This window comes from Topomyia yanbarensis, chromosome 3, assembly GCF_030247195.1.
Source record: "Topomyia yanbarensis strain Yona2022 chromosome 3, ASM3024719v1, whole genome shotgun sequence".
Taxonomy (NCBI): domain Eukaryota; kingdom Metazoa; phylum Arthropoda; class Insecta; order Diptera; family Culicidae; genus Topomyia; species Topomyia yanbarensis.
This window is the reverse complement of record NC_080672.1, coordinates 127751753-128328468: the sequence shown is the minus strand read 5'-3', so window position 1 is coordinate 128328468 and position 576716 is coordinate 127751753. Positions and strand designations below refer to the sequence as shown.

The 576716-nt window shown below is 37.6% G+C and overlaps 11 protein-coding genes across 25 annotated transcripts in view; 6 read left to right on the top strand and 5 right to left on the bottom strand.

Annotated features, from left to right (window-relative positions):
- The window catches only part of LOC131694333 (serine/threonine-protein kinase 10-like), a 79763-nt gene extending 67915 nt beyond the window's left edge, over positions 1–11848 (bottom strand). For 5 of the 7 annotated variants that reach the window (XM_058982990.1, XM_058982994.1, XM_058982995.1 and 2 more), the window contains exon 1: positions 11264–11848. The gene's annotated coding sequence lies outside the window, so the exon portion shown is untranslated. Of the gene's footprint in view, positions 1–9267; positions 9879–11263 lie in introns of those variants that run through there. The other 2 variants (XM_058982991.1, XM_058982992.1) reach the window with 1 other exon arrangement.
- A 6512-nt stretch (positions 11849–18360) lies between these two features.
- Positions 18361–19130, top strand: LOC131694342 (NADH dehydrogenase [ubiquinone] 1 alpha subcomplex assembly factor 2-like). Its single transcript, XM_058983014.1, has 2 exons — positions 18361–18727; positions 18791–19130. The coding sequence occupies exons 1-2, from the start codon at positions 18483–18485 to the stop codon at positions 18990–18992; spliced, it is 447 nt and encodes a 148-aa protein (XP_058838997.1). The 5' UTR covers positions 18361–18482; the 3' UTR covers positions 18993–19130.
- On the bottom strand, positions 19023–43645 carry LOC131694335 (poly(U)-binding-splicing factor half pint-like). Of its 2 annotated transcripts, XM_058983000.1 has the most exons (6): positions 43501–43645; positions 42969–43224; positions 22634–22762; positions 21841–22126; positions 20458–20961; positions 19023–20355 (listed from the first exon to the last, which is right to left on the bottom strand). In XM_058983000.1, the coding sequence occupies exons 1-6, from the start codon at positions 43519–43521 to the stop codon at positions 19401–19403; spliced, it is 2151 nt and encodes a 716-aa protein (XP_058838983.1). In that variant the 5' UTR covers positions 43522–43645; the 3' UTR covers positions 19023–19400. The 2 variants fall into 2 exon arrangements, with proteins under 2 accessions (XP_058838983.1, XP_058838984.1); XM_058983001.1 differs by lacking the exon at positions 22634–22762.
- A 2943-nt stretch (positions 43646–46588) lies between these two features.
- On the top strand, positions 46589–55120 carry LOC131694338 (bifunctional peptidase and arginyl-hydroxylase JMJD5-like). 2 transcript variants are annotated; one of them, XM_058983004.1, is made up of 5 exons: positions 46589–46923; positions 47002–47167; positions 47373–47484; positions 48172–48595; positions 54802–55119. In XM_058983004.1, the coding sequence occupies exons 1-5, from the start codon at positions 46633–46635 to the stop codon at positions 55057–55059; spliced, it is 1251 nt and encodes a 416-aa protein (XP_058838987.1). In that variant the 5' UTR covers positions 46589–46632; the 3' UTR covers positions 55060–55119. The 2 variants fall into 2 exon arrangements, with proteins under 2 accessions (XP_058838987.1, XP_058838988.1); XM_058983005.1 differs by having other exon boundaries at positions 46784–46923; positions 46990–47167; positions 54802–55120.
- Positions 55121–66989: 11869 nt separating this feature from the next.
- LOC131694339 (uncharacterized) lies at positions 66990–93607 on the top strand. The gene is made up of 7 exons (XM_058983006.1): positions 66990–67264; positions 87195–87550; positions 92258–92429; positions 92599–92710; positions 93025–93209; positions 93291–93365; positions 93518–93607. Exons 1-7 carry the CDS (start codon positions 67204–67206, stop codon positions 93589–93591), a joined length of 1035 nt encoding a protein of 344 aa, XP_058838989.1. The 5' UTR covers positions 66990–67203; the 3' UTR covers positions 93592–93607.
- A 25971-nt stretch (positions 93608–119578) lies between these two features.
- On the bottom strand, positions 119579–121303 carry LOC131694341 (B-cell receptor-associated protein 31-like). Of its 2 annotated transcripts, none has more exons than XM_058983012.1 (4): positions 121066–121303; positions 120684–120968; positions 120171–120460; positions 119579–120111 (listed from the first exon to the last, which is right to left on the bottom strand). In XM_058983012.1, the coding sequence occupies exons 2-4, from the start codon at positions 120925–120927 to the stop codon at positions 119932–119934; spliced, it is 714 nt and encodes a 237-aa protein (XP_058838995.1). In that variant the 5' UTR covers positions 120928–120968; positions 121066–121303; the 3' UTR covers positions 119579–119931. The 2 variants fall into 2 exon arrangements, with proteins under 2 accessions (XP_058838995.1, XP_058838996.1); XM_058983013.1 differs by having other exon boundaries at positions 120699–120968; positions 121066–121299.
- Positions 121304–131373: 10070 nt separating this feature from the next.
- Positions 131374–135965, top strand: LOC131694334 (inositol polyphosphate 5-phosphatase OCRL-like). Of its 2 annotated transcripts, XM_058982998.1 has the most exons (11): positions 131377–131464; positions 131530–131664; positions 132052–132232; positions 132286–132805; positions 132870–133029; positions 133093–133271; positions 133327–133681; positions 133745–133834; positions 133969–134614; positions 134717–134950; positions 135008–135965. In XM_058982998.1, exons 2-11 carry the CDS (start codon positions 131587–131589, stop codon positions 135187–135189), a joined length of 2625 nt encoding a protein of 874 aa, XP_058838981.1. In that variant the 5' UTR covers positions 131377–131464; positions 131530–131586; the 3' UTR covers positions 135190–135965. The 2 variants fall into 2 exon arrangements, with proteins under 2 accessions (XP_058838980.1, XP_058838981.1); XM_058982997.1 differs by having other exon boundaries at positions 131374–131664.
- Positions 135966–140896: 4931 nt separating this feature from the next.
- LOC131687203 (uncharacterized) lies at positions 140897–141688 on the top strand. Its single transcript, XM_058971254.1, has one exon. It carries the CDS (start codon positions 140897–140899, stop codon positions 141686–141688), a length of 792 nt encoding a protein of 263 aa, XP_058827237.1.
- A 15134-nt stretch (positions 141689–156822) lies between these two features.
- Positions 156823–158892, bottom strand: LOC131694337 (retinoblastoma-binding protein 5 homolog). Its single transcript, XM_058983003.1, has 6 exons — positions 158757–158892; positions 158265–158692; positions 158026–158207; positions 157850–157969; positions 157149–157792; positions 156823–157077 (listed from the first exon to the last, which is right to left on the bottom strand). Exons 1-6 carry the CDS (start codon positions 158773–158775, stop codon positions 156992–156994), a joined length of 1479 nt encoding a protein of 492 aa, XP_058838986.1. The 5' UTR covers positions 158776–158892; the 3' UTR covers positions 156823–156991.
- Positions 158893–192186: 33294 nt separating this feature from the next.
- LOC131692092 (Ig-like and fibronectin type-III domain-containing protein 1) lies at positions 192187–564243 on the bottom strand. Of its 5 annotated transcripts, XM_058978946.1 has the most exons (16): positions 564189–564243; positions 459102–459138; positions 370453–370480; positions 339805–339900; positions 290113–290331; positions 230411–230584; positions 206275–206409; positions 203789–204619; positions 196217–196806; positions 195658–196161; positions 195144–195602; positions 194834–195080; positions 194592–194770; positions 194039–194535; positions 193534–193981; positions 192187–193400 (listed from the first exon to the last, which is right to left on the bottom strand). In XM_058978946.1, exons 5-16 carry the CDS (start codon positions 290228–290230, stop codon positions 193209–193211), a joined length of 4374 nt encoding a protein of 1457 aa, XP_058834929.1. In that variant the 5' UTR covers positions 290231–290331; positions 339805–339900; positions 370453–370480; positions 459102–459138; positions 564189–564243; the 3' UTR covers positions 192187–193208. The 5 variants fall into 5 exon arrangements, with proteins under 5 accessions (XP_058834929.1, XP_058834930.1, XP_058834928.1 ...); XM_058978947.1 differs by lacking the exon at positions 370453–370480 and having other exon boundaries at positions 564189–564228; XM_058978945.1 differs by lacking the exons at positions 339805–339900; positions 370453–370480.
- LOC131692093 (uncharacterized) lies at positions 308726–310354 on the top strand. The gene has a single exon (XM_058978950.1). The coding sequence runs from the start codon at positions 308883–308885 to the stop codon at positions 310224–310226; it is 1344 nt and encodes a 447-aa protein (XP_058834933.1). The 5' UTR covers positions 308726–308882; the 3' UTR covers positions 310227–310354.
- Positions 564244–576716: the final 12473 nt, after the last annotated feature.

The following is a 576716-nucleotide window of genomic DNA, read 5'->3' as shown; positions in this document are numbered from 1 at the left end:
TCTTACGAAGATGTAGTACTCAACTGTCTTTTTTAAAATACACTTTCCAGGTTGTTCGGAGCCATCACTGACGACTGCCCCTGAGTTCTTTTCAGGCAGTTCTGATTCTTGGGCATTTGCTCGTAGAATTATGACAACCGAATCGATTAAATGGGCGATTGAAAGTTTTGCTCCGTATAAGTCTCCGGGAAAGGACGGAATTATTCCAGTTCTACTACAAAAAGGATATGAACACTTCAATCATATTTTGAAAAAGGTTCTTACTTGCAGTCTTGCAACAGGATACATTCCATTAGCGTGGCGGGAAATAACTGTCAAATTCATTCCCAAAGGTGGCCGCGTCACTTATGAGGAGGCAAAGAGCTTTAGACCGATCAGTCTGACCTCCTTCCTTCTCAAATCAGTGGAACGTTTAATCGACCACTACATTCGGGATGGTAGCTTGGGCGAGCACCCGCTGCATGCAATGCAACATGCATATCAGCGGGGGAAGTCTACTACCACCCTGTTACACAATGTTGTCTACAACATTGAAAAAGCTTTTTCACAAAACAATCAAGTTTAGGAGTTTTTCTCGATATTGAAGGTGCTTTTGACAACGTGTCTTTCGAATCCATTTTGGAAGCAGCACGAGATCATGGAGTACCTTCATATATCACGAACTGGATACACGCAATGCTTAGCAACCGACATATGTGCTCATCGTTAAGACAAGTAGAGATGAGGAAACTGAGTGTCTGCGGATGTCCTCAAGGTGGTATGCTGTCACCACTTTTACGGAACCTTGTCGCCGATAGCTTGTTGAGAAAACTAAATGAGCTTGGGTTTCCGACGTATGGTTTCGCCGATGATTATCATATAATGATCACCGGTATTTGCATTAACACACTTTTTGATTTGATGCAACAAGCCTTATGTGTTGTTGAGCGGTGGTGTCTTCATGTTGGACTGTCAGTTAATCCAAATAAAACCTCAATGGTGCTTTTCACGCAACGAAGGATTACAACCGGAGCTCGTCCATTGCAGTTTTTTGACTCTGAAATTATTGTCGAAGATCAAGTTAAGTACGTTGGGGTAATTCTCGACTCAAAACTTAATTGGACAGCTCACATCGATTTCAAGATCAAGAAAGCTTGCATGGCCTTTGGCCAATGTAGACGGGCTTTCGGCAAATCTTGGGGACTCAAACCCAAGTACATTCAGTGGATCTACACAACAATTGTTAGACCAATACTGGCATACGGGTGCCTTGTTTGGTGACAGAAGGGAGAAGTCATGACAATCCAATCAAAGTTAAACCATCTTCAGAGGATGGTCTTGATGGCGATGACTGGTGCGTTCTCGACAACACCTACTGCTGCTCTCGAGGCACTCTTGAACATAAAACCACTACATGTGTTTCTGAAACAAGAAGCAAGTAACCCAACAGATCGTGTAACTAGCCACACAAGACTGTGGCCCCAAATGGTTACTTGGGATGAATATGCACTTGCTCCCAGTGACCTTACACTCACATGTAGTTTTCCTTCTAAAACTTTCAATGTGAGAATTCCTCTTCGTGAGGAATAGCTGTCTGGCTGGATGGAGCGACAACTTGAAGAATACGTAGTTTGTTATACGGACGGTTCTTTGTTGGAGGGCCGAGCCGGTGCTGGTGTCTATTGTCATGAGATGAGATTAAACCAATCTCACTCGCTTGGTAGATACTGTATCGTATTCCAAGCAGAAATCTTTGCGATTCTGTGTGGCGTACAATCCGCACTTCAACAGGGAATTTGCGGTAAAAGAATCTATTTTTGCTCTGACAGTCAGGCTGCCCTGAAAGCACTTAATTCGGGAGATTCGAGATCGAAATTAGTAATCGCATGTCGAACTCAAATTGAAGAACTTAGCATTTCAAATGCTATCTACCTTCTATGGGTACCCGGTCATTCCGGTATTACTGGAAATGAATGGGCGGACGAATTGGCTAGAGCTGGCGCTGCGACTGATTTCGTTGGTCCAGAACCAGTTCTACCACTGTCAATAAGTTGGATAAAGCACAAGATTCGCTCTTGGGCTGCATTCGAACATGCCAACCATTGGCGTAGCTTGCAAACTTGCGTTCAAGCAAAGGCTTTTCTGTCGGATGTGAATTCGAAAATGTCAAGAAATTTGTTGCATTTTTCCAAGCACAACTGCAGTATTCTGGTCAGGGCACTGACTGGACATTGCAAACTCAATTATCACATGGCTACTATTCAGCGCGCTGAGTATTATTCATGTGATCTTTGTGAATCCGATTACGGAACATCATATCATTTGATATGCAATTGCCCTGTATTAATGCAATTGCGCATCCGGATTTTTGGTTCTCCGTACATAGATGAACCTATGTACGGAGAGCTGAAATTTAAGGATATGCTTTTGTTCCTAACCCAGTGTGGTAAAGAGCTATAGTTTTTTAGCCGTATTTGAATGACAATATCTCTTCGGGGGTGTTGTCGTTCTGTTATCTCAATATCCCCTCGGGGGTGTTGATATATCCGCTCACTGTTTGAGTAGAGGTTCTAAATCCCTTGTAGTCGAGTAGTGGTAACAAAGTATACAAGAAAACAGCGGGGGTGTCTTCAATTATTTTACATACTGTATGTTCGGTTTCAGACGCAAACTGAACTTTGTTTCCACGCTTGTTTTAAGAGGGATTATCGAGCAAAAGTGTAGCAGATATAAATTACGTAGTTCACTTATGCTTGAAAATGTAAACTATGCCAAATTTTGCCTTCACATAATAACAAATTAAAGCTTTTATTCATGAATGAATTTATATTTCCTCTGCACTCAAGTATTCGTTTATGCATGATATTTCAATCAGTTGGTAATCGAATGAATTTGAAATTTGAAAGACGTTGAAACTGAACGTTGGTTTCGGTAAATTCAACGAGCAATAGGCAACAGAATTTCACACCACTGACCAGTTCTAAATTTCATTTCATTTTAGTTGTCCTTAGTACAGTTATATCGGAAGAAGCATCGCTTTTCAAAAAAAATGTACAATATTTTCAAAAATACTAGATAAGAAGACATATCTCAATGCTTTAAAAAAAGACATCTAATAATGAAAGACACACATTGTTTGCTTTCTCTTCTCCTAATGATCCGGTCGCTTTAACATTAACCCCTTAAGTCTGCATAATAAGCTAGCCAAAACCGCCGTCTTTCGATCTGCACTGTAAAATTAGTGAAAAGTGCTATAGTGACACCGAAATACTCGAAGGAGAAAGTAAACAAAGAAAGTTTCTCATTGTTAGATGACGTTTTGAATAACATTCGTTTCTGGAGCTAGTATAGATCTAAAGGAACTCGAACCACCTCTCCAATAACTAATTTAGTTATAGGTTTTATGCTCTTTACGCGCATATGTGGTTTAAAACAATCTTCTCGGTAATGGAGAAAAAATAGTTTTTATCCAATTTTTTTACCACTAAAAAGAAATATAGCATAATCCCGAATTAGTCAGGATGATTGTTAAAAGTTATGTTCACGGTCATTGTGGAATAAGCGATAAGGGACTCTTCATAAATTACGTAACGCAAAAATTGCCCAGAATGGACTCCCTCTCCCCCCATGTAACAAATTGTCAGAAATTTCTCCATCCCACCCTCCTCTATTACGTAACAAATACCCTGAAAAAAAAATTTTGGGTGAAAACATGTTACGTAACGAACTAGCACAAACCCCCTCCCTCCTTTTAGTCGATCAGCAAAGTTTTCAATACAAAACTTATTTTTCGAACTGCTTTGATTAGTTGCTGAAATAAACATCAGTTCAAATATTGACAATCTACCGTTGGTAGTTATGCCTCAAATGGAAACCTGGGTCACAGCTTCCTAATTTTCCGTAAATATATAGAATTTAAAGTTTCCATATTCCAGTAATTGCAGCTGGAATCCATTGTTCATTAGAGTCGGTATAAATTGAAATCGATTGGGATAAGAAATTGTGCAGGTTCAGCACATTGAATTCAAAGTTCTTTATCGTATAAATGAAATTTATGTATTTCTGTGAATAATTTAAATTTATTAAGACGATTTAATGATTTGTACTACCAGAAAATGTAGACGGTATCAATTGCAATCGATTTTTGTATTAAAATATATAGATTATCGCTACGAACTCAGTTTTTGCCAACAAAGCGAAATTTCTGTATTTTTACGTAGTTTTGTAATTATTGTATAGAATATAAAATTGTATTTGTCTAAAAATTGTAGCTGATATCAAAAGTAACCAATTTTTGTATTAAAATATGTATTAAATCGCATTTGGTAAATAATTGGAAAGTATGTATGCACTGTACGAAGCTTTTAATTTTATTATAATATATCGATTCTTCCAGAAATTATTGTTGAAATAAAATAAAAATTATGGATGTGCAATCTAGATCCTATAAAAAATAAACTATAAAAAAATTCTAACAATCAAGTTGATGTTTCATTATAATTAACTACTGACTGTCGGTTTCTACAGAAGAATAAGTTGCGAATAATCGAATCTACAGATAATCGAGTCCTGTCTGTATTTTTTGAATCAAACCACTTAGGGGAATTGTGGGAAAAACCGACACTGTGGGTAAAACCGACACCCCACAACATTTCCTAGAAATCAAATTTTTATTCATTTCATAATGATACATTATTATTAGTACGTTTGTTAAGAGCATTTGAAGAATAATTGGATTTACGTTAGTACGCCGAATGTCATAAAAATAAACAAAACATACGACAGCAGCGTTCATACTCGTCTGGATGTTAAATTTCGTTGGTAGATTTTAAGGTTTTAACCGAACAAAAGCTTTTCAAATCACCACATTTTTCAGTACCTATTATTATCGGTCTGTCCTATGATCAACTAAGTGTATTGAAGACGAGTTTGAGAAATTCAATATTTTTAATTGCTTTTATAAAAAAATGTGCGCTATTGGGGTAAAACCGACACCCTGCGGTTAGGGTAAAACCTACACGCTGTTAAGATGGTTGTGTATACTTGCGATTCATTTCAAAATACTGGGGATCTTTGTGACACTTCAATTAGCCTATTAGAACACTATAGTATTAGCAGAAATACACAGAAATACTTTTATTGTGTTTATTTTTTGTAAGTCCCTTTAAAAATCAAAAATTGGAATTTTTGCTTATCTGATTCTATCGAAGCTTTTGCTATTTCTGCAAAAAGCTCATCAAACCGATTTTATAATGTTCTCTTGGTTTGTCATAGACGAACTTTATCACAATGAGACAATGATCTTATGTATACCCCAATAGATCGTTGATGATCAGAGTCCGGAAAATCAAATCTAACAAAGATAGTTTTACTAAGAAGTGTGTATGTCACTTATAAGTGAAAGAATCCAATTAGCAGAACGTAGAACGCTTGCAAATCTTCTCTTACGAAATAAAATGACACTGGTGGTTGCAATGATGTGCGCAAGGATTATTTGGGAATACTCATATCAATTAATAATCCTATAGCATAAAATACTCTTATTTATAGTACTACGCTTTCGAACTTTCTTCCCCTCACTACACGATGAAGCAACAAAAAGCACATATTTGCATCATACATACTCACACTTTATTAATCACGCATATATCTCATTTTTAATGAAGATAAAGATTTTAATAAAGTGGAGAGAAAATAAATTAAAGGGGGTGTCGATCTTACCCCTATGGGGTGTCGGTTTTACCCGCAGTGCCTACAAAAGTCACTTCGTTTTCCAAGTTTTACAACCAATAATTTTTAATGAAATTAATTAATGAAGCGCTGAAAAAATTAAGTCTTGTTAAGAATTTTCTGAAGAAGAATTCTGCATACAAACTATAATTTTATTGGTTTTGTGGCAACTTAGAAAAATTGTTAATCTTAAGGTGTCGGTTTTAACCATAATTCCCCTACAGGAATTCAGGTATGAAATGTTATCTTAGTTATCGAACATGTATGCAAGAGATTCGAGATTCAAATGCTTGGAATTAGCATAGTGATGATGATTAATGTCGAATGACTGGGTGGTAATGACACTGCTAAGTTTCATTTTTGTTTCTCTTAGTGAAATAATGTTATTTCATTCCTGCCAAATCCATCACTTTCTATTCCCTTCTATTGGTGGAAAAGTGCGATCAACTAAATGAAATTATAAGTACTAAAGCTGGACGACCGTACGTGATAAAAATATATCAAGTTGTGTATATAGTAGCAAACACGTTTATCACCCTATTATCACCTAGACTTTAGTCGTACCAAACTTTAAATCTCTTGTTCAAGGCTAGATCCTAGTACATTCAGTCGTCGCGCTAGTTTCTAGTCAGAGTTGGATAAATGTTGATTCAATTCAAGTGATTACTAGACCAACTTTCCATGACTTTGCATTCGATTATTATTCAAATAATCAATGAAGACGAGTCAATCAACACTTTATAACATTCAACATTTAGCGATTTTTTTTTCGTTTGGTGTGCAAGTTGTGAAAGTATTGCCACCCCACTAAGTACTGGACGGAATGGATATGTGCAATAGAAGTCGACATTTTGCAGATGCAGTGAGATATTGTAGATGAGTGCCGCCAACACACAGGACGTTGCCGTGCTTTATTCGTTTAGAAAGGCTTCAAATAGTAAATAGAAGCTTACTGCAGCAGGGCAGTTTGCTGATGTCATCGTTGACTGCACACATCAAGTACCAGCCAGCCATCAATCCGCGCAATCTGCGGGTGCATTTACCACTACCACTACGGTTATTGCTTCTTTGGATTTTTTTTCTCCATTCGGTCATGCATTTTCTCCCGTCTTCCGTTTGCAGTCAACCACCTTGCTATATTGTTTTTCTCGTTTCCACACCTGGCTGCTGATGATGATAGCGGCGACTCATTAGGTGCTACCATTACCTATTAGCAAAGAAAAAATAAAGCACCGAGAAAAAAAATAGCACTAGCGAGTGTTGGTAACCTAGATCCGGACACGCCGGGTAATAGAGCTGTCGTCCCATCAACATCATAAACTAATTTTCTCCCTACTGCACCTGGCCGTGATAGTTTCCATCTAACTTAAGTGAATAGAAGGAATTGTTCTCGATCCTTTTTTTTATTTTCTGAAAACAAGGGCGTATTCATTATTCCTGTATCCTGGAAACATTGGTATAGGTATATGTTGAAGGTGTTAGTAAAAGAAGACATTGCAATAACAAACCAAGCTTCCAGTAGCACAATACGCAAGCAAAGCTAAACAATCTAAATGTGTTCTGTGTACCACAAAATGTCACTGGGAGAAGTGTTCGTTTATAAAGTATAGCTAAATAAATCGACTTTAACTAACTTGTCTCACTTGCATAAGTGTGCACGTTTGAATGCTTTGATCTTATCTCGAATAACTTAGTCTCAACACAGAGGGAGCTGACTGCGATAAGATAAAATTGTTCAGCAATGATTTCATTGTACAAAAACCCGGCAGGTACAATATGCAATGAAATGCCCATTCAATTCAGGTTAAAATTATTTGGAATTTGACGCAGCATTTTGAAGAATTTAGCATTTGGTTAGCAGAAACGTATCAATTTTCAGCATACCTAATTCTGTACATCAATTATCATCTCCTGCACGTGCCAAATTTCGCCTTATCAAACAATAATCTGGCGGAAATGCAATGCATTATATTCCATTTGATTCGATTCTAACTAAGACCCTATTCAGGATCTTAACTAAAAAGATATATTGAATTTAAATAACATAAGGTTTGAGGTTTTTTTCGGAATTGATCATCTATGTCACCTTTGAAGTTCTATAAAAAATCTTAGTTTCGTCCTCTAGTCTTAGAAGACTCTGTGCAACCTATATATAAATAGAGAAAAATGTTAAATAATGAAAAATTCAAAAGCAAATCTATTCCGACAAAAAGTCACTGTCGGTTTCTGATGAGACGAAGTCGAAACGCACCCATGACTATAAAAGTTTTTGACCGGTAGGGCAACACTGTTAGGCGGTTCGTTTCGTCCACAGACTTCGCCGTCGTGACACAACGGCTGCAGTAAAGAATACAATTCTCGACAAACATATGATTACGGCCTAAAAGCCAACTGTCAAAATCCACTTTGAATGGAAATTCCGGACAAACCGTTACGCGCCAATCACAGATGTTTATAGTAACCGAAAGAAAAAAAGATTTCTCTTTCATAAACTGTTGTGAACTGTGTTCGGCTAGTAACGGTTTGTCGGGAATTTCCATTCAAAGTGGATTTTGACAGTTGGCTTTTAGGCCGTAATCATATGTTTGTCGAGAATTCATGGGTACAATCTCACTCTCAACGTATTTAGACTCACAACTTGCAGCGGAAAAAGTTTGTAGGTATATGGAGCGTCATGCTGGAACGGATTGCCGATGGAAATCCAACAAGAAAACCGGAAATACGTCTTCAAGAATGTGCTGAGCAGAATAACAGTTTTAGTGCAAGCTAGATTGTATATTTTATTCGCTCCTAATGTTAACTGCTAACTCTAACAAAAACAACTTTTCCTTGACCTGATGTACAGTGTAAACTAACAGATTTTGGAACGCATTAAAAATGTAAATCACAAAAAGAAGTTATACATGGTAGAATTATTTTTACGTTGCACTGCACTGGTTTGATACCATTTAAGAACAAAAACGCTACAAGAATGATCGTGGCCTGTTGTGGTGGCTTTATTATTATGCTTGGTGTGATATAATGCAAATACGCTAACAGCCTATCGTCACAAATAAACATACATACATGCTCGGGACCACCGTTATTCTAAAAAAATGTTCATCCAGCAGTCCAAATGTTACATACCGAACTAGTTATCACAAACACGGGAATCATCCCCAACCCCAACATGAACGGAGACGAGATGCGTATTCTGCGTAATGTATCAGACGCTTACGAAACCACATCGAACATAAAAAAAACATACCGAAAAATCCACTTGTCCAGCTTGAACTCACTTGCTCACACGGATCCGTGAGTCGCACCTTAACATGTGAGCTAGTGAGAAACAAGAAAGACGAGACGTCAAACTCGAACGAATCCAATATGGAGTAGCTGTTCGTCATGTTTGATTATTCAACGGTAATGAAAAACTAAGCAGGAATTTTCTACATGTCAGTTTACAACTCACATTTATTGTAAATTTTCAAATATAAGCGATATTGCACACCAAATCCGTGTTTTGATTTCCGCTAACCAACAATGGCGAAATAAGTTTTTTAAGGTATTATAACTCACCAAATTTAACGCAATTATTCATGCAATGTTTACGTCGTCGTAGCCATCTGAAAGGTGTTCAACTTTGAATCTACTCCAACCCACTGCTTCTTTTGCTTTCCTATATTGTTTTTTTCTTCTTCTTTTTTACACTGCACAGACACTGCAGAAGGAATTGGATGATTACTTTTTCGTCTGCGTGTTGAAAATCCAAATTACACTTTTCTCACTCACGTATTAACACAACGTTCGGTTCGTTTTCCTACTTCACGTAACCTTCCACGAAAAAAATGCGTAGAATTGAACTTATTTTATCATTTAATTAGTAATGTCGAATCCACAGAGAAAGTTTAGCTTCACTTTAAACTCACATACACGCCTTCCGGCCTCTCACATTAAATCACCACTACCAATCGGTTCCAGATAAAATCCAATCAATCGCTAATCGGATAATCATTTCACGGCGCACTTCCACTATGTTCCAAGGTGTGGAAACAACAAGTACAGTTTGATCAGCAATGAATTATGTGGCACAATCTGATCAGCAATAAATTCATTCACAAAATCTTTCCAACAGTTTGCGACATACCACTGGCTGCGTTGAATTCTTCTCCTGTACTGTGAAATAGATATGATTTGTACGGCTACTCTGGCTCCAATGTATGTATATGAGTTTTGCCACGAAATTGGTCATCAGACAGTGTTGGCAGTGAATATTTTCTTGGTTCAGTTTTCTCGATCCATAATTGTATTCAGCTTTTTACGTGCCATTATGGCAGTAAATATCGTCCTGTTCGTAATATTTTGACAATAGTCGCTTACGTTACCCGTCCATTAAGAGAATGTCCTCCAATGCGTTGTACGCTAGGGGCAGATCACTTGTGATGCATTTTTAAAAATCAGCGAAATTAAATGCATTTATTTCCATCAAAATAGAAATTCATAATGCATTTTGCGTTGCATGCAATGTCTTTTGAGTTGCGTGTAAGACGTCAGAACCCTACGAAAAAACTAGCCCTACATTCCACAAAACTTCGAACAAAGTGGATCAGCGTAGGACGTTTTTGAACAAACTTTTCTGCGAGGGAGTGCAAAGTTGATGCAAAAATGGAAATTAAATGCATTTTTTCTGATTTGATGCGAATTTTTTTTATACATTCCTAGGGTGATCTGCCCCTAGGTTGTACGTCTGTTCAACAAAGGCCAAACAAATTGTGTATTACAGTCAGTTTTGCGTAAGCAACTATTGTCGGAATAGGGACTGTTTGAAAATTACGAACAAGACAAAATTGACCGCTATTACGGTGCGTGAAAAGTTGGACAGAACCTATTTGGTCAAACCTCGATAGTTACACAAATGATCTCCGACAGAAAAATATGATTTAAAGATTATTACATGGGTGCGTTTCGACTTCGTCTCATCAGAAACCGACACTAATTTTTTGTCGGAATAGATTAGCGAGGCTTCACGCAAATCCCTAAACTAAAACACACTTTGTATTTCAATCGAACGACTGAGCATAGAGCATATTATTTGAAAATATTCATGCATGTAACCAGTAACCACTTTCATAAGTGAAAAACTTAACATTATTTGTAATTGTAATTTTATTAGTGTTAACGAGAACCTGGTAGTGAAAACTGTTTTTCAGGTCAAGAAAAAATAACATATTTTTAACAAATAGAAAGACTAAACGTACTCCAGTTCTTTGTGGCCAGAAAGTAACGATCAAGTTTGCGGTCAGCCACCGATACGAAACGGTAGTTCAATAGTAATTCTTCAAAAGGACTAATGAGACTTTTGTAAACAATCTTATTTCGCTCATTATTCCGCCACCGAGTTGAAATTTTATGAAAAATACACATGAATCAACATCTTTACCCTTGGCAGAATCAATTTCAAATGTTTTCTGTGTTGAAATGATACCAAATTAAGAGAAATCAGCAAAAGTTTGTTTACAAATCTTATTAGCCCTATTCAAATGTTGATATGGAATTCAAAGTCCATCGTACTCACCCGCATTCGCCTTCAATAGTGCCGCTATCGAAAACGTCAAACAAACCAACTGCACTTTCATCTAATGTAGATTTTTTTCGTCTCCCACAACGAATCAAATGCATAAAAGTAGACTCTGGTACAATGTAAGTGATAATAATTATTGTTTTATATACCTACTTTACCAGCATTTGAAAACACTTAACTGTGTATTTAAATAAACATCCAATTTGCCACTATACCGGAGTTATGCATACGAAAAAGTTACACTATATTGTCAACTAGCAGCACTGTTCAACCAACGAAGCAGTCATCACTTTTTTACTGCCATTAAATTTTTTCGCGTTGAACTGAGCTCGAGGCAATCAAGATTGGAAACGTAGAGGAAAATATACTTCCATTTCCCGGACAACTTTAGCACTTAGCACTACATGACAATCCTAGCGCAAACTATTTCACAAAATAATGCGAATCGATTTTTAAATCACTAATTTTTCGCTATTGGAAAATCCACACAAAATTAAATTTGTCGTTCCATCCATTTACCACACACTCGACACTTCACCTTCTTACGACTGGTTTCTTTCGATGAGTGAGCTGGATTGGATTTTGGAAGTCGGTTGGCTTTCTCACTCGTGCGGCTGACTGCCAACGCACACATCCACCTGAATGAGCAGAATAGAACAAGAGTGTGAAAGAGAAGACGATTGCGAAAACTGAACGAACAGCTCGCAGACAATACCAAGACAGTACAGGTGGGCGCATTTTTTCTATGTTGAGTGCGGTTGTCATACTTCTTCGTTAAAAAAGGGGGTAGAAATGTACACGGATACGAAAAACTACCAAAAGTTGAAACTCAAAACTATCTAAATTTTAGTTAAAAAACTTATTCTGCGGGTTGTTTTATTTTTTCGTGTAGTATCCCTTACAGCGATATACAGACGTTGATAATAACGGCGCAGAATCCCTCTCCGGATAGAATTTTACAATAGCATTTACCCTACAAGCAATCATAAAACAATAAATATTATAGTTATTACTGTTTCAACATTGTTCGATGCCAAGTTCTCACAGTAGATTATCAATAAAATTTCATGAAACAATAAATTTCACTGTTCAGCAAAAAACTGATACAGTGCATTCATACACTGAAAAAAATCCAAACGCTAATTCTATTTGCTTCAAAACCGCTTAAAATTCATATGAAGAAGAAATGCTATTGTTATCTCGCGCACACATACCTTCCACAGTTTATAAAGAACAGTTGCGCAAAGGCTGAAGCAAATCTACCTATCGAACACTCAAAATGTCTACCTATCGAACACGAAGAATTACAATGCTCGAATGCGTGGGGAGTATCGTTATTATGTGATTATAATTATAAGAAAAAATTCAATGATGTAATATTAACATTATTTCAAACCAGGAATATTTCGCTTCAAGATATAATTATTAAAAAAAAAATATATGTGCACTGATATTTAAATTTTGTACTATTGAAAACACCGGAACAGCTCTGGGTAGTGTTAATAATGTTCCACTGACAGTGGAAATATGAAAGTATTCCTCATAGTTAAAGTGCAGCTAAAATTTTGACAAATTTGTGTATGCATTCCACTTATGTACTTATTCAAATTTATCTTAGGCTGCAAATTCGACTGTTTTTGTCACTTCCCAATCAATACATTTCGTTCTTAGTTGCGGACCAGTTGGAAACCAGAAAAGCTTAAATTCTTTATGCGATGTTATCGTACTAATTTTCACAAAATAAAACTAAACACTTAATTTTAAATTTTAAAATGCGCCAAATTAACTTCTAACTGAAGCGTTCGGATGAAGTCATTTGAAATTTAACTAAAAATAAAAGGTTGCCAAAATTTAAAAAAGACCAATGATTGATCCAATGTTGCCAATCCTCTTTACGCAACTCTACCATTATAAACTCTGATACCTTCTATGTGTCAACTGTATAAACTATGTATGCACACACATAAGTTATATGTGCATATTGTTATAGAATGGGGTTTTATGTGCCTAATAGTTATGAAATGTGAATGTAAGATTAATATTTCTTGTAAATACCCACATTAGGTTTATGTGCCAGCAAATAGTGTCTATATGCCTCCGTTAATTGCAAAAATCTATGTGTAAAATCAATAGGCATAGCGTTTACTTTTTTTTGAATGTATTAAATTTTACTGTTTCCGAGAAAAAATGTATTAAGAAAAATTGATTTTTTAATGTTTTCACTGTGAAAGTCTATTTTACATTGAAATTTGCTGTAAAAACGTTAAAGTTAATTGTTTTTGTATTGTAGCATAACACTAAAACTTACTGTAAATTATTGTAAAATTACTGTACTGTCACAGTGAAAATCGTGGTTTTGTTACTGTATATTTCTATTCGGGTATGGATAACGACTCGACACATCTCTACAGCGGACCCTACACGAGACAAGAATATTGTCAATAAAAATATTGTCAAGACTGCTTCAATATGTCAATCCCATTTGAATTCTACGGAATCAATATTTTTAAAATGTACTTACACGAGTAATATATTGATCAATAATTGGTTTATTGTCAATATTTCTGCTCGCGTAGGGTCCGCTTATTTTATTCTTTTTATTGATCTGCCAGTGTAATTCCAATCGAACACGAGACCTGTCAATGGCCCTCGTTCCAGAGGAATTCGAAACGATTTTCTTCGGATTGAGTGTTTTTGACAAGTCTCGTGCTCGATTGGAATGACACTTACAAATAAATAAGATAGAGATGGCCAGTCTTTATCCAGAGGGATTCAGCGTCTTTAGTTGATAGTAGTCAACATATCTAGCCAAACCTGTCAAATGATCCAAAGTACTTTTTGTATACTTTCTCTTTCGCTAACTCGGCCGTTTATACTTTTGTTCCTTAACTCTCAGCATAATATGCTAGTCGAAATCAGAGTTTTTCGATACATCCTGAAACAAGATTGAAAAGCTTTATGATGACACCGTAATAAAGAGAAAGTAAACAAAAAGAGGCTCTCATTTGCACTTAGGACCATTTGACATGTTTGTCGAGATATGATGGGCATAGCCCTAATCGCTTTTAGGCCCATGTCGCCCATGCTCTTCTATTAGATTGTGTTGATTTTAATGAAGACGGATGTTGGCTTGAAAAAATGACCGTCTAGAGAATGGATAAACACAAGACGGTGCAGATATAGTTCCTTTATTCATAGTTAGGTTGTTGATCGAATACTACCGCCAATAAATTTTAAGTGTTATCATGTTAAATCATAAATATTCACCGAAATAATGAACACTTTTTTCGAACAGATTTGACTCATCAAATTAGTTTTGAGCCATACTGAAATTTCAAGATTAAACTTGAAAATTATGTGTGCAAATTTTAAGTGTCAACGTATTAAATAATAAATGTATTGCTTGTGGCACTAAAAACTGGATTCTAACCGCATTGCGCACTTACTATTCTATTAAATTCTTCCCATAGACTAGTTAATTCGACTGGTCTGTCTATGAAAGTACCATCTCTACCACTTAAAATACATGTCTCGACAAACATATGATTACGGCCTAAAAGCCAACTGTCAAAATCCACTTTTAATGGAAATTCCGGACAAACCGTTACTAGCTGAACACAGTTCACAACAGTTTATGAAAGAGAAAACTTTTCTCTTTCGTGTACTACCAACATCTGTGATTGGCATGTAACGGTTTGTCCGGAATTTCCATTCAAAGTGGATTATGACAGTTGGCTTTTAGGCCGTAATCATATGTTTGTCGAGATGTGTTTTCACAGATCGCAGTTTTCAGTAGCAGCTTGATCATTCGCACTTCGAAAGTGCGGAATCCAGATTAGTGGGAAGTGCGCAATATTTCCCATGAAATCCCAAATCCCCAAGAGAATAGACGAATTGTGTAAAGCCAAAACCTACCTTATTGAGCAGACCAATCATGCAAAGTAAATAAACATTATTCATGCCTGAGTTGGAGGAGATAAGAATTGTACATACAATTGTTTTTTGTAAATGCTGTCAAAGTTCACTTTGAGAGAAAATTCCGGACAAACCGTAACTAGTCGAGAATGGATGTTAACATTTTATGAAAGAGAAAAGTTTTCTCTGTCGTCTACTGCTATGACTTATAATCTGCGATTAATGGTTTGTCCGGAATTTCCCTTTAAAGTGAATTTTGACAGTATGCTTATTGGCCCTTTTCCAAAAACACTTAGTCATTTATACGGCCAATTTCTTAACTTGAATGAAAACCGGTTTTCGTTGAAAACCGGATTTCGGCTAATTGATCATCAGTAACCTGAAAACTGGTTTTCAGTGAAAACTTGTTTTCATCCAGCGAAGAAATTGGCCGTTAAAGTGCTGACTGTGGAAGATGTTGCCAAAATGCTAGTGTTGAAATCATAAAGGGAGTGTTGCCGTTTTGCCTGAATTTCACTATTCGTCTCCCTCCCTATTCTCTCTATCAAATTCCAATTAAGATTTCAGACAGCTGATTTACAACCACAGATGCAATGTATCCCCAAAGGATTTTGGTTTGTTTGCCTCACGATATACCTAACCTCAACCGGTTTTTGCAGTGCAAAATGTTTTGTTTTCCTCACGAAATAATTCGGTATCATTTCTTTTTTATCGGGAGTAGAAAGGTCAATGAATACCAAAGTGCGCGCAGAAGAATCAGGCCTTTTTGGAACAACAAAAACAGAGACTAATCGAGACTACCAACTCACGAAGAAGTAGATCTTTTGAAGTAATCGAGGAAGACGGTCCCTTCAGTTTTGCCAACCTTGACAAATAAATCCGGTGATCGAACATTCTATCAGGCTCGTAAAGTTGGTAGCAATTGGGTCATTAAATGAGAAAAAAGTCGTTTTTTTTATTACTTACATCGATAAAGCTGATTTTCGTGATTGTAACAATGTTTTTTTCCAACTCAGGAAACGTGAAAATAATATTAAAATTTAAAATAAAGAAATATGTTGACAGTCTGGATTTGACACTATAGGAAGGATTTGACATATCGAATTTCACGACAAACGATGCCCTTTCAGAAAAAAATAGTGCATGTTTTCTCGGTTTTCCCAGAGGGTTATTTTTATTTGACATAAACATCATCCATTGCATCAAAGAGAATAGGAAAAGAGACGAATAGTGTGAAGCCAAAAATACCTTATTGAGCAGACCAATCGTGCAATGTAAATAAACATTACTCATGCCTGAGTTGGAGGAGATAAGTATTGTAAATCTATGAAAAAAAAATTTGAATTTTCGTCAGAATTTAGTGCAATCGTGATTGTAAGGTGCATTCTAGAGTCTATGTATGAGTAAAAAAAAATTTTAGAATTATTTCATCTCTTTGTTTCGAAATGCGCATCGTTTGATAAACAAATCCAACGATCGACAAAAGGTTTGTTTTCAAAATATAATAGGAGTCATTTAAAGTGCTGCCTTTGGAAACGGTTGCCAAATTCTAGTGTTGAAATCATCGTAAGGGGAGTGTTGCCGTTTTGACTGATTTTCACTCTTCGTCTCTTTCACTATTCTCTTTGCATTGCATATAGTTTGTTTTTCATTTTGGGTGTTGTCCTGATAGGCCAGATGTAAACAACCGCAGTTTTCCTATGTTTGGTTGCCAAGTTTACATAAGATTTATTTTAAAAAACAAAAAAATCGTTTTTACGTATTACAACGAAATTTATTTTGAAATAATGTTTTATTATGTATACTGGACCTAAAATTTATCGAATGGAACGGAAAACTATATACAGCTTAATGACCCAATTGTTTATTGTTCGTTACTAAATTCGTTTCTATGATCGTTGCTACATGCATTTGTTATTGTTTATGAGCAAAAATGTGCAAAGGTTTTTAAATCATGCAACACAACCGAGATTGGGAGAAACCAGCTCGTTAAATAGACTACGAAAGTTGTCAGAAGATTAGTGAAGCGTAAGGGAATTACGTACTTAAAGGGGGTTCTACTTGTACTCGTAAAGGGCGAAGAAATAGTTAATATTTTAATGACAGCCTTAAGCATTTCAATCTGAACAGCTTCTCATTGTAAAGAAATTATATGATTTCAGACTAGGGGCAGATCACTCTAAGATTGTATAACAAATTTGCATCAAATTGAAAAAAATGCATTTAATTTCCATTTTTGCATCAGCTTAGCACTGCCTCGCAGAAAAGTTTGTTTAACAAACGTCCTACGCTGATCCACTTTGTTCGACGTTTTGTTAAATGTAGGGCTAGTTTTTCTGTAGGGTTTTGACGTCTTACACGCAACGCAAACCACATTGCAGGCAACGCAAAAACAATGCACGCAACGCAAAATACATTATGAATTTCTATTTTGATGGAAATAAATGCATTTAATTTCGCTGATTTTTAAAAATGCATCACAAGTGATGTGCCCCTAGGATCGAACTGATCCTTGTGATGCATTTTTAAAAATCAGTTATATTAAATGCATTTCCTTGCATCAAAATAGAAATTCGTAATATATTTTGCATTGCGTGTAAGACGTCAAAACCCTACAAAAAACTAGTACTACATTCATTACAACGTCAAACAAAGTGAATCAGCGCAGGACGTTTGTTAAACAAACTTTTTTGCGAGGGAGCGCAAAGTTGATTCAAAAATGGAAATTAAATGCATTTTTTTCTATTTTGATGCAAATTTGCTATACATTTCTAGAGTGACCTACCCCTAGTACTGATCCCTTTGTTAAAAACTAACAGAATCTGTGTTTGATTTGTTCCCTCCTTTGGTTAATATTAGAGATTTTTTGTTTCTTTGAACGTGTTTGTTTGGTCAAACTTATCATGATTTTGTTGTTTCAAACAAAATATTTATTGAAGCTATTGAAAAGTCAACAAATGTATTTGCTGGTAATTTCAAACAACAGAATTGATTGAATTAAACCTGAATCTGGTTCTACCAACGTTGTTCTACGTTGGTTCTACTACAAACAGGAAAATATTGGTAAATCAAAACCAAAATGTATTAATTCTTACTGATTGTTTTTCTGGGTGTGACATCTTGGCCCCACCTGTATATATGGCATTGGGCTGGATTTGACTGTCAAAATTTTGTTTATGGAAAATATTCTATTCATTATCACTAGTTCTAGGATATTTTACATAACAAACTCAATCGTCTTTTTACAATTAATTCTGATATATCTTGTTATTACTTGAGTAGCTATATCATTGTTGCAATGTCGAATCCACCGTCGCGCGGTGTAATCCAAATGGTGTTTAGAAATTTCCTAAACTCGCTGAAACCTCGCCAATGGAAGGGTAACTTCATGGGTGAAGATTATTTCGGAAACAAGTACTACGAGATTCCGGCAAACCCGTCGATCGGTCAACGTAGAGTCCAAAGATGGTTTGAACCAACTGAAAAGGAGGCATACGGTCAGGAAATTACTGCTGAATGGGAGGCTTGGTTGCGCGGTAGAAGGTATACTTGAAGAATGCAGGAAAATCAGTTTTTTGTTTACCTAATATTCAAAATTACCCATAGAAAGGAACCCCCGACGGCAGAGGAACTGACACGTAATTTGGCTATAATGAAGATGAAAGAGCGAAATGCAGCCAAATTGGATGAAAAATACGGCAAGAAGAAGGACGTTGATGAGTTAGAAAAACGAACTACTGGCATGGGATCGTTTCCGGAGTATGAAGAGTACGAAGTAATGCCCGGAAAAGGCAAGAGGGAAAAATAATACGTAGTGAATGAATAGTTTCTAGCAGTATCCGTTTTTAAAATAATGAAGCTTTATTTGATCTGCTTATGAGAAGCGCTATTGTATATACAATTATAATAATAGGCTATAATTAAATTGTTATGATTAGCAAATCAATCGTTTTCACTTTGTTTAATTGTGACTCAACAAGTGTGTTCTTAGGTATAGGTATATACTTTTGCTTATGTGATTTATCTCTTTTCATGCTCTCGCCACGGGTAATAGTGAATAGTAAAATAGATCATACACATTTATCCTTAATACTAACTGGCGCTGGGGTAGATGTTGAAATAGTTTCTGCTTTTCATTAAAATAGAAGAAACGCTTTGCATTTGAAGATTCAAGGCGGATCAGAGTGTGGTCACGCTCTTCGTCTGTGTTGCTATCTTAACCAGACAGATCGCCATGGTCAAAGAGCGCTTGGTCATAGGACTCGGCCTTGACCAGTCGGCCAGCAAAATAGCGACCGTGGAGTGCTTCGCAGGCTTTATCTGCTTCGGCGGCCTGTGAGAATTCGACAAAAATCTTGACAATTACGTCGGTGTTGTCGTCCTCGGCATAGTCACCTTCAGATTGGCGCTCCTTGTAGATAATAACCCGCTCCACAATTCCATATTTACCACACTCGTCCTGAATCTCTTCCTGCAGCGTTTCATCTACATCCTCGGGACCCACCATATTACGCAGAATAATGACCTTACTTTCACGTGGACGCATCAACCGTTGCATAACCAGATGACGTGCGCTTTGGCCCTTGATTGACATTGTTTCTTGTTGCTGCAGGGTCTGCGGCTCACCTTCCTCTAGCAGCTTCTTTTGCAATTCTTCTTGTTGCTTTTCCTGGGCTTTCTTAAGCACTTCTTCGGCTGTAGCATTTGGATTGGCAGCAGCAGCTGCTGCTGCAACCGCAGCAGCCGCGGTTGCTGCAGCAACGGCCGCTGGATTAGCTCCGCTCAATACGGCCTGCAATGGCACAGCCGTATTAGCCAAAACAGGACTGCCCAGTAGTGATGATGTCAAACTAGTGACATTGGTCACTGGCGGCACTAGCAATCCAGGTTGCGCGATAACTGCCGCTTGTCCGGCGACTGCTAGCTGTGTTTGTGCAACTAGACCTGCATTCGAGGCCGTAGTGATAGTCTGTGTGATTGGCAAGGTTCCAAGACCAACTTTTAATGTCGGTGATGTAGCCGACAGACCCAGCACGGCGTTGGTTGCAACGGCGTCCATAGCTTGGATCTTAGCTGTGGCAGCAGCTGCAGCAACGGCCGCTGCCGTTGGCATCGCGGAGTTCGCAGCTGGACCCATCAGCGCATTCGGTGGTGTAATGGAACGGCCAACCCTGAAAAAGAAAATTCGTTATGACCGATACATTGGACATTTTTTTATGAAACTAATGGGAGAGAGACATGATTAACTACCAACATGAAATATGTATACTCACCTCAGCAACTGTCCACCTAAATCAAAGAGATTCATGCTAGCGATAGCCTCAATCGCCGACTGGTTCGTTTGGTACTCGATAAACGCGTAACCCTTGTGCGTGTGAGCGGCACTACCCTGGGACATCTTACAGATGACAATTGGCCCAAATGCCTCGAAGACACTCTTTATGTCCTCTTCGGTCAAGTCCGGATGAATGGATGCAATGTAGATGCGATTGTAGTTCTTAGCTTCCTCTTGAATTTCGTCAATAACTTGCTGAGCCTGCGGCATGTTGCTTGGTCGCCCAACCTTTATGTTTCGCCCTCCCAGCATTGCTCCATTCATCTGTTCCAGTGCAAGTTGTGCCCCCTCCGGTATTTCATACTCTACGAAGGCGAAACCTTTGTGCTTTTGCGTGATCGGATCCCACGACATGTTGATCGATTTTATGGGACCAAACGGGAGGAACGCCGCGCGGATTGTATCTTCCTTAAGTTCAAATGAAATGCTGCCCACGTATACTCTATAAACATTACGTTGGATTAGTGTCGAATACCGTTATGTAAACTACGTTAAATCAGAAATCCTTTCTTTAAAACTCAGATCTTATCAGCTAAGGAAATGGTCATTCAAACACGGAATTCATCTAGCATATATATAACTAGGACTCAACGGATTTGTCCCTCCAAATGAGTTGACATCATTGTGTACGGGTCCATTTCTTCACCCTCGCTTAGCTTTTAAACGGACCCTACACGAGCAGGAATATTGACAATAATAAGCAGACCCTACACGAGACAAGAATATTGTCAATAAAAATATTGACAAGACTGCTTCAATACGTCAGTCCTATTTGATTTCTACATAATCAATATTTTCAAGATGACATTGATCAATAATCGATTTATTGTCAATCTTTCTACTAGTGTAGGGTCCACTATAAGCCAATTATTGATTTATATATTGATGTGAGGTGTTGTAGATAATATTGATGCCATAGAATTTAAACGGATTTGACATATTGAAGTAGTCCATCAATATTTTTATTGACAATATTCTTGGCTCGTGCAGGGTCCGATTTCAACCAGGTTTACTACCCATGATCGCATAGTTGTCCCGTTTTCTATGGGATTTCCGATCTTTATGGGACTGATATGCGATCATGGGCAGTTTATCGGTGCGTTAAGAATTAACTGAAAAAGCCTCGCAAACGGCATTTATAGAAAATGTAAAAGCAGTTCTGTAAAATGCAAAAGCAAAAGCAGTGTGAACAAGGTAGCGACGAAAACTGTTTTTTTCGTTTTCAAAGATACCTAGAACCTGGCATAAACGTTAAGCGATGGTGAAGAAATCGGCCAAAATAATTTATCTTTCTTTGTCGTAACATAGTAAAATAACTTACCTGCACATCAGGGCTAGAGCCTGCTGCCGCTGCACCTGGGTCCGCTGACTGGCCAACTGTTGCTGTTGGTGGGCAAGCGTTTGCTTCATTAGCACCATTTTGATACTCTGCTCCATGGCGTACTTTTTAGCCCGAGTAACCAGTTCATGTTGTTCGGTGGTTAGCCGTGGTAAAGCTCCGCCCAGTATGCCCAGAAGAGCCGAACGAGTTCCGGGCCCAAACGCTACATCCGCCGTCTGACGGAGATCATACACTGGTTGTGCAATGTACGACGGAATTTTCGTATCTACGGAGAAATGTTCAGTGTTAGAGGACCTGATAGTAGAAAAACAGTATATTTTCTGTGTGTGGCAAATATTCGTATCCAAAAATAAAAACGTCTTGCAACACTTATACTTACAATTGAAAATGGGAGACCCCGTGTAACAAATTATGTAAAAATTTGATCCAAATTTTGTTTTCAGTTATACATAAATACCAATAGTATTTAACAAGTTTGCAAGACGTTTAAGGAACCAAGTGCAATCGCACTTAATGTTTACCTGGGCGCTTCCTTTTTAGTAAGATAACGTAAGCACTTTGAACAAGTTCCAAATACACACGTCACCCCAAGATACCATATAAGCGTCGAAATATTTTTTGTTTGTCTTGAAGTGAGGAACTATATGCAAACATGGGATACATAATTTTCTACCAAGACCTAATATATATATCAGTAAATGCGGTTTTTTTTGGCAATTTTGAAATATAGATATTTGCAAGCAATATTATATATGAGGGAACACAGCCATACTTGATATCAGGGCTGTTGATGCTGCTCGAACGCGGTTCACCGCGCCTGGCTCTGCTTCTACTAGCCGAGGGCTTTTAGCAGTTTTCGTCGGCTCAACGTAAACATTTTTAGAAGGATGATTTATCTGGTCTGAAACGATTTAATAGTTGCTGCCCTATTATTGATTCGAAAAGGTAAGAAAAAAGATTATCTTATTTGTCAACAGTGACGGTGATGTAGAACTTTGTTTTCCGAAAAAAACACCTCGAGTACATGATATTGCTTTTCTACGTACAATTGTCTCTTGTTCCAAAAATGAAACTGAAAAAATCTCGATCGAAGTTTATTTACAATGTGGAGAAAAACGATGTAACAAATAGAACATCATCGCCGAATACCCAACATTTACAATATAATCATTTATAATCCATTAGAAAAATTTAGGATTTTTACGAAAAATGTTCAGTTAGATTATTATACTCAGAAAATCTACGCATATTATTTGTTTATTTGTTGTATCGTTACCAACAGACCCCTTGGCTCTAATGGTTGTGCTTAAACTAATTACATTTAAGGTTGCACAGAAAATGCGCAAAATTCGCAAACGAAAAAAGCAGTTTTTTTTCCACACCGCATGTCAGATCTTCATAAAAATCAATCAGCAGTACTGTAACAACATTCTACACACGCTGATTGATTTTTATGAAAATCTGACATACGGTGTGGAAAAAACTGCTTTTTTCGTTTGCGAATTTTGCGCATTCTCTGTGCAACCTTAAGGATGGACAATATTTCAGCTAGGGATGGAAATGGAATCCACCTCAGAGCACAAATGGAGAATAATAAAAACACTCTGCAATTTTCATGCGAACCTCCGCTCTCCTCTTTTACAATAGACCATTCTACTCCCTGACTCCACAAATAAGAGTAGAAATAAGGAGGCTCGGAAGTAGTAAAGACAACCAAAAAACATGTTAAAAACGTTCTTCCTATCAAACTTCATCTGAATTATAGTTTGGTTTGCCTTCCTTCCTGTTTGGTTTGCCCCTGAGGGGCAAACAAAAAAGTGGCCCTACAAGGTGACTTTGTGTTTGCGCTGCTTTATTTTTCATTTGTGTAGTTCGTGTGCATATTGTGAGGGGCTAAAGTTTTCCGCTATTTGTAAAATGAACCCAAGCTGTCTTGATGCCTTATCCATGATGTATGAACGTTAGTGCCGAATCCATGACGACTACGAGATCCTTGACGTGAGAGTGACTTGGAGTGCGCGACTCGAACAAATGGTAGTTAAACTGAATCGGATGGCGTTTCCGCGTGAACGCACTAAAGCTCTCCAGTACACTCTAAAGAATCGGTATCGGCATCGTCGGTGAAAGGCAAGGTCTTTTTGATTTAGCATTGACGTCATTACAATACAGGATGCATATTACTGGGCCGAGGAGACTTCCTTGGGGAATGCAGGATGTATCTCGGAATGGTGCAGATAAAGTCCTGAATGCTGATTTGGAGTTTCCTACCATTGAGGTAGGAACAGTAGCAGTGCACGAATACCGAATTTATACAGCTTCGCTATTCGTTGATTTGGTCTAAGGATGCAGATAGATCCATGTAAATAGTATTGGTATACAACCTGCCAGCGAATCCATCTTGTGATCGAGAGCAGGTTGGTCGTTGTCGATCGTTTAGGTATAAAACCGTGTTGGTCGTCTGCAATGTAGTGCTTGCAGCGAAAGAAACTAGGATCTAAAACAACTAGATCGAAAAGTTTGGGTACCGCACTCAAACACGAAATTCCTCGATAATTGTCGATGTTCGATTTGTTTCCCTTTTTATGGGCCGGAAACAAGTGAACCGCTTTTCAACAAATATGAAATATTCCCGTGGTGGCAGATATCTCGAAAACTCGTTGAAGGGGTTCAAGAAGCCGTAGAACTAGATGCCTTCAGCTTGGAGTTTGCTGTAAGAATAGTAACATTATCGACGCAAATTCGGGTGATGGAGCGTCCTAAAGAAGGAGTGAGCGGTGATTTGTAGTGGTGTAAGGTGCTCGTCGGGAAAAGCCCTTCAAAATTTGTCGGAGAACAGCTGGCAGATTTCCTTAGTGTCGGTGACTAAAACTCCCTTCAATGATATACAAGATGGTAACCTGGATTCTTTTTGCTGCTCATTCACATATTTCCATAACGACTTAGGCTTAAATTTCAGTTGACGCTCCACGTTTCGCTAGTGTCTGGAAAAGGCGCGTCTGCTCCGCTGTTTATATTTGTGGTTAACTTGAAAGTAGTGTGGTTTCGTAGTGCGAGTGTCTTGTTTCGAGTTTTTTAAGGTTCAACTGAGGAAGCTGGTAAAAGCGGCCATCTTGGAAAACGAAAAAGCAGTTTTTTCTCACACCGTTGGAAAAATCTTCATGGAAATCAATCAATAGTACTCTACCAGTGCCTCGAATACATTTTTTCGTTTTCCAAGATGGCCGCTTTTCCAAGCTTTCTCTGTTGAACCTTAAAGCAGTAGTTAAGAATATTAGAAAACATCGCTGCATTCACGCGTTCACGTCGTCATTTGTAAGATTTTCGTCCTAGTTTATATTCAACGATACTGTCGTCGTAGTCATCGCTTTTAAAATTGTAGACGATCATATCAGTCCTATTAAAACCCATTGAAATGATGTTTATTATTTATTTTGTTTATTGAAATGTGCATGAAGGTTTTTATTGTTAGCTGAAATTCTTGGTTTCATCGAAATCAGAAATGAACGCATTCACCAGTCGACACTTTTGACGTAGGACTTACGTCTTTCTTTACTATACTGGGTGTCATTTCAAAATTTTCAAAACGGATGCGTTACGTACACTTTGAACTCTAATAACTTTTCTCCTACTCAAGGAATTACTAATTTTGTTTCATAAATCGAAAGGAAAACGTTCAACGCTTGCTATTGATACCTTGTTTGCTATGTAAAACTTGTTTAAAAAGTTCAAAAACTACTTTTAATGCGAATCAACATTAATGCTAAAACCTATAAATATGGGTGTCACAGTTTTTCTTAAAGCCAGACGTGTGTAAGCCACAGAGCAGAACCTGCTCAACGAGAAGCTGCATTTTGACCACCAACCAAATCATAGCTACTGCCTTATCGCTGCCAACCAAGAACAGTCGTCGCCCTGCGTGAAATTCATTGCTCTCAGAAGTGGACAGAGTTACTAATTCGCAAGCTGCTCTTCCAGTGCCTGGTCCGTGAGATTGCACAGAATTTCAAAACCTACTCTTCCGGAGCTCAGCCGTAATGGCCCTTTAAGAAGCCAGCGAGGCCTGCCTGGTTAGTTTGTTGGAAAATACCAATCTGTGCGCTATCCATGCCAAGCGAATAATCATCATGCCGAGCGGGAAACGGCGAAATAATATTCACAAGAAACGGTCCTTATTAGGACCACAAAATCGTTCTCAGAAGAATTACAATTGAAATTTCCATTTCGTGCTTTGGAAAATAACTTCCCTCTTATCGGGTTAGTTATTTTCTATAATAATATCCAAAAAATGTGCGATAAAACCAATAAACTGACCAATTGGACGGAAGCAATAAAATACCTACAACAATTTGAGTCAGAAAAGTGATATTAACGGAAAAATGCTTCGATCGTTTCTAAGTGTTTGGCAGCTGAAGTTGCCGATTTGTTTTCCAACGTCAATTATTGCGCTGTGCTGTACGGAACAGATTTTTGCGCGATTTGTTGGGAAATAATTAAAACAATTGTGTAGTAGATTCCGTAGATTTTACCGTAAATTTTGATAGAAATGATTTTGTAAAAGCATTAATTAGCCGTGCTTTGAATGGTGGTTTTTGCAAATCTTTCTAGAACATTAGTGAATGTGGAATGATGAAAATATTTTCATTTGTCGCACAAAGGGATGGACTACCATCTGCACTAAGAAGTTTATAAAAGAGATCGCATTCCGATATACAATGCTCATTCGATGTGAGCTGCGAAAGGGGAATGTTCGTGTATGTACGCAGCAGAAGCGAATTCGGGCAAGGTTCGAATCGTTAGCAAGGATTCTCGTCTGGTATCACCAAACATAGTTATCTACAAACCGTTCTTTTTAGGATGAAAACATAATGGAGAAAGAATTGAATTAGAAAGTTCCATTTAATAACTTGCATTGAGTGTGCGCCTGTCAAGTCTGCTGTACTTTAGCAGTGACACATAAACCAATGTTTATCGAATTAATCTACAAACCCGTAGGTTTTTGCAAATCTTTCTAGAACATTAGTGAATGTGGAAACCCTGCTACTAAGCGAATGCCACGCCAAAAAGAATGATGAAAATATTTTCATTTGTCGCACAAAGGGATGGACTACCATCTGCACTAAGAAGTTTATAAAAGAGATCGCATTCCGATATACAATGCTCATTCGATGTGAGCTGCGAAAGGGGAATGTTCGTGTATGTACGCATCTGGTGTATGTAATCGTCTGGTATCACCAAAAATAGTTATCTGCAAACCGTTCTTATTAGGATGAAAATATAATGGAGAAAGAATTTATTTAGAAAGCTCCTTTTAATAACTTGGATTGAGTTTGCGCCTGTCAAGTCTGCTGTACTTTATCAATGACACATATAAACCAATGTTTATCGAATTAATCTACAATGCAAATCTTTCTAGAACATTAGTGAATGTGGCAACCCTGCTACTAAGCGAATGCCACGCCAAAACGAATGATGAAAATATTTTCATTTGTCGCACAAAGGGATGGACTACCATCTGCACTAAGAAGTTTATAAAAGAGATCGCATTCCGACATACAATGCTCATTCGAAGTGAGCTGCGAAAGGGGAATGTTCGTGTATGTACGCATCTGGTGTATGTACTCGTCTGGTATCACCAAAAATAGTTATCTGCAAACCGTTCTTATTAGGATGAAAATATAATGGAGAAAGAATTTATTTAGAAAGAATCTACAATGCAAATCTTTCTAGAACATTAGTGAATGTGGCAACCCTGCTACTAAGCGAATGCCACGCCAAAACGAATGATGAAAATATTTTCATTTGTCGCACAAAGGGATGGACTACCATCTGCACTAAGAAGTTTATAAAAGAGATCGCATTCCGATATACAATGCTCATTCGATGTGAGCTGCGAAAGGGGAATGTTCGTGTATGTACGCATCTGGTGTATGTAATCGTCTGGTATCACCAAAAATAGTTATCTGCAAACCGTTCTTATTAGGATGAAAATATAATGGAGAAAGAATTTATTTAGAAAGCTCCTTTTAATAACTTGGATTGAGTTTGCGCCTGTCGTCTGCTGTACTTTATCAATGACACATATAAACCAATGTTTATCGAATTAATCTACAATGCAAATCTTTCTAGAACATTAGTGAATGTGGCAACCCTGCTACTAAGCGAATGCCACGCCAAAACGAATGATGAAAATATTTTCATTTGTCGCACAAAGGGATGGACTACCATCTGCACTAAGAAGTTTATAAAAGAGATCGCATTCCGATATAAAATGCTCATTCGATGTGAGCTGCGAAAGGGGAATGTTCGTGTATGTACGCAGCAGAAGCGAATTCGGGCAAGGTTCGAATCGTTAGCAAGGATTCTCGTCTGGTATCACCAAACATAGTTATCTACAAACCGTTCTTTTTAGGATGAAAACATAATGGAGAAAGAATTGAATTAGAAAGTTCCATTTAATAAGTTTGCGCCTGTCAATTCTTGTGTACATTTACCAGTGATTCATATAAGCAAATGTTTATCAAATTAATCTACAAACCCGAAGGTTTTTGCAAGTCCTAGAAAATCAGTGAATGTGGCAATCTCATTCGACATGAAATTTCCAGTAAACATTCATTCAAAAAGTGCATTGGCTCAAATTATCCATGAATGTCATATGATATGCCCAAGTTTAGTCCTACGTCAACACCGCGGTTACGTCCCGGACATTACCCACTCCTAGTTTTTTGATATTTAATTATGCGTCAAAATTCAACAATAAGACGGACAAAGTTGGTATTTTCAAGTAGTCGAACAAACTGTTTGACTTTGAGGTTTTTTTTGTTTCGTGTTTTCGAATGTGTTTTCCGAAAAATATATGTGACTGGTTCATCCTCAAAAAGTAACATGGGACAATTATGCCTAGCACGGTAGTACATATAATATTTATTGTTGCAATATGAAAGTTTGATTACGGTGTGACGGGGGCTCATTAAGAGGTGGATTATGGTATTCTTGGTGGAAAAAATATCGTTCTGGCGATACAAGAAGTGTTGGTCTATTCAGTCAATTTCCATACATTAAGGGGTTATATACAAAATTGAAACTCAAAAAATTGAGAGGAAAAAATATTGAATATTCTGAAAGTACATGCTTTTGAAAGTATCTGTGCAAAATTTCATGCAGATCGGAGCACTAGATTTAAAATTACAGCCATTTGTAGCGAGCTGGTCCTTCCACGAATGAAGTTAACACACATTTTTAACATAATTATCTCGGAATGAATTTTTTTTGAAAAGTTAAGTTGAAATTCTTGAGATATCACGTTGTGGTGAACGTGATATCTCAAAAACTATTCATCCCATCTTCACAATTTTTTTTTGAATTGTTTGTATTTACATTCTCGTGTACTTGAACGGTTCCTTTTTCATAAATTTTTTTTCGATTCTTTGCAATGAATTTTTGTTTAACATTTGGAACACCAAAAAACTCCATTTTATGGTCAACATGTTTTTTGCAAGAAAAAAATTTCTATTAGGAAACCGATCCGTTCAAGTATACCAAAATACATTTTTCTTCAATAATCTTTTTATTTTTTTGGATTTCAGTTGAGCGGTTCGGCTTGAAGAGCATTCACCGCAAACCTCTGCCAAAAAACATACTTCGGGGGATGGGCCATAACACCGACAACCTTGAATATTTTTTTTTAAATTCAACTTGGTTTTTCTATCTTCGATAGTATTACCAACGAGCTGTCTTTCGCTTTTTCAAATAAACTTTGCATAAAACACTTTAAAAAATACGAACTTGGCACACTTTTTCGCCACAACTTTGTATATAACCCCTCACACAGAGGAACAGACATGACACTCAACAATGCTTCGCCCGCTTTATCGCATATTTTAAATACAGTAATGTTTCGATTATATCACTATGCGTTTATATCAATACCCGTTTATATCACCCTCGAATATATCACGGTTTTATCTCGATTATATCACGCTTTTCAAAAAACAGATAAGGCACACTACGGTTTGATCCAATTAGGCCACATGTTGTGTCCTGGCACTTTTAGGATTTTTTTACAATTGATTTGCTTATTTACATATATGGTAATGAGCCTATTATTAGGTTTCGGACCATTTCGTTAAGGGTTTATATATGATGAGGTCGGTCAAAAAGTCGAACTTTTTTATTCTTTTATTTTAAAGTATAAATTCTTAAGAAAGTATCTGAAAATTTTATAGAGGTATAAGTAATGGGGGGGGGGGCGCGAAACTTTAAACGTGACTAATCTCAACATCATATTTTACCAAGACGTTGTTGCAATGACTAGGATTGCCGAAATATTCTTCGACCGATTTCAATTTTAGTTTTAAATTCTTCGTTACTTATTTGCCGTGTCCTTAAGGGACCGTCTGGAGGGACCGTTTGGTGTAGCAGGTAAACAAATCGACTTCTTTTTTAAATTGTTAGTTATCCACAAGAAAATCTAACAAAATAATGACAAAACAAATTACGCAAGATATGGTAGGTATGCCTAGACATGCATTTTCTCTTGAATCGATGTGAATACATTTCTTTTGAAAGGGCATCATCAACAATTAGTGATGGGACTATTTCTATGGATGTTGAAACAACGAGAACTGAATCGTAATCTCTTCGAATACACTGATTTGAATAGTCATTATATTTGTCCAAAACCTTAATGTGACAGATCCCTTTAAGCTTAGTTTTGGGTGGTTCAACTATTTGAAGAAACGGTATGTGCTACGTAAGGTGAAGCTGTGTGGGGAAAAATTATCCACTGATGCCATACCGTTTTACCCAATGCGTTGAACAAAGATGGCAGACGCTGCCAACGGCTTCAAATGGGTAGTGTGATTATAGAAGCATGGCAAAAATAGGCCCATTACCCTACTATGATTTATTCTTTTGAATAACTTGACCTTTTCATTACTTTTTGTTTATAGAAATACATGGATTAATGCTTGAATGTAATTTTTTGGTTTGTTTTGAATATATCACGCTTCAAATATATCACGCTAAAATACAGACCGACCGTGATATAATCGAAACATTACTGTATTACCAACGAGCTGTCTTTCGCTTTTTCAAATAAACTTTGCATAAAACACTTTAAAAAAATACAAACTTGGCACACTTTTTCGCCACAACATTGTATATAACCCCTCACACAGAGTAACAGACATGACACTCGAAAACAATGCTTGGCCCGCTTTATCGCTTATTTTAAATACATATGTGTAGTTGGCACTGTAGCCACCTTTGCAATTATGGCACCACTGACATATGAACAAGCACATGGGGGATAAACCACTAGTGAAAAATTGTTCCCAAACCTGAGGGGTAATCCACCAGCAAATGTGTTTTTGGGACCGTGAATAAAAGGTGGAGCTAGTGTTCTGGGAAAATTGTCGGATCGATGTTTTTTAGGGAATTTCCTCATAATGTTATGTCTGTTAGTCTGTGCCCTTTATCCATCATTTCAACTATTTTCCCAAATTTTTATCGCTACATTTAGTTCTGTCACTAAGTTAGTATCGGATTCTGATGAGACGAAGTCGAAACGTAAATATTATAACTAATTTAGTTATAAATGTTGTGCTTTTCACGCGCAAAGATGGTTTCGAACATTTTTCTTTTTAATCAAGAAAAATAAGTTTTTACTAAAATTGATCTCCACTAAGGAGAAATATAGCATAATGTATCGCAACATGTTGAAAATGGAATTAACTAGAGTTAATCTTTAGGGGGCACCTCAAAAAAATGCGGTGCGCCCCATTACTCAAAATCTTCTAGACCGATCGTTCTAATATTTTGCACAGTCCTTCTTCACAGCATTCTCAATTTACAGTTAATTTTTACAAAATTATTGGTAATATTTTTACAATAACGTTTAAACCGATTTATTTTCAACAAAATTTGAACCTTCGGATTCAAACTGCTACGAAACATTAAAAAATCGAGCAAAAAATAAAAGGTACTGTAGCTACCTGGAAATTATGTGAATAAAAACTGCGCAATATTACACAACGATTGTTCCAGTAGATTTTGAGCTATAATATACCGTAAAACAAAATTTCGACGATGCGCCTCTAAAAATGCACAGTCACTAGTTCAAAGTTTTTGTAACGGAATTTATTTTTTTGCTTCTTACGGAGTTTCTCTAATAAATATTTCATAGATTAATTTTTTCACCCAAAAGGGCGATTTTCTTAGAGGTAAGTCCGACTAGCCACGGGTTCCCCTATATAATTTTCTTCAAAAATAAAAAAAAATCAACTGTAAAAATATGGTTTAAAAGCACTTCAAAAGCGCATGAAATTATGCACAAAAGAAAAAAAGACTGATTAGATCAATATAACCAGAGTTAATACATTTTTAGTAACAGAAGATTTGAAGAAATGCGATAAATCATTAGATTTTCATGAAATTTTTGTAAATACTTTTGTTTGAATCCTGGAATATATGCGCAGTAATTTTGTACACAGAAGTTATATAAAAAATCAGACTACTCAAAAATGTCAACGTTTGAAGGTATGCGATTTGTAAATGACCCATACATATTGTTGCTTGTGTCCAGCGCTTGTATGTTCCCGAAGGCGTTTGTTTTGTTGCATGGACGTTTATATAGTACGAGAGAATAAATATGTATATGTGTGTAGTGAATAATATATAAAAATACTCATCTTAGCTTTCTTCTTCGAACGCACGGTGAGGGTCATCCTAAGCTTCAGCAGCTCACAAATAATGTTGTCGGTAACGAAAAAAACAAATCAAATAAAAAAATTAGATGCATTCATTGGAGATTCGGTATACATACGGCTAACATACTACGATATGTTAAAGAAAAAACGTAAAGATTGTGATAGTTTTGCTCCAACATTAGCAGAGCCGACAACTAGGGGTAGATCACTTATGAAGCATTTTTGAAAAATCAGCGAAATCAAATGCATTTTCTTTCCATAAAAATAGAAATTTAGTAATTTTTTCGGCGTTGCATGTCCGACGCAAGACACTCTTTCTATGTCCAACAATTCATTTTTTTTTAATTTGATGCAAATTTGTTATATATTTCTAGAGTGATCTGCCCCTAGATGGACAAACACCTGACAAGTCATCTGTGAACCCAGCGAAAGCTATATATAACTAATGCGGGTTTAGCCCCGAAATTGAGCCTAACTCTGACCCTAACTGCAGTTGGGGTTGGAACCTGACTCAGTTTCGCGTTAGACAAAAACGATACAAGTATAGTATAGTAGCCACCTGATCTTCGAATTAATTTGGATGTTAGCAAGTGGCAATTTCCTTTTGGACCATAAAATTAGCTCGTTTGTGAAAAAATACTCTAGACTCTATAAGTTGGTGATGCAAATTTGTAAAAACAATTATTTTTAATCCGAAAATTTGGTTTAAGAGAGCAAAGAAAAAAATAAAATGAATAAATGAACGTCTGTAATATGTGGTCTCATTTTTCAACTTATCCTCAGAATCCAAGGGTTATTTACTGTTAATCAGGTAATAACCAGTAACCCACCTTAATTTCTTTCCGAATTTCTGATCCAGCTCAATTGGTCTTTATATTTGACCAATCTCGTTGGAAATACATCAAACATTAGCTAGTATATTTTCAAAACAGTTTTTATTACGAAATAAATGTAAATATGTTCTAAACTAAGTGAAAGAACCGTGTTTTTATTAATATAACATTCATTAATAGCCTCAAACTCTGGGCCTTATAAAGGGTTAATCTAAAATCTTGCTTTGGGTGAGACTATCAACTGTTTTCGTTTGATCAGTGTGCAAATTGTAAAATATCCGTCGGTCCAATTTGGACCTTTATCCATAGATACAATCTGGAACAAGATTATGAAAAACCTATACATCTCTTATATTGTATTGCATGTTTAAATTTTTTAAGTATATTGTGTGCAACTTACTTTTCATTTCGCAATTCGAAATTAAGTGAAAAAACAAGTTCATTTCTATAGCAACAAATTCACTTCTATAGCAAAAAATCGATAAAATGAAGATCGTCCGAATTAGACCAGGGTAGGGGTAATTCGTACCTTTGGCGAACTTTTGCGCAGAGCCGTTTATACACAATACGTCAAAAGATCGAAAAAAGTCGCATTAGAAAAAAAAAAAAGATCAGCCTTTACGGGGCCCACAGTCACGTCACTTAGAGACTAGAAGGAAATTTTATTCTAGTCACTAGGCGACATGACTGTGAGAATAGGGCCCCAAGGAAGAAGTATTTGAAAATCGGTTTACACGTTCTAATTCTGTAGTGCACCCTTACTACGTTCGAATTGATCCAGTTCCCTTATTTGTTATGCTATCGTGTATTGAATCAATATAAACTTATTTTGGAATCATGCAGGTTATTTTCGGGCAACGTGTAAGCGGTTCTAACTAGAGATGGGCCATTCGTTCGCGAACGGTTCAAGTGAACTGGTTCTTCGAAGAGAATGAGCGAACGGAAGTTCTTTTTAAAAGAACGGTAGTTCTCAATTCTCTTCAAAGCGAATGAACTGAACCTGACCCAAAGCCGTTTGGCGAATTTCTCGGACCGATTTTTAGGCGAACGAATGAAAATGAACCGACTTGCCGTCCCACAAACCGCTCTCTGTGCTCTCCCAGAATGGAACCGGCGAAGAACGACTCATCACATTCTCTATTTCTCTAGTTATACATCATGAAGAAATCGCTACCCTTGATGAACTTGTTAAGCATACATGGGTATAATAGGGGGTATAATAGTCTCCAAGAATCGAATGTTTTGAGAGACATTCGCTAGATACAAGTAAAATATCAGCTGAACGGAAGAACGGTTCATCTGAACTAGTTCTTTTTACAGAACTGTTCAGTCGGGAATGGTTCTTCGAAGTGAACTGTTTCGCCCATCTCTAGTTCTAACCTGGGAGATATAGTGAATCCGAAATGGAGGCTCCCATATCTGAAACATATGTGCCTGAATTTACCTACCATACAGCGCTCTAACGATGATCTATTACCAATGCCATCCGGGCTCACGAGAGAACTTTACGGTCCATTCTGGTAATTCCAGTTCATCGGACGAAAAGTTTATGTGAATATTCCTGTTACGCGACACATCAAGTTACATCATCTCAGTTTTCTATGAACAATGCTATCCAGGCATTGTAATTATCCGATGTCCCACTTTTCCTAGATAAGATGAGTCGCAAAATTCTCCGTTTCCACAAATAGCGTGAGAATAATTTTCCGGATCAAATTCATTTGATTTTTTCATACTCATCTCATATTTTAATTTTGAGGAAATCATAAAAACCTCAAAATATACACTTAATTTCTAAGAAAAGCGCAAAAGAAGTGCGATAGGCTTGTTTTTTCGTGTTTTGGAATAGCGACAACAAAGCAGCGAGCGCAAAAAGGATACCGTGATAAACTCATTCGCTCATTCTCCGGCGGTTTTATTTATCCGGAGAAATAACGCATTGTATTTATCCGGAGTTGTGTGAGTGCCAGAGTTTTTATTGTCGCAGTAGCAAATTATCCGGACGCATTTACTCATATGACTGATAAATGCAATGCCTGATGCTATCAAATATAAAGTCATCTAAGTACATGGGAACACGTAACAGTCCTTTCCGGTTATTTCGGAATACGGTTTTTCGGACGAAACTATCTTGGTTAGCATTATGTCATGCGGCATATCTAATAACATCATCCCTGTAATTAATAAACAATGCAATGCAATTCCGTAATACAGTGCTCGAAACAAACAATTCTAGTAGTGATTATTCCTTTTATGCGGCACATCAAATTCTGTGATCTGTGAAGACTTTTGGATATAGTGTCCCACTTAACGATCGGTCCCATTAGTTCCGAATTCTGCTTCTTCGGCAAAATTTTTGTTGTGAATATCAACTTTTATTAGCCTCCGATTTTAACAGGCTTTTGACCCAATTCTGCCTGCCTCATATGATAGTTGGCAGGTTGATAGGCTCTAGCAGACGAACCAAGTTGAATTCGAATAAATCCTTTCTTGAGCATATTTTTCTTATCTTAGAGATCTGAAATATGCAAAAACAAAAATTCATTTTTTTTTATTTTGCACTGTGAGACCCCCATAAGCAAAATTTAAATTAAATAATCAGGGTTATGAGGCTATATCTAGGGACTAAAGCAGAATATTTTAAGAGTTTCGGTTTATTAAAAAAGGAAAATATATGTCCCGATTTTGTCAATGTCCCCGTTTTATCAGCCCAAAATTCACCAAGGTACTGACAAAAACGGGTTTTTACTGTATTCCTATCACGCGGCGTTTACATATGTAATTTATTGGGGGTTACGTTACACCTACTAATGTCAATTTTGAAGCAAAACTAGCCTCGGACAGACCCCACGGAATTTTCATACAAATTCGTGACCAGATGTCTGAACAGATCAACATATACTGTCTATGAGACTCAAATTAATTTCTTATCATTTGCAAGTAGTTTGGTTGAAATTGGCTTAGAATTCGGAAATTAGTTACTGTTTTGAGCAAAAACATTGCACCAGTATACATTCTTACACTATTGTGTTATCAAAAAAAAAAAAATCCAAGTAGAAAGACACTAAAACCGCTGCTTTAAAGGAACACTTGATCTTACATAGGAAAATTCGTGAAATTTATAGTGGGAACTGGACCAATTCGGTATTAGGTATTAGGTATTAACGGTTCTGCGCAAAAGTACATTAAAGGTCCGAATTACTCCAACCCTGTTCCAATTCGGACCACTCAATTTTTATCGTCTTTCCCTAATAAAAATAAATTATACACGAACTTTAACTCATATGGTGCAGCGATTCCAAATATTGTTTGGATGATATCCTGAACAGGTCGTTAGGCTCTTGTATCATGTTTATTAGGGTTTTCAATAGAAATGAATTCCTATTTTTGCCTAAGTTATTTCTATATGATTTTCACAAAATTTCGAAATGTGAAATGAAAAGTTCTCTTTGATACATAAAATGTTGTAGTAAATATACAATAAAAAGTAAGAGCTGGGCCAAATTACCTAAAAATAGATTATGAGCTATAGCTTCGAAATCTGTCAACCGATTTGCGAAAACTAATGTTTTCCTGAAACCTCAACCGACTGCGCATGCTTACCTCTCAAACGGTTTTTCGTGATCGCGTGTCAGATTATATATACGGCTAAAGGTCCGTTTTGGACCAGCCCACATTCTATTATCTACATATGTACCGATTAGACGAAAACAATTGATAGTCTCGCTCAAAACAAGATATCCGGCAGATCCAAAATCACAATAATGCACTTGATTTATTTAATTGTTGTTACATTTTTCCAAAAAAAAGCGCTCCGGAACAACATTCGCTCCTACCGCACGCAAAAGAAAACTGGGAGCCGCAAAATTGTGTGAGATAGAACGGAATTACACTGCCTTTAATCGCAAGTCAGTCCCATGTAGATAGGGAATGGCGCAGAACATGGGACTGACTCGCGATTATGGGCAGTACATGACAGCCATAAAAATGATGTGTATGCTTTTCATAATATTACCATAGCTGAAAAACAGCTGGGGGTCCGAATTAGCCCACTTCCCCCTATTGATTGAAAAATAAGTTTTTATCGACCAAACTAAAAGTTAATTAGAATATCATCACGATTTACATCACAAGCTGACGCTCATCTAGCTTCACGACATTATTTGAGGTACAACAAACGGTCAAACATCAAAATTACAACAAGTAGAATTCATATTTGGTAACAGCATAAAATTGGATCTTATTTTGCTCTCAGTATTAGATTTTTTAAATATGACATCAATTTTTGATATCATTTTGTTATCCTTACCTACTCTGCGGTTCTTAGAAGAATTTTCTTTGTTTATATTTCTTTGGTAAAACATTAAAGTGAATACATATTTTGTTATCAAAAAAATTTCAACCTCTCAATGAGCTTTCATTTTAATCTCACTGATAGGAGAAATAGTTTTCTGTTTGATGTCATAAGACAATTTTGCTGTTCTCCATTTTGATCTTTTAACCGCTAAAACGACCAAAACGATAGTAACCTGAGTAATCATTTACCGAACATTGCATCAAGTTTAGTTTTCAATTTATTATCAGACTCTGCTCGGGCAGCTTATGAGTGAACTGTTTTACTTTGCTAAATAAACGTTCCAGGCTATATTGCACCGCTATATCACTCTGTTTCTTAGGTTTTGAAAGGACATTTTGATTTTTTTAAAGACAAGTGCTATGCTAATTAAAATTATGAAAATAGGACTGTTATGCGAGTATGGATAGTAGAATCTGCATTTACTCGAAATTCATATAACCAAACGATTTGTAAAATCTGAATTCTCAACGAAAAACGAAACAATAATCTGAGGTACAAAAAATCAGTACAGTAAAGACACGTTTTTATAAGCCCCTTGGTGCATTTTATGCTGATAAAACGGGGACATTGATAAAGTCGGAACATTTATTTTTCTTTCTTTTTAATAAACCAAAGCTCCTAAAATATTCTTCTTTAGTCCCTAGATATAGCTTCATAACCTTTTCTGATTATTTAGCTTAAAATTCCCTTAAGGGGGTCTAATAGCGCAAAATTCTCAAAAAAATTAAAAAATTTATTTTTGCATATTTCAGATCTCTAAGATAAGAAAAATATGCTCAAGGATTTACTCGAAATCAACGTGGTTTGTCTGCTAGAACTCATCAAACTACCAACTATCAATTTTCATACAAGGCTGACAAAATCAGGGATAGACAATATCGGGGGTTAATAAAATCGGGTCTTCACTGTATCATTGAAACCTTCAGTAAACGAAAGCTTAGTTTTCCAATGATTTGTTCTAAACCCTAAACGTTCTAAGAACTTTTAGGGTGATTAATTAGTAGAACACAGTATGAACTGAAAGAGCTTGCTACGTCCTCACAATCCTCCGTAGAGACCATTGATGTAAGGCATGTGGCCCCGTATCATTATATTTCTCTTAGAACTCAAATATATTGGACAATTGAATGACACATTTTGTTTTCAACTGTATTATCTTGTTTGTTTAATTTGACAAGAGAGGACTTTGGATGACTACCGTTCAAATAAAAAAAACAACTAATATCAGTTTAGTAGAAATGTAAAGCTAACCTTTTCGGCGCGCGTTTCCCCTTCAGATTTTTCAGATCATTTCGCTCGTTTCGCAACAGTGGGAAGCGCAACTTGGTTGTGTAGTAGAGGTTAATATCGGGCGAAAATGATCTCGAAGTTGGGCAGAAGGGGCAGTCAATAATTCGTGTCTTTTTATCGAGGGTAGGATGTTCAAGAGAGATAAAAAAGAACGAAAACAAAAACAGAAAAATTTGCGAGAGAAATAGAGATCCTGAAAATAAATAAAAACAAATAGAAAAATAATATGGATTAATTGAGAATTTGTGATTTGGTAGATTTTTAATTGCTCTGCTGTGAGTGGTGACAGATGTACGCAGGGACCTTGTTTGGTAGATCGGGTTGTGTCCGGAAAAGGGTTCAATTATATATAATAGATAGTCACACCCTCTTTTCACGGAGTGAAAGATGCGGTAGATTGTGGATATGGTTACACACAGGCATTCACAAATGCTGTTGGATGAGGTGACGATAATGTTTTGATAAAAATGGCGAATATGTATAGCTCGAACAAAACGTAAAAACAAGACACAAAGAGAGATGAAAAGAGAAATAGAAATATAGAGAATAAAAATCGACGACTGATTGGTAACGGGCCGTTCATTCCAGACTTGATGAGGTCCACATTTTCTTGGGGAAGAAGGTGATGATTTGTCTTATTCATTGTTTTTCGTTAGTGTTATTTGGACAAGGCCTCATTCCTGAGCACGGACTTGGTTAAAGCGCGCATCCTCAGGAATTCTCTTTTCTCCAGCGCGTATGAATAAGAGTGGGAAAGAGAAGACACATAGTTTGCTGAAAATATGGAAAACACAAAAGAAAGAAAAGTTGACACCAAGAAATTTGATCAAATATGTCTTTCGTTTGTGGTAGTTTGCGTGGCTTAAATTTCAATTTGTTCTTTGTCTTGCTAGTTGCAGATTTCAAGCCAGTTTCATTCGAGGACACTTCAATTTAGATGGATGCACCAACAAGATGTTAACACAGTATGTGAATCGTGGTTTCAAAAGTTTAGAAAAAGAAAAGAAAAGAAAAAAAAAGAGAATTATTCGTCTTCGGACGGTTTTCATTTAACTGTGTCCTGATCCTGGTTGGCCTGAAACGTTGATGTGTTTTCCGAACAGCTTATGTTTGATGCAGCCACGCTGTCAGTCGACGATTTGTGCGGTTTGTTTAACTTGTGAGTTTGGCATATGATTTTGCTGACAGGCAGACATGGCGGCATGCTCGAAAGAATCTTCGTGTTATTTCAGAACGAGTCTCTTGAAAAAATGGATACAATGAAAGGGAGAACGTAATTAAACTAGTCCGTCGAAATCACAAAAATTCATCATATTGACAGAAAAACCATGTTTTAAACAAAAAGTTTGACTTAAATTTTTTTGATATGTATGCACTTATGTATCACTCAATGCAGTGCCCGCCCTTCTGAGGAGAATACGAAGGCTCCTCATGCGAGAAAAGGGAATACAACCCACATATGCATCTGTCATCGATCAACGTTTCAGAGTAAATGTGCCAAAACGACCCTCTGAGACGCTGACTAGAACATACCTTTCGTTCAAAATCTGAAAGTACAAACATAAGAAAGAAAAAGAAAGAGAAATACAGATCATCGATGTGAGCCAACCGGTGATTGTTTCTAAAAACTTGCAGCAGAATAGTATCGAAAAGAGTTCACCTGTCTATGATATGACTAAACATATCATATGCCCTGCCTTCAGTCATTCTACATCAAGCGCCAACGTTTTTGGGGGATTTCGCAGTAATACGTAGTAGTCAAGATACTAGTATCTCTTTTGATAGTACACGCAAGTGCTTTTTATTATTATTTTCAATATAGAATCAAACGGACGATATTTGATTTAAGATGATTAATTGTGACAATCGACATTCCACAAAATCGGTCAAAAGTTTTGATTTATAAATTGCATTTATTTTAGTATTCAGCGTTCTAATTCGCGATAAAATAAACTTAAGATTTCAACATCTATGCTGCCTGGTCTTGTATCCAAATTACGGGGTGACATTAATGTGGCATAGGGTCTTTTATCATAGCATGTGGTATTTTCGCAAAATGATCATGATGCTTGTTTGGAAGCAGTAACACATGATTTCGTTTGGGATAATGTTGATTTGGTATAATAGTCTTTTGACACAATGCTGGCATAATTTGAAATATACATTAAATTCTCTGCTATATTAGGCATTGACGCCTGATGGGGCTATGCTTGTAATTGATGCTGTCTGACATCGCTCCGGCCCAGGTTTACTTGCGAGGGCCGCCGCTTCCTTGGTTTCGGTTTTTCGAAAAAAGCCAAGAGCTACTTGGTATATAAATTCAAAGAATTGCTCATGTTTGAAATGATTCTTTATGTTTGTGAAAACCGGGCAAATGTGTAAATCAAAAAACCTCTACAAAGTGATATAGTGAGTAACGCGCTGAGAAAATTTTAATTTTTTGCTTCAAATGACTTTGTCTAGGGATCGGCTCAAGTTATCTTGAAGCATAAGCGGTTTTTATGTATCTGACAAACACGCATAATCATTTTCAAAACAAAAATACACGAATTGTCAGAAAAATGCAGTTTAAGTTTTAAACTGCAAGTTTGTATGTGTGAGTGCGACTTTTGTTTACATTTATAATAAAAACTCGTAGTCAACCGATCGTCGTAATATTTGAGAGATTAATACAGAATAGATAGAAGCAACAATATTCTTTGAATTGTATATACCATTTATGAGTTTCAAGATATTCAATCTCAAACTTTAAAAATTGTTTTTCCTGTGCTAAATTGCGCTTGTCATAAGATAGCACAGCAGCGACGATATGGCATATCAAAACAATGTTATTTCATACGAATTTATGACAATGTGCTCTAAAAGTGAGTCCTACAAACTAGTTTACATTTGTTTGGCTGCACAATCTACGATAACGGATGTCGTAAGGTAATAGTAGGACATTTTTAGCCATAACTACAATTTAGCATCTTTCATAACCTGTACTTTAACCATTAAATGCATACTGTTGCCATTTGGCAACATACCGAATTCCGTGATATAAAGCCTTATCAAGCGGTATATATCCTATTCATCCAGAAAAGTGAGTACCAAGGAAAAATAAGCTTCATGCATTCAAGGGTTAAGAGTATCTTGTTCTGACGTCCGAAATAATAGTTTTACAGCAAGCTTATACGCAAAATTTCAAGTGGAACTTAGATACATAATATTCGGTAATCGTTTCTCAGCGCTTCCGGCATATAGCTTGAATTTACCGAATTGACATGGTTAGTCAAATCAAATGGCAGGGAAACTCTTGTTTCAACAACTATTCGCCGTAGATGTCCTGTTTGTTTAGGGCTACACGAAACAGAAAAAAATAGAGAAGATGAGAGAAAGTCACCTCTGCGTTTATCACAACCCTTTGCGCGCACACGGTCGCGCTCGACGAGCATGTTTTTATTTTCAATTGTTAATACTTTCTCACTTTTATTCTGGTTGTAGTGACAGCGGTAGTAGCGGTAGAAAAATACTCTGTTCGGTGCCGGAGTCTGCAAAATCTAAGCAGAAAAGCAGAAAACCGCCAAACATTAGTGGAAAATAAAATCACAAATAAACGATGAAACACAAAAAAACAAAGTGATGAAAATCGTCAAACATTTCCAGCGCGCTGTGGATAATAAAAATATGTGTATGGTTTGCTAATGTCGCGCCTATTGGGTAATTTGAGCCTATAAAACAAACGAGAGCAAACAGCATTTTGTTTACAATACAACGCCAATAGGCAATTTACATAACGCGATAGTGAAATAAAACCTTGTGCAGATACACTTTACAATGTAGTTGTATAACTATTTTACTCTACGACAATGCTACCAGTTTGAAATAGTGTTCTGCACATGGATACGGTAATCGGAAAACAATTCAATATTCGTTACTTACCACGATCTCGCTCACGATCGCGACGGTCACGACCACGATCTCTGTCACGGCTGCGATCACGGCTATCATGGTCACGGTCCTTTCCGCGACTTTCACGGCTGTCACGGTCGCGGTCTTTTTCGCGTTTAGAAGACGAAGACTTCGCCGGGGATGGCTCTTCGGAACCGTCTTTACGATAATCATCCCGAACAGGGGAAGACTCGTTAATGTTGCTGTTGCTACTGCCACCACTGTTAGCGTAATCGTTAGCACCACCCTGCGAACAGAATTATAAGCAAGATCATAACTTAACACTAGTTAAAAAAAGAACCGGCATGCTTGTAAACATTAATAACAACACATTCGCATTACTGTCATAAAGTTACACCACTACTAACAAAAACTTTGGAACGATAAGAAAACAACCACGGAAAGAAAACGGATCGTCCGCCGCCATGATCGATTTTTGAGGCGCTACGCATTGTGCCTATTTTTAAAATCCAGCTTTTTATGCTAGATAACACGATTTAATAAAAAATAATACACTACTCACCATTACGACTGCTCCGTTCATAATATACCCAAGAAAATTTTCGTTTTAACACGTATTTGAGTTCAAAAACGAATTTTGTTCCACTCTGAACTAAACGCAACCAATTTGAGCAAAAATTTTCACCACGAATGAGAATGACAGTTTAGATTTCGAGACCGGAGTTGCCAGATGATTTTGTATAAAATCTGTGCTATCCTAATAAAAAAAAATTCTCAACAAACATGATATTTGTATTTAACCCAGAAACCAATTTTTTCGTATAATCTGTATTATGTTTTGTTAATCTATATTAAATCTAATCAATCAGATCCTTATTTTCGTTACAAAATCTGTCTCATACAGATAAATCTGTGTAAATGGCAGCTCTGTTTAAGTGCATTATTCTGTTACTGACAGTTGTTGACCGGGAGCTCGGTGTATTTATTGTTGCCAGCTCGAGTTAAACGATAATTCGACACAGATCTTTCATTAGGGCCTAAGTCGCAATGTACTCAAATGGAGAAAAATCAGTTTCAATATTCGGCGAAGGTTTTCTAAATGTAGTTTTTATTGTAGGTACCCGGATAGAATTTTACAATAGCTTTTACCCTACAAACAATCATAAAACAATAAATATTATAGTTATTACTGTTTCAACATTGTTCGATGCCAAGTTCTGACAGTAGATTTACAATAAAATTTCATGTAACAATAAATTTCACTGTTCAGCAAAAAACTGGAACAATGCATTCACATTAAATTTTACTGTTTTCGAGAAAAAAAATGTATGGCGAAAAATTGATTTTTTTTAATGTTAAGATACATAACCACCCCCCTTTTTCACTGTAAAAGTCTATTGAACATTGAAATTTACTGTAAAAACATTAAAGTTTATTGTTTTTGTATTGTAGCATAACACTTAAACTTACTGTAAATTATTGTAAAATTACTGTACTGTCACAGTGAAAATCATGGTTTTGTTACTGTACATTTCTATTCGGGTATAAATTACTTTATGACCGTGTTTTTCCGGAAGCATTTTTCGTTAAACCTTATGACAATATAACAAAGAATTTAATTCCTATGTGCTTTTAGTGGGTAGAAACTAAAAAAATGCTTACGCCCAATTTGCATCCCAGTCGTGATTTCGCCCTTCAGCAACCACCATTTGCGGAAGGGCTAAACCGTGTACATAATTTTCAGAAGGGCGCGGTAAATGGGCTAAACTGACTCTGTCTTGCTGGGTAGGGCTGGGTAAATGGGCGAGCTTGACAGTATACCTTTTAATAGGGCTCAGCAAATGGTCGCATAGAAACCCAATGTAAAAGAAAGGGCGCGTGAATATTTTCTTCAAATTTCATGAAAATATCGAAATATTCGAATGTTTATGTGCAACAACTATCGAGTAGACATGATCATAGTAGATATTGCTTATCATTTATATAACAGAATCGCCGTTTATTCTTTTATTTGTGAATAATAACCGTACGCCCGCTTCTGTCTAAAAATGTAAGTTTGGCCTTTATATTCCATATGAGAAGAAGGGCCTAAGTCGAAATCTCGAAGAAAATGCATATTTCGCCGTTTTGTTTTCTTTAATTATACATCGAACTAAAAACCATTTTAACCAATTTTCACCTCAATCTTGTAGTATTTTTGTTGCATAATGTCGTAAAAGCGAAAACGCAGTTTGTTTACATTTGCGATTTAAGCCCTAATGAAAAATCTATGTCGAATTATGTTATAATTATTAATAATTATTTTGATATTTTTTGTTACACACTGAAAATAATGTTTTGATAGATCGGCTGGGACTGGATGTTATTGGCTCACCAGACATTCAAAAGTGGTTTTTAGCGAAAACCGGGTTTCAATCAGTAAAGAAATTGGCCGCTCGTGTGAACAACGCTTTCTCCAGAAGCTGGAGTGCAACAAAATAAAAGTTTATCAATCGAAGGAATTAAAATTCCCTTTCACATTTTTTCACAGTTTTTTTCTCTACTTAATTTATATTTCGCTAAATCTAAAATATGTATGTCACCATAAACTATATGGTGCATGAATAGTATGTTGGCAACTTGTGAACAAAAAGCATATTTTGGTATGGTGACTGTTACTTAACAACCCGTTGTTTGTATGGTCGAGTATGGAAAAACGATAATTCTTATGTTCGATATTATAGAGTAGACGAGCCCTTATTCATTTCATTCAGTGCAATTAAACGTATTACGAACTAAACAATTTAGACCACCATTATGGCACGCAAAAAACTGGATAATTGTATTTTTTTCTCTGGGAAAACATGCCGTTCAATGATTTTAACCACTTCTAGCCAATGGCTGGTTAAAACAAACTAAAGTTTGCCACAAATTTATTCTCCAACCTTTCTTTTATATCCAGTGGTGCAACTATGTATCATAGCAATGGGTAACATTCGTAGTTCGGTGCTCATTTTATCGAAAACCTTGAATAAATTCAATATTCATCCTAAGTGCTACTTTTTCTGAAAACAGCCTTATGTACAGCGTTGTATGGTTCTTGAGCCCGAAAAAAAGTCCTATGTGAGAGGTTCTAGTTTAAATTTTTGAAAGGACGCATTATATTAAAGAGCTTAAAAATATTATTAAATAAATTTTACCAATAGAACATAGTCCTCAGACTATATTGGCATTATTCTTGACAAACATAAAATTACGGCGGAAAAACCAACTGTCAAAATTCTCTTCTGAAAAGAGATTTCGGACAAACCGTTACCGGTCGCACACAATTCACAGCAATTAATGAAAGAGAAAACTTTTCTCTTTTGTTTACTCCCAACCTATGTGATTGGCGAGTAACGGTTTGTCTGAAATTTCCACTCAAAGTGAATTTTGACAGTAATTACGCCGTAATCATATGTTTATCGAGAATTGTTCCACCAAAACACATGTTTGTTCCCAAGTACGGATTTGTTTTAGCTCCATGAAACTTTAGCTTCTTTTTTCTCAGTTAACTTGAGCTGAATGTCACTTAGGACCTTTTGAATAAGTACACGTGATTTCGTTTTATAGTTGTATGTGTTTGGTTATGCTCAGAGAGAAAATTTTTTTCTAGTTATGCTGTCTAACGGTAATGTTTTTGTAAACAAACCTTATTCATCAGCTGTTTACCGCTATGAATATTCTTAAAGAGCTTCGGATTTTGTTCCCTAGCAAGGATTTTTTCTCCACGATATCAGCTATAAATTCCAAAAAACTTTTTCGTGATGTAATAAGAATAGTGATTGAGCCGTTTGTTAGCGAAGACGTTGATGTTGAACGTTTGATAGCTTCCGAATTTGCGCGGTGTAATCTTCTTCGGATTGGCATAGTTTATGATTTGGTACATGGTAGTTTGCATACTGGAGAATGGCATGCAGTCCCGACAGAAGAAAGAGAACTGTTCACAATCTTAAGCTTTCTTAGGGTAAGCGTTACTTGCAACCTTAGATTTTTTTTATTAGACGCCGATATCAGCAAAATATCACTTTAGTAACAATTCTAGATAATCTACATGGTACTTTACGTCAGAGAGAGTAACGAACTGCTAAGTGATGCCACTTATATTGCTGATATAGGGCTAATGTTGGGATCCAGAGTTTTTGCAAACCCTAATCAACCGGACTTATGTCTGCTGACAGAAGTGGCCACTGTTTTGACGGAAGCGAATGGTACGTGTAAAACAGTTACTTAAAACAGGTTTAACACAGGAATGTACCAAAACTCCGTATTTTAGCATTCATTTTAATTGAAAAAAAATCTAGCTTCTCAATTTAATTTAAATAGAATATCAATAGAACAACAAAATCGAGAAACATTATTACAATGACATTCAGTCGACTTTTCTGATCAACACCTTGTTCCTGCTGTTTGTAGGAAAACACCGGAATGAGCCTCCTTTGAAGCGTATAAAAATCTATTCTGATGATAACATACATATACAATGCGATATTCCTGTTTTGTACTGTCCAACCATGGAATATTTTGGGTAAGTAACTCTCGTTATTTTTTACCTTTCCCTATCGGTGCAGTATTCGGACTTGTTCGCAAAAACCTTTTCAGAGAATGATAAAGCACATAAATAGGGGAAAGCGAGGCAACATGAGCACCCTAAAGTTGAAGGCAAATATAGATTCTATAACATTTCCCTAGAAAATAAAATGCCGAAGCCTTTTCCCCAGAAACACATTTTCCAGAAAGTACCAAATCTCTGGAAAGTACTTTCCAGAAAGTACCAAATCCAAGAAAAATATTTCCCAGAAGGAACCAAAACCCAGAAATATTTTGGCAGAAACTATCAAAACTCAGAAAATTATTTGACCGAAAATTATGTTTTTTCAGAAAATTATTTTGACCGAAAATTTGGTAAATTTTTCTAAGAGGCGAATGACCGTATGGTTAAAATCGATAAAATCTAAATAAAAAATGCTATGGGGAAGGCTCCTTTTGTGATCTTTGAATATAGAGCACGAACAGATAAATTTCGATTGAGTTATTGGGTACTAGACTAATATTAGTGCATTGTAGTGCGTATAATATAAATTCGAATTTTGTTTTCGCTAGTTCTCGAAGAGAATTTGTCTATGACTGAAATCCATTTTAAACAATCTAAATAACGATCTAAGAGGCATTCTTAAAATATATTCTAACCGACGCCTTCAATCTCAATAATTAGCACTCACCACTACGACAAACAGGAACCAGTTCTACTTCGAGGTGTTATTGACGATTGGCCAGCAATGCAAAAGTGGCATGATCCCAACTATCTTATCGAACTAGCAGGTGAAAGAACCGTACCGGTGGAGATCGGATCTCAGTACAGTAATGAAGATTGGTCGCAGGGTTTGGTGAAATTCAAGGATTTCCTATTCGACAATCTGGGAACACCATCATCAGGAGATAAACCTCAAAATTGCGGCAAACGGGCCTATTTGGCGCAACATGAGCTGTTCGACCAAATCCCGAAACTGCGATCGGACATTTTCGTACCGGATTATATCGGAAGAACTGATCTGAGTCCACGCATTAAGGCGTGGCTTGGTCCAGCAGGAACAATATCACCGTTGCACACCGATCCTTGTCATAATTTGCTGTGTCAGGTAAGATTCGTTTTATTCCTGTATTAGGCGCTCCAGACATACAAATAGATATAATCAAAATCTCCCATGCGTGAAAACCATTTTTCGTCATTTGAGCTTTTTCGGATTTTTTTTTTGGTTTTGCAACGATAAATAAAAAGATGGGTGGATAATGTAAGGGACATAACCGAAGTGAAGTAGAATACACTTTACGTCGTTAATACGAATGCTGCAAATTTCACTATCTTCTTGGTGGTTGTATTAAATCAGTTATTTCAGTACTTCCCAAGGAACAATTTCTGCTGAAAAAACGTATATGCAAGAAATTTTAATCAGCTTATGCTGATTAGCTGCGTTTTAAAATTTTCAAGCTACTGCTCTTCAATGCTTAACCAGTTGAAATTGGAGAATTTATTCAGCATTTGCTGATTAGTGCTGTTGTAACAGCGTTTCTTCAGTCGCAGTTCTGTATGGCTCATAACATTAGTTCAACTGTTTCTGATTAAGTAAGCTGAAAACAGGCTTTTTCCACACGCAAACAAAATTTGTTCAGTACCTTGTTCAGCTTTTACAAGGAGTTGCTGATTAAATCAGTTTCAGCTGCAATTATTTAGTAATTGTTCAGCTTGTTGTAAGGCGCTTGAAAAGCTAATGGTAAAAATATTTTTTTCATCAACAATTGTCGGCATTTTTTTTCAATTAATTTAATCTTCTTTCCATTCGTAATTACTGGTTAACGGAGCTTAGGCCCCCAAAGTCATTCAGCACCACAAAACCTTACCTTCCAAGATGAAATTTTGCGAATCCATTTCCTTTTTCCAGCATTTGGATTCGAACCCAGGTACATTGTGTTACTACATTCGTCGCTCTTCCATCTAAGCCATATCGCCTTTCTACTAGCACATGAAAAATTGGTCATCATACCAATCAAGTAAGTATTCATATAGTCATATATTAATAGCTGAATTGCGGCAACATTGATATTTTTAATCAGCGTTGTGTTAATGGCAGTTCAAAACCGGCGCTGATCAACTGCTTTATAAGAGGCTCAAATACGTATATTCAAACAGGGGGTGCAACCTTAGAACAGGAGGTGCAACCTTACACCTCGGATGGTAACGTCATTTATCTCGATAATTTTTTTCATCACAACGGAGCATTTTTTTCAAAACCTCGAATCATTTGGCATTAAAAGTCGTGATTTTATTCATCTACTGTGCTGCTGAAAGTTTTTTTTTTAATTTCGAACAGCTGCTGAAAGTTAATAAAATGAGCCAGTGTTATATCCACGATAAGGTAAGTGGATTGTTCTCAAAAATTTATGAATTTGCAGCCCAAATCGGATTTTGAATTAAGCATATAACAAAACGCAGTGCATGTTGGTTACAGGGGTTACAGATGCTGCAAACTATGTTCGTTCAGCGACTGTGATCTGTGGATATTTCTAGCGAAATAATGTTTTATTTAACGTTAAAAATATGCTCGTTTTGGTACTGAATCAATAACTATTACTATAAATTGCACGATTAGCACTGTATTTTTAACACTAGTTACTATAATGTCCCCTTGCGGTATGTTATCTGCATTTCAGACACCGGTCACTTTTTCTGCATTGTGCAAACCATGAAGCGAGTCGACCGGTTCTTTCAATAGTTCCACATCAATGGATCGATGGAAAATATCTATTATGGCCACCAAAGCGGTTGGAATTACTTATAAGAGAGCCATCATCGAAACCATCTCCAAATTGGAACAGATTAAAATGCGAAGTAAAACGAAAATATATCCCCACCTTTGACGAAGCTGAAACTGAGGCAGGCGGGTCACACTACCGATACATCAGATGTACAGCTGATCCCACCTACAAAGAAGGTGAAGACCAAAGCGCGCCGCAAACTAGCGAGCATTGATTTAAACCACCTATTTGAGAATGAGGGTAAGTTGACATAATTTGCATAATAACACTTTTACAGTTCAGGTTCACTCATACTGGTCCTGAAACAAGACTGCGAATCTACTCAGTAAGTTCAGCCGAAAATGAGGCTGATGGCTGGTTCTAGTTAGTATTCCGGTTCCGGTAATGAACGATTCTAATTAGAATCATCGGTTGTGTCACAGGTGTCGGAATACTAACTGGAATCAGCTAGAATTTTGGCTCATTGTCCGGCTGAGCTATACTGGGTAGAATTCCTTTTACAAAAACATCAAGCGATTTTTCGATTTTTAATATGAGCCAGAGTATCGCTGGCAATGTTTACAAAGTGCATATGACAATTTTCAGCATGTTATTCAGCACGTATCAATTGAACAGAAGTAATCAGTTCTGCTGAATGCAGTTTAATTCAGTATGTAGTTCAGAAAAAATAGCACGCTGAACAGTATATTTTTGATTGATTGGACTAACATTTTTTCAGAGTCTTATCAGCAATTTAATAGCATTTGTATTGAGGTACCTAAAGCAGGTAGAAAAACATTTATTCAGCATATTGTTCAGGTATAACATACAATTTGAATAGCCGTGCTACAACTAGCCATAGGCACGTTTATTTTACCGATATTTCAACACATTTAATGATTTTGAATAACAGTGTTTTGATTTACTGATAAAACTAGTGTTCATAACATAGTTCAGCAATACTGTTTATTCAGCATAGGTTGCTTTTATTAGGCATTTATTCAGTAAATAGTCTTACAGTTGTTTCCAAATTGTTTCTTGGGTTGTAATTGAAATATTAAAATATCTGTACATGTATATCTAAATCTAAAGTATTCAAACATATTCGAACATATGTTCTCTCATATGGTAACCCTGAAAAAGGCATTTAATGATAGTAAAATAATTCAAAATTCGATGTATGTGTACTGTTATTTTGGTGTTTCCACTAGATACATCGAAATAACTGGTTTTAATACAACCTTCGGAAGGCAGTAGAAATTGCAGTATTCGTATTGGCGAAGACTTCATATTAATATTTATTCGTATTGATATGCAGTCTTCGGTATTAGCCTAAAGTGTATTCCACTTAATTTCGGTTATGGCTCTAACATTACTCACCGTATTTTTATAGCTATTTGGAAATATGAACAGCGCGTATCAGCGAGCTGCATTGCTATCGAACGAATTCATCCACTAAAAAAATCTTCTTGTTTTTATTCGGAAAAGATATATACTGCCCATAATCGCAAGTCAGTCCCGTGTTCTATGGGATTTCCTATCTACGTGGGACTGACTTACGAGTATAGGCAGAATATTATACAGATAAAAGAGATTATAACTACTAGAGGGAGCAAAGCGCTACTGTATCCATGCATTCACGTACTGAAACATGGGGTCTCTCTAGCATATTATATCCCATTACTTTGACATGTGTGTACCCGGGGCAATATGTGTCAAACTAATGGGCCTAGCATATGCAAGATCGAGATGATAAATTATAAGTGTTAACAGCGGCATGCGACCTCTAGTAGTAATAATCTCTTTTATACAAATTTTTGTGGAAACTAAATTAGCATACTTTGATAACATTAACCTATTCCCCGCTTGTGATTGGATCGCAGTAACCTTAGACGACGGAAGGGAGCTTTTTCTGCTCCTGTCAACTTTTTTTTTCCAAAATTAAATTTAAGTTACATCGTAAAGTAATAATTCGCGAAGACATTCAAAATTACGACACGGAAAATTATTCAACGAGGTTCGAAACTGCTTTCGTAGCTTAATAAAGGGCTGCTAATCGCTACCAGTTGGCCGCCAGGAATTGTCCATCCGTTTTGTAATGAGTGCGCCAGGATGGGATATGATATCAGCCCCAAATATTTTTTGTAGAATGTTGACCTTTTCGAAAAGACTGAATATACAAAGGAAGAAATTAGGATAGGCGCTCCGCTACCGGAAGAAGTATATCCAAAAACGATGAAGGGGTGTGACATCGAGTAGTTTAAAATTTTCTTACCGGTGAGTCCGTTCCAATTATATTTTTACCATTTTTTGTTAACGACCTATTGAGTCAATTTGTCAACAGTTGTTACGGCATTTAATTAGCAAGGGACTGGAAGGTGAAGTATATTTTTCAATATTAAGAGCCATAGTACTCAAGGGAGAGCAAGGAGTTGAAGCGAGAAAGTTTAGAAAAGCGTGGAAGGATCATATATGCAAGCTTAGAGCTTACCGGCGACTCAACTTTTTGTCTGCTACCGTAGGAGTCAAGATCTTTTGGTATTAGAAATGCGAATCACCTGAGTCTACGGCATGTCCGAACAAGCGTAAAGTAACTTGTTACTTCATGCTACTGATCCTTCCACGCTTTTCTAAACTTTCTCTCTTCAACTCCTTGCTCTCCTTGAGAACTATGGCTCTTAGAATTGAAAAATATACTTCACCTTCCAGTCCCTTGCTAATTAAATGCCGTAACAACTGTTGTCCAATTATTTATTTATTTATTTTTCTTTCTTGGTGATTTTATCTGAATGTTATTGTATATTTATTTTGTTTGCATTAACTTTATTAGGGAGGGGAAGGTGCGTAAGGGTTTCAGCGCGAAAAAAAACATTTTTTAAAGATTTTTGGAAATTTAGGTGAAGCGAATTGATCAAAACTTTTGTACATTATGATGTATAATTTCAGTAACATTTCGTTATTTTTCAATGCAAAAATATCGACCTGCGACTCGGTGACGAAGCTTTTTGTAAGACATATCTGGAAAAAACACGATTTGCGGTGTTATCTGTCAAAAGCTACTTTTTTCAAACTTTACATACACATTCTATGTAAAAAATACCTAACCCCTGTTGCGTTTTCGAGATGATTTCATTTTTCAATTAAGTAGGTTTTTCACTCATTTGAAATAAAAATTGCAATTTTTCATGAAAAATTCCGCTTTTTATGAGTTAGTATTGCCGCCCTCTATGCGGTAACATGTGGAACTAAAATGCATTATTTTCGTTATTTATAATAGTCGTACATTTTACGGAATTGAATAAATTATCCGGGCACATATTTCCGATTAAATTGTTAAAAATATTGTGACTTCGTTCAGTACAATGAAAGTTATTCGCATTCAAAACCTGGGATATTCCTCCGAGGGATTGCCCTTCCTATGATCATTCTCAGGGATAGACCGTTCCAACATCAAATTATGGTCTTGTCAAACTGCAAATGACGTGAAAACCCAAGATGGTGCCAGAGAAGGTATAGGCATACGTAAAGCGAGAGTTTTGGTTTTACGATTGGCAAGATCGACATTACGTAAATACTGATTCATTTCCCAAAAAAGAGGTTAATAAAAACGAAAATAATTAAAACAATGTTTTGAATATAGAAACTAGTGCTTTCAGCCTCTCAAAGCGTTTGCCACCAAAAATATTATTGTACACACATGCATACACCTTATTCAGATTATCTTGAATCTGTTTTGCGTTTGTCAAATCTGCCACTCTTCTTATTCTTATCCGGACACGCTCTTTTTCCCTTTGGGGCAGACCCTCGTATTCCTCAGCAAATTTTTTTTAAGGTTTTTAAACGTTAAAAATATTCGACTACACAAATGCAACTTACACAATTTTTTGAAATACGAATGATACTATTATTTACAAAAATTTGGATTTTATTTAATTGGTAACATCGATCCTGTTCATTTTTAAAAGGTTACATTACTTTTTGCGAGAAAACTCATGAAATTTGAATTTTTTAAAGGTATTTAGCAATGATTTTATTACAACGAACTTAAAGTTTTTTAATAGTACCTTTTACAGTGAATGAATTAGGGGAGTTATGGTCTTTTTTTCCTGAGCACGGGAAATTTTTTTCTGAGAAAAAAATGATCAGAGCTCTAAAAAAAGGTTTAAAAAATTCTAACCTACAAAATGACAATTTAAAGTTTGCAAAAAATAATTAACAGCTGCTTTGAAAAAATAATTACTGGTGACTTCTAAATCGATTTACGGGGTCGTTTCTGTCTAATCTTGACCGACGAAAAATGGTTGGCGCACTTGGGAGATTTTGACTGAACAGTGTAACTAATAATAACAAGTTATAGCTGGCTAATTTTCTTAAATTTTCAATAAATTTTTTTGAAATATATGACTATGCTAAGTATGCTAAATAAATTCATTATATGCTGTATCATAAATTCGTTTGTATGTTCCGTTAGCGGACTAAATAACAGTGCTAACGTTTATTTAATTATTTTCTAACAAACCTTATCTTCTAACGAAACTGGACACGTACATAGGTTTTTGGCAGCAAAACAATTATGCTTGCATCTCCCGCGGATACACCGAATGTTTACCCACACGAACATTTCATCCTAAACAACACCTCTCAATTGGATATGAAGCACTTGGACTACTACCGATATCCGAAGGCCCGGACAGTTCGATTCCGTCGGTTAGTGCTTCGTCGCGGGGAGGTCCTGTACATCCCGCCAGGTTGGTGGCACTACGTGGAATCGCTTGCACCTAGCTTTTCGGTGAGTTTTTGGTTTGAATAAACCAGGTGGATAGAGTCTGTTGAATAATTACACCAGATCTGGACTGCTTCAGTTAACACCTGTTCTTTTGCTGTAGCTAGAAAGCTGCCTTCAACGAAACATATTGAGAAATCCACTGTAAAATAATATAATATGAAGGGGATTGTGAAACATTGTGAAAGGAATGTGAATCGTTTGTTAAACTTTCTATGTCTATGTATTTACACCAACAAGCTCGTTGTCCCCAAAGATGGTTCTTTTGTACTTTTTACATTAATTAATTTATTTACATTCAACGGAATTACACGGTTCAAATGAAACAGAAATGTACCAATGTACAATGTAATGTACAATTCGAAAAAAAGCTTTCATTAGCTTAACTAGAACTCATTTTCCTGCGGAAAATTATGCTTGACTAGAGGTTTATGCAGAAACTTCAATTGTGTCTCTGTTTTGGAGCTAACGTCAATTGAGCGTTAAGTTTTTATCGGATGGTGATGATACGAAGTCGAAACGCCATTCCCATAACTACTTTAGTTATAGGCGCATGCAAACGTTAATTTACACAAATTTGTCCTTAACAGAGAAAAATTGGCTTTCACCCACAATTATTCTCCAGGATAGAAAATATTTTGAGCGAACCAATACGCAATAAAGCGTTTTAAGACAGTATACGTTCCTAGTTTTTTGCTATCTGGAAGATGCACAAGGTATGAGGTATGTGAATTGAAGTGCCGATTCCATGATGACTTCCTTGATGTGAAAGTGTCTTGGAATGTTCGAGTCGAACACATGGTGGAATGTTGAACTGGATCTGATGAAGCAAACGGAACAATTGAGCATTTGCTCAGGCTTAATGGGGGAATCTGGTGTAAAATGCTCAAACCGAAGGTAATTTTGTTTTACAATATTTAGGGCAAGGCAACAACGAACCTCTTGTGTAATGTTAAAGTTTATTTATACATTCATTATGAAACATTTTATTTTCAGTCATGCAAAGCCACACATACGCGCGTTTGAAGAATAGAGGTCCACCCATTTTCACGACGAGGAGCGCCATGGTGGACATGATAAGGGACCATTCATAAAATATGCAATAACGCGAAAAATGTCCAAAACTGACTCTCCCCTCCCCTATATTTTTATTGTCACAACCTTCCTCAATTACGAAACAAATTCGTTACTTTTTTTTCTTTAGCAAAAACATGTTACGTAACGTATACTAGCTTACTAAAATTATCCCTCCCTACCTCATATGTCACAACATGTCCCATATTGTTAAACCCTTCCCCCCTAAAAGTGTTACGTAATTTATGACTGTTGCCTAATTCTTGATAAAATTGTCTTAAACAGGACATTCAAAAATATTTTTAAAACTTAGATTTGTATACACTCGATGAACCAAAAAAAGTTTGAATGGCATAAAAACCGAGCAATCTCATATTTTTAAGTAAAATTCGCTCACTTGTCTTCGAAATAGCGGGGGGAAATTCTTTTTATGCAGTTTTCCGTTGTTCATCGCTATATATATTATGCATTCTCATAAAAAAATCAAGTCAATTCGTTGAATAGTTTTTGAGTTTGAGCTTGAAAAACGCGGTTGCGAGAAAAAACGCTATTACACTTGCCGATAGATTGAAATCATTGAAGCGCATAGCTGTTTAAAACAAAAGAAGGTCAGCGTGTCCATCGAGATTACCCGAGACTTTTCTAGATGTTCAATACCAACAATTAAGCGAATAAAAAACATCGATTTTTACTCACTATACTAGACGCCCTTCTTAAACTATTTCTGTTTAGACCACAGCACATAGGGGAAAGTGAGGCAATATGAGCACCCTAAGGTTGAGGGAAACTATATCTGCAGCAAAACATACAAATAATCCTAAATTTCCCTCTATTGGTAGAATACAACATATTCTTTAAACATGCTGAAAAAAGATTTTGATCTTTGAAAATAATCGTTGTTTGTGATGATCGATTTTTGGTTTGGTAAAAACCTTGTGGGGCAATACGAGCAATCTTAAGGGGCAATATGATCATGTCGCAAAAGAATTTGTATTTTATCACAAAATTTAAAATTTATTTCGCTTATACTTAATAAGAATCATATTTTCCATTGATTTAGTGACATTTAGTTGCCAATGAAATTCATCTTATAGATTTTAACAGCATTTTCGGAACAATTAGATACAAATGTCCATTTTGTTTTAATAATATCTTTGCGAGTAATTTTCTCGAGTAAATATTATTATTCATCGTTCGCAGTAACTTCAGGTATAAAACGTTTACATAGGGATAACTTGTCGGGATGTAATGCATAAACTGTGAGATATGCATGGTAGAGATGGTCGGGTTCGGGTTTTTGGACCCGAAACCCGGACCCGACCCGAACCCGACGGGTTTCAGGTCGGATTTGGGTTCTGTAAATTTAAGCTTCTCGGGTTCGGGTCGGGTTCCGGGTTTTCAAATTTGAAATTCTCGGGTTCGGGTCGGGTCCGGGTTTTTGAAATTTTCAACTTTCGGTTTTCAAATTACAAATTATCGGGATCGGGTCGGGTTCGGGTTTTGAACAAAACAACCCAATCATTTCATGACACTGTATGCGTCTATACACAAAACGTAGTCTTTTTTGTAGTAGTTTGTAGTTATACTTCGTGATACGAATGGATGACACATATAACCCGATCAGAATGAAATAACAAGATTATAACAGAACACAATTTCTGTAACATATTGTGTTATAAATTAGGTCTCGTTAGTAGTTAAAATAACAGAAATTTATAACAAGTAACAATGCGAGTTATAGTTTTGAAATATTTCTGTTATGTGTTTCTGATCGGGAACCGTACCAAATGTACCTCTGAATCGCTATAGTATTCGTCGTATTTTCTGGTGCTCAAATATTGTATTTTTCTTTCTTGCATAAAATTACGTCTCTTCAGATTTGCAAACTGCCTGAATTTTAAACGAATATTCATGAAAGAGCATTCAACAATACGTGTTTCACATCTAAAATCTCTTAGCGATTTATTTTTCATGATAATTAGTAATAAACCAAGTCAACAGGAATTTATCGGAAAATAACGATTCAACTTTCTGTAATGGAATATATATTTCGACAGGTACTTTAAAACCGATACTTAGGCCGCGGCGACTTTTTCTCTACGTAAACGGTTTAGTGGGGTACATTTGTACCCCAGAACTAAAATCGCTCTAATATGTCTAATTATTATTAAATTGGATAGCTTTATTCTAAAATCATTCGTAAAGTAACCTGTTTAAAAATATTCGTGTTTTGATTATTTAATTATGTAATATTCCATTTTGTATAGAACAAATCTTTAAAATACGTCAAAATTCCCTTTAATTCCCCCACATTTATACGACGTTGTAAAGCTCTTTAAATTTCCTTTTGAACAATTTTTTTCAAAAACCGGTCAAAAAGCATATTTATTCCGATGCTTTTTTGAAAACCAAACGCCAATACAAATGTTAAAATTACAGCAATATGCAGTAACGGAGATGAAACAGGAAGGTGTCGAAGGAACAGGTAGAGCCGGTGCATTGTACTTGTATATAAAGTAAGTATGTTCCAGAGCGTGGGCTGCAGAAGATAACGAATCGAATGATGCGTCTTGCATACTAAATACAAATCATATTCACGAATGTGTTTTGACTCTTTCATCCGCAAAAGCAAAAATTAAGATACCGATCCAAACGCATTTTCTAGTTACTTTTCTATAGTGCTTTGTTATATCAAATAACAAATACTATTATTCGGCAGAGTTGGAACTAATACAATTTTACACAAGTTTCTCGCTTACTATGTATCGATATTTTGCTTTTAAAAAAAGATATAATAATTTGTTTTGAATTATGTACACATGACAAAATACTAACGCAAACGGTTTTGTGGGGTACATTTGTACCCCAAATAAACTTTAAGCGAGCACTGTTAAGTTGATCAAATGAAACAAATAGGTTGTACCTACTTTAACGGAAATTTAATAATCAAATTGGTTTATGATAGATTGCTTACAATTAAAATAAACTGTAATTATGGCGGCTCAAATTTAAAAACACATTATTTTTTTAAAAGCAGATAGTTTAGGCCAAATTTATTTTCTAGAGACTGTCTTTGTTCCATCAGACCTAAACCTAGCTTCACTTCCGCCAGGTTTCGTTGTTCATGACACTCATGTGGTGATGGTATAATAGCACCACTATCAAATCAGTGATACATATATGAAACAAGCACTTTCAGTCAGATTGTTCCCGAGCTGAGCTGTTGCATGATCCGGATTCCTTCATAAAAAAAAATTCCACGAACTTAAGGAATTGATTGCAAAAATTTTGTGTGTTCTGTTGAAGCTATTAACGGATTTTTAAAAGTTTGAAGTCGTTTCGAGAGCTCCATTGGAGATGTCGAAGCATCTCTATTGGCGCGCTTACCGTATAATCTGAAGCATAAAATAACTTAGATACCCAATCATAGATTGTCCTAACGCTAATGATGGGACATCAAGAACACGTCAGAAAGCCTTGATTGATACCCTTCGATACAGGTTTGATCGTTCCAACCAGTAACGTGGGTGACGTCATGTTAACTGTCGAATACGAATTGCCAATTTAATACATGTAATAAATTATACGAAACTGCCTTGCAGGAATGGTTTCTGATAAAAAATTAGAAATTTTGGTTAAGTACAACGGGAAAGGTTGTTGGAAACTGTGACCATAAAGCCTTTCCCCAATGAGATAGCCGCCGATTTAACTTAATTTCCGGTTAAGATATCGACGATTTATAAGGTTCTCAGAACATTACAAATTCGACGTTCAATAATAGCAAATATAAATGCTGATTCTATTCGACAGTGATTTGTTTTGCCATGTGCAGATATAACTCAATGCGTATGGTGTTACTTCAGATTCGAGTGATTCTACTATTCTTAGATGAGCCTAGGGTCCAGCTCGGATGCCTAGAATTAAAAATATTCGAGATCTTTGGTTGATTCTCCGTATTAGCAAGTTGGATTCGGATCGGGCTTCTCAAATTTTAAATTTTCGGGTTCGGGGTTTCAAATTTTCAAATTCTCGGGTCGGGTCGGGTTCGGGTTTTACAAAATTTTCATTCTCGGGTACGGGTCGGGTTCGGGTTTTTAAGTTTTAAAATGTTCGGGCTCGGGTCGGGTTCGGGTTTTTCAAATTTTATAATTTCGGGTTCGGGTTGGGTTCGGGTTTTTAAATTTTCATGCTCTCGGGTTCGGGTCGGGTTCGGGTTGGAAAAAATTGAAACCCGACCATCTGCATGGTGCTCATTTTGCCCCATGCTGGTTTCGCAAATTTTTTGTGGAAACTATAAAGACTTGTTAAATTATTTTTATTTGTGAAATAGTTAGAAAGACGTTAAATATTACGGAGATGTATGCATTTTTCATTTTTCAATTACCACACACATACGTCATGCGAATGCTTATTTTATATAGCTTGAATCTTATAACACTCAGTTCTTTGATATCCCGTCAGATTTTTTGAGTTTTTGTTATTTGAAATTTGTTTTATGTCGCAATTGAAGTATTACATCATCTAATGATGATTGACGGAGCATTCGTGCAAACAAAAAAAATCGAAAATTGTTTATTGATTCTTGGAAAACGGGGGTACTCAACTTGCACTACATGGCCATATTGCCTCACTATCCCCTACTAAAGTTGTACAATGACCTGTGCATAAGAAATTTGGTTTCGGTTGTATCCCATATTCGACCAAGAATTTTTATTCCGTCAGGTTAAGAAAGGTGGGATACTTGTAATTTAATATTGACCTCTTTAAAAATGAAGAGAAATATTACTGAACCGAAATGGCTCCCTTGTTAGATGTCGGATGTAGCGAGGAATGGCGTATATCAGTATTGAATTCAACTTAATCGACGATAACGATGAATTCAGAGCAATTACCGGCGCACAGAGGCGTAACAACTGTCAAATCCTGGCCAAAATAGCAAAAAAAGGAGTTTTTGTGCTTTTGCCCATTTTCTTTGACAAAATTGTTTTTTTTAACCTACTCTTAGAAATGACTTCAGAAAAATAGCTTTTTCGAATGATTATTTTTGTATGTAAGTATTCGAAAATGGTGCCGTTCTACGGGTTTTTTAACTTTGAAATACATAATTCCACAATTTTTCACATTGCCCAAAAACTAAGTATAGAAAGTTCATATAAATGGTACAAAATCGTGACTTTCGTGGCCAAAGGAGACCTATTTTGGTAATGTTTTTATCTTTTTTGAGTTGGGTCCGGAAAGTGCCATTTTTTCAATATTATTAAAAATTCGGTGATGGAAAAAGCACCTTGTCGGGCATTGTCGGGAAATTCCATTTAAAGGACACGGTTATTTGGACTCTCTTCTCCCCGTTGCACGAAAAAAGCATTCCCAATTAATCCCATTACCTAAGCGGTAGGATGTGAAATATAACTAAATATATAAAAATTGTCGCACACACAATTTACCTTCTAAACGTAGGTGAATCGTTATTCGTTCAGGTGGTATCTGTTGTGAATTTGAATACATAAAGTATGCATCAATGCTTTTTCTTTGTACATAGTCCATTAAATTAAGTTTATTCAGATTTTTATGGAGATCATTCACAAACATCTGACTAAAGGTATTAGGAAATTTTGTTCATAATTTGAATCTTCTTTAAAAAAATGTTCATTTTTGATAAATTAAAATAAATTTTCTGTTTCATTTAAGCAGGCTATTTTTGAACCATCCACAACGAGGTTATTTTCTAGATACCGATAGAAGGATAAAAAGGCTCACAAGAAGATATTGTTTTCACATTCTGGAAGAATTTCCTGCAATGTTTATCTAAGATAAGATTGGCAATTTAGAAAAAGGGCTAACAGAAGAACTTAATTGCGCTAAAGAAAAAGTAGCCTAATTGGATCGCAAATTAAGCAATTTTAAGATAAAAAATTCTTCAATTTGTGGTGTTACGGTCATAAAATCAAAACGTCTGAGTGCGAAGCCTTCTAACTGACACACTTCATTCCCAATAACATCGCTAGATTTGAAGAAATCAAGATTGAAGTGGAATTATTTTTTTTATTTTGGCTCTGAATTACACTGTTAGGAGGATTAATACGATAATTATTTATTCGTATATTGTCCAAAACTGTAAGCAATAACTTTTTACTACTCTTTGACATATAATAAAACTTAAAAACGTGCAAAATAATTTTGACCATCGCCAACACACTTCGTTGAATTCAACGTTAGTCTTGTAGGAATTTTTTATGTTGAAATTGGTTTAAAGAGGTTTATTATGTCTATAGTTTTACAACAAGAGATTTTAAATGCTGAAAGAAATGTAGTATTTGTGAATGTTATTGTACAAATATTGGATACCGTGCGCACAACTTTTAATTGCGAGCGGAGACCTTCTTTCGCGGAGGCGAAAAAATTGTCTGTTGGCATACTGCGTCAGGGGATTATTTAATTTTCACTTGTTTTCCACGTCCAGGTCGGATCTGGCTTGGTTTCCGCGATCAGATGATCTTCCCTACTTCTTGCACTTATTTTTGACCAGTGTAAATCTGTCGTCATTGTTATTATGTTGCTTATAGTTGATTTTGGGGTGCTGGATGTTTCTTTTTCTGTTGTCATTATGATGTGAACAGCTGCCACAAATTTGGTTACCGTTTGTGGTTCAGGTATTGGTATTGAAAACTCAGGTTTGGGTTGGTTTGCCGTAGATGAGTTCGGCAATCGGTTGATGCATTTTCCTCTGCACCTTCCGCGCAAGGTTGTTCATGGTGTGCTGTCTGATTACAATAATTGCACGTAGGAGATTGCCCCTCATGGGTACATAGCGTAGTTTGTTTGATTGTAGTTCCGTGAGTTTTGAGTTTTATTGTCAAGTAGCTGGTTACAGGCCTTTCAATCCGCATCCTCATTAGAAAAACGCCATCAGGAGTACCCGGGAAGAAGTTTCTCCAAGTATCAGGTGTAACGGATTCTACTCCTCCGTAATGCGACATGCGTTTTGCAATTGGATCATGAGGGGCCCGCGGTGTTAGGTCATGTAGCCTTACGTCTATATAATCATTTTCAATATTGTATATGGGAATTTTTTTGGGTATATACCACAGACTAACAGACATAACACTATGAGGGATTCCCACAAAAAACATCGATCCGGCAATTTTCCCAGAACACTAGCTCCACCTTTTATTCACAGTCCCAAACACTCATTTGCTGATGGGTTACCCCTCAGGTTTGGGAACAATTTTTCACTAGTGGTCTATCCCCCATATGCTTGTGGCCACAGTCCCAACTACAAATATATTTAAAATGACCGTTAAAGCGGGCGAAGCATTGTTTTCGAGTGTTATGTCTGTTAGTCTGTGTATATACTTCGTAGAGTGTATTTGTTGACATAAAATTATGCTCACCGCTGTTCGGTGCCGTTCACTTTTTCTTGTAAATTTTTGTATAGTTCCACGTTTGTGAACGGTTTTGTGCATGCAGATAGGTGTAGTAATTTTTGTTGTGCAATTGTAGATAAATTACATAGGGATTATATATGCCACCGCTCTCCTCTTGCTGCAAAAGTATTGTGATTATGCTGTACCATAACGATGGCAACTATGCGGCGGTGCGGTTTTTTGGTGTTTATCGTTTTGTTTTGGTCGTGAGGAAGGCGGCCATCGAGTTTTTAGGGAGATAGTGACAGACCAAGGACAAAGACAGACGTCCTCGTTACACCAGTTCAGGACAGTTTCCAACCGCAATAGCCGTAGTGCGAAGTGCGCGTGTGTTACGGAAAGTTATCCGTCGTAAAGTGGTTTGGGCGTTCGTTTATTTTGTGGTGCTGGATCGCCGTCAGGGGAAGCTAATCATCAAGGAATTTTCGCTTCCCCGGCTAACCGCAAAGGATCCAGGCGCACCAATCCGCCCTCGCTGGGAAGGATAAGCCGACGAGCCATGCTCTCCTTCCCAACTAATAGCCAAGGAGGGCGAAGCAGGGCGAAGCAGGGTGAACAACGGCTCCCTCTGGGAAGAACACTGCGATGTCTTCCGGGATTCTTTGCGGGTAGCAAAGAATCTGGTGATTTGTCACCATCGTCGCTAGGGAGATGCCGACAAAGGAGCAAAGCTCACCTCCCTGATCCTTAACAATTACCGCTGCCGGAGCAGCCAACGACCAAAGGAGAACGCGGCCGTTGTTGTCCCGGCCGGTCGAAAGAAACCGTCTGCCTTCCCATCATCGTCAGCAGCAACGGACGAAACGACCAGCAGGGGAGAGTGTAAAAGAATAAACGGTAAAGTTGAAATTTATTTGTTTGTTTACTTGTTTTGTTGTACACGAAAATCCGAAATTCTGTAGAGGCACCTAGGCCGCCCTGAAAAGAAGAGTCCGCAGGGCAAATTTATATAAGAACCCGAGTAGTGGGCAAACTTACATAAGACTTACGTAAGCTAAAGTTGAAATTTTACCTTCAGAAGGTATTACACTTCACAGAACCTCGGTTGTATTGAACAAAATTTAAAGTCAACGATCGCGGTGTTGGGTCGGATTAGCGCTTTTTCCTCAAATTTACTAATGATGACAAGAATAATCCGATGTTTACTTTGTTCTCGATACAATGCATACTAGATCGAGAGCCTGTTGTTCGCTTCGCTCGATTATAGGTCTGACTGCGGCAAAGGTAGAAAGTAGACTGGGAGCATTCTTATCGTAAGTATAGATGCAAAGAAGTAAAGTCTATTTATACTGTATTGCGCGTCTCCGCGGCCAGTAGACGTCTCTATTGCAATGTTCATACTAGTTAGGTCTTGCAAACGGGACGATTGAGCATTTACTCGAGTAAAAGGGTTTCAGCACGAAGAACAACACTTTTTTAGACGATTTTTTTTGGAACTTTACGTGAAGCGAATTGATCAAAACTTTTGTACATTATAGTATACTATTTTAATAACATGCTGTAATTTTTCTATGCAAAAATATCGACAAACGACTCGGTGACGAAGCCTTTTGTAGAACGTTTCTGGAAAAACATGATTTGCGGTGTTACCTGCCACACAGACTAACAGACATAACACTCAAAAACAAAGCTTCTTCCGCTTTAACGGTCATTTTAAATATATGGGTCCAGAGTTAAAAATATTCAAATTCATTGAATGAAAATTGATCAAATTCAGCCGCATTCATTTTCAATATTCAGTGACGCAGCTGAAAACGTCAAACGAATAAACCGCCCATTCATCCATGCAGATTTTCATTCGTCTCCGATTATTACACGAAGCGGCAGTGCAGCAACGAATCAAACCTATCAAAGTATGCCCTGGCACAATGTAAGCGATGATGATTGTTGTTTCATATACTTTTCCGGCATTTGAAAACATTTTCCTATATAATTAGTGAAATGAATATATTGTACGATATTCAACTGAATAAATAACATGGATATTTGAATGAATATTTTTTCTATTCACCGCGAGTCGCATCAGGTTCATTTTCAGCCGTCAAAAAAGAGCTTCGATTATTTTTAACTCTGTATGGGTCATTCCACGCGAAGTGATCAAAAAAAGATGCAAACTTGAAATCGACCTTCACGGATTTGAACAAAATTTGGAGGAATTTTTCATCTAGGGCCAATATAAAAAAACCCAAATCTTTGTGTCAATTGAAATATATTTGTAGTTGGGACTGTGGCTACATTTGAAATTATGGCGCTACTGACATATGAACAAGCATATGGGGGATACACCACTAGTGAAAAATTGTTCCCAAACCTGAGGGGTAACCCACCAGTAAATGTTTGGGACTGCGAATAAAAGGTGGAGCTAGTGTTCTGAGAAAATTGTCGGATCGATGTTTTTTGACAAAATTCCCTAATAGTGTTATGTCTGTTAGTCTGTACTCGCCATTCTAAAACTACTTAACCGATTTCTTTCAAACTTTGCATACACATTCTATATTAAAAATACCTAACCCTTATGTTGAGTTTTTGAGATAAATTTTAAATAATTTTTTTTACTAATTTCAAATAAAAATTAGTATATTTCACGAAAAATTTCTCCTTTATATGAGTAAACACCCTTTTAAATTGAGCTTGCTTGTACTTTGGATAGCTGGAATCTTGTTTTGTAACTCTGCTTACGCTGCTTTACCGGATCTCGCCGAATAATGTAACTTTTTTATCCTTCAATTTTGGAATAAAGTGTTAAAAAATGTATTTTTAAAGTTGGTGCAATACACAGCTATTTTCAGTTAGTTTTAAGCTGAGCTTATACAAATGGTTGTATTCAACTATGTTTGAAAGAATATTGTCTCATTTATTACAGTCATCATCATTAGAAAGCGATATTGCTGGATATATAATAAAAACTGTTTAAAAACCCCTTAAAATATCACAATTTTGCATCCATGCAAAAATTATGTAGCAATTTTTGACATACTCCTATACTTTTAAATATGTATGAGAAAAATAATTAAAAAAATAGCTAAAAAAATTTGGTTGTTGGCCAGTTACTCCTTTGTGCGTCGTTATATTGCATACTATGGAGACGCATGATATTTCACGCGATTCTAAAATACCGAGTGTTTCCTTTCACCTTGCCTCCAATTAAATATTACTCAGGCGATTTTTGTTATAACGGCATTTCAGAACTTTAAAACCAATCGTTTGTCAGTTGACTATTCAGCCAGTGAAAACGTATTCCTTTTAGATTCCATAAGATAAACCAAACATTAAATTCTGATCTCTTCCCACGAAACCCGACTGTGCGCAGCATCTCATTTCCTCTTCCTACCATAATTCTCAACCGAAGCACGAAACCCTCAACGAGGAGAGGCTTGGGATAAGCGCACTTTATAATGCTTTATTTAGACGATATCCTGTTTAAATTATCACACTTCTCGGTTGGTTCCGCTCGGAAAAGTGTTTCAGTTGAACCTCGGAAGCTCAATCTGTGTGGACGTGTTTTCACCGGTCGTGGCTTGTCCTCTACTTTAGAGGGTTGTGAGTGGCAATACAAGGAACGGATCACTAGAGGTTAGAATTAATTCTGTGAGCCTGGGCGAGTTTTAATAACTTGTCCGTGTGAAGTGGATATAACCGTGAAAGTGAAACATTCCGCCGCATCAACCACGCAATGAAAGGGATTACTGGGCTAAAATATGTGCTTCTTGTAATCATCTGTGCGCTGTTCAGAGGTATCACAAATATTCTGTTTTAAATTTTATTGCAACATAAAAACTTTTTTTATTCTGAAAATTTTAAATGCCATCCTAGAACTAAGCTCTTGATCGAAGGTATTAAACCTAACCGCAAAAATCTGTTAGTGTAAACTTTTAGTATGGTTTTAAACCGCTTTCCAACCAAAAAGAGGATGTGTTTCGAACGAACTCCTGCGGTCGTTAACTACGATGAATCAGTTTCGGTGTTATCCCGTTAACCGTTATGTGTCCGACGCGGTACCCGGGTACCTTTTCAGGTTTCAATTAATGAAATTCCAATGTTTCATCCATAGCTGGAAATTGAAACTTTGTGACATCTTAGAACTTCACTAAGTCAAGTTTTTGGGTTAATAATATTGTTGATATAGTAAGGGGGAGTGAGGAGGGGCTCCTGATTTTTTTACTACGTAACAGGCCAACGGGGTTTTCCGGGTACCCACAAAACTGAAATGCCAATAACTAAGGCAATTTCCAACCGATTTCGATACTTATTGGTGTTTTGGATTCAGGAACTCATCCACTTTTAGCCTTCTTAAAAATTATTCGGTTTACTTCATTCAGTTCCCAGGAACCCGGATTTCTGGAAGCATGTGCCAATGCTGGCATACTATGGGTATCAAAATTCTTTGAATTGCTTCAGTATCCCGTGGTTTTGGAACCATTTGGTGATTTGACCCCGGAAGAGACATTCCGGAGCAGGTTCCCGTGAGGTCGAGAGTGGCCATTCTCAGGTCAAATTGCCATATGGTCCCGTAATAATAAATAACAGACTTCCGAGACAATTTGAAGAGTTTTGGTATGCATATTGCTGGGAAAAACATGTAACAAATTGTCCCAAATTACTCTATCCCCCCTCTCCTATTACGTAACAAATTCCTTGAATTTTTTTTTCTTCAGTAAAAACATGTTACGTAACGTTCTAGCTTACCCCCCCCCTCCCCCATATGTAACAACATGCCGCAATTTGTCGGACACCGTTCTCCCTAAAAGAGTTACGTATTTTATGAATGGTCCCTTATACGGCCGGAATTCGACTCGATTTTTTGAATGTGAATATCTGCTGTTGAACTGAATGAAAAAAATCTGTTTTTACGCTATGTGATTGGAAAACCATTTTGTAACTAATTCTGTAAAATGCACAATAAGTACAAATAATGGATATACCGTCGTGCGGGGCTACTTTGGATATATGGGGCTACTTTGCACACTTTAGTTTTTCAATATTTCCTATCAGACGCGCTTTTATTAGTTTTATTATACCTTTGACATTTGTAGAGCCATGTCTTTTAAACATGTTGCATATACCCTTTGTCATTTTTCTTAATACTGTTTAACAAAACAAACAAAACACTTCAAGGATCGATAAAAGTGATTGGAGGCTCGTAAAATAAGACTGCTCAACAAAACAGAGAATCTTAAGTGTACCGAGACCACATACTGTTTTTCGGAAAGAAGAAGAAAAAAGATGAAAAATGGCGTTTCCGTTTGTTTCTAGTATGTCAGGATCGGGTTTTGTGAGCATTTGAAAGTTTTTGTGTGATGAAAAATGGCGTTTTTCGTTTGTTTCTACACTGAAAAAAATCCAAACGTTAATTCTATTTGCTTCAAACCGCTTAAAATTCATATGAAGAAGAAATGCTATTGTTATCACGCGCACACATACCTTCTATGTGTCAACTGTATAAACTATGTATGCACGCACATAAGTTATATGTGCATATTGTTATAGAATGGGGTTTTATGTGCCTAATAGTTATGAAATGTGAATGTAAGATTAATATTTCTTGTAAATACACACATTAGGTTTATGTGCCAGCAAATAGTGTCTATATGCCTCCGTTAATTGCAAAAATCTATGTGTAAAATCAATAGGCATAACGTTTACTTTTTTTTGAGTGTAGTATGTAAGGATCGGTTTTATGAGCATTTGAAGATTTTTGTGTCCTTAAAAAAGTTGTTTTTGATATCATTATCAACAACTTTATCGAAGAGACCAAGCCTCTAAATAATGTTTTGAGTTTATTCTCCGTAATTATGTCCAAGAGAATTAATTACTAAAATGGTTTTTTTTCAAGAGATGCTCTGTATTATGTTGTATAATTTCTTTGAAGACATTGAACCTCCAAAGTTGGTGGTTGCGCAATAATGTGATCTTGGCCGTGAAAAAACTGGTTTCGAACCTTTATTTCAGAATTCTTGACATTAAAAGTTCCTAACTTGAGAACGTGGCCTTGTGTACTAATTACGCCATTAATTTAGCACTCAAATATACGTCATAAATAGCCCCTTATTTCACTTTTTTTTTTATTTTGCGAAACTTTCAATCTCACCGTGTGATAATGCAAAAAATCTTTAAATGCTCTTAAAAACCTATTCTGACATACTAGAAATAAACTGATATTGCCATTTTTCCTCATTTTCCTTTTTTCTATGTGAAAAACAATATGCAGTCTCAACCCACTCAAGTTTTTCTGATAAGTAACGTTGTAAATGTTAAATTAAAATGAATCCCTTATTTTATGAAATGCGATAAATAAGTGATACTTTATTGTTGAAAATGCCTCTGATATCAGTATAAATTAATGATATTTCAATAAAAGTAAATAAAACTGGTTAATTATTTTTATATCGAATTCAAGAAGTGTGCAAAGTAAAAAAATATTTTTGAATATTTTTGAACGCTATATGAACAACTTTTTTCGTGTGAACCAATTCCGCTCATATTTGGCATACATAATACATACACGATGACAATAAATATGTGGTGATATGATGCAAATTCATCGATTATTAAAGGAGTTATAGTTCGTCAAAATTGAAAAATTGATAAAAAGTGCGCAAAGATACCCCGCACGACGGTAATGGATTGATTTAGCTCTCATTCGATACCCCGCCCCTTTTGCGTTGAACGTAAACGTAATCCTGCTTCGTTCGTGCCTGTGTCCAGTTGACTGAATCCATTGTTTATTGAGAAAAAGTCACTACTCCGAGTGTGTAGTGACTTTTTCTCAGTAAACGATGGATTCAGTCAACTGGAGACTGACACGAACGGAGCAAGATTGTGGCGTTCCTGCACCTTTACTCCTTTACCGCGTCCAGACATAGCGAAAAAAAAACAAACTACAAAACTCGGCGTCGTATGCAAGTCAACAAACAATTTTTGTAGTAATTTCTATCCCTCCTCGCGGATCGAGTGATAGAGATTGCCAGGTACCCACATTTACCTCAATGTCAACAAATACCCCAAGGAAGGCACCTGGTACCGTTAATGTTTCTGATATACTTCAGTTATGTACATCTAATAATGATGATTATAGAAGGAAGAGTATGTGTGTAATTATCCCTTTACGACTGATCTGTGTTTTTACTCGTGTGATATGGTCACCCTATGTTAGACCATTTCCATAATATTACTAAATTTTCATCGTATTAATTGCATATTAGAGATATTATCAAACTATGTCATATTCGAAAGTGTTATAAAGAATAATAGGTTCAACATCCGTAAAATACCTCACAGTTTTCTGTTAAATTTGTTTCAAATTTATTATGGGAACCCGGAGCTCTTCGGACCTACCTAAGCAAATCGCCCTTTTAGGTTGATAGATGTGAAAGAATTTATCGGTCAGAGATCCAAATTGTTAGTTTGATACCTCAGCTACATTTTGGTGCCATAAAAATTAGTTTACACCACTCCATGGCAGCACTAGGCGACGATTTGCAAAACTCTACGTACCATCCTTTTACAATGGCTCGGGCAACTCAGACCGTCAATTATTTTTTGCAATAGATTTTTTTTTCCTATGAAATATTTGATGCAAAAACTTCTTAAGAAGCAAAAAAAATAAATTGCGTTACAAATCTCAATCTGGTTAGTCACAGCTGTCGATTGGCGCATCATGTATTTTCATTTTCTTTGTTGTGGCGTGAGAAATCGTGTGCCTAGCCGCAAGCCGTTGAGCGGTGGTTGATGGAATAGGGGGTCCGAATAGCCCCTTGCGCTCTTTTATTAAGACCCGTTGTTTTTTATTCATTAAGACAATCTGTGAGATGAATGCTCACAAATACAAATACAAATTTCGCACAAAAGTGGTGAGCTTCTTGAAAATATCTGTGTTTTCACCAAAACTAAAATCATTCCATACAATAGGAGCCTCAAGCTTTCTAAAAAACGTGCTTGTTTTTTTACTTTTATTTGTTGCTTTAATCACGGTTTACCCATTATAATAATTTTAGTTTTTAGGATGAAACACAATGCATCTCCTTTCTAAAAAACCAAAGAAATGAATTCAGCTATCAGAGTTAATGTTTTAGAATAGAGGTTTCACGAATATGTGCAACAGTCAGAAAGCCTTACGATTTTCTGAGAAATTGAGAGGGTCCGAATTACCACGAATTAATAGCCCCGGCCCCTCTAAATATTGCACAGATTTGGCTACCTGTTCATTTCATTCATAAAAGACGATAAAGTGGAGCATCGCACTAATGCATATTATTCCAGGATGGCCGAGCTTTGCGCTTTCTCAATTGAACTTTAATTTCTTCTTATAAATATTTCAATCGTCGATTATGCACTTTGTGTATGCCATGCTGTTTGAATTGTGAAAAGCTTCGAAAACACTCGTTAGAGTGAAGGTAAATCTACTTTTACATTCGCCGCTCACACTGACTCATACCATGTGCACCTTTTGCCTCTTTTCATTAATTCATTCAGCGATGAAGTACTCTCTATTGATGCCAATACGACATATTTTATAGCAGGATAATATGAAAAAGCGAACTCTTTTGTTTCTCGTGTTATGTATGTATGCATCGAGATACAGGACACAGCACCGGATAAAAATATTGGTAACAATCGACAGGATGTTGTGTAATTATTATGATCTGACCAACATCTTTCATATCCATATATTTTTTATATTCTTAGCAGGTCATTGCCTCTGGTTCCCAAAGGCGTTGTGTATCTAACCAACTTTTGATTGACGCCCCTGTATGTTCTCTTCATATTTTCGTTTTGACTATAGAGGTTTTCACCAAAGAATCATTTTTTTCTTTTTTGGGTTAGGGGCTTGTCTTACCCTATGTGTGAGGGTTGGGAACCCAGGTGACCTGCGTACAAAACAATCGAATTACCAACTACGCTATGGCTGCCGCCTTCTTCACATTTGAAATGGTCCATGCGAGGTAAATATATAACTCCACAAAAATCGACTATCTTTCATACACCAAGGCAGACAGACTACAGTGTCAGTTGAAATATAAAACAGGACCCGAACGATATAATCGGTGTCAGGGCAGGAATCCCAAAGGCTGTGGCATGATGCTGTCGTTGCCTACCGTGGCTATTTATACGTAACGGTTTTGCGGTGGCTTATATTTTTACGCTCTAAAAGGATTGTGGAAAAGGGGTTAAGGCTTCAGACAGGACACTGCTCTTTCAGATACACCATGTCAACATACATGTTTACGTACGTATAGCTTCTTCTTGGAGCAAAGGTATACCACATGCTCGAGGATTTTCCAACATAAACATACTACAACCTGTCTGGATTAGCAACGTCTGACTAAAAAGGTATATTGCCAGGAGGCTTGGAAATTTTGGTTACGGTTTTGGCAGGGATATAGAGATGCTATGATAAATTTTGCCGTTTACGGAAATTAAAATTTAAACTAGTTTCCCGATTGCAGTTTAGATTTACTCTCGCTCCACTGATTTTTACACGCTATATGTGGAACGTATCGATGGGTTTGTTCTTGCGATCCTGAATACACATAGGAGCAGGAAACATCTGTTTAATCAATTTTCTTGGACGAAGTTTTCAATTTTCTTTTCATGTATAGCATTTGCTTGATGAAGAAACAACATTTGTCACATCCGGTGTTTTCCTCTAGCAGGACCACAGTTCACTATACGACATTTTCCTTTTAATTTTCAACTATTACGTTGTTTTTTCCCTTTATTCAATACACAGCTACAGAGTTTAATTACATATAAATGACAAAGCTCCCATCGGTTTTACCATTACAGAGCCGAATTCCAACAAAACACTAGACAACTATTATGTTGTTGTAACATATGACTGAATTTTGTCTCCTAAACAGTGATGACGTATCTAGTATAGGTAGCATTTTTGTTTCTCTTTAAAAGTTCAATGTTGACGAATTTGTATTGAGAACTTGAACCAACATTTTGGAATTTTGTTGATGATTGATTTAATACGCTACACGGTACTAAATAAACGGCTTAACACTTCATAATGATTTACAAAAACAAGTATTAAAGGAAGGGTTATATACACTACTGGAATATTTTCCGGTTGTCCCATGGAGCCGCCTTTGATAACATTTTAAACATAAAGGTTATACTGAATATACTTAAGTCCACGTTGTATTTTATTAATGATCTTGATGAAGTATTAACATAGTAAGTATTAAGATGAGCAGAAGCCAATTTCAGTGAAACCACAAGTGCATTTTTCGTAAATTAAAAACCCTATATCTTTTCGACCCGACAATACAATACAATACAATATAATACAATACAATACAATACAATACAATACAATACAACACAATACAATACAATACAATACAATACAATACAATACAATACAATACAACACAATACAATACAATACAATACAATACAATACAATACAATACAATACAATACAATACAATACAATACAATACAATACAATACAATACAATACAATACAATACAATACAATACAATACAATACAATACAATACAATACAATACAATACAATACAATACAATACAATACAATACAATACAATACAATACAATACAATACAATACAATACAATACAATACAATACAATACAATACAATACAATACAATACAATACAATACAATACAATACAATACAATACAATACAATACAATACAATACAATACAATACAATACAATACAATACAATACAATACAATACAATACAATACAATACAATACAATACAATACAATACAATACAATACAATACAATACAATACAATACAATACAATACAATACAATACAATACAATACAATACAATACAATACAATACAATACAATACAATACAATACAATACAATACAATACAATACAATACAATACAATACAATACAATACAATACAATACAATACAATACAATACAATACAATACAATACAATACAATACAATACAATACAATACAATACAATACAATACAATACAATACAATACAATACAATACAATACAATACAATACAATACAATACAATACAATACAATACAATACAATACAATACAATACAATACAATACAATACAATACAATACAATACAATACAATACAATACAATACAATACAATACAATACAATACAATACAATACAATACAATACAATACAATACAATACAATACAATACAATACAATACAATACAATACAATACAATACAATACAATACAATACAATACAATACAATACAATACAATACAATACAATACAATACAATACAATACAATACAATACAATACAATACAATACAATACAATACAATACAATACAATACAATACAATACAATACAATACAATACAATACAATACAATACGATACAATACAATACAATACAATACAATACAATACAATGCAATACAATACAATACAATACAATACAATGCAATACAATACAATACAATACAATACAATACAATGCTAGTTAAAAAAGGAAAATGAGAATTATAACAAACATAGAATTCAGTAAAATAAATTCCTGGAAAATCAAAAATACCTTAACTTTGCAATCGAAATCTGCAACCACTTCGGTGATTGTGGCAGTCATGAAGCAAATAGAATCATGACCAGCACGCATAGAGTTCCTATGTTGCAACAACAAAAAGCTTCGTTGACATAACTCACGTTCGGTTGCATACTTGTGGAGACATAATAGCTTCGAAGAATCTGCCTCAACAAGAAGAATCTCAGCCACCACGAAAACAATGTGGGCTCCACTTGTTAAATTCATTGGAGATGTTGAACATTGATTCCATCTGGCGGTTTGCCTTGTTAACCGTTATGTGTCTAACGAAAAACACATTTAATAGGCCGACGAGGGTACCCGGGTACCCACAAATTGAAATGCTCACAACAGTGGCGTAGCCAGGGAAGGGGGTTTGGGGGTTAAACCCCCTCCCCCCAAACCAAAATTAATTGAATTGAAAAAAAATTGCTGATGACCAGTTTATTTTAAAAAAAAATAATGTTTAAGTAAGAGTTTTAGAAGTTTACTATCTGATCACTACAGTGAGAACTTAATATTTTAAACACCGTTGGGACTTTTGGTAAATTGTGGGAATGGATTTTTAAGTGATCTCTTAGTGAGGAGCTTATAATTGACAAATCATGTCAATATTAAATAAAATATCTGCATGGAAACATCCACATAAAACTTATGTAAAAAGGCATTTTCCGTTGGTCTCTAGAAGGCCAGGATCAGCTTTTATGAGTATTTGATTTTTTTTGTGCTATCGATTATCTAAATAGCCATCACGTAGGATTGGAAATGAAGAAAATTAAAAAAAATCGATTTAGTGACAATTTTTAATGTACATTTGAGTACTGAATTAAATGGCGTAATACAATTTCGTATGCAAGGACTCGTTCTTATGTTATGAATTTTATTAGAAAAGAAATAAATGCTCGAAAACAGTTTTTACGCTCAATATCATATAGCTTCGAAACAGTCAGCTTTAGAGGTTTAGTATTTTCGAAGAATTTTGCAACGTTAAACATCTTCTGATAAAATAATTTTGGTGAACAATCCTCCCAGATGGATGCATTAATTCTTCAAACAAATTTAGTCTCGAAAAACTTGGTGCCTTCAGTAAAGTTTTCGAGAATTTTATTACAAATAACGTGGCTGAAGATATGAATGCTCCATATAATCAGGGTATCGAGATATACTTGCTATTTGCGAAAAAGAACCTTCAAAATCAATTATTCTAATATTACTGTATATGATCAATCTCTTCTGCTGTTAATAAACAACAAAATAAACATGTTTTCCAAGCCATGAGTCTTTGAAGCTACAGCAACATTGAAGAAAACTGGATTTAAGAATAATTACATAAATAGAGCGTTCATATCTTCAATAAAAATGTTTTAAATGAAATTCGCAAAAACTTTGCTGAAGACATCAAGCCTTTTACTACTTTTTTGAAGAGTTGATTTTTCATGATTATTTCTAAGAGGATTTAGCACAAAAATAATTATGTCTGAAGATGTGTTGTTTCATATTCGAAAACTTGTTGCTAAACTTTCACTTAAATAATTTAGTTATCAATCAGTCTAAGACCGCGTTGTCCTTTGCTGTATCAAGAAGTTGTCTCCAGTTCACTCGATCCATGGCTGTTTGTCTCCTCGCAGAGCACCCGCTTAACACCCTTTTTATAGATGTTCTTTCAGATCTTCAAAATCACCCAGTGGAATGCTCTAACCAACGCCTCTCTTCCGTGTTTCAACAGCTCACATGGCAGTTGATCATTGCCAAGGGCTTTATCAGTCCTCAACCGTCCGATCTCCTTATAAATCGTTGGTAGATCCGGCGCTGAGAATCTGTCGTCGGCTACGCATGTCCCCAGGCTGATTCTTGCGATACTCTCGTCTTCCACTGCTATTTCGACATTCGTCATAATACACTTATCGATCAGCTCACACTCGGTCGTGAGAAGGTCTCCATTAGTATCTCTTCATATGTTGGCCTGTGCCACATAGCCTTTGCTCGAGCGATTTACATACTCGTAGAATTTTCGTAACTCTACAGATGCTCCATCGTTTCGGTATTCCGATCTTCCTGAAGGGATTCTGAATTTATATTCGCACTACGGAAGGTGGGAACATTTGTGATGTCGTAGAAGAAACTTCTGTTCATTAGAACGTGGTCGATGTAGTTCTCAGTTTGTTTACCAGGTGATCTCAAAGTGACTCCAAAGTCGCGCCCTTGTGGAACCCTGCTGATCTGCAATGCAATAGTCATATGAAATTGGTTTATGCATGCGGTGTAAGGTATTACACTGCATGTGTCAATACTAATTGTTTTACATTTACTATGTTTTAATTGCCGCAAGGTTCTACCACAGAGAACAGACATCCATGATCGAGCAAAAATATTTTAAAAAGGTGTGTAAACATTTGAATTAATATACGATAAACACTAGCGCCGCCAAACCAACTTATTCCAACTATCCGTCAAATCCATTCCGGAACCGTTTCGAAATCCTGAATGGATTCAGTATGGAATCTTGCTCAAATGCATCAACCGATTCCGACTCTATCGGTTGATGCATTCGAGCTGCAATTCATACTGGAAGTCCGAACCGGTTCCGGACTAGTTTGACTGGGTATAGGAATAACCGCTGTAAATTCAGTCGAACTCAGCCACAAAAAAAACATGACGACAGTAACGCACCTGGTTTGGATATCCCACTTACCTTCGAAACCGTTAGATTTTTACACAAGTTGAATACTGAACATGGACGTCTGTTCTCTGTGGTTCTACTGTATCGATTTTGTTAGCTATTTTCGGTTTTTTCAAAAGCTCTTGGACATATTCGTTGGCGGGTGTTCTTAAGCATACTAATAGTCAGTACTGACTGTATCGATTTTGTTGGCTGTTTTCGGCAAATTGAAGATTAAGAAAAACGAAAGCAATGAAATAGAAAGACTAATAGATATTCTGAGATCATTAGTTGACGTAAGACGTAATTTTTTGAAAGGGCGTAGAATTTTTGCATGCATCATTTCCTAAAAAAATGTTGGATTACCGTATTTCATACAGCAAAACCATCTGAGGAAGAGTTACAGGGAATGAGTACTTCTGTACGATAAAAATATGCGCTGAAAAAAATGCTCGAAAAAATTCCACAAAAACAGAAAACCCATTTTGTGATTTTTTTATATTTTGTCAACAAAAACCTAAAGAGAAAAGAAACATTTTGAATGATTGCATAATGGAGAACTTATCAGTAAAAAGTTTTACTGATTGACAGACAAAACTGTAATTTTATTACAGAATTTGATTCTAAGTGTCATTTCAATTCAAAACACATTTAACAAAATTCTTCTAAAATGTGATAATTGTCGAGAAATTTGGAATTTTGCTTCAACAAAAAGAAGGGGAGTGCGAAGAAGCTCACACTTGTCCATGAGGAGGGAGATGGGGATATTGCAAAATGTTCACGTGGACACTTCTAATGATACCGTGTTATAATGCCCAAGGTTACTTTTTGTCTGTCTCAATGTCCCGGACATTATGACGCACTGTTATTTTGGAACCCATTGTGTATAGGGTTATACTCTTGGCTACAACACACACCTTCTCCCCAATTTACTACAGGTCCTAGGCAACTTGGTGGTAAACATGAAACCAGTTGGCGGAAGGTCAAAAGAAAAGCAATCATTTGGATGTAAAGTCGTCCTTAGAAGCTCCGACAGAGTGTTGGATGGCTTTGTAAAGTTGTAAACCAGTTGACACCTGTCATAATTTTTACTGCTTAAGACCCCAGTATATTAACTTTGACATCTTCTCTATATTCTAAGGAAAATTGTTATCTTCTTGGCGAGAGGCCACTATTCTCGACAAACATATGATTACGGCCTAAAAGCCAACTGTCAAAATCTACTTTGAATGGAAATTCCAGACAAACCGTTACTAGTCGAACACAGTTCACAACAGTTTATGGAAGAGAAAACTTTTCTCCTTCATTTACTACCAACATCTGTTATTGGCGTGTAACGCCAATATGTTTATGTTGCAATTAGAAATGCCTCATCAACACTATAAAACTCAAAAGAGTTCACTTGTCTCTCGTTGTTTCCAGTAGAATTAAAGATGATTTGAAAAAAGCAATTGATTTTAAAAAAATGTCCAATATCTTCGAAAATACTCAAAATACTACATATTATGTTAAAAATTAAGTATTTTGACGATTTAAATAACTTTGTAGAATATATGAAACTTGTACGAATGATAATTGAAAAGATATTAAAAAAAAATTAGATGGTTGTGTACAGGACACGACCACGGTGACATTAAAAATGTAGCTTTTTTCAAGTGCGTGCATATGAATTTTATCTATCACACATATCGACTCACGTTCTTGTTCACTCGCCTGTTTTCATATGTTACAATTTGCTATATACCCTTCCCATCAAAACATAATTTATTGAAGGTCTTTTAACGGTAATCTATTAATTAATCAAGTATCTCACTAGGTGATTGGCATTATTTGGCTGATCCATCTAGTAAAAATAGGCTGGTCTGTCCAGAAAATATATTCAAAAGAAAAGTTCCATATTGAGAGCTGTGATGAGGAAGCCCACGCCCGCCAACGGAAATATACAGATTCTCCATGAAATATGAAATTTCATGTTCCATTTAAATTTTCAATAATGTACTAATGAACTTAAGTAAACAATCTTAAGTTTAAGTATTTCTTGATCGATTAGTGGTGGAAAAAATGAAATTATTTGATAAATTACATTTTTATGCAACGTTCGTACTACCAGTTAAAACGGGTTTTTATGCTATCTTGGTGACATTTTTCTTGTTGCTGATTATTAAAACGTGTTATAACTCTGTAGTGTAAACATTGTATTATTAAACCAATTCTGCAGCGTTTTATGTTATATAGGTGTTTTATGTGGTAATAGGACTGACATAATTATATCTTCAGTACAGCGGTTTGTTTCATAATTTAAAACAGATTTATTTTAAAATTTAAATTAGTATACCCAACCGTTCTATTTGTTGTGTACTTTAAAACGCAATTAGAACTGTGTTTTAAATACATAGGGTAGGACAGATATTCTGACTGGATAAACTGGGAAAACAATTTCAACTCCAGTAACGCTTAAGACATGGCTTGAATTTGAATCGAAAAAGAACACCCGCTTCAACTGCAGCTGGGACGGTAAGTTCTGTTTTAAAATTTTCCGTTGTGTGCAGTACGAAACAAAAGTGTTTGAAATTAGAAAACAAAAAGTTCTGCTGGGAATGTGATTGTTTCCGATGCAATTACACTCAGATTTTTCACGCAGGGGATACAGGCCGTGTAAATGAAAACCACGTAAATTTCAAAATCTGCGTAAAAAAACCTGAGTGTACTCTCCTATATAAAATACTACGCTGCTGAACAGTGCAATAACTACAGAAGCACGTTGTCAGATGCCTTACTGATAAAAAACATATAACCGAAATATGAAACATGAAAACCAATTGGCTCTTTACCCTACGCAGCTACAAAGCGCCGTAAACATGGATTAACAAGTTACAACGCACACGCATGCATAAAAATAAATATATTTTTTTCAAACGCAACACTCTTAAGCAGCACACACCGTATTGAATTAAATCCAAACCACCCCGCCCACCCACTTTGCAAATCATTCTGTGACACCATGCTGGTACCCGAAAAATCCGCACACGGCCACCGCTGCCGAAAATGCATAGCGTCTACCGCTTATTGTAGTGCCCAGACGCTGCAGCCATGATCTTACCCGTTCGACATAAGAACAAAAACTGATTCAAACGGGTACGCGTCACCTCTATTTATAAACTAACCGTATATGGTTTAGTCACTTAGGTGCGAGTGTGTGCAAATGCCAACGTTACCGAAAATCGATAGCGCTTATTGTATCGCCCGGAGATGATGTTGCTCGTATGGGATAAGAGCAACAACTGATTTAAACGGACATGCGTTGCTTCTATTTACGACTTTTCGTGTTTCATTGAGCAACTAAGCTGCCCTCTCTTGACGGCTGTGTCTGAGAAATCTCCCTCACGAATGGTAATTTTCCCGTTTTCCGTGAACTTTTTAATTTTACCAATTTCCAAAAGTCTACTTTTATTGGGGAGATATTAAATTATTACCAATATTTAAGTTAGGTGTTTCTGATTCGGTTGGTGTATGAATGATTAAAATCCATCTAGTAATATCGGAGTTATAAGCGTGCAAACCTTACATAGTTTCGTTACATGGGAGATAGTTTAGATTTTAGAATGACACCTAGCCCCAGATAGTGGAGTAAGTTATTTTTAATGTCAAAATAATTTTAGGGCCATCCAAATATAACGAGCTATAACTTCTTAAGCGTTACAAGAGGAGATTTCATGCATTCAGAAAAACAATTCATGAAAGCAATCTCCTCGACTTTTCCATAGAAGTTAGCTCACCTTTTACCAAAAAAATTAGTTGAAAAATCTTACTTATAGAACGATCACAAATTACGAAAATCTTAGCAGCAAATGACAGACCTTGTAATTTTTGATAAGTTGTTCGAAAACACTATTGACATAAACTCAGCCGTTTCTACACTAATAACCAATCACCATTTGAAACACTTTATTTTTCAAAAATTGCAAAATAATTTAGAAAATACACGAGATAAGCCGTTGTTGTAATATAGAAAGTTGTCCATTTAGAAGCAGTTGGCTGAGTTTTTCAATTTCAAGCAAACGGTTAGTGAGTTTACAAGAATTTCCAGACACAGTAGAACATTGATAGATCACGTGTATTCCAATTTTGATGGGGTTCATTCGTATGTAGAGGCCGATTGTAAAATTTCAGATCATGAGACAATTTCAATTTTGCTGGAGAGTGAACCAAACCGTGAGGAGGATAAAGTTAAAATTAAGTGCTGGAAAAGATATTCGAAACAAGCCATGTCTCAACTGGTTTCGAGAAGCCTGGATTTTACGGAATTGAATGGAAATTTGGATAACAAGGCAGCTGTTCTAACTAATGTGTTAAACGAGTGTACAAATAGTTTAGTTTCTCAAAAGTATATTAATTTAAATAACTCGAACAGCTGGTACTCTTTAGATCTTTTGCGCCTGAAACGTAAAAGGGATAAAAAGTACAAGAAATTTTGCAGAACTAATAGTGAACGTCTTTGGAATGGGTACACACACGCGCGAAATATTTATTCACGAGCTTTGAAAAAGACCAAATGTGAGTACATTCAAAGGAAGATCGATCAACATCAAAACAACAGCAAAGAGTTATGGAAAATCCTAAAGAATTTAATTAAACCTAAACCTAGTTCCTCGCAGTCCATAACTTTTAACGGGGTAGAAGAACAATCTGAGCAAATAATAGCTGAAAAATTGAACAGTTATTTCGTTAACAGTGTGCAACTGATCAATCAAAGTATTGAGCTGGTCAGTGAACCTGCGGAAATAACACAGCCGATTAATATTAACTGTAGATTTGATGGATTTCACCCAATCACTTTTGAACAATTGAAAGATATTTGTTTTTCTTTGGGAAAATCGGCTGGTATCGATAATGTCAATGCAAAAGTGATACAGGATTGCTTTCATGTCATCGGACACGATCTGCTGGACCTTGTAAATGAATCGCTACAAACGGGGCACGTGCCGACAGTTTGGAAGGAATCACTTGTGATTCCTATTCCCAAAGTTACTGAGACGGATAAAGCCGAAGAGTACCGCCCCATTAACATGTTGCATACATTAGAGAAAATTTTAGAACTTGTTGTTAAGGGCCAGCTGATGAGATATTTGAATAATAATAATTTGCTAATTCCGGAGCAATCGGGATACCGAGAGGGACACTCTTGCGAAACCGCTTTGAATCTAGTGTTAGCAAAATGGAAAGAGAAAATCGAAGTTAAAGAGACTATTTTTGCTGTATTTTTGGATCTGAAACGCGCTTTTGAGACAATTTCGAGACCATTACTTTTGAAAACTTTAGAGCGATTTGGTATCGGAGGGATAGCGCATAAGTGGTTTGAAAACTATTTATGTGATAGAACTCAGAAAACTAGTTTCAACGATTTTGTATCTAGTCCTCTCGGCAATCCTCTTGGAGTGCCGCAAGGTAGTGTCTTAGGTCCTATTTTATTTATTATGTATATAAATGACATGAGGCGAGTTTTACGATTTTGTGACTTAAATTTGTTTGCTGACGACACTGTTCTGTTCATTGCAGCTAAGGATATAGATGAAGCCGTGGCGCATTTGGACGAAGATTTGTATTCCCTTGCTCGTTGGTTAAAATTTAAACAATTAAAGTTAAATGTTGCTAAAACTAAATATATGATCATCTCTTCGGCTAATACTAGGCCTGACGTTAACGTTGAAATAAATGGTGAGACTATTGATCGCGTTAGTGAATTAAAATATCTTGGAATAATCATTGATGACAAGTTAACCTTTAAGTCTCACATCGACAATGTCATCAAAAAGATTGCTAAAAAGTATGGTATATTGTGTCGTCTGAAAAATGATTTAACAATTAGTAGTAAAATTTTATTATATAAATCTATTGTTTCACCACACATTGACTTCTGCCCATCCATTTTGTTTCTTGCCAATCAAACACAAATATTGAGGTTACAGCGATTGCAAAATAGAATCATGCGATTAATTTTAAAATGTAACAGATACACTTCCTCTAGTTTCATGCTAAGCGCATTACAATGGCTCTCTGTGAAGCAAAGAATTTATTACTTAACAATGGTGTTCATTTTTAAAATTATTAATGGAATGCTGCCTCGATATTTGTGTGATCGAATTGAAAGAGGAAGTGATGTGCATAGGTACAACACTAGAAACGCGTCGGATCCAAGAACACCAAACTTTTTATTTAGTAGATCACAGAACTCCTTGTTGTACAAAGGAATAAGTTTTTTCAATTCGATGCCTAGGCATATTAAACGTGCAGCAACATTAGCGGAGTTCAAAACACTGTGTATTTCACACGTAAAATCTGCTTTGTAGACAGATTTTTTGAATTTTTATATTTTGGAGTTATTTGAATAACTATGTAATACCACGAAGATTGTATTTTTTTTCTCTTCTATTATTTGCATTTAGTCACACTAAGTTATTATATTCGCTATGATGATGATGGATTTTTGTTACTTGTTTATTAAAGTTATTAAAAAATAATGAGATGTCTACAAAAGTCTGAGCCACGCGCGCGCTAAGCAGATAGAGACTAACTTGAAATCGAACATGGTGACCAGCACTAAAAGCTCATCGGGTTGAATCGAAGCTTTTAGACTTTTGTTGTGATCAGGGTCTGATTTGATGATGGAGTTGTGTTGACTTTGCTCGACAATAGAGTTAAGTTCGGTTATTGCTGCGATAGTGGTAATAACGGAGTTAGCTCGTTGAGTATGGGGCTTGATGACTCCTTCTGATAACTACTAGATATCGGGTTCAATTCCTGATCAATCAAGGATGTTCTCGGATAGGAGTATCCCTTGATTGCCTTGGGTTAATGGTAGGAACCTTTCAATAAAGGGGTCTGATGTGGATGATATAACTCGACCGGACTCTGCACTGCCACTAGGCTCGTCACTGCACACCTTAGCAGGTGGTAGTACCGATGTCTTGGTCAGGCGGGAGGAGTCTTACAGAGAATTATCGGAAATGGAAGCTATTGGGTTCAATTCCCGATTCTATCAAGTATCTTCCCGGAATGGAAATTTTCTTGATGGACCCTGGTTGTTGGCGGAATATTCGAAATGTATCTGGTTACGTTCTTTTGAAGGAAAGCTATGTCTGCAAATTAAACCAGTCCGTTTCTTTTTGTTAACTGGTTTTGTTATGGATCAAAATATTAATTATCTTTTAGATAAATCGTTCAGCTCACACCTTTGTGGGGGTATGAGGTGGGACCACCATCATCATCAAAGATAATTCAAACCTTTTTACGGAGCATACCGAACTTGTCAGAATGATATTTAAAAGTTAACATTGGAGGTTAACATTCACATCACTTGAAATACACAAAAAGAACTAGTGCAGCATACAGACAACAAAAAGGAGTTCTCAAACTTACCCAACCGCCAACTAATTTTGGACTCCCCTAAGGCTTATGTACACAGTAAATATCGGGGACATTATTTACATTAACTGTTCTTTCAGAATCATGAATGGATGCACTCGCTGCTTGTAACATCTCGTAGAAGGTGAATAAACTTATGCATGAGTGACTGCTGAGTCATGAGTCTGGAAAAAAAAAAATCAAATATAATATCATAGTGTGTGACCGACTTGTGTCAATGATTGTAAGTGTAACCGAGAAGGATGAAATATACGCGAGTTTCATTCATGTACCTATCAGAACAACCGCATTCGAATGGCTTAAAATCACGACAATACTGATCCATCATCGCATTTTAAATTGTTTAAATTTTCTGATGAGTTTCTTAATATAAAACATAACGACCTAGTTTATTGAAAAAAGGGAAGATCCTTCAGAATAATATCTTTTATTATTGAGTAAACGTTGAGCATCGTTTCCGAGTTCCATCCTACCGTCATCAGCGATAGGTAGGGGAATTATGGGTAAAATCGACACCCCATACCTTCCCTAGAATTATTTTTCTTCTTTTCATAATGACACTTTATTTTTAGTTGCTTGTGTATTTATGTAGAGCATTTGGAGACACATTGGATTTACGTTAGTACGCCGAATGTCATAAAAATAAACAAAACATGCGGCAGCAGCGTTCATACTCGTCTAGATGATAGATTTTGTTGGTAGATTTTAAGGTTTTAGCCATACAAAGCTCTTCAAATCACTGTTCTGTTGGTTTGCCATTGAAGAACTTTATCACAGTCTACACCGGTAGATCGTTGATGATCAGAGTCCCGAAAAATCAAAGTTTGAATCAGATAGTTTTACTAAGAAGTGTGTGTGACTTATAAGTGAATGAATCCTATTAGCAGAATGTAGAACACTTGCAAACCTTCTCTTACGAAATAATATGACACTGAAGGTTGCAATGATGTGCGTAAGGATTATTTGGAAATATCCACACCAAGAAATAATCCTACGCTTTCGAACTCTCTTCCTCGAACTACATGACGAAGCTACAAAAAGCACATATTTGCATCACACATATTCACACTTTATTACTCAGCCATATATAATATTTTTAATAAAGATCAAGATTTGAAAAAAAATTGGAGAGGAAATAAATTGAAGGGGATCTTACCCCTAACGGGTGTCGGTTTTACCCGCAGTGCCCAGAAGAAGTCACTTTGTATTCCAAGGTTTGCAACCAATAATTTTTAATGAAATTAATTTTTTTGAAGCGCTGACAAAATTAAGCCTTTTTAAGAATTTTCTGAAGAACATTTCTGTGTAGAAATTATAATTTTATTGGTTTTGTGTTAAGCTTAAGATGTCGGTTTTAACCATAATTCCCCTAGGTTAAGATCTAGAGCTAACACCCTATCATACTGTGGAACCACAATCACCACAAGACACTGCGAACTGGCAAGCGAGTGAACATTTTAACACGGGATCAATCTACCCAAATAATACAATAAAATATTTAACCTCATTAGCGCCTTTGCTTCGTTCTTCTGAAATAGCGTCGTTCGTGTAATGTCTTGTTTCATACAACATTTTTGTGTTGGTTTTCCCGTTGTGGGAAGATGTACCATTTAGAGAACGCCAACTGACTACCAAGCATTCTATATACATGCAATGCCACAAATTCAAATCTGTAGTGAGGTTGAATCAGAACGACGATGGAGTTTGGATTTGCACATAATCCCTCGAAGCTTTCCTTGCGCCTTGGGTGGCCTTAGTGAGAACTGAAAAGACAAGATTTTTCGCTGTTTGAGTTCAGTTTCCTAGAGACGACGAAGTGTTCGCTCTGGTGTCTTACCTATCTCTTTGGTGCAACGACTTGGGATGATACGTTTTCACAGAATACAAAAACAGTTTTAATAATAATTGTTTTACTATTTTCTCAATTGCATCATATTGTTCATTACCATGTTTTCCTAAAAGCGCAGAACACTGCAACAACATTTCTTCTACTATTCCTTGACAAGTGACATCTATTCTCTTATCTATTATTCCAGTTTACACGTCGGTCCACATTACCAATCTCGAGGTGCCACGAACGTACATCCTTGAAAGGAAGGATTTTATCTTCGCCTTCTCCTCCGGACACCAATGGGGACAGCACCAACGTTTCGTACGAGATGAGCCAGTAGCGGAGAACAGTACCATCCCTACGCCGCTAGATGAAGGGGCCAACATTATTGCGGGTGCAAACATAAACTTTACTAATACAAGTAGTGCCTCCGCGGTCAAACCGCTTATAATGGACTGCCAGTACGAGATCAAGGCTAATGAGTGCGGTTTTGTGCTCAAGTGGTACTTCAACCGAAAGTTGATATACCAGTGGATACCGGCAAGGAATCCCATAGGAATGGTTAGTGGTTTGTTGAAATCTTCCGCTATTTGATTATATTGTTGAATATTTCATCTTTGAAAGTTAAACGTATGTATTTCTTTTTATTTGTAATATAAACTTAAATTCTAGAACTTAATCTTGTCACTAAAACAGTGGTACAATTTCATATTATCGGAATTTTCTTGAAGATGTTGAATTAGAATATTTTAGATATTTTGGCCGAACACTTGTTAAAGTGTTCCTCATATGCCAATGTTGCATTTTAAATCTAATATGTAATGTAATGTAATGTAATGGTTGGTACAATAAGTTCCCATTCAATATACTTGGAACTACAATAAGTTTTTCATCTCAAAAAATCTCAACGACCTCGGTTAGGATTGAATCCAGACCCACTGCGGTAAGAAGCAGCCTCGCTTACCACTGATGACTGACGAAAACTATATTTTCCTATCTGTCTTGTTTAGCCAACATTAACATTAACTATAAGTATATAAATACGTGCCAGTTCTATACTCAGATCGCACATTACGGAAAGCCATGTACCGAAGCCGAGAAAAAAATCAACCTATTACAATCAACATCAATAAACAGCCTTCGACATTTGCTGCTAAAACACAATCAAAAGGCCACCCAATAACTGATGCATTTTGTATCTTGCATTCAGTACCTCCATAGCAACAACCAGCAACACCAATAAAGAAGTAAACGCCGATAAAGTAACGAGATATAATATTGGCATAGGGTGATAGCCCATCGTTCGTCGTCTCGTAATCCGCTGTGGTAATCATTCACAGAAACAGAATATGAAAAAGTAGCATATATACAATATTTGGGGCATTATGTTTCGATAATTATCACATTCGATAAGTCATGAGACCATCCATGTAACGAACACGATCTTTACGATTTATTCGATTTAAATCCACGCATTTTTTTTGTCTTACTTAACCGTTGTGTGTCCGACTTTGTGACATCTTAGAACTTCACTAGGTCAAGCTTTTGGGTTAATAATATTGTTGATATAGTAAGGGTGGGAGTGAGGAGGGGCTTCTAATTTTTTTACTACGTAACAGGCCGACGTGGGTACCCGGGTACCCACAAAACTAAAATGCCCATAACTAAGGTCATATCCAACCGATTTTGATACTTTTGGCCATTTTGGATTCAGGAACTCATCCACTTTTGGACTTGGCAAAATGAATCGTGTTGCTTCATTCGGTTCCCGGAAATCCGGGTTTCCGGAAGCAGGTTCTTGTGCAAGGGTACTATTTGTGAACTACAATGGAATACTAGCAAAATGGGTATCAAAATTCTTGGAATTGCATCAGTAGGCTGTATCTCGTGGTTTTGGAACCATTTGGTGATTTGACCCAGGAACAGACATTCCGGAGCAGGTTCCCGTGGGGCCGTGAGTGGCCATTCCATTCCAATTCCATTTTTCAAATTGCCATAGGGTCCCGTAACAATAAAATACAGACTTCCGAGAAAATTTGAAGAGTTTTGATACTCATATTGCTAGGACATTATTATAATTTACAAATCATATCCTAGTACTGGAACATTACTCCGGAAAATCCGGATTACCAAAAACCAGATCCATTATTCCGGTTCTATTAATAAATAGAATAAAAAAGTGGACAAGATCCAAAACATCTAAAAGTGTCCAAATCGGTTAAAGGAAGCCATAGTTATGAGCATTTCAATTTGTGGGTACCCGGGTACCCTCGTTGGCCTGTTAAAGGTGTTTTTTGTTGGACACATAACTGTTAAAGAGGTGCGCGATAGCCTACATATTTAACATCAAATAGAGATGGAGATAAGATTACTCGCCACACCCTGTAGAATTGCAAACTTTTCATCTATCATCACGATCAGGTAGTTTATCACTTTTTGCGCTAAGCTATATTTCTCCTAAGTGGAAAAAAATTAGTTAAAAAACTGTATTTTGTCCACTAAGGAGAAAATTGTTTTAAACCGCAGTTCACTTTTCGTGTTTTTTTCTCAGCTCCTGAATGTCATTTCATACTTCCTCAAGCGTACTAATCCAAAATTCCCAAGCCTTATTTTGTTTGTGTACATTTGTCGTTCAACAACTCGAAATGCTCCTTCCACTGCGGGGAGACTTGACCAAGGCCTGGGGAGACTTGACCAAGAGAATTTTGAAAAATCATAACAAAAAATAATTACTTGAAATATACTGTAATTATTTTTTCCATATTGTCGAGATCCTTAGGTAGCAGTACAAAATATAGAAGGGTAGCATTTCATAAATTTAGATTTTTTTAATGCATTTCTTTTTAAGGATTAACTGTACTGCTTACATTGCATGTTCATACGTCAAGTAATAAGTCATATTACTGCTAACTTTGTTGACTAATACCAAAATATATAGACTGATGTTTGGGGTGGGATTTTTTTGTGGCGTGATTTACATTAACAGTAGATATATCTATATGCTATAAAAGCTTTTGATGCATGAAGCTTTTTGCTCCCAAAGCAAAAAGCGCCTTAATGTTTGCTTTATTTTTCTCGCATTCTATTTTTAGACTTGCACGCTAAAATCGTTGATATTATACAATAAGTAATACAAGCTATGTTGGGGTCAATTATGCTATCTCATGTTGTTATGATCGTGTTATATTGCTATCAACGTTTGTTATAAATGTGATATTCGTAGAGAATTTTTTGTTAGAATTTTTGTTATTTTAACACCTAACGGTTTCTGCTTTATAACAAAATTTGATAGGAAATTTTTCGTAACAAAATATCAGCATGAGTTATAATTGTGTTATTTCCTCCTGGTCGGGTACCGCTTATTGTAGTGCCCAGACGCTGCAGCCATGATCTTACCCGTTCGACATAAGAACAAAAACTGATTCAAACGGGTACGCGTCACCTCTATTTATAAACTAACCGTATATGGTTTAGTCACTTAGGTGCGAGTGTGTGCAAATGCCAACGTTACCGAAAATCGATAGCGCTTATTGTATTGTATTGCAACAACTGATTTAAACGGACATGCGTTGCTTCTATTTACGACTTTTTGTGTTTCATTGAGCAACTAAGCTGCCCTCTCTTGACGGCTGTGTCTGAGAAATCTGCCTCACGAATGGTAATTTTCCCGTTTTTCGTGAACTTTTTAATTTTACCAATTTCCAAAAGTCTACTTTTATTGGGGAGATATTAAATTATTACCAATATTTAAGTTAGGTGTTTCTGATTCGGTTGGTGTATGGATGATTAAAATCCATCTAGTAATATCGGAGTTATAAGCGTGCAAACCTTACATAGTTTCGTTACATGGGAGATAGTTTAGATTTTAGAATGACACCTAGCCCCAGATAGTGGAGTAAGACATTTTTAATGTCAAAAATTAGCAAAAATCAGAACGATTATTTTTTCTACAAAACCTGACGAAACGAGAACGGCAACCGTACACTGGGGTACTAATATACCCCACGCCAACCTTGACACCTGCTTCCACGAAAGCTATAAGCAAACTGGCTATAACACCTTTTCCTACTCTTACTAGGAACTCTAAATTTAATTATGGTTAGGGTCCCAGGTCGATAAACGCCGAATTCTCGTCTTCACACGGCTACAAAGGTGTGGGGTAAATTTTACCCCAGTGCAACGTTCTTGGGTTAAGGTGTAGCGATCCTGAAATAACAACAAAGCTTCAGCTATGTACGTGGCATGTTACAGCATCTATGTGCGGCTAGAAATAAATATACCGATAGAAAATGGCACGCACACAAGCGTATCGTAAATATATTAATTCCTAAGCAATCAGAGGTAAGACATTTAGACATTTTACAAGCAATTTTGTCATGTGCCATAATGTAATGTTTTGATTTTGAAGATAAAATAAAAATGTAGCAGAAAAAACGGCATCTATTATAGCTGCAAGCGTGGAGAGCTCCACGAAGGCCTTCAAGTCGGAGCAAGCATGAATTTCCTGAAATTGAATTCGTATTTTTGATGAAAAATATCTTGAAATTGCATGGAACGTCAAAATTTAGTGTTCGAAAAGAAATGTTTTGTTGAACATCGACTTTCCGGCATAGAAAAGTTATGCAATCGCTTCAAAACTCGACCGGGTAACCAAGTCCCGCAAGATAGAATCTTATATACCATTAGTCGCATTACGACGATAACGGAGAATGTGTGTACAAATGTATGTAGGTGCAGAAAGTGCACCTCAGTTTCTTAGAGATTACTGAACCTAATCATAAATAGGAAATATAAGGTTTCCATCGGCTGCAATTGATTTTCTTATCCGAATTTCGATTCCAGAGTTACGGGAGGGTGGCCGCATAAAAATGCACGTCGAATAGTGATTTAGTAATATAATGGAGTTTGAACTTCAATGGTGGTTCTTGTTCAACCTTTTTTGCAATATTTTTAACGGTTGCGTTCTAGTAAGAAATGTTATATGTCATACATATCGATAACTAATAGTTATTTCTTACACAATCCCATTTATCCCTGTCTCTAACAACTCTTCACCACAGATTTGCACAGGGCACCATGCTACTCCATCAGTTTACCATTTCAATTCCATAGAGATGTGCGATATAATGAAAATACAAATCACAACAAAATGACATGGTCGTTAGTTGCTGTACACATGGTTCCGCTACTTAGTAGATAGTTTAGCATTGTTTGCCATGCAATGTGAAGTGTGACACTGACCACGCATTAATTTTTCACTCTCACCAGAACCAATTTAAAGGAGAACTCCGCACCAACTACTCAATGTCGGACTCGGTCAATTACAAGTACCGGGCACTGGTGATACAACATCCGAAGCTTAACCACAGCGGCGAGTACATGTGCTCGGTGCAAACGTACGAATCGTTCGATCGAAAAGCGGCCCGCTTCCAAATCGTTGGTAAGGATCCGTTTCTGAATTTCCTGCGGTATCTTTCACATGCAGCAGACAGGGAAGATTGATGAGGTAGATTATGTTGATACATACTTCAATATGTTTGCTTCTTTGTGTTGATTCTGCTGCTTTGTGTTGCCTCGCACCTACTGGCGCTGCTACTGTTTGCTGTTAGTTCCGGAAAAGATGTTGCTACTTCACTACGAGAACGATGCCGATAGGGAGAACATGCTGCTGATCAAATGTACGGTTTTCATGATCTATCCTGAACCGAATCTGGTGCTAGTGTAAGTGAATTTGGTGTCTCCTTATCGTAAAGGTTGCAAAATATGTTAAAATGTTGTTTTAATTTTTTTACTATTTAACATTGCGTGTTGATTTAGGTGCTTTGGAAAAAGGACATACAAATAAGACTAAATTAAATAAGACTGACAAAGATCACTAGCGTATTCCTTTTAACCTGGTGCTGAACCGGTGTAGTGTAAAAAATAGATGGATAGATAACACCCAAGTTTGAATGAGTGTAGTACCGACTACACCGGTGTAGTGCAATGCGGAAAACGAAAATGCTATAATATTAAAAGCGTTTTGTCTCTTGCAGGGTAAGCGGTGACTTGCTGTTGGTTAGTTCACGCACCATAGTTCTGTCGGACCGGTACCACATGTACAACAAAACGGTTTACGGCCTGATCGACAAGCATTTGCTCATTTCGCCCACATCGATTGGATGCGTTTTAACCGTACCTGGCTCGAGCTACGTGCGAAAGCGTGAGACTATCTATTACGGTAATATTCGCGCTGTTCACCCATTTGCGCCCGGCTAATCAATAATTAATAACCACTGTTCTTCTACTCACTTGGTATCAGATCCGACCCAGCTGACGCGATGGAGTCGTCTGAGGATGGATGAACGAGGACGTTTCGAGATCAGTGATTGCACCGGTATGGATAGTATATTATGACAGACCTAATTATATTTCAGAATTTTGAATGAACGAGGATGGTGTTGGATATTTAGCGATAATTCTGAACTTGCATTTCGTTTTCGCAACATTTTAATTATTTAAATTTGTCTCTTGACCCTATACTTTCAGGTCAATTAAAAGTGTCTTCTGCAGTGATAACGATTGCTCTAGGTATAATGTTTGTAATAAAAATTTACGAGTGATTTTGCAACATATAAATATACCAATTTTCGTATGCATAGAATAAAGAATGTTTTTGTGTACAACTTCGAAATGCCATTGATTAGTGACCAGAAAAGTAACCAGACATGACTCAATTGGCCTTCCGTTTCGCCATATAAAATAGCATACTTTGTAGAAAAGTAGCAAAAACGGAATTTTTAAGGCAATATTTACTTAAAAATAGGTTATTTTTAATAAAAATTCTTAGCGAAAGAAGCTAGAAATTCGGTATATTGAAACAAATTGTTCTCCTTCAAAATACTGAAAGTATTTTCATTCGTTGATTGTACTGTTCCACAAGCGATCGGGTGCAGATCGAAAAAATAGCGAAAGTTTGGGGTTCCAGGAAACGCCTGGTGCAGAAATTTTTGAAAAAAAAAATTGGAAAGGGGCTTCATAGTTTAAAACCAAAGTTTGTATGGAGAACTAGTGGTGTTCAAGAGGGAAGGTATCAATGAAAATGGCCATCTTAAATTTTCGCATGAAGTCTCAGAAAAAATGCTCATTGCATCGAAAAAGGAATCTATGCAGTTTTCTAGTTCAATCGGACATCATTGAGGCGGTGCGGTGTTTGAATATTGATTTTATAATCTTTTAGGTGAAAATGGGCAGTCCTGTTCCATTTTTTTCAAAAATTTCTTCACAATGATTTAGTTGGACCCTAAAATCCCTGCCATCTTATTATTTGCTCTGCTCTCAAGCCAAGTTCGTTTGGAAAATTCGATCAAAAATGCCCATTTGTGTATGTGTGGGTAGTCACCATCCTAGCTTGAGTCTTGCTCTGCATGCGGCTCCACTTAACAGTACGCTAAAATTTCGTTACCATTCTGCATTCAGCATACCGCTGCACAGTGGGGCCGTTCCGGTTAAAACCTCCAAAATTTATTGTCGATTTTCATACCTTTTATATTTTTTTTTTCTAAATGTACATTACCTAAATCTGTCTTCGCCAAATTTTTGAACCGTGAACCGAATTTATCTCGCTTTAATAGGCACTACAATGATGATTTAACAACACATATAGACGTCTCTAATAGAAAATCATCTCAGGAATTCAAAGGCGTATTTCGATTTGAGAAATAATGATTATTAAAAAAGTTACTGTCGTACCGCTCTGAGGGCATGCTTTCCGACATCCTTTTCGACGCCATTTTTCTCGGAACGTCTGTTTCCGCTTAAACGAATTTTAAACACGTCCGTTCGCAAATGAATTATTTTCCGAAAGAACGAAAATATTTCCAAAGCCTACTTTTACAGGTGACTCGTTTTTCCGTTCTTCCCGTTATACCCATGCTCTCTCTCCTAGAGTTTCTCTCACGGTCATTCCGTTCGCACACTCTCATCTAGCACTCACATCCATGGCAACCGTCGTACCACGAAAAGTACCGTTTTCACATTTGGTATCCCACCCTGCTTCTCAGGGTTGTTTATCGACTGAACAGTTGCCTTCACTCATCAAAGACAGAGTCAACTTCAAGAGTCATGTACAGCGGAAGTCTTTTTATAATTTTTGTTCGTTTCGTTATTATAATAATACAGTAATTTGTACGTGCTCTTTTTTTCGATAGTTTTACTTTTCCTTAATTACATCTATATATCCGCTACAATATTCCCCTTCTGTACTCTCTTTCCTAAAACCCTTTGGCGTTTGTGTCAATACAAATCTGAATACTTCTGGTATTTAGTTTTTTTTTAATATATAATACTATATCGCTCTACCGGACACTAGCGCAAACTATCGCTCACCGATTTATTACAACGAAGCATGCCCCTACTGATCTGTCACTTTATGAGCGACCTGTTGGGTGCCTTTATCTGAGCATGTCCCTGCTCAGTAATGACATTACGAAAGTCTCACACAAAAGCACCTATTCCTTATACTACTGCGTAATTCTAATGAGAACTATCTGTAGACAAGTAGACTTTAGCGGTATAGTTTCAATATTAGGTCACAATAACAAATTTAGTGCTCTCTGCAATTGTTTTGTTACGAAGGAATTATAACAAACCGTCTCGTTTATACTTATGTTATAAGGAAATTTCTTTATTCGATGCTGGTTGCCTTCACACTACAAAACGCAGGTGTTACAGTTGCTTAGCGACCTTTGAATTCGGTGCCAAAACTGATTATCGGAGCTGTTTAGTAAAAATATGGGATGCGATTTGTAGTAGCAAAGCTACCTCGTATCGAATGTTAACAAAGAATACCAACAGTGGCTGTGGGGCTTTTTTTCAGAGTGGAGTACGGGATTCAACGAAATACGTTGAGATGGATGGTTAACTTTAATGGATTTTCCTGCCGAATATGGAATTAGAGCGAATTAGAAACCGGTTGAATGCGAATCAAACAAATTGCAACAATATCGCATACGCGTGTGGTAGATTAATCTCATTTTCCAAAGAAAGAGCTGATTAATACAGAAATTTACTTGGTGTTTATTGTTATTTGAAATGCATTTATGCTATTTAGTGATATATACGATAAACAAATTTATTATCAAATCTCAACGGCTTCTTAAGTTCGCTTCTAGAACGAAGAATTCGCTCAGTTAGCTGAGGACCCACCTCATCAGGAAATTCCGTCATACCCGTCTGCGAAGATGTTTGTGTGGGATCGTCTGGTATAGCATCGAGTTGCTCACTGCTTGTAGGATTCATTTCCTCTGTAAATGGGGCCAGTTTTACATCGTGGACGTTACGAGCATATTGTATTCCGTTTCCACTCATTACCACTATTTTTGCGCCTTGCCTGGCAATAACTGTATATCGTTCCGGTGAGAATGAAGCGTCAGTTTTCGATTTCCGTTGTTTATGTAGGAGAACAATATCGCCAATTTTTATAGCGGACTGCCTTGCTCCTCTAATCATGTCCGCATGCTTTTTGCTAGCAAGTTTTGCTTCCGAATCCCTTTCTCTCAAATCAATTCTATCCAACTCTTTTCCGATATTCTCCTTCCAGAGGCTTGGGAATGTTCCTCGAAACCTCCACCCTACCATCAGCTCAAACGGCGTAACCTTCAGCCTTGCATGAGGCACAAGAGTATTGTGATTATGCACAAATCGTTGAAGGGCTGACCGCCAATTATTTCCATCAATTCGAGCCGCCGCCAGGGCTTTAATAATCCCTTGATTTTGCCGCTCTACCACACCGTTCGATTGCGGACTTAAGGGAATAGCTTTACGAACTTTTACGCCCTTCTCTTCCCAGAAGTTACAAAAGTTTGTACTCCATTCGTTATCGAGCACTCAGTCGAGATAGAAGTCTTTTGTCATCGGTCCGTACACTCTATAGCGACAAATAGTGTTAATCCGCGTTCAAGGTTATTGGCACACTCTACGCCTAGTTGAGGTTTCATTATTTTTCCCTTCTTTTGTGTTTCTGTTTCTGAGTACCGTTAGCCGGTCAGTGAAGTGAAGCAGTGTTCTTTTAGTAAGCCGTCTGGATACCGTTACATACACAAGCTAAGTATTAGTTTTCGTTTCCCCTTCTTGGTTGTCTTAATAACGTGCACTGGGCAATAGGCCCGTGCAAAAATGACTTCCCCTGACGGCGGTTCATCTCAAGGTGAGATGGACGTCGAAATAAAATCGGCTCCCCGGCTCAAGGTATATCCGAGCTCGGCCACCGGGCCATTTGTGATCTTCTTCCGGACCAAAGAAAAAAAGTGTTTGAATCTGTTGCAGATTTCTCGAGTTCTGACGGATCGGTATTCGGCCGTGACAGAAATATCGAAAATTCGCCCTGATAAGCTTCGGGTGGTGGTTAACAGTTCTACTCAGGCAAACGATATTGCTGGCTACGAGCCCTTTACGAAGGAGTACCGGGTTTATATTCCAGCTAGCAGGGTTGAAGTCAGTGGGGTCGTTTCCGATTCGAGTCTGAATTGCGAGGACCTGCTAAAATATGGGACTGGCTGTTTCAAAGACCCCATGCTTAAGCCAGTGAAGATACTGGAATGCAAACGTTTGCATTCAGCATCAGTCGCAGCTGACGGCAAGAAAATATACGTCAACTCAGATTCTTATCGGGTGACCTTCGCCGGCTCTGCTTTGCCCAATTACCTCCTCTTTGACAAGGTTCGTCTACCTGTTCGCCTCTTTGTGCCGCGGGTCATGAACTGTACTAATTGCAAACAATTGGGACACACAGCCTCCCACTGTAGCAATAAAGCCCGCTGTGGGAAATGCGGTGGGAATCATGCGGATGATTCCTGTGGTAGAGATGTCGAAAAGTGTCTCTACTGTGGGGGAAACCCACATGATCTCCCTTCATGTCCCGCGTACAAACAGCGCGAGGAAAATCTTAAGCGTTCCCTTCAGGGACGCTCTAAGCGATCTTTTGCAGAAATGCTTAAGATAGCTACGCCACCTGTCTCTACGAACATCTTTACCAACTTGTCTACTGACGAAGGCGACTGTGATGAACCCCAGGAGGGAACATCTTCTGCTGTGCCTAGAAGTAGTAGAAAAAGGAAGAACATTTCTTCTTCCAAGCTTCGTCGTAAAGGCCAGAAGGTGTCTCTTCATGGTCCCCCTAAAATAACTACTCAAGGAAGTACTGGTGCAAAACCGAAGCAAGTCGCTCCCGGTCTCAGTAACCTGAGCTCAGAAAAGGAGTTCCCAGCACTTCCAGGAACATCAAAAACCCCAAGTGTTCCCATATCTCAGCCAGAGAAAGAAAACAGTGCTGGCTTAATAAATTTCTCTGACATTGTGGACCGTATTCTTACAGCGTTAAACATTTCTGACCCCCTTAAAAGTATCTTGATAAGCTTTCTCCCCGCAGTAAAAACATTTTTGATGCAGTTCACTGCGAAATGGCCCCTTCTTTCAGCGATTGTATCCTTCGATGGCTAATTCATCGAACGAGGTCAAGGATTTAATCACTGTTCTACAGTGGAATTGCAGAAGCATTATCCCGAAAATCGATTCGTTTAAAATCTTACTAAATAATTTGAAATGCGATGCATTTGCCCTATGCGAGACATGGCTCACTTCAGAAATAACCCTACACTTCCACGATTTTAATATTATTCGCTTGGATCGAGAAGACTCTTACGGAGGAGTACTTTTGGGGATCAAAAAGTGCTATTCTTTCAATCGGATCGACCTCCCCTCGACACCAGGCATTGAAGTTGTCGCTTGCCAAACCAGAATTAAAGGCAAAGACCTTTGCATTGCTTCCACCTACATCCCCCCTAGAGCCTCAGTTAGCCACCGACGGCTTTGCGATATTGCGGAACTCCTCCCCGCACCGAGGCTAGTTTTAGGTGACTTCAACTCCCACGGCACGGCATGGGGTTGCCTTCATGACGATAATCGATCTACCCTACTCCATGAGCTTTGCGACAACTTCAATATGACCATTTTGAATACGGGTGAAATGACACGGATTCCTGCCCCTCCAGCGCGTCCGAGCGCCTTAGACCTGTCCCTCTGCTCGACATCGCTGCGGTTAGATTGCATGTGGAAGGTAGTCTCTGATCCCCACGGCAGCGACCATCTGCCAATCGTAATTAATATTGCTAACGGTTCAGGGCCACCGAATACAATCAATGTTTCGTATGACCTCACACGAAATATTGATTGGAAGAGCTACGCGTCCGCGATATCCGAAAAAGTAGAATCGACACAAGAGCTTCCTCCGGAGGAAGAGTACGGGTTCCTGGCTGGCTTGATTCTCGATACCGCGATTCAAGCTCAGACTAAACGCGTACCGGACGCGAATTCACGCGGGCGTCCTCCCAATCCATGGTGGGACAAAGAGTGCTCAGACGTGTACGCGGAGAAGGCCGCTGTGTATAAGACCTTCCGGGACGACGGGCTGCCAGCTAGCTACCTACAGTACGCGATGGCGGAAACGCGCATGAAGAGTTTGATAAAAGCTAAAAAACGTAGCTACTGGCGCCGGTTCGTCGACGGACTAACGAGAGAAACATCGATGAGCACTCTTTGGAGTACGGCCCGACGCTTACGAAACCGAAACAGTACTAATGAGAGCGTGGAATATTCAAACCGTTGGATATTCGATTTTGCCAAGAAGGTTTGTCCGGATTCCGCCCCGGCACAGAAGATCTACCGCGCCGCGTCCCCTCACAATAACGCGAACGAAACACCGTTTTCGATGGTGGAGTTCTCACTTGCTCTCTTGTCATGTAACAATAAAGCCCCAGGGCCAGACAGAATCAAATTTAACTTGTTAAAGAATCTGCCAGACTCTGCCAAGAGACGCTTGTTGAATTTATTTAATAAGTTTCTTGAGGATAATATTGTCCCTCATGACTGGAGGCAAGTGAAGGTCATCGCCATTCAAAAACCAGAAAAACCAGCCTCCGACCACAACTCGAATCGACCGATTGCGATGCTGTCCTGTATCCGAAAGTTGTTCGAGAAAATGATCTTGTTTCGCCTCGATAATTGGGTTGAAGCAAATGGCTTACTGTCAGATACACAATTTGGCTTCCGCAAAGGCAAAGGGACGAACGATTGTCTTGCGTTGCTCTCAACAGAAATTCAAATGGCTTATGCTAGCAAAGAGCAGATGGCATCAGTTTTCCTAGATATAAAGGGGGCTTTTGACTCAGTTTCTATCAAAATTCTTTCTGAGAAGCTGCACCAGCATGGTCTTTCACCGACTCTAAACAACTTTTTGCTAAACTTGCTGTCTGAAAAACATATGCATTTTTCGCATGGTGATTTATCGACATCACGAATTAGCTACATGGGTCTTCCCCAGGGCTCATGTCTAAGCCCCCTTCTCTATAACTTTTACGTGAATGACATTGACGAATGTCTTGTCAATTCCTGCACGCTAAGGCAGCTTGCAGATGACGGTGTGGTCTCTATTACAGGTCCCAAAGCCGTCGATCTGCAAGGACCATTGCAAGATACCTTGGACAATTTGTCTGCTTGGGCCCTCCAGCTAGGTATCGAGTTCTCCACGGAGAAAACTGAGCTAGTCGTATTTTCAAGGAAGCGTGAACCAGCGCAACTACAGCTTCAATTAATGGGTTAAACTATTGCTCAGGTTTCAACTTTCAAATATCTCGGGGTCTGGTTCGACTCTAAAGGAACCTGGGGATGTCACATTAGGTATCTGAAACAGAAGTGCCAGCAAAGGATCAACTTTCTCCGTACAATAACCGGAACATGGTGGGGTGCCCACCCAGGAGACCTGATCAGGCTGTACCAAACAACAATATTGTCGGTGATGGAGTACGGGAGTTTCTGTTTCCGCTCCGCTGCGAACATACATTTCATCAAACTAGAGCGAATCCAATATTGTTGTTTGCGTATTGCTTTGGGTTGCATGCACTCGACCCATACGATGAGTCTCGAAGTGCTGGCGGGCGTCCTTCCGCTGAAAAATCGATTTTGGGAACTCTCATATCGATTGCTCATCCGATGCGATATCTTGAACCCGTTAGTAATTGCAAATTTCGAAAGGCTTGTCGAGCTCAATTCTCAAACCCGATTTATGTCCTTGTACTTCGATTACATGGCACAAAATATCAATCCTTCTTCATACTATCCCAACCGTGTCAATCTCTTTCATGCTTCTGATTCAACTGTATTCTTCGACACATCCATGAAAGACGAGATTCGTGGAATCCCGGATCACATACGTCCGCAAGTGATCCCAAGCATCTTTCATAGTAAATTTCGAGAAGTCGACTGCAACAAGATGTTTTACACCGACGGGTCAAGCCTCGACGGCTCCACTGGCTTCGGTATATTCAATCAAAACCTCACCGCCTCATTCAAACTCAATGATCCTGCTTCAGTTTACGTCGCAGAACTTGCTGCTATTCAGTATACCCTTGGGATCATTGATACTTTGCCCACCGATCATTACTTTATTGTCTCGGATAGCCTCAGCTCAATCGAGGCTCTCCGTTCAATGAAACCTAGAAAGCACATTCCATATTTTCTGGGGAAAATCTGGGAGCGCCTGCGTGCTTTGTCTGTAAGATCGTACAAGATTACCTTAGTTTGGGTTCCCTCGCATTGCTCCATTCCAGGTAATGAAGAAGCGGACTCTTTAGCTAAGGCGGGCGCTTTACAAGGTGACATATATGAAAGACCAATTAGCTTCAGCGAATTTTTCAGTATCACTCATCAGAGAACCCTCGAAAGTTGGCAAACTTCATGGAGCAATGGTGAACTGGGAAGGTGGCTACATTCGATAATCCCTAAGGTATCGACGAAACCTTGGTTCAGAGGGATGGATGTGGGTCGGGATTTCATTCGCGTGATGTCTCGGCTCATGTCCAATCACTACACGCTGGACGCACATCTCCGGCGTATTGGGCTCGTGGATAGCGGTATCTGCGCTTGTGGCAACGGTTATCACGAAATCGAACATGTTGTCTGGGCATGCGCCGAGTACTGTTCTGCCAGATCTCAACTATTCGATTCCCTTCGGGCCCGAGGAAGATCACCCAATGTCCCGGTTCGAGATGTACTAGCAAGCCGCGATATTCTCTACATGTCCCTTATATACACGTTCCTCAAAACCATCAATATCCAAATTTAAATGCCCCTATCTTTTCTCTTATTATTCCCAGAAGTGCCCTCTTCCGCCTACCGTACCCCAACGATGGTTTGATACGACTCCAAGACGAGACAAAACATCTGTCGAATGAACCAACATCACGAGATCTACAGTACAACATCACACACGCAGCGCGGTGTGTTCCCGATCCGTATCTGAGCCGTACTACGAAATCGTCTGGAGGAACCCCTGCCGGCTCGAGGAAAACCGCCCGGCGTCCCAATACTTGATACATCCGTTCGAATCTGTAATCCTGGTCGTTGATTCCTGATGCCGGAAACTGAAAGTTTATATCCCCCCCCCTGTTCAGCCTTGTCCACCCTCTCTCCCATGTCTCTGATACACAGATGTATGACTTCACCCCTTCTCCCCTTGAATATCTTCCCAAAACTTATGTGCCCCCTATCTTCTAGTGTTAGTTGATCAATCCGTTCGAATCTGTAATCCTGGCCGTTAATTCCTGATGCCGGAAACTGAAAGTTTATATCTAACCCCCCCCCCCCCCCCTTCAGCCTTGTCCGCTCTCCCTCCCATGTCTCTGATACACAGATGTATGACTTCACCCCCTTCTCCCCTTGAATATATTCCCAAAACTTAAGTGCTTAGTTTTAGTTGATCAATATTTAATCTCGTTAAGAAATGCCCAACAGTACCACTAGTTTAAAATAGCCCTAATTAATTCCCCTTAATCTTGAACCACTCTTTCTAGTTATTTCTAGTTAATAAGCTTGTAAAATGTTCCGCTTAGTTAATAATTAATTTCTCCTACAATCTCCCTTCTAAAAATCATAAAGTGAATTACTATACAAAGAACACACAAAATTACCCGTCCCCCAAATCTTACGAATATTATATTATACACTCTTTTATATGTATAAGTTAGCGGTAAAGTTTTTTTTTTTAGTTTCATTATATAAAACAAAATAATATTGAAATGTGTAACCCCCTAGTTTTAAGAAATTCAAAATGTAAAACAATGAAAAAATGGCACCTTTAAGCTAACGCATACGTGCCTTATCAAATAAACAAATTGAAAAAAAAAAAAAAGTTTGTACTCTGAAATGGCGGACCGTTGTCGCTTTGCAAAATCTTTGGGCAACCCCAGAGCTTGAAAATATCGCAAAGAGCGGCATTCGTACTTTCAGCGTTCAAATTGTGCATCTCGATTACATGCAGGTATCGTGAGTACGTATCCGTAACTACCAGAAACTTCTCTGAACCAAAACCCGTTGCTGTTAAGAAATCTATTTGAAGAATTTCCCATGGGCCCTCTGGCAATTCGCGAGATGATAACGGAAGTGGGGGATTTCTTCTGGATAGTAACGTACAAGTTTAGCAGCTTTTAACAAAATTTTCCGTGTCCTTTGCCATCCCTGGCCACCAGAAAAATTCTCGCATAATCCTCTTCATAGCGACCTCCCCCGCATGTCCTCCATGAGCTGACTGTAGAGCTTTTTCGCGTAATGTTTGTGGAAGTACGATTGTCTCGTTTTTGAATATTAAGGAACCGAGGTAATGCAGATCCTTTTTCTGGCACTCAAACCGCCGCAAGCTGCGTGGCCATGTATCGAACTTCAACGCCAAGCACAAGTTTTGCATTTCCTCGTCCGTCTCCGCCTGTTTTTCAATTTCGTCTAGCGTAATGTTCATGCCCCCGTCCAGAGCATACAGAAGATGATTCTCATTCTCGATCTCAAAGGGTTCTGCTTCCTGAGAACACTGGATCAACCGGGAAAGAACATCCGCGATGTTATCCTTGCTAGCAACTCTTTTTATAGAGAAATCGTACGCTTGCAGTCTTAGTGACCATGCTTCGGCTCTCGAGATGGCTCTCTTCCCAATTCTATGCTGACAATTATATATGAATTCGTTCGCGGTTGCATCTGTCCTCACAGTAAATGGGTGACCCGTTAGATAAAACGAAAATCGCTCCACTCCCCAGACAACTGCTAGGGCCTCTCTGTGCGTTTGGGGGTATTTTTGTTCCGTTGTTGTCAGACTTTTGGAAGCACATGCGACGATTCTGGGTACGTTTGCGCTATTGAACTGTGCCAGAACTGCTCCCAAGCCAACAGGAGACGCATCTACAAACAGTTCCGTTTTATCAGTGGTGCTGAAATATCCCAAAGTCTTGATCCGGTTCAACGTTTCGTTCTGTAGCCTTACAAACTCCATTTCCTCTTTGTTTGTCCAATAAAACTTTTCGGCGCTGGCCAACGTACGCAAATGCGAAGTCTCCGTGGCACGGTGTAGTAAGAAGCGATCGACGAAGGTTATTAGTCCGAGAAAGCTCTTTACTTCCGAACAGTTTTCTGGTCTCCGAAAATTTTTGATGGCGCTCAACTTTTCGTCTTCGATTTGCCATCCATCAGGAGTCAAAACGAACCCCAAAAACGGAAGACTTTGGCTTTTAAACACACATTTAGATTTGTTGATATGCACGTCATGTTCCTTTAGACGGTCCAATACTGCCGACAAATTGACATCGTGTTCTTCTTCGGTCTCTCCAAATATCAAGATATCGTCAAGATAATTTTTGACACCTTTACAGCCTCCTAGAATCTTCCTCTGAAGCACTTCTTGGAAGATATCTGGGGCGTTACAAAGACCGAACGGCAATCTGACGCAACGGAACATTCCAAATTCAGTCATGAAATTCGTCAAATGGCGGCTGTTTTCATGGAGCTCAATATGAAAGAAAGCATTGCTAAGATCTATGGTTGAAAACCATTTAGCTCCTTTCAAATCCGCCAAGATTTTTTCTAGTGTGGGCATTGCAAAAGGAGTACGAAGGATGTACTGATTTGGCCCTCGAAGATCAATCACCAATCGAAAATCCTCTTTGCCTTTAGGGATTACCAGCATGGATGAGCAAAATGAATGGTCCATCTCGTCTGTTATTTTTTCGATAATGTTAGCCGCCACCAATTGCTGCAATCTCTCTTCAACTCGTGGTTTCACGGCTATTGGAATGTTGAAAAATATATTCCTACAAGGAGGCTTCGTTTCGTCATACCGGATTATAACCGGTGGGATATTGAATTTTGGAAAAGCTTTCTCGGAACATATGGTCGCAATATCGACACAATAGTGCTGTGATTCTCTTGAGGCATCCGTATATGCCTGTACCTGAAGCCCTAACAGTAGAATACAGTAGCGTGTCGCCGTTGGTCTACCGAGTAATGATCGCGACTCCTTCACAATATAAAATTTCTCCAATAACACCGGCCTATCTTCCGACACAAACAAAAAAGCTTCAAACATCCCTATTACTGGTATCTGTCCAGAAACAGCATAAGCTTTCAGAGTTTGATCTGACCCGTATTGCATGTTATGCAAACCCTTTTTGTAATCCTCGTTCTCGATTATCTTCTTGAACGACTGCTCGGTAATCGTGTTAACTTGTGCCCCCGAGTCTATAAGAAATTCACAAGGAAATCCCGACACTAAAGCCTTTATCACTCCATCATCTCGACCATGTGCTAGCTGCGCAACCATGGAAGTAGTAAGGTCGTGTATTTGGGGAACGTTAACCTGTCAAAGCAAACATTTTCAACTTAGATTTTTTTTCTCTTTATTTTATTTATTTTTTTTTTTTTAACTCGATTCAATTATTGAAATATTGTCAGAAAGAATATTTAACATCTGTTTCCATGTTTTTTTTTATTTAGAATTCAATTATCTGATAAGTTTAGTTTAACAAATTATGAGTTATTATTCTACTTCATTATTTCATAATTGCATGAGTACTGTTCAAGATGTATCACTTACGGTATCTGGAATGATCTGATCTTCAAGTTTGTCCTCCTCTTTCGTGCTCACAGCGGAAATTTCTGACAGCTTTTGATCTCTCACGCGTTCACCTTGTTGCTGCATAGATTTCTCTCGTACAAATGAGCGACATGCACGTTGTAGGTGTCCTTTCACACCACAATTCCGACAGATTTTATCCATGGCGAAACAATTAGTCGATTTGTGATACAAGCTATTGCACCTAAAGCATCGTTGCGGAATCGAACTGTTTGATCCTCTCCAATTCGTATTTCGAGCGTACACAGCTCCACCCCTGGGAGTGTGTTGGGTATCATACCTACCACGACCCGGTCTTCCACTGTAGCGTGGATAAGCCTCTGCTTCGGCTACACGTGCAATCGTTACCTGATTCTGATCACCATGCTTTTTGTTGAAATATTCCTCGTTCAACCGAATCGCCTCAATTTCACGAACTTCATCTACTAGGTCCGTAAATGTTCCCTTTCTGCTTAGTAGTTTAAGGGCAGCCGTACGTACTTCTCGGTTATGTGCATGCTCTGCCACTGTACTAACAATCTCTTCGAATTCCTTATCTGCGACAAACTCACACAATCTGGCCGTTGCGCCAACCCGCATAATAAATGACAGATCATTTTCGTCGTGTTTCTGCTCCATTAAAGCTAATCTTCTTCTTTGCAGCATGACGTCCGATCCAGAAGTGAAATACGCCTTCAAACGAAACATCGCATTCAAAAATGGATGATCGTTCTGATCTGGAGCCTCGCTGGTCGATTTCGTATTCCTGAAAATCTCCAGGAGCTTTTGTCCGGCCTTGACCTTGAATATTATAAACTGCGTGGCTTCGTCCACTATGCCGGCGAGCTGCATAGAATCTAACAGTAGCTCCTTCCATGCTTCAAAATCCTGTCGTCCGATCTCTTCACTGCCCACTAATGGTTTGCACTCTGGTACTGTTACCGATGAAACCGACATCTGATTTACAGAAGACATGAAGCGTGATAATTCTGTACTAGCTTCTCTCTGATTTGCGAGAAAGTGTGTGCTCGATGGTCCAACATCTCCATTAAATTCATCACTGTTTACATCGCTTGCCTCACTTCTGGGCGTATTCAAAGTAGCTTGAAGTGATTTGATCGTTTCCTGTGCCTTACTCCATTCTTCGTTCAACAATGCATTGTTGGCCTTCGCCGCTGCTAGTTCTTTCAGAACTGATTCGAATTTGGAATTTCTCTTTTTCGATTTTCTAAAATAGAAACATCAAATAACAAAAATTAACATTTTTTTTTCTTTCATTTCATTTATATAGATTTTTTTTCGCTTTTTTTTGTGTGAATCGCTTAATTCTTTTTTTTCTGTATTAATCGTTTTAAGCTGTTTTTTTGAATGGCTTAATTTTTTTTTCTTCATTTTTTTTATCATCATCGTAATCTTTTTTTTTTTTTCAATCGCTTTTTTCATTTTCTATTTGGGCCCAATTTCGATTTTTTTTCTAGGCTTACTTGCTCTTCTTATTTTTTTTCAATTGCTAACTACGCACTATATCGCATAGTTCAATTTGTTTTTTTCTTTTATCATATCGCATGATTCATATTTTTTTTCATTTACCATATCGCATAATTCGAATTTTTTTTCTTTTTTTTTAATGGCTTTTCTTCTTTTTTTTTATTTACATGGTTACCGTAAAATAAGCTAATGCTTATTTTAATTGTTAACTTACCGCGGTGGTTCATTTGCTTCAATACCGACTGCGCCATTGTCGTACCGCTCTGAGGGCATGCTTTCCGACATCCTTTTCGACGCCATTTTTCTCGGAACGTCTGTTTCCGCTTAAACGAATTTTAAACACGTCCGTTCGCAAATGAATTATTTTCCGAAAGAACGAAAATATTTCCAAAGCCTACTTTTACAGGTGACTCGTTTTTCCGTTCTTCCCGTTATACCCATGCTCTCTCTCCTAGAGTTTCTCTCACGGTCATTCCGTTCGCACACTCTCATCTAGCACTCACATCCATGGCAACCGTCGTACCACGAAAAGTACCGTTTTCACATTTGGTATCCCACCCTGCTTCTCAGGGTTGTTTATCGACTGAACAGTTGCCTTCACTCATCAAAGACAGAGTCAACTTCAAGAGTCATGTACAGCGGAAGTCTTTTTATAATTTTTGTTCGTTTCGTTATTATAATAATACAGTAATTTGTACGTGCTCTTTTTTCGATAGTTTTACTTTTCCTTAATTACATCTATATATCCGCTACAGTTACCAATAAAATCAATATAACTACGTTGTTTAACGCGGACTTTTTTACATTCAGAGTGTCATCTCTTTATCGGTAAAAGCGTGTTGAAGGATTTCATCTAGTACAACTGACGTAGAATTTTATCTAGTTTTCAAAAATCATAGTGTCATCTTGCGCCGTTTTGCGCCGAAGGTTGATATTTGGACATTTGTAAAATTAGTTTTTTTCATGGAGACGCATAGTATTTTTTGATTTCATGAAGTTTTGCATTATTATTCACCGGTGGTTTTCTTTTTCTGAATGCTGCTTGTAAATTCAGGGTTTGGGGCGATTTCCTTGATAAAAATATAAGTATGCCTTAACCGTCTTGCAACTATGACTCGTGTTTCTACATTTTCACAGTTATCTGCAGTATAGAAAAGTTCAAATAAATGCAAATAGTGTGGGAAGTGTTCTTTTTTACCTGGTTTTTAGTTATTGGCCAGTAATGCAACATTTATTTTCAAGTGCAAATTCCCTATTGAATCTATCAAAATCAACTATCAAATTTAAAATCTCCCTCAACAATTCACTTCCAAATTGATGAGTTTCATGCCAAATTGATGAGAGTTTCATGCAAAAACCTCTTTTTCAAAGCATACACATACAGTGCAAAGTATGCTTAGGATATTTTCGCACGAAAAATCAAGTCAGTACCCACAAGGAGAGATATTCATATCATCATTGGAATTGAAAATCAATGGAAAAGTATTGAGCGGCTTAGCTGCAATATGCATCGTATGAGCAACTGTGAACCTGTCATCTTTTAATAGCTTTGGCGATAACTATGAATAAAAAACCAATGAAACAAAAATTTAAGGCATTCTATCAAGCACCTTAAGATCTTTTATAACTATTCTAACTATTCTAAACTATTCAAAACGCATACGTTCATAAATTAGTACATGAAGATTATCTCTTAAAGAGCTATGAAGGGAAGATTTTTCCAATGATGGTATTCAGATTAGACTGAAGATCTACAAACAAATGTATAAAATTACATCATTTTATATTCGCCAGATTTCGATAAATTGGAACCACCTTAGCTAAGTCGTTACTAAGGACTACCCTAGGAAATCAAAATGATTCTGTTTACTTACGAAGTATCTGTTTTGAGAAGTTAATAAAATTTACTTTTGCGAAATTAAAAAAAAACGTTTAGAACCACCCGACGCTGTCGAATTCTCATTTTAGCGTCCTAATTTAATCAAAATCGAGTTCAGCGCACCAAAATTACCCTTAGATGATATTTTAATTCATTTTAAACTACTTTTGAGGTTTTGTCCAGCTTTTGTATGGAGTGGATCCACTGTGCGCTGTATGATGGGCCAAAAGTGGGGTGGCGGACCCGTGAGCAATTATACCTAATCAGTATCCGCGGGAATCAAAGAGTCTCCTTCCAACAATATGATCCAACAGATTGAATAACGAATTTCGCGATACTTGTCAAGCTTTCCACGAGATGTTGAAGAAGAGTAAAAAATGCCCATTTTCACCTAAAAGATTTTATTTTCCTAAATTTCACAAAATTTTGATGAAGTCCCGTTCCAATTTTTTTCAAATATTTCTTCGCAATAATTTAGTTAGAACCCTAAACCATTGTCATCTTTTTATTTGTTCTACTCTCAAATCCAGTTCGATGGAAAAATACCCATTTTCACCTAAATGATGTTATTTTTTAAAATTTCTAAAAAAAATTTGTTTTAAAAGTCCCAGTTCGTCGGGACAATTCAATCAAAAATGCCCATTTTCACCTAACCTTTTTACATTTCACAAAATTTTGGTTTTAAACTGTGAAGTCCCGTTCCAATTTTTTACAAAAATTCCTTCCAAATGAATTAGTTGGAACTCTAAATCACTGCCAACCCCTTTATTTATTCTACTCTCAAGTCCAGTTCCTTGGGAAAATTCAATAAAAAATGCCCATTTTCGCCTAAAAGTAGTTTTTTTTTTAAATTTCACAAAACTTTGATTTTAAACTGTGAAATCCTGTTGGTATCACTAATAACATAAGGGGAGAAAACTTAATGGAAGCAATCAGAACGGTTGGTTGACATTTAATCTTGATGAATTCCCTTAGCGCCGCTTCTTCATACGACGAGAGAATCCAGATACCACCTTTCAATACTGGGTAAATTTTTGTAAATTTCTATGGTGACGCTTCCACAATGCGACAAGAGAATTCTAGCTGGAGGCAGACAAAACCAGGCGGAACAGGAATGTTCGGGATCCAACAAGTACAATGAACAGTTTGTGACTTTTACTCTATTTGCCTTTCTCATAAAGAAAGGATATGCAATCACTCTGAAAACCGGCTTTTTAACCGAGGCCCGGAAGGCCGAGTCTCATATACCATTCGACTCAGTTCGTCGAAATTGACAAATGTCTGTATGTGTGTGTGTATGTGTGTGTGTTTTCAAAACTCACTCACTTTTCTCAGAGATGGCTGAACCGAATCGCTCAAACTTGATTTCAAATGAAAGGTATAACGCTCCCATAAGCTGCTATTGAATTTTTTGTCGATCGGACTTCCGGTTCCGGAGTTACGGGTTGAAGAGTGTGGTTACCCAGCAAATTCCCATATAAAATGGTAACACCATGATGTCCAAATGGTGTAATACATATTAAAAAGGGTGCAACATAACTCAGATTTGCGGGTCTAGATCACTAACGATCTTTCTAAGCAGCTTTGACAACATTTGCCACCTATAACGGTTCTTGATGCCACCGGGTATTTTCCAAGTTCATAAGTAAATTTCACACCTTTTCCTCAGGGAATTCTTGACCGATTTTTATAAACTTTGTTTCAAATAAAAGATACAATACTCCTATGAACTGCAATTGAATTTTATTCATATCTGACATTTGGTTCCGGAGTTACCAATTTATTGCGGCCACATAGGAATTTCCCATATAAACCGGTACAATCGTAATACTTCAAAGGTTAAAAATCCATTTCTAATTGCAAGTCTAGATCACATCATTCCTATTTTCAAGTCTAGATCACTGATGGCCAATCAAAGATGTCCACTATAGACAGTTCGGGTTCTGGACGTATTCCAGAATTAGTCACATCGAATACTCGGTGATGACTGAACCGATTTTCATAAATCAAATCTCAAATGGAGGGGATAATATGCGGTTGGGTGTTGCATACTCCATCTATCTCTCAACTTCCCCTCACACCATCTCTTTCCACATCACCCCCCGCTCCTTTCCCTTCGACCTATATTCTCTTCATCCGCCATATATAATTTCTAGAGAATTTCGTCCCATAGCCATACATTATAAGTAAATTTGGAGTCGCTGAGCTCAAATTTGATATCGAAAAGATCGGACCAATTCAATTTGATAAATTGATTTTGTCACACATTTAATGATATAACTTTTGCCAATAGTTGGTGATGAATACGAATGAGAACATAAATTATCTATCCGATTCCATTATCATCAATTCGGTTCTTGCGGATTAGATTTCAATGTACTTTAGTCAACTGTAACTTTTTCTTACTACAAATTTTATATTAGATGATTGAATCTATCGACATTTTTACTATGACTTTCAGCTATCAACTCGGTATCGTTTGTTGGTTTTAATCGACGATTTTATTAATTGTGTGTTTGGGCTAGCCTCGATTCGGTCGATTTCTTAGCTGTGTTTTCGATTTAGGTATAACACTTATCTTTAGAAAAAAGCGCTTGTTTTGTAATCTAGCCAAATATTAAAAGACGCCTTTCTACTACTTATTCGAAAATTAATAAGTATTGATGCCTTGTTAGTGTCGACTGTCTCAAATTCCCAAATTCTGTAGCATAAGCATTCAAGTTAACTAGCAGAATTTTCATAATTGCTTGCACCAATTCTAATATAGTTAAGATCCGTTTTTAAAAGTCCTGTGGTGAATTTTAGCCTGTTAAAACGGGGATATTGACAAAGTCGGGGCATATATTTTTCTTTCTTTTTAATAAACCGAAGCACTTAAAATATTCTTCTTTAGTCTCTAGATATAGCTTCATCACCGGGGATGGGCGTAGCGTAGTTTATAAATCGATTGCCTTGTACGCAGAGCACCTGGGTTCGAGTCCCGACCCCGCACATAGGGTTAGAGGTTTTTTATAAGAGATTTTTCTAACCCGAAGAGGCGAATGACTTTAACCTATAATCGAAATAAAAAAAGTTTCATAACCCTTTCTGATTATTTAGTTTTACCTGTCTAGTTTTGACCCGAAGGCTACAGAGGAAGACATACGAAATTTAGTGCAGCAAAATCTCAACACCAGCGAGACTGTTGACGTCCGTAAGTTAGTTCCCAAGGGCAAAAATCTTGAAGAACTTTCCTTCGTGTCGTTCAAAGTCGGAGTTGGATTACAGCTGAAAACTGTCTCCCTGTTAAAATCCTCCTGACAGAAGGGAATAATCTTCGGTGAGTTTGACTTTCACACGCGATCTACGTTTCGGTTTCAATCACAACAGCAGATATGAATTAACAACAACAATCAGCATTACCCTGCTCACTGCATGTATCTCGCCAATCACTAACACTAATCAGACGGTACACTCGCAATTGAAATCACAGAGCTCCGAACCCGACCCGACTACCGATAATGTGATTAGCTATACTAAGTGCTCACTCACGATTTGCTATCAGAATGTCCGCGGACTACGTACGAAGACTCAAGAGATCATTAGAGCTTTATCTGTTACTGACTATGACGTAGTAGTATTAACAGAAATATGGCTTAACGACGATATCCTCAATGCTGAACTGACCGATGAGTATGAAATATATCGATTCGATCGAAATTGCTCTACCAGCCGTGCCCTTCGTTGTGGTGGTGTGGTGTAGGCATCAAAAAGGGAAATCGAAGCAATATTGTGACCGTTGATGGAGCCGGCCGTCTAGAACAAGTAGCAGCTCGTATATATTACGCGGCAGTGACTCTCGTTGTATGTGCGATTTAAGCGCGACTCAGACGATACATCAGTTTCCGTCAACGTCAACGGAACGTCACCGTTCCGTCAGGATAAGTTAAATACTTTTCTCTTGCGCCCGTTCACACGTGCCGTACGTCAAAACGTTCCGTGCCGTTGATGTTGTGTGTGAATACCTCCATTTAACTGAATGTAACTTATCCTGACGGAACGGTGACGTTCCGTTGACGTTGACGGAACCTGATGTATCGTCTGAGTCGTCCTTTATCTACCACCGAATTCTGATCTCGCTTTGTATGAACAGCATGCTGCCTGTGTCAATCGACTGTACGATCAAATTGGTACCAACGATAGGGTGGTGGTTTTAGGCGACTATAGTTTACCTCAGCTACGTTGGAGTTTCGATGACGAAGTTGAATGTTTTATCCCAATAAATGCCTCCTCGGAACATGAAATTTTGTTAGTCGAAACCATGATCGTTTCTGGCCTACAACAAATGAACTATTTGACGAACGAGAATGACAGGTTGCTTGATTTGGCGTTTGTTAGTAACACTGGCGGATGCGAAGTATTGGAACCACCCTTACCATTAATGAAATTAGATCGTCACCACAATCCGTTTGTGTTGAAAGTTGATGCAATGTTTCCCGTGTCTATGAATGACGATGTAGATTTATTCTACGATTTCAATCAATGCGATTATGATGAATTAAACACTGAAATTTCACGAATAAATTGGGTTGAGATATTAACGCTGGGTACTCTGGATGAATCTGTAAATAGATTTTATCACGAACTGGAATCAATATTTTAATAACTTGTGCCTAGGAGGAAACGTACGCGCCGCCCGGATAACAAACGACCTTTGTGGAATGCTGAGTTTCGAAATCGTCTCAGGAAGGCTGGAAAACGATTTTTTAGAACAAGAAGCGAAACCGACAAAACGTCCGTGTGGGAATTAGAACGCCAATTCGAACTCGTGAATGCAGCATACTTTCGCTCATATGTTTCCCGAATTGAATGCAGCATGAAGGACAACCCAAAACAGTTTTGGTCTTACCTGCGGAAAAAAACGTGCTCCGGAGGAATCCCAGAATGCGTCAACTATCGAGACAGGACATCAACGTCACCAGCGGAGTCAGCAAATCTATTCTCGTCATTCTTTCAAAACGTGCTAAGTAATAACACACCACCTTTGTCTGAATCGTACTTGAGTAGTTTGCCAATGTTCACTCTGAATTTGCCTGCAACATCATTCACCGAATATCAGGTACATATGAATCTTCGGGGGATTGACAGTTCAAAGGGCCCGGGGTCCGACGGGCTACAACCATCGTTCATCAAGAATTGCTCTTCATCTTTGGCGCTACCAGCATCAATATTATTCAATCGCTCTCTTTGCTGAAAATGTTTTCCCCACGAAGTGGAAGGAAGCTTTGATAACTCCAATCCATAAAACAGGCAACATACATGATGTCACCAATTATAGAGGAATTTCAATTTTAAGCTGCCTCCCTAAAATCTTCGAGAGTATGTTGTTAGATGTTATCTACCCTGTGTTAAAACACATCATCACTTTGGACCAGCATGGTTTTGTAAAAAAGCGCTCGACAACTACAAATCTGATGAGCTACGTGTCGTCGCTGATTGATAAATTGGAAAAACGACAACAGATCGATGCGGTGTACATCGGCTTCTTGAAAGCTTTCAACTGTGTTCCTCATCAGCTTGCTGTGGAAAAGCTAAGGCGGACTGGACTGCCGGACTGGCTGACTAATTCTCTCCTCATACCTTGCGAACCGTAGCCGCCTCGGTGCGACTTGGAACTACACTCTCGGATCCTTTCCACATTTCATCGGGCGTTCCTCAAGGGAGTCATCTCGAATCTCTTCTATTTGTGCTCTTTGTGAACGACCTCTGCAGTGAATTATCGTCTTCTAAAGTCATGTATGCTGATGATCTGAAAATTTACCGTGTCATAACAACTATGGTAGACTGTTGTGCATTGCAAATGGACGTCGATAGGATCATTGACTGGAGCGACAGAAACGGAATGAATGTGAATATTCAAAAATGCAGTACAATCACTTTCACAAGGGGAACATACTCCAATTAAGTTCGAATACTCAATGTGTTCTGCTCCCGTAGAACGAGTCGTATCCGTCAAGGACCTTGGTGTCATTCTCGACTGTAAGCTACGCTTTACCGCACATTACTCTTCCGTTATAGTTAAAGCCTACGCTGTACTTGAACTCATCAAACGCAGCACTCGTGATTTCAATGATGTGTATTGTCTAAAAACACTGTACATTACACTTTTTTTACTTTCTTTTTATTTACGTGACTTTAAGTTTTTTTTTTCAGTCGTCACGCTATACATTACACTGGTACGCAGTATTCTAGAATATGGTGTTACTATTTGGGCTCCGTATCACATCATACCAGCCCCCTGCTAGGCAGCCATTTTGTCCTAGCCAACATCTGCGTTTGTTGAAATCAAAACAACCCAATGCTATTGCACGGGCGACGTGGGCCTAGATGCAGCTAGGCCCATCATATTTTGACTACTGTCAAAGTCCGTATATCTCCATAGCAAATGACAGGAGTGACACCCTCCTGCATCATACACATTAATCGTATCGAACGGCTACAGAAGAACTTCATCAGGTTTGCACTTCGTCGGTTACCCTGGTAAAACCGTTTCCAGCTTCTTCCATATGAAGATCGCTGTACCCTCATCAATCTCCCTACGCTGCGAAACAGACGGATCATTCGCAACGACTTTTCGTTTTCGACCTTTTGACAGACAGCGTGGACTCTCCTGCACTTCTAGCAAAACTTGACCTCAACATTCCGGGAAGATCTTTCCGGAGAATTGATTTTTCCGACGCTCAACACGTCGCACGCAGTACTGCCAGAATAATCCTTTGGATGTTTGCTGTCAACTCGTCAACAGTGTCTATCATTTGTTTGATTTTAATATTAGAAAAGAATTGTTTAAATTAAGAACAGGTTTAAGTTAGTGTTTAGTCTAAGTCTGTGCGATGTAACTTTTCTAATCGAAGACAATATAATATATTGTATTTATATCAAATAACAGATTCTATTGTTCAGCAGTGTTGAAGCCTATACAATTTAAAGCAAGTTTCTCGCTTACTATAAAAAAGATATAAATTTTCCGAATTAGGTGAACATGACAAAACACTAACGTAAACGATTTTGTGGGGTACATTTGTACCCCAGACAAACTTTAGGCGGGCACTGTTAGGTTGGTTAAGTGAAACAAATAGGTTGCACCTGCTTTAATGGAAGAATCAATTTGATTTATGATAAAGTTCGCTTGCAGTTAAAATAAACCATAATGGAATAACAGGGATTGCAAATAGCTCTGGGGTACAAATGTATCCCACAAAATCGTTCTAGGGTTAAGAAGAACCACAAAGTATTCGAAAACATTCGTTGGAAATAGAAAATTGTGATATTTTGTTGTTGTGATCGTTGATCATCATATCACCAACATGTCCGTCTTACCCCCACCATATGTCTGTTTTACCCGCAGTCTGGAAAAAGTGTAAATATTTGTTCAGTGTGATTCAGTGGTGATACAGAATACAATCCAACGGATAACTCATTTTCGACAAAAATCCACATGGGACTCTTATGCGTTTATGGGCAGTATTATACTGCCCATTAAAGCATAATACTACGTTCACACTACGAGTTAAAACATATTTTAGCGCTATCTCGATGACATTTTTCTTGTTGCTATTTATTACAAAATTAGTCATGGGTGCGTTTCGACTTCGTCTCTTCAGAAACCGACACAAACTTTTTGTCGAAATAGATTAGCGCCGGCTTGACGCTAAATCCCTAAAACTAAAACCCACTTTGTGTTTCAATCGAACGACTGGTCAAACGTGATGTCCCGTCCGAGCAGAAGTTCTGTTTACGCCGATAAGACACAGTGAAGCCACGACAAGTATCGGCTTCACTGTGTCTTATCGGCGTAAACAGAACTTCTTCTCGGACGGGACATCACGTTTAACCAATCGTTCGATCGAAACACATACACTCTTATTCTTGTTTACGACGAAAGCGATTCGATCGAATAGTAAGCCCATTTGATTTTGCTGTCGTAAACGGGAATACAAACCACTTTCAAACGTATCTCGCATTCGTCGTAAACAATAATAAGGGTGAAAGTGTATTTTAGTTTTAGGGATTTAGCGTCAAGCCGGCGCTTATCTATTCCGACAAAAAAGTTAGCGTCGGTTTCTGAAGAGACGAAGTCGAAACGCACCCATGACTAATAAGTTAGAATTTGTGTCCTTCATATACAAAGACTAGTTTTACCAAAAAAATTAGCCCTGATGAGAAATTTTGGTGCTTACCCAATTTAGCATAGTATTATAACATGTTTTAAGTCTATAGTGTGCTTTTTATGAGCAGTATAAATAAGGGAAATAATGGATCTTAAATATCTGCACCATGATTGATCCATACTTTTCGACTTACAACTGGATCCGTGGTCGGATTAGATTGTAGCTAGTATATGTACGAGCTCGAAATAAGTTCCGCTGTCTATTGACCACAAACATATGAGGGTATTTAACGGGGGCCACAAATGCAGCGTTTAAAGAATTTTATTATGATTTCTTGACATAATTTTACAATTTGAGCCTGCCAGACCAATCTATTCTTGCCTACAGAACTTGGTGATATGTAGGGGAATTATGGTTAAAACCGACACCTTAAGCTTAACAATTTTTCTAAGTTGCCACAAAACCAATAAAATTATAGTTTTTATGCAGAATTCTTCTTCAGAAAATTCTTAACAAAACTTAATTTTTTCAGCGCTTCAAAAAATTAATTTCATTAAAAATTATTGATTGTAAAACATGGAAAACAAAGTGACTTTTTGTAGGCACTGCGGGTAAAACCGGCACCCTATAGGGGTAATATCGACACCCCCTTTAATATATTTTCTCTCCACTTTATTAAAATCTTTATCTTTATTAAAAATGAGATATATGCGTAAATAATAAAGTGTGAGTATGTATGATGCAAATATGTGGTTTTTATTGCTTCATCATGTAGTGAGAGGAAGAAAGTTCGAAAGCGTAGTACTATAAATAAGAGTATTTTATGCTATAGGATTATTTATTAATGAGTATTTCCAAATAATCCTTGCGCGCATCATTACAACCTCCAGTATCATTTTATTTCGTAAGAGAAGATTTGCAAGCATTCTACGTTCTGCTAATTGGATTCATTCACTTATAAGTGACACACACACTTCTTAGTAAAACTATCTTTTTCAGATTTGATTTTTCGGACTCTGATCATCAACGATCTATTGGGGTATACATAAGATCATTGTCTCATTGTGATAAAGTTCGTCTATGACAAACCAAGAGAACACTAGAAATTCGGTTTGATGAGCTTTTTGCAGAAATAGCAACAGCTTCGATAGAATCAGATAAGCAAAAATTCCAATTTTTGATTTTTAAAGAGACTTACAAGAAATAAACACAATAAAAGTATTTCTGTGTATTTCTGCTGATACTATAGTGTTCTAATAGGCTAATTGAAGTGTCACAAAGATCCCCAGTATTTTGAAATGAATCGCAAGTATACACAACCATCTTAACAGCGTGTCGGTTTTACCCTAACCATAGGGTGTCGGTTTTACCCCAACAGCGCACATTTTTTTATAAAAGCGATTAAAAATATTGAATTTCTCAAACTCGTCTTCAATGTACCTAGTTGATCATAGGACAGGCCGATAATAATAGGTAATGAAAAATGTGGTGATTTGAAAAGCTTTTGTTCGGTTAAAACCTTAAAATCTACCAACGAAATTTAACATCCAGAAGAGTATGAACGCTGCTATCGTATGTTTTGTTAATTTTTATAACATTCGGCGTACTAACGTAAATCCAATTTTTCTTCAAATGCTCTAAATAAACGTACTAATAATAATGTATCATTATGAAATGAATAAAATTTGATTTCTAGGAAATGTTGTGGGGTGTCGGTTTTACCCACAGTGTCGGTTTTTCCCACAATTCCCCTACGCTAAAGATGACAAATTCTGGCACGCGAATAATGATTTTCGAAAGTGTCATTCGGCCCGTACGAAATTCAACAGTGGTCTATTATACCGTTCCGTTGTCTCCGAAGAACCATGTGACTTTATTGTGGAATATTCTTGGAAGCCGGGACTTAATTGTCGAAGGGAATGATGGCGGACAATGTATTCAAGGAAACTTTGATTGGTTATGTAGACTTGCAAATCTATGTATTTTTAAATCCACTTCAATAGAGGTATTTCGATGGTATCGGTTTATATGGGAAATTCTTCTAATCAAACTGCAACTCCACCTGCTCTAGTTTTTTTTTTATATTTATCTAAAACAAAGACTAAAACTATGTTTTTAACGAAAGCATTTTATTTATAGTGCTTAATGTTCATTCCATGTACAAACCAACACTGTTTTTCTTCGGCTTTTGTCATTGTTGTTTTAAACTTAAATTCTATGCGTTTGGCTCCCCGGTCGTGATCCGAATTTTATTTTTTTGTTGGCATAAACTAATTTACTGTTATGAACCATCCCCAAGTTTAGCTAACTGGGAAAACTAGTTGGTATTTCAAGAGTAGAAAATTGAAAAAATGGCATGTAGAGGTAAAGTTTACTGAATGTAATGTTTGGTTCAAATGAAACGGGCGAAAAATATGTGAAGTAACAAAATGATTACTCTTATCTGTATTTGAAGTACAATTTAGTCACTCTTGTCATTGCTCGTGATGGTGATTCGCTTCTGCAACTTACTGTACTCCTCGGTCAGCCGGTCGTATTCGCGGTTCAAGCTCTCTGATTGGGACTTCATAGCTTCCTTGTCCTTACGTTCCCGAGCCAACTCATTCTCAAGTTCGGTAATGCGGTTCTTTAGATCACCAACCTTTTAAATATCAATTATGATTAATCCCATAGTAAACTATTCCCGTAAAAGTAACTTACGTTAAATTCGTCGTCTTCGGGGGCAGATGGTTTTGGCTTATCTCCAGCCTCTTCCTCCTTCTTCTGTTGTGTCAACAGGCTACGAGCGGCTGCGGTCGCACTTTGTGCCTGCTTCATCGATGCTTCCGACTGAGCTAGAAGCTGAGCCTGAGTTGTGATGAGAGAAACTAGACGACGTATGACCAGTGAAAGGAAAATAGCAAATCCGGAGATATAAAAGTTACGCTGGGCACGGAAGAGTCTCATGCTGTGCTGCATGCCGACATTCAAGTGATGTTCCTCTGCAGGATCTGTTGGCACATTACAAGAATGAACAGGTTAAATGCAAAACAAACTGTAAATAGTTTCCAATTGAACAATTGTCTGTTATCAGCAATTATGCATGTTAGCATTTCTTATGCTCCGTTTGTTGGCTGAAACTTCGTCTCGACTAAAGGTCAACGTCTCACAAACGAAACATGATGAAATGCCAGCAACTGACGTGGAAACAGAACCTTTTGGATTAATACCAACCACCAGATGACTCACCAGTGTGGGAATACTTCCGCATTTCTCGAATAGCCTCCAGTAGGAATAAAACCAGCACGAAAAGCAGCAAATAGAAATAGGTATGCGCTTGCCTGCTTAGCATCTCCAGAAACCGGGACTTGAAGAATCGCTGCCATCGTCTTGGGCTTGCCACTGGAAGAACCAGAAGCAGTACGATGAAAATTTCAACGTACAGAAATGAGGCAATTAGGCTCCAAACAAGACTCATTTTATTTTCAGTTGTTATTCGGGCTGTGTCGACTGGCACTTCTAAAAATAGAACGCATTTTAATGCGAAAATCAAACCCGGTATGCTCCCAAAAGCAGTTTTACTTCCGATGAAAGTACATTATATTCTCTTACTTACCTCTAAGTGATGAAATGAATTTATTCAACACTCGATATGATCAACTAACAACGGAAGGGCAAATAAAAACTATATTTTTTCTCTGCAAAACAGGAATACGCAACTTCTTTCAAAATGACGACTGCAATGAATGATCTTCGTTTTTCTGTACCCAGTGGCTTTTGTACGGGTATTTGGGTAGGTGATTTTTCTGGATTTTCTACCTCTGTTTTTACATACCGTTTTGTACTTTGGCGGAAAAGAGAAACTGTGGGTTTGCACGAGCACGAGCGAGTGAGGATGAACGATGAGTATGTACGTGTCTCCTTAGTATGTGTTGGATGTATGCGTGGTTTATTTTGACATTATGCCATAAGAACAACTGTTATAGTGTCTGACTAATTTGTCGAAATGATGATGCTATAAAATTGATAAGCTTCTGCCCGCTCAGCGTGGCAAGCAGAGAATTAGCAAAAGTTGTGCAAAGCGAAATTGATGCTGGCAGAGTTTCTGCGAGCATTTTGCGCGATTTGTGCGAGAATTCTGGCAACGAATTTGCTCAAATGCAACAACCGTTTCTGACAGAAGCGGTTAAACCAACCGATGCTGCTCACTTTTATCCAGAATCCAGTCAGAAATGTACGGCCAAGATCTCTGCACGCTTCCTGCCACATCTTTGTCAGATGTTTTGCTCGATTCGTGCTAAATTCTACCAGGTAGGAATTGCCAGGATCTTTGCACAGTTTATGTCCGAGTTATGCCAGGGTTTTGCTCGGTTCCTGTCAAAATTTGCCAGAAAACGTAAGCGAAACCGAGTTCGCCCTAGCACAACTAACCCGACAGGATACGCGCAGAAATCTAACAGGGCTGCCAAGCCAAGACTTACAGAAATCTAGCAGAGCGGTCTCTACCAGAAAATTTGCTCGCTGGGTGCCTGGTGAGCGCTACCCAGAAAAGTATTTCGAAACAAACATCACATGGATCGGACCCGATTATTTTCGTTAAAAGCAACAAACAATACTTTTTGTAACTAGTATACGAAGCCGCTTACTGTATGTTCTCATTCTGGAATGAAGTAACCAAGATTTAACCAAAGATGCTTTAGGAAAAACATGGTCATAAAGTAATTTATACCTACAATAACAGCTACATTTAGAAAAGCATCGTCGAATATTGAAACTGATTTTTCTCCATTTGAGTACATTGCGATTTAGGCCCTAATGAAAGATCTGTGTCGATTTGACAACTACACCCAGTTAAGCTCAGCCGGAAATGAACCGGAATTCCGGCTGGATCCAGTTCGCATTCCGGCTCCAGTGACACAACCGATTCTAGTTAGAATCGGTTGTGTCACTGGAGCCGGAATGCGAACTGGAACCAGCCGGAATTCCAGTTCATTTCCGGCTGAACTTTACTGGGCAATCTACCCCTTACTCGTACCAAACTCTCTTAGAACCGATTTCATCAGACGGGGTGATGATTCATCACCCCCGATTAAATTTTAAACCAGGTTTAAGGCAGCAGTAAACCTGGTCCAAAATTGGGACGGGAACTGCAGATAGATGTTTTCTTTTTCTTTCCGTTCATTTTATCGTTTGTCCTCTCTTTTTGTCTTACATATTTTAAATGAACTGGCTGCATTTGACAGTTCTTCCTGGCTGAATTTAACGTTTTCGTATTGACACGTCCAGTCCAGGGTCCAAAAGTCCAACGTTTTACCCTTGCTTAACTGTTAAACCATGTTTAACGGTGCGATAAACGTGCGTGCTTATTTAATCTTCCGGCCATCACATCACATGATTTGGTATTCTTAGTATGTATAACAAACATAAAGATAAGGTGCTAAAAACGCACAAAAATCCTGTCAATCCTATTTTTCATTGGATTGTCTGTTCTAAAGATATTACCAAGGGCCGTTCATAAATGATGTCGCGTATTAACAGTTGGGGAAAAGCCATGTATTACCGAGAGAAGAACTAGAAATTTGAGACGCACTAGTGGATCGGGGTTAAAAAAACCAACAACAATTTTTAAACTCTTATCCGCTTACTGTATGTTCTCATTCTGGGATGAAGTAACCAATAATCGAGGTACAAAGTGCAGGATCAAGGAGAGATGTTGGGTATACGAACAAAATATGTCATTTCGACATAGAGCCCATTAGGGCTTAAATCGTAAATGTAAACAAACTGCGTTTTCGCTACTATGGCATTATGCGACTAAAATATTATATTAAATTAGTTAAAATGGTTTATAGATCGATTCATAATTAAACAAAACAAAACGGCGAAACATACATTTTCTTTGACATTTCGTCTTAGGCCCTTCTTCTCATATGGAATATAAAGGACAAACTAACATTTTTTGACAGAACAATGGCGAATTGTTGTTGTTCAAAAAATTATTCTGTAAACGATGTTTCAATTATATAAATGATAATTAATACCTACTGTGATCGTGTCTTATTTTTATGAAATTTGAAGAAAAGATGCACGCGCCCATTGGGTTTCTATGCGCATATTTGCTGAACCCTCTTAAAAATATCCTGTCACGCAGAAAAATAATTTTTAATGTCAAATAATATGAGGGTTGAAATAATAAATTTACCAAGTTGTTCTGTGTTCAATAAAAAATACATGTTTATATAAATAAAACAATTGTTGAAATAATTCTGAAGAATTTATTGGATCAAACATGGAAAATAGTTGGACCAACAAAAATATTTATTGATTTTATCATAACAACAATCGAAATAACAAACAACTTTGTTGAATCAATGAGCTCATTTTGTTGAATAAAACTAATAAAATATTTGGATCAATGCATGTCAAATGTTCAATACAAAAAACATTTTTGTTAAATCAAATAATATCTTTTATTGTTTTAAGCATAACAAATATTTGAATCAATGCATAGCATATATTGAAGCAAAACCAATTTTATTGTATATAAAATATGCCTATTCTTTAATAGGAACCAAAGGCCAACTGTCATGGTGACAAATTTAGAACAAACCATTACTCGCTGACAACAGATCACATCAGTACAAATGAACCTCACAAAGTAAATACTTGCCATTGACTTATTGGCCTTTCTCTAAAAACAGGCTACAAACGCATTAATTTTACACAGTCAAATCATTCTGGAACCGCTTCGGAATCCTGAATGGATGCAGTATGGCCCAGTCAAACCCATTCCGGGATCGGTTAGGAATTCTGAATGGATTCATTATGAGTTCCAGCTCAAAGGCAACAACCGATTCCGACTCAATCGTTTGTTGCATTTGAGCGAGAATCCATAAAGGATTCCAAACCTGTTCCGGAGTAGGTTTGCTTGGAACGAAATGAAATATTATTACATGCAGCGCATACGATTCCAATCACCGTCCCTTTATGTAGTACCTTTGGCCCTGCGTGTGGTTTATTCCAGATATGCGCTATAATGTAGTGCTTCAGAGTCTCAGCTTTTCCAAAAAGATTGCAGAAGGTGCACGAATACGCTCTGTGTCTTATTGTTGGACCAGAGATGGTGAAGTACAGGAAACTGCCCTCTCGAACGGGTATTATTTATCTCTGGTGCGGTGACGTGTTTTCAATTCTGCGATTGTCGTTTTTAAGCCACACAGGGTGTTTTGTTTGAGTCCTGGAATAGAGGAAGGCACCATCAAACGCACCGTGTGCATTCGACTTAATTTATTCACTAACCTTTGTGCGACATCATGATTATTTTCAAGCTGCACTTGCGCCCTTCGAGTCCGGAAAATCTGAGCACTATAAGAATTTACCGAAATCTGAATTCCCTGATTTAAAAATAGCGAATTTCTCCAGCATTGACGCACGTGGGAAAAGCTTTCTTCTTCGTAGTAACTTTTATTTTTTACTTGTTTCAATTCAACAAGGACTGTTAATGTAATGCATTCAGTCCTTTTGAATCAATTAGCTGCATGCTTTTGTTAGAATCACTGATTTGTTTGGAACAAACAATAATTTTGTCGATCTTCGAAAAGCACAGATAACAAAACTTGTAAGATTGATTCAAAAGATATTTTGGTTGATCTAACCAAAAAATAAGATTGGTTTAATAAATTCCTTGGTTTACAATAAAGAATTTTTATCGATTAAAAATGAAGAAATAATTTATAGAATCAAACATGCACAATTCTTTTGCGTGGTCAAGCTCGTCTATTTACCCAGCCCTATCCAGCAAGGCAGAATCAGTTTAGCCCAGCCCCCTGCTAGGCAGCCATTTTGTCCTAGCCAACATCTGACTTTGTTAAAATCAAAACAACCCAATGCTATTGCAGGGGCGACATGGGCCTAGAGGCGGCTAGGCCCATCATATGTTGACTACTGTGAAACTCTGTATATCTCCATAGCGGATGACAGGAGTGACACCCCCTGGTTTAGCCCATTTACCGCGCCCTTCTGAAAACCATGTTCACGGTTTAGCCCTCTCGCAAATGGCGATTGCTGAAGGGCGAAATCATGACTGGAATGCTAATTAGGCGTAAGCATTCTTTTAGTTTATACCCACTAAAAACACATAGGAATCAGATTCTTTGTTATATCACAGAGAAGTTATATTGTTGTAAGGTTTAACCAAAGATGCTTTAGGAAAAACATGGTCATAAAGTAATTTATACCTACAATAACAGCTACATTTAGAAAAGCATCGTCGAATATTGAAACTGATTTTTCTCCATTTGAGTACATTGTGATTTATGCCCTAACGAAAGATCTGTGTCGATATTTGACAACTACAATCTACCCTTGACTCGTACCAAACTCTCTTAGAACCGATTTCATCAGACGAGGTGATGATTCATCACCCCCGATCAAATTTTAAACCATGTTTAAGGCAGCAGTAAACCTGGTCCAAAATTGCGCCGGGAACTGCAGATAGATGTTTTCTTCTTCTTTCCGTTCATTTTATCGTTTGTCTCGCCTAGCCTCTCTTTTTGCCTTTCATATTTTAAATGAACTGGCTGCATTTGACAGTTCTTCCTGCCTGAATTTGACGTTTTCGTATTGACACGTCCCGTCCCGGGTCCAAAAATTCAACGCTTTACCCTTGCTTGACTGTTAAACCATGTTTAACGGTGCGTTAAACGTGCGTGCTTCTTTAATCTTCCGGCCATCACATCACATGATTTGGTATTCTTAGTATGTATAACAAATATAAAGATGTGACGCAAGGTGCTAAAACGCGCAAAAATCCTGTCAATCCTATTTTTCATTGGATTGTCTGCTCCAAAGATATTACCAAGGGCCGTTCATAAATGATGTCGCGTATTGACACAGTTGGGGAAAAGCCATGCATTACCGAGAGAATAACAAGATATTTGAGACGCACTAGTGGATCGGGATTAATAAAACCAACAACAATTTTTAAATTCTTATCTGCGCGACATTGTTTATGAATGGACCGCAAACAAAAAATATTTCATAACGAATCACGAAACATCGATGACAAAGCAGTGGGATCAAGGCCAAGTTCCCCCTGGGTCGAACAAAACTGAGAAGCAACATCAATTTCGGCACAGGGAACAGACATCCATCTCAAGCGCAAAAGTTGAGTAAAAGGCACATCAAAAAGTAATTGAGAGGCTACCACCAAAGATGGTTCTGTCATCATCCAGTTTAGTGCGTGATACTGAATTGATATCCAAGTGAACGTTATAAGTATGGGATATGCCAGTATGGTGGTCGTAATAATCTAGCAAATATTTGTTCAAATGAGAAAACAAGCATTTTATTGTTTGTTCGAAACTGGATGTCTGTTCTCTACAACGTAGTTCTAACAATTAAAATCTTAAATTATTTCTGATTATCAAACCAAACAATCATTAATACACACTAGAACAGGAATAATAACTGGCAGAATACATAGTTACAGGGAAATGAGCATTCGTGGACATTACGATTATCAGCGATCTCTGAATTAGTTAATAGTCGATTGATCCGCTTCAGACCTGGGGGACCCCAGAGGAGATCAGGAATAAGACAGAAGCGGAATCAATGCGAAGTTTTAATTGCATCACTGACGATTTAACACGCGTTGTTAGGAGCTTGATACATTGGATGATGATGATGATGATGTTACCCACCATCAGTGCAAGGGCTATGCCAGTGGCTGCAGTGGCTTTTAACAGCAAAGACAAATGTTGCTAGCAAACGACTTTCAATTTATCGCTGTATGAAGGGCCAAAAAGGGTTGGATTCATAGGCAGAAGTTCTTATGCGCACTCCACAGGGACAGAGAATCTCCTTCCAACAATAAAATCCAGATCTTTGAATAGCAGCATTTGCAATACTCGTTAAAGCACTACCTGATGGTTTGTATAAGAAGAGCGCATCAAGCTTACCGCACCATGACAGATAAGAATACTTACAATAACTATATAATTGCGAAGAATTGGGTCATTAAGCTATATATAGTTTTCCGTTCCATTCGATAAATTTTAGGTCCAATATACATAATATAAAATCATTTAAAAAAAATTCGTTGTAATACGTAAAAACGATTTTCAGATACATAGTCTAACTGGACACCCAGATGGTGCTAGTTACTGACGAGGAGAATCCGAAACACTAAAACAAAAAAACCATACTTCATGTAAGGCATGTGCCCTCATGCACAAAGAAATTGGTCTTGTCCAAAATTTTTCCCACTTGGGAATTTTGCATAATTCCAGGCGTTTGGTACTCATACCAAAAGACAGTTTCGGTTCATATTCCTCGTCGGCAAATAGAACCACTGTGCTTACTATCGAGACATCACTCGGTATAAGCCAGTGGTTTAGTGTTCACGCAAGACGTGTGACTTTTTGGAATTTAGTGTCTAACTAGTGCTAATTTGGGTACTAGTTCAGATACATAGTCTAACTGGACACCCAGATGGTGCTAGTTACTGACGAGGAGAATCCGAAACACTAAAACAAAAAAACTAACAGCAAATTCTTCATGTAAGGCATGTGCCCTCATGCACAAAGAAATTGGTCTTGTCCAAAATTTTTCCCACTTGGGAATTTTGCATGATTTTTTTTTGTTTTTTAAAATAAATCTTATGTAAACTTGGCAACCATACATAGGAAAGCTGCGGTTATTTACATCTGGCCTATCAGGACAACACTCAAAATGAAAAAAAAACTATATGCAGTGGATGGTGTTTATGTCAAATAAAAATAACCCTGCGGGAAAACTGAGAAAACATGCCTTAATTTTTTCTGACAGGGCATCATTTGTCGTGAGATTCGATATATCAAATCCTTCCAATAGTTTTAAATCCAGACTGTCAACATATTTCTTTATTTTAAATTTTAATATTATTTTCAGGTTTCCTGAGTTGGAAAAAAAATCATTGTTGCAATCACGAAAATCAGCTTTATCGATGTAAGTAATAAAAAACGACTTTTTGCCTTTCTCAATAGAAAGGTATTGCAATTGTTCTGAAAACCGGATTTTTTAACGGAGGCCCAGAGGGCCGAGTGACATATACCATTCGATTCAGTTCGTCGAGTTCGGCAAATGTCTGTGTGTGTATGTATGTATGTGTGTGTATGTGCGTATGTGTGTGTATGTGACCAAAAATGTCACTCATTTTTCTCAGAGATGGCTTAACCGATTTTGGCAAACTTAGTCTCAAATGAAAGGTGCAACGTTCCCATAGGCTGCTGTGGAATTTCTAATGGATCCGACTTCCGGTTCCGGAATTACAGGGTGATGAGTACGAACACGCAGAAAATGTCGATTTTAATGAATTCTGCAATTAATGCATAAAGGTGAATTTTTTTCCAAAATATGACCACAACTGCTTCGATTTGTAGTATTAGGTCACTAACATCCATTCAAAGTCTATTTGGCCACATTGGCCACCATCATCGGTTCCGGAAGCCCCGGCGGAAATATCTAAATTCAGAATAACAGTCACATCGGTTTCTCGGAGATGGCTAGACCGATTTTACTAAACTTGGCCTCAAATGAAAGGTATTGCGTCCCCGTAAATGGTTATTTAATTTCATCCCGATCCGACTTCCGGTTCCGGAGTTACAGGTTGTGGCGTGCGATCACATAGCAAATTGTGATTCAAACCGATACTCCGATGAAAGCAAAAAAGGTAAAAATTTCGCTAAAATGTCTCTCAAACAACTTAAATTTGCTGTTCTAGGTCACCGACGGCCAACCAAACTTTCCTTGACTACATTGACCACCATAGACGGTTCCGGAAGTGCCCGGGAAAAGCGGCCATCTTTCAAAATTTACGAACTCACATCAGTTTCCCGGAAATGGTTGGGCCGCTTTTCACAAACTTAGTCCCAAATGATAGCTATAATATCCCCACAGATGTCTATAAAATTTCGTACGGATCGCTTATATGGGTCCGGAAATATAGACTAAATCGTCCGGTCACATATGAAATTCCCATATAAGCCGGAACTCAATTTTTTTTTCAAGGGGGGGGACCCCATGAAATTTCAGAAATCGAATTCGTATTTTTGATGCCAAACATCTTTAAAATGCATGAAACGTCGAGATTTTATGTTATCTCGAAATTTTTTTTTATAAAAATCGACTTTTTGGGACTTTGCCGATTTCGCACCATTTTTCAGTTCAATATTACCGTGGCTGATTTTTTCTTTTTCAAAATTTTAGAACTCGAATAATGATTTATTTTCCTGTATATAGTTGTCATGTGATGTATAATAATAAAATGTTATATATGCATTTAAAAGTTTTTAATGAATATAAACAACGCACACATTCTCGTGATTCATGATTGAGAAAGGCACAACTGCACCGCTAGGTGGATTAAAATAGGTTTTATCTCATTTAATGACCCAATTAAGAAGTTACTGCAGACATTATTATCTTCTGACTAGAGACAGGCGATCGACGTACCCTAGTCCATGACACAGTTCGTATGATGCCCTGATGCACCCTCCCTACCCAATAAGTGAAATACATAAATATCACAAAAAATACATGCAATGATTTTTAACTAGATTTTTAATATATTTGTCATACATCCTACATTTAAGCCTGGTATCAACTTACATATTCTGTAAGTTGATACCTGAACGGTATCACCTTACAGAATAGGGGAGACAGGGGCTAGTTGGCGGTGTTTTCAGTTTTCATTTTCTACCGCTTTGATTTTGGTAGATCTTGCAAAATAGAACACGTTGCATGAAAGGGTAGACTGTTGGCAACATCTCTGAATCTTTTTTTTGATACGTTGTCTTCATTTCTTGAGACAAAAATATGTGACGCGGAAAAGTATGTGTGGGGTAAGTTGGCGGACTGCCAGAAAATAAGCAATCTAATGGAAACACAATTACATAAGTGGTCCATATGAAATGTGCCGATTGTCTTTTCAATAAAACTGCATAGTATTCGACACTTTTCATTAGGAGTTCGATACATTGGACTAGACAAAATAGTGGACTTGACGTTACACACTTCGAGACAAACAGGCTCAAAATTTAGTCCTCCTCCCGAGGACCGGTGTTTACTTGGCAAACAGTTGCCAATTCGGCCGACTTTGCAATTTTTTTTCTCGCGGGACGGACCAAGATCCCCTACACTGAAAAAAATCCAAACGTTAATTCTATTTGCTTCAAACCGCTTAAAATTCATATGAAGAAGAAATGCTATTGTTATCACGCGCACACATACCTTCTATGTGTCAACTGTATAAACTATGTATGCACGCACATAAGTTATATGTGCATATTGTTATAGAATGGGGTTTTATGTGCCTAATAGTTATGAAATGTGAATGTAAGATTAATATTTCTTGTAAATACACACATTAGGTTTATGTGCCAGCAAATAGTGTCTATATGCCTCCGTTAATTGCAAAAATCTATGTGTAAAATCAATAGGCATAACGTTTACTTTTTTTTGAGTGTATGCTCTAAGTTGCAGTCCTATCAGCCCGCTAAAAAAAAATAAAAAAAACAAGCAGATCCAGGTCAAGATAACTATGTATATTGTTACTCTGACCATTTCACTTACAATGGTCATGCTTACAATAGAATTGGCAGCATTATTATTATACAAATGTCATGCATAATGAATTTGAGCATGCGTATAGTTAATAATAGTGATAATAGTGATAATATAATATTATTATCACTATTATTAACTATATTATTATGCTATATGCGGTTGAATAGCACTATAGTCGCAAAATTGAATTTAATTTTTCTTTTTGTACCCAACATACTTATTATAGCATCTCTCTCTGCCGATACCGTTTTCGACCAAACGCGATTATGTGTTCACAGCGGGTCCTTATTATTGATAATTTAATATCATTCAAAAAAATTGACAGATACTGAAAAAAGAAACCTTTGAAATGTTGTGCTTCAATAAGTGAATTTAGCATTTTTGATAGAGAACAATTTACTTATAATTTGGTAAATTTATGAGAAATGCCATTAGCAGCAACATAAAACTTGTTTGTGATTTTGTCTTGGACCAGGTATATGAGAAAGAGTGAAAAGGTTATTAGTAAGCGAGATAAAATCAATCACGGACAATGAACCCCGGAAACTATGAGTCCACGATCATCACGACGGTCACGCAAAAGTTTCGAGAGGGCGAATCCATTTTGGCGGTATCCTTTTTAAAATACGTAAACAGTCATCAGTAGTGACTAAACTTAAGTAAGTACTACAAACAGCAGATTATCGATACTGCAACTTACGTTCAAAAGTAACCTACCTATCTATACTGTCTTCTATATGTAATGCAATCGATTTTTCGTGTGCTCTGCACATTTCCATAAGAGTTGAGCGGTGTTTATTTACATCAGCAATTTCTGTTTTATGCTGTGCGAATGACCTTGCTGCTTGTAATGTTCCTTGTGTAATGAATGGTATCACCGTACCGTGAAAACGAGAGTAATCATCATTGCAACATTCGCGCTAGTATATTGAATTATCTACATGACGTCATTCATGTTTATACATTTCCTTAACACAATAAACAATATCGTCTCCAGATATTCGAAGGTTATCAAATAGTAGGTAATAAACACCAGAATCGTTTGCTGGTGATCGCCAGCTCTAATTATACTTCGGCACTGTTCGCCTTTTCAATTGCCAGTTACCCACCGGAGAGCATTTCAGATTTGACAATTGCAGCAGTTTATCCTATCGATGACTCATTCTGGGTGAATCCAGGTAAATGTTATTACTATTTTTCCAAAACCCGCAATAACAACAGTATGTTGCAGAATCCGGTACGCCTGGTTCCATTTCCAGCCATCAGTTCACTATTTTTTCACAAAAGGCACCGACGGTTTATTTCTATCAGGCAACTCCGGATACAATTGTCTCGAGGGACAATTTCATCAGTAATTTGAAGCATTTAATTTCAAGCTATAAGAGTGCCTCGACCCAGGCGGCCGCCACATCTTGTCCGTTGGATTTCAAGTGGCTGGAAAATTATAAACGAGCGGATATGCTGGCAATTGATAGGAACATTGCCGACGGTAGTCAAGCTCCGAAAACACGCGACTCTAAGTTCAAAGAAGAGTTGGATCGAAGGCGGCATGAATACATTGTTTACGAACCGTACAAGATTTATACGGCGACGTGGAATGTCAACGGACAAACATCGGAGGACATTGAGCTACCGGAGTGGCTCTCGACGACGGATGATCCACCGGACATTTACGCGGTAGGGTTTCAGGAGATCGAATGGACACCGGAGAAGATTATCATGAATGAAACCAAGATAGATCGTACGTGGGTGTAGGTATCTGCCAAAAAATTTGGTTCAACCAGATTTTCAATAAACCATATCTTTTTTCTTCAGAAATAAAGTAATGATGGGCTTACACAAGGGTGCTGCCTATGAAGAGCTCGCATCGGTTCGCTTGGTGGGTATGATGTTGACGGTGGCAGTTAAAAAATCACTGCGGGATCAAATTTCCGATTGTCTAACAGCTGCTGTTGGAACGGGGACTTTGAAATGGGTTTGTGGTGCAAGATATTCTGGTTGGCGTTGATTGTCCTTCACAGGGAATTGCTATTTACAGGGAAACAAAGGAGGAGTCGGTGTAAGTTTCCAATTGAACGAGGCTTTGCTATGCTTCGTCAACTCTCATTTGGCTGCTCACACTCAGGAGGTAGACCGTCGGAATGAGGACCATGACGAGATTATAAGAAGGATGTCGTTCGAAAAAACTTTCCGGGGTCGTGCGATCGATGAGCACCAGTAAGCCTAGTTTGTTTATTCCATACTTGCAGAGCGTAAAGTATTCGCATTTCAGTCACATTTTTTGGATTGGAGACTTAAACTATCGACTAAACTCAGACATCACACAGGAATTTGTAAACTGTAAAGATCGCGACTATAATCAACTTTATGCGTATGATCAACTGTATGTGGAGAAGGGAAAGAAACGAATTTTTCGAGAGTACAAGGAGGGAAAAATACTATTTGGACCAACTTATAAATACAATCCCGGCACAGATGATTGGGATAGTAGTGAAAAGAGTCGCTGTCCGGCCTGGTGCGATAGGATTTTGTGGAAAGGACTCCGGACAGAGCTGCTGAAGTATGACAGTGTAATGCAGCTGCGGAGGAGTGATCACAAGCCTGTTTTTGCCGTATTCAATGTGGAGGTAAGTCGGTTCCAATTTCCGTAGAATCGTTCTTAGATTGAAAACATCTTTCTTTATTCGTAGGTTGAGACGAAAGATGATCAAAAGTTCAAAAAAGTACATGAAGAAGTTCTGAAAACAGTCGATAAATATGAAAATGATAACCAACCGCAGGTATGATGAAGTGTTCATTGACTTGATTAATTGGTAAACATTTAGGTAGATTTGGTTATAATTCGAGAAATCCGCTTAAATGTTTCATACCGTATTTTTTCTTCAACGAAATTAACAATCAATTTTGCCAACAGATAACAGTCGAGCAAACCGATCTTGACTTCGGTCTGATCCGATTTAACGAGAAATATTCCCGTGAACTGCTCGTTGCAAATAACTGCCACCTACCGGTGCGGTTTCGATTTGCCGCCAAAGACGACCGAAGCAGTTACGTGTGCGAAGATTTTATCCACATAAGCCACAAAGCAGGAGAACTAATCACCGGCAACAGCCTAAGCATACGAATTGATATTTTTGTGGATGCGAAAGCAGCTTCACATATGCTTCATAAGCTGAAGGATGCCAAAGCAGGCGTCAAAATTCCACTCGACATATTGGTGCTACATGTGGAGAATGGACGAGACATTTTCATTACCATTTTCGGGGAGTACAAGCAGAGCTGCTTCGGCGTTTCGCTGGAAACGTTGATGAAGCTGAACAAACCGATCTTTGAGTACGATATCAATGAACTGGTTGCTCTGGAAAAGGAAGAAAAATTGATCGATCTTACGGGCGAGGAAGAGTTGAAGATTCCGAGGGAAATTTGGCGATTAACAGACTATTTGTACAAAAATGGAATGGATAATCCGCAGCTGTTTACGCTTAATCGAACTCATTCAAAGCACGAAAATATTCTGGAAATTCGAGATTGGTTGGATAGCTGGTCATCAGAACCGTTTCGTATCCTTTTGCTAATATTGTAAAACCATCAGTGTTTTACAGCGTTTAAACGACCATAACCTTAATAATTTTGGAAAATTCCTTAACATATATAATTTTTAGCTGGTATTCCAAAAACAGCAGCAGAAGCACTTCTTATTCTTCTAGAATCTCTTCCAGAACCGGTGGTTACCATAAGCGAGCGGGAGTGCATGGTTAATGCAGACAACTATGAGCGCTGTCGGGAGCTAATTCGAACGAAGCTGAAACCCGTCCACCGGTTGGTGTTTCTGTACATTTGCATGTTTCTCATTGAGCTGCGGCGACAAAATCCCTCTATTAGGCTGGAAATCTTAGGTAATCTTTACTACCTTTCGACCGGGTCAAGTTGGCTTACGTTTTTAAGTATTTCAGCAACTATTTTTGGTCGAATATTGATTCGTAGTCAGACTCCGTTGGTACGGACACCGACAGGGAACGATGTGTATGCTTACACCGAGGGCGAACGTGACCAACGGCGACGATTCATGATGACGTTTTTGACCAGTAAAATACAGGAATTTGCCCGAGCAGAGATCGACAGTAATGGAGTTTAGCCGTCTATTTGATCGCTTTCATAAAGAAGATAAGCTGCAGAGGCAAACAGCATGGTTTGCGTTTGAAAAACGTAGATTTAGTTAGTTAAGCAATAGCGGACCAAACTGTGAAAAGGCTCATCTCGTATACTGCCCATAAAAGCAAAAAAGTCCCATATTGAAAAACAGTAAGCCGAGAAAAACACTATTAAAGAGCCTTATGTATGGGACAACCATGTTTTGGAATTTTTTTTCGATATTTTATAAACAAACCTGGTAATCTTATTTGTGCATTGTGATTCAGTGGGGATACATAATACAATCCAACAGATAACTCATTTTCGAAGAAACTCCATATGGGATTCTTATGATTTTATGGGCAGTATAGGTCCTATTAAGTTATCAACACGATTTTCTCTGCAACTTATATTTTTCATCGCACTCAGTTTGGTTATAACTTGTACCATAGATCTGATTAGTCCACCGAAATAAATCATACATTGAACTTTTTCACTAAAAAAAACAAGAAAACTCCGTTGAAAACAAAAATGTATGAAGGACATATGATGATGTGAACTTTTCACATGTTCATCCAGAATAGTGGAATTTTTGCAAAAAGGTCACATCATGAACAAACTTCTAGATGTAAATAATTATAACTAGAATAAATGCCGAAATGTAGGCCTAAAATGTTTTAATTGTATTTAATAGTGTCTGTAAAATATGGTATCAGTACATTTCATGAATTTAAAAGCTAGAAAGAAGATTAATAAAGCGACGCATTTTTTGCTCCATCATTGATAGGTAATCATTGTTTTTGTTTCTCGCCGATAACGATCGCCGTACACATTCGCGGTAAAAATCGGCGTCGGTACGAACGTGAAAATTTTTCATCCCGGTGTTAAACTTAAATTTTTCGAGATTTAACGATTGAAGATTACGATAAGTGACGGTTATATAGTGAGATAGAACAGAAGAAAAAAAATGAAGAGAACCTACGTGACAAAACTACGATAAGCGAGCTCTGGGAAATTGCAAAATGAAGCCGGGAACCCGGTCATTACGCACAGGGACCAGACTTCAAGCGAATAAAACCGTTGTTACTGGGGTCATCCCGAAAAACTCACAGAGTGCACCAAACGCTCCTGAGAAAAACAAACTCACTCAGATGGAGCGGCGTAATAAAAAAGTGCCGCCTGACGGCACAATAAATAATAATGACCAAACACATGGGATCCTACTGGAACAGATCGATATACAGTTAAACCACCTTAGACACCCAGTCCAAGTAGGCAGGCTTCTTAGTGCGGCCGGCTTCAAAGAGTTTGTCGAAATAACGAAAATCGGTAAATTCCGTTACAAAGTTGCAACAAACCAGGCGGAAAAGCTAAAAAGGATCGATCTTGCTAAGGAAAACCTCAAAATCTTCACACCGAAAATCGCAAACAACACTATCCACTTCATAAAAGGGGACCCACTGGATCTAAAGGAGGAGGAAATAATGAACAACATTGAAGCGGAATCGGAGTTTCTCAAAATCGAAAGAATAAAGCGAAAGGACAAGGATGGAAATCTAGTGGACACAAACAATTTGAAATTGACGCTCAAAGGCCAAAAGGTCACTAGCAAGGTCACAATATACGGCTGCTATTTTAAAGCAGAAATTTACGTGTTCCCGATCAGACAATGCGTAAAGTGTTGGAGATTTGAACACAGCTCCAAATTCTGTGTAGCCAAAAGAAGATGCGTACAGTGCGGTGGAGATCACGAAGTAAACGGCTGCAAAAATACCGTAAAATGCCCAAATTGCAATCGTTCCCATAACGCAAGCGCCAACGAATGCCCGGAAAGACAAAAAAGGCAGCAAATACTACAGGAGATGAGGAAAAAGCAAATAAAATATACAGAGGCGGAACAAAACTTTCCAAGATTAGCCAACCGATTCAGCATCCTTGACGAAGAAGAAGCATTCCCCTCCCTTGGCGACATTTCACCCAGTAACTACAGCGGTTGCTATACTCGCAGCCAACGTACTTCACCGATCAGCCCGCGGAGTGAACAAAATCCAGGAACGAAGGAAAAAGGTAATTGGCAAGACCGCCCCCCCGAAAAAAATTCTGTGCAACTGCGCCAATAATTCTTATAAAGCAACAGAGTTCGAGCGTTTCATCCACAAACTTAGACAGGACTTTTTAGCGGAAGTAAGGTCAAGGAACTGGATAAAGCCCCTGATGGCCCTACAAACAAAAATCGTATCTAGAATTCAAACAGCGAATTCGGAAATAGACAGAGACGAACTTCTCATCGAGATTGGAGCTGATATAAAAAATATCATTGACGAAAACGTAACCCATCAGCAAAACGAAGGCAATGACAGAATCAACAAACAACTCCACGGTGGAGTGTAAATCGATCGCCATCCTGCAGCACAACGTCCAAAGCATCAGACCAATGGACACAAGGGAAGAAATCAGCCAGTTCATGTTTGAACAAAATATAAAAATAGCTATGCTGCAGGAAATTTGGCTAAAGAAAAACGAACCATTCACCCTAAAGCATTACACACTCGAGTCACAAAGAAGAAATACAGGCTACGGAGTGGGTATGCTCGTACATGAATCCATCGACTATATAACAGTGGACTTGGGAGACTTATTGCCAGTAGAAGCTATCGCCATTAAAATTATGCGAGGGTTCGATCCAATCACATTCATCTCGGTCTACGTTCCCCCAGATAGAATCAGGTTCGCTGAACTCCGGGACAAAATTTCACAGCTTTTTGGAGTAATAGAAAGTTTACCAGGCGAAATAGTTGTGAGAGGCGACTGGAACGCACATCATAAAAGCTGGGACCCGGTATCCACTCAGTGCCCAAAGGGAATCCATCTGAACAGCCTGATCGAGAAGTCAAAATTCGTCCTACTCAACGACGGAAGCTCAACATGCCTACCGCACACGGACGGAACAGTTCGGCGGTGGACATATCGATAACCACACCAGGAATAGCTGTAAAAACAGATTGGTCAGTTTTAGAGCACGAATTTGGCAGCATACATCTATCTATAGTAGCAAAAATAGGAAGCGAAATCCCGTAGTACCCGGAACCAAAACAAAAATAAACACAAAAAGAGCGATAAACTTGCTAAACCAGATACGGCCTCAATTCATCTACGATCCACTTGAAATGCAGAACATCTTTGACGAGTGCATCGGAAAAGCAAAATACACAGTGAGAAATAAAAAAGGAAATTACCTGAAAAAGTGGTGGACAGAAGAAATAAACGAAGCCTACCAAGAGAAAAGAAAAATCCTCAAAGAATACGATAGGGAAAAAACAATGTCGAAATACTTAATACTGCAAAAAGCGAGGGCAGTGGTTAAAAAGAAAATCCGCAAAGCAAAACGAGGATACTGCAAGCAACTCTCGGAAGCGATAGACGAGTCCACCCCGAGCCGCCAATTGTGGAACATCGTTAAAGGGATAGACACAGCGCTAACACAGCCAACAAATAAAAAGCGTGAACTAAGCCTCGAGGAAGGGAGGACATTCATGCAGCGTTACTACCAGGGCAAAATGAGGTGGGTCCCAAAAATCAAGACAGAAACAAATCCGGACATGAACGGCTACGAAATGGCACTCACCGACACGGAACTATTTAGGCAACTACGAAAAAGGAGTGACCACTCGGCTCCAGGCGACGATGGCATGTCCTACGCAATCTTAAAGGGACTAAACTACGGACTGCAACAAAAAATATGCGAAATGATAAGCAGAGTTTTCGTCACAGAGGAAATCCCTGAAAAATGGAGGATAACGGACGTCAGACCAATCCAAAAACCAAAGAAAGACCCAAACCATCCTGCCTCAAAAAAGACCAATTTCCCTAATGAACGTAAATCTCAAGCTCATAAATGCGGGGATAAAGGACCGTCTAGCAGAAATCGCCGAAATTCAAGGTACCATCCCAAAACTCTCCTTCGGATTCAGGAAGAACTGCTCCGCAATAACCTGTGTTAACTACCTAGTAAATAAAGTGAAGGAGGCGCAAGAGGAGGGAAAAATAGGAATGGCCACCTTTCTCGACATGTCCCAAGCTTTTGATTCAGTCGAGCTCCAAACACTGTTAACTACCTTGAAATCCCTAAAAATTCCGAACAAGATCCTGTCCTGGCTCCACACATACCTGCATCGCAGAGTCATGAAACTAAGCACAGACGAAGGCAGTGTCGAAATAGAGATTAGTGAAGGACTACCACAAGGCTGCCCGCTCTCACCGATCCTGTTCAATCTCTACACCACATCCCTGCACGATATTATGGAGGAGGACTGGGAACTAATCCAGTTTGCAGACGATTTCGCGATACTGGTAGTATGTGAGTCTATGGACAACATAGAGGCTAAAGCAAATCGAATGCTTGCGAAACTAAACGGAGGACTAACCAAACTGAACCTAAAAACTAACGCAAGCAAAAGTGCGGGAATCGTGTTCTCGAAAAGGAACACTGAAGGACTAAGAGTTCGTTTAGGACGAGAAACAATCCAAATCAATAACACCCACAAGTATTTGGGATTCATACTCGATAGGCTTCTTGCCTATAGAAAGCACATTGAGTACGTACGCGGAAAGGGAGCAGAAAAATTAAAAATGCTAGGAAATAGAAACAGCAACGCCAGCCCAGAAACCCTTATCAAAATCGAAAATGCAATCGTAAGAAGCAAAATCGAGTATGGGGCGCAAATCTACGGTAGCGCGGCAAAATCCAACATCGAGAAACTTCAAACAATCCAGAACGCTGCCCTGAGAACGGCAATGCGCTACCTAAAAACCACACCCATAAACGTCATCCACGCGGAAACAGGACAGCTGGCAGTCAAAGAGAGAACTGAATGGCTAACCATAAAAGACATCGCAAAAAGCACTTATCACACCAACTAGATCCAGCCGTTCATCGAAAAGGCGATCAACCTAGAAAAAGGAAATGGATCCTTCCTGACGAGCACCGCTACCAAACATAACGACATCGTATCGCAGATCCATGGGGATGGGACGATATCCTGGGCCAGTGGTGCAAATTTTCATTTTCAAATGCCAACTTTCAGTTCAATCAAACCCAACCATGATTCAAATTCAAAGCATCCCTTAATCATTCACTTTCAAGTTGGCGGGATTTTCATAACTGAACCGTACGTCTTCATTTCAAATTGATGCTTTTTCATTCACCAACCAAAACTGTCATCTGCTCTGTAGAGGCCAGTTTAGGTTAAATGTCGACATGTTTTGCGTTTTCAAGCTTACATGGACAGTAAGAACTATGTTCAGAGTAGTTTTGCTTGAAATACCTAGTCAATACCCCAGTAAAGAGATATTCACAGGGTCAATGAAGTTGAAAATGAATGGAAAATGATTGAGCAGGTCGGCTGTTTGAATGAATAATGGAAACGAACAAGTGCGAATTGAACATAGTAGGGCATGATTTGAGATTTTTTCTCCCTTCAAGTTCAAAACAAACTGTTGAAAATTTGCAGCTCTGATCCTGGCACAACAGAAGAACCTATCTCGGACTAGACACGGTAAATACTATCAAGCCGAATTTATTCGAAGGACAGCAAGCAAAACAGGAGCTCAACCCCAAAGTTTGGCAACAACACTTCCTATCGGTAAGAAATAAGTGCAAGAACTTCAATTTCCTATATACGGATGCATCCAAAACAGCATCTGGAACGGCCATGGCGGTGTTCGATGAAACGGACAACACGGTGATACGGAAGAAAATAAATGGAAACTACTCTACCAATGCAGAACTTCTAGCTATCTCCAAAGCTGTAGACGTGATATCGGAAAAGAACTACAAAAAAGCAGTTATCTTCACTGACTCGCAGGGATCATGCAAGATGCTACTGAACAACAACATAGTACAAGAAAACTTCATAGCATGGCAGATAATTAAAAGTCTGAAATTGACGATAAACAAACGAATCCTTATCCAATGGATCCCGAGCCACCAAGGGATACCAGGGAATGAGAGAGCAGACAAAGAAGCAGTAATCACCACCAGTGAACCCCAAAATGATTTCACTAGCCTTCCACTCGCTGATGTCTACACCTTGGCGAAAAACGAAATCAAGGAAAGCTGGACAAGAACATACCAAAAACTTTCCGAAGAAAAAAGAAAATGGCATTTCGAATTCATGAACGAACCCGGAAACAAAATTTGGAGCCACACGCTAGCCCTATCTTCGGAAGAAAAAATCATTCTAAATCGGATCAAAACTGGAAACACCCTCACCAAAGAGCGTCTGTACCGTTGGGGATGGGAAAGCGACGAACTCTGTGATATTTGCGAGGAAACAGAAGATCTACAGCACATCCTATACTTCTGCACAAAGTACAACAACCAAAGAGTGAATTACCCAATCCTAGAGTATTGCAAACCACTGAGAGATGTACTAAAAGAAAACATAGAAAGCGGTTTGAAGGAAATAGTCCACTACCTGAAGAAAATTAACATACATCTCTAACCTGAACAACCAATGCAACATACACCAACCACCCAAACACACTACCACCGATGCATACCCAGACTACAAACGGCGAGATGGACCGTGAACGGTCTTAGCCGTCAAGCTCACTTGACACAACAAAGGAAAAAAAACGATCGCCGTATTCTAGGGTGTAATGGACGGCGCCGATGGTTGGGTGGTAAGCGTGACCGCCACCCACCCCAGTTGGTCTGGGTTCAATCCCAGTCGAGGTCGTTGAGATTTTTCAGAGGTGAGAAAAATCTGAGGTCACGCCTTCCTTCGGAAGGGAAGTAAAACCGTTGGTCCCCGGTCCATGAGTTGATGGGTCGATATCCAATCCAGATAGTGGGAGTGTCACCTCTCTGGCGTCGGTGTTTGGCCTTGTAGCGGAAATAGGCCAACGGAAAATAAACAGAATTGGAAGAAGAAGAAGAAGAAGAAGGGTGTAATCACAGATAACAGACGTTTAGGCTCGATTTGAATCGTGTGTAAATACCCGCAGCTGAAATTCCGAATAAATCAGACATCTGAAACATGTTTGGCAAACGTTTGCAGATGGCGCAGTGATCGCTACAATGCAGTTAGAGTACAGCTGTCAAACACGTGTAGCAAACAGTTGCGCAGATGGCAATAGTGAAACACGGATTTTCAACGTATATCAATTTGAAAGTTTACACAGGTTTTTGAAGAAATTTTGTTCTAGCCTAAACGTCTGTTATCTGTGGTGTAATGCACACTTAACAAAATTCATCAGCGGATAGCTATTTGCTCGTGACTGGGGGCTTTTGTTATGGATATTATACAAGGAAGTCAAGCTACTCCACTTCCTCTTTCCTTTCCCAACCATGCATCAGGCACAAACGATTTTTTTTTTCAATTCACTGCCAGATTGTTACAAAACTGCTACTGAAGGAAGATAGAATATTCCGCTACCGATTGCAACGGAGTTGTTGGCAAAATAATGACTAGCACTTCATTTGTGTAAAAATATTTCCCAAGTGTACTTAGAGAGTCTTCTTCAAATTTGTTTACTGCTTTCTTCTCACTTCTACTACAATTTTGCAAACACACTTTTGCCACATTTCATGTCAAGAAACATCAACCAAACTTTAACCACAGACATACCAGATATGACACTGAGAACAGTTCACTGAATAAAACGTGATCATCAGTTCAAATTTAAATTCGTTTGGCACAGTATCGCCGCCTCGTGGCGATTCTTTGAACTATAACATCTATTTGACACATCTGTCCATTTAACATGACGGTACATTGGTGTGCGTAAGTAGTTACTATGGGCAAAGGCACCTAACAACAAACATCAATTAAACGGAAGTCAGATTAGACCTTTAAATTTGTATTCCGAAATGAATGAATTCTAGGAAAGGTAGAGGCTTCTTTACGGGCAATTCCACTATATGAGGAAACTGAGCAATGGGTAGGTCATGTTGCCTAGAAAGGATTAGCTTTAACACAGAAAGCGATGAGGACAATTTGATCCGTGGTGTAACGTGGACTGTTCCCCACAAGTTGTGCTGAAGATTGTGGAAAGTGCTTGTTTGACTAAATTGATATTGAAGAGAATGTTTCCACACAATGCCATTTGATTTTCATTATTTTATTTTCAACTGGATTAGTTTTAATAATTAACAATGTGTCAAATAATTTCCCAATCGACTCTCATTTGATGGTCAACAGGAAAACATGCTGAATTAATGGCGAATTCTGCCAAAATCGTTGTCTTTGCCAGAGCTGCAAATTTTCAACAGTTTGTTTTGAACTTGAAGGGAGAAAAAATCTCAAATCATGCCCTACTATGTTCAATTCGCACTTGTTCGTTTCCATTATTCATTCAAACAGCCGACCTGCTCAATCATTTTCCATTCATTTTCAACTTCATTGACCCTGTGAATATCTCTTTACTGGGGTATTGACTAGGTATTTCAAGCAAAACTACTCTGAACATAGTTCTTACTGTCCATGTAAGCTTGAAAACGCAAAACATGTCGACATTTAACCTAAACTGGCCTCTACAGAGCAGATGACAGTTTTGGTTGGTGAATGAAAAAGCATCAATTTGAAATGAAGACGTACGGTTCAGTTATGAAAATCCCGCCAACTTGAAAGTGAATGATTAAGGGATGCTTTGAATTTGAATCATGGTTGGGTTTGATTGAACTGAAAGTTGGCATTTGAAAATGAAAATTTGCACCACTGGTCTTTGCAGCGCATTTTGATGGCCACTGCTTCCTGCATACATTGCTTCTCTAAAGTTTACCCTCGTTTTGTTCATACAGAACGCACCTTAAAGTTTTGATTTTAAGACGAACGGTTACTACAATCAATTGTAGAGTACCAGTTTATTTTTGTTTGTTCCTAACATAGTTCATTTAGCACAACAACGGCAATAACAAAACGCAGACGCTTAATGGTATGTGTTTGGGTATTTTTGTCAATCATGTCATACGGTCGCGCACCTCTTGCGGTGAGCACGGAAAGCTATTGGAATGGTAATCTAACGTTTGAAAAGGCCGTTAAATTTTTGCAACACCTTCGTGATCTCGAGTGTCATGTCTGGTAGGTCTGTGGTAGTACTTAAGCAAGTTTCACTTTTCGAGTTTGTGTTTGACATAGTTAATAGTTACTGAACTTACTTGTATGTTCTATCATTGTATATTATTTATATTCTGTGTATTATATAGTAATTAGCTTTTTGCCTTTCTCAATAGAAAGGTATTGCAATTGCTCTGAAAACCGACTTTTTAACGGAGGCCCGGAGGGCCGAGTGACATACACTGAAATGAAAATATCTTTTGTAAAGGCTATGCAATCACTGTAAAAATCGACTTTTTAACCGAGGCCCGGAGGGCCGAGTGTCATACACCATTCGATTCAGTTCGTCGAGATCGGCAAATGTCTGTGTGTATGTATGTGTGTGTGTGTATGTGTGTGTGTATGTGTGTGTGTCATTTAAACTCACACAATTTTCTCAGAGATGGCTGAACCGATTTTCGCAAACTTAGTTTCATCTGAAAGGTATAACGCTCCCATAAGCTGCTATTGAATTTTTAGTTGATCCGACTTCCGGTTCCGGAGTTACGGGTTGAAGAGTGCGGTCACAGCAAATTCCCATATAAACTGGTACCACCATGATGTTCAAATGATGTAAAACATATTAAAATTGATGTAACATTACTCTAGTTTGCGGGTCTGCATCACTAATGATCAATCAAAGCAGCTTTGACCACATTGGCCACCTATGACGGTTTATGACGCCCTCGGGGAACCCGCCAAGTTCCTAAACTAATATCACACCCATTCCACAACGAATTCTCTACCGATTTTTACAAACTTGATTTCAAATGAAAGATACAGTAATGCCATTGACTGCTGCAGAGTTTAATTCGGTTCTGACTCTTGCTTCCGGAGTTACAGGGGTGTTAGTAAGGATACACTGGAATTTCCCATATAAATCGGTACAATCGTAATACCTCAGAGGCTAAAAACTATTGAAATGGTCACCAAATTACTTCTAATCGCAGATCTAGATCACTGATTGCCAATCAAACATTCTTTGAATATATTGTCCACTATCGACGATTCCGGAAGTCCGGAATTCCGGGCATATTCTACAATTAAAGTCACATCGGTTCTTCGGTGATGACTGATCCGATTTTCTCAAACCAAGTCTCAAATGGAAGGCAAAATATGCAGTTGAGTATTGCGTCGCCGCCCCTCACCCCCCGCCTTGCCCGGGCACCTCCCTCCTTCATCACTCCCCTCCCCTTGGACCACCCTCACGCCCGCATTTCTTTCATCCACCCCGTATACCGAAATAAGATGAAGGATTTCTGACGCATCCTCCACTCCCACTCTACTAACCCCCCATTCCCTACATGTTCAAACCCATTCCACCAACCTTTCCAAATTATAATCACATGAAGATAACATTGAACTCATGCTTATTAAGCCAATTAAATATTATTCTTTTGCCTTTCTTATATAGAAAGGTTATGCAATTGCTCCAAAAACCGACTTTCTAACCGAGGCCCGGAGGGCCGAGTCTCATATAACATTCGACTCAATTCGCCGAGATCGCAAAATATCTGTGTGTATGTATGTGTGTATGTATGTATGTATGTATGTATGTATGTATGTATGTATGTATGTATGTATGTATGTATGTATGTATGTATGTATGTATGTGTGTGTATGTGCGGATTTGTTAACAAAATGTACACATCGGTTTCTCGGAGATGGCTGAACCGATTTTTACAAACTAAGATTCAAATGAAAGGTATAATATTCCCATAGGTTGCTATTGAATTTCATTTTCAACCGACATCTTGTTCCGGATTACGAGTTGAAGAGTATGGTTACAAAACAAAATTTGTTGATTTGTCCACATCGGTTTCTCGGAATTTTCTGAACCGATTTTGACAAACTTATTTTTAAATGAAAGGTCCATCAGCTGCTGTTGAATTTTGTGTGGATTCGAGTTCTGGTTCCTGAATTACAGGGTGATACGTACGATCACGCAGCAAATCCCGATTCTAACGAATTCTGCGATGAATGTAAAAAGGTGAATTTTTTTCCAAAATGTACACAACTGTTGAATTTGTAAATCTAGGTCCCCAACAGTCATTCAAAAGCTCTTTGGTCACACTGGCCACCATCGACGGATCCTGAAGCATCCAAATTCAGAATAACGGTTATATTGGTTTCTCGAAAATGGCTAGACCGATTTGATCAACTTAGTATCAAATGAAAGGTGTTGCGTCCCCGGAAACCGATATTAAATTCCATCTCCATCCGACTTCCGGCTCCGGACTTACGGGTTGTGGAGTGCGATCACATAGATTCAAACCGATACCGATACCGCGATGAATGCAAAAAGGTGCTCCTATATATACTTACCAAGTGTAATAAGAATGAAAGACATTTCCATAATGTTATACTGTACGAACCAGCTATTATATCATAGTTTGGAGAAATGAGAAAGGCACAATTGCACCTCTAGGTGGATTAAAACAGGTTTTTTTTATTTCCAGCAGGTAAAGGTTTCAAATTACACGTGTTGGTATTCGCTTCAAAAACTAACCACAGAAAACAGCCATCAATTTCGAGCTTTTAATTTGTTTAAAAAATGAAGGCCTATTCAAAGGTAATTGAACTATCACTAGCAAATTCAAAAGTGTCGCGATTTCATTTAGTAGATGAATGTTACTGAATTTATAGCTGGTCATATAGAAATTAAAAACGGACAACATAGTTATGCGCTAGGTTATGCGCCTAGTTAGGATAGGCTGGTATTGCAGCGTAAAAGTTTTGACATATATCAGTTGAAATGTTTACACAAGTACTATAAACTTGTCCGAACATGGATCTATGTTATTTGTAATACAACTATCAACGGTCAATGTTATCGTTGATAACCTGGCAATTGAAACTTCTACGATATCGTGTGCAAAGGGTGCTTCCAGATAACCTACAGGTTCGCCGAAATGGTAATTGAAATGTAAAATGAACGGGTTGTGTACAAAGCACGACCACGGTGACATGAAAAATTAGTTTTTGAAGAGAGTGTGATGTAATTCGCAAATGAACTTTAATCTATCAAACAAAACTATCGTCTCATCTCAGGACGGGGGACTATATAGTAGACCGGCAACAATTTTGACTTTTGTTTCTTGGAACACTGCTAATTCAAATGGTAATTGGATGCACAGATCATATGCCAACCCACTGAGACGTCCAAAAATTTGTTTCAAAATCGTTCAACACGGGTCCAACGATGGACGTTCGTTGAACGGTTATTTGGACGTTGTCCAAATTGGTCCAACGAACGTCCTTCATTGGACAATTTTGAAACCAACCGTTCTTAGAGGGAAATATGAGCTTTTTCCGATAGGTCTAGTTCACCCACAAGAGGTTTCAAGTTTCAATAGTAATATATAGGGAAATTCGGAAATAAAAACTTAAAATCTAATAAAAAATTCCACAGTAACTCTGCATACCTCAAAACTTATGGTCGCGTAGATTATTTTATAATGAAGAGCTTTGTTGAAGATTGCACATTGATTGGAGGTTCTCTGATAAAGTTTATTAACTTTGAAGACCAACCGATTTTTTTGAAAATTTCTATTCAAAGCATGTGCGAGAAAGAGAGGCAATACATAACTGGTAGCGGTAGGTGTTAAGTCAGGCCGGACTAAGTGACACTAAATTGATTTCGAGAAAAACGAGTTTAAAGTTTGAATCGCATCATCCTTTACATTATAATTGGAAATTAATTTATGTCATAATTCGGGTTTATTGTTGCATCTGTCAAATCTGGCGAAAGTAAAATGTAGTTGAAGAAATTCTTTATCCAGTGCTATCTCAGTTTTTGATGCTTTGGGACTAGGCAATATCTATTTGCTGCGAAATCCGATCAATTTGCAGTCTACGGCAATGATGATCCTTATACCTTAAACTATATATCTATCTGCAGATTTTGGGATGCACTAGATGGCACTGGCATTTTGTACTGAATTTATTGCTTCTATTGCCGATTTTTCATATATTTTGACACACAAACTTCAAAACTCTTGTGAGTGAATAAGAGTTTTCGGAAAAAGCTCATATTTGATAAATGCTATGTGAAGCCAATTACCGTTTGATTTCACAGCGTTCCGAAAAAAAGTCAAAATTAATGCTGATCTAGTATATAGTCTGCAGTAAAAAGATGCAACCTCCCGTTCTAGCTTTCTTTCAAGCTCCCATATGTTACACTTTGCTATATACCAAATATATATTACAATACCGTTCACTTCTATAAATCCCAGGAGCGGATCCAGAAAAAAAAAAATCGGGAGGGGTCCGAAATTTTGATTTTGCAATGAACATTGTATAATGCGTTATGCGTCAAAACCTCATTTAATGAAAATCAGTTTTTGTGATCAAATTTGTTTTGAAATGATTTTAAGTTTAAAACTAATATACAATTTTAGCTAATTCAAAATTTCTCAACAAGTTGAAAATTCTCGGAGGGGTCCGAACCCCCAAGACCCTCCCCCTTGATTGGCCAGTGATAAATCCCATACGACTCATAAATGTAACGCCATTTGTAGATGAAAAAGACTTTAAATCTCAAACAATGATTCTGCGATTAGCGTTCGCTGTAGAGTTAAATGTCAAACGCGTCCATTAAGTACCGTAAACCGGGGTGACTTTGATCATCGGGGTGACTTTGATCACTCGAATTTTTTTTTCGTAGATCGCTTATTAAACCAGAATAGTCTACAGAATCATTTTAATTTGAATTGATTTTTACTCTAAACTTATAAAATACTGATTTGTTATACTTTTTGAGTATATTGTTCGGCTTTTGGGTACAAAAACTACAAAAAACCGAAATTTGACTTTACCTGATTTTTACGAAGCTTCGTAAAGTGTATATTTTATAAAACAAATAAATCTCAGATTTGATCAAGAGTAATAAATTACAAGCGAGTTCTTATTTTTCTTTAGATTGGGATATGTTAAATTTAGTTTTAAGGGTTCGTTTATTTTTAATTCCTTTTTCTGTGAAACTTGTTGGCAATTGTTTCAAATTATTTTAAGCTAAAATTCGTAACATTTTCTTATTGTTCAATATTCCAACGTGTTAAAATGGATGAAACTTTTTGTACATTGATAAAACACTGAAACAATACAATTTTAGCAGTTTTAAAGGTTTTCAGAATCAAACTAAACACTGTCTTGACAACAGTTCAAGATAAAATGGAAGCTAAACCGAACTTCGATATCTCATATGAGGTCCACATAGTGGATCGTCAGATGTGGGATGTAGGGGGTCCTATACTGCCTCAAGGTACAATGTTCCGATGTTTTAGCGATCCCACTGACGCACCTTTTTAATGTGTCAGTCTAGGGTTGTGGTACCGGTACCGAAAATCCCGGGAATACCGACCCATTTTTGGTATCGTTATACCGGTACTGAACAAAAGCCAGTACCGGTATTTTCGGTACCATACAATTTTTTATGAAAAATATGTGGACTCTGTAGGGGGACCTGTTTAAAAATATCGGTCTGCAAGATAACTTTTAATTATATTAATTACCATCTATAAGTTAAACATTACTAGCTCCCGTTGTACTGAACGGTATGTTTAAATTCATTTGTCAAAATAAATTTTAACGACCTTGTACTAAATTTCAAAATATTCACATCTAGCGTAAGAGACGTAAAAATTTGCTATGATTTTTTTTCATTAGCGACATTCCGATTGGTTTACATTATTCACTGGGTGGCGCGTAATAAGACTATGGTCTAAGCCATGTCTTTGGTTTGCTCTTAAACCTTTATTTATAAAAGAACGAACAGCGATTTAGTAGCTAACCATTTTAGACTTGGTGAACTACTCCAAATGGGGCGATTTGTAATTATTGGTGATCGAAAAATTTAGCAAAACTCCATAGTTTACAGGAAACAAAGGAGCCTTGGTATGCAGGTCCAAACCAATTTACAGAAAATCAAGAGAGGAAATGCGAGCAACCTGCTCGGATTTACTGCCATTCTCGCTTTGATTTACTGTTGTTAATAGTGTTTCTTACATTTACCATCTGTTGAGGTCGACAAAAGTTGCACCGCTTAACAGTTATTGATTTCAAAGTGGCCTAAATTTCGAAATAAAAGAAGGTGCCGTATACAAAAAATATTTTCTGCTGAAATGAGTCATGCCATTCCGAATCAATTAAAAACAATAAACATTTTTTTTGATCAGCACAAATCAATCATTTGAGAATAAGGTGATCAGTTTGAACGTTCAATTTCACTTTGAACCTTTTTTGGAATTCGAGTACCGGTACTACCGGTACTGAGGGCTTCAGTACCGTAGTACCGGTTCTCGCCAAAAAGGGTCGGTACTGCGAACCCTATGTGTCAGTTCAACAGCAAAAATTTCCCGTTGTCATTCATGTTTCCGGTACACAACCCAGTTAAGCTCAGCCGGAAATGAACTGGAATTCCGGCTGGTTCCAGTTCGCGTTCCGGCTCCAGTGACACAACCGATTCTAGTTAGAATCGGTTGTGTCACTGGAGCCGGAATACGAACTGGAACCAGCCAGAATTCCAGTTCAGTTCCGGCTGAACTTTACTGGGAAGAACCCAGTAAAGTTCAGCCGGAAATGAACTGGAATTCTGGCTGGTTCCAGTTCGTACACGGGCTCCAGTGACACAACCGATTCTAGTTAGAATCGGTTGTTGCACTGGAGCTGGAATACGAACTGGAACCAGCCAGAATTCCAGTTCATTTCCGGCTGAACTTTACTGGGAAAGGTGACCAAAGTAACCACCGAGGAATCAATTCGCTGTCAAAACATTTCGAATCACTTATCAACGAGGTGCTGTTTTCTGCTAGTAAACATTACATAAGCACTTGTCAGCACGCCCAGTTAAGCTCAGCCGGAAATGAACCGGAATTCCGGCTGGTTCCAGTTCGTACTCCGGCTCCAGTGACACAACCGATTCTAGTTAGAATCGGTTGTGTCACTGGAACCGGAATACAAACTGGAACCAGCCAGAATTCCAATTCAGTTCCGGCTGAACTTTACTGGGCGGATTCTTCTCTGGTCTATCGGTTGAGACGAATCTAGTTAGCTTCACATAGTTTTGCATAGAAAAAATATTCAAGAAACTCCAGGTGGACACGGTTTACACTGATCTTAAGGCCTCTTTCGACACAGTTAACCACAAGATACTGCTAGCAAAGCTTGATAAACTAGGATGTACCACGAGATTCTGCCACCGACTGCGATCCTACCTTGTACACCGCGAGGTCGTCGTGCAAATCAGTGACAACGTGTCTGAATCCTTTTTTAATAATTTCGGAGTTCCTCATGGTATTTTCATTATTCGTAAATGATGCGGTTTTCGTTCTAATACGTGGACGGAAACTCTTTCGCTGATGACTTGAAAATATTTTTTGTCATAAGGAATGAAGCCGATTGCCGTGAGCGAGTGTCTCATCGATACATTTTTCAACTGATGTCAAAAAAATATGTTGATTCTTAGTGTTTCGAAATGTTTTGTCATCAGTTTTCATCGTACAAGTGACATGCTTAATTTCTACTATAATATTGCTGGAACTCAGTTACAACGCGTTGACCATGTAAAGGACCTAGGCGTTATTTTTGATGACAAAGCGAAACGATTGACGGGTTTTATGTTTAAAATTTCCAAAGATTTCCGAGATCCTTTGTATTTCAAGGCTTTATATTGCTCACTGGTGCGCTCGTAGTTGGAATTTGCAAACATTGTCTGGTGCCCTTATCATGCAACGTGGAGTAAAAGGATTCAAACTGTCCAGCGCAAATTTATACGATATGCTTTACGTCAATTGCCCTCAATGACCCGCTGAACCTGCCACCATATGAGAACCATTGCAGGTTATTACATTCTTTGCAAGAGCGCAGACTCACTTCCCAGGCCATTTTCATAGTAAAGCTTATGTTGGCTGAGTACGATGTACCCGTTCTTCTTGGACAAATCAACCTCTACGCTTTAACCCAAGTTCTTCGCCCTCGGACATAGCTACACACACTAACTATGCTGCCAATAGTCCGATCATAGCGATGGTTCGTCGCTTCATGATAATGATAAAGCGGTACTACTGGAGATAATCCTAATTTAGTATTCTGTATCTACTTTTTGAATTTTCAGGACGAGTAGTCTGCAAAAACTTTAGAGCCTCAAAAAACTACAAAAATTTCCTTCAATCAAAAGTTCCATCTCATCATTTTCACCCTAATATAACTATACAAATATGTTCTGAATTAAAACCATTTAATATTTTATATTTTATTTAGATTATAGTTGTTTCATTGTAGTCCAAGAATGACTGCATTATTTTAATGAGGAAAAATAAGACGTTCGGTATACTATAAATACCATAATTTTGGAGCACATCCGAAAACAATCAGTCCAGATCAGTCATATAAATATTACGTGGAAAAAGCTCTCTATCAAAATAACTAACATTTTTTATAGATTTAATAAACAATCATATGCTTTAATACGTTAAACATTCCCTATACATTTAACAAAGTGCCTTATACATTTCATTGGACCACCTAATGTTTTTAATATTGTCGCGCTTATAATAAAATCTCACATTGCGGGCGTCTGAAAGGCGCATCAAATATAGCCGCAGTTGCTCCGCAAGCAGATTTCAGTGGAGCTTTATTTTTCTGCCAGCTGTGTGCTTTTCGAAAGCTTCAAGGAAAAAGCTGCCTATACATTTATATAGGCGGCTGTCACGCGCCTATCTCAATTGAGCTTTCATATAATCGCATGTCGAGCGATTATCCTGCAAGGCACAATATGATAATTATCAGATAGTTATTATATGGTGCGCTGATAGATTTGTGTCTGACACTGGAATTTAAATGTTATACGGAAATCTGATAGAATTGAATTTCTGAGGAATGCAACATTCAACATGATAACCATATAAATTTGATATACTTTTGAAAGTCTAATGTAGCAATCATTGGAAATTCTAATAGTGCTGAGTTATATGAATATCATATAATATGGATGTAGCGATTCCGCTCAGTGTATACCATTCGATTCAGTTCGTCGAGTTCGGCAAATGTCTGTGCGTGTGTATGTATGTGTGTATGTATGTATGTGTGTGTATGTGCGTCTCTGCGTGTGTATGTGACCAAAAATGTCACTCATTTTTCTCAGAGATGGCTGAACAGATTTTGACAAACTTAGTCTCAAATGAAAGGTGCAACGTTCTCATGTCGATTTTAATAAATTCTGCAATGAATGTATAAAGGTGAAATTTTTTCCAAAATATGACCACAATTGCTTCGATTTGTAGTATTAGGTCACTAACATCCATTCAAAGTCTCTTTGGCCACATTGACCACCATCATCGGTTCCGGAAGCCCCGGCGGAAGTATCCAAATTCAGAATAACAGTCACATCGGTTTCTCGGAGATGGCTAGACCGATTCACCCAAACTTTGTCTCAAATGAAAGGTATTGCACCCGTTAATGGCTATCAAGTTTCATCCCGATCCGACTTCCGGTTCTGGAGTTACAGGTTGTGGCGTGCGATCACATAGCAAATTGCGATTCGAACCGATACTCCGATGAAAGCAAAAAAAGTAAAAATTTAGCTAAGATGTCTCTCAAACAACTTAAATTTGCTGTTCTAGGTCATCGACGGCCAACCAAACTTTCGTTGACTACATTGACCACCATAGATGGTTCCGGAAGTGCCCGGGAAAAGCGGCCATCTTTCAAAATTAACGAACTCACATCAGTTTCCGGGAAATGATCGGGCCGATTTTCTCAAACTTAGTCCCAAATGATAGCTATAATATCCCCACAGATGTCTATAAAATTTCGGACGGATCGCTTAGATGGTTCCGGAAATATAGACTGAACCGTCCGGTCACATATGTAATTCCCATATAAGCCGGAACTCAATTTTTTTTTCAAATGGGACCCCATTAAATTTCAGAAATCGAATTCGTATTTTTGATGCCAAACATCTTTAAAATGTATGAAACGTCGAGATTTCCCAAGTAACCAATTAGCATTATAACGTAGCCTTGCTTTAGATCCACATATAAAGATGTCCTAAATAGCCGTGAAGCCCTAAATACTTATATAATGCTGATATTATGCCAGAAAAGGCGAAATATAGTGCTATTACTGTGCAGAGATTGACAGCTCGTTTCTGCAGTACTAATGCTATTATATAGCAAAAGCGTTCAAATGTCAAATTTGAAAGCCTTATATTGGCACTACTAATGCTATTAAAAAGCTTCAGCTGGTTGTCATTGTCCGCCATGGTTTTAAAACCATTTCTTATGTTTCCTTTCGGTATGATAAGCAAAAAGGAAAAATTTTAAAGTAAAATATTCTGTTTAAAACCGTAATTGACTCTGTTCTAATGCATTGTAATGAATATCCTTAATGGGTTTTCGTTCTCACATGATATGAATGTTTACGAAAATTACCTTTAGTAAGTCTCGAACTGAGGTACCTTGCCTCGTCCTGTACGGTAAGTGCGCTGCATTTGCATCATGGACTATATTGCATATGTTTGATTGAAATGAAATATGGCGAATATAATCTTCAAGAAGAGTTGCATAACAAAGAAACCCACAGCATTACAATAGCATTATACCAGCTTTGTATTTGCTCTACCCAAGTAACCATAAGCATTAAGCCATTGCACTATAATGGCTGTACATTTGCACTAATGTTGCATTGAAACTCCATTACAGCATTAACAACGCAATAAAGCTCTATACTAGCATCAATAATGCATAACTGCACAGACGACGTATAGCTTTATAGCTTGCTCTATATGCGTATATAAAGCAGATATAACGCGTACATGCTTCAAGGATCTTTAAAGCATGTAAGCTTTACAAGTGCATTTAATGCCATTATAGAGCAAATACAAAGCTGATATAATGCTATTGTAATGCTGTGGGTTTATTTGTTATGCAACTCTTCTTGAAGCTTGATTGCAGAATTGTGGCGTGTCGCTTCTTCATACAGTAGACGGAGTACGCCTAGTTCAGCAAGCTGCGCTTATTTACTTCAGACAACATATTGAGGATGAACCGGATATTTAAGCAACGTTATTTATCAACAAGAGGACTGATCATCTACATGTGTATTCCAACTCCGAGTACGATCCGTGAAACAAAACAAATCAAGGTAAATTGCTAGAGCAGAAGTATTTATTGTGTATTTCCACAACTGAACTGTGATGATGTGCTGTACGCGGTCATATTGGAAATTAATTTATCGTTCAGAGAACCCAAAATATTCAAACCTTGTCAAAGAAGAATTAGTTAGGTCGAGCAGTACCGACAAAGGTCACCCGATAAGAGTCCAAGATGACGCATGTTCTCATCCCGTCAGCTGCGAACGATGCTGAATGCAAACGTTTGCACTCCAGTATCTTCTCTGGCTGGAGCATGAGGTCAGCCAACCCCATGTGTCAGGAGATCCGTGCAATTCAAACTCGGATTGAAGATTACCCCGGCACGTTCAACCAGATATGACGGCACATATATTCTATACTCCTTTGTAAAAGGCTTGTAGCCAGCAATATAATTTGCCTAACTTAAGCTATTTACGACTATCCAACGCTTATCAGTGCGTATTTTCGATATTTCTGTCGCAGTCGAATATCGTTCCGTCAGAGCTCAAAAAATCTTCAATAAATTAAAACACTTTTTGTCTTGGGCCCGGAAGAAGATCACGTAAGGCAAGGTGCCCGAACCACTGTCAGGGGAAGACATTTTTGCACGGGTCAAGTTCTCAGAGCAAGCTGGTGTTATAGACAAGAATGGAGAGTGCGTATTTTGCGATACTTAACTTGAGTATATAACGGTATCCAGACGGCTAACTACAAAAACACTGCTTCTCTGCTCATTGACCGGATAGCGGTAAACAAACAGAAACACAAAAGAAGGGAATAATACTGAAACCTTGACGAGGCGGAGAATGTGAAAGATTATCTTGGCAGCGGATTAGCACTATTTTTAACGTTACACTGCACGGACTGGAAAGATAGGCCGATCGGTCCGAGAGTCACAGAACGAGTGTATTAAACACTTGAAAACTATTGGTATCTTATTTGAAAGTCATAATTGCAGGTATGAATCTAATATGATCAGTCATTTTTAATATTTATGTGTTTTTTCAAGTAAAATGTGATTTTTTGACTCAGTGTATAATTGTGTAGAATATGGGGATGTAATTTTTTAGCCGATTTATGATCTCCAGGATGGAATTACTTGGACATGGAAAAAGCTACGCGCATCCAAGCATTGTAAACTCAATTAGTCGTTCGAGGCGTACATTAAAGACGAAAGGATAAATGAAAAGAATAAAATGATTACAGTGCTCTTTGAGTTAGAGGCATGATTTAGATATACTTCTAATTAAATCTGAAAAATTTTCTGGTTATGTCACGCCACCTAGTGACTTTGAGAAAATTTATATGAAATCGCTTGGTGGCGTGCCTGGGTCAATGTCAACCTTTTATCGAAGAATTCCATGTATCAAGCTTTTATCGAATAATATTGAAGAACAAAAAAAATAGCCATTGTTACAAATCTCAATCCAATCCGTTACAAATAGAGACGTGGTATTTATTTACAAATATAATAAACAAAACCATTCTAGTTAGCATTTACTTCAGGCGCCAATTTGTATGAAGCGTAAAAAATTTCTTCTTTCAGACTGAAGGTTGTAATTTGAAGGGAACAACTTCTATTTCCGAGGTCGGCCAGCCGCCTTTTTGCTAGCGGCTGTCACTTTGTCTTTGTTCGCTTTGTTTTGTAGAAGTGGATGAACATCTGACATAAAAAAAGAACACACATAATTAAAACCTGTTGAATCTAATTAGGAAAAATGCAGCCAATGTTACCTTCAATAGGAGCATTATCCAGCGTAATGTCGTACGAGCTGGTTTTTCGCTTTTTAGAAGACTGTTCGTTTTCCTTCATAGACAGAGGATCGTGCCCGGTCGGATTATTATTAAATCCGGTAAGCAACGAGTCCGAATTGTCTTGAGAACCCCAACCGTCCTCAGGGTCTTCTACCTCTGGTGCCATGGGTAAAAATTGGAGAGCATTTTCATCCTCATTCTCTTCGTCCGAAGAACAAAAAGCTGCAATCGGTTCTGCTGAAACCACGTCCACTTCAACTTCTTCGTCGTATTTTGATTCTGCAGCGAGATCAACCGATTTATCTTCGTCGGTTATATCAAATTCCGACTCTCGTTCCTCGTAGTCAACATTTTCGTCCAACTCTTTGAAATCGGGTGCGAAAGCTGACCAATTTTCCACCTGGTTTTGTGCCCAAATCGAAACCAAACCGGAGCTAATACTGGCAATAATGGGACGTACTGGATGCCAGACTACATCAAGGAGCAGTTCCCCCTTTGTCCCATGTAAAATTTTGACCAAATTTCCGATTGATTTTTCCCATACATAGAGGGCATGCTGCCGAGCACTACCAGCACAAATATACTCACCATCCCCCGAAAAGCAGCACTTTTTCCAAGTTGTCCTACAAAATGGTAATTACTAATTAGTATTGTGATTTATGATTAGATCAAAAATTTACTTGTTAACTAAATCCTGTAGTTTCTGTATGGGTTCGGGTTCACCTTCTTTTCCACAGGTAACGACCTCTTTCGAATCGTAGACTCGAATGACTCGATCCGATGTATTAACCAAAAATGCCCTAAAAGTTATGAGCTGCAAAAAAATTGATTTACGAAATATGTAAACAAAACTTACTCTCCACGTCTAGCAAACTCTATACTCTTAACAGCAGTCGCACTCGAAGTTCCTACGGCAATCTTAAAGCTGGCAATAATTTCTAATGTCGAAGAGTTGAGTACCAGTATTTTGCCCTTTGCGTTGCCAGAATAAATGTGTTCTCCTCGTCGGTCAAATGAAGCAACAATATTCAGATCTCCCTGCAAAATTTATACGTATGTGATAGATACAGTAGACTCAAAAGTCTAAAATCTTACATCGTTATCAAGGGGCAAGCACTGATGCTTACCACCGATGTCCACCAGAACTGCAGCGTACCGCATCGGGCAAACTAAAAATTTGTTGTCATTCCTCGGATGAAACTGTACCTTTAGTATCGGCGAGGGAAACCGATATTTGTGCTCACAATCTCCACTCAGCACGTCCCAGATACATACATTGTTATCCGTCGATGCCGATAGCAATTTGTGACCATTGCGAGACCAGCAGAGACTGCACACAGGGTGTACATGAGCTGATATGATTTTGGCGATTCCTCTGGTCAGAAAGTCCCATACGACAATTCGGCCGTCATTACAGCCTACTGCCAATAGTGTTCCGTATTTGTTGAAAGCACAGGTCACCGCTAGCGAGATGCAATCCAGTGAACCATCAAATTCTTCCGGATAATTTTGACCGAAAGATTCTGTCGAAAAAAGAATATTAGGTTTTCTGACGGTGAAACAAGCTTTTCGTTTTAATTTATCTACCAAGTAGCTGTAAATTCATTCTTTTTGTACAGTAGTTATACAAATTTTCTGGGAAAAGGCAGAGTTTACTTTTAAAAACAATTCACACGCGAAATTGACGCCATCGAGAAAATATGTAAACACTCAAACACCTTGCTTATCAACAAAAAGGAAACATCAAACTGGGGGATTCGAAATTTAGTTATAAAAAGCAGTTGCCATAAAATCTCCATATCCCAGCAAATGAATTGGAGGGCTGGATGTTGTTGGCTCGAATCAAAACTTGTCGAAAGTAAACAAAGTTCATTTCATATCGTCAACCTGGCGCCCAGGTGAAGAAATCATTAGAATTGAGTTCTACAAGATGACGACACGCATGGACTCATAATGAATGAAGTTCGTGTTTGACAATTCTCGGTGGTTTGTTTACTTTGTCAGATGCGTGAGTGCGAGCGCAACGGCTGCTCATCTGTTACATTCGAACTCACGTAACTTCCATGTAAACAAACCACCGAGAATTGTCAAAAGAAGTTCATCCGGCTCGTTTTGTGGGGTTATGTCGGTTGGTGTAAAACCTAATTCATCGGGGTACTGGAGCGTTGCCAGAAAATTTTTCTTTCCAGATTAAATTTTACTAAACTTCCCAGTTAAGTTCAGCCGGATTGCTGGCTGGTTCTAAGTCGTATTCCGGCTCCGATGACACAACCGATTCTAGTTAGAATGTTTAAGGGGTACCATTTCGATGCGGCTTAGCCACATAACCGAGGCCTAGGAACTGAAGCGGCGCAAAGCCGCTGAGGCTCCACCGGGCGAGGTGGCCACCGACTCGCCGTCGGAAGCAAGCGAACCTGTGATCCACTCGTTTGCCCGGCTTACTCAAACATAGGAGCTATCCCTAGTTTAAGTCCGACTGAGCGGTAGCGAAGTCGGACAGCACGCGCAAAAGCGATGTGGTGTAGCCACATTGGGTGGTGGACACAAAATAAAATTGGCAACGCTAGCAAAATGTAAACACAAATGAACACTCCAAATGAACCTATCGTCAATTGACATTTCGACGAGTTTTGATTCGAGCCAATAATATGGGCCCTCTATGCATTATAGTACAGTCGTGATTCGGTGGTTGGACACTTTTTAACTGGACCGCTTTTTAGTTGAACCTCCGTCCACCTAAAAAACATCTGAACGTCAAAATCTCACGTCAAATTTACTGGGACAATCTATCTAACAATCTTTTACACTAATGTCATCTTTGGAGATTTTTGACATTTGCCAAATGTGAATCAAATTCGTTGGTTGGACAGAGCCTGTGGCCCAACCAGCGAATCACGACTGTATAGGTACATTCGTCATGTATTGAGTGTGTTGGTTTGTTGATAGTGAAATCCTATATTAACTTTTGAAAAAGGGCTAATTCGATTTGTAAGCAACTTTTGTTTCGCTGATTTCTCTTAATTCGCTACAGTTTCAACGCAGAAAACATTTCGAATTGCTTCTGCGAAGGGTAATGTGTATTAATGAGTATCTTTCACGAAATTCCACTTTGCAGCGGAATAAGGAGTGAATCAAGCTTGTTTAGAAACATCTCTTTAGCCATTTTAAAGAATTAATATTGAATTAATCATGGCGTCCGGGACCGCGGAACATAACATCAACAAAACCAGCCAACCGAAACAAAGTTTGTAAGGACCTGAGACGAGACATGGGAATAGCAAAAAATCAAACGTCAAATGCAGTTAGGGGTACTGTCAAATGCAGCCAGTTTATTTAAAATATGTAACGCAGAAAGAGTGGCTATGCGAGACGAAAGGTAAAATAAACAGAAAAGCAGGAGAAGAAAACATCTATCCGCAGGTTCCGCCCCAGGTAAGCACGTTGTGAAAATAAATATGGCGGCCAGGATTTCAAAGGGTACACTGACGTGCGGAGACAAAAACAGTGAAACTAGCAACCATGAATATTTACTGGCATCACGGAAGATCCCATAACCCCCATAATCCACATTACCACGGCAGATGGTTAGCTAATGGGTGGCGAGATGCGCCACCTGCCAACACCAATCGCCTCGATACATGTAGACAAGTGACGAGCAAAGAGTAAAAATTTCTGAAGTGCCCCCCCCCAATTTTTCACAACGTAGTGAATTTTGAAAAACATGTTTTTATTTTATTGTTTAGGTACCCCTAAACATCTTCATGAAATATTTTGTCGTTATTCGAAATATTTAGAATAGTTTTATGGCGATTTCGCTTGAACCTGAAACTGAGTCAGGTTCTAACCCCAACCGTTGTCAGTTCATACATTTTGACAGCAGTTGGGGTTAGGAACTGACTCAGTTTCGCCTCAAACAAAAACCACATTAGTTAATTGAAAATTTATACACCTTTTTATTATAATATTTTCTACAGCCAAAGTTTAATTTCGAATTGCACCAAACTTCACTGGTGGTTTAACAAATGTTTAGGCTTGACAATGTTGAAAAAAGGTTGAACAAATGTTAACTATTTCTACTATTTTTTAAACAATTTTTCAATAAAATGCAGTTATAAATGGTTTCTTCACGCGATATTCATTCCGTTTAAGTTGTAAAATGTTGCATATATTATCAGCTTTCAATTCAAGGAAAAAAATTTTTGAGCAAGCATAAGGTTTTAAAAATATTTAATTTTTTGTGTTACCCGGCATGCGAAAAACAACGCGCAAGCGAAACAGTCGCTGGTCGCCACGGCACGCTTAGACCAACATCGCATGAGCGAGTTGGTGGGAGCTCGCCACGACTCTGGCTACATCAAATGCAAAGTAAGACAATGAGTTTCGTTGCGATAGTCTTACCGATAATACCCAGTGCTATTAATATAACAGTTTGTTCATTACATATTTTTGAAAACAACATTTGTAATACATCCTGTGTCATCCGAAAATTTACCATTTAATTTACCTTTATCAATTGTTATTGCATTTCCAGAACAAGTTTTTTTTGCTGAGAAGCGTAAATTTCATAGTGCCTAGCGCGCTACGCTTCTATGAATGACGTCATCATCGACTATTTAAAGAACGGACTTCGCCAGACACACTCAGTTCCCTGTTGAACGGCTGGCGAAGCAGATCATTGCGCTGTGTTTTTTACAGCCAGTGTAGCTGAGTTAGAAGTCCGTTACACTGGCTGTGGAGGGACGCTACACTGTGTCGTCCAACAGGCGACCGCTCCAACTGCTTCCTAAATGCCGCTGTAATGTTGCCAGTAAATTTTTGGTTTAACTAGCACATGTATTTGCTATTTGCGCTTGAAATTAAGTAATGTAGTGGTAGTAATAAGCTTCCCATTTTGGTTTAAACGCAAGGACAGTTTTTAAAACAGGATTTGATTAATTAGTTTAGCTCATCCCAGCAATTTTATCAATTCTGTAATTTAAAAGGAATTTTACGGAACTTGGTGAATTTGGCCCCACTTGCAACTGGTATAATCAACCTGCACAAAGTGTTGCATAACGCAGGGCTGTTTTTGGAACAAAATGTGTTATCATTCAGCCCTTCGCTATGCAAAATCACGATATTATGACAGATGGGCTAAGCGCGGCCGTTTCTTTCAATCGGGAATGGCCGCGTTGAATTTTGGTGAAATGCGCTAATAGTGTCGTGGTGGTACTAGTTGTCTCTTTCGCTCTACCCATCATCATCAGCGTTGACTCATTTTGCATTGTGCGCTTGGGTTCAATGTTTGGGGCGAATGTGTTGGTAGGTAGGGGAACTGGCGGTAAAATGAACACGTTAAGCAAAGTCATTATTTTCTAACTAATAAGTGAATGAGATATTACAATCACCTTATATGTTTCTTGTTAGACATGTTTTGTACATATCTGGTAAAAATACTTCGTCATAAACACATTTTTTCAAACATGATTCTTGATTTCTAACCATGTCCAAAAATGAGACATGTTTATAGGGAGTGAGTAAATTGAACAGCTTCTGGTGACTTGCAAAATGTCCTATATGTATGCAATGCGCAGCGTTGGAAAGCATTTTTCCGATCAATGCTAATATCCCAACAAATCATGAGCTTTGCATACACACAGAGCATTTTGCAGGCAAACAAAAATGTCACGGAAGGATTGAATTTTCATGACGTAATATTAACCATTTTACAATCCTGTGGCATCGAAACACATCTACAAACTTGGGGTTATCCATGGGTGTTTGAACTTTTAGAATCTGTTTGAGAGCAACTAGAAAGCTTGGTCTATACATGAGATGTGATTATATTGTCTAAAATTTGATTTTTCTTCACTGGTCCGGGTGTTTTTCCCACACGCGAAGTACTAAGAAAATAAATAGTTTACATTAAGTAGTATAGTCCTACGTCTACAGTTCGTGCAACCCCATAGGGCTGCCCCTTGTAGTTTTTTTTAAATAACTCTTCGTCCAATCAAACTATTGTAATTTTATCATAATTGTACAAACAGTATAATGTATAATCAGTACAAACTAGCTCTATTCGCGATAGTTTATTTATCGCTTCATTGAAGATCTGTTCTTGTTCACGTGGAGTAAAACCATTTCTTTCACATATGTAACTATCAATTCGATTGCATGTTTGCAATCCAAATTTCATTTATTTTAATTTGTGCATATCAACGAAAAGATTTCCCCTCGCACATTGGTTATGTTTTTTTTTATTATTGGAATATTTTGATACAAGAGTAATTTTTCAAAAGGGCGTAAACGTTTCTACGTGTATGAATTTCAAAAAATTTTTGTTCGATTACTGTATTTTATACAGCAAAACTATCTGAGAACGAGTTACAGGGAATGAATATTTCTGTCCAAAAAAAATATACACTGAAAAAAATGTGTCATTTTTCAAAAAAACAAAAATTTATGATAAAAATTTAAATTGCGAAAAAAACCCATTTTTTTAATTTTTTTATATTTTGTTACCAAAAACCTAAAGAGAAAAGAAACATTTTGATTGTAATTGCATGATGGAGAAAAAAATTGCTAAAAAGTTTTTCTAACAATAACTTCGTACATGTTTTTAAATTGCATACTAATTGACATACAAAATTGTAATTGTATTACAGAATATAATTCTAAGCACCATTTAAAATCAAAATACATTTAACAAACATCTTCCAAAATGTGATAGTTTTCGAGATATTTGAAATTTTACTACTTCAAAAACAATTAATTCGTGTAATTATGCTCTTTTTAAAAGTTAATCGCGTTACCTCATCAAAAAATGTCAAAAATTCAATGTTTATCGCTTTAAAGACGTAAAAGCAACCTTTTCAGTGTATTTGGATCATGGAGAAACTTTCAATAAAAAAGTTTTCCTAGCAACAACTTTTGACATTTTTTATAATTCTTACTATTTGTAGTCAAAAATACAATTTTCTTTTTGAATATGATTCTAAACGCCATTTTAAATCGAAATGCTCTTAACAAAAAAGATGGGTGGCTAATGTCTGCGACATAACCGGAGAGATGTAGAATACATAAGGAACACGTTCTTCAAATATGTTTATACTAATTGGAATTTTCGGACAAAAGGTGATTTGGGCGAGGAATATTTCAAATTTTTCTTTTTGGTTCTGAAAAGGACCGTTTTCGTTGGCGTTGTTGGCCTTGGTGAGAGAGATGGCTAACGATGAAATGAATTGTTAGCATGAGGAAGTCGCAGAGTACTGGCCAATGGCAGAACAGATAATAATTGAATCCTGAAAATCAATTTTTCTTATTTCATGTAAATTATACATACTTACAAATCTAATAGAAGATTCCTGGTCATATTTCTGAATCATTAGTGCGAACCTTGTGTAATTTGGTTAAGTACAATGAAAGTTACAAACTTTTCAAACTCGATCTTCTGTTCCTTCCGAAATATTGAAATGGGGTGTCTGTATTAAACCGTTAGTCGTGGTCACAATAAAAAAAAGATGGGTGGGTAATGTCTGTGACATAACCGGAGCGTCGTGATTTCAATTCGAGACGTTAATTTAAATCTGATAATATTCAACAGAATCACGTTTGAATGGGAAATTTTCAAATAATTCTCTATGGTAATAATGGTGGTTCTGAAAAGAACCTTTGGTATCGGCGTTGGTGTTGATGGTGATGCGCTGGATCATTGGATATATTTGGCATGATAGTTACGTGCCTGGCGAACTGTTTTGTAGCATCGAACAAAACGACAAGACTGGCTTCTTCGGGTACCATTACGGCTGAACTTTATAAGCTTAGCTCGACTTTGAAATCCTGCACAATCTCACGAATCAGACACTGGTAGGGCCATTTTGTTTGCTACTAGCACGGAGCTGCACAAAAAAATCATTTAATGCAGTTAGTTCACGGAGGCTGCCAAAACGCTCGAATAGAAGCATGCGACTTCAACGTTTCCCTTAAACACATGCAATTGAAGCAACACTGATCACTAGAGGGAAGGTGAGGGAACACCCACATTCGTTTTGGTAATACTGATAATACCAGTAGAAAGGAATGGAAAAGCAGTGCACGAAACGAGCGAGAGGATAATTTAAATTTTTGTTCCGTGTGCAAGCTACTTCTTTCTACACAACGTATTATGTTGCTTTTTGAAAATTTGTTACACATCTTAAAATGAAAGTTTCAGTTTAACTCTCACTAGAACACAATTGATTGGTCCTGAAAAGAACCGTTGCTTTTATTGTAATTTACGCCCACTCCCAGCGGACACTGTGAGCCAGTTTGATTTCTTTTGCGAGAAAGTTACGTACTTGGCGCACTATTTTGTATCCTCAAACAAACCGACCAAGTAGGCATCATTGGCTTCATTACGGCTGATTTTGTAAGCGTAGCTCGACGTTGAAGTAATACACAACCTTACGAACCAGACGCTGGAATGTTAGCCAGCGGATTAGTTGCTCCGTTGCCCTTTAGTTGGGGCGAAATACTGGCATGGCGACAGTTCCTGATCGGTAGTTGGTTGCGATGGGCCACCAGTAGCTGGGGCACTTTTGCGCACCGTCATCATTGCCAACTGCTTTCCTCCGGTAAACTGGCTGCTTGCTAGTGCTCGAACGAATACGAATGATGAGAAAAACCGACCGACCAATATTCATATATGAAAACACGAGAAAGCACTACTATCGCTCTCTCGCCCCTTTTCGTGCCATTCCTGTGCCTTTCCCTTCCGTTCGGCTACCAATACTAGCATAACCAAAACGAATATTCTGTCTTTCTATCGCCTTCAATCTAGTGGCCAGTGCTAGCAAACTTGCATGTTCAGTTTTTCAATAACAACATTCCAACAATATTTTCAAAGAATGTTGCAGATTTGAAAAGAAGGAAGGAAAAGATTTTCACAAATTTAAATTCTTTTGTCTTATTTGTTAGCGCTGATACTGGCCATGGGATGGTGGGGGAACACCCACATTCGTTTTAGTTATGATGGTATTAGCAGCAGAAAGGAATGTAAAAGCAGTGCACGAAAACGAGCGAGAGAGGATAATTTAAATTCTCTTTCTTTCTTTCCACACATCGTATTTCTTATATAGCTTTCTGAAAATTATTTGTTATACACCCTAAAATGTAAATTTCAGTTTAACTCTTATTAGAACACAATTAATTGGTCCTGTAAAGAACCGTTTATTGTTGAACCGTTTTAATTATGCTCCCAATTCAGATGCACTCCCCGCGGACACGGTGAGCCAGAAAGCACTATTTTGCATCCTCGAACAAACCGACCAAGTAGGCATCGTTGGCTTCTCGGGGCATCATTACGACTGAGCTTTGTAAGCGTAGCTCGACTTTGCAGTCCTGCACAATCTCACGACCCAGACGCTGGAACGATAGCCTACTCTGTTGCCCTTTAGTTGGGGCGAAATTCTTGCAGGGCGACAGTTCCTGATCGGGTTGCGATGAGTTACCAGTAGCTGGGGCACTTTTTCCGACCGTCGTCATCGCCAACTGCTTTCCTTCGGTGGACTGGCTGCTTGCTAGTGCTTGAACGAATACGAATGATGAGAAAAACCGACCGACAGATATTTATATAATCGCGCTAATATGCACTACTATCGCTTTCTCGCTCGTTCTCGTGCCGTGCATGAGCCTTTCCGTCCGGCTTCTAATGGCCTAACCAAAGGAATATACCGTCTTTCCCCCACCAACTGCTCTCGTCAAGCAACCCAATGCGAATAATCATAGGAACAAACATGTAGTGGATCTATATATAAACTTTTCATTATTTTATTGTTCGGTTGGTCTACCATAATGACGGCTCTGTGCGGGATGGGCTGAAAATTTTCACTTTTCCGAGTCGTTTTCGAAAGATTTTTCAAAACACAATTTTTTGTTATTAGTGCATGTTATACATACTTCAAATTTTAATACAGCATAGAGGAACATATTTTCAACAAATTGGCCTAAAAATCAAATCATTCTCTTAAGTATGATAAAAGTTATTAACGTTCAAAATCTGACGCGGCGCCGCAGCCGATATTTTGAAACGGGACCCCTATATTGAAAGCTTAAATGTATTCTGCATTAAAAATTCTAAAATGTAGTAGTTCTCGAGATATTTTAACTTTTGTTTTAACAACACAATTATTTTGTTTTATTACGACCTTTTCATAAGTTAGTCGCGTTTCTCCATCAACAATAATAGGTTTTTCAAAAGGCCCGTAAACTTTTGTGCAACTTTCTCTTTGACATCAAGGCGATATTGTAAACCATTTGAAAGTTACATGCAAGCAACCAAAATATATTTCAACCATAGGGTCTGTTGATTAAACTATATAGCTGAATCATATGTTGGTTGTTTTCATGTAACTTTAAAATGTTTCAAAATATCGCCTTGATGTCAAAGAGAAAGTTGCAGGAAAGTTTACGGGCCTTTTGAAAAACCTATTATTGTTGATGGAGAAACGCGACTAACTTATGAAAAGGTCGTAATAAAACAAAATAATTGTGTTGTTAAAGCAAAAGTTAAAATATCCCGAGAACTACTGCATTTTAGAATTTTTTGTTAAGAGCATTTCGATTTAAAATGGCGTTTAGAATCATATTCAAAAAGAAAATTGTATTTTTGACTGCAAATAGTAAGAATTATAAAAAAATGTCAAAAGTTGTTGTTAGGAAAACTTTTTTATTGAAAGCTTCTCCAGGATCCAAATACACTGAAAAAGTTGCTTTTACGTCTTTAAAACGATAAACATTAAATTTTTGACATTTTTTGATGGAGTAATGCGAATAACTTTTAAAAAGAGCATAATTACACGAATTAATTGTTTTTGAAGGAGCAAAATTTCAAATATCGCGAAAACTATCGCATTTTGGAAGATTTTTGTTAAATGAATTTTGATTTTAAATGGTGCTTAAAATTATATTCTGTAATAGAATTACAATTTTGTATGTCTATTAGTATGAAATTTAAAAACATGTACGAAGTTATTGTCAGGAAAACTTTTTTACCGATTTTTTCTCCATCATGCAATCACATTCAAAATGTTTCTTTTCTCTTTAGGTTTTTGGTAACAAAATATGAAAATTTAAAAAATGGGTTTTTTTCGCAATTTAAATTTTTATCATAAATTTTTGTTTTTTTGAAAAATGACACAACATTTTTTTCAGTGCATATTTTTTTCAGACAGAAGTATTCATTCCCTGTAACTCGTTCTCAGATAGTTTTGCTGTATAAAATACAGTAATCGAATTAAAAAAATTTGAAATTCATACACGTAGAAACGTTTACGCCCTTTTAAAAAGTTGCTCTTGAGTCAAAATAATCTTATTACCTGTGGAAAATATTTAGTCTTGCATGACGGTGAAACGTGTAAAGTTTCATTGGAATCTAAGATGGTCGGTCACGATTTTAAAGATTTTCGGACGGATCTTCGTGGAATTCCTCACACAAAAAAATAATTAATTGAAAGTATTTGCCCTCGCTAGCTATACATTTTTCCATTACGAAAGTTTCTCTTTAGGAAATCTGCTTGTTTCAAAAGAAGGAGCGTTTCATTGCCTAAAAGTGTTTCCAAGTTCGTATGTCGATAAAACTAGCATCCCTGGAGTTATTCAAGCTTTTCGCGTTAAAAATCTCTCTATAGTGCGTCCATGGATTAAGGCGGCCATAAACTCCACTTTAAGGCATTTTCGATATAATAATAAATCAGTCTATTCAAACATCCATAATTGAAGAAACATCGTTTTAATCAAATTTCTGCATGAACAACTTCATGTGTGTTTGCGTTTGGTGGAGTCGCGTGGTCAATCAATCAACCACACTTTAATTGAAATTTATATTTCAATTTGGACTGGTTTGGTTTTCATCGCTTGTACAAAGTTTATCAGAATTGTAACGATGACCGAGTCAATCGTTCAGAGATCAGCCCTACCGGTCACGTTCTGAAGCTGGCACTGGAACTGGAACGGTCAGCGGAGAGTGTGCGTGATACCAAATGCAACGATGATCCGGTGCAGGTGTGGATGCTGTAGCACAGCTCAGTACCATGGCGTCCGATGTATAGAGACGAGTAGCGTCAGAATTCGGCGCGTGTTGGATGAGCCCGACATCCGAGCAAATGAATCAAAGTTTGTGCAAATATTTACATTTTCGCTAGTAGCATGTAGATATGCAGCAATGAATAAACATAAATTTAATTTGGTCGAATTGAACGCCGATGCTTTCCGATGGGAAGTATTTTGCCATACTGGACGGGGATACTTGTGTATTATGTACCTATTGCACCAATCAAGATTTTGAATTTAAAATCGTTCTTTCGTTAATTTTCTAGAAAATTTACTAATAATGCAAATGTATATCATATGTTTACATTATTATGAGATAAATAATGACCCATGATGAATGATTTGAATTTAATCTGTATTTGAATTAGGATTAAAAAAATGAATATTGCGTTTTTTATTTTTTGGTTAAATTTTTGTTCCAAAAGTTCAGTTTTATTCCTCTGGTATGGAACTCAATCAGTCGCAAGGAAACGTCGAAAGATTAAGGTTGCTAAAACTTAACAATCCAGGAAAATAGATCGTCAGATCATCATTGCATTGCTTTACTCTACAGTTGCCTGTGGAACGAATATAATAAAAGTTCTGCAAATTAGACAACTGCAGATTAAAACGAATTAAATTATCCTGCGTTCATGGATATCTCCTGAAACTAGTGATCATGTAATATATGTTTTGCAAGAATTATTTTCTAAAGCGGAAAGCTTAACGGATGACGTGAGAATCGGTGCGGACAGTATTTAGAAAAAAAATCATTCGAAGGAGGGTGCGTTATAGTTTGCTCGCTGTTGGCGAGACTGATTCAGTAAATTTCACGTACACAGGCATACTGTATGCTTTAAGAGTCATAATTGAACTTTTTTTTTGCTTTATCTAAGACTAAAAATCTATATGAACATTTTCTTAAAGTTGCGTAGAGTACTCTATAAGCACAGACAAACAGACATAACACCTAACTTCATATTTCTTGTCCTGGTAAATAACGGTTCATTTGAATTCCCAGTAGTAGGGCACTCATGAAGTATACAGATCACATCCTTGCTCTCACTTGAGTACTACGGCTCTAAATTTTCATAACTTTCCCTACCCAGTAATCTCTAGCTAATTGTGTAATTGCAAAATAAAATCAGCCTTATTCTGCATTACGACGGATCACATTTTCGAACGAATGTGGTTTGATCGAAGAAGGCTCCCGTTTGATTTTGTTGTCGTTATTGAAAATGCGAACCACATTCGTTCTAAAAAGCGATACATCGTAATGCAGAATAATGGGGAATATATTAAAAAATATAATAAATAATAAAAAATGCTATGAACAGATTTTTAAAACTAGAACTTTAATCAAATGCGTCATTAACCCTCTGGAAGTCGCGCTTATGGCCCACTGAACGGGCAGTCGCTGGTGCTCCAAGATGATTTCGCAAGATTTTCAGAGCAGCGTGCACTCAGTGCACTAGCGCGGCTATCGGAAGGTTAAGAACTAAAATACGGTTTATAAATATATCTGAAGATCTACATTTGGTATATTTCAGTATTGTACCACGTTCCTCATACAGCTTAAATACTTTATCCGGATTCGCTCCGACCACAAGTGATGTTTTGGGTTGTAATGGTGCAACAAATTTTTTTTATGAAAAAGACCCATTTGCCGAACATGATATAGTGAATCAGCTGTGTTATCACCAATAGCCCAAGAACAAAGTGAACGAAACATAAAGGAAAACAAATCGATTACTCTAGATAGACATGCCGTTACTGGAGATCACTTGAATATTGTTTCAATAAGGTATCACAGGCGAGATTATCTCTGAATGCGCTTTAACCTTCATTCACTGAATTAGACTTCGCGAACCTCTTAGAATGTAATGCATAGCAAACTGTCTGCTTCAACTATTCATATCCTCGAAATCTGTCAAACTAGCCGTTGTGGGACAACACGCTCCGGTCGCATATGTTTCATGTTGGTCATAATGGCTCGTGGAAGATATTAACCCTCTAGAAGTCGCCCTTATGGCCCACTGAACGAGCATCCGCCGGTGCCCTAAGACGATTTCGCTAGATGTTCAGAGCAGCGTGCAGTCGGTGCACTAGCACGACTGCCGGAAGGTTAAATATAATCACTACGATGAACCTGTATATACTACCCAGAATTTCCTGCATTTTATTCAACTTTGTTTCCAAAACAGAATCGCCGATGCTGTAATGATAAGTGGTGAAAACAACGTGAACGCAAAGCTGTCATACTCCGAAAGTATTTCATTTTTTTTATTTCTTGACTGTGCCGGACGATATTTTTTCATGTTTTTCGACTGCCAACTGAAACATTTCTTTTCATGTAAATGTAAACATCAATTCTTGGCGAGTAACGGTTCATTCTATCGAGGTAAAGCTACCTGCCGCCCGTCGTATTCTGTGGTTTTCGCGCCATTGAAGTAAACTATACAGGCAGTGGCTGAAATAAACAATCTACTAAGAGCTGATTTCTTCACCCTCGCTTAACTTTTAAACCAGGTTCACCAGTACGTTTAAACCTAGCTTAACCGTTAAGCGAGGGTGAAGGAATCGGGCCTAAATCAGTATAATAGCGGAACTTCCGTATTGTATTTGAACTGCTTTAAATTGTTCTTCTTTCCTGAGAAAATAACAACAATAATAATCCGTTGTCTGGTTACCTTAGGCAACTCATCAACAACCACTAGTTGTTCAGTTTGTCTTCACATCTCGCCCTGAGCAGAAGCAAAAAATCGTCCCGCGCAAGTGAAACAGTCAATTCTACCTAAAAATCAATCGGTGCCTATCACACAAGCAGTCCATATAACAATAGCCTATACCTACTGTGCGATTTAGTGATGAGTGACGGTGCCCAGCAAAAAGCAACCCAGATACGGCCGAACTGTGTTGCTGTTGATTTTTCGAAATGCCCCGTAAGACCAGCCATTCGGGAAGTGGAACAGTTATCGCAAAGTGCAGATGAAACTCAATCTGGCTGAAGTGAAAACCCTACAAATGCATCATATCAAACATTGCGTGCTGATTTCGTTCAACAACATTAAGCAAGCTGAGTCATTCGCCTCGCGAAACAACATGCAGCACACCGCCGAATGCGGCAATGTTAAATATAGCATTCCCGTATACATCGAGAACGGCGCCGTAGAAGTTCGGGTCCATGATTTGGCTACGCGTACCCCTGACGGCGCGATTAAAAAATGCTTGCAAAAATACGGAGAAGTAGACTCCGTTACACATGATACATAGAGGAATTTTTTCCCGGGCATCCCTAACGGTGTTCGTGTGGTGAGAATGTGTGTGACCAAGCCAATTCCCTCATACTTAAGCTTCACAGTGTTAGGAAGGGACGATGCTCTCATGCAACAGACATCACTAGTCACGTACCCAGGGCAAATTCCTACGTGCCAGTTCTGCACGAAGAAGCTGCACCTCGGAAAACCTTGCGTAGAAACTGTTAAGGAAAACTTAACCAATCCAACTGAAATCAGCCCAGAACCATCTTACGCTAAACTACTAACAGCTGCAAAACCAACATCTTCGGATCAAGCACCAACAACCAGCAACAACAACAACGAAACGAATGCCGAAAAATACGAACATACAATGACGACCGATAAGAGTAAGACACAAACTGGAACATCTGGCAATATTTCGCCCCCTAGAAAAAGGATCTCAACACGCAGCAGAAAGCTGCGTCTAAATGAGACAAAAAACTTAACATAGTTGTTTTTTTTAATTTATTGTAAAAAACGAACAATCGGCCTCGTCGAGCTACCGTATTTGGGCCTAAATAAATTTAATAATTATAAAAAAAACCACTAGTTGTTGATTCCCGAAGCAGTGTTGCCTGAGTAATGCGGCTGGTCGTGTCGTTGGTTAGATCTTACGAGATCGTTTCGTAATTAGATAGTAAATCAGATTTTTACCAAACCCCCAAATCTCTTACTACGCCGCTGACTCCAAGTAAGTAGGAACAAAGGGGTTCTACACTCGCAAACAAGAAACTTCTTCAAATACTGCCTATCTATTATAATACAAGACCCGATTTGGTAAGTCCCCAATTTTGTCAGCCTCATATGAAAATATGTTTGATGGGATCTAGCAAACGAACAAGGCTGAATTCGAGTAAAAACTTTCTTGAGCATGTTTTCCATATCTTAAAGATGCAAATTTGAAAAAAAAATCTATTTTTTGTAATTTTTGCGCTAGAAGACTATATCAAATAATCAGAAATAGTTATTACACTACATCAAGGGAAGGGAAGAACTACACCAATTTTTAGGTAGTTTTCAAGGGGTTACTTTATCGACTTCTTCCAAAATTCGGTGAAATTATTCCCATTTGTGCGATAGGTTATGTTAACAGAGTATCCTAAATTAATTGGTATACTTAAGGGTTTGTATGTTGCAGATAGAGAAAATTCATAAATTTTCAGCTTTATTTCTACACAATAGAACAGAAGCTGCTTAAACAACTTTCCCTAAAAAGATTGTGAAAATTATAAAGTATTTGAATATTTTTAATAAAAGTGACGGAAGGTTATCGTAAAGTTTCGTGCAAAAGAAAATTTCAGTAATGATGATGATTTTCCCTAACGATTTTTATTTGTTCTTTGGCATTAGGAATAGGGATAATAGTTCAGATTAACCCATTCATGCCCATGTTGTTTGTGGACAACAACGTCTTTAAACAGCTATAACTTTTGATTGAGGCGAGATTTGCTCACAAAAATAAGTAAGGCTCATTAATGCGATTATTGCCTTTAATTTGAGTATTAACAGCTACAAGGATCAGCTCTAGAACTGAAGTTATTGCAATTAGTCTGATTAGATTCCGATGAAGCAGTGCTGCCAGGGACAGTTTACGTTGACGACGAAAAATTATTTTTTCATATATCTGCGTTATGGTGCAATATTATTGGAAACTGATAAAGCTTATCAATTTAGACTGTCGTTGCTACGTTTTCCACGTAATTGGACTATTGTAATTTTTCTAGGAGAATTGCATTGAGCATTAGAAGGCAAAAATTGACCGGCTTCTAGCACTGCCATGGAGCACCTATCTTTATGAAAATAGGCTTTTCTTGTTTCTTGACCCCACCATTTTCAAGAAAAAATAGTTTTGAAACCCTACATGCACTAGAAAAAAGTTGGGCATGAAAGGGTTAAAGATACTACTGGGAAGTCATTTTTAGAAAAAGTCAATATCGAAGTAAAGTTTGAATTATATACGCATGCACTTCAGAAGTAGCGAGATATCAAGATCTGAAATTTCAGTACTTAGTTCTTAGTGCTTAGCCGCGTTGGAAATTCGAGCAAAAACGCAATTGAGAGTATGAACTTTAAATCCATTCAAAAATTTGTTTTTCGATTTTTTTGACTCAGCATATATAACCCCTTTAGGAAAATTCAGTTTTTCCTACACATTGCATTGATTGAAGAATTTAGATATGTTATAAACGAAACATTAGCAATAATTCGTTTGTATATCTATTTTATGGGCCATTTTTCCGCTTATTCATTGATTTGGTTTAGCCTATGAGATTTCTAGCAGTGATGTTGTCCTATGCTGATTTGAGCGATTCTCTGAGTCCTGTCACTATCCCATGTAATACGTGTTATCAAAAACATCGTGAAGCATCAAGTTCAAGTTCATAAATGTTCTCAATCGATATAATATCCGAAGAGAGTGATAAGAGTTATAAGAAATGTCTCATCACACTGTTAGGTGGGTTAAAAGCGTTTTTTGGTTACACCCCCCCTCTACTGTTCGCTCCCCTCCTTTAAAAATCTCCTTAAATCACCCCTCAGGCCACCACCCCATCCAGCCCTCATACCCCTCCCTTTCAACCCCATCATCTTTAAACCACCACTATATCACAAAGCATACCAATTTAAGCTGGGGAGTCGTTCGTTCATGGGACTTTCGCCCTCCTCACATACCCACCCCCGCATGACAAAATGAGTTAGCAAGCAGATAACATTGAACTAATGCTGATTAGGCTAATGGAGTATGATATTTTTTTGTTTCAAGTGTTCCACCGTCGACACGTAGCTCATCAAGTTCGTGGCTGGCATGCCATTGTGTATAAGTGCAAAGTGTACTAAGAATGTAATGGACATTTCCACAATTATGTTGAACATAAAAAGCTTCCGTGCCATAGTTTAGAGAAATGAGAAAGGCACAATTGCACCGCTAGGTGGATTAAAACAGGTTTTTCATTTAAAATTTGTTCTGGCCCGTTAAAAAACAAACAAATGACAGCGATAGAGTTATCAGACGTCTTCCTAAATATAGTAACACGTGTAAAGAATATGAAAAAATGAAATATGAGGGAAGGAGACTATTCTGTTCATGCATTATGATTTTATTGCGATTGTTTCACAGTTCCTGCTATTCCACCGTTACCTTCTTTCTCCTAAACCATCTTAGATGGAAGGTGAGTTTCTTTTCTTGTCCTGTTAGGAAAACACCAGTAGCTTTACGGATTTCTTGGTAATATGCGATGCCTTTCACATATCCCTTCTACAACAGTTAATTGTAACTGCGATACTCATTACTGGTTATTGCAAAGAAGCGCTTGAGAAAAGGACATCGTCGATTTGTTTACGCACGAAGAGCTTTGGCACGAGTACGTTTTAGATCATGAAGCATGGCGTTATACCCAAATATCATCGACAAAATGGCCGGACCCATCAAATAATTCTGCTAAGAATAGTGGAAGTTATTAACGTTCAAAAAGTGACGTGGCCGATATTTTGAAACGGGACCTCTATATTGAAAACTTAAATGTATGCTATATTAAAAATGACTGCATTCATCCAAAAAGTGAGACAAGTCACGAAACAGCAAATCGTATTACCTAGGATTCGGAGTACGCTGATACAGAGGTAGTAAATACCGACGAAGATATTGATATCGATGAAACGCCATCTAGTCCACCTATTCGATTACCCTAATTCATCCAAATGACCACAACACACCAAACCACAATGAAATTCAACGCCATGTAAAATTAACCCTAGAACGTTGCACTTGCGTTTTCCACCCTAGAACGTTGCACTGGGGTATAAATGTACCCCACGTGTTTGATCGCAATTTGCACAGGTAAAAATGCAAACAAAAGAAATGTATAATACATCGTTTTCTTCGTTTTTTAATTACGAAAGTAGCTGTGTATGTTAAAGTACGGAATTTATTGAATCAATGATACATAAATTGGTTTGAACAAAAAAAAGTTAAAAAATCGAGGTTTTGACTTTTTTCACAAAAATTACTATAACTTTCCGAATTTTCAACCGATTTGAAAATAATCAAATGATTATAAAAGTTGAAAGAATAGCTAGAAACGGTAGAAAATGTTGTTTTGAAAAACTATAAATAATGAACAATAAAACAATAAAAATCAGCAAAAATGAGAACGATTTTATTCTACTTCATAATTAAATTAAATTAATTGAATAATTGATTAAACGATTATATAATACTAATTGTTACTTACGTAGTGAAACAACCAGTATTTAAACTGGTATTGTCACGAGTCACATTTCCACTGACAGCACCAAACCTGACGAAACGTTAACGGCAACCGTACACTGGGGTACAAATGTACCCTACGCCAACTTTGACAGCTGCTTCCCCGAAGGCTATAAGCAAACTGGCTATACCATCTTTTCCTACTCTTACTAGGAGCTCTAAATTGAATTATGGTTAGGGTCCCAGGTCGGTAAATGCCGAATTCTCGTTTTCATACGGCTCCAAAGAAGGCGTGGGGTACATTTGTACCCCAGTGCAAAATTCTAGGGTTAAAAATAAACGTTAAACTAAATACATATTTATATATGGTAAAACTAAGTCATTTTTTGACGCTCATATATGTCAGGGTCAGGAGAAGTAAATTTACACGATTTTTCTAGGTGTGCAGGCTGAAAGCACCCGATATAAATTCCTGTTCCCATAACAACAACAAAAATTCGTCCGCGTCAACGTAAACCGGTACATTTTTTAGCCTATTGTTTTTTTTCGTTTGTAAGACTAATTACTGTTGTATCCTATCTGGCGTCGCGTCTTTGTTGTTGTTGAGTAAGTTCATACCTTAGCACAACTTCCAAAACTTAGCTTCCCCCATAATGACAAACCATTTGCATTTCGCGTAAGGACCCGAGATAGAATAACATTTTCCCCGTGAAGATTAAAAACTCTATATGTGGTAGATGGAGTGCTAGATTCAACCGAAGTATATATGCAAATTGTTAAGCTGGAGAAAGAAAAACTTTCATCCATACTTTTCGCTCGTTTGAAAAGGAAAATGTTGTTACCCTGAACATGGGATTGTGACGAATCTAATACTTAATGTGTAGGTCATTTCATTGTTTAGTGAAAATAGTCGTATACCCTATTCACTCCAATTATCAATTGCTGTCTTCATTTGAAATATTCTAAAATGTCAAAAAGATAGTCTTTCTATTTCCAAACATTCTTAACAGAGCATGCAAAACTGTTATTGCATCCCTAGATAGTGGGACTGGCAAAAAGTACACTTTGAAATGGGAAACACTTAACTGTCGGTACGTGAGAAGTAGTGTTTTGTGCTTTCGGTAGGGGAAGTGCGTCGAAGACGGACACGCTCAAAGTTTTAGTATAAAGCATGTTTTTAGAATAGTTTACGTACTAGTTCTGTCACTAAGTTAGTGTCGGATTTTGATGAGACGAAGTCGAAACGCAAATTTTATAACTGGGTATCTTCCACTGATCTGTCACCGACTCTAATTATTCCAAAGTTTTCCACGAGACCAAGAATTCGTTTCTTTTATCTATCAATCTGATTATGAGTCCGCGAGTAGTATTGTCATAGGGTAACGGCCTGTTGTTCGTCTTCTTGCAACCCGCCGTGGTAATCACTGACAAATATTTTCTCAATCAACGTTGTTTGCTACAACAGAACACGGGGAGTAGCATATAAGTAATATTGAGGGGTGTTATGCCTCGATAATTATCACAGTCGAGTCTGTGTATATGAGACCGTCCAACTATGCAACATTTTGATCTACGATCACCCAAAACTTTTTGCCTTTTTTAGCTCCTGAATATGATTTAACACTTTCGATAGCGTGCTAATCTATAATTCTAGAAAGCAGCCCCCTCCACACCAAAATTATTTGGACCGAAGCAAAAAACTTATAAATGCAGACTATTCTAATTACATTTTACAATAATAATTGATCAATTCTCAATGCATTGATTGTTTTGAGCATCACGGGGACTCTTGGAAAATTGTAGGAATGGAATCTTGTAACTGATCTTGTAGTCAGGATCCCATAGTTGTCAAATCAAATTACTGTAATATAAAATACCTTAATGAAAAGAATCTAATAGAAACTGATTTGGGCGTTCTGAAACTAATCATAACCGCCAGATTTCCAATCACGTTGAGCTCACTTTTGAAGAGTTAAATATGGACAAGAGGCAATTTTTCGAATTGGGATGTATATTTGGAATAGGTTGAATGCCAGTGAAATTGCCTGAATTTCAATATTTGCAGCAAATGCTTATTGAAGAATGCGTAGAGTTGAGACGAAAACTTAATCAACTGAACACTTTCGGAAAATAGAAGAAAAATTACGAAAAATGGCGTCGTCCGTTTGTCTCTAGCAGATCAGGATCGAATTTTATGAGCATTTTATTTTTGTTTTATTATCAATGGTATAAATAGCTAAATGAAATGATCGAAACCAGTTGTTTAGGATCAAGATCATATCATTTCGAAGTCGTCAACTTTGGAGGTTTAACATCTCCGAAAAATTTTACAACGTAAGACAGCACCTCTTCTGATAAAAAAATTTGGCCTTAAATCCTCTAAGATGTAGTCATGGAGAATTTACACTTCAAACAAATTTAGTTCGAGACTTACTTCAGCAAAGTTTTCGAGAGTGCTATTCCAAACAACTTACTTGGGGGCCGTACACAAATGACGTAGCTTTTTTCGGCGATTTTTGACCCCTCCCTCCCCCCTCGTAGCATTTGGTCACAAAATTCTAACCTCCCCCTCGTAAATAATGTAGCATTTACCTACCCCCTCCCCCTCGTCCCATGCAAAGCGCCCGGGTGATGAAAAAACATTACATATGTTTTTGAACTATTTTAAATTCATGTCCTTTCAAAATGTTTGACGACTTTTGTCCACATTTTCATTATAATAGCAAACTGCGTGCAAAATAAGCCCATTTCATGACAAATATATTGTTGATAGTTTTGTTTTGAATTTTATATGTCAAGGGGAGCATGAAGACAAGTTCTTTCAGTTCACAATCGTGCCAATGATTCTTAGAACCATACGTTCATCTAAATTACTGAATTTTGTTTGGTTGAATCCGAAGTGAAAATTTAATTCAACTTACAAACTAAGTCTACTAGTTAGCAACACTAGCTATCTAATGTAGCAAGTTAAATCCGCATACCAAATCTTTTCGTATTTTTGCGAACTTGTAATTCCGCGAATCGTAAAATTTACCTCATGAAAAACCGCATCAAAAGTAACTTGTTTGAATTTAAATTCATTTCTCTTGGGAATGAAGGATCATTAAATTGTTTTCTCTAAACAATGGGTTTTAAACTTAATGCTACGTCGCACAACTTCTGACCCTACCCTCCCCCTCGTCACACTTCGTCACAAATTTGGTATACCCTCCCTACCCCCTAAAATGCTACGTCATTTATGCATGGCCCCTTGAAGACATGAATGCTCTGTGTATTTAGGCTACCGAAATATATTAGGCTAATTGTGAAATAAAACTTTTAAAATAAGCTAATCTGATATTACTGTATACGATAAATCTCTTCTGCCGTTTATAAGTAATAAACTTTGAACTGGAGGCGACTGTTTCCAATGTTTATTTATTTATTTATTTATTTATTTATACTGGTCTTCGATTTTCTCGTACAGACAGTTCCTTAATTAATAATAATTCTATGTTTAAAGGTAGTCTTAGTAATGTTAAAATCATACTTGTCAGCTACATCATTAAAATTACGACAGCATACATTGAACGGATTGTTTTGTGAAAAAAGAGTACGATACATCGGTAACCGAAAGAAATCAGTTCGTCTGGTGGGTCTAGGTGGTACGTTGAATCGGAGCTGGCTCAGCAACTCCGGGCTATCTATATTGTTTTCCAGAAGATCGAACACGAAGAGCCGTTGCAGCATTATCCTCCGACTTGCAAGAGTTGGCAAACGTAGAAGATTGCATCGATGTTCATAGGGCGGTAGACGAATAGGATCAGTCCAAGGTAGTAACCGCAGAGCGTAACGAACAAAGTGACGCTGAATTCGTTCGATGCGATTAATTTGAACAGCATGATAGGGTGCCCACACAAGCACGCCGTACTCCAGGATGCTACGCACGAGTGCACAAAATAGCGTTTTTAGGCAATAAATATCGCTGAATTGCTGCGTGTTTCGTTTAATGAACCCCAGCACGGCATAGGCCTTGGCTGTAGTCATTGCAATGTGCTGCGCGAAATTTAGTTTGTTATCGATGAGAATGCCTAGGTCCTTTATCGTATTAACTCGGTTGATACTGCTTTCTGCCATTCTATAATCAAATGTCAGGACGTGCCTGTTTCGACAGAACGATATAACATTGCACTTTTGCACATTTACTTCCATCCCGTTATGAGTACACCAATTTAGCAGCATATCAATATCAGCTTGAATAGCACAGCAATCGACTGCCGACGCAATTACACGGAAAAATTTCAGATCATCAGCAAACATATACTTAGGAGACTGTATAGCGGAGCACAAATCGTTTACGAATAAAATAAACAGTAGCGGGCCCAAATGACTACCCTGAGGCACACCCGACTCTATCACAAACGGAGATGATCTCGTTTCATCTATGCGCACAAATGCACTACGCTCGGTGAGGTATGACATTATCCACCGTGTCAACCACTCAGGAAGTCCCATGCGCTCAAATTTGGCCACGATTAACAAATGAGGCACCCTATCGAACGCTTTTGCAAAATCAACGTAAACGGCATCAACCTGCTGACGTTTTCCAAGCGCGCTACTAAGTGACGAAACGTACGCCATAAGATTAGTACTCGTCGAACGTTTTTTCACAAATCCATGCTGCCACTCGGAAATGATGTGGTGAATCTTCGGGTACAGCAAATCATGAACGAGGCTTTCAAAAATTTTCGGTAAGCAGCTCAAAATTGAAATGGCTCGATAATTTTCAACATCGTGGATGCTACCTGCCTTGTGGATCGGTGTAATAGATGCTGTCTTCCAGACACTCGGGAAAATTCCTTCGGACAATGACCTGTTGAAAATTATACTCGCAGGAACAGCCAACGTTACAGCACAGCTCTTGAAGAAGATAGGCGGTAAGCCATCCGGACCAGCACCCTTAGAACCATCAATAGACTGCAACTTCAGCTCCACATCACGCGGCGAGAAATTGAATAGCGACATATTCAAATCGAACAACGGCAGACTATTCAAATATGCTTCAGACAAAGGTGGTCGGTTATTACTTTGCACACTTTGAAAAAAGGATGAGAATAGATTTGCCGATTCAATCGGGGACTCGGCTGTAATTGCGTTGTAACTAACACGTTGTGGGATTCCGGACGACTGCTTACGGCTTCTTACAAATGACCAAAATGAATTTGGGTCCTGCTTCAGGTTCTCCTCCGTGCGATGAATATAGCAACGAAAGCAATGCGCAAGCAAAGAGTTATATTCGCTCTCAATGGCATGCAGCTCAGCTTTGTGCCGATCATCTCTCCAGCGAAAGTATCGCTTCCTAACCTTGCGAAGACGGTTCCGTAGATTCTGTAGCTCGTTATTCCACCAAGGCTGCTTTTTACCACGCGGACGACGAGGTCGCTTCACAGGAACAACATCACGAAATATAGCATACATTTTGTCATACATATTTGTCACAGCTTCATTAACACTGCAACCAACAAGAAATTCCTCCCAATGAACTTCGGCGAACAATGTGTTGAGCCTCTCGAAATCACAGCGGGTAAAATCAAAGCCAAGGGAATCAACAACAATACCAGGAGCGTTTTGCTTAATAACGTCAAGCTCGAATAGCAAGATAAAAGGCCAGTGAAGTTGGTCGATCTTTAGCAATGGTAACGGTGGCTCACACAATTCAACACAATCAGTGTCACTAATGAACGCTAAGTCAAGAAGTCTCGCGTTTACGTTTTCGAGATCGTTTATCTGAGACATGCCGTTTGCCAAAACCGACTCAACCAAGGATATTTCCTGTTCAGATGAAGCATTTACCGGTATCATACAGTTCAAATTTTCATCCGACATCCAACGTAATTGAGGGAGATTATAATCCCCAACAGTCAAAACCACACCACGATCACCCGCAAGATCAATTAATTTTTTCACACATCTTGCATGTTGCTCGTACAACAGGGGCTCACTGTTGGGCGGCAGATATATACAGCACACTATCATATCAAAGTTTGGTGATGAGATGCGAACGATAATTTGCTCCAATTGATCACAGTCAGCAATACAAATAGCAGAGCTCTGAAGGCCGTTTTTTACTGCTATCAGGACCCCCCCTCCTCGTCTGTGCTGGCTGGTTTGGGGGTTTAGGTTAGGTGTATGGCTTTGCAGTCTAATTTTTAAGCAAAAACAAACTATTTTGTCTTCATCCGACGTTTCGGTCCGTTTGGGACCTTTTTCAAGGATTCGATAATTGTTGTTTTGTTGTCAGATCTGATGTTGTACAACAATGGATTGTCATATGGTTTTTTAGGATCATCTGTTCCGATCGTGCAAAGTCTTTTCGGGATCGAAACGCTCGTCTTTTCTTTCTCTGAATTCGGTTTCGTCAATATACTTCAACTAACTGCTAACTTTTGCTAACTGTAATTTGAGCTTTCAATCAAATTACTATAAATCGATAAATAATCCGACTCGTTCGTTATATCCACCGTATGGGTCTTTCCCGCAATGTTGGCGACATGCAAGATCCAAAATCTCATTTTAAAATCAAAATTAATCATGGAATTTCTAGTGTTTAGGGAATAATTTCCATTTATGTAAACTAATAGAGCTATGATTTAATTGTAATAAGGACACTAAAAATATTTTAAAACAACTCGAAAAGGTTGCAAACCTTGAGGTGTCCCTCTTAGAGGCAGGTCCCCTACAATATTTTTATATCGCAGAACAATGTAGAACGAACTTTTCGGAAAATAAGACATTCTTGTTTCAGTATGTCTGTGGGATAATCAATGCAATTCTCTGGCATATATATCAACTCGACATCCGTTGTTTCAGTCTGTAACTTTACTTGCACAGGTATTTGGAACCCCAAGTGGGACCAAATAAGCTGTACTCGGTTGATGTGGTTATGATTACGTTTTGCCTTTCTCATATAGAAAGGTTATGCAATCACTCTGAAAAACGTCAACCTAATCCCGGCCCGGAGGGCCGTGTGTCATATCCCATTCGACTCAGTTCGTCGAGATCGGAAAAAGCCGGTATGTGTGTGTGTGTATGTGTGTGTATGTGTGTGTGTATGTATGTGCGTAAGTGTCAAATAATGTCACTCATTTTTCTCAGAGATGGCTGAACCGATTTGCCCAAACTTAGTCTCAAATGAAAGGTCCCATCGGCTGCTATTGAATTTTGGATCGATCGGAATTCTGGTTCCGGAATTACGGGTTTCAGAGTGCGGCCACACAGAAACTTCTCATATAAACTATAGGAAAAATTAAAAATAGAATTTCTATTTTTGATGCTAAATGTGTTCAAGGTGCATGAAACGTCGAGATTTGATGCAAACTCGAAAAAAAATTGACGACGATTCACTTTTTTGGATTTTGGCATATTTTTGCCTTTCTCATATAGAAAGGTTATGCAATCACTCTGAAAAACATCAACCTAATCCCCAAATCTTTTTTTCGACTCGCATAAGGTTTCTGGATTTTAACAGGGGCGTAGTTGATGGTTTACGGAGAGGGGTTACACCCCCCCCCCCCTCTACTGTTCACTCCCCTCCTTTAAAAATCTCCTTAAATCACCCCTCAGACCACCACTCCATCCAGCCCTCATATCCCTCCCTTTCAACCCCATCATCTTTAAACCACCACTATATCACAAAGCATACCAATTTAAGCTGGGGAGTCGTTCGTTCATGGGACTTTCGCCCTCCTCACATACCCACCCCCGCATGACAAAATGAGTTAGCAAGCAGATAACATTGAACTAATGCTGATTAGGCTAATGGAGTATGATATTTTGTTCCACCGTCGACACGTAGCTCATCAAGTTCGTGGCTGGCATGCCATTGTGTATAAGTGCAAAGTGTACTAAGAATGTAATGGACATTTCCACAATTATGTTGAACATAGAAAGCCTCCGTGCCATAGTTTAGAGAAATGAGAAAGGCACAATTGCACCGCTAGGTGGATTAAAACAGGATTTTTCATATAAGAACGCCCCACCCTAATGTCTATGTATAATGAACTATCCTGATTAACTTACATTACAAACGACAAATGAATTAAATAATGCTGCACAAATGAAAAGCAATTCCTTGTCTCACCCGTGCTGCTCTAATCCCGCGTGTAGTTTCAAACGACTCAATCATACTCCATTTACAAGTACATATTCATTCGATTGAGTGCCGTGTCTCTTGAAGTGTAATACCAAATGGTATACGTAGATTGGCTTGAAGCGTTAAAAAGTTGTCTACCTGACGGATATTGTACTTTCGCAGCTACATAATGGAAGGAAGTGCATTTTCTAACCACACTACTTGCCAGTTATATTTACATCAGCGTTTCTCTTTACAACGGTGGAAAGAGGTTGCTCCCCAGGAAAAAAATATCCCACGGTATTTTTTCAACGCCAAGTTGCATGTATGTCGGTGTCACATTGGGGCTCACCAGAGAGACACTCCAGTTACTGCCGAATTCAATTTTATATATAAAGAAAAATGAACAAGACTCAACAGTATCTTTGATCGGACATTTTCATCAGTTGTTAAAAAATCTATTGGGTCTAGTTAAACAATTTTCCGGGTTGATTTGAGATTATAATCAGCAGTTGATTAAAGCCCATTGATTGATTTGAAAATTAGATTAAATTAAATAAAACCGTCCAATCATTTCTTAGTATAAATACTATAAAAACACTTTGAGACATATCCCATGTATACTGCATCCTGATTATATTTAAGGCAGTTCTTCACTCGATCTGTAATACAAATGGCAAGGAAAATTGTTTTTCATTCAAACTGTTCTCACTCTCGATATTCTGGGTACACGTGTCTGCGACAAACTTTTCTGCACCGCTCAATGTACTATGAAGAATAAACTGAGATACATGCATATACCTACCTATGAAGCTTTTGTTCGCAAGACTAAAAATCGCCTTGTTTCGATTGATGCTGCATCAGAAATGTGCGAGAAGATGGTCCCAATAAAGAGCGAATCTTGGAAAAATATCATGTTTAGTTTAAATATCATATATCGTCGCTGTTGTGCTATCTTATGACAAGCGCCATTTAGCACATTTCGAGAAAAACGATTTTTAAAGTTTGAGATTGAATATCTTGAAACTTATAAATGGTAAAAACAATTCAAAGAAGACAATTAATGCTTCAATCTATTCTGTATTAAACTCTCAAATATCATGAAGTTCGGTTGACTATGTTGCGAGTTTTCACTATAAATGTAAACAAAAGTCGCACTCACACGTGTCGTAGGTGTGTATTGATGGCAAAATTTGTATGGCGTGTCATAATTGTGCATGGAAAATTTTCCATAGAAAAAAAGCATCAATTATTCACTTTTATTAATATCTTCGGCTTTATTCGGCCTAGAAACAATCGATGAGATGCATTTTGAAGGAAATTGAGCAAGCAATCTAGAAAAAATAGTAATTTTTAATTACAGTGTTGCCAAACATGAAATATTGCCAATTTAAAAGTAAAACTGCATATTTCTCGCAATACATGTATTTTTATTTTAAAAATGATTATGCCATTGTGTTCCTCAGATATGTTTACATATAAAAACATCTAAAACTTCTACATTACTTAAGCGAATTCCAAGATACAGTGATTTAAAGCAAAAAACTGACAATTTCTCATCACTTTTTTCGCTATAACTCAGTAACCAAGCAAAATTTCAAAATTCTGAAAACGCCATTTTGTAGAGAATTTTTAGATTAGTAATGTTGCATATCTAACTCAGTTTACCCCAAAATGGCGTTTGTCATAAGATAGCACAACAGCGACGATATATGATATTCAAAGCCTGCTAAAGGTTGTAGATCTCGTCAAATGCAACACAAAACCACGTTTGATCAATTCAAAATCTCGATTTATAGCAAGAAAACCGTTTTTTGGGATTTTCAGCACAAAAACATTTTTCTACGCCGTCATTTTCCAACAGATTTTAAATTCTTAAAAGTGTTTGGGAAAGAAGAAGAAATGACCTTTTCAACGCTATGCTATGTTATGTACTTTTATTGAAAATACTATGCGGTTTTAGGGCCCGTACCTGTTATTTTGCTATTTTTTTCATTACAAATATGAAAATTGTTCTGTATTTTTATTAGGAAGCGCTTTGTTTAAATAGAAATTTAGGGCGAACCTATTTATGATCAAAATCGGTTGCAAAATGGCAGAGTTATTAATTTTTTTCCAAATTAGAAACTTGCTCGCATGAACTTTTAAGGGGACAGTCTTATATAAAATTTTCAAAAAAAATAGATTTTTTTTGCTCGATAACGTATACATTCAAAAGTATGTGTGTAAACTTTGGGCTTGAAATTTTTAATAAAATACGGAAAATATTATTATAGCATCTTATAGTGCGAGACAATATCTCACTTACCCCTTAAGAATTCATGAGAGCATGTTTCTAATCTGGAAAAAATAACTCTTCCTTTTTTCAACCGATTTTGATGATAAATAGGTCGTTATGGTTGTTTTTATATTGTTGACACAAAACCGCAAATTATCTTTGAAAAAAGGGCATTACATACCATATGGTTGGGAAGGTCATTTCTTCTTCTTTCCAGAACATAAAATTAAAATAGGTTGAAAAATGACTGCGCAGAAATTTTTCTAATGCCAAAAGCCCCGAGAGTATACCACATTTTTCAAACATTGTTTTGTTTTGCATTTGATGAGATCTACAACCTATACTAGGTCACGTGGAAAGTACAAAATCACTGTAGCACCGTGTAATTATTGCGACATTTTCAACTTTCGTAACTTTTTTCATACTTGACCGAAATTAACCAAATTTTGTCAAGTTTCTCTTTAGAGTTTATTATTAACCTCCGCTAAGTTTTTCAGTTGCTGATGAGATTTTCTGTCGAGATGGGAGAAAATCAGCACACCGTTCGCGAAAAGATTATGTTTACCCATATGCAAAATCCCGACTTGTCGCATAGTGCCTAGGGAATTCGTTTCAAAGGTTCCTCAACGGTTCCAGAAACGGACCACAAGTCAAGAACTAGACGAACACCGGGGACAATGCGTAAGAGAAACCGACAGAGCGCTAATTGTTCATTTCAAGCGGAATCTGAACATTAGGGCATTGCAATTTTTTTTTGAATTTTCAAAGGTTCTCCCTCTCATATTATGACAAATGTCAAAGTAAGCGCAGATGCCAAATTTCACATTATTTGGACAATTATAGACTCCCGCCCACTTCGCTTGAAATTTTTAAAATACTATGGGAAAATGTGGAGGGAGAATATATTAAATGCTATAACTTTTGAAGTAGCAATCAGATAGTAGATTACAATTTATACCTCTTTTTAAAGGAAATAACCTTAGTATTGGCATGGAGATATTCCTGTTCCTAGAAAAATACAGGAAACTTGGGTATTGGGTCGTTTTGACGCCAAAATCCCCTATTTTTTAAATTTTTTGCCCCGTGGTGCAAACCATGCATATTTTGCAGTTTGCAGTGTGAATTCTATTATTCTTCATTCAATTTTAATAAATTGTACCTTGTTGAACGTGGAAAATTCTTAGGAATACAACAAAAATAGGTTTGTTTGCGCTAAGATTAAAAAAAATCAAATTTTTTGACATTAACTCTACAAACCACATTTTTTTCATTAAATGTCCTAATACCTCAACTTCACCTATTTTTCCAGGTATGAAACTTTTCTCATGTGATTCCTAAGCGCATTTTTCACTATAAGTAGTAAATTAAATAAGAATTTTGTTGTCAAATGGAGTTAATATGTGCGATTTTATGATAAAAATGTGAAATCGAGACTATATGTCAGATAATTTGATGTTTCTGAATTTCACCGGTAACGAATCTATTTTTATTTTATTCCTAAGGATTTTCCACGTTCATCAAGGTACAATTTATGAAAGTTGAATGAAGAATAATAGAGATATATCCACAAGAAAATGATAAAATTTAATATGAATGACAAAAAGCCCTATAACCTCAACTTCTCGTATTTAGACAAAGGTCCAAAAGGTTCCGTTTGATTCCTGAGATTTTTTCACATTAGAAAAACTGCAAAATATGTGTGGTTTGCACCACGGAGCAGAAAAATTTAAAAAACTGGGGTCAAAATAATCCAGTATCCCACTTTCCCGTATTTTTTATAGAAACAGGAATATCTCCACTCCAATACTAAGGTTATTTCCTTTAAAAAGATGTATAAATTGTAATTTTCTGAACGTTACTTCAAAAGTTATAGCATTTAATATATTTTTCCTCCATATTGTCCCATAGCACCAATTTCAAAAATTTCAAGAGAAGTAGGCGGTAGTCTAGAATTGTCCAAATGATGTGAAATTTGGCATCTGAGCTTACTTTGACATTTGTCACAATATGAGAGGGGGGCCTTTGAGAATTCAAATTTTTTTTTTGCAATGCCCTACTGAACATGTCGACGCGGTGCATGACAACAAAAATTTGATGTTTTGCAGTTCCTGAGGACCTTGAAAGGATCCTGATTACTAATACTAGTAGTGGTATGCGGCTAATTCGGCGCATAGTTTGTGCCGAAAAACATGAACCCACCAAAATGTCCTACACTTCGTTTGGAAAGCTTTCAATAAAAAAAGTTTTCCTGACAACAACTTTTAACATATTTTTTTATAATTCATACTGTTTGCATTAAAAAATATAATTTTCTGATTGAATATGATTGTAAATATCATTTCAAATCAAAATTGTATTTGTATTTGTTTATTTGATTTTTAACCATTAGGTCATTCGCCCGTAGAATCAAAATGCTCATGTCAAAAAACTTCTAAATTGTAGCAGATAGTTTTTAAATTTTTGAGAAATTTTAGATAGATAGATAGATGCTTATAGCTGAATTCGAATTTCAAACGCAACATGTCGTCTCTTTAGTTCTCACATAGTTTTGGTGTATAAACTAGGTGATTGAACTATTTTTTGTAAATGTTGCATGCAAAAACTTCTACTCCCTTTTAAAAAATTGTTCTTGAGTCAAATTGATCTCATTTACTGTGAAAAATGTTTAGTGAAACGTGGCAGCTCGCCAGGCTGTGTTCAAACATCTTCGGATATTCAAAAAAGATTCGGTCATCTGGAAAATCTTTATATTGCTTGTGGCACTAAAAACTGGATTCTAAGCGCACTGCGCACTTACGATTCTTCTTTTAAATTCTTCTCATGGCCTGGTTAGTTCGACTGGTCTATCTATGAAAGTACCATCTCTATCACTTGAAATACATGTGTTTTGACAGCGCGCAGTTGATCACTCGCACTTTGAAAGTGCGGAGTCCAGGTTGGTGGGAAGTGCGCAATATACTTAAACAGCGTTCAGGGAGATATCGTGTTCCCAGCGCGAACGCCATATAAGTATATGAAGATTTTCCAGACGACCTCATCTATTTTAAATGTCCGAAGATGTTTGGACCCCCATAACCAATTCATCGATCGATTTGGATTTGTCGATAGCACTTTCTAATTATAATTGTTCGTAAATGGAGATTCTATTTCACATGAAATAATTATCATACTACCACAAGTCTAATAGTTGTCCGCATCGTTATCGGATTTTTATCATGACAAGGGATGAACGTTCCGGTAATAAAGAAATGAATTTACCCCAATAACAGTAAAAGAACACCTAAAACTCTCGCTCTACTGCGGACAGTGGCGGCATTGAATACTTTACGATGACGTCACAAATGAACTCGAGTGTTCATTTTTGACAGTTCGCTTGTACTGTTTACATGGACTTAGAAAAATTCTTTGCGATATGATTCGAGCAAATCTAGTCGTCCGCAAAATTTTTCTAAGTCAATGAAAACAGTACAAGTGAACTGTCAAGAAAAGTGAGGTTAACTGTGTCAGCAAAGAACCTAATACTTGATCCTCGTGCTGTTGTAGTGCCTATTGAGAATGTCGTCGTCATTTCTGCAGCGAAATAGAGGTACCTAGTGATGTGGGATTCGTATTAGGTCCACCGGAACTAGAAGTTGCGCCAGAGCGTTTTATTAACGTTTTTCCATTTTCTCCCAATTTTTAAGCCGAATGGCTCATCATTTAAGGGGTTATATACAAAGTTGTGGCGGAAAAGTGAACTAAGTTTGCGATTTTTTAAATGTGTTTTATGCAAATTTTATTTAAAAAAGCGAAAGACAGTTCGTTAGTAATACTATCGAAGTTCGAAAAAACAGATTGAATTAAAAAATATTCAAGGTTGGTGAAGTTATGGCCTAAAATGGATTGTGGTGTACTTGAACGGATCGGTTTTCCAATATTTTTTTTTTCGATAAAAAACATGTTGACCAAAAAATTGATTGCGAACAATCGAAAATTATTGGATGTAAAAGGAACCGTTCGAGCACTCGAGAATATTAATACAAACAATTCAAAAAAAAAAAAAATATGAAGATCGGATGAATAGTTTTTGAGATGTCACGTTCACCGCAACGGTACTTTTCTAAAAACATAGTTCCGAGATAATTGCGTTTAAAGTTTTGTGTTAACTTCACTCGTGGAAGAACATGCGCGCTGCGAACGGCTGTAGTTTGAAATCTGGTGCTCCGATCTGGATGAAATTTCGCACAGATATTTTCAAAAGTATGTTCTTTTAGAATATTCAATAATTTTTTTTCGGTTTTTTGAGTTCCAACTTTGTATATAACCCCTTAATTAGATCATTTATTTAATTCGCTGGAAGCAGCCTCTTTCCGCATTGGGAGCGTTGCTGGCGACGATTTTGTCTCCTCACGTCTACGATATTTCGAGACTAATCTCCAGAATTTATCTCCGGATTATTTGTCATCGAATGAAACCAGAGAAATTGTATTTTATTTCGTTGATCACAAACTTTTCAGCCATCACCACCACCGATTTCAGATTTCAATTTTAGAAGCAAATAAAATTGTATGTACACAAATCCGAAACTTATCGGATCTCTCTCAAACTAAACGTGATGCCTGTGAAGCTGATGTGATATGGTTATCACCTAGAGTGAATCGTAGCGGTTCCGATAGGACTGATGCACCAAAATAATTTCCGGCTTTGATTACCAACTCGTACATTACGTTCGGTTTCAGTCCTTCGAGTTTAGTGCTGGTTTCCTGCGCATCCAGCCGACTCGTTCCGAGTCCGCTGATAACGTTGGAAAAATTCTCCGTCACTGGTTCCATATCATGCCAGAACAACCGGTACCCTTCGACGGTGTGAGGGTTAAGGAATCTGAGGCAAATATTATCTTGAAGAAAGAAATATTTAAATTTACAAAATTTTGACTATTTGAGGAATTATTAAGTGACCGTAGGTTCTGGATAAATTCGTGCTTAGGTTCACACTGATAATATTGAAGTGCATACGCGACAAGATATCCTGATGGTTACGGGTTCCAAGCTGCTTCAAAAATCAAACTGTTAATTTTCGGTAACATTCAGTAAACTATCAAGTTTTTATAAAACTAGTATTCTTTATTGCTTCTCTAGTGGTTTTCTTACAAAGAATTCCTTCGTAGCCTATACAACAGTGTTTTCAATGTGTCTTATTTATCTACTCAATATCCCGACTATCTTTCTAAATGTGTTTAAAACCATTTGTTACATGGGTCGTATTTACAATGTTGTCTTTCTATTACAATTTTTCCCTGGAAGAAAAAAAAATATTGGAACCAGTTTATTCAGATCTTGCTCTACTGCCGCTATTTGCAAACACGCTCAGTTTTCATATTATTTTTCAAACACACATCACTAACCGAAAGGAATAGAAATGGACTAACAAGTTCGATCTTATCAAATGTTTTGTAGAAGTATTTGTTAATATTCTTGATTGATATAAGAAATAAATATCTAATTCTTGAGGGTTTAGGTAACTTAACGAATTATTGCCACTGGTTACTTGAACTACCTTGCAGATCGTTCGATTATTTTGTTTACGTATTCGATTTCAACTGGTGAACTGGCGTCTACGGTGAACTGATTTCATCGTTTTGACTAGATTGTTGTTGTGGTGGTGTGAATGTTGGTGTCATCTAATTATCCGAATTTGTTTTTCATCCTACTGGTTAAAAAAATCTGGGTTTTACAGTATTACAGAATTGTAATATATCCAGGTGATGTGTGTTAGTACTACGATTTTCTTTCAGTTGGTGTACGAAACGTCATCTTGTTTAACTTTCGCTATAGAAAATTCGTCTAATCCTATAAAAAATCTTATTCAGCACCTAAAAATTCATCACCATCTTTCCTTCGATCACAACTAGTACAAAAAACAGCGACGATGAAAGGTGAACGACTGGGTACTTTCTATAACGTCCCCTGGTCGGTTATCCCAACTCACACATCCCAATTAATCACATCTAGAACTGTCCACTGGTATTTACAAGTACACTTTGCGTCATGTTCCCCGAAGCTCCCTGTAGCATAAAGGTGGTCACTATTGGCCTTCTGTTCTAGGGAGCAGTGTTCACCAATTCCTAAGAAACTAGTCTTTTGAAACCAGCTCGATCGTGACCGAGCTTAAGCTCCTCATAAAGCGAAGGGTTAACTTCAGTCGCCATGGGTACTACTGAATTGTCCTGTCCGAGGCCGGTAGTGGCTGTCCCGTTGGCAGAGTGCAACGATTCTTGCCGCCAGTCGGTAGTGGATTGTCCAGAAACAGCAGGGATCTGAAATGGCATTAAAAAGCATCTTTTATATCACAATTGAATACTCGAAACACATTGCTAGAGATCGTAATAGCAAAACCACAAGATTCACACTTCTAGTATGAAAGTACAAACGCACACCCTTTTCACCTACCTGTACATGTTCTACATTCATCTCCCGGAGGTAGCTAGGATTTTCGAAAGCCACTCCTCCGTTGGCCTGTTTCTGGCCAATTTTTCGCTTCTTCATTACCACCAGTGCTGCGATTGCCAGCACGATGGCCAGTATACCGGCGATGATTCCGCTGACCACGCCGGCATTTGATGCCTGTGAAGCTGATGTGATATGGTTATCACCTAGAGTGAATCGTAGCGGTTCCGATAGGACTGATGCACCAAAATGATTTCCGGCTTTGATTACCAACTCGTACATTACGTTCGGTTTCAGTCCTTCGAGTTTAGTGCTGGTTTCCTGCGCATCCAGCCGACTCGTTCCGAGTCCGCTGATAACGTTGGAAAAATTCTCCGTCACTGGTTCCATATCATGCCAGAACAACCGGTACCCTTCGACGGTGTGAGGGTTCTTGGTTGGCGGATCCCACCTGAAAATTAACGAGTACATTAATTGAAAGAACCAATAAATTTATTAAAACATTTACTTGATGATTGCTTCTTCGTCGTTCAAAACCTGCACTTGGAGGTTCTGCGGTGGTCCCGGTAGACGTTCCCGATTCTCCTGGAAACACCCGACAATTGTTCTAGTATGTTGCAAGGCACAGATTCCTGGTGGATTGATCGGCTCTCCCCGGCACCAATTCAAACAACGTCGAGGAATATCCTTCGAAGCGCAGCACCCGCGATGGTCTGATCCATCAGCGGCACACTTCATCAGCTTGTCAAAGTCTACCAAGCATTCCGGACGATCGATTACACTCTCGATATCAATGTAGAACGAGCATGCACTCATGCAAGCAGAAGATACATTTTGTGCTACACAACATTCGGATATGTTGGAAGAGGCAGCTGTGTTACGAATTCGCACTGATACAGCACGGGTAGAGGAACCGAGAGCATTTTCTGCATGGCAGAAGTAGTCGCCGACTTCCTGTCCTGTTAGTTTATTGATCGTCAGGGTCATCGTGTAAAGCGAAGAGTCCTGTTGAAAAAATTGTTTCAGAGAATACACCTACTATTAGATAAGATGTTACTTACGTCTACATCATTTCTCATTGACATATCGAAATTGCCACCTTGAATTACTGGAACGCGACCATCGTGATCACGCCAGAACATCGTCTTTGGAATCGGTCTTGCACGTACCGTACATTTAAGATCGACTGATTCACCTACAGAAGCGACTGTAATTCCTGAAGCCTGTATTCGGGGGGCAACTAGAAATATAACAAAGTTGTAGTTAGAGCCCAATTTTACATATTTCGTCAATAGAAACTTACAACTGATGTTGACCTTCTTGGAGGCCTGCATCGGAATTCCATATCCGTTGTCGGCGTAGCACGATATGTGTTCCATATCGATGGTAACATTGTGTATCACAGTGATCATGTGCCGCGAGGTGTCCTGTCGAACTAGATGTCCACCAACATAAAGTGAGATCGTTGGCGCTGGATTACCCAATGCTAGACATAAGATCGTCATCGAACCACCCTCTGATATTATGTCCGAAGGATGCACTGTTGGAGGCTGTTCATGAAAATGATGGTGAAAACTAGGTATCTTTGATTTATTCGGATTCAGTTTACTTACGTCAACGAAAGCCGGAAGAGCTGGGTCAGTCCAAGCAACTAAAGTCTCCGAAGGTAAACTAGTTCCCTTAGCACCCAGGGCTACCACGTAAACGATGTGTTGAGTGTTTGGCTGCAGGTTGGAGATTCGCGTCCATAGCAGACGTGTATCAATAACTGTGAAGTTGTTGGCAACCTTATGAATAACCCGATAAGTAATGGTTTCATGGGGATGAGAAAACTCTGGTGGTTGCCAAGCCACTGTAATCCAGGTAGCGCTGTGAGATGATACCGAAAGGGAATGGGGAGGAGATGGAGCTCCGTACACGGTACTGGCTGCGTCTGTACGCGAGGTGTTGATCAGCAGCATAGAGGATGGAAGTGACGATCCATGGAGACCTCGAGCGATTACTGTTATTCTGTACAGACCCTTAGGTTCGAGGTTTGTTAGCTCAATGTCAGTTTCCGTGGTATTTATTTCCTACAAAAGAGATACTTGCGATCGATGCTGTACAATCATTAGCTTGAGTACTTACATTCTCCAACTTGATTATCGTTTCATACATGGTCATATTATCGACCTTTCCATATTGAACAACGTAATCAGCTGCCTGTGTATCCGTATTATTCGGATCGATTTCCGATGGAACCCAAGCCAGTGAAATACTGGTGTTCGTCACCGAGGTAACATGCAAGTCCTCTACCGGAGAAGGAATATGGCCAATTCCTTCTTCGAAGCACTGAATGATGTTTCCCGCGTATGGCAAACAGTCAGCAGGCGACTGCGTGATTACGCCACGGCACAATGACTGGCATTTGGGTGGAACAGCTCGGCGAGCACAACAGGAAGTGTGATCACGACCACCCGCGCTACAACGAACGATCGTACCGATTTGACCTCTGCAGCTATTTCCCAATTTTTGCAGATCTGACATTTTCACATCGTAGCTACAAAGTGGAGCACATTGTGGCAGCAATCCTGAAGCGTGACAGCAAGATGTGATATTATATGCTGGAGTGGTTGGTTCTGCTTGAGTCTGCTGAATAGAAAACAGTTAGCAAAATATCCAAAGCATTTTTTTATAATTATCAAACCTCTTTCTTGGTCTGGAACACCAACCGCGGCGAAGGTCCTCCCTTTCCATGTGCATTAGTGGCAACTACGAACGCTTCGTAGTATTGTCCCGCTTCCAAGTCTTCAATGATAACAGGCGGTTGGTCCTTCTCTATAACAATATACTCTTCGCCACTTCCAAGCCGTCTGTAGTGCAGATGATAGGAGGTCACCGTATCAGGAAGGGTTTTCGGCGGCTTCCATTCTAGTACCACAAAATGTGACGCAATCAAAGGTGCCTTCAACTTGGATGGAGGACCCGACAATACCCCATAACCTTGCAGCAGACAGCTACTGTAGTCGGACATGTACTGCAGACACTTGAAGTAGTTGAAATTTATGGCTTTTACCGTTCCGGAGCAGAATGCCAAACAACCGTCCGGAATTCCACGTGATTTACAGCACGAAGTGTGATCCATTTTGTTGGCCAAACAGCCGAATGTAATATTCGCCCAGGGAGCACATACCATCAGATCCGGAACTTCGGTAAAATCAGCTTTCACCGGATCACACATTTTATCCAAACAGGTACGGTGGGTAACGCCATTCTTCATGCAGCAACCACGGACGTCTGTCGGAAAAGGTGGGTGTAGAAAATGAAAATTATTTCCAGTAAGCTTGAATTGAAATGTTCTCTAGATGGCAGAAAGCATGAAACGCTATGGTACTCGCTATAGAAACAGTAGCAAAGAAGGGAAAAAAATACCGCGAAAGAATTCTTTTGCCATAATCCTCTCGAAATTACGGTGCAGTAAACCTTTTGCAGCCTTTGATGTTTCTGCTCCAAATGCTCCGGATGAGCATCAGGCATAAAGTACGGTGCAAAAGATGCCCTCCTTCCCTCACCGTTCGTAAAAATGGTGATAACCGGATATGATAGCCCTTCGATGGCGGAAAGGGTAGAGATTATATTGTTCAAGTTCGAGAGCTTGATGATCGGTATGCCGTTTGAGGTAGGCCGTGTGCAGGAGGAGTTCTGGGAAGTTGGATGGAAATCCCACTTGAACGTATTAAAGCTCGTCTGATGGGGTATTAGTGGTGGCAGAACGTTCACCCTAGAATTAAATATATTCTGTCACGAATGGATGAGGGTTTCAATTGAATGAGATTAATAGTGACTGTGAATAAGATATTGATGAAAACCAATTTATGGATTCGGTATTGAAGGGGTTATACTAGTTTGAAAACGAGATTATATTTTTGTTTTGGAATCCGACTGACAAATTTAAGAAGAATTTTAAAAAGAAGATTCAGACTAATAACGGAACGACTTTCATTTTCGTCCTTCTCCCATAAAATCTTCCCTTTTTCTCTTTAGCGTTTTTGATATCACGGTGGTAATGTAACGAATTTGGTTTGAAGATACAAATTTTATCTCTAAAATATCGATTTTTGTCTTTTTATTTATATTTTTGAACCGTGTAGAGTTGGAGCAAATGGTAGCTGAAAAGTAAGCAGCATACTTGGTTGAATTTTATTTTAAGAATTATTGCTAATAATTCCATTATATGACAAAACGTTTCCACAGTGTAAAAGGATTGTTGTCTATCTATTGTGTTTCCCATAACTTTTGATACATTTGGTGATAGAATAGCAGATTTTTTTCTAATTCGTTTATTTAACACGGCTCATTGTGGTAACTTAACGGAGCGGTGGGTCTATTAAGTAACTACAATATGAAAAATAAAAACCTGTTTTAATCCACCTAGTGGTGCAATTGTGCCTTGCATAAACCTGATGAGCACCATGTCGACGCTGACACTCTTGAAACAAACAAATACATTTAATATTCAATTGTCTTAATCAGCGTGAGTTCAATGTTGTCTTCATGTTAACATATTTTAAAATGCCGGATGGTGGGGAGAGTAGAGGGATAATTAGTGGGAGGGGAGAATGCGTTGGGAACGTACTAACATATTTTGGTTTACGGATGGGTGCAGGAAATGCGGGTGTGAGGTAGGTCTGCGATAGGGGTGGAGGGGGGGGGGCTTCGAGTGGGAGAGTTGGGGAGGGGTGTGAGAGGAAGGAGAGGGAAGGATGGATAGAGGGTGCAACACCCACATGCATATTATACCTTCCATTTGAGACCAGGGTAGTGGAAATTGGTTCAATCATCACCGAAGTGGCTTTAGTTCTGGAATATGTCCGGAACCCGAGACTTCCGGAATCATCGATAGTGAACAATTAATTCTAAGAATCTTTGATTCACTATCAGGGATCTAGCCCAGCGAATGAAAGTAATTTGATGTTAATTTCAATAGATTTTTGACCTACGAGGTGCTAAGATTGTACCGGTTTATATGATAAATCCCTATGTGACCGCAATAACCAAGCTGTAACTCCGGAACCAAAAGTCAGTCAAGAGCAGTCAATGAAAGTATTAATCTTTCATTTGAAATCAAGTTTGTAAAAATCGGTTAGGAGCTCCTTGGAAAAAAGGGGTGATTTTTCCGGGCACTTCCCGAGCCGTCTATGGTGATCAATGTGGCCAACAAAATTTCGGTGGGCTATCAGTAACCTATGACTGCAAATGCGAGATGTTTGGCTTCTATTTTAGCAAAAAAATCCTTTTTGCATTCAACGCGGTATTGGTTTGAATTGGAGTTTTCTCTGTGACCACACTCCATAACCCGTAACTCCGCAACAGGAGTTCGGACCGAAAAAATTAATAACGGTTTTTGGGGGCGCAACACCGTATACATGAGATTAAATTTGATCAAATCGGTCAAATCATCATTGAGAAATCGATGTATCCATTATTTTGAATTTGGGTACTTACGTCGAGGCTTCCGAAACCTTTGACCAATAAGGCCAAAGAGACTTTGAATGACTGTTAATAACCTAGAACTACAAATCCAAGCAGTTGTGGACACATTTTGGAAAATTTTTCACCTTTTTACATTCATAGCCATATACGTTGAAATCGGGATTTGCTGCGTGTTCGAACTCATCACCCTGTAATTCCGGAACCGGAAGTCGGATCAATTAGAAATTCAGTAGCAACCAGTGGGAGCGCTGTACCTTTCATTTGAGACCAAGTTTCGGTAAAAATCGGTGAATTGTTCGCTGAGAAATATGTATGACATTATCTTAGGGACTTAGGGTTCCCTGGGGTCACCAAGAACCGTCATAGGTGGTCAATGTGGTTAAAGCGACTTAAATGGGTCATTAATGATCTAAACACGCAAATCCAAGTAATGTTGCACACATTTAAATATATATTGCATCATTTGGATATCATGGTGGTACCAGTTTATATGAAAATTTGCTGTGTGATCATACTCTTCAACCTGTAACTCCGGAACCAGAAGTCGGATCAATAAAAAATTCAATAGCGACCGATGGGAAGGGAGATGCGGGCCTCGGTTAAAAAGTCGAAGTTCCGACCGATTGCATAACCTTTCTAGATGAGAAAGGCAAAACGTATAAACACAAATGTTATTGAGTGTGCTTCGTATCTCGTCCCGAAACTTTTTTATTGCGCGGGGAGACTTTCTTTCGCAGCGGGAAAACATTTGTCTGCTCGCCTAGTGCATCTTGTGGGTCGATTGCTTTTTCCTCGTTTCCGTCAATGTCATCATCGTTTGTGATGTCTTGATGTTCACGATCAAATGTTAGTACTTTCCTGTGTTTCGGATTGGTTGACCGAAGATGTGTGGGCAATTGGTTGTTATGCATTCTTCTTAGTATCTTCCGCACAAAGTGTTCCATGATGTACCGTCTGTTTGCAGTACTTGTACGTAGGAGTCTGCCCTTCGTAAATGCATAGCGTGGTTTGATTAATGTTAGTTCCGTTATATTTGAATTTAAATGTCAAGTGGGAGGGAATAGGTCTTTCGACCCGCATGCTCACCACAAGAACCCCGTTAGGAATATCCGGGGAGAAGTTTCCCCAAGTATAAGTTGTAACGAATTCCACTTCTCCGAATTGCGACACGTATTTTATAATTGATTCACGGGGAGCACGCGGTACCAAATCATGTAGCTTTAAATCTATATAATCATTTTCTTCATCATTTCGAACAACATCAACCGAAACCTGTAAGCATAATCATTTTCTATGTACACTGGGATCTTCATTTCAACACTGTCACTTTCAATCACGTGCTTTAGATTGTTCTGTAAAGCGAATCATTTTGCTTGGTCTAACGTGTAGAATGATATCAATACTGCACTGCACAGGTGATGATACTGAAGATAGGTTTATGTTTACCTTCAAAAAAAGGCTCTAACCTCACGAAGACTCGGTCATTTAGAGCAAAATCTACAGTAAACAACCGCGGTTGGTCTTTTTCATCAAATTCACTCATAATGGCAAAAGAAAACGCAATCTTCATTGTTCTTGATACACTAGCTGTCGTTCACTATGCTCTTTTGTTGCTTTAACTTGGCAGAAGTAAAAAGTATGTAGATCGAAAGGTTTCTTTTCTTCTTAAGACAATGCACATAAGATAAAAGTATTGTGTTGTTGTTCGATTTGCGCTGGCCCAGACAGCAGCAGATTTTCGTGACCGGTGTCTTTGGTGGTTGCGAATCGACTGAAAGAATTGCAGATATAACTTCATTTGGTTTACTTATGTCGTTTTCGCTTGAGACAGAAAATAACTCAGTTTCGGACCTAACTGCTGTCAAACCGTTTGTTTGAAGCCAGTTTCGAACTTAGGTTGTGCTCCACTAAACTGAAAACTGTGTTGGGTTCTAACCTGAAATATATTTCGGGTTCGCTCACACCACCGCTGTTTAGCGAGAACCCAATTCAGTTTCACTAAAAACGTTTGTTTGAAGCAACTAACCTGGGTTAGTTTCTAGGTTCTCAATCGAAAACGACAATAGAAAACCCTGGGTTACATTGAGTTAAATTAGAATTTCAAACGAAACATGCTTTGTTATTCTAGTTGTTGAATTCATTAAGATCTGTTGACCAATAAGTTGAACAAATCAAACATGTTTAAAATTCCCAAAATTATAGGTAATTGAAATATTTCCCAAAACTGATAGATCACTCTTTTGAATGTAAGCGAACGTGGAAAAGAAATTCGCTTGAATACATCGTACACACACAAAATTTTTGCGCTACGCACCGCACGCCATCAGTTATTGTCTCTAACAGTCGTTCAGCACAAGTGATCCCTTGTAAAGAATGTTAATTGATCATTCGGAAAAGTGAGCACCACATCTCTATTGGAGTAAGTAGCAATCGTGCACTATGGTGGTTCCGATGACTAACAGCGTTTCAACAGGGTATTTTTCTCGGACCGAATTCTCGTCGGAGTAAACGGAGCATCGGATATCGGAATCAACGGAAGATCTCTGCGTGCTGGTAGAAGTATAGTATCGTTCAGAAGGTGGACGCAGTGTATTTAACCCTCCGGAAGTCACGCAAATGGCCCACCGAAGGAGCAGCCGCTGGTGCGCTAACACAGTTTCGTTAGCTTTTTAGAGCAGCGTGCACTCAGTGCACTAGCGCGACTGCCGGAAGGTTAAGAAAAGCAATACCAACCAATTCTGAGACAATCGAACACTGTAAAGCACACCCAGTTAATTGATGAAATGTGAGGTATTGTGTGCGGTATTGGGAACTGTGTGGAGGGCCGTAAAAACCCGTTTGTAGACAGTGAGGAAGATTAGAAGTAGCCGGCGAAGGTTAGTAGTCTCCATCGATTTTTTAGATCCCTTTACATGTTTACGCAGCGGAAACTCGGTGATGTTAGTATTGGTAGACTGGGTTGCCAAATACGTCGTTGTGCATCCGATGCGATCAGCGGAGCACAACGCAAAGATGATGAACTTCCCGGAGCAGCACGTTTTCCTCAATAATATTGTTCACATGAAGACGGCCTTCTATTGTTCGCTGGTGAACAACGCTGGTTACGGGCATTTAATCACTTTTGGATGAAGACTATCGTGCCTGGAACGAGAATCTGCAGAGAATAGATACAGCTATCACAGCCCCACGGGAATCAATTCGCATTTTGCGAACTTCGGTCGGGAGCTATTGCTAGACACAAATCTTTACACGCAGCAAGACTTTAATTCGCCAAGCGATCCGATAATAGTGCATGACATGAGACTCTCATCCATTCGTCGGATTCAGGAATTCATCATGAAGTGGATTAAAAAAAATCACGTAAAAACTAAACAGCGGTACAACTGAAGAACAAGAGTACAGTACCAGGTAGATATCGGAAGGAACTGATTGCACCAGAGGTTCAACGTGAAAAGGATAGTAGGCGTACAATAGGCACGCCGTTTTCAGGCTGAGAAAAACCATAAGCAGCTGAGATAAACGAGAATAAGGAACAGTTGCTCAGTCATTCAGCTATTAGTCGCACCAACTACAAACTAGCCCCTCAAGCACGGAATAAAATACGAAATGTCACTTTCCTGGATTGGTGTCTGACGCTAAAATCAAGTGTTCTGTCATGTCCAGGGCAGCGATGCGAGTCCGGTAGTCTGAAAGAAGGTTCGAGGAAGTGACAAAGTCCCTGAATTAAGTACACATACTTTTCTCCGGGATGCCTTGTTCCGGAGTTATGAGTTAAAGAGTGCGGTTACACATGATATTCCCAGTAGCCTTTTCCCTTTAGACGATGTTGATTGTCATGACAACAAATAATAATTAAAAAACGAGAATCACTGCAGGAAAACCTAAAAAATGAAATATGAACATCAATGGAATATTGAAGACAATTATGTTTTTTATTAAAATATATAAATAGTTAAATCAAATAGCGATCGATCATTCGGTGAAGTTTGATAACAGTCAGGGAACTAAGTAGTTTTATAAATCACGACAAATATACTGGATCATGCAAGTGTATCGGCGGTATCCATTGGAATTATGAACGAGTTCACAAACACGTGAACACGATCACGAGCACGTAAAATAGATTGAGATTAACACAGTATAATATAAATCAAGAACCAAGAAATTGCAATATATCAACTATATCTCCTAAAACATGGCTTTGTGGAATATGTCACGTTTCATGCACGTCATCGTTAATGATGCATGAATCCGTCAATGTCGTATGGTGGGACCGTAAACAATTTGTTTTATTAATCATGTTCATTAGCTTGTGAACTAACAGAAAAACGAAATGGTAATGACATAACGAGAACAGTAACCGAACTTCACAAAAAATCTCCTCAAATTAAAGCGTTATGCGGGTGTTTCGGACGACACATTGAACACAATTATAACGCACTTAATATATGTTCAGCATCCTATTTTCGTAACATAGGAACATGAAATATGCACGTAAGTAATGTAGCATAATATGTATCTGTATATGTATATGAGGTCATGGCAATTTATTCATGAGTTCATAAGTGCATAAGAAATGTATTTCAATACTCAGAGCGTCAAACAGTGAATTAACATATCATATATAACATATCCCTATCTTATGCCTCCACGTGAATCTAAGTCTATTGATAATATTCGGTCCTCAGGCTGGGGCCGAATGGGTCGAATGAATACACCACAGCGCTTCATGCATTTCTAGTGGAAGCAAATGTATTTTTTCAAATAGAGGAGCATTCCCACTCACCTGGTAACACAGGAACAACGGCCACGCTGGTTTGTTTACTGCCACCTCCGTTCTCCAAGGTCAACGCACGTATCCGTATGCTGGGCAGACTGGAACCGAAATCGTTGTGAGCACTCACGGTCACCGTGTACATGGTAAACGGTTCCAAATTACTAAGTATTGCCGAGTTTTGATCGGTCGATACCTGGATACTTATCAAACTATCTTTGGTAGCGTTTGCCAGGAAATCCTGATCGAAGGAGTGCAACTTGGTTGCGTTGATTTGGTAGAACTTGACTGTTTTGGCCAGCTGCTCCGGTGGGGACCAGTTAATTTGAAGAGATCGTTCCGTCAGAGGTTCGACGACTACAGACTGCGGTACGGAAGGAAGTTTCTGGATGTTATCCAGAATACACTGCAGTCCGGGAAGGGTATGCTGCACGCAGGACACGCGTGATTTCAAAAGATCTGTGAAAGGAGTGTACTCTCCTCGGCACATGTCCTGGCAGAGGTCTGGTATACCCTTCTCTACACAACAAGGAACGTGGTTTCGACCGTCAGCCATGCATTTCACGATGTTTGGAAAATCCTTTTCGCACTGCTCCGGTTCCACTCCGGTATTTCCTTCCAGAATGTTGTGCAGCACACAGAATCCTAGACAGGCTTCGCTAACATTGGTTGACTGACAGCAACCGGTGAAATCGTGGCGGACGCGTGGAGCTTCGTCGGGAGTAACATCTTCATCCTCCTCCTCTTCGGAAATTTCCTCTGCGTTCGATTTGCCCCCGGTGGACGTGGTTGATTCGGATGCTGCTGTGAACTCGGTGGTGTTGGGTTTTTTCGCCTTCTTAACTGTAAAATAGAAGTAATGTTTTGAAAAAAAAAATAGGTGTAATAAAATAGATGTAATATTGAAACACAATAATTCCTAGCCAGTGCACGACGATCCTGCGTGGAAATCATATAACTGTACCACATTACATTTACGAAAGGGACCATCCATAAATGACGTAGCATTATATGGGGGAGGGGGGAGTTTTGTATTTTGTGATGATGTGTGACGACAGGGGGGTAGGGGGTCTTGTCATGCTACGTAGCTTTTTTTCAAGGGGAATAACTACCATCGTTTTTTATTTAAAAAAAAAAAATGCGGGGACAAGGGGGGGGGTAGAGTTACCGTCAAGCTACGTAATTACCAGGGGGTACTTAGAACTTTGTGACGAAATGCTACGATGGGGGAGGGGGTGTTAAAAATCGCTCAAAAAATGCTGCATCATTTATGGATGGTTCCAAAGTGGCATCAGTTTCGTCACCTATAATATTTCTCAGTTATAATTACTCGCAAAGGTACTTCAGGTCTTTAATGTATTTTAATATATGAAGGTGCCAAATTTTTCTGGTGGTCAATACATATTTTGGAACGTACTAAATGCTTATGGAGAGGTTCTCATTCAATTGACCAAAAAGTAAGCAAAATTTGGAATTTTGACCAACATTTTTGGTTTCCCCCGGAATACTACCTATTCAGACACACTACAGGCAGACGCAGTTCAGACGCAGTGGTGCCCTCTAAAGATCAAGCTATGAAATATGTTCTCGAGACCTGTACACAAGTATAGTGTAATGCGAAGAATTCTGGAAACGTACATAATGTCATGAAAATGTGTTTACCTGAGGCGAGCGTCTCATGGCGGCCAGGAGGCCGCTTCGAACAATAGCCTATAGAAATTTTTTAGATGCGCGGATTGAAAAACCTGTTTTACACAATATAGTATACACTTATATCTTTCAAAAAATGTCAAGGAAAAAATCAAATTTTTGAAAATTTAGGATGATAATCTACTCTTAATTGAAAAATATCTTTCTTCTTAATGTATTCATGCAAACCGATTTGATTGCTATCAAACTCAAACGATTTCCAAACTTTTCCTGATAAGTCTTACTGAAAGATCCCTATTGTGATTGTGGCAATTTCAAATACCGTTCTGTGTTTGGTAAAATTCTCTCTGCTTCAAAGTTTCATAATAAGTCACTTCCGACGAAGCGAGAGCCATCCACACACCTGTGAATTCTAGCTATAAACAGAGTCAAAACGATTCGCCTCGAGTCGCAGAATTCAATCTGTTAGCAGGCGTGGAGTATTGTGGAGGAAAAACATGATGTTGGAAAAAGTTTTTGTTTGCATCACTTGAAAGTGTATCACGAAGTTGTCTCCACTCCGAACCTGCGTCCCCCAAACTACCCCGACGCTGACGACCATGACGTTCCATTTCGATAGCAACATCCACGGAGGAAAAAGTTCAACTATGTTCGTAAATTTTCCCTAAGCATAGTCAATGTCTTCTTTGTTGTCACCTGCAGGCGCAGGGATATGTACAATGTACCACCAGTTGGATACACAATTCATATGTGGACGTTACCATACTACATACATACGTATACTGAAGGTATCCTTCGCGAGAGTCGAGGGTCTCGTGCACTGTTGAGCAGCAGAAAGTAATAATTACCTCGCAGGGGATGAAAACTTCGTACCACCGGATCGCTATTCACTTCGCACACGTAAACATCGGTATCGTTTAGGCGGGCGTCTTTAATTAGCAGTACCCAAACGTCGCCACCGAGGGGGGTTCTGCCGTTGGGAGCTGAAAAACAGAGAGAATTGTGTAGGAAAAACGTGAAACACATGTATCAGTCTGTGTGTATGAGAGAGAAAGAGAGGGCGCACCGGAAGACAATGAGGAAAGTTAGTTTAAAATTAACTGCTAGCGGTTTCGAGCGTAACGAGAGTCTGCGGTAGAGTTTCGAAGCAGGATGTTTGTTTGTAGTTTTAGCTTAGTACCTATTGTGTTACTACGCGCAACGGTATCTACAAATTAAGTTAGGTTATTTCGGTAGGTAACTCTTGGTGCAGTATGAGTTTCAATCGTTAGTTTTCTGGTGAAATTGTGTTCTGATATCTTATGCTTTAGTTTATTTTCAGTTTCCACATAGAAAAAGCTTTTAAATGTATCAGCAATTTACAAACGATTTAAAGGCTAAATCATTTAACTGTTCCTAAATTTCAAACCACGGAATTTTGAAGACGACGATATAATGAACAAAATCGTGATCGTGCAGTGACGTAGCCAGAAATTATGCTGTTTCGAGGGGGTTCTGATAAAATGATTGATTGATTTGTCAAAAACCTGTTTTAATCCACCTAGAGGTGCAATTGTGCCTTTCTCATTTCTCCAAACCATGATTTAATAGCTGGTTCGTACAATATAACATTATGGAAATGTCTTTCATTCTTATTACACTTGGTAAGTATATATAAGAGCACCTTTTTGCATTCATCGCGGTATCGGTTTGAATCGGAGTTTTCTATGTGATCGCACTCCACAATCCGTAACTCCGGAGCCGGAAGTGGGATGGAGATGAAATTTAATATCAGTTTCCGGGGACGCAACACCTTTCATTTGAGACTAAGTTGATCAAATCGGTCTAGCTATTTTCGAGAAACCAATATAACCGTTATTCTGAATTTGGATGCTTCCGGATCCGTCGATGGTGGCCAGTGTGGCCAAAGAGACTTTGAATGACTGTTGGTGACCTAGATCTACAAATTCAACAGTTGTGTTTACATTTTGGAAAAAAAATCACCTTTTTACATTCATCGCAGAATTCGTTATAATCGGGATTTGCTGCGTGATCGTACGTATCACCCTGTAATTCAGGAACCAGAACTCGGATCCACACACAATTCAACAGCAGCTGATGGACCTTTCATTTAAAATCAAGATTGTTAAAATCGGTTCAGAAAATTCCGAGAAACCGATGTGGACAGATCAACAAATTTTGTTTTGTAACCATACTCTTCAACTCGTAATCCGGAACAAGATGGCATGGTTGAAAATGAAATTCAATAGCAACCTATGGGAATATTATACCTTTCATTTGAATCTTAGTTTGTAAAAATCGGTTCAGCCATCTCCGAGAAACCGATGTGGACATTTTGTTAACAAATCCGCACATACACACACATACATACATACATACATACATACATACATACATACATACATACATACATACATACATACATACATACATACATACATACATACATACATACATACATACATACATACATACATACATACATACATACATACATACATACATACATACATACATACATACATACATACATACATACATACATACATACATACATACATACATACATACATACATACATACATACATACATACATACATACATACATACATACATACATACATATATACATACATACATACATACATACACACATACATACACACAGATATTTTGCGATCTCGGCGAACTGAGTCGAATGTTATATGAGACTCGGCCCTCCGGGCCTCGGTTAGAAAGTCGGTTTTTGGAGCAATTGCGTAACCTTTCTATATGAGAAAGGCAAAAGAATAGTATTTAATTAGCTTAATCAGCATGAGTTCAATGTTATCTTCATGTGATTATATTTTGAAATGTTGGTGGAATGGGTTTGAAAGTGGAGGGATTCGGGGGTTAGTAGAGTGGGAGTGGAGGATGCGTCAGAAATTCTTCATCTTATTTCGGTATACGGGGTGGATGAAGGAAATGCGGGCGTGTGGGTGGTCCAAGGGGAGGGGAGTGATGAAGGAGGGAGGTGTAAGAGCAAGGCGGGGGGAGTGGCGGCGACGCAATACTCAACTGCATATTTTGCTTTCCATTTGAGACTTGGTTTGAGAAAATCGGTTCAGTCATCACCGAAGAACCGATGTGACTTTAATTGTGGAATATGCCCGGAATTCCGGACTTCCGGAATCGTCGATAGTGGACAATATATTCAAAGAATGTTTGATTGGCAATCAGTGATCTAGATCTGCGATTAGAAGTAATTTGGTGACCATTTCAATAGTTTTCAGCCTCTGAGCCTCCATTTCAATAGTTTTCAGCCTCCGATTGTACCGATTTATGTGGGGAATTCCAGTGCATCCTTACTAACACCCCTGTAACTCCGGAAGCAAGAGTCAGAACCGAATGAAATTAAGCAGCAGTCAATGGTATTACTGTATCTTTCATTTGAAATCAAGTTTGTAAAAATCAGTAGAGAATTCGTTGGGGAATGGGTGTGATATTAGCTTAGGAACTTGGCGGGTTCCCCGGGGGCGTCATGGACCGTCATAGGTGGCCAATGTGGTCAACGCTGTTTTGATTGATCATTAGTGATCCAGACCCGCAAACTAGAGTAATGTTACATCAATTTTAATATGTTTTACATCATTTTAACATCATGGTGGTACCAGTTTATATGGGAATTTGCTGTGTGACCGCACTCTTCAACCCGTAACTCCGGAACCGGAAGTCGGATCAACTAAAAATTCAATAGCAGCTTATGGGAGCGTTATACCTTTCAGATGAAGTTTGCGAAAATCGGTTCAGCCATCTCTGAGAAAATTGTGTGAGTTTAAATGACACACACACACACACATACACACACACATACACACACATACATACACACACAGACATTAGCCGATCTCGATGAACTGAATCGAATGGTGTATGACACTCGGCCCTCCGGGCATCGGTTAAAAAGTCGATTTTTACAGTGATTGCATAGCCTTTCTTTGTATGAGAAAGGCAAAACGCTAAAATTTAATGTTACTTTGATAAAGTATTGAAAGTTGAGAAGCAAAACCAGTTCTGCAGTTGTAATTCCAGTTAATGAACAATAAGATTCAGTATAGAGCAGCGTATGGAATAATTTCGAAACTGTCTTCAAAATTGACAGTTTCGAAATTATGTGATTCGAGCAAGTTTTCAGCGCATCTCCTTATGTAAACATAGTACCTAATTCTCCTAGAAGTAATCATAGAAAATAAATATAAAAAGAGAGTTTGTGTACTTCGGAAATTTGTTGAGAACGACATTTAAAACAAATTTGTTGGAAATATGAATGCTCCATGTATGCAGTATATCGAGATATAAGACGACATTTACGAAGTTTTATTAAATATAATTACTTTAATATAATTGTTTATTGAATTGCCAGGCCGTAGGCAGCCACATGGCCCAAAGGGGCCGGGCTTCTCTGAAACCAAATAGAAAAAAACTTCACAGCTTAAAACTGAAGTTTGTATGTTTCTTCACAAAAGTTTAGTAGAAACACTAAACCCCTAGCAATTTTTGCTTTTGTTCAGCTCAGTTCGTTTGGAAAATTCGACAAACAAAAGAAAATGTTCGAAATCAAAATAATTTTTTTTGCAAAAGTTGTGCTCAAGAAAATTTTAACTTAACGGTGCGGGATTACTCAGGTTGATATCATTTTGGTCGTCTTTATGTTTGAAAAATCAAAAGCAGAAAATTGACCCTTCAGACATAAAACTATTTCTGTTATCAGTGCGATCAACTTGTAAACTCCCTAGAGTATTGTTTGCCATTTCATTAAGGAACGACTTACACTGGCTCCCCGTCTGCAAATGGTACAACTGTACTACAAAAATCAGCGCTCTGTAAGGATCGTGCCTCGTGCACTTCGATCGTACTATGGTCAACGTAATCGGCCAACTGAGCCTACCATTCGCCATATTTATCCTATGCTACAAATAGAGTGTTTGTTTTTTGAAACAGTCCTGAACTAAGTTAGTGTCAGATTCTGATGAGACGAGGTCGAAATTCAGTTTTTACGTCAAATGATTACCTGAACCGGAAAATACTTTCCGAATGGCCTAAGGTTGCTTGGATAGAGCAGTCGATGATCAACGGTTCCAGTTTGACGCTTCAATTGCACCGTGCGGAGAGAAAGTTTCCTTCTACTTTTTAATCACTCGAATGATCTTAAAATAATCTAGTAGTTTTATTTTTTGCTCACTCGAGAATGGACGGGACACTTTCATTGCTCGCAAGAAAAGTAAAAATCGCATCTCGAACCATTTGTTTTTCATTTTCAAAACAGATTTCTTCACCTATGAAGCATTCTGCTTGCACAGGAAATGAAGCAAACCATCTTGGTGTGGCGAAGGCAACAAAACCGAAGCTTCAATAGTAAATGAAGAGGAATCGGTTTCTTTTTTGTTTCATTTTTACTCTTAGCTCTTTTCGAATGTTTCATGTTCCTATGACAATCCGTATATGCAAGCTCGTTTCAATTCACACCTAACAATTTTTGATTCTCATTTTTGTTATAAAATGAAATCAAAGCAATGAGCATCATCCAATACAACTAAAAGACCATAAACAATGGAAATATCCACACCTATCATGATTCAGTCTTTCAATACTATCGCTAGCTCATAAATCCACAAAATCGAACAACGACAAGTACATATCATTAGTAGTGTGCTTCCGTTTCCCCAGCACACAGTTCAATATCGAAGGTACCAATATCATTCTCAATCTAAAAGCGAAAATGAATGTGTGGAGGAAATAATGAAAACGCTCTCTACTGAATTTTCCCGCATGATAAGTCTTAGGCCGTTATTTCATTTTCGGTTTCGCAGTCCTAGTTATCAGGAAAGTAGCATCGGTTTTTCGTCATTTTCGTCTGATTTTGGCAAATGAAAGACATTTTTCGACTCTAATCACTAGTACCTTACTCCAGACAAACCTGCCTAGAGACCGTGTGGCATGCGGCAGCAGAAGCCAAGAATTGATCCACTGGGTTCTTGGTCCCCTGCCGTAAGAAATCCTTTTCTTCATTTCGTGCATCTTTTAGACTACCTAATTTTTTGAAATAAATCAGGAAATTATTTTTTATCACTCTTTCTATATATTCGTAACAGAATTGCTTGTTTCTCTTTCTCGTAGTTAAACCATTAATAAAAGACACGAGCGTGAAATTGCTAGTATGTTTGTCATGCAAAGTAAGGTTTCACCTGCAGGTAATTTATATTTTGGGCCACTTAACCCTTTATAAGGCCCAGAGTTTGGGGCTATTAATGGATGTTATATTAATAGAAACACGGTTTTTTGACTTAGTTTAGAATATATTTACATTTATTTCGTAAAAAAATAATGTTTTGAAAATATACTTGGTACCGCCGTTAGAAAACGTCAGTCTTCGTAATGTTTTATGAATTTTCAACGAGATTTGTAGAAATATAAAGACAAATCGAGCTGTATTGGAAATTCAGAAAGAAATTAAGGTGAGTTACTGGTTATTACCTGCTTAACCCCTGGATTCTGAGGATAGGTTGAAAAATGAGACCACAGATTACAGACGTTTATTTATTCATTTAATTTTTTTCTTTGTGATTTTTCCACTCATAAAACAAATTTTCGGAATAAAAATAATTGTTTTTACAAATTTGCATCACCAACTTATAGGGTCCAGAGTATTTTTTTCAAAATCGAGCTAATTTTATTACCCAAAAGGAAATCGCCGTATTTTTTTCAAAAAATTCTTCACCAATCTGACACTTTTCACTGTATCTTAATAAAAAGTAGTAAAAAGAGTTGCCAGACTCCTAACAAGAAGATTTCATAAGAATGGAACACTTCATATTTCTGCTTTGTGAATGAAACGAAAAGTGGCCTTATACTTTCCACTTCTTTATAAAGGGTTAAAGGAATACTACACGTGCGTGTAAAGTAACTGGGAGCAAGTGTATACCTGATCAGAATGAAATAACGAGATTATAACAGAATGCAATTTTCGTAACGTACTGTGTTATAAATTTGGTCGCGCTAGTAGATAAAATAATAGAAAATTATAAGAAGTTATAGGGCGAGATATAGTTTTGAAATCTTTTTGTTGCGTGTTTCTGATCGGGTACTCAATACTCATCCCAAGTAACCATTTGGGGCTACAGTCTTGTGTGGTTAGTTGCACGATCTATTGGGTTACTATTCCAGAGCCCAGTAACCTTAAGACGGCATGCACAAGAAAGTGAAACAGGTGTAGTGGCGCAACAGTAATCACCATCAAGACCATCCTATGATGGTGTTTTAACTTTGATTCGATTGTTGTGGCTTTCTCCCTTTTGTAACCACCAGGGCCGGCGTTTCACTTTTAACACGAGTGGGTAGCAAGCATAGAGTGAGGGTAATAGAATAGGGATTTGTCTCATTTTCGCAATACACACGCTTGCATTACATTTACAGTGTGTTTGTGTAAATGAAGTTGTTGTGCATCGATATTTTCAAATACGTGGCAGATTTCAAATTTATGAAAATGTCCAAAATTTCGAGTGGGTAATTACCCACTAGATTATTTTCGAGTAGGTAGTACTACCCACGCTATCCGCCGGCCCTGGTAACCATACAAGGCACCCGTATGCCAGTATTGATCTAACAATTGTTGTGTGTATACAGTGAAAACCCGTTTTTATCATCCCCCAGTTTTGTCATCTTTTCGATCAGATATCGTCAGCCAGCCAGGATTATGAGGCTATGTCTACAGACTAATGTTGAATATTTTTACAGCTTCGGTTTATAAAAGGAAACAAATAAATATGGTTTGTCACTGCCCCAATTTTGTCAATCAAAAATACACCAAAGGGACTGACAAAAACGGGTCTTCAGCGTATACTGAATTTACGTGGGTTTGAGTCCTCGAACTACCTTCTACATTGGCCGAAGGCCATTCAAGCTTTCTTAATTCTGAAATCGATGTGAGGTGACCGATTTAGTTTTGAGTCAATAATTACCCCAACGTATTTAATGTGATCTACGACAATAACTTCAGAGTCCAAGAACTGAACGGACGAGCTCCCCTTTATTGCGTGAAAAGCACAATTTATGTTTTATTTGGATTAACTGATAGTGCAACATGAAGACGCCATTGCTCAACAGCACATACGGCTTACTGCATCAACTCAAAAAATGTGCTAATGTGTACCGGCGATCATTATATGGTAATCATTGCCGAAACCATATGTTTGAAATTCGAGCTCATTAAGTTTTTTCAACAAGCCATCGGCGACAAGGTTTCACAGAACTGGTGACAGAACACCATATCGAGGACATCCGCAGACATTCAGTTTCTTTGTCTTCACTTGTCTTACCGATAAACTTTTTGAGTCGAACAAGTTCGGTATTCCATCAAGGGATTCCTCTAAAACCACGCATAACTCGAAACGGAGAAGCTTCTTGATATTCTGCTACTATAAGTTAGTTTGTTATACCACCAAACCTAGTCGCGAAGCCTTCATGGTAGAGGTTCCAGTTCGTAGATTTGGGTTTTCGATAGGTGATGCTATCTATCGAGATTTTAAATGATCTCCGGGTGAAAACGTCACCAGAGCTGGCAACCCTAGTACTATACATTCAGTTGTGGGACGTGACCTTATATTTCAACAAACTTCTCTGACGATTCTTAGAGAGTAGCGCTTCTGTTTGATCGGAGCTCGAATGTTTTGGATTATGAGACCAGCGCGTAGAGAGTGTAGTGCAAAAGGAATTCCAATAATAAAACAAAGTCGCTAAACGAGTTCATGAAAATGAATACTCGTGCACTTCAAATTTTTATCGAAAAGGAAAAAGTGAAAGGCAACAATATTCCACCTCTGTACAATATACAGCCTTTCACCCACCAAGTATACATATGTTAGAATCGCAATTTATAAGAATAAACCGACACAGCGAGTGGAGAAGCAGAACTGTTTAAATCGTGAAAGTGGGAGTTGAATCGAAGCCAAATTTCGTTTTGTTGAATTAATAGAATAAAAGGAGCAATGTTAATTTGCTGGTTACACACGAATTATTCACTTGGAGACAGAGTCGTATCCAGGGGGAGGGTCGTGACTCACTCCGAAAATTTTCAACTATTTGAGAAATTTTAAATTAGTTTCAACTTTAAAATGGTTTCAAACTCAATATAAGTTCACATCAAACTTTTCAGTGGTTTTCATTAATTCAGATTTTTGCGTATTACAATTGTACAATACTCATCTCAAAATCGGAATTTCAGACCCCCTCCGAAAAAAAATTCTGGATCCGCCCCTGCATGGAAACGTTTGACAAATCTGCCCAGTATCTAATTTACTCATTTTGTTCAATAACGAATCCATAAACTACAAAAAACTGCTAGGCACACGGGAATCAGGAATCAGGAATAATGATAGGCACACGGGGCAGTGGTTTATAGTTTCGAGCAGCTTTTTTCTAGAAAGTGAAAATTTGAAGAACAACAGTTTAGTCTGTGCACGATCGCCTTCAAGCTTACTCCACTGGAAGCAACACTGTTTGTTTTCCATTTTCATCCATTCATAGCCTAAGGGGTACTTCATTTGTGTTGTGTGCCAAAAAGCTCATACCATTACATTATACAGTGGCCCAGTTAGATGCCATCTAGTTTGACAGACTAACTGGATGAAGTTTTTGAACTTTGAGGCTACTGGCTGATAGAAGAGTATGACGAAAATGCACCCAAACTCAACTCGTCGTTCTTGGGTTAACAAATTGATGAATGCGATTGCCAGACTGGTATGGTGTACAAAGTTTAAATGATTTATAAAAGCATCCGCAACGAATTGTGTTTGAATAGATTAGGATATTTCGAAACTCGTGCTGGTGACTATCAAATGCCATAGTCATCAGCACGAGTTCCGAAACATAAAAAAATACAAAAGAACTCATGGATAGGATTAGCCAACTGACTTCCAATGTGGTTGGTTATGTTTGGAATTAGATTGGCGAAGTTGTAGAAAAAATATGGAATAATAAAAAAACATTCAGAGCAACGCGTGTAATAGAGCGGCAGTTCTCAACCTAACGTATATGCAGAGCCGTAGCGTGCGGTTGGCCAGGTTGGCCCCCGCCAAGGGCGTCAGCCTCAAAGGAGCGCTGAAATCATACCGGCTTTTTAATTTTTGTGAGGATAAATCATGAAATTAGTCAAGATAATGTGCCATGCCCAAGTGAACTGAACAATGAAAAAGAAGAGAATGTAAATACCAAAGGGTTGCAAAACTAATGCAATTTTTGCTCAAGGAGAAACTGAGTCAAACTGTCGATGAACCACAGAAAACTGAATAATTTTTTTTCTCCCTATTATTTTGAAGAAAAATAAACGAATTTTACAGTAAAATATGAGATTTTTCGGTTTTCACAACGCCATTTTCCGAAACTCGAACTTTTTTCTATTTTTTGTAGTTTATCGACTGACTATAAGGCTAAGCTTTACAAAACTTTTTTAAACTTCCCGTATCAGACAATTTTGTTGAGAGTTGTCGTGTTCGCTGCGGCGCTCCTCGACGTGACAATGGTTGGACCTCTACTCTTGGCTCCGCGTGACTGAAAATATTTTTTTCGTACACAACAAATGTATAAATAAATCATAACATTACAAAATAGATCCATTGTTACCTTGCCTTCAAAATCGTAAACCAAAATAACCTTAGGTTTGAACACTTTACACCGGACTTCACCAAGGGCACCAGAAGGCCACGCTACGACTCTGCGAATATGTACATGTAGAAATAACTTTTGTGTTGTCAGGTGAGAATCCTGGTGTCAGCGACGAAAATGTATAATGATGATTAACAAATCAATATTAAATCAGAACAACAGAATCATATCAAAAGTACAATTTCTGTACCTCAATTTATCTTAGCCTATCTAAACACGTTAGTTAGAGTAGTGTCTACTGTGTCTGTTCAATGAATTGACTCAAATGGTAGGAAGAAACCGGGAGTGGTCCATTCGACTTTTTATTTCTCTCCAACATAAGTATTCTTCAATATAGAAGCCTGGTCTGTTATTGTATTGCTTTTTATAAATAAAAATTTGCGGTCTAGTTAAGCACAATCTATCTATTGGAGATCTAGTAATCAATAAAATCACATTTGAAATGAATAGAAGTTTGTCTACTCTAGAAGAATCACAAACGAAACAGTGTTAACTTGAAGAATATTTTTAATATTGAATATTGAATTTTAAATTGATTTGTTTAACCGTAATATTGGATCATTTGGAAAATTACGACAGTTAACTGATTTCGCTGTTGGGATCCAATATTGCATAAATTTTTAATCAGAGGCCTGCATGAAAATTTTCATTAATTCCGGAATCCAAAGCTGATTGTAACCCCCACATTGCAAACAATTTGTAGATCACCCTTCAAAAATTCTCAAAAAATTTTTGAACAAGAAAGTGCTCCGTGGACAATGACTTTCCACAATAGATAAACATCATTTTTAATTTTTATTTATCGGAATGTGCTGAATTGATAAAGAAATCTGGTAATCAAAAGAAAAATAACTTCGATCGATAGTAAGTCTTTCGAAATTGAATCTGTATGGTTCTTTGTTGAAAGCATTTGCACTAAACAATGAACTTAAAATTGCAAAAAATAACGGAAGATATAATTGAATGGCTAGCGTGCAAAAGGGGCTAACCCACATATTGCATTTTTTTTTTCCAGGAAATGGAAAAAACTTCCGCATTTCCAAAATAACATTGTTTTTATTGTAAAAACTACAAGGGGCAGCCCTATGGGGTTTCACGAATTGTAGACGTAGAACTGTACTACTTAATGTAAAATATTTATTTTCTTAGTACAGTTAGAGTAATAATAAATCAAATATATTTTTTACGTATAGTTTAAGCACAACCAATCTACATCGAATGTTACCAAACCTTCTTGGTTATCAGGTCATTTCATTTGAAGAAAGAAGACAGAAAACAGCGACGGAACTAATGTCTGGAACTAAATCTTTACAGCACAAGATCACCTTTTAAAAATTGTAAAAACTTTTCGATTGTGTATGGTAAAAAACCCGGACCGGCGAAGAAAAATCAAATTTTAGGCAATATAATCACATTTCATGTATAGACCAAGGTCTCTAGTTATATTTTGCCATTATTGTAACTTTCCTAAAGTACGCATACAAATGTAGCGAATGAAGTGATGTTAATCATATATCGAAACTATAAATATACAAGAATCGAAAACAATTTTATATATGCACTTAGATGCGTTTTGCAACATTTTTTCAAGTGGCAGTGTATTCATTCATAATTAGGTTTTATAGTATGTACCTAATAGCAGAATCAAAATAGGATAATCTGAGTGGAAATGAATCAATGAATTGATCCAACGTAAATAATAAACATTCGTTGTGCTTTCCATCGATCCGCGTAAATTTGTTGCTAAGAAAGCTTTCGTCTTTACGGAACGAAAGCACAGATTGCTATCATGCAGGTTACGCATGCAACTGCTAACAAACAGGGATGCCACATTGAAATATGTGTTTCGATCGAAAATATCTTTTTACCATCTGTGATAACTGAAACGAAATAGGAAAAATATCTGTGATTAATTTCCGAAAAATCTGTGGAAAATCACAATATTTCCAAAAATTTTAAATTTTCCTAAAAATGCCAAAAATCTGTCATCTGTAGAAAAGAATCTGTGATCAAAAATTGTGAAAAAAAAATCTGTGATGTTACAGAAAAATCGGTGAATATGGTAACCCTACTAACAAATTAGATACACATACAGATACCCACACATTCGTCTCAAACATTGAACCCAAGCGCACAAGGCAAAATGAGACAACGCTGATGATGATGGATAGAACGAAAGAGACAACTAGTACCACAACACTATGTTAACTGTATTTGCAAATGGAGCTCGAATGTACAAGCGATTTTGTGTACGAATGATTGTGTTCGAAATTGTACATAAAAGTGTGCTGGAAACGAGCACAATACAAAAGAAGGCATAGTGTTTGAACGGACAAGCTCAGCCGTGCTAGGTACACAAATCTGTCGTGCCGGACTTGGGAAGCGCTATCTTCTGTGTATAAATTCGCGATGTTTTGACTAGGTTGTACATTATTTAAATTTTTAATGCCATGATATCAAAAATCTTTGAGTTTATCTATTGGAATCTATTCTTAGAAGTATTTCGGGGCGATAGGTGCAAAAAATTTGAAAATGTATCGTGAGATATCTGAATTATATGCGTATAAAATTGGACTACTTACCGTTACATACCATTTTTGTAGAATTTGCAAAGTGCACCCCCATATCGAAAACAAAGACGTAGTCCTACGTCAAAATACATGATTTTATTAGTAGTTCATTTACCCAAGTAAAAATAAGATCATTACATGTACTACTTTTCAATATAAGAGCATTTATTGATTGCGAATCGATTGACTACTTTTTCTTAAAACCTCGGAAAACGAACGAGAAAACTCGAATTTCCATAAGACTCAATGTCGTCGCTGTTGTGCTATCTTATAACAAACGCCATTTTGGGATGAACTGAGTTAGATATGCCATGTTACTAAGTTTTAAAATCTCCATAAAGTCGAGTTTTCAGAATTTTGAAATTCTGCTGGGTTACTGAGATATAGCGAAACACGATTATGACAAGTGCCAATTTCTCGAGTGATCGAGTTGTGCTATCTTATGACAAAGAAAAAAGAGACAACATTCTTATTATTCTTGTTGGCTTGCTATAAGCCGAAAAGCTTGTAGCAAGCCAACAGATGTCTCTGATGACATAGGTAATTCCTATGCAGATCAACCATAAGCATTAGCTAGGTTCTTGTCTCGGGAGCAAAACATTTCCTACCATAGTTTTTTTCTGGGAAATGTTGGCTTATATATTCATGATTATTGAACAAATTTCCTTTTGAGATTTCCACTTGTTTTGGAAAGTATACCGAAATGTAGTGATGGATTATGCAAGAAGAACATTTGTTTCGTCTAGTCACCTGTCAACAATAACATTGTTTGATATACATTGTCTCTAAATTGTCAATGAAACCAATTTTTGTTCATTGTTTTTCCTGAATAAAGGAGGAAAATTGGAAAAACTTTGTGTTCCGATACCATCATTTTGTAACCTGATATTGCTGCTATCGCATAGAAAAGTATGATATTGGACATAGTGATCTATAACGCATAATTTTACGAATCAGTTATAGTTCATTTTTATATGAAATCTTCTGTACACATTTGTGACACGTCATACATATTTTATCATCAATACACACTTATGACACGTATGTGAGCGACTTTGGTTTAAATTTTAAGCAAAAACTGTAAATATAGTCAACCGATCTTCGCACAAATCGAGAGTTTACTTCAGAAAAGATAGAAGCATCGAATGCCTTCTCCGAAAAGCTTCTAAAATTTATAAATTTTAGGGTATTCAATCTCAAACATTAAAAATCGTTTTTCTCGAAAAGTGCTAAATGGCGCTTGTCATAAGATAGCACAACAGCGACGATGTGGGGTTAGCCCCTTTTGGACGCCAGCTAATACTGAGGTTACCTCCATGGTCAAACTTTGACTGCTAATAGCAAAAAATCTAAGAATTTTTTTCAAAATTCTTAAATAGCAGTAAGTACACGTGGATTACTTAGAACTATTAAAAAATGCAAAAATCTCGACAAACATATGATTGCGGCTTAAAAGTCAACTGTCAAAATTCACTTTGAAAGGAAATTCCAGACAAACCGTTACTGGCTAAACACAGTTCATAGCAGTTAATGCAAGGTACCATTCATAAATTACGTAACGCTTTTAGGGGGGGAGGGGGCTCGACAAGTTGTGACATGTTACGTAAGATGTTTTTACTGAAGAAAAAAATTCTTTTCAAGGAATTTGTTACGTAATACGGGAGGGGGGATGAAGAAAAGAGTGACAATTTGTTACATGAAGGGAGGGGAGAGTCTATTTTGGGCAATTTTTGCGTTACGTAATTTATGAATTGTCCCCAAGAGAAAACTTTTTTTTGTTTACTGTGATTGGCGAGTAACAGTTTGTCTGGAATTTCCTTTCAAAGAAAATTTTGACAGTTGGCTTTTAAGCCGTAATCATATGTTTGTCGAGAAATGTCGATTTCGGATAAAATGTGGGTTAGCCCCTTTTGGACGCCAGCCTTTCAATTGTAAAATCATATAGAGCGAGACAATACCTCACTAACCCCTTATGAGTTCATGCGAGCATGTTTCTAATTTCGTAAAAAGAAATAATAACTTTTACATTTTGCAACTGATTTTGATCATAAATAGGTGTGAAATTGAATATTCTCTCTAAATTTTGATGAAAACAATGAAGCTTATTTAGAAAAATGTTGATAAATTTTCGTAATTTTCATGAAAAAATCGAAAAAATTTGGTTGTTTTCATATTGTTGTCCCACACGGTTTTGGGGTATTTTTGACAAAAGAACATAACATAGCAGACCATTGCACAGTGGTCGCAATGGTACCAAAACGTGCGTTTAATTAATGGTGCTCTAGGAGTTGATTTTAGCGATTTGGTGTGTTAGAAACACTTTTTCAGAATGGAAGCCTCCTTCTTTTGGTGTATACTGAATTGTGATTAATCCACCTAAAAGTGAGATAGAAAATTTATTTCCACTAACTTTTAAGATAGAGGCAGGATGTCAATGACAAAGTTATAGTAAATTCTACTGCGAGAAAACTTGTTGAACATGCTAACTCTCCAAAATGTAATGGTGTTGAGATAAAGCACGTTGTTTGTGGGAGGCACCCAAAAAATCATTTTTTCATTATAACTTTTTTCTGAGATTTTTGCAATTCTTCAGATGTTCTATGAAGTTGTTGAAATTAAGAAATTGCAGATATTTGTCGAAGACGTCAACATTTTTTATTTCAAAACTTAAGAGTTATTAAATAAAGTGGGTTAAAAATACCGCCATTTTGAATGAAAATTACTAAGAGATGTGGAAATATGTGGAAGACATTTAGATTCTGTGAGAAAGACAGTGACAAGTACTATAAGAAAAAATACTACTTAGAACGGGCATCCACCGGCCTGTATACAAAAAATACTTTCCGGCAATGTATGTTTTGCATTTTGTAACAAAATAAGTACGACTTTTTCAGTATAAATTTTTTAGCGATTTTTTTTCTATGTGTCGAATATTCTAAAAAATCATTGAGAGTAATAAATACACATATAAATCGTGAACTTTGAATTTCTGTTATCTGAAACTATTCATAAGTTAACAGGATTTGAAAAGTGAACACTAGAGACGTCTTAAAAGGTTGACTGTATTTTGATGAGTATGAACCATAGCAAAGAGTATTAGATATCATTTTCACGAAACGACTATGTAGTCAGAGTTGCTACTTAGGATGCGACTTGCCAGAAAATCTTTAGAAACATATTTTCATCTATATATTACATCTCTGTCAAATTTTAACCCTCAAAAAGGCAAGGGGTCTCAGAGGCTCAGCTAGTTACAGTTCCCTAGTTTCAATGAATTTGTAATTCGAAATACAAATGATCGAGCGTTTTCGGGCTTTCGATTCACTCATTGGTAAAACGACAAAAAAGAGGCTCTTGGTTTCATTGGGTATTAGAAACGATGTTTTATGAAGTCACAATTTTCGCTTGCCTTTTTGAGGGTTAATTTCAAATATTTAATCATTCAATGCGTGCTTGCAAAAGAATTATTGACAATTCCGGCCACGTATTCGTTTCATGAAAACGGCATATAGGGTAGACGAGCCCTTATCCATCTCATTAGTCGGGATGTCACAATATTTCGTTGATAACTCGACTTAGAGTGACTGGATTGCGCTTAAGTATCACCTTTCCTTCCTGAATCTTTCCTTCGTTCCTAAGAAGCAGTACAGTTAGACTTTTTGAGCTAATGCGTTGAATAGAGATAGCAAATACTCCTCTAACTAATGAGTTCCAATGGGTGGGATGAATAGAGGAGCTAAGATGAATTACGGCGCAGTAACCCCCCCCCCCCTTTGTAATGGTTTTTATTCTTGTAAAGACAGCCAAAAATTTTTGCGCATTTTTAGTTGATCACTTTTGTTGTTGTGCTAGTTTAGGAATAATTCGTAAGTTGGAGACTACAGAGCTGAGAGTTTTGGATTCATATGTGTACTTTGACATTTCCAAAGATTTTTTAGAATATTCGTAGAATAGAATAACACATAGAAACAATTGCTATAAAAAGTTATGCTTAAAATGTCGTAATTATTTTGTTACAAAATGAAAAACATGCATTGCCGGAAAGTATATTTTATATACAGGCCGGTGGATGCCCGTTGTGAGCAGTATTTTTACTTATAGTACTTCTCACTGTCTTTCTCACAGAATCTAAATGTCTTCCACATATTTCCACATCTCTTAGTAATTGTCATTCAAAATGGCGGTATTTTTAACCCACTTTATTTAATAACTTTTAAGTTTTGAAATAAAAAATGTTGACGTCTTCGACAAATATCTGCAATTTCTTAATTTCGACAACTTCATAGAACATCTGAAGAATTGAAAAAATCTCAGAAAAAAGTTATAATGAAAAAATGATTTTTTGGGTGCCTCCCACAAACAACGTGCTTTATCTCAACACCATTACATTTTGGAGAGTTAGCATGTTCAACAAGTTTTCTCGCAGTAGAATTTACTATAACTTTGTCATTGACATCCTGCCTCTATCTTAAAAGTTAGTGGAAATAAATTTTCTATCTCACTTTTAGGTGGATTAATCACAATTCAGTATACATCAAAAGAAGGGGGCTTCCATTCTGAAAAAGTGTTTCTAACACACCAAATCGCTAAAATCAACTCCTAGAGCACCATTAATTAAACGCACGTTTTGGTACCATTGCGACCACTGTGCATTGGAAAGGTAATTACTTCTTCTTTTCAGAACACCCAATTTAAAATTGAAAAATTACCGCGTAGAAATTTGTTTAGTGCCGAAATTTTCGGAAATTTTTTGCTGTAAATCAAGATTTTTAGGGTATGCAAATTTTTTCGTACATTATTTCGTGTTGTATTTGATGAGATTTACAACCTATAATATATCACTTAAAAGTACAAAGACACTGCAGCACCGTATATTACAGTACCCATTTGAAAACGTTGGTTGAAGCAGCGTCTGCCATCTTTGTTCAACACATTGAGTCAAATAGTAGCACAACAATTGGGGCACTAAATTCAAGTTTTCGTTGCGCTCAAACACAACCATTTCACCGTTTTCAGGGCATTGTCTATTATCTTGGCTCTTAACAACGGAGCAAAGTTGTTGATGTCAATTTTTACGCATTCCATCGATTGTAGGCCGAGTATTTAATGAATTAGTGAGGCACACTCCTTAATATGGTGAAAATAGGCACGTTACCCTAGCTGCTCCCTTTGTCGGCTCTGCCCGGAATAGACTGACTCATGTTTTGCAACTTTCACGTTTTCCGATATCTATTCATTTTACAGGTTTTTCAATAGTTATAGTACACTATGTAGCAATAGAACATAATTTCAGTTAATTGCCAATTGTTTGGTGGTACAAAGACGAAAACCCATAGGTAAATAACAAAGATATTAGTGTTCAAAATAGTGATGCAAAAACGTGGCATAGTTTGATTTGAAATTTTAGAATGACGCACAGTCCCAGATAGTGCAGTAAGACATTTTCAGTGTCAAAAAACTTTGCGATTACATCTTCGCTCAGTAAGAAAAGTCTTTTTAGTGACGATTTCTCGCATAATCTATATGAAAAGGGCGTAAAGGCTAACTGTCACAATATACTTTGACAGTAAATTTCAAATGAATCGTTACACACCAATCACAAATTTGGATAGTTTATAAAAATCAAAATCGTATTCAATTACTGTTGTAGTTTGCGTTCGAGTAGAAATGGTTTGTCTCAAAATTTCATCTTGAAGGGAATTATAATAGTTGGCTTAAGGGGTTACATACTTTTTTCTATATCCGAAAATCTTTACTTCAACTAAGAATACAAATCCTTGAGAATATTGGCTCAAATTTTCATAGATATCCGAGCAATAGAATGAAACTTACAGCGCTTCGAAGCACGCCTCGTCCACCAAGAGCAGAGGTAACTTGTAGTTTCAAGCTCGAATATCTCGAAATATTGTTTTTCCAAAAATGGGTTCTCCGTTATCACGATTGCCAAAAAACTATTCAACACCCTTTACCTTCCGGCAATCGCGCTAGTGCACTGAGTGCACGCTGCTCTGAAAATCTAGCGAAATCGTGTAAGTGGGCCATAAGCGCGACTTCCGGAGGGTTAATTCATTTTCGAATCATTCGTAACTATTTTTTTCTCGTACCTTAACGATTCCTTATTTTTGAATATTTTTTTATTTGGAAATTAGAATTTTTATGGGGTTTAACTTTTTGTGCGAATAATGTCAAGAAAGTTTGTCAAGAACATTTGAATTTACGTAAAGGCATAAAGCAATGATTTCATTACATCAAACTTATAGTATTTGATAGTATTTTTCAGTGAAATAAAAAAAGCATAAGATAATGAAAATATATCGATAATTGGCGGAGTTGTGGTTTTTTCCCCGAAACCCTTTTTTATTTAAGAGGTTTGCGGTGATCACGATTGAAGACCAATAGATTAACTAAAATTCCAAAACTCATTAAATACCATTAGTATATGAGTATTCCTCGTACCGTAACGCTTAGTTGAATAAATAATATTTTTTCCTGCATTCGGGAAAGTTTTTCCTAAACAATCACGGTTTTAAACTATAAAAGTTGTATTAAAAATTCTCATCTACCAAACAAAATAAAAAGGAATCGATAAAGTACGAGAAAAATTAATTACGATTAATTGAAAAAATTGACGAAAAAAGCTTGAGTGGTTTTTCGGCAATTTTAATCACGGAAAAACCATTTATATATCTAAATTATGCGACATTTTCAAAAACCAAATGTAACATGAATTAATTTAACCTTTGCAGCCCTCTGATGAATGGAAGTACCCTCTAATCTATCAATTGAAATTGCCAACGAAGAAGTTGTAATGTATCCCTTTAAATATTTAAATGTCAAGAATTGTCTGATTGACCTTGTATAAATCGAAATGATAGAATTTAAGCCAAGTGTAGTTTACAGATAAGCGATGGGGGACTAGATTTATTCTAGAATACATTAGTTATCTTCAAGCGAAGAAAGGAAAAAGAAGACAATGGTAAGTTATTTAAGAGCTTTTATTGCATGCAAAATCCCCTTGCATGATGGAATAGAACATTAATATCGTACAAGAGTGGTCAACACTTGTCTGTCTCCATATTTTGAAGATATACTGTTCAAATAAACCCAACTAGCTTTTCGTTATTAAAGTAAGTACGAGGAAACCAATTTTCAAACCACAAAGCCTCGTATGAACCTTACACACAACTTCATTAAAATCTTAAACAACTTCTCCGGATGTTTTTGAGATCGATTTTTAGTTGTTAACAAAGTTGTAGACAATTAAATTATCTATAAAATTTTTGCTTTCTGTGTTGCTCGAATATCTAAAGCACCATCTAGATGCAGAAACGTGAACTAATTCCATTGTAAAAGCAATATTGATACGACGAAAAAAACTTGTTGTGCACTCCCCAATGGATTATTTTGATGTTGGTCGAAAATTAAATGGGGAAAGTTCATTCTTTCATATCTTGAAGTTTCAGAGATGCTGATTTTTTTGCGTAAAGTTGTTCTACCAAACACACCGTGAGCTACCATGTAGGGGTCCGTCCAGGGTATGTGATTAGCGTTGTTTACTTATGGATCCTTCGGTGATTCGCATTCGATTGTCATATAAGAAGATATAGGTTTAGTCAGTCTCATTCTTACAATGCGAACGCCGGCCGTTTGGGAATACCGGTGAACAAAATTTCTCCAAGTGTAATTCGTAGTAGATTCCACTTCTCCATATTGCGACAAAGCTCGTTTGATGTAATCTGACTTAGTGCGCGGTGCCAGGTCATGTTTACGAACGTCAACCATGTTATTTCCCATATACACGGGGATTTTGTTTCTGATATTGTTATATTCGACATTCGTATTGCATGTTGTTCTTTTTAATGAAATTTTCTACCTGAGCTAAACTTCTAAATGTAATCAAAACACAGTTTTTGACGTGATGTAGCTAAATTTACATGACTTTCGCATGATTAAGTTTCATTGTAACTTTAACTAGTTGTTCCACTTCCTGAACTGTGAGTCTAAAACGAGTTTTCTTAAAGTCGATTGTGTTATTCCGTAGCACGGGCACTTCTGCATCTCTAGGTCTGACTCATTTCACTGTGCAACTGGGGGAAACCATACAATACTGTTTGTATACTGGATAGAGAACAAAGCGTTGGCTTGCTCCACTGATAGTTTCAAGGTTTGAAAACTTTCTAAAAATCCATATCAGGCGAGTAAAAACCCAAAATAGTCGAAAGCGGACTCTCACTCTCCTCCGTTAACACTCGGCCAAACGTGGGTGAGATTCTCCTCAGGTTTTCGGTAGTCATAAAACATTTCAAAGCTCTGCTCTGTACTCTGTGAGAATTTGATCCGTTGAACGTTTTCGGATTTACACAAACACTGCTCTTGTAACAGCGAAGGTTTCAAGCTGTTGGAGAAATCTGCAATCCTCAATTGACCAGATGAGGCGAAATATTTTGAAATCGTCTACGAAAGACTGGTGAGCACTAAACACACATTGAAGTAAATCAGAAACATCAACGGTACCCAATGGCTCCCCTGGGCTATTCCTGGTGTAGTAGAAAATGTAGGTGCCTGCAAATCCCATTGTCAACCATTACTACTCTGTTTATAAGAAGGCCACTTTCTACATACTCTCTAAAATGGAATAATCTGGAAGCCATTGTGTCGGTGAAAACAGTATGGAAAATGTTTTTTAACCACATGGTTCACACTTGTTTCATGAGACGGTGCCGAGCCTTGTTAGAACTTCCATGCTTTGCACCGAAATTACGTTGCAGTTGTGGTTGCGGTTCGGTCAGTCGTAACTGCAACCTAAATTTGAATGAATGAAGCGAAGACTCAATGAAAACAAAATATTATTAATGGAGAAAAATCAGAATAAATCAAGCTTTCCTCGACATCTCAGGACACTAGGACAGTCAGTCAAAAACCAGGATATGTTCTGGGAAACCAGGTCGTATGGTCACTCTATTCAAAAATGACTTGAAAATATTGTTTCACCATATTCCAGAGGTTCTATTAAAGAAACACATACGTAACAAATCCATTTCAAAACTATATCTTGCACTGTTATTTGTTATAATTTTCTGTTATTTTAACTACTAGCGAGACCAGATTTATAACACAGCTTACTACGAAAATTGCATTCTGTTATAATCTTGTTATTGCATTCTGATCCGGTAAGGTCCATAGTAAAATAAAAAATTTGTAAAAAATAATTATGCCTCGAAAAATTTTACACAATTTTGCTCAAAAATAGCCATATAAAAATACTTCGTATTTGCGGATGCTTTTTTAAAAAAATAATTTGTTTCAAAGAAAAGCTTCAAATGTGCGTATCCTTTATTCTAGGGTTGAGTACCATGATTTAAATCAATTTTGTATGCGACTGCCTAATCTAGTCCTCTAATTTTCCCATTATTATTTCTGACAATGTGTCGAATGAAGATAATCCACGCTCATATCATCAGCAGCTTCGAATCAAAAGGATGTTAAAATGACTAGGGCGAAAAAGTGGTTCAACACCCTATGTCTGCAATCTACATACTCCGACTCTCTGAAGTCGCTCATATACATACAGTCCTTCGCTGCCGGTATAACTTTGAATCGTTAACACGAGAGGTGCGCTTTTACTTCCCAGCTGCCGCCGCGGAAAGTTTTTGTGTCCGAGTAGTACGTGGGTGACTGGTTGGCTGACTGGTACTGTTCCGTTTCTTCTTCAAACGAACTGCACATTTTGTCCAGAGGAGAAACGGCTCTATGGCAGTAATTAGCGTTCTTTTGTGCAACATTTTCCTTTCTTCAGTCGAACCCGCTTTTAAGCTCGGGATAAACGGGAATTGTTGTGTGTACTCTTTAATCATTGTTCAACCGTTTCTTTTGGCTGAGCAGCAGTAGAAAAAAAAGCTCTACAATGACCAAGCTCGTTCTTGCTGACGCTTCCTGTGCATTTTAATCGTTTGTTCAACCCATAGCTTTTTGGCGAGAAAAGGAAAGGTACTCCTCCTTTTCCGAACCAGCTGCGCTGCGACAGGTTGATGTTCATCATTCTCTAGGGAAAAAGTCAGGTGAGCTCGGTTTATTCGTACAAAAGTTTTGCTAGTTTTATTTTATTTTTTGCTTGTGCCGGATCGGATTCTGAATCGCGTGAACTTTGGACTTTGAAAAGTTGTTCCTCGCTCGCTGGACACAGGTCAAAGTTGCAATCATTTGTATTGTTCTTCAGTGATGGTCTTTGTCTTGCTGGCGAGAATATATTTCAAGCTGATAAAAAGACTAACTCGAAAGTATAGGGAAGATAGTTTTTGGATCTAAGGAATAGTAGGTAGAATTTAGGTTCATTTTATAAGTATTAAAAATTAGTAAGGTATTTAGATAATACGGCTCTTGTTTGCGAAGACGCAATAGACGTCTTCCCACTATATGGCCTTTAATATTTTTGCGAGACAGGAGTGCTTATCACCGCTATATGCGTTCCATTTTTCATGATGATACTGCGAAAATAATTTAATACCTTTTAATTAAAAATCCTGAGCTCGTTAGAAATGCGACATCCAGCGCAAGCTTTGAAAGCGTTTTGTGTGTTCACGCTTACCAAAAGCATTACCGGGCTTAGAAATTAGAAGCATCCGTGAGTAACTTTAATTGTTTGTCGAGTAATTTACCTGAACCTTTATTTTCGGGCAGGGTAAAGCATATTTATTCTTTGCCGACGCTCGTTCTATCTAATGCGCCGAGCGGGAAAGGTAATGAGCAAATAACATAACTCTTGGCATATTTTGCTCTATTTTCATCTCGCCGGTATTGTCGTTATGGAAAGGTAAGGTTCATCGAGCAAACAGACACCTCCGTGCGATCGTTTCATTTGGCAGAAATTCCACCGTGAACTTTAATGACGTGCCGAAATTTCCCGAAAAAGTTGCACAGAGCAATGAAAACCATTAAGACCATACCCGGAGGGTGCCGTAGAGAGTATTTGGAAATTTGAGCTTTGTCACGCGGGTGTCTCTGTCTCTTAATTAAAATTGCAGAGGAGTTATTGATAATTCGCTTTTTACACGGTGGGGTTGCTAGGCAAAAAATGTGCAAGGGTATTCTAAAAAGGGGAATGGGACAAATTGTTTTAACATTGATGGGAGTTCAGGCGAGAATTCTAATATACCTTTCGGAAATGTTGAATATTTGACCCACACTTTCCTCGAAATTCCAACCTACCATGGCAATCCGATTATTGCTGTGGCTTGAAACTCAACCATCGCCACGGTAACACCCGACTGGCACAGCGTGAACTTTGCCAAAATCATAATCTGCTCCACTTCCCACAAGGTATTATCCGTCGTTAGAACGTTTTGGTTCGTTCTCGCTTCGTTCGTTAGTTAGTTAATGAGAAACGATTATTGCTTTGGGGGCCGGCAAAAGTTGTCGCTGTGCTAAATGGGTGACAAAACTGCTTTCACTGTTTTCCCTCTCATCAATTCGAAACCATTTTTTGTAGGTGTAGGACTATTTCGACACCATTCAACCGCTATACTGCCGTTAAAAGCATATTTGTCCCATGTTCTATGGGATTCCCTATATACATGGGACAATTATGCTTAGAACGGCAGTATAAGCAATTCCGATATTATACGATACCTTCGCTGTTGTCCTACTGTCTCTCTCACACAGCCCGTTACCGGATTGGAATATAAGATATATACAAAAACGGCTGTCTGGTGTACTTACAGTCATCGTGAAGAATGCTGATACGTTTGTCGCTTGTGACACGATTCACGCCCGCAGACAGGATCTCGTTGGGACCTTTCCGCCACAAGACGGTGTCATTGTTGTAAGGTGTCATTACGACACAGGTCAACAGGGCATCCTCACCCTCGTGCACTACCGAAGGGCCACCGGTTCCTGAAAGGGAAGCAAACGACGATAGTGAGCTGGGCAATGAAAACCTATAAATTCTATCGCTATTATTTATATATATAGGTCTTCGACTATTAATCGCACAGACTGGCTTATCAACTAATCCTAATACTAAAAGTACATCTTGCAACATTAAAATCGAAAAAAACATGAAACTTGATTAAACACACGACAACATACATTTAACGGGTTGTTTCGTCCGAATTGCGTACGGCACAACGGTAAACGGAAAAAGTCCACTTGGCGTGTTTGTCTTCTAGGTGCATTGAAATTAAGTTGACCCAAGAGTTGGCTGCTTTCAATGTTCCCGTCCAGGATGTCAAAAATAAGCATTCGTTGATGTTTGATTCTCCTGTCAGCAAGCGTAGGCAGGTGGATTAATGCGCAACGTTGCACATACGGCGGTAAACGAACTGGGTCGGTCCAAGGTAAAAGGTGAAGAGCATACCTGATGAAACATTTCTGCACCCTCTCAATGCTGTTAATGTGGACTCCGTGATAAGGAGCCCAAACAGGAACGGCATACTCCAAGATGCTGCGTACAAGCGAACAATAAAGCGTTTTCAAACTGTACACATTCTGGAACGACTGAGTGTTTCGCCTTAAAAATCCTAACATGCAGAACGCTTTGGCGATAGTAGACGCTACATGCTCGGAGAAAGTTAACTTGTTGTCCAAATAAACTCCCAAATCTTTGACGACGAAGTTGCGGTGCACGTTGGCTGACGACATTTTATAGTTAAACATGTTCGGCGATAGGATCCGAGTGAATGTAATAACGCTGCATTTTTTTATATTCACCTCCATTCCATTGATGGTGCACCAATTTAACAAAGCGTCAATGTCTAGCTGAAGTAATTTACAATCCTCCAAAGATTTTATAAGTCGGTAGAATTTCAAATCATCGGCAAACATAGATTTCGGAGATTTCAAAACCGTGCCAAGATCATTTATAAACAAAATGAAGAGCAATGGTCCAAGATGACTGCCTTGTGGCACACCAGAACAGATATCAAAAGGTGTAGAAAGTGAATCACCTAATCGAACAAAAGCGCTTCGTCCTGCGAGATAAGAAGCAATCCAATCTGTTAACCAGTCCGGAAATCCGATGCGTTTAAGCTTCTCGACAGCAAGGCGATGCGGAACACGGTCGAAGGCCTTTGACAAGTCAACATAAATGGAATCAACTTGTTGTCGCTTGTCAAGTTTGTCGATGATGCTGGATACATACGCCATAAGGTTTGTGGTTGTAGATCGTTTACTGACGAAGCCATGTTGTTCCTCAACGATGATATGACGCACGGACTGATAAACAATGTCGTATATCAATCGTTCAAATACCTTCGGGAGGCAGCTGAGAATCGATATCGCCCGATAGTTCTCCACATCATGAACGCTACCACTCTTGTGCACAGGTGTGATAGCAGCAGATTTCCAGTAACTAGGAAAAACAGCGTCAGTCAACGATCGATTGAAAATAACGGACACTGGAAATGCGAGAGAGTCCGCACAGTTTTGGATGAACGATGGTGGTAAATGATCGGGTCCCGCTCCCTTGGACGCATCTAAAGACTGCAACTTGACGAGAACATCCTCACGAGAGAAAATAATACGAGATAAATTCAGGTTGTGCAGCGGCAAAGTGCTCAGGTACGATTCCAACAAAGGTGGTGAGTTATTACTTAACACGCTTTGGAAGAAAGTCGAGAACATGTTTGCGGCATCTAATGACGTAGCAGCCGAACTTCCTTTATAGCGAACATTAAGGGGTATTCCTTTCGAGCTCCTACGACGGTTGACGAACGACCAGAAGGATTTAGGATCACGTTGAATATTGCTTTCGATGCGTTGAATATAGTTGCGATAGCATTGTGCATGCAAATTGTTGTATTGACCCTCCAAATCACGGAGTTCGGCTTTGTGCAGTGTGCTCCTGGACTTCAGGTATCTTTTCCTCGCTTTCCTCACCCGGTTTTTAAAATTCTTCAATTCCGCATCAAACCATGGCTGATATTATGTAAGACTAACGGTGGAATATGTGTTACATGAGTTGTAATGTTATCTAAACGATAATGGATACAATGCTTGATTTTTTTCATGCATTTAATAGGACATAGTACGCAAATGTTTATACCGGTTTAAAATATTTGTGAATTTTTTAGTAGCTCCATCCGTATAATGAGTTACACATCATTACGTAACATGTCTCTCATAAAAGAACACTAATGTACTCTAGTAAAAGTCTAAACAAGATGAGTTTGACATATTCACACGAGCAGAAGTTTTTTGTATTCACATGAGCATCTTATATAAACGTTTCAAGTAGAAAGTACAGTGGTATTGACTAACTTTGTACTTCAGTTGACTTCAAGAAAAGTAAATTGAAAGAAACAACATTTTTCAAATACATTGTTTGATAAACCATTCCGTTTTCGTTGGTCGAGAATGAAATGATTTACTATCAGATTTCAAAGATTTTACGTCGAAAATGCAGTATATGCAATGACGTTGTTATATGTCTTTTACTCTGAATTTAGCATATTCCCCAATATTTTGTCAAATATCGTTCTATCTTTACAAAATACAATTATTTATTGTCAGCTGATCTATAAAACCAGAACATATATTGCTTCAACAATTTCAAGTTTAGTTCAACTTTTTTGAGCCACATTTCTTGAAGCTATGGCTATCAATTTTCTCTTGACCAGACCTTTAATGTAGGAACTCTATACGATACATGACAGTTTTGTCGATTACTAGAGAGTTGAGGCAAAATTTTGTAGCTTGTACTGTCAAATACAAATGTCCGTTTGACAGTACGAGTTACCGATTTTTGCGTCAACTCTCTAATAATCTCTTGCCAAATCTAAAAATAGAGTGTCGTGTCAGATTGTCGGTGGATAAACTTCACCACAACAAGGGGGCATAATTCAGTACCACAACGACACAGAAAGCTTGTTGGATAATCACGTAATTTTGTTTTTTGTCGGGATTTCATAAAAGTGTAGCTTTAAAGCGCTTTAGGTTATGCATTTATTAGGTTTTCAGAACAATTTTTCTGTTTTAGATTAGAAAGATAGGTAGGTAAGAGACATTACTGTAATGAAGTAGCATACACTTTAGGCTGTTAATACGAATGCTGCAATTTTTACTAATTTCTGAAAGGTTTTATCAAAATAAGTTATTTCGGTATATCTAAAGGAAATAGCGAAATAACGGTACAAGTATATCCGATTCTCTACTGTTGCCAAATGAATTGTTTCACTTTCATTAAATGCCCTTGTCAGGGTTACCATATGAGGATAAATATGTTCGAATATTTAAGATTTCGATGTACGTGTACCGATATTTCAGTGTTTCCATTAGAAAAAAAAACGAAATAACTGGTTTTAATAGAACCGATCAGAAGATAGTTAACACTGTAGCCTTTGTATTAACAGCCTAAAGTGTATTCTACTTCACTCCGGTTATGTCTTTGACATTACCCACCCATCTTTTAAAAGAATAGTACGGCACCCTCCCTAATAGAGCAAAAATTAGGTCTTTACTCTGTATGTGAATTTTTCAACCAAAAAGGGGTCTAGAATTGACGTGGGCGCCGTCGCACCACGCCAACGGCGCTGCTAATTTTTTAACATAAGCCGACGCCGAAAGATAGGCCGGCTGCGTGCCGCCGAAACGTTTTTCCCGCGCCGATTATTCACTAACTCGAAAATTCTCAATATGCTTCCTTTTATCGACACTAGACAACCTACCATGATATCAGTTCACTCAGTTTCCGATTACTTGCTTTTCTTCTGTTGCATTTGTTTTGAAGAAACCACACGGAAATTGTTCCCAGATTCGCGAATAAAGTTCCATGAATTCTGATTAAGTTTTACGTAACTAAAACAGGACTTATGCTTTTACTTATGGAGATGGATTGTTTACAGTCCAACTATACGACGTGAACTGATTCATATTGATCGTGATTTGGTTTTTGTGGTTTTGAATTAGATCACAAAACTTTCACTGTTTTGATGTTTTCTCAGGAACTATTTTACGTAACTCGAAATATTACGCATGAATTCACCAGTGTCTCGTGAATTGGTTTACGATAGGTAGGTAGATCTAAATTGTTACTAAATTGCACAACGAAAGTTTATTATTTACGTTCGATCAATTCATTGATTCATTTCCACCCAGCCTATAGTATTTTGATTCTACTAATAGGTACATACTACAAAGCCTATTTATGAATGAATACACTGCAACTTGAAAAACCATTGCAACAACGCATCTTGTCTATATATAAAATTGTTTTCGATTCTTGTATATTTATAGTTTCGATATATGATTAAGACCACTCCATTCGCTATATTTTTATGCATACTTTAGGAAAGTTACAATAATGGCAAAATATAACTAGAATGCTTGGTCTATACATGAAATGTGATTATATTGTCTAAAATTTGATTTTTCTTCACTGGTCCGGGGTTTTTACCACACACAACCAAAAAGTTTTTTGCAAGCTAATCTTATGCTATAAAGATTTAGCTCCAGATATTAGTTCGGTCACAGTTTTCTGTCTTCTTTCTTCAGATCTTCTTAAATAGGTTTAATCGGACTCGATCACCTACTACAAATGAAATGACCTGATAACCAAGAAGGTTTGGTTCAATATGTAATATTCGATGTTGATTGGTTGTGATTAAACCATACGTAAGAAATATGTTTGATTTATTATTACTATAAATGTACTACGAAAATAAATATTTTACATTAAGTAGTATAGTCCTACGTCTACAGCTTTTTTTTAGAACTTTGGGTGAAGCGAATTTACCAAAACTCTTGTGCATAATGGTGTATCATTCAAATAACATTCTGTAATTTGTTCATGCAAAAACAGCTAGCGACTCGGTGATGAAGCTTTTTGTGGAACGCCTCCGAAAAAACATGATTTGCGGTGTTAACTGCCCTTCAAAAACTACTTAAATTTCGCGGAAACATTCTATGTAAAAAAAATACCTAACCTATATGTTAAGTTTTTGAAATCATTTTCCAATAAAGGGGGTTTGTTACTCATTTGAAATAAAAATTGCTAATCTTCACGAAAAACCCCCTTATCGAAAAATTTTCTACGAAACTCAATGTAGGAGTTAGGTATTTTAAACATAGAAAGTGTATGCAAACTTTGAAACACCTGTTTCAATCCATCTAGTGGTGCGATTGTGCCTTTCTCATTTATCCAAACTATGATTCAATAGCTAGTCATGTCCAATATAATTGCGTAAATGTCTATTACATTCTTACTACACTTAGCAAGTATCCCACGACTACCACGAAAGTCGACGCTGACTTGTTTTAAACAAAAACCTATAGCTTAATCAGCATGAGTTCAATGTTATCTTCATGTGATAATATTTTGAAATGCTAAGGGAATGGGTTTGGATGCAGAGAGGCGGGGGTGGTTTAGTAGAGTGAGAGTAGAGGATGCCTCAGAAACCCTTTATCGTATTTCGGAATGCGCGGTGGATAAAGGGAATGCGGTTGTGAGTTTGGCCCAGGGGGGAAGGATGATAAAGGATGGATGTGTAAGAGTAAGGGGGGGGGGGTGGAATGGTGGCGATGCAACACTCAACTGCATATTATACCTTCCATTTGAGATTTGGTTTGAGAAAATCGGTTGTCATCACCGATGTCACTTTAATTGTGAAATATGCCCGGGATCCGGAACTTCTGGAATTGTCGAAAGTGGATAATATATTTAAAGAATGTTCGATTGGCAATCATTGATCTAGACCTGCGATCCGAAGTAATTCGGTGACCATTTCAATATATTTTTAGCCTCTGAAGTATTACGATTGTAACGGATTATATGAGAAATTCCAATGTGACCTTACTAATCATCCTGTAACTCCGGAACCAAAAGTCAGAACCGAATGAAATTCAATAGTAGGCAATGGGATTACTGTATCATTCATTTGAAATCAAGTTTGTATAAATCGGTCAAGAATTCGCTGGGGAATAGATGTGATGATAGCTTAGGAACTTGGCGAGTTCCCCGGAGGCATAATGAACCGTCATAGGTGGACAATGTGGTCAAAGTTTGATCATTAGTGATCTAGACCTGCAAATCTAAGTAATGTTGCACTCTTTTTAATATGTATTGTATCATTTGCACATCATGGTGGTACCAGTTTATATGGGAATTTGCTGTGTGACCACACTCTTCAACCCGTAACTCGGGAACTTGAAGTCGGGTCAACTAAAAATTCAATAGCAGCTTATGGGAGCGGTTCCATGAATAATGGTTTTGTGAATTTTTTCAAGAGCACGAATGGTGAGTAATTACTAATATACTAGGAATCATGAACCAATTCACGAATACCAGAATAATATTTTATGTTTTTGTGAACGAGCACTAATTGTGTGTCGTGAATAATTCACTAAGAGTCAAGAATACATCATACAATCAATACACGTATACATGAATAATATTTTATGAACTATTTCACGCACATGGATATTGAATCGTGACTAATATATTAGGAACCATGAACTAGTTCACGATGATTGAAATGATAAATAATAAACTTTTGTTGTGCATTCCATCGATCCGCGTAAATTTGTTGCTAAGAAAGTTATCGTCTTTGCGCAACAAAAGCACAGATTGCTACCATTGCAGGTAAACAAATTAGATATATCTACATACACATTCGCCTCAAACATTGAACCAAAGCGCACAAAGCAAAATTAGTCAACGCTGATGATGATAGGTAGAGCGAAAGAGAAAACTAGTACCACGACACTATGTTAACCAGTGTTATCACAAGTACAGATTTATCTACAAAAGTCCAGATTTTTCAAATTTTATTGGTACAGAATCTGTACGGTACAGATTGCAGAATTTTGTGAAAATGTACAGAATGGTACAGAACTCGGGAGATGAAAGTGTAAACGAAATTTTTGTTCGACATTGTCAACTATAATTTTTATTGAGAAAGTGTTTAGATGAAAGTGAGCTCAGGACCTAAGTTTAGTTGGCATAAACGAACAAATACAAGACAAGGGTTTACTTTAGGCAGCGGGAAATGAAGCAGGAGAGTTCAGCGGATCGATTATTTGTAAAGAATTCTTTATTTATTAATGGCAGAAAGATAAAATTTTCACCCTAGGTACAGAATAAAATGTGGCAACACTGATGTTTGCATCGTGTTTGCAAATGGAGCTTGAATGTACAAGCGATTGTGTGTGTAATAATTGTGTTCGAGATTGTACATAAAAGTGTGCTGGAAACGAGCACAACCCAAAAGAAAGCATAGTGTTTGAACGGACAACCTCAGTTGCGTGTTAAAGGGCACTGGTTAGCGTACACAAATATGTCGTGCCGGACTTGGGAAGTGCTATCTTCTGTTGTAAATGCGCGATATTTTGACAAGGTTGCACATTATTTAAATTTTTAATGCCATGATATCAAAAATCTTTGAGTTTATATATATATATATATATATATATATATATATATATATATATATATATATATATATATATATATATATATATATATATATATATATATATATATATATATATATATATATATATATATATATATATATATATATATATATATATATATATATATATATATATATATATATATATATATATATATATATATATATATATATATATATATATATATATATATATATATATATATATATATATATATATATATATATATATATATATATATATATATATATATATATATATATATATATATATATATATATATATATATATATATACGAATTTTTATAATAGTGACGATTAAGCCGCGTCTACAACAACAGAAGCAACAGGAAGCTGACGTGCAACGTCCTAGGGAGTACTTTTACGATTGGACCGTCCCACCATCTCAGTGTTGTAGGACGTTGGTACAGCAAGTTAGGCACTAGGAGACAGTATTATAAAAACGACACCCAAGCAAGCTAATGTAAGAAATTGTGATAATGCGACTCCGAATTCGTGACTTATATGTAATCGCAGCTAATGTAAACTGTACATACTTAACGTTGATTTATGTTATACGGAACAACAGTGTAGACAGCAACCGTTTTATTATTTGCGAAAAAAATCGAATATGTGTTGTAGAATATAACATTGAAATCACGATGGAAAGGTTGTTTATTTTTTTATTTTAATTTCGAAGTCGTTGGTGTTTGAGATGGATTAAGTTCTGTCTGCTGACGGCATATATACAGGGCAACCGAAATCTTTACCCAGTACTGCTTTGTTTGGCCATTGGACTCTATCCCCATTTTGTTTGAACACTCGAATCCCATTTGGCTGTTCGAATCTTATCAAAACCGACTCGATGTAAGCATTATGATCTAGGGATTCAATGAATTCTGCATTCTGGCTCCAGGGTAGCTCGCTTGATCTGAATTCCGAGGGAATATTTCTCGATCAGACCCAAACATCACTATGGCAAAGGGTCTCTAATAAACAAACAATTATAATAATACTTCCAGATATCCGGACATTTTAGTTGGAAATACTAATTGATCAATTGATGCTTCAGCTAGTCTTTTTTGACAGATTTTGTTTAAAAGCATTAGGTCGTCCGTGTAGACGGTCAAAAAGACGTTATACTCGTCCGTCAGATTAGGTTTTGAATGTACATTTGATGTCTTCTATGCAAGGCACATTTGTTCATTGTCAGTGATATGGTCTATTTCCAGTGAGATTGTCTAGGTATCGAATTGTTCTCTGCGCTGTGGTAGTGTGGTAGTGCTGTGAGGTCAAGCTGTGTGTGCATACGGAGAGGTACGGTGGTATGATGTTTCTGGTTTGAGAGGTATGTAGCACTTTGGACTATCCGTATTTCTATGACCTCATAAGGACCCTTTACACGAGGCGTTAGTAATGTCATTACTCAGCAGTAATGTCACTTTTAATGAGCCCCACAGTCTTTGTAATGTGACCGAACATATTTTGAGCAACCCAGTCCCAAGTTATAAGTGATACCAGATATGATGAAAAAGTCACTAATCGTCGATAGAATGACGCTAGTAGCTCTCGCATATCACCAAAATATCAGCCCCGTAATCGTGCTACCAGTGTGCCAGTCCAACTGGCTTCACAGTGCATTAGGTACGCCACTCCTGCGAGGGGCAACCAACGAGCACTGCCGCACATCACTATACACCACGTCTCTGTGGCGAGATACATGCGGAAAGATCCGCATAAAGCAAACATCTAACATGTTCGTTTTGTTTGGTTGCACGGTGATAGGTAGTGTTGAATATAATCGTGAATATCCAGCAGACGAAGAGAAAAAAATAGCAACAGAAGTAAGAAATGGAGAAGGAACATAAAGAAACACGCCAGCATGCTCGGCAGGGGTACAAGGGTGATGTACTGATCGCCGAAGCAAACGATAAAGCATCGTACACGACTCTTGTCAAGAGTATAATAAAGCCCCCGTAACTGAAGGAGTTGTGGGAGAACGTTGCTGAAACGAGCCGCACTCAGAAAGGCGAGATGATCCTCTACCTGAAAAAGGATTCTTACGTCAATAGCTCAGCCTACCGCGTGCTAATTGTTAAATCATTGGACAGCGAGGTAAAAGTGAGAGCTCTGTCACAGGAAACCGTACTCAAAGATCTGGACGAGATTACGACCGAAGAAAAACTGAGGAGTGCACTGATCGATCAGTACAATCTAGATTCCGGATTAGGCAGTCGAATGGAGGCACTCAAACAACAGCAATTCGACTACTGATGGACGTTGGCAACAAACTGGTGGAGATAGGTTAAATTAAACACAGATGATCGGTGTATTCGCTGAGAGTCTCGCCGCGAGTAACCAAGTAGATAGGGAGGTGTTTCGATTTCGGACATCAGGCGGTAAACTACAAGAGCCCTGGACGGTCCGCATTGTGTAGGAAATGGGGAAGAAATAATCTCGTTGCTAGAGACTGCATGAAGCAACTAAGAAAGCATGATCTGCAACTATTACAGAGCCGTATCGTGTTTCTCCCGATAACGGTAGCTAAGTGGTTGAATCCAAATAATGGACAGTTACCATGTTCAACAGAGAGAGAGAGTGTTCGTGATCGCCAAGATCAACAGTGTATTCGTATGTAGCTACTATGCTCCCCAAGGTGGAGACCATAGCAGTACAATCGGTTGCTGGACGTACTAACCGACTCGGTCGTCAGATGAACGTTGGTTGTTAAAGGAGGAGCCTTGATCACTTGGGCCTTGGAGTAGAGAAGCAGGCCAACCAACACAAGAGAGTACGGCTTGTTGGAAGCTCTGGTGAAGCTGGATGTGAGGCTGTGCAGTACACACATGGTGACCACCAATCATCGACATCGACAAAGACTTTTCCGTTGAAGAGCTTCGTCCAGACATCATCACTTCAATTCCATATGGCGATGAGCTGTCGGAAATACTAGTGAGGGCATGTGCCGGAACAATGCCGAGCAAATTCCGGCGTCTAGCGTATTGGTGACACGGAAGGTTCAGCACCCTCCATGGTGCCTGCCTAAAAGCCAAAAGACGCGTTCAAGGCAGTTTGGGAAGAGCGTAAGACAACCTTGCGGGCGGTCTGAGCTGCTTCTAAATGAGCCAGTAGTGAGCAAGTTCACCTGCAAAGAAGCAGTCACCAACCCCTGGTGATAGCTTAAATGTTCGCTGACAAACTGCAAGCCATCGTGGATGGTCTTTGTCCGAAACACAAACCAACTGCATTATCGCCTACACTGCACTTCGACGCAAACGTGTGAACATTTCGGAGAGAATCCGGTCTCCAACGACGAGCTCCTTACAGTGGTAAAAGGACTGAAAGTGAAGAAAGCTCCCGATTCGGATGGTATCCCCAACCGTGACGCTGAAGACAGTGATCCTGGCGTTTCCGGATATGCTGCATAAAAATCTAAATGAATTTTACTTCCCGGGTACACTGAAGATCCAGAAGTTGCTGAGGAATTCCACGGGGAAGTGGCCGACCATAAAAATCCACCATCTCCGATTTTAACAAAAATTTGCAGCTATGTTTGGTTTATGAGTCACCATGACTTCCACAGGTTATTAGCCCATTTTGACTCAAGAGCTTTTTTTTAAAGGGCGTATGTGTTTTTGCATGCACAATGAACAAACAATAATAATACGAAAACCATAACTTGTTCAGCAAAACTATTCGAGAATGAGTTGCAGGGCATTCATTAATCTTTGTAAAAATATACACTGAAAAAAATTGTGCCGATTTTCAAAAAATTTATAATTTATATTAAAAATTGGAATTAAAAAAACCCATTTTTTAAATTTTTTTAGTTTTTGCCAGCAAAAACCTAAATAAAAAAGAAATATTTTAAGTCTAATTTTATGATGAAGAAGTTATCAATAAAAAAGTTTCTAACAACAAATTTGTACATGTTTTTCAATCCTATACTATGTTACAGACAAAAATATATTTTTTTATAGAATGTGATTCCCAATGTCATTTCGAATCAAAATGCTCTTTACAAAAATCTTCGAAAATGTAGTCGTTTTCAAGATATTTTAAATTTTGTTTAGACAAAAAATAATAATTCGTTAAATTACGCCCTTTTCATAAGTTATTCGCGTTTCTCCATCAACAATCGTACGATTTTCATAATAGTCATGATAAGTTCTACAACTTACCTTTTGACACCAAGATGATAAGAGGATAATGTTGCAAGTTATAGGTCCGATTTATAAAATCATTATCGGTCATTTTTTATACTAAAATTTATTTCTTCCTATTATATACAATTCCTATCTTATATGCACCTTAACACTTTGTTCGTTTATATATGCTAAAAATACTTGGTGTTTCGTCATTCGAAAACAGTTTCGCGGCAATTTTATTTTCTGAAATAGGAACAAAAGAGTGATATTTCTGTGTACCTGGAATCATTTTTGCCTTCTGATACAGGCTACTTCATTCAGCTGCTCCCTGTTCATATTCTTCTTGTGATACATAACAAAACGAAATTTTTGTTAATTATTCATTACTTTGCTGGTTAGCCCATTTATATAACTCTTCTGCACTTGTGATTGGATGTTCGTGTGCTATTGCTAAGCTCGCATTTCTTGCCATTTGTTTCAATGTCCCGCCAATTGCGTCACAGGGTCCTTTTCCATGAGAAGTTGCAAAAAAGTGCCACTCAGCATCAATGTTATAATTAGTTTTATATTTACAAAGACTAGCAAAATTTTTTCTATTTTTGTATTGAGAAGCAGCTCCATCAGACATAAATATAGCCTTCTTTAAGGCGCGTAAGAAGAAGGCAAAATTTACGTACAGAGAAGATTACTTTTGTGTAACTTGCAGGAAGCGTATTCTATCTTCAAAAATACTTATCCTGATATTAAAATAGGATTATCCATGTTTGTTAGTAATCATCCAAAACACTGCATTTTAACAGGGACAAGTGGCACGCATACCGTATGCGTATGTATATATCATCAAAACATTAAACTTATTTTCAAAACATTACAAAGCAGTAAATCACTTCCAGATGGTGTTAACTCCTATCATGATTTGTTTCCAAAATAATTTGTGAAAATTCGAGCGAACAACGTTGGCTGCAGTGTTGCGGAAACTGCCCTGGAACGCAAATTTTAGCGACAGAACTAATAAGTATTCTTAGTAACTGTAATATTGAATCATTAAAATTCAAACAATGGTGTCAAGTAGAAAGATGCATTATGGACTTAGTTGAAATGGACACACAATAATTTATTGATGCTTTTCTAGAAAAAATATTCAATGTATTGCCGCATAACTTTATAGCTGAGCAACAAGCAAACTACTTGAAATACATCAAAAGCAATTTGAAAGCTACAGAATGCATCATTATCTGTGATTTTTCGGAGAATTAATCTTTCGTTGTGCAGGATGCAGTTCAAGGCTTTCATTGGGTAAACGCTCAATGTACTATTCACCCTTGTGCTATTTATTGTATAGACGAAGCATCGGACGATTTGAAGTTTACTAGTTTTATTGCAATTGCAATTGCAATTGACTTCACTAAACATAATCATGTCGCAGTTCGTTTATTTTTGACTCATTGTTTAGCGTTCATAAAAGGTAAATTGCCAGGCTTACAACAGATTCACTTTTTCTCAGAAGGATCAGGAAGCCAATACAAAAATAAAATGACGGCATTTAATTTGTGCAACATGCAAAAAGATTTTGGCATTGATGCCGAATGGAATTTTTTCGCAACTTGTCATGGAAAGGGTCCTTGTGATGCTTTGGGAGGAGTATTGAAACGAAACGTTGCGAAAGCGAGTTTACAAGGCCATCATATAACAACAGCCCAAGAACTTTATTTATGGGCAATTTCTAATCCAGATTCAAAAATACACTATCAGCTTTTTGCCTTTCTCATATAATCACTGTAAAAATCGACTTTTTAACCGAGGCCCGGAGGGCCGAGTGTCATACACCATTCGATTCAGTTCGTCGAGATCGGCAAATGTCTGTGTGTGTATGTGTGTATGTATGTGTGTGTGTGTATGTGTGTGTCATTTAAACTCACACAATTTTCTCAGAGATGGCTGAACCGATTTTCGCAAACTTAGTTTCATCTGAAAGGTATAACGCTCCCATGAGCTGCAATTGAATTTTTAGTTGATCCGACTTCCGGTTCCGGAGTTACGGGTTGAAGAGTCACACAGCAAATTTCCATATAAACTGGTACCACCATGATGTTCAAATGATGTAAAACATATTAAAATTGATGTAACATTACTCTAGTTTGCGGGTCTGGATCACTAATGATCAATCAAAGTAGCTTTGACCACATTGGCCACCTATGACGGTTCATGACGCCCCCGGGGAACCCGCCAAGTTCCTAAGTTAATATCACACCCATTCCACAACGAATTCTCTACCGATTTTTAAAAACTTGATTTCAAATGAAAGATACATTAATGCCATTGACTGCTGCTGAATTTAATTCGGTTCTGACTCTTGCTTCCGGAGTTACAGGGGTGTTAGTAAGGATACACTGGAATTTCCCATATAAATCGGTACAATCGTAATAACTCAAAGGCTAAAAACTATTGAAATGGTCACCAAATTACTTCTAATCGCAGATCTAGATCACTGATTGCCAATCAAACATTCTTTGAATACATTGTCCACTATCGACGATTCCGGAAGTCCGGAATTCCGGGCATATTCCACAATTAAAGTCACATCGGTTCATCGGTGATGACTGAACCGATTTTCTCAAACCAAGTCTCAAATGGAAGGCAAAATATGCAGTTGAGTATTGCGTCGCCGCATCTCCCCCCCCCGCCTTACCCTTACACCTCCCTCCTTCATCACTCCCCTCCTCTTGGACCACTCTTACGCCCGCATTTCCTTCATCCACCCCGTATACCGAAATAAGATGAAGGATTTCTGACGCATCCTCCACTCCCACTCTACTAACCCCCCATTCTCTACACGTTCAAACCCATTCCACCAACCTTTCCAAATTATAATCACATGAAGATAACATTGAACTCATGCTTATTAAGCTAATTAAATATTATTCTTTTGCCTTTCTTATATAGAAAAGTTATGCAATTGCTCCAAAAACCGACTTTCTAACTGAGGCCCGGAGGGCCGAGTCTCATAAAATTCGACTCAGTTCGCCGAGATCGCAAAATATCTGTGTGCATGTATGTGTGTATGTATGTATGTATGTACATACATACATACATACATACATACATACATACATACATACATACATACATACATATGTATGTATGTATGTATGTATGTATGTATGTATGTATGTATGTATGTATGTATGTATGTATGTATGTATGTATGTGTGTGTATGTGCGGATTTGTTAACAAAATATACACATCGGTTTCTCGGAGATGGCTGAACCGATTTTTACAAACTAAGATTCAAATGAAAGGTATAATATTCCCATAGGTTGCTATTGAATTTCCTTTTCAACCGATTTCTTGTTCCGGATTACGAGTTGAAGAGTATGGTTACAAAACAAAATTTGTTGATTAGTCCACATCGGTTTCTCGGAATTTTCTGAACCGATTTTGACCAGCTTAATTTTAAATGAAAGGTCCATCAGCTGCTGTTGAATTTTGTGTGGATCCGAGTTCTGGTTCCTGAATTACAGGTTGATACGTACGATCACGCAGCAACGATTCTAACGATTCTAACGAATTTTGCGATGAATGTAAAAAGGTGAAATTTGTGTAAATGTAAACACAACTGTTGAATTTGTAGATCTAGGTCCCCAACAGTCATTCAAAGTCTCTTTGGCCACACTGGCCACCATCGACGGATCCTGAAGTAACCAAATTCAGAATAACGGTTATATTGGTTTCTCGAAAATGGCTAGACCGATTTGATCAACTTAGTCTCAAATGAAAGGTGTTGCGTCCCCGGAAACTGATATTAAATTCCATCTCCATCCGACTTCCGGCGCCGGAGTTACGGGTTGTGGAGTGCGATCACATAGAAAACTCCGATTCAAACCGATACCGCGATGAATGCAAAAACGTGCTCTTATATATACTTACTAAGTGTAATAAGAATGAAATACATTTCCATAATGTTATATTGTACGAACAAACTATTAAATCATAGTTTGGAGAAATGAGAAAGGCACAATTGCACCTCTAGGTGGATTAAAACAGGTTTTTTAAGTGGTTAATGGCTGTCCATTAACCACTTAAAAAAAGTTGAAACGAATGTTGCACCCAGCTTGTAAGTAAATCATAGATTTCTAGAGAAAATTTAGAATAGGACGTAAGTAACAATGAGAGATTCTCTTTGGGGTCTTTCTCTTCTGTTCATTACTCGGCCATTTCAACATTTACTACTCTACTCTTTGCATAATATTCTAGTAAAACCCGTCGGCTTTCGATATGTACTGGAGAATTAGGGCAAAGTGTTCAAATGACGTCGTGATAAACGAAAGAGAAAGTAAACAAAGAGAGGCTTTCAATGTTACTTACGTCCTATTGAAAATTTTCTCTAGATTTCTTTATTCACAGCTGCTGTGACTCGCTGGAAGTGTATGGTGAACTACCATGCGGGTACATCGTCTCCATGCATGTGGGGTGTATACAAAGATTTTTTATTTTCAAATAATTATATCTCCGAAACCTCTAGATCTGGTTCAAAAATATGTTTGGAGATGTTGTGTAGAATTGAATGATCTTTCAAATAAAAATATAAAAGTATGGAGTATTCAAGGACCCTCGCAGTGAAAATCAAAATAAACCATTTAATGCGTATTTTGTTCGTACAAAACTAAATATTTTTTAAAGTTAATGATTTGAAAAATCACGATTTTTTGAACCCGTCTAACGTGGAAATCGACACCCTAATGACGAAATAAAAAAATATGTATCTAATATTTTTCGGTAAGGAACGATTCTACCAAATATTGCAGAATTCTGAGAGATCGTATAACTTTTTTTTCATGGAATTGCTATATATATGTAGACATTATTTCCGGTATATATATATATATATATATATATATATATATATATATATATATATATATATATATATATATATATATATATATATATATATATATATATATATATATATATATATATATATATATATATATATATATATATATATATATATATATATATATATATATATATATATATATATATATATATATATATATATATATATATATATATATATATATATATGGACATTTTTTCCGTGCAACTATGAGCGCACAACAACTTGAAATACTAAATGCATTAAAAACTTTGTACATTAAACATTACACATGATTTGTTTGTTCTTGATCGCTGAATGATAAATAACGCATTGGATATACTTTTATAAACTCTCACGACAAGGGACTGCCTAAGTTTCCAAATGTTATTCTCTCGCTACTTTCATAGCTCTTTTTCATCGTGTTCCATGATGAGATAAAATACAAAATATATGGCAGCAGTTGAAAGTACATTGGATACTCCATTTCGTAAATTGCATTTCTTGTAAGCGAACAATTCATTTACAATACTAAGACTGTATCTGAGGCTAGAGAAAATATCCATTTCCGGTTGATGGGTATCCTTCAAATAAATTGAACTTGTAAGTACCACCATTAGGTGTAAGCCGCCGCTGTTTGAGGTGTACACTGATGATTCCAAACATACGTGATCCTTTCCAAGCATATTTCGCTCACTGCTCGCCTTCGTATCTAGAAGAAAACACATAAATTCGAGCTCTCGCCTGAAATACCGTCCCAATCACACGACAGCAAGGAAAACGTTTCTCAATCCTTTCGTCGCTTGCACGTAAAATGGTTATATCCAAACCGATGACATTTTACAAGTGTTCTCACCTTCATCATCATCTTCCATCCGGGCTGCTGTAGTAGGGACACCAGGGGAACAACAAAAGACAACCCGTGTTCGGTTGTGACGCGCCAACAAACGTTACGTTGGTGCTTACCCGACCGCACAAGTGCCATGATGCTACGAAGAAAGGAATATCCTTCACTCTAATCCTTGACATTGTTGGAAAAAAATATAAATTTTCCAAAGTGCGAACAGCAGGAAAAAACTTGTTAAGGAACGAGCTCCTCAAATGAAAGGTACCGATATGGATGAGGAAGAATTCTAGTAGGAATTTCTTTTTCAGCTCAACAACGGCGGGTGACATTGATCCTGTTATGCCAGTTGAAGAGTTGTAGATGGGACGGTGTATGCTCGCTCATATAAGTAACATCCTATTCTCCCCAGTGTCAGAGATTTGTATCTCCGTACCTACTCTGCTAACATGGTTCGGATTAAAGGATGGGGGTTCGAGAAGTGTTTATGCAACGGTTTCGCATACCGAACACATGTTGTTTACTTTGACATTGGGCATTGATCTCAAGGACTGGATAGAGTATCATGTTGTTTTGATTGGATACGATACATAACTAGAACATAGTTGGACCACCCGCAATCGTGCGAGATATCTTAGATTGCCACAATTTACGCTTGTTGTTGAGTAAGTAAACAATGTATTTGGAGCTGAAGAGCGTCTGAATCATTGATGCTTTCATTCTTGACTTCTGCTTATAGCACCACAAACTGTCTGGAGAATTTCGATTGATTATTGTCTGCCACCTTGGCCAGGAAGAAACTAACGCAGACGAAAAACAATATAATGGGCAATTTTATGTTGATTGGCTTTGGTTGAAGAGGCACGTTATTCGGTTGATTGTTTTTTCTATGTTGGGCTGGGAATGAACTGTATTTGACGAATCGTCTTGTGCACCTTTATCTATTTGGAACACAAATCCATAGCACGCACGTATTAGATTTTGTTCAATGCTTTCCTCAAACACAATATCATCGACAATTTCACATTTCCACATTTTGCTCTGGGGTAAATTTATGAAAATTTATTCGCAAACAATTTTTGATTCCCGCACATCTCGCTGACTCAGAATCTGGCAGTTACGAGTCTCATCCCAGTATGAACACAGTCTGCCGAACATGAACTTCTTTGCTATATCAAAGCCCGTCTTCAGATAGGTTTGTTTTTTCTACGTTGTCGTTTCGCGGTAAAAGCAGTAAGGGAAGGTTCAGACAGGGTGAAATGTGTAAGCAGAAGTTGCTCCGCAAAGTCTGCACTTATTCTTCGTTTCTGCAAGCGAAGCGAGTCTCGTAGCAGCGACAATTGTTGCTCTTTGTGAACAAATCGTGGCAATCCATGAAAAATGACTTTAATTCGTCCTATTTTCTACTCGAAACACGGCAAGGTTTCAACAGTGGGCGGCAGGGAGAAAAGGAAAACAGTCGTTATCAGAGGTGGATTCAGAATTTTTTTGGGGTGTCTGGAATTTCGATACTGAAAGGAACATTGAACAATACGTAATACGTAATGATCTCATTTAAAGAAAATATATGAAAAATTTGGTTTGCAATGATGTTTAATTTGTAAATAATTTAAAATTTCTCAACATATCTGTTAAAAATTTTCGGGGAATGGTCCAAGCGCCAAGGGCTCTTCTGCTGAATCCACCCCTGATTGTTAAACTACATACTATAGCAGTACTGTGAAAATAGGCTGGAAAGGCAAGAAAAGAAAGCCAAAACCCGGCGGAAGTGCGTAAAGAGGATCTTCCCGCTTCGGGTCCATTCTCGTGCTGTAGGAAAATGATAAATGGGTACATGTGTATATCCATTTTACGCGGCGTTTGTGGCCATGATTTATGCACAAAGCAACTACGGCTTCTGATTCGTCTGCCCTGTCGGGATGACTTTTTCTCATTCGTTAGGGTGTCCCTCCGTGTGGTACGATAATAATTTATTCCCAATGGTTTTGTTTGGGTTGCTGAAAAATTGCACAGGAACTTGTAAGTTGCATAATTATATTCTATGGGTGAGTTCTTTTCCAATTGTTATAGGTTCTTTTACCAATTGATATAGGTTTAAAAATGATAATTAAAAGTTATCATCATGTTTTGAAAACAGTTCAACCGCAGAAAAAATGATATGTAAATTTCTAATAAAATATGGTGTCTTAATGTTGTAACTATCAGTTAATCAAAACAAAACAAATGGAGCTTTTCACGCAACGGAGGATTATCCTAGTGGGGGCGCTGATTGGGTATTGAAAACTCAATTATCACATGGCGATGCCACATGTTTTTGTGAAATGTCTGTAGAAGAACAATTAAAATGTCTGTAAAAGTCTGTAGTTGATTGTGTAAATCCTATTTACAATAGGTTATTACCTTAAAAGTAACTTGAAATTAGTAAACTATTGTGAAGGAATCATTCGTATTCGGATCAAATTATTCTAGTGCGATTTTGTTAAACACCGTTGCTCTTTTAAAAATCTGTAGATTTCTGATTAAGTCTGTAGGAGACCATCAAAAGTCTGTAAAATACAGACATGTCTGTAAATCTGGCATCGCTGTACATGGCTACTCTTCAGTGTGCTGACTGTTATTCATGTGATCTTTGTGATTTTTGGTTGTCCATGTATAGATGAACCTATGTGAAACTCAAGGACATGCTATTGTTCCTAAACCGGTGTGATAAACAACTGTAGCGTTTATCAGTAAGGTTCGTTATATCTCCGGGAGTGACGAATCCACACTGCTTACTGTTTTGTAGTGTGGATTCGCTACCATTTGTCACCTCTCTTTTCCGCCCATCAGGAAAGTGATGAGACGACATGCACAATAGTCGGAAACCCCAAAAACGTGAACTTAATTCACTAGAGGTAAAACCATCGAATATATTCACAGGATGTCTTTGGACGAATTATTCGCAAGGATATTTCTCACACCCTGATAAAAATTAAAATTAGGCATCTTACTACGATCGAACTTAAAAAAAATAACTTTTTATACTGACGAGGTAGAAAGTTGGTGTCTTCGACAAAGTTTTAGAAATACTCGTAATGAAGAATTTCGTTGAACAATTTGAACTTGTAGGACTTAAAATTATCGATTTATAAAGCGTTTTCTATGGCAACCGCCTTAAATTTAGTTTTTTTTTAAAGGCATTGAAACCACATAATATTGTTGAAGACTGTATGTAGAAATACTGATTCGTTTCAAAGTTATTGAAGATTTAAACTTTTTTTACGCCAACTTCAACAACCTAAAAGAAAGAAAGGTGCAAACCAAAATGCACGAGAAGGCACTTTTTCAATGTCTAGACTATGCACAATAAAGACAAGAAGGCTTGATTCGTGGCACTCTAGAACCATATGAATAGGGTAAGCTTACTTTAACATGTTTTTTGACATTTTCCATACAAAAATCAGCAAAAGATTTTTTTTTTATTCTTTCGTAAATTTTAAGATTGCAAGAATGATTTTTACTTATACGTGATCATTTCCGATTTTATAAACGTGGGAGCAAAAATATGAAGTTTTTAATATCATTGGAGATCCCAAACTGATATATATATATATATATATATATATATATATATATATATATATATATATATATATATATATATATATATATATATATATATATATATATATATATATATATATATATATATATATATATATATATATATATATATATATATATATATATATATATATATATATATATATATATATATATATATATATATATATATATATATATATATATATATATATATATATATATATATATATATATATATATATATATATATATATATATATATATATATATATATATATATATATATATATATATATATATATATATTCAAATACACATCGTCGCTGTTGTGCTATCTTATGACAAATGCCATTTTGGGGTAGATTGAGTTAGATATGCCACATCACGTGTCTAAAAAATCTCTACAAGGTGGCGTTTTCTAAATTTTGATATTCTGCTTGGTTACTGAAATATAGCAAAAAACATAATGAGAAATTTTGAATTTTTTGCTTCAAATGACTGTGTCTGGAGATTGGCTCAAGGTATCTTGATATATAAGATGTTTTTATGTGTAAAACTCTCTAAAGAACACAATGGCATAATAACTTTCAAAACAAAATTACAAGAATTGTGAGAAAAATGTAGTTTTAGTTTTAAACTGGAAATATAGCATATTTGGCAACACTGTAACCAAAAATAACTATTTTTGCTAGATTCTCTGACTCATTTCCTTCAAAATGCATCTCACCGATTGTTTATAGGCCAAACTAAACCAAAGATATGAATAAAAGTTAATAATTGATGATTTTTTTCTATGGAAAATTTTCCATGCACGGTTATGATGGTTAAGGTTTCAGCGTGAAAAAAACACTTCTTTTTGCGATTTTTTTAGAACTTGGCGTGAAGCAAATTTATCAACACTTTTGTACATTATAGAGTATCATTTCAATAACACGCTGTAATTTTTCTAATGAAAAATATCGACGGTTATGACACGCCATACAAATTTTGTCATCTATACACACCTATGACACGTGTGAGTGCGACTTTTGTTTACATTTATAGTCAAAACTCGCAACATACTCAACCGATCTTCATAATATTTGAGAGATTTATAAAGAATAGATAGAAGCATCAATTGTCTTCATTGAATTGTTTATACCATTTATAATTTTCAAGATATTCAATGTCAAACTTTAAAAATCGTTTTTCTCGAAATGAGCTAAATGGCGCTTGTCATAAGATAGCACAACAGCGACGACATGTCATAATCAATTTAAAAAGCCCATAAAACCTTAATTGTTACTAGAGAGATTCTCGGAAGGGCACATACTACAATTGCAGACGAGACAGGCAATGGCGCCCACTACAACACTGCTTTAGGCCAATTGTAGCATGCCGTGATTCTGAATGTGATATTTATTGTACGGTTCAGGTATGTGCGGGCGTATGGACTTCGCGATCGCGTGTATCATCGCGAACGGTTCGAGCATTTGTACGTTAACTTGTTCGATCGCGTGTACGTTTGTATGTCCCGTGCTTTAACGTGTATGTAATTTCGCGTGTAGAAATTCTATATTCAAACCGTTTGCGTGTGTTCGAGAATGACCGCGCGCGGACCGTGAATCTGATACTCATTTTTTTGTGTACGGTTCAGATTCTAGAACAAAGTGGGTTCTTCCATATCACTAGAGTTCCCAGTCATGTCACCATGGAACGTATTGTCCAGCGGATATGAGTTTTCTTGATTTAATTGAAGGCATGGACCTTGACTTCTGGAATCGAGGATAGAGACTTCCGGACGTGACCGATTCATGATCGCAAGCGTGCGGGGGACTGTAGGCTCACGCTTGAGACCGCGTTTGAATATTTATAAGTGCTGAGACGTTCATACCATCACCGGGATGTTATCATGTCTGCGAGAGCGCGGGTGTAGGTTGCGTGGATGATCGCGAAGGGCTCAAGCCTTTGTATGTTTGTCGCGTTAATGTGACTTCGTGTGTATATATTCGATTTTATGTCGCTATGGAACGTGTAGTTTAGTGGATATGGGCATCATCTTTTTGATTGGTTCACCTGAAGGCATTGGACTTATGCTACTCGGGCTGAGAATTGAAGTTTTCGGACGAAACCGATTCATGATCGCGCGAACACAGGCATTTGGAGGTTCACCGCGTTTGTGAATTTATAAGTGCTAAACCGTTCATTTAGTCACCGGGGTGTTATCCTGTTTGCGAGATCGTGGGAGTGGTGGTGCGTGGATGATCGCGAAGGACTCGAGCGTTTGTATGTTGACGTTTTTGTCGCGTGTGCTAGTGTGTAATTTTGCGTGTACACATTGTTTTTATAAGCATGTTCGCGTGTTCTTCAATGATCGTGCGTGGATGTCTTGTCTTGTTTTTATTGGCATTCGTCCAACTGAAGGCATGATTTTGGGCTGCTAGGATCAAAGGCAGAGACTTCCGGACGTGACCGATTCATGATTGCGCGACCGGTGGGTTGATGCTTGAGACCGCGTTAGTAAGTTTTTAGGTATGAACGTCCACTTAATTACCAGGGTGTTTGAATGTTGGCGAGATCGCGGTCGTTCGCATTTCTGACCAGGTTTGTGTTATCGCGAAGGCCACGTTTATACGATTGGAATAAGAGACTGCGAGTGTATATGAGAGAATAAGCAATTCGTGCTAGTGCGTGTTAGCATGGATCTAATTTAAAATATAGCAATAGAAAAGGGTGCCTCAAGAGAGAATTGGGCCCTAAAACCACATTGTATATTATTTGACCATGGCAGTGGATAATAAAGGTCGCCAAGTTAAGTACTAAAATTGATCACAATGTAGCTTAAGGAGGGAGTGGGGGTAAAAGTTTCAGCGTGAAAAAAAACACTTCTTTTTGCGATTTTTTTAGAACTTGGCGTGAAGCAAATTTATCAACACTTTTGTACAGTATCATTTCAATAACACGCTGTAATTTTTCTAATGAAAAATATCGACAAACGACTCGGTGACGGAGCTTTTTGTACAACGTCTCTGAAAAAAAAACATGATTAACCGATTTCTTTCAAACTTTGCATACACATTCTATGTTATAAATACCTAACCCCTATGTTGAGTTTTTGAGATAATTTTTCATTTAAGGAGGTGTTTACTAATAAAAAAGAGGAATTTTTCATGAGCAATAGTAATTTTTATTTAAAATGAGTAAAAAACCCACTTACTTTGGAATGGCAGGTAACACCGCAAACATGTTTTTCCATAGACGTTCTACAAAAAGTTTCGTCACCGAGTCGTTTGTCGATATTTTTGCGTAGAAAAATTACAACATGTTATTAAAATGATATACTATAATGTACAAAAGTTTTGATCAATTCGCTTCACGCAAAGGTCTGAAAAAAATCGCAAAAGTTTTTTTTCACGATGAAACCCTTAACTCCAGCCCCCCAGTATAAGTCAGTATAAAAAGTTAAGAAAAACAATGAATTCCGTAGTTAACTAGGAAATGATGTGCAAACGCATTATGAGTTATGACGTACACCGCAAAACAAGTTTTCGACGGGGCGCCTCCGGAAGTTCGCAGTGACTCGCTCAATTTCCAGTATTTTCAACGAAATTTTGAACAAGTTTTGTTCAACTGGGAAATTTGTTGAAATAATATTGTTCACTCTTTGCATCGCCACAACAAAATTAAAAAAACTGTGTCTTTTTTACCGAATTAAGCTCAGTTTCCTCCTAAACGAACTACACGTGGTAATTTTCTTCATTACATAGAGACAGGATGAGTAGAAATAACAAGACCGAGGATTGAGGGGAAAATCGAAGAAGATGATCAGTAATGAGGGACACCCTACGAGGCAAAACGGATTGCACGCCGTCGATAGGCTTACTACGATAACGACTACTATATACTTTGCTTAACTTTGGCGGTAAATTTAGATTACTGCAGGAGGAGGCCAAAGTTTCTGGAAAGATGATTTATTTCTATAGAAGACTCGATGAAAACGGTACTACAAGGATCGGAGCGAATGGGGATACGCTACGGATATTTGTTCGCTAATGTCTGCTCGGGTTTTGGCTCATTATCTGGATTTAGTATATTATCCTTCAGACCAAATATTGTTGTCACGACAGATGAGAAGTTACGACAGGTAATAAATGTTGTTATTAGGTAACCATTCCTGGCTTGGTAAGGTTAATCGTTTTAGACGTGAAGGTCATTCTGACGAGAGTTAAAAAGGAAAAATTGTCTTGCAAATACTATTGCAAGTGGACAGTTGGTTGAATTTTCGAATCATCAATATGCTTGCCACATGCTTATATCGGATTGCAACAACAAATTTTACTAATATTCACACATAAACAAATGTGTGACTGATCCTTAAACTACTTTTGGAAGCCTTATCTCCAAACTTTTTCAATATCATCAAATGTTTGCCGTAAACACCAGAAGCTAAAAAGGCAACACGAAGCGTCTGATAATCAAGTCCCACAGAAAACTAAAACCGGAAAACTGTCCCGTATCACGCAATATAATCGTTTAGTCGCTTCATGCCAGCAGCTAGCACCGCAACAACTGCCCAAAAACTTTCCTAATATCATTTCTACTGACGACTTTTGAACCGTTGTCGAACTACATCCGGCGGGGCGCATAGCTACTGAAGGTATCCATAGCCAGGTGTGTGAGAAACACGGAGGCGGTGTCGCTTTACTCCAACCCGATGAATTTCCCCGAATACTCGATGGTACCGAATTCCGCCAAACTAGGGCTAGGCGAAACAACCCATTTACTGAGGAGAGCTCAGCGAGGGACATCAAAAGTTTATTTTTATTGGGCGAAAGTTGAGTCACAATAAATGACATTCCGTTCTTCGCACAGCACGAAAAAAAGTAACTTACATACCAAAAGCCAAAAACGACCATCTGAGCAACAAAAGAGAGGCAAATCAGCTTTCGTTTATGGGCCGAGTAGTGGCAGGATTCTGCTGCGTTCCTCCGGGAGGGGTTTGCCAATGGTGGCCGCTTAATTATTTGAACCGTTTTAGTGGCATTAACTTTGTCGTATTTACGACGGTGCGAGTTGTGTTCTATTGAACATGATGGTCGTGGGGCTCGTTTCGGAAACTGCTCGAGATTACGGAACCATTAGCTCAATTAAGCTACTCCGATGGGCAAAGTCTGTTTAATTACCTTTAGGTACTGGTGGAATTTTATCTACGTGTATTAGGGAGAAAGTTACCCTAATAAAATGAAATTTGACAGCCAGTTTATGAGAATTTCATGAAATATTTTTGTCGTCTATTCAAGTCATACCTCACAATTTGAATGATGGTAAACGCAGTTTTCAATTGCCATTGAGTTCACTATAATTTTCAATGCTTTGGCCACAAAATAAATCACGCATCATAAAAAAAAATATTTCGCCTTAGTGGAGAAAAAATTTGGTAAAAACTATTTTTCTCCATTAAGGAGAAAATTGATTAAAACCATCCCTCGGCATAACGGTTTTAAACACTTTTCTCTTTAATGGAAAAAAATAGTTTTAAACGTTTTTCTCCACTAAGAAGAAATATAGCGTAGTGCATATAACTTTTTAGATTTAATTAATTCTCGTCAGCTTAATCAGAATTCGTTTTCTTGCGGGACATACCTGGTTCGGTCAGAAAAATAAATAGTGTTTTCGTTTTTTTGGGCTAGCATCAACCCAGTGCTAGGTTAGTCTCATGTCACTAAGTTAGTGTCGGATTCTGATGAGACGAAGCCGCAACGCAACTTCTTTGCGCGCTGACATAAAATTACACTTATTACCATTCAGAACAAGCGCCATATGTGAAGTATAATTACATAATTTAAGAAATTCAATATGTCATGTAAAATAAAATCAAACTATGTCATTTTTGATGGTCGTATACGTCAGGGTCAAGAAACGTAAATTTGCACGATTTATTCTAGGTGTGTACAGTGGAGACGATTGGCAACCTTGTGGCCTCCCTGGTTATATACAGTAACCTTCGTCCGAGTTGACATTTCTTATACACGTATGGCCAATTTTGTGTCAATAGGGGATCGTTACACTGATAGTGGGGAATATTTCAATTAACGATTCTCCATTTAGAAGCAAGCGGCTAAAAAATGTTCCATTACATGGATGACAAGCATGTTAAATCCCCATGAAATGCCTCTTGCTGTGACAGTTATTCAAGGCCACGTAAATAATATATTTGTGACATGTAGGGAGCGGAGTTGATTTTAGGCAATTTCTGAGTGACATAATTTGTTAATGGTCCCTATGCAGTATATGTACTGTTCGGCGTATTTCAGTGTTAACGTAACTAAACAATTTATATATTTTTAGAAAGCTTATATGAATAACTTTCGAACGAACTATTGTTGAAATTGGACTATTATTAAAAGAGATAGGGTGATGAGCCCATTTGCGCCATGTTTCTTTTATCACTCTACCCATTGGAAGGCGTTGGTTAGAGCAGTGTCTGCCATCTTTGTTCAACGCATTGAGTTAAATGGTAGCGCAACAATAGGGGCACTCGATTCGAGTTTTCGTTGCGCTCAAACAACAGAATTTTACTGTTTTCAGCGCATTTGTGTTATTATATTGGTTCTTAGCAACGAAGCAAAGCTATTGAAGCCAATTTTTACGCATTCCATTGATTGACGAACGAGAAATTAACGAATTAGTGAGGCACCTTGCTTAGTATGGTGAAGATTAATTTAATTTATTTAATATTTAATATTAAATGCGGACGAAAGATTTTTAGCATTTCCCATATCCAGAAATAAGACCAAATCCATTCAACGTATTATGAGCGCCAAAACGAATAATTTTAGAGCAATAGTATCTTCGGAGAATTTAAAGAATGCAATATGCCCTTTCTTTTAGTATTGTGATTTTACTCATTAATTCCCCTAAGAGTGAGATATTTTCATAAATTTTCTTGGAAAAGATTCTATTGAAATGATGCCTTTGGTAAATTTGTAGCTCTTATTCTGCGAATAACTTTACTGAAGACATCAAATACATATTTCGAATACTTTAAAAGTTATGGCTGTTTGTTTGTGGATTACCCTTTGTCGCCAATTTATTGTTCAATATAGTAATAATCCGTTTAAATGAGCCAAATATTATTTCGATAAAACGAATTTCGTATTTAATTTTTTATCTGCAACCGCTAGAATAACCACCGAACAATTCCAAGTTGTCTAGATGGAACACGATCACTTATCGGTGCAAAAAAATTCATTTGCTCGAACCTTCCATAACCATTGGATCGATCTGAAACATATCTCGGAAAATGAAAAGCGAAATAGTTAACTTCAAGCAGTGGTGTAGCCAAGAGGATGCTTTGGGGTTTAGTCACACCCCCCTCACCCAAAAATAAAATTGGATTGAAGTTAAATTGATCAGTACATTAATAACCTGTTGTTTTAAACATCATGAGGACCTTTAAAAAAATGTGGGAATGCGATCCTGATCTGTAACTGCTCTATTGGTCTTGATCTCACAGTTGTCTAACAACATCAATAACAAATACCTGCCTAAAAATATTCCAATAGAAACTCATTCCAGAGTTCTGAAATTAATCATAATCCTCAGATTTCCTATCATATTGAGTTGGATTAGGGTTTTTGAAGTAGAATACTTCTAACGTTTCAATATGGGGTCCCGTTTCAAAAATTTCAGTTGAGAAATTTTCCCAGGTTTGAAATGCGAGTATCTTCCGTTCTACTGGACGAAATCGCAATATTTTTGCACTATCTGATCGGAAATTTGTGCACGTATATCGTATTAAATTTCGGAATTACTGCGACTACTATAAATAAACCAAAACAAGGATTTTCAGAAAATCCTTCGGAAACAGCGAGGAAAATGCGCAATTTGTCAGCATATCCCACGCAGAGCCGTCAAAAAGGAGCATGTAAGCGTTTCATTACATACGGGAATGTTATATATACAGGTCACGCGAGCTTGTTTTGTATCAGTGGGTGCTCGCTTACCACACGAGCAACATGCTCGTCCGGACGGTACAATGAGCGGTATCATGTTTGCGTTCCCGTACCAAGCGTCATCGCCAGGTTCTTCGTGATAAAATCCAGGGAATCACCAAATCTGCCAGTCGGCGTCTGGCTCGTCGTGGTGATGTAAAATGCATCTCCAATTTAATCTACGAATGCTGATGGTGTGCAGAAAAATGTCATCCGAGATGCCGTGACCTACACTGAACACGCCAAGCGCAAAACCGCAATGAATGTCGTCTATACTCTGAAGCGGCAGGGACGCACTTTGTATGGATTTGGAAGTTGAAAAGGTAGAACTCACTTGTATCATTATAAAAAGGCCCTTTTCAGGGCCACCAAAATCATTTCAAAGAATGAGTTTGCATTTTCTGTTTCATGGACTGTTTCTCCCTGGAGAGCTATTTGGGTTAAACCCTAAATTATGATTTATTTCAGTACGCAAATTGCAAATATGGTCAGAAACAAACTGGAGTGAAGTGAATTTTTACTAGGCGCATTCAAAAAAGGTTTCAATTCTCAAACATTTTACAAAGGTGCCGTATTACATTACTCTCTTTACCCTGAGTGTTCGATAATCTCCGTATTGGAAACACAATTTCAATTTTGTTCTTTATCAAAAATATGTGGTCGACCAACGAAGGGGTGGAGCTTCGAAGAACACATATTGAGGACAACACAAAAAAGGACGAGCTTACATTGTGCTGTAGTCAGGTATAAAAACTCAGCATGCTGTTGCTCACGCTCAGTTCGTTTCCAGCATCAGCATGCAGCAGTTCGTTTGCAGCATCTCCCGCAAAATTCAAACCGCCGTCCGTTTGCTGCTGTCACAGAAGAGTTGACCAAGCACGCCGTCTTCGATGGCACCAAAACTGTTACCATATACACCAGCACCAAGTAAATTTCGAACACTGCCCAAAGAAAAGGCCCTTTTCAGGGCCATCAATTTATCGACAAAGAATGAATTTGAAGTTTTGTTATTACAAGCATCAGCTTGTCAAGAGCGTTGGATGGTAAGTGAGCCACTTGTGAACAATACCGTCGCTTTCACGAGAATGGCACAAAATGAAAAGTTATTTGTGACAGTTTAGTGTAATGATTCAATTTACAAAAATCGAACGTTTCGATATAGGGGCTCCGTTTCAAAATTTTCGGCCAGAATGCTGCCTGTTTTTTCAAACGTGAAAATTTGCTGTTGTATTGAATGAAAACCTTCGATTTTTGCGCTGATTGGAAATAGTTGTGACTAATTCTGTAGAATGTACAATTACTGAAAATAACGGATTTTGTGAAAGCAGTGGTTGGTCCATACAATTCGATTCCAAGCCAGACTAGTTTTCGTTGGAAGGTCCACCTCTGACAATAGAAGTAAACTTTTTTACTATGAATTCAACTACAACTTCCTTGAAAACAGCACAGCTAAAAAACTTTTGGGAAAAACGCGCAAACCTAAATTTTTCACTATAATGGAAACTGCCTGTGCCCAGCCGCACAGCATCATCAAGATTGATAGTAATTCAAGCCGGGAGGAAAGAGGTTGTAAGGCAATGGAAAACGAAAATTTCATTTATATCTTACTGGAATATAATTGGCTGGTCCTGAAAAGAACTTGTTGGTTTGTGGTTTATTTTGGGTCACAATTTAGGCCTGCTCGATTGCTGATAGCTGTGAATTTCTCGCAGGGCGACAGTTTCTGTTCAGTAGTGATGAGGCTTCCTAACGCCAACCGTGACTGGGGCACTTTTACACGGCCTTCGTTGCTTACTGCTTGCGGGGAGGCTTTCCTCCGGTGGACTTACGAGCGGTATGTTTGGTACGGGCCATTTATCAACAAAGAATCGAATTGAAATTTTGTTATTACAAGCATCCGAAAGTAGCTTGCCAAGAGCGTTCGATGGCAAGTGAGCTACTTGTGAACAATATCGTAGATTTCACGTAGAATGACATAAAATAAAAAGTTATCATTTGTGTGTTTGTTTACAGTTTCGTGTTTACTAGGCGCATTCAAAAAAGGTTTCAATTCTCAAACATTTTACCAAGGTGCCATATTACATTACTCTTTTTACCCTGAGTGTTCGATAACCTCCGTATTGGAAACACAATTTCAATTTTGTTCTTTATCAAAAATATGTGGTCGACCAACCAAGGGGTGGAGCTACGACGAACACATATTGAGGACAACACAAAAAAGGACGAGCTTACATTGTGCTGTAGTCAGGTATAAAAACTCAGCATGCTGTTGTTCACGATCAGTTCGTTTGCAGCATCAGCATGCAGCAGTTCGTTTGCAGCATCTCCCGCAAAATTCGAACCACCGTCCAGTTGCTGCTGTCAGAAGAGTTGGCCAAGCACGCCGTCTTCGATGGCACCAAAACTGTTACCATATACACCAGCACCAAGTAAATTTCGAAAACTGCCCAAAGAAAAGGCCCTTTTCAGGGCCATCAATTTATCGACAAAGAATCGAATTGAAATTTTATTACAAGCATCAGAAAGTGGCTTGCCAAGAGCGTTGGATGGTAAGTGAGCCACTTGTGAACAATATCGTCGCTTTCAAGTAGAATGGCACAAAATAAAAAAGTTATTTGTGTGATTTGTAGACAGGTTAGTGTAATGATTCAATTTACAAAAATCGAACGTTTTCTAACATTTCGATATAGGTGCTCCGTTTCAAAATTTTCGGCCAGAATGTTGCCTGTTTTTCTAAAAGTGAAAATCTGCTATTGTACTGAATGAAAATCATCGATTTTTGCGCTGATTGAAAATAGTTGTGACTAGTTGTGTAGAATGTTCAATTACTGAAAATAACAGATTTTGTGAAAGCAGTGGTTGGTCCATACAATTCGATTCCAAGCGAGCCAGACTAGTTTTCGTTGGAAGGTCCATCTCTGACAACAGAAATAAACTATTTTATTTTGAATTCAACTACAACTTCCTTGAAAACAGCACAGCTAAAAAAACTTTAGGGAAAAACGCGTAAACCTAAATTTTCCACTATAATAAAAACTAGTGCCCCCGCCGCACAGCATCATCAAGATTGATAGTTATTCAAGCCGGGAGGAAAGGGGGTGGGAGGTCTTAAGGCAATGGAAAATTTCATTTATAATAATAATACTTTATAATTGGCTGGTCCTGAAAACAACTTGTTGGTTTGTGGTTTATTTTGGGTCACAATTTAGGCCCGCTCGATTTCTGATAGCTGTGAATTTTTCGCAGGGCGACTGTTTCTGTTCGGTAGCGATGAGACTTCTTAACGCTAACCGTGACTGGGGCACTTTTACATGGCCTTCGTTGCCAACCAGCCCCTGTCAAGGACGACGTCTCTGTACAGCCAGCATCACTGCCATGAAAGGCAAAACATTGATTTTGAGCCGAATGATTAGAAGCTGTATTTAGTTACAAAATGTCGATTAAATTAAATTATTAAATCATCCCACAAGATGCAAAACGTCGTGTGAAATGCTTGAATATCGAGCATAGTGCCGAACATAATTCTTTGTTTGGGGCTTTATAGCTATAACGCCCCATATATGTCGGTCGCTGTCAAACTCCATATGATGGTATAGGGTTGCCAGGGAGTTGTTGCCAACTGCTTGCGGGGAGCCTTTCCTCCGGTGGACTTACGAGCGGTTTGTTTGGTACAGGCCATGTAGCGAAAAATGCTGATCTGCTACTTCTCTAATGCTGGTAGTAGGACGACGGTCAAACGCTCGTTTGCGTGCCTTCATTCATAAAAGTTCAACAATATTTTCAAAGAATGTTGCAAATTGTCAACTTGATAATTCCAAAAATACTCCAAATAAACTATGAATGTGCTAAAGTCGACAAAATCGCATAGAAATTGCTTATTCCAGAGCAGAATTTACCGGTCTAAAGTGTATTCTACTTCACTCCGGTTATGTCTCTGACATTACCCACCCATCTTTTTTTAATAGGAAGCGAAACTGGAATTGCTTTAATGTCTATGAAACTTAGAACTGCTCACCGAAAAATTGCATAACTTCCAACATGCGTTGAAAATATGTTTATTTTGGTAATGCGTCGAGTTGAGACGAAAACGTTATAGAATTAATAACGAGAAAACAACCTTCCAAAAGTAGGTGAATTTATGAAAATGGCGATTTCCGTTCCCCTAATTTTGCAGGTTTAGTATATTCGATGAATTTTACAAACGTTAAACAGCACATCATTTGATAAAATAATTTTGGCGTTATATCCTCCAAGAAGTATTAATGGCGAATTTACTCTTCAAATAAATTTAGTTCCAGACATAATGTCTTCAGCAAAATTTTGGGGAGTGCTATTACAAACCACTATTTCTATTTAATTTTATATTAAAAAATTATGATTTTAGTGTTTATGATATATTGCTTCTATTGTTAATAAACGATGAAGTTTACATTTTATCCAAAGCTTGAGTTTGTGAAGCTCACAATAGAAAGTTGTTTTCGAAAAAACTAGATTAAGGAACACTTCGTAAATATCGTTGCGTTGCGTTGCGTTGCGTTGTGACGATGATTTTGGCGGATTGCACACTGACTTCATCATGTTTGACTGCTGATTATCTAATAAGAGTTGCTTAGGAAGTGGTAAGTAGGAATTCATACCAATCCGACCCATATTAAAACCTCAACAGCATGATAGCCATCATTGCCGGCCGCCCCCATCTCCATCGTTCACGGGGAAGGATAAAGGATAAGGTAGACGGGAAGTGTTGATGCTCCACCTACTTAACGGAAGGACGACGATTCATCAGACTCTTCCATAGGTGTCGCGGAGTTGGTGGTTTGGAAGGGTATCAGGTCTAGGATTCGCTCCAAGCAAACGATGCGACCTGTAAAGCATGTTTTATTAGGTAGTTGTTTAGTTAGTCTTCGAGTGCACGATCACTCGAAAAAGAGATGATCTTGTTTAGTTTTTGGTTATTTTTAAACTCTGGGCAGCTGGCTACCGAGAGTATACTATGTTCCCTAAACAAAAGCAATTTGAACTCCACACGGCCGACCGTGGGAGTATTGCCTAGAAAAGCTAATCTTATCCGCGTAATGGGCCGGATCACTATTTATTGCAACAGTATTTGGACAGAATTCGCTACTTCTTCTCTACGATATATTTATTGGCTTGAAAACTACCGAGTGATAACACATTATACAGGCAAAAATAGCGAGAGATGTTATAAATCAAGGAAAGTATTTCTTATTTTCCATATCGGATTGTTTGTGGAATACAAGTATACGAGCGATAATACCGAACATTGAAGGGAAATATAAAGGATTGTTAACCTGATGCACGGGCTTGTTAGCAATAACGGAGCTTTAAATTAGGTTCATAAAAACAGACGCGGCGAATTTTCAATACGTATTGACCCGTGTTCATAGATACTAGTCAGATTAGTCGTATTGGGGCTAATTTCCGATCAACTATTCATTTTTACGGCAATGTTTTCTCGACTAGATCTGTTCGCACCCTCTCATTCTGTTCGCACCCTCTCATTCTGCGGTCTAAGGACCAAATGTCATCAATAGACTTAGACTCGCGTGGAGGCATGAGATAGGAAACTTGTAAGAATTTTGCTATCCCACCGTTTGACTACCAGAATGGATGGGAGAACAGTAATACTAGCAAATACCGACTACCATAAGAGCGGTGCAAATTTGAACGAGTGACGTAGAGTACTGCACTGAAAAAAGGACCAGGAGTGCGATTTTACGAAGTTTTAGCTTCCGATGGCCCTACATTTTCTGACAAAGTGAAGTTCTTAAATGTTGAGATTTTTATTACTGTTTAGAAAAGCAAAAGTATCATAAAGCTAGTGTCAGGCCTTCATGAGACCTCAAGGAGTCACTTTTGGAGGTATTCGTAAATGTAGATTTGTCGGTAGACGGTTCCAAATATAATAGAAAAATACCTAATTTAACACAACTACAGATCACTTGCAACATAAAAAGCTTTTTGTGAAATTCGACAGCTCCATCTTAGGCCAATTCAATAAATTTCCTACATGAAAGTTTCCATTTTTTAAAAACGGTTTTTAAACCAAAGCTTTGGAAGTTAAACCTTGGCGTGGAAGTGCCGGTATATTAATATATTCTGTTACTTAGTGTAGAATTAGATTTCGTCATTTACGGCTAATATACAACCGCCAGAAGAAACTTAAAACGTTGGTACACAATCAAGAAAGGCGAATCAGAAAAGGTGAGTATATGTCAGTGATTCACTAAATACAGACTGGAAAGAGGGTAATATGGAAAACCTTAAGGTCCGTCCAGATTAAGTCTTCGGTACGGAGCAAAACGTCGGCCTAGGAACTCCTAGCATGTTGTTAGTCGCCTCTTACGACATGGGAGCAGTTCCCAGAGGTTCTATTCTTGGTTGAAATAGTGCAAAAAGATTTCAGCCCGCCGGACACCACACGGCTTGTAAGGAACACTTCGTAAATATCATTTTTTAACTCGGTATACTCCATATACGTAGTATTCATGCATCCAATAAAATTGTTTTAAATGAAAGTCTCAATAAATTCGCTAAAGACAGGAACTCTGTCACAATTAAAAAAAACTGATTTTCCATAATTTTAAAACTTCAAAGATGGCGGTTTCATAATTATGCCAATTGAACAAAAAGTTAGATTTTCACCAAATCCCCACTAAACCGAATTTCTGACTACGCCGCTGACTTCAAGCAAGTAGTAACAAAGTGATTCTACACTCGTCCACAAGAAACTTCTTCGAATTTTGCCTATCTATTATAATACAAAAATCTTTTTTTTTAAATTTTAAAATATTAAATTTTTTATAGAAGACTATATTAAATAATCAGAAATGGTTATTAGACTACATCAAGGGAAGGAAAGATTATTTTAATAGCTTCAGTTTATTGTGAAGAAAAAAAAAATGGCGCGATTTAGTCAATGTCCCCATTTTGTCAGCCTAAAATATACCATGGAGATGTTAAGAATGGGTCTTTATTGTATTTATTATTCACAGTAAAAGGTACATTTCATTTTCTAGGTATATTTTCTTTCAATTGCATCGAACTACACCAATTTTAGGTGGTTTTCAAGTGGTTATTTTATCGACTTCTTCCAAAATTCGGCGAACCTATTCCCATTTGTGCGATTGTTTATGTTAAAAGGGTATCCTAAATTAATTGGTAAACTTATTGGTTTATATGTTGCAGATAGAGAAAATTAATAAATTTTCAGCTTTTCCTACACAATATTACAAAAGCTTCTTAATCAACTGTTCCTAATGAGATTATGTAAATTATAAAGCATTTGAATTTTTTAATAGAAGTGACGGAAGGTTATCGAAAAGTTTCGTCAAAACGAAAATTCCAGTAATGATAATGATTTTCCCTAACGGGTTTAGAGAGTTTTTTATTTGTTCTTTGGCATTAGAATTAGGGATAATAATTCCGATCAAAGATACTACTGGGAAATCATTTTTAGAAAAGTCGATATCGAAGTAAAGTTTTAACTATGCACGCATGCACTTCAAGGGTACCGAGATACCGTGAACTGAACTTTCAGTGCTTAATTCTCAGCCGCGTTGGGAATTTTAGTAAACGCTATTGAGAGTATGAACTTAAAATCCATTCGAAAATTTGTTTTTCGAATTTTTGACTCAGCACAACATATATAAATCCTTTAAGAAAAATCCAGTTTTTCCTACACAATGCATTGATTGAAGAATTTTTATATATCGCGCGTTGCTGCGACACTCTACGAAATAGGAGGAAAACATAAATTATTCCAAAGCGCCATCTGGCGGGCAGATAATCTCCAACTAATAGCTCAAAAACACGCCCCATACCAAATACCTACTGTGTGCAAATTTTTACGGAAATCGGTTAAGCCGTTTGGGAGTCTATAAATCATATACATACAAACTTTGACTTTTATATATATAATAATAAAATAACTAGCCAATACCTATCGCGCGTTGCTGCGACTTTCAACGAAATATGAGGAAAATACAATTTCTTCCGAAGCACCATCTGGAGGGCAGATAATTCCCAACCAATAGCACACAAACACGCTCCAGAACAAATGCCTACTATGAGTAAATTTTGACGGCAATCGGTTAAGCCGTTTGGGAGTCTATAAATCATATACATACAAACATTGACTTTTATATATATATATATATATATATATATATATATATAGATATATAGAATATAGATTAACGGAGCATTCGCAATAATTCGTTTGTATTTTTATTTTATGGGCCATTTTTCCGCTTTTCCATTAAATTGGTTTAACCTTTGCGATTTATTGCACTGTTATTGTCCCATGCTAATTTGAGCGATTCTCTGAGTTCTGCCACTATCCCATGTAGTATGTGTTATCAAAAACATCGCGAAGCATCATGTTCTAATTTTTCGCAATCGATATAATACCCGAAGAAAGCGATAAGAGTTATAAGAAATGTATCATCACACTGTTAGGTGGATTACAAGCGTTTTTTCCATAAATTCGGCTGTGTCTGTACTAAAAGTCCTAGAGATCTAAAGCTTTTTGCGGTATTTCAATCATTGAACTAAATAATGGATTTTTGCAGAATTTTTCGTAGGTCAGTTTTTTTCTAAAAAAAACGATGTCAGAATTCGAAAATTCAATAAGGCGGATACAAAGACGGAGGACAATGCAATATGAAAGATAGAGAAATGACACCAAATGTAGCTACCATATTAGATCCGCTATTTTTAATTTTGCAGAAGTGACGTCAGAACTGTGACCCAAAAAACGCCTTAGAAGACAGTTCATGCCAATTAAAGAACATGAAATTTTGCCTTATAAAGTCGCCATATAGGATCCGCTATCATGAAATTTGTAGTTATACCGTCACCATCGTGATCAGCGACCCCAAAAAAACCCTAGAAAACGTTATAGGTCAATATAAAAAACATAAAATTTATCCAAACCCGGTCGCCATATCAGATCCGCCATATGTAATTTGACATTTCTAACGTCCCAATCAAAATCAGCGACTCCGAAAACCACGTTGTAAGACGTTTATAGAAAACGTGAAATTTAGCCAAGGACTGTCGCCATATTGGATCCGCCATTTTGAATTTAACATTTTTGATGGCAGAATCAGTTTCAGCGACCCCGAAAACCTATCTAAAGCTAAAAATAACAGTATTATCAATGAAAAAAAAAATCGCGTGGCAAAGGGTTAACCAGCATTAGTTCAATGGTGTATTATTGCTGACATATTTTGGTAAGCGGTAAGTGGGGTGCGTGTGTGAACTGGTGAAAATTCACAAGCAAACCACCCCCAGCTTATTTTGGTATGCCTGGTGCGGGAAGGCGATGGGATGATGTGATAGGATAATGGTCTGAGGGGAGTGTGATGGGAAGGGATCTGAGGGTGGTTTGTTGGAGAGGGGATGGGTGTTAAGGGAGAGGGAGAGGGTGATATGCTATGGGGGGACGTAATCCTTTGCGGCAAACCCTAATACGCCCCCTGTTAAAATCCAGAAAACTCTTATGGCCGTAACTCCGGAACCAGAACTCCGGTCTACAAAAAAATTATTACAGCTAATGGAAATGTAGTTCCGTAAAACGGGGTATCTTTGATCACCGTCGTAAGTGTGATCAAATGAGACTTTTTTCAGTATCGTGCGATAAGATGATTCCTTCTAACAAAATCATCGAACAAAAAACAAACCATATTCTCAACATGTTCAGCATATATCAGTAACGATTATTTGGTCTTTTCATGGACTATTTATGAGCACAAATGCAAATTGAAAATGATTCAGCTCTCATGCAGCATTTCAATCTGTTCGGACAATACCTTGTATATTAATGAAATTAGTCTACTTCAACTAAACTGATATTTTTTTAGACACCGTAAATATTTTTGTCCAATAATGCTCTTTAAAAATCCGAGATTTTTGTTGTTAGGGGAAGATGGAGTAAAATGCACCCCCTAAGGAAATATGATCATAACTCAGCTATAGAACATCAATCGGGAGAATTTAATCAATGATATCGTTTAACCAACATTTTCCTCTGAAATCACAATCATAACGCTTTGCAAAATAATAAAAAACATGGAAAATATTCGGTTCTTCAAAATCATTAAAAATTGCCTTTTGAAAAATAAGCGGGGCAAAACGCACCTGTGCGGGGATAAAATGCACCACAACAACGGGGTATAATGCACTACAAGAACGGGGCAGAATGCACCGCAACAACGGGGCAGAATGCTCGGTGAACAAGCAAATAGTTTTGGTTTCTGACGAAATTTCACAAAAGTGTGTCATTAAATAGCCTAAGGTTATGCAATTAGTAGGATTTCAGAACAATTTTTCTGTTTTCGATTTAATAATCAGAAAAATCAGAGAAGAGGGCATTTTGCTCCCGATGGAGCAAAGATATAAATATAGCAAAAAGAGAGTTATTTAGTAGATTTCACATGTAGTGCGACAGAATAATGAACAACGGTATAAATAGAACTGGAGTGCACTGATATAATAGTACAAATTGCATTTATAAGAGCTGAAAATCTTTGTTGCACGAGCCACGATAATTACACGAGAAGAGTACGTTATTGTCTTTTGTTTATTTCTCGAGCTGCAATTGGTATGGTATGGTTATCAAACTTTGACAAAGTATGTTTACTATGACGCACTTCCGACTGGTGATACCCTTTTCTAGAAGTTTTCTATATAAGCAAGGGGTGCGTTTTACCCCATCTTCCCCTATCTATTTCATTTCGAATATTTTCCTAAAAAAGTTCGAAAAAAGCCAACTGTATCCTTCAAGGCAATTTTGTTCTCGTTCGAGACGTCACAATACCGGGCCATAAAATTGCCTGCAGATATTCAATCACAGCACGCTATAGTTGTTTTTTGTCGATCAGTGGCTTCATAGCAGATTCTAGGAAGGGGCTAACACCATGAAATAGGCATGGAAGATTTTATAATTTAGTTTTATCGTACGCTAAAAAACTTTAATGAAACCAACGTTGTTTTTTGATAGTGCTAGCGGGTGATGGGGAGTGGGTTCGGCCATGCGGCGCAACTGTTCAACATTCAAGACGGGACTAAGTTCTGTTGCTAATTGATCTACAAGAATTCAGATCGTTGCACAGAGGAGTAACTGGGGTCGAATCCTGGCCAAAATTATTTGCTGCTGCTGTTGCTGTCATTTTGCCTTAATATGGACTAAAAATAGACAATAACTAGTTTCTGGAACAATTTGCCATCTATCCACCTACCAGTGCAGATGTCCATTTTCTATATCTTTACGAATACTAGTAAACTTGAGGTGATCTTTGCGAATACATTTGTTTTTCCAGTTGCATAAACAGATGATCGGCAGAAAGGGGAGAGGGGATGGGACTCCTGTGCATATATTCATAGAGATACTTTTTTCCAAACATAGTATTTGGCCGATGTATCGGACAAGATCGGAAGAGTTCCAATATTTTTTGGATACCTGGAATCTTGTTTTGTAATAGTGCTTCAGGAACTTTGCCGGATCTTGACGTATAATATAACATTTTTATCATTAAAGTTTTGAATAAAATGTTTAAAAAACGTATTATTTAAAGTTCGTGCAATGCACAGCAACACTACTATTTTCAGTAAGTTTCAGGCTGAGATTATTCAAATGGTTGTGTTCAACTACGTTTGTAATAATATTGTTTTATTTAATACAGTCATCATTACGAGAAAGTGATATTGCTGGATATATAATTAAAATGATTAAAAAGAACCTGCAAATATCTTCATTTCACATCCATGCAAAAAATCATTAATAATTTTCGGCATACTCCTTATTTTGCTATGTTATACAGTAGACTTTTAGGTAGGTAAAAAAATAACGCAATAAAAAATCGAAAAAAAAATATTTTGGTTATTGGCCAAGAAATTGTTCTAGGTACTCCTCTGTGCGTTGGGTCGCCAACGTCGTCGTCTTCGTCGAGCTGTCATACCGACCTACGAGTCGTCGATCGGCACATTAACATCGATCTACTACTGATGGATATCGACAGTTCACTTGAATACATTCAACGAGCTATCGTTGTTGCCCGAGACAGGGCTTGAAATCTACAAATTGATATCACCAAAAACTAATTTATTCATTTCCGGAATGTTCATCGGAGACTATCAAAGAACTGGAATGTTTAGTGTCCAGCTCTCTATCTATTGTTATCCGAGGAGAATTCTGGACCTTTATAACAGGGATTTTCAGAGAAAAAAGTTTAGCAAGTACTTATCAAAACCTTTCATCATGTGCTCAAATTAAACAAAGTTTCCAAATTTTAAGTTTAAAGTTTAAAAATTTCAAATAAAAATTATGAACGTGTACAATGTACAATGTACATGTATTTCCCATAAAAAATCATTCGTTTTGAAGCACCTGTTAATATAATTCAATGTCTTTGCAATTTTGCGCAAAATATTTCTTTGGTACCATGATTAATTTCATGACAATCTAATCTAATTGACTAAGTGTTAAAGATGATTTATTTTTCAATCGATCGGGAATAACAACAACATGCATTAAGCCAAATCCAGAATACACCTAATCTCCATCAATCATCCCAGAACGATCATTCAAACATTTAATCCTGCAAAGCCTCCTCTTTTGACCAATTTCCAGATTGCGAGGATTAATTTCCTTCATCCTGTAGTTCAACTTGAGCAGAACCCACGTCACTAGGGGCAGACCACCCGGGGGAACACAGGGGATCGGCTGAGTGAAAGATTGCAGCTACGAGGAGAGCGAAAGCTATTTTAATTCATTACCAAGACAGAACTGCAATAAAGACTGGGAGCCGAAAGAAGAAGTTTTAATTTCCTTTCTATATAGAAAAGGTATAGCTTGTGGTGCTGACACCTTTTCTCTCGCTTTGTTAGCCGGTTCCGTTAGTCTTTTATTGTAGGCGACTTCATCGGCCACTTTTTATTTTACGCCATGCTATAAGCCATTGTAAAAGAGATAAGGATCATCTTATCCTTTATCGCTATCCTCCGAGGACCAATCTGACGGGTAATTAGAGTTATGCATAATATCACTTTTCAAGACAGACAGCGGCGCACGACGGTAAGATTTCATCCTTGACCTTTGCTGCTTCGGATCCCTTTCTGATTTAGACGTATTTTCCGGAACAGTGGAATTAAATCAAAAGGCCTAATAGCATCGTTTAGCTCTCAGGGAAACGATGAGTTGATTGGTGGAAATGATGGAATGATGTGGTGGTGGCAGAAAAATTGACAGGCTTCCTATTGGGCGGATTCGCACTCAATCTCCGGTGCGTAGAGAAGGATGGAAGCTTCCGGCTAAAAGGTGTGGAGGCAGGTCCTGGCGAATCCTTGAAGGATTGTTGTAACATCGAAATTTTGAAGAAGTAAATCAACTACGAAGGGGAAAATATTGTTTCTCGTTAACAGTTATTTATGAATGTTGTCGCTGGAGAAGGTCAAATTGAGAATAAATTTTGCCATGGCCACAGGGTAAAATCGAGAGAAAGAAAATAATCAAAGAATGATTGGAAAAGTTTATATATGTGATTCAATTTCAAGTTGTCATCGCCACTTGAAAGTTGAAACAAGATTTACCCTGAGGCTAGATATCAAAAAGAAGTGTATATCATGACTGCAAAACTTTAGAATGGAATAATCGTTACTGGTTTGATGAGGTGTTTTTTATAGTTTATGAGGTTAGTAGTTATGAGCAGTTTATGAGATGTCTTTTTTGTAGTTTACATCTGTTTGACAAAATAGGTAACTAAAGAAATAAATAAGTAGATACATAATCATCCGCTATACCTTTTCATGCAAGAATCAGAAAGATGCTGACACTGTCTGGTTCTTCTAGTCTCCATTTAACTGAACCACAATTAGGCTGTGCCAAAATGGGCACCAACTTGCCCGCCGATTACCGTTTAATTAAAATCTCTGTGATAAAGTCAACAGCTCGTTCTTATTCATCTGTTTAGTCTGTGCGCCAAAGCGAACGACAGTGTTTATGCATCAGACTGTGTTTAATCTGGTTTTGTATTAGTTCGTGAATATTTCAGGGTTTATTAAACTTTGTAGACACGAGAGATGGCGAGGTGTTGAATGTGAGATTAAAATTTGCGAAACGATAAGTTTCATGAGTTTTTTTTTTATATTTACATACAAATTGGAGTGTTTGTTTCATCTAAACTAGAGGGTGGAGTATCCCTATCAATGTGTACATAATAAATTCCTTCGCAAAACATCTGTTTATTTTTTTTTCTTTGCTGCTTTTGGAAACTCAGTCATTTTCCAAGTGGTGTGATGAACGTAAACGCAATATTTTTACATGCTGTCGGACATCATCATTGCTGGTCTCTTAACAGGTTATTACGACTGAGCTCTGGTATCGTATCGGTCTCATAGACCAGACGCTGTAAGGGAAGTTCTTAGATAAGTTGCACAGTCACAAAGACAACAATTTTTGGTAATAATTCCAATGCATAATATTGACCGGCATCTGTTCATCAATCTTAAAATAGTAGTACACTAATGGCCCGCTTTTAAAAAAAATTAAACTTGCGATCTGGAGAGAGAAACGGTGCATCAAATAATGTTTTTCAGTCTAAAATTACGTTCATATCCAACGTTTTTAATGTAATAGTCCAAGTTTTCATTAGAAAAGTTCTATTTACGAAAGGTTTTACGAAAAATGCTCAGTGGGAAAATCTGATAAATATCGCAAAATTCTGAGCATGTTGGATCACCACGTAAATGATTTTTTTTATCTAATAATTTATTTGAAACGGCTCAATGCGTTAGCACAGCTGAACCGTGAATCTTTTAGGTTTTTACAATATAAGTAAAAATAAAAAGAATTAAGAATGTTTATCTGCCAGATCTTGTTGACGCAATTTGCTGCTGCGTGTTGAGATCATTTTTCTTGGCGGTGTAGCCGTTTGGGGGTCATTCAGTCTGCCTTCTCTCGCGTTATCGTTCCCGTTCATGTCATCATCGGTACTGCTTTTTTGCTGTTCATGATCTGATGTTCTTATTTGTTTCTTGTTCTTACGGTTCGCTGTTGTAAATCCGTCTTCATCGGAATTTGCTTCTTTGTTGGCGATGCTAGTTGTTGGTTTATGAGCGGTTGTCGTGGTTGTTTTACCTGTATTATTGGTTAATTGGATCGTTGATTTTGGTTTAACTGTAAGCTTCGGTGGCTGCTTGTTAGAGTTGGTTGTAGTAGATGAGTTTTGACTAGTTGCTTAGTCGCATGTTTTTCCGTAGTGGGCTGTATGGTTACAGAATTGGTGTTGGTGTCTGTCCATATCCCGGACAGCGTTGTTTGCTTATAGGTCACGCCATCCTTCGGTGATTTGAATTCGATAGTCATGTAAGAAGGTATTTGTTTAGTAACTCGCATTCTCACAATACGAACGCCGTTGGGAATGCCGGTGAAAAAATTTCTCCAGGTGTCATTCGTAATAGATTCTACTTCTCCATATTGCGACATGATTTGTTTGATGTAATCTTTCTTAGTGCGCGGGGCCAAATCATGGATACGCACGTCCACCACGTCGTTTTCTATATGTACGGGGATCTTGATTCTGGTGTTATTAAATTCGACCTCGTGTTGCATGTTGTTCTTTGCAATGAAGTTTTCGGCCTGTGCCAAGCTTCTAAACGTGATCAAAACACAGTTTTTACGTGATGTAGCTGAATGTACGTAACTTCAGCGAGATTAAGCTCCATTTTCACTTTAAGTAATTGTTCCTCTTCCTGAACTGTGGGTCTAACACGAGTTTTAGTAAAGTTGATCGAAATCGTGTTATCCCGTAGCACGGGCACTTTTGTTTCATTTGGTAAACTCATTTCACTCCGCAGCCGGAGGCAACGATACAATTTGTATGTGCACTGATATAGAACAATAGCTAGCTTGATTCACTGGTACCTGTAGCCTGCTATAGCGTACGATTTTTTTTGCTTGTGCTTTGTGCGATGTCAGAAGATAAACTGACGCAAATGATGTTGTCTGTTCATTTTGTTAACAGTGTGCGCTGAGAGCTTTCTTATCAAGCGGGCGACTTCTAGTTTTACTCAAATCGGAAATGGATGTATTTGCCATGATTTAATTTTTTGGAAATGGCTACAGTAATGAATAGTTTTACAGGATCGATCTCACTATTGTAGTTATCAATTTCGTACCCATTTCTTAGTTAATGAAACTTTCACTTTCCGCAATCTTTATATTTACTTTTTTGGTTATTTTATTAGTGGGACAGTTATGTGTAGAATTTCAACAATGGGACAAACAGATTTGCTATTTTTAGGGATTTTCGTCATCAAACAATATTCCGTATCGGATTTCGAAGAGTTTACAACACGCAAACGTGTTTTTATTGAGATGGGCGGTTTGAACCTGGGTCTGTGACTTTCGACTGGCGTGGCCCATTTTAGTTGATTCGGACTGGTTGGTTTGTTCATACCTACAAGTTAATAGATCATTCCACTTAGATGACATAGGAGATAACAAAAGAGAACAGGAACAAGACAATAGCTGATTCAATTAGAAATTTGTTTGAAAATGACTCAAGCGCGCTGGCAGGAGATCGTCTAATAGGAGTAGACAGACTAGAGAACAGACATAACACTCTTAGAGACAAATCCGGACAAGTGTTCACAGACAGTCTGCCAAAATAGTTTTTAGTTTAAATTTTGTTTGTAGGTTTGGTATGAACTATAACATAATAAAAACATAATATTACTAAATATACAATACTTACTACATACGGGATCTCTTCCAATTATTAGCTTATCACAAAAATCATATGTTATCATAAAAACACACAGCTTCAATTTTTTTTGAAAAAAGCAAAATGTGATTCTAGTTTGTCGAATACCTTGAATAGGACCAACCTTGGATAAACTACCCTACATTTCGACTAATACATAACAGTGCAGAACCCGCTATCTTAATTAAATGCAATTAAACGATTTTAAGGTCTGAATCGCTGGTATAAAAGAATTCGGGAGTTTATAAAAACCGGTTAAAACTGGGTGACTTTGATCATTCGAAACTTTTTTTCGTAGATTGCTCATTGAGCCAGAATATTCTACCGAATCATTAAAATTTGAAATGAGTTTAAACATATAAAATAATTTTTTCTACGCTTTGAGAATATTGTTCGGTTTTGAGGCACAAAATTTACATAAAACGAAAGTTTACTATACCTCTTTTTTACAAAGCTTCGTAAAGTGTTTATTTTTTATAAAACAAATAAATCTTAAATTTTAGCAAGAGTTAAAAATTCTAAGCGCGTGTTTATTTTACTTTGGTGTCGGATCGGTCAAATTAATTTGTTCCAAATTTTTTCGCGAGTTGTCCTATTGAAGCTGTAGAGCTAGGTTCTCGGACGGGCCCCCCGTCAGAATCATACACTACAATTGCAGACGAGACAGGCAATGGAGCCCATTGAAACACTACTTCAATGGAAAAAATGCTTGGCCACGGAAAATATTTTAGGAACACTGTTGATTACTTTGATGGTTCTGACAAGACAGACCAGGCAAAAATTCAGCGGTTTATTTGAAAAAGTTACTTTTTACAAATTTGTTTACACTGAGAAAAAAATATGCAGAGTTAGCATATTTCCTGTTTCCGTCTCTTTTTTTTCTGCTGTGATTTTATGCATTTTTAGCATGTGCTTTTAGGAAGCATTCAATGACGGGAAGAGCAATTTACAGGTGAAGAGGCAAGAGGCAGATAGAAATATATGCTATCGATGACTAAATAAATTTTCAGTATATTATGTATAGCAACGAACACCCTAGTAAGTCCAGCCGGAAAATGAGCCGAAATTCTGGTTGGTGATCGGTTAGTTTTGAATCACCAGGGATACAATCGATTCTAATTAGTATTCGTTTTGTTACTGGTGTCGGAATGCTTACCAGAACCAGCCATAATGCTGGCGCATTTTCCAGCTGAACTTTACTAGAATGGTTTGCAAAAAAGAGATTACAACCTCTAGAGAGAATGTTGCTAAAGTTGCATTGCAAACACTGGTCGAAACCTCGCCTGATCTGATTAGTTTGACAGTAATTTTTGTGGATACAAAGAAATCAGATATACCGCAGCGAAACAGATTGTTCAACCAGTGAATGCATAGATAAATGGCGTCTTGAGGTAATCTCTATTTGATAACTACGGTGACGCATGATTCTAATTCTGTATTTTGCTACTGCATAGAATTTTTTTACAAAACTAGGCAGAGATGGCGGATGACCTAGGTAGTATAAGTAGTACTACCCACTCGAATATATCTGAGAGAGTAATTACCCCCTTGGATTTTTTAGAACAAATCTAAAATTTGAAATCAGGCGAGCAGATGTCTCGCACGCACAATACTCCTCTGTCTGAAATCCTCGATGTACCACGATGTCATGTGCTACAAACGCATCGCAGGTAATTTTATCAGATTGTTATGCTAGTATGAGTATTTGCAAAAATGCGGTATTTATCTAGTCCCACCACGCTTTTAGCCTAACACCGGCCCTGAAACTATTTCACGCTAAATATCATATGGTGTTACACTCAAATGTTTAGTAAGATCACTGCGGTTGTGTGCCAAATATGTTTAGTTTTATCATACAAATCTAGTTAATAATTTAAAGAAACATTGTTTCGACCAAATGAGCTGAATATTGAACGATGTTCATGATGTCACGAGGTTAGTCACGATTTTCGCAATTACTATGTACATTGTCGTTATATTAGTTGATGAGGTTTCTATCTGATTTTTCGAGCATAATAATGTCACTCACGTTTATAATTTGAGGAGCTTAGTCACAAATTTAATATTCGTTTTGCGTTGTATATTATATGTACAATTTATAATTATTATATACTTATAATTATAATATTCCAAAATTTTATGAAATTGTTCACGTGACAATTTCCAGACCTGGTGCAGAGTTGCATGAAAGTGCAAATGATTAGAGCTATCTTCTAAATTTCACAAGCATGAAGCATATCATGCACAAAATTGCACATTTCATGAACTATATCATGAAATTGGAAACGTATTTTGATTTTGTGAATTATTTTACGAATAAGAAGGGTTTATCGTGACTAACATACTCGGAATCAGGAATCAGTTTACGAAGCTTGAAGGGATCCATGAATATTATTTCGTGAAACTAAAGCAGTAGTTTTATAACCTCATCCACAACCACAAAAACCTGATCATGATCAAGATGTAATAAATCATTAATCAGTTCACGTCAAACCGTGAACAATGTTCCTAAATTTGTTAATAAATTCACTAATCAACACTTGGTTTATGAAAAATGTTCATCAACTAGCTCACAGACAGTAAAAACGATTTGTCAATGACTAAGCGGAACCCGTGATGTTCATAAAAAAATCAAATGTCTCCAAAAATAAAGCAGGCGGTATGGAAAAATTTACCTCATTTGTTTCGACTGTTGAAGACAGATATAAAAGCCGCCTGTCATTGATCGGATAGTAAGACGGATGTGGATGGTCCGAATAATCAACTGCCAACAGTTGTATTTCTGACACTAATTTATCTTGAAAACAGCTCCACATTTTTATTATATTCTATCATTAGTGTTCATGTTCACTACTCAGTATTGCGTTTTTGAAGAATGGAAAAGATCAACATATCAAGCATTTCGATATTTTTCGCAGTGTATATTTTCTAAAATTGATATAAACTCTTTTCAATTAGCATGCTAGATAAAAGCATTGATGTCAATGAAGTCATGTCATTTGAGTCAACAAACAAGCCAAATTGAAGCTAGATGGCTATGGAATATCATCATACGCTAAATGTTTTCACAATGTAACAAATGTTCGGTTACGAATGGTCATTTATGGAACGATGTTTTCAGAACATTCTACATCATAAATTGGGATAAATTCATATCAATATTGATGATCAAAATGAAATAAGCTAGATACAATGCTTATTTTATTGAGATATGTGATAATATGCTTATAAGCACATTTTACAATATTCAACATTTTCTTTTGACCATATATTATCCACATGTACGCTGTGCATGCAAACTATTGCAAACACCATAGTGTTGCCGATATGAATGTAAATAAACATCCCTTCACCCAAATCTTTCGGACAGGAAATTCCGATTTTTGAGTACTTTTTGTGGAAGCAGTGAATTGAAAAGGTTTCTTTAGAATGTCACAAAGGGATCAAGGTAAGTTCAGTATTATCTTTTATTTATTTACGGAGATAACCTGACTAGAAAATTGAGCTACGGAAATGAGCCATGTTGATTGGATTTTTACAGGACCAACAATTTTCTGGACAGGAAATCTTTGTAATAAATGCATATTTCGCTTTTCGGTAAATTCCTAAATATTGTTTCAACTTCATTTTAGGTAGTAAGAAGATTTCAACGAAATTGGAGCGATATTAACGGAGAAACAATTTGTTTTGCGGAGACGTGACATAACCACAGTTTTCATTGAAGTGGTCCGTTAAGGCCAATTGTAGTGGGCCGCGATTCTGAATGTGACATTCATTGTACGGTTCAGGTATGTGCGAGCGTAGCGACTTCGCGATCGCGTGTATCATCGCGATGGACTCGAGCATTTGTACGTTAACCTCTTCGATCGCGTGTGCATTTGTATGTCGCGTGTGCTAACGTGTATGTAACTTCGCGTGTATAAATTCTACATTAAAACCGCGTGCCTTTCGCATATTCGTGTATGTTCTAGAATGATCGCGCGCGGACCGTGAATCTGATACTGCATTTTTCGTGTACGGTTCAGATTCTAGAAGAAAGTGGGTTCTTTCATATTACTAGAGTTTCCAGTCATGTCGCCTTGGAATGCGTTGTATAGTGGATATGAGCTTTAATTTTTGATTGGTATAACTGAACGTATGGATTCAAATTGCTAGAATGGAGGGTAAAGATTTCCGAACGTGACCGATTCATGATCGCGCGCGTTTGCGGGTTCGCGTTTGTAGTACTGAAATGTTCACATTATTGCCGGAGTGTTAACAAGTTTGTGCGATCGCGGGCGTAGATGATCGCGAAGGGCTTAAGCTATTCGTATGTTGACGTGTTTGTCGCGAGTGCTCGCGTGAGTGTGACTTCGCGTGTATAAATTCGATTTTGTAACCCAGTGGCCATTCATATATTCGCATGTGTTCTTGAATGACCACGCGGACCGTAATTCTGATATTTAGTTTTCGGTGTACGGATTAAATTCTGACAGGGAGTGCGTTATCCCATATCACTAGAGTTCTCGGTCATGTCGCCATTGAACGTGTTGTCTAGTGGATATGGGAGTTATTTTTTTTCTTAATTTTTCAATCTTTTTTTATTGACATGGACCTAGACTGTTCGTACCGAGGATAGAGATTTCCGCATGTGCCCGCCGCATGATAGCGCGAGCGCGGGAGTTTGTAGGTTGACGATTGCGATCGCGTTTGTAAGTTTATGAGTACTGAGTAGGCGTAGGGTGCTTGGATAATCACGAGGGGCTCAAACGTTTGTATGCTGACGTGATTTTGTAACATATTTGCGTGTGTTCTTGAATGATCGCGCGAACCGTGAGTTTGAAAATAAATTTTCGCTGTACGGTTCAGATTCTAGCAGAGAGTGGGTTCCCTTATATCCCTGTCCAATAGATATGAGCGTATTTTCTTAATTGGTCCAGCTGAAGGCATTGACCTAGGCTTCTAGGATCGAGGATAGACTTCCGGATGTGACCGATTCATGATCACGTGCGCCAGGGTATTTTTGTAGGCTCCCGCTTGAGATCGCGTTTGAGAATTTATGAGTGTTAAGACGTTCACTATCACCGAGTTGTAATCATGTTTGCGAGATCGCGGGCGTAGGTGTAGGTGGGTAATCGCGAAGAGCTCAAGCGTTTGCATGTTAACGTGTTTTTCGCGTATGTGATTTCTCGTGTATACACTCGATTCTGTGACCGTGGTACCTTTCGCATATTTGCGTGTGGTCCTGAACTAAATTTCAGTGTGCGGTTCAGATGCTAGAAGGGAGTGAGTTCTCTAGTATCAACTACAGTTCCCGGTCATGTCGCCATGGAGCGTATTATATGGTGGATATGAGCGTCATATTTGTCTGACCCAGCTGAAGTCGGGTGTAGAATGGCAATATAAGAATCGAAAAGAAGACAATAGATGAGAGATGTAATAGATTAGATAGGTACAAGATACAGCATAAGTTATGATCATCACATGACAAATATACATTAGTACTTTAAATACTACTAATACTTGAATAACCAACCACCACACATAGCACATCCTTTCTTAATTATCTATTTGTTATTGGTTGATTGTTGGTTGTGAGCTGGTAACAAGAGGAAGAGTGTAGAACAGAAAAAAGTCTCAGCCCTTCTGGCCTCCTCGATACACCACTATCGAAGCGTATTGTAACATCTTGAAGCGAACTTCTTATATAAATCAATTCCTGAGTAGTCATAATGATTGGTGGATTAATTAACCTCTAGTAGTCGAACTCGGTACAAAAAGAAACTAGCAATGAATTTATCGTGGCTTGATGATGTTTACAATACCGTCAATCTATTTATTTATTTATTTCGTCAATCAAATGTAGACTACATTATATAAATATTAATTGCTTATATACTATCCTGTAAACTATTTCTATGTACTATGATGCCGTAAAGAGTTGAAAAACTGTTTTAAACTTGTTCGGGGCATGGTAAGGTCAATACTTTCACAATGCTCGTTATACACAGCCATCATCTGGTTTAGTGGTCCGAATTTAGCATAGTCTGTACGGTGATGACCTATCGCGAACAAATTTCTATTGCGTAATTGACGAGTAGAAGCATATAAATTTAATTTTGACAAAATGTAAGATGAGTCAATACGCTGCATGACGATATCGTTTAGAAACGAGATCATAGCATAGTCCCGACGTTCTTTCAATGTTTGAATATCTATCAACATACAACGTGCTTCATAAGATGGAAGAGGGAATACTGTCCATCTTAACTTGCGTAGTGCATATAATAGAAACTGTTTTTGGATTGATTCAATTCTCACTTCGTGTTTTTTTATGAATGGTGACCAAACAATACTACAATATTCTAAAATAGACCGAACATATGCTACGTAAAGAGTTTTAATTGTGTAAGGATCTTGAAAGTGATATCCGAAGCGTTTTATAAAATTAAGCATATTACTAGCTCTATGAACAATTGTGTTGTAATGTTCCACAAATTTTAATTTTTTATCTAAGATAACTCCTAAATCTTTTATTTTATCGCATTTCTGAACGGTTTGATTACCTAATGTAATTGACACGGAAGCCGTGATTTGTTTTCTGCTAAAAGTCATGAGATTACATTTTTTAACATTTAACTCCAGTAAACATTTACAACACCATGTATAAAAGATTTGTGTTTCATCGTGAAAAACATTATAGTCATTATTATTTCTAATTTCTAAAAATAGCTTCATATCATCCGCATATATGAGAATATTAATGTTTTTTAAAATAAGAGAGATGTCGTTGACATATAAAATAAAAAGAAGAGGTCCTAAGTGTGAACCTTGCGGAACCCCCGAAGTAACTTTAATTATATCAGATTTCATCTCATAGAATTTTACTATTTGCTGACGATCTGTTAAATACGACTTAATCCAATTGAGGAGTCTCATCTCGATTCCCAATTTTTCAAGTTTGAATATTAACATGGGAATGTCCAGCTTATCGAAAGCTTTGCTGAAGTCAGTGTAAAGCGCTTCTATATAATTTCCTTTATCCATGGCATTTAACGAGTAATCAACAAATTCTAAAAGGTTTGTACTAGTTGAACGGCCTTTAAAAAACCCATGTTGTGAATTTGTTATTTTATGTTTGACTTGGTTGAAAATGGTTTTATTTATGATGGATTCGAAAAGTTTGGGAAAGCAAGACAGAATGGCAATTCCACGATAATTGCGAATATCAGATTTTTTACCCGATTTATAAATAGGTATTAAAAAAGATTTTTTCCAATCTTTTGGGAAAATACCAGATTCTAGTGACTTATTGAACAGCCAGAATAAAGGTGACGTAAGCTCAGTTGCTAAATTCTTTATGAAAGCAGGTGGAATTCCATCAGGTCCTGAGCCTTTAGTGGCATCTAGATCATTGAGACCAGACAAGATATCTTGAACATTAATGTGACTGACACCAACATCCCTTGAATAATCAGGAAAATAAGAAAAATATTCAAAGTCACGATCATTGTCTGAATAGTTAGAATAAGTTTCTTGAAAAAATGTTGCGAAGAGATTACAAATTTCTTTTGAAGTTTCACCCTCTTTCCCATCTAAAGACATTTTTGATGGGAAGTTGCATGAATTCAACTTAGTTTTGATGTAATTAAAAAAGTTTTTTGGGCATGACTTGATCTCATTTTCAGTTTTTGCATTATATACAGTTAGTGCCGAAGAAATAGCCAAAGTTAGTTGGTCACGAATGTTAAGGTATTTTTCCAAATTATCCTGATTATTGTGTTTTCTGTAAATTTTGTGAGCTTTTTGCTTCCGATTTTTCAAATTAATAATTTCCTTGTTGAACCAAACTGGATTTTTGGATGCATGATTTCGTCGTTTTTTCGTGAGTGGAACTTCCTCCTGTATTATTTGCCATAAAATATTATAAAAGATCTCCACTCCACATTCAACGTTCACTTGATTCTTTAAAAGGGACTGCCAATTAGCACTGCTTAATTTATATTTAATATTTTCATAATTTGCTTTTCTATAATCGAAAACGTCCTCGAAGTCACAATCAATGAAATTATGATTCTTGTGCACAAAAATAGAGAATTCTATTGCTGTGTGAAACGTTTCATTTTTCCATAAGGGAGAATGAGATTCATCAACACAGAAATCTTCATTAATGTTTGTTAATAGCAGATCTAAATAACGATTGTGTTGATTTTTTATATGGTTTATTTGATTGAGTCCTAGCAATGCAATTTTCTCAAACATATATTGTAATGTTTCGTTATCACCAACGACAGGAAGTAGAATGCTCTCATTTTCAGAGTCAGGAATAAAATCTAAGTTGCGCTGATTAAAATCACCATAAATATGAACTTTGAATTCTGGAGGAAAATTAGAGATTATTTCTTCAGCTGCTTGAAAGAAAATCTCATATGTTGATTTGTAAGCTAGGTCCGGTGGAAAGTACACTGAGACAAAAATGTGGATTTCATCAGCGATATGTGCTTTAACCCATACATGTTCAAATTCTTTGAATTTTGGTGAGACAATAAGATCGGAATTAAATATAGATGAAACTGCGATGAGAACTCCTCCGCCTGACATTCTTTGGGTTAGTCGTAAATCACGATCATCTCTAAAAACATTATAGTCACTACCGAAAACCTCTTCACTTTTTATATCCTCATTCCAACTTGTTTCGGTACCTAGAATTATCGAAAATGAGGAGCCTAATATATTCTTATGGATTTCGTTCATCTTTACGGCGCTCCTCATTCTATTAAAATTTTGACAGTAAACCAAAATTTCAGTGGCTTTCGAAGAAGTTGGTTGTGATTCGTTATTCGTAAAAATATTGTTTAAAACTATTGTACTGTTACCAGTTGCGTCATGCTTGTCCTGGTCTGCCTCTGAGAAGTGCGTTAAAATTGGCGAAAACACGAACGTTCACAGGAGCAAGATGAACAATGATGTTTATTGTTATGGTGATTGTTGTTTCTATTGCAAATGCTGTTTCTGTTGTTGTTGTTGTTGCTGTAACTGCTGTTTCTGTTTTCGTTGTGGTTGTTGTTATTTCTGTTGTAGTTGTTGTTGCTGTTGTAGTTGCTGTTTTTGTTGTAGTTGCTTATTCTGTGATTATTATTGTTGTTGTTGTTGTTACTGCTGTTAATGTTGTTGTTTCTGTTTCCGTTGTGGTCGTTATTGTTTATGTTGTGCCTGTTTCTATTGAAATTGTTGGTGGTATTATTGGACTTGTAGCTGTTGTTTTTGTTGCTATTGTTGTTGTTTCTATTTTGGTTGTAGTTGTGATTATTGTTATTGTTGTACTTATTGCGGTTCCTGTTCTTATTGCACTTGCTATCTTTGTTGTTGTAGTTGTTATTGTTACTGTTGATACTGCTGTATCTTGTACCCTGTTTTCTTCTCGATTTTTTACTCTTTGCTGCTTTATCTTTCTCTTTTTGTTGTTTAATGCGACGCTGTTTACGTAAGTCATATTCTGACCAGTCGGAGCGCCACACTCTTTTCGAACCAAGTGTGCGCCATCCATCTTTTGCCACTTGATTATGCTGCGAACCTGAGATAGCAGTTTTATTTGAAACGACGGTCAATTCGTCCATCAGACTGGGGGGAGACACCGCAGGTGTCAAACGAGCATTATTAACACTGGTTTCCAGGGTACTAATTGTCGCGGCAATTGCCCTTACTTCGTCTAAAATATCGTCGCCAACAGCGCTGGCTTGTGATTTTATTTCGTCAAGAGCATCACGAGCAGAAAACGACTGGTTACCGGTATGTTCGTTGCATTGAGACGCCATGTCAATGGTTATTACGCTTAAATTTTGAACTTCGCAGCATATTTTTTTTAGCTCACGAGTCAGGTCAGTTGTGAGCTCCACCACGTACTCCTCAATGCGCTTCCTTGTGGATTCCATAGATATGTTGAATAATGACGTTATATGATTTTTTAAAACAACGAGCTCATCGGCCTTATTGACCGCGTTGTTTTCCATAGTGCGCGATAATGTTGACACCGCATAATCAACTTTCGCGCAGGTGATATTATTTACATTAGTCACCGCTTCTTTTAGCTGGTGATCAATGTTATCGAACAGTTCACCAAATGCGTTCAACTTTTTGATGTCAGCAGCCATTCGAAGATTGGAATCCGTTTGCGTCTTGATTAAATTAAAGAGCTGCTCCTGTTGGAAAAGCACTTTACGTGTGTCAATCCCCGTTTTAAGATTATGCTGACAATCCGAGCATAGAGGAATCATAAAAGACGTGATGTGATGCTCTTGGTGCCGTTGCACTCCTACACAGGCCGCGTGATACGATTTGTTGCAAAACTCGCACTTCCATAAAAAACGATCATCACTAATTGAACACGATCGAACACTGCACGACATAATGCTGACTATTTTTTTTTTCGAAAATCGCGCGCGGCTTGAATTAAATTAATCAAATAAATACTTGTAGCGTAGCGCCGTTCAACTACGTCTACTACCGGTAACGGTCGACTAAGAACTTCCCATCTACCTGTGAGAGGGGATGGGTCAAATTTATTTTTACGATTTTGCTAATTTTATAAACAAATTTTTGTGAAACTAGATGGCAATTTTCATGTTAAAATTAGCAGCATTTTTTTCATATTGATTACTCCAATGTATTAAAATGGATGAAACTTTTATACATTGATAAACCACTCAAATAAAATAAATTTAGGAGTTAAAAATGTTTGGACTCGAATTATACGAATTTTGGTCACTCGAATTTTACAATACATTGAAATACTTTGTACAATACCAATTAATATCTATTTAACAATGAATATCTTTTCCGAATTAATTTACACAAACATTTAAATGAAAAACATTGACATCATGAACTTAATGCGGTGAACATGTAGGTTATCAAAGTCACTCCGGAATACGAAAGTAGACATCAAATTGAAAGTTTTTTAGAAAAATAGTTATAAACAGACAATTTCAGGTAAAACCATGCAATCTTGGTCGCCATACATCAGTAAATGGTTTTGAAATAATAAACTTGAAAAAAAGTATTGCGTCGAAAAATATTTAATCATTAATTTCGAAAAGTGTTGTCACTTCGGTTTATGGTATTTTTTAAATGATTTTTTTTATTCCATCCACCCGAATTTTATTTTTGTCTGTAGTTCAAATATATTTTGGCCATGGTAAAAATATTACAAGTATATTATCACTCACTTTGTTTTACTTTTACTGAAAGAATTACCATTATAAGAATAAATAAGAGAATGGCCAATATAGTTATACCGTTGGTTTGGAATATGGTATGGTAGCAAAACTTTTTCAATTGGCGTTTGTTCAATGATAAGTATTTTACACTTATTTGTTTGAATTCATAGTCCGTTATAAGTTACACCAGTATTTATTGAAAGAGTGAACCGGACTGAATAATACCCTACTTTAGGTCCTATTAACATTATCGCCAAAGACACTCATAATGAACTGCAACCTATGGACAAGTAATAATAGTTAACATATTTTAAATAACAAGTTTGGCGTTTTCACCGAGTAACAATTACGTCAAGAAATTTAAGATTTTTTCCAGCATGTATGGCTAAATCTTAAAACATATATATATTTTTACAAGTAATTTTTCCAATTTTACTTTTATCAGTTACAGTTACAGTAATGCAATTTGTTTAACATAACGTGAAGTATTTCAATTACAACATATTTTGCCTTTCTTATATAGAAAGGTTATGCAATCATTCGAAATTTCGACTTTTTAACCGAGGTCTGGGATGCGAGTCTCTTACACCAATTAACTTAGTTTGTCGACATCGGAAAATATCTGTGTGCACGTGTGTGTATTGCACTGTGTATGTATGTATGTATGTATGAGTCAAGTAAACTTACACATTTTTCTCAGAGATGGATGAGCCGATTTCAACAAATGAAAGGCCATAGGATCGTTATTGAATTTTAGTTGGATTGGAGTTCTGGTTCCGGAGATACGAGTTGAAGAGTGCGGTCACACAGCTAATTCCCATATAAACTGATACCATCATGATGGCCAAATGATGATATACATATTAAAATGTATGCAAAATTACTTGGATTTGCGAGACTTGATCACCACTAATTCATCCAAGTTACACCTATTTCTCGGCAAATCTTCGTTCGAATTTTACAAACTTGATTTCAAATAAAGGATATACACTCCCATTGACTGCTATTGAATTTTTTCAGATCTAACTTTTGGTTCCGGAGTTATAGGTTGGTTAGTATGGCCACACAGCAATTTTCCATGTAAACCGTTGTAATTGTACTACCAGAGGTTAAAAATCTATTGAAATGAACATCAAATCACTTCAATTTGCAGATCTAGATCAATGGTGGCCAATCAAAGATTCTTTAAAGTTATTGTCCACTAGCGGTCGCAGTGGCAAAGTTTCCCTAACAAAAAAAAATATTGTCCACTATCGACAATCCCGGAAGCGGCGGGTCTCGGACAAATTTCAGAGTTAAAATCATATCGGTTATTCGGTGTTGATTGAACCGATTTTCACAAACCACTTATTCAATGGAGGGTGTAGAATGCGGTTGGTTGTACCCCTCTCCAATTCTCCGTCCCCCTTCCGAAGTCTTATTGGTCACATTGACCACCATAGAAGGCTCCTTTCAGTCCCAGGAAAAATGGCCACCTATAAAAAGTTACATACTCACAGGAGTTTTTCGGAGATGGTTTTGTCGATTTTCACAAAATTAATCTCAATTGAAAGAGACGCTAGCCTCATAGACTGCTATGAAATATCGTACGGATCAGTTATATGGTTCCGGAAATATTGATTGAATCGTCCGCTCTCATATGAAGTTGCCATATAGGTTAGAACAAAATTTTTTTTTCAAAGGGGGGGGGGGGTAAATTTCAAAACCGAATTCGTATTTTTGATGCCATATTTCTAGAGTTCTTAAGTCACATCTATTTTCAGCAAACTCTTAACCGATTTTTACAACCTTGATTTCGAATGGAAGATATAATACTCCCATTAGCTGCTACTCAATTTCTTTCAGGTCTGAAGTTTGGTTCCGAAGTTACAGGGTGGTGATTGCGGAATTTCTCATATAAACCGGTACAATCGTAATACCTCATAGGTTAAAAATCTATTGAAATGGGCATCACATTACTTCGATTCGCTGGCCTAGATCACTGATGGCGAGTCAAAGATTCTTGGAATATATAATTCCGAAAGTTCCGGGTTCCGGCATATTTCAAAACTAAAGCCACTTCGGTGATGACTAAACAAATTTTCGCACTTCGCTTTCTTTCATGTTGATCATTCCATAACCACCAATATTCCGTCAAATTGATGTTCATCATTTAATTTATAGCATTTGATCAGCCCAATCTACATTGCAGCAAAACAAATCCATCATTCGACTACACGCAGACAGACCGGTTCAGAAATAAACAACAACAACGGTTCAATAAACTGAGCAAAATAACAACTGGTACTATGCCACTGATGAGAGAGGAATTTTTGGTTCTATATCAAAGAACCCTGTTGGCGTTTTGATTTTGAGCTGCCCCATATTCGCTAACACAACCTGTTTTGATGCGGACGAAGTTTTCAACGCACTTATTTATTCGGTTTGGCAATCATTATTTTTCCACCGAAACCTTCCATCGAAGATATTTATTACTGTTTGTCGCTCCCTGCACTAGTTACTTTCATAACAATATTGATTGATAGATGTTGATTTTCTAGCAGCAAAACGAACGCTTATTGCGATGTACTGCGGTTTATAATTTTTAGATAAATAACTCACCGACAGGCTCAACCGCAACAGCCACATTGCGAGTTCCGGCATCGAGAAACATCAACGCAATGATGAGCAATGATCCTGTTGCGCTAGGGGTTCTTATATCCCGGAAGAACAGCCACATGTCGATAAACAGCTTTATGCTGAAGATGGAGTTGAGTGGGGCAAAGCGTTGCGGTAACAGGTGACGATCCGTGGCGGTGGAATAGTCATTCAATGCGAGATCTGGAAGAGAAGACAATTTCGATATTTTAGTCTAACATATTAGTAATTAATGAATTAAGCATAGTTTTACTCGACCCAAATATAAATGTTTGCAATATTTGAATATGCTAAACATTCTTTTAGTAACTGGTAAATTGTTGTACAGTGGGGACCTGATATTTGCAGCTTACGATTTTTTTTCTACCAATGATTTCAATCAGCATGCGATCACCGAAAAAAATATTCGCCTATTGCGTTTGATAATTTTTGTTTTGCTTAAATTGTTGAAGCGTCTTGATTTAATAAATTCTGTGTGTCGCAATCGCAATTAAAAAAAACCGTCGCTTAGTTTTTTGATTACGACTGCTAAATATGGGATTTTTCACTATCTTTGGCAAAGATTGTGGAGAAAATATATTAGAGATGATATATATGACGACGTAATGCCAAGAAATATGATCAATTCGCATGATGGCTTATGAATCTTGTGCAACTTATACAACATGCAATTCAGATCTTTTTTATTTTTTGTGTAGGAGCGGGGTGGAAAATTTATATAAAAAAAATTAAATTTTGATGTAAGAGCTATGTACAGCAGCATAAGAAGAATATTTTAACTGCACCGGTTGATCTTCACACATTACCGTGTTTGTGCACAGTATGCATTTCAACGCTTTCGCTTTAAACAGGTTCAGTAACGTGGCTCAAATATATCTTATAAGTCCAGTTGTCTAATCACAGTGTACTAAAACTTAACTTAGTCCTATGAAATGAATGAAAGAAAAAGTGCCCAGCTATCTCATCGCTTAACTTTGCAATATTTACGTTGTCTCCAATAGTACATTATTGATAATTACTGCTCAGATTGAGTTCAGGCTATCAGAATCATAATATCCGAAAAATTCCTAGGAATGTCCGACTCGTGTCAGAATATTAATCTGTTATCATTTGAACTGCAGCCATCGATTATATCGTTTACTTTTCCTAACTAAATCTAGTGCAATTATATGCTAATGTAGGAACCGCGAGAAACCACTGAGTCAATTGAATTCCTTCGAAACGAATGGAAGGTAGGCAGGCAGTCAGGCTGGCAGAATGTTCAATGGTGAACAGATAACAAATAAAAAACAGGCCAGTCCCGGCAGACAATTTTCACACCGTCATCCATGGGGGGTTAGCGGAACAATTGCTAGGCGGATCGTGACTAGAATTAACGCGCAGTATGGCGAGAACAGCTGCAGCTACATACATATGTGGCGAGCGAAATTCACGACACAGTGCGCGAAGTAGATGTACGATTCGTTGAGCGATGTCACACGATAAATAACGACGCTGATTTAATGGTACAGTATATATGAAACAATGGATTTGCTATCATGAAGGCAGGCTACACCAACGTTTTGACAGATGGCAGTCGACGAAAAAAGTTGATTTTTTCAATTCACCGGCATTCTAATTGTTGATCCATTTGCTGATTACAAGTTTTTTGAGAATACCGGTTAACCCGGTTTTCTAATGCACGTGTTCTTGATTGATCATTTCTGCGATGTTTTTGCGATTCGCGAAAAAATGGAGTTCAAGGTTTTTTTTTGTTTTTTGTTCTCACCAACGGAACGATAGGATCACTTGATTCACCACATAACGATTTGTGTTTAATACACATAATACAGTGTTTTTTTAGGCGTTTTATGTTCACGGAAAATCGATTCATCACAATTTCAATCAAAAAATTAGTTGATTTTTTGGTTTCGTCTAGTTAATATTTGGGCGAAGTTTTTGTTGGAAACAATAATCCAGCGCTGTTGGTTTGATGCTGTCAGTCTCAGTCTCGGAAACTTATGACGGCGAAAAATGTTAAATGCTGGCACTAGTTTCACGAATGATGACTTATCCACCTATTTAATCACGTTTTGTTCTACTAACAGTTTATTGTACGTTATTAAAGTGTTTAGAAGTTTGTAATTTAAAATTATATTGGATTCACTTTGGCTTCTACGATTTTGAAGCTACTGGTCCACAAAACTTCAATATACTTTAATACATTGCGTAAAACATCTAAGTGCAATTACAACATATTCTACGTTCTTCAAATCATTCTGAAGCTCACATGTTGACATTTTAAACCTAAAATAAGTCTTGTTCGATCTCCTACATTATTTCAAAGCACAAAATGCAAATGAAGGAAAATAAATTAAGTTTTACAAATTATTGTCTTTATATTATTCATGTATCACATATATCTACGGATTCGTATAGTTTGTATTAACATTGCACAAAACACAGTTGAGCAGCTAGCGTTTCAAAATACGAATTTTATGACGTGTGACCTTATTTAAGAGTGTGACCTTATTTTACAACGAATTTTGCATCATAAGAGTAGTCAAGTAGTACACTTGTAAATATTGCACGCAGTATTGTATACCAATCATTCGATGACTTCATTGAACCTGAAATTGTTGTTATAAGAAGTCGAGAACCATTTGGCTAAACGAGGTCGAATATTACCCCGGATTAAATTCTCTCAAATTCTTCATTTTGTTTGTTTAACAAAGTTCTAACAGAGAATGCCTCATATATTGTGAAACAATCCCAAAAAAAATAGAGCAATTGCAATACCTTTCTATTGAGAAAGGCAAAAATAGGATCGAGACTTTCAATAAGTTGACCCAGAGAAACTCAAAAATAAATAGGAAAAATTGAATAATTTTCCAGTTTCCATCCGATTTAAACTAATAAGAGCTTATTTTCATTGGTTATTAGCAGGCTAAAATTTCCAATAAAAATATAATTTTTAAGATTGCTTTATCTTGCCCAAAATCTTGATAAAACTCTCTTTTTTCTTTTAATAATGAGGAAAAATTGAGAAATAGTTCAATAAACTCTTAAATAACGTCAGAAGCAGTAGTCGCGCCAAGACAACATATTCACATGACCAAAAATGCAGTCAATTACCTTTAATTCAATATAGTAATATTTTATATCGAAGATATTTGGATTTTGCTGAACGTACTTTTTATTTTGAAGGGGAAATTCATTTTTACTGTAACTCAACAACGGATTTACTGTAAATTTTTTAGACTTCATTTTCGAATTCAGTACCCAATTTTAAAATGATCGCATATAAACCCCAAGAAAATTGGATTTTCGGTTCACATTAAGAAATATAACGTTTTACTGCGTATTCACCGAAGTTGTTCGCGAGTTGTAGGGTGCCTGTCAAACTCAAAATCATCTTTTTGGTTCATGAAATGAAACACAGGCGGCGCTAGGCAATTCAGAGTTTTGCGTTAGACAGTCTATATAATCTGGCTACCCTGGCTTTTGGTTTCACTCTTTTTGATCTTTTTTGCAGATCTCTATATATTATTGTGTCTATATGTATTTCATGAAACCGAACTGTGAAGCAGTCTGTACCGAAATATCGAGAAAGTATTGGAGTTTTCCATGACAATTATTGTCTAAGGAATTTTACCGGTCGACAAGAAATTTTGGGAGAAAACAAAATGTGAAACATATAACCAATATGCCCAGATTTGCACTTTTTCACTACTTCATCCCATCTGCTTTTTACACAATAAACACATTATTTACTACTACTTTGTCTTGTTGGTATCTTGTTCGTAGGCTTCCTGGATTTCGTTATTGGTGATAATGTTTTTCTATGCCAAATTGCTAAACCCAGTAGCAAACCCGGTTCTTTCTACCTGTTTGAAGCGATTAGGGTACCTTCCAGATACGTGAGAAAAGTCACGTACGCATTGCATATTTTTACCTGACCTCAGCCGGGATCGGAACAGGTTCGGTCTGCCTGGTTGTTGCTATTCGTATACCTTTCTTATACAAGATAGGCTATGCCTCAAAATTGCAATATAGGTTATGGATCGATGAATGAGGCCATCTATGACATTTTCATATAAACTAGTAACATCATGATCTCGAAATGATACCAAACGATATCAATGTGGGTATCCAAATAATTGTAGTTATATATCTAGGGTTGATGTACCAATAGTCGTATACTTTTGTTCGAAAATCGATGAATAGATCTATGGACGATGTTAATGCGTTAAACGAATGCTTTCAATCCCTATTTCATAGAAAAAAAATATAAAGAGTGCTTATTAACCAATTTATGTATTCAAAACCGCTTGTACCACTATAGGAACACATGTACCAATCGTGGTGCAATCGCTTTTTTGGTTCCTATTGTTGCCAACACCGTTGGTTTCTTATGGGACATGCAACTATAGGTGCAAGGGAGCAAAGAAAAACAATTTTTTCTATTGTTATTTGCGCAAATTTCAAGAATAATAGTTTCTGTGTCGCATGATCTTAGTGTGATGAACCAATAAAAATATTTGGTTATGGTTGGTACCGTAGTTAGGCGTATAACCCACTACTGCAACTATTGGTACACCTTGACTATAGGAGCACTACCCTACCATAAAAGAAAACATGTTCTCAAATTCATCGAAAACATGGTTATAATTCAAAAATAGTCTTTCTGTTTTTATCCTTTTTCCAACTTAATTCATAAATCTAGCAATGTTGTTCTCGGTTTGTAGTTTTTGTTATTGAAAGTGTTCTAGCAATAAAGATCATGATCCGATTTTCTTATTGTGAACTATTTCACATGTTGAGAATAATTTTCAATCTTATTGTATTGGTGATACATATCATATTTGTTACGTTTATCTCTATGTGCTCGTGAACTGATTCAGGACTTTGTAAATCCGGATGCTCTGATCAGTTTAATAATTTTCATATTTAAGAGATATTGTTCATGGTCCTATTCATACATCGTGTACAAATTTACGAAGCGTTGTTCTGATGTCTATTTGTGACAAAATCGCTTCCAACAACTTTCGCCGATTCTTAGAGTTCAAAACAATTACTGCGCAAGTACAACAACTCCACTGATCTTTGACTTTCCTCATCAGGACTTGAATAAATGATGACAAGCGTGCCTGTTTTCTGATTTACCGGTTCAGATCAGTGTATTAGTCGTGTAAACTTGAAGCATTTTTTTCGATTATTGTTTCAGTGTCTAGCAGGGTTGCCACTATTTTTCAAAGAATATCTGGCAGATCATCTGAAAATGTCTGGCAAAATCTGTCACTCAACAGCGACCTCAATGGTATCGAAATATATCAATTGATTTTTGATAAATTTGGGAAAATATGCCCCAAATTCCCAAAATGTGTGTGCAAACACTTATATAATTTATAAAACTGGCAGAATGAGAGGATTGTCTTTTTATCTGGAAGCTGCAAAAAAATCTGGCTGTGCCAAATAAATCTGGCATATTGACAACCTTGGTGTCTAGTTTATAATTGTTAACAAATTGATTAAATCCTACTCGATTCTATCGTTGAGTTCGTGTATTCGAATGAAATAAACACACACAGAAAAAAGATTTGTAGGTTCAATTAAAATAAGGATTAAATTCAATAAATAAAATTATTGGTTGGGAAACAATAAGTTTATTTATTGAATTCAATAAAATTTATTTATTGTTTCAATAAAAAAAATATTGTTCCATTTTTGAATAAATATTTTATGAAAATTATAACAAAATTTCTGAAATTAAAAAGGTTTTTATTGAAAACAAAAATTTATTGCTGCAACAAAAAATATTTTCAGACCAATAAGTTTGTTGTTTGAAGTAATAAACAGTAAATGATAGGATTCAATAACGCATATTTTTGGTTTAAATATGCTTAATTTTTCTGCGTGCACTAATAATTTATTCCGTGTGCATTAGGAACGAATTTCTACCACTTGATATTATGACTGTTTGGTTGGTTATTTCGTCCAAACTTTGAAATTGCGATAACGCTTTCAAATTTCTATAACTTCTCAGCGAGATACAAAAGAAACCGGTTGTTGTCGATAATTCATCCGCTGTAACGTGACATTCTCCTCTTCGATCAATCTGAAAAGTGGCTTTCACGGCCGGAAGGAACGCTTAAAGCTCAGTTCAAAGGCTTTGAAGTCGGAGATCATCACCATGATGGAGATGGCTGGATGCTCAATTCATCCGACTTGTTAAACTTGCGAACATGCCTAGAAATAATATCCCACACATAATCAAAATGTTCATATCTGGACATGTTCATCACTTGATCCCACCTGCTTTCCACACAATTAGCAATTTATCGTTTTGCTTATGAATCCCCTGGGCTTTGTTGTTGGGAATAATCTGATACAATTTGCCAAAGTACCGAAACCAGTAGCAAACCCAATTTTGTACCTGGTTTGCCATACTGTACGACTCCGATATGTGAGAAATGTCACGTACACATTAGGCAGTTTTTACCTGAATTCAACCGGGGACGGAACAGGTTCAGCCCGATGCACAGCGCTCAAAAATCCGGAAGAGCTGGCCACAACTCTAAAAATGAAGTTCTACCTTTACAGCTGTTTATATTTTTACATCATTTAGCTTTCCATTGCACCATATAATTATGTCGGTTCAACACAGATGGCTCTGTGTGCCACTGATTTATTGCCGACAGTGTAGCTGTCGGAAACGTCAAATCCAATGAAAGTTTGAGTCAAAAAAGCATACGCAACTTTCCAAAATATGTAATACAAAAATTTCAAAAATCAAATAAAATTGATACAGCAAAAAACTCTTTTTGAGAGGGTGTATTGACATGTACATCTGTTTCACTTTATAACTTTTTTCTCTTAAGAGATAAACTTTTTTTCATTTTCGACAAAGTTGCTCAAAAAACCTTCCATAGACATTTTACGATTTCAAAAATAAATGAAAAAGTTATTTTTATCATCTGAGTATATACCCCATTAAATTAAAATTTGCCTCCATCACATTAAAGTGCTAAAAAAGAATCCTTCCAAAAGACTTTGAAGTGCTAAAACTAATAGTTTAGTCGCAAATATCAATGTCCAGCTTTTTTTTATTTCGTCCCACTGTGCGATGTAGTAAATCTTGCGAGGCCATTTTATGCCTTTTGCGTTCCTTATAAAAATTTTAGCGATCGAATTATTACTCCCAAAACTGGTAAATTTCTATAATTCCAATTCGTTAAGCTAAAAAGAGTAAGCGTGCTGGAATCTTATTTGTTTCATAATGATTATCTGACTTACTTGAAATGCCTGTAGGTCTCACTTCAGGAATCCAGAACAATTGATATTGGGTAAAGCATCATGCTTGGAAAATTCACTGTGATGATGACCAGTATTCGTCAAAGTTGATCTTAAGAAAGTTTGAATTTATTTGAAGGTATGAAACAATGATTTTATTACATCAAAGTTATAGTTTTTTGATAGTGCATTTATCAGTTAAAAACAACCATTAGTTTATAAAAATATGTTGATAAATGACGGAGTTATGGGTTTTCCCCATACCTTTATTATTTTAAGAGACCTGCGGTGATCACGATGGAAGTCCAACAGATCAACCAAAATAAAAAAAATCCAGTAGTATAGGAGTATTTCTCTTACATTACTGATTAGTTTAATAAATAACATTTTTTTCAGCCTACTGGAATGTTTTTCTCAAAAAATTGATGTTTTGAGTTCTAAAAATTGTAATTAAAATGCTTATCTTTGAAACAAAAATTTATACATGAAAATGAAATAGTTAAGGTACAAGTAAAACTAATTACAAACAATTGAAAAAAAAAAAATTAAGAAAAATTGATTCTGATCACGGAAAAACCATTTTTGGAAAAACTACATTTCGAGATAATCGAGTTTAAAATTTCAAGTTACCACTGCTCTTGGTAGACGAGACGCGCTACGAATGGCTGTAACTTTCGATCTATTGCTCGGATCTGTATAAAAAGATATGTAACCCCTCAAATGAGAGGCAAGGTAGCTTTGAAAATATAGGGTGATGCTCATTGTTTCAAGACATACATCAGAAATCAATATTAAAATTCACTTCGAAAGTTCTTTACTGTCTTACCTGATGGTTATTTTATACTATCAATTTTGTATTGCAATCAGAAATGATATTGTATTAATAAACTAGAGTGGTCAGAAACGGTAATAAAGGATGTTTCTAACATATTTTTTCTAAAATTGAAATAACATAAACAATGAATCTTTATGCTGATTTTGGTTTTAGACCAGATTCGCTCGCAGCTACAATTATTATATGGATTTTGTAAACATTGGAGCGAACCTAGAGCGATTCCAATCCAAAAACGAAATCAGCATTAGATTCGACAACCACAAATGTTCACAAAGGGACCAAATGTTCTCTTTCGTTTACTCAATTTCCTACGCCACCTACGACAGAATCGGAAGCTTCGATAGAGTGACAAAGTCACTGTAAAGATGGACTTGTCTGTCTATACCTGGACACATGCTAGTGAACTAGGGTGATTCGAAGGTAAGCTGCCTAAGCTCTACCCTCATTAGCAGAAGACAAAAATTAAGCCCGTACGATATTAAGCCTGTTCGAATGACCCTGCCACTTCTAGTTTTTCCGATCTGATTACTTCATATCCTTGCTCTCACTTGAGTACTATGGCTCTAATTTTCATAACTTTCCCTACCCAGTAATCTCTAGCTAATTGAATGTCGTTAAAATGTAAAAAATATACAATATTATATTATAACCATTCGCTATATTGTAACAATAACTCGTATCTTCATTTTACAATATCATATAATTTTACAGAAAAAAACGCATTTATCGTAATATCCTTAACGTATGTGGTTACCATAGAACTTTAGATTTTTGTAAAATATAGAGGATTCCAGATAAAGTTTTTATTTATGCGGGTAATCACTAGCCCCTGTTCGAGGTTCATAATTTTAATAAAATTTCAATTGCTTCACTGGATGATTTTGGATCGATTAGTAGCTTTTGACAAAATTGTAGACCATAAAATTGTCCGTCAGATTCTCACTTTTAGTAAAATTTGAATGTTTAACATGTCTAGTTGTAAAACGTAAAGTTGTCACAATAAGCTTTAAAATAAAAAGTTGTTTAGGATCCCGCGACGGATTATTTCAATTTTATTCGCAAACGAGAGGGGAAAACTTGTACTTTCATATCCCAATGTTCTAGAGATGTCGATTTTTTTGTTCGAATAGGTATAGTTGTTCGACTAAACCCACCGTGATGTAAATAAGTAAAAAATAACTCATCGCCGAGTATGCCAGTTGAAAGTTTTTTTTCTCTTTATGGTCGAGCAACACTTCCCATTTCAAGCACTGTGACTCATATCCTGTCCAGTCACAATTCCCCAGCTTGTTCAACTGACTTTTGCAATATTTTATTTACATAAATTCTATTATCAGACAGAAAAATACGTCGCTATGTTGTTTACGTCGAATGCAATTTAATTTTTTTCTATCGACATGAAGGGCTCTATTCTCACAGTCACGTCACTTAGTGACTAGAAGGAAAGTTTCTTCTAGTCCCTAGGTGACGTGACTGTGAGAATGGGTCCCGAAATGTGAAGAGTCCTTTGCTTTCCTTTTGAGTGCGCAGCAGGTACAAAGTAAAAATTTCCAATCAGGCTCTAATGAGTCTGTCTAGTTTAGTTTCAATTCCAACTTATAACTTTGTTCTATCTGTTCGTCTGTTTTGATTCATATTTTCCACCTTTATTAATCAATTTTGCGAAAATAATCAACAAAAACGTTTATATAAAAGTGTTTTCTCTTTGTTAAAACTGAGTATGTACGTTTTTATGAAAGAGCGATGGTATATATATAACTTTTGCGAAACTTTTATCTTTATTATGTTCAAATACGCTTGTTGAAGATGATGTAAAACCAATTAGCTGTTAAATTGTTGTTTGGGAATATAGAAAGTCTTAGATGTCGAATTTACCCACATGATACATTTGCATTTTCTGACGCTCGGGATTTATTATTGATTTTTTATCAATCATTCATTTATCTAGCCATCTTACAAAACAAATCTGTACTACACGATTCTATACATAATCAAAATAAGATTGGCTGTAATAATTAGTAAAAATATAATTCACGTCAAATATTGTACTATAATTGTAATATTAAACTAACCACGTCCCCGCAAACCCACGAAATCCACACTATCAAAATAATCCAGCGAGTCATGATAGGAAGTTGGACGGCAGACAGATTAATTTATTATTCTACTCAAACAGCCGAGAGTCTGCTTAATCTGCTAATGCACTGCCAGCAATAGCTATAAAAAACCGGTCGCTTATGAATAAACAATCTTCATAATATCCGAGTCTTGCCCGCAAGCTTACGCCGCGTATAGCAGCTCGGCGGCGAAGCTTTGACAAATACCTGTGTACGTAACATATACAAAGTGGCATCTGAAATGGACATTTACTTTGTGCTATCAGAAACCGACGACCGGTTGTACCGCGAGGAACCTAAATACGAGAACAATAACATGTGAAATGACTTATTGTGCAGTACTTGCCAACTTGTGGGTTCGGGTTTCTATTCCTGATGACATAAACCAGAGAAATGTCGTCATTCATTTTCTTTGTACGAACCGAATCGTACCGGTGTTGGTAGTAGGTTCTACTAATCCTGGATCAACCGAAGAACTGATCTAGGTCCAAGGGAAAACCCGATAAATATGGTTAACCCTATCGTAGTGGGTAGAAACAATTAAATTGGTAAACAATCAGGTACAGAGTTGTTTACAACTGTGATTGTAATATAGAGTTGTTTACAACGGATTGTAATATATTCTGATCCGTTAGTTGGTTGCGGAGCCAGTTGACATGTTTATTCTTTTTACAGATTGATTTGGAAAGGGGGTAGTTAATAATATCCTGTTTAAAATAATACGGAAAAAGAAGTAATGTTCTTGCATTCTTCTAGTAGTTGTACGATGCGTTTCGGAAATCAAATGTGCAGTACCCTGATCGAAAATAGTGAGGGTAGCATAGGAAATCTTGGCAACTTTGAATCTATCCCGTAGGAACAACGAACTTCCATAACATTAGGTCAAAACCCGTTTGTTCATAAAGCCATATATTGCAATGGAAAGCTACTGTACTCCGTTCTTGACGGTTATTAAAACATCAGTATGACGAATCCAAGTGAAATGCTTTGTGCATGTATATTTACGCATATCTTACATCTAAACTCGCAACTTGCGAAATCATATTGTTGATCACATAGATAGAAACATTTCATTTGCTTAAAAAAGGATTGTATCATACTGTATTTGGTCTACACCTATAATCTACAGCAATTCGAACGGTCGATCACATTATTTGGAGCTGTTAAGATATGAATCTGAGGATTATATACACAACTGTCTTCTTAACAAACAATCTGTAGGGTTGTATGGATACCCCAACGTCTTGAATACAAGTTACTGAGAAAATATCCAGTAATCTAGCTGAGCAGTTATTCTCGACATTGAGGATACTTTTGAAAACATGTCTTTCGAATCGATGAGGCGTCTCTTAAAATTACCAACTGGGTAAACATTACGTTTAGCATGCGATACCAGGCCTCCAACAAATTTGAAGAGATAGTTCTCTATAATATACCCATCCGATGCATAGAACAGTATGTAATTTTAATCTGCTGTTCTTATGTCACTATGAGAAATCAAGGGAGAGGGAATTATTGTATAACCCAAAATAATGGGATGAAATTTAATCAGATTTGTGGAATATTTCATTATTTTCGACTAAAATCGGCCTATTTCTTTCTCTTTCGTTTTTCATTGGAGGAAGTAGGATGCACATATTTCAGATTACGTATGGTTATGTAATGCAAGTGCTCAGTGTACGCTTATCATCATCAATGCTACAATAGCTTAGTAATTTGGGTGCTGTCTATCATGACCGAATGCAATCCAGGTCGCTCGTATCTTAACCCGTTATTTTTATTTCTCCTTGAATGCACGCCGCACGCGCATCTTCGTCGATTGCACACATCCAACAAGTGCGGGGTTCATCATAAAGTCAACAACTTCTTCCAGACTCTGACCATAACTTTAGCTGGTTTCTTGTCCGGCATTCACGTTACATGTCCAGCCCGCTGTGTTTTATCAGATTTTTGATGTCAGAAAGCTTGTATTCTCGGTACAGCTTGGTTCATGTGTCTGTACCATTATTCGACTTCTGTTTTGCGCCGTGTATTGAATGCAGAGTTCTCCACTCAAACACACCGACCACTCGATAGTCTCATACCTTCAATGCCCAAGCCTCATGACCGTGTAGCACAACAGGGAGTATCAGCGATTTATTTAGAGCAAGTTTTGTGCATATAACCCAATTCGATTAAAGTCATATTTTCATGGATTCTCGAGGTCAATAAGTAACAGTTGATTGGGCTGCTAGCTAACACTGTATCGAAAAATTATACACATCTTTTGTGTACGTTTGAGAAGACTAATCGGGATTGATGTCAAGGTCGGTACAGAAGTTCTGATTTTTTATTGATTGGGCGAAACTGAATCGAAAATTTTGTGGCTTAGCGTATTTGATGTGTGCAAAATAGTGGCTACAGTGAGCCTGGGGCACGGTGAGATTGATCTGAAGCTTCATTCCAATAAGCGAATAAAAGAATTGTTCCCTCCTAATTTGTTCATTTGTGTCCTCGATATGGAATTTCCCGGTACTTTACATAGAAAAAGTCTAAATTTTCTCCAGCCTTTGTACTGCTAGGTGGCACTACATGCATCGAAAAAATCATTGAAAGTGAAAGTAAGAATGAGCATATAGTTGCCTACAACTTGGTTGAAAACTCCTAATCAATTCAACTTTGTTGGGAGAACTTGTTAAACTTTTGACGGAGTGATATTTGAGTCAGTAGTGGTAGTGTATCAGTAATCAATACCCACGGAATTAACATTCTTGCGAAATAATGGTTGTATTTAGCTAATTAGTTGGTTTGGAAGAATTTTAGTATTAATATGAGTCATGTTCTGGTTAGAAAAACTTTTTCTTAGAGAGTTGTCCTACTTGAACTGCAGAGCTAAGGTCTCGGAAGGGCTCCTCGTCAGAGTCATTCACTACAATTGCAGACAAGACGGGAAATGTCACCCACTAAAACACAGCTGAAGACTAATTGCCGTGATTCTGGATATCACATTCATTGTACGGATCATATATGTGAGGGCGTGGGGATTTCACGATCGCGTGTATCATCGTTAAGGGCTCGAGCGTTTGTACGTTAACGCGTAGGCTTTTGTATGGCGTGTGTGCTAGCGTGTATGCAACTTTGTGTGCATAAATTCGATTATATAACCGTATGGCCATTCGCAGATTCGCTTGTATTCTTGAATGACTGCACGCGAACCGTGAATCTGATACTTAATTTTTAGTATTTGGTTCAGATGTTAGAAGAGAGTAAGCTTTCCCATTTCATTAGATTTCACGGTCATGTCGCCATGGAATGTGTTATCTAATGAATATGCGCGTAATTTTTATTGGTCCAACTGAAGGCATGGACCTATGCTGCTAAGACTGACGGTAGTGATTTCCGGATGTGACCGATGCATTATCACGCAAACATGTGCGTTTATAGGTTCCCGCTTGAGACCGCGTTTATAAGATTATTAGTGCCAACACATTTACTTAATCATCAGGGTGTTTTCATGTATACGTGACCGCGGGCTTTGGTGTGCGTTGATGATCGCGAAGGTTTTAAGCATTTGTATGTAACCGTACTGAATGCTAGAAGAGAGTTAGATTCTTCATTGCCCTAAGTTTGTTGGCTATTGCGCCATTGGACGCGTTGTTTAGTAGATGTAAGCATAATTTTTTGATTGGTTCCACTGAAGTTATAGAACTATGCTACTAGGGCCAAGAGTAGGAACTTGACTAATGACCAATTCACGATCGTGCCAATACATATGTTTGCAGGCCGCGCTTGAGGCCTCGGTAATAAGTTTATAAGTGCTAAAACGTTGACTTAAGGGGGTGGGGTGTTAAAGGTTTCAGCGTAAAAAAATCAGTTTTTTTGCAATTTTTTTTAGAAAGATGTGTGAAGCGAATTGATCAAAACTTTTGTATATTATACTATATCATTTCAATAACATCGTGTAATTTTTTCATGCAAAAATATTTACAAGCGACTCGGTGACGAAACTTTTTGTTGAACGTCTCTGCGGTGTTAACTGCCATTCGAAAACTACTTGACCGATTCGTTACAAACTTTGCATACACATTCTATGTTAAAAATACCTCCGCTAGCGAATACGAGTTGCATGTTCACGTTTGTGATCAGGTTTGTGTCATCACGAAGACCACAAGCCATTGTTCGTTTAGAATCAGAGAAATTATGAGTGTATATGATCTAATAAGCAAATGATTGTAGTAGTGAGTATTAGTATGAATATAATTTAAGATATAGTAATAACAAAGAAAGAGGAAAGGGGGAAAATATTAAGCAAAAGATTCTAAATTGATCGATATTATTTTTGGGTACACATGAGTAGTGTAAAAGCAAACTACTGGAAGTACCTTTAACAACTGCATTCAGTTTGAATTTTATCATGGTATTCTGAATGGATGATTCACGTGCGTAGGTAAACTAATAGTATCTTCAATTATTCAATCCGATCTTTCCGAATGAATCGAATCGAATGCACTAATTGAACACCTACTATTGAATCATATTCGCGAGTTCTGCATTCATTCCCTGACCCAGTGGTCACAAATACTCAGACGAACACATACATAGATAGACATACGACTAGTATATAACAATTGTACACTAGTACTAAAAGTAAAATTATTACTACACTAACACTGATAAGTTTCTTCGAGTAGCCATATTTTTATTTTTAAAAACAATTATTTGAAAGAGTGAAAGTTAAATATCGGGTTTTGGAAAATGCCACGAAATGGGGTGGAAATTGAAATTTAAAAAATATTTCTGACCAGTAATACATTGGTAACACGCAACGTTACTCTTACAGCAGTTATTGTGCACAAATTGTGCTTGCGAGCCATTGTTTTGAACAACTAAAAATAAAACAATAAAAAACAGCAAAAATGAGAATGATTTTTTGTTCAGCTTTCTAAATTAAATTAAATTAAATTAATTGAATGAATGATTATAAACGATTATATAATACCAATTGTTACTTACGTAAAAAAACAACCAGTATTTAAACTGGTATTGTCACGAATCACATTTCCACTGAGAGCACGAAACATTAACGGCAATCGTACACTGAGGTACAAATCTAGAGAAAATTTTCAATAGGACGTAAGTAACATTGAGAGCCTCTCTTTGTTTACTTTCTCTTTCGTTTATTACGACGTCATTACAACACTTTGTACTAATTTTCCAGTACATATCAAAAGCCGACGGTTTTTACTACAATATTATGCAAAGAGTAGAGTAGTAAATGTTGAAATGCCCGAGTAATGAACAGAAGAGAAAGACCCCAAAGAGAATCTCTCATTGTTACTTACGTCCTATTGAAAATTTTCTCTAGAAATGTACCCCACGCCAACTTTGACACCTGCTTACAGGAAGGCTATAAGCAAACTCGCTATACCACCTTTTCCTACTCTTACTAGGAACTCTAAATTGAATTATGGTTAGGGTCCTAGATCGGTAAATGCCGAATTATTGTCTTAACACGGCTCCAAAGAAGGCGTTAGGTGTATTTGTACCCCATTGCAACGTTCTAGGGTTAAGATCTATCGTAATCGTGAAACAAAATAACTTTCGGTTTGAGCATTTTACACCAGACGCCCTCCTTAATACGTTACGATGATAATTTTGAAATGGTTTCAACAACTTTGCGCATTTTAGGGTTAAATATTTTGCTATTTCAATATTCTTTTAGAAATAAAAAAATAAAATAAAATAAATTAATTTGGTATACATAACGGCTTGGTCCGATGTAAAATAAGCATTCTACAGCCATAACTATTTACTTGGTCCGGTTTGCCGTACCTTACCCTATAAATTTCCCTTGAAGGGGTCTTTCAGTGTAAAATTTAAAATAAAATTGTTTTTTTTTTCATTTTGGCATTTTGGTTCGTATATTTAAAGTACAACTGAGAACGCCTCAATAAGCGGCCATCTTGAAAAATGAAAAAGGCAGTTTTTTCTCACACCGTTGGGAAAATCTTCATGAAAATTAATCAATGCGTTCGGGGCATTGCATAGAAGAGTACAGTCGTGGCCCAACCAGCGAATCACGACTGTAAACAAATTACCATTGTCCAACTAAAAAGCATCGGAACGCCAAAATTTCATGTCAAATTAACAATCAATCTGACAATATTTAGAGATGTGAATAGATGCATTTACACTTCCAACATCTCCTTTGGAGAGTTTTTGACATTTGTCAAACGGTCCAACTAGCGAATCAAATTCGTTAGTTGGACAAGGCTGTGGCCCAACCAGCGAATCACGACTGTATCAAGAATCCATTTTCGTTAATAAAAATTGCAACACTGTTCGGAAGATTTCAGCAGAGTGAAAATGTGCGAAAAGGAAATGTCGAAAAAAAGCCGGTTATCACGTTTTGTCTTAGATTTAAGATAAGAAAAATATGCTCAAGAAACGATTTACACGAATTCAGCCTCGTTCGTCTACTAGAGCCCATCGAACATATTTTTAAATAAGGTTGATAAAATCAGGTTAAAAAGCTGATAAAATCGGGGCTACACTATAATACAATATGGCTTACATACATATTGAACATAAACACAAAATAGAAAAGTAAAAACACTGTTCAGGTTTTGTCTAGCCATCTGTGCTGCCAGAGAGTAAAGTTTTTTTATGGCGTCAGATGATGCCGTGAAGCGATTGGACCTTGCTTCCAAGCAGAAATCTGAAAATAAAAGGCTCCCAAGGAATGGAACGTCACCACTTGTAACTGAACACCCAATATATTGAATTAGAAAAGTAATGCAAACTAAACAATACAATCAAATACAAAATTAAATTAAAATCGGGGCTCTCAGTAGCTTTATTATTTAGTTCCTAGTAACTGACTTCGGGGGGAACAGATAATATCAATAGCTTAACTCGAAATGTAGCTGATCCACATCTGAGCCGTACTACGACATCGTCTGGAAAAACCTCTGCCATCTTGAGGAGGACCACCCGGCGTCCCAGTACATGATTCCTCTGATGAAGCCCACCCGAGTTTGTAATCCATCCGTTGATCTCACGATGCCTGAAACTGAAATAATTTTCTCTCCCTGCCATCTTTGTCTACCCTCCCTCCCCTGACTCTTATACCCAGAAGTAACACCCCCACCCCCCCAATATCATCACGAAGCATTTAGCTCTTCTTGTCTCTTCTAGTTTTAACTATTATATTATATAATCTCGCTGAAAATGCCCAACTCTACTACCCACAAAAATAACCATAATTACGAATCTTTACAAAATTCAATCATGCCCTCTAGTTATTCCTACTTTGTAAGATAGTCGTAAAAAATTGTCCCCCTTAGTTAAACATTATTTGCTCCAATAATCTCACTGATAAAAATGTCAAACCATATTGCCACAAAAACTAAATGACCCCCCTAATCTTACGAAAATAATATTATCCCCTTGTGTAGATATATAAGATAGCTATAAAATTGCATTAGTTTCATTTTAAAAAAAATCAATAGTTTTATACTATGTTCACACTACAGAGTTAAAACATGTTTTAATAATTGGCAACAAGAAAAACGTCATCAAGATAGCGTTAAAACACGTTTTAACTCGTAGTGTGAACGTAGTATTAAGCAATTTAAAATGTAAAACAAAACAAAATTGGCACCTTTAAGCTAACGCAACGTGCCTTATCAAATAAACGATTTAAATAAAAAAATAAATAATATCAATAGTTTTAAGGTCCGGAACGTGAATAATTCTCCAGCTATTTCTGTATCATTATCACAGGAAAAATGCCCTTCTCCAAGTGGCAGTGGATACTACAGATAGAGATGATGTCCATTTTCCAGCCTAACTCTTACAAGCAAACCAAGTAAGGATGTTGGAAATAAATGATTGTCATCGGAATCCAACGTTGGCGTTGGGGGAATTTTATCGTGCAAAGCGCAACGCAATAACATGTTCTAAGAATAAATATACCTGATCGATAATTGATGCAAGCAACCTACAGACCTCGTAAGCCAACCCGCCTTTCCTCCATTGTCAGCTTCCCGGCCCTATCGCCAGAGATAGGATTACGCTTCTATCGGAGGCTCGCCTGAAACGGAGGAGAAAATTTCCAAAACAAACCAGCAGCTGACCGAGAGATGCTGCTGCGGCGATCGACCGACGATCGTGTTTACGAAAGGAAGGACAACAGAGAGAAGTTGATAACTAGAATAGTTGTTCAGCTTTAGTGCTTTATGTATGCCTACTGCTGATGCACGATGATGATAGTTGAAACCCGCTTGACTACCTGGGCTTGGGTGAGGCATGATCGTCGTGTTTGCTTGTAGCCGGTCAGCCGGCTGCGATACATATAAAATGTGCTTTGGACCCGAATAGCCATCAGTTCACTAGCAATCGTACAACAGTTCGGATCGTTTGTTTGTTCAGACAAATAAGAAAAATACCACTATCTACCTGTTAATGTTCTTGAGAAGAATAATCAATACATATACAAAAAAGTGAAAGGACTTAGTGTTGGCTGTACAATGATTTCGGAAATGTTCAATACCGTCCACAAGGCTCGCTTTAGCGGCATCAGAATCGTTCCGGTGAATGCTCCGTCCCTGTATCAGGAGTGCGTGAAAGTGTTTGTGGCCGAGGTGAATCGTACCAACAAGAATGGAAAGCGCATTTCGGAGCTGCAGTTCTTGCCAACGGCGGCGCTTGTAAACATCTTCGAGGAGATGTGCAAGTACCCGACACTGAGACCGTTTCTCCGCGAGGCGTTGTCGGATCCGGTGCTGTTCATGAGAATCTTTACCGGTCACAACTCCAATCAGCTAATCGTGGACCAATGTCTTCGGGAGGCAAACCTCAGCGGAAAGCCGGTTTTACCGGATTTAGCTGCAAATTACTGTGATATGGTGCGTGAAGATCCACTGGAGGCCGGATCTCCAGCATTCATGAGCCGCATTCTGGGAGCGCTGAAACTCGGCACCTATCTGCACGAAGCCGGTTGGTCGAGGTCTAGTGTTGGCGTCTTGAATGTGGCAGCAAATATGATCTCATTGATTGGGAACAATCGTTTCCATAAAAAACTCGAACTAGATTGCATTCAGCAGCTGCTGCGTGCCGAGGGAGGCTGTATGGCCTCAAAGGCCGATCAAACGTGCCTTACACTACTTTCATTGATCACTAACGTCACAGACGTGGATATTCTAGTCAAGGCGTACCTACAGGTGGCAAACCACCACTACCGCGCTCAGCGTTACGACGCGTGTCATGAATGGGCATTGAAAACGATGAATCTCATCACAGACTCAACACCGATCGAAGACGTCATCGAAGTACTTCAGTTGGGTGCACTTTTTTGCTTCTCCAAGGAGCGTTTTGACCTTGGCAGCATGCTAATCAGTCAGGCTATACAGCGAGCTCGCGCGCACTGCGGAAATCATCAACAACGTCTTTATGCGGATGTCCTTCAGACCTATGGCCAGTGCCTGCTGAAAATGGATGCGATTTCGGCTGCCGTTTCCACTTTCATGGAACTTTTGGATGTAATCACCAAGCTGTATGGAAAGTTAACTCCTCATGTTCCAATTATCCAAGGCTATTTGGCGTACGGGTTCTACATACGCTCGCATACCACCGGACGTTTCGATATGGCCTTGGATCAAATCGATCAAGCGATTTCTCTAGCGAAGCTGCTGATTCCATCCAACGAGCAGATTATTTCCAACTTTGGTCAGATTCGGGCATCGATCCTGAAGGGTCACGATAGTAGCGTAGCCGCAACCAAAGAGCAGAAGCCAATGGGGGTTGCCATCTATCAAAAATTCCGATTCGCGGAAATTCGAGATAAGTACTTTGAACTGAATGCATCGTTCTAGTGAAGTGCCATAGTTGAATGATATAGTCACACAATCTCATATTCGCTTATGTTAAGCTGCATTATACAACATTTAGCTATTTAAGATTGAATAATTGTACAAGCAATAAAGTATGTTAAATAATTGCATATTTGCTTTTTGGGTTTCAAGGAATTACTTCGAAAATCCGGGTATTGTTTATGGCTTGTTGTTTTCTGAGAATGCGGATTGTCTTTTTTGCCAACCAACACCTGGTAATTAGAGTGGTAGTTTCTAGGAAAAGTCGTGCCTAGCCCCGATTGTGTATCGTGTTTATGCAAGTGGTTCTGTTTTGTTTGTTTATGGGATGTTTAGTAAATATCACACGGAAGCGGATGATCGATGCTTCGAGTGAGTTGGATGAAAAGGTTTCAGTAGATTTCAAGTCATTTTATCGGAAGAGTTGAAATAAGCGCTGGTGTCTACTGCATCACTAGGAAGATTGTATCGCTCGTGTCAACCATCACACTATCACATACATATGCTCACACTCTAGTCACCCAAACGAAGAAAAGAGAATTTTGCTTATTGTTATTTTCGCTTGCATGGTTTTGGTTCACACCATGTGTTTTTAATTAACTTGGCACATAAAAATAAAATGAAAACACATGTTGCTATTATGGTTCTTTGACATAATGGCTTATTGCCGGCAAGCTTTCAGAAGAAATCTGGGACCCCATTATGTTAGAAAGTCGAAACAACTTGCATACTATATTACCGTTTGTTTCTAGATGCGCAATGTCAACCTTGATTTCTAATTCATTTTCTAAGTTTCTCTGTGGAACTCGTCAAGGCAACAGGAGGCATTTTTGTCAGTTGCATTGTACAACATGATGTTTCTGTTGTGTGCTCCATTCACTCATTCTTTCGGCACAGCGCAGTCATTTAAACATTTTCGGTTCAAATACCATTCGCAGAGCGAATTTTCTTTCCATGCTGGCAGGCCCGACGAGAGGGGGGGTCAGGGGGGGCAACTACCCTGGGGCCCGGGTCCGTTTTGGGGGCCCGCATTTTTAACTGAATTAAATTTATTTTAATTTAATTGATGAAGTTTATTGTTTCTGTCGACACTGCAAATATATTACAATCAACTACTTCAACTTTAGCAGCATTAATTGGGTTCGCAATAATACATCATTTCTGTACCCAGACTCATCACACTCATCAACTAACACGTGTATCACTCAGCTACTCGACGGTTACAGCACCGCGGGGCTAGTTCAACTATGTGACGTCACTAATGACAACAACTGTATTTTGGATCTTTGCTTTGGAAGCCAGGAGCTCTCCGATCACTTTGCCGTTTGTCGTGCTCCAGCTCCTCTCGTTAAACTATGCCAACACCACCCTGCTCTTCATTGTTTTCTCCGAAAATGTGTACCTTGTACATTCGAAGATACCACTGAGAAACTGACATATGCCTATCGCAAGACAGATTTTCGAGGAATGCACCTTTTCTTGTCTCGTATCAATTGGAATGAAATCTTGCCACAATCTGATGCAAACGCAGCGGCTGAAATTGTTTCGAACGTACTGATTTATGCTATCGACCAGTTTACTCCTAAAAAACTCAATCATGGCTGTGAATATCCTCCATGGTCGAATCGTACACTAAAAAAAGTTTAAATTGGCCAAAAGGTCAGCTCTAAAAAAGTTTTCGAAATACCGAACCGATATGCTAAAGAATCAGAATCTTCTTAAATCATTGTTACAAGAGACTTAATAAGTCTCTCTTCAATTCCTACCTTCATCGTATTCAGAGCCACCTTCGTAACAATCCAAAAAAAGTTTTGGAATTACGTTAATGAACAGAGGCGTGAGTCAGGTTTACCCACTTCTATGTCGCTGGGTGATTTAGAAGCGACTTCATTGCCGGACATCTGTGAGTTATTTCGCCAACAATTCAGCAGTGTTTTTACCAATGATACTCTTAATAATCAACAAGTCTCCGCAGCAGCCGACAACATTCCCCGTAGGACTAGTATTGGACCTCATTTCACGATATCTTCCGATATTGTACAAAAAGCTTGCACAAAACTCAAGTGTTCTAACACTCCTGGACCTGACGGAATCCCATCATCTATCATTAAAAAATGCTCGTCGTCGCTTTGCCTACCTCTGTCCGTCGTTTTCAATATATCGTTAAGTTCCGGAGTGTTTCCTACCATCTGGAAATCATCTTACGTTTTTCCGGTTTATAAAAAAGGATCCAAAAGCGAAGTTCCCAATTACCGAGGAATCGCATCTTTATGTGCACTATCGAAATTATTGGAGCTCATCGTTCTCGAGTTTTTGACACATTGTTGTTCTAGATACATCTCAGAAACTCAACACGGTCTCATTCCCAGGCAATCTACTTGCACTAATTTAGTAGCCTACACCTCATTTATCGCTCGCTCGCTACAGGATCGATTGCAGGCTGATGCAATATACACCGATCTGTCGACCGCCTTTAATAAAATCAACCAATGGCTTCGATCTTACTTGTCAGGCCGTAAAATGTCTGTTAAAATCGGGAATCATTTACCCTCATCCTTCGACGTAACGTCCGGCGTACCTCAAGGCAGCCATATCGGTCCTTATATTTTCCTTCTATACATAAACGATCTGGATTCATTGATTAAGTGCCGCAAGGTGTCTTATGCCGATGATTATAAGTTATTCCATATAGTTAAAAGTTATTCTGATGCTTTGTTTTTGCAATCTCAGTTAGACATTTTCGCTAATTGGTGACTAACATGACTAACAGGATGGTTTTGAATGCCTCGAAGTGTTCTGTGATTACGTTTGCACGAAAACGCTCCATCGTAACATTTGACTACACTATCTTGCAAAACAAATTAAAAAGAGAAACTACAGTGAAAGATTCAGTGGTTCTTGTGGATTCAAAGCTTACATTTAAGGATCACATTGCTTTTATCTCGTCTAAGGCTTCGCGTAATCTAGGAGTTATTTTTAGGGTTACTAAGCATTTCACTAACGTACAGTGCTTAAAAACGTTGTACTGCTCGCTCGTTCGTTCCACACTGGAATACGCCGCCGTTGTTTGGGCTCCTTTCTACAAGAACAGCATTCAACGCATCGAGAGTATTGAGCGTAAATTTGTGCGTTTTGCGCTGCGCCACCTGCCTTGGAGCGATCCCTACAATCTGCCCAGATACGAAGATCGTTGCAACCTCATTGGTCTTGAAACACTGTCTTTGCGCCGCAATGTGACCAAAGCGTCTTTTGTCTCTGATCTGTTATTGTCTCGCATTGACTGCCCTGATTTACTCCGTCTTCTCAACATTGATATTCGCCTCCGAAACCTTCGTTCCTACTCTTTTGTCCGTCTTCCAGTGTCTCGTACTAATTATGGCAAAAATGAACCCGTCAGTAGCATGTGTAGAGTGTTCAATCAATGTTACAATGTCTTTGACTTCAATTTGTCTCACACTTCTTTAAAAAAAATTGTTTTCGCGCACCCTTTCCCAAACCTGATAGTGTTAGCCAATTTTTTATGTTAATGTTAATACTTTACCTATGTAAGATAGAGTTTAAGAAGTGTTTATTTTAAGCAGTGTTTAGTGTTAGTCATTGTATCATTTGGTTTGTTTGTTAAATGTTGATACCTAAAAGATAGAGGTTTTGTGCCTACGGGAGAAGGAGCTTTTGAAAATCCACTCCCGCGGGTTTTTCCCTCTCAATAATAATAACTACGTTCCAATCGTTCCAATGGTTTTCTGAAGTACGTGAACGTAACCCAATTAGATTCATTCAACAGTGCAATAGAACCATTCTGGTTTCATTTATCGCAAGTGTTTGTCAAAGTGTACAGTATGAAGTTGTTTACAATTTATCATATTCTTAGCTAATGTTACTAATAAAAGTTGGATATTTTCGGAATGGGGTTGACGAGTAGATGACGAAAATCAATGAATGAAGCCACTTTGAAAACCAAGATGGTGAATTCCAGTTAAGACATCTCTATAACCTAAAATATTGACATTTTCGAAAAAAGATAATCATAGAATAGATATAGGTATATTGATTTGTGATGCGGATGATATGATTATAGAAAACTTCTCTGAACCAGAAGACGCTATATTGGCCTTCAAAAGGGCATCGCTCATCTACTCGGCAAACCCGCTTAAAAATACCCTCATAGTTTATACAGATATTGTTTGAAATAGCTCCAAGGTACCATTTCTATCATCTACTCATTAAGCCCGTTTCAAAAATTCCCAAATTGTTAGGGTTATCGAGATTATTGTTCAATCGGAAGTCTCCATCCTGGATTTCAAAAAGGTGCCAAATATCCATTTTCATCATGTACTTGTCAAGCCCGTTCCGGAAATACCCATATTGTTAGGGTTATCGATAATGTTGCTCAACCAACGAATTTTGATAAGAATGTGAAGCGAATTTTTTACGATCTAAATCCCAAAAAACGAACTAATTCAATTTACGAACCCTTGGCTTGGTCCGTAAATAGAGGTTCTAGTGTACACATTTGATGCAGAAAAATGTGGGAATTGAACTAGATACTTATTCTACCTATTAGTATTCACCAAAAGTTGAAACTCTTTCTCTCACAACTCTCTGTCTCAGTCTTTCTAACAGCAGACTTCGCTGTTGGATCCCATTCATCGCATTCGGAATGTTTTCTCTCTGAATGTTGGCGCAAATGTAACAACTGATTCCAAAACCGATTTTACCATGTTCAGAAACCAATAAAGAAAATTCGTTCAGGTCATAGTGACAACTGCAATAGCTGCATCCAGTGCCTCAAAATCATCAACATGTACCAACAATGAGAAACAAGGCAGCATCAGTGGTGCGAAATTTTACATTCAGTTGCCTATTTCTGATTAATTTGCTGAATTCAATATTCAGTTTCAATGCTTCCCTCATTCATTCACTTCCAAACTGACTGAAATTTTATGCAGAATCGAATGGTTGAGTGCAGAAGAAATATAAATTCATTCACAAACCAAAGCATTCATTTGTTATTATGTGGACAGTTTGAAGGCTGAAGTTCTTTTACATTTTCGAGCATAACTGAACTGCATAATCTATATCTGGTGCACTTTTGCTTGATGATCTCAGAGCGGACGGACGAGGAAAACAAACAAACCTTCGATTCATCGCGGCGGGCATAAATAGAATTTTATTTCTCTTTCAAGCTCACGAAGGGATGTCAATTTTTCTAAGCTCGGATTCTGAGCAGCATTAACGATGGTAGCATTAACGTGCGTCAAGGGAGCATGAACGATGGCGATATGGACTGTATGGCAATGTCGCAAAAAAGGTTTCCAATTGCAATGGCAAATCGGACGCAAGTCATTCTAATGGCCAGCCACAAACAAATATTCCTTTATTATTTTTATTTTTTCATCTATTACTTATTTAAAATACTGACGACTCTGGTAAGCTAACGCATTGAATCGTATCAAATAAATAATTTTCATAAAAAATAGTTTAATTGAAACGGTTGCATTTGTATAGTTCCTCTAATCGATGTTGAAATAAGAAGTCATATGTGGTACGGCCCGTCAGTACTTCGAACCCCGGGGCCCGGCGCGGCTCTCGATGGCCCTGCATGCTGGCCCTGAGTAGGGATGCGAGAGGAAGGGTAGTGTTAGTAGAAGTAAGACGTAACGTTAAGCTTAGGGGAACGCGGGGCAAGACCGACACCTTAAGCGCAATATTTTTTCTAAAATTCCACAAAGTTCCTAAAATTGTATATTCTGTGCATAATCCTTGTTTAGGTGGTTCTTAACAAAATATATTTTTCTCAGCGTTTCAAAACATTGAATTCATTAAAAATTATTGGTTGCCAAAAAATGGAGAAAAATGTCATTTTAAAAACGCTGCGGGTAAGACCGACACCCCAAAGGGGCAAGAGCGACCCCCTTTTGAACTTTCTTTTTGTCCAATTTTTTCCATTAAAAATGTATTGTGTATGTGTGATAAAGTGCAATTATGTGTATATGAGTATGTGTGATGCAAACGCATACTTTCTGTAGTTTCATCGCGTAGCAAGAGGAAGAGCATTCGAATGCGTGGTGTTATGAATAAATAATGTTTAACGCATGGTTTATATTATGGTACGGGTTTTCTCAAGTAATTCTTTCGAGCTTTATTGCCACTTGTATAGCCATTCTAACGAGGAAGAGCTGTTCTGCAAGCAGATTATATACGCTGTTACTAGGACTCATTCACATAGAAGTGACGCACGCTTCGTAGTAAGCTATCCGGTTCGTGTTGTGATTTTTCGGAACACTGTTGATCAACAATCCGACGGTCAATGAAATTTTTTCATCAATATCATTTCAAAATCTCATATTAGGTTATACTTTTCGTTTCTCTTTGTAATATTATTATGAATCAATTAATTTTTAATTTTTTTGGTCGGTTTGAGACAATACTGATAAATAAATGCAAAAAACATAGTTTCCGTGTATTTCAATTATTAACATGACGTAATTATAGTATAATTGAACACAACAAATATACCCAGTCGTTTGTATCGAATCAAAAACGAACCCAATTATCTAAACACCGTGTCGGTCTTACCCCACCCAAAAACTGTCGGTCTTACCCCAACAGCGCCCATTTTTGTTAAATGCTTAATTAACAGTATTGAAATACTCAAACTTATCTTCAATACATACAAATAACGATATGGAGAGTAGAATAGAATGTGTGACAAAAAAAAACATTTTCATTTCATTTTCAAAGCTTTTGTGTTATTAAAACTTTAAAATGTATCAACTAAAAATAACATCCAAAAGCGCATCAACTTTGCTTTCGCTTGTTTTGTTTATTTTGTTGACGTTTATGAACCCATATGGCATCGATATGTATCGAAATGCCAAAAATAATCGTACTAATAATATCCTGTCATTATTGTATGATTTAAAATTTGATATCTGGGAAAAGTCGTGGGGTGTCGGGCTTACCCAGGGTGTCGGGCTTCCCCCCAGTTCCCCTATATTTTGTCACAAACATTAAAACCCATTGAGGGATGGACATAGCGTAGTTGGTAGATCCGTTGCCTTGTACGTAGCTCACTTGGGTCCGATTTTCACCCCACACATATGACTAGAGATTTTTCTAACCCGAAAAAGAGGCGACTGACCATTACATTAAAACCTCTATAATCGAAACAAAAGAAATCTATTAACCCTTTCATGCCCAACTTTTTCTAGTGCAGGTAGGGTTTCAAAACTATTTTACCTTGAAAATGGTGGGGTCAAGAAACACGAAAAGACTTTTTTTCATAAAGATAGGTGCTTCCCTCGCAGTGCTAGAAGCTGCTCAATTTTTACCTTCCAATGCTCAATACAATTCTCCTAGAATAATTACAATAGTCCACTTGCGTGGAAAACGTAGCCAAAGACAGTCTAAATTGATAAATTTTATCAGTTTTCATAATCTTGCAGCATAACGAAGATGTATGAAAAATTATTTTTCGGTCATCAACGTAAACGGTCCCTGGCAGCACTGCTCCATCGGAATCCAATCAGACTCACTGCAATAACTTCAGTTCTAGAGCTGATCCTTGTAACTCAGTGGCGTAGCCAGGGGGGGTTTTGGGGGTTAAACCCCCCCCCCCCCCCCAAACCAAAATTAATTGGATTGAAAAAAAATTGATGCTGACGAATTTAATTTAATATTCCACAAAATATTTTTGGAAAAATATTCTCTGATCACTACATCGAGAACTGTGTTTAAAGCGTCATGAGAACTTTTGGAAAATTGTGGGAAGGAGATCTTGTAACTTATCTCTTAGCCAAAATCCCATAGTTGTCAAATTACTTCAATGTAAAATAAAATAACTGTCTGAATTATTATGAGCTCATTTTTGGAAAGATGCTTCAAAATATGGATTAGAGACAATTTTTCGAATGGGAATCTAAATTTGAATAGTTTGATTGCATATAAAACATAAGCTTGTTTACCGAAAACTTACATACAATTCAACATTTGCTGAAAGTGTATTTTTTTAGATTGTGTAGAGTTTAGACAACAATTCAATATGGTTAACAACAAAAATAACATTTCAGAAACTAGTTGAAAGCTGATGTAATTTTGTCTCTAGCAGGTCAGGATCGGTTTTATGAGCATTGGATTTTTGTTGTATTATCAACTATATGAATAGCCTCTTAGAAGGATGCAATGAATGGCGTACTAAAATTTTGTCTGCTACGTACTAGTACTGCAAGTTGTGAGGTTGACTAATGAAGAAAAGTAAAATTAATGCTCGATAAATTTTTAACGGTCACGATCACATTCATTTGAAACTGCCAAATTTCGATGTTAAGTAACAATGAAGAATTTCAAAACGTAAAACTGTTCATCTGCTGATAGAATAATTTTGACGGTTATTATAGACAAGAATTACTCTTCAACCAAATTTGGGTCGAGACTTAATGTCTCCAGCAAAGTTTTCGAAAGTGCTATTTCAAACAACTTTGTCAAAGACATAAATATCCCACATATTCAGGGTATCGAAATATAGTAGTAGAAAACCTTTACAACAAGCTATTCTGAAATTACTGTATTTGATAAATCTCTTCTGCGGTAATTAAATAATAAATTCACATTGCGTTCAAGGTGCCTTTGAAGCTTACAAAAAAATAAGGGAACTGGATTTAAAACAAATAATTCCCAGATATTAAAAGGACTCAAAAACACAAAGAGTGATTCCATTTTCAGGAGCTAGCATCAATTCGGCGCTAGCTTAGTCCGCCCACCAAGTTAGTGTCGGATTCTGATGAGATGAGGTCGAAACGCAAGTTTCAGTTCCATCCATCCATAATTTAGTTATAGGTTTTGTGTTCTCAACTCGCAATGATTGTTTCAAACAATTTTATCCGTAGCGCAGACAAAAATAGTTTTCACCTAAATTTTTCCTCACTAAGAAGAAATATAGCAGGCCCAGTCCATTTAAATCCCTATATGTTGGATTCATGTAGCCTTCATATTTTCAACAAAATTGTTTGAAATGACATTATCAAAAACTTTGCTGAAGGCACCATGTCTCTTAATATTTTTGAAAAATTAATTCACCATAATTACCTCTATGAGAGATAATCACTAAAATTTCTATATCGAAGCAGGCGCTGTTTTATGTTGATAACTTGCCGAAGTTGTCAAACCTTCATAGTCAAGGATTATTATATTAGGTGATCTTGAACGTTGAAAATTTTTTAGATCATTTATCCCAATTTAAAAGATCGCAATTTTTGACTTCATTGACATATTATACAAGAAAATAATCTATAGAGGTTTGAAAACTGTTCCATGTTGATCCTTCTTGTTTGTAGACTGGAATGACATCTGTTAGACTACTTATGTTTTTGAGTTTTCAATAATTTATCAAACTCATATTAAATTTTAAGATTTTTTCAAAAAATTTGCGATTTTCATCAAAACCCCCTCCAAACCAAATTTCTGGCTACGCCACTGTTGTAACTATTAACACTCAAATGAAAGGCAATAGTCACATTTCTCAGCCTTTCTTATTTTTGTGAGCAAATCTTGCCTCAATCAAAAGTTATAGCTGTTTAAAAACGTTGTTGTTCACAAACAACATGGGCATGAATGGGTTAATATTAGAAAACAATTTAATATTTACTTTTCCAAGAGGAATAAACCATAGAAATGTCTAACACATTCAAGTTTTCCACGCGGTTTCGACGTGATAAACTCATAAAACATCGACCGCGACTGGGATCGTGCCCAAGTCCCGCTGCGTCGAAAAGCAGTAACGCTTACCATTCAACCATCCGCACTGTCTTAAATCTAATTTCGATGTATTTATGGGTAACTGGGGTGTTTTGATGATCGTGAAATTTGTTAGTGCCGTATTTGCTTTTTAAGAAGTGGTATGGTGTTTGAGTTCATGAAAATTAGTTTGGGATCTAAAATCTACGACACTACATCGCCAATGGAAATTGAAACAATTGAATAATTAAATTAAATTTGATGAAACTGCCCAGGAAACAACCCACGCCACCATCCCGGGCCAAAAGTTGTTTATGCAAGTCCATCATCGATGAGGGTGGTCAAATTTTCGGTGGCTATGCGTAAATACCGATGTCAGCGTACCTACCAAACTAATTAGATCAACGAGGGACCGTCAAATTGAGTTAGAAAAACCAACGTGACGTTCAAGTCGGAATCTGTTAGGAAAATTGACGTACCAAGAGTGTTAGCAGTTAATTCAATTTTTGCGAAAAAATATTTTAAATTAAAATATGTAGTAATATTTATAATTAACAATTTTTCGGTACATGAAATACTCTGAATTTATATTGAAATTAGAAATTAGGTACCTTAGCGCCACATTAAATCCGTGTTGTCGTGAATCCCTCTTTAAATACGAGATTTAATTAAATCAGTCTCAAACTGCAATTTAATGAATAATGTCTCTGTATATTCGACGAATAATCGTGAATTCCCTTTTAACTACATTATTTAATTGTGAGTATGACTTGAAGTGCCGCAGACTAATGTATAATGTATACTAAATATTTGAGTTTGTACGTAAATTAGAACCAATATTAAATGTACATCTAATCAACTGTCGTCAGATACCACAGAAAGGGTGGTTTACCTCGTGGCTCGGACGACATTGCTATCGGACCAGTTCGTCTATTATCTACTCCATCTAAACCGATCCAGATTGACGAGTTTGTGAATAGCCGTTGCCGGTCGCGTGGAAACTGAGAGATTCGAAATTGATTAACAGTTGCCTATTTATATACCTATACCCGTTCGCATCGGTTGGAACGTGTCAAGGCATCTGTTCGGTTGTCGCTGGTTTTATTGGGTTTAATAGTTTCTACCCTATGGTGTGCATTATCCCATCAGTAGACCAGGGATTGTGCTATGTGTGAAGGCCCTTGATTACACTCACGTGTCCCGCATAATCGATTTAATTGTACCCAAATGAAGTAATTTCCATTGCAAATTGGCGATTTCTTCAATGGATTGTGGTTTCGCATAAAGAAACAGTTTCCTCCACAACCAGGTTTGCGTCAGTAGTGGTGCCGTTGCGATAGTCGTTTTTTAAATGTCTGGTAATGGTTGAAAAGTTACATGCAATTTTACTCTTTACCCTACTATCGAGTGCGGGAGAAATTTTAGTATCTTTCGAATTATTGTAACTTTATGTACAAATACTTGAAAGAACCTTTTGTAAGGGAGCATCACTTTATTTTTCTTCGCGTAATATTTCAGATTTGCGAGTGGGACCATTGATAAATTACATCACGAAAAAACTGCATAAGATTGGCACCTCCTTCGCCCCCACCCCCTCTTATTTTATTACCCCTATGAAGTCATCGTCTTCAATCTCGGGGGTGATTCTTAATTTTTCCCGTCGTATGCTGATAGTGATTCTGTTTATATTTGTCTTTATCATAACAACAACTCATTGCTGGCTGGGTAATATATACCCAAATTTGAAGTAAACTAATTTTTAGATAAGTTTAAACAATTCAAAAGTACCTTATTTAACAGAAGAGCTGACTGACTCGAATCTGTCGTTTTGTTTTTGATAACACTAATAAGTGCGAATGAGACGCACAGCCAGTTTTTATTTTTGGGTTTTAACCGGGTTTTTTCCCAAATCATTTTAACCTAGACGAAATATGGTTTTTTTCGTCTTACCGAATGTATGATGTTCATTTAATGTTTTTTAAAGAATTTTGTATTTACATTTGAGAAACCGAAAATAAAAGTCGCAAGAATAAAACATACTCTGTAGAACCCACTCCAGATATCTTAGCATGTAAAAATCGAATATAAACATCCTTGAGCATGAAAATCGCTTAAAATATTCTCACTCGAAAAAGTCGGCAAGAATGAACCTCCAGTATAATTCGCTCACAGAAAATTTCGTACAACGTTACTTTCAAGATTAAAAGTCGGATAAATAAAAGAACCGGAAATACTTTTTTACAGTTTTTATGTTGTAAGACTTAATCGGAAAGCTCCTGTCCGATGTTCAAATCTGAAGTTTAAATCCAATTTTCACATTCTAATATATATATATAACGGGTTTTACGAAGCATTTTCTGTTCCTGCGACTTTAATTTCGGTCCATTCTATATTCGAACTTGTTTCATATAATAGTGGGAACAATAGTCATTGTTACTCTGACTAGTGAAAATTAGAATAATCGTGTGATGCCCAAACTACTTTTATTCTGTTTGTTACTCATTTTAGGGGTTGCTATACTTTTAGCGAAATGAGGTAGGTATTCACACAAAATTTAGAAACTACCTATTTAGTTCGGTGAAAAGAAAAAGTTAGTAATATGCAGAAAGCGAGTGGCCTTGACATTCGTCATTAGTATGAACCGTAATCAGAACTCTCACAAATCACCATCCGAATTCTTTCGATATCAACTACATCAGCAACAGTAGAAAAAATGTTTAGTACGTTTAGGTGGATTCACAGTAAGAAACGCAATCGACTTAGCTCAAAACGTGTTTAAAGGTTTTATCACTTATTTAACCACAATATTTGTAAAGAAATGTTGGATCACCGCTATAACAATGCTTAAATAGATACAATAATACAATTGCTGGCTATTAGGGGGCTATTTCAAATGCAACATTTGGGCGATTCGCCGCCGTCATTTTTTTAGCGCCCAACCCGCCCTTAAATCGCCTCCAAATCACCCACGGAACGCGCCATTCAATGGCCCTTAATTGCCTAATATGAAAATTTAAAAAAAAATGCTTATTTTCGGATTCATTATCTACTCACATACACTTACCAGTATACTAGGTAATCACCACCAACTTATAGGAAGAATCAAAGGTGAAATTGGTATTGCACAGCAAAACTTATCACAATCTGACGTTCATTAAGACTTTAGGTCAGAGATCTTGTTCTACTATACATACACACAATTCCACAATTTCCCACATTCGTTGGCTAAATGAAGTGCACTAGACAAACAAAGTACAAGTGAAAACACACCAATTGTTCAAAAAACAATTTTAAGCTTAAACCAAACATGAACCGCCATGTTTGAAAAACGCGAAAAACAACCAAGTCCATTTCAGCCGCCAGAAAATTTGTCGAAGTGTTGAAATTGCCTTTAAATCGCATTCGCAAATTGCATTTGTTCCGAGAGGCAATTAGCACAGGCGAGTTGAGTCAAACGTCAAACTTTTTAAATCGCCTGACCATGCTCGTCCGCATTTTTTTTGACAGGGTTCTTATTATATTTTGAAGTAATCCGTATGGTGATCGTTGGATTTGTTCAGGGCCGGCGGAAAGCGTGGGTAGTATGGGTAGTACTACCCACTCGAAAATTACCGAGAAGGGAATTACCCACTCGAAAGTCTGGAACAAACCAAAACCTGAAATTAAACACGCGTATGTGTCTTTCTTCACAAAATTCTTGCGTCTTAAACTCTCGATGTAAAGTAATTTCATACTTTTATTCAGATACAGAAATTTCTTTGCTTTACACTTTAAATTTCTTGAAAATATGGGATGATAATTAGGATTTCTTTGAAATTTGGAATTATTTTTTTATTTATACTCATGGGAGTACATTTGACACATCCACATCTTATAAAAAAAAGGCTCAGATCGGTAGGCAAAAAATATTAATACAATTTTATCCAGACTATGGGAGGAAGTTAGAAATATTTTTAAGGAGAACATATACAGTTTGTAATTTTTAAACATGAACCATCATTTGATTAAAAATTGAAACAAGGAGAAACGTTAGTAGACTTTTTGTAAGGAAGGCAAAAGATTATTGATTCCAACATCAGAAGCAGAGACCGTATCGGAGAAAGTAAGGAGAGGGCGGAAAAAATGACAGCGAAAAAAGTAATTAAACTTGTAGCTTTGTGGCAAACGGAAGATTATTATCAGGACATCATGAACCGGATCGCCGACTGGCCTCCTTGGATCGGCTGGGAACTGTTGGGATCACACTTGTAGGTAGCTGTTAGCAAGTCATCCAGTAGAGAAGATATAATAAATTTGGAGGGTAGCCAGCACATCTCTGATTAGAACCATGCCGAAGGGATGGAGATCTGGCGCAAGAACACTAGGCGCATGACCAGACAACACGTTTAATGTCGCGATAGCCGTCACCGCAAGCACAGAGAATGCTCTCCATGACCCTAATACGTTCGCATTCAACGTATAATGATTGGACATGACCCGAGATACCACCCGAAGGAAGTCACGGCCTTCCTCCTTCCTTTTTAACCAAGGTTTGTTGATGCATTTGGGATTCTTAAACTTCCATTATCCCACGAAATTTGCCAATTTTCGGGCGTCATCTGACAATAAATACTGAAAAATTCGCTTAAGCTGCGTGATTTTTCATTGATGCCTTCCAATGTCTTAATGTGCCCGCCTTCTCATTACCATTCTAATCTAAGTGCCACTTTTCTCATTACCTGGACTAAAGCAATGCGAAAGAACTCAAACTAATATTTGTATCAGGTAATCGGGAACGATTTTAACATAAAGAATCTGGGAACTCCCATATTTTTTCCAGAAAAAACAAGGGGTGCTTTCCGTGCTCCATCGATCGAAGCGCCCACTTGGAACTATAACGATGTGGATATGGTCGTAGGTAAATATAAAACCATACGTTTTGTGGGGAGAATTCTTAGCGCGAGTATCTAAAGTTGTGTGTTTGAGAAACAATTGTTACGTTTATATACATTATATTAATTTCATCGGGAACGTCTATCATTTGAATGTAAATCTACGTGGAATTCAGTTGTCGCCGATAAAGGATCCTTAGTTCCGTGTATTCCGATCAAAGGTTGAATCGTGTACACAACGTAAGGCCCAGCTACCAGATGAAGTATTGTTTCTCTTGTTAATCCGTTGACGAACCGGTACCAATAACCGCGTTTTTCAGTTTTCATCAAGGTTTTCATTTGCGTTTCTAACGTCGCATATATTCGGCAAAATTTGGGCGATCCGACGTTCAAAAAGTCCTCATAGGACCTTTTCGCATACAATTCTGAGAACTCTCTGCCCACAAAAGAGTGGGAAACCGTCCACGGTTGTTCGCGCCGGGTATCTGTTTAGTCTGACCTTTAATCGCAGTGTAGAAAAACAAGCCAGTCCAAACGTTGTACACTTCCACCGGAGGAATTCCTTATTTTGATTTTATTGTTTCGGATATAGTGGACGCGTAGCTCTTTCAATCAATGGCCACACTAATTTTAGCACGGTAGGATACAACAATAAATCTAACGCGCTCGGCCACGCTTGTAGGCATTCGTATCATTTCCACTGTATTCAAGATGATCATAATGAAATTGTCGGGAATATCATGCAGTAAGATAGATCGGTTATCAGAATGAAGACAACCCTATGACAGTGAGAGTTGAAGTGTTCTAGAACCAGCTGAGGTGCGATGCATATGGAAACAATATCAATAAATCTTTGCCTATGATTCGGATTTAACAAGCGACAACTTCAATACATCTGGTACCGAGCAAAGGCTAATCCGATTGTAATAATAGCACGGTTTCATCCCCAAAACGCTCCTCAATAGTATTTTCTCGACCAAGGCAAAAAATGTTAAAATTGTGGAAGATCTTCGTCGGAAGTGAACCAGATTGTGTAAAACCTAGGAAAATAATAGGACTGAAATATAGAGACACTGTGAGTTTTGGATGTCTCATGTGGACTTTCAGAGACCAAGAAGAGGGGAAACTTAGGGGAGGAAAGGATTCTCCTCATTCGAAATTATCTGAATATAGCTCAACAACAAGTGAACAAGGAAGCGGAGAAATTAGTTGTTGCCGGTACTTTCTTTACTATTTCTTTCCAGCGTTTCTCAAAAGAATGCTTCAGTTTTTCCCTTATTTGTTTTGCAAATGATGTCCATTTGGAATCAAAGAGATAACATAATTCTAAAGCTTGTTTTTACTAACACATACACTCTAGAATGCATCATCCTATCACGATTTGACGAAATTTAAGTTTCTTTTTCGATGGATGTACAATACTTATCTCCTCCAACTCAGGCATTAGTAATGTTTATTTCAGTGGCTGATCCAGGGGAAGGGTCCGGACCCCCTCCGAAATTTTTTTACGAGTTGAGAAATTTTAAATTAGTTTAAATTTTATACCAGTTTCAAACCCAAAATCATTCCAATCCAAATTTGACCAACAAACCGGATATTCATTAAATGTGCTTATTACGTATTACGAAGTGTACAATGTTCATTTCTCGACAAACATATGATTACGGCTTAAAAACCAACTGTCAAAATTCTCTTTGAAAGGAAATTACGGACAAACCGTTACTCGCTAATCACAGATGTTGGTAGTAATCAAATGAGAAAAGTTTTCTCTTTCATTAACTGCTATAAACTATGTTTAGTCAGCAACGGTTTGTCCGGAATTTCCTTCCAAAGAGAATTTTGACAGTTGGCTTTTAAACCGTAATCATATGTTTCTCGTGATTTTAAAATCGAAATTTCGGACCCCTCCCGAAAATTTTTTCTGGATCGCTCCTGCTTTATTTACTTTGCACGATTGGTCTGCTCAATAAGGTATTTTTGGCTTCACACTGTTAGTCTCTCCCCCTATTCTCTCTGCTCAAAACTACCTGAGTTTTAGTTAAACTCTTTTTTACCCCCTAAGAACGGTTGGTTTCAAAATCGTCCAATAAAGGACCTTCTTTGGATCAACGTTGGACGACATCCAAATAACCGTTCAACAGACGTCCATCATTTATTTTGTTTTATTTTTCTGTGTTCGAAAAGGCGCGTAGTGGAATAGGGTAATGGGCCTATTTTGACACTATTAGGGAGAAGGCCGCATTATTTTTAACAGATTTTAAATGAAGCTATATTATCTACAATCTATTTCAATATAAAGTATCAGTGTAATGCTTCTTAAACAACTGTATAACGTTTATTTAGCAAAAAAGACACTATTTTCAGCATTTCAACATAAATGAAAATAAATGTTATTTTCCTTGCATCTATTCTCACCTTAACGATCCAATTATCATCTCCAGGGCATGGCAAATTTCACCTTATCGAACAACAATCCGGTTGAAACGAAATGCCTTATATCCGATTTGTGTCGATTCTAAATAGGTATCTAGTTCATGGAGACCAACGCATAATTTGTAAAACAAATTGATCTACTTTTTTCAGACGATCTAAGCAAAGGTAAACATCATGCACATGAAAGAACCTTATCGACTGTTAGAAGCAATCAAAGAACTCGGTTTTAGCACCCTCCTATATAAATTGGATGCCAAATCTCAATATGCTTTTGCACAGTTGCTAGCGGTAAGTCGTAGGATCGAGCAGCAGGTAGAAAACTGTTAGGACCTCGAATATAGTTATTAATTTGATATGGTTCAGCGTGATGCCGGAAAGAAAACAATACTGCGCTAAGCGTTAAAAAAGCATTACGAGAGCAATGCCATGTGTAAATATTTAAATCAAAATACGTTCCAAATTATCATCGTGCACATGCTCTCACGCGTGGATCACCACGTTTGAATGACTACTGTATTACTACTATTGAAAGACTGCTGGTCTACGATCAACCAGTCTCTGCTTGCTGTTGTTATTTGAAACGACATTGTTATTTCTTGCACACGTAGGAAACTTAACTTGGATGGCAGTTCTCAGTGATGTAATCACGCAAGTGAATGTTTGGAAAGAAATCCGATTTCACTTGTTTCATGCTGAAACAAGACAAGCTAACTCGCAATGCTATTTGAAGCTACGTTGCAGAAGCTATCTCACATCGAGTTTGATTGTTGGTTTACACCCGAATAGGGATGAAAAAAAAAATCCTTCGATAAAATTTCTCAAACGGACCATATCGGACCAGGATCGATTTATAGAAATGTGCGGCATTTCCCCCCAAAGTACCCTATCGTTATTTATCTTTCACCATAGGAGAATGTTGTGTAATCGCCCCAATTATCAACTTTTCAACTAGTCTTGTAAATCATTCGGAGAGAGATTGTTGCAGCCGTGCGATTCGAAGGCATTTTTTTCTTGTTTCTGTAAGACCTGAAATTTCGTTTTGATTTTTCTCTACGTTCATTATTCACGGCTATGGGATATAAGTTTAATACAAAAAAAGAACTCGAAAATCGACCTACTAAATTTGTTTCGGAAACTAGTTTCGTTATGATCGTTACAATTCGCAATCCGCCTACTCAGTTGGAAGAGTCATATATTTCGTGCGTCCGATCTTTTGTTTTGTTCACCCGTTGAATTCTTTCATTCGTCATTTTATCTTGTGCGTACGAGCTTCACTTATTTCAATTATTATCAACTCACAGGTCAAAACGCCTGAATATAAGCAAGTCATAATGACGGCCAAACCACACCCGCAGCCTATCAATTTTCGATCTGCGTATTGCATGAATTAACCATACTCGGTATAAACCATGTTTATCCGATTATTGCTATCATATCCATTCGCATATATCGTGTAACTAGGGTATAACGCCGATTTAATTGAGTGTAACGCGGTAGGAAACCCAATCATATTTTCAACCATTAAAAATTGGTACAGCGAGGTATACATATTGGATGTTGTTCGAAACCGGAAGCCCATCAGCAATGGATAGATTACACAGCTATCAAGTCGAATATTGGTTCTGCGACAATAACAAACAAATGCTACGTAAATTTTAAAGTCGCAAAACAATGTTATCCAATGATTTCAGAACACTTTAAAATTGCATCAGATTTTCTAGCCGCGCAACCCGACGCCTCTGATCTCTGGACCGCGGGATTCGCTTCCAGTTCCCGTTACGTCACAGCGCCACCACGGCACGTGTCGTTTGGTGTTGAAAGCTGAGATCGACACTGCATCGTGGTTATAATTCAATTCGTAACGATTTAATTTATTTTTATCGCTCCGTTGGCTTTTGTAAAACGTGTCAGGCATCGCTCAGTAGATAGTTTAGTGTGTGGATCTATGGAGCTTGTGTGAATGGGTCCCAGCGTTTGATTGTGGTGCGATCGAGAGGAAGCCGCAGTTTGAGTTGGAAATGAGTCAGATTATTTGATACCCCGGGATTCTGGTGCATTTTTGCGATTGATGTATACTTATCGCAGTGATGCCAAGTTTTCAAAATAAAAATATCATGTTTCTGAATAAATAAGTGCGGCCAAATCTGGATTTATAAAATAAACAATATAAGGGTCATTCCATGTCAGATTTATAACTAATATTTTAAAAGCTTTTAATTTTTTTCCTGCATTCTTTAGGTAAAAGTAATTGACACGTACAGTGTGCCCCACATTCATAAGTTCACCCTCATTTTTTCAACGTAACTTTTTTCTATTCAAACAAGTTGCACCAAATTTTCAGATTTTGATTTATAAATTCATCAACGATGTTTCTCGAAATTTGGAAACCCTGGTGCGTTTTGTTTGTTATGGTGTCCCGCATTTATACGTTCACCCTAATTTTTCAGGCTACCTTTTTTCAGGCTACCTTTTTTCTGAAGCAAAAGACATAAAACTAAGCAGTAGGGGAATAGGTTCGGTTCTCGGCACACTTTTGTTATTGGCTGACAACATTACTCCAATTGCACAATATGTGGGAATAAACCAATGGAAAGCTAAACTGCCCATAAAAGCATAAGAGTCCCATATAAATTTTTGTCGAGAATGAGTTATCTGTTGGATTGTATTCTGTATCACCACTGAATCACAAGGCACATATAGGATTACCAGATTTGTTTAGAAAATATCAAAAAAATACCAAAACATGGTTGTCCCATCCCATAAGGCTCAATGAAAATGTAAATCTTCTCGGCTTGCTGTTTTTCATTATGGGACTCTTATGCTTTTATGGGCAGTAGAGGCCTTAGCTAATAAGTGATGAAAGAATTTAATTCATTCAGTCAACATGAAAAAAATTATTAACAATTTCGTAAAATGATAATTTTTTACCAGTTTGAAAAATGTGTTCGGTTGTCGGTACCCTAAGAAAATTTACTAAAAATATAAAAATATGAATGAAAATTACCAAGATTCAAAGGGAAAAGGAAATTTATGCATTTCAACAACCATCAATAGCATTTTGAGTATCATTCTTCATAAGAACCACAATCTGTGTATGTGAAAAACTGGTACGAATATAATGCACTGCTAATGCATTGACGGATCGCATTCATTGCAATTGAGTGATTCAGGCAGCTCGTTCTTTTTATTAAAGCTTCAGACAAATCGGATAAAAGCCAAAAGGGATGGATTCCATGAGAAACTTTAAAGTTGTGTTCGGTTTATGAAACTCCATTATTTTCTCTGACAATTGCAATATTTTGATACAAGAGCAATTTTTAAAAAGGGCCTTAACATTTGTACATGCATTAATCTAATTTTTTTTTTGTTCGATTACTGTATTTTATACAGCAAAACTTTCTGAGAATGAGTTTCAGGGAATGAACATTTATATGCGAAAAAAATATACACTGAAAAAAATGTTGTGTCATTTTTCACAATAACAAAAATTTGTGTTAAAAATTCAAATTGCAAAAAATCCATTCTAATTTTTTATATTTCAGAAACAAAAACCTAAAGAGAAAAGAAATATTTTGGATGTGATTGTATGATGGAGAACTTATCGGTAAAAAAGTTTTTTTTAACCATAACTGTATACATGTTTTTTAATTTCATACTAATTGACATACAAAACTGTAATTTTATTACAGAATATAATTTATAGTCTTATTTTAAATCAAAATGTATTTAACGAAAATCTTCCAATATGCGATAGTTTTCGAGATATTTGGAATTTTGTTCCAACAAAAACAGTTAATTCGTGTGATTGTGCTTTCTTTAAAAGTTATTCGCGTTATCCCATCATAAAATGTCAAAAATCTAATGTTTATCGGTTTAAAGACGTAAAAGAAACTTTTTCAGTGTATTTGGATCATGGAGAAGCTTTCAATAAAAAAGTTTTCCTAACAACAACTTTGACATATTTTTAAAATTCATATTATTTGCAGTCAAAAATACAATTTTCTTTCTGAATATGATTTTAAACGCTATTTTAAATCAAAATGCTAATAACAAAAATTTTCTGAAATGTGGTAGTTCTCTAGATATATCAAATTTCGTTTTAACAACAAAATTCTTTTGCTTTCTTACCACCTTTTCAGAAGTTATTCGCATTTCTCCATCAATAAGAATTAGTTTTTCTAAAGGCCCATAATATTTCCTGTAACTTTGTTTTTGACATCAAGGTGATATTGTAGACCAAAAACAACCAAAATATTATAGAACTATTTAGTTTAACCATAAGACCCTATGGTTGAATAGTATTTTGATTGTTTTCGTACTGTTTTCAAATGGTTTACAATATCACCTTGATGTCAAAGAGAATGTTACAGGAAATATAATGGGCCTTTTGAAAAAGTTATTATTGTTGATGGAGAAACGTGAATAACTTCTGAAAAGCTCGTAGTAAAACAAAAGAATTATGTTGTTAAAACAAAATTTGAAATATCTCGAGAACTACTTTTCAGAATTTTTTTGTTATTAGTATTTTGATTTAAAATATCGTTTAGAATCATATTCAAAAAGAAAATTGTATTTTTGACAGCAAATAGTAAGAATTATAAAAATATGCCAAAAGTTGTAGTTAAGAAATTTTTTTTTTGAAAGCTTCTCCATGATCCAAATACACTGAAAAAGTTTCTTTTACGTCTTTAAAACGATAAACATTAGATTTTTGACATTTTATAATTGGGTAACACGACTAACTTTTAAAAAGAGCATAATCACACGAATTAACTGTTTTTGTTGGAACAAAATTCCAATTATTTCGAAACTATCGCATTTTGGAAGATTTTTGATAAATACATTTTGATTTAAAATGAGAGTTAGAATTATATTCTGGAATAAAATTACATTTTTTATGTCAATTAGCATGAAATTTAAAAACATGTATAAAGTTATTGTTAGAAAAACTTTTTTACCGATAAGTTCTCCATCATACAATCACATTCAAAATGTTTCTTTTTTCTTGAGGTAAAATGTAAAAAATTAGAAAAAATGGGTTTTTGCAATTCAAATTTTTAACACAAATTTTAGTTTTATTTTCTGAAAAATGACAACATTTTCTTCAGTGTATATTTTTTCGCACATATATATTTATTCTCTCAAACTCGTCCTCAGAAAGTTTTGCTGTATAAAATACAGTAATCGAATAAAAAATTGAAATTAATGCACGTAGAAATGTTTACGACCTTTTAAAAAAATTGCTCTTGAGTCAAAATAATCTTACTGATAGTGGAAAATGTTTAGGAATCCAAGATGGTCGATCACGATTTTAATTATTTTCGGACGGATCTTCGTGGAATTCCTCAGGGGGAGGAGGCTACAGGGTAACCCCGTTTTACCCCCCCCCCCCCCCCCCCCAATTTATTGGTCGTGACAAACTGGTACATATATAAGTTGCCAAAAATTCTGTTTTTCTCTCCGCAGTTCTCTTTCTAGAGTTTTTATAAAAAATAGGGGAAAGTGCCGCCACTGAACTGAGGAGACTCCATTTCGGATCGATTGGATTCGTGTTTAGCTGTCAAAAAACGAATCCACCCGAGCATTGCCTATCCTTATAACATTGGACGTGTTGCCATACAATGCCGGGGCATACGTTGCCAAAAATGCTGTTTGCCTCTCCGCAGTTCTCTTTTTAGAGTTTTTCTAGTTTAGATCACTTCTCGATAAAACTTGATTCGTCTTTATAATTTACACTCAAAACGTGAGCAAACATTAGCTGCGGAAAATTTTCACATCCTCTCGTATTGAAGGTTGCTACGATCTCCCGAATAGATTGATTGTCTATTGTCGTTTTTCATTGAGAAACACCGGAGCAGTGGACTGCACTGGTTTTGCACTTTTTAGCAGAAGTGGGAATGAAGCACGTCTAGTGGCCTGCTCTTCTGCTAGGAAATGCAAAACCAGTGCAATTCACCGACCGGTGTTTTCAATGAAAAACCCCATATGAAACAAACCGAAAAATTGCATAAATTTCAATAGTTGGTGAGAATGGTTTGAGAATGCATAGAGTTGAAACAAGATTTAATACTACTAACGAGAATACACACTTTCGGATGTGGAAGAAAAATAACTAGAAATGCCTTTTCTGTTTGTTTCTAGCAGGTCAGGATCGATGTTTATGAGCATTTGATTTTTGATGTATTATCAATTCACGCGTGTTTTTTGAAAAGGGCCAATAAGCATACTGTCAAAATTCACTTTGAGAGGAAATTCTGGCCAAACCATCAATCGCCGATTATTAGTGACAGCAGTAAACGAAAGAGAAAACTTTTCTCTTTTTTAAAATGCCAACGTCCACTCTTGGCGAGTTACGGTTTGTCCAGAATATTCTCTCAAAGTGAAATTTGACAGTATGCTTATTGGCCGTTTACAAAAAACACGCGAGAATTATATGAATAGACACTAAGTAGGATTGGATATAATGAAACTTTAAATATATTTCCTCTACAACCTCCATTACTCTTAATCATATCATTAGTGTATATTGTTTTGTTGCATTTTCTCCTCTGCTGCTATAAATAACTCATGAAATGAAACTTCTAGATTCCTAGACTAAAGCCGACAAACACGTATTTGCTAAAAAATCTATTTACTTACTGTTCTATAACAACACACACACACACACACACACACACACACACACACACACACACACACACACACACACACACACACACACACACACACACACACACACCTTAAGCCCTTCCTTAAATGGCATAGACAAGCTTCACACGCATGGCGCGGTAACCTGTCAGAATCATCCCTGTCACATTTTTTACCGATTTCTCCTGAACTATAAATAACTCGTTTGTGTTATTGGGAGTTCTCTAGTCTCACTACAAAAATTATGACTAGCGGCTAGCATCAGGATTAGAGCCGTCAATCATCTGCTGCAGAAGCAATCACAAGCTTATCGAGTGGGATTACAAGATGGTGGTATTTGTTATATAAGTTATCTCTGCACTGTGTATCCAACGACGTGAGAATATGGGACTCGATATTATATTTCGCGGAAATAAGTTTAGCTGAACACTAACGAATCATTTGGGAACTTTTCGGTCACAGTTCGAGAGCGGAAAAACCAGATGCATTTGTGCTCTGGAGGATTTATTTTGGGTGTAAATTTGCTTATACCAAATAACCATAACATTCACCGCCACCGCATTATATCGTCTATAAATGAACATTAATGTTGGATCAAAAGTCTATTTCATCATTAAAATGCGTTACAGCAATAATAATAATATTATTATCAGCTGAAACATGTGAGGGGAATCACTCAATGGGAAGTTTTCTCACCTTCTCAATGGATCTAAAAGATTTGAAATATAAAGTATACTTTTTGAGTTAGAGGTATTTTAAGACAAATAAGTTTTTAACACAAAAAGTTCCATAACTAAACGGTTGAGATTTAATGATATGTGTTGAACGATTCTTTTCGCCAAATATGACAGTCAATCACCCCTCGAGAGGTTCTTAACCATGAACCAAACATCCTGATACGACGCAAAATTTTCGCAAGGATCTCTGTAGTATATATTTCACATAATTGCTTTTAGTAAATGCCAATGTAATGCTGTAGTGTCATTCGGTATGCATCATTTCTTCAGAATTATCTACGACTTTCCAATATATCCAATATAGTTTGGACAGCAAAAGGAACGCGCTTGCCGTGAATGGCGTTGCAAGCTACTTCTGTTCGGGGTAATTTTCGTAATACATTATTTATATCGCATGAGAACCAAATTCAGTTAAAATTTTCATCACATATCATGACAGAGTGCCAATTACAGTTCTAAATAATATTTGCATTTTCCAAAAAGTGGAGTAGTGCTGATAACAGACTTTTAAATTTGGCAGTTCTGCATTGGTGCATCATAGTAGCATAATGTCATAATATTTCGCCTTTTCGTGCATTATATCAGCATTAAAATTTAGGGTGTACCGGCTCCTAAAGATTGCTCTATATGTAGATATAAGCAGATGTCATTCAGTAACACAGTAGTTTGTTAGTTTTGTTCCCTATCGTTCCGAAAGACTGAGTAAATTTTGAAGCCATTGGTTGCTCCCCGGCCTTCTGCATCGTGTTGAAATTAGGGTAAAAACATTTTTTTTACCTCCGCTTATTAAAATCGCGATTTCAGTCAAATTAAAAAAACTATGCAATAGAGCAGCAATCCTGAAATGTGGTTAAAAACTTTGCCGAGAACAGTAACATTCCAGCATTTTTTGTAAATAATAAACGTATTATCAAGATTTTATAAACGAACATTTAAATTACTTGCAGAAAATTGTTTGTATCTGTTAAATTTGCAAATGTTTCACCAACACCAACATTTCAAACAGGCCCGTAGCAAGGATTTTGTTTCGGGAGGGCTTAAAAATTATTGCCTAAATCTTTAATTCTGATCTGAGGAAATTTTGAGAAGTTCGTTATGAAAACAATTCCAAATGTAAGACAATAGAAACAAGAATCCTAAAAACATAAACAACTCACATAGACATTATCTGGAAACTATCGAAAGCGACTAAAATGTTGCTGTTGGTTGCAACATTAAGTTTAGCGTCAATTGACATCCTATAGAAAATAAAGATGAAATCATGACAATTAGTCTTACGTCTACTGTGTACGTTTCTGCATATCAGCGAGATTAGTAGTATACGGGTGTATATAATTCGTGGGTATATGAACATCTCAGTAAAAGCGCTGTTCTACCACTACTTTTTGGCTTGCTTACCTTTACATGTTTTTCTTGCTTATTGTTCGATAGATAAAAATATCACAGTTTTCCGGATGAACAGTGTTTTTAGTGTAGAACGCATTCCCTGCATAAACATGAACAGAAAATGGCACGAAACAAAAACTGTTTTCTTGGGTATATTGTTATTAGTAAATTGAAATGTTGTTTGCATTGCACCCATAAGTGAGATACCTGTTATCTATCTAGCATCTGAGTTTTGTTAAACGTGGCAATCACTACCGATAAAGTGTTAATTTTTTAAGAGTTTTTGTGTTCAATTTTCTCTAAAACTTTTTAACTATATAACTCGTTTATTCAGTTTGGTTCAATGCATTTGCTGAACGGAGCAGTGGGTCTTTCATATATTTCCATGATGTAAACAATAAAAATGATGAACAGATCTCGTGCGAGCGACCAGCGATTGGGAAATATTTTTTATAGCCAACAGCGTCTTGGTGGTCGTTTATTTCAATCACGTACACTTCCGTGTCATCATCGTGGTCACTGCCATGTTCATGTTCGCGAACATCTAATTTCATTCTTGTTTCATACCTTTACGTGTTACGAGTGTGAACTTCCTCAATGACGGTGCTGGCTGTTAATTTTGAGACACTTGACGCAGCTTTTGCCGTCAATATTTCCTGAACAGCAGCAATAAATTTGGCGATTGTTTGTGGTTCAGGTAATGGTATTGGAGACTATGGGCATGTAAAGATGTAATCTGTGTAGTGATACTATCGCATTATGTTTTGCACGCGCAAGGACAGATAGGAAGAAATGCGTCGGTCCACCTAGATTATCACCATAAAACACCATTTGAAATACGGGGAATTATTTCCTAGATTTATAATGAATTGCATTTCTTCCAAATGTTAAATTAATCTTTTAAATGATCCGGTGCAAGTAAGTGGTATCAGTTCTTGAAGCCGAGCATTGATTTTCTCGTCGTCCGGCAAGGGATTCGGAGAGTCACTGGATCCGCTGGTTCGTGAGTGATTCTAGGCAATCCGTTCGCCACGCCGTCCGGTAAAAGATATAAACCTTATAATCATAATAATTAGATCATGTTTACCCTCTTTATTTGTTATCGCGACCCGCCTGTAAACAATATTCAAAGTCCCGTCTGGAGCAAAAGATCAAGTACGCCTTTAACTATAAATTATAGTCAAACTTATGTCCTGTAAAAGTAATTGTGGTGCAGGAGGGAAATACATTAACAGGATCCAAAATATGTAGGAGCCCAAATTAGGTTGGTTACTCTATATACTACGAAATAAAATTTCAGCATGATTTGCTGAAATATTTAAACAAACATAGTTTTAAAATCTAAAAGCTGATCTATTTGTTTTTTTTAACAGCCATGTTCTGGTAATTCAGGTCTCATAAATCGGTAATCTTTTGTTCGAGGGAGCCTCGACCAGAAAAAATCTCTAATTCAGAAAAAAAGTATTGTAATTGTTCTATCACTAACAATGTTCCATAATTGATTTCAACGTTATATCTAAAGCTCCTGATTTTTTAAATACTTGTACGTATTCTATTCTGAAATACAGTTTCATAGAATTGGTTTTTAAATTGATTAAAAATTGATCATGTCTCTGAAACAAAAGGGTTCATTTTTAAGTTCGTCCATAATATTAACTTTTTTAATGTATATATGATTGTTTCAAATTAGGGGTGGATCCAGAAACAAAATTTCGGGAGTGGTCCAAATTTTTTCTCTGGAAAGAACATTGTACAATACGTTATACGTCAAAGCCTCATATAATGAAAATCTGTTTTGGTAGTCAAATTTGGTTTGAAATTATTTTGAGGTTTAAACTAATATAAAATTGAAACTAATTTAAAATTTCTCAACAAGTTGAAACTTTTTGGGAGGGTTCCGGACCCCCAGGACTCTCTCCCTGGATCCGCCACTGTTTTGAATTAAAACTTATTCGCAAGAATATATGAAATTTTGATATTTCCATGTGTTTATTTTGGCTATGACTTTTCGGAAAGACTACTCTTTTTTCATTCGTCATAGTTAACCATGATCACAAAAGATATACATATCTGTTAGCGATGCAATCGAGATACGTAGGTATATGCCCTTTTATTAAAAATCTGGTAGATTCCATATTATTCTGGATCAATGGCATTGATTACCGGAATCAATAGAGAAAATATCAGAGGAACCTGCACAACATTTCATCATTATGTTGTTTGTTTGCTGACGATTAAGATAACTATCAACAAATCGTGAACTTGATAATGATTGATCGTGTATTGTGTACAGAAAACCATTCCGAATTATTTTGGAAGGGAATGTCTCACTTTTCTCCTGATCAACCTACAAATGCCATCTATCTTCAATACAGATTGCTTATTGACTATAAAGCACGATTCTTCTAGCTAGATTGCCTATTGGTAGGCGTTTTCCGAGCTCGCTGAACGCCGAAAGCTTTATCGCTTGATATTTCATAGGGTAAATGGACCAGATATGGATATAGTTTATATAAATTGACATGACATAACAAAGACCATCAAAGTGCTACTTGGCTACTAATTTATTAGTATTAGTTTTTTTTTTTTCAAAGAAACTATATATTACTTGAAAACTTTATTTGCTTTCCCTCGATTGGATTAAATAATTTAGCATAAGCGCCCATTCCATAATTGACTAACTTACCCTTGCTGAAATTGAATCTGTCAAGTTGATAAGCGTAGGGGCTTATGTATATGCGAATAAATTGACCCAACCGATTGCAGAAAGCTCTTCGATGCACTAGATATCTCTTCACCGGCGACACACCATGTCATGGGTACTAATTATGTTTTGGTTTAAACACAGAACTGATATAATTACAAACAATAGCACATTATCAAGTGTCGGAAGAATCTGTTGAATCAAGTCATTTAACAATTAGCACTATAACTGCACCAACCTTCAAGACTGGCGAGTTCACTACAGGAACGTGACAACAGCGTCCTCCAGCTATTAATGAGAAAACAAATTAACAGCTCATAACGAGCAAACGGCGACTGCAACAGAAGCAAATTAAGTAGCTATGCGGTAGGCACGGCTCGTCTCGAGTGGTTTGTCAATGAAGGGCCACTCTTTGAAGGAGATATTGCTTAGCGCCATCCACGGCAAAAGAGCATCGCGGACCACATGTTCGATGTTAATGATACATAAGGTTGCAGTTAGCTATAGCTATATGAAAAAGAAGACAGTTTACGGCACGCAATAAGCTTGCAAATTAGTCGAACAATGATGTTACACTGGTGTTTGAATAAAACATAACATTTGAACACACAAACCGTCTTCCTAAGTTTTTTGCGTTTCGATTTTTTTTTGTACTGTACCGACAAAGCTTATGCAAGCCTTCGTGTTGAAAAAATATCTGACGGCCATCAAAAGTGAGACGTCATCCTGAACCTTCGTCATCTTAAGTGGGACTCGACCTTTGTACGTACGTTTGATGTCTTATGCTATCTTTACTTATTTCAGTGCAAGAGGTGTGTAGATCTAAGATCAGGTTCTATGATACGCAGCAGATCAGTCTATAGGTATCTATGTTTCTATACATTATGAACATTAATTTCTGTTAATGTATGTTTTATCGACACCATAACTAAAATGTACGATTTATTACAAATTTTCAGAATGTGTTTGTCTCGATAGATGCTGCGCACATGATACTTTTGATTGTATGTATATTTGATTTTACGATTCGTACCAGGTTCCCAACAATAATTAAAACTCGAGTTTACCTGTATAGTTCGTCGTTAAATGTATTAATGCATGAACATATTAGCAATTGTTATCCATTGATTGCTTTTCAAACCTCGTTGATCATTCAAGCATACCTGTAAAAGAAAGAGAAACAATTGTTTGTAAGTAACAGATACATCAATGAGTATGTAGAATAAAAATTGTTACATGGTTTTTCATATATACACTATTGTTCTCAAATATATTGCATAGATATAATCGGATACCATCAAACGCATAAATAAAGCATTTTACCGATGGTTGTAACAACTATTGATACAGTGCAGCTTTATGCGCGTATTTAGCAATTGTTATAAACTGTGCCAAAATGTATTAATACACATATAATTTTTGAAGTCCTATTCATTTACATGCCTGTTCACATATACGGTTTCCGAATATCGCTTACGGGCAAATGAATTATTACTAATGCTTTGGAAATAACGTATCTAAGTTCTTCTATTAAAGCATTATGTAAATAAAAAACTGAATTTTCCTAAAGGTTATATATGTTGTGCTGAGCCAAAAAAAAATCGAAGGAATTATTGCATATATTTGAAGTGCATACTCTCAATAGCGTTTACTCAAAGTTCCAATGCGATTGAGAACTAGAAATGAAATTGCACTTCTTGATAACACGCTGCCTCTTAAGTGAATGCGTGTATACTTCGACTCTTTCGAAAGTAACATCAGAGTGAGCAGCATATTTCGAATACCGTTAAACTAATCGAACTGAAACTTCCCAGTATTATCTATATACTTACAATAGCTAAGGATTGAAGAATGTAATTTTGATTTGAATCATTATTATTAATCCTAATGTCAAAGAAAAACTTTAAACCGCTGTTTTTGTAGGGAAAATCGTCATCATTGCTCGAACCATTTTTTTCGCGAAATCTTCTGATAGCCTTTCGTCAATCGTGCTAGTGCAATGGGTGCGAGCTACTCTGAAAATTTAGCGAAATTATCTGATGGCACCAGCGGGTCTCTTTCAGAGCCATTTGCGCGGCTTCCGAAAGGTAAAATCAGTAGAGAATACCAAAAACTTTTATTCTATAATATTCAGTGCAGTGATTCACGAGACATCGTGTTCACCGTAAGCCACGAAAAATAATCGGCATCGTAGAGCGACGATCACTACTCCGTTTATTAAAAAGAATTAAATTAAACATTTTCAAATACTTTATTAACCTTAACCTTATTATTTAATTTAATAAACTTTTGTAACATTGGTTAGAGAAAATGATGAAAATTCCTGAACTTTCTCGATCGCAGCGTATATAAACCATTGAATGTACTAATTAATTTAGAAGGCCCTTTCGATATGAATTTTGGTAGCAAACGCACGAATGGGAGCAGATTCGTAAAATATTGAAAGAAGTCGTTAAATCAACCAGCGAAAGTTTTGTGAAGTGCGATACCACAGAACAAACTTCCTTAAAAATGGGATGAATAATAAATATTATAACAGATAGACAGTATTTTCGAAAGTAACTTGTGAACGAGTATGCAACGACTGTCTTTCTATTTATTTGGAGTCATTGTTATAGCCAGAAATTAGTGGGGATGTGAAGAAAATCGAAGTTACTGTTAAACTGATGTAATTCCGAGACCGTCATATGTGTAGTATTAAAGTTTCGATGAAGTTTTCCAACATAAAACAGAGCAGCTTCTGATATAATAATTTGAGCAATTGATTTTCCTAGAAGCTATTATGGGGAATTAATTCTCCAAAACATAGTAAAAGACTTCGTGTCTTTACCAAATTTATTGAGACTCTCATTTAAAACAACTTTGTTGAAGGTATGAATAGCACATGTAAGGAGCATATCGAGCTATAAAATGATATTTACGAAATTTTCCAGTTTTTCAAAATGACTTTTTATTGTTAGCTTCACAAAAAAATGAAATGTGAATTTTATTGTTTATGAACAGCAGAAGAGATTTATCATAAACAGTTATATCATAATATCTTGTTTAAAAGGTTTCCTCTTAAAAATTGCCTAAAATATTTTGATACCCTGAACACATGGAGCATTCAACAAAATGGTTTGCAAAAGCACTCTCGAAAATTTTAAGTTTCTAACTAAACTTGTGCAAAGAGTAAGTTCTCCGTAATTACTTCTAGGAGGATTCAACGTCAACATTATTTTATCAGAAGATTTGCTCTTTTACGTTGTTAAACTCTTCGAAAACATTAAACTTTCGAAGTTGGCAGTTGCGTAATGATAGGAAAACTGTTGTCAAATATTTATTTTATCTATTCATATAATTGATAACACAACAAAAATCAAGTGCTTATAAAAATCGATCATGACCTGTTAGGGTCATACGACAAACGCCATTTTCTTAACAAAATTATTTCCAGGATGAGTTATAGACGAATTTCGCGCCAACTCAAGTGTTGGCAGCCCCCTCTCAGATTTTAATGAAACTTTCTGTACATGAGAACTTTGTCACAAAAAGCCACTTTGCATACTTTGTTTTTACAAAAATGACCTAGACTGTCTTTTGAATATGGTCAACAAAATTTCCCATTTTTTTCAAATAGCTTTAGTCTAAAAATGACAAATCCTACAAAAAAATTGTAGGAGTGATTTTTAAAAAATTAGTTGAATTTTTTAATAAAAATATTGAAAAAATTTTAGTCGATGAAGAACTGAACTGAACAAATTAAGATTTAAAGTCGATTTACAAAAATAACCCCATCTTTGATTTGGATAAAATGTTATTCCAAGATAGGTAATTATGTTCCTTACCTACCGTCAAAAATTCAAGTTTGACACTTTCAAGGAAAAAAGTTATTTGAAAAAAAAAAACTTTTTCTTGTCCAAACTGAATTTTTATCAGTGAATTTTTATCGAAAACTAAACAAATGAAAGTCATAATCCTCTCGGAATCCAATTTCCCAACTGCTAGTTGAATGAAGACTGGAAGACTGGAAGACTGGAAGACTGGAAGACTGGAAGACTGGAAGACTGGAAGACTGGAAGTCTGGAAGACTGGAAGACTGGAAGACTGAAAGACGGGAAGACTGGAAGACGGGAAGACGGGAAGACTGGAAGACTGGAAGACTGGAAGACTGGAAGACGGGAAGACTGAAAGACTGAAAGACTGAAAGACTGGAAGACTGGAAGACTGGAAGACTGTAAGGCTGGAAGACTGGAAGACTTTTATACTGGAAGACTGAAAAATTGGAAGACTGGGAGACTGGAAGATTGGAAGAGTTCAGTTCGCTTGTTCATCTCAAAAATGTTGAATTTTATGAAACAATCGACAAACTTTTCTAAAATTTAGTTTATGTCTGATGGAGCAGCAGTACAATATAAAAATAAGGAAAACTTCGTAAGCTTTTGTAGATTCCAGTCAAAGTATGAATTAAGCGCAGAATAGCCTTTTTGCAACACCTCATGGAAAAGGGTCCTGTGATGCTATCGGTAGCACTCTCAAGCGAATGGCAAAAAGAACCAGTCTTGCTCGCGACTATGGAAATACCATAACATCTCCCCGACAGTCATATAACTAAGCTGTTTAACAAACTGATAAAAATATCACAAAATTAAATTGCTGCTACATATCCACTGAAAAGTACAACAAATTGTCCAAAAAACTCGAAGAATGGTATAATAACGCCAAAACAATATCTGGCACTCAGAAATTCCACAGTTTTGTGCTTATTTCTGGTGGCAAATTGAACTCTTGAATAATAAAAATATACTTAGTTGCTAAATTAGACAATATCTTCCCACAAACTGAGTTTTATTGGATTCAGAGATGATTAAGACTTTCATTGGTTTAGTTTTCGATAAAAATACACTGAAAAAAATCAGTTTGGACAAAGATATTTTTTTCAGATAACTCTTTTTCCTTGAAAGGGCCCAACTTGACGGTCGAAAGGGAACATTACAAATTACCTACCTTGGAACAAAATTTCATCCAAATCAAAGGTGGTTTTTTTTGTAAATCAACTTTAAATTTTTAAAATCGACACTGATGTAGGAGTCAATGAAGAAATTTTTCAACATTTTTATTCAAAAATTTGACTAATTTTGTAAAAATCACTTCTACAACATTTTTTGTAGCATTTGAACGCGATCAATTTTCATCCAATGAATTTGAATATTTGTAATTCCGGTTTACAATGTTGCCTTGAAGTCAAAGCGAAAGTTACAGGAAGTGTTATGGGCCTTTTGAAAAACCTATTGCTGTTAATGCAGAAACACGAACAACTTATGAAAAGGTCGTTATAAAACAAAATAATTGTGTTGTACAAACAAAATTTAAAATATCTCGAGAACTACAAATTTCAGAAAATTTTTGTTTTGAGCCTTTTGATTTAAAATGGCTATTTACAAAGAGAATTGTATTTTTAATTTCAAATAGTATGAATAATAAAAATATGTCAATTGTTGTTGTTAGGAAAACTTTTTACTGAAAACTTCTCAATAATTCAAAACACTGAAGAAGTTCATTTTGTGATAAACATTAGATTGTTGACATTTTAGATAGGGCATAATCACATGAAATAATTGGTTTTGTTGGAGCAAAATTCCAAACATCTCGACAACTACCGTATTTTGGAAGATTTTTGTTAAAAGCATTTTAATTGAAAATAATACTTAGAATTTTATTTTGGAATAAAATTACAGTTTTGTATGTCAATTTGCATGAAATCTTAAAAAATCTATAAAGTTATTTTTAGAAATACTTTCTTACCGATAAGTTATTCATCATGCAATTACATTCAAAATGTTTCTTTTCTCTTTAGGTTTTTGTTGACAAATTATAAAAAATGGATTTTTCTGCAATTTAAATTTTTAACGTAAATTTTTGTTTTTTTGAAAAATGCCGCAAAATTTTTTTTCAGTGTATTTTTATTTCATGCAGAAGTATTCATTCTCTGTAACTCGTTCTCAAATAGTTTTGCTGTTTAAAATGTAGTAATCAAACCAAAAAATGTTGAAATTAATGCACGTAGAAACGTTTAGGCCCTTTTCAAAAATTGATCTTGTATCAAAATATTGAAATTGGCAGAGAAAATCATGGTCATATGCTATTTCGAAGTGCAGGTGTACCTGCGTAATGCAGTATGTTTGTAAATTTTGAAGTACATTGCAGAAGATATTATAGTTTAGTGGAATAACAGCAGAAAGTTTCTGTATTTTTTAATTTAACCTTTAGACAACTTTCAGATTATTTTAGAGAATTTGAAGAAACATCCCACCTCTACTGGCTAACTGGCTCTACTGGTTATTTAATAACAATAATTATAATATTGAAATGTTCTCCAGCGTATTTTGAGTAATAGGCCCTTGCCGAAAAGGAAGAATATTTCTCGACAAACATCTGATTATAGCGTGCAAACCAACTGTCAAAATTCACTTTGAGTGGAAATTTAGGTTAAACCGTTACACTCCAATTACGGATGTTGGTAGTAAACAAAAGAGTAATGTTTTCACTTCCATTAACTGCTGTGATCAATGTTCGGCCAGCAATGGCTTGTCTGGAATTACCCTTCAAAGTTGGCTTTTACGCCGTAATCATATGTTCGTCGAGATTTGTGGATAAAATGAATAGTAAAATTTGTATACAATTAGTGAGATTCCAATTTTTCTAAAACTGTACAGCAATCGTTCTAAACTGCCGCACCCATTCGATTAGATTGCTCTTGCCATAAATCGTTCCCGACAAACAACATTATCCAATTAAAACCCGCCCAGAATTCTCATTCCCGAGATGATACATGCTTCCAACAGAGTGCGCTATAGAGTTGAGTCATTAGACAGTCGGAAAGCGTGCCGATATTCCAGAGGTAGGAGACATTCCATGACCGTGATATGAAGATTGGAATCACGTGCCGATTGTGATGCTATTCAACAAAGAGGAACATCTATCTCTCGGGCGAAATCTGTTCACAGAATCCTCCTCCGCTTGCTTTGGCATCTTGACCCGTAACTTGAGCAAAAAGCTCAATTGCTACAGACCGGGTCTCCTGCCGGCAGTTTACCTTCAACAAGCTAACATGATATTGTCCGGGAAGAAAATGGTAAGTCATTTCCCGGCTACTGCTGTACCTGCTTTTCTCGTCTTCACTTCACTGAAGCCTGGCGGCAGGGACCCTGCCAAAGTGACATGGAAAACTTTGAAAAACTAACTCTTTACCGAAGCGATCGAGGGGAAAGCAAAGCCTTATCCTGGTGCTGCCTACTTGGAAAGTTCAAGTAGTGAGAGAAAAATTAAGGAAATGCCACAGGGGACAGCGGTTCGGGCTTGTAGCGATGTGCTTATCTTCTGTCCGTGTAACTATAAGAAAACACTCTCAATCCCTCCCATGTGGCTATTTGGACTGGCCCTACTACGCTCCGCTTCGGGACTGCTCCGTGGAATGAGGGCGGGATGTTTGTTTAACAATGTCATTATAAATTTATGGTAACCGGGCAAATGACGACGCGGCGGAGAAGATAAATGTTTGACGCTTCTTCTTGCTTCGTCGCAGAGATTTCTTCATTTTGTCTAAATTGGATTCTTTGCAAGAAAGGAATTCTTAGAGATTTGCTCTGGGCATTTGCGACGAGTAATCGTCTTGGCAGGAGGACCCATCACAGATTAGTTAGTTCAATATATTTTTAAGATGAAATTGGATTTTTTTATATTGGAATTGACTAGTTGAATTTCTAACTAACGGATACATTATTCGACCAGAATTTTTTTTCAGATAGTTGCTGTGTTCAGTCAATGCGTTTAGTTTATATAAGTTTATTTTCAGGAGATCAAATAAAAACTTAATTCACTGACATTTTTCTTCTCATATTTACAACTATTTTACCAACCCTAGATGTTACGTTAAGCATCATAATTGCCTCATTGTTCTCTCTGACACTGACATTTGAAGACAGTACCGTGAGTTCAACTTTCAATCTTGCTACTGCATTCGTTAAAAATCCAAAGGTATGTATGTTGACGACACAAGATGCAGCTGAACTGTCGGACGACGTTCGCGAACGTGACATGTCATAAGGGTCCAAGATTTAGTTTCAATCTGTACCTTCCGTCGGTCGTTCTAGTTTACGCTCACATTCGTACCGAGCGAGTCACCATGTCCCCATCTAGGCGGATGACAAATGGCGAAAAAGCGAGCGGTTTTGATTTTTTGTTTTCTGACAGAGAATGCGAAATTAGCAGGGCATCGTTGGTGTACTCGTTGATGCTATGGTTCACGGATTCAGTGTAGTAGTCAGGATTGCAATCGAAAATTCTAGCGCAATCCGCGAATAGCGAGATTTTGGTAGCCATGTGAAGAGTAATTGTGAATCAGTAATTGAAAACGTACATAACTCTTTTGGGAATCCATCCGTGTTACGAAACGGTAGCATCATTTTAAACGGTTCCAGGTCAATTGGCTGAAAGCCGTTTGGACGAAAGTAATTTGGTCAACCGGGTCACTTAAACGAATGTGGTCGATAACTGTTAGGTCGCAAGGGCCATTTGGCCGAAAGGGTAATTCGGTCGAATGCCGTTTCGCCGAATGCTCTTTGGCCTAATGCCGTTTTGCAAAATAGATGGCCGAATGCTAGTTGGTCAAAGGTAATTTAAGGGTCAAGTTTCTTTCTTTGAGCATGTTTAAGAATTTAACGCTGTGTAGTAACGTAGGAGAAATTGTGTACAGCTTTACCACCGGTTTATCCTTATAAAACTTTTTCAAAACTCTAAAACTTTTTCAAAACTCTAAAAGAGAGAGTTGATTTATTAGATTATCACGATTCAAATTATGCAAAATAGTTGTTGGAAAAATAATTGACCGGACGGAATGGTGCTTTTGGAAAAGTGGCTGTAGTTATTTCATTACGCAGTTGCGTTGCGTGACCCAGCACAGTGTGGTAGTGTGACAAAAAATCGCCGTTAATTTTTCAAAAGCACCATTCAGCTAGGTCGATAATTTTTCCTGCCACCGTTTTTCATTATTTGAATCGTGATGATACAACAAATCGACTGATATTTTTTTTAGAGTTTTGAAAAGGTATAAACAGGTGGCAAAGCTGAAAACATTTTTTCCAACACATGCCATCAAGCATGCAATTCTTATAGATGTTCACCCAAATTTCTTTGAACCTTTATCGAACGCGGCAGTTTTATTATTTTTTTCGTTTATTTGAAATCGTACATTGTATCCTTTCACTGATGGGTTTTTTATAATTCGTTTATTTGACACGGCTCATAGCGGTAGTTTAACGGAGCCGTGGATCTTTTATATGTTTACAAATGTAAAAATAAAAATATAAACAAACATTATTATAATATTGGATCTCGTGCGCGCAACTTTTTATTGCGAGCGGAGACCTTCTTTCGCGGGGTTTGCAGGCAATTTGCATTTGGGGGGTCATTTAATTCTTTTTTGTTTTTCACGTCTAGGTCGAAGCCGGCTTGGTGTCCGCGATCAGATGTTTTTTCCTGTTTCTTGCACTTATTGTTGACCAGCGTAAATCCGTCACTCTTATTGTTATCCTTGCCAATGTTGCTTACAGTTGATTTTGCGGTACTGGATGCTTCTTTTGTGGTTGTCATTATGGTCTGTGAAACTGCTGCCACAAATTTGGCCACCGTTTGTGGGTCAGGCATTGGTATTGAAAACTCTGTTTTGGGTTGGCTTGCCGTAGATGAGTTGGCAATCGATTGAGATGCATCTTCCTCTGCATCTTCCGCACAAGGTTATCCATGATGAGCTGTCTGATTACAATACTTGCACGTAGGAGTTTGCCCCTCATGGGTGCATAGCGTAGTTAGCATAATTGTAGTTCTGTGAGTTTTGAGTTTTATTGTCAAGTAGGAGGGTATAGGTCTTTCAACCCGCATCCTCACTACAAAAACGCTGTTAGGAGTACCCGGGAAGAAGTTTCTCCAAGTATCAGGTGTAACGGATTCTACTTCTCCGTATTGCGACATGCATTTTGCAATTGGCTCAGGAGGGTACGAGGTGATAGGTCATATAACCTTACATCTATATAATCATTCTCAATATATAGGGGAATCTTAATTCCAACGTTGTCACTTTCAACCACGTGTTTTAAGTTGTTCTTCAAAACGAAACGCTCGGCTTTTGCTAACGTGTTGAATGATATTAACACTGCACTGCGAAGATGATGATACTGAAGGTACAAAACTTCCGTAAGTTTAAGTTGCATTTTTACCTTCAGAAGGTATTCCACTTCACTAAAACTCGGTCGTTTTAAACAAAATTTAAAGTCAACGACCGCAGCGTTGGGTCGGAGTAGAGCTTTTTCGTCAACTTTACTCATGATGACAAGAATAATCCGATGTTTCCTTTGTTCTCGAGACAATGCACACTAGATCGAGAGGCCTGTTGTTCACTTGGCTCGATTGTACGTCTGACTGCGGCAGAAGTAGAAAGTAGACTGACTGGTGGGTTGTGAGAGTTAGTTCAAAACTGAATAGATATCGGATGGATTTCGATTCGAATTCATAGTCGTTATTCGCTCGATAAAAATATTATATTGATAATAAAAGTACAGTAGTTTCTTGCTCATATATTCAATTAGCAGTACTATAGTCTATTAAGCATAGGTTATGTTGCAAAGAAAAAAAGATACAATTAAATACAAATTACACAATGTACTGTTTAATTAAATACATTTTCTGGTAACGAGTTTCGGTTAAGCAGTCAATAAAATAGCAAAAACGACATAAATAAATATATAATATAATGATTGCAGATAGCGACGTGTGTCGTAGCAGTATTAAGGTGTTTGAACAATGGAAAATTATTTCTTTAATTTCTTTTAAACACGAAATGAACACATGCCTTCTGGCAATACTTCTCTCTCTCTCTCTCTCTCTCTCTCTCTCTCTGAAAATTGAGCTCTATCTAGAAGATGGAAAATATTGCTCATTTTTCTGTAGACAGATATAAAAGCAATGTAGAGAAAGACAAGATCATGTCAAAAAGAAGGAAAATATACACAGAATGTTTAGACCAGTAGTAACAAATATTGTAAATACAAAAAAGTAAACAGTATTAAATTTAAGACAACATGGGCGTTTCTGTAAGTATTTGGCCAAAAGGCATTCGACCAAAAGGCATTCGGCCAAAAGGCATTTGGCTAAACGGCATTCTGTCATACGGCATTCGGCCAAACGGCACACAATGGGATCAATCCAAAAAAGGTTGGACCAAATCTATTTGAGTCCTTAGATGACATTTTAGAGCCAGCATTTCTTCGTAGGATATGTTGACAATATTGTTCTGCACTTTGTAGATATTTTTTTTATTAGACTCAAGTCCCGAGTAGGGTTGTGGTACCGGTAATACCGGTACCGAAAATCCCGGAAACACCGACCAATTATTGGTACCGTAATACCGGTGCTGAACAAAAGCCAGTACCGGTATTTTCGGTACCATATATGTTGCTATGAAAAATATGTAGACTCTATAGCGGGACGCGTTTCCAAATATAGGTCTGCAAGGTGGCTTTTAATTATATTTAATTATCTTCTAGATAAATCGTTCAGCTTACGCCTAATTCTAGAAGTTAAATATGATTACTATCTCCCGTTGAACTGAACGGTATGTTTAAATTCCTGCACAATTTGGTCGCTATAAAATTTCAACTATCTTTTACTAAATTTCAAAGTATTCACATCTAGTATAAGAGTAAAAATTTGTTTTGATTTAGTTTATTAGCGACATTCTGGTTGGTTCCGATTATTCACTGGGTGACGCGCCTAGGTCATGTCTGTATTTGGTTTGCGCTTAAATCTATAAATCTTTGTTTATCTATAAAAGAACGAACAGTGATTTACAGCAAAGCGATAATGCCGAGAGGAAACGTACATGTATTTACATTCGTGTTTTGATTTACTGTTGATAATAGGGTTTCTTACATTCACCATATGTTGAAGTCGACGAAAGTACCACCGGTTATCAGTTATTGAATTCAAAGTGGCCCAGATCTCGAAATAAAAGAAGGTGCCGCATTCGAAAAATACCTTCTGCTACAATGAGACATCAGTTTGAGCATTCAATTTCATTTTGAAGCGTTTCTCGAATCTTTTGAAAAACATATTTGAGCACCGGTACTACCGGTACTGGGGGCTTCAGTACCGCAGTACCGGTTCTCGCCAAAATGGGTCGGTACTGCGAACCCTAGTCCCGACCAAAAATTTATTTTTAATTTTTTTCTAGAGGGTAGATGTCTTCAGTAAAGTTGTAGAATATTATGTTTTGAATAACTTCGTCGAAGATAGCACAGACATCATGTATTTTTTATTAATATCCCCTAAAATCAGTTTTTCGACTTTAATTGAATATGTTCTAAAAAATTGCAGGTATTACTAAAATACAACTTTGTGTAAAGAAACCAATACAGGCCCGTGGATGCCCGTTCTGACTAGTATTTTTTCTTGTAGTACCTTTCACTGTCTTTCTCATAGAATCAAAATGTCTTCCACATATTGCCATATCTTCATTTAACGACTCAATTGCAAATAAAAAATGATTGCATTTATTTGTGTGTTTTAGTAATACACTAGTGAATAGGCCCTATATCTGTAAAACACGTGCAGAACAGGCATTTTTGCCAACTTGAACAAGACTTTTCCTAACAGAAACTCCAATATCATACGTACTCATAAGCCATAAAATCATCATAAAAAGTTCACTGTATTATATAAAAGAAATATTCCTCGTCTGTTCGAAGCATGAATCAATTTTTTGTTGCTTCTGTTGCTACGATTTCGCAGATAATAAGTTCAAGTGGGGATTTCACAACAGATATCGAGATACCGAAGAAACAGTGAATGCGAAAGCCGCGCCAAAAATTATGGGCAAATATTTCATTGGGATACGTTCGTTATCGGTTTATCTTACGGTGCGTACGTATGAGCCGTGGCAACAATCTACAGAATCGGATCTTTCGTTAGGATTCTCAACCAGAATCATATGGCAACAAAAACAGTAACAATATAAAGTGGAAAACAATTAGAGGAAAGGCGTAAATGACAATACCTATTTGCAAAATATGCTGCATTATTAAAGTCGTGTCTTTTTTATTCAGTTTGTTTATTCGATAAGGCACTAAAGTGATCAAAAAATAGTTTTTTTGTGCGATAATGACCAACTAGCCTTTGAAAATATAAGCAAAACGAAATTTAAGCTGTTTCCTTCATTGAAATTCCAATCGGAACCACCGGTACAAGTCATTTGAAAATATTGCCGATTCTATAATAGATAACGGGTGTTCAATACGAAATGAAAATGATTACAATACCTTTCTTTAATTAAAGTAAAGAGCGTAATTTTTTTCTCTCCAAGAGAATTCGCTCTCTGGACTCCCTAGAAATGAATGGCATGTTTCTTTTCGCTCGGGTGCTGTCAGTTAAATCGAAGATGGCGTCGAAACAGCAAGCACTCCGCGAGCGTGTTGTACGGTTTTACGAAACGCATGCCCATCGTGGAAAAAGTTTACGGTAGACCACTTTCGAGACTAAAACGTGCCCGTGAGTATAGTTTACCGGAGCCTGGTATCCCTGAGCGCGTAGCGGAAGGCCGGTAGCGACTGTTCGGTGAAGATAATGACGAAGAAGAAGGAAGCGTTGATAAAGCTGTTCGACAACAAGGACGGAGCGAGTTTGCGTGACGCCGGCCGAAAGTATCACTGCTCCCATATCTTGATTCACCGAACCCCCAAGATGGGGGACTTCATCTATCGGAAGAAGACTCGATCCCCCGAGTACATGAACGAGCAGATAGCGTCGTGAAATCGCAATGCCGGTGGATGACGAAGAACTACAGTGGGACGTCGCACAGAGGAGTAACTAGAACAAATTCTTGGCCAATAACCAAAATATTTTTTTTCGATTTTTTTGTTTCGTTATATTTTTTTTACATACCGTATAACGTGGCAAAATTAGGAGTATATCAAAAATTGTTAAAGAATTTTTGCATGGATGCCCAATAGTGATATTTTAAGGGATATTTTAATCATTTTCATTATATATTCAGCAAAATCGCTTTTTAGTTATGATTACTGTATTAAATAAGACTATATTATTGCAAACGAAGTTCAACACAACCGTTTGTTTAACTTCAGCTTAAAACTAACTGAAAATAGTAGACTTGCTGTGTATTGCACCAACTTTATAAAATACCTTTTTTGAACATTTTATTCCGAATTTGAAAGTTATAAAAGTTACATTATACGGCTAGATCCGGCAAAGTTGCTGAAGCAGTTTTCCAAAACAAGATTTCAGCTATGCAAAAAATATTTGAACTCTTCCGATCTTGTCCGATCCACCAATCCCAAGCGATTTGAGAATATTGAAATTTTTACTAATTTGTTGTACACCGAAATGCTGTAGGGCAAAATACTATGTTTGCCAAAATGTATATCTATGGAAATATGCACAGGCGTCCCTTTTCTTCTCCCTTTCCCACTGATCAACTGTTTATGCAACTGAACACAAAACAAAAGATCACCTAGAAATTACTAGCATTCGAAAGGATATAAAAAATTGGCCTCTGCACTGGTAGGTGGGTACATGCCAAATTGTTCCAAAAACTAGTAATTGTCTATTTTTAGTTCATATCAAGGCATAATAACAACAATTGCAGCAGCAAATAGTTTTGGCCAGGATTCGACCCCAATTACTCCTCTGTGCGTCGTTCGTGCTGGACGACGAAAGTTACTTTCCGCTCTCGAAGACCCACATTGCAGTAAAGATCAGCTACTATTTCACCGACAAGTCAGCCACGCGTCCTGAGGTAAAATATAAGTTTGAGCATAAATTTGAAAAAAGTTATGCTGTACATCACCATATCGGACAGAGGGATTTCAAAGCCGTGCGGTTTGGCCATCAATCAACAAGTGTACCAGGAGGAGTGTCTTGAGAAAATTCTTCTGCCGTTCTTAAAGGAGCATCATGGGGATGGAAAGCACGTCTGCTGGCCGGACATGGCGTCTTCCCATTACGCCAAGAAGACGCTGGAGTATCTTGAGCATAAAAATATATTGTACGTGCAGAAAGAAAGGAACCCGACCGACTTGCCCTAGTGCCGTCCCATTAAGGATTTGTTCGGTTCTCTCAGTGCTCTAGTGTACAAAAATAATTGGCGGGCCAAGGATACGAAGCAGTTGACCACCAGTAGCCGGAATTGTATCCGAAACATGGAGGTCAGTGCCGTCCAGCGCTCTTGTAAGAGCATCACGACTAAGTTGCGTCGTACGGCTGATTAGGGCCCCTTCTCCAATATTAATTGACATTTTTTTGAAGAATAAACATTATATTTTTAATAAAAAATACTGAATTCGTTGAAAAGTTGCTTTTTTCTTGTGTGCATTGTCTGACGAGCAAAGGAAACCGTTACTATTATTCGTGTGTGGTGATCTATCAAGATGACTGAGTCTCATTAACAAAGTTTGTTTCATCGGCCTAACACGGTGGCCATGGACTTCCGGTTTTTCCGCATAAGACCGAGTATTTGTGATATGGAACATTTGCTGAAAGAGAAAATGCAGCTACGGGTTTCGGAATTCAATTTTATCCAGTTACATAATTTGGCATCACTTATGGCCATTAAAAGATTCATGTCGTATTTCGGAGGAGTGGAATCCATTACGGAGGACACGTGGAGGAACTACTTTCCAGGTATTTCAAATGGTGTCTGTATGGTGAGAATGCGGGTAGAGTAACCCATTCCCTCCTACGTTACCCTGCAGTAAAAACAGAAAGGGGTGATACCATTATACAGCGAACTCTTTGTATATATGAAGGACAATCTAATACGTGCCAGTTCTGTAAAGAAATGGTACATTAAGGACAATCCTGATAAGAAACCACTGAGGGAAGCTCATCTACAGAAAGAAATGCCAACACGCAGTCTTCCATATCATTCCTTGAGCCATAAGCGGTTTCCAAATTTGTGGCTGCTGATCAATGACAATCAATGACAACTGCGAAAGCTGCGTCAAGTACCACAAACTTAACAGACTAATAGCATCAGTGATAGAGGCACTAGCAATGACGTTCACGGTCGTGGCCCGAAAGGAAAAGAAATTAGGGAGAAACGCACGATCGCGAACACAAGGCAGTAACCCCGATGATGATTCGAACATGTGCGCCGACGACCCTCACCCTCATGATACCAGTTGGAGTGGATGCAAATCTTTCCCCGACGCGAAAATGGATCTTCGCGCGCAGTGACAAAAAGCCCCACGGCTCCGTGAAGCTAACGCCTTAAGCCGTGCCAAATAAAAGAATTTAAAAAAAAACTTTACTGAATTTTTTCTAACAAAAAGGTATGTAATGCCCCTCACCGGAGACGCAACCGTGCAGTGCCAGCTGACATGGAGACGGTCTAGTTAGCTCGTCATTATTTCGCTCTTCTACTGGTGATATTTTACTTCACAATGTACATTGCATATAGCTTATGACTCATTCGTATGTCCATATGCGTTTGGTTTTACAGTGATTATGCACCAATGCTACCAGTCTGCCAGTCTTCGTAGATATTAGGAAGCGACTCTTGCAGTCGGATGCTACGTAGAAAATACTGCATCCTGGCTTAAGCAATTGTATGTCTTTTTGATAGTTGTGGGAGATTTTGATTTGGGGTTCAATGCTAAGCTTGGAAGTGCAGGATATTGTTTTCTATATCACAATTCATACTTGCTGTTGTTGGGAGAAACTCTGCTAGGTGATTTTTCTCAATACGACTCTCTTCTTCATCTGATGAAACTAAATAACACACTACACCAGCATCAATTGTATCGCTTTTAAAGATTTATAAAAGATTACACTTAGATTTTATTTTTTAGAAAAAAAAAACATTATTCGATACTAGGAACAAAATAATGTAATTTTATTGAAGAGAACCAAACCACAATTCGAAAGTCATTGAAGGATTTCATATATAACTTTTGGTTCACCCCATCTAGTGCAGTGGATGTGTTATTATTTCCAAAACACGATTCTTTAACAACCCACTATATTATAGAATCCTTCGAATGCATGGTACCGGCATGGTACACAACGTATAACTTACTTCTCCGCAAAATGAGACTAACTCATGACCCACATTTTACCTCCGCCATAACGGTAAACTATCCAGGTGTGTTCTGCATAAGAAACAATGGACTTGCCAGAAATAAAAAAAATCCTTTGCCTCCTTCCAACACGATACCGGCCGGCTTGTCTGTGTACATGTTTGTATGTGTGTTTGTATCATGTACTAAACACAAAACAGGCAAAAGGAAAGACTTTCCTCGGTTTTCATTCGTTACCGTTTGGCGGGTCAACTGCGGTGAAAAGCAACTGAGTAAAACTCGACAGCCGCACGGGGAAATCATAAAGTTGGTGCCGGTCGTCGTCGTCGTCTTCTGGGTTCTATGTTGAACGCATCAATGCGCACGAAACAAAACCATATTCTACACAGTAGGGTGGTAGACGTTGAACGTTAGACGTTTTCAAGGAGAAATGGTATGAAAATCGGTAGAGTTAAAAATGATTCGGTAAAATAATGGCCTGCTCAAAATAAAAGTGCAGGTTTGGGTTTATGCGAGATCGTGTGAGGCTTTTTTTCGTGCAATGAAAGTTCTAGGATTGCTCCCCAAATTTTTTTCGATCCTGCCACTCTAATGTGGAGTATGATGAATCACGAAGAAAACTGGTACCCCGCCGAATTTTAAGCTTCTCATTTTAAAGTTGAAAAGCCAAACAGCAGAGATAAAGTAGCAACTTCAAGAAAATATATTAGGGTGCTTGTCTTATTCTTATTTTAAACTTTACTACCTCTACTGCACACTACTACTACTGTTATATTCTGAGTATATTTCTTTTCCTCTTTTATGTTTAATTTCAGTGATATGTGATCACAAACTCACTGAAATATCGACTGCTTTATCAACGCATGTAGTGCAGATATTTAGATATTTTAGCCCAACTATAGCAACAAATAGTATAACAAATAAATTATTATTCTGGCAAGAAATCAGCAGCTGCGGAGATTTTAATCTCCTACAAAACCAAGGGCTCGAAGCAATATAAGTAATGGAGCGCATAGGGAAATGTATACTACCTTTCATTAGGGTTCAGAGAAATCAAGTAAAGTTCTGACTATGTTTTACAAACTGCCACTACAGTCGGATGGAGCAACAATGGTAAGTAGATTTCGTCGACCAGGATATATATTCACTCAATTGCTTGCAATTTTGGCCAATCGAAAAGTTTTACACAATTATCAAACGGAATTTGAGGAAAACTGGAAAGATGACTCAAGATGATTCACAGATGGCTCGATATTATATATCTGCTGAGGTTGACTAGTCTATACAGGAAAAAAAATGTTCCCGAATTCGCGAATAAGGTGCCATGAATTAGGAAACAGTCACGTTTATACGTTTCGAAAACAGAATCATGTAAAAAATCATGTTTTATAATTATGTTCAATTTTCCTTCAGTAACGCCTGCATAACGGTTTTATTAGTGGAGATAACGCTTTTATTAGTGGAGATTGTTGTTGTATTATGAACTTCAGTCACGATTTCCAGTATGCCATTACCAAATCGATTTTCTTTACGTTGACAAATCCACAACTTGATGAACATTATTTATAAACCTAAAATTGACTCATGGTTTTATTAATATATTTAGGAATTATATTCAGAGTCCGACTATTTATATGACGTGAACTGATTCATGATTTAATACATCTTGATCATGATCTGATTTTCGTTGTTGTGAATTAGTTCACAAAATCGAAATAATCTGGATATGGTCTCATAAACTATTTCACAAAACTCGGAATGTTGTTCAACATTCCTTCCAAGCATCGTGATCTAATTCATGATTCCTTATATACCTTTCACCATTTTATATCCACCCAGTGCAAAAGCTCACAAAATCATAAAATATTATTCAAGGATACTTTAACTGGTTTTAAATTCCTTATGTATTATTCAGAACTCACCATTTCTGGTCGTGAAATAGTTCACAAAATCATAAAACATGTATCCGTGAGCTGGTTCATGCTTCCTAGCATATTAGTTCCAACTCACCATTCGTGCTCGTGAAATAGTTCCGAAAATCGTAAAATATTCGTATATTCGTGATTTGGTACATGTTTCCTAGTACATTATTCACCACCTATTTTAAGGGCTTGAGATATTTAAAAGATAACTTTAATCCTTTTAAATTTCATGCAAAACTGTACGTGGTCTATTTCATAAAATTTGAAATATTTTTAATTTTCGTTCTATAAACTTTCTCATGAAATGTTACTGATAGCGACTAGTAGTAGGTACGAGTAGTAGATATAATAAAACTGTTAGGGCCTCGAACATTGTCATTTAATAAGATTCAGTGTGATATCCAAACAGAAAACGAAAACTTCCCTGAGCACCAAAAGACCATTATAGAGCCACAAATAGTGTTCGTAATATAGTTCACAAAACAAGATACCGCGGATCAGGCACACTTTTATTATTCAGACAATACAGTCACCCGCACCGACAAAAAAATTCGACATATGTAACATATAACTATAAGGCGAAGAGAAATTGCAAATATCATGATAAATCTGCTGGTATCATTATTCCACGTCACATTATTCCACGTGTCCAATTCGATAATTAGCTCAAGAACAATATATCACGGTAATGTGCATATAAATTATGGAAATTGTGGCTAGTTTTCGTAGATCATGAACATCAATCACTACTACCAGAAAAAAAACCGTTACGAAACTCGCGAATAAATATCACGATAAGGGACCATCCATAAATGACGTAGCATTATATGGGGGAGGGGGAGTTTTGTATTTTGTGATGATGTATGACGGCAGGGGGGGGTAGGGGGACATGCCATGCTACCTAGCTTACTTAAAGGGGAATGGGGGTTGACCTAATGTCACGACAATCTTACCCGTTTTATCTAACATCGTTCTTCATTTAAAAACAAAATTTACGGGGAGGGAGGGCTACCGGCAAGCTACGTTATTATCAGGGGGTGTATTTAGAGGTTAGTGACGAAATGCTACGATGGGGGAGGCGGTGTTAAAAATCTCTCAAAAAATGCTACGTCATTTATGGATGATCCCCAACGAGGATAGAAATTACGAAAATCGTGATACCATAATCATGAACTAAAATCATGAACAAAAAAAATCCAGTTATAACTTCATGAATAATAATCACGGTAAAATGATGAAAAATTACGAAAATCGCAACTAAGCTCTTGAAATCGTGAACATCGTTAAACTGTCGGTTCTTTTAGTTGATATTGTATATACAAGCCAGTGAATCCCCAAATTATGAACAAAAATCATAACAAAAACTGAGCATATCCAGGGAACAACCACAGTAACGCAACCAAATATTTGAATGTTACGCTATGTATATTTTTGGGACGAGCAAGCATTTCTGGCAACACAAATAGTTTCGTGAGGTATAGTGTTAACAAATTCATAAACTTGATCAAGTCGTAAATCGTTCAGTTTGTGCGTGAATTAATGAACGGTTTTTTTTCTGTTTTTTTGTGCGGCAGACGATAACGAAGCTTGCAAAAAAATTGCCGTTTTACTTATGAAAGAACAGTAAAATACTTTTATTAGGGCTAAATTACATATTTATTCAGACAGACAAATCCTGAGACATACACAGATTTGTGTTCCCAGATTATAAGCGTACTTGGGTGCAACGCCCAACTCCTACTTAGCAGAAGGCAAAGAATTCTCATTTTCTTTCGATCATGTCCATGCCTACCTAGTCCTAGTTTTCCGTTCTAAGTTTATAACTGATTCGCTCTAGAATACCTATCCGTCTTTCAATTTCATTGCTTTCGTTTCTCTTAGTCTCAAATTTGCCGAAAATAACCAACAAAATCGATACAGTAGAACCTTGCGGCAATTAAAACATAGTAACAAATACCTATATTGGAACAAGACGAGCAGGTGCCAGAAATTGATTTTTGACGCCATTTTGAAATCCAATATGGCGACTTCCTGTTTAGCGAATGCTCTATAACCCAGTCAATACGGGTATTTTCGGAATGGTCTTGAGGAGTAGGTGTCAGAATTGGTTGACTCTATTTTGAAATTCACTGTTTAATGATGATTTACAATAACATTACCATGTTATCTTTTTGTTAGTGGAAAAATTGGATTAAAGTACTACGAAAATTTTAAAAATCGAAAAAAGGGATACCTGGGGAATCATGAGAACACATACTGTGCAAAACTTCAAAACCATTGGTCCAGTATATTTTGAGTTGTAATGCACACTGGAAAACTATTTTCTATTCTTTTTATCGCGACGGAGTGAAAGTGTTCGAATCTATTGACTGAAACTGAAGTTGTGTTGAGGATTGTTCAATGGTTGTATTGCAGTACAGTAAGCGATGGTAAAAAATTCTTGACTCTCCCCATAGCATCAGGGCCGGCGGATCACGTGGGTAGTACGGGTAGTACTACCTACTCGAAAATAACCGAGGAGTAATTACCCACACGAAAGTTTGCTACAAACCAAAACCTGAGATTGACCATGTAGGTGTCTTGCGCACAAAATGCATGCGCCTGATATTCTGGATGTACAATTTTGATTTTTTATTCAGAAGCCAATTTCTTTGCTTTACAATTTATTTTTCTACAAAATATAGGAATATGATGATAATCAGGATTTGCTTGAAATTTGAAATTATTTTTTATATTAATACTAATTGGAATTCTTTTTGACACATCCATATCTTAAAACAAGGAATTCACACCAATAAACAAAAATATTAATGCAGCTTCATTCAGACTAAAGGATTTAGTTAGAAATATGTTTAAACATTACATATCGATCGTATCAAGAAAAGTGAAGAGAGGGCGGACGACAATGATAGGGAAAAGAAGAAATCTAATTTGCAGTTTTTTAGCAAACGGAAGATCACTGTCAGGATATCATGAACCGGATCATCAATTTAACGATTTCCAGGTAGCTCTGCCCTTGTATGCAAAAGTGACGTAAACACCATCGATTATATTTTTCAGGAAATCAATTTTTATTTTGCATGGTGCGGCTAAAAGCATGCTTTCGTTACTTCGTTTTTCGCGTTTCAGCAGGTTACTTTTTATTTATATTTGAAGTGCTTGCAGTGAAAGATGCGGATTTTCGTAGCAAACTTTAAAACACGAAAAAGTTAAATTCGACCAAAGTGGCGTTTACGTCACTTTTGCATACAAGGGCAGAGAGAGCTGTTATCATATCAATAAAAAAGAAGAGATAACTTGGATATTTATCGTGTTATATACTTGTATAGGAGAGTTACATAGAGAAGATCGAGGATAGCCAGTATATCTCGGACTAGAACGAAGCTAAAGCGATTCATTTAACGGAAATCTGGCACTAGAACACTAGGCTCACGACCAGACAACATATTCAATGTCGTGATAACCGTCACTACAAGCGCAAAGACCACTCTCCACGATTACAATACACCGGAGATGCGCATTCAGCTTATAATGATTGGACATGACCCGAGATATCACCCGAATGAAGTCAGTACGTTTGGGATTCCTAAAGGTCCATTGTTTCACGAATTGCTCCAATTTTCGAGTGTCCTCTGACAAGAAATACTGGAATTTTTTTTGAAGTTATACGATTTTTTAGAATTATCACCTTCTAAGTGTCCGCTATTATCATTCCAATCTAAGTGTCAACCTTCTCATTATTCGTAACGGAGTAATGCGGAAGAACCTACACTAAGGTTATCTGGTATGATTTGGTTGTTACGTATGTTGGTTATTAAATGTTTCAAAGAAGTGTATCATCTTCTGCAACCAGAGACCAAACCCGTAACTTCGCTTGATGAATTAGTCATTGAAGGATACACTCGCCATTTAGTAGAAAACTTCTTCAAAAATGTTCTCACTGTTGAAAGTTTTCAATATCTCGCCGGGCTCATATATTTCATCTGTCCAGTGCTAGGTCGAATCTCAAGCTGAAATATAGGGACACTTGGGGTTTTTTATGTTCCATGTGGAAATTTCTTCTAGTTTCAAAGATTGCCGTGACCAGGAGTGACTTACTTCGGTTTTTATTCAGCACATCCTCGAGTTATTATATTTGAAGTCCCATCCAGCGACACCCTCAGGTTCTTACGTGCAGTCTCCCAAAGTAGGAAGACTTTCTATGATTCTCTCCGCTTTTTCCATACCGCGCCTTATTTCTACAACGAGCAGCTGTATGCTCCAATTGTTTGAATGGACGGCAGCACATGCTTTGCGGCACACAAAGGTGAACAGGTAGACGAACCCAGTTCAAAAGAACAAAGTTTGAAAGAGCAAATCCGGCGAAAGGTTCGAAATGAGGCTAATGAAAAATAAATTCTTTTATTATACCTCTCTGTTTTTGCTGAATGCAATTGCTTGCCATCCAGAATTTTAACTGACTGAAGCCAAGGGTCCTTGAAGGAGCCAACCCCATACGCCAGTAGATTTTCTCAATTAAGGCTCCTACCGGAGACGACACCATCAATCTCTATTCACGGGCGGGCATGTAGACAAGATACTTTTTCATACACGGCCGCCTGATGTTTAGATAGATCACGTGATATATCAATGATGTTAAGAGGCTTATATTTGACTCGGAAGTAGAGCATCCAAGGGCCGGCTGTACTAGATGGATATAATTTGTATGGAAAAGGAGACTTATGGGTATTAATTTTGCCATCAGGGACATATTCAAATCGACCTTTATTGAGTGAATGTCGGTCGTCGGAAATTCCATTAGCCACCAATATAAAGGGGGCCAATTTTATTGGAACAAACGTATTGTGAATGATTTTATGTGTTTTAATACAAGCATGGATATTGCGAAAATGCGACAAATTTGTAATAGGGGAGACCGAGGCTAGTTTGCAGTGTTTTCAGTTTTCATTTTTTATCGCTTTGATGTGCGTAGATCTTGCAAAATAGAATCCATGGCATGAAAGGGCAGACTGTTGGCAACACCTCTGAATTTTATTAGAATGTTTGATGCATTGTGTACATTTTTAGAGACAAAAATGTGTGACGCGGAAAAGCCGCCAACTTACCCTGGCCCCGGGGTAAAATTAAAAATATTTTTGAAAATTTTTGAAAACCAGAGTTTAAGCGGAGTGTAACTTCGAATTACGCATTTAGGACAATAAGGTTTTGAACCATGATACAGTTCACATGAACAACCAACAACAGCTACTGGTCGAAAATAAGCTCAACACCCTAGTGAAATATCGTGCCAACGAAGTATAAATAAACGTTTCCCAACATGCGGGCCGGAATGATGATTTAGGATGTACCTACCATGCCAGTGTCGCTTCTGTGCCTCCTGGAGGATGGCTGTTTGGCTTGGTTCAGTTTGCTTCAGATTGGACGGAGACAGGAAGTGGCCTTGTTGTTTCACGGGAAAATGTTGCTCGTTCAAATCAATATTCCTAGGTGGTAGCAGGCACATTCTTAGGGTATTTTCGCTTTTTGCTTTTGCTTTGGTTTGACAGAAACGACTCGCGTTACGCGGTGTTAATATTGATGGTGTTGAAAAGACGTGCTTGTATATGAAGTGCAGTGAAGGAATTTTCAAAACAAGCAATTAATAAAATCAAATATGCAGGGCATCTATCTCGCATACACAAGTGAATATCTTATTGCGAATTGAATTTTTAGTCAGTCTTTGTTGATTTAAAATCTATGTTACCTTTACTCGTTAAAGCTTCAGCAATGTGCTGCGAGGATACCTATTCCAACGCATGTGGTCCACACTGTTCTTTCGGGGCACAAAGGGTAGATAGTGGATAAAGCTTCACTGCTACGGGCTTCTGGGAAATCTTTCTTATTCTTACCAATTTGTTAGGATCTTTGTGTTCAGCTTCCATGGGGATGAATTTACACATCATAACGTACTTTCTCGGTAGAAGAACAGAGCAGGGAAAAGATTTCGCAGGTTTTCCGTTTAAATATGCGTGAAATTAATTTCATTTCTTTTTCTTCTAATAAATGCTGTTCTGCAATGGAGTTTAAGTTTGCGTTACATCATCCCGATGGCGGTGTGGAACTTGACATTATATTACGGAGGATTTCATCGCCTATTTTTAACAAACAGGGAAATTGCGCTACCATAAATCACATGACGAATGGCTAAATAATCTTATCACGATAGCACCATATCAAGGCAATGAAATTTCATTTCAAGATGCTTTCCACGGATAAATAAAACGGAATATTTTCCTTCTTCCACAATTGTGATCTAATGAGTTCATCAGGGGCGGACATACTAGTTGGTCTTTTACGCACTACCCTGGCACATAGCGATTTTTCTAAAGAGATTTTTGTAATTCGAAAAAGAGGCGAATGGCCACTATAATCGATATAAAAATGAGTTATTCAATTCATTTATTTTTTGCTTACAGCCTTGCAAGGTACTTCCAGTCTGACTTTGGAAGCTACATAGACGGAAAATAACTATTCACAAATAACACTGTGCACCAACCCTTGCCACATTCCTATGTGCCAGTTCTGTAGCTAGACGGCACATTGCGTAACGTCATGCACCGAAACCGCTTAGAAATATCAACTTAAACTTAGCTAAAACATCTATTTACGGGGACGCCATCGTCGAATGTATATATTGTATCCCATCTAAGTAACAATTTATGGTCTACTGTCGTGAAATTAGATTGGAACAATTTCACTCACTAGGTAGATACTGTACTGTATTCCAAGCAGAAATCTGCGATTATGAGCGGGGTACAACTGGCCCATCAACTGAGTTTGCCGGCAGAGTTATAAACTTCTGCTCCGATAGTCAGGCTGCAATCAAGGCCCTTAGCTCAGACAAATCACGGTCCAAGCTAGTGATCACGTGCCGAACCCAAATCGATGAACTAAGCATTGTCAACACTATCTACCTTGTCTGGGTGCCCGAACATTGCGGTATTGCTGGACATGAATGAGCTGAAGAATTGGCCAGGGCAGGTTCAGCGATTGACTTCGTTGGTCTTGAGCCCACGCTGCCAATTTTGACAAGTTGAATAAGGGAAAAAATACGGACCTGGGCTTCGTCCGAGCACCGCAATTATTGGAGAAATCTACAAACGTGTCGTTTCTAGAACAACCGTGCCCAGTGATTTCGAAAAATCTTCTACATTCTTCGAAGCTCCACTGCGGCATGCTGACCAGGGCTTTAACCGGCCACTGCAAACTCAATTATCACATGGCAACTATTCAGCGCGCTGAGTCTTTTTCATATGATCTTTGTGAATCCGACTACTGATCCTCATATCATCTGATATGCAACTGTCCAGCGGTAGCGCTATTGAGATTTCGAGTTTTCGGTCGTCCTTATGTAGTCGAAACCACGTTTGGACGACTGAAACTCAGAGACATACTAAAGTTTCTTATTCAATGTGGTAAAGAGCTTTAGGCTTATTCGCAGGAAAGTTGAACTACTTGTTAGTTTAACTTATCTGTTGTTTATTTTTGTGTTTGTGCTGTTATTTTTCCCACCCTTCCAATTCTACTTCCCCACACCTCCTTGTCCGCTCAGGAACTGATTAAAACACACGGCAAGGCACAAATCCCCGACTATGTAGGGGGAACGTGCCATTTAAGCCAATAAATTCTGATTCCTGATCATTGAACCCTTGCCACATTCCTATGTGCCAGTTCTATAGCCAGACGGCACATTGCGTAACGTCATGCACCGCTTAGAAATATCAACTTAAACTTTGCTAAAACATCTAATTACGGGAACGCCATCGTCAAAGGTACATATTGTAACCCAACTAAGTAACAATTTAACACTAGATGGAAAAATTCCCTTATTTTGTACTGTGCACTCCGTAGAATGTATTGTTCTTGTAACATCATACTTTCCGCTGCTCTCTACCACTCACAATTAGCTGAATATTTTGGCGTACGTGAACGGTTTAATTGATTTAGAAAGGTCCACTAATTTTTGATCAACATATATGTATAATTAACCGAGGGCTTAGATATGCACTAGGCTCCTCCTGCTGCCGAAAACGAGTACTGAATTCACCATTCAACAGGCGACGACAACAGTAAAAATGAAAGGCGATGGTTGTTGGCATCGTGGAATGAATTGGACAAATTCCAACTCGTGTGCGAGTGAGCGAAATAACATTCCCGCGAAATTGTTAGTTCGGGAACAATTGTGGGGCGACCCAACGCCTAGAAACGGGAAGATAGTGTGAAAATTTCAGAATGGATCTCGAAGTACTTTACGAGATATTTCAATTATAGCAGCCCAGTTACAGAACGTTTAGCGTAGAATTGACACGGTTTTAATAATATAATTGCAATTTATCGCAATATCTAAAAATTATTACGCAATCTTATTAACACAACAATTTATTTGAATTTATTTATTTAAAGAAAAAATAAGAAAAATAAGCAAATCGATTTGGTCCAGCTTTTTAAAAAATCAATTTGTTTATAATAATGCACAGAATACATAAGTTATACAACAAGAAAAATTGTTGATATTTTCGGTAGGCTCGTGCGAAAGTGCAACTTAGTTTATTTAATATTTTTTCCATGCATTAAATACTTTCTGAGTTATCAGTGATTGATAAATGTTCAATTTTATAAATTTCAAAAATTCAAAGCTTACTCGAAAAAATATAATAGGCCAAAACAAAAAATATGTGTCAAATACTTTTGACTAAAGAATGCAAGAAATTTTTTTGGAACGAATTAAAAATTAGGTTGTAAATCTGATGTTTAATGACCCGAGCAGACTTCCCATGGACACCGACAAGTTTGTACCTAATTACAAAATTGCGTGCACGCGTTCAACCTCAAACATGCTTTGTCTCGATGTACAGGTTCGCCTCGAACATCGAACCGAAGCGAACGATGGGCAAACTTTAGTTCATACATCCGTGTACGTACACCGGGTGCGTACACGAGAACGATTCGCACAAGGCAAAAAGCGTCAACGCTAGTGATGATGATAGTGAGAAAGAGAAACCTGGTGCCACGAACCTATGTGCACGTACACCGTGTACGTACATGGGGTTCGATTGCGCAGGCGAACATGGGCATGTGTTTTAGTACGAAACAGCGTATTTTAATTTGTACACGATGTGTGGGTTTAATATGAGCACAGAACCAGGGCGAATATTGTGTACGCTGTTCACTTGGGATGACTGACCCGAACGTTGCAGCAGAAAATGATTCGTTCTTTTATCAATTGTTTTAGAGCACGAATATTTTTGGTAGGGGTGAATTTAATTTTCGAACAAAAATAACAGAAAAAAGATTTTGGTTTATACTATATGATCTTTTTGGATTGATGTTTGACAACAACGATTTTTCTCAATTATAGAGATCGATCTGACAAATACGATTTTATTTCAAAGTGCTCACCCGTATTAAATGAATGAACTTGAATGATTATTTAATTTGATGAAATTGTTATGTTTGCGAACACTATTCGTATACGTTTAGTTAACGAGCAAGTAATCCAAATAAAAATTTAATAGATGTGAACAATTCTTATGTTTAATGAAAGTTGGTTTTATGAGACATATTCGTGGCAGATTTACGAATATATTTTTTCAGTGTAAACTTTTACTTGACAGTTTGCGCTTGAACAGCCGGTCAAAATCTAGAACCGCAATCGAACAAGCTCGAACGCTTGATTGAATGCGATACGTAATACCGCAATTTAATCGAAATGACTTCAAAAAGTTTCGAATCGAGACAATCGGAATGCCACCCTAGTGTTGAAATAGGTTATACAAGACCAAAATATGCCTTTACACAGATAAAAAAATTCATGTAAAACTATGCTAACTATACTGCACATAAAGGGAACGCGACCAATAGTGTAAAATTATGCGTGTAATTAATATTACACTGACCACAAATCGTGCTATAAATAACTTGCCTGTGTGTTGGTGACCATATCGACATCAAAAAAAATCTCAGTGAAATAATACCAAGACTTGAACCGCCGATCATTGACTTGCCAAAGACGTCCCCTTACTGACTGAGTTAAAGCGACACATAACAACGTCACTGCAAAGTAGCGTACACTCAGGTTTTTTTTTACGCGGGGGATACGAGCCGCGTAAATGAAAACCGCGTAAATGAAAACCGCGTAAATTTCAAAATCCGCGTAAATGAAAACCGCGTAAATTTCAAAATCCGCGTAAATGAAAACCGCGTAAATTTCAAAATCCGCGTAAATGAAAACCGCGTAAATTTCAAAATCCGCGTAAATGAAAACCGCGTAAATTTCAAAATCCGCGTAAATGAAGACCACTTAAATTTAAGAATCCGCGATAAAGGGAACCTCATTGATGGATACCGCGTAAATTCCAAAATCCGCGTAAATGAAAACCGCGTAAATTTCAAAAACCGCGTAAATGAAAACCGCGTAAATTTCAAAATCCGCATAAATGAAAACCGCGTAAATTTCAAAATCCGCGTAAATGAAAACCGCGTAAATTTCAAAATCCGCGTAAAAAAAAACCGCGTAAAAAAATACCGCGCAAAAAAAAACCGCGTAAAAAAAAACTTGAGTGTATATAAGTTTCGCTTGAGCGTGAACGATCCAAGCGCGTTGAGTTGTCTGCTCAACACGGTAAACTGGATATACCTAGAAAATTAGTAGTGGCGTAGTACCCAAAAAAGAAGTACAAATTACCTGCTAATAGGTTCCAATCCCTATAATATTTACCTATTTCTAGGTAATATCCGCTCAGATTTGATTACCAATTACCTAATTTTAGGTGGTTTCAAGTTATCTACTGGTGAGTATGTGCAGTTTTGTGGAATTTAGATACTATTTACTTAGGCATCCAGAAAAGTGCACGAACTTAGAAGTGGGTATATTCACTCTACCTAAACTAGGTGATTACGAATTAACTATAAATACCTTGTACATGAAAAAGAATAAATATTATAGAGATTTCCACCTATTAGTGGGTAAATCGTACCTTCTGTTTGGGTACAGCGCTAGTACCAATTCTCTAGGTACATCCAGTTTACTGTGAAGACCGTTTCGTATAAAATCGCACAAAAAAATATTTTGGCTGAACGTTAAATGAATAGAGCACAAGTTTCAAGTAGAATAATGTAAATTTCCATAGGCACATACAGATTTGCTTGATTATCAGGATTCATCTTCTGTGCATGATGTATAGCGTAAATTTATTCGTGAAACATAATTACATGAATAGTTTTTCTGCGATATTATGAAATACACTTACGTTAATTTTCATATTTTTTGCTGTGTATTTAGGGTTACCGTCATTATTTTAAAGGACATGTCCTTATTTTCGAGGTTTTTGGAAAGCATCCTTATTTTACTTCGAATGTCCTTATTTTTAGCCTCAAACCTTGGCACAGGGTGGTTCAACATGATGTTTTTTAACAGGGCATGTCATGTTATTGTAGTTTAGTATTGTTTGCCACCACAGTATGCTCACCATTTCCAAATTATTCAACTATATTTCGAGAATCAGCGATCTGTGAGAAATGTGTTTCGTGCACTCCGACCATAATATGGTCGACATAATCCGCCAACTGACTCCACTATTCGCCATACAATCAAAGAGTAAAAGTTGCAGCTCTCGTTATTGGATGATAAGCCCACATCCAGCACACATTGAAGAAAACATAGCGGCGGTGACATTCCCAAGCATTGGAAACCAACATTACTCGACTAATTAGCCAGATACCACTTGAAATACTCGAAACCGTCATCAAAAATTGGACCAGTCGAATGGATTACCTCAAACGCCAACATGGTCAACATTTAAAAGAAATTGCTTTCAAACAATAAATGGCAAAAAATGTTCCTTCGATTGACAAAAAAACATTTCGCGATTTACTCCATTTTTCAAATTTTTGCGAGATCAAAAAAACGTCATGATGAATCACCCTGTATTAAATTATTCAGATCAACTTTATTCCAAGAGAATCAATTTCAATTGTCAATTTCAAATACTTCCAGCGATTGTTTTTGTTAATGCATACTCTCTGCGACTCATTCCAACCAAAAGTTCTTTTACTTAGAAGTAACCATAATTTGTTCGATAGCTCGATATGAGGTTTGGCCAAAGTGGTTATCTTCGTTCAATATTGGCACTACATCATTCCAATTTGTCTCGATCAAGATTCAACGTCCCAGTTCAACTGCTGGAAAATAAGCCAGAAGCCCGACTTTTTCAGAATTCTGGCTCAAGTGTCAACTGAATCAGGCTCCAATTCCGAATAGATTTGGCAGAGATGTTCTCAGTCCATTTGGTAACCCTACTTTATTGAAAGTGAGTAGTTGAGGAAAACAAGTTTTTTTTGAGAAGTGGATACTCCAAAAATGAAATTCAAATGTTCGGATGATGTCTACTGTCTCATAATTGGATCCCTATTGCTTGTGGCACTAAAACTGGATTCCAACCGCACTGCGCACTTACTATTAAATTCTTCTCATAGACTGGTTAGTTCAACTGGTCTGTCTATGAAAGAACCATCTCTATCACTTGAAATACATGTGTTTTGACAGCTCGCAGTTTGATCACTCGCACTTTGAAAGTGCGGAATCCAGGTTGGTGAGAAGTGTGCAATACGAGAATTAAAAATGTCGACTTACTTTTTTAACAGAGCTGAATGTGTTTTACCTGCAAAGAAAAAATAAAGAAATGATTGTTATCAAGGAAATAGTCTGAATAAATATTTTTCTTTTTTACTTTTTAACGGCATTCAATTAGCTAGATATTACTAAGCAGGGGATGTTATGAAAATTTTATAGCCTTAGTACTCAAGTGAGATACATACACAGATCGGAAAACTAGAAGTGGCATGGTTATTAGACTTAGAATCTTGCGGACTGATATTTTGTCTTCTGCTGGATGGAGTCGAGCTTAGGCAGTACTACTACGAATCACTCAAGTCTGCCAACATGTCTCACGGCAGAGATAGACTTTCACCATGAGAACCGACCACTTAAGTACTACGGTGCTAAAATTTTCATAACGTTCCCTACTTAGTAATCTCTATCTAATTGAATGTCGTTATAAAGCAAAAAAGAAAGTTTGACTACATAAATCAAAATAAAAACAAATGAATAAATATTTTTCTCGATATATACTTTGGGAGATTTGGATCCATGTTTAGCTTTATAAATTTTTCTAAAAATTTTGTCTCGCCTTTTTAGCGCAAAATAATCAAAGTGCATTTGTTTTTGTTTGCAATATTCAGCTCGGGGACAACTTGACAGCTCCCATATATAGAACTCATAAGCAAATTTTGTGGTGATTTTGTGATGTCATGGCGGCTCGAATGGAGCAAAATTTGAAACAGGCGCATCCCATTTATTATTTTTCATATCTGTAAAAAAATAAATATTTTAAGCATTTCTATCATCAAATTTATTTCGCTGTTCAAATTAGAAGCTGTTCTCATTCCGCCATACCTAAACAGAAACATAGATTCCATTTTATTTAAAAAATGCAAAATAAAATAAATTCGATTCGGAAACTCAAGATGGCTTTTAAAATCGAGCCACTTCCACTTGTACAGTCGTGATTCGCTGGTTAGACACTTTTTAACTGGACCGCTTTTTAGTTGGACCTCCGCTAGTTGGGCCATTGTCCAACTAAAAAGCATCTGAATGTCAAAATCTTATGTCAAATTTACTTTGACAATCAACCTGATAAATAATAGAGATGTGAATAGATCCAATTACACTACTAACGTCTCCTTTGGATAGTTTTTGTCATCTGTCAGTCGGTCCGACTAACGAACCAAATTCGTTAGTTGGAAAGATGTGTGGCCCAACTAGCGAATCACGACTGTATTGGAATTTCCGAAAATCTTCCTGATCGAATCAACATTTCCTCAGGCATGAAATCCTCCGGTAGATGCCATTCCGTTAGTTTTTTATCAAACTGGAGTAAAATGCCAGAATAATTCTGAAGGGATCCGTATCAATACCACCGCAATATCTGCCGGACAGAATAAATGCAAAAGTCGAACAAAACTCTGACAGGAGTCGAACAAAATTGTACATTCCTGGTAGTATTCTTACTGAAACCGAGCACTACCGCCAGAATTCTGATTAAAGCACACAAAGTATATTCAAAACCAATTTTGCTAAATAGGTAGAAAATCTTACATACCTACTGTTTATTTTGCCGATCAAAAAATACTAGAATTCTTGACCTTCTTAATTAGGGTGACCATACGTCCTGGTTTCCCAGGACAAGTCCTGATTTTTCACTGATCGTCCTGGTGTCCTGGGAAGTCGAGCAAAATGCTTGATTTGTCCTGGTTTTTGTCCTGTAAGCCTATAATATTTATTTTAATTGAGTCTTCGCTTTATTTCGTCTGGTTCAGATCGCAGTTACGACCGATCGCAACCATAGCTCCAACGAATACGCCACACAAAGTTTTATACGTTCGATTCCCTCAATTGTACCATCCGATGTCTTTTTAACCTCTCAACTTTTTTCTCTTACATGTAAATTGAAAGGAAAAAGAACGAGGCGTTCGTATGTACATAGCATATGAATGTAGTCCGTTTGCTAGGAAATTTATCAGCCGAACAAATCGCAATGATTCCAGTTGTGGACAAAACTCTGCCCGCTATCAATGGCAATGAAGCAATGATTTCCAAAGATTCTTCCCGGCTTAAATCGTCTTTCAATCCGGCACCAGAAGAATTCCTTTTGATGTCGCTAAGAAGACAAATCGTAGCTGTTGTGCTATCTTATGACAAGCGCCATTTAGCACATTTCGAGAAAAACGATTTTTAAAGTTTGAGATTGAATATCTTGAAACTTATAAATGGTAAAAACAATTCAAAGAAGACAATTAATGCTTCAATCTATTCTGTATTAAACTGTCAAATGTCACGAAGTTCGGTTGACTATGTTGGGAGTTTTCACTATAAATATTAACAAAAGTCGCACTCACACGTGTCGTAGGCGTGTATTGATGGCAAAATTTGTATGGCGTGTCATAATTGTGCATGGAAAATTTTCCATACAAAAAAAGCATCAATTATTAACTTTTATTAATATCTTCGGCTTTATTCAGCCTAGAAACAATCGATGAGATGCATTTTGAAGTAAATTGAGCAAGCAATCTAGAAAAAAATAGTAATTTTTAATTACAGTGTTGCCAAACATGAAATATTGCCAATTTAAAAGTAAAACTGCATATTTCTCGCAATACATGTATTTTTATTTTAAAAATTATTATGCCATTGTGTTCCTCAGACATTTTTACATATAAAAACATCTAAAACTTCTACATTACTTAAGCGAATCCCAAGATACAGTGATTTAAAGCAAAAAACTGACAATTTCTCATCACTTTTTTAGCTATACCTCAGTAACCAAGCAAAATTTCAAAATTCTGAAAACGCCATTTTGTAGAGAAATTTCAGATTAGTAATGTTGCATATCTAACTCAGTTTACCCCAAAATGGCGTTTGTCATAAGATAGCACAACAGCGACGAAATCGAAGTTTTGGTGACTTTGCTTCTACTTGAGTTCTCTTTCCAGTACCTACTCCACGATTAACATGGCTTCACGGCTGGACGTTGAACAGCGACTAACCTGCCGAGTTTACCATCCTACACTACAGCGAGTATGGAAGGTCCCACTCAAACTGATATTATTTACACCAACCTATCCGCTGTTTTTCATATAATAATCGACAAAACTTGTAATCAATGGTAGTTTTTGCAGCTGTTTCGATCCAAGCTCTCAGATCCAGATATAATGATTGTCATTGGAGATTGCCAGGTACTTATTTTTAAAACAGGAATAGTGTAGAGAACCTACTTGGGACCGTTTATGTTTCTGCTTTACTTCAATGACGTGTTTAGTGCTGATAACTCCTCGTCGGTCCTGCACAGATGATTTCAAAATATTTCGTCTCATCTGCTAAACTCATGATTGTGGATTTTCCCAACAACGTCATGTAGCCTTCGCTGATGGCTATGAAGCAAGAACTGCGTGTGTGTAAATCCGCAAAAGAGAGCTCGGTGATCGAATTCTCATGAAAGACTTTTTGGCTGAGCTATGCCTGCCAGATCCCAGAACTGTTTTACTGCTAATGCTAGTAAAAACAGTACAATTCAAAGGGGACTACCTCCCTCCATCACCTCTTAATCGATTGTGTTTTCTCCTCAGACTTTCAGCAGCTAAAGAGCTCTAGGTTCTGCCAGGCAGACCAGAACCTAGAACTTTTTAGCTGCCGAAAATCTGGGAAGAAGGCACAATCTATTAAGAGGTGATTGTCCTGGTTTTTTATTCGCTTGATATGGTCACCCTATTCTTAATGAACTTGAAACAAGATGTCATAGGTTCACGAAATGTTAAGCTTGGTGATTTACTTTCATTGGCCAAAATGTTTTTCATTTATATTTCTCGAGAAAAAGGCACCAATGATTTACCGACTACAAACTTCACACAACAAGAAAACTAAAACATTGTTAGGAAGGAGGTGAGCCGGTTGCTAAAAGCAACGACTTCCAGCTAAATTTATAATAAGATTTATGTAACTTTGCTGACGGTTTCCAGTTAGGGATAAATTTATTTTCTAATAATAGTTTTCTTTATCCATATTTTGGAATATTTTTCGTTTCGTTATTCGTGGCACTCGCACAGAGAAGATATACTAGCGCCACCATCAAATCGGTGGTACATATATGAAACTAGCACTATCTGTCAAGTTGTCCCTGGGTTGGCAATATTATATATATTTTCCAGGTTATGAATGTTTAAAAACTTGTAGTTCATAATTCAAACATTTTTAATAATTGATAATGTGTAAAGTATTTGATATATGGAAATGAATTTTAAATTTATTATTTGTTACACTATCCTATGAGTTAACCGGAAAAAATGGACTATTATTTTTGTTTCTATACTCATGCGTTCAGAAATTGATATAAACAAATGATATAGATGTGATTAAATTCAATTTACCACCATTAGGTGCAATGATATGCGAGATCATCCCTAAGAACACCTGCTGGTGTTTTTGCTATTTAATTTTATCGGATATAAAATATTTTCAAAGCTTCTACGCTTCCATGCTTTTTCGACATTCTCTATGCAGGCTAATTCATTGATATGGTGAATTTGTTGGACACTCCATGCTGGGAATTAATCTTATAAAGTGCATCAGAATTCAGAGTTGATAAGGCCTAGTTATGGGGCTGTTTTGAGTCTATTCCCTGAATAAAGAAATCCCTTCACAACGCCTTGTGTCTAAATCCTTTTGGGAGATACAAATTGGATATGGTAAGATTCAAAGTAAACCAAGATGTGATGCGAGGTGACCCGATTGAATTCTGTATATAAAATTGTGATGGTGATTAAAATGTAGCAGCTCAAGGGTCTGGCCCTGTAGCGTCAAAGATTTGCCTTTTCCATTTCAATGTCGTTTGCTACATGGGTTATCTTAGATAAAAGTTTCGCCGAAGCTTATCTTGGACTTTGTATCAACCGTGTTTGCAATATTCGTCTAATGGGGCCACTAAATTGCGAATTGTTCATACTACACTAAATTGCCTTTTCATTTACAAGATGTGTAGATCAACGATAGAAACAAAAAGCTAAAAAGATAACAATCATGAAATCGAACAAAAAATTCGTTACAAAGCACAAATAATTATATGAAACATTTTAGTATTGATCAACGACCAGCCAACCGTTTTACGATGCACGAATCCATTACCCCACTTTATGGGCGCACTATACATAAGTGACAGTTCTAATAAGCACCCAAACAAAGCACTACTGTATGTAGCTTGAACTATCGATATCGCAACGAGAAGCAATTCTAATCGAGCATAGTTCATTGCTGTAGAAGTCCGTCTTCAAACCGACAAGCAGGTGAATGGGGCTGAGCTTCTGTTCCTTCGCAATCGAATTCATGGCTATGAGTAGGGTGCCTATTCTTGCCACAATGTTTCTTTAATTGCACGAACTACAACCGAAGAAGTGCGCCCGCTATAGTATAAATATATTTAATAAAATTATTTGTCTAACAGAACAAGACATAAGAAAATCTTTGTCACATCAATAGATCCGTTGCATTAAACGGATGTTCCGACATTTTTAAATACGGCGACAATATGAACATCACCAGAATAGGCTCATCTCTATCCATATTTTTATTCAATCAGTTTTCAACGGGGAAGCAAAAATGTCAATTCTACCAGTAGCTGCTCTTAGTATCTGGTATTCTTGAAAGTAGATTGAAGAAATCAAATTGTTGCTGTTTGCCCCGCACTACCATAACATTCACCCGGCAGATACTTCGTCAGACCACGCGTTGCGCTGCATCAAATTGCATCAGGACAGGATCGGCTCGGCACAGGTCGGAAGAGGCGGAATTTCAACAACGGTATGAGGAGGAGCGGGAAACAAGATTAAACCACCAAGCAATTATCCGGTTACTGGACTGTGATGCCTATAGATGACTTACTGGTTTGGCATATTGCGTATCGTAGAGCTGAACTGAAGCCCATTATCATCCACCCCGTGCAGGTTGAACTTTGCATTCTCTGCTCTAGAGAGACGAAGCGGGTGGCTTTAGAATGCATCCAGCATCGGACCTAATATTTATTACCTGAATCTAGATGAGCAAATGATGTAAGCCAAATGAAGTAAGATTGAATTTGTTGCGGAATTGCTGATTTGAATTCTTTGTGCACTGGTGCAGTCTATTGCACACTTTACATTGTAGTGGCATTTTCTGTGCGAAGTTTGTCGGAACGTATCAGTAGGTTCAATTTGTTTCCTACTAGAAATATGCATATAATTACGATAACGCATTGTGACTTAATCATGTTAACCACTCCCTGGAAAATCGAGAATTTCATTTTCGTCGGGAAAAACCTGCATGTTAAATGCCATCTTTATAAAAATTTAATTAAATTTACACAGGCAATACTAGTTTGGTACTTAACTGTAAGTGCATTATTTATTGTTTTTTTTTATTTTTTTTCCAACAAGAGCTATCGAGCTTGGTTCTCGGAAGTGTTCCGTGTCAGAATCACTCATTATAATTGCAGACGAAAAGGGAAATGTTACCTACTAAATCAGTGCCAATAGTGATTCTGATTGCAATATTAAGTGCATGATTCAGATGTGGCTACATCTGACAGATTCCATGAGCACGTGGGAACGAGCGTTTATATGTTCACGCGTGAGACCGCATTTATACATATTGTAAATGTTGAAATGTTTTCATATTTGCGGAATCGCGGGCGAAAGTTTTCGTGAATGATCGTGACGTGTTTAGGCATTTATATGTTACCGTGTTTGGACAGGTGACCGCATGTATGTCGCGTGAGCTAGATTATAAAAAAACTTAGCGTTTATACATGATTTTGTGTAATCGTGTGGCCATTTACATATTCAAGAGGGTTATTGAATGTTCGCGCAGACCGCGAGTCTGATGTTTAAGTTTGAGTGTACGATTCAGATGCTAGAAGAAAGTGAGTTTCCAAATATCACTATAGTTCCCGGCAAATGTCGCCCTGGAGTTTGTTCTCTAGTGTATATAATTGTTTTGTTGAGAATGGTCCAACTGAAGGCAAGTATAGAGCCTTCTAGGATCGACGGTAAGATTTAGCGGAAGTGAATGATTAATAGGGCATTGCAAAAAATTTTTTTTTTGAATTCTCGAAGGCCCCCCCTCTCATATTGTGACAAATGTCAAAGTAAGCTCAGATGTCAAATTTCACATCATTTGGACAATTTTAGACCCCCACCCACTTCGCTTGAAATTTTTTGAAGTTGGTACTATGCGAAAATAGGGAGGAAAAATACATTAAATGCTGTAACTTTTGAAGTAGCAATCAGAAAATTACAATTTATACCTCTTTTGAAAGGAAATAATCCTAGTATTTGAATGAAGATATTTTTGTTTCTAGGAAAATACGGGAAAGTGGGGTACTGGGTCATTTTGGACCCAAAATCCCCTATTTTAATGATATTTTTGCTCCGTGATGCAAATTATACATATTTTGCAGTTTTTCTAATGTGAAAAAATCTCAGAAATTGATCGGAATCCTTTTGACTTTAGTCCGAATACGAGAAGTTGGGGTTATAAGGTTTTTTGTCATTCATATTAAATTTTATCATTTTTTCATGCATATATCTCTATTATTCTTCAATCAATTTTCATAAAATGTAACTTGTTGAACGTGTAGTGGAGCCACTGGCACTGGCATCGGTATTTACAACAATAATGTTTTTATTTCTCTTAAATTTGTAGAACTCGCTTCTGACTACGTAGTCGAACTAGCTGCAATTCAGTATAGTTTACAAATAATTAATACATTACCCCCGAACCATTATTTCATCCTCACGGATAGTCTCAGAGCACAGTTGAAGGTTGATAATCACGCTCGCTTCTTCTGGGTAAATACGTGAATATCTAAGTAACGTGAGAAGAAAATGTTATCAATTCATCTTTGTGTGGGTTCTCTCCCAAAAATGAGATAATGAGAAAGTTGATATTGTAGCCATGATTGGTGCACTAGATGGTGAAATATAGTAAAGATCCATTGTTTTCAATGATTTTTTTAGCGCTGCTCGTCAGAGGACGCTTGCTAGTTGGCAACTATCTTGAGACAATAAAGGTATGGGACGGCGACTGTACTCAATTATCCCTCAAGTATCAACCACACGATTTTTCTCAAAATCGTGAATAAAGCCATGAATTCTGGAACAATCACACTTTTACGTTAAGAAAACCGGACCATGAACAATAAAATACAATAATTATGTTCAATTTCTCTTCAGTAACTGCCGCATAACGCTTTTATTAGTGGAAATATTTGTTTTTGTTTTGTGAGCTTCAGTCACGGTGTCATTACCAAATCGATTTTCTGTACGTGACCTAGTTCACAACTTTATGAACATGATTCATAAAACCAACGGTTGACTAATGATGTTGTTCATAGATTTAGGAACATTGGTTAACAAAATCAAAGCGTTCTGGATATTTTATCGTGTGCTATTTCATGAAAGCTATTTCATCAATTTTATTCATGAATCCATTCAATCTTCGTGAACTAATTTACGATTCTTAATGTATAAGTCACGATCCAATATCCGTGATCGTGAAATAGTTCACAAAACCTCGAAATTTTATTCATGTATTCGTGAGCTGATTCATGGTTCCTAGTATAATAGTCACGACTGACCATTTGTGCCCGTGAAATAGTTCATAAAACCCTAAAATATTAATGTATTCATGAACTGGTTCTGGAATACTAATAAAATAGTCATGACTTACTATTCGTGCTCATGAAATAGTTCACAAATTCATCAAATATTTTTCATATATTCGTGAACTGGTTCATGATTCCTAATATATTAGTAACGAGTATATCTGTGCGTGTGGAATAGTTCACAAAATCAGAAAAATATTCATGTATTCATAAGGTTCTGTGTGACGTCTGGACAGAAAAATGAAACTGCTCTGAGCACCACAAATCGTGTTCGTAATATTGTTCACAGAATATGATACTGTGAATCAGTCTCACTTTTATGATCTAGTTCATATTGTCACGTTACTCCGAGTAAAAAAACGAAACATAACAGATCGTGATAAAGTAACTAGAAATTACGAATACCATGAAAAAAAACTTCTGAAATCAGAAACATGGGTCATATTTCTTCACGATAACGTAAACAGAAATTATGAAAATCGTGACTAAGATCCAGAAATCATGAACGTAAATCACACAACTCGGAACAAAAATATCAAAAATCGTAACTAAGATCCTGAAATCATGAACATAAATAAACATAAATTACTACAAGTGATTAAAATATCACACAAACGGAAATAGAAGTTAAGAAAATCATGGCAGAGTTCCTAAAATTATGAATTACATTACTCGTGATAAAAATATCAAAAATCGTGACTAAGATCCTGAAATCAGGAACATGAATCACTCTACTCATGACTACAATATTACGATAATTACGAAAATCGCTACTAAGATCCTGAAATCATGAACATAAATTCTACATGTCTGACCGAAAAATGCTATAGTAAACTCATAGATAAATTAGCACGATAACGTGATGAGAAACCACAAAAATCTCTAATAAGCTCCTGAAATCATGAACATCATTTGACTGTCGTATTTCCAAATTAAAAACAAGAATCATAACAAAAACTAAACATATCCAGGGATCAATAACCAGTAACCCAACCAAACTTCCCAATGTAACGCCATGTACATATTCGGAGCGAACTAGCTTTTAGGAAACACAAATGGTTTCATGAATACGAGTTTTATTATTCATAATTTCAGGAACTTGATCACGGTTTTCGTAAATCGTTCAGTTCACGAAGTTGTGATCTCTTTTCCATTAATTTATGAACGGATTTTTTCCGTGTAGGGTATGGTTCAAAGCGTTGGATGTAAGTCGGGACTTCATTCAGGTGACATCTAGGCTCATGTCCCATCATTATGTGCATCTCTGCCGTATTGGGCTCGTAGCGGGTAATCATTGTGGTTGCGGAGAGAGATACTGTTGCGATTCCTTGGTCGGCGCGCTTCGCGACTCCCAACTGACAGGCAGAACCGTCACCACGAACTCGTCTGCATGACAGCAAGGACAGACAAAAAAGATAAGACAACGTGTTGGACTACTCCAAATCTTGTTACATTTATGATTACTTAAAGGCTAATTAAATTACGGAATCTATTAGTGGTATCTATTTACTTTATATAAAATCACCTGTTGCAAATATTAAAATCTATATAGGCATTTCGATTAATCAGATTACTGAGAGAGAAGGAGGTTAGGTGAACCGTGGGTGAGATAAAGTATGGCCGACATAAACCGGTAAGATCTGATATGATTTGACTTTGGACAGCATCATGAATTTGCTTATTAACTATTATGGCATGAAGTAAAAGGAATAAGTTGGAGAGAAATAAAAAGGTGAAGGAAATAAGGGAAACTAAGCGTAAGTAATTGTGAATATAACCTAACATAAATGAAATTGAATTTGTGCAAATTTTAGGAAGTTTTTAATCCGTCCGCGCCAAATGAAAGGAGTTAAAATCATGGAAAATCCCTGTTCCTTCGACATAAATTCCACAGATACCAAGGCGTTGACCATGTTGTTTGGTCGTGAATTGAATATCATGAAGCACTTTTCCAAGCTAGTATATTCTTTACAAGTCCGAGGAAGATCAATCCATGTTCCTGTTCGAGGCATGTAAGTAAGGCACGAATTACGTAACACTTTGAGGGAGGGGAGAAGGAAGTATGACAAAATGTGAGTTGTTGTGATATATATGGGAGGGGGAGTAAGTTAGAATGTTGCGTGTAACCCGTCAGGGTAACAATTTAGCACTGGGTGAAAATATACCTATTTATACGTACTCTCTCCGTAGAGTGCATTGTTTATGTAACATAATGCTCACCGCTGTTCCTTATGATCGCTTACTTTTTCTCGCAAATTTTTTAGCTTTTGTGAACGATTCTGTTGGTCTAGATAGGTGTATAAAATTTTGTTTCATATTTATGTATAAATAACATAGGGCTTAGATAGGCCACCGCTCTCCTACTGCTGAAATTAGTGTACTGGCTATGCTGCGCATAGGTGATGACAGTTATGTTGCGGTGCGGTTTTGTGGTGATGGTGTTTGATTTGGTGGAGTGCGAGATCGTGAAAAAAGCAGAAAGTGACGGACCACAGCCAGGAACAGACGTTCCAAATTTATTCCTTTTTTTCGGGACAGTTTCCCGCCACCGTAACAAAAGTTCAGTGTGCGCGTGTGACGGCAAGTGAAATCCGTCAGTGTATCGGTGTGTGGTCCGGGCATAAGAAAAAGTCCTGGTGTAGGGTCGCCGAGACGGGAAGCTAATCGCTAAGGAGCTACTCGCTTCCCCGGCTAAATAAAAAGGACCCAAGTGACACCAGTGCCGTTCGCACTGTGGAGGATCAGTCGAACGAGCCTAGCTCTCCTCCACAGTTAATTGCAAAGGAGAACGAGGCAGGGCGGACAAAGGTTCCCCCTGAGGTAGGCCACTGCGGTGTCTACCTGGGCCATTCACGGGGAGTGAAAGGTCCCGGCGAAAGTTCGCCAACGTCACTAGGGAGGTTCCAACAAAGGAGCCAAGCTCACCTCCCTAGTTAAACGACAAGGACCGCTGCCGGAGCAGCCAACGGAAATCGGGAGAACTCGGTCGTTGTATTGCCGGCCGGTCGGAGGAACCGCCCGCCTTTCCGCCTAGCAGTAGCAGATCACCAGCAGCAGCAGTGGAGAGAGTCAAAGGGAAATAAAATTCGGTAAATGTAGTTTATTTGTTTTTTTTGTTTGTTATTATACGAAAATCCGAAATTCCGGTAGGAGCACCTAGGCCGCCCTGAAAAGAAGGATACGCCGGGCAAACAAGAACCCGAGTAGTGGGCAAACCCCTACTTACATGCGTTCACTGATGAAAAAAAATTTAACGGAATTCCTTACGTACACCCAAAACTCGGCCGTAATACCATTAATAAGAAAAAAATGCTCTAATAGCAAGACGTTTCATGCTGAAACGGTCCCAATGAAAAATTCCCGAAACGGCAATACCAACACATTCAAATCTTCTCTGCGTCGCATTCATGTTTCATCAATTCTTATTCAATAAATATTAACGCGTCGGATTATTTGGAAGTGTGTCGCACATCGCTTGTCGTTGTATTGTGTATCAAGCGAAGTGAACACAGTGGGGATTGAAATTTCTTTTCTATCACGGATGTTAACAGCAGGGTAGCGACTGCACAAAACATGTACAGTCCTTCCCGTCATGTACGGGAAGCAAAACCTATGGTTTGGATCCACGTATCCGAACCAACCGAGGGTCCGGATCTAGACACTTGTCTGGATCTAAGCATCAAGTCTGGGCCTGGTTCAAGTCCGGACTTGGAAAGGGGAAAAGGGGATGGGCTAGATCCGGGTACTGGTCCGGATCCGTTTACTGGTCCAGATCCGGGAACTGGTCTGGATCTGGGTACTGGTCCGGATCCGGGAGGTCCCGGATTTGGGAACTGGTCCGGATCCGAGAACTGGTCCGGATCGGGAGCTGTGCCGGATCTGATAACTAGGCCGAATCCGGAAACTGTCAAAAAAAATTATTTCGCTATCCAACCTACCCAGCAAAAAATCAGTAATTCCGGTTGGTTTCTGCCAATATTGGGGCAGATTCCAGCCTGAATTTGTTGGATAACCGCCAGGATTCCGGTTGGTTTGACTCGGTACTAATACTATCATAGTAAGCGACCGAATTATCCTACAGGCGAATAGAGCCGAGGTTGACACATACTGAAAAAGTGTTTGATTGTGTGATGCACATACATGAACAGCAACCGAAATTCCTCATTCCACCGTTTACTACCTTTGCGGGAATATGAGTTGAATACCGCAATGCGCAATTGTGTGGTCTGTTACCGAAAAGACAATAGAATTTTACCTAAAAGTAATAGAAACATATCCGTCGGATTTTGGGTGTACTAGGGGGTGGGGGTGAGTACAAAACAATTTTATGACAATTTGTTACACGAGGGAGAGGGAGTCTATTGTGGACAATTTTAACGTGACCGAGTTTACGAATAGTCCCTAATCTATCATTTTTTTTTCAAATCAGTACCTATCAGAATTTAATTATTTTTATCTTGCCATGATCTCATCCTAGGCTGATCATAAACCAGTAATATTTTCCAAGAAAAGAAGTGTTACACTAAATTCAGTGGATAACAGTAAATAATGTAAACAAATATATACCAAAATATAAGATCACTATGAAATAAAAAAGCTATGAAAAGTTAAGATTAAAAAGGTGGTAATTATTATAGTATTAATTCTACAAAAATTTCATCTTTAAGTCTTAGTTTAAAGGGGGGTAAGGGTTTCAGCGTGAAAAAACACTTTTTGCGAATTTTTTTAGAACATTGCGTGGAGCGAATTGATCAAAATTTTTGTACATTATAATGTATCATTTCAATAACATTCTGTAATTTGTCCATGCGAAAATTTCGACAAGCGACTCGGTGACGAAACCTTTTGTAGAATGTCTCTGGAAAAAATATGATTTGCGGTGTTACCTGCCATTCAAAAATTATATAAACGATTTCTTTCAAACTTTGCATACACATTCTATGTTAAAAATACCCAACCCTAACATGTTCCTCTGGTTCACAAACGCGTTGACTGATAAACGTTAAATTTCGTGTGTTATATCAGAGCTAAATGTTACTAAATGTTGTTTTTATAGTAGGGGAATTATGGTTAAAACCGACACCTTAAGCTTAACACTTTTTCTGGTTTGCCACAAAACCAATAAAATTACAATTTCTACGCAGAATTCTTCTTCAGAAAATTCTTAACCAGGCTTAATTTTGTCAGCGCTTCAAAAAATTAATTTCATTAAAAATTATTGGTTGCAAAACTTGGAAAACATAGTGACCTTTTGTAGGCATTGCGGGTAAAACCGACACCCCATAGGGGTAAAATCGACACCCCCTTTAATTTATTTTCGCTCCATTTTTTTTAATTAAAAATGTGATATTTGCGTGAGTAATAAAGTGTGAATATGTGTGATGCAAACATGTGCTTTTTGTAGCTTCATCATTTAGTGAGGGGAAGAGAGTTCGAAAGCGTAGTGTTACAAAAAAAGAGTATTACATGCTAAAGGGTTATTTCTTGGTATGGATATTTCCAAATAATCCTTACGCACATCATTGCAACCTTCAGTGTCATTTGATTTCGTAAGAAAAAATTTGCAAGCGTTCTACATTCTGTTAATAATAAGTAACACACACTTCGCAGCAAAACTGCCTGGCTCAGACTTTGATTTTCCGGGACTCTGATCATCAACGATCTACCGGGGTATACAACAGTGTCTCACTGTGATAAAGTTCATCTATGACAAACCAAGAGAACACTAGAAATTAGGTTTGATGAGCATTTTGCAGAAATAGCAAAAGCTTCAATAGAATCTGATAAGCAAATATTCCAATTTTGATTTTTAAAGAGACTTATAAGAAATAAACAATAAAAGTATTTCTGTGTATTTCTTCTATTACAATAGTGTGCTAATAGTGTAATTGAAGTGTCACAAAGATCTCCAGCCTTTTGTAATGAAACGCAAGTAAACACAACCATCGTAACAGCGTGTCGGTTTTACCCTAACCAAATGGTGATGGTTTTATCCCAACAGCGCACTTTTTTTTTAAAAGCAATTAAAAATATTGAATTTCTCAAACTCGTCTTCAATGCTGGGTGCATAGAAAAGGCCGATAATAATAGATATTGAAAAATGTGGTGATTTGAAAAGCTTTTGTTTGGTTAAAATCTTAAAATCTCATAAAGGGCGAACACGAAATTATTGCGACACATTCAACAGGGCATAACTTTTTTACCATTGGGTAAAAATCAACCAAATTTTGCACACTTTCTCATTGATGTGTATTGTTTACATGCTGTCAAACTCGAAGTCGTGTTTTTCGATTCAACGAAAATGGAGGTGAACCAACGCGAGTCGAGAGAACAAATTCTTTCCAAACACCTGGAATTTCCTGACCTGTCGCACCGGCAGTTGGGAAAAATGTTGAACATTCACCATTCAACAACAATTCAATATGATGGACGACGAAACGTATATAAAAGCCGATTTTAAGCAAATTCCGGGGTTGGAGTTTTTCACCGGTAAGAGCAAGTTCTATGTGGACGACAAATTTAAGAAGAAGAAAATGTCGAAGTTCGCCTCCAAATATCTCATTTGGCAGGCCATCTGCTCTTGCGGACTGAGGAGTGAGCCTTTCGTGACAAAGGGCACAGTAAATGGCGAGATCTACAAATCTGAGTGCCTCGAGAAGCGACTTTTGCCGTTCTTGCAGCAGCACGACGAAGCTCCGCTATTTTGGCCAGATTTGGCATCATGCCACTATTCTAAAAGTGTCCTGGAGTGGTATGAGGCCAATTCTGTCCATTTTGTTCCAAAGGACATGAATCCGCCAAACTGTCCGGATCTTCGCCCGGTGGAGCAGTACTGGGCAATGATGAAGCGGGAACTTCGGAAGAGCAAGAAGACAGTCAAAGACGAGAAGGACATGTTAAGAAAATGGAAAAAAACTGAGAAACTGGTACCGGATGACACTGTAAAGACTTTGATGGAGGGCATCAAGCGAAAATGTTCAATTTTACACTCAAGGCTCCATCGATTAACTTTTCTTTTGATTTTTGAAGTAAATATATGTATAAAACTACCCTAAAATTTTGGTTTGATATTAAACATTATAAGAAAATTGGCATGACATTTTTGGTGTCGCAATAATTTCGTGTTCGCCAAAATCTTACATCCAGACGAGCATGAACGCTGCTGTCGTATGTTTTGTTTATTTTTATTGCGTTCGGCGTACTAACGGAAATCCAATTTATCTTCAAATACTCTACATAATCACCCTAATAATAAAGTGTCATTATGAAATGAATGACAAATTTGATTTCCAGGGAAAGTTGTGGGGTGTCGGTTTTACCCACAGTGTTGGTTTTTCGCACAATTCCCCTATTAGCATAGCTGAGAAACAGCTGAGGGTCCGAATTGACCAGCGGTCCGATTTGGCCGAAGTGGGCCAGCCACGAATTTTCAAAAAAAAAGAGATGATATAAGATCTCGACGATTCATAAATTTATAGGATATTTGGCATCAAATAAAAATTAAAAGCTGCCTTTCCAAACCTAAGTCTCTGGTGTCGGAGACAGACACTCAGTTTGAACGGACACCGACGAAAAATAAATAGGGGAACTGGTGGTAAAATGAACACGTTAAGCAAAGTCATTATTTTCTAACTAATAAGCGATTGAGATACTACAATCACCTCATACGTTTCTTGTTAGACATGTTTTGTACATATTTGGTGAAAATATTTCGACATAAACACAAATTTCCAAACATTATTCTTGATTTCAAAACATGTCCATAAAAGAGACATGTTTATAGCGTGTGGGTAAAATGAACATGTGCTGGTGGTAAAATGAACACCTACTAGTGACCTGCAAAATGTTCTGTATGTATGCAATGATTAGCGTTGAAAAGCAATTTCCGAGCAATGCTGATGTTCCAGCGGATCATGAGCATTGCATACACACAGGGCATTTTGTAGGCAAAAAAACTTGTCACGGAAAAATTAAATTTTTATGTAATACTAACCAATTTACAATTCTGTGACATGGAAACACATCTACAAACTTGGGGTTATCCATAGGTGTTTAATATTTAAGGATCTGTTGGAGAACAGTGAAGATATAGCAACTTGAACTTAGCGATTAATTTTGAGGCTTGGTACTTGGAGCAGCAAGATGGTTCATATTACCCCCACTACAACCTGTTCATTTTACCCCCTAAGACATTTTATTTTCAAACAGCCGTTCCGATTGAGCCGATTTGTCCTGATCCCTACTTATTGCTGTGAAATATCTGCAAGAGGTTCAACTACTGTCATGTAACACCATTTTCACAATAAAATTAAAATTTCACCACAAAAGACCTTATATTCTACATGCCGAATTCAGCATCAGCGACAAACATGAATGCCGATTTTGGTTTTCATCATATTTATTTCACATTCGACAGCTTTTTATCAAAAGAAATTATTTCAATATCCTTTGAATACTTGGCAGGTCACGTTTCTGTGAAGTTTGTTCTAAATTTAACTAACATTGACTTGATTTGGCTACCTGTTCATTTTACCCACAAGTCCCCTACAGTAAAGACCCGTTTTTATCAGCCCCTTGGCGAATTTTAAGCTGATAAAGCAGGGACATTGATAAAATCGGGATATATATTTTTCTGTCTTTTTATTAAACCGAAGCTCTTAAAATATTCTTTTTTGTTCCTTAGATATAGCCTAGTAACCTTTTCTGATTATTTACTAAGTTCTTCTTAAAGGGGTCTGACAGCGTAAAATTTAATTTTTTTTTTCATTTTTGCATTTTTCGGATCTCTAAGATATGAAATATATGCCCATGAAAGGATTTACTCGAATTCAACTTGGTTCGTCTGCTAGAGCCCATCAAACTACCAACTATCAATTTTCATATGAAGCTGATAGAATCGGGCCAAAAAGCTGATAAAACCGGGGGAAGATAAGATAGGGGGCTGATAAAATCGGGTGCTGATAAAATCGGGTCTCCAGTGTATAAATTAAAAAAGTCCCTTGAAGCCATTCTTTAAAAACACTCTTCTTTTCGATATTACACTGGATCTCGACGATTCGTGACATTCTTAGGTATTTGACATTAAAAGTTCGAATTATATTTGCGTAGAATCAAACAGGAACACTTTTTTTGTTTTCTTGCACGGTTAACTTAAATTTCTAAACTCTGACCGTTTTGCGTGACCCATTAATGATGACAGACAAACGAATTTCATTCAAGTGCCATGTAACTGAGAAAATAACGATAAACTAGAGTAGGCAAATTATTAGGGAATAAGGTATGAACAAATTCAATTTAAATATTTTGATTCTAGCGATGATGAAGTCGTACTGCACTGCACATTGTTACGTAACAAACACCGCAAATAATCACAATAAAGAATAATTTAAACTTAATCACTAAACAACCAACTGGCCTCCTGGAGCTATGGTGCTTGAGCAGCGTAATAGTTCCGATCTTGAAGCACAATGGAGATATGATTATAGTATTATACGATGCAAGAAGTGTAGAAATTTATGACAACAGCTCTGACTCGTGGCAGCTTGTGACTCACGTTCCGCTAACCGCGAAATGCCAGTTCCCAGCTCGCATCCCGATACTGGTAACCCATCGCATGCGGCATCGTGTCACATTCTCATCTTATTTCATCGTAGCAAATATAGTTTGCATATTTGGTGGGAAAACTAAGGGCATACGTGTCATGCATTCCAGGTGGACCAGTCTGTTCAGTGAAGCTGGTATTATTTTTAGAACCGCGACCACAGAACGATTAATTATGCAATATAGTCAGTCGCTACGATGGCATCGGTTGTGTGTTGGGGTAATTTGCCTGCTGGATTCAATATATAATAACAATAAATCGATATTATTAGCGGGGGTGTTGTGTGAAGGGATTACAACTGACAAGTTTTGAAAATGAAGCACATAGGTGGAATTGCATGCATGGATTGTGGGAACGAGAACCTTGTTGTATGTCATCGAAGTCGCCTAAGAGGTTCGATGTCCAATCGACGAGTAGGTTGACCTCAAACATCGTAGCACCATAGATTTTTAGATATTATTTTCAACATAGTTAACGCGACTGCGGGCTGCATTCCATCTGCATTTATTTAGAACCGGAATATAATAACAAAGGTTGTTTTCCAACACATTATCAATAGTGCTTGTTTAAGACCTGATCAAATTTATCAAGTTCATTGAAGTGACCCCAATCCATAAGACAAACAGAGCATTCAGGTACACATACGATCGAGCCTCCATCTACCCATGTTCTACGACAGCAGTTTCTGACCTTGAAAAGCTACATACGGAACGTTCAAAGTAAATTACTTTCAACTCTGTATTCAATCACGCGCACAGGTTCCGTAGCATACAAATCAACGTGTCGATTCTTCAAGAATTAACCGCCCGCCACTGCAGTATAAAGTAAACCATCAACCCCAAACACCTGCTCGGTACTGAAGTTAACGCAAACCTTTGTGGGAAATACCTATCGCCTATCGCGCGTTGGTGGCCCACTTTTCAACCTGCCACATACACAATGTCAGGAAGTGGATATTTTTCACTATCGACCCACCACCGGTCCGGTCAGAAGAGCGCTGACCATCGTGAAGGGCACTCGTGTTCGATCATTTTTCAGCAGGTCTTCCCCGTCAGCAAAGTCGTATTCTCTGCAAACAATGGCATTTTTACCACCCCAAAACGGCACCCCGCATCGCAAAAGCTGCCAATTTCCTCACTCTGCTGAACCGAAACCAGAAATTGTTGCTGACAAGCAGTCGGAAGTAGGCAGTCAACGCGTTGTTTTGGCACTTATCGTTCGGCTGGTTGTGTGTGAATGCCAAAACGGAGTCTCCGGCTAACAACAATAATAGCCAACGATCCGTGGCGGAAGCAGAGGGATTGTGGGGTGCCGGGTTTGGATTTGAGGATGGGAGTAAATTTATTGGGCGCATAGATTTCAGCCGGCTTTCAGCTTCACGACCACCATCCATGGTCGCGTCGCGTCCGTCGGTAGGTGGCAGACGAAATAAAATATATATAGCTTTCCAGGCTGTCGGTGGGAGTACACCGTAGTCTCAATCCGTATTGCGGAGTAGGACCTCTGCAGTAATCACAGGGTGTAAATCTACTGGCTGGAAAAAGCTCACCCCGTAATGATTAAGCGATACCTGCTGATTAATCTGGCGCGGTATTGTTTTACGTCATTTGGAAGAATTTCGAATTACCGAGAAAACGGGTGAATTCTAGAGTGCTAGCAGTAATAATAAAGGGAGAGCCCGAAATAATTGTAACACTGTCAATGAGTTATTAAGTCTCTTGCATTCATCGGAGAAAATTCGGTTTTATTGGGTAGTCTTAGTTAAGTATTTAGCAAATAAACTAATGAAACAATTTGCGCATGAAGGCACAACAGCTACCTTAGGAAAGTTGGAATTCAATGTTTCGTGTTCGAGACATCACTAGGGACAAGCTTTAGGTATGCACATATGTTGCGTGAAGTGTTTGGATTTAATGGCGCCAATTTAGTGTTAGCTGGGATATATAGTCTAATTGGTAGTAAGTTTGTGTCAGTGTTGGAGAGGGAATGTAATAATAGTATAAAAATGGCAATTTTTTGTATTTTTTGACCATTTTTCTGATTATTACAATCTAAGTTTGCGTAAAATTCTTTAAATGAGTAAACCTCAATGTAATAAACAACAAATACAACTATTTCTTGAAATATTCCATCAAAAGAAAAATTTGGTAAATTCAATGAAACGGTGGAAGGGATAATATTTTCAAGCGATTTGTGCCAGTGGTTCCGGTTGGACATTTGCCAGAAATTCGGTTTGGTAAGGGTTCTGATCAAAATCGATATTTTTTTCAAAAATAATAGAATTTAATGTAACTTTGATATAATAATATACAAACAAGAAGAATCAATATAGAACAGCTTTCCAGCCTACATTATAACTGTCCGTTATAATATATTTCAACAATTGAAGTTATGAAGTGGAATCAATATTCGAAAACTTTTTACATTTCTTACAAAAGAAATGTATAACGGGTGTTCAATAAAAAATGAGAATGATTTCAATAACTTTCTGTAAGTAAAGAAAGAGCGTAATTTTTTTCTCTCTCCAAGAGAATATCTCTCTTGACTCACTTGAAATGGATGGCATGTTTCATTTCGCTCGTTTGCTGTCAGTTCAATCGAAGATGGCGTCGAAACCGCAAGCACTCCGCGAGCGTGTTGTATGAAACACATAGTCATCGTGGAAAAAATACGGTAAACCGCTTTCGAGTCAAAAACGTGCCCGTGAGTACAGTTTACCGGATCCTGGCATCCCTGAGCGTGAAGTGGAACGCCGGCAGCGGCCGTCCGGCGAAGTTTATGACGAAAAAGAAGGAAGCGTTGAAAAAGCTGTTCGACAACAAGGACGGAACGAGTTTGCGTGACGCCGGCCGAAAATATCACTGCTCTCATACCTTGTTTCACCGAACCCTCAAGATGGAGGACATCATCTGTCGCAAGAAGACTCGGTCCCCGAGTAGACGGACGAGCAGATAACGATCGTGAAATCGCAGGGCCGGTGGATGACGAAGAACTACCGCGGGACGTCGTTCGTGCTGGACGACGAAAGCTACTTTCCAGTCTCGTTATACTGTACATCACCATATCGGACAGAGGGATTTCAAAGCCATGGTTCAAGCCGAACGGTATGGCCATCAATCAACATGTGTACCAGGAGGAGTGTCTTGAGAAAATTATTCTACGGTTCTTCTTCCATCATGCGGATGGAAAGCACGTCTTCTGCTCGGATAAGGCGTCTTCCCATTACGACAAGAAGACAAGATTTGGCGGGCCAAGAATACGAAGCAGTTGACCACCAGGATCCAGAATTGTAGCCGGAAGATGGACGTCAGTGCCGTCCAGCGCTCTTGTGAGAGCATCGCGACTATGTTGCGTCGTACGGCTGACCAGGGCCCCTTCTCCAATATTCATTGACGTTTTTTGAAGAATAAACATAATGTTTTTAATAAAAATACTGAATTCGCTGAATTTTTTTGTTTTGTTTTTTTAACTACATCACTGAAAAAATTCGCATTTTTTATTGAACACCCGTTAGGATTCGCTCAAACTTTAAAAAAAAATTCCGTGGCCTCATATACCAAGCGACTCTGCTCGACAAATTGAGACAATGACTGTATGCGAATGCACGGGTATGTGTCTGTATGTATGTATGTACACTTTTGTCATGTAATTATAGTAATTGAGTTAAGCGTTAACCGATCTTAACGAACCTTGCTTCACATGAAAGGCCTTACGTGACCATAATACGCTATTATTTTTGTTTTTCGATATGTTTTTTACTTTCCGGGATATATACTGAATCCACTTTAGTTCGAACCGGTTCCGGAATGGTTTGACTGTGTAGAGGTAAAACCGCTGTCAATTCAGTTGAACTCAGCCATTAAAAAAACATGACGACAGTAGCGCACCTGGTGGAGATATCCCAACTACCTCCGAAAACGTTAGGGATTTTTATACAAGTTGAATTCTGAAGATGGACGTCTGTTTTCTGTGGTTAAAGTGTTTACCTCCTGCATAAGGCACTGCGATCAATCGTGAGTTTGATGTTTGATGATATATGAATATAGAAATCGTCATATAATCCTCCTAATAGTGACATTAAACCTTTTTCATATAGTTTTTATAAATACTATTTTCGAGGCATCACCGAGTGCAATTGTCTTTTATATGTCCAGGGACACTTTCAATGGTCAATTGCTTTACCAAGAGGTTAATCATTTATTCTAATAGTTTGAACCATTTCTTTATCATCATACAGGTTTGTATAGAACTATTTAAACCATATCTTCGAATCGACAATTCCGAACAAAACAAATCGCAGGCAATAAGAATAACTGGAAAGATAATCGACTAAATGCACGGCTTTTGTGTATTCGACATTAATATAATCCTAGACACTTCACACTCCCTTATATTTACTTCTATGCAAATCTATACTTTGAAATTTCTACCTGGCACATTCACGAATAGATTTCTCGTTTAAAGGACTGGAAGTTAAATGTTTCCAACTAAGCGTTATAATACTGGACCTGAACATTCTATTCTGCACACAAGTCCAAACATAAGTGTTTATTAGTCCTGTCATGTTTAAAAGGCTCTTTATGAGTGTCATACAACACTATCAATTCAAACAAACTGTTTGCGCAGGAATACGAGACAAAATATTTTTAGTCACCTGTTTCTATTAAGGGGTTACACCACTGTACCACATGAAAAAATTTGCTTATTTGCGGTAATTTTTCTTGATGCAATAAAGAGGTGAATTGTGATCTGGTAGAATGGGATTTATAATACTAGTTGTGAAGTACAGAAAATAAATTTTCAAGCAATTTTGTCACAAGATGGCGGCTGTGCTGCATGTTCCCGTAGGCGCATTTTTTAGGAAAGGGTCCACGGAAATCAATCTCTCGCAAGTTTTAACCTGGTGCTTGAAACTAATTTTTTTTTCGATTCCTTATTACAATAGCATGCGACGTACGTAGGATTGTTGCGATATTTTGATTTTTCGCGAAATGGTGCTCTTTTTAGTAAAAAAACCCTGAAAAGTCATAAAAGTCGACCCTTTTTTAGTTAACTAAAAACACTATCAAATGAAAAAATAAAATCTTACGTCTGTCGTTTAAGAAATTAATTTTGAATGTCTTGTGAAAATTTCAAAGCGATCAAAAATCATTTTTCGATTTATATATCCGAGCAGCTCAAAAAAGCAATAAAAGCACGCGTGGTGTATACATAAGAGGCGCTACCGCAGAATTAAAAATATGAGAATTTAACAATTTATTTCGCTTTCGCATTGACCATTTGACGCAAAATCAATATAATTTTTATAAATCTTTGACCAAAAAGACATGTTTTAATTCCAAAGCAAGTTGAACGTTCCAGAATCCTGATAACTAATTCAGGTCCATCAATAAAGTATAAATATCAGATAATTTTAAACGACGCCGTCAAGAAAAAGAGATAATGAAATAGTGAAAACAGAAAAGAATGGAAACACTAGAAAATGCATTGGATAGCTAGTCTTCAAATGATGGGATATTCACCAACATTCCAGAACTTTCTGAAACAATGGTTCTTAAATTCGTTTTATTGATTTAATTTATTTGAATATTTTGGTTTTAAATTTCATACCATCTTTTCAGTTTATTAATTTCAGAGGTTTTTTTTTTCATTTTGTTTATCTTATTCATTTTGAATATTGGACAAATTCTAATATATATTCATTTCATTTTAATCATATATTTCATTCAGTATTCTTTTAATTGATTTTGTTCACCGTCGGTTCTCATGGTAAAGAAGGTGAAGCTTGTCTGTCACGTTAGACATATTGGCAGACTGGAGCGATTCGTAGTAGCTCTACCTAAGCAGGAGACAAAAGATTAGCCAGTAATTTTTTAAGCCTATCTCCTATGACTCTGCCACTAGTTGTCCGATCTGTATACTTACTATTCATGATCCTACTATTAGTTTTGTTTATTTCATTCTAATCATTTTAATAATTTTATCCTTTTATTCATTTCGTTTATTTTATCTATCTATATTTTACTTCATTTGGTTTATTCATTTAATTCATTTAATTCACTTGTTTCACTTAGCTCATATAATTCAGTTCATTCAGCTCATTCAGTTCATTCAGTTCATTCACGTCATTCAGTTCTTTTAGTTCATTCAGTTCATTCAGTTCATTCAGTTCATTCAATTTAATCATTTCATTCATTTTATTCATATTGAACATAATCAGCTAATGAATCATAGTTTGGATAAATGAGAAAGGCACAAGAGCACCACTAGGTGAATTAAAACAGGCTTCATATTTTTTTTGTTTCATTTAAAAAATAAAAAAAGTAATTTCATTACTTTATTGTTTTTCTATAGTTTATTCAGTTTTCCGAGGTTTTATTCGTGCAGGACTAGAAACTGTATTGATCACAGCTCTAGTTGGGTGCCTACTTTGCATTAGTTCTGTAAACAAATGAATGATCGAACATTCTTTCAAACTCAGCCCTCCACCAAAGGGTTCCCCTAGTCGATTTAACAATACGAGCAGTGGACTAGCTTCTTCGTAGGATGCTACTATGAATGAGTTTATCGTGTTCACGACGTCATCCAAGTTGTCTAGTTGACTAATTGTTGAAAAAAAAAAGCCATGAAACTTAGTCGCTAAGTTTTACGAAAAGAGGTTCCAGTTTGTAGATTTAGGATTGCGGTATGTTATCACATTAAGAGGGACATTAAGATGATCGAAAAATATATATTTATGAACGAATAGACATGGCTTAATTTCATTTGGAACCTACCAAGCGAGCAAGCCAAACAAAGCTTTTTGGCTAGCACCTCCATTTTCCCAGACCTCGAAAAAGTTGGTCGGTTTCCTGCATTCGGAATATAGAGATGTGTACTACTTATGTACTCCATCAGTTCAGTGCTTTTCAGATTGATGTATGAACTTCTCCAAATGATGTGATGAGCATTTGCATCACTGCCGATAATAAGCGGAAACTCATGTGATACAACGCTTTTGAAATCATCAGAAGGAGATGACTCGTTATGCGGTAGATATGCTGAACAAATTATATATTTTTTTTCTACGGTACCGACAGTTAGTGTAACTGTGACAACACAGATATCGCGAGTTGTGCGCTCCGATATGAGACACGCGTCAATAGCCTTATTTGCAAGAAGGCAAGCACGAGGCATTTCACGTGGGTTAGCCATGCTTGTCTTGTTGTAAGCAATGAAGACAGTGTAAAGTAAGTTTCCAATATAGAAGTTTCCTTTAAGGAAGTACAGTTTTTGAACCAATGCTATGGAACCTTTACCTTCCTGCATAGGTCAAGATAGATTTTTAGTTACTGTACGTTTATGTTGGAGATTGATGTGTGCTATTCTAACCATTGTTGATTAGAAAACTGTACATTTCATTCCCAACGTATATTGCACAACAACTAGAGGATACCAAGCAAGTTAGGATGTAAACGCATGTAGCGAGCCATATTAGGTTTAAATAGGACACGATCATTTGATTCTCACGATTAGCGGAGAAAATAATGGTCCACTGTCAGAGATTCGCATAACACAGTAAGGGCAAAACCCAAAATGCAGTAATGAAGGAAGATACGCGTGCGGCAGGCGTACAAGGAGACTGGACCATACGTCTCCCAACCTTTGAACGGAACGGATCGTTATATTTCACAGTGGTGCTCGGTGTGTAAATTTTAGTGAGTCAAGGTCATCCTTTGTTCGTTCGTTAGCAGCCGTTCTGCTGGTGCCGACAGTAAATCCAGTACATTGTTTTCGCTGGTGCGGAACAATCGACGTTGTTTGCAGATAAGTTTTGCTTTATTTTTTTTCCTCGTTTGCTTTCTTTCCTTTTCCCTACTTTTACTCTACCTTGTAATCAAATAATAAGACACATTCCCGTTTATATAACGCTCTGCCCTCGTGCTTAAATGGCCGAGGGCGAAATACCATCTGATGCAATCATGGAAGTCCCTGATCCCCCTAATACTCGCATTGCTCCCCGTATAAAGCAGTACCCAGAAGGTTCCTCTGGGCCTTGGGTGGTATATTTTCGGACCGGAGAGAAACCGGTTAATATATTAAAACTTTCTCGAGATCTGACTGCTAATTACCCGGCCGTAACTCAGATAACACGTGTTCGGGCAAACAAGATACGTGTTCTAGTGAGTGATCTCGGCCAGGCAAACGCGATTGCTTGCTGTGAGCGCTTTACGCGGGAATTTAAAGCGTACGTGCCTTGTGTGGCCTGTGAAATCGATGGGGTAGTGTCCGAACCGGGCCTGAAATGCGAAGAACTGTTGGAGCACGGGGTTGGCTGCTTTAAGGACCCCTCTCTTGAACAGATTAAGATCTTAGAATGCAAACAATTGTATACCGCAAACACCGAGGGAGGTAAGACTACCTACTCTCTATCAGGCTCGCTTCGGGTGACATTCGCCGGGTCCTCTCTTCCCAACTACATCCTCCTTGACAGGGTTCGCCTACCAGTTCGCCTGTTTGTACCGCGGGTCATGAGCTGCAGCAATTGCAAGCAGTTGGGCCACACAGCCACATATTGTGGAAATAAGAAACGATGCGGCAAATGCGAAGGAGAGCATGAGGATGACTCTTGCGACAAAGAAACTGAAAAGTGTATTTGCTGCGGGGGCCCTTCACATGCTCTTAAATCATGCCCTGCGTACAAGCAGCGCGGGGATAAAATTAAGCGCTCCCTTAAGGAACGCTCAAGGCGTTCTTATGCAGAAATGCTAAAGAATGCTTCGCCATCTGTCCTGTCCGAAAATCCCTATGCTGGTTTGGCTAACGTTGAGCAAGAATCTGACGACCCACGAGAGGGAACATCTTTGGTTAACCCAGGGGAATCCAGGAAGAGGAGAAATCCAGCCTCCCCTACATTGCCTCGTAAGGGTGCCAAGGTGTCGTCCACTCAGAGTGCGCCATCTACAACCAATAAATCCAACGGAAGTGATGCACAAAAGCCGAAGCAATTTGCTCCAGGACTTGGAAATATTAATTCTAACAAGGAGTACCCACCACTTCCAGGGACATCCAAAACCCCAAGTGTCCCCTTTTTTCAAACAGATACTCAGTCCAGTAGCGGACTAATGAAATTTTCTGACATAGTGGACTTAATTTTCACAGCTTTCAATGTTACTGATCCTCTTAAAAGCCTTCTGATACGTTTTCTCCCTATAGTGCAAACATTTTTGAAGCAGTTGACTACTAAATGGCCCCTCCTTGCAGCGATCGTATCCTTCGATGGCTAAGTCATCGAACGAGGTCACCGATTCGATCACTGTTCTACAGTGGAACAGCAGAAGTATCCTCCCGAAAATCGATTCCTTTAAATTTTTACTAAATAGTTTAAAATGTGATGCTTTCGCATTATGTGAAACTTGGTTAACTTCCGATATAAATCTCAACTTCCACGACTTTAATATAATTCGTCTGGATCGAGAAAACCCCTATGGAGGAGTACTTTTGGGGATCAAAAAGTGCTATTCTTTCAACCGAATTAACCTCCCTTCGACACCAGGCATTGAAATTGTCGCTTGTCAAGTTTTAATCAAAGGTAAAGACCTTTGCATTGCTTCCATCTACATTCCTCCTAGAGCCTCGGTAGGGCACCGAACGCTTTGTAATATCACGGAATCCTTACCGGCACCGCGGCTAGTTCTGGGAGACTTTAACTCGCACGGTACGGTATGGGGCTGTCTTCATGATGATAATAGATCAACATTAATCCAAGATCTTTGCGATAATTTCAACATGACCATCTTAAACACGGGAGAAATGACGCGGATTCCTACACCACCAGCACGCGCAAGCGCGTTGGATTTATCGCTTTGCTCGACATCGCTACAGTTAGATTGCATGTGGAAGGTGATCCCTGATCCCCACGGTAGCGATCATTTGCCTATCGTGATTTCAATTGCTAACGGTTCAAGACCATCGGAAACAATCAATGTATCGTATGACCTCACACGGAACATTGATTGGAAGAGTTACGCGACCGCGATATCCGTTAAAATCGAATCCACTCAAGAACTTCCTCCGGAGGAAGAGTACAGGTTTTTGGCTGGCTTGATTCTCGACAGTGCGAATCAAGCTCAGACTAAACCAGTACCCAGCGCGAATACCCATAGACGGTCTCCCACCCTGTGGTGGGATAAAGAGTGCTCAGAGCTGTACGCGGAAAAGTCCACTGCATATAAGGCCTTCCGGGAAGACGGGTTACCCGCTAGCTATCAACAGTACGCGTCGTTAGAAAGGCGAATGAAGAGTCTAATGAAAGCCAAAAAACGCAGTTATTGGCGCCGGTTCGTCGACGGGTTAACGAGAGAAACAGCGATGAGCACTCTTTGGGGTACGGCTCGACGTATGCGTAATCATAATAGTACCAACGAGAACGTGGAATATTCAAACCGTTGGATATTCGCTTTCGCCAAGAAGATCTGTCCGGACTCTGTCCCGGTACAGAAAACGTACCGCGCCGCGTCTTCTCACGATACCGCGAACGAAACACCGTTTTCGATGGTGGAGTTCTCACTTGCTCTCTTATCGTGCAACAATAACGCCCCAGGGTTAGACAGAATCAAATTCAACTTGCTGAAGAATCTGCCTGACACTGCAAAAAGGCGCCTGTTGAATTTATTTAACAAGTTTCTTGAGGGTAACATTGTCCCTTATGAATGGAGGCAAGTGAAGGTCATCGCCATCCAAAAACCAGGAAAACCAGCCTCCGACCACAACTCGTATCGGCCGATTGCAATGCTGTCCTGTATTCGGAAGTTGTTCGAGAAAATGATCATGTTTCGCCTCGACAATTGGGTTGAAGCAAATGGCTTACTGTCAGATACACAATTTGGCTTCCGCAAAGGCAAAGGGACGAACGATTGCCTTGCGTTGCTTTCTACAGAAATCCAAATGGCCTATGCTAACAAAGAGCAGATGGCATCAGTCTTCTTGGATATTAAGGGGGCTTTTGACTCAGTTTCTATCAACACTCTGTCAGAGAAGCTGCACCAGCATGGTCTTTCGCCAATTTTAAATAACTTTTTGCTAAACCTGTTGTCTGAAAAGCACATGCACTTTTCGCATGGCGATTTAACAACATCGCGATTTAGCTACATGGGTCTTCCCCAGGGCTCATGTCTAAGTCCCCTGCTCTACAATTTCTACGTGAATGACATTGACGATTGTCTTGCCAATTCATGCACGCTAAGGCAACTTGCAGACGACGGGGTGGTCTCTGTTACAGGGCCCAAAGCTGCCGACTTGCAAGGACCATTACAAAATACCTTGGACAATTTGTCTGCTTGGGCTCTTCAGCTGGGTATTGAGTTCTCCACGGAGAAAACTGAGTTGGTTGTTTTTTCTAGGAAACGTGAGCCGGCGCAACTCCAGCTTTTAATAATGGGTGCAACGATCAACCAGGTTTTCACATTTAAATATCTCGGGGTCTGGTTCGACTCTAAAGGTACCTGGGGATGTCACATTAGGTATCTGAAACAGAAATGCCAACAAAGGATCAATTTTCTCCGAACAATAACTGGAACATGGTGGGGTGCTCACCCAGGAGACCTGATCAGGTTGTACCAAACAACGATATTGTCGGTGATGGAGTACGGGTGTTTCTGTTTCCGCTCCGCTGCGAACATACACTTCATCAAACTAGAGAGAATCCAGTATCGTTGCTTGCGCATTGCCTTGGGTTGCATGCACTCGACCCATACGATGAGTCTCGAAGTGCTGGCGGGCGTTCTTCCGCTAAAAAATCGATTTTGGGAACTCTCATATCGATTGCTCATCCGATGCGACATTCTGAACCCGTTGGTAATTGAAAACTTCGAGAGGCTCGTCGAGCTTAATTCTCAAACCCGATTTATGGCCTTGTACTTCGACTACATGGCACAGAGCATTAATCCTTCTGCATATACTCCCAACCGTGTTCGTTTGCTAGATACTTCTGATTCTACTGTATTCTTCGACACATCCATGAAGGAAGAGATTCGTGGAATCCCGGACCATATACGCCCGCAGGTGATCCCCAATATATTTTATAATAAATTCCGAGAAGTCGACTGCGACAAAATGTTTTACACTGACGGATCAAATCTCGATGGGTCCACTGGCTTCGGTGTCTTCAACAATACTATCACCGCTTCATTCAAGCTCAATGATCCCGCTTCAGTTTACGTCGCAGAGTTAGCTGCAATTCAGTACACCCTTGGGATCATCGACACTCTGCCCACAGATCACTACTTCATCGTTTCGGACAGCCTCAGCTCTATCGAGGCTCTTCGTGCGGTGAAGCCTAAAAAGCAATTACCGTATTTTCTGGGGAAGATACAGGAGTCCTTGTGTACGTTATCTGAAAAATCTTATAAGATTACCTTTGTTTGGGTCCCCTCTCATTGTTCTATCCCGGGCAATGAAAAGGCCGACTCATTAGCAAAGGTGGGCGCATTAAATGGTGACATATACGAAAGACCAATCTGCTTCAATGAATTTTTTAGTATTTGTCGTCAGAGGACGCTCAACAGTTGGCAAACCTCGTGGAGCAATGGGGAACTTGGACGATGGCTACATTCGATTATCCCAAAGGTATCAACGAAGCCTTGGTTCGGGGGGATGGATGTGGGTCGGGATTTTATTCGTGTAATGTCCCGACTTATGTCCAATCACTACACCATGGATGCGCATTTGCGGCGTATTGGGCTTGCGGAGAGTAGTCTGTGCGCTTGTGACGAGGGCTATCACGACATCGAACACGTTGTCTGGGTGTGCGCCGGGTATTGTGACGCCAGGTCTCAGTTAAAGGAATCCCTTCGGGCCCGAGGTAGACCACCCAATGTACCAGTCCGAGATATGCTGGCAACTCGTGATTTCCCCTATATGTCCCTTATTTATACCTTCATAAAAACGATAAATATCCCAATTTAGCCCCTCTCTTTTATTTCTCGTTTTTAGAGTTTCCTCCTGCCTTGTGGAACCGATCAGCTCCAGAGTGCCACTATGTAACCGCCGTCGCCCTTACCACTACGCCTGCATAGAAGGAAACTGAAGCGAGAGCGACTCGAGGTCCGATGACTTTTGAAGGATTCCCCGCGGGTCCGAAGAATACCATCCGCCAATCCGGTACTCGACGACTTACTAGACTGAGGCGCAAATTTGATACGCTGATCTCCCTCCCCCCCCCCCCCCCGCCGTTCGAGCGAAAGTTGCAAGTTTTGCTCTTCTTTCCCTGTCTCTCCCCTGTCTTTGATACAACTGCTGCTACACTGATGCGGAAATAAGCCACCCTTTGAATATCTTGACCAAGCATAAGTTTTAGTTAAAAAATTCAAATTAGTATTCTGTATTCCTAGTTTTAAGATAGCTATAATTTTTACTCTTTATTGAAACTCTTGTCCTCCATCTTGTAAATAGAATTGAATCCCTAGTTTTAAGATTTCTGTGAAATTTCTCATAAATATTTGTTCCCCCTTTTGTGTACTAAACTATATTGTTAGTTTTAAGATAACCGTAAAATATTTCGTAAAATACTATTACTCCCCCTCTTGTATATCAAAGTGAATCCCTTGTTTTAAATTTTTTTCATAAAAAAATCTTTTGGCCCTCTTTTGTATATTGAATCTTATTTCTAGTCTTAAGATAGCTGTAAACTTTCTTTTCCTTTGTAAAAAAAAATATTTCAACATTGTAACCTCCTAGTTTTAAGATATCCAAAATGTAAAAACAAAAGCATTTGGCACCGCCAAGCTAACGCATTTGTGCCTATCAAATAAACGAAATGAATAAAAAAAAAAAAAAAGGAGACTGGAGAATGACGACCCAAAATCCAGTAACCTGGAAATCTAAAACACATTCGGTCATAATTCGAAACACCTGGATTGTATCAGCCACGATGGTGATGATGATGAATCTGTTTGCGAATAACCAACTGCTGTTTTCTTTAGGAAGCAGGGCCGTGCGCAAAACTCTCCCATTGCGAGTCTTGAATTACTTTTAAAAATTTGCCGTTTTGACACACAATGTCATTTGAGTTCGGTCATTCTAGAAACAAGTATTTGAAGAAACTCTGCGGGGGTGAGTGTTATTAATAATTTGAGTACATCAGTTACACAGCAAAGATCGTTCAGCGACCTAGCAAGAGTAGCTAAGGAGAAAAAATAACGAACGAAAAACACGAACTCGGAGAAAAACTTGACATCATCGTCTAGAGAAATTTTACCATAGGTAATTTCTGCGCCAGAGTGGCTGAGTACTAAATGGCCTACGAAACCGGGCATTGGTATCGGGAGAAATTCCACCGCCGGAAAACTCTCAGCGCCAGCTAGCAGATAATTAGGAACGAGTATCGCCAAGAAGGATAAGAAACCCTGCGAATATGGTTGTAAAGAGACGTAAGTTGTAATGCTCGGCATCTCTGGATCGGTTTGCGTCTCCGCAGCATAATATTTGCAACTGACCTGAGCAGGTCAGTTATACCACGAAGGTTGGACAGTAGGGTGTCTCAAAATGACATCATGTTAAAAAAGTTATCGGGCTCACTTCTTAAATGAAAGGTTAGGGTATTAGGACCACTTTCTTCTTCGGAGTGAGTTTGCTAAAACGCTTCCTACTGGTGGCGAATTTTGATTTTTTGAAAAATGGGCCGATTTTGGATAAAATGTCAAATGTATGCCTGTTGAAGTGGTCCTGAACTGTCTTAGATTTTTTTTTCAGAATTTTTTATTTTCCTGGAGATCCAAACGGAGAAGTTTTATTAGTTAGTTTGTACAAATTTTGAATTATAAGAGCGGCAAAGCCATTAAAACTTAGCAAAAAGTGAAATTTTTGGTGTTTTTCAGTATTTTTTCTTCAAAACTGGGTATCTACAAAATTTTAAAAGTACAGAAAATACTTTATATAGTTGAACTAAATTCAGGGGCGTAATTTTTCTGAAGAAAGTGTATAGCTACGGCTAATGGGGTATGAGTTATTTTTTTATCTCACTCCGAAGAAGAAAGTGGTCCTAATACCCTAACCTTTCATTTAAAAAGTGAGCCCGATGACTTTTTTAACATGATGTTATTTTGGGACACCCTATTGGACAGCAAGCAAGAAACAGCATCAGTGGAAACAAAAAACACGAACGAATAAAAATAAAAAGAGCAAGAGAACAATCTTAAGTAATACCAAACAGTGGCCCGGAAGGATGAGGATTGGGAGGAACAAGAGGTTCATGTTTAGTTGGTAGGCTTACTATAAACCACCACAGTAAGAATCCGACACTACCACAAGTGAGCAGATGGTGGTGTCTAATCAAGATTTCGATAACAGACATTGGCATTAATTATTGAAATAATGTTGCGTGTGTTCCAATAAAATTTAAATAGTTTATATATTTTTTAAAATATTTGTTTCAAAAGTTTTACTTTGAAAAGAATAATAGGACTAGGATTCGAACGGTGTCCCACATTAGTTAAAAGGGATGGATTGTGCATGGATTCATTCCTGTGTATTGAGAAACAGCTTTAGGTCGTCAACATTACTATTTTGCCGGGATTACAAAGCAAACGTCATTAAAAAGTAGAATGAACAACAAAGTACCTTGATTGCTCCCTTGTGGCACATAATTAGTGAAGCTATTTCTGATTTGAGTCATGCAATGTAATTTAGTGAAGCTTCCAGCCGTTCAATTGCTAGTGGCTGAGAATGATCGAAATAACAAAACGTCTATTTGTACTAGAATAGATACCAAGACACCAGAAATTATAAACTATAATCATAAAAAAGATAACCAAATTCAGGAAACATCCACTGTAATCCAACCAAATATTCGAGTAAAGCTCCATGTATTTTTAAGCGTAAACTAGTTTTGCAGAAGCACAAAATGGTTTCATGAATATGAGGTTTATTATTTACGATTTCAGAAACTTTATCACGATTCTTATAAACGTCACTTTATGAAATTGTGATTGTTTTCATGAAGATTTTTTTGTGTATTGAGCATCTCTAATTTTCTAAATATTGGTTTAAATCAATGAAGCCTCATTTCATTTTTAACCCAAAAACTTATTCACTGCAGATTATTTGCGCCTTCAAACTTCGGTTAATGTTTGGATTTATTCTGATGGGCAATCCAGTGTTGAACAGCGTTTTCCCTCATATTTTATTAGAGCAATCGGCAAGCAACACAAAATCTAAAAGACGGTTTAGTTGAATACTTCACAAAATGTCAACCTTAACTGATTCACAAGACATCCCTGGAATCTTTAGTGACCTATATCGAATAACGTCTCATCGTCGCCGAATAGGGCTCACGAAAAAAATGTCAACACCATCGACGAATGGAAACGTATGGGATAAGAAAATAGGCTTCACATAATTTATAGCATAGTCACCAGCACGTTCAACGACTATCCGCATACAGTCCGTGTATCTTGCACTAGAACTACCACGGACCAGTTTGTATCATGCAGGGACGGTTTGCGAATCACTTTGACACTGCTGCCATTTATCCTGCTGTAGAGACTAAATACAACCATTTTGGAACGATTCGCGTTATTCTTCCCGTACGTAGTGAAATCGGTAAACAGGATATCGGATAGTCGTTCTGCCGTACTGGGAAGAACGAATGAATATTTGCTGCTGACTGTCACAGAACGGAAAGGTTGCCATCGGTGATAACGACGAATGAAATCCTAAGGAGGAAAAGCTTCGCACCACTTAGAACCAAACTGTCCTACCTTATTATCGCAGCATGGTTCTTTCCGCTGACGAAGACATCTTTTTGCAAACGTCCACCCGTTTTGGATTTAGTGTCTGTAATGCGATTCATGTTGATGGCTTGGTCACATCTGTCTGTACAATTAGATGGCTGTCTGTGCAGTTGATGCTTGTACCAGTGTTCAAAGGAACCCGGTCTCCGTTGCAAGACAAATTACGAAGTTTCGTACCAGAAACAGACTTGTAAATCTTTTGCAAAGTAATTAACTTAACCAAATAAATATGCAAACAAAGAGTCGCCTCCTCGAAAACTACCGAGCTGAAGAGGAATCCACTACTCGGGGCTTGAAGTTTTTTTTTCTTGCATTTTAATTTCAACTGGAACTTCATCTATTTGCCAACCCCAACCGAAAGAGGAGGACGAAGTCGTACAGTCTTTTTTTTCTCGAATCTACTGCAACGCAATCTATCACCAGCGCTAATCCGGGAGCCACCAACTGACTCGCAACTTTGCCAGCTTGCGTGCTGCGAATCGGAGAAGCAGGCAAAGTATTGTAGGATAAGATAAACTGATTTAATTTAATTCGAATTAATTTACGCTAATGCGAGACGTGTTTTTTTCTCGTTAGCTGCCGTACCGATGTGAAATGGGACCCAACTGGGGTGATGGATCTGAGAAGTGCTCCCGAGAAGCTTATTTCGTGCAGACGAAAATCGGCGTGATCTGTTACGGAATTTGAAACTACGTAATTAATAAATCTGTTTCGAGATTCTTTTTGTAATTTATCAAATCTATTTGCTCGAATAAATCATGAGACATAATTATATTGGTTACTATATAACTTGGACGTTCTTTTGGCGAGTGTCGGACGACGGCTCGCTGAAAATGCATCTTTAATCTAAACCTACACAAGAAAATATGTTTGAAAATACCAAGTTCGAAGCAGAATACATTTTTCTTGAAAGAAAATATTAGATTCGAAGAAATTAATTTTAAACATTAACTTAAATTATTCTGCACTATCCAAAAATATAACATTGTGCATATTGCATTGACTTGCTAAGCCAAACCAAGTTTCAATGGTTCTCAGCGGCTCAATCAGAATAGTGTTTTTGGTATTGAACCTAGCGTCAATCCGGTGCTAGCTTAGTCCTGCTACTAAGTTTGTGTCGGATTCTGATCAACGGTTTTTGTTGCTCGGCAGCTGAAATCTGTTTTACCAAGAAAGATGTCGGAGTGCAAAGAAGAAAGTAGAACAAAGAACAAAGTAGAAGTCCAATGTACGTCCATTCTCGTTGATGACATTATTGAGTTTCCGAAGAGTTGCGCTGTTGGAGCCGTCCAGAATAGGACTAGCATTGTTAATAAGAGCAGATTTTTCGATCTCCAATCATAAAAATTCATTACATGCCTACCACGTCAAGCCAGGTAAGTTGAAGCCGTCCAGTATAACAATATTATTAGACGGGAGGACGAGGAGAAACGGAGGAAAGATGCTTATCGACCAGGTTGAAATCACGAATTCTATCAGGTGGAAAATACACGACCCACAGGAACAGGTTGCCATCGGCAAGTTTCACTGATATCTACCCAACAAACAATTTTGTTGGATTTTGGCTTTAACAGTTCTTGTCCAGCTTATTATCACGGATCAAATGATTGTTTAGCTTTCGTTGTTTGTAGGGCACACTTGCCCACCGGTCATCGTTGAACAATCGGGCTTTTATGCCATGGTGAACGGCGATAAACACTCCACCACCTGTTGTCTTATGGCCGTTGAGGGCGTTGCGGTCACAGCCACAAAACATCGAATGGTGAACCAAACCCCTGGCGAGACAGAGTACGGTCGTCGAGCCACGCTTCGGTCAATGCGATGACGTCGTAATAGCAGCCTTGATGCTATTGGTGGACGGATCAGGTTCAGCAGAGAGCGAAGCTTTGTTACCGTTTTGGCTGCTGGGGCTAGACTGTAGCGAGGGATCGAGGGCTTCCATAGTATCAACTACATTATGTTCCAGTATACGACCAGTATCTACAATCCTTCACAATGGCGGTGTAACTCGGTATAGTGGCATTGCTAATCGTTGCAGAGTCCTCTGCAGGGTACATTGGTGGGCCCGGTTGCATTAGCGGAGTTCATGCTTCTTCTGGAGGCAGAGGAAAATCAGTCGGCGACCCCAAATGTTCTGGGTGCGGTTATCCTGAAAGTTCTGGAACAGTATGTCTTGCGACTTTGTGTCAGAGTTAAACATCAAGGATATGAAGTTCAAAGCACTGAACTCTACACCCTCTATTAACCCTACAACGTTGTACTTGCGTTTTCCACCCTAGAACGTTGCACTGGGGTACAAATGTACCCCACGCGTTAGATCGCAATTTTCGCAGGTAAAAATGCAAACAAAAGAAATGTATAATACATCATTTTCTTCGTTTTTTAATTGCAAAAACAGCTGTGTAAGTGAAAGTATGAAATTTATTGAATCAATGATGCATAAATTGGTTTGAACAAAAAAAGTATAAAAATCACGATATTTGATTCACAAAACTTAGGGGAACCCAGGGCTATTAAGACAGTGGGGGTAATTCGGACCCCTCAGTTCGTCGCCTAGCGCTGCCATTGAGTGGTGAAAATGAACCTTTTATGGCATCAAAATGTAGCTGAAGTATCAAACTAACAATTAAGATCTTTGGCAGGTAAATTTTCTCACATCTATTCACCTAAAAGGGCGATTTGCTTAAGTAGGTCCGAATAGCCCCGGGTTCCCCTACTATAACTTTGCGAATTTTCAACCGATTTGAAAAAAAAAATCAAATGATTCTAAAAGCTGAAAGAATGGTCTAGAAAACGTATAAAATAGAATTTCAATATTTTTGAAAAAGTGAAATTATTTGGAAGTGTGAAAGTTTAAAAATCGGGTTTTGGAAAATACCACGAAATGGGGCGTAAATTGAAATGAAAAAACTACAAGGGACAGCCCTATGGGGTTGTACGAATTGCAGACGTAGGACCGCAATACGAGAAATATTTAATTTCTTATTACATTTGGATTAATAATTAATCAAACATTTCTTTCTACAGTTTACTTCGTGAATCGAACCGTTTTGCTCATCAGGTCATTTTATTTACAATGAGCGATCGAATCCCATTCAAGAAAGCAGACAGAAAACTGCGATGGAAAACCGAACTAATGTCTGGAACTGCTTTAAAATTTTAAAAAGTTTTCTATTGTGTGCGGTAAACAACCAGACCGATGCTTCAAAATCATGTTTTAGACAATACAGTCACCGTTCTTGGATAGGACAAGCTTTATAGTTTTATTTTGCCGTTATTGTAATTTTCCTAAAGTACACATAAATATAGCGAATGCAGTGGTCTTAATCATATATCGAAGCAAAACATATACAAGAATCGAAAATAGTTTTATGGATGGACTTAGATGCATTTTTTGCAGTGATTTTTTGAGTAACAGTGCATCCATTCATAAATAGGCTTTGTAGTACCTCACGGTGTTCCTAAAACCGTTATTAACAAAAAAATGACCATATATTTGTCATACGGCATTCGAAAGATACAGTATCCAAGCATCTTCTCAGTGAATTTCAAAATGATCCATCAAGAGATTCGAGAGAAATTGCAATTTGAAGTTTTATGACACGTTTCATAAGGCTACCAGCAAACACCCACGGGTTTGGTCCTATCTCTACAAACAAATTTCTTTTTGTCTACTTATTTAGTACATGGCATTCGAAAGATATAGTAATCAAGTATATCCCCTGCAAGTTTGAAAATATTTCATTGACGGAATCGAAATTTATAACGGTTTGGATGTGGTATGCGGTCATAGATGGGTTTTCTACCAGACTTCAAGCGTGAATCCATGTTTGTCCATTGACTATTTAGATCGTTTATACGTGCCGCGGTTTTTAAAGAAAAACCTGACCATTTAATTAAATAAATATAATGTACAAAAGGTGTTATTTATATGGTACACTGAAAAAATATGAAAATAGGGTTGACTACCAAACGTTAAATATAATGTGTAAATTAAAAAAATGGATAAAAGTCGGAATGTTTACTTCAAAAGGCCATATTTCAATGGTTTGTTGACCGATTCTAATTATTTTTTCATTATTGAACAAGTAGACGTTTCATCGTTAATTTTCATTAAAAAGAATATGAAATAGAGTTGCCTACTTCAAACAATAGACAACATAATTATCCTCAATTATATGTATTATCACTATTTAGTGAATATCTTTGTATTCAAAACGATGACCTATACATTAGTTGAATGCAACGAACGCAAACTACAAATGATGGAAAAATAAAACCATAAATTTAAAAAATATGAAGGTATTTGCTGATTCAGATCAATTTATGTTATGATACGGTTTTTGTTGGAAGTTTTGTACAATCGCTGGTTGAGTTGACAGATGTTAAAACTGGTCAAAGGGGATGTTATTAGTACAAGTTCATCTGCTCATATCTCTAACTATTGTCAGTTTTATAGTCGAATTGAACTTATCATGAGAATTTGATATTCAAATGTTTATACAGCAATTGCAATCAACTAGTATATAAAAATGGATAGGCAGCTATTTTTAAAACAAAAATATTTACTAAATAATGATAATACATATAGTTGAAATAAACTATATCGCCTATTTATTGATGTAGATGACTCTGTTTTATATTCTTCTTAATGTAAATTAACAATGAAACGTTTACCTGTTCAATAATGAAAAAATAATTAGAATCGGTCAACAAACTATTGAGAAATGGCTTTTTGAAGTAAACATTCCAGCTTTTATTCATTTTTTAGTTTTCACATTATATTTAACGTTTGGTAGACAACCCTATTTTCATATTTTTCAGTGCACCATATAAATAACACCATTTGTACATTATATTTATGTAATTAAATGGTAAGGTTTTCCTTTAAAAACCGCAACACGTATAAACGATCTAAATAGTCAATGGACAAACATGGATTCACGCTTGAAGTCTGGTAGAAAACCCATCTATGACCGCATACCACATCCAAACCGTTATAAATTTCGATTCCATCAATGAAATATTTTCAAACTTGCAGGGGATATACTTGATTACTATATCTTTCGAATGCCATGTACTAAATAAATAGATAAAAAAAATTGTTTGTAGAGATAGGACCAAACCCGTGGGTGTTTGCTGGTAGCCTTATGAAACGTGTCATAAAACTTCAAATTGCAATTTCTCTCGAATCCCTCGATGGGTCATTTTGAAATTCACTGAGAAGATGCTTGGATACTGTATCTTTCGAATGCCGTATGACAAATTTATGGTCATTTTTGTTAATAACGGTTTTAGGAACACCGTGACCTATGTATTGGTAGAATCAAAGTGGGATAGGTTGAGTGGAAATGAATCTCGTGGAATCAATAAATTGATGAAACGTAAATAATAAACCTTCGTTGCGCTTTCTTCTATCCATTCGCGTGAATTTGTTGCTAAAAAGTTTTCTTCTTCTTAGCCTGTCATGGAGATGACAAGACAAAGAAAAAACGAAAGCTTTCGCTTCGCGCAACGAAAGCTCAGATTTCTATCATACACGCAACACTTGGATATACCTACACATTCGCCTCAAACAATAAACCCAAGCGAATGGTGTACCGAGCTTGAATCAAAAAGCTGTGCCAGTACATCGTGTCCGTACACGAATGGAAGATACGCAACAAGCAAAATGAATCAACGCTGGTGATGATGGGTGGTGCGAAAGAGACAATTGCTACCACGACGCTAGCCTCTGCTACACTGGCTGTGGTAGCATGCAGCGCTGTGCTCTGCTCTACCTGCTGCCCAAGAGGCAACTGAGCTTGCCCGACCAAATCTGCTCTTTAAATAGTCGATGATGACGTCATTCATAGAAGCGTTGCGCGTTAGCTACATAAATCTGTCGTGTCAGACTAGGGAAGCGCAGCCTTCTGTGTGCAAATGCGTGGTATTTTAACTATGTTGAACATTATTTAAAATTTTAATGCCATGATATCAAAAATCTTTGGGTTTATCTATTGGAATCTATTCTTAGAAGTATTTCTGAGCGATATGCGCAAAAAAATTGAAAATTTACCGCAAGATGGCTGAATTATAAGCGTTTAAAATTGGACCACTTTTCGTTACATACCATTTTTGTTGAATTTGCAAAGTGCACCCCCATATCGAAAACAAAGACGTAGTCCTACGTCAAAAATATTTCTTACCAGTAATACATTGGTGACACGCAACGTTACTGTTCATCAGTTACTGTGCGCAAATTATAATTGCGAGTCATTGTTTTGAAAAACTATAAAAGATAAACAATAAAACAATGAAAACCAGCAAAAATAAGAACGATTTTGTATTCTGCTTCAAAATTAAATTAAATTAAATTAATTGATTAAATGATTAAAAACGATTTTATAATACTAATTCTTACTTACGTAGAAAAACAACCAGTATTCAAATTGGTATTGTCACGAATCACATTTCCACTGATAGCAGGAAACCTGACGAAACACTAACGGAAACCTACACTGGGGTACAAATGTACCCCACGCCAACTTTGACACCTGTTTCCACAAAGGCTATAAGCAAACTGGCTATACCACTTTTTCCTATTCTTACTAGGAACTCTAAATTGAATTATGGTTAGGGTCCCAGGTCGGTAAATGCCGAATTCTCGTCTTCACACGGATCCAAAGAAGGCGTGGGGTACATTTGTACCCCAGTGCAACGTTCTAGGGTTAATAGCCTCAAAATCTGGGCCTTATAAAGGGTTAATACACGTTCTATAAAGACCAAAATGTATGCCAAATGTTGATGACTTTGAGTTCGCTGTCAAGTGACAGATTTTGCCAAACTTTTTTAGTTGAACTGCTAGATCTTCTTGGGAAAATAGTGGCAACCCTGCTCATAGAGAATCTTGAGTAGGCCATCGACCCTGCACTTGCTGGCTGTGTGCAATCGAGAAATATGCGCTTATGGCGGGCGTTTAATGAGAATAGAGAATGGCGACCCAAGCTGGAGTAATTTTTTTCATGCAATTCGCTTATTTGATAAGGCACGTTTGCGTTAGCTTAAAGGTGCCAATTTTGCTTTGTTTTTAAATTTCTTTCAGGCACACTTCTTAAATGAAAGGTTAGGGTACTAGGACCACGTTATTCTTCGGAGTGAATGTGCTAAAACGCTCCCTAATGTGGGGAATTCTGATTTTTTGAAAAATAGGCCGGTTTTGGGTAAAATTTCAAATTGATGCCTGTTGAAGTGCTCCTGAACTGTCTTAGGTTTTTTCAGCATTTTTTATTTTTCTGATAATCTAAATGGAGAAGTCTGGCGAGTTAGTTTGTACAATTTTTGGATTATAAAAGCGACAGAGCCATTAAAACTTTGTAAAAAGTGCAATTTTTGGTGTTTTTAATTTGGAGTTTTTTTTCAAAACAGGGTATCTACAAAATTTTTAAAGTTTAGGAAACACTTCAAATAGTTGAGCCGTGTATTGGGGCGTAAGTTTGTTGAAGAAAGTGCGCATAATGGGGTATAAGTTATTTAATATTTTGTTAGATAACCATTTGATATTTTTCGCTATTCATAAAAAATAACACTGTTTTACAAAATAAAACAATTTAAGTGTGTTCAGTTTGCATTGTGTTTTCGGAAAATGGAAAGAAAATGATGAAGCATGGCGTTTTCCGTTTGTCTCTAGTACATCAGTGTCGGTTTTATGAGGATTTGATTTGATTTTTTTTAAAAGTGCTGAAAAAATCGAAGAGTTTCAAAAAATCAAAATTCGCCACCAGCAGGGAGCGTTTCAGCACATTAACTCCGAAGAATAACGTGGTCCTAGTACCCTAACCTTTTATTTAAGAAGTGAGCCCAAAAACTTTTTTTAACGTGATGTTTTTTGAAGCAGCATACATATTTACGAATGGGTAGTATAATGTTCGTAAGATTAGGGTGGTCATACAATTGATTTTTATTATAATACGATTCAATATTTTTAGCATGGAGATTATTGGAGCAAATAATTATTAACTAAAGGGGACAATTTTTACAATCAACTTAAAACTAGGAATAACTAGAGGGCGTGATTGAATTTTGTAAAGATTCGGAGACAGAATTATTAGAGCTACTTTTATGAGTAGTAATATAGTTGGACATTATCAACGAGATTATGTAATATAATAGTTCAGGCCCGTAGCCAGGATTTTGTTTCGGGAGGGGCTTAAAAATTATTGCATAAATGTATTAATTCTGAGGACTTGAAATAATCACTGGAAACTGAACGTAATTATGAAAAGTTCTTAGTGAAAACAATTCCAAAACTAAGACAATAGACACTAAAAAACCCTAATAATATGTTGCCTGTTACAAGAAAGGCTTTAGTGCATCGACGAATTCAATTTGATTATTTTTAATTTACAAGTTAGAAATTTCTCTAGTTACAAAAATGAATATTCAAGAGTTCAAAGTATTTAGGGCTGCTTGAAAATGCTACGCTGCATGCTACGCTGCATGCTACGCTGCTTGAAAATGCTACACATTCGCTACACCTTTACAATTTGTAGAAGACGCCAAATTGGAATGAGTAAAAAATATCCAAAACCCCGTCTCACGAAACTTTACACGCATTTGCTAATCAGGAGAACGAAACCAATGTCGAAATTTGCTTCTAATCGTCTAATAAGGCAGGCGATTTGTAGATGCAGAAAATAGGTTCAACTCCTATTTTCATGATCAGGCGTCTTTCTACTATTACTAGTTCTGTGACTTTATCCGAAGTTTGCGTTAACTCGACTTTATGAAATTTTAAATGATATTGATCATGTCGTAATCAAAACAATCCTGAGAAAAACACATGTTTTTTCAGTTGACTCTCATGGGGAATGGGTCAAAGACTATCTTCGACAATATTATCAGGCAACTTAGAATAACTATCTTTTTATCTATTTAAGTAGATTCTTTTTAGGTACTTTTTATATCATTGCACTTACGAATTAAAAATATCGTAGACTGATTTTCCTAGATCCCTGAAACTATAGTAAAAGTCAAAATGTAAAATGAGTACAAAAAACTACTGATTTCACTACAAAGCAAGAATACCTTAGCTCTATTGACTTTTAACAATCTTGCAAAGCCGGTGTAACTTGAGAAGATTACCTAGATTAAGTAAAAATTATTTATTTGAGCATTTGAAGGTTTTATTTCTGAATTCGTGGGTTTTTGGACAATGTCAAATATATATTTCAATGATTCAATCTACTAATGCAAACTACCCAGAATTTAATCTACTGAGCGAAACTGCTCAGAATTTATTCACTAATCGAAAGAAAATTACTTAGCAATGATTAGTCAATGCTTCTAATTTACGTAAAATTTGGTAAATATAACATTGATGACACCATCAAAATAACTAGAAACTATAAACATAGATAATAATTTCAGCATCACTTGCTTCCGACACATGGAAGAGAACACATCGCCCTTGCATCTAATTTGCCGAAGAGGCTTTCTTTTAGAGTTGTCTGTTTTTAAATTACAGCAAATTATCCGTTTCCTGTGAAACTTTTGCAAAACTTTTTGTCAATTCATTAAACAAATATGAGAACACTAATCTGATCAGTAATATGTTGGTTTATGAATAAAAATAATTAGCTCTTGATTTTTTTTCAATCATCATCAAGATTGGAAGAGATGATGTATGATTTCTTGAAGAAAGTTGTAATGTTTGTCTGATTACATGTTTGTTTTACCACTATTTGGGAAAAATGTTTCAAGTTGTTGCACCTAACGCAACGAAGACGAAATGAGAAGATCAGAGCGCAATTCGGAAAGAACTCGTGTTGAGTGTATAGTAAAGATAGAAGAGTGATCTTGAGTCGATTTCGATTGGTTGATTTTTTCCTCTCTTTTCTCTCTTATTTAAGATTATCTCTCTCATTTTATTCCATGACGAGCAAAAACGGAACGAAAGACTGTCACATACTGAAGACATGAAATCGAAACTCTTATCCCAACTTATTGGCTTATAGATTCAATCAGTCACAACATTTTAGTCCCTCTTCGTGATTGCCTATTGTTTTTGCCCGGTCCACTTTTAAAAGAATTTTCTTTTACACGTTTGTTGCAGATATCACGGATTTACGGATCAACAGTGTATTAGTGCGGAACGAATTCCTCGTAACAATGAAATGAAGCGTCAATAAAAATGGTATTGCGTTAAAATGACGCGAAACAAAAATTTTCTTCTCGGCTCAATCGTTCTCAGACAAATTGAAATACTTTTTGTGTAGCACAGTACAGAGAACAGAGTGTACAGTGTGCACTAACCTAATACAGAAATTCAAAATTGTGTGCTATTCAAAAACTTATCATTTAAAAATAACAAAGACCCACGACCCGTCTTTTATATATTTCCTTATGTAAACAATAAAAATAATATAACGAGTTTAAATGGTTGTCCTACAGATCTCGCGTAAGCGCTTAGCCATTGCATGTGGAAACCTGTTTACGAGGCGAGGAAATATTTTTTTCCTCACCAAATATCTCTTGGGGGGGGGAGTTGTTCATTTCTATCTCGCTATTGTACATTTCCATGTCTTCATCGTAGTTGCTGCCTTTATGTTCGCGAATATCTTCCTTGCTTCTCGCCCTCAATAATTGCCTTTCCAATTAGATTCCATTTCTCCCAAATGTGACATTAATCTGCGAGTAAGCGGTATCTGATCTTGTAGCGGAACATTCATTTTCTCATCGTCCATATACAGGAGGATTTTAATTATAGTATTGTCACACATAACCTTGTGCTTTAAGTTATGCAAAATGAATGGTTTCGTCTGGGCTAATTTGTTGAGCGCTAAATGCCTGCCATGGTAGAACTCGATAAAGGCGGCTTCCGAAAGTCTAGTCTCCATTTACACCTTCAGGAAACATTCGACATTATGAATGCTCTGTCCTATGCGAATCATCAATAATTTTATAATCACCGTATTTGGCTGGAGCACCAATTCTTGCTTCTGTTACTCACTAATCTCGAAAGATTACTACAGCTACAATTAAAGTAATAGTTTCTTGTATTCTTCAGACAAGGCACACAATATAAAAGTTACTGTTTTTGTCGTTCGCTTCGCACTGGCTCGAGCAAAAGCATAAAGCACACTGAATTTCATGACCATTGCCTTCGGTGGTTAGAAATAGCCTCCTTCAACTTTTTCTCAATAATTTGTTCAAACCAAATGAGCAACAAATTTTGTCAAAAGTCGCCGGTTTTTTAAATTTATTTTTGAAAAATTTCGGGAGGGGCTTTAGCCCCCTAGCCCCCTAGCCCCCCCTCTGGCTACGTGCCTGTAATAGTTAAAACTAGAAGAGAGGAAGAGAAAAATGCTTGGGGAAGATATATTGTGGGGGGAGGGGGGGGGGTGCGTGCGGTGTGATACTTCTAGGTATAAGAGTCAGGGGAGAGAAGGTGCATAAACATGACAGGGGGGACAAAATTATTAACTTTCAGTTTCAGGCATCGGGAGATCAACGGCATAGGTTACAGACTCAGACGGCCTTTATCAGGAAGAATCATGTACTGGGACGCCGCACAGTGGCGGGTCTTCAAACAAAGGTCGGACAAAACCTCAAATGTTACCTAATTTGGCTGAAAATCACAATTTAAGCTAATTTTGAGGTGCTGAGCTCATTTTTGATGTCAAAAGTCATAAAATATTAAATGCATTTTTCCATACAGTGTCATTGAACCTTTCTTATAACTATGATCCTGTCTTCATGATAGATTTTCCGTTACTGTTCACCAATGTCAGCAATATCATAAAAAATGAAGAGCACTACTTTAAATCCATTGTATAACGTGTTGGTTTACTGTAGATTGTCTAACTATTTTACACAAAACACCATGCGCCTCCATATTCGCAACAAAGCTTCAAAATCTCCTTAAAAATTTTTGCGCACCTAGGCGCAGAACGAGACCATGATATTCGAAAAGTAGAGGTTATTTCCCATAGAATGTGTACTATGTGACCGTTCCGAAATGATTCCGAAATTTGTACAGAATACATTAGTGATAAAAGTATTTTTGATCTGACCACCCACATCCATTCCTCTGAACCGAGGTTTCGTCGATACCTTCGGGATGATAGAATATAGCCACCGTCCCAACTCTCCATTGCTCCACGATGTCTGCCAAATTTCTAGCGTTCTCTGAGGAGAGATGTTGAAAAAATTATTGAAGCAGATTGGTCTTTTGTAGATGTCACCTTCTAAAGCGCCCGCCTTATCTAAAGAGTCCGCTTCTTCATCACCTGGGATGGAACAATGCGAAGGAAGCCAAATTAAGGTAATCTTGTACGATCTTACGGGCAAAGCACGCAGGAGCTCCCAAATCTTCCTCAGAAAATATGTAATGAGGCTCTTCGAGACAATGAAGTAGTGATCGATGGGCAAAGTATCAATGATCCCAAGGATTTACTGAATAGCAGCAAGTTCTGCGACGTAAACTGAAGCAGGATCAGTTTAAGTTTGAATGAGGCGGTGAGGTTTTGATTGAATATATATATATATATATATATATATATATATATATATATATATATATATATATATATATATATATATATATATATATATATATATATATATATATATATATATATATATATATATATATATATATATATATATATATATATATATATATATATATATATATATATATATATATATATATATATATATATATATATATATATATATATATATATATATATATATATATATATATATATATATATATATATATATATATATATATATATATATATATATATATATATATATATATATATATATATATATATATATATATATATATATATATATATATATATATATATATATATATATATATATATATATATATATATATATATATATATATATATATATATATATACCGAAGCCAGTGGCGCTGTCGAGGCTTGACCCGTGTCGGTGCAAAATATCTTGTTGCATTCGACCTCTCGAGATTTACTATGAAAGATTCTTGGGATCACTTGCGGATGTATGTGATCCGGTATTTCACGAATCTCGTCCTTGATGGATGTGTCGAAGAATACGGTTGAATCAGAAGAATGGGGGAGGTTGACACGGTTGCAACCCAAAGCAACACGCAAACAACAATATTTTATTTCGCTCTGGTTTGATGAAATGTATGTTCGCAGCGGAGTGGAAACAGAAAAACTCCCATAATCCATCACCAACAATATTGTTGTTTGATACAGCTTAATAAGGTCTCCTAGGTGGGCATCCCACCGTGTTCCGGTTATTGTACGGAGAAAGTTGATCTTTTGTTGGCACTTCTTTTTCATATATCTAATGTGACATCCCCAGGTACCTTTAGAGTCGAACCAGACCCCGAGATATTTAAAAGTTGAAACCTGAGCAATAGTTTGACCTATTATTTGAAGCTGTAGTTGCGCTGGTTCACGCTTCCTTGAAAATACGACTAGCTCAGTTTTCTTCGTGGGAAACTCGATACCCAGCTGGAGCGCCCAAGCAGACAAATTGTCCAAGATATCTTGCAATGGTTCTTGCAAATCAACAGCTTTGGACCAGTAATAGAAACCACACCGTCATCTGCAACAAGCTCGGGTAATTAAGAAATCTAAAATATATTTGACCATAAGTCGGAGCACCCGGATTGTTCGGCTGCAATGATAGTGAAGGTCTGGAAGGTCTATCATTATTTTCAAATTAGATTATGTCTTGCACTGATAATATAAATTCGTAAATATAATGAATTCGATCATGCAATGCACGAATTCATTCGTCGTTTTCTGCAACGAAGTATTTTCGTGCATTGTAAATAGTAGATTTCGTTCATTTCATGAACAAGAATGGCCACTTGGTGAACGAAACCTTTCGTAAATTTTACACATTTAATATACACTGCACGAATGTTATCGTTGATAACGACATTATTTTTCGTGAATGAAACGAAATGCTTTGCTTATTTTAATACACGTTTGTGTATATTACGAACCATCATTTTTCATGAATGAAATGAAACGTTTCGTTTATTTTAATAAACGTTTATGTATATTACGAGCGATTTCATTGCTCACACGAACTTATTTCGTTCATCTTAGGAAAGTTTTCGTATTTATTAGCATATTATTTTTTAATCGATATTTTAGGATCGATGTTTGACAACAACGATTTTTCAACTAACTAAAAGGATCGATCAAGCAAAATCGATTTTATTTCAACCTGCTCACCTCTATTGAGGACTAGAAAGATTGTGGTGTGAAGTAATGGCCGCTTGATGAACGAAAGTTTCCGTAAATTTTACATATTTGGTGTACATTGCAGGAATGTTATCGTTGATAACGACATTATTTTTCTTGAATGAAACGAAATGATTCGTTTATTTCAATATATGATGAACGATTTCGATGGTTCGATGGCCGCACGAATTCATTTCGTTTATTTTAGAAATTTTTTCGTATTTATTAGTCTCTTATTGTTTTCAGTCGATCTTTTGGGATCAATGTTTGACAACATCGATTTTTTAAATTTAATATGAGAAAATCGATGTGGTCAAATCGATTTTATTGTGATACGAATAAATGGCCGCTTGATGAATGAAAGTTTTCGTAAATTTTACTTATTTAGTGTACACTGCACGACTATTATCGTCGATAACAACCTTGTTTTTGGTGAATGAAACGAAATGTTTCGTTTATTTTAATAAACGTTTATGTATATTACGAACGATTTCGTTGGTCGCACGAATTCATTTCGTTCATCTTAAAAATGTTTTCGTATTTATTAGCATACCTTTTTTCATTCGATCTTTTAGGATCGATGTTCAACAGAGGTAACAACGATTTTTTAACTAACTGAAAGAATCGATCTGGCAAAATCGATTTTATTTCAACCTGCTCACCTCCATTGAGGACTAGAAAGTTTGTTGTGTAAAGAATTATCTAGTGTACATGGAACGAATGTTATCGTTGACAACGACATTATTTTTCGTGAATGAAACGAAACGATTCGTTTATTTCAGTAAATGTTTGAGTATATTACGAACGACTTCGTTGGTCGCACGAATTCCCTTCGTTCATCTAAGAAAAGTTTTCGTATTTAATAGCATATTATTTTGACATTGCGCCGGCAGAGAAAAACTCAAACTTATTCATACAAAACCAACGAGGAGTTCGTGATGGCTCAACTGAATCCGTACTGCTTCAGTTTCTGGATCAACTGGAAGCGAAAGAGGTTCAGAAAACTTCCTGAAACCAGTAGACACGGATACGGCTACTAAATAGTCAGACCGAGACCGTCGTGATGATCAACATTTATCTGACGTATATCAACAATAACTCCATATTCTACCTCTATTGAAGCTCTTTTGCGGTTGACGGTTTGACGAATGATGCTCGTAAATATTATAAAGATATTCGTATATAGCAGCGAGCAATTCGTTTGCCGAACGAAGCTGTTTCGTAATAAGTCAACGAAAGCCGTTTCGTGGTTTTCACGAAAAACTCGTAATAAAAGTCTTTCAATAGAACTACGAACGATTCATAATATGTACGAAAAAGTCGTATATATTATGAAAACTTTCTGTACGAAACTAATTCCTAGCGATTTATGAATATATTCTATCAGAGTGTATTAGGTTATACTGGTTCGCTCCATAAAGCATGCATAATTATTTTTATTTTGTAGTACTGTGTAATAATTAACTTCTAAAACAAACAATTGACGTAGCGTTCAAAAAAATTGGCAACCCATCGAACGTATATCGAGCTTGATGTTTTCATATCATGTTTTTCTGCTGAACTCCGTTTCTTTCCTTTGAACCTTATCTGTTTACTGATACTGCTGACTATGTTCGATAATTTCATGTAATGTGACAGTTAAAGTAACGATTCATTACCGACAGCAAAACAGAAGCCACAACATTACATATATATGAATAATAAACACGAAATCGCTCAACATGAGCAAACTAGGCGGTAGCCACAAAACCTCAACCCATAATCATGAATTGTGGCTGGACATAGGACCGCCCATACGCAAAATGTTAATGCATACGCCCCGGACTGGGTTTCGCTTCGTCGACTTTGTCCATCGGTGCAATACTCATTGCCAATCTGCCAATGGAGATAAATGAAGATCAACGGGTAGCTTCACATTGTTGAACACGATGAAATAAAACTGTTTGGACGTGTCCTGCGGGAAGCCTCCGATATCAATTTTCCGCGCTGTGCTTGCGGTTGGAGGCTGCAAAATGTTACCGCACTGTGGCCGTAACTGCCACCGTGTCAAACGATGCGAAACCATACGTTGCTATTTCGATGAGCGTTTGTCCGAAACGATTCACAGTAATTGATACTGGTTACGAGTTTCCGGCCAATTGTTAAACCGGTTGGGATAGTTTATCGGTTGTGTCACGCAAAATTTACCTTAAATTTACCCCCCCCCCCACCCCCCCACAATATTAAAAGTTTTAAGCTTTTCTCAAGTAAACTGTTTTAGCTCACTCAACTTCTCTTGTATCTCCCAAAATAAGCACAAGTTACACAGAATATAAGTTTCCTATTTCACAGCTCCACCGGAGTCCATTTGTGACAATTGGTCCTTAGACCGACATCGACTGGGCGACATCAGCCTACTGAGAAGTAGCTAATTGACATAAATACCAACGATAAAATACCATACCGTAAACATGAAAAGTTAATCGGAGTTCACACCAAATAGGACTTTTATTGTTGATTTTATTTATTTTTTTTATGAACACGGTTCAATCAAACAAAATTATAACTAGTTTGTGTATTCGGATATCAAAAGCCTCGAATCGTTACAATTTCCCGAAACTACATAACTATAACTAAACGAAAACTTCATAATTCCACGCATACCAACTGCCCTCAATTCCCCTTCTCAAGTTCTAGATCAAGACCACTTGAGTATGCGGCTTAAAAACGAATGAATCGCACTCAAGAGGGTACTTGCAAAGACTGCAGCCGCGTTAAAAGAGGTAATAGATTACCACCTTCATGGAATGCGACGGCAGCTACGGGCTGAGGAAGGGCAGCAAAAGCAAGACACCGTTCAAGGTGACTGTAATTAGTCTCGAGCGACGCTGCAATCTCAGTTTGCTGTTGTTATTTTTTTATTCGGTTCCGTGAAGCCGTCGAAATTTATCGACATCTCGCGATGGTTATATAACAGATCGACCGGCCGGTGTGGCAGCAGCAGCAGCAGCAGCAGCAGTGTGCGTGTTTAGTTTGTTCTACCTACCTGTTTATTACACCACTGGCACTGCTGACAGCCTGCGGAATTGAGTGCTGTTCTGGGGGATTTCTGATATCCAATTGCACACTCGCGCGCTATTAACCGCAGCTATTACGGACTGGCTGTGGCTGTGTTTAAATTGTGTGGGAGATGATATTGTTTGACACGAACAATGCGGACAGTCGTCGTTTCGTGGAACAAGAGTGCGCATGCCAAGGGTAATTAAACAGACGTTAGTGCCATTATTGCATTGGTCAGTCTAAGTTGACATCAAAACGTAAGGGATAGAATGCGGGGCGTGGAAACCCGTTGATTGCAATGTTTCTACAAATCGTAACTGCTGGTGATTTCATGATTACAAATAGACTTTACGACCTCTTGCTCAACATCCCGCAATGAGGTTCATTACACTTATACATTTAGATCATGCTGGGCACCATGATAGAAGTTAGAATTTGTGAACTAATTCTGCAATGGAAGTGATTCTAACCATAGGTATAAAATGCGGTTGTATTAGATTGTGTTCTGAACATTAATGCTGATAGGATTGTCGTAATAATTACATACTCGAAGATGAAGTAATAGTTATAAAATATTCAAATATTTCAACTATATAAAAAGGTTAACCAAATCTGAAAGAATTGAAGCACCATAAGTAACAGCATCTTGTTTTTTGCGAACCGTGTGCCTAAGCGTGGTGAACGATTACGCTTCACCACTGAATGGTGAGCGGATTTTTTCGTTTTTCGTCGCTGATCAACTTAATAACACTGATCGTCCACCTATTGTGCGTCTGTTTCTATGAATATTTATGTTTTTTGGCCTGTTGTTTTCTAGCAAGGGTGTCATTTTTTCCCTTTTTAAGTTTTAGACAAAGCTCAATGCGTTAGCATAACGCCAAGAAAATAACACAAGTGTCTTCTTGACGCAGCATACAGCTGCGTGTTGAAATCCTTTTGCTTGGTGGTGATGCATAAGCTGCGTTGTCCCTGGTAACTTAGGTAACATATCGTTCACCTAGAGTGTCGGACAAAATAATTAGAACGCCTTATACAAAATTGGCCGTTTGCTTTTGCTTTTCTTACAAAAGAAATGTTTAGAATTCGCTCAAACTTTTAAATTTTTTTCCTAGGCCCGGAGGGCCGAGTCTCATATACCAATCGACTCAGCTTGACGAATTGGGACAATGTCTTTTTTTACAATGCAAAAAACGCACGTTCCCAGTACACGTATTTAGTAGTTGCCAAGCTGCCATACGGAAGTATACTGGCGTGTCGGGCTCGACCAGGGGGCCATACCGACTAAAATCCATTAGGCTCCGCCATCTTTCCCCCAGGAACTACCTTCCGGCATTACTTCTGGGGGAATGGCATCACTCTTGCTTGATGTTCGCACTTACGCTCACCCTTCATTCCTCTGCCACGCCACGAGGTATCGACAGCTATAGGTACCAGCAATCTACGCTACGATACGACCCTCCCATCTCAGCATGGGCAGACCATACATCCGTCTATTCACTCGCTCTTCCGCCATGCTTCGGCGTGGCTGTCGCGGTTGCCACCGCTGTGCCACCCTTGCCTCAGCATGAGCAGACCATTCACTCATTTCTCCGCGTTCAACCCTTTCAGCTCTAGCTAACCAATCCCAAGTTGCAAATAGTTCGTTTATTTATTTATAAATGTACGAAAATCATTAACAGACCGCAATCGACTCCAATAATGATATCTTAATCTAAACACTCTAAATTCAAGAACTTAGACCTAATCACATTACGGGACAAATAAAAATCGAACAAATGTGTCACACGATCAAAAATGCGTTGTAATCCCGTGACGGCTGCATTCGCGGTATGACTAAACCGTCGAAGTGGTACTCTCAGGAGAGTGTTACTGCGCAACGTGTTAGTTCTCGCTTGGACATTAACTCCTTCTATTAGGGCTGGAGAAGGACAAGGAAGCCACCTCAAAGCAAATCGTATACATTTGCGTTGAATGCCTTCAAGTCGATCACTACCGTTCAGGTAGTGTGGGTTCCAAATCGTCGAACAATACTCCAAAGTTGACCGGACTAGGGAACAGTACAAACTTTTCAAGCAGTATATATCCGTGAATGACTTTGCAATACGAAAGATGAACCCAAGGTTTCGCGATGCACGACCAATCACATATGAGACATGTTGCTTGAAATTGAGCTTAGAATCTAATATTACTCCAAGATCCTTCCCGAAACACTACCGAGGAATAAGCAATCCAGCTAAATTATAGTCGAAATTGATAGATTCTCGTTTCCTACAGAAGGTGATTGCAGAACATTTTGCAGGATTTAGGATCATACGATTATCGATACACCATTCGCTGAAGATATCGATTTTTTTCTGCAAAGCTTGTGCGTCTGCCAAAGTCTTGATATGGTTGAAGATTTTGAGGTCATCCGCGTACGACAAGCGTGGTCCACTGAGTCTATAATTCACATCATTGAAGTAAAGTAGGAAGATGAGTGGTCCAAGATAGCTTCCCTGTGAGATGCCAGAGGTAGCTGCAAACGTTTCAGAGTAGTCGCTGCCTATGTTCACGCTAAGTTGGCGACCGACGAGATACGACTGGAACCAACGAAGGAGTGATCTATTGAATCCCAGTTTGGCCAATTTGGCGATGGCGATGTCGTGATTAATTTTGTCAAAAGTCCCGATCAGAAATTCACATCAAAAATATATCAAAATAAGATATTATATCACGGCAAAATATATATCTCTGTTTGATATAAAATATAGCTGGATAGTTGTTAAAATATCAAGTTTTTATACCAAGAAAATGTATCGGTTATATCTTATTATATCTCAGTCTTTTTCAGTAAAATGTATTTTGGTTGTATCTTGGTTTGATAAATATTTATATCACACAAACGGATATTTAAGATATTTTATATCTAATTGAGCGCAGTAAATATATCTGAAAATATCAGAATTTTATCACAAAAATCAATTTTTTTATTATTTTTAATTAATAAATCAAATATTTTCTTGTGAAAGATAATTCATTATTCTCTTTAGTACAAGTGGTCGGTGTTAAGTCAGACCGTACCAAGTCGCAAAACATCAAAAAATGAGTAAATGATAGCACTGGATAAAGAATTTCTTCATCTACGTTCCACTTTTACCAGATTTTAAATATGAAACATAAAACAAGAATAATGGTAAAAATTATTTTCCAATTATAATGTAAAGGATGCTGCGATTCAAACTTTAAACGCGTTTTTCTCGAAATCAATCCACTGTCACTTAGTCCGGTCTGACCTAACACCGACCAAGTGTCTCTCAAAAAATGTGCATTTAATTTCCCTGTGTTACTAATTTTATAATTTTTATTACCGACGCAGCTACTTGTTAGAACTCGCAGTTAGTTCAGCATATAATTTTAAAATTTGTTCATTTATTTTTTCGAAGGCGTTCCTGTTTTTCACTTCACATCCTTCACAGTTTTAAGGGACCATGTATAAATGACGTAGCATTTTTTGAGTGATTTTTAACATCCCCCTCCCCCATCGTAGCATTTTGTCACAAACCTCTAAATACCCACCTGGTAATTACGTAGCTTGACGGTAACTCCCCCCCCCCCCCTGGACCCCGTAAAAATAAAAAAACGATGTTAGATGAAACGGGTAAGATTGTCGTGATATCAGGTCAACCCCTATTCCTCTTTAAAAAAAACTACGTAGCATGACATGACCCCGTGTCGTCACACAACATCACAAAATACAAAACTCCCCCTCCCCTATATAATGCTACGTCATTTATGGATGATCCCTTAAAATGCATGTTCCTATTCTTTCGTATGTTCTTCTCTCTTTGACTTTTCTTTAGTAGTTTACCTGCACTTATTACAGGTTTTGCTTCCATTCCTGCTCTTTCAGCTTGTCATATGCCGAAACCTATCTAATCAAATCTTTAAAACTACTTGCTGCTTCGTGGCACTACATCGGAACATTTTCTCTGTTGTGATCTGTAATCATCGAGTAGCTTTACAAAGCGTACATTATCTTATGTATTTACATTCCAACATATGACAAGACCACTAGTAATGCGATTTGGAGCCAGTTCTTGGGAGGATCCATCTCTGGTGATATCGTTATAGCTTTGCCAAACTGTCTTGGAAAGATAATATTTTGTTGTACATACTATGTTTAAAAGATACGATATGGTTGATATAAATATGATATATTATTTGATATAATTATTGACAAATCAAAACATGATATAATTTTAATTTAGTCTTAATTCGTTCCAAACGACATGTATCAAAATTATATTGTTATATGATATAAATATCAAATCAAGAAATAATTTTGATATTTTCTTGATATGATTTTCTGATCGGGGTGGCGGACATTAGTCATGCTTGCCATATTCACTGCAACCTGCAGGCAATCTGAGTGGTTGCAGTCGAGACTGCGTTCCACTTCTCCACCGCTTGACACATCCTCTGTATAAGGGTATCAGGGGTTGTGTCCCAGCCACTGACGTCTAGCATTGCTCTTCTTTCGACGTCGAAACGGGGACATACGAATAGTATGTCTTCCGCAGTTTCGTCAACATGGCCATGGCCTGATAGGAATTGTGTCAGATGGAAGTGAACTTTCCCATGGGGTCTAGCCACCCAGCAGGTATCAGCCGGTGGGTCCACCTCTCGAGGAGTTATCCCATTCGCGCTGCCATCTGGCGACCGAGGTCACCCTGGTGCGCTCGCGGACGCCCCTATTGCCACGCAATTCAAAACACTCTTCGTCCTCCCGGATGACCAGCCTGACTGGCATCATGCTTGCTATCACGCAGGATGCATCGTGTGATACCGTGCAGTAGGCAGATATAAATCTTTTTTTTACAATGGAGAATACATTTACGTACTAGCCCAGTACACGTGTTATTAGTAGATGACAAGCTACCACACGGGGTGTACTGGGGGTGTTTCGGGCTCGAATGGTGACGCAGCCATTAATACCCAATAAACTCCATTGGGCTCCGCCATCGTCCCCCCAGGAACTACCTCTCGGTATTACTTCTGGGGGGATGGCTGTACTTGATGTATTCATTCACTCTCGCTCACGCGTTCATACGTCCTGTATGAGGCTTACTTAGGTGCTCTCTCTGCCGCACCTTGATTCACTCTTTAACACTCCACATGAGGCTGACTTATGTGCTCACCTTTTTCGTTCCTTGCGAGGCTGACTTGTGTGCTCACCTTTTTCATTCCTTGCTAGGCTTACTTTTGTGCTAGCCTCTAACATACCATGTGAGGCTGACTTGGATGCTCACCCTATCACCTGGTTCACTCTCGATCGTACCACTCTATTACACCCCTGTCGCTCCCCCTGGCATCCCATGTGGGACATTTTTCTTAGTCCCCACTTCTGACATACCATGTGAGGCTTACTTGGGTGCTAACCGTTTTCATACCTTGTGAGGCTGACTTTTGGGCTCACCTCTAACATACCATATGAGGCTGACTTATGTGCTCACCCTTAACATACCGTGTGAGACTGACTTGGATGCTCACCCTTTCACTCCTCTGCCACGCCACGAGGCATCGATAGCTAAGTCCCAACATACTACGCTACGACCCTCCCATCTTGGCATGAGGCAGTCCACCTATACGCCTATATGCTCGCTCTTCTGCCTTGCTTCGGGGTGGCTGGGTTTACCCCTTACGCGGTTGCCAGTCGCTGCGCCAAACCTGTCTCGGCATGAACAGACCATTCACTCCCTTTTTTGCGCTTGGCCTTTTTCGCTCCAGCTAACCAATCACTAGTTAGCCGTGCCCGTCGTCTGTTGCTCGGTTCGCCAGATTACCTGTAGCCTACAGGCAATCTGGGTGGTAGCAGCCGAGACTGCGTTCCACTTTTCCACCGATTGACACATCCGCTGAATAAGAGTATCAGGGGTTGTGTCCCAACCACAGACTTCAAGCATTGCTCTTCTTTCGACGTCGAAACGAGGAACAGTATGTGTTCGGCAGTTTCGTCTACACCTGGGCAGTCAGGGCAGGCGGGGACCTCCGCGTGCCCGAACCTGTGGAGGTACTGTCGGAAGCAGCCATAGCCTGACAGGTATTGTGTCAGATGGAAGTGAACTTCCCCATGGGGTCTGCCCACCCAGTTCGATATGTTAGGTATCAGCCGGTGGGTCCACCTATCTTTCGAGGAGTTATCCCACTCACGCTGCCATCTGGCAACCTAGGTCACCCTGGTGCGCTCGCGGGCTCCTCTATTTCCACGTAGTTCGAAGCTCTCCTCATCTTCCCGGATGACCAGCCCGACTGGCATCATGCTCGCTATCACGCAGGATGCATCGTGTGATACCGTGAGGTAGGCAGATATCACTCTGAGGCACATCACGCAGTAGGTGCTCTCCAATTTCCGTAGGTAACTGGTTACCCTCAGTGCTCTTGACCATGACGGGCCGCCGTACCTGAGGATAGATACGGCAACGCCTGCCAGTAGCCTACGTCTACTGCTGGACATCATCTACGATAGTGCCGCAACAGCAGTCGACGCTCTCTTGCATGTATAGTCGACGTGGCTGCCGAAGGTCAGCTTGTCGTCTATGATGGCCTCAAGAATCTTCAGACTCCGCTTTGAAGTTATCGCAACTTCCCCCACATGGATAACTGCATGTTGTACCGACTTGTGGTTGTTAACCGATAAACACCTCCGCCTTATGTTTGGTGAGTTCCGAACCTCTCGCGCTCATCCATTCCGCCACAGTGTTAATCGCGTGTGCCGCCGTTAGTTCTACCTCGGGGATTGACTTCCCGTAGACCGTCAAGGTTACATCATCGGCGAAGCCGACGATCTTCACACCAGGGGGAACTTTAGTCTCAGAACCCCGTTATACATAAGGTTCCATAATACCGGGCCAAGGATCGAACCATGCGGGACTCCTGCGGTGATAGGAACACTTCTCTGATCGGCATCGGTCTCGCATGCGGACAATAACACCAGCCAGGAGATCAGAAGGTGTATTATCTATGGAAATCGTGTTTACTATGCGCTCCATAAAACTTTGAGATCCAGGAAGCACGAAATGCGCCATGTACAACATACTGATTAGACCGGTGGTTCTCTACGGGCACGAAACGTGGACAATGCTCGAGGAGGATCTGCAAGCACTCGAAGTCTTCGAAAGAAGGGTGCTGAGAACGATCTTCGGTGGTGTGCAGGAGGATGGCGTGTGGAGGAGAAGAGGATGGCGTGTGGAGGAAAAGAGGAGCAGAATCTGGCGAGTATCGGGCACCTGAGAGGTTGGAGACAAGCAGCAACTGACCGAGTGACGTGGCGGAATATTGTGGAATAGATGAAATCATGATAATATGATGTACAATTAGGAAATATAATATATGGTCTGTACGCCGATGGGCCACCCAGCGGCTGCCCGGCCATCGGCAACAGTACCAACTTCTGTCTTTTCCATCTATCCGGAAAACGGCGCACTCGTCAGGGCATCTCTGCATAGCTAGCCTGAACATGTTCGGGTTCGCTATGACTGCTGCCTTGAGAGCGCTGTTGGGAACTCTATCAGGCCCTGGAGCTTTGTTTGTTGCTAGAGAATTAGCCACTGCGAGTAGCTCTTCGTTTGTCACCGGAGCCATCATTTAGGCCTCACTCACAGTGCCTTGCAGCACCGGGACCAGGGACTTGTGGCTCGGGACTGGAAGAAGACTTCGATAATCCTCGCCAACCGATCCGGTGACCGTTCGGGTGGTGAGGAGCCCCCTTTGGTTTTTGCTATCATGATCCTGTAGCCGTCACCCAACGGATTCGCGTTGGCACCCTCGCACAGGTTGTCAAAACACGCTCTCTTGCTGTTCTTGATGGCCTTGTTAAGGGTCGATTTTGCAGCTTGAAACACTTCACGGCGGTCCACTCTTACCTCCTCGGTGCGGGCTCTTTGCATCCTACGTCTAGCTTTAAGGCAAGCTGATCGTAGGGCTGCAATCTCGGCACTCCACCAATATACCGGGCGTCTGCCATTTCTTGGCAGGGTTTTCTTCGGCATAGTGGCGTGGCACGAGCCTGATAGAACAGCTACCAGCGCATCCCCACTTAGACTGTCGGTGTTGGCCTCCAGTCCCAGGGCCGCGGTGAAAACTTCGCTGTCGAAGTGATTGGTCTGCTACCCGCGTACCTGGCAGGGGTTACCCGCCCTCGGATGCTGCACACCAGAAGCGTATTGGTAGGTGGTCACTATGTATGTAGCCCTCCTCACCCCTCCAGTCCATGTCTGGAACTAAACCCGGGTTGACAAACGTTACGTCGATCCACGACTCGACCCCATTCCTACGGAATATGTTTGCGGAACCATCATTGACTAGCACTGCGTCGAGTTTAGCAAGCGCCTCCAGTAGCGCTTGGCCCCTGCTATTTGTACAACGGCTGCCTCACTCCACTGCCCAAGCGTTGAAATCTCCCGCTATGACAAACGGTTTCCGACCCACCATGTCGGACGAAAGTCTGTCGATCATCTGGTGTAACTGTTCTATAGGCCATAGGTGGGGCATAGCAGCTACAATAGAACACACCATTGATCTTGGTAATCGCGACACCCTCCGCAGAGGAGTGTACTACCTCTTGGACCGAGAACCGTCCCATTGCATAGATTGTCGCCATCCTAGACCCGTCCGCCACCCAGTTGCCGTTATCGGCAGGGACGTTGTACGAGTCGGATAGGAGGGCGACATCTGTCCTCGACTCCGAGACCGACTGCCACAGCAGCTGCTGAGCAGATGCGCAGTGGTTAAGATTCAGCTGTGTGACGTTCGCGGCTTCTTCTTACCGGCCTCCCCAAAGGGACACATAACATGGTTGCGGCCTTGCTTTTTGCTGGTGCAGATAAGGCATTTGGGTGCTCTGTCGCATTTCTGCGCCTTGTGTTGCCACAGCGACGACACAAATTGCTCCTGTCTGGGCCCTTACAGTCGTATGACTTGTGGCCTGGCTCCAGGCACCGATAACACGGGTCCACTGCAGGCGGCTGGGGTATGCTAACTGGGCATACTGACCAGCCGATCTTAAGCTTCCTATTTTCTGTCACCTTTTTGGCTTCCGCAACCGGTAGCTTGAAATAGGCTACCTGCGTGCAAAGCATTTGCTCCCTTAGACGTACAGAGGTCCGATCGATCTCTACGCCACACTGATCCTTTACGGCCGAGATAACGTCTTCTGCGTTTGTAACCTCATCCAGTTGCTTACACTGGAGGGACGGTCAGAAAATCAGGTGATGTACGCGACGGTGTGCTATGAACCAAGAGGTTGTCAACAGACTGAAAGTGAGATTTGAATTGCTTTGAAAGGACATATACCCTCCTTGGCTTTACCTGACACAGAAGGAGTCTCCGATTCGTCAGGTAGGTTGATCGCTGAGGAAAATAAAGTTAGAAAGACAAGTTTTTCCGGAACAGCGTTGAGCTACAGACCACCAGCAGATGAATTTCTCTTTGCAGCAATCCTGATAATTGGTCGTTGGATTGTTAAATTATTCACAAATTCACGAAAGTGAACGTTTTCTGACCAAGTGTGTTTGGAGAGGGACTTATACCTATATGATTTGCGGACACCGATTTGAAATCTGAAAACACACAGCGCAGTGATCTGCTCAGCCTGCCATTCAACAGGCAACTGAGCTTGTCCGGCCAAATCCGTTCTTTAAATAGTCGATGATGACGTCATTCATAGAAGCGTAGCGCACTGGGTACACAAGTATGTCGTACCCGACTTGGGAAGCGCTATCTTCTGTGTGTAAATGCGCGATATTTTGACTGGGTTGTACATAATTTTAACTTTTAATGCCATGATATCAAAAATCTTTGGGTTTATCAATTGGAATCTATTCTTAGAAGTATATCGGGCCAATATGTGCAAAAAAATTGAAAATTTATCTGAAGATGGCTGAATTATAAGCGTTTAAAATTGGACCACTTTTCGTTACATACCATTTTTGTAGAATGTGCAAAGTGCACCCCCATATCGAAAACAAAGACGTAGTCCTACGTCAAAAATTGAAGCTCTTAAAGTATTCTTCTTTAGTCCCTAGGTATAGCCCCATAGCCCTTTCTGATTATTTAATTCACTTTAAGAGGGTCTGACAGTGCACAATTAAAAAAATAAAATTTTTATTTTTGCATATTTCGGATCTCTAAGAAAAATATGCTCAAGAAAGGATTTGCTCGAACTCAATTTGGTTCGTCTGCTAAAGCCAGAGGGGGAACAACTTGACAGCTGCTATACAAATCGTTGAAACCACTTTTTTTGAGTCTGTGGGTCTAAAATGGCGGATCAATCTTTATTCAAGAGCAATTTTTAAAAAAGCGTAAACTTGTTCACAGTGAAAATCTTCTTGTTCAGATTTTTTTTCTTTAAATAATTCATTTGTGAAGACTTTTTGGGGGTTTGGTGTTATTTTGTTATAAAAATAATGCATCTTTATTCCGATGCATTATTTTTAAATGATTCATGATTTTTTGGAATCATCAGCATACAAACAAGCGGCGCTTTTACTAGTTAGCAGGCTCGTTATTTGCTCACACAATGTGCCACAAAGAGCGAAATATACCGATGAAAAATAGAGCAGCACAAAAACACTGCGATGTGCAGAACGACCGCACAAAGTGAAACTTGAAAATAGAAAAGAGAAAGATCTGTGCAACAAGAGCTGCACAATTTCCTTCAAAGTTGCCTCCCCTCACTGGCAAGCAGGTAGGAAGGCGAATCAAACTACAACTCAGATAAAGTTTGATCGGAAGAACGTTTTTAAAATGTTTTTGGTTGCCATTTATGCCTCGGTGCGCGTGGAACCAAGATTCACACCAAAGAGCCTCTTTATTTCTACTCTTTGAGGTGTGCAGCCGTGGAGTAGAATACACGTATGGGTGCAACTCACATCGGAGTGAAGAGGTTTATTGTGAAAGAGAAGAGCGGTGGTTCGCATGAAAAGTGCAAAGAGCGTTTTTTATTCTTCTCTTTATTTGCTCTGAGGTGCATTACATCCCTGCTAGTTAGTGAGCACCTTCATTTAGTCTTAAGATATTAGGTAGTAATATTTGTATTGCAATGATACTGGACTGTTTTTCTCCCTCTCCGATTAAAAATGAGCTGTCATCACTTCTGAATTTCGTGGAAATTTTGCACCGTAAATGTCGCAGCGCCTATCAGTTAGATGCTATGGTGTCAGAAATAAACAATCGAAGTCAATCCCGCCTTTGTTTTATGCGAAGTGAAAAATGATAATCACAAAACTAAATGTATTTAAAAGGATTAACTACAAACTTTCGAGAATTGTTGAGAGTTTTTTCAAAAAGACATATTTGCAATGAGTTACTCACTTTGTTTACTTTCTCTTTCGATTTATACGGCGTCACTATAATATTTTTCACTTATTTTACAGTACAGATCGAAAGACGGTGGTTTTAACTAGCATATTATGCAAAGAGTTCAGGGATAAATGTTAAACCGACCGAATTATTAACAGAAGAGAAAGTAAACAAAGAGAGTAACTCATTGCAGATATGTCTTTTTGAAAAAAACGCTCAAGAATTGTCATGTGCGAAAAATGTTTCAAGGGCGACGGGAGAAGAAAACATTCACACTAGAAGAACACTCAAATCAAATCATGCATTTTACATTTTACGTTCGGCACAATTTTTAATCCTTTTATGAAACTCCAAAATGACGAATTAGCTTGTTTGTATCTATATCATTACGCTGTTTTGAAAAGATCATCTTGATTACATCTTCCGGATGTAAATAAAGAAAACAAGCTCGTAAAAGACGTCACGGAATTATTCTCTCGCATAGAAATTTACAGTATCACAATTCGTGGACGGCATTCTATGGTGGCGACATCATTCGAAACACGGTGGTTTCAAGCAACTTAGGCTAAACTTCAAGTTGTGGGAGGGTTGGCTAGAGCCCTTCAAACTGCCAACTATGTATCAATTTTCACATGGGGCTGACAAAATCGGGTCAAGATGCTGATAAAATCGAGGGGAGGGTAGACAAAATCGGGGGCTGATAAAATCGGGTCTTCACTCTAAAGCAACCAGTGATGCCACATTTGCACATCCGCAAAAACATCTGAATTGATTATTACTAGATTATAATTAGTTGATTCTGAAAAGGTTGTATTCGTTTATGGGGGTTACAATTTAGGCCCGCTAACAGCAGATCCGGCGAACCAGTTGGATGTCTTTCGGCATGTCACTCGGTTGACATCGATAGTCTACAGATTGGTATCCTCGAATAAATCAATCAAGTAGGCCTGGAGGGCCATTACGACTGAGCTCTGGAAGCGGTTTTGATGGTCAAACGAATGATGAGAAAATCCGATCAAGCGATATTTTTGCATAGTCGCGCTATTATTGCTACCGTTTGTCGAATACGTTGTCTTTCCCGACCATCCATCCAATAGCCAGTGTTGCCACACCTGAGTTTTCAGCTTTTCATCAATACCAGAAATATTTTTAAAGAATGTTACAAATTGAAAAAGAAGAAAAAACACTTGGTAATTCGAAAACTATTCCCAAAAGACTAAGCATGTGCAAAATACGACTAAATCGCATAGAAAAAAATGTTTTATTAAGGAAAATGGCAAAGTTAAAAATCATCCTAATGGACTTGAGGATTTCGATGACTCCTTAAAGGCACCAGTTAGGGTGCATTCTACTTTATTGCAGTTGCGTCTCTGACAGTACCCACCTATATTTTTCAGAATGAGGAGGATGTCTTTGCAAAGTAAGCTGTGTTTTTATCATTCTTTGATAGTCCTAAATTGGTTGAAAATGTTTTTGCGTTAATCACTTCATTATATGAAGGTTGTTTCTAATTTGTGGGCTATATTTTTCATTAGGCACCGGCTTGAAATGCAAGGTTTCAAAAAAATCGCCAATTAAATTGTGGAGCATAAATAATATAGATAAGGTCTTTTTAAAATTGGATAAAGAGGCCAACTAAGCACCAGTCTAGCCTCATTGCAGAGGCAAGATGAAACTCTTAAATCCACTTTGCTAGTATATACTTAGAGAAATATCTAACCTGTCGAATAACATAGTAAGTACCTGCAAGTGTACTATCGTCACAGTTTAACAAGGTAAAAATGGTACTTTACGGCTTAACGTCCTCTTGCTGATGCTATAATGGTGTGATTTTGACGATGACCCACCTGCACGGCGCCCATCATGCCTTCCTTGCAGGGAGTCAGATGGTTGGTGATATTAGCATGCTGAACAAAGAAGCATCACCTAATAATACCCGGACGTCTTCTGTTCTCCTGCTGGCTGGCACTCTTTCGGGCCGGAACAGTCTTTGTGTGGACGTAGGTGCTTTACCTGATTTATTCCAAATTCGTCCCCAAATGAGTGACACTCGACCGCTCGACGTGAACGATGTCGACGGTGATGCATGTAGGTACCGGACAGATACCATCAGGTGTTTGGTATGTGCAGTCAGTCAGGCTGCGTGATTTTGATTATCACAGGATAAACTTTACGAGCGCTGATTGAGCGTACAAACCTGCTTTGTGCTTCGGGGTTGTTTGATTAGGACTCCATAAATCAGAAGGTGGACGAAGCAGGTAGCCTTTGTTTTACGAGACCCCCGGGAATTGCCGTTCATTGATTGTTGACGGGGTGCAAGCGTTTTGCATAATTAACATGGGTTGTATATATTCAAGTGGGTTTTTTAATGATATCTCGTATCGCCGGGCGTTTTAAACGTTCGAAAGTAAAGGGAAAACATGGCTGAAAATGGTTTGTATTTCTGTTTGACATATAAAGTCTTGACTAAACCAAATTTCATCCTTTAGAGAACCGTTAGTTCATTGAAGTTTCCAGCAGCAGTACGGCATTTTAATAAAATTATTCATTTTAAACACAGCGGTCACACAAAGAACACCGCTGATAAATAATGCAATATCTTTCCACTAGCTGTCAACTCAATCAAAAACAGTTATCAAAAAGTGGAGAAAAATGAACATCCAACAATTCATTGTGTCCGCGCGCTTTACCGTCGAACCGCAAAATAAGGTTTTCCATTGCCAACCCACCGAACAGTCATTTTTCCAGCCGCCCACTAGCGGCCATTCGGCGATAAAAAAGTCATATTCAGTTTGTGTCATTTGTCTGGCCACCACTTCCCATGGAGTATACATCATATCCGAACGCAGCAGGCCAACCATATAGTCAGAGTGGAAGCAAGTGGGGAAAAGCGAATCGAGTGTGCTGACAATGAAAAGCGCTTAACCGAGTGGAATCCGCGCTGATCAAGAATTATGAATTTTAATATATAAAAAACCGGTTGAATTTCCCTCCCCCATCGCCATCGTTCGCTTGCCAACCTCAGCAACGAGTCGAACCGTGTTCAACAATGAGACAATTCGGCGATACCATCGATACGCCAATTGCGTTTTGTTTTCATTATTTTGATTACAGTTTACCCGGTGTTTACATCAATGGATAGCGAATTGTGCCGGACAACTGCAATCAGCTGGCTTCCTATTGAGTCTTCCGGAATGCACATATGACAGTCTTTGTGAAGGATGGTGCTTCAGAGCTTTATTACAAAAAGAAAGAGCCTGAAATTTTTTCAGTAGAGTAGAGTAGTGTGAGATGAGGCAATCAATTGCTTTTCATTTGCGCTGCTGTTACTTTAATCACCCGCCCTTCCAATGTAAATATGTTCGGTTTGTCCACGGAACATGCTGAGTGTCAGGGTTGCCGCAATTGGTGATTAACGGTATCATTAATGAAACATTTTTTCCATGATGGAATATTTTCGTTATCATTCATGTTTGGAAAGCGAAACGAATAGTCAGATAATTGTTCCCCGTGTAGAATTTAATTTTGAACACTTCGAGATATTTGGTTTTTCGATATTTTTAATATTCTGAGATATGTGAGGTTTACGTGGAACATCTACGGACGTGACCAACGAAAATGTGAAGTAATTAATGAAGGTAAAACTATGTTATTATTATTTTTTCGCATACAAGTAAAAGTGAAAAATGCGAACGTAAAAAATAAATATTTCAGATTTCGTTAATTGTTATTGTATTCGGTATTGTCATTCGAGTTCAATAAAAATCCAAGGTTTCTTTCCTATTAGGGCAAAATTTGTCACCATTCAGGTTATCTGCGATGAATGCAGTTATTTTATGTGGCGATTTAACTGGTATATCCTTGAAATAACGCAATATACAAATATAACAATTTTCAACTGATTAGAATTTCAGAGACGAGAAATTCTCCGTTGAAGCAGAAATTTCGTATTAGCAATATTGTCGTTAATTTTTATCAAATGCAGCAAACATTTTGACTACATCCTATGCCATTTCTCCATCTCCTGGATGATAAAGGAAATATAACACAGTAGGTTGGTATTCGTTGAGCGCTTAGGAATGAATCCGTGGTGGTTAACGAAGATTTAATGTGAGGTTAGGGAGAGACGAAATCCACAAACGACTTTCCACTATTGATATTTTCTAACCAGCATCGAAGATCAGAGATGACCCGAATTAATCAGTGTCACTAAGAGCTCTCCAGAGGAGAGAAAAAACTTGTTGGAAGGAGGCCCAAGAAAGTCTTACTACACCAGTACAGAATTGGAGACACGACTGCAATACACAACAAAGCAATTGAAGTGGGTTGGTTATGAAAATAAAAAAAGAATGACATCGCATCTGATTGCCATTATTGAATTAACGGTGTAACCAAGGTGATTAGAGTTATAAGGTGATTCGTCTTTGGCAGTAACTAGGTGAGGAGTGAGGTAAGCGTGCAGCATACTGCGGGGAAGAATAATGACAGCGAACAACTTTGTTTACCGCCTGAAATCTAAGCAAACATATGGAGAGAAATAGTAAACAATGTTGTTAGCTGTCGTTTCTAAAACCAACATGGCTGATCGACGTTTTTGAGGATCGTATCACCTGAGAATAAAAACTCCTTGGGTGTAACTTCTGCATGTTAGTCGCAATACATTGTAATCGAGGATTGTTTCTCTTGATACGGAGATACGGCAACAATTTTGGCTTCTTTTTGGAACACTGCTAATTCAAATGGTAATTGGATGCGAAAAATCATATGCAAAATGGGAGCTTTTTCCGACGGCTCTATTTCACCCACAAGAGGTTTCAAGTTTCTATAGTAATATATATGGAAACTCGGAAATCCAAACTTAAATTCCAATAAAAATTTTCACAGTAACTCTGCGTGCCTCAAAACTAACGGTCGCGTAGTTTTTTTTTATAACGAGTAGCTTTGTTGAAGATCGCATAATGATTGGAGGTTCCCCGACAAAGTTATTTAACTTTGAAGACAACGCATTTTTTTGAAATTTCCTATTCTAAGCATGTGCGAGAAAGAGAGGCAACGCATAACTTTGTATGAGAATATCTTTATACTGCAAAATCGGATCAATTTGCAGTCTTCGCCAATGTTGATCCTTACACCTAGGGTTCGTCGCGGTTGCGGTAATTACCGCAACCGCCCGGTATTTACCGCACCCTCACCGCAAAATCTGCGGTGCGGTGAGACATTTTTTTCCCGCAGATGCGGTGCGGGAAAGAGCTTTTTTGCATCACTTCTCTCGATTTCTGTTGGAAATCGTGGAATTATGAATCGTTTTCGATATCAATTTTTCAACTGTGAATTATGACTAATTTAAAGGAATTAGAGATGAACTAATTATGCTGGGACTTAAGCACAACACAAACAATATAATTATCTTCATCAAACCAAACGAATTTGGAGTAATTGGCAGTATAGGATATAAATGTATGAAAGCGTCCAAAATAAGGAAGTCCAAATTAGGATGACTATTCTATCATTCGTTCATCAACATCGTATTTCTATCTTCTTTGATTGCTGTGTAAATTCAATGCGAATTTGTCTGCAGTCAATTCTATTGGACTCTTTCTTAATAAGTATGCTACATAACTTTTTTTCGCGTACTTCCATTCAAATTTACTATAATTTTCTACCAAATTACGTCCTAATATTTTTCAGTTAAGACTATATTGTAGCTTTTTTGAAGCTTTTGTTGCTAAATGCCACATAGTTTGACTCCCGTTCACTTCAATTGAAGTTTTTGCCATTGGCTCATTGGGAAAATATTAGAGGAAAATATATTAAATGCTAGAACTTTCAAACTAGTCTTTAGAAAATTACACTTCATTCATTTTTAAAGGGAGCAATCTTAGTTTTTGAATGATAATACATCTGTTTCTTGAAGAATGCGGAAGTTAGAGTTTTGGGATATTTTGTCCGTGAAATCCCCTATTTTTAAAAATCATTTCTACTGTATGCTACAAATCATACATTTTTTGCAGTTTTTCTAATGTTCAATAATTCTGTGCCGGTTGAGACCGAACTCCTGATTAGATGTATTGTATAGAGCAATTTTTTTTCGTCAAATATGGCGTCGTTCTTATTAATGAAATACAATATGTTTTTATTTCACTGTATTGGAATATATGCGCTACTGTATAGAATTACTGGTATTTCAACCTTAATTTTTTTTGGTGAAATTCCTTTAAGAATGAAAGGTGGTTTACTACGTAAATGCGAAAATCATCCATTTCATTTTCATATGTCAAAAAAATTGAAAACATGAAAATTTAAAGAAAAAAATATGCAACTTCATTTCTTATTACATTTTTAATCCACATTTTTCAATTAACTGACGGGTTGCTAAAATAAAAGTTTTCCTATGCAGTAGAACGTTTTTGAATGTATAATGTTTGCCTTAAAATCTACGGAATTTTATTAATAGAAAATGCAAAGGTTGATTTTTTTCATAAACATTAAATTCTGAGTAGTCTCTTAAAGTTAAATTTTGTGTGAATAAGAAAAACATTTTATTATATATGGTTACACAAATGTACAATTTTTCAACACTATTAAAAAAACCTGTTTTAATCCACCTAGCGGTGCAATTGTGCCTTTCTCATTTCTCTAAACTATGGCACGGAGGCTTTTTAAATTTAACATAATTGTGGAAATGTCCATTACATTCTTAGTACACTTTGCACTTATACACAATGGCATGCCAGCCACGAACTTGATGAGCTACGTGTCGACGGTGAAACACTTGAAACAAAAAATATCATACTCCATTAGCCTAATCAGCATTAGATCAATGTTATCTGCTTGCTAACTCATTTTGTCATGCGGGGATGGGTATGTGAGGAGGGCGAAAGTCCCATGAACGAACGACTCCCCAGCTTAAATTGGTATGCTTTGTAATATAGTGGTGGTTTAAGGATGATGGGGTTGAAAGGGAGGGGTATGAGGTGGTGGTCTGAGGGGTCTCCGTAAACCATCAACTACGCCCCTGTTAAAATCCAGAAACCTTATGCGAGTCGAAAAAAAAATTACGTTGACGTTTTTCAGAGTGATTGCATAACCTTTCTATATGAGAAAGGCAAAAATGTGCAAAATCCAAAAAAGTGAATCTTCGTCAAATTTTTTTCGTGTTTGCATCAAATCTCGACGTTTTATGCACCTTGAATACATTTAGCATCAAAAATAAAAATTCTATTTTTAATTTTTCCTATAGTTTTTATGAGAAATTTCTGTGTGGCCGCACTCTGAAACCCGTAATTCCGGAACCAGAATTCCGATCGATCCAAAATTCAATAGCAGCCGATGGGAAGGGGCACCTTTCATTTGAGACTAAGTTTGGGCAAATCGGTCCATCCATCTCTAAGAAAAATGAGTGACATTATTTGACACATACGCACATACATACACACACACATACACACACACATACACACACATACACACATACATACATACACACACATACAGACTTTTTCCGATCTCGACGAACTGAGTCGAATGGGATATGACACTCGGCCCTCCGGGCCGGGATTAGGTTGACGTTTTTCAGAGTGATTGCATAACCTTTCTATATGAGAAAGGCAAAAAGAAAAATTTTACCGCATTACCGCGCGGTGCGGTGCGGTAAATAAAGTGCGGTTGCGGTAAGCGGTGCGGTTTTATTATTTCTTTGCGGTTGCGGTGCGGACAATCCATTTACCGCCCACATCCGCACCGCGACGAACCCTACTTACACCTTAAGCAGGTAATCTTCGATACAACGTACCCTCGATATAACGTACCCTCGATATAGCGTCACTCGATATAACGTACATTTTTCCTCGATATAAGGTACATATTTTTAAATTTATTTTTCAGGTCCAAATTTCTCTTTAATTACGCATGTATTCATTATTTTAAGAATTCAATACGTTACACACAATCTTAAAACGTACTAATTGGGCTTCTAATGAGCATGTTAGAAATTGGCTACTTCATTGAAGGTTGCGAGAGCGATTTTTTCAATTTCAGTTGCGTATGATGGTAATTTATTACAACCAATCATTTATCTCAATAAATTATCCAAAATCAGTAAGTTCTAACTGAAAACTAAAATTGATAATATTTGTGTGACCATTGTTGGTTGGTTTCGGGACTGCGGAATCTTATTCTCTGGGCCGAATGGCAATACTTATGTTCCACGGCATACTGTACCACAAAAAGAGTGAGAGATCTTATTTGTAGTTACACGGCAACTGTGCACGCTTTACGATTGGTTTGAGGTATTTAGGAAACCGATTAGCAGACTGAAATATATCTTCAGAAATTCTTGAATCGTGGATACAAGTGGATCTTTATACTCTATTCTAATGATTAAAGTTCATAAATTGCTTTTATTATATGAGGCGCAGACGGTGGGAATATTAAAAAAACACTTTAGAAGCCCAGACAGAATAATAATGACCAATGACTTAATAATTAGGAAAGGTGTCAGAATAAGAATATTTTCGGGGGTGGAGACCCGAGCAAAAGAAAATAACTTAATGATAACAAATGGTGTTGTCTGGTTATCACCAGTTTGATAACTTAATTTGTTATCAATTTGGTTGATTTAACAGCCAACATAACAAAAATGATAATAAAGGTTTGTATCTTGGATTTAAACATAATAACAAATTAAGTTATCACTGATTCCATATTGATAACAAATTGTGTTATGCATTTTATGTTATTGAATAATTCATCCAGTTATCATTTTCATAAAAGTGCTTATTGATGACAACTGGTTGTTTAATGTATTAGTTGTTGATAACTTTATATCCTGTATTCATAATTAGCACTTGTAGTGTGTAAAAAATGCTACTTGGGTATAGCCGATTTACCAATCAATCTAAAGTGTCACCATAATTTTTGACTCACTCTTTATGTTACTATATTGCCTTCAACTTGGAAACTGGAGTAAAATCGTCAAACTGAAGAAATTCCTTAAGATTTTCAATTGTGGCATCAAAAACTGCAGCGATAACAAATTCTGTTATGATCCAGTTATTCGCAAATTGGGAAGATGATAACATAATATCAAAATAATAACAATGATAACAAAACATGATATCAATATGAAATCATTATGTTATCCGCCTTTACTCGGGGATAGCGTTGTTGGTAAATCGATTGCCTTGTACGCAGCTCACCTGGGTTCAATTCCCAACCCTGTACATTGTGTTAGAGATTTTTCAAAATAGTTTTCTCTAACCCGTCAGAGGCGAATGACCCTAAGGTTAAAACCTCTGTAATCAAAATAAAGAAAAGAATATTTTCACTAAATTTAATTCATATAAGCAAAAAAAAATGATTGTGGCATCTTTTTTTCTGGAACCATTAGAAAAGTTGTTTCGCACTGCTGGGTAGGTTAGATTTTCAAAATTAGTTACGCGTTATCAAAATTCTACAAAATAAAGTACCATGAACAACAATTCTTTGAACATTTTGCATGCTTCGATATAACGTACAATTTTTAAACAGAGAGGTACGTTATATCGAAGTTTACCTGTATCTGTAGATTTTGGGATGCACAAGATGATACTGGAATTTTGTACTGAATTTATTGTTTCAATTTATTTTTCATATATTTTCACATACAAACTTGAAAACTCTTGTGAGTAAATCAGAGTTTTCGAAAAAAGCTCACATTTGACAAGTGGTATGTTAAGCCAACTACCGTTTGACTTAACAGTGTTCCTAAAAAAGTCAAAATTGTTGCCGGTCTATTGGTTATGCAGAGTATACTTCATATGCTGAATGATAAATGGATTTGAAGCGTCAATTTATGGAAGTCTATAAATCGAAAAATAGCACTCGAACTGTTAAAGGGAATGTGGATGACCATTGCATCTACGTAATGTAGTGGCTAGCTCAATTTCCGGCGTTTAATCCAAATAAATACTTGACAGATAGATACAAAATTAAAGAAACACTGTGAGAAAAAATGCAGGAAGGGGGTGGGCGTAGCGTAGTTGGTAAATCGATTGCCTTGTACGCAGCGCACCTGGGTTCGAGTCTCGACCCCGCACATAGGGTTAGAAATTTTTCATGAGAGAGGTTAAAACCTCTATAATCGAAATAAAAAAAGGATGCAGGAAGCGTTCCCCTCCATTCTAATTACTACATGTCGCACTTTTGCTCATGTGAATTATGTGAAAAAAATGCCCTTAGAGGTGAGATTCGAACCCGCAACCTTTGAGACCCCAGCCCAATGCACTATCCCTTATGCTATCCCTGGGATATGATGACGCCCCAGAAAGAACATATGATTATCGCACTGGTGACTGTGATTGTACCCTACCTGCAAAGCGAGATCACTGACAACCGCAGCTTCCACACAACACATTTGGTCGATTTAATTTCCCCGGTAGTTACCAAAGCTTGGGTTTTTATTAACATCTTGTGTAAATTTTTTTTAGTTCATTACCCATCGTGTTTCGTTGGTTGACAGTGCTAAAGAATACTGTAGATTTCTGGTCCCTTGGTCCTCATATCCCAGGGATAGCATAAAGCTTGGTGCATTGGGCCGGAATCTCAAAGGTTGCGGGTTCGAAAATCGCCTCTGGGGGCATTTTTTCATATATTTGTTTTTACTTCACTGACCATTTGGATCGGTTTTCCCCGTTGGATACCACCAAAAAAGTCTTAAATAAGGGATTGGCACTTATGTCAAAAAACAAATTAATGAATTATTTATTTACTTTAATTAACTTTTGTAGCAAATTTTAAGAAGCTCAAATATAATTCATTTAAATTTTAACCCTCAAAAAGGCAAGGGGTCTCAGAGGCCCGGCTAGTTACAATTTCAATGAACTTGTAATTTGAAATACAAATGATCGAGCGTTTTCGGGCTTTCGATTCTCTGACCGATGTAAAGACAAAGAAGAGGTTTTTGGTTTCATTGGGTCTTAGGAGCGACGCTTCTTGAAGTCACAATTTTAGCTTGCCTTTTCGAGGGTTAATATAGAGGCGGTTGATATGTTTTATTTTCATGTTGCTTTTTAAAAAATAAAAATAATAACTATTTAATCGATTTGCATAAAAATAACTTGATGTTCTAAAAAAAATATTATAAAATGACAAATAACACTTCCGAATACGAGCTCTGCAAGTCAATATGTCCTATCTTGAATGTATTTCCCTATTTTTTCTGCAGTCAAGTGAATGTCACATGACCATAGAGAGGGTTTATAATCTACATCCCATAGTAACAACATCTGTATCTGCTATGTTGTCTGTCCACATTGAAATGAAATTGTTTCAAAATTGAAAATTTGCTCCCAAACGTTTAGAAAACAATAAATATCTGATTCGACTATTTAGTTGAATCAAAAATTCTTTGTTCTCTTGTAGCTTATGAACGCTTCACACTATCGCCTTGGTGTCAAATGGTAAATATGAAAGTTGCTACATTTAAAAAGAATTGTTCTCGATAAAGATAGATGAATGATATTGTGTGTTTATGAATTAATTGGTTTTGGTGAAACGAAAGCAAAACAACATTGTTCAAAACTTTTGTTCAGTGCATTTCGATTTAAATGACATTTAGAATTGCATTCTATAATGTAAATAAATTGTTTTTAAAAAATATCAATATTCAATATTCAATGGGGTGGAAGGGATTTTGTGGTGAATCGTTAATTTCTTGAAAATGCTTATTATTAATTTAATATTTTTATCACTTTCAACGAAAGCCTAGTAGTTGAAACTATTTTTCAAGTGAAGGAGTTCGATGAAATATTGGAAACTCAGAAACAAGAACTATCCTTCAAGTATTATTCCAGTCTACAAACCCAAAGAATGAACAGCTTTCAAACCTCCATAGATAACTTTCTTCTCGAATATATTGGAGTTGAAGATATTACTCGCTGCTAATCAATCCCAGCAACATCTTTAAACCAAATTTGAAACTTTAAGAGCAATATTGCAACAGTCGTTCAACAACTAAATTAAAACCAAAAGATTCGGAAAACTCGAAATAGTTGTCTTGAAAACCTCTAAAGTCCACTGAAAATAACTTTAATTTCTAAAATATTACCAAAGTTTTAGATTCGCAGTTAATGATTTAGGGTTTTGAAATGACTATCCACTCCAAAACATTTCTCACTTCAAAACAAAATTTTTGGTGCAGTGGTATAAAATAAATTAAATAAAATATTTTTCGGTATCTGTTAGTTCTCGTGTACGCAATGTGCTATTGCGTGTGGAGACTTTCTTTCGCGACAAGGAACCATTTCACAATGCTTTGAAACATCGTTTTCGTGCTCAAAATTATTAGTGTCTGAACCGTTAACTTTAGAAGTATAGTTTGTTCGTAGTAGTTGTTGCCCCTATGATTGCGCATCTATAGGAGTATATCGTTCAGTGAATAATTCGCCTATAAGTGATATACGAAATTTATTTTATGAACTAATTAGTATAGAGACTTTAAGTCTTCGGCAAAGTTATAGCAATTCTCGAAGTGCTGGCGGGCGTTCTTCCGCTAAAAAATCGATCGATCTCATATCGATTCCTCATCCGATGCGACATTCTGAACCCGTTGGTGATTGAAAACTTCGAGAGGCTCATCGAGCTTAATTCTCAAACCCGATTTATGTCCTTGTACTTCGACTACATGGCACAGAGCATTAATCCTTCTACGTATACTCCCAACCGTGTTCGTTTCCTAGATACTTCTGATTCTACTGTATTCTTCGACACATCCATGAAGGAAGAGATTCGTGGAATCCCGGACCATATACGCCCTCAAGTGATCCCCAATATATTTTATAATAAATTCCGAGAAGTTGACTGTGACAAAATGTTCTACACTGACGGATCAAATCTCGATGGGTCCACTGGCTTCGGTATCTTCAACAATATTATCACCGCTTCATTCAAGCTCAATGATCCTGCTTCAGTTTACGTCGCAGAGTTAGCTGCAATTCAGTACACCCTTGGGATCATCGACACTCTGCCCACAGATCACTACTTCATCATTTCGGACAGCCTCAGCTCTATCGAGGCTCTTCGTGCGGTGAAGCCTAAAAAGCAATTCCCGTATTTTCTGGGGAAGATACAGGAGTCCTTGTGTACGTTATCTGAAAAATCTTATCAGATTACCTTTGTTTGGGTCCCCTCTCATTGTTCTATCCCGGGCAATGAAAAGGCCGACTCTTTAGCAAAGGTGGGCGCATTAAATGGTGACATATACGAAAGACCAATCTGCTTCAACGAATTTTTTAGTATTTGTCGTCAGAGGACACTCAACAGTTGGCAAACCTCGTGGAGCAATGGTGAACTTGGACGATGGCTACATTCGATTATCCCAAAGGTATCAACGAAGCCTTGGTTCAGGGGGATGGATGTGGGTCGGGATTTTATTCGTGTAATGTCCCGACTTATGTCCAACCACTACACCTTAGATGCACATTTGCAGCGCATTGGGCTTGCGGAGAGTAGTCTGTGCGCTTGTGACGAGGGCTATCATGACATCGAGCACGTTGTCTGGGTATGCGCCGGGTATTTGGACGCCAGGTCTCAGTTAAAGGATTCCCTTCGGGCCCGAGGTAGACCACCCAATGTCCCAGTCCGAGATATGCTGGCAAATCGTGATTTCCCCTATATGTCCCTTATTTATACTTTCATAAAAACGATAAATATCCCAATTTAGCCCCTCTCTTTTTATTTCTCGTTTTTAGAAGTTTCCTCTTGCCGTGTGGAACCGATAAGCTTCAGAATGCCACTATGTAACCGCCGTCGCCCTTATCACTACGGAATCTGAAGCGAGAGCGACTCGAGGTCCGAAGGATTCCCTTTGAAGGATTCCCCGCGGGTCCGAAGAATACCATCCGCCAATCCGACCTACTTGACTGAGGCGCAAATTTGTTTCGCTGATCTCCCGTTTGCCCGAAAGTTGCAGGTTTTGCTCTTCTCTACCGGTCACCATCTACGCCTTCTCTCCCCTGTCCTTGATACAACTACTTCTACACCGATTTTGGAAATGACCAAGCATAAGTATCCGATAAAAAATCAAATTTGTATTCCGTATTCCTAGTTTTAAGATAGTTGTAATTTCTACTCTTTGTTAAAACTATTGTCCCCCATCTTGTAAATAGAATTGTATCCCTAGTTTTAAAACATTTGTGAAATTTTTCATAAATATTTGTTCCCCCTTTTGTGTACCAAACTATATTGTTAGTTTTAAGATAACTGTAAATATTTCCTAAAAAACTATTACTATTGAATTCCTTGTTTTATAAAAAAAAAATCTTTTGCCCCCTCTCTTATATATAGAATTGTTTTTTTCTAGTCTTAAGATAGCTGTAAATTTTTTCTCTTTTATAAAAAAAATATTTCAACATTGTAACCTCCTAGTTTTAAGATATTCAAAATGTAAAAACAAAAGAATTCGGCACCGCCAAGCTAACGCATTTGTGCCTATCAAATAAACGAAATGAATAAAAAAAAAGTTATAGCAAATATTACAGCAAACGAAATTGCTGAATACACGATATGTCTATTGTCTAGCTTTACTGGTTTAAAAGTTATGGAACATTTTATATGGAAGACCCCTTAAAATTAGTTTTTCCTTGATAACCTTTTTGCGATATTTTTGGAGAATCTTCGAGTTATTTAAGTCGTTAAGTAGCAAAAAGGAGCAAACAACGTCATAACACATTGAAAGTATACTAGCTTTTTACTTTCATATAGTGGTCCGATTGCCGGTCGATGCGATTCTCCCCGAGTGTTATGTTCAAAACAATATGCCACCGTAGTGGTATAAAATGAAATACTCAAGCGCACTGCGACAAGCAGCTTCATCTTTTCATGGTAAATTGCAGAGATGATTGTATAGAGATGCGCGAAGACAGAAGCCAAAAGTTCCAATCGAACCCAAAACAACGGTTCCAAACAAATATAGCGGATTTAGGAAGTAAATCGTGGGGAGTATCGAGATTAAAATAAAAAGAAAACCATGTAATTATGTTTACGTACGAAGAGTTTAATCTTTATATACATACATATTTAAAAAAATTAGAAGCGAATAGAGTACTAGTAAAACAATTTTTAAACATTACAAAGCCATTGATCGCTTGTCTAGTCCCTCATTTTGTATAACTGGGAAGAATTCTAATAAAGAGTCCCTCATATATTATTAAACAAGCCCCAGAAAAAATTGGAATCGAGACGGAAACACAAAAATTGCCATTTTACAAAAAAATGAACAACTTTCGCAATTTTCATCGGATTCAAACTAATAAGTGCTTATTTTCATTGGTTATTAGCAAGCTTTAATTTTCCATAAAATATAATTTTTGGAATCGCTTTATCTTGCCGAAAATATTGATCACACGCTCATTTTTCTTCAAAAAATGACGAAAAATTAAGAAAAAGTACCAAAGATTCGTAAATGACGTCAGAAATAGTAGTCGCTTTAAAACAAAATGTTCTAACGATCGAAAGTGCATTCAATTACATTTAATTCAACATAATAATATTTCATATCGATTCACTACAACCGAAGATATTTGGATTTTACTAAACGTACTTTTAATTTTTACTAAACGTACTTTTAATTTTAAAGGTAAAATTTTTTCACTGTAACTCGAAAACTGTTCTACTGTAAATTTTTTGGACCTCATTTTCGGATTCAGCACACAATTTTACATTGAAAATGACCTCTAGCTTATTTAGTTCAGAAATTGTGTAAACTAGTGTTATCTGACCACTATATGAAAGTAAAAAGCTAGTACTTTCAATTTGTTATAATGTTGTTTGCTCCTTAACGAGTTATTTAAGGTTGAAGTTACCTAAAAAATATCGCAAAATTTGGAATACTTTTTTAAATTCAACAGATAGGAGCTAATTTTGCTCGGCAAAAATATGTGTTTTCATACTACAAACAACTTTGTAGAAGATTTCGTTGAAGATAGGAGAATGTCTAAAAGAGTTGTAATAAAAAAACTAATTTTAAGGGGCCTTCCATATAAAATGTTCCATAACTTTTAAACCAGTATAAACCAGTATTTAATACAACTTTGCACAAGACACAAAGTCTCTATCTTAATTAGTTCAGAAAATAAATTTCGTATATCACTAATAGATGAATTAATCACTGAACGATATACTCCTGTGAATGCACAGTCATAAGGGCAACATCTTCTACGAGCAAACTATATTTCTAAAGTTAACAGTTTAGCTATTAATTTTGAGCACGAAATCGACGTTTTTGTTTGCTTTCCTACTACATATAGGTTATATATTGACAAAGTTGTAGACAATTAAATTATCTTTTCACTCTCTAACGATCCTGTGAGAGAGGAGGTCATGCTTAACTTTTTAAAAGACTCAGGACTTTATGAACTCATCTAGCTTCACCAACCCCGGCATACCACCCAGCTACGCTGCCACTCAGACAGGCACGTAGCCAGAGGGGGGGCTAGGGGGCTAAAGCCCCCCCCGAAAATTTTCAAAAATAAATTTAAGAAACAACATGTTTTTCGGTGACTCTTAAAAAAATTGAATCTTGTTTGGTTTCAACAAATTAATGCGAGAATTGTTAGGAAGATTGCTATTTCGAACCACCGAAGACAGCGGTCAGGATATCTACTCAGTATGCTGAGTGTGATAAAACAGTTCCCTTCATATTGTGTGACTCGTCGGAAGACAAACGAAACTGCTACTTTAATTCTTGCTGTGGGGATCTGTCGAATGATTGAGTCGCAGAAGCAAGAAGTAGTGCTCCAGCCAAATACGGAGGCTATTTACTTCAGGTCTTTTCGCATACGATCGATCTTATGCGAAAAGACCTGAAGTCAATAGCCTCCGTATTTGTCTGGAGCAACATTAATGATGTGAAATATTTGCTGAAGGTGATTATGGAGGTTATGCTTACGAACATCGCCTTTAACGAGTTTAACCATGTCAGGCGTTCAGTGCTGATGCCATTTAACAAATTAGCCCAGGCGAAACCAGTCATTTTGCATAACAACTTGTAACATGTGGTTGATCCTCATATATATGGACGATGAGAAAATCAATGCTCGGCTACAAGATCTGATACCACTTACTTGCACCGTGGCTATTAAAAGATTCCTGTCACATTTGGAAAAAATGGTATTCATTATAAAGGACACATCTAGGAAGTATATTAAATGGTGTTTTTGTGGTGAAAATCTAGGTGAACAGACATATTTCCTCCAACCTGACCCTGCACGTAAAAACTGAATGCGATAGTCTCCAAAACCATTTCCTGAAAAACAAACATTTGCCAAATTTTGGATGCTGTTCGGATAATATTGACGACAAAAACTGCGTCTAGTATCTCAAAATCAACGGTCGGCACCATCATTGAGGAAGTCGACACTCGTGACCCGTCAGAAATTCGCGAACATGGACATGGCAGTAACCACTATGATGATAAGGAAGTGTACGAGATAGAAATGAACACCACCGCGACACTGTTGGTTAGGAAAAATATTTCTCAGCCTAGTAAATAGTTCTCCACATGCAATCGCTAGTTGTTCGCACGAGATCTGTAGGACAACCATTTACGTTTTATCACTTTCATTGTTCACATCATGGAAATATATTGAAGACACAAGGCTTCATTTAGCTAATGCATTGAACCGAATAAAATAAACGAAATATATAATAAAATTGCAGAAGTTTTATAGAAAAGTGAGCTCAAAAACTGTCCCAAAATGAGAACTTTATCGCTAGTGGTTGTGTCTAACAAAACTCAGATATTATGTTATATATTAGCTAGAATAAAGTTAGTTAAAGCATAAGCAGATTGAATTTCTGTAATAGGTTAGTGCACTGTACGCTTAGTAGAAACATCAGGCATCTCACTCAAGCGTGCTAGACAAAAACATTTCCGTTAGTTGATGACAATATAGTCGAGAAGACAGTTTTTGTTTTCGCGTCATTTTAATGCAATAGTATTTCTGTTGACACTCAATTTCATTTTATGCGGAGAATGCGGTCCGTATTTAAACATTATTAGTCCGCAAAGTAGTGATATTTTAAACAATCGAACAATAAGCAAGAAAAATGCCAAAAAATAAACAAGCCAAAAAGTGGTAAAACAGCGGTTTTTCTGAGGTGTTCATCAACCCAAGAATTGTATACCGTCGTATATTACTAATGTTGTTCACATACATAAACGTACATAGTAGCGGTAGGACTATCTGTTGTGATTTTATCCTTACTTTTCAACGGATGTCAATAGATGCTAAACCACATATTAGTCAATCAATCATAATAAACTTAATGTTGTAAGCAGCAGCATTTCTGTCTCTTTCGATGGTTTCCAATTAATGTCCATGTAAGTCTAAAAACGACGTGACGATATAGTGAACAAACATCAGTAGCCTATCACGGAGAGCGACTAAAATGTTGTAACTAGTTGAGTCTACAGTCAATAAATTGGGATTAATGTTTCGATTTCATGTTTTCGTTTTATTTGTGTTCGTTATGGAATAAAATGAGAGAGATGAGCAGAGATCACGAAGAAAAAGAGAGAAAAAATAATAAATAAATTGAAATCGACCCAAGAGCAGCTGTTCTATATTTTCTGGGCACTCAACTACAGAACAACAGAAATCATCAAAGAAAGTTGGCCTTACATCTACGTTACTCTTCGACAGAGGTGAAGTAAGTGCGATGTATACCCGTCCATATGTCGGAATAAAGAGATGCTGAAATTATTGAGCTTGTTCATATTTATAATATTTCTTTTTTTTCAATCTAAAATTTTATTTGAAACGGCTCAATGCGTTAGCACAACTGATCCGTGGGTCTTTTAATTTTTTTTACAATAAGTAAAAATAAAAAAAATTCTAAGAATGTCGGTCTGCCAGATCTTGTTGACGCAGTTTGCTGCTGCGTGTTGAGATCTTTTTCCTTGGCGGTGAGGCCGCTTGGTGGTCATTCAGTCTGCCTTCTCTCACGTTATCGTTCCCGTCCATGTCGTCATCGGTACTGCTTTCTTCCTGTTCACGATCAGAGGTTCTTATTTGTTTCTCGTTCTTATGGGTCGCTGTTGTATATCCGTCTTCATCGGTATTTGCTTCTTTATTGGCGATGCTAGTTGCTGGTTTGGGAGCGGTTGTCGTGGTCGTTGTACCTGCATTATTGGGTAATTGGATCGTTGTTTTAGGTTTATCTGAAGGTATCGGTGGCTGCGTGTTAGAGTTGGCTGTAGTAGATGAGTTTTGACTAGTTGCTTCGGCGCATGTTTTTCCGTAGTAGGCTGTATAGTTACAGAATTGGCATGTTGGGGTCTGCCCGGGATATGTAATTAGCGTTGTTTGCTTATAGGTCACGCCATCCTTCAGTGATTTGCATTCGATAGTCATGTAAGAAGGTATTGGTTTAGTCACTCGCATTCTCACAATACGAACGCCATTGGGAATGCCGGAGAAAAAATTTCTCCAGGTGTCATTCGTAATAGATTCTACTTCTCCATATTGCGACATGATTTGTTTGATGAAATCCTCCTTCGTGCGCGGGGCCAAATCATGGATACGCACGTCCACCATGTCGTTTTCCAAATGCACGGGGATCTTGATTCTGGTGTTATTAAATTCGACCTCGTGTTGCATGTTGTTCTTTGCAATAAAGTTTTCGGCCTGTGCTAAGCTTCTAAACGTGATCAAAACACAGTTTTTACGTGATGTAGCTGAATGTAGGTAACTTCAGCGAGATTAAGCTCCATTTTCACTTTAACTAATTGTTCCACTTCCTTAACTGTTCGTGTTATCCCGTAGCACAGGCACTTTTGCTTCATTTGGCAAACTCATTTTACTCCGCAGCCGGGGGCAACGATACAATTTGTATGTGCGCTGATATAGAACAATAGCTAGCTTGATTCACTGGTGCCTGTAGCCTGCTATAGCGTAGCAATTTTTTTTGCTTCTGCTTTTTGCGACATCAGAAGGTAGACCTTCTAGTTCTTTTGGTAATACATTTAACAAATTTCACGTACCGTCAAGTCCCCAGTTACCGTGCGTTTAGGTGGATTTGACGTGACTTCAAATCCTGTTTTTTTTTAATCAAAATGAAAACCGCCCTCATAGTCACCGTAAAAATACCTATCTAAATACGTCACAATTTAGAAATAATATAAAACTATTACCAACAAAACGAGAATAAGTAGTTGAGGACATTTGTTTGGCACCTGTGCACGTTATATGATCAACTTACGGTGTATTTAAAATTTTGATTCAACTTTAGTTGGAATGTTTCAATAAAACGATGAAACGAAAGGATTTGGGATCTCTCCGATGGATTTAGGGAGCTAGTTCTTTAAATTTCGTGATTTTGAAACTGCACGGTGAACGACACATGCACGGCGACTGGCGATTTGAAGGAAAATTAGAAGATATTAGTAATCAGTGTTTTCATTCGATTTGTAGACAATTTTCTTTAATCAATTAAATTGTGGGCAGTTTCCTTCAGTTGATTTAATCATTTAAATTTATATTTTGATCCTATTGATTACCAAAAATCCTTCCTAACTGGGGTTCTAATCTACCCGACCAAGGCTAGTCTTGAAAATAGTTTCATTTAAATAGAATATATCAAAAAATTGTGTTAGCATGATGCCTTGGAACTGGTAATACTCGCAGAACACCAGACAAAGAAAATAGAAGTTGAACCGTCTCTGCGCATCTACAAATCGCTTGCTAAATCAGAAGATTTTGTACGAATTTCGACATTCTCTTCGTTCGAACATTTTATGGATATTTTTCTACTCATTTCGGTTTAGCATCTTCTACGCCTTTTAAAGGTGTAGCACCGACAAGCATTGTCATATTCGGTTAGCGTATAAATACTGTGAACTCTAGAGTATACTTTGTTGTAACGAGAGTAAGTACTATAACCTTTCTTGTGACAATGAACATATTTTTAGGATTGTCTTTGATTTGGAATTGATTTCATTATGAACTTTTCAAAATTTAATTTAGTTTCTAGTGACTATATCAAATTGTCAGAATTAAAAGCTTTATGCAAATTTTTTTAAGCCCCTCCCGAAACAAAATCCTGGCTACGGGCCTGCACTCAGAACCGCGGGCCCCTCGCCACACCCGGACCGGGTGATGAGAGGGTTCCCGCGGCCCAACTGGAATTTACCGCAACACACCCCACACAACGGTCCCCCCGCCATACCCGGACCGGGTGATGGGAGGGCTCACCGCGGCCCATCGAACATTAAAATTCACCTTCTGCACATAACCGCGGGCCCCTCGCCACACCCAGCACGGGTAATGGGAGGACTCTCCGCGACCCACCAGGAAAGCGCACCTCAGCCCCCACCTACAGGCTTCCCCATCGAACAACGACTAGCCATTCACAACTGCGGGCCCCTCGCCACACCCGGGACGGGTGATGGGAGGGACCACCGCGACCCACCTAAACCAACCTGCGCCCTTCAAGACCAAGCTGGACACCAGCCCCGAAACCGGGGAACTTTTTCAACATCAACAGCACCATCACATACTAGACTTTAAAAACTGACATGTACAAATTTTATATATCACGGGTGAATGACCTATAAGGTTAAAACCCACCTTCAATAAAATCAATCAAATCAATAAATTATCTTTCTTATTTTCACTTACAGTGAAAAGACGATGCATACAGTGCCACCTGGCGGCGAAAATGCGAGTTGGTGGGTTTTCTCCATGTAAATTATCGAAAAATCTCATACAAACTTCAGGCACGTTGGTCCGGTAACAAGACTTGTCCGATTTGCTTCAAATGTGCTGCAAGTACTCCTGGTGGGACTAGGAATCGACTCAGGGGTAGGCCGATAGGGGTCATTTTGTTGTTGTTACTCTATTGTGCATTCTCATAAAAAAATCAAGTCGTTGATTAGTTTTTGAGTTATTGTGTTCGTCAATTTGAAAAACGCGGTTTCGAGAAAAACGCTATTAAAAATTGCATCACACAAAAATGCTGCAGAAAATAACCCATTGCGTATTTTCTCATGAAAATTTGGGTAAACGTAGATTAGAGTGTATTGTTTACACTGTATTTTTTATCGCGGTCGGTTTTTCGAAAATTGTTGTGCCGATAGATTGAAATCTGCGTGTGTTACAGAAACTACGCGCGAGGAACGAATGGCTGTTTGGCACAAAAAAAGTTCAGCGTGGCCACCGAGATTGCGGGAGACAATTCTAGAGGTTCAATACTAACAATGAAGCGCCCACTACACCAGACGCCCCACAGTGCACTGCAGTGGCTGGAGGCCGAACAAAACCTGAAAAAGTTTTGTTTGAAATTGTGATATGTTATATTTTTCCTAAATTTCATGTATTGAATGATATATATTCAAAATTTTATGATTTTTGGATAACAACTGGATTTTTAACAGCAGTTTAAACGAAGCAATGTCCGGACTTTTTAAGGATTTTCATTTTCATTCATTCATTTTCAAATCACAATTTCTATGTTCACTTCAAATGCATGTTGCTCTTTTGATTTAGGTCCGATTTTAACACAACTAGTTTCATTTTATAGGGAAATGAAAGAACTTAGTTTGCAGTTATAATATATTCACTAGGTTTCCTTGGAACTATGACTTTTTCGTTTAATTATGTTTGATGTGGTCAGATCAAAAATACTTTTATCGCGAATGTATTCTGTACAATCAGGCGAAACATTTCGGAACGGTCACATAATATACATTCAATAGTAAATTACCTCTACTTTTCGAATACCATGGGCTAGTTCTGCACCTAGGTGCGCAAACGGGTTTAAGGAGATTTTTAAGTTTTGTTAGTGCTACCAACACGTTATACAATGGATTTGAAGTAATGTTCTTTATTTTTTATGATTTTGTTGATATTAATGAACAGTAACGGAAAATCTACCATAAAAATGGGATCATAGTCATAAGAATGGTTCAATGACACTGTATGGAAAAATGCATCGAATATTTTAGTACTTTTGACATCAAAAATGAATTCAGCACCTTAGAATTAGCTTAACTTGTGATTTTCAGCCAAATTAGACAACATTTTAGGTTTTGTCCGCCACTGGGCAAAAGTACAAATAGGATTGATTTCGTATTGACTTCTATTGCAAAAAATGTACATGGAAAGGATGGTTCGCATCGGCCAGGATTGGGGTGATTCAGACCTTTACCGTATCACCAAATTGGCTTTTCCCTATATTTGTCAGCGTCCCAGAGCTTCTGTTCTACGCTAACTTTAGGTGTTTACACATGTTATGTCAAATGTGTTGATTTAGTGTATAACTGGCGTCAGTTTGGAGTTAATTTGGTTATAACGTCTAACTAGCAGCACGTTGGCGTCAGTTACTGATGAGTGAAACCCGGAACATTAAAATTTGGCTATTATTAACAATTGATTTATTACTCTACTCAATTTTCCAAATCAAAATAAAAAATAAAATGTGGTAACACTACTAATGACAATGACATGTAATAATGATGTTGGCTGGTATGACAAAATGCATTTCACGGTTTCGAAAAGGATTTTCTATGGCTTGCGTAGTAGAGTCCCGTATCCCCCAGACACACAAGCTGTACGGCCAGGTGGCATGGGCGTTGAATGTAGCAGACAGGATAGTTCACCCACGATGATGATGATGATTATTTCTTTATTTGTGTTTACCTTTATTTGCTTTTAGTTTATGGTCTATAGTTTTCTAGTTTTCTAGTTTTCTAGTTTTCTAGTTTTCTAGTTTTCTAGTTTTCTAGTTTTCTAGTTTTCTAGTTTTCTAGTTTTCTAGTTTTCTAGTTTTCTAGTTTTCTAGTTTTCTAGTTTTCTAGTTTTCTAGTTTTCTAGTTTGCTAGTTTTCTAGTTTTCTAGTTTTCTAGTTTTCTAGTTTTCTAGTTTTCTAGTTTTCTAGTTTTCTAGTTTTCTAGTTTTTTAGTCTTTTAGTTTATAGTTTATGGAGGATAATAAAAGATAAAACAAATTATGGTACCTTCTTTTTTATAAACTATAAACTACAAACTGTTTATGTTTTATAGTTTATAAAGAATAATGAAGGTACCATAATTTGTTTTCTGTTTTTATTTTCCAGTGAAGAAAAACAAGACATTTTCCACCCTTGAGCTACCCACACAAACAGTTACACCGATTACAATTCGTTTCCTACCGTCCACTGGAAAGCCACCGGGCGGCGAAACCAACCAAAAGTATCGAATACTGACTTCTATGTGGGTACCAGTGCCGCACTGACCTTCATGAATATTCAACGCGAAAGCCAGCAGTAGTTGGTGATGTTTGTGGTTTATTACCTTCCGCCGCATTTATATCTTGTTATGGTGTATTACGAAGATAGGATGAGACGAAGGAGGCCAGCAGGTCGATCGGTGCACAACCGGCGAGAGAAGGTACCGATACTAATCGATTAGCTGCCGAAGCGCCATAGTGCACCCATGGCAATTGGTAGTTTCACCGCGCACAAACGAGGCGACGATGCATGCTTGGCGAACGCCTACCAGAAATTACGTTTTCGCGAAACCGTTAAAATATAATTGTTGACTGATAACCCAAGAAAAAGATTTATTTTGTGCTTTTGGGGAATTAGTTTTTAGCTGCTCAAGTCACTTCATCACAACTGTTATACAATTCAAATGACAAATATACAAACAAAATTGATTCAGGATCATAAAAAATCCTACCCCAGGCCAGCGTTCGGCAATGAAGACTTGCTTCGACCGGGGCGCAAATCGATGAATTAGAGCGATAATTTGGTGTGCTGCAGAATGAATAACTAAATTCGAAGGTAATTCGCTGGAAAGCAAAAGGGATTGCCTGTCGGCCAGTTGGGTTCGGTGAAAGAGGGTGGTTGTGGCTTTTCGGGTTGGTTGATTTACCATAGCTGAAACGAGCTACCATGGTAAAGCAATGTTAAGGACACCTTTTGCAACGGAATGGTTCAATGTTTCTATTTAAAAGGGAAATTCATGAGTCTCGGCGTCGGTTGAAGTTGTGGATTTGAAAATGTTTCCTTCAGTGGCTTACCTCACTACTGGCCGATTGCACAACGTTCCGGTGTGGTCTGAAAGAAGAGGGGAAAGAAAATCGATTTGTTAGTAAGACGACTAGAAGGGAAAACTTCAAAGACAATTTTTTTTTTCGTTTGCCACTTCCTAGTTGTTAGTTAAGAAGGGGTGGGTTCAATTACTAAGAGTGAAAATTTGATTGAGATATAAAAATGTTGTCCAGCATAGCCACCTGAAATGGAAATAAATACTGGGAAGGTTTGGCGGGTTCTAGAAATGGATGAAGTGCACCTGCACACTGAAGTGATGACAAATGGTGACAAAACATGCCAGAATCTGCGTGATTGAAGGCGCAAACCTATTGTATAATCAATTGTTTTAAATATGTCATCGAATCCGGATGAAACAATGCAATGTCCTTTAAAATGCATCTCCGCAATTGCATTACAAACGTCCTTCAAAACAGCACTCCTCAGTTACTCATTTGGGCATTTCATACAAGTGTTCCTTCCAGTCGTGCCATTCCGATCGTTTACGTGTCATTTCAATCATCACACAGCTGATCGCATGTGCCCAGATAGGGACGAAGGCACTCGACGGGCGCTTCTCTTTTAATCTTGACATTAAAAGCTGAAACCAGGTGAAGATCGTACGACTAATTTAAAACAAATTAAAAATGACGTCGTGCAAAACGTACAAATAATAAACGCCCGTTGGGGGAACCACAACGCGCCGCGCCGTTGATGTTGATTCCGATCCTTTATGCGCCACTGCAATGTTAATGCATCAATTATGTGACAACACGTCCACGATCGATTTGATTTGCTGCATCGTCAAGATTCAGAACAGAGATACATATAAAATTCAATTTCATCGCATTTAATTTGGATTTAATTAAAATTCTTCACTGCCACTTTAGGTTCTACCCCACAACGGCTCCGGACCGTCCATTGTCGTCCACTCAGAACTGAGCGAGCCATTCGATGGCAGGCGCAAATTTGCACCCGCTGCCAAGCACTTGACCAAGAATCTCCAGTCCAGTGTCAATGTCGCTATAGTGCGGCATGGCGGTCCGACACAAAATGACCGTACGTAAATCGTTTTTTTTTGTCGTTGTTGTGTTCGAGCTGCCAATTTGTCTACGACTTTCCGCACATGTCGCACACGAGCCGGCGGCGCTCGAAGACAGACAGTCGCATCGACTGTGTCTGTTGTCTGAGGGCCACCGTCCGTCCGTTTGGAGGTGTTGATATCATCAATTTGTGAGTGGTGTTAGTTTTCAACCTCTGTCATGTAAGCTCGTTTTCCCAATCTCGTTAGCGATGGTAGAGAATACCTAATATTATACCAGGGATCATCCTTGTTGACAAAGATCAGCCACTTTATGCTTACTGAGCTGTAATTCTGTTGCACGGATTTGAAGGAGTGTAAGTTGAAAACAATTTATCGTAAACTGAAGAATGTATGGCATATTATAGAGCTATCGACATCTAATTGAAAAAAAAGTTATAATAAATTAAAAATACCGGCGTAATCCACCTAGCAGTGAGATGAGACATATCTTACATACATCACTGTTGGATCATTAATTAGTTTGCAGAGCTGTGAAATAGGTAAAGAACTAGAAGTTGGACCTTGGGTAAACTGAATAAATTATACAAAATCAATAAAACAAATGTGTTTAGTAGGAATGCTCACATAGCAAAGGAAAGCGAATTTTGGTACCGCAGCACTAAAAATAAATTAAATATCGAATTCGAAGGAACACACAATCTGTATAACACTAACATAGAACGAAACGAGGAAGCACAAATCCGGGATCTAACATGACCCACGAGTACGGCATGCAGTACGAACACAAAGGTACAGATGAGGTTTAAACAAGGGGTGAGTCGCTCAGAACAATGTGCCATACACACTGTATAACCTACGATAACACGATATAAGATTAAGATTCACAGAAATGCACGATCATTTCACTCGTTACCACAATGTGTGGCACAATGAGGCACACTTTTGGAATTCAAAAACTGTCAACAAAGTGTAGTTGAATAATCTTAGCAACCGTTGCTTTTGATTTACTGAACACCATGGCACACCGTGGCACATTGCGGCACAAGCTACCACGCTGTTTGTTTGTGAGCACAATTCGATTTGTGCTAAGCGACTCACCCCTTGGGTTTAAAGGTAAAGGGACATAGGCAAAATGAGTCAGTCGAACTTAAAATCCAACGAAAACAGGACAGTGTGCGAGACAAAATAAAATTTAACCGTATAGAATAAAGTTTAGTGTTATTAGAACGGACAACGTGCACATTCACATTTGGAAGAAAGAACTGTGCCCAAAGAAGAATAATCGAGGAGTACAGTACGTTTACCTAGGTGTTCATTCGCTGCTGCTGGAAGGGCCGAAGCACGCAGGATCAGGCACAGTGATAATTTTCATCTACATTCAATGGTCCTTCGGATCCCGCGCTGTAAACGAAATCAAAGTTGACAACGGTTAAAGTACTATTATAAACTGAATCCCCTCATTTGGGTACCAACGCGGTGATTGCCAAAGAGTGAACAAAGGGCGATTGCCACACGGCAAAATTTATAAAAAACGAACAGAACTAAGCATACCATTCGTTCGTTTTCGAGCGCTCGGTCGAGACACAAGTGTTTTGTTGCCAGTCCGTGCAGTGTATAGCGACAAAGAATAGTGTTAATCCGCGTACAAGGTTATCTTGCGCACTCTCCGCCTCGTCGATGTTTCAGTATTTTTTCACTTCTTTTGTGCTACTGTTTCTGAGTACCGTTAGTCGGCCAGTGACCAGTGAAGCAGTGTTCTTCTAATAAGCTGTCTGGATACCTTTACATTCGCCCTGATAAGCTTCGGGTTTTTTTTATTTCGTTTATTTGACTCATAGCGGTAGCTTAACGGAACCGTGAATCTTTCATATGACAATTTGCATCATGGGGATCATTTAATTCTCTCCTGTCCTTCACATCAAGGCCATCATCGTTAAAAGTGTCTTGGTGCTCGCGATCAGTTGTTCTTTCCTGCTTCTTACACTTACGGGTGACCAATGTAAATCCGTCGTCATTGTTATTATCTTCTTCACCGATGTTGCTTGCAGTGGTTTTTGGGGTGTTTGATGCTAGTTTTGCTGTTGTCAATATGGACTGAACAGCTGCCATAAATTTGGCAAACGTTTGTGGTTCAGGTGTTAGTATTGAAAACTCTTTTTTTAATTGGTTTTCCGTGGATGCGTTGGCAATCGGTAGAGATGCATTCTCCTCTGTATATTCCGCGCAAGGTTGTCCGTGGTGCGCTGTCTGATTACAATACTTGCATGTCGGAATTGGCCCCTCATGGGTGCATAACGTAGTTTGGTTAATAATAGCTTCGTGGGTTTTGAGTTTTATAGTCAAGTAGGAGGGGATAGGTCTTTCGATCCGCATTTTCACCACAAGAACACCGTTAGGTGTATCTGGGAAGAAATTTCTCCACGTATCACGTGTTACGGATTCAATAATTCTCCGTATTGCGACATGTATTTTGCAATTAGATCAGGAGGGATACGGGTAGGGGTACATCTACGTAGTCTTGTTCTATATACACGGGAATCTTAGTTCCAACTTTATCACTTTCAGCCACGTGGTTCAAGTTGTTCTGTAAAACGAAACATTCGGCTTGGGCCAACGAGTTGAATGATACGAGTACTACATTGCGAAGATGAAGATACATAACCTCCTTGAGCCTAAGTTACATCTTCACCTTCAGCAGGCTTCACGAAAACTCAATTGTATTGAACAGAATTTAAAGTCAACGACCGCTGTGTTGGCTCGGAGCAGAGTTTTTCGTCAGCTTTACTCATGATGGCAAGAATAAATAAAATGTTTCCTTTGTTCTCGAGACAATGCACACTAGATCGAGAGATTGCTAGTTGTTCACTTGGTTCAATTGTACGTCTGACTTAGGCAGACGTAGAAAGTAGACTGATGCTTCGGGTGGTTGTAAACAGTTTAAATCAGGCAAATGATATTGCTGGCTACGGGACTTTTACGAAGGAGTACAGAGTGTAAATTCCAGCTAACAGGGTTAAAGTCTGTGGGGTCATTTCCGATTCGAGTCTGAGTTGCGAGTCTGCTGAAACATGGGACTGACTGTTTCAAAGACCCCAGTGGAGATACTGGAGTGCAAACGTTTGCATTCAGCATCAGTCGCAGCTGACAGAAAAAAACCCCGTCTACGTCAACTCAAACTCTTATCGGGTGACCTGAGCCGGTTCTGCTCTACCCAACTAACTCCTATTTAACAAGGTTCGTCTATCCGTTTCCCTATTTGTGCCGCGGGTTATGAACCGTACCAATTGCAAACAATTGGGACACACAGCCTCCCATTGTAGCAATAAGGGTGACTTTTCGTGCAAACGATGTTCCAGACAAATGTTGAGGTATTAAGACCACATAATATTGTTGATAAAGTAAGCTTACCCTATTCATGGGGTCCTAGAGTGCCACAAATCAAACCGGCTTGTCTTTATTGTACATAGTCTAGACATTAAAAAAGTGCCTACTCGTGCATTTTTGTTTGCACCATTCTTTCTTTTACGGGGGTAGGCGTAGCGTAGTTAGTAAATCAATTGCCTTGTACGCAGCGCACCTGGGTTCGAGTCCCGACCCCGCACATAGGGTTAGAAATTTTTCATAAGAGACTTTTATAACCCGAAGAGGCGAATGACCTTAAGGTTAAAACCTCTATAATCGAAAAAAACTGTGAAACGAATGAGTATTTTTACATACAGTCTTCAACAATATTATGTGGTGTGCCTCCACATTTGTTTCGAACATAGTTTGCACGAAAAGTCGCAATGGAAAAAGTTATATTAAAAAACCTGCTTCAATCAACAATCCATAGTGGTGCAATGGTGCCTTTCTCATTTGTCCAAACTACGATTCCATGGCTGGTTATGTTCAATACAATGATGGAAATGTATATTACATATTCAGTACGTTTTACATACATACGACAGCCATGATATTTGCTTTTCCTTCACCTTTCCTCCTATACCGCGACCAGACGAGCGCTTGTTGCCAGTACTCGAGTAACACACGAATGATGCCGCACTCCCATATGACCCACTGTTTTGTACATGGTTCAGTTTGTGTTCGAAAGAGGAGCTTCCAACAAAAACTGTTCAAAATTTGCGGCTCGGTGCATGTAATTAGCGGGAATCAATAAGGAATGAGCTTCAGTCAAATAAACAAAAATCGGGTTTTCTGTGTATGTATACTAATTTCGACCCGTCGGAAGCAAAAATAATAGTCGGTGAAGGCAATGATGTTCAAATTTAATTCTTGGTTGACTGAAAGGTCTCCCGAAATCTCGGTGGCCACGCTGAAATTCTTTTGTTTTAAACAGCCATGCATTCCACGCGTGTATTTGCTATAACACACGCAGATTTCAATCTTTCGGCAACAATTTTCGAAAAACTCGCAGCGATAAATATACTGTGTATACAACACACTCTAAACTACTTCTACCCAAATTTTCAAGAGAAAATACTCAATGGGTATTTTCTACAGCATGTTATCCGTGATGTAATTTGATGTGAAACACTCTTTAATAGCGCTTTTCTCCAAACCGCGTTTTTCAAATTGGTGAACACGATAACTTAAAAACTAATCAACGAATTGACTTGATTTTTTTATGAGGATGCCCAATATGTGTATCCTGTCGATAAACCACAGAAAACTGAATAAAAATAATTTTGAAGAAAAATAAACGAATTTTACAGTAAAATGTAAGATTTTTCGGTTTTCATGAAGCCATTTTCAGAAACTCGAACTTTTTTAAATTTTTTGTGGTTCATCGACTAACTAAGTCTAAGCTTTACAAAACATATTGAATTTCCCGCATCATACAATTTTATCGTGTCCGCCGCGGCGCTCCTAAACTTGGAAATGGTCGAACGTCTACTCTTGGAACGCTCGTATGCGTGGCTCTATGTGACTGAAACTATTTTTTGTGTACAATGAATATATAAAGCGATCCCAACATTACACAAAAGATCTATTGTTGCCTTGCCTTCAAAATCGTAAAACAAAACGTTTTGAGCACTTTACACCAGATACTCCCCTTAATCCACGAAGATGAATCCTAATAATCATCTTCTCTCCTGGTATGGACATACGGTCTTCGGACATCTAACAAGACTTGCTGAAACTGACTGAAATCACAATTCGGCCATCGAATGAAATCAGTTCACTTCCATCGAGAAAGAGGAGGAGTTTCGAGCAAAAACTGTTCAAGCTTTGTGGCTCGGTGCATAAAATTAACGGGAACCTATCATGAACGAGCTTCGGTCAGATGATTTAAAATCGGTTTTTTTCGTGTGTGTATGCTATCTTCAGAGCCTTCGGAGATGAAAATGATAGCCTCTGCAAGTAGAATGCAACGACCCAAACTGATACATCCACCAGCCATGGACAGCTCACAAATATTTCCTTCTCGGTATTGTAGAACCCTCTATTCGCACCAAGCAGCCAAATACGAATGATAATTGAAACAAATCTGTAGCGAACCTATATTTAAAACTTTTCATTATTTGAGTGTTCGGTTGATGCACCATATTGACGGCTCTGACCGAAATGTGCTAAAAAATTTCGCCATTTCCGAGTAGTTTTCCAAAGATTGTTCAAAATAATTGTTTTGTTATTAATGCATCTTATACATATTCCAAATTTCCAAACATCAAATCATTCTGTCAAGAATAATGGAAGTTATTAACGTTCAAAATCCGACGCGGCTGCCACAGCTGATATTTTTAAACGGGACCCCTATATTGAAAGCTTAAATATATTCGACATTAAAAAAGGCTTCGGGGATAAGCCATACATTTTTATAAATTTATGCCTATTTATTTCACTGAAAAATGTACTACCAAAATTCTATAAGTATGATGTAATGGAATCATTGCTTTATGCCTTCCCGTAAATTCAAACTTTTTTGACATTTTGCTCACAAAAAGGTATGTAAGCCCTTAAGCCCTGGGCTCAGTGGCGTAGTAAGAAAATTTTTCGGGGGGGGGGATATGAAATTTTTTTTGATATATGAAAAAATGTTCAAAAACATTCTGAGCAGGAAAAAAATGTTCAAAAACCAACAACTCAGGGAACAGGTTTGGGTAGTCAAGGTAGGAAAGCTAGCTGTTGGTATAGAATAAATGCTCTTCCCCTACGAGGACAATCTAAGCGGCAAACTTCAGACTGTCTAATTTACTGAGCCCTTCAGTTCCCTTGTGCCATTCAGTACCACTTCCTCGTTGAGCTTCCGACTGATTCGCGAGCTACTTGGTCTAGTCCCCGACAATAGATCTTGCCTACTCCGACGAAAAGTTCCCCGGCGAGAGAAGTTCGAGCCAACCAGCCAGGTGCTAGGTCAGTTCGGCGATTCCGGTAGAGTGGGCATCCGGTTTGCTGGAGCCCCGGCGCGACTGGTGGTTTATCGTCGCGGTCTAAGCGGTCTCGTTCCCGGCGGTGAATTTGACTGTAAGCTAAAGGAGAGGTCCCAGACGAAAGAAGTTCTCCCGATACCGATTCTTATTTGATTTCAATACCACAACTTCTTGAGCCCTTTGACTCCGTAACCGGTGCCATTTAGCACCGCAACTCCTTTAAGCCTTTTAGTTCTCTTCTTGGGCCATTTAGCACTACTTCCTTGATGGTCCATTCAGTCCTCGACTTGTTCGCGAACAACTCGGTCTAGTCCCCGACGATGGACCTGACCTACTCCGACAGAGTATTCCCCGGCGAGAGAAGTTCTCCCGAGATCGAGCTAATCAGTTAGGTGCCTAGTTCGGCGATTCTGGTGAAGCAGGGTATCCGATGCACTGGTGCGCCGATGACCCGCGACTAGCGGTGTCTCGTCGCTGTCTATTCAGTCTAGTCCCCAGCGGTGAATCTAGCTTACGCTAACGGAGAGTTCCCTGGCGAAAAAAGTTTTCCCAATATCGATTCTTCTTTGGTTTTCGCTATTTTTCTATCGGAACAACCGTGACATCCGGTTCGCTGGCGTTTCGACGACTCATACTCGCTGCTTTGTTGCAGTCTAAACGACTAGTCCTCGGCGGTGGATCTAGCTTATACCTGCGGAGAGTTCCCTGGTGGTGATTGCTCTCCCGAAACCGTTGTTCGATGTCCATTTCGCTGTAAGGCAGTCATGATCTACATCAGCGGTGTTCAACCTTTTAAGTAGCTCCCTGCACGTCACTTCAAACCTCGGACATTCAAAGACTCTCCTCGGACATTCAAAGACTTCAAACCTCGGACATTCAAAGACGCTCCAGGCACAGTGTTGACGTTGCGTGCCCACACCGATGAAGATACTCCTTAAGCAGCCGTGGCTCGGTAGAAGCTGTTTCAGGTTGAAGGTCATCTCTCCGTGCATTCTATTGACCCACGTCGACAGGTTTGGATGAGCCAGTTGGTCCACTTTCCTTTCTCCGTATTATCCTATGCCTGCAGCTACGTCATCATCGAATCGATTCTCATCATCTTCATCACGTTTCTGACATTTCATTGATTGTAGCACTTGATATCCTCCGTCAGGGTAATGCAGATGGGGATCATCTCGGCATCAAGGCATACTGCCTCCGGTACGCAATCGCAACTCGTACGACCAGTAGTCGAAGCGTCCTGTTCAGCTTTTCGCGGTTTCACTTGGTTTTCAGCGCCGCGCCCCAAGCAGTATCGATGACGAAACACTAGATAAAGACCCGACATTTCGCATGTGTAATCAACGTGGTTGTTTAAGCTCAATCAGTCGTCGATTATCACTCCCAATTGCTTCAGTGCACGCTTCGATGCATTCACGTGCCCTTCGATGGTGATCTGTACCCGCTGAACCGCTTTTCAGTTGCTGTCCAACAACAAAACCGTCTTGTAGTGAGCTATTTGCAGCTTGACCCGTTCATCCAGCTCTCGATCGCATCGATTGTCTCCGTCATCGATTTTCTTCAAGTGTCTCACCGTTAGTGACACATCATCCACGAAACCAACGATTTTCACTTTCCTTGGCAGCAGCATTGTTAAGACCCCACACTGATAGAATATATTCGTAAATCGCTAGGAATTTATTTCGTACAAACAACTTTAATAAAATATACGAATTTTTCGTATACATGATGTAGTTCTATCGAAACCCTTTTATTTTTTATTACGAGTTTTTCGTGAAAACCACGAAATGACTTTCGTTGGCTTATTACGAAACAGCTTCTTTCAGCAAACGAGTCGTTCGCTGTTATATACGAATATCTTTATAATATTTACGAGCACCATTCGTCAAACCGTCCACGTCAAAAGAGCAATATGGAGCCATTGTTGGTATTCGTCAGATAATTGTTGTTGTCTGACTATTTAGTAGTCGTATCCGTGTCCGCCGGTTGCAGGAAGATTTCCTGAACCTCTTTCGCTTCCAGTTGATTCAGAATCTGGAGCAGTACAGAATCAGTTGAGCCGTCGTGAACTGCTCGTTGATTTTGTATGAATAATTTTGAGTTTTTCTCTGCCAGATCGGTGCTGTCAAACATCGATCCTAAAAGATCGAATGCGACCAACGAAATCGTTTGTAATATACATAAGCGTTTATTAAAATAAAAGAAACTTTCGTTCATCAAGCGGCCATTTCTTCGTATTACAATAAAAGCGATTTGGCCACATCGATTTTTTTAAATAAAAAAAAACATCGATCCTAAAAGATCGACTGAAAACAATAAGAGGCCAATAAATACGAAAACTTTTCTAAGATAAACGAAAAGATTTCATGCGACCAACGAAATCGTTCGTAATATACACAAACGTTTATTAAAATAAACAAAACATTTCATTTCATTCACGAAAAATAATGTCGTTATCAACGATAAAATTCGTGCAGTGTACATTAAATGTGTAAAATTTACGAAAACTTTCGTTCACCATACGGCCATTCTTGTTCATGAAATGAACGAAACTGACTATTTACAATGCACGAAAATACTTCGTTGCAGAAAACGACGAATGAATTCGTGCATTGCATGATTTATTATATTCACGAATTTATATTATCAGTGCATCTTACATCCCATTCCAAAGTGTTTGACAGAGAATGGAGCCCTGAGTAACGCCCGCTGCGACTCGCATTGCCGTCTGGTACAGCAGTGCTCTACTCTGGAAGTAGCTCTTCAGGATCTGGCTCATTCTTTTATGGCACGCTGCGGCACTGGTCTATTCGAGGCTGGATGGCTCGGTGACTTCACTGACTTTGGCAGCAACATCAGTTTCTGCACCTTCCTTATTTTGGGGATTACTTTCGTCTAAAGACGTCAGCAGTAGCATCCTGAACATGTCCGGATATGCCAGGATCGCAGCTTTCAGCACCACGGTTGGTATTCCATCCGGACCGAGGGTTTTCTTTGATTTTAGTCACATCGACGCGTCTTTGAGCTCGTCGTTAGTCACTTGCCACTCGACTGTGTTGCCTCCTTCTTCTTCGCCGTACGGTGTCGGTGACCAGGTAGTTGAATCGTGATTCGGGAAGAGACCCTCAACGCTTATCTTTAGCTTACCCGGGCATATTTCAGCTCGTGTCGACGGACCCTCGTCTTCGTCATGACGAATCAGTACGCGTCCCCCAAGGATTGGCGTTTATTTCTCAGCACAGCTACTTATGGCAATTGGCTTGCTAAGCTTGATCTCCCGTTTTAAAAAGTCCCTACCTTCTAGATACGTCGCTTGCGCTCCTCCTTACTCTCCGATCTTGTGCTCTGAACCTGCCTTCTGGATCTAAGACAAGCAGCGCATAGCGTACTGAGTTACTCATTTAACCAGTAAGCTGCACGCCGTCTACTACATGGCCCTAGTTTTCGTGATGTTGTAACGTCACAAGCCGTCACAATGCTTCTAGCCGCCAGCCGTATCAACGTACTTGATTCCGTTGTTCGCCGAAGTAACTCAACAAAGAGGTTTTCGTTAAAGGCTTTCGTCTTCCACTTTAGCTTGCCGCCCCACAGTGGCGGCTCTTCAAACAAAAGTCGGACAAAACCTCAAATGTGTGTGTGTGTGTGTGTGTGTGTGTGTTAACCTTCCTATCTCCCACTAGCTGGTAGTGATTTACAGAAAAAAGATGTTTGCATATATTTAAACATTCATGCAAATAACTTGGTTCACGGATTTAAGAAGGTGTTAGCTCAATTGACTTTCCGATGACCCATTTCGTGTACAGTGCCAGACATGTTCCGAGGTCATCGTTCCATCAACTAGCCCCGCCTTACTGTAATGTTTGTATCAATTTGATTGTAACATTACAGTAAGACTTTCGATTCCATTTAAGCAGGAAATCGACGCGTATTTAGTATATTGGTTCAATTTGTATATATAACATAACACATGTGTACTAGGAAACTTACCATTTTTGCAGTTTTCTACCTTCATTTCTATCTCCCATTTATGTCTCCTTTGACTCTCATCCACATTTCTTGAATTCCTGCTTATTTAAGAAAGAAAAGGGGAAATAATAAAGAAGAACCGATAGACTCCGTGTTTTCCTCAGCGCTTCCGTTTCTCCTAGTCTGGAGTCACTGCCTGTTGGACTTGTGTAAGTTGTTCAATTGGAGATCTCCAAGGAGCTGTAATTGGAGGAAGATCTGACTTCTATCCAGAAGTATCAGTTTTTCACATTAATAGATTATATGTGTACACTACAAAACAATCCCGTGTATAATGCAACCATTTTTTGAACATTTATATGTACATATACACACATAAACACATACACATATACACACATGTATACATAAAAACAGTTGAAAAATTTTACGATAGAATGATTCATATAAATCAAATTAATAAAACAAATCAAACTAGCTCAAATGAAAATCAGACAATATTAAAAAAGTTATGAAATTAAGAGAGTAAACTAAATTGTTTCAAGCTAACTAACTGTCATCCAATAACTAAAAGAACTGACTAAACCGAATTAATAAAATGAAGAAACTGAACAATATATGAACTGGGAAAAACTAACAATTTAATAAAATGATTAAAACCAATGAAGCAAACAACATGAATAAAACAATAAAAAAATTATTGAATTAATAAGATAAATAATATGAATAATGTGAATAACACTAACCGCCATGTTTGAAAAATGCAAAAACAACCAAGTCCATTGCAGCCGCCAGAAAATTTGTCGTCTAAGTATTGAAATTACCTTTAAATCGCATTCGCAAATAGCATTTGTTCCTAGGGGCAATTAGCACAGGCGAGTTGATTCAAACGTCAAACTATTTAAATCGCCTGACGATCTTCGTCCGCATTTTTTTTGACCGGGTACTGACTCCATTCAGATATCCGAACCGGTTCCGGAATGAGTTTAACTAGTCAAGTTCAGATGGCGCTGTCGATGCCTAGTGGGAACATTTTTTGGTAGCTCGCTCGAGTCGCGCACATACATAGTAAAATAATTGTGATGTGACGATAAGATCACTACGTCAAATTACACTATTCCAACGATATTTTTGCCTACCAACACATAACACAACAGGAGAAACGACTTACCGAGCGATTAACTTCGATTTCCTATTAAATATACTATATTTCACTGCAAAATTTTGTAAACTATGGAAGGAACGCAAAATCACTTCCGAGAAATTCGGCAGTGCTGCCACTTCCAAAAGTCGGACAAAACCTCAAATGTTACTTAATTAGGCTGAAAATCACAATTTAAGCTAATTTTGAGGTGATGAGCTCATTTTTGATGTCAAAAGTCGTAAAATATTAAATGCATTTTTCCATACAGTGTCATTGAACCTTTCTTATAACTATGATCCCGTTTTCATGATAGATTTTCCGTTACAGTTCACCAATGTCAACAATATCATAAAAAATGAAGAACACTACTTAAAAACCATTGTTGAACGTGTTGGTTTACTGTAGATTGTGTAACTATTTTACACAAAACACCATGCGTCTCCATATCAGCAACAAAGCTTTAAAATCTGCTTAAAACTTTTTGCGCACCTGGGTGCAGAACGAGACCATGATATTCGAAAAGTAGAGGTAATTTCACATAGAATGTATACTATGTGACCTTTCCGAACTGATTCCGAAATTTGTACAGAATACATTAGTGAACAAAATATTTTTGATCTGACCACCTTAAACATATTTAAACTAAAAAGTCAAAGTTCCAAGCAAATTTACCGAATGACTTTTACTTACTAACCAAGTTCTTTCGTTCCTCTACACAATGAAACTAGTTGTGCTAAAATCGGACCAAAATCAAAAGAGCAACATGCATTTGAAGTGAACAGAGCAATGGTGGTTTCGAGAATGAAAATCAATAAAAAATACGGACTTTGGTACGTTTAAACTCGTGTTAAAAATCGTGTTCTTATGCAATGATCATAAAATTTTGAATATACATCATTCAATACATGAGAAATTTAGGAAAAATATAAAATATCAATATTTCAAAAATAAATTTTTGAGGTTTTGGCCAGCCTCCGGCCACTGTGCGCCCGTTCTTCTTCGTGCTGCAGCAGGGTTCCATTGGCCGATATGGTAGGGAATCGCCTGGTGGCCTCCATGGGGATACTTCTCTCACACTCTCCAGTCCATGTCCGCCGTCAGTCAAGGACTACATAATGTGGCGAAATTTCTCTCGGTTCCTATATCCGTTTCGTGAACTATTAAGCTCCTAGCTCCTCGCTTCGCCGCGATCTACTCGTTATAGTCCTCGGCGGTTGAGCTAGCGTCCACAACGTGCCGACAGGTAGGTGTCCAGTCTGCAGCCAATTTTCACTACAAGGAAATATTTTCACAAGATAACTTTTGCAATTGAAACGTTGAGAATTTCATTTAAAATATTAGGCATATTTTTGTTTAACATATTCATTTTTTTCAAATTTCTCCAAAATATTTCGGGGGGGTTTCGTCCCCAAAACCCCCCCCGCTACTACGCCACTGCCTGGGCTTCTATGATGAGCCTAAGGGCGCGTACTATTGGCTGGTGGATAAGAGTGGGAGATCCGAGCGAGTGTTGGTTCTTTGATCTCTGTATCTCATGACTAATAATAAAATTTTGACAGAGAGCTGAGATGGATGTTTCTACTTTCAAATGGAGGGACATATTGGTTCAGTTGGTCGAAGACTCATTTGATCTATAAGAGATGATCAGACTGAAGGTGGGAATTTATATCTCTTAACTCGCTCGAACTGTCGCTCTGGCTCGTGAAGATGGCGAGTAATACTCGTCTATAACGAATCGGTTTCGCTGTTTTCAGAAACAGGGACGACAATCTTATGGATGGGACCTCTTTCCTAAACACACTGTTCAGTCACTAGTAAATGTTCAACCAGCCCAACATAGTAAACTGAAACAGACATATTTTTCCTTGTATTACTATATATCTTAAATCAGATTCATACTATCTCACTAACACAATAAATTGCATATTCTCTCTCATTCTAAACGTAAAATCTTGCAATCTCTCCCACGTACGTTTACAAACGCTCGTGGCCATCGCGATTACACAAACCTGGTCACAAAAACGAACATGCAATTGTAATCATCCACACATACTTACATTCGCGATCTTGCCAAAATTAAAACAACCCGGTAATTAAGTGAAAGTTTTAGCATTTATAATTTTACAAATGTGCTTTCAAGCATTAACCCACCGCTCGCGCAATTATGAATCGGTCCCGTCCGGAAATCTTTACCCTCGATCCTAGCAGCCTAGCCTCATGCCTTCATTTTGACCAATAAAAATGATGCTCATATACACTAGATATCACCTTCCATGGCGACATAACCGGGAACTTCAGTGATATGGGAGAACTCACTCTCTTCTAGCATCTGAACCGTACACTGATATTTTGTATTTTGTTTATTTTGGGTTTAAACCGTTAGGTCATTCGCCCATCGTACACTGGTAATTAAGTATAATATTCAGGGTCCGCGCGCGATCATCTAAAAACACACGTGAATGTGTGAATGGACACACGGATAAACACGTTAACATACAAATGCCTGAGCCCTTTGCGATCATCTACGCAACCTATATCCGCGATCTCACCAACATGATAACATCCTGGTGATAAGGTTGTCTCAGCACTTTTCCTTTTCAAACGCGGTCTCAAGCGTGAACCTACAAACTTTCGCGCTCGCACGATTATGACTGGGTCGCTTCCGGAAGTATATCCTCGGTACCACCAATCTAGGTTCATGCCTTCAATTGGACCATTTAAAAAAAGAATGCTCATATCCACTGTACAACACGTTCCATGGCGACATGACCAGAAACTCTAGTGGTATTGAAGAACTCACTTTCTTCCAGCACCTGAACCGTACGTCGAAAATTCAGTATCAGATTCACGGTCCGCACGCGATCACCCAAAAACACGCGAATACGCGAAAGGCTCACTGTTATAAAATAGAATTTATACACGCGAAGTTACATACACGTTAGCACACGCGACATAAAACAAACACGCGATCGACCTTAGCGTACAAATACTCGAGTCCTGCGCGATCAATCACGCGATCGCGAAGTCCCGCACATAGCTGAGCCGTACAATTAATATTACCTTCAGAATCACGGCCCGCTGCAATTGTCCTTAAGCAGTGTTTAAGTGGGCGACATTGTCTGTCTCATCTGCAATTGTAGTGTGTAATTCTGACAGGGAGCCCTTCCGAGAACCTAGCTCTACGCCTCCAGTAGGACAACTCTCGGAAAAAGGTATGTAACCCCTTAAGCTTTAAATGAAGGTCGTCAAATTATGTTTGAGTAGAATGGAAAAGTCATCCTGAAAAAATTGGGGGAATTATAAATGTGGGATACCACCTTTTTCTCTTAGACTGTCATAGCAATCGAATGCAATGCACCAAGATTTTCCAAATTTCTATAAACATCGTTAAAGCTTTAGCTTTAAAACCAACCCTGAAAATTTTGTGCAGTTTGTTGGTATCCTCGTTACGTTCTCATATTTTATCCTTTGCCACTAATAAAGGTTATTGAAAACTCTGAATGTGACAACCTTTCTAATTATGTAATGTGTAATGTACAGTTTCACATATTGGCTACTATAACTCAAAATGTACCTTTTCCTATTATATATCATATTTCAGTCTTTAACAAGTCATACCTAATTGCATTCACATCACATTAAAATTTATTTTACTGCGGCTCCAGTAAAAATGAACGTTAAAACCGTACAGGATAATTACCGGCCATTAACATTGTTTTCGGAAATATTGACAAAGTGCAACCTTCTTATGGGATGCCTCTAGTTCGAGGAGCACAATGAATGAATGGTTGAAACTCCGAACAATCATCAAGCTAATACCTAACTAATGAAATATGGAAATTTTCCTGCAAATTGATCGCAATACAATATATTCAAACAGTTTTCAACTTCACTAAGCCAAGCTATTATTACGGTTGCTAACAGATGCTAACAGTTGCTAACCGGGTAAACGCAGGGAAGCTCATAAATTTTCCATTTATTTTTATTCACTCTATTAGCCATGGTTTCACTGGAAAGTTTTGGTCATCATCGCCACCACCTCAACCTACCGTCATCCAAGCCCAGCCGAGTAGCACACGGTGTCGAACAAATTTGTGCTTCTAACACCGCAAGCTTGTGGCCTTTTGGCAGAGCTTGTAAGGGAACTTATGGTGCAAACGGAAAATTCGGTTGTGGGTGGTCATGGTTCTACCGGCCGCCCAGTGAATTGTTGGTTGCGAGGGATACGACAATTTATTTCATTTCAGTTACATTCCACTGTATAGTTTCATTCGATGTTTATTCGCTTGAAAGGGTCAGTTCTGGAACTGATTTTTGGTTTTGTCGCCAAGTACAATAAACGTGTGCAGTAAGAACGTCTGGTTCGTCGTATAGAACGGCAAATGGGAGTTGGGTAATCGGTTTACTTTTAAGATTAGATAAAATTTAAAAAGGATTCCGTATCTCATTGGGTTTGTTCGAACTAGTTCAAGCCAGTTCTCTAGTTTATGATAAGTAGCCATTTAGAAATGCCATTGAAATGGGTCGTAAAGTTGATAAATGACTTCCCAGGAAGTCGAGCGGAGAGACTATCTCAGACAGTATAGACTATCGCAGAAAGTTGAGTCAAGAGTGTTTGGATCTTCATGAAGAGTCTTGATGGGGTGATGAAGGGTGCAAAGAAATGTTTTTGTTCTCTATACGACTACCGAGTTTTAGGCGTAGAATTCTTCTCTCAAACATAACGAATATTAGATAGTGTGTCTCCTTCAGCAACTATGCATCATTGCCGTATACAGAGCTACAGGGAATAACAGTGACCAATACCGTTCTGACTACCTCGTTCTTGGCGGTGATCAGCTATTTTCGTCCGCGTCCTTTATCACCAATTTTTATATAGTGATTCATCAGCAGTGCTATCTTTGAACATGAACCACCTTGGTTATGAAACTAATTTTTTCTGATCTTTTTTTATATGCAAATAATTGAGCAATCTTCATTTTGTTATATTCTGAATTGCACATATTTTGTCGTATGTAATTTTAAATGTATTTTCATTTGATGGCATTGTAAGGGAACACGTATCCGCCGGTTGATGCCAATCGAGCTGACATTTCTTTAGACTGAGCAAACTAATTTATTTGTTTGTTTAGTATTTATTTGGCCAACTAGGAAACGAATCTACTGGGTCTTTAATGCGTGTGGGAATTACGCATGGTCTTGTCTGAGTGAATGACTTTTGAATTATGTATGAGGGTGGAGAATTGACAATTCGCAAGATCAATTCAAATCCAATTACCAATTCGTGGCAATCATTTCAGCACGAGGAACAAATGTTTTATGGTCATATTTAATGCTTTACTTTTAGTCCATTAACTCATCAGTCAATTATACTGAGCTAAGAATATGTACGTACTATTTTAAAACGGGTGGTGTTTGATTCGTAAATGATGTTAATATCGTTTAGGAACGCGTCATTTATTTTTTTTCTGTTTCGCGTCTTCATAGTAATATCGGAACGTTTACTCGAACGAGGTGGAAAATTTCAAGTTACGGGATCCCAATATGTTTGTGATTATACCAATAAGGACCATTTATACATTCTGCCACGCTATTAGGAGGAAGAGATATGACTAATTGTGACAAAAATGGGAGGGGAGCACGTCATGTGCTTTGACGCAATCGGCCGTTTTACGCGCGATTGCGCCATGTATATAGGAAATTCCATAGAACATGAACACTTTTGCGAATAGCGGCATAAAAGTGAAGGAAAAACTAAAAGAATTTGATTCGTATTAGACCAAGGGGAAAAATAACGTGGTAATATGACAGAGAGTTTGTTAGTATTGGGTAATCTTTGCGTGACATAATTTATGAATGTTCCACCATACCGCTTTTAAACTCATTGCTTACGGTCCATTTTACATTGTCGAGGAGTTCAAGTTGTTTTCGATGAAACAATCTCGATAAACGATTAGCCAGAGTTTAAACGCCTAGAAGATTTACGTATCCTACAGTCAATAAACTATTCAAACATGCACGAAAATATATTCTCAGACGCATAGCTTGCTTGAAGCGAATCCTGACTAACAACCCACCCACTACCCAATCCGTGGTACTTATGGGAGTCTCACTGAGTCGGGGCCTTCCGTTAAGTAAGTACCACATCAACACTTCTTTTCACATCCCAAGTTACGGTAAAGATGGTCGTGGTCCGCAATGGTGGCTCTCAGGCGAAAATCTCGCTTGGACTGGATCAATTGTTATTCCCAAACAATGCTCCTCAAGTAGTCTGGCTGGAAATGAGAGTCATCAGTCTGCAATCTACGAAGTATACCGTGCTTACGCAACGCAACGCAAACACCGTTCTGACTACCTCGTTCTCTAACGGCTACTCTGTACTTTGTCTTGTCAAAGCTTACAGTTAGTCTGATTAGTTCCGTTTCATTGTCACATTTTCGTACCGCAACTTAAAGCGTTGTGTTGAATAACAAAATTAAAAAGTTGTATTGTCTTACTTCAATCCATGTAACGTCATATATGAGTTGGGTGTCTCTTTGGCTGTTTTATTTATTTATGTATTTATTTATTTATTTATTTATTTATTTATTTATTTATTTATTTATTTGTTTGTTTATTTATTTATTTATTTATTTATCACCGCCTTCGATTGACTCGTACAGGCTGAACTGCTTAATACTAGCTAAATTAGGTTTCTTATGCTAATACAAAATAAGTGTTTGGACATATCAAAGTCGAACCTATCATCAACTTCATTAAAAACACGAAGACACGAATCAAATGGATGGTGGTGTCCGTAGTTAGTCCTGTGGTACGGAACAGCCAATAGAGGTGAGCTTTGGAATCGACGCGGAGGGACGTTGAACGGTATCTGTTCAAGAAGTGTAGGGCAGTCAATACTTCCTGTGATGACATCGAACACGAACAAACGCTGCATTCTAATGCGTTTTGCTGACAGACTTTCCAAGCTGATCAGTCGACATCGGTCGGAATAAGAAGGAAGATTAATTGGGTCATTCCAAGGAAGCTGGCGCAACGCAAAACGTATGAACTTCTTCTGTACTCGCTCAACTGCAAAAACTTGTGTCACGTAGAAGGGAGCCCATACAGGAGAGGCATATTCCAGGATGCTTCGCACCAGCGAACAATATAACGATTTCAGGGCATATATATCAGTGAAATCCTAAGCATGTCGACGAATAAATCCGAGTGCAGAGAAAGCTTTGGCTGTTGTAATAGCCACATGTTCCTTGAAGTTCATTTTAGTGTCGACAGTCACACCCAGATCGCAAATAGAAAAAACTCGCTCGAGTACGACCGATTCCATCATGTATTGATGACGAATGGGCCCAATGCAACGCGTGAACGATATCATTTTGCATTTGCTGCTGTTAATACGCATTCCATTATCGCTAAACCAAACGAGCATGACGTTTACGTCTTCTTGCAATGCCATACAGTCTTTCAAAGAAGCGATCACGCGATAGAGCTTCACATCGTCGGCAAAGGAAAGAGGTGACAAGCGTATATAAATCGTTCACGAAGATGTTGAAAATTAGTGGCCCTAGGACGCTTCCTTGGGGTACACCGGATGTGCTACTGAACGGTTGGGATCGTGCCATATTTACTACAACATGACCAGTTCTGCCCGACAAGTACGAAAATAGCCACTGCGTGTAAGTACAATCCATGCAGGAAACCCTATGTGTCTCATTTTATCAATGACCAAAATATGCGGTACAGTGTCGAAGGCTTTTGCGAAGTCCACATACACTGAATCAACTTGTCGCCTGAGCTCAATTTCGCGGCACAAGGTGTTGACGTAACACATTAGATTAGTAGTAGCGGAGCGACGTTTCATAAAACCATGTTGGCTGTGACAGATTATTGAGGATGCAACATTGTACAACACGCTGTGGATCAGTTTTTCAAAAATTTTGCATAAACAACTCAAAATAGAAATGCCACGATAGTTCACGACGCGATTACAGTTTCCGGACTTGTAGATCGGAACGATTGAAGCTGATTTCCAGGCCAACGGGAAAACCCTGTCACGCAGCGAGCGATTGAATAAAGAAGTGATGGGTAATGCCAGCGCATTGCAACAATTCTTCAGCAGTATGGATGGTATTCCATCAGTTCCAGGGCATTTGTCTACGTCGAGATCATCCATGATTTTCAGTACTTTGACAGCGGAAAATTGAATGATGGGTAGATTAATGTCATGTTGGGCTACATTAGCGAAGCAATTGAAGCGAGGAATCGGCGATGATTTGGTGAATACGCTCTCAAAGTACTCGGCGAAAAGATTTGCTGCTTCGTCATTAGTGGTAGCGGTGGTTTCGTTGTATGTTACATTAGTTGAGATACTGGTAGCCGACTTTTGATTTCTCACGAAATTCCAGCAAACATGACGGGTTTTGTCTTACATTGTATTGAGTTCGAGCCACATAATTTTCATATGTAGACACAAGAAGTCCATTATATGTCGTTTCTACTTCACGAAGGATGTGTCGCTCATTGTCGGACTTTCTCAGAAAGAAGCGGTTGCGTGCTTTCCTAAGAACGTTTCGAAGATTTCGAAGCTCAGGGGTCCACCATGGCTTGTTATGAACTGGAGATGTTATTTGTTTCTTTTGCGGCACGTGGTCACTGAGCACCGCGTACAGCGTGTTGTAAAGAACTGACACGGCTTCGTCCAGTGTTTCTTTCTGTAATATCGCTTCCCATTCGAGCATAGTTTCTACAAAGCATTGTTCGACGCTCGATATTGACGGCATTGTTTGACGCTCGATATTGACGCATCTAGCGTCGTACGAACGAGCCTAATCAGTTTTTGAAGAAATCCATGTTCAAGCATTATCAGTCAAAGTTCGTTTCGTTTCACTGAATCGTACGCCACTTTGAGATATTCAAACAGATAAAGAGTCCGTATGTTGTATTCCTGTTTTTTATCGAGAATTTGTCGCAGGGTAAATATCTGTTCCGTCGTTGAGCGTGCTTTTCGAAAGCCGCTTTGGTATTTGTCGACAACAATTTCAGTCAAGGGCCGAAGCCTGCCGAACTGAACACACATGGCAAAAAATCTGGTCATAAATTCATGAGATGAAAATCATAATCTTGTGAAATTAACGGTTTAGGAAAATTATAACCATGCAGATATAATCATGCATAATAAACCTCGTATTCATGAAACTATTTGTGTTTACACAAAAATTAGTTCATTCTACAAATATACATTTAAATATTTGGTTGGGTTTCTGTGGTTGTTCCATATACATGTATTTTTTGTTATGTTTTTGTTCGTAATTTGAGTATACACTGACTGTTTTGTATTAGTTATACCGACAGTTATCAGGATCTTGGTTACGAACTACTTACTATCGATTTTGACAGGTGGAGTAATGTGATTCATGCCCATGAAATCAATCATTTTATCATGACTTTCGTGATTTCTCTTCGCGTTATCGATATAAATAACTTTCGGATGTTTTATGTGGTAATATGAATCATACAATTTTAACCGATTCGCGGTATCTTGTTTTGTGAATTATTTCACGACTACGATTTGTGGTTTTATAATGTATTTTTGGCGCCAAGAGCAGTTTTCTTTTTCTTTTCTGGCATCAAACTGAACCTTATCAAATGAATGATCAAGATCTTGATAGTTTTCTTATATCTGTTGCTGACTAGGTGCTAGCAGCTGGGACAGCTATGTTGTATTTTATGAAAACAGTTTACGGAGCAAATATATTGAGTAAAGTGGGGTCAGTTTTTTTTGGCGAGCTCGTGCGATGAAATTTTTACGCTAACACGGTGCTACAGTGATTTTGTACTTTTTAAGAGACCTAATATAAGTTGTAGATCTCATCAAATGCAACACAAAACAATGTATGCGTTCATTTTTCACCCGATTTTAAATTTTTTCAAGCATCTGAACCGTACACTGAAAATTAAGTATCAGATTGGGGGTGGGCGTAGCGTATTGGTAAATCGATTGCCTTGTACGCAGCGCACCTGGGCCCGAGTCGAGTTTTTATTTCGATTATAGAGGTTAAAACCTCTATAATCGAAATAAAAAAGTATCAGATTCACGGTGCGCACAATCATCTAAAAACATACGCGAATATGCTAATGTTACACAATCGAATTTATACACGCGAAGTCAGATACACACGACAAACACGTTAACATACAAATGCGCGAGCTCTTCGCGATCATCCACGCAAACTCCCGCGCTCGCGCTATCATGAATCGGTCGCATCCGAAAGTCTATATCCTCGGTACCAGTATTTTAGGCATATACCTTCAATTGAACCAATTTAAAATAAGATAGCTTTCATACCCACTGGGAAACACGGCGACATAACCAAGAACTCTAGTAATATGGGGTAACCCACTCCCTGTCAGAATGTGATCCGTACACCGAAAACTAAATATCAGAATGACGGTCCGCGTGACAATCTAAGAACACACACGAGTATGTAAATAGCCACATGGTTACAAAGTCTACTTAAATACGCAAAATCACATACACGCGAGAACACGCGACTAACACGTTAACATACGAACGCTTAAGCCTTTTGCGATCATACACGCACCCCTATGCCCGCGATTGCGCAAATTTGATAACACCCCGGTAATAAGATGAACGCTTTAGTACTTACGAAGTTGAAAACGTTGTCTCAAACGCGAACCTACAAACGCCCGTGTTCGCGCGACCATGAATCGGTCACGTTTGGAAATCTTTACCCACCATCCTAGCCACTTGAGTTTATACATTAGGTTGGACCAATAAAAAAATAACGCTCATATATACTAGACAACACGTTCCGTTGCAACATAACCCAGAACTCTATGCAATATGGAAGAATTCACTTTCCTCTAGCATCTGAACCATACACAGAAAACCATGTATTAGATTCACGGTTCGCGTGCGATCATCCAAGAGCACACGCGAATATCTAAAAGGACACACTGTTATAAGATACACACGAAGTTACATACACGTTAGCACACGCGTCATACAAACAGACACGCGATCAAACAAGTTAACGTAAAAATGCTCAAGCTCTTCGCGATTATGCACGCGATCGCGAAGTCCCGCACATATCTGAACCGTACAATTAATGTCACATTCAGAATCACGGCCCGCTGCAATTGGCATACATAACAATTTATTTTTCGAAAAATCATTTTTTTTATTACTTTATCTGAGAATATATTGCTAAATTTTTATAGAGTTCCGAGAAATAGATCGAAAATTACAGTGCTTCCAAGCGCGCTTCGTGTACCAAGGCGAAGAAACGTCGTTTTTCGTGGTTTCTCAGCGATCACGATTGCCGAAAAACCACTCAACCGATTTTCTTCAATTTTTTTTCATTTGATCGTAATTAATTTGTCTCGTACCCTTATGATTCCTTGTTTATGCATAAAATTTTGTTTCATAGATGAGAATTTTTTTGATACAATTTATAGAGCTGAAAACAGCGACTTTTTAGGAAACACGTTCCCAAATGTAGGAAAAAAATGTTATTTATTCAACTATTCGTTAAGGTATGAGGAAATCTCATATACTAGTGGAATTTTTTGAGTTTTGGGATTTTAGTTGATCTATTGGTCTTCAATCGTGATCACCGCGAACACCTTAAACAAAAAAGGGTTTCTATGAAAAAGCCATAACTTCGCCAATTATCAATATATTTTATATAAATTTATGCTTGCTTATTTTACTGAAAAATGTTCTACCAAAATACTATAAGTTTGATGTGATGAAATCATTGCTTTATGTCTTTACGCAAATTAAAACTTTCTGACATTTTTCTCACATAAAGGTATGTACCCCTTAAGCAGTGTTCTAGTGGGTAAGATTTCTCGTCTCGTCTGCAATTGCAGTGAGTGCCTCTGACGGAGAGCCCTTCCGAGTACCTAGCTCTACTGCTCCAGTAGGACAACTCTCAAAAAAAAAAAAAAGAAGTCTATTGAAAATCGGTAAAATTGATAAGATAGCTAAAAAGTGCGAATTTCCATTCATGAAGCAGCTTTTTCAGGCAGAGCCATCAATTGGCAGCACCTGAGAGGCTCAATCAAATACGAGACGTTATAAATAGAGATGCCGCGTGCCTGTTTGAATCGTTTATTGCTTACGTGCGAAACGAGCAACATGACGTCCGGACGGTATCACAAGCGGCAGACATTATGGATTTTTGGCAGTGGTGGCATTAACCCGCACACAGTGAAGCCGTTTACGATTGTTTCGGGTTCCAGTACCACTTGCACCCATTTCTTTGCTATACGCGAAGTTTATAGTGTTCTCTTCCCCTGCGTGCGATTTGAATATTTGCATACATGCACCACTATAGAAATACAGGTGCCAGTCGTGTACACACGATGATTTGCGAAGTGAGTTTGTAGGATACTCATGCCAAAACATTTTCAGCGGTTTGTTGTTTAGGGGGGGGGTTCTAACCAGTGTATTTGTTTCTGGCCAAGATTTGTGAGATTGTCGCGATTAGTTTATCGAATATGAATATGTCAAGAAAGTGTCTGTGATTTGTTTAAAAGTGGAACACCGACAGAAGGTCTATGAACGTAGCCAGAAAAACTCGCCACAGTTTCCAGTACCCACCACCAGGAGCCAAGATCGACAAACGGGCGGCCATTGGGGGTGGCGATAATGATTGCAATGGTAGCGGGTTTCTGAGACGACCTAAAAGGTCAACGGTCCAAGACAACAAGTAAATAACCGCCAAAGCTGTAGTCAATTGTCCGGCGACCATCGACTTGAACAGTTGAGAACGTAGAAGTAGGAAAAGTTAAAATTAGAAAAGTTGTAGTTTTAAAAGGTGAAGTGACAAAGGTTGAAAAGTCAAGTTATAATAGGTGGAAAAACGAAGACAAAGTGGATTGCTGAGAGGAGAATCTAGGCTTCCAGGTAATTGACCATCGCCCTTTGAACATAATTCAGACCTTGATCGTTCGCCAAGCCAAATCGCCATTTTGACATCCATTGTGTCCGCAGGACCCCGTGGGTATAATTCGAAACCGTGGTTTATATTATCAAACCTTTGAGGCCCAGTGAAGCCCTACTGTGTTCGCATGTCGATTAACTACGCCAGAAACCGGGTATAACCGACGAAACGAACCCATCGTCGAAGTTCGCGTCCGTCAACATACTCGAGGGCCGCGTAGAGGACCAAAGCCGTGTGGAGTTGCGGAGTCGGAGGACGAAAAACAGCGGAATTGGTGGTGGAGTGGAAGGACAGCGAACTAGAGTGAAGAAGGGGCCCCGAAGAAGAAAGAGAAGTGCTAAGGTAGGAGGTAGCCAGTAAGAAAGTGGGAAAGGAAGGAATAAAAGTGTCGACAGAAACGAATAAAAGAGGTGTTTCCTTGAAGATACTTACCAGGTGTTTTCTTGACCGCAATTAGCCACGAGCGTATGCTGACTCTGAGGTATTGGGAAATGGAGTATCATATTTGCTGGGTGGTGGCGATACGCGAGTTACAGGGTAATGAGCCAGTTGGCACATACGTTTCATATTTGGGATATACGTAGTGCGTTTTGCCTTTCTCATATAAAGAAAGGCTATGCAATCACTGTAAAAATCGACTTTTTAACCGAGGCCCGGAGGGCCGAGTGTCATACACCATTCGATTCAGTTCGTCGAGATCGGCAAATGTCTGTGTGTGTATGTATGTGTGTGTGTATGTGTGTGTGTGTCATTTAAACTCACACAATTTTCTCAGAGATGGCTGAACCGATTTTCGCAAACTTAGTTTCATCTGAAAGGTATAACGCTCCCATAAGCTACTATTGAATTTTTAGTTGATCCGACTTCCGGTTCCGGAGTTACGGGTTGAAGAGTGCGGTCACACAGCAAATTCCCATATAAACTGGTACCACCATGATGTTAAAATGATGTAAAACATATTAAAATTGATGTAACATTACTCTAGTTTGCGGGTCTGGATCACTAATGATCAATCAAAGCAGCTTTGACCACATTGGCCACTTATGACGGTTCATGACGCCCCCGGGGAACCCGCCAAGTTCCTAAGCTAATATCACACCCATTCCCCAACGAATTCTCTACCGATTTTTACAAACTTGATTTCAAATGAAAGATACAGTAATGCCATTGACTGCTGCTGAATTTCATTCTGTTCTGACTCTTGCTTCCGGAGTTACAGGGGTGTTAGTAAGGATACACTGGAATTTCCCATATAAATCGGTAAAATCGTAATACCTCAGAAGCTAAAAACTATTGAAATGGTCACCAAATTACTTCTAATCGCAGATCTAGATCACTGATTGCCAATGTATGTATGTATGTATGTATGTATGTATGTATGTATGTATGTATGCATGTATGTATGTATGTATGTATGTATGTGCGTGTATGTGCGGATTTGTTAACAAAATGTCCACATCGGTTTCTCGGAGATGGTTGAACCGATTTTTAGAAACTAAGATTCAAATGAAAGGTATACTATTCTCATAGGTTGCTATTGAATTTCATTTTCAACCGACATCTTGTTCCGGATTACGAGTTGAAGAGTATGGTTACAAAACAAAATTTGTTGATTTGTCCACATTGGTTTCTCGGAATTTTCTGAACCGATTTTGACAAACTTGATTTTAAATGGAAGGTCCATCAGCTGCTGTTGAATTTTGTGTGGATCCGAGTTCTGGTTCCTGAATTACAGTGTGATACGTACGATCACGCAGCAAATCTCGATTCTAACGAATTCTGCGATGAATGTAAAAAGGTAAAATTTTTGCCTTTCTCAATAGAAAGGTATTGCAATTGCTCTGAAAACCGACTTTTTAACGGAGGCCCGGAGGGCCGAGTGGCATATACCATTCGATTCAGTTCGTCGAGTTCGGCAAATGTCTGAGCGTGTGTATGTATGTGTGTATGTATGTATGTGTGTATGTGCGTCTGTGTGTGTGTATGTGACCAAAAATGTCACTCATTTTTCTCAGAGCTGGCTGAACCGATTTTGACAAACTTAGTCTCAAATGAAAGATACAACGTTCCCATAGGCTGCAATTGAATTTCTGATGGATCCGACTTCCGGTTCCGGAATTACAGGGTGGTGAGCACGATCACGCAGAAAATGTCGATTTTAATAAATTCTGCAATGAATGTATAAAGGTGAAAATTTTTCCAAAATATGACCACAACTGCTCCGATTTGTAGTATTAGGTCACTAACATCCATTCAAAGTCTTTTTGGCCCCATTGGCCACCATCATCGGTTCTGGAAGCCCCGGCGGAAGTATCCAAATTCAGAATAACAGTCACATCGGTTTCCCGGAGATGGCTAGACCGATTCAACCAAACTTAGTCTCAAATGAAAGGTGTTGCGCCTTCGTAAATGGTTATTTAATTTCATCCCAATCTGACTTCCGGTTCCGGAGTTACAGGTTGTAGCGTGCGATCACATAGCAAATTGCGATTCAAACCGATACTCCGATGAAAGCAAAAAAGGTAAAAATTTCGCTAAAATGTCTCTCAAACAACTTAAATTTGCTGTTCTAGGTCATCGACGGCCAACCAAACTTTCGTTGACTACATTGACCACCATAGACGGTTCCGGAAGTGCCCGGGAAAAGGAAATTGACGTACTCACATCAGTTTCCCGGAAATGGTTGGGCCGATTTTCACAAACACTATCCTAAATGATAGCTATAGTATCCCCACAGATGTCTATAAAATTTCGTACGGATCGCTTGGATGCGTCCGGAAATAGACTAATCCATCCGGTCACATATGAAATTCCCATATAAGCCGGAACTAAATTTTTTTCAAAGGGGGGACCCCATGAAATTTCAGAAATCAAATTCGTTTTTGATGCCAAACATCTTTAAAATGCATGAAACGTCGAGATTTTATGTTATCTCGAAAATTTTTTTTTTATGAAAATCGACTTTTTGGGACTGCCGATTTCGCACCTTTTTGCCTTTCTCATATAAAGAAAGGCTATGCAATCACTGTAAAAATCGACTTTTCAACCGAGGCCCGGAGGGCCGAGTGTCATACACCATTCGATTCAGTTCGTCGAGATCGGCAAATGTCTGTGTGTGTGTATGTGTGTGTGTGTGTGTGTATGTGTGTGTGTCATTTAAACTCACACAATTTTCTCAGAGATGGCTGAACCGATTTTCGCAAACTTAGTTTCATCTGAAAGGTATAACGCTCCCATAAGCTGCTATTGAATTTTTAGTTGATCCGACTTCCGGTTCCCGAGTTACGGGTTGAAGAGTGCGGTCACACAGCAAATTCCCATATAAACTGGTACCACCATGATGTTCAAATGATGTAAAACATATTAAAATTGATGTAACATTACTCTAGTTTGCGGGTCTGGATCACTAATGATCAATCAAAGCAGCTTTGAACACATTGGCCACCTATGACGGTTCATGAGGCCCTCGGGGAACCCGCCAAGTTCCTAAGCTAATATCACACCCATTCCACAACGAATTCTCTACCGATTTCCACAAACTTGATTTCAAATGAAAGATACAGTAATGCCATTGACTGCTGCTGAATTTCATTCGGTTCTGACTCTTGCTTCCGGAGTTACAGGGGTGTTAGTAAGGATACACTGGAATTTCCCATATAAATCGGTACAATCGTAATACCTCAGAGGCTAAAAAGTATTGAAATGGTCACCAAATTACTTTTAATCGCAGATCTAGATCACTGATTGCCAATCAAACATTCTTTGAATATATTGTCCACTATCGACGATTCCGGAAGTCCGGAATTCCGGGCATATTCCACAATTAAAGTCACGTCGGTGATGACTGAACCGATTTCCTCAAACCAAGTCTCAAATGGAAGGCAAAATATGCAGTTGAGTATTGCGTCGCCGCCCCCGCCCCCACCTTGCCCTTACACCTCCCTCCTTCATCACTCCCCTCCTCTTGGACCACCCTCACGCCCGCATTTCCTGCATCCACCCCGTATACCGAAATAAGATGAAGGATTTCTGACGCATCCTCCACTCCCACTCTACTAACCCCCCATTCCCTACACGTTCAAACCCATTCCACCAACCTTTCCAAATTATAATCACATGAAGATAATATTGAACTCATGCTGATTAAGCTAATTAAATATTATTCTTTTGCCTTTCTTATATAGAAAGGTTATGCAATTGCTCCAAAAACGGACTTTCTAATCGAGGCCCGGAGGGCCGAGTCTCATATAACATTCGACTCAGTTCGCCGAGATCGCAAAATATCTGTGTATATGTATGTGTGTATGTATGTATGTATGTATGTATGTATGTATGTATGTATGTATGTATGTATGTATCTGTGTGTATGTGCGGATTTGTTAACAAAATGTACACATCGGTTTCTCGGAGATGACTAAACCGATTTTTACAAACTAAAATTCAAATGAAAGGTATAATATTTCCATAGGTTGCTATTGAATTTCATTTTCAACCGACATCTTGTTCCGGATTACGAGTTGAAGAGTATGGTTACAAAACAAAATTTGTTGATTTGTCCACATCGGTTTCTCGAAATTTTCTGAACCGATTTTGACAAACTTATTTTTAAATGAAAGGTCCATCAGCTGCTGTTGAATTTTGTGTGGATCCGAGTTCTGGTTCCTGAATTACAGGGTGATACGTACGATCACGCAGCAAATCCCGATTCTAACGAATTCTGCGATGAATGTAAAAAGGTGAAATTTTTTCCAAAATGTAAACACAACTCTTGAATTTGTAGATCTAGGTCCCCAACAGTCATTCAAAGTCTCTTTGGCCACACTGACCACCATCGACGGATCCTGAAGTATCCAAATTCAGAATAACGGTTATATTGGTTTCTCGAAAATGGCTAGATCGATTTGATCAACTTAGTCTCAAATGAAAGGTGTTGCGTCCCCGGAAACTGATATTAAATTCCATCTCCATCCGACTTCCGGCTCCGGAGTTACGGGTTGTGGAGTGCGATCACATAGAAAACTCCGATTCAACCCGATACCGCGATGAATGCAAAAAGGTGTTCTTATATATACTTACCAAGTGTAATAAGAATGAAAGACATTTCCATAATGTTATATTGTACGAACCAGCTATTAAATCATAGTTTGGAGAAATGAGAAAGGCACAATTGCACCTCTAGGTGGATTAAAACAGGTTTTTCAATTTAATATTAATGTAGCTGTTTTTTCTTTTACAAAATTTTAGAACTCGAATAGTGATTTTTTCTTGTATATTTGTCATGTCATGTATAATAATAAAATGTAATATATTCATTTGAAAGCTTTTAATGAATATAAACAACGCAAACATTCACGTGTTCATGATTGAGAAAGGCACAATTGCACCGCTAGGTGGATTAAAATAGGTTTTTTCACTAATGTATCTGACAACATGCTTCTGCAGCTATTTCTAAACCACGGGCGTACGCAACTGCACTAGTGAACCTAACCGGACCACCAATTGATCTTCAAAGTTTCCTGCAAGCTGGTCAAGCAAGCATGTACCTCGATGCTCAAGCCATGCGTGCGATAGATGTCCAGCGTCTCCAAAGCACGCCAGTACCGTCTTTACGCATGGGCACACTGGGTCAGAGCCAGGGACCCCGGACTTTTAGGGGCCCCGGACTTTTAGGGGCCCCCAACTTAGGATGAATATTGAATCATTCTGAAGGTTATGTTCCAAAAAATAATAGCGCTCAATGGTTTATAACTCTTTAGCCTGTGGGTAAGAATAAATCAATTGATCGGATTCACACATTGCATCTTATCCCATGTAACATTTAAAGAGCATCAGATAATCAAACGGAGTGATGGTAGCGGTAACGAGGCACTGCATGACCAGGCTAGTATTGGACCAATTCAAACGTCAATACAACATTTCGATTCAAGTTCCAATTCATGTTGTGCAAAGAAAATGAAATGTTTTCTACAACACGTATAGAAAGTTCGAAAGGCACCACGCAGGAGCGGCAACCAATAAGGTGGCAAAATTTGCACAAGGAAGCTGTACAGAAGTGGAAGAAGATATCGAAATTCGATACACAATCCTTGTTTGGCAAGCTATCCGCGCATGTGGCAAATTTTCATTTCTTCATCACATCAGGGATTGTGAATGAACACCTCTAAAAACCTCTAAAAATGACTCCTAAACTTCTTGAGGTCTCACGGTACTTTGGCGGCCACATTAAGCATTTTCCACTATGCGTCGTAGTCTGGTACAGAACTATTTATGTTATATTTGTACGACACTCCGCCTTATTAAAAATATTTTAGGCCGCCATAATCAGGAATCAGAATATACTGGCTCAAATGGAACGTATTCCGTAGGTAGTCGAGGTTTCCTATTTCGACTGTTTCATTCGACTGGTATTGAAATGAATTTTTTTAATATAAATTTTCATTCATTTATGTTTGTGTTTAAATTTTGTATGATCTTGCAGTTTAAGTGATATAGCATTTGGTGAGCTTCTTTGGTAGATGGTTGTATTTCTGTTTGTGGCAGAGTATGACTCAACTGCTAATAGTTGTGGTAGTGAATTATTGAAATGAATTGTGTTGCTCATATTAATAGATTCGAGTAATTTCGATGTTTTACTATGTTTACTTATTCACGTACCAATGAAGGTATTGATTTTGTAGATCGGTACTTTCGAAAGGTGGACAGCCTAATTATTGTTATTATTTATTTATTTTTCTTCGGTCTCTTGCTGCACTAAGTGCCTATCACCGATACCAGAGCGGCGACTCTACCATCAGATTACTACTAAGATACCTTAGATTTGCCGCTTAATTACCGGCGCCGTCGTTGAGATACTAATTCGTTCAATATAAACATATTAATATTACTTATAATGTACATGTTTGCTACCTTCGCTTCTCCGCCTTTCACTATAAAATAAAGCACGAAACTTCTGTCAGAATATAAAACAAAAATCTACCTCACAAACAAATTGTCCATGAAGAAACACTATTTCAAAGAATCGTTCTTTTCTTGCAGCGAAAAATTCGAATATCTAGAATGAATGAACCTAGAATCACACACTTAGATTCGACATAATATCGATTGATTTCAATGGCTGTAATATTCAAAACATTGCCATCTGTAAATGTAGTTGAATTGATTAAAAAATGCGCCTGTTTTGTAAAGCTGGCAATTAAATTTTTCCAGCTGCATCACATCAGAAACAGTAAGAAATTTAGAACAACATAGCACGAATCAATGTAACTTTCGTTAATCACGTAGTCGTTATCTATTAACAAGTTGAAATTTATTGGCATATTGCTAAAGTTTTTCCTAGATTGTTATAGTGTTGCTTTGCGTTGCGTTGCGTTGTGACGATGATTTTGGCGGATTGCACACTGACTTTATCATGTATGACTGCTGATCATCTAATAAGAGTTGCTTAGGAAGCGGTTAGCAGGAATTCATTCCAATCCGACCTATATTAAAACCTCAACACATGATAGCTATCATTGCCGGCCGCCCCATCTCCATCGTTCACGGGGAAGGATAAGCTAGACGGGAAGAGTTGATGCTCCACCTACTTAACGGAAGGACGACGATTCATCAGACTCTTCCATAGGTGTCGCGGAGTTGGTGGTTGGGAAGGGTATAAGGTCTAGGATTCGCTCCAAGCAAGCGATGCGATCTGTAAAGAACATTTTATTAGGTAGTTGTTTAGTTAGACTTCGAGTACACGATCACTCGAAAAAGAAAAGATCTTGTTAAGTTCTGGGTCTTTTTAAACTCTGGACAGCCGGCTACCGAGAGTATCCTATGTTTACTAAACAAAAGCAATCTAAAATCCACACAGCCGACCGCGGGAGTATTGCCTAGAAAAGTTAATCTTATCTGCGTAATGGGCCGGATCACTATCTATTGTAACAGTATTGAGACACTACTTCTTGTCTACGGTATATTTATTTGGTTGAAAACTACTGAGTGATAACACGTTATATAGACAAAGAGTTTTGATAGCTCGAGATGTTATAAGTCAAGGTATGTATTTCCTATTTTACGTATCGGATGATTTTAAAATACACGTATACAAGCGATAATAACGACCATTGAAGAGAAATACCAATAATTTTTAACCTGATACACGGGCTGATTAGCAATAACGGAACTTGAAATTAGATTCATAAAAACAGACGCGGCAAATTTTCAGTACGATCATCGATACTAGTCAGATTAAAGTTTTGTTGCGGCTGATTTCCGATCAGATATTCATTTTTACGGTAGTGTTTCCTTGATTAGGCAGAAGGCTGATAGCACCTAGTCGTCACCGGTCTAAGGACCAAATGTCATCAATAGACTTAGACTCGCGTGGAGGCATGAGATAGGAGACTAGTGAGAACTAAAGATATTAAAAAAAGGAAGAAACGACATGCTCCGTCCTGAATCCGAACTCAGCTATAAGCTTCTACAGCTGAATTGAAACTTCAAACGGAACATGGCATCTCCTTGTCATTCCAATCACTTTAATGGAGACTATGTGGTCGGTGTTAGGTCAGACCGGACTAAGTGACAAAATATTGATTTCGAGAAAAACGGGTTTAAAGTTTGAATCGCAGCATCCTTTACGTTATAATTGGAAATTATTTTTTGACATAATTCTTGTTTATGGTTACATATTTCAAATCTGGCAAAAGTCAAATGGAGCTGAACAAATTCTTTACCCAGTGTTATCATTATCTCATTTTTTGATGTTTTGCGACTTAGTCCGGTCTGACTTAACACCGACCATGTTATCTCGCCGTTTGACGACCTTTTCCTTGATTGTTATAGTGTAAGGACAATTATTGAATGAACCGTCGACATTATAGTGTTGACGTTTAACCCACCTTACTCCATCATTCCTTATTATTGACGGAGGCACTCTTCAGCCTCAAACAGCGTCTTACAACTATTAAGGTCAGATTACATCATATGGGGGAATAGCGCAGCTGGTAAGTCCATTACACTGTACGCGTCTCACCTTGAACTCCCACAACCGCATATAGTGTGTTAGGCCCTTTGTCACTTTCGGTCAGATTGGTCAGAAATGCTAATATCTTTTTAAGATCTATCAAAATCATCTTCCGTTTTTCGACGCTAACTGGACATTTACAATGCCACATGTAGTAATGGAAATCTAATTTTTTTCTTCATATATTTTGCTTTCCACAATATTTTTACTATTTTCACATGGTTGAATGATTTGACTTGATTTGCAAAATAAATCTCAAGGTGATATGGATGGCTCCCAGTTTATACCTGTTAAATTATAGGGGCCTCTCAGCTCAGTTGTGCCCAGGTACCCCGAATGGTCTTAAAACGGCTCTGAAGCACGCTGTTGAAAGTTAGCTCTGCAATCGTTACATTCAAACTTCTCTATTGCATTTTGGTCCTGTTAGCGGAGATGACGAGACTATCCTACAAACACTCGCTTGTTTCGCCTTAGGTCCTTTAGTTACTAACTCAACTAACTGTCCATAGATTGATCTGCCACAGGACTGTTATAAACAGACTGGAACAATGTCAACCCACCTCTGGCTATTCTATAATCTTCTCGTATCCAGGAAATAACTGGCGAACCATTGATTACGGATGCACAAGTTGTTGGGTAGGCAATCTACATGTCAAAACTATCGATTTTCTGCGGATGCGTAGGGGAGACTGAGGAGACTTGATCCCCTTTTTTATTTTTCAGTCCAACTCCGTGGAATAATAAAAAACTATGTATTTTTTTGTAGTTTTATATTGTTTCTAGGGATGACTAATAATCATAAAAAAATTACATGGAAATATTATACTGGACATGAGCTATGAGCATTTCTGGAAAACAACAAAAAAATGGAAAATTCTTAGATTAGTGGAGACTCGATCCCTAATTTGGGGACACTTGATTCCTTTATGAAAACGTGTTTAAAATAGCATGTAGGGTAATAAGCCTATTTTTGCCCTGTTTCTACTATCATCCTACCCATCTGAAGCCTTTGGTTAGAGCAGCGTCTGCCATCTTTGCTCAACGCATTGACTCAAATGGTATTGCGATAATGGGGGTACTCGATTAGAGATTTTGCTGCGCTCAAACAGATTTTCACCATTCTCAAGACAATTTTGGTATTATATTGGCTCTTAATAAGAGGCGAATGACCTTAACGTTAAAACCTCTATAATCGAAATAAAAAATGGACCTTAATAACAAATCAAAGAAGCTGAAATAATAAAATTATTGTAGTAATAATGTGGTACCCTTCTTAATAGGGCAAAAACGGGTACATTACCCCATTCAATTTTATAAATCTCGACAAACATATGATTACGGCTTAAAAGCCAACTGTCAAAATTATTTTTAAAGAGAAATCCCGGACAAACCGTTACTGTCCAAACACAGTTCACAGTACTAAATGCTAGAGAAAACTTTTCTCTTTTGTTTACTACCAACGTCTGTGACTGGCGTGTGACCGTTTGTCCGGAATTTTCGTTCAAAGTGAATTTTGACAGTTGGCTTTTAAGCCGTAATCATATGTTTGTTGAGAAATGGATTGTAGTATTGATTAAATTGTTATGATTAGATATTGTTATTTTTGTTACTACATATTACGCATCTCTCACCTGATTTTTTTTACGAATTCCCCACATCTCCGTGCAATTATTTGAACTGTCTTTATTATGGTTGAGGAACGTCAAATATGGGATGAATGATTGCTACGTATACTGTAGTAAACAATTACAGTTATGTTTCTTTACGATGAAGCGTTCATTTTTGACATTTTTTATGTGAACAATGACTTCAATTGTTCTGGTGTGAATTTGGTTATTTTCAGTGGTGTGTATGAAGTATGGCGAAGGGGATCAAATCTCCACGAATTTGAAGGAATCAAGTGAACCCATAGCATATATTTCAGCAAACTTTAGTAAAAATATAGTTGAACAAAAGAATCAGCTCAATCATAACGTATTCATATAATATATATATAACATTCTCCTGTAATTCTGTATGCAAAAGTAGAGTATATAGTGTGTGATTTTATCAATTTTATAAAAGTATGAAAATTTGAAAAATAAATCTTCTTCAGTTCTTCTGACACTTTTTTTTTAAATCGGTAAAAATTCGATTACACAAAAGTCCAATTTCTTTTTTCTGTGTTAATGAAATTTATGTTTAGATAAAACTATGCAACTTTATAGTATATTCGATTAATGTATTCTGATCCGCCTTTGAGTTACAATGATGGGATCAAGTCTCCCCGGGGATCAAGTCTCCTCAGTCTCCCCTACTTGATCCAGATGGCACTTTCGGTGCCAAATTTCGGCGAGGTGCCCGTCTGAGAAAAATTCAAACACCATTGAATACATGAGGGGGAGAACCTAAAATGGGGTAGAGCTGCTCGGTTTTGCTTGAATCCGGTCATGCCGGTATTTGCGACAACGTAGCAAGTAGTCAGCAGATAGTTAAAACATTGATCTACTTTCTTTTGGCAAACGAAGCTTCTCCTATCAGCAATTGCTCTTGTACGAACCTAGATACTTTATCCCGCATTGCCGAAAGTATGATGCTCAAGAAGAAGGACTAAATATCAAAACAAAAAACTTGCGAAGTACAATGATTAACGAGAACAATCGAAAAAGTGAATTATACAAAAAGTAGAAAATTATAATCTTTTTGATACAAAAGCATCATTCAAATAATGCAAAGAACCAAAAATAAATGAACAAATATCAATTCCTTGCACTTTAGAAGTATTAAATCAGCACCAATGTTGTAAAAAAACCTACTTCAACATTAAGAATGAAATTAAGTACTATATTAGCATCGTAAATGCTTCACAGAGCGGGCAAAACGTGACCGTATATGTAAGTCCTATATTTCACGTAAGTCCGATCTGACGCAAACAAGGTAGTAGAATGTTCAAAGCAAAGGTAATGCATAGATTTCAGGCAATTGATTGCTGAAATAGTAAGATTCCATTTGTTTTTCGATATGATGTAGATTTTGGATGAAAAACAAAAATAATTTTCTAGAAATAGTTTCTAATGGGAATTGCAACACTAAAAATTTGAACATCAAATTGATTTTCGTTGCAATCAACTATACAAAGTTAAAATTGGCTTCTTTTTTTCGATTACGGCTTTCCGTGCTCGATAAGGTCACCAACCACCTCAAACCGTCCTAAGGCATGATTAAGAGGCACATCGTGAACATCGCAATCGATATGGCACTCGCAATCACCATCACCCTGGAAGGTGATAATCAACGGCATGTCGAACGTTGCTGCTACCCAAGGTCAACCGGTATGGATGGAGTATGGGAAGGCAAGTTGATTTCAAGTGCGCGCACACGGACTTGTAGTAGTTGCATAAAAACTAAATCAGACAATTCCAGCCACGAGTAACAAAGCCTGGTGTGTCGGGGTAGCGCGAGGCAACGAAAAATGTGCGCTCAAAGTTCTATCTATCTCGGCAAAGACAGGTTGATCTGAGCGTGCCTTTTGCCTACTCGTTGCGACACGAGGGCCAGTGTCAGTGCGTTCTCGCCAGCTGATCGCACAGGTGATCGGTGGATGTTCTTGAAAGTTTAGATATTCGTTCAAGTGGGAGGCATATCATTTTGAGTAATTCATTACCATCGCAAGCTATGGCCGATAATCAATTTTTGCTCCACATTGGGAACAACACAGTATCGTTGTTTCAAACGGGTCTGGTCTCGGCAGTAACCAATTTATCACATACAGGGTGCAGCGTTTGTCGAATGTTTTTTTTAGTTAGTAAGACAATGGCAAACCATTGTTATACTTCGTCTTGTGGTCAAACTGAAAAGGAATCTGAACCCATAAAATCAACCTCATGTGTCGATTGTCCACAATAATTTAATTTTGAACGTTGTGCCAAAATGACGTGCACACCCTGTACTATGAAACCTGAGAGGCAACTGCCTCTCGGAATAAATCTGTATTATATTACTGATCGAACAATCTAAGCTCGATTATTAATTTGCATCCTGGGAACGGAGACACGCAGAGCAAACAGTTTCCCACCTGTGCCGCACCGTCAACCGTCATCATGCAGGGCCAACCGAAATTCTCCGAACTCCCCTTTCTACATGCCCGTAGATGTCGTCTCGTGCGTCGTCCAGGGTTCGAGAGTATCTTTCAATTTAACCACGTAATGTTGTTGGTTCGAGTTTCTCGTTTTGCATATTTAATTGGCCTAGTTTGCCGCTTTTCGTCTGTTGCTCTAATACGTAGAACTGCTTACCATCTACCAGGACAGCACAGGACAAACGATGCAAACGAACGAATCCGGAAGAGGTGGTTTATCGAACGGTCCCGTTTGTTGATGGGATGCTTTGGAATTTCCGCTTCCTTCCAGGTCGTTGCCCAAAATCTAGTTTGACTGCCCAAACAATACAATGAAAGCACAAACAAAGTTTGTGCAGGTGGCTCACAAACTTTGATTAATTTTTGAATAGTGTCCCTTTTGTACGATGAGGTGGCTCTAGTTACTTTGTCAATCAATGAAAGCAATGCAAAGCGCTTTAATTTAGCAGCAGCCGATGAAGATTGATTTTTGAAATTTCAGGCGATAAAGATTAAATCTCAAAAATCATGCGTTATAGGGGTAGGTAGAAATCGTAATTTTTCGCTAAAATGCCCAAGTATACAAATATTCGATAAATCAGAAGGTAAAGACTATACATTGAGATTGTTTTGCTTAGTTTATCATTTACTGATTGAATCAGGCCCGTGTTCAGAAAATTCCCAAGGGGCGGGTTTTGATTTTTTAACGTTTATTTTAAAAGAAACGTACAGAAACCCTTAAACTTTGAAGGTTTTTTCAGAGGCTGGATCTAGTCTTGTGAACCAAATGACTCAGCTCAACAAATTGGGTAAATGTTTGTTATCGAGAAGAAGTTATCAAAAGACACCGCTGCATAGTGGTCGGAAACCCCAAAAACTTAAACTTAATTCACTAGAGGCCTAACGATCGAATGTATTCACAGGGTGTCTTTGGACGAATTGTTCGTAAGAATATTCCCCACAACTAGGCATGGTTTACTACGATCAAACTAAATTAGGCATGGCTTACTACGATCAAACTAAGAAAATTAACTTTTTACGCTGACGAGGTAGAAAGTTGATGTTTTCGACAAAGTTTTAGAAATACTGAATTTTGTTAAACAACTTGAACTTGAATGACTTAAAATTATCGATTTATAAAGCGTTTTTATGGCAAACCCCTAAAATTTAGTTTTTAATATAATTTTTCCATTGTGACTTGGATGTGGAGGCATTTAAACCACACACAGAAAAAAAGTGTTGGTAAAAATAAGAATTTTTAACTCTTAGCAAAATACAATAAACGCATACTCTTAGTTTAAAAATAAAACTTTTGTTTTGAGTACTATTCTTCATTTGCTTAAAAGGAAAACTTTTATTTTGATAATTATTCTAGATTAATTTAAAAGTTTTACTTTCAACCTAATGGTTTGGTTGGTTTTTTGCTAAGAGTGGAACACTCTTACTTTTACCATTTTTTGTGTGCGCATAATATTATTGGAGACTGTAAGTAAAAATACTCATTCGCTTCAAAGTTATTGAAGGTTTTAGCATGTTATACCATTAATTACAAATATTCATGAAAACAACCGAAAACATTTTTTTTCGCTGATTTTTATATGGAAAAAGTAAAAAAAAAACATTACAAAGTGAGTTTATCTTATTCATAGGGTTCTAGAGTGCCACGTATCAAACCTTCTTACGTTTATTATGCGTAATTTGGCCATTGAAAATAGTGCTTGCTCGTCCATTTTGGTTTACACCTTTCCCTCTTATACGCAGTTGAAGTTGGTGTAAAAAAATTTAAAATTCTTCAATAACTCGAAAATGAATGAGTATTTTTGCAAGAGGTGCGCCGCGCCGCCGATTTCAGGTAAAAAATTTACATGCAGTCTTCAACAATAATTTAATTTTTCAATTAATGCGGTCTTAATGCAGTCTTCAAAATACCTCAACATTTGTCTGGAGCATCGTTTGCATAAAAAGTCAAAGTGAAAAAGTTATATTAAAAAACTAAATTAAAGGGGGTTGCCTTAGTAATCATCATGTTTTTATCCATAGCTACTTTTCCTTACTTGCTGTCCAACCTTCGCGATCTATCTGACCTGCTCAGGTCACCTGTTGAGATATGAACCGATCCGGAGACGTCGACCATAAGGATTTACATCTGTTTACAACCACCTTCGCCGGGCTTCCTATCCTTCTTGGTGCTAGTCGTTCCTATTTATCTGCTAGCTGGTGCTGAGAACTTCTCGGCGGCGGTATTTCACCGTATACCGATACCGATTTTCACGATCCATTTCGCTGCCACTCCAACGGAATAATCATTGGCAGTAAAATTTCTCTGGACAACGAAATCCTGATTTTCTCCCACTTCGTGATTTTCCTCATTAGCTGCCGTTGTTAGCCCGCTGACCGACATCTGCTGTCTACTCACTACTGTTGCTAATATCGATGCTTGTCGAAACGCAAACCGATCCTTCAGAGAAGCCGTCCAACTTGACATACATCGCTTTCCAGCCGCCCTCGCAAAGTTTTGTCCTTGATTTCTTGATTGACTTGACTTTCAAATGACATTTTATGTTTCAAAACGGTTTGCAGTATATTTTTTTCCTGAACAGGAAGTTAATAAATTTTTAAAAGTAATTCAAAACACTCATGGGGTTGAAACCTCACCCCCCCCCCCCTTGCGCATGGGCCTGGATTAAATATAAACTAATTCCAGTGGTATGCTTGACCATGATTTACCATAACTTAATATTAGGTAGGTATTAGTTTGCAATATTGTTTATATCGTCGACACAGATGCTATAAACCTTAAGCTCGCCTAACGAAAGGTAAATGATATATGAAGGTTTGAGGTTCAATAGCAAGCCAGAAGTGTGCACAGATTCGCTATTTTTACCGGCTTTACCACAGCTGGGCAATTCCAGTACTTTGTACTGACCAGCTCAGTTAGCAATTTGCTAAGAGCTTTACACAGTTTATTATTACAGTACATTCAAAACATTTGTTCCCTATGTACCTAGTCTAATTATTCGTAAAGTATGATGTTCTCAATTTTCTGGAGATACATTCTCATTTTTTGTTTTTAGTTACTAGTCACGAAATCCACTTCGCTAATTTTTATTTCGGATTTCTCAGGTATCCCGGTCGCATAACGCAAGCACGACACAAGATAAAAAAAGTCCCCAAACTCGTGACTAAATTCCATGAATAATTCTATAACAATCACGTTTTTATGATACGAAAACAGGACAATGAAAAAAAATCTTGTGTTTTATATTTATGTTCAATTTTTCTCTAAATAACACTTGCATAATGCTTTCAACATTGGATATACTTGTTCTTGTTTTATGAACTTCAGTCACGGTTTCCGCTATATTATTACCAAATCGTTTTTCTATACATGAACTGGTTCACAACTTTATGAACATTAGTCATAAACCAAAGGTTGACTCGTGATTTTATTCATAAATTTTGGAATATTGTTTGGAGTCCGACTATACGATGTAAACCGATTCATGATTTATGACATCTTCACCATGATCTGGTTTTAGTAATTGTGAATTAATTCACAAAATCAAACGAGTCTGTATATTTTCTCCTGCACTATTGCACGAAACTCGAAATATTATACATGAATCCTTTCACGCTTTGTGAACTAATTCATTATTCCTAAAACATAGGCCACGATTCACTATCCTTGCTCATGAATTAGTTCACAAATAATTAAATATTATTCATGGATTCGTGAACCGGTTTTAGGTTCATACGGCATTATTGATGATTTATCCGGCATGCTTGCGATATTTATATTCCCAGTCACATGGTCCTAAAATTTCCATATGAGCTATTTCACAAAATTTGTAATATTATTAAAGCAACTTAGTTTTGAAATTTGCGTTTTGACTTCGTCCCATCAGAATCCGACACTAACTTAGAGACTGTAAGATGGCGCCGCATTGGTATTAGCTCAAAAAACAAAAGCAATATTTCTGTTTCTGAGAAAACCTCTAGTCCTGTGTGATGTCTTGTAAGAAAAGGGTTCTGATTAAGCTGATGGAAATTAATGATACTGATATTTGGAAGAGAGAGAGAGAGAGAGAGAGAGAGAGAGAGAGAGAGAGAGAGAGTATTTAACCTTTAGAAATCACTCAAATCAAATAGAAATTACAGTCAGAACCTAATTCTCTTGCATTATATGTAAGAGTATTTTTCTCGAGAACTTTTTGCGGTTATGCTCGCTTCTGATCGGCATAACCACACATATTGTCGCTTTCATTTCAAATTGAATTTTTATTCACCGGTCTCCCTTACTTTCTGGACACGGTAAATGTTCGGATAAAGTTTTGCCTTTCTCGATTTTCACAAACATAGTCTCAAGTCTCCCATCGGATGCTATTGAATTTCTAATGGATCCGATTTCCGGCTCCGGAATTACAGGGCAATGGGAACGATCTCGCAGCAAATTCCGATTTCACCGAATTCTGCGATGAATGTAAACAGGTGATTTTCTTTGTGGTGTGACCACAACTGCTCGGATTTGTAGCACTAAGTCACTAACATCAATTCAAAGTCTCTTTGGCCACATTCGGCACCATCATCGGTTCTGGAAGCCCCGGTGGAGGTATCCAAATTCAGAAAAAACAGTCACATCAGTTTCTATCAACCCGCCGGAAGTCGCGCAAATGGCCCACTGAACGAGCAGCCGCTGGTGCGCTAAGGCGATTTCGCTAGATTTTCAGAGTAGCGTGTTTAGTATTAAATTTCATCCCGACCCGACTTCCGGTTCGGGAGTTACGTGTTGTGGCGTGCGGTCACATAACAAATTCCGATTCAAACCGATACCGCGATGAATGCATAAAGGTATAAATGTGTGCCTCGAATAACGTGCATTTGCAGTTCTGGGTCTGTGACGGCCAACCGAAGCCTCGTTGACCCCATTGATCATCATAGACGGTTTCGAAAGTGTCCCGGAATACCACCTATCAAATTTAACAAACTCACAACAGTTTATCGGGAGTGGTTTGGTCAATTTTCACAGACTTAGTCCCAAAAGAAAGAACCTGATATGGCTCGCTATATGCGTTAACATCCCAACTCGCTTGGTGTCCTCTAGTTGTTGTGCAATTTGTGTTGGAGATGAAATGTACAGTTCTCTAATCAACAATGGTTAGAATAGCACAAATCAATCTCCAACATAAACGTCCAACAACTATGAATTTATCTCGACTAATGCAGGAAGGTAAAGCTTCCATAGCATTGGTTCAAGAACCGTATTTCCATAAAGGAAACTTCTATTTTGGAAAGTTACTTAACACTGCCTTCATTGCTTACAACAAGACAGGCATGACTAACCCACGTGAAATGCCTCGTGCTTGCATTCTTGCAAATAAGGCTATTGACGCGTGTCTCATATCGGAGCTCACAACTCGCGATATCTGTGTTGCCACAGTTACACTGACTGTCGGAAACGTAGACAAAAAATATATATATATTGTTCAGCATACCTACCGCATAACGAATCATCTCCTTCTGATGATTTCAAAAGCGTTGTATCATATTGTAGCAGAAATGGGCTTCCGCTCATTATCGGCAGTGATGCGAATGCTCATCACATCATTTGGGGCAGCTCGGACATCAATCTGAGAGGCTCTGAACTGATGGAGTACATAAGTAGTACAAATCTCCATATTCTGAATGTGGGAAACCGACCAACTTTTGCGAGGTCTGGGAGGGAGGAGGTGTTAGACATAACACTTTGCTCTGATAGAATTTTGCATGAACTGGGAAATTGGCAGGTTCCAAATGAAATTGAACCGTCTCTATCCGATCATAAATATATATTTTTCGATCATTTTGATGTCACCTTCAATGTGGTGACATATCGTAATCCTAAATCTACAAACTGGGACCTCTTTTTGGAAAACTTGGCGACTAAATTTCATGGATATTTTCCAACAATTAGTCAACTAGACGACTTAGATGACGTCGTGGATACGACAAACTCATTCATATTAGCATCCTACGAAGAAGCTTGTCCACTTCGTACTGTTAAATCGACTAGGGGAACCCCTTGGTGGAGGGCTGAGCTTGAAAGAATGAAGAAAGTTATGAGAAGAGCTTGGAACCGGCGTCAGCGTGATGACTCCAGTGCTTTCAGGTCAGCTCGTAGTGCATATAAGAAATGTCTTAGATCTGCAGAACGGGCTGGCTGGCAAAGCCTATGCACTAATGTCTCTAGTCTGAACGAGGCTAGCAGATTAAATAAAATTCTCTCCAAATCGAATGATTTTCAGATGAACTCCTTAAAAACCAGAGATGGTGTTTATGTGACGGACGAAAAAGATGTTCTTAATTGTCTCTTCGACACACACTTTCCAGGTTGTATCGATCCGGAGTTGAACAATGTTCACAGATCTCATTCTGGTGATTCGGACTCGTGGGCGTTAGCACGCACATTGGTCTCCATTGAATCGGTCAAGTGGGCAGTTGACAGCTTTGCTCCATACAAAGATGGAATACTTCCCGTGCTACTGCAAAAGGGATTTGATATTCTTAAACATGTCTTGAAAAAGATTTTGCTTTCCAGTCTTGCTACCGGGTATATCCCGAAAGCATGGCGTGAAATAACTGTAAGATTTATTCCCAAGCTATGAAGAAGCCAAGAGTTTTAGGCCTATCAGCTTAAGTTCTTTTCTTCTGAAAGCTTTGGAACGGATAATCGATCATCACATCAGGAACGTTAGTTTAGTTGAATATCCTCTGCACAAAATGCAACATGCATATCAGTGTGGGAAATCCACGATCACTCTGCTTCACGATGTTGTTTACAACATTTGGAAAGCCTTCTCGCTCAAGCAATCTAGCTTGGGTGTATTCCTAGATATTGAGGGTGCTTTTGACAATGTGTCCTTCCAGTCTATTCTGGAAGCGACGCGCGGTCATGGGATACCTGCATGTCTCTCAGGTTGGATAAACGCAATGCTTAGTAACCGCATACTTTGCTCGTCACTGCGACAGGCTGAGATACGGAAGTTGAGTATTTGCGGTTGTCCTCAGGGCGGCGTTCTGTCACCTTTGTTATGGAACTTAGTAGCTGACGGCTTGTTGAAGAAACTCAATGAGCTTGGATTTCCAACCTACGGGTTTGCTGACGATTACCAAATATTAATTACTGGATTTTGCATCGGAACAATCTTTGACTTAATGCAACAGGCATTAAGAGCCGTCGAACAGTGGTGTCGACAGGTTAAACTATCAGTTAACCCAAGCAAAACTTCAATGGTTCTTTTCACGAAGAAGCGAATAACAACCGGAGTTCGTCCCTTGCAGTTCTTTGATTCTGAGCTACTGTGTGCAGATCAAGTCAAATACGTTGGAGTCATATTGGATTCCAAACTGAATTGGTCTGCTCACATTGAGTTCAGAGTCAAGAAAGCGTGCATGGCTTTCGGGCAGTGCAGACGAACTTTTGGAAAGACCTGGGGTCTCAAACCTAAATACATCTATTGGATTTACACGACAATTGTACGTCCAATACTGTCATACGGATGCCTTGTGTGGTGGCAGAGGGGAGAGGTGGTGACAGTCCAGTCAAAGCTAAACCATCTGCAAAGAATGGCGCTCATGGCGTTGACTGGTGCTTTCACCACGACTCCGACTACTGCTCTTGAGGCACTTTTAAATATCAAACCATTACACATACACTTAAAACAAGAAGCACTATCATGTGCATACAGACTGCAGGTTACTGGGCTTTGGAACAGTAATCATGTTGATCTTGCTACCAGTCATATACGATTGTGGTCAGAAATGGTTACATGGGGTGAAGATATTCTTGTTCCCAGCGACATTACACTCACTTGTAGTTTTCCTTACAGGACATTCCATGTGAAGATTCCCTCTCGAGAGGAGTGGTTGTCTGGCTTTATGGAAAGACAACAACAAACGCAAGTAGTCTGTTACACTGACGGTTCTCTGATGGAGGGACGTGTCGGTGCTGGTGTCTACTGTCGTGAAATGAGATTGGAACGATCTCACTCACTAGGTAGATACTGTACTGTATTCCAAGCAGAAATCTTTGCGATTATGTGCGGGGTGCAATCGGCCCTTCAACTGAGTTTGTCCGGCAGAGTTATAAACTTCTGCTCCGATAGTCAGGCTGCAATCAAGGCCCTTAGCTCAGACAAATCCCGGTCCAAGCTAGTGATCGCGTGCCGAACCCAAATCGAAGAACTAAGCATTGTCAACACTATCTACCTTGTCTGGGTGCCCGGACATTGCGGTATTACTGGAAATGAATGGGCTGACGAATTGGCCAGGGCAGGTTCAGCGATTGACTTCGTTGGTCCTGAGCCCGCGCTGCCAATTTCGACAAGTTGGATACGGGAAAAAATACGGTCCTGGGCTTCGTCCGAGCACCGCAATTATTGGAGAAATCTACAAACGTGTCGCCAAACAAAGGCGTTTCTAGAACAACCATGCCCAGTGGTTTCGAAAAATCTCTTACATTTTTCGAAGCTCCACTGCGGCATGCTGACCAGGGCTTTAACCGGCCACTGCAAACTCAATTATCACATGGCAACTATTCAGCGCGCTGAGTCTTTTTCATGTGATCTTTGTGAATCTGACTACGGAACCTCATATCATCTGATATGCAACTGTCCAGCGGTAGCGCAATTGCGATTTCGAGTCTTCAGCCGTCCTTATATAGACGAAACCATGTTTGGTCGACTAAAACTCAGAGACATACTAAAGTTTCTTATCCAATGTGGTAAAGAGCTTTAGGCTTATTCGCAGGCAAGTTGAACTACTTGTGAGTTTAACTTACCTGTTGTTTATTTTTGTTTGGTGCTGTTATTTTTCCCACCCTTCCAATTCTACTTCCTCACACGTCCTTGTCCTTTCCTTCCGCTCAGGAAATGATGAAAACACACGGCAAGGCACAAATCCCCGACTATGTACGGGGAACGTGCCATTTGAGCCAATATATTCTGATTCCTGATAGTGACTGTAAGATGGCGCCGCAATGGTATTAGCTCAATAAAGAAAAGCAATATTTCTGTTTCTGAGAAAACCTCTAGTCCTGTGTGATGTCTTGCAAGAAAAGGGTTCTGATTAAGCTGATGGAAATTAATGATATTGGTATTTGGAAGAGAGAGAGAGAGAGAGAGAGAGAGAGAGAGAGAGAGAGAGAGAGAGTATTTAACCTTTAGAAATCACTCAAATCAAATAGAAATTACAGTCAGAACCTAATTCTCTTGCATTATATGTAAGAGTATTTTTCTCGAGAACTTTTTGCGGTTATGCTCGCTTCTGATCGGCATAACCACACATATTGTTGCTTTCATTTCAAATTGAATTTTTATTCACCGGTCTCCCTTACTTTCTGGACACGGTAAATGTTCGGATAAAGTTTTGCCTTTCTCGATTTTCACAAACATAGTCTCAAGTCTCCCATCGGATGCTATTGAATTTCTAATGGATCCGATTTCCGGTTCCGGAATTACAGGGCAATGGGAACGATCTCGCAGCAAATTCCGATTTCACCGAATTCTGCGATGAATGTAAACAGGTGATTTTCTTTGTGGTGTGACCACAACTGCTCGGATTTGTAGCACTAAGTCACTAACATCAATTCAAAGTCTCTTTGGCCACATTCGGCACCATCATCGGTTCTGGAAGCCCCGGTGGAGGTATCCAAATTCAAAAAAAACAGTCACATCAGTTTCTATCAACCCGCCGGAAGTCGCGCAAATGGCCCACTGAACGAGCAGCCGCTGGTGCGCTAAGGCGATTTCGCTAGATTTTCAGAGTAGCGTGTTTAGTATTAAATTTCATCCCGACCCGACTTCCGGTTCGGGAGTTACGTGTTGTGGCGTGTGGTCACATAACAAATTCCGATTCAAACCGATACCGCGATGAATGCATAAAGGTATAAATGTGTGTCTCGAATAACGTGCATTTGCAGTTCTGGGTCTGTGACGGCCAACCGAAGCCTCGTTGACCACATTGATCATCATAGACGGTTTCGAAAGTGCCCCGGAATACCACCTATCAAATTTAACAAACTCACAACAGTTTATCGGGAGTGGTTTGGTCAATTTTCACAGACTTAGTCCCAAAAGAAAGGTATATTGTCACTATAGACAAATTTTACACATTTCATACGAATCGCTTATATGGTTCCAGAAATGTGGACTGAACCGGTCGGTCACATATAAAATCCCCGTACATGCCGAAACTTTTTGTTTTTTTAAAGAGGGGCCCAATCAAATTTCAGAAATCGAATGCGTATTTTGGATGCCAAATGTCTTTAAAATGCATGAAGCGTCGAGATTTTATGTTATCTCGACAAAGATTTTTTTTTGGCAAAAATCGACTTTTTGGGACTTTTGGGACTTTTTTCTATAGAAATGCTATGACATCTCTCTGAAAATAGATTTCTTAACCGAGGCCTGGAGGAATGAGTATCTTATACCATTTGAATCATTTTTTTCGAGTTCGGCAAATGTCTGTGCGTTTTTTTACTTGGCGGAAAAGCTTTTACGCCGACCCAGCTCACGTTCAGTTGTTAGACCGAACTACCGATTTCGTCCATCGTGTGCCAGAGTGAGGATCCGAACAGAAAAGGTAACTCTGAACTCTACTCCTCTGACCGACATTGCTTGTCGCTGCTCCTCTCGCCAGCTTCGTTGCAACGCTGACATGATCTGGACGACTGTTCTGTTCGCCGCGTCCCATTTTTCTTTGTTCGCGCACGTCTGTGTGTGTGCGTATGTGTGTGTAGGTATGTATATCGTTGCTGTTGTGCTATCTTATGACAAACGCCATTTTGGGGTAAACTGAGTTAGATATGCCACATTACTTGTTTGAAAAATCTCTACAAGGTGGCGTTTTCTGAATTTTGAAATTCTACTTGGTTACTTAGATATGGCGAGAAACATAATGAGAAATTGTGAGTTTTTTGCTTCAAATCACTGTATCTAGGGATTTGATCAAGTTATATTGAAGTTTTAGATGTTTTTATGGGGGAAAATGTTTGAGGAATACAATGGAATAAACATTTTCAAAAGAAAATTACACGAGTTGTGAGGAAAAACACAGTTTTAGGTTTGAACTGGACATAAAGGATATTTGGCAACACTGTAACCAAAAATAACATTTTTTTCTAGATTCCCTAACTCATTTCCTTCAAAATGCATTTCACCGATTGTTTATAGACCATATGAACGCAAAAATATGAATAAAAGTTAAAAATTGATGATTTTTTTTCTATGGGAAATTTTCCATTCACGATTATGACATGTCATACAAATTTTGTCATCAATACACGCCTATGACACGTGTGAGTGCGACTTTTGTTTACATTCATAGTAAAAACTCGCAACATAGTCAACCGATCTTCGTAATATTTGAGAGAATAATGCAGAATAGATAGAAGCATCAATTGTCTTCTTTGGATTGTTTATACCATTTATAAGTTTCAAGATATTCAATCTCAAACTTTAAAAATCGTTTTTCTCGAAATGTGCTAAATGGCACTTGTCATAAGATAGCACAACAGCGACGATATGTGATCATCAATAGCTCATCGGTTACTCGGAGATGGTCAAACCGATTTTATTAAACTTAGTCTCAAATGAAAGGTACAACGTTCCCATATAAATCGGAATCAGCGTGCTATCTAAAAATGGAAAACTTTATAAAATGTTTTCTAAATTGTTTGCATTTTAAACTTCAGCTCACTGATGCCCAATCCTATCCACCAGGTATGGGAAAAATATATTCAAAATTCACTCCCCTGCATTCATCTTCTGATACATCTCATACTACCAATCGCTGTGTTTGTGTCACGAAGTAAACGCCAGGAAGTATACACTGAGCTTGTCGCAAAGCTCATTCGCGAAAGCAGCCATGCGGCACTCAATTGACTCCCGTTCATTCTAAGTCGGAGAGACTCTCATTCTCTCAATATTTTCTAAGATTGATGCTTGGATGTGAGTGAATCAGATTGGAATATTATTGTTTTGGTTTGCGAGCCACTCGATGAGTCTAATCTTGATTCAATCATCATATTCAATCATTGAATCGTTCAATCGGTTCTCTATCCTTTGTAGAGGTAATACATGGATAGATTTATGGTTAGAAGTGCAAAGGCAAAATAGCTCAAGAGGGAAGATTTTTAATTTTTACATACGCAAGCTTATCGATTATCGGCTAGCGTTACTGACTTTATTTTTTCTGTATCATGTTGAAATGTTTTTACTATGTGTGCATCTATTAACCTATCTGTCTTTTGTACAGTTAAAATATTATCGTTACAGTTGAAAACTGGAAAATCCAACCTGCGACAATTTTTTTCTTTTGTTCAATGCTAATTCACGACGGTGGGAGTAGTGTGCATTCTAGCGCAACATTATATGAAAAATGCGCACTACTTCCGACGTGATTCCATTGTTCAAAACCATAGAAAATACAATTGTGGCAACCACAATATTCAACAATGGATATCATGACGCACATGCAATTCAAGGTTATAACATCGAAAAATAGTGTACGTTGCGTTTTAACGACCAAAGGGTAAATTAAAAAAACTAAATGCATCAAAACATTTAAAATCATTCCAACCTGTAAGTACTATTTAATCCTAGAGTCTGTGGTATTAACACAAACAACGCCTTTGTTTAATCCTAGTCAAACCAGTTTTAAATGAAACAACAGATAATGAGTCGCGATCGGTTGTTTCATTTTATCCCAAATTCCGATGGAAGCCGCAAACCAGCTCAAATTCTGGATGAGCTTTCCTGGAATGAAACTATCTTTTTCGGCAACTACCGATAGAACCAACCCCATATATGGTGTTTATATGCAATTAAAGAGTTTAAGCAGAAAGTCGCAAGATGTCATATTAAAATCCTAGAGAGCAAATATCTTTCGAAATTATATTTTTGGTACGGTTTAGCGAGTAGTTGCCAGCAATAAATATCTGACGTCAATAAAAATCCAAAATCTGCTGAGAAAATTCTTTTTGCCCCCACCATATATATTTTTTTTAACAGGCCTTAGAGTAAATACCGGAAACTACTGATTATTTAATTAGTAATATCTATCTGATACGACTTTGAACAATCAAATAAGTCAAAAAGCTTGCGATTCGACTATTTATCGATTTATTATGTAAGGGATAATATATTTCCGTGCAAATTTACAATAAATAATAATATCTAGCACTCGCTTCTTTTAATTGTTGCCGAAAATAAAAAAAAAAACTAGTTATGCATTTACCAAATTTAGCATTTCCGATAAAGCAGTACAACGAAACGTCAAATTTCGTACAGCCATGAAAATGCTCGTTTTGTAATATTACCATGATTGAGAAACAGTTCGTTTCTGATTCAGCCAGCGGTTCTAATTGCACTGTGTCTCGCTGAATCTGTCTAGCAAATGAAAGTTTTGGAAAAAAATACTACATGGATGTCGTTATATTTATTGTATCCCAAAACAACGTTAAAAAGATTATTTCAAATCCCACTCGTCAAGCTCGTTCCAAAAACAAAGAAAATTAAAAGAGCTTTGACATCCAGCATTATCCCGATGAGATAGTTATGAACAAAATGTCAACATACGTATTTTTGGAGTCAATTTCTATCGCTTACCGAATGCGACGCTACTATCTCAAATAATTCCCAAAAGCGACGTCGAGTGCTCGCCTGTGAAGCAAAGATTATTATAGAAGTCATATGTGACAGAAATAATATTCAAACTGTGTTATATTTTCATGTAATTCCCCGGCTTATAATCACCAAAAGACTTCCGAGCCGAACAAGAAGTTTAAAGAAAAATCTAATTCCTATACCTCTACGTAAACGATACATACAGCGCCTCATGCTTATTATTGGAATTATATGCAAGCAACCCTCTGAATGAGTCAATGATTGCATTCGATGAGTGAGCGAATTTTGATTCATTAGGAATTGAGTTCCAGCCTGTTCGCTGACGTTCGGTTCGTTTCTAGAATTTTCTTAAGCACTCACTCACATAGTGCGTTCGCTGACCGTTCGGATTGCACATACCTGGTGGTGGAGAGAGGATTCATCGCATTCTCTCATGGTTCGTTGTGCCATGCTCACGATGCTGATTGTGTGCGGCTGAACCAAGGATGAACGGCTATCAGATGCAATCAAACGAATGAGTGAATTTTCCCATGCCTGCTATCCACATTGACCACTTTGGACACCTTCGGTGGAAGCTTCGGGAAAGTTGGTAAAGTTCCTGAATTGAACTCACATCTGCTTCTAAAAATTTTCTTGTTCAATTTTCTCAAATTTAGTCTAAAATGAAAGCTACAGCATCCCTATTGACTACTATTAAATTCCATCGAAATTGGAGGTCTGGTTTCTGTGAAACAGGTTGAACTATGTGGTCACATACGACATTCCCATAATCATTATATTCAAATAATGCAAAACTCATTGAAATGAGTTCTAAATTGCTTGAAATTGTTGGTCTAGATCACCAATTGCAAATCAAAGTCTATTTAACTACATTGAGAGCCGTTGAGTATTCCGGAAGATTCAAGGAAATGTTCCGAAATTAGAATCACAATCACACGTGAATTTCCTATATAATTCTTTTTGCCTTTCTCCTATAGAAAGGTTATGCAATCACTCTAAAAATCAACAACGTAATCCCAAATCAATTTTTTTTTAATTCAAAAGCGTTTTCGGAATCATAAACTGTGGTGTAGCTAAGAGTTACATCCTCCTAATCTTATAATACCGCTCTTACGTCATCTTCTCTCTTCTTGCACCTCCCCCCCATCACTCCACTCCTTTCAACATTATTCTCACACACCCACCTCGTTTACCAAAATAAGCATACATTCCCCTCGTATACTCCTATACCCGCCCACCTTTACATATTCATACTTATATCCCTACCCTTTCATCATCACCCCTGCAAACCAAAATAAATTACCATGAAAGCAAAATTTAACTAACGCTAAATAAATAGTTTACTTTGTTTGTTGCAAGTGTTTCAGCGCCGACACGTAGCTCATCGAGTTCCTAGCAGTCGAGCGCTAATATATAGGTGTCCACCGTAATAATAAATTTACATTTAAAATGAGAAAGGCTCAATTGCACCACTAGGTGAATTAACACAGGTTTTTTAATTTAATAATACCGTGGCTGTTTCGAAAAAAATCAATTTTTGGTGTTTAGTTGATTTGGGCATAAAATATCCTTCCTACACATGGTGCAAACATTATACCCTTCTTCTCCCACCAGCTGATCAAGACGACCAAACTAAGTCTCAAACCGTCGATTACCTGTTGGTTCTGATGGTTCAAATTTTCGATTTGACCTTTTTTTTAAATTACAAAACTTTAGAACTAGAACATTGATCTCTTTTCTTGTATATAGTTGTCATTTCATGTATAATAACAATGTAATATATACATTTGAAAGTTTACCATGAATATAAACAACAATGAAATCCTTGGAAAAAGGCACAATTGCACCGCTAGGTGGATTAAAACAGGTTTTTACGATGAAGATCACATAACTACAATGACAATTTACAGCATGCATTATGCATCTTTTAATAAAATAATTTAGGGGATTAATCCTTCTGGAAATAATACATATCTTATTATATGAATGTCGGATCAATTTGTAATCTTCGTCAATATTAATTCATAAACCTTGAACTATAGGTATATTTGAAGATTCTAGGATATACAAAATGACGGTGATATTTTTTACTGAATTTATTGCTTTAATTGCCGATTTGTTTTTTTTTTATATTTTCAGATAGAAACTAAAAACTTTAAACCCAACAAGTTTGGTATAGCGCAGCCAATCACCGTTCGATTTAGCGAAGTCCCGAAAAAAAAGTTAATTTGTATGCCGTTCTATTAACTATACATTGATTGTCTTTCAATTTAAAGCCACCTTCACCTTCTAATTCGAACTATTAAATTACTCCAGTTTGTGTAACGCGTACATAAGTGCCCGTCCTTGCAAAAGTGTAGTAATGTCGTTCCAAATATGTTGTGTTTTATTGATTGAAAACATTGCTAATTTCGGTTAGAGACATTAAATCTGATGTTATGGCATACATACTTAACAGAAGTAAAACGAATCGATCATTTCACCACGTTCTTGGTTTACTGATTTCCCAAGAACAATTGGTCATTCCATCGCCAACCAAGCGCACGGTCGTTAAACCGGAATGCTACATGACCAATTGCTAATCGGTGAAGCAAGCTACTGGAGGTAATTGATTTTGTTTTTCAACGCTTATTGAAAAAGTATCGCTTTAATCCTGGCCTGGTGTAACCGAACAGCTGATATGATAAATTTAGTCAACTTCTCTAATTTATCTGAATACTCAGGGATCTTTTGTTTATTATGTCCAGACAAAAAATATGCCTGAAATCACAATTACCAGGCATGTGCAAAGGGCACAAGCTTGGCGTTCCATCAAGGAAGGGTAAAATATGTAGTTCTCCAACTCTCAGGTTTTCTTGCTGGAAAAATTGTACCTTTTCCCTCCTCACGATTGTCATGGAAAAAAAACTTTTGTTTAAACTCGTACCTTGACACCCCGACCACGTCAGCCGTCGTCGTCTCCATTTTCGGTCCTGTCTTTCGGCCTGCCATGGCAGCTGAAACTGTTCACGTGAATTTTGCTATGCTTCCATCTATCATAGCTATTCATTTTTAATGTTGCACCACCGGAAAGTGTTATGGTGTGTTTTTGCTTTGGCTGACTGGTTGGTGTATCCGATGTTACCGTCTGCATTGTATATGCTCAAGACAAGGTACCTACGGCAAATGCCTGAAGTGTGCTTTACTGCCAACGAAACCAATGATATTACAAAGCTCACCCCAGTAGGGAAAAAAATGATATCACTGGAATTGGGTGAAGGGACAGTCGAGGAAACTGCTAAGACCACGAATCAGTAATGTAACTACTCGTAGATATTTACGATAATGTTTTTTTTCTTTGCGAAGAAACATAAAATTGAGTAATGTGGTTGCCATGATATTTTACGTAGCAAATGTTAAAATGATTATTTGACCGTCAACTGACACATGGTTTCGTTGGTAATATGATAATGTTATTTCTTTTGCAGTCAAGCAAAGTCATTTGCCTTCTGTTTCAACAGGTTTCGCAGCCGATTATAAGAATAATTGTTCGGATAGTATATACAACGATCCTACTCTGATGCTGAGAATTTTTTGATAGGACGTCGAACGTATCATGAGTTTAGGTTTACTAAGGGGAACCTTTTTCAATAAAAGCAAACGAAAAAAAATAAACATTGCTAATTGAGGTTTTATGGTAGTTTTATAGCCGCTCATAAAACTTAGATTGCACTTGTAGCGTGGCATAGAATCTCAATTGTTACTTGGGAATGGAATTTCCATTTTCATTTATGACCAAAAGAGAAACAAACGGTTAGGGGGTATAGTGCAGCTTTTTTATGAAGTTTTTGTTCAAAATCGTAGGACTTACCAAACCACTAAGCTAAGTTGGCTATCCCCATGAAGAGTAAATGGAAGAAAAATACTCAGATTTCTGATGAAAATCGTTTATTTTTGCAGATTTCGTCTCCAGATCCGTAGATCTGCTATCACTATCTTACATACCGAAAGAGTCGTCGGAGAGTCACGGAAAAAAATGTTCCTAAAATCGTGAATAAACTGTCATGAATTGTGGAATAATCAAATTTTACGTTCCAAATTAGGACATGCACCAAAATCGTGCACCTATAACAAGGTTAAATTAAAAATTACGCCTGCATAACGCTTTTATTAGGGGAGATATTTGTTTTTGTTTTGTGAGCCGTAGTCACGCTTTCCGCTATGTCTCTACCAAATCGTTTTTCTGTACGCGAACTATTTCACAACTTTATGAACAGCTTGATTCATGATTTTATTCATAATTTCGAAACATTGTTTAGAGTACAACTACACTAATCCTAATCATGATGGTGGTTGTAAATTAGTTCAAGAAATCAAAACAGTTTGGATACTTGCTTAGTTTTTTTATTTAGATTATAGAGGTTTTAACCTTAAGGTCATTCGCGGAGTTGGGATCCAAACCCAGGTGAGCTGCGCACAAGGCAATCGACTTATCAACTACGCTATGCCCATCCCCTAATATATTAGTCATGATTAAAAATCCAAGATCATGAAATATGGTTATCGGATCCGTGAACTGGTTTATGTATGATTCGTAGTATATTAGTCATGGCTTAGCATTCGTGCTCGTAAAATAGTGGATAGACTAGCCTATTTTGAAAACAATTAATGGTTTAGGTACAAGGTACAAAAAACGGAAAAAAAATATTTATATATTCTGAAAGGACATATTTTTGAAAACATGTGTGCGAAATTTTATCCAAATGGGAGCACTTGATTTCAAATTACAACTGATCACAGCGCACTGGCACCATCCACGCAAAACTTTGAGTGTGGAACGGATTTTTTTTTTGAAAAGAACCGTGGCGGAGAACGACTCAAAAACTATTCAACCGCTTTTCATATTATTTTTTCAATTTGTTCGTGTACTTGAACGGTTATTTTTTTATCAAAAAATTTTCTCGTCTTTGCAATGATTTTTTTTTATTTTTCAGCACCTCAATTTTTTGTCAACATTGATTTTATTGATTTTTTTTTTGAAAACCAAGTACACCATAATAAATTTTTCTTTACTATTTTTTTACGTTTCGATTTCAGTTGAGCGGTTCGTTTGGAGAGTGTTCACCGCAAACCTCTGCGAAAAAATGCACTTCGGGGAAGGGTCCACAACTCCAACAATTTTCAATATTTTACTAAATCAACTTGTTTTTATATTCTTCGATAGTACTACGGTGGGTGCTCCTATAGTTGAGGTGTACCTATAGTTGCAGTAGAGGGTTATACGACTAACTAAGGTACCAAACATCAATAAATATTTTTTTATCGATTCATCGTACTAAAATTATGCTACAATAAAACTGTTATCATTGAAATTTACTCAAATAACTATTGAAAAAATTGATTTTCTTTGAATTTTGGGCTCCCTTGCACCTATAGTTGCAAGTCCCATAAGAAATCAATGGGATTTGCAACAATAGAAACTGAAATTAGCGATTGCACCACTATTGGTACATGTGTTCCTATAGTAGTACAAGCGGTTTTGAATACATAAATTAGTTATTAAACCATCTTTATATTTTTCCTATGAAGTAGGGATTGAAAGCTTTCATTTAATGTATTAGCATTCCCCTATAGATCTATTCATCGATTTGTTAGCAAAAGTTTTCCTCAAGTATGCGACTATTGGTACATCCACCTTACCAACAAATTATATTTCGCTTCTTTAAATAAAAATCGCTTAAAACCCCTAAAAAAGCTCAATTTTTCTCAACTTTGTATATAACCCCTTAAGGCAGTACCGGAGCGAAAAAAATCGGATGGCGACCTTGTGCTGGTTAAACTCATTTTTCACAAAAACTATAGCAAATTTCTTCTTCAGAATGACTCATTCCCTAAATTGGTATATTGCGCAATTTTTGAGATCTTTTCCGCATAGATTGGTTCAGTATAAGTCCCGGCGTGTTGTCGCGAAATTTGAGTCAAAATCCAAAATTCTGATTTTGTATGGCAAAACAGGACAGAGCTGTGTTCCGATCGCCCTAGCTAGTAAACGGTAGCTCAGATCCACACCAAAATGCTTCATTCCCTAATTGAGACATTGGGGAATCCGATAGAGTGAATATCACATCGATATATTGTTCCGAATTCAAGATTTGTTGTCGCGAAATTTTGTAATCAATAGTAAAAATCTCTGCGGACATTGGCAACCATTATTTCAACAGATTTTGTTGTGAGCACCGTGCGTGAATTGCGATAAATTGGTCAAAGAAGTAATCAACCAGAGCAAGTCATGCTTTTTACCGCTTATTTTAGTCATAACAATGCACGTTTATTTTTGATTGTATGCAACTAGTAAAAGGTGGGATATAGCGTCCATTACTGACTTGAGAAACATTGATAAAATAAAGAAACAGAAAACATTTTGGTTTGGCCAATTGTACAAAATTAATTTTGGTGTGCATATTATGTCAGATTTCATGCGTGCTACATTGCGGAGTAACATTGCGCAGTTGTTTATGTCGCATTGTTATGTAGTTGTTGTGCATATGACTAACTTTAGGAGTAATTTCTCGGCATGAACGATAAATAAGAAGTCATTTAGGATATTATCTGCGTTTACATAGAATAGTTTTATGAGTAAGCAAGATTGTTATTGTACTTTATGTTGTACATATTAGTAAATATTAAATAATAACTGTCATTGCAAAAGACATTCATTCAAGAATTATTTCAAAAATTCGAAAGTGATTATGATGAATTTGTTATACTAATACTGCGCGGTGAAATAAGTAAAAATTAAAAGCAGGAACAAAACAAAACTATTTATAATATTATATAGCTATTATCACTAGCACATACATTGTATTAGATTTTGGCCACTTCCGTCAAGCATTTTGGAATAACCTGAAGTAGTTAGGGAATAATTAGCTGAAGTAGCTAATGTTGAATATTTTTTTAGGGATTTCCATGAAGTAGAAATGGTAACCGACTGCAATTTTTTCGACTAGATTTAGAAATTTGTTAAATTTATTGATGCAGTGTGTTGATGACGCATTGCTTCGCAAATTTTTGATAAGGGAAGCTATGAATCCATCTGACAGACAGCAACCCAATCGGCTCTATCGATTATATACCCACATGCCATACTGACTATTACATTGACTTACGGCAAGAACATCGAGAAAAGCCGGAGGGCTGTGCGTTCATAATGCTTCTAAAGCGGCATGGCAGTAGTAGGTTGGTCGACCGAAATACGAATGTTGGTCCTTCGTAATGGTTGTATTTTTTTATTGCAAATCAGACTATTTTTCATCTCTGGTTTCATATACCAATAAGATGATTGTATCCTATTGCCTTTTATTCACCCTACCTATTTGATGACATTTGTTAGAGCAGTTCGGTTCAACGCAGAACAAATTTTCGAATCAAACACGAATAAATATCTTACATTTTACGCCAGTTTTATTATGGCGTTTTCGTTTCCACCTGGCGATACATAGACATAGATGCAAAAAAGAGGTAGACAGATTACACCCTGGTTTGAGTCAATGTAAGATCGACTACACCGGTGCAGTGCACTGTCAATAACGAAAGTGCCATTAGATTTATACTATGTATACATTTCACCGAAAATATGCTATAAATCATCATCAAACTACATGCCCGCCGATCGTAACGCTAGCTAATTTTAGATTGCTACTTGTTGCTGTTATTTCAAAACGACAGTTATATTTCTTACACTTATTGAAAACATTAGTTCTTAGTATAACTTAGTATAACAGTCTGGGTTTTTTCCGAACAATGCTCGATTGCATTGCGCATTTCCAGATCTTGTGTCACCACTCCCTGCATTCCTGCTTGCACACGCGACCTTCTGGAGACAGTGAGTTCAGGAATGAATGGTAGGAAGCTTCAACACTCCAACGCTTACATCAAACTCAGTCGAGCACGGAACCAGTGGAGCACCATGGCACACTCTACAGTATCTTTGCCTTTACCCTTTCAAGTGGGGCTCTAACGTGTTTTTTTCTGGTTTATTTGACACGGCTCAATGCATTAGCATAACTGAGCCGTGGGTCTTTTATGATTCTTACAATATGTATAAAATAAAAATTAATTTTCACTAAGGCTATTCATCGGGTCTTGTTCACGCAGCTTGCTGCTGCGTGTTGAGATCTTCTTCCTAGGCGGTGAAACAGCTGCATTGTCTATCAATAGTTTTTGGTGGTGTTGGTTGTCGGTTTGGAAGCATCTGGTATAATCGTTGTAATTTCACTGTTGGTAACGGTAGTTGGTTTAGTGGTCCTGGACCATATCGTTGAGTTAGTGTTTGTTAATGCGCGGACCGCAGTCGTTGGTTTACCAACCGGTTGTGGTTTAGCATACAACGACTGTGTACCCGTCTTGGTCGTAGCATATTGACTTTCTTTAGCAGCCTCCAAGCAAGGTTTTCCGTGGTGTAGCGGTTGATCACAGAAGTGACACGTAGGAATCAGCCCTGGGCACGTGACCAATGTTCGCTGATTAAATGTAACACCTTGTGTTTTGCCATAAATGGTCAGATATGAGGGGATAAGTTTTGTTGGCCGCATTCTCACCACAAGCACTCCGTTGCGGAGACCTGGGAAGAAGTTCCTCCATGTGTCTTCCGAAAAGAATTCCAATTCACCGTATTTTGGCATGTGTTGTTTGATAACAGCAGGATTAGTACGCGGAGCCAAGCCATGCATTTTAACTTCAATAGTGTCACGGTCTGCGTATGTTGGGATGCTGTATAAAATGTCATTACATTCGACAACGTGCTTCAAGTTGTTCTGCGTAGCAAATGATACTGCTTGTTTTATGTTTTGGAACGTAATCAGTACCTCATGACGTAGATGATGGAATTACACATCATTGACTTCTGCTATGTTGAGCTTCATGTTCACCTTCAACAATTGCTCCACGTCACGGGTCGCTAGTCTTACCGGACATTTCGAAAAGTCAACAGCAACATAGTTCGGCCGAATTGGGCTATAAACTGGCTTGGCATTGTTACTCATTATTTGTTCACGTTTCACACACTAGGTAGTAGATATCGAATTTTGTTTTTGCAACTAGATAATGCAGCGCACGGATAAAATTTGATTGCCTGTCCTGCTATAACAGCGGAGCGATTTTTAGCTTCTGAACTGCGCAAGATGAGAAACCGAACTGGTTGATTTTATATCCCTAACTACTTGTATTCGAAGAAACTAAAGGAAAAAAACCTATTTTAATCCACCTAGCGGTGCAATTGTGCCTTTCTCAATCATGAATCCCGAGAATGTGTGCGTTGTTTATATTCATTAAAAACTTTTAAATGCATATATTACATTTTATTATTATACATCACATGACAACTATATACAGGAAAATAAATCATTATTCGAGTTCTAAAATTTTGAAAAAGAAAAAATAGCCACGGTAATATTGAACTGAAAAAACGGTGCGAAATCGGCAAAGTCCCAAAAAGTCGATTTTCATAAAAAAAATTTCGAGATAACATAAAATCTCGACGTTTCATGCATTTTAAAGATGTTTGGCATCAAAAATACAAATTCGATTTCTGAAATTTCATGGGGTCCCCCCTTTGAAAAAAATTTTGAGTTCCGGCTTATATGGGAATTTCATGTGTGACCGGACCGTTCAGTCTATATTTCCGGAACCATACAAGCGATCCGTGCGAAATTTTACAGACATCTGTGGGGATAATATAGCTATCATTTGGGACTAAGTTTGTGAAAATCGGCCCAACCATTTCCGAGAAACTGATATGAGTTTGCTAGTTATGAAAGATGGCCGCTTTTCCCGAGCACTTCCGGAACCGTCTATGGTGGTCAATGTAGTCAACGAAAGTTTGTTTGGCCGTCGGTGACCTAGAACTGCAAAGTTAAGTTATTTGAGAGACACTTTAGCGAAATTTTCTTTTTTGCTTCCATCGGAGTATCGGTTTGAATCACAATTTGCTATGTGATCGCACGCCACAACCCGTAACTCCGGAACCGGAAGTCGGTTGGGGATAAAATTTAATAGCCATTTACGGGGACGCAACATCTTTCATTTGAGACAAAGTTTGGTTGATTCGGTCTAGCCATCTCCGAGAAACCGATCTGACTGTTAGTCTGAATTTGGATACTTCCGCCGGGGCTTCCGGAACCGATGATGGTGGCCAATGTGACCAAAGAGACTTTGAATGGCTGTTAATGACCTAGTACTACAAATCGAAGCAGTTGTGGTCACATTTTGGAAAAAAAATCACCATTATACATTCATTGCAGAATTTCTTAAAATAGACATTTTCTGCGTGATCGTACTCATCACCCTGTAATTCCGGAACCGGAAGTCGGATCCATTAGAAATTCAATAGCAGCCTATGGGAACGTTGCACCTTTCATTTGGGACTAAGTTTGTAAAAATCGGTTCATCCATCTCTGAGAAAAGTGAGTGAGATTGTGTTCGCGTACACACACACAGACGCACATACACACACACATACATATACACACACATACATACACACACACACACAGACATTTGCCGAACTCGACGAACTGAATCGAATGGTATATGCGACTCGGCACTCCGGACCTCCGTTAAAAAGTCGGTTTTCAGAGCAATTGCATTACCTTTCTATTGAGAAAGGAAAAAACAACGGTGAAGATAAATTAAGAGATGATTGCAACGGTGGAGGTAGAAGAATTGCGCGGAAAAATTTGTTGAGCTAAGTTGCTAGAGAACACAAGAGATGCGATCAAGCCCTGGGAAGGCGTTATGTTGGAGGTTGTTGAAGCTACTCAGATTCCAAAACAGGGGCATTATTACATTGGTTATTTCCCGGTAGCATCGACTGGTACGACTACTGAACAGAAGCGTAGTCCTCAAAACTCCCAGAACAATCAGCTGAATTACGTTTTGGGAAGAATGCGCCAGCTGAAGGAAGCACCTGTCTTCGCCAAACTAGACTAGACTCCCATGGGTGGCCAAATGCGGACAAACCAGATCTCTGCTCATGGCAAGCTTGCTGCAACGGTGAGGCGTGTATCCTCAACAATCGCATTACGCCTGATGGAAAACTTTACATTCCTCTTGTAAACCATAACGATTTTATTCATTGTGCCATTCGACTAGCAGCCTTCCCTGCAAAACCGATAAAGTTCCTCTGCATACGTTGATCCATTTAGCTACCAACTTTGACGGATAATTCCCGGCGGCGTATATACTCTACTCCAATGAAGTTGAAAATTTCTATGGCGACCGATAACAATTTTTATGAGCCTAACTCGGTATCAATCTACTCATATAGTTCTCGACGACGAATATTCGACTTTGTGTTATTCATTCGTCTATGTTTTCACTCCTCGTTCATCTGTCCTTGTTAGTTGAAGTTACTATTGCTGTTCGTTTCGCCATTTCCTCTGGAGTTTCGATAGTATGAGTGTCACTATTCTACACGAAAAAATGTTCCCAAAATCGCGAATTATGTACCTTCATTCTGGAACAATCACGTTTTTACGGTACGAAAACAGGATCATGAACAAAAATCATGTATTTTATAATATTGTTCAATTTATTTTCAGTAATGCATAACGCCTTTATTAGTGGAAATATTTGTTTTTATATTGTAAACTGCAGTCACGGTTTTCTGTACATGAACTAGTTCACAACTTTATTAACATTATTCGTAAACCAAAGGATGACTCGCGATTGTATTCATAGATTTAGGAACATCATTCCGAGTCCAACTATTATTCATGAATATTTACATTCCTCGTGAACATTTATCAGTCCTAATTTATTAGTCATGATACAATATCCGTGCTCGTAAAATAGTTCATAAAATATTATTTATGGATTTGTGCATTAGTTCATGATTCCTAGCGTATTAGTCACGTCTTACCATTCATGATCATGAAATAGTTCACATAATCATAAAATATTAATGAATTAGTGAACTGGCTCATGATTTATAGTACGTGATTCACGATCTATCTTGTGTGCTTATTTTGTTTAGAAAATATTCCTAATAATTTTCAATTTCATGCAACTTTGCACATGCTCATGGAATTTTCACGTGAACTATTTCACAAAATTTGGATTATTGTTCATGGAATCATTTTTGTTCTAAGAGCTTTTTCGTGAAATATGTTATACTTGTTTCCAGTTACAGCGACCAGTAATAAGTACGAGCAACAGATATAAGAAAACTGCTAGAACCTCGTTATTCATTTAAAAAGGTTCGGTGTGATGTCCAAAAGAAAACGAAAACTGCACTGAACACCAAAAATACATTAAAGAACCACAAATCGTGTTCGTGGTAAAGTGTACAAAACAATATGCAGTGAATCAGTCAAACTTCTATGATGTTCATAGTGTCAAATTTCTCCGAGTAAAAAATCCGATACAGTCGTGATTTGCTTGTTGGACATTTTTTAACTGGACAGCTTTTTAGTTGGACCTCCGCTAGTTGGACCATTGTCCAACTAAAAAGCATCTGAACGCCAAAATCTCATGTCAAATTTACTTTGACAATTAATCTGACAATATTTAGAGATGTGAACAGATGCCTTTTAACTGCCAACATCTTCTTTGGAGAGTTTTTGACATTTGTCAGTCAGTCCAACTAGCGAATCAAATTCGTTCGTTGGACAAGGCTGTGGCCCAACCAACGAATCACGACTGTAATAGCAATTAAATAACATATGACGATAAGGCGAAAAGAAATTGCGAATATCATGATAAACCACATTCGTACGAAGACTCTCGGAACGAGCATTCGATCTTTCCAATCCGTGCGGTGTAAAGCGATAAAAAGTGGTGCTAATCCGCTTTTATGGTTATCTTGTGTATTCTTTGCCTCTTCGAGGTTTTGAACTTTTTTCTTCTTTTGTGTGTGCGCGTTAACCGCCAGTCGACCAGCAGAGCATTTGCTGTGTTTCGTTTCTTGTGAGCTTCCTGGATACTAAAATCCAAGATATGTACCGCTATTAATTCACATTCCCATTTCTTGGCTCAACTACTAACGTACACTGGGCAAATAGCTTCCCCTGACAATGGTGAGGTGAGATGGATGCTGAATCGTGATCTTCTTCCGGGCCAAAGACTTCAGCCTTGCTTCAGCCAGTGAAGACTCTTATCGGGTGACCTTCGTGGGTCTGCCCCCCTAACTACCTCCTCTTTATTAAGGTTCGTCTACCTTTTCGCCTTTTTGTGCCGCGGATCATGAACTGTACTGTTTGCAAACAATTGGGACACACAACATTCCATTTTATCAAAAAGTCTTGTTGTGGGAAATGCGATGGGAATCATGTAGATGATTCCTGTAGAGGAGATGTCGAAAAGTGTCTCTAATGTGGGGGAAATTCACTTGATCTCCCGACATGTTCCACGTACAAACAGCGCGACGTGAATCCCTTCAGGGACGCTCTGAGCGATCTTTTGCAAATATGCTAAAGATAGCTACGCCACCGGTCTCTACGAACATCTATACTATCAGGAAGCAGTAGCGACTGGCTCAAATGTTACGTTCCCCATGCTGATCAGAGATATGTGCCTTGCCAAGAATCGTCTTTTCATCATTTTCCTAATGCGAAGAATTGGGGAATTGGTAAGGTTAGGGGTAAGGAAAATAGTGACACAAAACAATAAAAATAGAGCATTCTGTACCCCCGGAGGAATGCTGAACGATCGGCAGGTGCTACAATAGCAGGAATGAAACTTCCAACCCCCGGAGGGATTTAGAATTTTTATTTAAGCAGTGAGTGGATATATCAACACTCCCGATGGGATATTGAGATAACAGATCGATAACACCCCCGAAGAGATATTGTCATTCAAATATGGCTAAAACTATAGCTCTTTACCACACTGGGTTAGGAAGAATAGCATATCACTCAGTTTCAGCTCTCTGTACATAGGTTCATCTATGTATGGAGAACCAAAAATCCGGATACGTAATTGCATTACTACAGGGCAGTTGCATATCAAATGATATGATGTACCGTAATCGGATTCACAAAGATCACATGAATAATACTCAGCGCCCTGAATAGTAGCCATGTGATAATTGAGTTTGCAATGTACAGTCAGTGCCCTGACTAGAATACTGCAGTTGTACTTGGAAAAATGCAACAAATTCTTTGACATTTTCGGACTCACATCCGGCAGAAAAGTCTTTGTTTGAACGCAAGTTTGCAAGCTACGCCAATGGTTGGCATGTTCGGATGCAGCCCAAGAACGAATTTTGTGCTTTATCCAACTTATCGACAGTGGTAAAACTGGTTCTGGACCAACGAAGTCAGTCGCAACGCCAGCTCTAGCCAATTCGTCAGCCCACTCATTTCCAGTAATACCGGAATGACCAGGTACCCATAGAAGGTAGATAACATTTTAAAGGCTAAGTTCTTCGGTTTGAGTTCGACATGCGATTACTAATTTTAATCTCGAATCTGCCGAACTGACTGTCTGTCAAAAATAAATTCTTTTACCGCAAATTCCCTGTTGAAGTGCTGATTGTACGCCACACAGAATCGCAAAGATTTCTGCTTGGAATACGGTACAGTATCTACCAAGTGAATGAGATTGGTTTAATCTCCTTTCATGACAATAGACACCAGCACCGGCTCGGCCCTCCAACAAAGAACCGTCAGTATAACAAACTACGTATTCTTCAAGTTGTCGCTCTATACAGCCAGACAGCCATTCCTCACGAAGAGGAATTCTCATATTGAAAGTTTCAAAAAGAAAACTACATATGAGTGTAAGGTCACTGGGAGCAAGTGTTTATGCATCCCATGTAATCATTTGGGGCCACAATCTTGTGTGGCTAGTTGCACGATCTATTGAGTTATTGTTCCAGAGCACAGCATCCTTGGAATGGTATACTCCAGAAAGTGCTTCATGCTGCAGAAACACATGTAGTGGTTTTATGTTCAAGAGTGCCTCTAGAGCAGCAGTAGGTGTTGTCAAGAACTCACCAGTCATTGCCATAAAGACCATCCTCTGAAGATGGTTTAACCTTGAATGTACTTGGAGTCCTCAAGATTTGCCGAAAGCCCGACTACATTGGCCGAAGGCCATGCAAGCTTTCTTGATCCTGAAATCGATGTGAGCTGTCCAATTAAGTTTTGAGTCAAGAATTACCCCTACTTACTTCACTTGAACTGCAATAATAACTTCAGAGTCAAAGAACTGCAATGGACGAGCTCTGGTTGTAATCGTTGTTAATGTGAAAAGCACCATTGATGTTTTATTTGGATTAACTTATAGTCCAACATGAAGACACCATTGCTCAAAAACACATAAGGCTTATTGCATCAAATCAAAAAGTGTGTTAATGAAAATACCAGTGATCATTAAAGGAGACCGAGGAGGGTTGAAACATTTTTTTTGTTTTTGCTAGATAATTCGACAAAAACTGTCATTCGATGATTGCTTTAAATTTCTTACTTCTGTTTATGCTTATCTACTTGTTCAACAATGAAAAAAAAAATAATTAGAATCGGTCAACAAACCATTGAGATATGGTCTTTTGAAGTAAACATTCCAACTTTTATCCTTTTTTTAATTTACACATTATATTTATTGTATTTGGTAGACAACCCTATTTTCATATTTTTTTCAGTGCACCATATAAATAACACCTTTTGTACATTATATTTATGTAATTAAATGGTAAGGTTTTCCTTTAAAAACCGCGACATGTATAAACGATCTAAATAGTCAATGGACAAACATGGATTCACGCTTGAAGTCGGGTAGAAAACCCATCTATGACCGCATACCACATCCAAACCGTTATAAATTTCGATTCCGTCAATGAAATATTTTCAAACTTGCAGGGGATATACTTGATTACTATATCTTTTGAATGCCATGTGCTAAATAAGTATACAAATATTTTTTTGTTTATAGAGATAGGACCAAACCCGTGGGTGTTTGCTGCTAGCCTTATGAAACGTGTTATAAAACTTCAAATCGTCATATTTCTCGAATCTCTCGATGGATCATTTTGAAATTCACTGAGAAGATGCTTGGATACTGTATCTTTCGAATGCCGTATGACAAATTTATGGTCATTTTTTGTTAATAACAGTTTTAGGAACACCGTGTTATATGATACAACCCTTTTGAAATCATCAGTAGGTGATGGTTCATTATGCGGCAAATATGCCGAACAATAGACGTATTTCTTTTTTATGTTGTCAACAGTCGTATTTACCGTGACAGCAAAAATTTGCGAAGAAAAAAACGTCGACTGTGGCAGAGATTCGCTTAACACAGCAAGGGTAACCCACGACACTCCGTGCGCGACTGGCATATTTTAGTACTGTCAGCCATTCAGTCCTCGGCACGGAGAAACACCTTGACTTGACAACTCTTGTTTTCAGTCTCCTCTTACGACATGGGAACAGGAACCCAGTGGCTGGCTTGATTTTCGATACTGGACATGACTGGAGGAAAGTGGAGGTCCATGCCATTAAAAAAACCAGGAAAACCAGCCTCCGACCACAACTCGTATCGACCGATTTCTACTGTTCAGCATCCGAAAGTTGTTTGAGAAAATGATCTTACTCCGCCTTGACAATTGGGAAGCAAATGGCTTACTATCAGATACACAATTTGGCTTCCGCAAAGGCAAAGGGACGAATGATTGTCTTGCGTTGCTCTCAACGGAAATTCATATGGCCTATGCTAGCAAAGAGCAGATGGCACCAGTTTTCATGGATATTAGGGGACTTTTGATTCAATTTCTATCATGATTTTTTTCTGAGAAGCTGCCCATCATGGTCCTTAATCGATTTTAAACAACTTTTTGCCAAACTTGTCGTCTAATAAACTCATGCATTTTCCGCATGGTCCCGAATTAGTTACATGGCTCTTTCACAGGGTTCATGTCTAAGCTCCCTACTCTGCAACTTTTACGTGAATGACATTCACGAATGTCTTGCCGATTACTACACGCTTAGGTATCTTGCAGATGACGGCGTGGTCTCTATTACAGGTCCCAAAGCTGTCGATTTGGAAGGACTATTGCAAGATATCTTGGACAATTTGTCAATTTGTTTAGAAGTAGAAAAAAACGTTCTCATTTACGCTGTTTTTTATTGTTTTGATTTTTATTTTTTATAGTTTTTCAAAACAATGGTTCGCAAGTATAATTTGCGCACAGTAACTGCTGTAACAGGAACGGTGCGTGTTACCAATGTATTACTTCCTATAAATATTTTTTTCATTTCATTTTCCGCTCCATTTCTTGGTATTTTCCAAAACCCGATTTTTCAACTTTCACTCTTCCAAATAATTGCACTTTTTCAGAAATATCGAAATTCCATTGTATACCGTTATACTAGAAACATTTGATTTTTTTCAAATCGGTTGAAAATTCGCAAATTTATAGTAATTTTTGTCAAAAAAGTCAAAACCAGAAAATTTCACTTTTTTGTTCAATCTAATTTATGTATCATTGATTCAATAAATTCCGATTGATTCAATAAATTCCGTACATGACGGCGCTGGTGGTTGAGTGGTAAGCGTGACCGCCATTCATTCCATTTGGCCTGGGTTCAATTCCAGCCTATGTCGTTGAGATTTTTCTGAGGTGCAAATATCTGTGGTCACGTCTTCCTTCGGAAGGGAAGTAAAGTCGTTGGTCCCCGGTCCATGAAATTGGTGGATCGATGTCTAGTACAGGTAGTGGAATCACCTATCTGACGTCGGTAGAGAAGAAGTAGACCTACCGTCTACACTCTTACTAACAAAAATATCCTCCCGTGATACTTGTGGAGTACGCAGTAGTATATACGGCCTCTGGCAAAACCAAGTATCGGACCAACCATTCCTTCCCTTTCCTTCCGCGATTTACGTTCGGGCCTGGCCGGCGTCGGTATTGATCAAAAACACTTTAGGATTACCAGGAGTTGCACATTGAAAGATGTTTCGCTACTCCCAAGCATAATCGAAATTGGTAATCGAACGCCTTTGAGTATAGACGTGTTTTTACGGTCCGCAGTTAATTGTTATTTATTTATCTTTCTACCGTCGCGCGTGTGTTCAATCCTATTAAACAACGGTTATCATAATGAGCTGCAGTGTGACATCTTGTAATATCAGCGATGATCGTTTCTTGTGGCAGTGTGAATTCTGCAGAAAATGTTATCATGCAGCTTGTGTAGGAGTCCAGCGAAATCAAGAAGAATTTATCTCGCACTTCATGATTCCCCTGTGTGCAGATTGCCAGCATAATCTAAAGGTAGGCATAGACACACGAAAAGTGCTGTACCAACAGGAAAAATTATTTGAATCTATAACTACGCAAACGGACTGCAACTTACAAATAGCAGCCGACATAAAAAAGTTCAATTCAATTGTTGACTTATTCGAAAATGTTGAGCTGCAGCTTAAAGAATCAGTGGCGAATGTGAACATAAACACATCGTCGCAAGTGGCAAATGCTGTATCGGCACTATCGCAGGCCATTGACAGTAATTCTTTTAATAAGGCCGATGAGCTGGTCACGCTGAAAAACCATATCACATCACTATTCAACATATCTATGGGATCCACAAAAAAACACATTGAAGAGTATGTAAATGATCTCACTGCCGATTTGACCAGAGAATTGAAAAAAATCTGCAGCGAAGTTCAGAACTTGAGCACCCTTACCATAGATATGGCAGCTCATTGTAATGAACATTACCTGAGTGAATCGCGTCCTACACGTGAAGTTTTAGACGAAGTGAAAATTATAACAAATTCAGTTGGCAGTGACATTCTCAAAGAAGTACAATCTCTTGCCGGCTCAATTAACACTTTGGATAGCAGTATACGCGATGCTTGTTTGCCACCAGCGGGCCCCAGCTTGATGGACGAATTAAATGCCCAATCAACAAAATCGGGTGACTCAGGTCACCGTTCCACTGCCGAAGCCACTGAAGGGTGGCGCTTTTTGGGTTCGAAGAAAGTGTGGCGCTCTGACTGGACGGAGTACGACACACGTAATCAGCGTAGAATTCAACAGCAAAAGATGAAAGATAGGGCGATGGCACGAAGAAAAGCTAATAAAAAGCAGTTACATCGGGTAATAAATGATCGCAATAAAAACAGACACCAACGTAGCCGTAATACTAATGAGACAAATAAACATCAGATATCCAGAAGCAGTTATTATAACTATAACCTCAATGACAACAACAATAGCAACAATAATCGTAACAACAATCGCAACAACAATAGCAGCAATAATCGCAACAACAATACGCAATGCGGTCGTCCAATAGCTGGCAACTCTCTTCCCCGGGATAAGGATCTACTTGCGGCGGCAAGGGTGCAATTCTCTAGGCCTCCGTTTGAAAATCAGCGTGGTATCAGGTTTCAACGTGGTGAAACACTGAATCCATACCCGGTTGTACATCAATTTAACTCAACTTTCGCACCAGATAGGTTTGTAACCCCCGTCCTGACGAATTCCTTTTCTCAGCGCTGTTCAGCTTGTTCCTGTGAGCATTCGTGTTTTCGTCCAACCTAACGCACTCTTCAGAGGCAGACCATGACGAACCGGTTACGGATGAAAACGGATCAATAGTTTTGCATGATATTTCTAAGTATGACAAATTGCCATTAACTTTATCAGAAACGCTTTCAGAAATTTTGATATATTGTCAAAATTTTAATCGTATGCAGAGCGCATCTAAAATGAGCAAAATCTATAGTAATGTATTGAGCTCCTCTTATTCTGTTATTTTAGGCACTGAAACAAGTTGGAACGATAGCATAAAAAGTGAGGAAATTTTTGGTAGTGGCTTTAACGTATTCAGAGACGACCGAAATCTTTTAGAATCTCAAAAGAAGTCTGGTGGAGGAGTTCTTATAGGCGTTTCGGCTCAATTTAATTCTGAAATTCTTCCCACAGTGAAGTTTAAAGAATTTGAACATGTGTGGGTTAAAGCGAACATTTCAGGTGAAATACATGTTTTTGCCTCTGTATATTTCCCACCAGAGCATGCTAATATATCATCGTATGAAGCCTTTTTCAAAATTGCTGAACAAATTTTATTTGAACTTCCGGTCGAGGTCAAAGTTCACATTTACGGAGACTTTAACCAGCGCAATGCCGATTTTATTCCGGATTCTGAAAATGAAAATATTCTAATCCCAGTCGTAGGAGAAAACGAAACATTGAATTTCATCTTTGACAAAACTGCTAGCATAGGATTAAATCAAATAAATCATGTAAAAAATCAACAGAATTGCTATCTTGACCTTTTATTTACAAACACTCAGGATGATTTCTGTGTATCTGAATCTTTGGCTCCTTTGTGGAAAAATGAAGCTTTTCATACTGCTATTGAATTTTCTTTGTTCATCCATAAAAATCAAGAACCCAACGTCTATGACTTTGAGGAAGTCTTTGAATACCATAAAGCTAATTATGACAATATCAGACGGAAGGTAGGTAATGTCGACTGGCAAAATACTCTTAGGAATGAAGCGAATATTGAAACCGCCCTGGACGTATTTTACAAAATAATTTTCGAAATTATTCATGAAGAGGTGCCCATTAAGAAGAAAAGACGACACGGTAGCTCGAAGCATCCTATTTGGTACAATAGGCAAATTAAAAATCTGAAAAATAGGAAACAAAAAGCCCACAAGCTATACAAGAAAAATCAAAATAACGAGCACTTGGAACAATATCTCGACATTTGCGATAAACTAAATATTGCCATAGATTCTGCACTTGCGGATTACAACTCCAAAACTGAACAGCAGATTAAATCCAGTCCAAAGAATTTTTTTAACTACGTCAAAACTAAATTAAAATCAGACAATTTCCCATCAATAATGCACTTGGATGACAACGTACATAATAGCCCGAAAGAAATCTGCAACCTATTTGCAACATTCTTCCAAGAAATATATACAACTTTTTCTGAACAAGACCGCGATCGCGATTATTTTGCTTTTATTCCAGATTTTCCTATGGATATTGGTGTCAGTCATGTCATAGTGGAGGACATTTTCAATGCTCTAAACCATTTGGATTCATCAAAAGGTGCTGGCCCTGATGGAATTCCACCATTATTTATGAAAAACCTAGCAACCGAGCTTACAACTCCATTGTTCTGGCTCTTTAATATGTCTTTACAATCTGGAGAGTTTCCCAAAACATGGAAGAGTTCTTTCTTAGTACCTATATATAAATCTGGGAAAAAATCTGACGTTCGCAATTATCGTGGAATAGCCATAATCTCCAGCATTCCGAAACTTTTTGAATCAATCATTAACGAAAAAATATTTCTTCAAATAAAAAACAGAATTACTAACCTCCAACATGGCTTCTTCAAAGGTCGTTCGACCTCAACAAATTTACTAGAATTTATTAACTATTCACTGATTGCAATGGACAATGGAAACTACGTCGAAGCACTTTACACAGACTTTAGTAAAGCATTTGATCGAATCGACATCCCAATGTTACTTTATAAATTAAAAAAGATGGGAATTGAGCCTGAGCTGCGTACGTGGTTAGAATCATATCTATCCAACCGCCAGCAAATAATCAAATTCAAAGGAAAGCAATCCAATCCAATTGAAGTCACCTCAGGAGTTCCACAAGGCTCTCATTTAGGACCTCTATTGTTTATTTTATATGTGAACGATATTTCCTTCCTTCTCAAAAAACTGAAAGTACTAATCTATGCCGATGACATGAAACTTTACTTGGAGATAAGAAATGCCGAGGATATTGATACATTCCAAAACGAAATTCTAGTTTTCCACACGTGGTGTCAAAAAAGCCTCCTACAGCTAAACGTGAAAAAATGCAATTCAATCACTTTTAGTAGAAAACGACAAACATCGAATGTTGTGATTACCTTAGGAAGACAGACTGTAGCAAAATGTGAAAGAATTAGGGATTTAGGCGTTATATTAGATTCCAAGTTAAATTTTATTGATCATTATAACACAATTATTCACAAAGCTAACAACATGCTCAGTTTTATAAAACGCTTTAGTTATCATTTTGTAGATCCGTATACAATCAAAACATTATATATTGCTTATGTTAGGTCGATATTGGAATATTGCAGCATCGTTTGGTGCCCTTTTTCAAGCACACATGAAGAAAGAATAGAATCTGTACAAAAACAATTCATATTATTTGCCCTTCGTAAACTAGGTTGGATAGCATTTCCTTTGCCATCTTATGAAGCACGCTGCATGCTTATCAATATACAAACATTGAAGGAACGTCGTGAATTTGCAATGCTTTCGTTCATTAATAATATCGTCTCGCATCGTATTGATTCAGCCGAAATTTTATCCAAATTGAACTTTTATGCACCTTCTCGACAGCTACGAAACCGAAGCATATTCTCAATAACTCCATATCGCACAAATTATGCAAAATATGGCCCTATAAATCGAATGATGGCTGTTTACAACCGCTATTGCGAATTAATTGATTTTACAATGTCCAAACTAAAACTCACACAATATTTTATACATAAAAGAAATTCTAACGCATAAGAAAATGATTCTGTAAAAGCTGAAATTGTTTTATTTATAATAAAATTACGTATATATATATATATATATATATTTTAGTAAATAAGAAAAATGTAAACATTACTGTAACTATACCAGTCTACATCGATTGACGAAATAAATAAATAAATAAATTATCTACTGATTCCCTGTGCCTTTTCAGCCAGTCCCGATCGATAACGGAGTAGCAGCCAGGGGTTGTCGCACAAGCTCAATCTCAAGCTCATTGATTCAATAAATTCCGTACATTCAATTTCACAGCTATTTTCGCAATTAAAAGAGAATAAAATGATATACATTTCTTTAGTTTGCATTTTTACCTGAGAAAATTGCAATAAAACGCGTGGGGTATGTTTGTAGCCCAGTGCAATGTCTAAGGTAGAAAAAGTAAGTGTAACGTTCTTGTGTTAAAGATTTGTAACAGATGTGCCAACAAAGGATCAACTTTCTCCGTACAATAACCGTTACATGGCGGGGTGCCCATTCAGGATACCTGATCAGGCTGTACCAAACTACAATATTGTCGGTGATAGATTACGGGCGTTTCTGTTTTCGTGCCACTGCGAACATACATTTCACCAAACTGGGGCGAATTCAGTATTATTGGTTGCGCATTGCTTTGAGTTGCATGCATTCGACCCATACGATGAGTCTAGAAGTGTTGGCGGGTGTCCTTCCGCTGAAAAATCAATTTTGGGATCTCTCATATCGAATGCTTATTCGATGTAAAATCTTGAACCCGTTGGCAATTGCAAATTTTGAGACGCTTGTCGAGTTCAATTCCTACACCCGATTTATGTTCTTATACTTCGATTAGATGGCACAAAATATCAATTCCCAAACGTGTCAATCTCTCTCATGCTTTTGATTCAACTGTATTTTTCGACACATCCATGAAAGATAAGATTCGTGAAATCCCAGACTACATACGCCCGTAAGTGAACCCCCGAGAAGTCGACTAAAACGATATGTTTTATTTATTTATTTATTTATTTATTTATTTATTTATTTATTTATTTATTTATTTATTTATTTATTTATTTATTTATTTATTTATTTATTTATTTATTTATTTATTTATTTATTTATTTATTTATTTATTTATTTATTTATTTATTTATTTATTTATTTATTTATTTATTTATTTATTTATTTATTTATTTATTTACAGTTAAAATCAACAGACACAGTGTGGTCCTAATTATAATTTCTTAAAATAGTTTAAAAAAAATTGTTTGTATTCTACTACGTGGGATGTGAAAGTCAAATCCGGGTTAAACTCTGTTGAATGTCCGCTGCAAACCAATGACGCCACCGTTGGCTCCATAGTTAGTCCGGCGAAGAGGTAGTCGGAGGAATAAATTATTGCGGAGAGCACGAGGACGAGCGTTCATATTTATCGCACTAAGAAGCTCGTCCTTCTAGGAAAAAGTTAACGTCGTTGAAATTCAGGAGAAAAATCAAAGGACCGAGATGACTGCCTTGCGGAATACCAGATGTAACGAAGAATTCTTCGGATACACAACCACTTATTTTGACAGCCAGACGACGATTACTGAGATACGATTGCATCCAACGGAGTACATTGGTACCAAAGCCAAGTCTATCCAATTTTGCCACTGCAATAGCGTGATTAATCTTGTCGAAAGCATCTGAAAGGTCCGTATAGATTAAGTCAGTTTGAAGGCCATCAGACATGGCATCTGTCATATAGGACGTGAACGACAGAAGATTCGTAGATGTTAAACGTTTCGGCATAAATCTATGTTGAGTCTCAGTGATGTAGTGTTTGCAGTGATTGAAGATGGGTTCCAACACGACCATTTCAAATAGCTTAGGAATTGCGCTTAGCGTAGTAATACCCCGGTAGTTGTCAACTTCTTTTTTATCTCCTTTTTTGTAAACTGGCAACATGAAGGAGGTTTTCTAGAGGTCGGGAAATACTCCGGTTGAGAGCGACAAACGAAATAGATGTCAAAGAGGTTTCAATACACCGATAGAGCATTTTTTAAGAATAATAGCTGGTATACCATCTAAGCCTGCAGAGGTTGAAGCCTTCATTTTACCAATCGCCAGTTGTACCATATTATTGTCGATATTGACAGAATTCAACAACTGATATGACTGTGGAACATCAAGTGCCGCACGGGAAACCTGGGACGGTGCCAATTTCTCGTTGGAAAATACGCTCGCGAACTTTTCAGAGAATAATTGACAAATTCCTTGAGAATTAGTGCTCATATGCCCTCCGTAGCCCATCGTTTAAGGTAACCCGGACTCCTTTCTTTGCTCGTTTACATGCTTCCAGAATGTTTTAGGATCGGACTTCAATCTGCGTTGAACGTTCCACAAATAATTAGCATGGCACCGCTTAGCTGTCTTTTTATACACTTGGTTAACATATACGTAATGTTGTCGTAGCACGTAACCCCCATGCATAGAGTACTATTTCAGTGCGGTCCTTTTAGTCGCTTTTAATCGTTTCAGCTCGTTTGCCGTTTGCCATACTGGGTGCCTAGAGTGATGGCCGGTACTTTTGGGTATATAGCATAGTTCAACACGTTGGAAAAATTCTGGGCTGCTGCGTTGACATCATCATTGTCCAGAATTTCGTTCCAGTGAATATTCGACAGCAAATCAATAATGCTATAGAATGCTATAGAAGTCCACTCTTCTAAAATTATAGCTGACTGTGTCGAAAGTGTCACAGTCATACTCCACACGATTCGCTCCAAGGAGGGTGGTGTCTAACAATCTTCACCAGGGGGAACGGTGCTGCGGGTAATGTTGGCGCATAATCAGATTTGCTCGAAAAGCAGAGATCGAGGATTCTGTTGATCTCGTTCACCACGTTATTCATTTGGCGCAGAAGATTTAGGCTGTAGCAGTCAAGCAAACTGGTAATGCCAGCATGGGAAGATGACAGTTCAGGATCCGCGAACATGAATCCATCAGTTGCAGTGGACCATTTCAATCCGGAGAAGTTAAAATCACCCACGATCAAAATCTCATCAAGAGGGTTTGCCTGAGATGAGATACGTTCAAGTGACTGAGTATGTCCATCAATCAATGATAGATCGCGTGTCCGGTCAGGTGGAAAATAAACCACACAAAGAAAGAGTTCGTAGACAGCCAGTTTAATTCTCACCCAGACCTGTTCGACACAGGCCACTAAAATATCCTCGAGCAGTTGACTTTTAAACGACGATGGATCGCGACAAGCACCTCGCCGCCATCAGTCTTGTGACTGTTGCGTGAGCTACGATCAGTACGGAAGACGTCATAGTTTGTGCCAAATGCTTGCACTGACAGAGTGCTTGCACTTAGCCACATCTCTGTGAGGGCAATTATATCGTAACACTCATCCGAACTTGCTACCAAATAATTATCGATTCATGTGTTCATACCGCCGACGTTCTTGCAGGTTACAATACCGCGATTGGCTGGAAGCAAGGAGCGGAACGTACTTGCCGTTTTCATCGATCTGGAAGATCCCTTCACCGCTCCCGCACACAGAACACCTTCGATGCAATCGGTCCCCAAATATCCTGAGAACGCTGTCCATCATGAAATGCACGAAAGTACACCCCTTTTGGCCAAATCGAGGAGTCCAGAGCTTTGTCCCTATATTTCAGATCGACGCCGACTTTGAAAGACACAAACGCTAATGTTTTCAAATCAGTGTCCTTTTTTACCAATTTCTTCACAACAGGCTGGCAGTCAGGTAAACACTCGCGAACCAAGGCAGCAATATCATTCTATGAAACCTTCGGTGCAATACGGGATAGGTACACCCAATACTGTCCGCTGACTTTCGGTAGATTTTCAATTAATCGAGTTCCACTAGTAAGGATGAGCGCGGGTCTTCTCTCCGGCAAATCCTTGGTGACAAGTTCACGAAGGCGCTTAATATTCGGATAAAGTGATCTTGGAACACTTACACTTTTACACCGACGAGTCAGGTTTCGACGGCTCTTTGGCTCCAGTATATTCAATCAAAACCTTACCGCCTCATTCAAACTCAATGGTCCTTTTTCAGCTTACGGCGCATAACTCGCTGCTATGCAGTATATCCTCGGGATTATTGATACTTTGCCAACAGATTATTATTTTATTGTTTAGGACAGCCTCAACTCAAGAGAGACTCTCCGTTCGATGAAACCTTGAAAGCACATTGTATATTTTCTGGAAAATTATGAGAGCTTCTGCGTGCTTTGTCTGTAAGATCGTATAAGATTACCTTAGTTTGGGTTCCCTCGTATTGCTCCATGCCAGGTAATGAATATTTTGAAGGAAGACGAAGCTTACAGATTTTCGGTTCAAGAATATTTCCAAAAGGAAATCTGCAGTAGCCTGCGATATTTGGGATCTTACGACAGTTTGACAACTTGACCCTTTTCTGATGGTGGTGTAACATTCGCGCAAGACTGTCCAGCAACACCGATTCCAAGGACTATTTGATGGTTGACTCACCAAGTAAAAGGCATGATTCCGTGCAATCTCACGTGTAAGTTCAGATTAGTCCTTTGTTCCTCAGACTTATTGATAAAGGATAAAAAAACATTCCAATATTCACTAAACATTCCAATTTTCCATTTCCAGTGTCTATAGGTAGTTCCGGTTCATGTTTTATACGTGACCGCAATTATAAATTCTTATTCATGTAATAAGGACTTTCCTATAAAAAACAATTGCAGCTTTCGGAGTTGCTACAAAACTCATTTGTGGATATATTTTGTTGAATGGAAATACGCGCTAACGTACCTATGTAACATAGTTCTGCATGAATTGGGTTATAAAATTGAGTTTTGTATTGATTGCATAGCCGTTGTAGTACAAGAAAGGTATGAAATAAATTTGAAAATACTACGGAAAAAAGAAACGTAGGTAGCAACAAGTATTTCAAATAAACTTCCTCAGCCGCTTCGCCCACTTTCATGGGCACACCATATATGATATATAACATGCGGTCATAACTGACTGAAAAATCAGCAGATGTTCATCAACAGTACATATATTTGAAGTTCATCTTTTGTTCCATAAACCAAACGAATTATCTATTTCGGTTTTCCAAATCAATGTAACAATTCACAAGTAAAAGTCACTAAGTAAAGTCTACATTTTCAACAAATATCATCCATTGACCGTTTAGAAATGATTTCTCAACAATGTGCTTGTGCAGAGAAACTAGTTTGTCGCTTACAGTCGTTCTATACTAAGTCATTCCACACTAAGTTGGGTCAATGGACTATGGAGTGCCACAAATTTCTGCCCAAAGGCTATCTTTCTGTAAGGTATATAATATATTTTATATTGTGTTGTGAGCTTTCGTAAAAAATATTCAGATTGCATTTTGATATTTTTGTACAGGTACGAAACATTTGCATATTTCCGTACAACCATTGGCCAAACTAAGTGCAAGCTTATTGCATTTCTCACGCGCACGCAACATTAGCGCAACATGTGCTGAATATACATTTAGGCGTTTATTGTCAGCAACATTTTGTTTGAAGATTGTTCTGTATTAGCATATTTCTAGCGATCTGAATACGTAAAATCTCTGAAGAATTATGGAGATTTGATAGCTTCAAATCAATATGAACATAAATCATTCATGATGAATGCAAAGTTTTCCAAAGTTTTTTTTTTCTTTTTACACAAATGCATCTCCTCTTCGTTGCAAATTTTTGGATCAAACTGAAAAGTGGGCACATGACTGTTGGTTCATTGAGCATGTTTACTCATTCGGTCAATCACGAAGTGAAACTACGGGCAGTATACCTAAGCTAACCTAAGCAAACTGAAAAGTGGGCACATGGTCTTCGGAAATAAAATCGTCTATATTCGATGAGTTATTTATAGGCAGTGTATATCGATACACTGCCTATAATCGGAAGACAGTCCCATGTTTTACGAGATCCCCTATCTACATGGGACTGATTTGCGATTATAGGCAGTGTATTAATATACTTACTAGGACACTTAGAAGACGTTTGGGTGCTAAACGCTTCCTGGTCTGATGGTATCAAGGAAAAATGGTCTCATATTGCCACGAGGCGAAATCGCTATGTGTTTTTAGTACAAATATGATTGTCAGGAGAAGATTGGAGTTCCACAATGAAAGTGGTGAATCAAACCTTTGCTTTATCTCCGTGATTGTTCCAAATTTGGTAGATCAACTATTTATCTGACCGATACACCATACCTAATTGTTTTTCCTGCTAGCAATCATGATTTACTTAGAATCGCTACTGGAGTAGTTCATACATTGGCGGATTATTTGGGTTCTGTTATAATATACTATGTAGCAGATGAACCTTGTATAATGAAGCGACTCTACAAAATCGATGAATCTAGCCTGTTCGTTGCATACATATAACACTCGGTTTGTATAACCTAGGAGCCAGCACTGATAGGGCGCCATCATCACAATATTGATTCCTAAATAACATAACGACATACTTTTTGCAAGCAATTCAATTCATATTTCATAAAATCAGAAGCATGCTGGGGTATTTCTGAATAGTTGAAACATTGCAATAGGTGAGTATTTTACTGATTTGTTGTATAGAAACATTATAAAATAACGCTAATTAGATCTGATGAATGAAACTATGTTATCGAGAATATTGCATTTATGAAAGAAGACTATTCATGGGTCTCTATATCACTGATAAAAATGTGTTGTACTTGTTGCATTCTTGCTCTTTTTACTCACGACATACTCTACAACATTTGGTATGTTGCGCAACGTGTCAAGTGATGCTGGTTTATTTTATTACTTTTTATGCTCATTTCCCACTCCGGTACTCCCTTAAGGGTCGAATTATATTTACAAATCAAAAGATTTACCAGTAGAAGATCAGTATAAAAATCATTAAATTTGTGACCATCCTTAATTCCGATGAAACTTTAAACTTTCCATAGTCAGTTAGATCTTTTTGACTCAATAGCAATTTTGTTGGAAGGTTGTGGAAGTTTTTGCATGCGAATTTTACCAAAAAATGTTTAATTGTCGTATTTTATACAGCAAAACCATTTGAGAAAGAGTTATAGGTAATGACGACTTCCGCACAAAAAAAAAATAAACCCCGAAAAATATTCAGAAATTTTTCACACAAGCAAAAAATTATGTTAAAAACTAGTTTTTATAGTGGTGCACTTATACCTTTCTCATTTATCAAAGCTATGATTTAATAGCTGGTTACGTTCAGTATAACGTTGAGGAAATGTCTATTATTTACATTTGGTAAGCATATATTAGTGTACGACTGCCACGAACCTGATGAGCAACATGTCGACGCTGACACGCTTGAAACAAACAAAAATATAATATTTAATTAGTTCAATTAGCGTGAGTTCAATGTTGGCTTCATGTTAACATATTTCGAACTGCTGGGTGGTGCGGAAGGGAAGGGGGATAATTCATGGGAGGGGAGAATGCGTTGGGAACAACCTAACATATTTTGGTATACGGGTGGGTGAAGGGAAAGCGGGTGTGAGGTCTAAGAGAGGTAGGTGGTGTAAGAGTTGTGGATGGGTGTGAGAAGACGAAGGGGGAAGGGTGGATGGGTGGTGCAACACCCAACTTCATATTATACCTTCCATTTGAGACTAGCCAAGTCACCGAAAGCATTAACCCTTTGCGACGCAGTGGGACGTATACGTCCCACCTACTTCTCCTAAGTTTTTATTGGATTTCCAATTAGCGTTGACATATAAATACGAATTCTTTCTTTTTATGAACTCTTAGGAATGTAAGGAGAACACCTAGCACAAAAAAATCTATGAACTGCTTACTTATTAGTTATAAACAATTAAAACTCGAAAATCTCATGTATTACAATAAATTCGGATGTTCTGAACTAAAAGTCCTAGAGAGCTAATTTTTTTTTGCAGGTATCTCAAACATTGATCTAAATAATAAATTTTTTGTGGAATTTTTCGTAGGTCAGTTTTTTCGAAAAAATTATCAAAATATGCAAAAATGTAGTTTATTATTATGTTAGTCTACAAAAGATTCTGAGAGACAGGGATAACTTTTCAACTAGCATAAAAATAGATTATGTGGTTTTTGAGGTCGCTAATTACGATTCTGATAACATAGTTTAAAAATTTAAAATGGCAGCTATTTTTACGAAATTTGCGAATTTTGTTACAATGAGCATTAAACTCGATTTACGAGAGGTTTTGGGGTCACTGATTACGATTCTGATGTCAGAATTCTAAAATGGCGCCTACGAAATGGCAACCATTTTTTTACGAAACATGAAATTTAACCAAACCTAGTTGCCATATTAGATCCGCCATTTTAAATTTGACTATTTTAATGTCAGAATCAAAATCAGCGACCCCGAAAACCCCCTTGAAAGACATTTTAGACTAATGCAAAAAACATGAAATTTAGCCAAGCACAGTCGCCATATAAGATCCGTTATTTTGAATTTTACATTTCCGACGTCAGAATCAGAATCAGCGACCCCAGAAAACCCCCTTGTAAGATGTATTAGGCCAATATAAACAAAACATGAAATTTAACCAAGCACAGTCGCTATATTGGTCCGTCATTTTGAATTTTACATTTTCGACATCAGAAACAGAATCAGCGACCCCGCAAACCAATATAAAGCTAAAAATAACAGTAAGTGCGCGTCGCAAAGGTTTGCTATAGCACATAATTGGCTCTACATTTGCACTAATGTTGCATTGAAGCTTATTTATAGCATTAACAATGCAACAAGCTCTATATTAGCATCATAAAAGCATACATGCGTAACCGAAATATAGCATTATCGCTTGCTTTGTATACGTATATAATGCTGATATAAGACATACATGCTTCAAGGATCTTTTAACAGTCGGAATACCAAGGGGGTAAAAAGTTACGCGGACTACCAAGGGGGTCCAAAAAATGGGAACGCTTACTTTGACCGGTCATATTTAGCTGTTACCTAATCGATTTTAAATCTGTCTTCACCACTAGAAAGGTATATCTTTTGTTAATACGAAAAAATAGAATAATAAGGTTGTCTACCGTAAGTTATACTGAAATGAGTAAAACAAAGTCAGAGAAGAAAAAATAGGAATGCTACTTTGACTTTCCATATCATAGCTGTTTGTTCACCGATTTCAAATTTTTCTTTACCACTGGACTCTGGTATATCTTTTACAAAAACGGTGATCAAAAGTAATGGAAAACTAAATCGTATATCCGAAGTAATTGTAAAAACAGTAATTGAAAGTCAGTACAGACAAAATGAGCTTTTCAGTTCAAATAATCGTATCTAAGCCGTTTGTAAACCATTTTCAATATTTTTTACACCAATAAAATTATTAGAGTTTCTAGATTTGTAATGTATGCAATAGATAGTAGATTGTCAAAAATACAGTACTTTTTGGAGGTTTTAGGCGGTATGGTTTTCACAATGCACGCGGCGCAAGGTTGGTTAAAATTTTATCCGCCTTGTTTAGTTTTACGGTTTGAAATGTAACATGTTTACTCAGTATTTCTTCGTATAACATATGAATACTATTATATCAAAATGTTCGCACGAGCGTGGAGGAACTCAATATAGTATGTAAGTTACAAAATAATGGTGTGTAGTAGGAAAAGTTCAGTAAATACGAAAAAGTTCAGAATTTTTAAAATATTCTTCATATAACTTTAAATTAAAAGCTATCACCTATAGTTTTTTATACACCAATCGATTGTAATTGATGGCAGCTACAATTTTTGAAAGAACAAATACTTATATTTTCTCAAAAAAAAATAGACAAGTCGTAGAACTACAGAAATTTCATTTCATTGGCAAATAACTTGAAATTCAAAGCGATGACTTATACTTCTTTATATACCAATCGATTGTAATTAATATCGGCTAGAATTTCTAAAAGATAAATTTTTATATTTTCTCAAAAAATAGACAAAAATACGTAGAACTACAGAAATTTAATTCAGTTGGTAAATATCGTCGAATTCCAAGCGATGATCTATACCTTTACATGTACCGATTGTAATTGATTCTGACTACAATAACTAAACTTACAATTTTTATATTGTCTCACTAAAATAGACAAAAATACGCAGAACTACAGAAATTGTATATAGTCTGTTTTCTGAGAAAATATTAGAATGTGTTCTTTCAGAAATTGTTTGCTGAAATCAATTACAATCGATTGGTACATAAAAAGGTATAGGTCAACGCTTTGAATTCGAAGTTATTTACCAACTAAATTGAATTTCTGTCCTTCTACGTATTTTTGTCTGTTTTTTTGAGAAAATATAATAATTGCTCGTTCAGAAATTGTAACCGAAATCCAATTACAATAGATTGGTCTATAAAGAAGTATAAGCTATCGCTTTGAATTTCAAGTTATTTGCCAATGAAATGAAATTGCTGTAGTTCTACGTACTTTTGTTTATTTTTTGAGAAAATATTGGAATTAGTTCTTCCAGAAATTGTAGCTGCCATCAATTACAATCGATTGGTGTATAAAAAACTATAGGTCATCGCTTTTAATTTAAAGTTATATGACGAATATTTTAAAAATTCTGAACTTCTTCGTATTTACTGAATTTTTCCTTACACACTATTATTTTGTAACTCACATACAACATTGCGTTGCTCCATGTTTGTACGAACACTTTGATATAATAATATCCATATGTAATACGCAGAATTATTCAGTGAACGTGTTACATTGCCAACCGTAAAACTAAACAAGACGCAAAAAAATTTAATCAAACGTGTGCCACGTGCATTGTGAAAATCAAACCGCCTAAAACTTCAAAAAAGTATAGTATTTTTTGAAAATCTATCTATTGCATGCATTACAAATCTAGAAGCCTAGGAATATTATAGGTGTAAGGAAAACTGAAATTGGTTGACAAACGGCTTAGATACGATTGTTTGAACTGAAAAGCTCATTTTGTCTGTACTGACTTTCAATTACTATTTTTACAATTACTTCGGATATACAAATTTGTTTTCCATTATTTTTTAATTACCGTTTTTGTGAAAGATATTCATATCCAATGCTGAAGAAAAAATTGAAATCGGTGAACAAACAGCTAAGATATGGCCAGTCAAAGTAGCGTTCCCATTTTTTCTTCTCTGACTTTGTTTTACTCATTTCACTAAAACTTACGGTAGACAACCCTATTATTCTATTTTTTCAGTGCAATATGTTAACAAAAGATGTATCTTTCCAGTGGTGAAGACAGATTTAAAATCGGTTACGTAGCAGCTGAGATAGCGGTCAAAGTAAGCGTTCCCATTTTTTTGACCCCCTTGGTATTCCGAGTGTTAAGCATGTATGCTTTACATGTGCATTTTGTGTCACCATATAGCAAATATTGAGCCAATATAATACTATCATGATGCTGTGTGTTTATTCGCTATGAAACTCCTTTTGAAGATTACATTCCGCTTATTTCATATCATTCGAAAATAGGCAATATAGCCTAGACAGCAAAAGCTGCGCGCTTGCCATGAGTGACGCGGTAAGGTACCTCTGTTCGAGACTTCCAAAAGTCAATTTTCATAAAACATTATTCATATCGTGTGAGAAAGTAATTCGATAACGATATTCATTACAACGCATTAGAAGGGAGTCAATTACGGTTCCAAACAGTCCTATCCTTATATTTTTCCTTTTTGTTCACCATACCAAAAATAAAAAAATTGTTGCAAAACCACATTGCGGAAAATGACAGCTAATTCAAGCTCTTTAATAGCATGACATTTGTGCACTGGTGCTATATGTATAATAGCATTAGTTCCGCAATAACGGGATGTCAATCTTTGCACAGTAATAGCACTATATTTCGCCTTTTCTGGCATAATACTGACATTATATAAGGATGTATCGCTTAGCGGCTTTTTAATACTGCCCTATATGTAGATCTAAAGCAGATATTAGGCTACGTTATATTGCTTATTGGTTACTTGAGTAGATTAGTGAAAATTGGTTCAGTCATCACCGAAGTCGCTTTAGTTCTGGAATATGCCCGGAACCTGGGACTTCCGGAATTATCAATTGTGGACAATATATTTCAATAATCTTTGATTCACTATCAGTGATCTAGTCCAGCGAATCGAAGTAATTTGAGATTCATTTCAATAAATTTTTAACCTATGAGGTATTACGATTGTACCGGTTTATATGAGAAATGACTAAGTGACAGAAATAACCAACCTTTAACTCCGGAACCAAAAGTCAGAACCGAATAAAATTTAATAGCAGTCAATAGGATTACTGTATATTACATTTGAAATTAAGTTTGTAAATATCGGTCAAGAAATCGCTGCAGAATAGGTGTGTTATTAGCTTAGGAACTTCGCGAATTCCCCGGGGGCATCATGAACCGTCATAGGTCGCCGATGTGACTAAAGTTAGTTTGGTTGGTCATTAGTGATTTAGACCCGCAAATCCAAGTAATGTTGCACCTACTTGAATATGTATTATATCATACGGACACCACGGTGTTACCAGTTTATAAGGGAAATTGCTGTGTGGCCGTGCTCTTCAATCCGTAACTCCGGAACCGGAAGTCGGATCTTCTAAAAATTCTCTAGAATGGCAGCTTTATACCGTTCCTTTGAAACTAAGTTTGTGCAAATCGGTTTAGCCATCATACAAACACACTTATATATACACACGCAGACACTTTTCCATTTCGATGAACTGAATTGAATGGTTTAAGAGGCTCAGCCTATATGAGAAAGGTAAAAAGGTGTGAAATCAATAAAATCTCAATTTTAAAGACATTTCGCAATAAAACTACCAATGCAATTTCTGAAATTTCTTGGGGTCCCCCCTTTGAAATAAAAATTATAGTTCCGGCTAATATGGAAATTTTTATGTCACCAGACGATTCATTCTATAATTCTGGAATCACAACCGAACCGTACAAATTTTTATAGCAGTCTATAGATATAATATAACTCTGTGTTGAGACTAAGTTTGTGGAAAACGGGCCAACTAAACCGATGTGAGTTTTTTTTTTATTTTGAAAGATGGAAATTTTTCCGGGAACTTCCAGAACCGTCTATGGTGTTCAACATGATTTCGAGGGGCCGCCAGTAACCTAGAACTGCAAATGCAACATGTTGGGCTCCTATTTTAACAAAAAAAATCCTCTTTGCATTCATCGCGGTATCGATTTGAACAGGAGTTTTATCTGTGACCACACTCCATAAACCGTAACTCCGTAACCGAAAGTCGGATCAAAATAAAATTTAATAACAGGTTTTGGGACGCAACAACGTTCATTTGGTCGTTTGGTCAGTTCGTTCCAGTTATCACTGAGAAATCGATGTAACTGTTATTTCGAATTCGGATACTTCCGCCGGGGCTTCCGGAGCCGTCGATGGTTGCCAACGTGACCAAAGATACATTCAATGACTGGTAGTGACCTAACACTATAAATCCAAGCAGTTGTGGTCACATTATGGAAAAAATTCGCCTTTTGGAAAAAAATACATCTTTTTACATTCATCGTCGAATACGTTGAAATCGGGATTTGCGGCGTGTTCGTACCCTGTAATTCGAGAACCGGAAGTCTGATCAGTTAGAAATTCAATAGCAGTCAATGCAATGGGAACGTTGAACCTTTCATTTGTTTGTAAAAATCGGTAAAGAATTCGCTGAGAAATAGGTATGACATTAACTTAGGGACTTGGCAATTTCCCTGGAGGAATCAAAAACTGTCATAAGTGGGAAATGTAGTCAAATCGACTTCGATGGGTCGTTAATGATCTAGACACGCAATTCCATTACTTGCACACATTTTAATATGTATTGCATCATTTGGACATCATGGTGGTAACAGTACTCTTGAACCCGTAACTCCGGAACCAGAAGTTAAATCAATACAAAAATCAGCAGCGACTGGTGGGAAGGTTGTGCCTTTTATTTGAGACTGCAAATCGGTCCAGCCATCTCTGAGAAAAATCGGTGAGGTTGTTTGACACATATATACATACACACATTCACACGCACACAGACTTCTCCGATCTCGATGAACCGAATCGAATGGTATAAAAGATTCGGCCCTGCGGGCTTTGCTTAAAAGGTAGAAGTTCCGATTGCATTACCTTTCTATACGAGAAAGGCAAAACGCGTAAATTGTGGGTCATCACCATTTGGATGTCGGGTACCCCCAGGGCTAGCCCACTAAATTACGAAAACGCTCGTAAATTGAAAAGTAATGCATGTAATGATCATATTTTTTTCTGGATAACATAAGCCAATGAACTACTAATAAAATAATGTATTTTTATAATAAAAAAGGATGATTTGGAAATGCGGAAGTTTTTTTCCGTTTCCTGCAAAAATGCAAAATGTGGGTTCCGGAATTTTGGACGCCAGCCATTCAAGTACTTATGTCAGAGTTTGACCCATTGTTTTAATCAATTTTTAGTATTGTTGGACAAGTTTTTATGTCAAAGCTCTGTATCCGAGGTGGATGAATCATAGTAATTATTGTAACATCCGTCCAAAATAATGGCAAAATTCGTTATTAGGATCTTTATTAAGCTAATATTTACAGTAAACTTAGGACTCATCTACAAGGCAAAGATATTCAATGCATGTTTATGCATCAGCCATCATATTGAATGACAAGTGATCGTCTAAGCCGTAATCTGAATCCTCATAAACTTTACCCCAATTTATTCAATCGCAAGCTTCTATGAAGCCCCTTAGAGTCATTACAGAACATGTTTTCCATTGAAAATACAACACCTCCTTTACACGAGCAAGGTCGGCTCGAATCAGAATTACGGAAGGTAGGTGAACACCGGTAGACTGACTGTGGAAAAAGCAGGGTGAAACAATGAAATACCTACTCTTCATAAACGTGTCATACATTTTTTGTGAGCTTCCCAACAAGCTTTTCCACCCCTTTCCTTTAGCTTCGTTTGTAATCATTCAATGTGGTTCAACTTTCCGTCTAGCTATAGAGGGACTGACAGGGTGCTGGTGAAAGATGGAAGCTAAACATCTCAGTTATTTGTAGCTTGTTTTTTCCGTCTAAAGCTGGTAGAAATGGTTAGTATTGATGGTGGTTCCAGGGAAGAGCCGACTTTGAACCAGCACTGCTTCTTATTGAATCACTTGGCTTTGAAATAGGCAACTGAAAAATATTTTAATCCAATTTAAAGTTTCTTCGTTGATACAAAGAAAGAAACACTCCACCGTTTTTTTTCACAGCCGGCAAAAATATCCAACGCGAACCGTCAGTAGATAGAACTTGCCGGGTTTTGCCCTGGTAGAAGTTATTTATTGGTTGCAGTGCTCAGCTGGCGTCCTTCGCATCCGAAGCCTCAGCAAAACCAGCGAAAGGACAATTTCCTGTTTTTTTTTATAGACGTAACTGTCGTATAAGTCTTCGGTGTAAAAACTTACACCCAAGCAGCATGGCCGGGAGCCGTGCGTTAAAACAAGACGGGTGACCAGCTGAAACTGGAGACAGCCAGAGTTGATCAATGTGTATGCAACTTTGAAACAATGAGCGTCGTTATACGTAATTGTTTGCTGGCCTGTTTTGTTGTCGCTTTTTTATTACACCATATACCAGGTTGCGAGTTGTATTGTGAAACTTTCTTCGATGTGCGGATATGCTGTATGCTGCTTAAGTATAGCTAGCGACACACTGTCTGTCATGTTTCGTTTTCGTTTCGAACCTACCTACTAATCGCGGTGATTGAAATTGCACGCATTTTAATGGTACCGCAACCACCAATCGGTCAAGGCCTTCTGAGCGCTAGTGCGACATGTTTGTAATTTATGGAACAAAGTGTGTGTGTGAGAGAGATGGCGACTGAGCAAGGGGAATGTGCGAACGGAAACAGTTTGGTTGTGAAAAATTACACCACATAAATTATTCAACAATCGGTCCATTTGCAGCACATGGGTACTCCTAATAGGCGGTAAACTGAGCATAAAATCAACATAAAGACGGCGGCATTGAGCAAAGATAGAAATGTAAGCAGCGGGCGCCGATTCCCATGTAAGAAACCGAGCGTATGCTGCACAGCCCGAAGAGTGCCGTCGATGACCAAACATGTTTACATTGTCAAGTTCGAAATGGAAAACAAGCATCAAAGATAAGGCGATCGAAATGAATACACAGTTCCTGCGCAACGGAACTTGCGGGGTATCTCAGGGTTCGTCACTTGCTCCGTAAAATCGCTGCCAATTGTAAATCGATAGTTTATAGTCATGCAGAGCTGGCAGCATCATAGATGATTAAATTAAGTTAAGTAGAGCGGTAATAATCGACAAAAAACCTAGCGGTGCTGAGGTCCAACAGCTTAGGCACGATACTTCCTTCTGTCCGATTAGCGTACTAAATGTGCCTTAAACTGAATTTTGCTTCCACGGAAAGAATCATAATTTGGTAATTCGTTAGTACGAATAGTTTGAGTTTGGCATTGTGCATGATTAAGCTGACCAACTCTGACAAAAAAATCCGTACACTGAGCGAGCGGTTTGCCTGAGCGTGGTCAACCATTATGCTTCGTTGCGGTAAGGTATACGGATTTTTTCGTCAGAGTTGGTCAGCTTATGCATGATCAACACTCTCCTTTACTGCCAAAACCGACAAAATTAAATATACGAAATATCATCTACCTTCCGGAGACTGTTTTATCCTTTTATTTGTTTATTTGCTTATTTGATTATTTGGATTAAGGAAAAAGTTCCTGGAGTTGAGATTCTTCCAACCTTTATATCTCAGTGTCCAGACGCCATAAAACCTCTTCGTCAATAGTCCCAAATGATACATTTAATTAGCTAATACTACACAGTTAACATTAACAGCACATCATGTATATCTGAAAACAAGTACTTAAGCTATGGTTATAGAGACAACGAACTTAGAAACAATCATTTTACGTGGTAGGTGAAGATCGAAAGTATTAGAACCACGATTGAATAGACGACACATGGTAATGAATGGCTGATTGGTTCTGGCACAAGGGGTTTCTAAAAAAGATGGGTAGGAAATGTCAGAGACATAACCGAAATCAAGTAGAATACACTTAGGCTGGTAATTCGAATGCTGAAATTTTTACTATCTTCGGCGTGATGACATTTAAATCAGCTATCAGGTATTTCTGGTATTTATATAAACATATATATAATTGGCCACTTTAAAGCATGGCATGCACAAATAAAATAAATTATAATATGTTCAAACTTTAACCAACCAGGTTTCTACGCAATAACTCTGTAATTGTCACGTATGATAATAAACAACAACGAATGCAGTACCAGGACATTACTTTTAATGGGGCATTTCACTTGTTCAGCAGTGAAATTCGCATACAAAATAAGTAAAATGAAAATCCCGTTATGTACATATTATACAATTAATCTGGTTCTAGGGATTGTTATAAAACTGTATTTATAGCAGCATATATGATGATATGTGAAATGTTGACCCAGTTTGCCCCTAGTATCAAACCATCAGCAGAAACTTAAACTTTAATAAACCAACATAATCTCCCTCACACAACGCTACAACCAGTACTAATCAAATCGTCAATCACACCCGCACTACCGCTTGCCAGAAGAAAACTAACCAAAGAGCACACTCCAAAGTACACTCCTCTTACTGGTCTTGTATTTTATATACTGGAGTCTAGTATATTTCCCCACCGCAGTGTACTCTGGAGCGCGCAGTGGTGAATTTATTTGAGAACGCTACACATAATTGAAAGAGCGTGAGAGCGGGGTCTTTCTCACCCAACCACCCCATCGGCCACCGCCAGCAAACACTTGAAATTCGTTTATTTAGCTCCGAAAGAATGAGCGTTCTGATTTTTCTGTGGTCTGTAATCATTGTATGTATGCAACTGGCGCGCCTGTACATCATTGAAATGATGCCTGGCGGCAGTCATGGAATATATTCCTTCGAGCTGGCGAAACGTAGCAACTACTACGAGGTCAAAAAGCAAACTAACGATTTTTTCTTATATGCCGCTTTTATAGGGCGTCTCGGTTCGTTGGATGGCAAAGGGGCAGTGCTAGCAATGCTCTATGCTTGGTTGAATTGTACGGACCAATCAGCGCTGATAATTACCACTTTCACAAAATACATTATTCTCGTTATTTATAGTAATCGTACATTTTACAAAATCAAATACAATATACGTGCACATATTTCCGACCAGGTAGAGCAAAAATATAGTGATTTCGATCAGTACAACGGAAGTTATTCACATTTGAAAACTGGGAAAATATCTCAGCAGAAACAGGACCCCTATATTGAAACTTTAGAAGTATTCTACTTGAAAATGAATTAAATCTAAGACTACAGCCACGAATGTCGAAATCCTCAAATTGTGGCAGATGAGAGTAATCAATTCTTGATTGAAATGGCTCAGCCATGAAAACTACGCCTTAGCACCTAGTAAATAGCTAGTAAATCAAGGTCGATGAGTGACAGTGGTCATGTTAACATGGGAGGTTCTTCGGTAGGCACAATGGCAGATCCCGAGGAGCAAAGTTACCAAACATGCGCTTAATAGTTTCAACACACTGGACATCGATTTGGTAATGAGGTGACCAAACCACGGCTGCACATTCGAGCGCAATAAAGTGCCTTCAGGCAATGTATATCGATGAAGTTTTATTGACGCGAGCGAAGCTTAGAGGCCTATGAAATGACGCACTCCATATGATCCAAAAAGTTCTGTTTACGATCTACAATAACTCCCAAGTCCTTCACAAAAGTTTTCGGCTTAATAATATTTTTGAAATAGTCGTATGTAATTTTTCGGCGCATACAGGTGAACGAAATATCAAAACACTTTGAAGCGTTCAAAACCATTCTGTTCGCTGTACCCCAGTTTCTGAATATATTTAATTGTGACTGCAAGAAAATAGTCATCGGCGAATGATAGTTTCAAACAGGTCACTAAACAGGTAAAATCGTTGAAGTAGAGTAGGAATATGAAAGGCCTAAGATGACTACCATGAGGGACGCCAGAGCAGAGTGAAAGAAGAAATGGTAAAGTCCCCATTTTTTACAGATATTTCGTGACCGGTAAGATATAAATCACGCTCAGGGTTACCATATTCACAGATTTTTCTGTAAAGTCACAGATTTTTTTCAAAATTTTTGATCACAGATTCTTTTTCACAGATGACAGATTTTTGGGATATTGATGAAAATTTCACAGATTTTCACAGATTTTTGGAAATATTGTGATTTTCACAGATTTTTTGGAAAATTATCTCAGATTTCCACAGATTTTTTTTCCTGTTTTAATCATCACAGATGGTAAAAAGATTTGTTTTGACCGAAACACAGATTTCAATGTGGCATCCCTAATCACGCTAACCTAGAAAAGATTCATTGAAACCGAGCCTATCTGCCTTGGCAACAGTTAATTGATGATTGATATTATCAGGCTGCAGAGAAATCGGTGTATATGGCATCAACCTGTTGAGCTTCTAATTATCGGATGATGAATGATGTGTAATATGCAAGATTCGTGGAAGTTGATCGGTGAGGCAAAAAGCCATGCTGAGTCTCAAATATGTAATTAAAGAGGTTATGAGTAATGAAATCTTGGACGATTATTTCAAACAGCTTTGATGCCGCACGGAAATGACAGCAATAACGGATTTATTTCCCTTTTTAATTTGAGAGAAAGCCCCAGACGTTAGAGATCTATTGAACATGATTGATAATGATATCAGTAGACTACTTGAAAAGTTCATCAGTACTACGGATGGAATTCCATAAGACAATAAGACTATTATAACTAAGGTTGATATTTATAACAGCTGGGATTATATTCAGATAACGAAATTGAAAGTGAATTGCGGGCAGTCTTCTATACTATCAATATTATAACATAATCTGTTATGAAACGATCAATTTATGAATTGATAGTTTGTTACCAGATCACTGTCATACATGATTGTTTCTAATACTATCTAATGTTTTGGAAAAAATTATAGCTCATTTAGTTATAACTTTGATAAAATCATTTCAAATTTTGTTACAATTTTGTTATCATTAGACAGTTTTTTGATCTATTTTTTGTTATTTTAACAATTATTTATAACAATTTATAATAGGTTAGGATTCAAAATATTTTTGAAATAAATAACTCCAGTTGTTATGCCCTTCTGATCGGGAAGTCCCATCAGGCAAAAATGTCAGATTTCTATTCCAAGGACCACATAATCATCTGAAGCATATAAATAATTGTATTTGGCATTTTTCATGTGCTGCAAAACAGCAATTTATACAAGCAATTCAAAAGAGGTAGGCTTCCATCATTTTTCTAAAAGCATTTGATTTAATTTGAAACAGTCAGATTTGGCTGAACTGTCTGACTACTAAATGTAATGTTAGAGAAGCCCTCTCAGGCTAGTGACTAAGTGCACATTAGGATTATATATGTTTTCACTACAACTTATTACCGAACAATACACTTCATAACATTCTCGATTGTATGCACAATTATTAGCAAAATAACGTGGATCCAAAATAATTCTAATGTTACAAAAAGTTTAAGCTAAATCGGAGATTCCAAAATTATTTAAGCGAAATAAATACATCAGACTATTAAATGGTATAAACTAGGGTTGTGGTACCGGTAATACGAGTACCGAAAATACCGGGAATACCGACCCTTTATTGCTACCGTAATATCGGTACTGGACAAAAGCCAGTACCGGTAGTTTCAGTGCCATTTTTTATGAGAAATATATAGACACTATAGCGGGACCCGTTTCGAAATATCGGTCTGCAAGGAGGCTTTCAATTATATTTAATTATCTTCTAGATAAATCGTTCGGCTTACGCCTTTGTGCGGAAAATGAGGTGTGGCCATTATCATAATAATTGTAGAAGTTAAATATTACTAACTCCCGTTGTACTGAACGATATGTTTAAATTTGGTCGAAATAAATAAAATAAATAAATAAACTATCTTTTACGAAATTTCAAACTATTCACATCTAGGTCATGTCTGTATTTAGTTTGTGCTTGAGTCTTTATCTATAAAAGAACGAATGTGACCAACCAACGTATTTACGCACGGTGTTCCTAAAACCGTTATTAACTAAAAAAATGACCATAAATTTGGCATACGGCATTCGACAGATACAGTATCCAAGCATCTTCTCAGTGAATTTCAAAATGATCCATCGAGTGATTCGAGAGATATGGCGATTTGAAGTTTTATGATACGCTTCATAAGGCTACCAGCAAACACCCACGGGTTTGGTCCAATCTCTATGAACAAAAAAATATTTGTCTACTTATTTAATACATGACATTCAAAAGATATAGTAATTAAGTATATCCCCTGCAAGTTTGGAAATATTTCATTGACGGAATCGAAAGTTATGCGGTATGCGGTCATAGATGGGTTTTCTACCAGACTTCAAGCGTGAATCCATGTTTGTCCATTAACTATTTAGATCCTTTATACGTGTCGCGATTTTTAAAGGAAACCCTTGCGATTTAATTACAAAAATATAATGTACAAATGGTGTTATTTATATGGTGCACTGAAAAAATATGAAAATAGGGTTGTCTACCAAACGTTAAATATAATGTGTAATTTTAAAAAAAATAGATGAAAGTTGGAATGTTTACTTCGAAAGGCCATATCTCAATGGTATGTTGACTTATTCTAATTATTTTTTCATTATTGAACAGGTAGACATTTCATCGTTAATTTTCATCAAGAAGAATATAAAATAGAGTTGGCAACTTCAAACAATAGACAACTTAATTATCCTCAACTATATGTATTATCACTATTTAATAAATATCTTTATATTCAAAACGACGACCTATCAATTTCTATACATTAGTTGAATGCAACGAACGCAAACTATAATTATGGAAAAATAAAACCATAAATTCAATACATATATTCAAAAATATGAAGGTATTTGCTGATTCAGATCAATTTATGTTATGATACGGTTTTTGTTGGAAATTTTGTACAATCGAGATTCGCTGGTTGGGTTGACAGATGTTAAAACTGGGGGATGTTATTAGTAGGGGGATCAAAGGGGATGTTATTATTACAAGTTCATCTGCTCATATCTCTAACTATTGTCAGTTTTATTGTCGAATTGAATTTAACATGAGAATTTGACATTCAGATGTCGACAATGGACCAACCAGCGGAGGTCCAACTAAAAAGCGGCTCCTGTTAAAAATTGAGCGACCAGCGAATCACGACTGTGTTAGTTTTAACATTTCATATATCCATAATTTGTAGTAAACAGCAATTGCAATCAACTAGTATATAAAAATTGATAGGCCGCTATTTTTAATACAAAAATAATCACTAAATAATTATAATACATATAGTTGAGACCAATTCTATTGTCTATTTATTTATGTAGACACCTCTATTTTATATTCGTCTTGATGAAAATTAACGATGAAACGTCTACCTGTTCAATAATGAAAAAATAATTAGAATCAGTCAACATACCATTGAGATATGGCCTTTTGAAGTAAACATTTCAACTTTCATCTATTTTTTTTATTTTACACATCATATTTAACGTTTGGTAGACAACTCTATTTTCATATTTTTTCAGTGAACCATATAAATAATACCATTTGTACATTATATTTATGTAATTAAATCGCAAGGGTTTCCTTTAAAAATCGCGACACGTATAAACGATCTAAATAGTCAATGGACAAATATGGATTCACGCTTGAAGTCTGGTAGAAAACCCATCTATGACCGCATACCACATCCAAACCGTTATAACTTTCGATTCCGTCAATGAAATATTTCCAAACTTGCAAGGGATATACTTGATTACTATATCTTTCGAATTTCATATACTAAATAAGTAGACAAATATTTGTTCATAGAGATTGGACCAAACCCGTGGGTGTTTGCTGGTAGCCTTATGAAACGTATCATAAAACTTCCAATCGCCATATCTCTCGTATCCCTCGATGGATCATTTTGAAATTCACTGAGAAGATGCTTGGATACTGTATCTTTCGAATGCCGTATGCCAAATTTATGCTCATTTTTTTAGTTAATAACGGTTTTAGGAACACCGTGTACATTTTCGTTTCGATTTACTGTTAATTAATAGGGTTTCTTACATCTTCCATCTGTTGAAGTAGACTACCGCTTAGCAGTTATTGAATTCAAAGTGGCCTACCTCTCAAAACAAAACGTGACGCATTCGAAAAAACCTTCTGCTGCAATGAGACATCAGTTTGAGCATTTTATTTCACTTTGAAGCGTTTCTCGAATCTTTCTAAAAAAATTTCGAGCACCGGTACTTTACCGGTACTACCGGTACCGGGAACTTCAGTACCGTAGTACCGGTTCTCACCAAAATGGATCGGTACTGCGAACCCTAGGTATAAGATTCTGTCAGTTGTTGTAATGATTATAAGTTTGTTTAAGCCTCAAGTTAGTTTCTTTGAGCATGTGTGTGTTACAATTGAACGCTTGGTAGAAAGCTGTGTACAGCTTTGCCGCCTATTTATCCTATAAAGCATTCATTAAACTCTTAAAGAAGAAAATCGGGACTCAAATCATGCAAATTAGTTGGGTTAAAAACAATTGACCGGGCAGGATGGTGCTTTTGAAAAAGTGGCTGTGGTTTTTTCACTACGCAGTTGTGCTGCGTGCCCCGGGACAGTGTGGTGGTGTGACGAAATATCATCGCCACTTTTTCAAAAGCACCATTCCACCCGGTCAATTGCTTTTCCACCAACTATTTCGCATGATTGAAAAAAAAAAAATGAAAATTTAAATGAAATTTTTTCCCTCAACGTAGGGGTTAGGTATTTCTAACATAGAATGTGTATGCAAAGTTTTAAAGAAATCGGTTAAGTAGCTTTTGGATGGCAGGTAACACCGCAAATCATGTTTTTTCCAGAGGCGTTCTACAAAAACCTTCGTCACCGAGTCGTTTGTAGATATTTTTGCAAAGAAAATTTACAGCATGTTTTTGAAATGATACACTATAATGTACAAAAGTTTTGATAAATTTGCTTCACGCAAAGTGCTAAAAAATCGCAGAAAAAGTGTTTTTTTCACTCTGAAACTTGAACCTTATCCCCCCTTAATCCATTTTAACAGTTAGTCTGGTGTAACAAGAGCTAGTACGCGGTAGAACTTACGGCTATAGATCTACTAAACAGTGAAACCAATTTTCATCAAAATTAACACTCATCACCAAATCATACCTGATAGTAATCCATGGTTTCGTTACACGAACATGTGTACAAACCTTCCATGGAACCCTATTTCCAAACAAATCTGAATCGATGAAAAGCGCCACCATTCGCTTGTTTGCGTTCCTTCCATTCATTCATTCCGCGTGATCATTTTTCAATTTGAGTATGCTACACTATCTTATCTATTCCCAAGTAAGGCACGAACTCCATAAAGTTTTCCGCATTCAGTTGAAGTTCGAAGAATGGCATTTGACAGCTATAGTTACGGCCCATTATGGACTAGAACCTGATGCCAAAATATCCTCATTTTTAAGCAATTTCTCTCCAACAATTTGACGCGCTCTTCTACAACAAACCATCTCGTGGAAAGCTTGACAAGTATTGCAAAATTCATTATTCAATCTGTTGGATCTAATTGTTGGAAGGAGATTCTTTGATCACGGTGTCTCTGATAGAAAATATTTAGACAAAAAAATCAGTATCGCTAAAGTACTCACTAATCGAACGCTTATAATGCCCCTCTTTCAACTGAGCATAGAAAGGGGTGAGCGTAGCGTTGATTTGACATTTGATAGTTGGTAAATCGATTGCCATTGTACGCAGCGCACCTGGGTTCGAGTCCCAACCCCGCACATAGGGTTAGAAATTTTTCATAAGAGATTTTTCTAACCCGAAGAGGCGAATGACCTTAAGGTTAAAACCTCTATAATCGAAATAAAAAAAAACTGAGCATAAATTTGAAATGTTCTATCGGGGGGTCTAGAACATTTCTCGAGAAACATGTCAAATGGTCCTAAGTGCAGATGAGAGTCTCTCTATGTTTACTTTCTCTTTCGATTATTACGGCGTCATCTTAAAACTTTTCAATATTGTTTCAGGATATATCGAAAAACTCCGATGTCGACTAGCTTATTCTGCTAAGAATTGAGTAACAAACGTATAAACTGCCGAGTTTTTAGCAAAAGAGAAAGTAAACAAAGAGAAACGGTCATTTGCACTTAGGACCATTTGACATGTTTGGCTAGATTTTTTTTTTTTATCATTTTGATGTACAATTTTTAGGTATTTTTTTCAATGAGTAGCGCAAAACAGATATTTCCGTTTTAGGAGCTTAAATCAGTTAGCACACACTGTCAGAGAAACGGATTTGTAACGTTAATGAAATTATTCGAAGACACCATTTAGCCAGTTTCGTATTAGTAATTAGGTGTCTTGAAATTCTCAAAAGAAAACTTCAATTTATTTTTCTTCGAAATGTATTTTTGCTCGGGGTTCCTGAGAAACGATTGTTACATCGAAAATGCATCATTGTTTTATGGATTTCTCGAACAGTTTTAGCTCGATTTGATTTGTTTTAGTTTATAGTTTTCTTGAAAATTGTGAATTTAAACACGATCGCAAGACTCTTCCTTTAAAGACACATAAGAACAGTGGTCCACATTTTAACACAAAATTAGATTTTCTGCAAAATCTTTTCACGCTATCTGTTTTTAGGGGGTTAGAAAATGTTTGGAAGTAGCAGGGTGTTATCTGTTTTTAGTGATTGTTTATTTGTTCAAATTAGCAATTCTATTATAGGAAATATAGGAAAGTTGAAATTGTAAAGTTCACTTTATCAAGTATTTCGATTTTATTAGTTGACGAAACAGAGGATCTAAATACATCAAATAAAAGTAAAATGGTCTGAAAAATCCGAAATTGATACTACTTTGAACAATAAAAGGATCGGTAAAGAATCCCGAACAAAAACAACTCTATTAAGATTAAATCTATATTAATTCGTCAAAAGGGCGAAAGTGTTTTTTGTAAACAAACTTGTTTCGCTCATTAGTCTGCTGCAGAGTGGAATTTCATGAAAAATATGCGTAAATGTAAATTTTTACCCTTCGTAGAAGTAATTTCAATTGTTTTCTGCTTCGAAATTATAGTAAATTAAGAGAAACCATCAAAATAAAAGTTTGTTTACAAATCTTATTCGCCCTTTTGCAAATTTAATATGGAAATATAAACAAAAGGGTATTGTTTCGCGGTTTTGAAGCAATTGTATTAAGATACTATAATAGATGTACAACCCTATGTTGGACCGAAAACTCCTTTGTTTAAATATTTAGACAACCTGGTAGATACGAAAAATAGAAACTTTTGCTATATAGTAGTCTTTTCAAGGTAAAATATAACAATATTTTAGTGCATTGATCGCAAATCCAAAGAGAAAATATTTAAAATTTCAACCAATTTCTGAAGGTTAATTCACAAACACAATTTTATCTCACTTACCATTTAAGTAGGAAGCAGATATTAGTAAGTAGAAATCAGATATTAGGCCAATCTTCTTAAAACATATGTACTAATAAGCACTGTAATCATTGAAAGCAGTTCATATAAAAATGACTTCTCGATCAAAGCAATGCTCGTTTTTGAAAAAATGCTCTGAATTGAAATATTTAACAATACACATACATAACTAATTGAATTCAAATAACACAAATTATCGAACACACAAATCATTAACTACGAATTTATTTTCTGATACCAATTATTCATCAATTTTCAAAAAAGAAGTTATTTTCTTAGACCGACGTACAAACGAGTAATGAAGTGTCCATATGTATATAACCTTGCTATTTATTTTTCCAAAATAAAAATGTTCAAGACCCTTAGGAAGAACGATTCAAATCTTAATCTTCATCTCAATCAAAAGAGAAGCATGTTTCCGGATGGTGAGTACATCAGTGATATTGGTTTGTTTATGGTAATATTGTTCTACCAGCTACAAAAAATACCCCGAGTAAAAATATTATTCAAATTTAATTTTTTTTTGGCTAAATGTCGGTCATTGGCGTTTCCGGAGGTATTTATTGACGGAACAAGCTCCTCCTTCTGATACTGTATGTCTAAAGATTCATCCCCCTTAAAGTGAGATATCTTCTGAGAGCTATTCATTAAAACGCAATCTTCAAAAATAATCATCAAAATGCGAACAAACCCCCCGATAGAACATTTCAAATTTAGTCTCAGACGAAAGAGGAGTATCTAAACATTCGATTAGTGAGTACTTCAGCGATACTGATTTTTTTGTTTAAATATCGTTCTACCAGAGACACCGTGTAATGCCCGAAGATACTGCCACCCCCATTTTGGCCTTTTATACAGCGGTATGCTGAACGCAGAATGGTAACGAAATTTGAGCGCACTGTTAAGAGTAGCCGCATGCAGAGCAAGACTCAAGCTATGCTACATATATGAAATTCTGTGAATTCAACGAATCTGTAAAAAGCGCGAGTGGTTCCAATTGGAATTTAATGCAAGAAATAGCATAAATTTATTGTATATGCTTATCTTTCCAAAATCCGGTTGAGGCACTCCTGTCCAATTTTTTTTTTGAAACCCCATAATCTTTATATGGGTCATTCCACGCGAAGTGATCAAGGCACGTGTAATCGACCTTCAGGGATTTGAACCAAATTTCAGGAATTGCTCATCTAGGGCCAATATATAAAAACCTAAATTTTTGTGTCAGTTGAACCACCCCTCGGGTCGTGGTAGCACCCCCCGTTTTGACGAATTGCCAAAACCCTTGATTTTCTTTTGATCATATCTCTGGTTCTATTTACTCTAGAATCAAACCGCAAGATGGCTTTTGAAGAAAATTTTTCAAGAATTCTTGAAAAAATATTAATTTTTAGCGGCAGTGCTGCCAACTATGCGATTTTTTCAGTTAAATATTAAAATTTAATAATTTTTCTCTCAATACACTACCCATGATCGCATAGTTGTCCCGTTTTCTATGGGATTTCCTATCTTTATGGGACTGATATGCGATCATGGGCAGTACATATATTTTAATTTTGAAAATTCTAATGCCATCGTGATCCTCAGACATTTTTACATAAGAAACACTTGTTATCTCAATATAATTTGAGCGGATCCTGAGATACACCGTTTTGAAGGGAAAAAATCGCAATTTCCCATATAAAATCGCAAGCGCGCAACACTAAAAAACCAACTTGAGTATTCTGAGTTCAAACATGATTTTTCGTGAAGTAGACGAGAAATGATGAAAAACTACGCTTTTGTTTTGCTTCTAGCAGATCAGGGTCGATTTTTATGATCGTTCGAAGATTTTCTCAATTTTGGTCAATAAAAATGGAATATATTTAATATTTCTAGTTTGAAGGAGTTTGAATTTTCAAAATCACCCCGTATTGTTTCTATCAATAAGGATCAAGCTGAGTTGGTTCAGTTGGTTCATTCGCAAGCAGAAAGAATTCTTAGCGGTCTCTTCGGTATGATCGTAGTACTAGTCCTGTATTTGTTTGTGCGTTTAGAATCGGCTGCAAAGTCTGTCGAAACAGCAGGTCAAGTTCTACAACAGAATGTAGTATCAAGGTTTTGCTTTGATCAAGCGGGAAAAAGGATACGCTTTCTCTAGATGTGCTATACATAAATTTATATTCAAACCAGACTCACCTAACACACCGTACAAGAGTTACCGGTATGTTAATCTACAATCTATGCAGTTTTCTTTGTCCAGTCAAACATGAAAGAGAAGGAGGCCAATTTAATCCAAAAATTGTATCCCCCAAACCCGACTTAGGTCATCCCCATAATGCTGGATACAATAATCTTTCTCTCACCATCAGAGCAAAGAAGACACAAAGTTTAAATTAGCTCCTGACAGGTAATGGAATCTAAGACTGTATGCATGATCACGCTGTTGGACGATGAAATTTTCTCAAATGCATTGGGAACATGTTAAATTCACGAAAATAATGCATGGACGTACCACCTGGCTCAAATGTACATTGGAAATGATAAAATAACATTACGTTTGAACGAACTTTCTACCTAGTAGGTACATAGCGTAAAGAAAACAAAGGACTGGAAACAGTTATCGTAGCTGATGAATAGAATCGAGAATCTTATTTGTAACCAATCCCAGGTTTCAATTCTTTCCAATCATTCCTTGTTCGACTATTTAAGTCAATTTCCATTAGACCAATCTACGATTCCCACATGCAGCTCCTAATTGAAACCTCATGTGCATGTTTTGAAATGTACTAACCATGAATAATATCTTTTTACTCTCTTATCTGAAAAAGAGCAACTGCAATCATGTTCGAAAGAAGCTTGCAGCTTCTTTTCACTCCTACAGCTTGCAATGATAGAAAGGGGGTATCTAGAAATGATAAATCGTAGTATATTTCGAGGTAGGGTAGTTTGTCTCTAAAGAGGTCTTAAAAATTTCAAATATTTTTTTTCTTGATAAAGATATTAATATCTTATAATCCTACTTATTCATTCTTAGATCAGTTAGAATCCATTTAAAATATTCTTATTAAGAGCAGCTATAAAGTACTATAAATACCGGAATTAGGTTACAATACCCTACCGTCTTTTTTCCTGCTAAGTTTGTAACTGAAGCTGCAGCTCATTTATTAGAGTGAGTCTAGTTGAGTATATATTTGAAGCCGGATAGGTCGCTCTACATTCCACAATGTCAGTTTAGAATTTCTCAAGCATAACATCTTGTATCTCCTTACCTCAATACTAAAATGGGACCAATTTATCAATATTGATTTATATTGTATGGCGCTTTTAAATCGTTCGATTCGATTTAATCGTCCAATGCAATACTCGTACATGTATACATGGGCCCCAAACCAGTTTAACCATTCCTACAGTTCGCTTCTCGATTTCGACGAAGTGGGCAAGCATTGAATGGAAAAACCGAGCAGCTATTTGTAATTGAAATCTTCCTCCAATACAAAGTACTAGGCCCACTTCAAAAGACGTTTGTGTTTTCCTTTTGTCGCTCAAGCACGTGCGCTCAGGGGCCTTGATTTTGAGTGAGGATGTGGGATTATGTTCGCTCTAGTTGGGGTATCCTTTTCATGAGGAATAATTGAGTTTTCCGAAAATCACGAACGTGTATGTCGCTTGAATAAGGCACACATTTTAGCACTTCCGTGTGTTCTATGTTAATCGAAATGTTGTTTCCCTCCTCTGATTTACTCCCAAAAATGCAAAATAATTGTGAAGATGTTTAATACATACCTACATGCAATCTTCAAGCGTGCTGTGCGACGTTATGGGCCGGTGTCTAGTTACCTGAAAATAAAAGTGAAATTAGTTCAATTATTCAAAATGCAATTTTGATCAATTTGACGACTGTAGATTTTTGATTTTGTGATGCTATCGGTTAAATGAAACATACAAATTTTTAATGGAAAAATTGTCATTTTTTGGATAAAATTCTAAATAAGAAAACAATACGACATCAAAGTGGTAACTTGTGTTTGAAACATGTCCGAACTTTACTCTTTGATTTTGAATACAATATATTTTTCAAAAATGGCTGTGGAGGCCCTATGTAAAATAATTTCGGTAATCACGCTACATACCAATAATCAGAAACATAGGAAACATTTTTTATTTGTATAGGCAAGCGTTGAGTTGTGTGCTTGAAACTCACAAAGAACCCATTATTGCCCAACCTACTATATATAGTAGGTGCTAAGAATTACTCCTATTACTCAAGCAATAACGCAGACCAGGCATTATCAATTAGTTAATATTGTTCATATACTCTTGCAGAATACGTTTAGAGAAGTTAGAGTGGTTTAACCTTTGTTTAAGTTTTGTTTTTATTCAATTTTCTCTTAAGGGGTTACACATTTTTGTCAGGATGAAAAAAATGGAATTTTTGTGAAATAGATATTCTGAAACTACATACGCTGAGGAAAATTTTCTCAAAATTTCATTAAGATCGTAATACTATAACTTGAGTTACAGTTATTCATAGACCGCTACCCATTGACCACTCGTAGGCGGTGCGTAGTGTTTGATACGCTAGACCGTTGACTCGCTGCACCAACAGTAAAACTCGATTATCTCGGAGTTGTATTTTGTTGAAAAGTTCATTCGCGGCGATCACGATATCTCAGGAACCAATGAATCGATCAATCTGAAATTTTCACGGGTTGTTCCTTATTATATAAGCTACTTTGAGTACAAAAATAATTTTACTGAAATGACCGCATCATTTTTTTCCGATCTGAAAACTTAATTTGTGATGTGCGTGAAAAATAAGTTGGGCAATAATGGGTTAAACATTGAAGTTTATCAACAATATCTTGCAAAAAAGGAGTTGTTATTAGCGACTGAAAAATTGTTAAAGTTTTTAACACAACACACACCACAAGCGGTGAGTTCAATCTAAAAAAATAACAAATGTCGAGCTTTACACGTGTAGCTTTTCGTTCGCAATCGTGATTACCGACTAAAAAAGGCGGTTTGAAGAAAACTCTAAAAAAAATTTCTGGTCATCACACGAGAGGTGCGACGAGATGTATCGACGTCACCGCATGAAAGGCGCGGCACAACCTCATTTGATTTCTGAGAAAGTTTTCATACAAAACTACCCATTTAAATTTTCGAGAGCAAGTTTTAAAGTTATACTATAGTATTTCATCCTTTCATTTCTATTGAAATAATATTTCGAGGACTCCGAATAATCACAATGAGAATTGCACCACACCTAATAAAATATCTAGAAATAAATGTTGCTTTTCCAAACCGCACAATTTTTTCACAGCAGACGAACCAATTTCTTGGGTGCAAATTTTCACTCTGAGCAGTTGCGACGATCCACTTTCTATACGAAAAAGATAGCAACTATAGGAATATCCTTTTTCTATCTCACAACTTTTCGCCACTTCTGATGACTCTATCGTCTGTAATATTTTCATAGTTTCATTCTATTTCGTATCTGTTGGCGGATCTGAAACCTGTACGATCAGGGTTGTATGCGGGGATTAGTTGAGATATAAAATTTAACACTCTGTATGTGAATAGCTACGGGGGAACGGTGTGTTTCCCGCGGGCCCAGAGCTGTGGAGGGGGCCCGCACTTTGAACAGAAGGAATGATTCTGTCAAATATTCTTTCAATAACAATTAATTTGAAAATTCAATTAAAGTTTTAATATCGGTATTAATTTCTTCCAATTTATATCATAAAGTTAATTGTAAATTATATCAAAGATTTTACTGCACAAAACACTAATAAAAAGAAAACTTTGAAACTTAGAACTCAAAAATGATTTAAACGCGCAGTGAGCAAAATACATAAAATCTTTTTTTGTAAATTATTTATTAAAAGACTAAAATTTATTTTCCATTTCGTACTTTATTATAATTATCTCATGGATTTTGACCGACAATTTAAATTTTTTTTGAGTTCCGGGTTCTCGAAATTGGTTTTGATTCGTATTTTACTAAATAATTCGAAGCTTTGAAATCTATGAATAGGTTTAAAAAACAGTGCTTTTTTGAGTAGGATATACGGTTAAAATAAAATCATAAGTCCAGTTGCGATTTCTTAGCTTTTCAGGACGATGTGTGACCTCTATTTCTACTTATTTCAATCCGTCGTAACAGCTAAATGAATCACAAACGAATCTATTAGAGGGAAGAAGAAAACTCAGTAATCTTCTCTTAGAGTGTTCAATTGGTCAAATAGGACTCAAAATATTATTTAAATACGTGTACCCGAAAGTTTCTTTTCATCTTCAACTTTCTTAATTCAAATACATTTATCCATTTTATTGGTATTTCGTCGGAGAAACTCTATATTCTTCATATAATCTAGAGTTTCTATTGTTTTGAATTTTTTCTCTTTCAATTGTTTCATAGTTGCTTTTTTGTATCTTTATTTCATCCAGGTTTTTCATTCTTTCTATTTTACTCCATTTAATCTAATTTTACACTTTTTGTAGATTTTGCCTTATATTTTCCTTTTTTGTTTTTACCATTTTTGCTTTTTTTTAATTTATGTTTGTTCCATTTTATCAATTATTTTCATCTTTTCATGTTTTTTATATCTTTTATTTTATCTTTTGTTTTATTTATTTCTTTTTCATACGTTTGTTCAATTAATTCTTTTAAATTTATTTAGTTTATTTCATTAAACTTTTGTTTCTTATTATTTTTTTTCTTTTTTTTATATATTTTTCATTAATCTATTTTAGTATTTCTCTATTCGCCCTTTTTCCGTATTTTTCATTTCGGTCTCTATCATTTGCTTAAAATAATCATTTTCCTATTTTTTCGCTTTAATTTTTCATGTTGTGAATTTTTCTGTTCTCCATTTATCAGTTTTCAAATTTATGCCTTTCTTTTGCGTGGATTTTTTTTTTTCAATATTTTCCTATTTTTCTTTATTTTATCTTCCATTTGCTTTGCTACCCATTTAAACAACATTTATTCCCATATTTTCTATTTCGGTAACACACTAAGGTATTTCACACAGCGATTACGTACCGCATAAAAAACAGTGCAAAAAACCATGCTAATTGCCAAATCCGTGTAAAAAATACGAAAACCGTGCAAAAAAGAGCCGCGTTACATTCAATGCAAAAGACTGAGACGATTTTAGGAAAAGGGGTGATTACAAAGTTTTATCAAAAATGTCCTTTTGAAGGCAAAAGACTTGGACGATTTTTTTGCACGGATTTTGCAAGTAGCACGGTTTTTGCTTTTATTCTAATTCCTTAGAAAAGTTTTGGAAAAGTTGAAAAGTCGGATTTTGAGGTTTCCTTTTGGCCTGCATTTCAACAATATAATTGTTTTCGGAACAGTATTAACGAGTAGACGCCAAATATGGATGTCTGAGACCATTTTAAAAATCAAGATGGCGACTTCCGGCTTCGCGGAATTCTCTAAAACCTAATCAATATTGGTAATTTTGGAACGGGCTGGACGAGTACATGCCAGATATCGATGTCTGCGACCTCTTTGAACCAAGATGGCGACTTCCGGTTCAGCGGAATTCGCTAAAACCGCATCAATATGAGTATTTTTGGGACGGGCTTGACCAGTTGATACCAGATATCGATGTTTGAGGCCATTTTGAAAACCAAAATGGCGTTTTCCGGTTCAGTGGAATTCTCTAAAACTCCATCAATATGGGTATTTTTGGAACGAGCTTGACGAGTAGATGCCAGATATCGATGCTTGAGACCATTTAGAAAACCAAGATGGCGACTTCCGGTTCAGCGTAATCCTCTAAAATCCATTATTATGAACATTTTTTCAACGGACTGGACGAGTAGACGCCAAGTATGGATGTCTGAGGCTATTTGGAATACCAAGATGGCGACTTCCATGCTAAAGGAATTTTCTATAACCCAATCAGTATGCATATGTTCAGTGCGGGCCTAATGAGCGCATGATAGACATCAATGTCTGAGGCCATATTGAAATACAAAATGGCAACTATAGACTTAGCGATACTCTGAATAACTCAGACAACGTGGAGTGTTTCGGAACTTGATTGATAAATATGCAGTTGCCAGAGGTCTGACGTCATTTGCATTTGCAAGTTAAGAAAAATGTGCTCATGAATGGATTTACTCGCATTTGAGCTGGTTCGTATGATTGAGCTCATCAAGCGTATTTTTATGCGAGGCTCATAATCGAACCAAAAAACTGACAAAATCAGGGGGAATAATAAAAACGTTGTATTATTAAGATGAATGTCCACATGTCTACTAAACAAGAAGTTACCATCTTAGCAATTCTAAAAATTCTCACATTGTTTTGGTAATTGAAAATTATACTAAACCGAACTGGCCATCTTGGTTTTCGAAATGGTCTCAGACATTGATATTTGACATCTACCGTAAAACGGGGGAACATTGATCAATTTTTCTACATTTTTTCGAAGACTTTTCATCAAATCAGGTAGATGTGACTGCATTTTTAAAACAAGTACTAGTACCCATAGATTGAAAACATCCAAATTGTTTGGTAATTTATTTCGTTATACCATAAAACTAAAATAAATTTGTTGTAAATTTTTATCCGTTGTTTTCGGGGTAACTTTGATCAGAAAAATATGTTTATCGAAATAAGAGATAACGCTCCAAAAGTTGTGTAAATTGCATATCTGCAGGCCCTATATTGTGTCGTCTCGTAAGAAAACAAAATTCCCTGGAAGGATAGGGCCGACTTTTATCAAACTTTTTCGGGAAAATAGTCGAAATAAAATAGTTAGCAATAAAAATCTCGGATCTTTTAAATAAATTATTGGACAAAAATATTTTCGGTTTCTAAAAAGGCGATCAGTTCAGTTGAAGTTGTTTGATTTCATTAATATACAAGGAATTGTTTGAACAGATTGAAACAAAGCATGAAAGTTGAATTATTTTCAATTTTAACATTAAATGACATTAAATGACAAAATAATCGTTGCCGGTAGATGTTCAGAATATGGTTTGTATTTTGTTTCGATGATTTTGTTAGAGGGAATCATCTTATCGTACGTTAATGAAAAGTCTCATACCCCGGTGATTAAAGATACCCCGTTTTACGGTACTCGTCAATCCCATTCCAAAAATACCCATATTGATGGCGCATTAGCGAATTGCACTGAACCAGAGGTTCGCCATCTTGGTTTTTAAAATGTCCTCTGAAATTGATCTTTATTTTTATTTCGACTATGTTAGTCACATTTTCTTTTTTACATTTTAACGACATTCAATTAGCTAGAGATTACTGGGTAGGGAAAGTTATGAAAATTAGAGCCATAGTACTCAAGTGAGAGCAAGGATGTGAAGTAAGCAGATCGGAAAACTAGAAGTGGCAGGGTCATTAGAACAGGCTTAATATCGTACGGGCTTAATTTTTGTCTTCTACTAATGAGGGTCGAGCTTAGGCAGCATAACTACGAATCACCCATGTCCATGTCTCAAGCCATACTCATTACTAGAAGACAAAAATTAAGCCCGTACGATATTAAGCCTGTTCTAATGACCCTGCCACTTCTAGTTTTCCGATCTGTTTACTTCACATCCTTGCTCTCACTTGAGTACAATGGCTCTAATTTTCATAACTTTTCCTACCCAGTAATCTCTAGCTAATTGAATGTCGTTAAAATGAAAAAAATTATCTTTATCATGCGCTCATTATTTGCATGCTGATTGGGTTATAGAGAATTCCGTTAGACCAGAAGTTGCCATCTTGGTATTCCAAATGGACTCAGACATTGATATTTGGCGTCTATTCGTCAAGCCTGTTGCAAGAATGTCAATATTGATCGAGTTTTACAGAATTTCACTGAAGCGGAAGTTGCCAACTTGGTTTTCAAAATGGCCTTAAACATCGATATATGACGTGCACTCATCAATCCAAAAATATTTATGAGGTTTTAGAGAATTCCACTTCCGCATCTTGGTTTTCAAAATGGCTCTAAACATCAATATCTGATCAATCCCGTTCCAAAAAATACCCATATTGATGGCGCATTAGCGAATTCCACTGAACCGGAAGTCGCCATCTTCATTCTCCAAATGGCTTCAGACATGGACATGGAAAACTTGATCAAAAATCGTCTAAGTCTTTTGTTTTCAGGAGGACTTGGAACATTTTTAGAAATCAGTACAAAAAAAATTGTTAAGAAAACGACTAAGTCTGTGCAAAAAGAAACCGTGCTAATTGCGAAAACCGTATAAAAAAGTCGTGTAAAAAACCATGCAAAAAAGTGTAAAAAATGTATTTTAATTTGAACATTTTAATCTTTTTACGTTTTGTGAATGTTATCTGTTTTCCATTTCATCAAATTTACTTTTTTACTTTATATAAATTTTACTTTATATAGATTTAATTTCCATTTTATTTCCACTTTTACTTTATATAGATTTATTTGTTAATTAACCTGTTCATATTTTAAATTTTCTCCTATCTTTCTGTAAGGTAATATTTCTATTTTTTTCCATTTCTTCTAGCATTTTCTTTTTTACCCATTTAAACCCATTTTGATTTTACATGTTTTCCATGATTTCACTTATTTCCACTTGTTCCTGTTTTCTAATTTTTCTTTAATCAATTCCGTCCAATTGTTCCTATTTATTTCTATTTCTATTAATCCCTTGTACTTATTCAATTCTAAATGAGTTCATTTAAAAATAATAACTTGGACACCTTTTAATTTTTAATAGCTTTTTTATTTTTATATACTTATTTAATCTTTATTATTTATCATTTCGCCTATTTTGAAACCGTTTTACCATTTTCCCATGTTCCTGCGTTCATGCTTTTTATTTTTTTGTTGTTGCTAATTTTTATATTTCAAACATGTTGCATTATTGTATTTTTACGTCTAGCTCAGTGGATCCATTTCGTTTATTTCTATATTCGTTTACTTTTTTGTAGTTTCGTTTTGATAATTTTTGATGTTTCATTCTTCTTCCTTTTGCTGTTTTTCCTGTTTTCAATGCTCATGTTTTTTTTCATTTTGATGTTCACCCGTTTTTTTGCTATTTTAGCCATTTTGCAATATTTTTCTATTTCTTCACTTTTTGCCATATTTCCTTTTATTTCCTTCGCTTAATTTGATTTTTTCGATTGTTCAATCTGTTTTATTTTGCCATGTCTTAAAATTGTTCACATACTTTCAAATTTTGACTTTTTCATAGTTTTAATTTTGTCCATTTTCTGTCGTTTCTCCGCTTTGATTTTTTTATTCTAGGATATTTATAGTTTTTGATTATTTGCATATTTTTAATAGTTTTCTATTATTTTGCATGTCATTTTTTTTAGATTTTTCGTTTTGTATCATTTTATCTATTAATTTGTTTTTCTTGGTTTGTTCCTTTTTGGTTTTTCTCTCTTCAGATTTTACCTCCATTGAATGTTTCTTTTGTTTTTCTTTTAGATTTATTACGCTTCCATTTGGCTACTATTTTCACAATCTGTTTATGGTTTTAATTAGGATTTTAATAATATTGTGCCAAATATATAAATAAACCACTCGCAAAAATCACTTGAATCAGTTTTTCCCGAAATTAAAAAAAGTCAGCTACACTATCGAACATTTTTAGAAGTTGGCGATGTTGTAGCGCACCGACTTGGCCGAATGTATTTTTTTTACGAATTCTAGGTGAAATCAGACAAAGATCCGACTAATACCGACACCTGGATAAATATAAAAATATTGATAAATCGGTTACTTCAATGACACTGAAAATTTGGTTATTTAAAAGGTTTTACGATCAAAATTTGGTCATTTCTGTGCAGGATACTGTACAAATTTGAAAAATCCACATTTGCCTGTGTGCAGAAAGATGCCAACTTTTTATTTTGTTATTTGCTCTTCAGCGATAAAAGTGTTGTCCAAGTGAGAGCAGCAACACAGAGAAATTTTGCTCGCATAATGCCTGAATCCGAACTACTTGCTCGCCAAGTTAAGGATATCACTACAAGTGACCAAATCAACTATCAGCAGCGTAATGGCAAACGGAAGGGATAATGACGGATATTCTCAAGTATTTGAAGCTATCGAAGTTCACACAGAATTATCTGGTTTGGCAGGCTTTCTGTATATGTGGTTTGATGAGCAACATTTTCGTTGCGATCGCGCCCGGCAATAAGTAAAATTACGTGAAAGAGTGCATGAGAAAACGTCTGCTACCTTTCATGAAGCTACGCGATTGTTCCACGCTATTTTAGCCGGATTTTGAATTCTGCCATTACTGAAAAAGGAGATGTAGTTATACGACGCCTACAAGGTTCAGGTGGCGCCCAAGGACAAGAACTCTCCCAACACACTAAAGCTCGTGGAATATTGGTCCATTTTCAAGTGGAATCTGAAAAGACCCAAAACTGCATAAATAAACTGGCGCTGGCGAACAAAGTGGACGTGGTGACTGTACAGAATTTGATAGCAAAAAGTAAAAGACAACTTGAGTGGTAAGCATGACCGCCTCTTAGCCCAGTGGGTCTGGGTTCAATTCCAGAGGAAATTGTTGTGATTTTCTGAGGTGGAAACTCAGTGTCACATCTCCCGTCGCAAGGGAAGTAGTATCGTTGGTCCCGGTCCATGTTTTGATGAACCGATATCTGGTTGTGGAATCACCTCTCTGGCGTCGATAATAGGCACTCAGTGCGGACAGAGACCGACGAAACTCAAACGAAAAAAAAAATGACCGTAACACACTATGAAATAAAAAAAATACATTGAAATTAACGGCACTAAGAGCATTCTGCTATAGTTCTCCACAAAAGTTTCTATCCTCTATACATAACTAGTTTTTCCAATAGATTTCGAGCGTAACAGGTTCTGAGTTCGAAAAATCTGCAATTTTTTAAAGCTTTTTTGCCCCAATTTTTGAAATTCTTGGTTTGATATTCAATTATAAGTATTATTTTCACTTATACCCAAATATTTCAGATTTTATAAAAGTGGGAGCAAAAATGTAAAGTTTTTAATATCAATGGAGATCCCAAACTAATATATACTCAAATAGACATGCCATAATGAATTGAATGCTTACAATATGATGTCATACCATTTATTACTAAATTTTACGGAAAAAATCGAAACTTTTTTATTAATATATAAAAAAACTAGATTTAAGGGGGTTGCCATAGAAAACGCCTTATAAATCGATAACCTTTAGTCCTACAAGCTCAAATTCTACAACAAAATTCTTCACTGTGAACATTTTTAAAACTTTGTCGAAGACACCAACTATCTACCTCGTCAGCATAAAAAGTTATTTTTTTAGTTCGATCATAGCAAGTCATGCCTAATTGCAATTGTTATCAGATAATAGGAATATTCATATGAACAATTCCTCCAAAGACACCCTGTCAATATATTCGATGGTTTGGCCACGGTGTGTCTAAAATCATTATTAACTAAAAAAATGACCGTAAATTTGGCATACGGCATTCGAAAGATACAGTATCCAAGCATCTTCTTAGTAAATTTCAAAATGATCCATCGAGAGATTCGAGAGAAATGGCGATTGGAAGTTTTATGACACGTTTCATAAGACTACCAGCAAACACCCACGGGTTTGGTCCTATCTTTATAAACAAAAAAATATTTGTCTACTTATTTGGTACGAAAGATATAGTACTCAAGTATATCCGCTGCAAGTTTGAAAATATTTCATTGACGGAATCGAAAGTTATACTGATTTGAATGCTGTATGCGGTCATAGATGGGTTTTCTACCAGATTTCAAGCATGGATCCATGTTTGTCCATTGACTATGTAAATCGTTTATACGTGTCACTATTTTAAAGAAAAACCATACCATTTAATTGCACAAATATAATGCCCAAAAGGTGTTATTTATATGCTGCGATGAATAAAATAGGGTTGTCTACCTAACGTTAACTATAACGTGTAAAAAAAATAAATTATCGTTGATGCTTAACGTTAGAATGTTTACTTAAAAAGGCCATATATCAGTGGTTTGTTGACTGACTCTAATTGTTTTTTTTTCATTACTTAACTGGAGACGTTTTATCAACAATACTCGAATTTGACTTGAACGTAGGCTAGAGCCCACCAAACGCTTTTGATAGTGTTTGTTTCACAGATTCGTATTGTTATTCGCCTGTGGAAATTTGCGGCTTCCTTTCCAAAATATTGCTTTTTGGACACTAAAACATTCGATAACTTCTAAGTTGTAAGAGATACAAATAAACTTACATTACAAAAATTCTGTATTTTCTTACGCTGAATAAAATCTTGGAACATTTGGAAATTCTACAAAATTCCCAGGAAAAGTATTTTTAAAAAAGGAAATTTCTGGGGTATATCAAAGAAATCTACACAAATGTAAATTAAAACCGACAGATAGACACATAGTCTCTTCAGCGAAGTTAATACTTAAGATATTCTCAAATATTTTTTTTATTTTCTTAAATGACCAAACAAGAACTTGCTTCTCAGCTTTAGAGGGATTAATCACCCAACTAATACTTTTTAAATGCAAACAAATATGAATAAACTTTGCTGAAGACACTATAGCTAAAAAATGTTTTTCGTGGTTCAAAGAATTTCTTTCACCTTTTTTGCCACCTTGGAAACACTGTGCACTGGTGGATCCTCCTGTGAATTGAATATGTCCAAAACTATCGATTTTCAACTGCCAACAACCTGCCCTTCAATATAAAAAGTTCGCGAAAAGTTGAAAAAATTCTATTTTGACGCACCGACGGTACATTGAAAATGCCCAAAACTATTAATTTTTCCACTAACTTCTTCAATTTAATAAACTAGTCCCAAAAGTTGAAAAAACCCATTTTGGCACATCGTCGAACCCCCTTTGTATTGAAAATGTCCAAAACTATGTCAACTGCCGATAACTTTCCCTTCAATATAAAACTCTCCCGAAAAGTTGGCAAAAAATCCATTTTGACACATCGTCGGACCCCCCCTGTGCATATAAAATGTCCAAAACTATTGATTTTCAACTGCCAACAACACGTCCTTCAATAGTTATTTATTTCTAAACAATTCTCGACAAACATATCGAATGGTCCTAAGTGCAAATAAGAGCCTCTCTTTGTTTACTTTCTCTTTCTATTATTACGGCGTCAGCATAAAACTTTTCAATATTGTTTCAGGATATATCGAAAATCGCCGATTTCGACTAGCATATTATGCTAAGAGTTAATGAACAAACGTATAAACGGACGAGTTATTAGCGAAAGAGAAAGTAAACAAAGAGAAACTGTCATTTTCTCTTAGGACCATTTGACATGTTTGGCTAAAATTGAAAGTTAACCGCATCAACTTCAACTCCAATAAACGGGAAAATAACGCAAAATGTATCGCGATAACCACCGATGAATTATCGACGATGAATCCCACGATACATTATCGTTAACGGAGTTTCCGATGACGTTGACGGGTGGTTAACGTTATCGACGATGACGTTTAATTATCGATTATCAAGCCTGCCCTAGGCTGATGCATTTTGAACAAGAATGCGTATGGGACTGCAATACTTTTAAGGGCAGTAGAATCGCCTATTTTTTTTTAATTTTCTGCCACAATTAATTATTTTTTGAATTTTAATTAAAAATTATGTCTGCTAAAATATTCTTCTTCCTTTCCTTACGGCGTCATTTATGGACGCGTCTTTATTATATCATATCTATTTCTGTCAAATTCATTAAATAATGGAATGGTTTTAGGCTTTTAGCAATACTATTCAAAATCCATATAATTTCATTACTACCATATTTTTTTTATAGAACTTCAGAAGTAACTACGTCCCTGTTGAACGGACAGTCGCGCTTGGTATTTGTGCTGGCGACTGGGGCGCCAGCTGGTACCGACATACGCTTGAGCTCTTCAGCGAAGCACTTCCCACTTAAAGGAGATTTTTCCTCCCATGAGTCTTTTTCCTCCACATGGTGTTGACATAAGCAAAGGTCCGTCGCAACCATTTATGCCAGAATGGAACCCAGCCTGGACAGGTGGAATTTAATATATATATACATGGGCGAAAAGGTAGAACGAAACTAAAATGTAAATTAAAAATGTGAGCTTAAAGGATTTCCAACGCCAACCCCCACCGGGATCTCTGACCGACTCTGACGGCAAACAGTTTGATATTTGTTCGGAGACGAACATGTGAAGGCAGGTCTCCTTGTTGAAGGTAGAGCTGAAAATAAAATGTGAAATATGTTAAAGATATTCAGAGGATAATTTTATGCGCTTTACGGATACTTTAGAACTGAATGGCAGATACTTTGATTGACAGAGGAAAGTTGAAGAAA

Coding starts and splice junctions, on each gene's coding strand:
- LOC131694342 (XM_058983014.1), top strand. CDS start 18,483: ATGTCGAATCCACCGTCGCGCGGTGTAATCCAAATGGTGTTTAGAAAT. Junction 18,728..18,790: donor GCTTGGTTGCGCGGTAGAAG/GTATACTTGAAG, acceptor AATTACCCATAG/AAAGGAACCCCCGACGGCAG.
- LOC131694335 (XM_058983000.1), bottom strand. CDS start 43,521: ATGAACGGAGCAGTCGTAATG. Junction 22,763..42,968: donor CGATCGTGAGCGAGATCGTG/GTAAGTAACGAA, acceptor AAATCGTTTCAG/ACCAGATAAATCATCCTTCT. Junction 22,127..22,633: donor ATCAACAGCCCTGATATCAA/GTATGGCTGTGT, acceptor ATTTCTCCGTAG/ATACGAAAATTCCGTCGTAC.
- LOC131694338 (XM_058983004.1), top strand. CDS start 46,633: ATGAATATTCTTAAAGAGCTTCGGATTTTGTTCCCTAGCAAGGATTTT. Junction 46,924..47,001: donor CAATCTTAAGCTTTCTTAGG/GTAAGCGTTACT, acceptor TAACAATTCTAG/ATAATCTACATGGTACTTTA. Junction 47,485..48,171: donor CCAACCATGGAATATTTTGG/GTAAGTAACTCT, acceptor CTCAATAATTAG/CACTCACCACTACGACAAAC.
- LOC131694339 (XM_058983006.1), top strand. CDS start 67,204: ATGAAAGGGATTACTGGGCTAAAATATGTGCTTCTTGTAATCATCTGT. Junction 92,430..92,598: donor GGCCCGCTTCCAAATCGTTG/GTAAGGATCCGT, acceptor GTTTGCTGTTAG/TTCCGGAAAAGATGTTGCTA. Junction 93,210..93,290: donor GCGTGAGACTATCTATTACG/GTAATATTCGCG, acceptor ACTTGGTATCAG/ATCCGACCCAGCTGACGCGA.
- LOC131694341 (XM_058983012.1), bottom strand. CDS start 120,927: ATGAGTCTTGTTTGGAGCCTAATTGCCTCATTTCTGTACGTTGAAATT. Junction 120,461..120,683: donor CACTGGTGAGTCATCTGGTG/GTTGGTATTAAT, acceptor ATGTGCCAACAG/ATCCTGCAGAGGAACATCAC. Junction 120,112..120,170: donor CCGAAGACGACGAATTTAAC/GTAAGTTACTTT, acceptor GATATTTAAAAG/GTTGGTGATCTAAAGAACCG.
- LOC131694334 (XM_058982997.1), top strand. CDS start 131,587: ATGAACCCCGGAAACTATGAGTCCACGATCATCACGACGGTCACGCAA. Junction 131,665..132,051: donor AGGGCGAATCCATTTTGGCG/GTATCCTTTTTA, acceptor TATCGTCTCCAG/ATATTCGAAGGTTATCAAAT. Junction 133,682..133,744: donor TTGCCGTATTCAATGTGGAG/GTAAGTCGGTTC, acceptor CTTTATTCGTAG/GTTGAGACGAAAGATGATCA.
- LOC131687203 (XM_058971254.1), top strand. CDS start 140,897: ATGGCGGTGTTCGATGAAACGGACAACACGGTGATACGGAAGAAAATA.
- LOC131694337 (XM_058983003.1), bottom strand. Junction 157,970..158,025: donor GAGTTTGCTAGACGTGGAGA/GTAAGTTTTGTT, acceptor CATAACTTTTAG/GGCATTTTTGGTTAATACAT. Junction 157,793..157,849: donor CTACAGGATTTAGTTAACAA/GTAAATTTTTGA, acceptor ACCATTTTGTAG/GACAACTTGGAAAAAGTGCT.
- LOC131692092 (XM_058978946.1), bottom strand. CDS start 290,230: ATGTGGCTGTTCTTCCGGGATATAAGAACCCCTAGCGCAACAGGATCA. Junction 230,585..290,112: donor TGTTGCGGTTGAGCCTGTCG/GTGAGTTATTTA, acceptor CTTCCCTTTCAG/GAACCGGTGGCCCTTCGGTA. Junction 195,603..195,657: donor CGATAATCAAGTTGGAGAAT/GTAAGTACTCAA, acceptor TCTCTTTTGTAG/GAAATAAATACCACGGAAAC.
- LOC131692093 (XM_058978950.1), top strand. CDS start 308,883: ATGATTTCGGAAATGTTCAATACCGTCCACAAGGCTCGCTTTAGCGGC.